We start from the raw sequence: 576,716 nt of genomic DNA, 5'->3' as shown, positions 1-576,716 counted from the left end.
AGTGCCCCAAAATATGAATTTCCAGCAAGTTCCTAAGTGATGCTTTTATTGCTGGTCCACAGATTATACTTCAAAGATCATTGACCTAGATAATTCAGAAAACATTGCATAGTTGCTAACAAGAAATATAATTGACAGATTTTAATTTTTCTCTTTTATAGGGCTTATGAATCATTATATGATTTCTTATAAGAATTATGGCAGCCATGCCATCCTTTTTGGCCTTATCCTAATTTGATATACAAAAAAAAGAAGAAAAAAAGAAGAAAAAAAGGAACACTGAGTTGCTATTCATCTTCTTCAATAACATCTGTAAGTATAATGGCAAAAATGAATGTATTATTCAGATATTTTCTCTCAAGTTCATTTTTATTTCATTGACTTACAGTTTGTCCATCTCAAACTATTAATTTACCAATTAAATGTCTTGAAACTATAGTTTTTCTGTTTTTTTTTAATTTTTTAACGTTTATTCATTTTTGAGAGATAGAGAGAGACAGAGTATGAGCGGGGAAGGGGCAGAGAGAGGGAGACACAGAATCCGAAGCAGGCTCCAGGCTCCAAGCGGTCAGCACAGAACACGAAGTGGGGCTCGAACTCACGAATTGCGAGATCATGACGGCAGCTAAAGCTGGATGCTCAACCAACTGAGCCACCCAGGCGCCCCTTTCTTTTTCTGTTTTAAACTGTGAAAGCAGCATGTGATCTTTGAGAAAGAAATGTAAGGAAGTCTGAAGTAAAAATGCAGAAATCTTCACTTTCTACTTCCGCTCACCCCATAATCTAAGAGTAGAGACATGTGGATATGTACAGCTACCCATAGGGATACACAAAAACTACAAACATAATAGCATTTATCAATATTTTTAATATATCTTACATGATTATAAGATACGACCATTGTATATATAAAGTTGTAAAGATATATTACGTAAAGATATGTATAAAAGTCGTAGAGAAGAACAGTTTGTATATATATAGTTGTACTACTAGATACAATTATTATATATTTCTTCTGTAACTTGTTTTACATTTTTTAAATTGAAAATCTATTGTGGACATAGCAGAAACTGTTCATTACCTCTTCTATTCAGTCTCCCTTTTTTCTATATTAATAGAACTGTAAGACTTTGGCTTTTCTTATGGACACCTAGATTAGATTTTATTTGATACATCCTGATTTGCAGTTTGTTGTAATCAAATTGAATGACTAGAAAGTGGCATAAATGTTGTATAAAACTTCCCAGAATATCTTTAAAACATTGGGAAATAAGCTGTATCAGAATCACCTGGGAGCCTTGTTAAAATACTGGGTCCCAACCCTAGTTTCAGACACAATAAATCTGAGATTAGGCCTGAAAATTTGCATTTCAGATAAATATCTAGGTGATGCTGATGCTGCTGGTTCAAAGACCACACTTTGAGAACCAGTACCTTTGTATACTTCTCTTTCCCTTATTCTTCCTGCTCGCTTAATGTGGACAGATTTTCCTGCTTAATCACAAACAGCTATTTTGACATTATGGTAAAAACCACACGCAAGATGGCAGAACAGTAAGATTAAAACTACAAGGACGTCTGATGGTTTATGAGACTTCAGTACCATCTCTGTACTCCCTACCTTTAGGTGAGAGAAGTACATTTCTGCTTTTTTTATTTTTTATGTTATTTGTTTTTAAATTTTGACTTCTTTAGACTATTTTTTGTGTCCTCTCTCATTTGCAGTCAAATTGACATGGATTTCATAGGCATATTTTCACGTAAAATACATATAAATTCAATGTAACTGTTTTAACTGCTGCATAATATATTCTTTTATAGATAAATGAGTTTTCTTTTGTTACAGTTAAATACAAAATGAAGACCAGATTTGAGAATTCCCTGAGCAGACAAAACTATTTAAACCACATAAGCAAAACTAACTCTATCTTATTTCATGAGCATCAGGAAATTTCTTAGGTTATTTCTTGTAAATGCTTCTGACAACCACAAAAGAAACTTGTCATCTTCCTAAAACTGGCATGTGATGACCACTTTTAGCCAATCCTCTGCCATCTAGAAGCCCTCATTGTAATAACTAACAGTTGGAAAGGGTAAACACCTTCCTCATTTTTTACTTTGTGAGCCATCCTCTGACTTCATGCCACAGTGCTTCCTATCAGTCTTTGGATTTGAAGGCTTCCAGCTTGTGAACTGTTCTTATAAATACTCTTTCTAATACTTTCTAAATACTCTTTCTAAATACTATTTATTGATTTGGTAGTTTTAATTGTGCTATTTCTGGATGTTTGACAGTTTCTGAAATAAGAAGTGAGAAGCAAAGAAGACCCCTCAATGATGCTGCAGCTGATCAACAAGCGGATGCTGGACCCACAGACCCATTGGGGTCTTTCTGGTCTCTCGCCCACCCTGGAATTTGGAGGTGAGTCTCTCCTGGAGCCAAGCTCTGCTATCATTGTGTTTTAAACTCTCCAACCTGATTGTACATATCTATGTTTTGAGTTTGAAGCTTCTTGTTAAGTTACCCTGTGTTGTTCAAAGTGGAGGGTGCATGTAATGCCTTGTGTTACAAACAGGGCCCCTCATTGTTAAGAGGCCTTCAAAAATCTACAGAAGTCTATAGGTTGAAAACTCTTTCCCCCCCTCTCTCATAAACTTTTGCTTCCTGGGGCACCTGGGTGGCTCAGTTGGTTAAGCATCTGACTTCAGTTCAGGTCATGATCTTATGGTTGGTGAGTTCAAGCCCTGCAGGGTGCTCTGTGCTGACAGCTCGAGCCTGGAGCCTACTTTTGATTCTGTGTCTCCCTCTCTCTCTGCCTCTCCCATGTTTGTGCTCTCTCTCTCTTTCTCTCTGGAGAGTAAATAAACATTAAAAAACAAACAAACAAAACTACTGCTTCCTATATGTGTACCCTCTATGGAACAGGATCTTATGTCTGCTTGGAAAATGAGCAAATTTTGGATAATTTGGAATTGTCATCGCCACTTTGGGGGACCTTTAACTTAGAGAATATAATCCATTTTAGGGGGCATGATTGAAAGAAGAGGATCCCAAACTCCTCAGAAAAAAAAATGCAGTGCATTCTTTGGTATGTAGAAGCTTCTAAAAGCCAACATAACTCCAAAGACAGCTTCCCAAAAGAATGCTTATAGTATATAAATAATCTTTTGTAATATCCTTTGGCCAACTGAGCAGGTAACTTAGTCCGTCTGCCACAAACACAATTCAGATTGTGCTGTTCTTTTGAATTTTGTATTATTGTACCTGAGACATGGCTAAAATTTAAAAATGAAAGCTATAAGATTTCTGTGTGTGCATATATATACACACACAGATATATACACATAATATGTATTTATGTATATTTATGTATCATATATGTATACTATATGTAAGTAATAGTTTCAAAAGCGTTTTCCTATTTAATTGGCTTAAAGAAAAATGAGCACTTAAATAAATTAGGTATTCCTAAAACTCTCAAAATACAGAAACTAATTCAAATGATTTTCAAATTCACATGATCTAGAATTATCTCTGATATATAAAAGCTACTTTAAATTTGTTGGTTTAATAAAGCAGACATGTCTTCAGAGTTGTTAATATTAAAAACATTGCAAACATACAACTTTTTCTACCTTGGTTTACTAGTCAAATAAGCTCATGCTATATCTATGTTACCAAATTTGTCAACAACACAAAAATAAAATCATGGTTAGCTGTTTGATATCTAATCTGAACATAATTGGTTAAAATAAGTAATTTAAGCAGATATAAATAAGCTAAACTAAATAATAGATATTTGTTGAATGTCTATATAATTTCCAAATAAGATAATACACTGAGGTATTAATTCTTAAACTTCATTTATTTACTATTGGCTTTTTAATTTTTACAGAGAAAAAATATATTGGGGTTTATTAATAAAATATGACTTTTGTCACATTACAATATACTATTTAAAACATCTCTGAAAATTATAAATTTCATAATTATGTATTTAAAGATTGATTAACCTACTACAGAATGCTGTTGTATGATAGTTCACAAATGCCTGCTTCATAGTTTTCACTGGCTTCAGAAAATAATTTTTGAGCATTATTGAAAAAGTACATTGATATGGGGAATGAGTCTTACTCAGATATAAATCTGGAACTGCTCAGATTTAAATCTAGAAAATCATGGTGACTACATAAATGGTATCCTCCAAGGTCGAGATTTAAAATGTTTAACAACGCTTTGACCCTGACACTGAGTTTACAGGTTGATATTATTGGATGGATATTGGTCATTGTGACTCAGTGAATAATAGTCACTGTGGTTATAGAGCCAGTGTGGTTATAGAGTCATTGAAGAAACAAGTTGTTAACCTGACCAACTCTGACTTAAACTAAACCTTTTTCAGTAAGCTTGGCATGACAATATAAGAGCGAAGTTGGGTTGTGTGATCTCTTCTTTTGATGAAATGATCTTAAGTCACAGCAAACATGTATTCTGTCTTATTCACAGCTGTTTTGCAGTGCTAGGCAGAATTTCTAATATATGATAAATGTTCAAAAATTACATATTTAGTGATTATATATGTAATTTTTATAAATCAACTGTTACTTAGGAAATGATATTTTTATGTAAATACTGTTTGTCAGACTAAAATAGAACTTCCATTAAAAATTCTACCTGTAATACTGTTTAATATATCCAATACTTGCCTACAGAAATTCGAATTTTGCTATCCCAAATTCTATTACTTTATTACTCTGATAAATAATTTTTGTCTCTGTTTTGTGCATTTTTAGATCCCCTAGTTTTTCCTTACTTTAGATTGGCTTTTAAAATTAATTGTAATTTATGGGGTACGTGGGTGGCTCAGTCAGGTAAGTGTCTGACTCTTGATTTTGGCTCAGGTCATGATCTCACAGTTCATGAGTTGGAGCCCTACATCTGGTTCTGCACTGACAGTGAGGATCCCACTTGGGATTTCTGTCTCCCTTTCTCTCTCTGCTCTTCCTCCGTCCCACTCATGTTTTCTCTCTCTCTCTCTCTCTCTCTCTCTCTCTCTCTCTCTCTCTCAAAAATAAATAAATAAATAAACTTGATCTTACTTGTATGCCAATATTCTTGAGAGAATTTCTTTTTAATATATATTATAGGTAAAAAAATTAAAAAAATATGATAAGAATGGTCAAAATATAGTAAATAGTCACTGCAATACCCCCCTTGAGAGAGAAGTGGATAATTTAAAAACAATTTATGGACAATTTCCAACTAATAGCCTGAACCATGTGAAATCACTGTTATTCAACTGTTTTTAAATTATATAAATGAAAGTTTCATGTACCTAATCATTTACTTATCTTCCATAGAAATTTATGTCTAAATATTATTATTAGTTTATTCCTTTCACTGATATTTCACATATTTATTTGTCTTTATTACTGTCATAACCTTTTTAATTTGTTGGGACAGTTACTTTATATATGCTCTGAAAAAAAGGTATATAATGAAATAATTGTCTTAAAGGATTTTTCCTGAGTAGTATACTGAATGATATTAATAATTGCTTGTCCTATTTACTTTTAGGAATCTTAATAAAAAATTAAAAGCATGTAAATAAACTTTTTCAAGACCTGACTATAGTATCTTCAATTAATATTCTTTTTGTTATTCACATATACATTTCTCACCAGTAATTTTTTATTTATTTTTTTAATGTTTATTTACTTTTGAGAGACAGAGTGCAAGTGGGGAAGGGACAGATTCAGAGGGAGACACAGAATCCGAAGCAGGTGCCAGGCTCCTCACTGTCAGCACAGAGCCTGATGATGGGCTCGAACTAACAAACAGTGAGATCATGACCTGAGCCAAAGTCAGATGCTTAACTGAGTCACCCAGGCACCCCTAGTCATTTTTAATTTTTTTAACTGTAATTTTATTTTATTTTTTTAGAAAGAGAGAGTGAGAGCATGAGTTGGGGAGAGGGACAGAAAGAGAGAAAGAGAGAGGGAGAAAGAATCTTAAGCAGGGTCCACACTCAGAGGGGAGCACTATGCAGGACTCAATCCCAAGACTCTGAGATCATGACCTGAGCCAAAATCAAGAGTCAGACTTTCAACCAGTTGAGCCAGTCAGCTGCTCCTCACCTGTGATTTTTTTTAAAGCTTTGACTAGAACATCTTCAAATACTCTACTTTCAGGTCTCAAAAATTATTATCAACTGAAAATAAACTAAATTTCCAGCTTTATTCTCTATTTGCACAGACCTGCTAGATGCCAGCCACCAGGTTTAATTAGGAATTAAACAAACTTGAATTTACATCTTTGCCCTATTATTGGCCTATGAATAACACTGTACAATTTATTTAAATCACCAAGTATTAATATCTTCATCTGTAAAATGAGGTCTTAACTCACTGAGTTGTTGTAAAACTTAAGTTATGCATTCCTTCAGCCTGCAACACAATGCCAGGTGCATGTTAAGCCTCCTAGAAATACTAACATTTCAAATGTGTACCATTCACCAAATGTGAACCATTGGGTTCGTGGCCAATGTTTATATTGCTATACAGTGTTCTAAACTATCTCAAATCTGTAATGAGCTTCACACAAAATGTAATATTTTAATTGAACAAGTTATAAGACAGCATATGTTCTTTGCAAAAATTCAAATGTTACTGAGTAATTGTTATTTGAAACAATTATTGTTCTTATTTTGTTGTATATCTTGCAGGTATTTTTCTGTACATTACATATTCTGTATAGCTGTAGATATGCAGTTTCTTTCATTGCTATTTGCCTTTTTATTCCCCAAATAGTATAATGTTCAACCTCATGTTCTACAATTTGTTATTTCACTTGGTAAATATTAAAGATCTATCTATGTCCAGTTATATGAAACTACCTCTATTTTCTAACTGAACCATAGACTGAATCATAGTGTATGCCACACTTCCTCAGTTTATGGACATTTAGGTTGATTTCAGAGTGGTCATTATTAGGAAATATAGTGCAATGAGCATCTTTATACACATAGCAGGCAAATATGCAAGGTTTCTCTAGTGTAGATCCCACTAACAAAATTTCTCAGTCATAATATGTTCAGTCTTCTTAACCTTATAGCCATCACAAAATAGATCTCTAAAATACCTATAGAAGGGAATCCTGGGTGGCTCAGTTGGTTAAGCATTCAACTCTTGATCTTGGCTGAGGTCATGATCTCATGGTTCGTGAGATTGAGCACTGCATGGGGCTCTGTACTGTCAGGACAGAGTTTCTCTGTGTCCCTCTCTCTTTGACCCTCTCCCACACTCTCTCTCTCAACATAAATAATTTTTTTTAATTAACTTAAAAAAGTAAAATTAAATATCTGTAAATTAAATAAATAAACCCATTAGCTACATTTAAGATTTCCTCTTTTACCCATATATATGCTAATAGTCAATATTTTTTAACTATGTTTTGACAATTAGATGAGTAAAATTATGCTTTTTCATTGATGTTTTAATTTGATTTTCCAATAACTAATATAAACATCTTTTCATATCCTTAATGCTCATTTCTACTTATGCTTCTGTGAAATGACTATTTAGATTATTTGCTTATTTTTCTTTTGAAAACAATAGTATTATTATCATTATATTCTGGATATTATTTGGCTATTATACTGTTGCAAATATTTCTTCTTGAGGGCCAATAAGTTTTTAAAATTTTTTGTAGTCATTTTTTCCCAAGAGGAAGTTTGTAATTTTGATATATTTTGATTCATTTTATTTTCCTCCATGATTTAGCTTCTTATGTGTTCTTGGAAAAAACCATCCCCTATCTCAAGGGCATACATTTGTTCTCCTATATTTTCCCTTACATATTTATTTTTATTCCTTATAAAAATATTGATAATCTTTAATACATCAAGAATGAATCGGGGATAGTGTGAGGTAGGGATTTAATGGAATGTTTTTCTAAACATTTTCTAACATCACTTATTGAACACTTTTATCTGATTTGAAATGTGACTTCTGTATCATAATCAGTTCTCATACACACATGTGGTCTATAGAGCAGTTTTTCTTTTTAACTTCAAGACCTTGCTTTTTTTTAAGGCCAGCTATCAGTTTTAAGGTTCAGGAAATTATTTATAATATTACATAAAACTTTGTGAGTTAATGCATTTCCTTCTGAGTAACCTTAACTTTAATTACATCCTTAATTAGTCTCTCACTCCTACATACACACACACACACACACACACACACACACGCACACAAAATGCAACATGCTGAAAGACGTTGCATTTGAAAGAAGGAACATTGGTGAACCTTTCCACCAAAGTTGCTACTATAGAATCATGTTGAGCCTACTTAATAGGCAGAAATCAAAAAGCATCGGAGATTACATTGAAAGTTACCGTTTGCTGGGTAGGTAATAAAATGTTGTTTCATCATATGGAAAGAAAGGTCTTTTAATGAGCGCACTTAAACTTACCTTGGAAGTTTTATAGTTTGCTCTATAGCCATCTGGACTCAAAGTTTTATTTCTTTTGAATTACTTGATCGTCGCTTCTACTTCAAGCACCACAGGGGCAAGTAGGTTTTCTGGTTGAGCTCCTGAGAGCTGAGGAAAATCTGAATTAATCAAAAATTGGCATGTTCTCACTGCTAAATTTTCAAGGGAGTTTCTTCTATATAGAGTGTCTGATAATATTGAAAACAGCATCTGTTACAGTTTTTGCTTTTGTTTGCCGCTTTGTTGTGATTGGATTGTTGGTTCTTTGTCAGTATATTGAAGCTCATTGTTTTCTTAATTGAAAGGCCGACAGCTGGCTCTTTTTGTTACACTCTTTCCCCTACATGCTATTCAGATACACCTTGATTTAAAATGCAAAGGTGCTGTTATAAATACCTAAAAATCATCTCACATATATGTAACAGGAGGTTCTGATGCAAAATAGAACAAAAATAGACGTTAAATTTTGAATAACACCTAAGTATTGAACACAGATGCTGTTGTTTAACATTTCTCAATAGCATCTTTCATAATTAAAATTTATATACTATATAAAATGCTTTAACTCATATTACTCATTAACCTTATACCTTCTGAGACATATACCTGTTTACCTTCCATGGGAACTGTAAAAGACCCCCTAGAGGACAGATCTTCCAATTCTTTGGTGATATGGAAATGGAGATGTGCCATGTTCTCAATCAAATGTTGGAAAGCCACATGCAAACCAGATATAGATGGTGTAGAGAAAGTCTTACAAAAATGTAAACAAGCTCCAGCCAACACATTGCCTGAGTGGACTGAAGTGAATGGACCTTACCTATCCCTGTCTGACAGAGGAAAGAGAGAACCCCTTCTCTGGAATTTCTGTGGTTCTTTTATTCATGATATCCATTATATCTTAAAATAAATAAATAGATAAATAAATTTGTATCTATATCATCTGTATCTATGTTTATATCTATATAACATGCAAAGAGCCAATAAAATATGACCAACAATGAAGAGAAAAAGAAAACAGAAATAGACACATTGTGAAGTTTATATTATTAAACTGCATAATGTGTTTGTTTTTTCCTCTTTTGATTTTTCAGACTTTGGACAGTTATAAATGTGGCACATAATTATAATCCTGTCTATAGAGCATTTATTATGTACTTATTGCCTAAATCCTAATAGCCTCACTTATTAATTTAAGTTTGTAATGACAAACTTATTGTGTTAAATACAGATAATATGGAATATAAATTAGAAAAAAAGTCAAATAGACAAATTAATAGATTACAGATATAAAAAGTTTAGTTCGCCAAATATATAAATGATTTTCATTTTCAAATAAAAAATTTGTGTGAGCCATTTCAGTATAAAAAACCATCCCATTTTTATACCTGAGAGCTTCTCTTAGGGAGAGGAAATTTAAGCTATGATTATCATTAATTAAGGGTGGTTCAGTTTAGATGATGGGTTGCTATTTTGACCTCCCCAAATGAAATATGATTGAGTGTAATCAAAAAGATAATAATTTACCAAATTCAGAGAGATCCTTTTTAATATTATATAGGTTAAGATTAATTGGAGCATTCCCCAAACCCCTCAAGTGTCTTACTTTTCACGGCTAAAGTGGGAGAGAAATTATATTCATGCAGCTGTCATCAGTAAAGGTGGTCTCTGTAATTCGTCATTCTTTGTTAATAATGTATTAAATTCAGAATATGAGCATCATTTTTCTAATTTAAAACTTAAGGGAATTTTAGCTTATAGTTGACTTAAGTTATTTTATCTTCTTCTATATCCCATTAAAAATAACAGCTAGGGGCACCTGGGTGACTCAGTCGGATGAGTGTCTGACGTCGGCTCAGGTCATGATCTCGCAGTTCGTGGGGTACTGACAGCTCAGAGCCTGGAGCCTGCTTCGGATTCTGTGTCTCCCTCTTTCTGTCCCTCTCCTGCTTGCACTCTGTCTCTCTCAAAAATAAACATTAAAAAAATTGCTTTGAAAAAAATAACAGCTAATTGGGGGCGCCTGGATGGCTCAGTCGGTGAAGCATCTGACCCTTGGTTTGGGCGCAGGTCCTGATCTCACAGGTTGTAGGATCGAGCCCTGTGCAGGGCTCTGCACTGACAGCGAAGAGCAGGCTTGGAATTCTCTCTCTCCCTCTCTTTCTGCCCTGCCCCTGCTTAGATACTCTCTCACTCTCTCAATATAAATAAATAAACATTAAAAAAATAAAAAAATAAAACAACTGCTAATCAAAGCAAAGCATTTTGTAGACCCTCCAAAGAGTCAACAGTCACCTTTTATTATATGTGTGTCTCCATATGCTTGTTTCTTAATCAACAGGTCTGTTCCGAGATAGTGCTAGGTAATAATATCATTGCAGTGCCTTCTACTACCCAGCTGTGGTAAAACCCGGCTTTTCTCTAATGTGGATCGCTATCATTCAGTCACACAATAGAATCATAATTCTCAACAATTTTCATTCAGGCATGGTCTTGGGTTGACTTTAACCAGTGCAATGTGAATAAGCATCAATGTACATCTTGGCAGACATTTGAAGAACCAATTTGCTTCTCACTATATTCACTTTTCTTCTGTGTCTGCCCTCTTAACCTGGAAGCATACATCGAGATGGGGCCTACATTAGATTATGACTGAATAAAGACAGTGAACAGAGTTCCCATGATAACCCATGAGAGGTGTAGCATGAAGAATAAACTTAATTGTTTTATGCCACGAGGAACTTCAAGATTGATCATTTCCATAGCATAACCTGGCCTCTTCCCGATGACAGGTAAATTGGAACCAAAAGTGGTTTGCAAATAACCTTGAATATGTGGCATGGCCCTGGGAATCAATCAGAGAATGGCAAGGTAAGTGTTAGTGGACTTTGGGAGTTAATGGAATTGGAAGCTGTCAGAGCTATTCATGTTATGCAATGGCAAAAATGTAGTAAGCCACTTCTCTGTAATGAGCTTAGAGCTTTAGATCAGGGTTGGGAAACAGTGTTTTTGTTTGTTTGTTTGTTTGTCTTGTAAAAGACTAGATAGTAAGTGCTTTAGGTTTTGTGGGCCAAAGGAGTTCTGTTGCAACTACTCAGCTCTGCCATCATTGCAGGAAAGTAGCCACAAACAATATGTAAATAGGTGAGTGTCACTGTCATTTTCATAAAATATTATTTACCAAAGCAAGTGACCTGCTGGATGCAATAAAAGGTATAGCTGTCACACCCATGTTTAAAAGCTCTGACTGGATTAATGTGATACCCAGAAAATTTTTTTTAGTAAAACAAGTGTCTAAGGGAAAAGAAAATTGTGGCTTTCCCAGGAGACCGCATATGCTCAAGGTATATACAGTTTATTTAGTTACATGTCCAGTGAATTGTGGGTGCAATTTTTGGCAAATGTAACTAATTGAAGTCAAATAAATAATAAACCTAGCATGTTTCTAAGACTGTTGCACTATTACATGAAGAACACCATATTAGATTAACTGGGGCTCCTGGTGGCTCCGTTGGTTAAGCATCTGACTTCAGCTCAGGTCATGATGTCACAGTTTGTGGAACAGAACTCCACATTGCGCTCTGTGCTGACAGCTCAGAACCTGGAGCCTGCTTTGCATTCCGAGTCTCTTTCTCTCTCTCTGCCCCTCCCCTAATTGCGCGCGTGCATGCGCTTGCTCTCTCTCTCTCGCTCGCTCTCTCTCAAAAATAAATAAACATTAAAAAAATATATAACTGTTCAGTACTTAAAACCCTTCCTTGAGTTTCTTACCTTCTGTATGCAGGGCAGATTGAAAAAGATGCTTAGCCCATAAAGGTGGAGCTGAAAAGAGAATTTAAAGGAAAGAACCATTCATGCTGACAGGTTGATTTACAAAATGAACTAGGAAGCTATTCTCTGGGATTAGAATCTGTCTAATCTAAAAACAGTCTCCTTTCTCAGAATATGAGAGTAAAGGCTTCACCCAGTCTTTGTCTTCTGAAATTTAAATATTGCTGTAAAAAGGAACTGATGTATAGTTCCTGTTCTTTCTTCCAAAAAGTGTTTATTATAATTATCCTTTCCCAAAACTCTCACCTTTTACTGGGTTTGTGGAGAGTTTATTACTTATCTTCTTAGTTCATAAATCTCTGGATTTAGACCGGATGTAAGATTTTCTAAAGAGACTGAACATGGAGAATAATGAGTTGTGATGGATTTTGGGGGTTATTTCCCTGAAAGAGGGGTCAGTATATTATGCATGGGTGACTTTTTTTTTGTCATAGAAGGACAGATTATTCTACTCATTAGGATTACTCACAAGTGTGTGGTGGTATCACTTGAGAAACATGGAACATCTCTACCCACTTTAAGGCGTTTCCACTTGATTTTATTTTACCAATAAAATTGTGAGCTGACATGATATGTATCATACCTATATGAACATTTTGTCATGTGACCAGCCACTTTTTTCTTTTTCTCTCTCCTTCCCCAAATCATATACCATTTATTAAGGTAGAGCTTCTGCCAGTTGACATTCATGAGTAACTACTAAGGCTTGAATCCCCTCACAGTTATCAATGGCCATATGGCATCAGTGAAAGATACATTTTCTTGCTTTATGCTTAAAATATAAGATGAATAAAAACTTGTTAAAATTGTGCACTTTCCAAACTATACTGGCAACTCTACTAGCAATGCTTTTTCTTCAGTTCTCTTCAATTAGCACTTGTCAGCTTTTAAAAATCCATTTAAAGTTCTTAAAAATAAGGAATGTCTTCAAACAAACAAAAGTGTCTGGGTGAAAATCATCCCAGGGCATGGAGCAAGACAGCCAGGAGACAGGGCAGCCAGGAAAGAAGATATCATAGGCTGGTAACGCAGGCTGAAGTAGTGAGGGTGCAGAAAGCTATAGGGAGCCTTCCAGAATTCATAAACAGCAAGGGAGGATAGGGTTTGCTTCAGGAAACAGCAACTGGTTTGGGGCTACTAAACTTTGGAACAGCAATAAGGTAGAGAAGCTGAACCTGATATAACCACTTACAAAGTCACCAGTAGGAACAAACAGTCCCTGGGGAAAAGCTCCAATACAAAATCCCAGAACCCATACAGAATTACATAAAGCAATAGAATCATGTCCAAAGATGGCCAAGCACTCAAGAATCCTGGCAGCCATGAAAGAAGTTCTAAAAAAAACAATAAACAACTGATTTTAACTCCAAGGATTACTTGTGTTTGGAAGGTCAATCACAGAATATAGGGTATCTATGTATGAAATGCTTAGGGAACCAGATTATGCAGTTTCTTAAACATTCAACAGAGAAAATGTGAGAAAGACAGATTTGGAAATAAAACTGAAAAGGAAACCTGCAAAAATGAAAAAAAAAAGTTACAATAAAGAATTAATAGATGGTTGAGATGATTATTAAATGACAGAAAAAGTATTTACGATCATCTCACAAAAGGAAAAATAAAATAAAAGTTGGCACCTGCTCTTTTTATTTTTAATGCATAGACAAAAATATCTAGAATATTTGGCATACAGAGCAAATTATTTAACCTAATGAAATGGGAAAAAATGTTCACAATTAATGTAACTCTAAATGAGTATTGTGAGAGGCAATTCCTTTATAGTCAGGGACATTTTCACTACCTACATTCAACAGTGTAGGAGGTGATATAGCAAATGGTAAGAGAAACATAAAAGCACAAGGATTAGAAAGAGGAAAATTAATCATCATTTGCAGTGAATGTGATTACTTACATGGGGAGGGGGAGAATATACAGACATATTATCAGTATTGACAATAATTGGGTAGTAATAGCAAGATGGCTCAAAATAGGAAAAATCTGGAAAAAAATCAATGTTTATTAACAGCAATGAGAAATTTAAATAGCAAGACAAATTAAATTCTTAGATATTACTGTAACAAAAGATGTGCACATCTATGACCTTTGCAGTAAATTATAAATCTACTGAACAATTATTAAAGCTCTCACACAATAAGACATACCCCATGTCAATAGATACAATGAATGAATATCATAAAGATGTTATTTCTTCTCTACAGACTCAAACTGATCTACAGATTCAGTGAGTATATAGAATAACAGTGAACTATAAATAGCTTAAAACTTTCTGAAAAAGAAGAATGTGGAAGAAGAAAGGCTTTTATGAAATCCTGAGACTTGTTTTAAGTTATAAGAATTCAGACAGTGTAAAAAGTGAACAAGCATAGGCAAATGACATATATAACAGAATAGTGAACCCAGAAATAGATCCACACAAATATGCCACTTTGATTTAGGGCTGAAGTGGAAAAATGAGCAGCAAAAATTTGTTATCCATATGGAAAGAAAGTGAAATTGAATTTCTCCATCACAATGTTTTCATAATTCAAACCCAGATAGCTTAAAACTTGAAATACCATAACAAATCTTTATAGCATTTGAAAGAAAATATAAATGAATATATTTTTGATATTGGGAAGTGGAAGATTTCTTAAACAGTATGCAGAAGTGTTCATTATTAAAGAAACAAAATTTAAATGTGGCTACATTTAGTTGAAAAACTTCTGTCCATCCAAAAATACTTGAAAGGGGCGCCTGGGTGGCTCAGTCGGTTAAGCGTCCTACTTCGGTTCAGGTCATGATCTCGAGGTCCGTGGGTTCGAGCCCCGCATAGGGCTCTGTGCTAACAGCTCAGAGCCTGGAACCTGTTTCAGATTGTGTCTCCCTCTTTCTCTGACCCTCCCCTGTTCATGCTCTCTCTCTGTCTCAAAAATAAATAAATGTTAAAAAAAATTTTTTTAAAAACTTGAAAAAGTAACAATCAAGCTATAAACTGAAAAATATTTGCAACACACGTAACTTATGAAACATTAGTTTAAAAATATCAAGAATGTAATAAAAATATGTTTTAATAATCTTTTGATGCATAACAAACCACCCCAGAACTTAGTGGATCAAAACAAGAACCATGTGTTTTTCATGGTTCTACTCTTTAGACAGTGCTCCATTGGGATGACATGTCTTCGGGCTACACTGTGTTGACTTGGCAGAAAGACAAGAGCAAAAAAATTCCAGACGCCTTGACTACATATATGCCACCTGCACTTGTGTGGTTGAATGCTTGGGACTTCCTCGTTTCAACCTCACATCTTACAGATCCTCTCTTCCTGTGGCTTCTCCCTTCAGCTTCATGGTCAGTCTTCTTTAACAGATAGCTCAGGACTCCATGAGAGTGAAAGGGAAATTACTAAGGGTGTTTTAAGGCTAGATCTAGAAGTAATACAGTATCACTTCTGTCTCATTCTACTTACCAAAGCTGTGAAAATTAGTAATGGGAAACCTCACTAAAATGAGGAGGTTTCAGCAAGGGGAGTTTTCCCATTATACCACCTGTAGTCAATTGTACACCCAAAAGGAAGAGATGGATTTGACCTTGCATAGAAAACTATTCTATTCCAGTCAGAGAAGGGGAAACTTTCCTTATCCCCACTGGCAACAATTCAGCCAATGAAAAGCCACTGTACTTCAAACTCAGTTTATTCTAATGGACTTTCAATTTATCATACCCTTCCCAACTTACCTCTCTTCTCCTTAAAAAAGCATACCTCTCCTTTCCCCCCTAGACTTGCCTACAGTTTTATTGCAGCTTATTTGTTCCACATTGCGATTCTCTTTTATTCCTGAATAAACCCATCCTGTGCTGGAAAACAAACAAACAAACAAACAAACAAACAAACATGGCAGTTATTATTTTTAAGGTTAACAAAGCAAATCACAAATTTGAGGGGAGGAAACAGACTCTAACTCTTGTTGGAAGAAGTGGCAAATGACCTTTAGTATAAGAGAGACTGTTAGGACCATTTTTTAAACAACCTACCATGTAAATCTATGGAAAAATGAGCAAACAACCGTAGACATTCCCCAGCAAAAAACAAAACAAACAAAACAAAACAAAATGAAAAAAAATGACCATAAAAAGAGGTGCTCTGTCTCATGAGCTTGATGATTAGTCAGAGCAAAGTAAGACCACAATGAGATTCCACTTCATGCTCATTTAATTACCCAAAAAACCTGAAAATACCAAATACCAAATATTAGAAAGGTTTTTCCATTACTGAGCTCTCTTAATCTTTGGTAATGAGAGTGTTAATTGATACAATTTCTGGTAAATATTTCAGAATTATCTTGTAAAGTTGAGCACCCACATATTCTAGCCTATTATAGTCTTGTATGAATGATGCAATCTTGCTGCAAAGAACCAGAAGATACATAGGAGAATGCTCATAATGGCTTCATTTGTAATAACAAAACCTTGGAACAGACTCAATGCCCACAAATGGAAAAGTGAATGAATAAAGGAAAGTTTGATATCTTCACACACTATGGAATATTATTTCACAGGGGGAATGACTATTTGATATGATAACATGAATGAATCATGGAAACATCATGCTGAGTGAAAAGAACAAATCCAAGTAGACTGCATAGAATATGATACTTTCTTAATATAGTTTCAGAGGAAGCAAAAATAAACAATACATTAATATGAATGTATACATACATACACAAATATTTATCATTCTGTAAAGTGATAAAATTATGTGTAAATATAAAAGTATGTGCAGTTATAGGCAACATATGTGGGCAGAATATGGGAGGATCACACAGGTATGTATGTATCATTCACAAATGTTTCAGGACTTGGGTAATAGATTCATAATTATTTATCATTATTATATTTTAAATTATACAATTCTCTCTAAATTGTACTGTTACTTAGGAAAGTTGGAATGTGAATGTGCATTCCCATGCAACAAGTTTTTATGTAATTATGCATTTCATTTTTTTCTCTTACCCTTTTTCTTCTTCATGTGACTAATTTACTTTTCTCCTTGTATTATCTCTTGCTGTATAAAAAATTACTCCCAAATTCAGCTGCACAAAACAACAAGCATTTATGTTATTGCATTGCTTGTTAGGGTTAGGAATCTGACAGAGCTTTAGTTAGATAATTCTGACTCGGGATCTTATGAAGTTACACTTTGCTGTAGGCTGATGCTGCCGTCATCTGAAGACTTGACTGGTAAATCTGCTTCCACATTCACTCACATGACTGTAGGCAGAGGCCTCAGTTCCTTGCTGGATGTTTATTGTTCAGAAGAGCTCAGTTTTTCACCATGTGGACTTTTCCACAGACATGCTCATGATATGGCATCTGGCTTCTCCTAGAGCACACCTACTCCAAGAGAAAACTCAATCAAGATAATAAAATAATCTCAGGACGTAACATACCATCTCTTTTGCCATATTCTACTTGTCACACAGGCCAAAACTGATGTAATATGGGAAGGGACTCCAGGGCGTGAATACAATGAGGTAGGCATCATTGGGAGCCATCTTGCAGGCTGGCTATTACACTCAGAAGCTAAAAATAATAATACATCAACAGTACTACATAAAGACAAATGTGAATTCAATATTTCTCAATTTAAGTTAGCATACTAAAACACATCCATCATCAAATTTATTAACTTTTATAATTCTCATAAATTTCTTTACAATTTCTAAAATAGTTTCTCTACAGTTTTGATTTTCGTCCTAATTAAATCCACATTGCACTAACCAGCTTGTAAGAAAAATTCATTCACTATTTTAATTTATATTTCTTTTTTATAAGGAAAATTAAAACCATGTTTGTAATTGCTATTACTTTCAGAGAAATATATATAATCTTTTACATTTGTTTTGAGTTAGTTTATATAAACTATGTGAGGAAATATCCCCATTCATTTTTCACATCTCTTCTATAGTTAAATCAACTTATGCCTTTACCTGTGAGTATTTAAATAACAATATTGGGGATTTTATTTACTGACTGAAATATTCACTGACAAAAACACATTTTCAAGTTATTCTCAAATTATCTTCTGTGAAAATATGTGGTATATCCTAATTTTACATATATGTTTTTAAATCATTTTTTTCCTCTAAAATCTTGTTGGGATATTGGGAATTTATAGTGTTCAGTGTATTGCATCAATGTTTTTGCAACAATGGGAGACAGACTCTGTGTTTCTTGCCATTATTCATCTGAAACACGTACTACCTAGGTGCTTGATCAAAGCACTTACTCATGCATTTGATATTTTATGGATAATTAATGACCATGGTTATGTTTATATAGTTCATCAATGTTTCAAAATTTCATATTTAAACACAGTAATTGTAATGTATAAATCACAGAATAAATGATAAAGCTACATCTAATATTTTTCAATTTCTGTGTTTTCAAAATATTTGATGTATGTTATTACTGTTGTTTTATGTTATAGGTCTTTCTCTATTAAAGAGATTTTGCTAGTATTTTCACATAATTATATTGATATTGGTTCATTTCATATATTTGCACTCTGATGCATTTGTATTTTATAATCTAAATTGTCATTAGGAATTATATTTTATAAGAAATGCTTTCTTGAGGTGGATAGTACTTCTCTAGTACCTTCTAGTCCTTTAAAGATACCCTGCATGTGACCATATTAGCTATTAGTACTAGTTTTGATGGTTTCTATTCTGTCTATAAATACCTACATTGTAGCCAGCATTTTGAAAATTCATATATTAACTGAAGGAATCTTTGTAAAAATGTTATAGAAATAACTCTGATAATTTTGATGTGATATTTTTTCACCAATTTTAGGAGTCATATATACATGACTATGTATATATGTCATATACATATACATATATATGACATATACATATATATATAACATATATATGTTGTGTGTGCCTGGTGGCTTTTCTAATCATTGATATATGGAAAACTTTTTGACAGATTCCTAGTTAATTTAATGTGGTTTCATAGTTTTTTTAAAGTGGAGACTTTGAATCATTTTTCAGTTCTTCATATTTAAATATTTAATCCCATTATTCCATCTTTTTTTTTGTAGTAAATTTACAGGGAAAATGTAATGCATTGAGTAAAATGCTGAAAGCATTTGGATGCTTAAGCATTTTAATTATGAAGCTTCTCATTTCGTGTCTTTGTCATAAAAGCAGATAGTTATTGAGGCAGTTATAGCTACCTGAACATAAAGAACCTAGACTATTTCGTATGCTCATGCCAACGCCATGCATATATCTAAAATTCAGATGTAGTATTCCATCTGCAATTATGTTTGATTGGTTTTATTTGTCATTTGCAGGCAGTCCCAAATGAATCACTAAAAAATAGTCCATCAATTCCTCAATATAAAATGATCCATTATTATAGAATATGATAAGTCTAAGAACATAGTTTCCCAACAAATGATTACCTTGCAAAGTAAAAGTATCCTATCTCCTCTGAGAGCACAATAATTCAAGGCTAGAAATGTAGTTTTGTTCCATGGCTGACTGGATCGAGCACATTTTAGCATACTGTCTAAACACATGAATAAAAGGACAGAAAAAAAATGCAATGAAAATTTATGAAGTACAGTGTGTTCTTATATTGTTAACCTAACTTTCCAATTGTAAAGAAATGTGACTATATTATAAGAATTATTCCTCCCCATAATCTCTACTGTTTAATTGATTGTATAATTGATACTGCTTAAAGAGCATATAGCAGTCAGTAATCTTTTTAATAATGGAATGACACAGAAATGTAATCTAAGGACATAAAAATAATGGATAAATTGACACAGATTTTAATGGGAATTTCTTGTAAAACCCTTTAGTGATTATTCTTTTGGAATTGAGGAGACTTTTTTTTTTTCTTTTAACAAGAGTCATTACTAAAGTAGAATGATGATACAAGATACAAGAAAAGAAACAGAACTTGAATACTGGAATGTATAAAACATCCTAAGAGTTGAAATTATGGAGTCAGTAACATGTGGTTGACTGAAATTTATGCAATCTACAAGCTTTATTATTTCTCAAAGTTCTTTGCAAGAGTATTTTACATAGACAAATACGTTTGGTATGCACTTAAACTCTATTGAAAGTAAGATTATGGACAAATAACTCTTTTAATTTGGAGCCAACACTTACTACCTGTGTAATTTTAGAATAGGTAATTACTTAACCTTTCTGTGCCTCAGTTTACTTATCTGCAGACCAGAATAATTAAAATACCAAACTATAGTGTTATTATTAAAATTACAGTTATAAATGTAAAGTAGCTTAGGAGAGTATAGACTAATAATGTGTACATAATCAATATGAGCTATGAGTATTAGAATTCTAATGTCATACATTCCCTGAAGGTCTGTATATATCAATGTGAGAAACTTTTTTTTTTTTTTTTTTTTTGGCTAGGAGAAAGGTGTTCATCCTAGAAAGTTCTTATTTAGGAAGTATAAAGAATGATATTGTTTTCACATCAATCTTCTTTTTCCAAAGGCATGATACCATCATAACATTCAAGGACAAACACTTTATTAAATGTTTTGCTGGTGGACCTGTTCTTTATTGACTGACATTGTCATCAATCCTTCACCCCAGTGGCTAGAACATACCTTAAGTATCAGTTCATCTCTGCTTACAAGAACAAAAGTCATTCCATTACAATGAGTTTTTAAAATATATATATATAGTGTATTGAAAAGAATATTTCACTGAAAATTGATTACATCATTCTCATGGCATTCCAATAAATCCATCTTTATCCTGTGTAGTCTAAATATTCAGCATAGCAGTGAGTAAGGGTGCAAGCATGCACGGTGTGCCTTTGGATTCTAGTTCCACTGCTCACCTACTGTGTGAACTTGACAAGTACTTACTCAAAGTTTTAGGTTTCTCATCTGTGAAATGGAAATAAAAATAGTATTGGCTTCAGAGAATACTTCTGAGTACTAAATGAAATAAACCATTTAAAAATGTTTAACACTGTGCCAGGTACAGAGAACAGTTAGCACAGAATGTTGTCTTCATTGATGTTTTGTCATTGGTGGTGGCAGTGATGCTGTTACTAAATTTGGCAATTTTCTTTTGCCCTAATAAAAGTTTTGAGTCTATATTCATATGTATATAAATTTTATATGAATATATATACACATATACACCCATATATATGTATGCTATGTGTGTATATATGTATGTATGTGTGTGTATATAGACATTATTTCTCTCTTTTCCACTACTTTAAACTACTGTATACGTGGTATTTTGTTTCTTTACATCTGGCTGTAGTATAGGCATTTCTACACATATTAACATAATGTAATTAGTCCGTGTTATGAACAGGACAAGGTCTTTAATAGAGGTGGATGTGGTGTTATATATACAATTAATTGAAAACCTGATTCATTGACAAAAAAAATAAAACAATAAGTGGTAGGTTTCCTCAGAAACTAAAGTTAAAATTAATAAACTCCCTCATGCAAACTTCCTGGCATTATTGCTGAAGAATATGCAATAGACGGTAGGGAAAAAGATTTTCTGTAGATTATGAGAAAAGTAGGAATCTTAAAAAGGCAGTAGAAAGATTAAACAGAAAAGTGTATACCTAAGAATAGGAAATCCTTTTATCTCATCTCCATTTTCAGATGATGATTTTACATTACTCTTCAATGAGAAAATTGAAGTAATTGGAAAAAAAATTCAGAAACTCCTACTTCTATGTCTATGCACCTGTCCACATATACTCTGCTTTCTTTCCTACTGCTACTAAAGAGCTCCACCAGATTCAATATTCGTCAAATCTGCCTTCGTATAAGAGATCCTGGGCATGTACCTGCACTCTTCCCCCAAAGCAGTCCTTATCAACACCTCCAGTACTCACTGCTAAATCCAGTGGCAAATTATCAGTCTTCGTGGTATTTGGCCTAAGTAGTACTTGAGCAGGTATTTTACCTCCTGCTCTTTGATAAACTTTATCACTTCCTTTTCAAAACAATAGTTTCTTCCTTTTTCTCCATTCTTGTTCCTACCATTTATAGCTTCTGTGAATTCCACCTCTTTTAATATTGGAATGTTTGGAATTCAATCTGTGGAACTCTTTTGTTATCTTTGTATAAAATTATTCTTCACACTCCATCCAATCATGTGACTTTAAAAACCACCTACATAGTGAAAATTTCAAATTTATACCTCCATCTCAGATTAGCCTCTGAAAATTCGGATTCCTACATAAAACTAATAACGCAGTATTCCCGCTTAAAACTCTTAACCTACGGGTCAAAATTCACGTAAACTCATATTGCTCACACACTTGCTCCTTATGCATTCATTTGCATCTCATTAATGACACTCCATTCTTTACTTTGTGGGGTACCTTTCTGAACGTTTACTTCATGACCACAGCTAATTATTTCAGGAAAATATGTTGACTCTCTATTTTTTAAGAAGCAAAAATCTTGAATCAGACCACTTCTCACCAACTTTAACTGTTTTATTTTTCAAAATATGTCAGTAGTTTTATTCATTTTTTAAGGTTATTTTATTTATTTTGCAAGAAAGAGAGAAAGAGAGAGAGAGAAATAGAGCGCTTGGGAGGGGCAGAGAGACAGAGAGAGACACACACAGAGAGAGAAAATCCCAAGCAGGCTCCGTGCCATCAGAGCAGAGCCCAATGTGGGGCTTAATCTCACGAACCATGAGATCATGACCTGAGCCAAAATCGAGAGTGAGACACTCAAACCAGCTGACCCACTCATATACATTTTAAATCTGTATATACTATATATACTATAATTCCACAAGATATAACATAATTGTTTTGTGCAATTACTGTTCAGGTAATTTTCAGCTGAATTTCAGTTTTCAGTTGTCTTTATCCTTGTAATTTCCTTTGTTCTTTGTTACTCTCTTCCATTCTATGGTTCGCTCTTGGGCCATTTTGATCCTGCCTCTTTGGTATTCTTCTTCTCTGGAACATTAGTCTTTGCAATTCTGCATCCTTAGCAGCTCTCAGCTGCCTTCACGTCAGTCATTTCTCTATTTGTTTCTTTTTTCCTAGTTGTTACTAAACTATGTATGGCTGGTCTACCTTCCACTATTCCATTCCTCCTTGGAATTTTATGCACATTATTTTTCATGTGTTTTTGATAGCAGTACATCAAGGAAGGTAATATCAATATTTCAGTTTTACAATCAGGAAACTAATATCCTCTGAATCTAATCAAGATTCCTAAGATCTCTTAGTTCATAAGTTATGCAGTCAAAACTCAAATGCAGGCCTGTATTAATCCAATTCTCACACATTTTTTACTTAGTAAAGATATAGTCAAAGACTACATGAAGTTCTTAGTTACTCATACGAATTTAAAGAAAACTTACTGTGTTCCAGGCATCATACTACCTTTTGATGTGATCAGTGGAGATACGGTGTATAGAGGGTGTGAGGATCACTACACTTCCTATAATTTCAAGGAGCAGAGAAAATACACAAATAAAGAATTGTCAAGAGGGGCTCCTGGATGGTTCAGCTGGTTAAGCGTCCGACTTTTCATTTTGGCTCCTCATGATTTCACAGTTCTTGAGATCAAGCCCAGCGTCAGGCTCTGTGCTGTCAGCCTTGGGATTCTCTTTCTCCTTCTCTCTGTCTGCCCCTCCCCACCTCAAAATAAATAATTAAAACATTTTTTAAAAAAAGGAATTATCAAAAAATACATGTGCTCTCTTGTATCAGTCTTGTAAGTCTTGTAAGTCAGAATCCCAGACTTTCTATAATATTTATTTTAAGCCGAGAAGATTTGAGATTTAATAGATGCAGGAAAATAAAGCCTTCTTGGAGCTTTTTCTGTCTCTCTAACATGTGAGGAGTGGGTTTGGGACTTTATATTTCATAGGAGAAATTAAAAGATGAGAAGGGGTTGCCAAGGTAAGGAATGGACAGCAGATCTTGGAAATAGTATTGCCTTTATCCTGTACCTGATGGGTAACTGCTGCTTATTTGCAATATAGAAAATGTAGGGCTTGCATCATGTTAGAAAGGAAATGGTTAACGGGAAAACCTGAACTTCTCTGGGGTGGGGGTATAAAGGGACACAGATAGAGATCTTTAACAGTTTAAGCCTTTGAATACTGTTTTTCTGCCTAATGAGGGATGCTTTTCCAAAAAAAAAAAAAAATGAGGCAGAATATAATTCTCCCTATTATCGCAAATTGACAGCATTATAGGCAAAAGGCAGAAAGTTCTCAAATTAGAGAAAGAACAAAATGTAAACCCAGGTCAGTCATTCCCAGGTTAAAAAGCAGAAGCAATATTCAAAGAGCATATTGGAAGAAACAACTCTCATTAACAACAAAGTGGTCCCACTATATTTAAAGTCAACTTTAAACAACTGCCCACAGATTATGAATACTTTTCAAATAGTACTAAAACCCTGACAAAAATCACAACTACATCATAACACAAATTACTCCATCTTTCTCTCTACCCTCCCTCACTCTCGCTACATTGTAACTCCCAGAGCAGAAATTATATTATTATTTACTTCTCTTCTTCTGTGAAACGTTTAAAGTTTTAGTAATTTTTTGTTGAATAATTTACCAACTGAAATACAGAAAAGGAAAGGAAAACAATGGTATAGAAAATTAAATTAAAACTTGGGAGTAGAAGATTCCAAGACTATGCCAGAAAGGAAACTCATTCTGTGTTAAAATTAGCTAAAGAGTTTCTCTAGCTCTTTGTAAAGAGAAACTAGAGATGGATATTTGAACCCAACTGGAAATTCTTTATATATATATATAAAATCTCATTAAGTGGATACTAAAATACAGCTAGTTTTCATTCCAGTTTGTTCATTCTGTTATGCTCATTATTTTCTCTCTTTATCTCCAAGTCCCGAGACACAGACCTCCCAGCATTTTTTACATAGCTCTCTAGGCTGATATTATGCATGCTATTATAATCAAACACTGATGCCAAATGGTAGATTCCACTAGAAAAGAAATACCACCTGCTGAATGGGGTTCTAATAAGACTAATTTCTCTCCGTACATGTTACAAGTTGTTGCTGCAATAGCATTTAAAAATTAATAAAAATAATCACAGATGAAGTATTTAAAATGTTTAGTCTGTCGATTCAATTCCATGTTATTTCAAATATCAAAAGAGTTCTTTATTTAAAGTTTTAATTGCTTGTGTCTATTTTAAATTCAGACTGATTTATACAACAGTTGTATTCATTTCTAGTGTTCCTTGGGACATGGGGATAAAATTATGCCTTCAATTCAATGATAAAATCAAATTCTCATCTGTATCAGTTCAGTTGAGTAGTAACATCCTCATTTAGACCTTCATAACTTTTTAAAATATAATCTCAGAGAAAACATAAAAATTTGCCACAATATGTCAATGAACTCCTATGGAATCTTTATGCAGTTTGACCAAGTATTTCTATTTAGCTCTATTTGTTTATTTATTACCCATTCTCTCTGTTTGTATAAGTACCCACATGCACATAAGTATAAATATATTTAGCATATAAATATATTGATTTCTCTGAATCAGTTGAAAGTTGTAAAATTATGTTTCTTAGATCTAAACATTTCATTATATGCTTCCAAAAGGAAAGAGTATACTCTACTACAATTTTCAAAATCAGAATATTTAATATAGATCCAACACTATTATCAAGTCCACAGTTCCTATTCAGATTCCATCATTTGTTCCAATAATGGCCTTTATAACTATTTTTCCTGGTTTGGGATCCAGTCCAGTATCATAAATTATATTCCATGTCTTGTGTATTTTGATCCAGGTCATTACTTAAACTTTCATTGTCCCCTTGGACTTTGGCATTTAAAAATATTTTTTAATGTTTATTTATTTTTGAAAGAGAGACAGAGTGTGAACAGGGGAGGGGCAAAAAGAGAGGGAGACACAGAATCCCAAGCAGGCTCCAGGCTCTGAGCTGTCAGCACAGAGCCTGACACCGAGCTCGAACTCAAGAACTGTGAGATCTTTACCTGAGCTGAAGTCCGATGCTCAACCAACTGAGCCACACAGGTGCCCCTTCTTTTATTTTTAAAATTTTACTTATATGCTATTTCTCTCTATGTCTCAAAAAATCATTAAAATAAAAGAAAATGTTGAACAGAAATTTCGTATTTTTTGATTTATAGTACATAAAAAGTAAGGTCATGAACAATTAAGATAACCAAAGGTAAGTTTTCTTTCTGTTAGATATAAGTAAGATATAATTTTAATAATCCCAAATTCTGCTGAAAGTAATGTTTTGAAAATATAAGTTAATTTCTTCAATATAAAAGGGCTCAACTCTAATAATTATACACTCTCTTTGTATTAAGCATGTGCTATTTTAGATAAGACTGTTAGACTTTCTAGGCACAACTTAGATTTGGTTCTCCAGGTAAGCAAACCTAGAGGAAGGATCTTCAGTTTCCTTTACACGTTTTTCAATTAACACTTACCCTTTGGATCAGCTTACTTCTCCCCAAGGCAACGCCACCGGCGGCTAAATGATGAACTTGTTTTCCCAGACTCCCTCAAAGGCACTGAACTATTTTAATTGTTGATCCATATGGAGAGATGATTGATGTGAAAAAGAAGCCAGAGCTGCTCACTATCACACTTTATAAATTTCCCTTCCATTTATCATTCACTATACAAAAGCCCTCAAGATTAGTTTTGTTTAAAGATTATTTGCATTTAAATTGTGAGGATATAGTAGAGTACTTGTATTTATGACTGAGGTTAAAAGCTAAAGTCATCAGTGGTTTAATCTTTTTTAAAACTGTATTCCCTAGAGCGACCCAAAGCATTGAACATGTTACAATATTGAGAGGAAATTTCTTCAACTGAGGGGATACTGGGGAGTCAACAACATAAAAGAGAAAAAAGTATCTTTATTTTCTGCTAGGTTGGAGCCAAAAATATATTCCAGTAGAATAATAGTCCTTGATGTGAGCTACTCTTTACAAACAAAAATGAAGCTTTTTATTTTTCTGAAATTACAATTGTATAAACCAATTTTTTCTCAAGTATCATGCAGAGTTAATTGACTTCCCGTAACCTAAATTATGTTGTTACCTTACAGTTCAATTTAAAATTGTTAAGCAGAGAAATTTGGAAATGCTAGAATGAAAACATTAGACATAAAATAGACTGTAATGTAACATTATAGCAATTCTAAGTAGATTGTACGCACTGAGGGTTATAGCTGTGAGTGTAAAATGCAATTATCTATACTCTTCCATTCATTTCAAAGAGTTCATGGGGTCATTCAGATCAAATAAACAATCACACTTTACAGTTTTTACCAGTTAAGATACCTTATTGGAATAAATCTTGAAAGCATTTCCCTTAAAAGTTTTAAGCTAACTATTAACTAGCCTGTACAGAGTTCTTCAAAAATGACCATTTCTATGTTAATAGTTTTTTTTTTTTTTTTAACCTGGTAAGTGAAGAAATCTTGTTTTATATTTTTAAACTATTTAACAAACAAAACTGTTTGGTTAAGGCCTAAATTGGCCTGAAGGATAAGACTGTGTATAACTAAAGTGGATTTGCTGGAGGAGAAGGATGATATTTCCTTTGCCCGGTTCACACTGACTTTTTCATCTTTATGTGAAACTTCTGTATCTAACATCTAATAATTTTCTGTTAGAATCATGTATTTGGTGTGTTATGTTTGATAGATTCTACAGAATAATTATGTATTATACTACATTATGTATACTAATTATTAAGGTTGTGCCTGAAAGTTCTATTCTCCTTTATACCTTAAGGGAGAAGACCTATGGAAAGGATCCAAGTGAGTCAAGCAAACTATTGTCTCAGCATCTGTGTATTTGTTAAATATAATCAAAATATTAACAAAATTAACCATTCCTCCACATCACTTTATGTTCATGAACATATATTTATTAAAACTCTTATCAAGTACTCATAGACTGAAGATATATATACATAATCAATCAAAACAAAATGACAAATGATGATATATAAAATTCTCAAACAGATATTTGTAGTTTGTACATCATATATACTCTTATCTTCCCTGAGGATGAGGTATAAAGCAAATTAAGTAATATACATGCAATACATTTTATAAAATACAAAAGGAGGTCAAAATGACACATACAAGTTAATGTTATTCTTCATTGGATTCAGCAAAGCATTCGTCACCTCCTTGATGATCCTAGATGTAAGCAAAGAAGTTTAAAGGACTAAGGTACACTTAGACCTTTGGACAACCCCTTTCCTTAATTCAAATATATGCATTGTGTATTTAATCCTCTAATATTAATCAAAGAAAAGTTATTTTGGAAAAGAAGAAAGCTTCTAAATACTGGGTAAATTAACCCTTTGTGACTATGTCTTCTCTACTTTCATAGTGTTGAGCCAGAATATATTATTGAAACAAAATTATAATTGTTACCAGAGCTTGATCTTAAAAGCCAAATATTGTAAGAGGAGTGAAATGTTGAATTTCAATATCACAGCAGATGGTGGGGGGTCTGTTAGTATTGTTCTCTACTGCTGCTTCAAGTCAAAAGTAGAAACTCTCATCCTTTTCTCTGTGTTATCCTGGCTTTGGTGAATTTTTCCAGTGGTGGTATTTTCCTTGTTCTTGGTATAACAAGTTATTTCTTTTGCACCCTAGACATTTTGAATATCGTGTTATCAGGCCCTGTATTCCATTTAAATCTTCTGTTTTATCAAGCCTCCTATAACACCATGCCTGTAGGGGGAGAGGCAATGTCTCATTACTACATGTTGGGGTAGAAGTTGAGGTTCCTTACTTTGCTCCTTGACATCCCAGCGGATGCCAGGCAGGGTGAAATTCAGGTTCTCCATTAGACCTCTGCTGACATTACTATTAGAATTTTTATGAGAAACAATAAGGATCTAAATTTGGGGAGTGGCTTTGGGAATGATAATCAAGGGGTGGCTGTAAAAATACTGGGATTCCAGGAACCCTGGAGAGGACAATGGAAGAGGACTCAAAGATGCCATCCAGATTTATGTTTTGTGAGTCAGAGATTAGTGATATTATATCAAAGAACACAGTTTTTGTCACATTTACAACTTAGCAATACTATTATATACAATAATACTTATCTTTAATAATGTATAACTACCTACTGTTAAAGCACATGGAGGTTTTTATTTATTCAAATTATTCGTATGTTTTTCATTTGGTCTGACAAACACAGGTACACCTGCATTGATCTTTTGGATTGCATGTTCTATACATGTTCCAAAATGGTCTTACTAACCTGGAAAAATGATTTACCTAAAACAGCTTGGAATATATCACATTCAGTTTCAAATACCTTCAGTAACTCATTATCTTATATTTATATGGATTATACATTTTGATATTTAATACAACACATAAAAATAATACAATATAGGATGTGACTAATTTTATTTATTTATTTTTGTCTACAAAAACAATAGCCTTTATGGCTAATAGCCTTTATGGAATCTTTATATAGTCAGTCATATTACATCATTATTGGTCAGAACATTTTCTCAGATCAAGATTTTTAATTGGGTTGTATTTATGTCTGAAATCTTTAGTCTGTTATCTTTTTTTTTTTAAGTTTACTTTTATTTATTCTGAGGGGGAGATAAAGAGCAAGCAGGGTAGGGGCAGAGAGAGAGGGAGATAGAATCCTAAGCAGGCTCTGTAATGCCATCACAGAGCCCGGTGTAGGCTCAAACTCACGAACTGCGAGATCATGACCTGAACAGAAGTCAAGAGTAGGATGCTTAACTGACTGAGCCATCCAGGTGCCCCCATATCTATTCTTTTTGATATTCTACTTGTTGAAACTGATTTGGGAGAGTAAATAATTCAATTTCTCACATGCCCCATTCATCAAAATAAATTTCAGATTTAATAATTAATTAAAATTAATTATTGTGTTTAATTAAAATATAGTAAAAAGTATCCTGAGGCATAAAATTTAAATGTAGAGAGGTAAATTTGAATATACAAAATCTAAAATATAAGATACATCTATAAAATAATAAGCACAGTAAAAGGACAAAAATAAAACATGTAAAGTTTTGCTTCAAATATAGCAACAAGAGCTAACATTTAAAAAAACAATTGCCAATAAATAAAAAAATAACCTAATTAAAATTGGGAAGGAAATATAAATAGAGAATTTCTAAGAATTTAACTTAGAGCTAATACACTTATTGAAAAAAAAATCTTTCAAAGTGTGTTGAATTCCTTTATTTGGAATTGTCTTTAGATCCATCGAAACAATTTTATAAATATCATAATGGTAGTATACAGTTATCCTTTGGTACTGGGCTTGGTTTTCTGAAACCACACAAGATAGGCCTGGAAATAAGTGGATAAAGGAAGCCGTTAAGGAATTAAGGAATTAAAGGTTATTGAGAAATAGAGAAGAATATCATCTATTTTCAGGAACGATGTGTAGTCGGTGAGATATTCATATGCTGTTAAGTTAGTAGAGAGGGAACACCTTTGTCAAGTACATTTAGCTCATCCTGAATTGCTTCCTGGCCTTTTGGCTAAGATCAAGTGTAACTCATCCTGTGGATGGAGTGCAGGAGAAGTAATTATCCAAAAGCAGCAAAATTTGAGCTGAATCTGGAACAATTAGTTTGAAGTAGTTGACTAGACAAAAGTTGAAGTAAGGTTCTTGGCAGAAGAAGTAACATGGAAAAACATGGAAGGCTTCAAAGTTGATGCACTTTCGAAGGAACTGTACGTAACTAATTCTGGCTGAAAAGGTAGTAAAACCTTGTGAGTATAATTTGTGAAGTATCATTTGTTCTGAAAACATGCTGGTAGTCCAAAGCACTTGTATATAAAAGCAAATTTCAAGAACCATTGGCTCAGTTGTGGTCTGTGACATTCAGTGTCATGTTGCAAGATATTGCTCGTTTATCAAGTTAAAATTTAGAAATGCTTGCTCAGGGGCACCTGGGTGGCTCAGTCGGTTAAGCATCCAACTTCGGCTCAGGTTGTGATCTTACGGTCCGTGAGTTCAAGCCCTGCATCAGGCTCTGTGCTGAGAGCTCAGAGCCTGGAGCCTGTTTCAGATTCTGTGTCTCCCTCTCTCTGCCCCTAACGAGCTCGTGCCCTGTCTCTCTTTGTCTCTCAAAAATGAATAAACGTTAAAAAAATTAAAAAAAAAAAAAAAGAAATGTTTGCTCATCTTCTGGAACACTTACTCAAACAAATCCATGGCTTTGGAAACATTTTTGGAAGGAAAGCATATATGTTGTTAAAGTTAATCCATTAGGAAGCTGATACAGTAAGCTGAGAGAGAAACATTTAACATTTTTCCCACCTCAAAAATTTGTGTCACATACATACTATTTTGTATTTTCTTTTGTTTTTTTTTTTCAATGTTTATTTATTTTTGAGAGACAAAGTGTGAACAGGGGAGGGTCAGAGAGAGGGGGACACGGAATCTGAAGTGGGTTCTAGGCTCTGAGTTGTCAGCCCAGAGACCTACATGGGGCTCAGAGTCTTGAACTGTGAGATCATGACCTGAGTCAAAGTCGGACGCTTAACCAACTGAGCCACCCGGGCGCTCCTGTATTTTCTTTTAATCACATTTAACCGTGTATTTGATTGACAGTTTCTGAAATAGTCAAGGGTAAAGGAAAAATACAAACTATCCCAACTTCACATTTTTTTCCCTCAGAAATACCCAAGTAAAATTATCTTGACGTCCTTCTGGATATTTTTCTTTTTAGATTTCCAGCTGTAGCTGATTCTAGGCTTCACTTTTTTCCTCCTAAGTTTACTTAACCAGAATCACAACTCCGTTGGTTCCTAAAACACTGAGGCAGATACTGAAATATTATAAAATACTGAAAAATATAGTTATATATATTTTAAAATGTGGTTGTCAGAAATGGACTTTCAGAAGAAAACTGGAAGAGACACTCATCACCATTTGCATTGCTTGGATTCTCACCAGATGCAGAACTCTGATACAGATGGACAAGGTGGGCAGGGCAATGAAGTCCTCTACCTTTCTCAGGCTCTGGCACCTGGTTGGGACAATCAATACACAAATCATGTACAATATTTTCTGAAGCAATCTTACCCAACTTAGGCTTATAACCTTGACCTGTGTATTCAACTTTCTTTTCAATTTTCTGAAAATGTTTTCTTTTGGTGATAATTTAGGATCATCCATTTTAGTAGATATCATTCATTTAGTATACTAAGTGGAAGGGAATAGGATTCAATTTTTTCTCAATATTTGTCTAATATTAGAATAATTCCCCTTTGTATTGGATTTGTTGTCTTAAAGACTTTTTTAATCATAAAATTTTGATGCAACTAATGGTGTGTAAATTAGAAAACAGAATGTTACAAAAATTTCTTTCTTAACTCATTCTTAAGACTGCCTAAATTATGAAGTATTCATAATTCTTATGCCCCAATCAAAAGTAAGTGCTCTGCCTCAATTTACCCTCACCCCTCCAGCAGCTCTTATCTGGAATATTGTATTTACCATTTCTTGAATTTATTTATGATTTTATCACTAACCCCCTATGTTATAAAGTTTTGCTTGTTTTTAAACTTTACCTGCTCAGATTCACATATCTAAGATTAAAAATGTTAGATATTGGAAGGAGTGTCTGGGTGGATCACTAGATTAAGCATCAGGCTCTTGATTTCAGCCCAGGTCAAGATCTCACAGTTGATGAGTTCAAGCCCTGCATTGGGCTCTGTGCTGACAGTGCAGAGCCTGCTTGGGATTCTGTATCCCTCTCTCTCTCTCTGGTATACACTGGTAGGTGATTTATTTTCTATGTTGAATGTTAATATATGAAATATACCACTGTTTAGTTTACATTCTCCATGAGCATTTGGGGTACTTTTATTTTTTTATATCATAAATTATATTACCATAAATGTTTGTTAAAATATCTGCTAACATACATGTCTACATAGTATAGAACCATTTATAGAAATTTCAAGCCAAATAACATTAGATATCTTTACAAAGCCAACCTAATTTCTTTTTTTAAGCTTATTTTTATTTATTTTGAGAGAGAGAGAGAGAGAGAGAGAGCGAGCAGGGAGGAAGGAGCAGGACAGAGAGAGAGGGATACAGAATCCCAAGCAGGCTCTACTCTGTCAGCACAGAGCCCAATGCAGGGCTTGAACTCATGAACTGTGAGATCTTGACCTGGGCTGAAATCAAGAGTCTGATGCTTAATCTAGTGATCCACCCAGATGCCCCTTCCAACCTAATTTCTAAAATATTTTGCCAGTATATACTCTGACTTTGTAGTTTTCAATTTATGCTTTTGAATCTGATGTGTGCAAAATGTATCACTTATTGGTGTGGGTACATTTCCCTGATTAACTGCTTCTGTATTAGATACTATTTTTAAAACCCAGTTTAATATTCTTCATTAACCATGTAACTAAACCTTGGTTATCCTGTTCATCATCATTGAACTTTTCTAGCGGGTGAAAGCAAACTGTAGGTAACTTACCTGGGTAATTCACAGCCTGGTTGTTTGTCCCCTACCTTACACTTGCTCCTGGTTTCAGTTAATAATGGCTTTTCTTTCTGTTTGTGGGTCAGGGAGGCTTAAAGCATCATTTCCCTTTATCTTCCCCGCTGAATAGTTTCCTGCCATGCTTTACCCCTGTGTCTGTAATACAAAAAACATCCGTCCTACCTAAATTACCATTCAAGTGTAATACCTTTTTTATTTAACCCTGAGTGCATGACTGCTCCCTTTAATCCTACTCAATCTACCCTGAACAGGGAAATATCTAAAGGAGAATTTATGGTCCCAAGCTTCAAATGCTATTTCTCAGTGTACTTGGAAATGGTTTCAAAATTGATGTTCACTGAAGTTTTAGATCAAAAATTGAGCATAGATAAAACCAAGGTCATGACTAGTCAGCTCACAATTATTTTTGTAAAAGCTTACCTAGGGAGAGTAACCCTGCTGTGCTTTGTATCTCAAATGTTGAATTAGCATGATAAATCGAATTAAAGTATTATGGAATATGGACCCATGATCTGGCCAAAAAAGTATTCAGGCATGACCTCACAAATTAAGCCACTAAAGCGATATGACAGACAGGTCAGACAGGTTTAAAGAATGTCTAGAACTCAGATAGTAACTGGGTTCAGGTGAACATGTACAGAGCAAAGGGACGAGTACAGCAATAATATTTGTATTTTAAAATCAAAAGTCAAAACTGTTTTCATGGGTTCTCTAGAAAGTTCTCAGCAATTATGCTCCCTGATACTAGAATATTTTCCTCTTGTATAGACAGTTGATAAGCATTCAGTACTCATTTCCCTCCCAAGTCCACACTTTCCAATGCTTGCAAGGCAGATGTGGTAATGTACTCATTTACATACCTTCTGTGGTTGGAAAGGTGGTGCTAAGCTCTAACCCCTTGTCTAATATGTAAAGAACCAACAAATGATCCCTAGACCTTACCTTTTTTTCTATATGGTATATTTCTTGTGTTTTAATGAACTTATATTAATGCCTACATAAACATATATACAAAGCTCAAATTTATCTTAAAATTTTAATGACAATCATATGTCCCAAGATGTCAAATAAATATAATTTGTGGTTATAGAAAAGGGAAATGAGGACACTAGTATCAATTACTTTCTAATGTTTGAATTATTTCATATTCTAACATCCTCATTGCAGAGAAAAAAAAACATTTATTTTTTTAATAGCACATTGTATCAGTTTTCTTTATTCTTCACCATATTTTTTTGCTCAGAGACTGACAGCTTCCTAAGATGTGTGTTCCTTGACTCATTGTGAAAACTTATCAAGCACATATTTGTCTGACCCGTGAACTGTAAAAAATCATTTCTGACTTTTTTAACCCAGGTTTGAGATATGGATCAAGCAGGGACAAGATATAGGCAAGCCCATAAATATAGCAGTGCAAAGTGCGAAGAGCCGAATGAAACTGAGAAAATGATCAAATCAAAGCCAGTTCTCATTGTGTTCTATATCAAATGTACTCACATTAAATTGAGGGAAAATATGAATGTCAAATACTAACAAGATAACTAACAAAATAACAAATACTAACAAATACTAACAAATACTAACAAGCCTAAGTTTGATGTTATTGAAGTGAGCTAATTACCGTTACAGAATGTGCTTACCATGTTCTGGAGGTTGAAAAAATAATGTAATTTTGTAGTTTTTGCTATAAACCCACACTTTCCCCACTCCGTAGAAGTAAATGAAACATTGAAAAGGCTGGATTCTAGCCCTCACATTAAGTCAGTCTATAAATGAGATGACAAGCCTAGAGTCACTTTGAAAAGTATAAAAATGACTGTGAAATATTTACAGGTTTTAGGTGGTTTCATAAATTGCAAAATAAATGTATTAACCAATATAGCAAAGCTTTGATGAGTTAACTATGGCTTTTCCTAAAAGTGAACCCAATCAAGGCCTGGTCGTCTCCAGCTTGTGTATAAACAAAGACCACCCCCCCCACCCCCATTGGCTGTGGGACACCTTCCAGACTCTGCAACATTTCTACCAGTATCCTTGATGGGGTGACCCTCAGGCTCATCACCCACCACCTTGCAACTGCTTTAGACTTTCCCTCATAACCTTTGAGCTATTCACTCAAAGATGCTAGAAGACTTTGGAAGATCTCGGTGCCTTTGGCAAATAAGTCTAGTCATAACAAGAGTGTGTATGTCCCTTTTATGCTCAGCTCACACACTACCTTTCTGATGAAACTTTCCTGACCATGCAGATAGCACTTATTTTTTCCTCATGTGAGCCTTTACTTCTCTTTGTACATATTATTACATTAAATATATGATGTTTTAGCTTTGATTTGCTACTGTGTCTGCATCTTTTCATTAGGCAAAAAACACTTAAGGGCAGAGTACATTTCAGAAGATTTTCCTATTCCCATTCCCCATGGTAGCCTAGCCACAATCATATTTTATGGACTGGACTATCTGTCATCATGAATACTACTCTCTTTTCTTTCATAAAATAGTATTATGGCTAATCTTAAATATAATAAACAATAGAGAAAGTTACTATGCAAATAAAACTTACTGGCAAATAAATAAAAATGTCCTGTTGGAAATAAATAAAAATTTAGAGTGCGTGATACCTCCAAAAATATCGCTAAAAAATATGTTATTTTCACATCTACTTTGACCTCGAGGAGCTTAAAATCTAGCCAATTAGATACTTATGAGATTATTTATAAACCAAAACAGAATAATCTATCATGTATGAGCTCTTTGAAAGTTAACAATGATGAGAATATTATCAATTTAGAGACTTCAGATTAAAATTTTTATCCTGAGTGACATTCAAGATGAGATTTAAAAACCAAACTGATTTGGATGCATAGAGTACATTTCATGATTGCTGGGATATACTGAGAATATAGCTTGTATCAATGCCTATAAGATTTCAAAAGTCAAAGTAGCATTTTGTACGTAAGTTATTAAATAATGTCAAGCTAGTGAAATTTTAGGACTAGAAGAATCGGATCATCAGGAATACACATTTTGGAAAAATTAAAATAAGTTGCTGCATACAGAGGATTGTGAAAACATGAGTAAAATGCCAAAGGGCGAGGTAAGGACAAATAAACAATGACAACAATACTGAACTATGACTTGAAACAAAGTAGTGGCAGTGCATTGGGAGATGAAAACGATAAGAGACCTAACATGGATGGATGTAGACTTAAATGATTTATCAGCCAACTCATTCATAGAGAGCAAGGGAGGAATTAAAGATGAATTTAAAAAATTGAGCCTGGATAACTGGAAGGATTGTGGGCAAAAAACAGACTAAGAAATTAGTGAGAAAGATGTTTTTGAAAGAGAATGATGAGGACATAGTAAGCAGTTACATAATGATTATAGCATCACACATACTACAGCATAAATCACAATAGTAGTACTTTCTCTTTGCATTACTTAATCTTTTCTGCAATACTGAAAAACAAAACGATGTTACTCATTTGTAGCTCAAAGATCTATGTAACTCATTCAAAATTACACTGCCATTAGGCAGGCAGCATTCAAATCCACCAAACTTTAAACTTTCGAAAGGACTCCCCGACTCCTCCCCAGAAATGATCTGCCATTTAGTTTACATGTTTAACTGGTGGCGTATGGACAGTAGTGTTGGGCAGCTGCCATTTAGAATAGGCCAATAATTAAAATATTAATTCTTCTAAAACCGTAAACTTATTTTTATGCTAGATAATAAACAAATCCATTAGTATAGCATTTTCAGTAAGAGGAGCAAGTGAAACAAACAAAATAGGTATTTTTCTCTGTTCTCTTATACTTTACTTGATGGGTAGCATAGAGCCACTGTCATGAAAAATAAAAGCATTAAAAGTAAAAAAATTTAGTCATCCCAGCCACTACTATCTTTTGTGTATAGAATAGCAATGAATCTAACAGACTTTTTGCAGTAAATTTACTGAGTTGATGATTATCCTGTAACTGAAAAGGATGCTCAAGTGATTACTTTTGTTAAAGTTTATCCCTGCCTTGATATTGTTTGATGTAAGTCAAGTAAGTAATAAGTAAAAATAGAAAATTGGTCTGCACTTATTTATTGTTTATTTTCTATTTAAAAATGCAATTCAATGATGAAATACTGGGTATATTCGAGAAGAAATAAAATTTTCTTTTGGAAAAAAAATCATTGTGTCATAGTGAGAGAGTTCCTAAAAGTAATTCTTTTCATGGGAAAAAAAACATGTTTCTAGATTTAAAACCTAAATAATTATTCTTTCACTTAAGACATTGCTTCTAATAAATGGTTATTTCACCTATGTTTTTAAGTGACTTACTAAAAACAAATTTACAGGGTAAAAGAAACTTAACTGAATGACAATAAAGAGTTAATTTCCAATTACCATAGTTTCTTATTGGTTTTTCCTGATGATATTTATATTAAACCTACATATATATATATATATATGTATATATATATATATATATACATATATATATATATGCCATTGATTTATACTATATGAAGTTAGTATAAATGTTTTAAAATAAATATTTGCTAGTTTAGAACACTTGGTTTTGTATTGTTAAGTTATAGATACAAAATGATATTTATTATATCAAACATGTATTTATGGCCTCTTGGCCTGTTATTATGTGCAATGGGACTACTTTGACACAATTTATTGTTAGAAATTTTTCAATTTCACTTGTGTCAGGACCTGCTGAATTCTGCGGTCTGTAAATACCTCTTTACACTCCTTTATTTAGCAATCAACATTAAGCACATATTTCTTGAGTTCTTTTTCTAAGCCAAACTATCTGAGAGAGAGAGAGATACAGCAGTGAATAAAACAGTAAAAATCACTGCCTTTACCATGCTTGATATCACTTGCCCTAGAATAATGCCTGTGTTAATTTACACCCTCAGGAGCTTCATGGGTGAAATCTGAAACTGGCTGCGATACACAGAAGGCAAAGAGAGACTGAAGAAAGAGACAGAGCACTCCAAATCGGTAAGTGGCTTGATAAGCAAGTGAACTTACAGGCAAAGGCTTGTCTTGGGCAGGCACAAGGTGTTGTCTGCACCCACCCAGCAGAATCTCAAAGTTTATATAGAGGCCTTAACTGAGTTTAGTCACCTCCATAGGAGGCCTTAACCATACAAAGTCTAGACTGTCTCAGCACCACATCGTTCTTTCAAGGCTGTATCCTTGGGGCAGCTTCTGGGAATGAAGTCAAGTAGAACACACATTCTAAGGACAGGGGAGCGTGTGAGGAGCTGCCTGGGTCCAGCTTATTTGTCAAACCAGAGGTCTTATCTTCTGGTTGACTTCCTCCATAACTGGCATCAGCCAGAGAAACAAGGAATTCTAACTTGGGCCCTCTCTCTGACCTTTAGTATTAATTCACCCCTTAATTCTTGTCTGAGACCAAACTTGTACATACCTATATTAGCTGAGCTTTTGCCTTAAACCTGAGAGCAAATCGCTTACAGGTGGCCAATTTCTCATAACTAGCTCACACTAATGGCTTCAGCTTCTGAATCCTGGTTGGGACAAAATACCTAGCAATTCAGATCCTCCAGTACTAATGTTCTTTTCCATCATCTTCTTAGGAATAGGAATCCCATCCGTAATCACACAGTGGAGAACAGGCTTAAACCCCTTACAGACAGACCCTGCTAACATGTGTTTACTTGCCTTGATAGAGGCAGATTTCTCCTGCTACTGAAATCATCTCTGGCAACCCTCCACTATAGGAACACCCATTCCTTCATGATGTAACTGCTTTGTACTTTTGCCAAGACCAATGATTGCCTGCTAGCCTTCATGTCTTACCACCCCTGGCCATGCTTCAACTTAATAGTCAATATAGTTCCAGAGTACTATCTTTTTCATTCAACCCCTCATAGAATGAACTAAGTTATCTGTGCCCGTGTCAAAATCTATAACAGCTTAGAATGAATGGTGGAAGATATCAACCAAGACATTGAGTAGGCAAGGGAAAAGCTGGAATAACAAATATGAAAATCTAAGCCCAACTTTCTAATTTGTTGACAGGTTTCCAAAGCAAATGAGTTTAGAAACTAGACCAAAAATTTGCAATCAGTTCAATAGGAGTAGAATAGAGGAGATGTAATTACATTAATCAAGTTTCACAATGAGTTTCAATAATTAAGGCATTTTTCTCTAAGCAGATCTGAAAGATTATGACAGGGTCAGTCAGACAAGCCATCATGAAAAGGAACCTAGGAGCAAGACACAACCACTGTTGAACTGGTAACTTACCAGCATCTATCAGGCCGGCTTCTTATGCGTGATGGACAAGCACTAGCAGATACAGGACCAATGATACGAGACACCAAGTTTGGAGGGATAAAGGGGTACTCAGATACATAATTACAAGCATAATAGCATTGTAGTTTGGAAAGACAAATAGCATGTGATTTCACTCACACGAGGAATTTCAGAAAGAAAACAAATGAACAAAGGAGACGAACCAAAAAATAGACTGTTAATTATAGAGAACAAAGTCCTCTGGTTACCAGAGAGGAGGTGGTTGGGGGGGGATGGATGAAACAGGTGAAGGGGATTAAGAGTGCACCTGTCTTCATGAGCGCCGAGTAATGTGTGGAACTATTGAATCACTATATTGTATACCTGAAACTAACACAACATTCTATGTTAACTACACTGGAATCAAAATTTTAAAAAAATTATTTCTATCTTCAGATAGAAATTATATCTTCAGATAGAAATCTCCCTCTTTAAAGAAGGGAGATATGAAGGTCTTCCTTTCTTTTTCTTTTCTTCTCTCCGTCTTACTTCTTCCCTCTTATTCTTCCAGCCTCTTCCCCTTCATTCTTTCTTTTTTGATTTCAGAGATATTTAAGAGAGTTTATCATACTCCTCAATGCATCCACATCATCACCAATGGTTTTTCAAGGTCTTTGCTTCATATAAATTATTATTATTATTATTATTACCTTACTTATAATACTTACCCAGCTCCTCTAATCCTCTTAGTATATATATGCATATATATATATATATATATATGTGTGTGTGTGTGTGTGTGTGTGTGTGTATATGTGTGTGTATGTCTGTTCATATATGCACATATGTGTATATGTATATATGTGTGTATATTTATATATACACACACATATATGTATCTTAATAAACTAATAAATGTTTTGTTTTTGTAGCCATATGAAAACCTGTGTATTTATATAAGAATGACATTGTGTTATGAGAATAACATTCTTTCTTAGCACTTAAAGACAAAATTTTGAGTGTGAGAGTGATCTGGCTCCGACATCTGTCAGCCCATTGATTCCCGGATTGATGCGGTTGATCTGGCTGCCTAGGAAGGTATCCCCTTCCTCCCTCACCGTTTCATGTGTGTCTCTGAAAGCTACATGCTCAGTAGAAGAGGACGATCTTCCCAGACAGAGGAGTACTGGTTTTCAGCCAGGAGTGAATGTGTAAGCTGGGGTTCTGTGCTAGCAGCTCAATACAAGCTCTCAAGGTCCATTTGTTAGAGGACATAGGATAGTCACACTTCCAGAGTCTAGACATATCCAAGTGAGGTGCTGTATATGGCAATATGCCTTTCTTAAAAAAATTAGTTGTATATGAGTACATATTTTACTGTTTCGAGATGTTCTATAACATTGTACTGCAGGCTTCCTCCACATTTTGCCGCCTGTTTCCTACAGATAGACATCTAAGTCGCCTTCATAGGTAAGTGCTAACAATAATGTTCCTGCAAAGATCATTTTGTGTACATGTTCCTCATGGAACTGTACAAGCATTTCTGGGCCTCATTCAGGATTTGTATTGTAGGTCACAAGTTATACTCGTAATTAATTTCACCATTTCCAGCTATCTTCACAGTGGCCTTACCAATTACACTACTTCCAATACTGTATATGTGTTTTCATTTCCCTCCATCTACATCAAAGAATTTATACAATCCAATTTGTTTTTCTAGTCATATCGGTACAAAATGGTATATCATTTTTAAATTTCAGTGTATGACTACTGGTAAAATTGTCAGTCATTCATGTGTCCCATATATAAGCTGCCTATTTATATACTTTGTTCCTGTTTCTCCTATTGGATTTTGTGTCTTTCATTTTATTTCTGTGAGGGAACTTTTTTCTTATGGATTATTTAAACTTCATTACTTTACTATTTCAAATATATTCCCACAGCGTATCACCTACTAACTTCTTAAGTTCTGTGTTAATTAAAATTGTTAATTTTAATACAATAAAAAAGGTATTTTATCCCATTTGGGGGGGTTGGTTTCAGAAAACTTGTCATGGATAACTTTTTCATCTTAATGGTTTTTACTTAGTGTATGTCTGGGTTCACTTTATATATATTGTGAGTCAATTATTCTTTATTTTTCTCCATTTAATGCACCTGTTCATGAACAACATCCACTAAACAATTAATCTTTCCCCTACTAATATTTGGCTTCATCTATAAAATATCAATATGGGTCTGTTTCTGAGCACTGTATTTTATTCCATTTCTCTGGGGACAGAATAACACAAAGTTAATTGTTATGGTCTAGTTGCATTTTTAAAAATCTGTCCTAATAAGCCCTTCTTTAAATAAAACGTACTTAGGTATTTCACCTTTAATCTTTCATGAAATCTTTATTTTTCGAATGACCTTGCTGAAATTTGCATTGACATTGCAGTGATTTTATAAATCATTTGGATAAAAAGACAATTTTACGGGGATGAATTTTGTCTCTGCATTTATTATACTTTAGATTTTTATTCTTTTGCATTCGGGGTAGGTTATTTCCTAGAAACATGGTTTTTGTTGCTGTAAGTCTTATTATGTTTTTTAGTTGACAAACACCATTCTAGAAAGACATTGTTAATTGCGTAAGTTGATAGTGTACTTCATCACCTTCCTAACCTTTCGTTACTGCTGCTGCTACTACAGCAGCCCCAAATTCCTGCACCCAATTGGCCCTCTGGAGTATTGAAACTAAATTTTAATGAAGGCCATGAAAAAGAATTGGTAGCTTATCTGAACAGCACAAACTCTGCGAATGCAAGCTTCCACCTGTGTCTTTCAACCCCTTTACAAATTTTCGCTGTCATATATGTTTAATGCATCCCTAACTCCCTGTACTTCAAGATGGGCTTCTTAGAATGTGGCAAAAGTGAAACTAAAACCTCATCGTGTCACTACACCAGGGCTGGCGTTTCCTCCAGCTCAGTGTCCTCTTACTCATCATTTAACCTCTACTCTGTGTAGCATTTATCCAATGGACAACTCTTCACCCCAGTCCATAATTAATTGACTTGTTAGCCTTGATAAAATGACAGTCTTTAATTAACCATGATTTACAATGTACTTTTTAAAAATGCTGATGAAAAACAAACATTTTTGAATGCACACTATGGTCACACATTTTGCTGAGTACATTAAATGCAGTGGTTTCAGTTCACCTTATAAAAAGCTTAAATATTGTTGCAGACTCCTGCTTAAAAATCAAATAGACTGATTTTTGAGCTCTTAATAGACTTTAAGTGGCAACCTTCCATTTTCTTAGCAATCAGTAATTTGTATCCATCACCAAATTAAATTTATTTATTCTCTCTTACTAGCTTGCTTTACTGTAATGGAAATACTTTTTTTCTTAGTAAGTCTTCTTTTAGTATCAATGGTCAGTAGTTTCTTTATATCATAATAAATACATCGATATTTTCAAATTACGCAGACTTTAGAAATGCACTAGATTGTTGAGATATGCATAGGCCATGTCAACTGATTAAACTCATTAAGAGGAAAGAAATCTGAAGCATTGAATAGTCTTTAGAACAGAATATGATCATTATATTAAATTTCAAGATATGAGTTTACTTATTATTTAATTTTATCTGCACTATTAAATCTTGTTTGAACATGGAAAAAAATGAATCAGTTATTTAAATTGGAAAGAGAAAGTGCACAAATATTCCTGAGGAAGCTTATGCTTGCAGTCCTAAGCTTTCTGTTGGCAAAGGGCCCAAAGCTACAGCTATAGGAAAAAAAAAACCACAATGGTAACAAAAAAAAAACACCATTAGGGCACCTGGGTTGCTCAGTCTGTTAAGTGTCTGACTTCGGCTTACATCATGATCTCACATTTTGTGAGTTCGAGCCCCGTGTTGGGCTCTGGGCTGGCAGCTCAGAGACCGGAGCCTGCTTTAGAATCTGTGTCTCCCTCTCTCTCTGCCCCTCCCCGCTCATGCTCTCTCTGTCTCAAAAATAAATGAACATTAAAAATAAGTAAATAAATAAATAAATCACCAGAAATACCAACTAAAGAAAAATATGAATTATTGTATGATTATTTAGATTATTGATTCACTGTAAAACTGTAGTCTTAAAATAATTCAGATTGCAACCAAATGGAAAGATTTCAAAGGAGTCTAAATAATAAACTTGGACAGTATAACCAAAAAAGTTAATTTTCATTTGTGTTTTCATTCACAACTTTTCTACTAGCTTCTCCACCATATTCATTTTTAATGAAGAGATCAATTATTTTTAATGAAGAGATTGGTTATTTATTTCGGTCTTTGTATATATTCAGTCTCTATCAAAACTTTTGATTAGATTCTTCACTTGATCTTAGCCAAAAGGCCGAGAAGTGATAAAACTTTTGATTAGATTCTTGACATTTGAGAGTCTTGTGAGCATAGAGAGGGATATTTACTATTACTTATACATTCTATATTTCTTTATAAGTATTATAAATATGTTAACAAGTGTTTTGCATATTTAAACTTTAGTTATGCAACAATGGATAAAAATCAGTAAAAGTAAAACAAACTGAAAAAAATAATAGTTGCTGACTAAAAATAATTAAAAGCCATCTGGAGCTTTAATATATAATCACAAAGTTAACATAGCTTTAAAAAATTTTTTTTAATGTTTATTTATTTTTGAAGGAGAGAGAAACAGAGTGTGAGTGGGGGAGGGACAGAGAGAGAGGGAGACACAGAATCCGAAGCAGGCACCATGCTCCGAGCCGTCAGCACAGAGCCCGACGCGTGGCTCGAACTCACAGACTGTGAGATCATGATCTGAGTTGAAGTCGGACGCTCAACCGACTGAGCCACCCCGAGAATCCCTACATGGCTTTTTAGAAGAATAGTTCACACATATTAAATAGCAGATAAAGGATAAAAAATATCATAGTATTCATTATAACACATTTGTGTGAAAATAATATCAAAGATCTAACTTCTTCACTATCTCCATATGTTCTAATAGGCTCTCAGAATTCAGTATATTAACACATATTTATTTCTCTATTTTCTGGTTGATATTAGCATTATCAGTCCCGAGAAAACAAAACAAAACAAAACAAACAAAATGAAACAAAGTGAAATAAAACAAACCCAACTACTCCCACTTCATCCCATGTTTTAAGTTATGGGTTACTAACTGATTCCTGGGGAAGATGTGACACTTGCTAGCAAACATAAGCCTATCCTAGTTAGCAGACCAGCTTGCTAGAGTTAAATGCTCTGGGGGCCCTGGGTGGCTCAGTCAGTTAAGCAGCTGACTTTGGCTCAGGTCATGATCTCACAGTTCATGAATTTGTAAACCAGGCATCAGGCTCCCGGCTGTTAGCACAGAGCCCACTCTGTCCCTCCCCTGCTCACTCTCTCAGAAATGAAAAAAACATTAAGTATATGTATTTTTATACCAATGGGTTTTTTTTTTTTTCCAGCTCATAGCTTCTACAAAAGTGTAATTCTCTGGAAACTTGTTCTTTTTTATTGTCTCCTTTTAGCTTTGCTTTCCAGACATCACCTGGTCAATTGGCCTGTCACTTTTTTCATATTGACCCGGTAGTTAGTACTATTGATAAACTGTACTGATTTAGGTAAAGCACATTCTAATTGACAGCATAATTATGAAATTTTATTTCCTAGGTCACAATACATTATGTCGACAGAGCCAGCTTCCCCATTTAGAACATTCTGCTAATCCATAATTTCTGGAAAACACGGTTTGACCCCCTTCCCTTTGTTTTTATTTTTGTTACAGGGTTTAAAGCTCACAGATTAAAAAAAAAAAAATGTCCGCAAATTATTTACTACCTTTGTCTTTAACAGATGGGCCCGAATTCTCCTCCTCTTAAGTGTAGCAAAACTTACAGGCTTGTTCCTAACAACTTGAATAAAGTGAAAGTGGTGGTGTGTGCCTTTGGAGGCGGGGTTATAACTAGGCCCTGCGGCTACCATGCTGATTGCTTTATCTCTTGCTCTCTTTGGAGGAAGCTCACTTTGGGGAAAACCAAGAATCAGAAGCAACTGAGAAGGTCTCCAGTCTAACAGCCCTCGGGAATGGAGGCCTGCCAACACCCATGTGGATTAGCTCAGAAGCAGATCTTCAGTGAGACAAACCTTGAGGCGACTACAAACTAGGGATGAACAGAACTACCCTCAGAAGCCACACCTAGATTCTGGCTCCTTTGAAACTGAAATAATAAATGTCATTGTTAAGCTGTTGAATTTGGGGGTAATTTTCACACGGCAAGAGATAACAGTTACAATGACATTGGTATTGATGAATACGTAAGACTGTTATGACCATGGATATACCTGCTAGTTCTTCCTGTTTGGGTGCTATTTCCCACCTTTGCTAGAGTTCACCTTGAAAAGAAAATATAAAACATATTGTATATCATGTATTTTATCTAGTGTGTGATATTACATACTTTTATATATTATACAATTTTAGTGTATATGATATGTTTTATAAATTTGAATTATGTTTTGCCCTTTCCATGTATTTGCATTATGAGGTAGTCGTGCCTTTTGATGGATTCAACATATTATTATTATTTTTTCTGATGCCCAAATTGCTACAATTTTGCCAAAAGAAAGCTGAATTATTTTTGGTCTTTTAGCAATAACCCAAATGTTGATAATTTTATTCTTCTGACTTGAAATCACGAAAAACTTCTAGCAACAGGTGTTTCAAACACATCCTATCTTTTTATTATTATTATTATTATTATTATTCTTTTTGAAGAGGGGGGCTGTGTATATGAAAAGGTATATATGCTTCAAAGCTGTATTGCTTTGATTCCTCTCAGGCCATAGTCCAGACACCTGCCTGTCTCTTTCCTTCTCCTCAGTCCAAGCTGCAAAATTTGGCCTCCACTGAAAGACTGTCATGGCTTTCCTATCTTTAAAGACCCCTCTCATCAGCAATTTCAATTCTCTTTTCTTACGGTGCTTACCCATATGCGAGATTAATTATATAAATTACTTGTACCTTTTTGTATCTTGGAGTTTGAAAATACATCTTTTAAAAATTTTGATCTTTGAAAAAATGTATTATATTTTTTTCCCAATAGGTAAATCAATTTAAACTAGGAAGCAAATGTTTTTTACTCTCTCTCTAAAGTTGTCTAACAACAAAGTGGATGATTAGTTCATCGCTGAGACTAGTTGCAATTCTAGCTATTATTATTTAACATTAAGAAAATTCCCTAAATCATTTCCTAATTTCCTGGCCTAAGCTGAAAATAACAATAGCTAAGCTTTATTGAGGACAAACCATGTGCCCTGTACAGCACCGTATGCCTTTTGTGTAGTCTTATTTAATCCTCAAGATTACCCTATGAGGCTGCCACCAGGCTTAGCCTCATTTTAGACTGAAGGGAGTAAGTCAGAGGGAGATGGAGTTTCTGGCCCAAGGTCACAGAGTCAGGGCACAGTCAGACTTTGAAGTTAAACAGTTGGAATTCTTAAATTCATGACCTTGACTACAATGCTATAATAGTTGTCTACCACCAGATTTCTGGAAAAATCTATTTCATGAATGTAACATAAAATTTGTGACACACTTTGACAGGCACATTTTTAATTTATTATTCCTGTAGAAATCTAATTCATCTAGAAATAAAGCACTTACAGAAATTTCAAGTAAAGAGAAAGTTTTTGTAATTCAACTATGCAGAAAAAAATCTTCAAACTTGGACTATACTTATACTATACTAAATGCTTATGAGGGAAAAATAAATATACTTCTTAGTAGTAGGATGATGCTAGGAAAAGTCCCAATTGACTGGCTGCATCAACATGAAGACAACATGGTTGGGGGATTTTTATTCTTATTTTTATCCGTAGCTTCTTAAAATTAAACTTATCTATGTATTTGCCTTGTTTATTATTCACATTTTGTATAAAGTAACAGCTGTATAAAGTGTGTGTGTGTAAATATGTGTAACGTGTTTCAAAAAGTATCAATATTGCAGCCTAGAAAATACGAATTAGTTTAACCAAAAGATCACTGTGATTTGAGTATAAGTTTCTAAGAACAATCTTAATTAAAATTTTGGAATGATCTCTTGGCTGATACTTGTTTAGCCCACATGAAAGAATACATTAAACTTGAAAGCACAAGATATTTTGTTTGTCCTCACATAATATTACTCTAAATTTTAAGAGGTTTATAAATTATGTTGCCCTTTCAATATTATTATTTTCAAAATACATTAGACTGTCAGTTCTACAAAGTTGGGTTACAAGTGTTAGAAGTAATTTTTTTTTATTTCATTAACTTCTCTGTTTTTCTTATCTTTCTGTCTTTTTACTCTTTTTCCTGAACTAAAAAGAGCCTTCATCAGGAGTTTGATAGGAAGAATATAGGGCTTAATACATTTCAATTTTATCTTTGAAATGCAAAACATAAAGGTAAAAATGAATAATTCAGTGAATTATTTACTTGTCTTGAAGATATCTAGTTATTTACATTCACTTGGCCTTAGTTTAGTCATCCACTAGAAACTTCCAGAAAAGGGACTTGGAAACAGAAAAGATAATTTCTTTCTTCTCTCTCTGTCTTTCTTTTTCTCTTCCCTCCCTCCATTCTCTTTCTCTAGTCCTTACTATCATTTCCCTGTCCTCTCTATAGTTTGGTAAAGATATTGCTTTCCACTTATGTAAGGAGTTAATCATCTCTTTTTGATGATTTTAATCAAAAGAGACTTGCTTGGGACGCCTGGGTGGCTCATTTCGTAGAGCCGACTTTGGCTCAGGTCATGATCTCACGGTTTGTGAGTTTGAGCCCCACATCGGGGTCTGTGCTGATGGCTCAGATCCTGGAGCCTGCTTTGGATTCTGTTTCTCCCTCTCTCCCTGCCCCTTCCCTGCTAGTGCTCTGTCTCTCTCTCTCAAAAATAAATAAACATTAAAAGAGAAAGAGAGAGACATGCTTAACAGAAGGAAATAAAAGAGCTGGTGGACAAAGTCCCATGGCATTTGCATATTTTAAAAATTATTATAATTTTTTTAAATATTGTATTAGATTTTCAAAACCTACAATACTTCTGTATCCAAAGGCAAGTCATAGAATCCAAAGACAAAGGCATCTGGATACTGTTTTTTAACTTGTCTTATTCATGACCATCCTGTTATGGTTTAATAAACTGAAGCAAATTTTGCATCAATCCCACATGCACATTAGAAATGACTAATGAGGACATTTTTTGTTTGTTTGTTTGAATTTATAGAAACCACACTTAAGGCAAAAAGACATCATCTCCAGTCTCAAGAGCAGCAAAAGAAAATCTTTAAAAACATTTCCTTGTGAACCTGCTGCATCTACTTTCTCCACCAGTCTTGGCTCACCTGTCGTGGGATGATTTCATTCTACCTGGAGGAGGTGTTCTGATTAGCCATCCATGGTTTGAGAAAGCTCCATCCTCCTGCTGGATATGAAGGTTCTCCTCTTATGCACATCCACCTTCACACTGAAAATTCCTTGTAAGGTATCCATTTTACCTTTTTCATATTATACATGAATCCTACTGTAATTTTCTTTTGAGTTTCTTTTTTTGATGTAAACCAAGATTTACTAACGTGCAAAATGTATATCAGCCAACTCTTCTATATAAAGATGTGTGTTATTTCGTGTATTGTACCCATACGTATGACAACATAGTCATAGAAATTCATATTATAACAAAGACAATTATCTCTGGAATCTGGCCCCCTTCTGTTCATTTCTATTGTAAGCTCTTAGTTCAATTTTTTTTCTTGTCTAAATAATCATAAAAAATGATTTTAACTATTTTCCGTATTGTGTATATTTCCTTACTGTAATGCCTAGGGAACTTCTTGAAAGTCTGCTCAAATAATGGCAAGTTTCCACCATACTTTAGAGGGAGACAAAACCCTTTGGCCTAATAGGTGCATGATATTTGTCTACATTTGATATAACAAGCTTCTCTACATTTATGAAGCAACCTAAATTGCTGAATAACCTGGGGTTATGCTACTAATTGCTTCCACCATCATGCCTTTCTTCATGCTTTTCTCCAAAGAAATCATTGATGTCACATTTAGTCATTTCCTTACCTCCACATTTTCAAATACTGTATATTCTAAAAAGGTAATGACACCCCCCCCATGAAGTTTCCCTAAGTAACTAGAATTGCTCTCTTCATCAGTGCTCTGATAGTACTTAATTTATAGCTCTCTAAAGCCCCTCATCACTTTTTACTGTCTTTGAGTTATTTGTGTTCATGTTTTACTTCTCCCAATAGACACATATTTGAGAACCAGAATAATTTATTTATGATTGAATCACCCACAGAGCACAGTGCAACATCTTATACAGAGTGAGATCTTTGTAACCTTTTTTTTTCTTTGAGGGGAGGTGGCATTAATGGATTATGCTTAATATATCCAGCCTAAAGTAAGATAATTAAAGTAGAGAAGTAAAGAAGAAGAAAAGTAGTTCAAGAAAAAACTGTTCAACATTTCAAAAATAGCTTAAAGGCCATATAACAACTGATGAACATTTCATTTAGCAATTTTTAGTTCATTTATTGATATATCTAGAAGTCTAAATACAGTGGACAGGACATCAGAAGGGCTGACATTATACTGAACATTTATTATGTACCAGGTCCTTTCAAGAACTTTAATTAGATTAATTCTCACTAGAAGCATGTGAGCTTGGCATTATCTCCCCCCCCCTTTTTTTTGATAAGTATACTGAGGCATGGTGAATTAGAATAATTTATTTAAGGTTACATAGCCATTATGAGAAGGAACAAAATCCAGGTATTTTTTTTCAGGCTCTAGAACATACCCTTATAGGTAATGCAGCCAATGTCTGCCTGAGTATAAAAATATGTTTTCCCACAACAACTTTTCATGATAAAGATAATAATTAGGTTGACTTGGATAAATTATAACAATAACAATTCATAGGAGCATAAAAACAATTTTAAGAAAAGTGGCAGGAAAGATATGAAAAGTAAAAATTCACAAATGAAGCAATAACATTGACACTCAAGTATATTTGTTGACAAATTAAAGAGGATAATTAAAAAAAAGATATGAAATAATTATTGAAAAATGTGTTTGCTTATGCAGTTTTCTAAAGACAAACAAAGACTAAGTGGGCTCTTCTCAGGTGGACTCAAAAGTCTTCAACCTGTGGAAAGTTGAATGAGCTTGCTTTCTCGATGAAACTGGAATCAGAGTCTCCAAATAATCAGACATAGATCCATTTCACCAGATTAAAGTTTTGTATAAAGAAAATTATATTTTTGTGCACCTTGCCCCACCATTGACACACACAAAACAAAAAAGCTCTGTCTTAGTCCACTCAGACTGTCATAACTGTAACAGAAGTACCATAGACTGGGTGGCTTGAAAAATTCATTTCTCATAATTCTAAAGGCTGGAAAGTCCAAGATTCAGTCACCCACAGATATGGTGTCTGGTGAAGAACTACTTCCTGGTTCACAAATAGTAATCTTGTCACTGTGTACCTACGTGGCAGAATGAGTGAGAGAGCTCTCATGGATCTTTTTTTTATAAAGGTGTTAATTCCATCCACGAGGGAGCCACCCTCATGACCTAATAGCCTCCCAAAGGTCCCACATCCTAATACTGACACTTTGAGAATTGGGATTCAACATATGGATATTGGGAGGATACAAACATTCAGGTGATAACATCTTGCAAAATCTCTGTTTGCTTGCTGTCTACCTGATTGACAATTGATAAATAAAGAAAAGAGATGGAAATGCAAGACGTCTAAAGAAAATCTTGAAATTTTATAAAATATACATACACACACACACACCACACACACACACACACACACACAGATACATACATACTACTTAGGGTATCTATCCAAACTACTCATTTCCAATGGGTTATTGTTAGTATGAATTTCTGCTGTAGGAAGTTTGTTGAAGTATTTGTGTGTAACTTTTTGATGAATAAATCCACTAAAGAGTACAGGAGAAGCAATATCCATTGGCCGTAGGCATTAAGAAGAATAAGACTTTGTAGAAAAATTTTCAAAAAATAATAAAACTGCCTAAAATCAGTCATTTCTTTCATTATCTCCATGCACTGGAAATTTTAAATAATGTCAATGACACAGCATTTCCCTGTGAAGTTTTTTTTTTTTTTTTATAAAATCAAGATAATCATGTAGTTATCATTGTTTTATAATGTGATAACAATTCTAATTCCTAATTTGCTCAATTTTATTACTCCCTTAAATAATCTATGTATTCTACATAAAAGTTAATTCTGAGAACTCTCAGTTACATGGTCAAACTCTACTCAAGCAGTTCAGCTAAGAAGTAAGTTTCAAAAGGTTAGTGGTAGTGGTTCAGAATGAATCAAACTGATTTTGAGTGCCAGTCTTATCTACAGCTACCATATAATTATATATTCCTCCCTTTAATAGTAGATTTACAATAAACCATGAAAGCACAGTGATTGTAAACAGGCAGAAACAAAATTAGTTACATCTATTGTCACTCTATGTGCAAATTTTTGCCTAAACTTGGCAGAAGAATTTCACCAGGAGCTTTTCCTCTGGTGCATTTTCCCTTTTTCCAAAAATTACGTGAATGCAAAACACAACTGATAAAGAACCGCTATTTAAAATTACAAAGAACTCATAAGGTTAACAACATGAAAATAAACTCAATTAAAAAATGGCCAGACATCTTAACAGACACCTCACCAAGAAGATATGCAGATGGCAAATAAACACATGGAAAGATGCTCCACATCACATGTCATCAGGGAAATGCAAATTAGAACAATGAGATGCCCTTGAACACTTATTGAAATGTCCAAAACCCAGAGCATTCATAACACCCAATGCTGGAAAGGATGTTGAGGAACAGGAAGTCTTATCCTGCTTATAGGAATGCACAATGGGGCAGCCACATTGAAAGACAGTTTAGCAGTTTCTTACAAAACTAAACACACTTTTACTGTATGGTCCAGCTATCATGCTCCTTGGTACTTACCCAGAGGAGTTAAAAACATAGCAACACAAAATCTGCACATGGATGTTTATTGCAACCATATTCATAATTGCCCAAGCAATTGCCAAAGCAACCAAGATGTACATCCGTAGCTGAATGGGTAATGCGCTTCTAGGACATCAAACAATGGAACATTGTCCAGTTCTTAAAAAATAATGAACTATAAGTCATGAAAATATATGGAGGAAACCTAAATGCATATTACAAAGTGGAAAAAAAAAACAATTTGAAAAGGCTACATACTGCATAATTCCAACTATATGACATTCTGGAAAAGACAAAACTATGGAGATAGTAAAAGGATGTATAAATAGGCCGAGCACAGAGGATTTTAAGGGTAGTGAAAACGCTCTGCATGATCCAAAATGATGGACACATGTGTTTATGTTGGTCTGAGTCTATTTATCGTGATGGTATTGCTAGGAATGTATGAAGCACTCTCCTAGACCTGTACTCCTTACTTGCAGTGAACCACCTTAGACATTTCCCCAACCAAAGTCAATGTTGTGGATGGACCGACACATGTAGCATAGATGTACCTCAGCAACAATCATCAGGAACTTTGAAAGAACAAGAATTTTTACTGGCAAGTCCTAAAGAATACAGAGAAAGGTCAGAAAGATGGAATGAACCTGGGGTTCTGCCTTTAGTGGGGTCAAGCGTAGGGTGCCTAGGGTATCGGGTTCATTCTTTTTGGTCAATTTAAAACATAAGAGAAAAAAATAAAATAAAACATAAGAGGAAGAATTAAAACATGGGAAGGGAAAAGCGGGGTCATTCAAGTGGTCAGTTAGGTCACCGAGGGTTTTCTAAAAGAGGAAAATCATGGGTGATTCGGCCTGGCCTTTAATCCAGTTGTGTGGCTGGCAATAGTTTATCTGAGATACATGTTTTTTGAAAAGAATGCCTTGGCAATCAAAAGCTTAATGTTAGGCACTTACATTGTAATCAGAAAATCTAGTTGTCAGGCACTTACACTATATGTATGTCATTGAATAACTGTCCTAACCTATAGAATGTATAACACAGAGAGTAAACCTTAACCTAAAGTATGGACTTTGGGTGACGATGATGTGTCAGTGCAGTTTTATCACTTTTAACAAATGTATCGTTCCAGTCTGGGATGTTGACAGTGAAGGAGGCTGTGGCTACTTGAAGCAGAGCCAGGGGAATATGGGGATTCTCTGAACTTTCTGCTCAATTTTGCTGTGAACTGTAAACAGCTCTAAAAAGTAAATTCTATTTTAAAAAAGGAAAAAATCACTTTCATGTAACTAAAAAAAATGTTTTTTATTGACTTGTCTATACATACAAATTTTTATAAAATTTTTACTATGTCTTTTATAGCTATTATTAGTATTCATTTCATGAATAATAAATTTCAAAATCTTACAGTATAGAGAAGAACATATTTAAAAATGATCTGTTGCAGGTGTTAAATTTTATATCAGAATACAACCGTTGATACTTTGCCCCAAGGCGACCTTCTTAAAGTCATCCATTCCTCAAAAGCTAACCCCTTGCTTGGAATCAAATGAATATACCTGAAATTTATGTCCATTTAAGATAATTTTTTTTGCTGCTCCCACCAGTCTACCAGAAATATTTATGCTACTTTAAAGAAATTTTAGAGGCTGTGTCTCGAATATTTTAAATAGTTTAAGAACAACAATCTAGTAAATTTACACATGAAAACATTTTTTCCCTTAGATTTTTAGTTTGTCAGGGTTACTTAAAGGTATTGATGCAGATTATAATTGTATGGGTGCTCCCCAAAGCTGTTCTGTGGCATCCTGCTGAAGTTCGGGCTCTTTATCTCAATGTCCCCCAATATTAAACAGCTTTCTTGTTATAACTGAAAACAGAAATGTATGAAATACTTTAGCTCATTGCACAAGGTAATAACATAGTAATGGCATTTATTTTTCACAAGGAGCTTTTTGATCCCAATTATTAGAGAAATCTGATTTTATGGTATCAAGGCAAGTGCATTTTATTCTAAGTGCGTATGGGACTGAAATATGCAGCCATCTGTCTGCCGAGCAATGTAGAGGCAGTGAATCCAAAGGTGCATAGGCCGTTTATTAATGAATCTGAAAAGGAAGTAAGAGAAAGAAGAAATTTAAATAACTTTTACCTGATTTCCTACTCTCTATATTTATACACTTTTTCAAACCTCGTTTTGGCTAGATTATTTGCTACTGATTTTGTATTTATGTATGTCTGCTGGTGAGTGCATGAAAATAAAACATTTCATTTATTCACAGAAAGGACTCAGAATCTGTATCAAGTGTATATTACAGCATCCCCTGCAGGGACTCATTAAGGATAAAAAACTCTCTGTCAAGGAGCATTCAATCTTTCCTTGCATAGATATGACTTATATATATAATTTTAGCTGCTATTGTAGGCATTTATCATTCACCTTGTTTCCCATTTTCTTTGATTAATAAAACTTCTAAAATATTTTAATTGGTTCTGAGAATAATTGTGTTTAAATATCAATAAAGAAATAGATATCCAAAAATACTGCATGCATTTGCAAATGTGTTTTTCTAAATATATCACTAGAACCCAGGAAGAAGAGAGATAAATATAGTTTATAACTGCTACTAAAATAAAGTCAATTTTATCTTTGTTTTTGTTACTATTTAATTTGACTAGTTTTCTTTTTTTTTTTTTTTCTCCTTAATGTTTCTAAGGTTTTCTTACCACTCAGACTGTGAATTTGTAGGTTATTCTGAAGGGGATTTAATTATTATGTTTTCCAACAGAGAAGAGTGGAGTTCTTTCTTACTGGTATTCTTTTCGCAACTCAAAGAATTTAACACATCTGTTATGTGAATATGGAATTGTGTATCTGATTAGAGGCACCTGGGTGGCTCAGTCGGTTAAGTGTCCAACTCTGGATTTCGGTTCAGGACATGATCTCACAGTTCATGGGTTCAAGCCCCACGTCAGGCTCTGCACTGACAGTATGGAACCTGCACAGGATTCTCTCTCTCTCTCTCTCTCTCTCTCTCTCTGCCCCTCCCTTGCTGGCATGCTCTCTCTCAAAATAAATAAATTAAAAAAAAATTGTGTATCTGATTTAAAATACTTGATTATTGGCGTGTTTGGGTGGCTTAGATGGTTAAGCATCTGATTCATGGTTTTGGCTCAGGTAATAACCTCATGGTTCGTTAGTTCAAGCCCCACATCTGGCTCTGCACTGACAGGATGGATCCTGTTTGAGATTCTCTGTCTCCCTCTTTCTGTGCCCTTCCCCCTCTCACTCTCTCTGTCTCTCAAAATAAAACCTTAAAAAAATACCTAATTATCATTCATACAGAGTAAAAATATAATGTTTTTAGAATTGATTTGCCATTATGCTTATTTTTGTGTTGTGCATTAGTTCTAAATTCATCATTACAAAATTGTTGAAATGGAAGAATTTTTGCAAGCAAAAATGGAAATGTAGAAAAATGGAAATCGTAGAAAAATAGTTTATTAAAGACAGAATTGGGATATTCTTGGGGTATGTAGCGCTGAAAAAGAGAAATATAGGGGCATCTGGGTGGCTCAGTTGGCTGAGATCCTGACTTCAGCTCAGGTCATGATCTTTTCCTTTGTGAGTTAGAGCTCCAATATGGCATCCTTTGTGAGTTAGAGCCCCATATCTCGCTGGCTGCTGTCAGCACAGAGCCGGCTTCAGATCCTCTGCCCCCTCTCTCTGCCACTTCCCCGCTTGCACTCACTCAAAAATAAATAAAACATTTTTTTAAAAGAAAATAAAAAGGGAAATATACAATAATATATACACACACATTTTATATCGTTCCTACAAAAACACATCGTGTATGTGCAGCAGGGAGGGTGTCTGTCTTTCAACAAGCATTGACCTACATTCTATAAGCAAGACAGTTTGAAGCAAATAAACATTTTGTAAATGAATCATGCTATTTAGTGAACTCATTTGCTATAGTACATTTTACAAATCTGCTGTGGATCTTATTTATTGGATATGATTCTGTTACTAAAATTTAAAAAGTATGAGACTTTTTGAAAAATTTTAGCTAGACTAGTTTCACACATTAGAATAAATATCTCCTTAATTTTCATTTCCTGTGATATAATCCCAGGGTGTAGGCACACATAGAATACACCATACCAAAATGGTAAAATTTATTCAAAATGGAATGGATTAGTCAAGTATCATGTATCTTCACTGAAATGGCAAATGTACTCCTGATACGGCTAAACTCCATAAGTTGACATACTAACTCCTATTCAATACCCAACAGGTCAATTAACAGATTTTTCTTTTATGCTGCCCTGAGATTTTATAAAATTTAAAATAGATTTTAAATATTCTGTGCACATGGTGATGCAAGAATATTACTGTGAAAACCATGTTGAATAAATATCCAACATTAATTAAATTAACCCTCTATAGGTAAGGTTACAATTTTGCATATATAAAGAAAGAAACTGTAATATTTTCAACACTCAAAAATTTCTATTCATTCCTCAGTTAATTTTTTTCCCATTTAAACAGTAAATTTCAATTTGTGTTTTCATCTTGGTATTACTCCTAGAATAATTGGTACTTTGTCATAGTTATTCTGCTGGCAATAATTAGAAATACATAACTATTTATCAAGTTCTTACAAAACAAGAGGAAATGTATTTTACAAATTGCCAATTTCAATATCTTAATTATTTTCTGAAGAGATTTTTAAAAATAGTACACATGTGGATGTGTTTCTGTGAAAAGCAGTTGAGAAATATATACTTTCTTTAGACATTTTCTATTTTAAGGATAAAAAAAGAGTTAAGTACTTTAGAAATAATAGTTTAAATATCTAGCATTTAAAATAATAAATCACTCTAGAGTGTCTGGGAGGCTAAGTAGGTTAAGCATCTGACTTCGGCTCCCGTCATGCTCTCAGAATTCACGAGTCCAAGCCCCCGTCGGGCTCTGTGCTGACAGCTCAGAGTCTGGAGCCTGCTTCAGATTCTGTGTGTGTGTCTCTCTCTGCCCCTTCCCAACTTGCACTTTGTTTCTCTCTCTCCCTCTCTTAAAAATAAATAAAAATTAAAAATAATAATAATAAATTACCCTAAAATCACATTCATGTTTGGAATCCAATGACAGTATATACTTTTAAGTCACCAACAGGTGTAAAATAACTCATAACAATAGTCAGTATTCCAGAACACAATCTGTGAATGTTCCCCATGTTTTTGACTAACTTTGGTAAGTTAATTATTCATTTCTTCTTTTAAATGTTCAGAAACACATCTAGATTTTCACATATTTGAATAATATTCTATGAACATCTGAGAACACTGTTAACATTTTGGAGTTCTTCCTCTCAGGAAATAGTATTACAAAAAAACCCAAGTATGTGGTTGATAGCATTGTGAAAATTGTGCCTCTGTAGTTAAAATTGCTGAAACCTCATCAAGTTTTTAAGCTGGCCACACATCACAGTCAGGTAAACTCTGATTTTCTGCCCCTGCAATTTCATCATGTCCATCTGAACATTAATGAAACTGAAGAAAGTCTCTGAAAAAAAAAAGTCCATTTTTGTGCAAGTATCTTGAAAAATGGCATCAATAAAGGTTAATTTTACATGAATTTACACAATTTGTTAACGTCTTGAAATCAAAAGCAGAATGTTGTTTCTTCCATGTTTTTCACATCTGAATTCTAAATCTCTAAAACACTGTGTTTAAAATTTTTTTAATAATGGCAGACTGATTACACCATTTATCCATTCATTCAACATAGAGTTTTGGAACACTGACTATGTGCAGGTAGGTGATTACCAGGGGTATAGCAATAGAGGGAAAAATCCAGACAAGAACCTTAACCCTTAACCTTTTACAAGTTAAAAATCTAAAGTTGTGATCAATTATAAGATTAATAAATTAAATATCTAGCAATAGTCTTCACATTTTGAGCACACAAAGTTTCTACACTAACCTAAACATTTCGTTATGATTGTAGATAATTGCAAAGGATATAGTTTTGCTCTTTATAAATCTTATCAATATTTTGTCAAGAACTGGAAAGGGTCTAAGATTTTACTCTATTTGCAAGCTGACACGTTAGCATGGCAATGTTTTATGGATGCTGGCAGAAGAAAGACATGAGTCTCCTGAGTCAAAGACAAAGGATCTTCATTATTTCTGGCTGAGAAGAAAGCCCAAGCTTCAAGTTTGTAAATCCCGTGAGGGTTATGTGGGGGTTGAGGGGGCTGGTAAATGCTGTACACACAGCTGAGAAACTGTGACCTTAGGAAATCCCCAATGTTGTAAGAGTGGGCTAGGAAACTGCCCAATGAGTGCTCTGGAGGGAGATGTTATCTTTGTTATACTGTTCCAAACACCAGTGTGACCTCTGTGCTAGAAGGAGATACTGTGTGCATCTTCATGGTTATTCGCTACACAGACTGATTTGGAAAGAGAGTCTGGGACAAAAGCTGTTACAAAAGGTATAGAATTGTTTTACTATAATGTACGGAATCATTGTACTATAACATTACAATAAAATTATTGCAATACTTCTAAACTATCCAATGGAATCTAAAAACTATTATGATTGTATAGCTATTATCGCCCTTTTTTTGCATTGGATTCAAATTTCCAATTATGTGCCCATCAGTATATTATTTATCATGTTTTGTGCAAAACATTATGTAAATTGAAATTTAATTATTTTGTCCATTGTACATAAGACTACCATTTAGTTCTGCATTCAGGTATCTTATAATTATTAGTAGTATGCAATTTATCAAAATAATAAATTTGTTACAAATAAAATATAAATATAAAATAACAAATGCAGTATAAAATTTAAATAAACTGAAGTTTAACAAAAAGTATAATTTTATTAAAGTGTATCTCTTAATGAGATGGGTACCGCCTGTCTCCAATATATCCATTAATGTATATTAAAAACTGATAGATTGAATTGAGTTTCAGCAGCAATTAAGTTTCTTTTTAAGTAATATTAAGTTTAAATGTTAAAAATCATTGTTCATATAAATAAATAGATGAGGATATATTACTTTCATTACAGAGATGTCACTGAGTTATTTGATTTTTTTAATTGTATGCAAAATTAATATAGTGATAAATCAATAAATTTACCTTTATGAGATATTAGCTAACAATTAAATGAGGTCTTCTTCAATTTGTTAAAAGCAAAGATTTGAAAATCAACTGGCTTGCAAAAATAAATTGTTAGCATGCCAACAGAATCATTCATGACCCAATTTCTGGGAAGTCCACCAAAAATGATTTAGCAAGTGTTATCAACTGACTATTAATTACATCTGTTATTTTTTCACCTAGAGACATGTTATTTAATCTTATGTACTCAGAAAGGGTTATGAAAATTGGAATACTTTTCATTCTAATTTACACTTGCCAATGCAATATTTGTTAATAATTTTTTGATCCCCTCACACAACCCAATTAAGACAGCCGGTCTTCATTGTTAAACTAATTAAGCAAATCACAGTTGGTTTCTGTCAGAATAAAAGCCTACCTTCATTGTATAGTTCAAATACATATGCTAATCCAAAGTTCAAGATATATTATGAAACCACTGTGAAAACTAATTGGCATGTGGCCACAATATCATTGCATTATTTGTTAATAACTGAGAGGAAGCATTAAGCATTCCATAAAATATTACTTACCCTTTGAAATAAATTAGGACTTCCCATAGTATCTAATATGAATATGCTATGCGTGCTTGAAAAGAATGCTTTTCTGTGTGTTGGGTGAGGTGCTTGTTTTGGTCAGTCCAGGCTGCTAGAACACAATACCATAGTCTGGGGGGGGCGGGGGCTTCAACAACAAATGTGTAATGAAGGCACATGCTCTGGTGAGAGCATTCTTCCTGGTTTCCAGAAGATCTTCTCTCTATACCCTCATGTGGCAGATTTTAATTGCTTTTTGATGTGCCTTGTAACTTTTTTCTTGATATCTGGACATGATGTACTAGGTAAAACGCCCCCTGATTATGTCTTAGTCTTGAGGTGAGCCTATGCCGCTAGATGGTGTGAACTTCCTAAGTGTTTCTCAGTTTTCTTTATTTTCCTCCCCTTTGTGGGGGGGGGGGCAGGGTGGCTAGAGGGAGCAGGAGTTATATTTATCTCTTCCAACATGTGAAAGCTTAGAGCCTGCTAGAGCTGGATATTTCTCTTCCTCAGTTCATTTAAACTCTAATAATACCTTAGCAGTTAGGCTCTGGTTAACTGCTGTCCCCTAAGGGCAGGGTTTGTTAAGGAAACTAGATCGCTCTGGCATATTTCAAAATGGTGCCTTTCTTTTCCTCCTATTAGGAGACTGACAAGAGTTTTCTCCATTTTTCTGAGGGAATCAAATCAAGCTCCTTGAGGTAAATCTCACTATACTGTGAAACCCTCTGGGTCCCCCCCCCAGAGTTTTTAACTCTTGGGGTTATACATACTGAGTTTCTAGCAATTTCTTAATACAGTTCAGGTTTTCTATCCAATGATGGTTCCCTCAACCCAGTTTCTTCTAGTGAGTCTGCTCCATTAAACCATGGTACCTCATATTCTCCCATCTCTCCATTTGAGGGGTCAGTGGCTTGCCCTGTGTCCTCTCCTCCTTTATGGATCCAAGAAGCGTTGCTTATTTTTCAGTCTGTTTAGCTTTTTACGTGTTGTAAGGATGGAGCAGTAACTTCTAAGCTCCTTTTACATGCAAAACTGGAAACCAGAACACTTGGGTCTTTTTTATTTCCTAGTTTTGTTTTACATTGCTAGTATTCTCTTTTCTATCCTTACAAAATAATCTTACGTTTAATTATGTTTAATTATTTGCCTTTCTCTTTAACTAACTTTCCTTTGGTGAAATATGTTTTTCAGATACAATAAAACTTCGGTTTGTGAGCATAGTTGATTCTGGAAACACGCTTGTAATCCAAAGCACTTATATATCAAAGCGAATTTCAAGAACCATTGGCTCAGTTGTAACCATGTGACATTCGGCATCATGTCCTTCTCATATTGTAAGACATGGCTTGTTTATCAAGTTAAAATTTATTAAAAATATTTGCTTGTCATGTGGAACTCTCGCAGAACAAGTTACTCTCAATCCAAGGTTTTAGTGTATGAATGTGTATTTTATTTATAGTCTCTAGTTATGTAGTCTTAGTCTATAGATTTGTGCTTTCAGTGCAACAAGCTATTTGGATAAGATTTGTCATGGCTTCCGTCCGTGAGTGAAGAGCAGGAGGGGATAGCCTCAGAATGGTAGGCTCCAGTCACTTCAGAACTAGTGTGGTCACTGTCTTGCTCTCCTTCCTCAATACTTTTTCTTCCACAGGCAAACTCCTTTGTTCTTAGTTTTATCTTCAAATTTTCAAGGAGTAACAGCATATGCGGAAACAATTTCCTGGGTACAACTTACCCAGGGAAGGGAGAATTGAAAGCTCAAGAAGCAAAGCTCTAAACAGTGGACACATTTTTAAATCAACTCTTCACTCCGCCAAAAGTTTTTGCACTGCCTTGATATCCTGCAGACTCCGCTATCAGCTGGTGTTGCTCATTTCTGCAGCAAAAGGTCAGGCAATCATTTTTCCAAAACAACGTGGGGAGTAAAAGCAAGAGCCAATTTTTAACAGACTTACTTCAACCTAACCTCTCAGGGCTGCTTCTAGCTGCCCTCTGATCTCAGCCTGAAGCTATGCATCTCCCACAGTCCCCTGTCTCCTGCATTGTCTGAATGTACAGCTTACTGTTTTCATTTGTTTCTTGAATTTGTGTTCTCTTCTTGCTCTTATAAGTTCTTCAGTTTGATTTTGGGTGAGAAAATCTACTTGCCATACAACATATCCTCCTGAGAGTAACTAGATTTCACTTCCTGAAATCTCCATGATTTTTTAAAATATAATGCAGACTTTTGTTACAATTTTTTTTTAATGACAATTACTGAGAAAGAAATCCTGAGGTGTGACAAAATTACTGCATGAACGGAATGTAATCAGAAATGCTTGCAATGAAGGAGGCAGGGATAACCAAGTTTGGAAATGAACAAATGTGTTTTCAAGGTAGAATTTCAGTTTCAGCAGAACACGACATTGGTAAAGTAGAGAGATACCAAACAAATATCAACAAAGTAATGCTAAATGCCCTATCTTGCATTACCATGTTTATTAAAATGTACAACTTTTGCAAACAGCCAGCAGAAATATGAGTTAAGATTCACAAATTACAAATTTGATAATCCTGTACTGGTACCAATATTTTAAGGGAAGTTTTGGTCCTTTTATCTGGAAACCTATTTTCAAAATACAGTTTATCTTTCACTGTAACTGATTGAAAGTACAACTTCAAAACCATTGTTTCTAGGGGCATTTGGGTGATTCAGTCCTTTAAGCTTCAGACTCTTGATTTGGGCTCAGGTGAGCATCTTAGGGTTGGTGGAATCAAGCCCCCTGTCAGACTCTGTGATGATGTCAGTGGAACCTGCTTGGGATTCTCTCTCTCCCTCTCTCTCTGCCCCTCTCCTGCTCACAAACTCTCTCTTTCAAAATAAATAAACATTTAAAACATTGTGTCTATTTTCATCTTAATGTTTTATATGCAAACTGATGCACATTGGTTTTTATAACAGGTATATTTTAATGATAAATAAAATGCACACATTATGCACAAAGTTCCTTTACTGAGCAATGCGTCCAAACAAGACTAAATGCTTTAAAGCTCCAGTTCCATAGTTGTTGCATTCATATAGCAGAATACAGAGGCAAAGTTATTTCAATTTTATGCTATGCTGAAACTTTGATTGCAGGTCTACTGATCTACTTGGTAAATTATTTTAGAGAAAGGAAAATATTTGCATGGTTTTCCTAATGAAAATTCCAATAATTAAATTTAAATAATAATGCTAAATTGACTTGAAAGTTAGAACTCTGAAATAATTCTAGAAATTGTTTTCCCAGCCATCTGCTGTCTTTACAATACCACAGTTGGGCATCTTCCCCAGTCTGGACGTCGTACTCTACACAGCACTTAGGGCGTGCGCTGCATCTAAATTGTCACCTAATTAGAGAATTAGCCTGAGGTTGCTTAGTATGAATCAATCGCTTCTTCCTTTGAAGACGCTGCTGCCCCTGAAATGGAAAGCATAGATCCAATGGTATGTCCTGTTTTTGGCAGTGTTTCCAGAGAAGGCTATGTTGTCTTTCAGTTAGTTATTACACTTGTAGGCCTTTCAGCTTTCAAAAGATGGATTAGATCGAATTTACAGAGCGATGGTTTGGATTATAGAAATTTACATGTGATTTAAAGAATCATAGCCATTGAGGAAAAACAAATCTATCATACAGCAGTGGCCTCTGAATCACAAGTATGGATTTGTATAATCTTCATGTATCCAGGGACACTTCTATCTAAAGTGCCTTTACATCTATGTTTTAAATTTTGTATTATCATTTCTACAGTTATTTTCATAAATTGGCTTTTCAAATAGAGATTTTAAAGAATTTGTAGGGAACCTTTGGATTTTCTTTCTTAAAACTTGTTGAAATTCAAAACTGCCTGAAAGAAAACAAACATGTACTATATAAACTCCAAACCTTCAATCCTAACACCTTCAGTTTATTTTGTCTTGTAACATGCAGTGCTAACCAATAGTAAAATCTCTCTATGGAAATTCACCTCCTCAAGCTATGGTGGTCGGTTGATTTGTCTCTGAGTCTATCTGACTCAATTCACAATTTAACCTTTCCTTTCCGACTTTTTGTAAGTGGCCATATGGGAAGAATATTCATGATTTCTGCCCTTACCGAAAAAGGAACTCAGTAAAATCATCAGATAAAATCTTGAGTTGAACGCTACCTACTCTCAAGTAATGGTGGAGCTGAAAGAGACTACTTGAGGTTGGCACTTGAAGGACCTGACCTTGAAGCAATAATGAACTGTGAAGGACATGTTGAGTTTTGGAACACTGGAAATCACTGACATAATTTTTTCAGTTTCAATGAATATTTTAAAACGTTTCTATTATTTTCTGGAAATTCTGGAAGTTACTCTGTTATATATAAAAAATTGTTGAGCAATTCACGAATGCCACAGAACTCTGGTTTTCTTAAGCAAGCATTATAAACTTTGTCTAGCCTGCCTTTCTGTAGGCATTGTTTCTGAGATCTGACAACACTTGAATGTAAGCTCTCATTGTGATTTCACAGACTAGTTACTGTTAAAATGTTTAGGCATGGACTAGAGAGCTGGAAATATTTTTCCCGGGAATTTAACAACTATTTTCTTAGAAAATTTGGGGTAATATAACAAAATATCAAAAACATGTTGCCTTATAGACAAAATCAGGGTGCCAGTGCAGTTAGGTTTTGGTGAGAGCCATCTTCTGTCTTACAGATAGCCATTTTCTCATTGTATCCTCACATGATGGTGAGCAGAGCAGAAGAAGCAAGCTCTACCATGAATCTTACACGGACAAGAATCCCCTTCATGAGGGCTCCTCTCTCCATGTCCTCATCTAATTCTAATTATCTCCCAAAGGCCCTACCCCCAATACCATCACATGGTGGGGGGTGGAGTTTCAGCATGCAATTTTTTGGGAGGGGCACACAAACATTCATTCTGTAACAATTATGCATGAAAATAATGATCTGTTTAGGAAGACTGTGTGCTAAATTTTTAGATATGTATTCATTAATATTATTCTAAATGCAGACACATGGTTTCTGGGGCAAAGCAGATTTGTATTTATTTACAGCCAATAACCATGCTGATTCTCCAAGCCCCAGTTTCCTCTTCTAGAACAACAATGTGAACAGGAAAAAAGATCACCCACAAACGCTGGATGGAGTCTGTGCTGTCGGCAAGAACCCTTGAATATATGAAAAGAGGAGATTGTGTAGAAGTGAGCCAACTATTCTTTCCTCTCTTCCTTAAAGATAGGGAGGGATCTTTTGCTCCTAATATAAACAATTCTTTTGGGAATTCAAAAGGCAAGGATCCTGGGTTCTTATCCTTGGGGCACAAATTTATATTTCCAGGGGAAAAAAATCAAACTACTCCCCGTGGGCTTTACAACCCCTGGGATAGCTCAGTGGTCTTTGTCTTATCCCCCTTGAAATGTAACTGCATATATCTCTTGGGGCAAACCTCTATCTAGAATTTTGTATCTAGTAGATCAAAAATTTAATTTTCAAGGCTTTTTAGTCCACAGAATTTCAGTAAAATTTTCACAGAAAGCCCTATTTATTTATTTATTTATTTAAAAAAATTTTTTTAATGTTTTTATTTATTTTTGAAGGAGAGAGAGACCGAGCATGAGCAGGGGAGGAGCAGAGAGAGAGGGAGACATAGAATTTGAAGCAGGCTCCAGGCTCTGAGCTGTCAGCCCAGAGCCCGACGGGGGGGCTCGAACTCACAAACTGGGATATCATGACCTGAGCCGAAGTGGGACGCCTAGCCGACTGAGCTGCCCAGGTGCCCCAGCCCTAAGTATTTAAAAACATAAAAAATACTTTCTCTACAATCCCACCCTAGGTTTTTAGCTAAAATAAATAACACAATAGTATTATAAAAATAATGCGTTGTCATTTCATTCACAAAAGTGGTAGAAATTTGATATAACATAATGGAAAACCTTCATAAAATGAAAACATATCAAATAAATATTATCCTTAAATTATTTATTATTTTTAAATTTTATTTATTTATTTTTGAGAGAGATACCAAGAGAGAGCTAGTGCAAGGGGAGGGGGAGGGGTAGAGAGAGAGGGAGAGAGGGAGGATCCCAAGCAAGCTCTCAGCTAGAAGCCCTGAATGGATCCAAGAGCCTGACCTGGGACTCGAATCATGAGATCATGACCTGAGCTGAAACCAAGAGTCAGATGTTTAACCTACTGAGCCACCAGGTGCCCCTCCTTAAATTATTTATAAAATTGCTTTAAAAGATATTCAAGAGAGGTACCCAAATAAAAATGATGTGATCATTTGTTTTTGTTTTATTAATAGAATAGGGGAATATTCTAATGAAAAAAATTGACAAAATTATTTTCATAATATTTTATTATTTGATGGATAATCTTAAACAGAGATTCAAACTCATGATAGTTAGGTTTACAGTTTTGTTTTAGTATATTCATTAATGGATGAAATATCCTGTAATCCAAAAAGAGGATATACCTCAGGAAAGAATAGAGGAAACAATACAGTCATCACGTATTACTTTTTTTTTTTTTTAATATATGAAATTTATTGTCAAATTGGTTTCCATACAACACCCAGTGCTCATCCCAAAAGGTGCCCCCCTCAATACCCATCACCCACCCTCCCCTCCCTCCCACCCCCCATCAACCCTCAGTTTGTTCTCAGTTTTTAACAGTCTCTTATGCTTTGGCTCTCTCCCACTATAACCTCTTTTTTTTTTTTTTCTTTCCCCTCCCCCATGGGTTTCTGTTAAGTTTGTCAGGATCCACATAAGAGTGAAACCATACGGTATCTGTCTTTCTCTGTATGGCTTATTTCACTTAGCATCACACTCTCCAGTTCCGTCCACGTTGCTACAAAAGGCCATATTTCATTCTTTCTCATTGCCACGTAGTATTCCATTGTGTATATAAACCACAATTTCTTTATCCATTCATCAGTTGATGGACATTTAGGCTCTTTCCATAATTTGGCTATTGTTGAGAGTGCCGCTATAAACATTGGGGTACACGTGCCCCTATGCATCAGTACTCCTGTATCCCTTGCGTAAATTCCTAGCAGTGTTATTGCTGGGACATAGGGTAGGTCTATTTTTAATTTTCTGAGGCACCTCCACACTGCTTTCCAGAGCGGCTGCACCAATTTGCATTCCCACCAACAGTGCAAGAGGGTTCTCGTTTCTCCACATCCTCTCCAGCATCTATAGTCTCCTGATTTGTTCATTTTGGCCACTCTGACTGGCGTGAGGTGATATCTGAGTGTGGTTTTGATTTGTATTTCCCTGATAAGGAGCGACGTTGAACATCTTTTCATGTGCCTGTTGGCCATCCGGATGTCTTCTTTAGAGAAGTGTCTGTTCATGTTTTCTGCCCATTTCTTCACTGGGTCATTTGTTTTTTGGGTGTGGAGTTTGGTGAGCTCTTTATAGATTTTGGATACTAGCCCTTTGTCCGATATGTCATTTGCAAATATCTTTTCCCATTCCGTTGGTTGCCTTTTAGTTTTGTTGGTTGTTTCCTTTGCTGTGCAGAAGCTTTTTATCTTCATAAGGTCCCAGTAATTCACTTTTGCTTTTAATTCCCTTGCCTTTGGGGATGTGTCGAGTAAGAGATTGCTACGGCTGAGGTCAGAGAGGTCTTTTCCTGCTTTCTCCTCTAAGGTTTTGATGGTTTCCTGTCTCACATTCAGGTCCTTTATCCATTTTGAGTTTATTTTTGTGAATGGTGTGAGAAAGTGGTCTAGTTTCAACCTTCTGCATGTTGCTGTCCAGTTCTCCCAGCACCATTTGTTAAAGAGACTGTCTTTTTTCCATTGGATGTTATTTCCTGCTTTGTCAAAGATGAGTTGGCCATACGTTTGTGGGTCTAGTTCTGGGGTTTCTATTCTATTCCATTGGTCTATGTGTCTGTTTTTGTGCCAATACCATGCTGTCTTGATGATGACAGCTTTGTAGCAGAGGCTAAAGTCTGGGATTGTGATGCCTCCTGCTTTGGTCTTCTTCTTCAAAATTACTTTGGCTATTCAGGGCCTTTTGTGGTTCCATATGAATTTTAGGATTGTTTGTTCTAGTTTCGAGAAGAATGCTGGTGCAATTTTGATTGGGATTGCATTGAATGTGTAGATAGCTTTGGGTAGTATTGACATTTTGACAATATTTATTCTTCCAATCCATGAGCAGGGAATGTCTTTCCATTTCTTTATATCTTCTTCAATTACCTTCATAAGCTTTCTATAGTTTTCAGCATACAGATCTTTTACATCTTTGGTTAGATTTATTCCTAGGTATTTTATGCTTCTTGGTGCAATTGTGAATGGGATCAGTTTCTTCATTTGTCTTTCTGTTGCTTCATTGTTAGTGTATAAGAATGCAACTGATTTCTGCACGTTGATTTTGTATCCTGCAACTTTGCTGAATTCATGTATCAGTTCTAGCAGACTTTTGATGGAGTCTATCGGATTTTCCATGTATAATATCATGTCATCTGCAAAAAGCGAAAGCTTGACTTCATCTTTGCCAATTTGGATGCCTTTGATTTCCTTTTCTTGTCTGATTGCTGATGCTAGAACTTCCAGCACTATGTTAAACAACAGCAGTGAGAGTGGACATCCCTGTCGTGTTCCTGATCTCAGGGAAAAAGCTCTCAGTTTTTCCCCGTTGAGGATGATGTTAGCTGTGGGATTTTCATAAATGGCTTTTATGATCTTTAAGTATGTTCCTTCTATCCTGACTTTCTCAAGGGTTTTTATTAAGAAAGGGTGCTGGATTTTGTCAAAGGCCTTTTCTGCACCGATTGACAGGATCATATGGTTCTTATTTTTTCTTTTATTAATGTGATGTATCACGTTGATTGATTTGCGAATGTTGAACCAGCCCTGCATCCCAGGAATGAATCCCACTTGATCATGGTGAATAATTCTTTTTATATGCCGTTGATTTCGATTTGCTAGTATCTTATTGAGAATTTTTACATCCATATTCATCAGGGATATTGGCCTGTAGTTCTCTTTTTTTACTGGGTCTCTGTCTGGTTTAGGAATCAAAGTAATACTGGCTTCATAGAATGAGTCTGGAAGTTTTCCTTCCCTTTCTATTTCTTGGAATAGCTTGAGAAGGATAGGTATTATTTCTGCTTTAAATGTCTGGTAGAACTCCCCTGGGAAGCCATCTGGTCCTGGACTCTTATTTGTTGGGAGATTTTTGATAACCGATTCAATTTCTTCGCTGGTTATGGGTCTGTTCAAGCTTTCTATTTCCTCCTGATTGAGTTTTGGAAGAGTGTGGGTGTTTAGGAATTTGTCCATTTCTTCCAGGTTGTCCAATTTGTTGGCATATAATTTTTCATAGTATTCCCTGATAATTGTTTGTATCTCTGAGGGATTGGTTGTAATCATTCCATTTTCATTCATGATTTTATCTATTTGGGTCATCTCCCTTTTGTTTTTGAGAAGCCTGGCTAGAGGTTTGTCAATTTTGTTTATTTTTTCAAAAAACCAACTCTTGGTTATTTGATCTGCTCTACAGTTTTTTTAGATTCTATATTGTTTATTTCTGCTCTGATCTTTATGATTTCTCTTCTTCTGCTGGGTTTAGGCTGCCTTTGCTGTTCTGCTTCTATTTCCTTTAGGTGTGCTGTTAGATTTTGTATTTGGGATTTTTCTTGTTTCTTGAGATAGGCCTGGATTGCAATGTATTTTCCTCTCAGGACTGCCTTCGCTGCGTCCCAAAGCGTTTGGATTGTTGTATTTTCATTTTCGTTTGTTTCCATATATTTTTTGATTTCTTCTCTAATTGCCTGGTTGACCCACTCATTTGTTAGTAGGGTGTTCTTTAACCTCCATGCTTTTGGAGGTTTTCCAGATTTTTTTCCTGTGGTTGATTTCAAGCTTCATAGCATTGTGGTCTGAAAGTATGCATGGTATAATTTCAATTCCTATAAACTTATGAAGGGCTGTTTTGTGACCCAGTATATGATCTATCTTGGAGAATGTTCCATGTGCACTCGAGAAGAAAGTATATTCTGTTGCTTTGGGATGCAGAGTTCTAAATATATCTGTCAAGTCCATCTGATCCAATGTATCATTCAGGGCCCTTTTTTCTTTATTGACCGTGTGTCTAGATGATCTATCCATTTCTGTAAGTGGGGTGTTAAAGTCCCCTGCAATGACCACATTCTTATCAGTAAGGTTGCTTATGTTTATGAGTAACTGTTTTATATATCTGGGGGCTCCGGTATTCGGCGCATAGACATTTATAATTGTTAGCTCTTCCTGATGAATAGACCCTGTAATTATTATATAATGCCCTTCTTCATCTCTTGTTACAGCCTTTAATTTAAAGTCTAGTTTGTCTGATATAAGTATGGCTACTCCAGCTTTCTTTTGGCTTCCAGTAGCATGATAAATAGTTCTCCATCCCCTCACTCTCAATCTAAAGGTGTCCTCAGATCTAAAATGAGTCTCTTGTAGACAGCAAATAGATGGGTCTTGTTTTTTTTATCCATTCTGATACCCTATGTCTTTTGGTTGGCGCATTTAATCCACTTACATTCAGTGTTATTATAGAAAGATACGGGTTTAGAGTCATTGTGATGTCTGTATGTTTTATGCTTGTAGTGATGTCTCTGGTACTTTGTCTCACAGGATCCCCCTTAGGACCTCTTGTAGGGCTCGTTTAGTGGTGACAAATTCCTTCAGTTTTTGTTTGTTTGGGAAGACCTTTATCTCTCCTTCTATTCTAAATGACAGACTTGCTGGATAAAGGATTCTCGGCTGCATATTTTTCTGTTTAGCACACTGAAGATATAGTGCCAAGCCTTTCTGGCCTGCCAAGTTTCAAAAGAGAGATCAGTGACGAGTCTTATAGGTCTCCCTTTATATGTGAGGGCACCTTTATCCCTTGCTGCTTTCAGAATTTTCTCTTTATCCTTGTATTTTGCCAGTTTCACTATGATATGTCGTGCAGAAGATCGATTCAAGTTACGTCTGAAGGGAGTTCTCTGTGCCTCTTGGATTTCAATGCCTTTTTCCTTCCCCAGTTCAGGGAAGTTCTCAGCTATAATTTCTTCAAGTACCCCTTCAGCACCTTTCCCTCTCTCTTCCTCTTCTGGGATACCAATTATGCGTATATTATTTCTTTTTAGTGTATCACTTAGTTCTCTAATTTTCCCCTCATACTCCTGGATTTTTTTATCTCTCTTTCTCTCAGCTTCCTCTTTTTCCATAACTTTATCTTCTAGTTCACCTATTCTCTCCTCTGCCTCTTCAATCCGAGCTGTCGTCGTTTCCATTTTGTTTTGCATTTCCTTTAAAGCGCTTTTCAGCTCCTCGTGACTGTTCCTTAGTCCCTTGATCTCTGTGGCAAGAGATTCTCTGCTGTCCTGTATACTGTTTTCAAGCCCAGCGATTAATTTTATGACTATTATTCTAAATTCACTTTCTGTTATATTATTTAAATCCTTTTTGATCAGTTCATTAGCTGTTGTTATTTCCTGGAGATTCTTCTGAGGGGAATTCTTCCGTTTGGTCATTTTGGATAGTCCCTGGAGTGGTGAGGACCTGCAGGGCACTTCCCCCGTGCTGTGGTGTATAACTGGAGCTGGTGGGCGGGGCCGCAGTCCGACTTGATGTCTGTCCCCAGCCCACCGCTGGGGCCACAGACAGACGGGTGTGTGCCTTCTCTTCCCCTCTCCTAGGGGCGGGATTCACTGTGGGGTGGCGTGGCCCATCTGGGCTACTTGCACACTGCCAGGCCTGTGGTGCTGGGGATCTGGCATATTAGCTGGGGTGGGTAGGCAAGGTGCACGGGGGCAGGAGGGGCAGGCTTAGCTCGCTTCTCCTTAGGTGATCCACTTCAGGAGGGGCCCTGTGGCAGCAGGAGGGAGTCAGATCCGCTGCCGGAGGTTTGGCTCCGCAGAAGCACAGAGTTGGGTGTTTGCGCGGAGCGAGCAAGTTCCCTGGCAGGGACTGGTTCCCTTTGGGATTTTGGCTGGGGGATGGGCGGGGGAGATGGCGCTGGCGAGCGCCTTTGTTCCCCGCCAAGCTGAGCTCTGCCGTCCGGGGGCTCAGCAGCTCTCCCTCCCTTTGTCCTCCAGCCTTCCCGCTTTCCGCGCAGAGCTGTTAACTTATGACCTCCCAGACGCTAAGTCGCGCTTGCTGTCGGAACACAGTCCGTCCGGCCCCTCCGCTTTTGCCAGCCAGACTCGGGGGCTCCGCTTGGCCGGCGAGCCGCCCCTCCGCCCCGGCTCCCTCCCGCCAGTCCGGGGAGCGCACACCGCCTCGCCGCCCTTCCTAGCCACCCTTCCTACCCTCTTCCGTGGGCCTCTCGTCTGCGCTTGGCTCCGGAGACTCCGTTCTGCTAATCCTCTGGAGGTTTTCTGGGTTATTTAGGCAGGTGTAGGTGGAATCTAAGTGATCAGCAGGACTCGCGGTGAGCCCAGCGTCCTCCTACGCCGCCATCTTCCCTCTCCGATCTCACGTATTACTCTTAGAAGAGTCGTAAGTGCATAAAAGTCACTCTCTATATATGGAGATCCCTGCACAGCATAGGGGTGTCCATATGAATATAATAATGGCATTTCTCACCAAAGAAAGAAGAGGTTTTAGAAAAATAAATTTTGGAAGGTTTAAAGGATATCTTATGAAAAAAATTTCAAAAATGTAAAGGATAGTGAAGTAGAAATTAACAACAACAACAACAACAACAACAAAAAACACTTGGTTGGTATAACATTAATACATTTTTCTGTGTTTGTAACTGACATTATCTTGATAATTCAAATATATTTTTGTCCTCAGGTACCTCATTAGCTGCTGTTTTTGTATAATATCTAATTTGCAAACAATGGAGCCATGCCATGGGATAAAAGGAAACAATGAATTGCATTTTATTCTTTCAAAAGCAGTATCAGAATAAACTTTATGAGGCAAGAGAATCATTTTAAAATCTTTTTTTTTCTGTAAGTATATTAAAGAACTTGTATGCAATGTGCAAGAGAGAAAAATGAATCTTATGCAGTGTTACTTTAGACAAGTAACCAAATTTCAAATTGCATTATGTAACTGCATTTATAATATAGATGGTTTTGATTGATAGCTTTATTTTGCTAAAAAAATAAAACAACAAAAACAAAAAACATTATACCAATGGGAAGATACAGATAACTTATGCCCTGTGAATAATGCAGATACAATACACTAGAAATGTGGATACACACAGCTAAGTAGACATCACTACCTTTCCTCTGACTACAATTTTATTTATGTATTTGTATTAATTCCAACCAGGTATGTGCTGTGAAGAACCCAATCTATACACTGTGCTCTTGGTGAATGTATGGATTCAGTATTCATGTATTCTTTGTCAGAGGTGTGCATTAGCATACTGATGAGTCAGCTTCTCAATCTCTTGAATAGAATATTGCTTTAAATGTTAGTAAGCTAACTTGATTGCCTTTTTATGTTTTTAATAGGTTAGCTTCAATAGCTTCATCATGTCAATAGTCATTTAGAAAATGATGTTATTTGGAGAGAATGGTGGTCTCCCTTTCCCTGTTGGCATCTTCAGGCCAGACTTCCACAGCAAAGTGATGAGGAGCTAGGAGGCAATTAAACAATAAATGTGAAGTCAGCCTCCTCACTTTTCCTCAGAATTGGACTAACTCCACCAAACAGATTGGGCAAACACAACTAAAGCCAAAACCAGAGGCGACGATTCCAAAGAAAAGAGGGTATTCCAAAACTCTGTACATGTGCTCTAGACCTTAGGCCAAAAGGAGAATTTTCCAATGGTTTATGTGAACGTGTGACTCTCTTCATTCTTAAATACATAAGTGATTGCCTCTGTCATTCCCTCATTTCCTCTGTTCATGGGAAATCTGGTACACTTTCTATTTTTCTCAAATTGGTGATCCAAATCCAAGCTAAATGAAATATAATAATTCAAAACTGTAAGGACAGGTAAACACAAAATCATCATTACAATTCCTAAACTTTCCTAACCATCGATGCTTTCTCTCATCCTCGTGAGTAGAAATACTATTTCGTGTTGTACAACCTCTGAGAAATCTGTTTCACTCCACCTTTAATCTGTCAGAGTTAACTGGCATCTTTTATACCATCACTCTGACATTTGTAAGAGAAAATTTGTGCTTTAATGGAAATTTATGCATGCCTATAGCACACTCTCCAGGTTATCTGAGTCTGATATTATGAGAACACTTTTATAACTTTGTAAGTTGTTAGATAACTGATAGCAATGCAAAATAATTGTTTTCTATAGACATACAAGTGATCTCTCTTATGAAAAGACAACTGTGGGGGAAAAAGAAGCTTTGCCTCTAAAATAAAACTAAAGTGTGCTCCTCTTTACATATGTATGAGGATCATGATTTTGTTCTTTTTTTTAAGTTTATGTATTTTGAGAGAGAAAGAGAGAGGTAGAGAAGCAGAGAGGAGAGAGAATCTCCATGTTGTCAGCTCAGAGCCTAATGTGGGCTCAAACTCATGAACCATGAGATCATAGCCTGAGCTCAAAGCCAAAATCAAGAGTTGGTCACTTAACCAACTGAGCCACCCAGGTGCCCCTCTTTTTTTTTTTTTTTGAGAGACAGTGCATGAGAGAACAGGTGGTTGGGGTAAAGGGAGTGAGAGAGAATCTCAAGCAGGCTCCAAGTTTAGCCTGAAGTGGGGCTTGATCCCACAACCATAGGATCATGACCAGAGCTAAAAATCAAGAGGGTACACTCAACCTACTGAACCACCCAGGTACCCCTCTTTTTTTTTAATTACCTTTCCATTCATGTTGGCTCCGTCATAGCTGGTATCTCTCATGTGGGATATCCTCTGCCCAGTGTTCCCCATTTTATGCAGCTAAATTCACCAGTACTGCCACAGGCAGAATAAAAAGACATTTAGGATCCAATCCAATGTTTGATTAATTTGTATGGTCTCTGATCCTTTTACATAAGACTAAACATCATTTTAGTTTTATAAATCACCTGTGACAGCCAGGTTTTTAAGTTAGTCAAGAAAAAAAAATGGTTGATACCTGAAAACCTTCAAGATAAAGGAAATAACATAACCAAGTTCAAGGAGGTCAGAATGCACTGAGTAACAATAAGGACATCAGATTCACAGGAATTCTGACTAAATATCTAGGAGAACCAGAAGGCAAACTGTGAAAAAAAATCCAAGGATATGTTTTGAGGAGAAAGATGTGATCATGTTTCCCAGTCGTACTCAATATTTTGTCTTAAAAAGTGTCATTATATTTGTATCTGAATAACTCAAATGGTGAGTAACTTTAATTATACTCTTCCTTTATATGGAAAAATACTGAAATTAAATTAATTTCTCAAGGAGCTGATATACTGTGTGTGTTTTTGCCTTCTCAGATTTTCTGTTAGCTGTAGCATTACAATGAAACAGGTATATATTGAATTAATATATGAAACGCATTATCCAATAATTCTGACAATATTTGGTTAGGGGAATCATGTACAAATGGCTAATTATTTCAATGTTCTTTGAATAATGTATATCATCTTCATTTTTTCTTATTACATTTCTTGAGTAATAATTATTTTCTATGTTATTGTCCTTTAGTAACCTATATTTCTGAATTTTCCTAACCCTGTAACATCTGTAATGTATAGTGACCCTACAGTGTGGCACCAAGATGTTCATGAAATGCTGCTCTCAGAAATGATAAGTGAAAATACACAGTGACAAGAGTAGACTTAAGCAATGGTGAGATTTTTCTTTTTCTTTCTTTTTCCCTTTCTCTTTCTTTCTCTCTCATTATTTAATGTACTCTGCCCTGGGGATATTGCTCAGAGAAGGAGCAGCCAAAATTGCTTCTTCTTCTTTTGGCTCAAATGTCTTGGAAAAATTGAGAACCCCACAGAGCTCAAAGGAAGAGTACCCAGAGCGTTGTGCAATTTTCTCATTATAGTTTCCTTTTCCTTTGTTATGGATCTTTAAAGACTAAGATTTGTTGTAGGCTTTAAGTTTAAGGAAAAAGCATTTCAAAGAAAAGCAAAACATTTGTGAAATGATAAATGTTATGTTTATATCTTGTTAGTGAGTTTCTTGAAAGTGCTTATACCTTTGAGGTAGAGTAAAGAATATTGGGTAAATAATATTCCCTGCAGAGTGAAAGTTGTGCATAGAGAGAAATCATGCAGAGAAACTTAGAAAGCCTACATCGTAAGAAATGCTTTTCAGCAAGGAAGTCTCCCTCTGAACTTACACATAGGTCAGAATGACAGAAAATGCTTCTTTATTGATAATGACAGAAGTTTAAATAACTTTCAGATGATGTCTATACAAAACCTATAAATTGAATCATAATTCAAAGTTTCAATTTGATCCAGTAATCCTACTTCCAGAGCAGAGAACACTCCTGATGTGATAAATCAAAATGGAGTACAGAGTTGACACTGTTTTCTGGCAAAATATTGGATTTTTCTCAGAGTACTACTGTTTACAAATTGGCAAAAAAAAATATGAAACTGAAACTGACAAAAACTATTTGTTCAACAGATATGTATTACATACCTACTGTGTGTTGGAATGGTTCTAGGTGCTGAAAATACAATAATAACAAGCATCTGTTCATCGTAAGTTACATTCTATTGGAGAAGACAGCTATAAATATATTGACAACTGTATACATAATACATATTCAAAGAGTAATAAGTATTATGAAGAAAAGGAGGTATGGTAGTTATAGGGAAAGAATGTTCATGTAATTGAGGAGTGGGAGCTACTTTGACTAGGATGCCCAGAAAATTCTGAGAATGGTAAAATTTGAGCAGACATTCAGATAATAAGAAGGATTTAAGTATTTAAATATCTAAAGCGCCAGAATCCAGTGCAAGGAAATAAGATACCCAAAGGTTTTGAGACTACAATGAGTTTACATCTTTTGGAGATGGAAAACATCCAGGGTGGCCTGAACATCGTGAATATTGATACTGACAAAGGGAAAAGTAGAAATGAGGGAAGAATTGGCTTTCTTGGGTAACCATCTAAATTGCCAAACATCCAGATAAAATTAGGGAAATCGGGGGAAATGTGGAATTTGGTTAAAAAAAAAAATCTCCCACCTCCTCCAAAATGCATACCTAATCAAAACTAGGAGACTTCTTCAATTTTTTTGTTTATCTATATGTGATGGTTAATTTTATGTGTCAACTGGGCTAAGGGATGCCCAGAGAGCTTGTAAAATAATATATCTGTGAAGATGTTTCCAGAAAAGGTTAACATTTCAATCAGTATACTGAATAAAGAAGATCTTCCCTCACCAAAGTGACATGAGGATCTTCCAATCTGTGAGGGTCTGAATAGAGCAAAAAGGCAGGCAAAGGGTGAATTCCTCCCCCGCCAACCTCTCTCTCTCTCTCTCTCTCTCTCTTTCTCCTTGAGTTAGGATATTCTACTCCTGCCCTCTGACATTGGAGTCCCTGGTTCTAAGGCCTTCGGTTCTAGGACTTACACCAGCAGCTCTCCTGGTTCTCAGTTCTTTAGGATACATATCCTATTTCTATGTTTCTCTGCAGAACCCTATTGCAAACATGTAAATCATATTAGAAAACAGCAGTGCCTACTCTGGATTCCTTATTGTTTCATAGAGACAAGTAAAAATTAAGTGAAAATAAGGAAAATATAACAGAGTCCCAAGAATGGATACATGAGTAATATCACCTGCAGAGGCAAAAGTTTTGACATTGCAAGAGGTTTTGAAATGGTCCAAGAACCAGTGGATCAGATCACTGACTACCAGGGGACCTAAAGGCATTGTTGGTAAGTGCGTTCACAGTCACAATAGTGTTTAGAAAAAAAACAAATTGGAGGGCGAAAAGTAAGGGTCTCATTACAAAATCAGATTTACCAAAACTTCTCTATCAAAAAAAGATGCCATGTATTTAAGAAACTGCATTTACCTACCAACAGGAAAGGGCCCCTAGAGGTTAACCTCTCTTTAGAAATACTTGTAATTGTTGGTGCAGAAAACACACACACACATACACACACACACACACACACACACACACACAAATTAAAATGAATGGGAAAAGGCAGGCATCATCCATAAAGAGAAACAATGAGTGTAAAACAGGAAATAATCAATATTAATTAGTAATAAAAATACTTCCCAAAAATCCAACCACAAAGGGTTCTCCCTTATATATAACACAATATTTCAAAATTAATTAATTATAATTAAATAAGCAATGAAAGATATAACAGGATACCACAAGTCAGAAATTTAAAAACTTAGAATAGAAGTATGGGGTGCTTGAATGGTTCAGTCAGTTAAGCAGCTGACTCTTGATTTTGGCTCAGGACATGGTCTCGTGGTTCGTGGGATCTGGTCCCATGTCGGGCTCTGTGCTGGAAGTGTGGAGCCTGCTTGAGATTTTCTCTCTCTCTCAAAATAAATAAATAAACTTAAAAAAAGAGAGAATATACAAAAAAAAAAAAGATCTGTGAAATCAGAGTTGATAGCACTCAAGAAAAAAAATTAAATAAGAAAAAAAAATCTCCAAGAGAAAAAACTAAATCAAAACATACCACAGGATCATATTTAGTGAAGTGTAGGGATGTATGTTAGAGTAATGTAAGTCTCCGTTGCTCTAATGGTCACAGGATTATATACAATTGGCAAAATGTTTCAAAGTGTTTATCTAGATTGAGTGCATTTTATCACATGAACACAGGTTTCAATAAAGAAAAGTAAAAACTTGCACTTTCAGGTGGTTTGTGGTAGATTTCAAGATTTTCACACCTACAAAAATGAATAAGGAAAGTCAGATAAATTATAAAAATTACATCTTTCACTCTACATCACACCTGTGGAGACTAGTCCTTCCCAGGTGGCCTGTTTTCCCCTAGGAAGTATTTGATCCTGAGCATAAGCTGAGATTCCAATTTGCCCCCCCAGCAGAGGGACAGACACTGTGGGAGAGCCACACCAGCGGTGCGTTATGGTCACACAGGACTGTTATGGTAGCGTGAAAACTGAAGGAACTTCAAAGGGGACAATGCATTTCCTACTATTCTGACTGATTTCTGGGGCAGACGGGTCTGGTAAATCAGCATGAAATCTCTTACTGTGCTCAGGAGACAAATGTACTCAGAGGAGGTAGCCGCCTCAGACAGGTTACCAGGCGGCCCCGCAAGACATCTGCCAAATTTTTCAGCCACAGGAACACAGGGTGAAAAATTAATTTAGAAATTGCTCATGGGCAAACCTGAACTTCACAGTCTTTCAGGGCTCCGGAGACAGAGATCCATCCTGTTCTCAACCAAAACCCGAGAGGGTCATATTCAACAAAAGGAAACAAATCAAATGGGGAATAAGTCTCAACCAAAGTTGAAGCCCAGACCTGCCTTGACTCTATTCCTGACAGGCCGGCAGCAGTCATTCCCCCATGGGGAAAAGGCATCATTTGAAGAAGTCTCTATGATACTATGATGCGACTGTCAAGCTAACAGTAAAAAAAAATTATTAAATATAGGAGAGTCAGGAAAATATGGCCAATATCAAGACAAAAAATAAATAATAAAGGCAGGTCCATAGAGAATTCAGATTTTTGAGTTAGCAAAGACTTTAAAATACCTCTAAATGATCATTTTTTCCCAAAAAGATAGAAAATGGTAAACAATGTAACCAGAAAGAGGCCCTTTCTCAGCTTTTAGTGTCCTTTGCGTGCCTTCTATTGGCACAGCCAAACACTATGCCAGCTTGCAAAAGAAATGGTTACAGGGTCTACTTCAAGCGTTGCAAAGCAGGGCAAAACAAGGTAAATTTGGGTCAAGAAGTGATAAACTGATAACTGCAGAGTAAATGATGCTGAACTCTACATCATTTTTGAGAAGAACAATGAATCTAGGTACATAGACTTGGGGTTGAAATTTATTTTATTATTGTGACAAAACTGATACTTTTCTAAAAAGGCACAAATATTTCCAATGCACCTATCTTTAAGCAATAGAAACTACAATTTATATTAACAAAATACAATTAGCAAAATACAATTTATACATAGCAAAGTGAGATAATACATACATAAATATTTTGTGAACTCACATAACTAAATTTCAGGAAGAATAACGGTGGAAGTTGTCAAAAAGATGATTATTGTAGAAATCCATATCTCTCAGGGTGCCTGGGTGGTTCAGTAAGTTAAGCGTCTGACTCTTGATATCGGTTGAGGTCCTGATCCCCTGGTCGTGAGATCAAGAGCTGTGCTGGGCTCTGAGATGAACTCAGAGTCTGCTTGGGATTCTCTCCCTTCCTCCCTTTCTGCCCCCTCACCCATTCCCTCTCTCTCTCTCTTTCTCTCTCTCAAAATAAATACATAAACTTAAAAAAAGAAATTTATATCTCTCACATATTATTCTCTTTTATTTATATATTTTCTTTCTTTTCTCACATGGTGGGAGATGCAGATTTGGCAGTAACAGGCATGTTCATATCCTTAGATCTATCTACTTCTTTCAGAAGTGTGATTAAAAATATTCTAAAGATTTTTGGTTTGACATGTGTCAAATTATCCAGTAGGATCTCATGCTGCAATCAAACGAATAAAACATTATGATTCACTCAGCGTGGGTCACGTGAATCCTGCTTGGATTCATGGTTACAAGAAAGGATGGAGATGGTCCTTGAAGACTAATTATGAGCCAGTTAGCCATGTACATTCTGTGCCTATTATAAACAGCATTAAAAATAACTACATCAAAATGCAATTGGAGATAATATCACATTTACTATAGCAATAAAATTATAGGGTCTTTAAAATAAAACTAGGAAGAAATGTGCAGGATAGGTATAACCACTTCTACTCTCTTTAGTGGCTATTTATAACATTTTCTTTATTGTTTTTAATATGTTATAACTTCTCCATGGAAACTGCATATACCTAGGGGGGCGGTTATTCTATTTTTGTTGGTTGGGACTTGTTAGATTCTTTAAATTTTTGGATTGCTATCTTCTATCAGTTTGGGAAAATTTTAGTTCTTATTTTTTCACACATTATCTCTGCTATGTTATGTATCTTCTTTCCTTGGATCCCAACTCAATGTATATTAGATCTTTCCTGTATCTATTAAGCTTATTAAATATTTTTTAAATATTTTCAACCCTTTCGTATCTGATGTTTCATTCTGGGTATTTTATTCTAGACTAGCTTCCAATATAATAATTCTTTATTAAGTTATAGCCACACTCCTGTTCAACCACTAAATTCTAATTTTGCTCATTGAGATATTAAGATTAAAATTTTTACTACGGATCTTTAAAAAATCTGCTTCCACTTTCTGCAGTCTCCAGGTCCTTGTTGGAGTTTTAATATTTAGCTTTTAACGCTATGATCACACTGACCATGCTTGTTTTACAATCTTTGTACATTAATCTAGTACAACATGTCTTGTACTGCGTGTTAATCATCTTGTCCTTTATCCTAGTGTGCTTGAGTATCTTTGATTGTATGATAGACATTAAGTCTGAAAATTAAAACAATTACAGAATTAATTAGAGGGTAAATTTATGCAATTTTTTCCATAGAGTACTTGATTTTTATTTTGAATTACTCACCTCAATCCAGTTTCGAATCTTGAAATTTTCTAGGCAGGGACAATAATTCTAAGCAGGACTGAAATCCTTATGAGGGAAAATTTATGTCTGATTTGCACTTGCTGATTTTAAGGTAGCTTGCATTTATTTTTTCAGCCCTCTAAGACTGCCAAGAGCCCTCTTTATCTTAGCCATCTCTGGGATTCCACCTTCTTCCCTCCTCTTGTTAAAAGATGGTCCCATTACTGGGTCTACCTCTTGAAAATTATTTCTCAGTATTGTGGCCAGTAATTTTCAACTATTTGTTAGCTAAGTGATATTTAAAATATTAAAAAAATATTTTCATCCATCTATTTTTTCAGTTGTTTTTAGTAGAGTACTCTTCTAAAATTGCTAAATTCATCCATCCTTACTAAAAGTCATACTCTCTCCTGGTAACCTTCCAATATTTTTTTTTTAATGCATCTGCTTATTTGAAGGTCAGTCTTCACTTTTTAGTATAAACTTATTCTTTTCAGAAGCAAAGGTGTTAATTAGCCAAAAAGCTGGCAAGGGACGCACGGATCTTTATTAAACAAAGAGTTTAGGATACAATTAAAGAAGACAGTAGCATTAAATACTGACTAGTCCAAAACAACCCTAACATCATTTGCTGGCATGGAAAACAAAATCAACACAAATAATATTTATAAAGTAATAGTGTTTTCTTATACTTTAAGTCAAGCAATATACAAACATAATCTTCACAGGACAATGTAAGTTTAGTTATTATCTTTGAAAAGCACTTGAGATATTATTAGAGTTCAGGATTTTGTTCAGTGGTTTCTTGGTTGGTTTAACTCCACTCTGTTATAAATGAACTCAATTAAAGGAGACTATTAATTGCTGCATTTGTGCCATTTCATTTACAAAGAATTACCAAAGCCAGTACAACACTGAAGAGAAGACATTTTTTTTCCCCCTCAAAGCAGCTGGTCATAGAGAAGGATTGTTCCCTCAAGAACCATAAAATTCTTCCATTTGACAGCCAAGCAGAAAAGGTGAGAACAAAATAAACAGCACCACTAACAGGATCTGTCACCATGATGAATGCTGATGAGCAGTAATTAATGTGGATTCTTTTAAGCAAAGCCCAGAGGTCTAAGCTTATGCCCACTCACTTAGAGATGGGGAGGCAGGATAAAGAATCCAAGAGTGAAGAAACCAGAGGAAACACTGTTTGTTTGTTTATTTGTTTGTTTGTTTGTGTCTTTAATGGTAAGGAAGACTATTAGAGCTGTGTATCATGTCTGACCTCTTGCCTTTTTTTAGCTCCTGAATATTATTCAGTTCCAGAACCAGTATATAACAAATACAACCTTGAATATATATGATTTCTCTGCTGATATTTATTTACTTGTTCACTATTCATCTTATTCATAAACTGTAGGACAAACACTTATTGACCATAAAGCAATAGACAATTTTGAAAAATTAATACTTTCTTGTTCTTTTTATACTCTACAAACTTTTCTACCCTGCAAAAGTGTTTTTTTCAACCTTACACTAAATTATTTCAATAAAAATCTGAAGAAAAATTGTACATTAAAAATAATGGTGAATATTGCCATGTTGGTGTAAATGAGATTTCATAAATATTTTTATAACCACATCATCTTACGCCTGAGGCTAGAGATAAACTCTAGCATGATACTTGCGACGTTATCAGGCATTAAATTTCTTCAGCAGATCATTCTTTGGTAAAAAAACAACTTCCATAAATTATCCTCCCCAGGCTTAGACTTAGGTCTTGGATTACTGCATATTCGCCATTAATCACTACCATACAGGTGTGTGTGATACATTTAGCATGTCAGGCATCACACACAAAGCAGGGTAGCATTTTCCAGTATTACTTTTCCAGCCATGTTCTGTCAACTCAATAGCAGCAATCTGTGTACCTTTATTGTAATCCATAACATACCTGCAAGGAATTCTCAGCAATCATCTTTTTAGGGGCTGGAAATGTTATGTCAGAAAAATACATTTATGATGAAAAGTCCTTTTCAGCATTGAGGCAACCACCAGACATCATGATCAGGCAATTCTTTTCTGGAAATGTAAACACAGTTTTCCAAGTTCTGGTTTTCACCAGTGGAATTCATGTAACTTATCATTTCAAGCTTAACCTTTTTTTTTCTTAGTTTAATTCTTCTCTAAAGACAGACGATGGTTATTTTAGAAGAACCACTTGATTTTTGGTTTCTCATTTGTAAGCTAATTAGTCTTTATAATCCTTTGGTAAGACAGGCATTTCCAAACTGGAAGGAAAAAAAAAAAGTTGCTCTGCAGGTAAGAGAAAGGAAAAAGGGATGAGGCATCCAAGTTAGTACAAAGATGCCAATGTCACGGGTCAACTCACAACCTCTTCTGGGAATGACTGAGACAATTCTCTCTGAGCACTCTGAATACCATAAATTCTCTTCCACTGATCTAGCCTTGGCAGAATCCCTTTTGGGTCATTGCAAGTCTAAAACAGAAAGCTGAACCATAAAACCTTTAAAATAATTGCCTTATCTTCTCTGACAGCCATTTTCCCAAGATCTCTTTTGTGTGCATGAACACACACACGTGTGTGTGTGTGTGTGTGTGTGTGTGTGCACGTGCACAAAGATATGCAAATAATTTTTTCATATGTATTTGCTATTTTTGATATTTTCCCCGAATTGTCTGTTAATATTTGATTAATTTTTTTCTTCTGTGATGCTGGTTATTTTTTTTTACATGTTATTTAGTAAACAAATATTGTTGAGGTCCAATAATGTTCAAAACAATATTTTAGAATTTTTTTCTATTTTTCTTTTTTTTTTTCCTTTTTTGGAAAGTGTCATTGGTATCTTGATAGGGACTTCATTGGATCTGTCAACCTCTTTGGGTCATATGGCCTTTTTCATAATATTAATTTGTCCAGTTTTGTATACTGATTCTGTATCTTCCAACTTTACTTAACTCATTTATTAGTTCTAACAGGTTTTCTGGTGGAGTCTGTAGGGTTTTGTGTATACAATATAATTTCATCCGCAAACAGAGACGATTTTATTTCTGTATTTCCAGTGTAGGTGCTTTTTATTTCTTTGTCTTGTCTATTTGTTCTGGCTGGGACTTCCAGTGAACAAGAGTGGCAAGAGTGAATGTTGTTGTCTTGTTCCTGATCATAGAGAAAAAGCTTTCAGCTTTTCACCACTGACTATGTTAGCTGTGTGCTTGTCATATGTGGCCTTTATTATGTCGAGGTACATTTCATCTAAGTTCAATGTTTTGAAAGACAAACATTTTTTCAGGCTTATTGTCATATAATTGACAAATGATATTAAGTGTTAAGAAGTGTAAGGTGTACAGTGTAATGATTTGATACATGCATATATTGTGAAAGGATTACCATAATAAGGTTAGTTAACACATCCTTCAGCTCACATAACTGCCATCTTATTGTTGCTGTTACGGTAAGAACACTGAAGAACTACTCTTTCAACAAATATAAAATCTACTCTTGCATATATAAAATACAGTATTGCTAACTAGGTCTCTATGTTGTACATTAGATCCCTGGAAACTATTCATCTTATGACTAAACGTTTATACACTTTGACCAATGTCTTCCTATTTCCCCTACTTCTCAGCCCCCAGCAATGATAATTCTGTTTCTATGTTTCTATGTTACTCTGTTTCTATGGGTTTGATGTTTTACACTCCACATAAGAGATCATATAATATTTCTCTTTTCCATTCTGTGTGTTGCTTTTCATTCTGTTAATTGAATTATACCAAACTAAAAAGTTTCTGCACAGCAAAATAATAAACAAAACAAGAAGAAAACCTATGGAATGAGAGAAAATATCTTTAAACCACATGTCTAATAAGGAGGTAATATCCAAAATGTAGAAGATACCCATATAACTCAATAGAGTAAGAAAGAAAGATGAAAGAAGAGAAAGAAAGAAAGAAAGAAAGAGAAAGAAAGAAAAGAAGAAAGAAAAAAAGAAAACAAACACCAAATAATCCAATTAAAAATTGTCAAAGTACCCAAAGAGACGTGCATTTATCCAAAGATATTCAAATGACCAGCAGGTACATGAAAAGGCACTCAACATCAGCAACATCAGGAAAATGCCAATTAAAACCACAAAACCACAATGAGATATCACCTCTCATCTATTAGCATGGCTATCATCAGAAGGATAAAATATAAAAAGTGGCGGCAAGGAAATAGAGAAAGGGGACCCCTGTAAACTGTTGGTACGAATGTATATTGATACAGTCATTATGGAAAATAGTATGGATGTTTTTCAAGAAATTAAAAATAGAACTATCAATCAGAAATTCCACTTCTGTATGTACATCAAAAAGACGCGAAATCATTATTCCAAAGTGATATTTGCACACCATGTTCCTTGCAGCACTATGTACAATAGTGAACATGGAAACAATCTAAGTTCAGACAAATGGGAAAAGATGTGTTTATATGATTATGTATTATATATTATAATATATTTTGTATACACATATATACACTATATATTATATATAATATTTTATGTAATTATATATTATATTACGTATATAATATAACATTATTCAGCCATAAAAATAAGAAAAGTCTGCCACTTGTAACATCAAGAAATGACATCGAGGGCATTATGGTAAGTGAAACAAATGAGACAGAGAAAGACAAATACCATATAATTTCACCTGTATGTAGAATTTAAAAAGTAAACTCATAGAAACAGAGATCAGGTTGGTGGTTGCCAGAGGTAGGGAGGTGTGGGCTGGGAAAATTGGGAGAATGTGGTCAAAAAGCAAAAGCTTCTAGTTGTAGATTAAATAAGTTCTGAGGATGAAACATACGATATGATGACTATAGTTAACAATGCTGTATTGTACATTTGAGGGATGATAAGATAGTAGATCTTAAAAGTTCTTATGAAAGAAACAATTTGTAACTATGTGATGTGATGGATGTTAACTATACTTCTTGTGGTGACCATTCCACAATAAATACATATATTAGATCATGTTGTAAACCTTAAATTTATGCAGTGTTATGTGTTAGTTACATCCCAATGAAATTGGAAAAAATGAACTAAAAAAAAAGAAAGAGAACATAACTAAAAAAAAAACCTTTTAGAGAAAAAGTTTTTTAAAGTAAAATAGTTTTTAAAGAAAAAAAATAAATTTATGTGATGAAGTCACGCAATAATGTATATGCTTTTAAGAATATGATACCAAGTGATAATAAGCTTTCAAATTAAACATAATTACTGTAAAAAATTGCTAAATTGCAAACATTTGTGGCTGACAGCACAAAGAAGATAGTGAAGTGACTTCCAAAATCTCAGAAACAAGAGAAATGAATGACAATATAGTGAATCAATATAACGAATCATATCAAATACAGAAAAATCAATTTATAAGTGATAAATGGTTCCAAACATTGAAATACATTTGTATAAAAATATTCCAAATTAATTTAATTGTCATATAGCTGGGTTTTAATTTTAAGAATTATTTATGGTTACCCTAAACTCCAGAAATATCCAGAGCTCCTAGCACAAGCCCACTATCACTACATGTAGAACAGAGTAACCTCAGGGGAAGGATTCAAGGCAGAGAGATTTAAGGTGCACAATTAATTGTTAAGAGCTTGGGGCATTAAAAGGACAGAGTAGTGTTCTCCAAATGCTGCTCCTCAGCGTGTAGAGTTTGTGTTTTACTCATAGGTAGAACAATTGCAACAAAAACAAGTTGTACACATATACACAGATGCGTGCGCACGCGCGCGCACACACATAGTTCAACATATGTTGAATTAAAAACTATGAAACATTAAAAATAAGCCATTAATAATATTGGTATCTGCAACTGTTAACAGCCTTTGTATTCAGGCATCGCAAGCCCAACATAGATACCGGCAGGGGCAGATCAATGGCATCCAGTAGTTTAGTGGGACATTGGGAATTGATGTGTTCAATGTAAACATTGACATTTTGAACATTATATAATACCTCACGGTAATATCTTTGTGGTTTACTCAATAACGCTATTTTTGGGGGGGACTGGGGGCAATAGAAACATACCATGTACATGTATAAGGGGCTGAGTAACAAAGGAGAAAAATGATAGATCCCATGATAGAGTCAAGGAGACCAATTTGAGGAGCAAACGGGAAATACCACTAGGTTCTCTAAAAATAAACTTGAGGAAATTGGGGGTCAGCATGCAGTGCTGGAAAAACAGTGTTTTATAGCTATGGGTTTGGTTGGGGTTTTTTTGTTTGTTTTGTTTTGTTTTGTTTTGTGTTTTTTTTGGTGATATTTGTGAGATCTTTGAAAGGACTTTTATGTCTTAAAAAAAAGAGAGAGAGGGGCGCCTGGGTGGCTCAGTCAGTTAAGCAGCCTACTTTGGCTCAGGTCATGATCTCACAGTCCGTGAGTTCAAGCCCCGCGTCGGGCTCTGTGCTGACAGCTCAGAGCCTGGAACCTGTTTCAGATTTTCTGTCTCCCTCTCTCTGACCCTCCCCTGTTCATGCTCTGTCTCCCCCTGTCTCAAAAATAAGTAAAACGTTAAAAAAAAAAAAAAAAAAGAGAGAGAGAAACACATTGACAGTCAGCATTGTAACGTAGTACTCCACGAAATCCTGTCTCAAGGGCTCAACTGGGTTTAGAAGCATTTCTATGTGGTAGAGGCATGTGTACTGTGCTCTCATAGTTCATAAAGCTTAAAGTATATAACTTAATTTTTCCAAAGTTACACTATGCTTTTCCTGAAATTCTGTGGCATAATAGTCATCATCCCTTTTAATGTGAAATGTCTTTGAAAGTACAGAACGTGTGTATCTTTTTTAAATATTACATGCCCAGTGCATGACATATAGGAGGGACCTAACAAATATTGGTTGTTGATTTTTTTTCAGTAAATAAAGTACTTGCCAAATGACACAAATCTCTTGAAAATTACATTTTTCCTTTTAAATTGGTCCTCTGGTTTATCTATAATTCAATCAGTTTAGTTCTAAGTCAATTTTTCTGAGTCTGATCAATTCAAAGTTCTAACAAGATCAATTTTGTGAACCCACAAGGTTGACTGTCGTCTCTAGACAATGCTCAAATCATTGGTTCTATTCTGGGATGCCTCCTAATGTCCATCTTCACTTCCCACAGTAACATGTTTCTTTTCCTAAAACTCTTCTTTCAAACAGTTTCTGGTTTTTAAAATCCATTTTTTTAAATTGATATATCTTGACACACAATGTTAAAAAACCCAATTTTAAGAAGGGATAATTATGTGCTTGACAAGTGTCGGAAATCATTTTATAAGCTATTTCTGCCACCAGCTCCTGGATTGAGTAGTGACTTTGATTAGTAAAACAATTCATTCAATTAGTTTATTTATTAAAAGATTTAATCTCTTCTTATGGGAAAAATATGAAATAGAAAATTAAAATGATACTAGAACTTATGAAAAAGTTGGTCATCTATACAAAACAGATGAAAGCTCTCTCCTGATTTTGCTCTCCATAAAATAGATTCACTGAGCAATTTAGTCTATCACACATTTAGTAACAGGTTAATGACTAGAAAATTCCATCAAAACAGTTAAATCGATGTGTGTATATAGACACCATCAATAATTGAACATCTTTAGATTTTTTAAATGAACTGAACAGGACTCATCTGAATAAACATAGTTGAAGTTATATGTGTTCAATGGGATTTACACGACTATTAAGAAAAAACTCTCATTAGCAGTTTCATTAAGAAACAAAGAAAACAAAAAAAAAATTTTGAAAAGTTTGCTTAAAAGAAGACCTTAAGAGAGACCAGGATAATTTGATCAGAGAGCTTAATTGTCCCATATCAGGTTCAGGAAATACTACTTAAAAGACTATTATCTAAACTAATTAAGAAAAAATGTTACACACACATGAATTTTATATGACATAATAAAGAGCATTGGACATACGAGGAATTTTGAACCCTGACGAATATATCGCATCCTTAATTTCTGAAAAATAGAGTGCCAAATATGACTCCACTATATCAAGTGATTTTTGATTGATTATGTCTGAGTTTGATTATGACCTCCCCGGAGAACCTCTTCATTTTAAATATTTATGTGAATATCTAAGTACAACATTTTTACATGCCATACATGCTATTTACAATTCTCTATTGGCAGCCCTATCCTGAGTTGGCTTCATTTGAAATAATTTTCCGCTTGAAAAAATATCCTGCAGAAAGTAGCAGGGAAAAAACATCACTACCTAAGTGCTACAATAGTTGCTTTATATGAGCTATAATTCAAAAAGGAATAAAAAAAAAACTTAAAGGGTTGTATTTCAGGAATTTCTCTTGGGAGACACTTAGATAAATATCTGAATTATCTAAATCTAGATCTAATACAAATGTTATATATTGAGGACTAAAGTATTATTAAATATATGTGTCAATAAATGCTTAGGAGATACTGGATTTTAAATATCACTAGAAAAATATGTTTTAAACACTTCACCTTTCACTAAAAAAGTTGAGAGATATGTCTGATAGATATGTATTTATATATTACACAACCATTAAATAACTCAGAATTTATTACTAATCTAAACATTTACAAGTATTAGCTCATTTAACCTTCATAGATACCATTATAACCTTCATGAGAGAGGTATAATTATTAAGTGGATTTTACAAATAAGTAAATTATAGTAAAGAGAGGTAATATAATTTATCCAAGATCATTCCATTAGAAAAGCGGCAAGGTTTTTATGCAAACTCAGGCTGTCTGGTTCAGTTTGAAGGCACAAGTTTATTTATAGGCATCCTGGGGAAAATACTTGGACCAAGTAGGATGAACTAGAATGTAGTAGATTATCTCATTCCCTTTACCTCGATTCCTTTATATCTTTATATCTTACAGTCAGCCTCATCAACTCCTATGCCTGTCTTTCCCCATTGGTATATACTCAGTTGCTTTTTTTAGGGTAGCCAGGAACATTACATTCTTTCATTCGCCAGTCAGTAACTTCCTAAAAAATCAACTCTTGGCAATAAAACTGCAGTTTATGTAGGAAGACAAGTCACTTCCTATGTGGAAGGTCACAATGAAAAGAGAGTGGAACTGAATAAATTGTTGCGACAATATACCCTGGGATTTATAGTTCTCATTTACTTTTTTTAAATCAAGAGACCGAACACTAAACTGCAGACTCATTCATATTATTCAGAAATGAAATCCAATCCTGAACATTTCTAATGGGATTAGAAATAGATTCCTTTTTAGAGGAGTCAATTCATATACTAAATAGACATCTGGAAAAATACCTGAGAGTTTGCTGTGTATACTTATCAGCCTACCAGAAATTGTCAGGAAGGAGGATTCGTAAAGCAAACACATATTTAGGAAGTGAAGATAAGATAATCCATACACCTATTTATGGAAAACATCAGGCCTGACTAGTTCTCTCATTCACAGACGGATAAACAGGGCTAATGAAAAATAAAATCAGAATGGGTATTATGGTATGATCCTACAACATAAAGGAAAATACACCTTTGACATTATTAATACATAGCTGTTGTATTTTGAAATAGATTTAGTATTGAACACAGAACAAATAAAAAAGTTAAACAAATTAACAAAGTAAAAAACAAATTAAAAAGTATCTGCTTGGCACATTATTAAATTTTGGAAGAATAGATTATATATGATAAGAGAGGAAAAAAGGTAATAAGAATACTGCTGAATTAAAAGAGAAGATGATTGAGAATTAGGAAAAAAATAAAAACAAAAAATGGTAAGGACTTAGTTTAAAAAAACAATATAGTTTTAGAATAAATATTAGTGTTATTAGAAGTTTATATTGGAAACAACATACAGAAAAAAATGTGCTGTAAAAGATATACTTACCCAGAATTTAGAAAAAAAAAATAGATTAAAACAACCAGTGAGAAGATGACAGAAACACATGTCAGAAATGGAGATATAATAAGCCATTACGTATATTGATTTTAGAAGACAAAGGAAAATGGAATTGAAGAAGTTTACATACAACAGGAAAATAGCTCTGAGCTAAAGAAATATCATATTGCATGATTTAAACACTCTGTTGTCCACCAGAAAAAATCAATAGCCTGATACATACACATTAACACACAACTAAATGACATTTTTTCATTTTGATGATAACATTACCTAAGCAACAAGTATCAGATTTACTCTAAAATGAAAAACTGTTCCATGTGGAACAACCCAAGAGGCCTTACTTTGAGGATCGCATGTTAGTTAGGAAGGATGTATGCATGGCTGCAAAATTTCTTTCTTGCACCTTTTCAAACCTCCAAGTTAATTTAATAAAATGTTTAATGATGTCAGGCTCCTATCTAAGAAGAGTTTTGTCGTAGAACTGGTAGAACATGTATTTGTTCCAAATAAATTGGAGACAAAAAGGAATCAGTTCATATCTCAAAAGTAAAACGGTACAAAACCATGCCATGGTTATGGAGTACAGTAAACTGGAAAAGTAGCAGAATTTTAAATTCATGATTCAAATGTCCTTTAAGATTGGACACTGGTGTATCCAGCCATCAAAAGGAATGAATGCTTGCCATTTGCAGTGACATGCATAGAGATAGAATATATTATGCTAAGCAAAATAAGTCAATCAGAGAAAGGCAAATACCACATAATTTCACTTTTATGTGGAATTTAAGAAGAAAAACAGATGAACGTATGGGAGTGAGGGGAAAGAGAGGGAAGCAAACCATGAGAGACTCTTAAAGATAGAGAACAAACTGAGGGTTGATGGAGAGAAGTGAGTAGAGTATGGGCTGGATGCCTGATGGGTATCAAGGAGTGTATTTGTGATGAGCCCTGGGCATTGTATGTAAGTGATCAATCATTGAATTCTACTTCTGAAACCAATATTGCACTGTATGTTAACTAAAATTTAAATTAAAAAATGAAAAGATTGGACACTGTGGAAAGAAACAAATGACTCTGAGCCAGAAAGCACAAAGAAAACTCTGAAGACAGAGACAATCCTGTGATTGCACATTAAGGGTCAATGTAAAAGATCATTATTACAATTATTATGTAATTCTATTACATAATTATATTTATTCTAAAGTTAGATAAGAAACTAGTACATCACTGAAAGCCAACAGTTTCATTGAGAAATTTCCAAAATTATCATTAGCAATTGTTGGTGATCGAAATAAGTATTTACCAAACTACCTATATCTCATGGGGTTGCAGTGTCATTAATGGAATTTGGTCAAATAATATAAAAAAACTTCATTGTAGAATTCTCCTTTAAACATATGCAACACATCAACAAATTAAAACTTTTTTTCGTAATGATATGTCTTTTACTTTCCATTATTTTAATCTTTTTTGGCATTTACTGGTTAGTATTCAGTAGACAAATGTTTACCAGAAATCAATGATAGTAAAAGAGAGAGAGAATAGTATACAGATCAGAAGGTAAATAACAATGGAAACTTACAGGAAAAATGAAGTGCTTTGGAAGAGTTTGAGGATGGGCATTAAGTCTTCTTTAAATGTTTGGTAGAATTTACTAGTGAAGCTATCTGTTCCTAGGACTCTTCTCCCTTGGGAGGAGACCAAACTTGGGAGGTTTTTGGTTGCTGATTCAATCTGTTCTGTTCAAATTTTCTATTTCTTTCTGACTTGGTTTTGGCAGGCAGTATGTTTATACAATTTTTTTTTCATTTCTTCTAAAATTTCTTTTCATTTGTCAATGTTATTGATGTATAGTTGTTCACAGTAGTCTCTTATGAGGCTTTGTGTTTCTGTGCTGTTATTTGCGTTCTTTCTCCTTTTTTTTTCTTGGTTAGTCTAGCTAAAGGATTGCCAAATTTTCATTTCTTTTCAAAGAATGAACTCAGCTTTGTGAATCTTTTCTATTGTTTTCCAATTTTCCCCTTTAGTTATATCTGCCCTAATCCTTATTGTTTCCTGCCTTCTGTTAAATTTGGGCTTAGTGTGTTCATATCTGGTTCTTTTAGATAGATAAATTAGGTTGTTTATTAGAGGTCTTTATATTTTCTTTTTTTTAATTTTTTTGATGTTTATTTATTTTTGAGAGAGAGAGAGAAAGAGAGAGAGACAGAGCAGCACAAGCAGGGGAAGGGCAGAGAGAGAGTAAGACAGAATCTGAGGCAGGCGCCAGGCCCTGAGATGTCAGCACAGAGCCTGACGCGGGGCTTGAACTCATGAATTGGGAGATCATGACCTGAGCCGAAGTCGGACGCTCAGCTGACTGTGTCACCCAGGTGCCCCTGAGATCTTTCTATTTTCTTAAAGCATGAGTTTATAGCTCTAAACTTCCCTCTTATAACTGTTTTGCTGCATCCTATCAGTTTTAGAACATTTTGTTTCCATTTGTGTTTATCTCAAGATTCTTTTTTCCTTTTTAATTAATTTTTTAAAAACATTAGTTGTTCAGTAGTGAGTTGTTTAATTTCCATGTATTTGTGGATATTCCAATTTCCTCCTGTTATTGACTTCTAGTTTCATATACTGTGGTCATTAAAGACACATGATATGATTTCAATCTTTTTAAATTTGCTAAAACTTGTTTTGTGGCCTAACATACGATCTATCCTAGAAAATGTTCCATGTGGTGTCGAAAAGAATATACATATTTTGTGGTCATTGTATAGAATATTCTGTATATGTCTGTTAGGTCCATTTGATTTATAATGTTCAAATCTACTGTTCCTTGTTGATTCTCTGTCTGGATAATTTACCCTTTCTTGAGAGTGGAGTAGTAAAGTCACCAACTATTATTGCATTGTTCTTTATTTCTTCTTCTAGTTCTGTTAGTATTTGCTTTATGCATTAATATGTTTAGGTGCTTTAGTGTTGGTGTATACTTACAATTGCTACATCTTCTTGAAGGATTGACCCTTTTATCATTAGATAATAACCTCCTTTGTCTTTTTTTTATAACCATTTTCAGCTCAAAGTCTATTTTGTCTGCTATAGGGGCAGCCAGCCCTGCTTTCTTTTTGTTACCATTTGTTTGAAATGTCTGGTTCAATTCTATCACTCTCGGTGTAGGTGTATCTGTAAAATTAAAGTGAGTGGATCATTAGCAGCATATTGCTGGATCTTCTATATGTGTGTTTTGGTGATGTTTTTGGTAGCAATATGATCTGTCTCCTTTATCTTAATCTTTTGTGTAACTTCTACTGGTTTCCTTTGCAGTTATCTTGATACTTTGCATTTATAATCCACTACTTTGGGCTGCTATCATCTTAAATTCAATAGTATGCCTAAGTTTTATACTTTTACTCCCATCCCTCTCACATTTTAGGTTATTGATATTACAGTTTACATATAGTTTTAATAAATTAAAAGTTCACTTAAATAAATTAAAGTTTACTTATTTACTGTCAGAGAGAGAAGGAAAAACTCTTCAACTGGCTCAGTACTGTCAGCACAAGGCCCAATGTGGGGCTGGATCTCACAGACTGTGAGATTATGACCTGAGCCAAAATCAAGAGTCAGATGCTTACCTGACTGAGCCACCCAGGCGCCCCTACGGTTTACATATTTTTTCATATGTGCATCCAATAACAAAATTATTATAGTTATGGTTATTTTAAATTTGCTTTGCTTTTTAAACTTTTAAACTAGATTTATAAGTGTATTATACACCATTACAATATTAGAGAATCTGGTTTTTACTATATATTTACCATTGAGTAAACATATTTCTTTATCAGTGAGTTTTACACATACATTCATATGTTTCACAATTTTAATTAGTATCTTTTTATTTCTGCTTGAAGAACTCTCTTTAGCATTTATTCTTTTTTTAATATAATTTACTGTCAAATTGGCTTACATACAACACCCAGTGATCATCCCAACAAGTGCCCTCCTCAATGCCCATCACCCATTTTCCTCTCTCCCCCATCCCCCCTCAGTTTGTTCTCTGTATTTAAGAGTCTCTTGTGGTTTGCCTCCCTCCCTTCCTGTTTGTGACTATTTTTTCCCCTTCCTGTCCCTCATGGTCTTCCATTAAGTTTCTCAAGATTCACAAATGAGTGAAAACATACGATATCTGTCTTTCTCTGACTGACTTATTTCACTCAGCATAATACCTTCCAGTTCCATCCACATTGCTGTAAATGGCAGGATTTCATTCTTTCTAATTGCCAAGTGGTATTCCATTGTATATATAAACCACATCTTCTTGAACCATTCATCAGTTGATGGGCATTTAGGCTCTTTCCACAGTTCGGCTATTGTTGAAAGCTCATCTTTAGCATTTCTTCTAAGACAGGTCTAGAGATGATGAACTCCTTCAGCTTTTGTTTGTTTAAAGAAACCTTCATCTTTCCTTTATTTCTGAAGGGCAGCTTTACCAAGTATAATAATCTTGGTAGATAGTTTTTTTTTTCTTTCAATATTTTTAATCTATCATCCCCTTTTCTCCTGGTTTGTCAAGAGTCTGTTGACAAATCTTCCTATAGTCTGATGGGGCTACACTGGACGTAATGTGTCACTTTTTCTTTGCTACTTTCAAACTTTTTTCTGTCCTTAATTTAATTATAATGAACGTCAATATTGCCATTTTTAGGTTCAACCTATTTGTGGTTCTGGATGAATCAGTGAGTAGATTCCTTGGGCAGATGGGGCTTGCTATTTGGGTCTATTTTGGGGTGAGACAAGGGGGGTGAGCTGCTGGCTGGGAACAATTGGATAGGACTGCTGCCTCAGTTTCCTGCCTAATCACAGTGCCTGGATGGGCTCTGCACTTGCCTGGATTCTCCAGTCTGGCTTCCTAGTTGGGTTGGACTGGGTAATAAGCAAAAAAAAATAATTAAATTAAAAACTAAGGATATCTTAGTACAGACAACAAACAGCATTGCTACAACAGACGAATTGGAATAATACTGGTCTTCAAATAATAAAATGAGGCCTCCCTTCCAAGATTATGATTTAGTAACCATGGAGGACCATGGGGGAAGCAATGTAATTCTCTGAGTTCAGTTTTTCTCTTGTGCAAGTGGAGAGTGTTAATTGTTGGCCTCCCTACACACCACTGTTGTTCAGCTAATGATGTTAATGGATATCAGAGTAATCTGAGAGATTATAAAGACTACTCAATTTTGTAATGATTATATTTACCAATGAACACATTTATTGAGCTTCCTTTCACTTTGTATATAATTCTGAAATAATGTATTGATTTTGGAGGATAGTAATACAGGAGAATAAGAGGAATATAATCTATTTTTTTAGCATTGAGCAGGCAAATCTTTATGGCCTCCTGAAGAATATGAATAAGTAGGTCACAAGGGGGGTCTATCTGTTCATGGATAAATTTTACTTTTCTTTAGAGTCTATTTAATCTAGTCTTTGCTGACTTCAGATTAATATGCAAATAAAGAATAGAAAATTAGTTAATAAGTATTTATGAATACATATTTAGTCATTAGTGTATTCATAAATGAATAAGCATTTAATGCTTATGTAAAAAACATATAAGATGGTGTTCTGTTCACTGTAAAGCAATATTCTAAAGTTAGTTATGTTTTTCAAATGTTTATTTATTTATTTTGAGAGAGAGCACATGCAACGGAGTGGGAGAGAGAGAGACACAGTCCCTGAAGCAGGTTCCAGGCTCTGAGCTGTCGGCATAGAGCCCGATGTGGGACTCAAACCCACAAGCTGCAAGGTCATAACCTGAGCTCCAGTCAGACACTTAACCAACTGAACCACCCAGGCACCCCTTAAGTTAGCAATTTTTCAACCTATACATTTTCCTATTTGTTCCATGATGTATTCATTCAATCTTTACAAAAACAAATACTGAGTGTCTGTGAGTTTTCAGGCTGTGAGATATGAGGAACACTGCTCACATCTGCCTGGTTTTCAAATAGGGACAGTTTGGGATGTAAGACTATCAGAATCAATGCCCACAGAAGATATTTACCTACATGGAACTAAATCAAAACTGTTTTTCAGTATCTACCTACATAGAAGTTTTTTTTTTAACTTCTAGAACCCAACAAATGATAATTTTGATGAATGAATTTACAAATATATGAATAAGTATAGGAATACATGGAATGAAGGAAGAAAAACATGAAAAAGTTATATGTCATAACCTTTCTTCTTGACATGAGCTTTTTCAAAAAAATTAAAGTGGTCAATAATACTACTTAATCTTAAGTACTAAAGTATTTTGAATTCATATTCCTTGTCTTTTAACAAAACATGTGCTTGAATTCTGATTAGTAACTTATGGGTTGGGGATTTAGACATGGAAATGATAAAATAGTCAAATCAATAAATCTCGGTATAGCCATATTCAGTGAGAGATTTCGTTATTTTTATAAGCAAAGCATCAAAAACACCATTATTTTTTTTTAATCTCCAAACTTTGGGCCTTTGAGCATGCACACAGCATCCGTGTGTTTTACACAGTGGCATGAGCTGTAATAGTCATTTATCTTGCAGAGAAACAACACTTGCACTGTGTGTAACAAAATATGGAGAAGCTGCTTCAACAGATATCTTAGTTGTCAAATGTGACAGTCCGTGTGTAGAAAAGCTGTATTCCGGGGCGCCTGGGTGGCTCAGTCGGTTAAGCGTCTGACTTCAACTCAGATCATGATCTCGTGGTTCATGAGTTCAAGCCCCACATCAGGCTCTGTGCTGACAGCTCAGAGCCTGGAGCCTGCTTCAGATTCTGTCTCCGTCTCTCTCTGCCCCTTCCCCACTCATGCTCTGTCTCTCTCTCTCAAATATAAATAAAACATTAAAAAAAAAAGAAAAGCTATATTCCAACACAAAGCAGAGGGAAAAAAAAACTTAAAATATAGAATGAAAATTAGATACAAGAGGAAATCTTTAGCAGGGAATACCAACTATACAACCTACATACTTGTGTCAGTAAACATATACTGGCACACAACATTTTCGTTTGTTTCCTTGCAGTACCTAAATTATTTGAAGTCTGTAATGGAATATGTATCTAATAATATACTATATAATTTATGAAGTGATATTGAAATTGGTATTCTATATTTAAATACCGTCTTTCCCTTTTCCACATCTCAGCAATATATACAAATTGGAAAATCTATTGTGTCTGACTTTGAAACTACAGTAAATCCTTACTCTTGTATTATTTACTAATATGTAATTTTCGGTGATTAAACAAGTTTACTTTGGGATTCTCCTTAGACAATGAGTACTTGACAAGAAAATTTTCAGATTTAACAAAATTTCAAACTACTTCTAAGACTTAAACTCTTTATACATTTTAAACTTAGACTTAAACTCTTTATACATTACTATATATATATATAGTAATTATATATAGAATCCACTTACATCTCAAGTTTAATCTGCTGTATTATATTGGTCTTTTATTTTTGATAATTAATTGCACAGAACTATAATAATTATGCCTTTTTTGTGAATTAGGTACATTTTTATGATCGAATGTGTAGAACAGACCTTTATCCCCGAATATTAAATCTTGGTTATGTTGTCATGAAGTGTCTAGGATTTTACTCTCAGTGTAAGATAACAAGTCAACTTATCTTCTAAGGTTGATTGCTCTATAAACATCCTTGGAAATCTAGTCTGTAATAAAAGCTGTTGGTGCCTCTGCTTACAAGATGTGCGAAAATACTAGACCCATGGAGGATTATCTCCCAACACAGAACTTTTATCTTCACACACTAACGTTTAATCCATTTTTGAATTTAGAACATTTGGACTAGTTATTTGTATCAATCATTTATTGCTGCAGTGATATAGAGTAGCAATCATTTTAAACTTAATATCTTAAAATATCAAGTGTTTACTACTTGGTTCTGTGTTTACAAGGCAACTGCTGCACTTTGGCCGATCTAGGCTGGCTTGGTTTCAGGCTCTTTTTGTTGGGTTAAGCACATGCCTCTGTCTGAGTCACGGACTGAGTAACAGCAATTGCCTAGAGGATGTTTTAGAAACCAAAAACTGGCCAAATCATTGGAACGCACTTTGATCCTTTGTTCACATTATTTCTCCCTCATACTGTCATCCAAAGTAACTCACATGACCAACCCCAGAGTCCTTTGGACAGAAAACATGTCTTTCTCCAAACAGAGGGAAAGTTGAGAGGCTATTTGTTGAATATTCCAATTAACCCCAACATTATTTAAAGTTGTTTCTCATTCTCAATGAATATGGGTTGACTTTACATCTGCTAATTATGGCAAAAATAGAAAGAAATAGTCAAAGTTTTATAACACTTGTTGACAGCTTGAGTGAAGAGCCAGTCATGTTTATAAAAAGACTGGCCGATAATATTTCAGTCTCTCTGTGTTTATAAAGAAGTAATATGTTCCAAAAGCCAGTACAAATAACATGTTTATAATTACTCCACAATATCTTGAAGGGCATAATATATATGTTATCACCATCCAGAACAGAAGACAAATAATAAGAACAGAAACTAACAGTGTACATGATTTTACAGTTTTTCTATGCATGAAATTTCTTGGACTGCCCCAAAGAACAATGGAGATGGAAGAAATGAAATTGTTAGTCCTCATTTTTCTAACTAGGATATTAAGGTTTGAGAGGTAATTTACTATGGCCATACCATACAAACTTGGGCTCAAGCTCTCATCTTTAGAACCACGCTGAGTAATTCACCTTAAAAAATTTAGCAGCATGTCATTAATTAACTTTTTTCTTATATTAAAACAATATGTTCAGCTAGAAGACATTTTGTTAATCAGGTTTGTTAAGTGTAGAATTAGTATTCTTTCATAAAAAATCTGTAATTCAGAATACATCATAGGTTTTTATTGACCTTAAACTGATTTATTAATGTTTTAAATATGTCCAATGACTTTAGGGTGTTTTTTAACCTTAACTTAGTTTTCACTGTAACTCTTCCTTATATTTATTTATTTATTTATTTTTAATGTGGCATTAAATCTCTTTGTAAATTAAATCTAACAATGATGCTTTCACAAAGAGAGATTGCATGAAAATCTGAACTTCAGAAAAGCCCGTGCAATTGAATTTTAAACTCTGTGATGATGTCAGTTGCCTTTAGCTTACCTTACCTTCTACAAATATCTTGGAAATCCTAAAACCCACCATGCATAAACATTTTAGACTTCAACCTTCATTTTGGTCCTACCACATCACAAATCAGTAATTTATTCTGTGTAGTTTTATGCAATAAAGTTTTTTTTAAAAAAATTAATATTTATTTTTGAGAGAGAGACAGAGAGTAAGGAGATGAGGGGCAGAGAGAGAGAGAAAGGGAGACACAGATCCAAAGCAGGCTCCAGGCTCTGAGCTGTCAGCACAGATCCTGAGGCAGGACTCGAACTCATGAACCATGAGATCATGAACTGAGCCGAAGTCGGATGCTTAACCGATTAAGCCAACCAGGCGCCCCTGCAGTAAAGCTTTTAATGTATTCAGAATTATGAAATACAACAGAAATGTATATCTATTTATCTGTGTATACATAATTCAGATTATATGACAAAATAGCCTTTTCCCAACTAACGGGAGAAACACAACATACTTTGCCAAGTAAACTTTACTATTATCTAAATATTCATTGTGATAGATTTATGCCCTGTCCACATCCTGGTCCCCAGAATTTTTTTTTCTTTTGGTCTGCAGCTGTTGTCCAATCTTTCTTGTCCTTTGTTTTGCATTTTAAAGTGCTTCATTCAGTTTGAAGTTTCTTTCATTAAGTTTTATTAAGCTCATTAAGCGGAGAGAGTAAGTGGCAGTTGACACATGCAAAAAGAACAAGCGACACAGAAATATTTCACCAAGAGACTAAAAAACTTACTATCGTTACTGTCCATGCAATAATTCTAGGTTTTTCTATAGTGAAACAAATTAAAATCACACATGAAGAGACTAAATAATTTACCTATTTGACTACATAATTTTTCAAAATGTTTTATTTGATCAAATTGGCCAAGCGTATTACTTGCTTCTTTTGTATATTCTTTCTTAGTTTATGTTTTAATGTTTATTTATTTTTGAGGGGTAGGGAGGAAGGGGCAGAGAGAGGGAGGCAGAGAATCCGAAGCAGGCTCTATGCTGTCAGCACGGAGCCTAATGCGGGGCTCAAACTCATGAGCTGCAAGATCGCGACATGAGCCGAAGTCAAGAATCAAGAATTAACCCATGGAGGCACCCAGGTGCCCCTGTTATTCTTTTTAAAAATTATATCTTGTTAGTACCAGATAGGTAACTTGAACCTGGACAACCAGGAGTGGTGTTTGCACAGTTCAGTGTCCTTTGGACACTTTGTGCCATTTGAATGGAATTCTGACTCGGAGCTCATTTCACTCATACATTGAAGCTCATAAATACCATGTGTTCTCCTTATCGTGTCCACTTTTTTCAATATTGCCTCTGAATTCAGAATGTTGCATTTCCTATTTTTTCTAATTAATATTATGACATATTTCTACGAATTATGATCAGTACTAACTCCTTACTTATTTCTGGAATTTCATTTTCCTGTAAAAGCTAGCCTCCTTTTGCATGTCTCAAATCTTTTTATTTCAAACAGTGGTATTTACAAATCATCTGTACAGCTTATGCTTTAATTTCGGGGGAGATAAAAGTATACAAGAGGTCAGAAAAAGACCAGATTAAATATTTTAATGACCATCTTATTCCAGTAACGTGACATGGATGGATTGCTTGGCTAATTTAGATCCGGAGGACCCATTTTATTATGAGCTAGAGAATTCTGGATGTTCTCTTTTGTCTGGATCATCAGACTTTGAAGTGCCTCTGGGATAATGCTGAGCTCAAACAGATTTGACATAACAGCAGAGTCTGGGGAAATACAATTGTTTCTGGCAAGAGCACTCCTTTGTGTGTGTCGGGGGGGGGGTGGCGGGGGGGAATACACACACACACACACACACACACACACACACACTGTAATTGGAAAACCTTAAACTAAGTTGAGTTTTAAACTTTTGTCTTCAAAATGGTTATTACAAAACACTCAGGAGCTAGCTGATATCAAAACCAGAAGCAGAATGACATTGCTTTACTAGTTATAAATCTTTTAAAACATTGTCACAATGTGACATATATTTATCTTAACTTAAATGTTTAATAAGTTTTAGAATACATACATTTAGAATGCAGCTTCTACCTAAATTACTGTAATTTATCTTACCTTTAAATTCTCAGAACTTTTGGAGCTTATATTAACTGTTTCAAAAAAGTAGGATACAACTTATTACCCACTCCATATCCATATGTTTTCAAAGACCTGAACTCATGAAAAAAAAAAAAAGATTGGGATGCCTGGGCAGCACAGTCAGTTAAATCTCCACTTTTTTTTTTTTAATATATGAAATTTATTGTCAAATTGGTTTCCATACAACACCCAGTGCTCATCCCAAAAGGTGCCCTCCTCAATACCCATCACACATCCTCCCCTCCCTCATACCCCCCATCAACCCTCAGCTCCAGTAAGAGTCTCGTATGCTTTGGCTCTCTTCCACTCTAACCTCTTTTTTTTTTCCTTCCCCTCCCCCATGGGTTTCTGTTAAGTTTCTCAGGATCCACATAAGAGTGAAACCATATGGTATATGTCTTTCTCTGTATGACTGATTTCACTTAGCATAACACTCTCCAGTTCCATCCATGTTGCTACAAAGGGCCATATTTCATTCTTTCTCATTGCCATGTAGTACTCCATTGTGTATATAAACCACAATTTCTTCATCCATTCATCAGTTGATGGACATTTAGGCTTTTTCCACAATTTGGCTATTGTTGAGAGTGCTGCTATAAACATTGGGGTACAAGTGCCCCTATGCATCAATACTCCTGTATCCCTTGGGTAAATTCTTAGCAGTGCTATTGCTGGGTCATAGGGTAGGTCTATTTTTAATTTTTTGTGGAACCTCCACATAAACCTCCACTCTTGATTTCAGCTCAGGTCATGATCTCATGGTTCCTGAGACTGAGCTCCATGGGTAGGGCTCAGTGCTGGTGGAGCCTGCTTGGGATTCTTTCTCTCCCTTTCTGTCCTCCTGCCCCCCTTCAAAAAAAAAAAAAAGATTAATTTCCTTTTATTGTTTACATCACCTACGTTTTTAAATGAATATTATGTAGAAAACTTTTTTTCTTTTAGTGTTATTTATTTTGAAAGAAAGAGAAAGAGAGAATGAGTGGGGGAGGGCAAAGAGGAAGGGAGAGAGACAACACAAAGGAGGCTTCGAGCTGTCAACACAGAGCCTGACATAGAGCTCGATTTCACGAACCGCGAGGTCATGACCTGAGCTGAAATCAAGAGCCAGATGCTTAACTGACTGAGGCACCCAGCAGCCCTAGAAAATTTTTAATTGGTGAATAAATGTTAAAACATAACCAAAAATATTTTCGTTATGTATCTCATATAAATAAATTATTTGGATTGCAATAAAGTATAACAACAATTTAATGGTCATACCTAAATAATATTTAAAAGAAACTAAACTGTGGCTTATGCACTGGATACATATGGTGATATGTCGTATCTATCTATAGATTGTTAATAAAGAATCTCTGGGCAAGTTGGCTGAACAAACACAGGAAGTTCCACCTCACTCTCCACATATTTAGAAATGCAAGATACAATCAATAAATATACTTTTGGAAGATCTAAGGCAAGAAAGAAAATTTCTGGATATCAAAAATTAATAGCTGTACCACAGCATTGTTATCAGAAGTTACCACATTTTATCCGGTAGCAACAAAGATCAGATACACTCTTTGATGGCTATGACGGCCATCATGCAAACTGCAGCCTAGGCCACAGAAGTTGAGCTGAGGCCAAGCATTTGAGTAAGAGCCAGAAAAGATCTATTATACCTGTAAAAGGGAACTTGAAATAGCTTTCCATACTCCTATTATTGCTGGATGTTAATCTGTGGGTAGAAAAGGATTTCTCTGTGAGAGATTACAACCCCAAACTGTGTCTCAAAGAGTTGAGGGACGTGAGAAAATTAATATCATAACAAGGTACAGAAGGACAAAAGAAAAATGGCAATCAAGGAAAAAAAAAAGAGATAATGAAGTAAAATAAAAGATGCAAGCAATGCTTATATTTAAAATGTTCCATCAAGTTTAAAATATAAATTGATAAAAAAGTAAGAAAATCAAAATATAGAATTGGCAATATAGAATTGGTGAATATTTGAATGATCAACCTAAAATAGAAAATAAAATATTTTGAAATTTGAAAAATATTGTGAAAACTTTAAGAAAGGTAGGTAACTGAAGGAGTAAAAATTTGTATAAACATTAAAATCTTTAGCTTTATTTAAACTATTATTTAATTTATATTCATTCATGTATTAATTCATTATTGGTTTATTCTTCTATACATACAATATACACAGTTATTAATAGCTGTGGCTAGCATTAATAAAATACGTGTTTCTTCTGATTTAAATGTAAAACCTTTAAAATTATGGTGTAAAATACAATATATAATATGCATATATTTTAATATTTTTTCCAAAACTCTTTTTTCCTTATGTTTAAATATATTAACAATATAAATGATATATTTTTATATAATGTAAGGAAAAATTCAACTTTATTTCAGGTGGACAGCTAATTATTTTTTAAAGCAAGCATAATTTTGGGGGAGCTACTAGGCGGCTCAGTCAGTAAAGATTTGGGCTCAGGTCATGATCTTACAGTCATAAGACTTAGCCCTTTGCTGAGTGTGAAGTCTGCTTAAAACTCTCTCTCTCCCACTCTCTCTTCTCCTTCACCTTCCCCCCAAAATAATAAAATAAAACAAATATAATTTTCTTACTGAATTATATAAAAAACTTTTGTTATATACTAAACTTACAAACATACTCAGAAACCTATGATTGGTAGTATAAGGAAACAAGAAAATTCAGTTAAAGGAGAATAGAGAATCTATTTTTAAGCATTACATAGAAATGAAAATAAATAAAGAAATCAAAATGATTGAAAACTATAAAACATATATTAAAGAGTTTTTCTACAATATATAGAAACTACTTCTATCAGTTGTTAAGAAAAGACAATAATGCCAAAAGAAAAGTGAACTAATGAGATTTGACAAGGCAATTCACAAAACAATCATGGCAAAAACACATTTAAAGATGCTCTCAACATCTCCGGTTTTCAGAAACTTTCAATGTATATTAAAATTAGGAGTTTACATATACAAAAGCCAAACAATTTTAATTCTGGAGCTGTATATCAAAAAATGAATTACACCATTACCATAATTCAAGGATGATACATATTAGATTTAGGCAAAGTTCAATTACCTCATTAACATGAATGGGACAGGTTTTTGTCCAGTAAATGGTAAATATTTTCTTGTGACATTGTGTATTGAGGAAGAAATTAAGTTCTATATGGGATGATTCAATATTTGTAAAGTACAAAAGGAAACAATCCTTTATTTGTGTGTGTGCATGCATGTGTGTGTACGTGTGTGTGTGTGTGTGTGTGTGTGTGTGTGTGTGTGTGAAGGGCATCACTACTTGGAGTGATAGAAGACAGAAAGGAAGGAAATTGGCAAGGAAAACAAAAAACAGATTGCAGCAAATGTGAGAGCAAAACTAGATTAATTCTAACTGAAGATAATATCAAAATATTTTTAGGAAATACATAAACATTGAATATATACATTGGCAAGAATTACAAGTTGAAATTGATAAAAATGTTTGCTGAGATAACCAGAAACATCTGATGCAGTCCTGTGAGTGTAGTCTTGGACTTTCATCATCTTACTGCAGTGTTTACAATTAAACTATTATTGTCACTTAAACAAGAGTCACATAATTTATCATTCATACAACCCATACTCAAACATCTTGTTAAATAATTATATCTATTAAATATAGCCAGCAAAGTTACCTAACAGAGTTTTTTAGCCTTTCAAGGTCAGCCCAATTCCAATAATTAGTCACTTTGGGAAAAATATTCTATTGTTTTTTCATCCTGATAAAGATGTTCATTCAAGTTGTCAGCTAAGATAGGTACAATAAGAAATCAATTTTAGCTGTGAAAATACAGTTTTATCTTGGCAGTGGTCTAGGATATCACTCGCTTCATTTGTAATTCTAAGATATCTACAAGATATCACTTGATATTTGAAATGCAATGTATATCAAGGAAAAAATCTAGATCAGATATGCCTGTATTCTAACATATAACTACTGATTGCAATGAACTGGTTTTGAACTGAGTCATTAACTAAATGATGTCATCACATTAAATTATTAAGTAGCTTCTAACTCTATACAGTTATGCTTACTTTAACATTTATGCTTTTATTGAATTCATTTTTTCAATTACAAAATAATTAATATTGTAAAAGTTTGGTGTAAATTTCACTGAGTCTGAAAAATAAATTTTTATTGTTATTTCTTGAAGACAATTTTCCATGTATCTTATGTGATTAATATATTCATGACTTGTTTTCAAGTTTTTCCATTTCTAGAAATGTGTTCTAAGGAAATAATTAGAAATACGAAAGAAGTTTGCCAACAAGAATTTTTACAACACGTTATATACTATAATACAAAAGGAGAAATTAATACAATGCATTTAATTGAGTATTTCATGCAGCCATTTTATAGGATGTTCTTAGGTGTGGAAATATAGAATAAACTTTTGTTCAAAAACTATGCTAGTTAAGGGGTGCCTGGGTGGCTCAGTCGGTTAAGTGTCCAACTCTTGGTATTAGCTCAGGTCTTGATCTCAGGGTCATATGTTCAAGTCTTCATTGGGCTCCACGTTTAGGTGTGGAGCCTACTTCAAAAAAAGGGGAGGGAGTGCCTGAGTGGTCCAGTTAGTTGAGTGTCCAACTCTTGGTTTTGGCTCAGGTCATAATCTCATGGTCATGGGATTGAGCCCCACATGGAGACTGCTTGAGATTCTCTCTCTCTTCCTCTGACCCTTTCCCCTACTTGTGCTCTCTCTCTCTCTCAAAAATTAAAATTAAAAAACAAAAGTTAGTTAAAACCAAATAACATGCTTTTTTTTTTAAATTTTCAGTTCAAATATCCCTAAATTCAAAGCAATGAATCTGATTGGTAATTTGAAAGAAGTACAATAAATCAATAGCTATCTAAAAATAAGGAAACATGGGAGAGGTGGAGTAAAATTTGAAGTATGCTATCTGGGAGGGATAATTTTAAAAGAGTTACCCCATTAAACATCTAGCAATTGTTTCATCAAATTGAGCTTTTCAATGATACCTTCTCCATTATGCCACTATTTATTTCCATTACCTGCTTCCCAGATCGTATGCTGCAAGTATTTCTACCTTCCATCTGCACTAATTTGGCCTTTACAGTGCCAACCTCTCAACACAACAAGCTTCTTTAAGTGCTTTTATGCTAGGAAATTCTGTAACTTTGCAAATTAGGCACACAGCTTCTGCAATCCACTCAAAAGCTGTTATGTGTAATTCTTGTTATTTTAATGTGAACTTTTTTTTTTAAAAAAAGCATAGAGACAGAGATTTTAACTTCTAAAAAGTGACTTTATCCCCAAACTACACACCTCTTCTGTTTCACCAATGTCTACCATCATTATATTAGATACATGTAAGCGTGTTATTTATTGTCAGTAATCAATCCCTGCCAATTTCTGCCTCAAACTAATTCCATCCAGTTACCAGCTGAAGCAACTGATGAATGCAAACTGGTGAAAAAAAAAATATATATATATATGTATATGAGACTCAGTGAGACAAAGAAAGAAGAGGAAAATCAGATGGGGAGATATTATCAACATAAAAAGAAGTAAATTCCTATTCTTGGATGTCAAGCATCTGAATATTGTAAGATTTTCTCAACTGTGCAGCACACCAATGTAGGAAGATTGGTATGGAATTACAGAATACTAGAGATAAAATTTACAAACTGGAGAAGGAGGGAGAGAATATTCTCTAGTTGCTAAACTTATGGGATCCTCACAAATCCTGCATAAACAATCATCATGACGAAAGTGAACAGTTTGTTGACACAAATTTCCTCAGAAAACATTTCAGGTTTGATTAAATGTGTGTAGCTGTAGGGATAGAATTCTTCATAAGTGACGTAAACTGGCCAGACAGAAGTCATTCCTGAACAAACCGGCACGAGGAGCAAAGCAGAGGATCTGCAAAACCTGTACCTGCCTAGAGAACATCTGGACACAAGTCACTGGGAAGATAGGATTTAAAGTGATTAATAGAAGTACATGGCATAGTAACTGAGTTTGGGGAGGTGTGTGCGAATGTGCTTGTACATCTGTAACTATGCTTACCTGTTCTGAAACCAATATCATTACTGTTTGATAATATGATTTCATTAATTCTTATAAAATCATTTAGTGTCCTTTACAGACTCTCATGATGCACAACTCGTTCAGATACCGTCAAGTGCAAAGTATAACCTGAGAAGATTGAATACTTGACATCAAGGTACATTTTACAAAATATTTATTCTGCCTTATTTGTGTGTGTGTGTGTGTGTGTGTGTGTGTGTGTAACATCCATTTAAGCAAGAAGCATTTCTGGCATGTTTAAATAATTAATTAGTTTTGAATTATAGTTTAAGTCTTTGTCTAAGTGTGCAGGAATAAGACTGCATTGGATTATTCTAACTTGTGGAAAACACCATTTGGAGTCCCTGGTTATTCTCCACTGTATATTATATTTATTCCACGGCTGTGTCAGTGCTCTAAATACTTTGCCATCTTGTATAGTATAGATTATCTTCACAGGATTTGAGTGCCAGCTGGTGGTCTGTTTTCTTCGGACAAGACATTGATGGTAATTGCTCAACTGTCTTGCTTTGCTGATGAGGCTTTCCACCTCCGTTCTAGCTGGTGCTGCTAAACTTTAAATACTTATCTGAGTTCTTCAGTCTCATGCTTCCGAGAAGCAGGCAGGCACATAAAATTTGCTCCTCAGCTACCACTGTTCTTTCCCTAAGGGTTATTTGAAAGTAAATGTATCATTTCAAACTGATACATACCATGGGGAACAAGAAGGGTGTTGGATTAAGTTTTATCTCTGCCTCATACATTACTTAGTTCTCTCTGATTTAATATGATTAGTCCCATATTGACCTAGGGCTTCTCTGAGAAAAACGTAACCTCCAAAGTCTCTGTCAAGATGTGAAGGGATAGGTGCTATATTAGTTTGCTAGGATTGCCGCAGAATAGTACTATCGACTGGATGGCTTAAAAAATAGAAATTTAGTTTTTACGGTTCTAGAGGCTGGAAGTCCAAAATCAAAGTGTTAATAGGTTTAGTTTTTCTTGAGATCTCTGTTCTTAGATTCTAAGTGGCCACCCTGTCACTGTGTTTTTGTATGGTCTTTTTTCTGTGACTATGTATTACGGGTGTCTCTTCGTCTTCTTACAAAAACACTATTATATTAGATTATTGCCACGTCTTTATGATCTCATTTAATTTTATTTACATATTTAAAGACCCTATTGTCAAATACAGTCATATTGGAAATTATGGCTTACACGTGTGAAATTGAAGAGTGGTATTTAGAGGGGGGAATCTATAATGAATCCCAATGTCCTCAATTACTCAAAGCTATTTGGATATTTTAAAACTCCAGTGATGCAGCCAGTGACCTGTCTTACACATTCCTCAATGAACAGTCACTTCTGTCAGTCCTCTGAAAATTCCAGATCTCCAGGTGCCAAATTCTTTCTCCAGAATCTTCTCGTCACTCCATGCTTCAGTAAATAAACTTTTGATCCTGACTGCTTAGGGCCTCCTTGACCCTATTCCAGTTCTATGGTGAACATTAGGCCTGGTTGATTAAGATTGATCATATTGTCCTTCTTCTCTGAAAAAAAAGGATTTTAACAAGAGGTTTAGATGATATATATACTACCTCAGATGACAAAATGTTTAGAGAATTAAAACATCAATAGAATAAGTATAAAACATGGTAGATGATAACGAATGCTTCGTGCTATTCCAACGGCCTGTTTAAGCAAAGACGGAAAGTAAAACCCAGAATTAATTAAGTAGTTAATTAACAAACCAGGAATACATAGGGTGGTTGAATGCATTGAAAACAAAATCTATCTGATGCTTAGCAGAGACTCACTTTCTCTTTAGGAAACCATTCAGGTTGAAAGTAAAGTAATCAAAGTATTCCATATAGTAACCAAAGGAAACAGGGTGGTTATACTAATATCAGACAAAATAGACTTTAAGTGCAAGACTGTCACAGAGACCAGAGAAGGCTGTTAGATAATGAGAAATGAGACAATTCATCAAGAGGAATCAATAACAGTTATAAATAAATATGCACCCAACATTGAAACACTTAAATATATAAAGCAAATACTAACAGAACTGAAGGGAAAAGTAGACAGCAATACAATAATAGTAGGAACTTCAATATTCTATTCTCAACAATGGCTGGATCATCCGAACAGAAAATCAATCAAGAAACAGAAGACTTGAATAACACTTTGCCCAGATGGACCTCTTGGACATGTGCAGAAGATTCCATCCAACTGCAACAGACTATACATTCTTCTCAAGTGCACACAGAATATTCTCCAGAATAGATCAGATGTTAGGTCACAAAATAAGTTGTAACAAATTTTAAAAGATTGAAATCTGGGGCGCCTGGGTGGCTCAGTCGGTTGAGTGTCCGACTTCGGCTCAGGTCATGACCTCCTGGTCTGTGAGTTCAAGCCCCACGTCGGGCTCTTTGTGCTGACAGCTCAGAGCCTGGAGCCTGTTTCGGATTCTGTGTCTCCCTCTCTCTCTGCCCCTCCCCTGCTCATGCTCTGTCTCTCTCTGTCTCAAAAATAAATAAAACATTAAAAAAATTTTTTTAAAAAGGTGAAATCATATCAGGTATAATATGATTTCTGATCATAACAGAAAGAAACCGGAAGTGAATAACAGGAGGAAAATTAGAGAATTCACCAATACATGAAAATTAAATAACACATTGCTAAACAACCAAAGAATCAAAGAGGAAATCAAATGAAAATTTTAAAAAAAGCCTTGAGACAAATGAAAATGGGAGCACAATGTACTGAAATTTGTAAGATGCTGCAAAAGCTATTCTTAGAGGGAAGTTTATAATAATAAACACATATTAAGAAAAAAAGAAGCATGTCAAGTAAACAAGCTAACTTTACACCTCAAAGAAAGAATGAGCAAAGCCCAAAATTGGCAGAAGGAAATAATAAAGATTAGAGAAGAAATTAAAAGACAAACAAACAGAAGTCTAGAAAGAATTAACAAAATTGACTAACCAGAAAAAAAAAGAAAGGACTCAAATAAAATAAAGTTTTAAATAAGAAAGAAATTACAACTCATGCCACAGAAATACAATGGATCATTAGAGACGACCATGAACAATTGTATACCAAAACAGTGTGGAACTGCCCTGAAAATAGACGTATAAACTAATGGACCAGAATAGAGAGACTAAACTAATCTACATATCTACATTCAACTGATCTTTGACAAGTGTGCTAAGAATACTCAATGGGGAAAGACAGTTTCTTCAATAAATGATGTTGCAAACGCTGGATATCTATATCCAGAAGAATTAAATTGAACTCTTACCTCACATCATGTGCAAAAATCAACTCGAAATGGATAGAAGACTTAAATGTCACACCTGAAACTGTAAAACTGCTAGAAGAAAACAAAAGGAAAAGTCTTGACATTGATCTTGGCAAGGATATTTTGGATCTGGTAGCAAAAGCAGAAGACACAAAAGTGAAAATAAGCAAGTGGGACTATGTCAAACTAAAAAAACTTATGCAAAATGAACACAGTGAAGACACAACGTATGGAACATGGAAAAATATTTGCAAACCTACAGGGCTAATATCCAAAATATATAAGGAACTCAAATAATAAAAAATCAAAAAACACAAAAAACACAAAACAAAAACAAAAACAAATAACCCAATTAAAAAATATGGGAAATGAATAGATGTTTCTCAAAAGACGTACAAATCACCAACAAGTATATGAAAATATGCTCAATATCACTAATTATCAGAAAACATACATCAAGACCACAACGAGATATCACTTCAAACCTGTTGGAACGGTTACTATCAAGAAGACAAAGTTGAAGTGTTGGTAGAAAAAAAAGTGTTGGTGGAAAAGGAAACCTTGGTAACACTGTTTGGCGAGAAATAAATTGGCATAGCCATTATGGAAAATGGCATGGGGATTCCTCAAAAACTAAAATTAGAACTACCATATGATCTAGCTATCCCACTTCTGGGCAGATAATCAAAAAGAAATGAAATTATTATCTTGAAAAGATATCTACACTCCCATGTTCATTGCAGCATTATTCACAATATCTGAAGTATGAAGACAACCTAAATGTTTATCAATGGATGAAGGAATAAAGAAAAAAGTGGTATATACATACAGTGGACTATTATTCAGCCTTAAAAAAAAGAGAGATCCTGCCATTTGCAACAACATAGATGTCATTATGCTAAGTAAATAAGCCTGACACGGAAGTGTGAATATTGCATTTCACTTCCTGTGAAATCTAAAAAAGTAGATCTCATAAAAGCAGAGTGGAATGGTGGTTGCCAGGGAATGGGACTTGGGGTAAAATGAGAGATGTTGGTCAAAGTGTAAAACATCTTAGTCATACACAATGAATCAAATCTGGAGATACAAGGTACTGCATGGTAATTATTGTTTATAATACTGTATTGATATTTCAAATTTTCTGAGAGTAGATCTTCAGTGTTCTAACCATGAAGAAAAAAAATAATTATGTGAACTGATGGATATGTTAGTTACCTTAATTGTGGTAATCATTTCACAATGTATACACAGATCAAACTTCATGTTACCTCCTTAAATACATACAAGGTCTCCGTGTCAATTATGCCTCAATAAATCTGGATAAAAAAAAAAAAAAGACAGTCCCTAAAGTCCACTCTAGCACTCCAATTTCTCAATGAGTCAGAAAATTGACTTATTTAACACTCAGTCACTTGTACCCAGGATAACCTAACAGGTGCAGCAGGGCAATATGATTTCCAGAAATTAAAAACAACTTTGATATTTCAAAAATATTATTCCTGTTGTAAGATTCTATATGAGAGCAAACACAAATAATCCTGGGCACTAAAATGATCTATCGGTTCTTTGTCAAAATAAACTCTTTCAACCCAAAAGATTTATGCTTAGCAGCATGAACTTTTTATGGGACAAGTGCCTGGGTTATTTATTTATTTTTTCCTATTGATTTTGTTCTTTTATGAGTATTCTAAGAATTAAATATGATAATATTTGTAAAGTAGTTACAATATTGGCTGTCATGTAGTATGGACTCAATAAATATTACCTATTTTTATCTTTATTAAGATGAGAGTATGCTAATTTTAAGATTATCATGAACAATAATTATAAGAAATTATGTATCTTCAAGTATATATCCACAAACCCACCACAAATCTGTACAATTTGAGAAAATACTAATTTATAGAAAGTTACCTTAGTCCAGAAATAGCTGTCTAGCAGGAGTTGTGCTCCCTTTTCTATTGTGTATAGTCATTTTTGGGAAGAGGCTATTCAGACAAGGACTCCAAAGTCCAATTGCCCTAAAGTTTAAATGGTATTACATGACTATTTGTCACAAAAAAAAAAGAAAAAGAAAAAAGCACACACAACACCACCACCAACAACAACAAACACATTAGTAGAAGTGATGTTACAGTGTAGTAAAGAATTTAACCTTGCTCGAAGAATGGTCTAGGCTTTGTACTTGCCTCCGGGGAGATGACCTCTATACTCTCAGAATGCTTTGCCTTATAAAGTTTCCTTAGTATTCCTGGGTGCTTTGGGCCATAGTAGGTAGTCTAACAATGTGATTTAGGGTGGGTTCTCTGGGTTACATTGTATGAGCTTGAACTCTGGAGTTGAGAAATGGTAGAGATCAGGTCAGTCATGTAGGCAGCGAACCAAGTCTCTGTGATAAGCCCTAATAAAAATTCTAGACACTAAGGCTTGGGTGACTACCCCAGTGACAAGATACCTCATGCATATTGTCACACTTTCTTTCTGGGAAACAGCATTGTCCGTGACTCCACCGGAAGAAGACAAGAGGAAGCTACACACATAGAACATGCTTGGACTCCTCCTCACAGTCTCTTCCCTTAACTGTATTTAATCTGTGCCATTTTCCTATAATAATTGTAACTGTGAATATCAAAGCTTTCAATTAGTCATATAATTTTTTCTGTAGTGAATTATTGAAGTTGAGGCTGATCTGGGGGCCACCAAATTCTTTAGGTATTCTCAGAGATGAGAGTGGACTATTCTCTAATTTCAACACCAACTTCTGACTTTGGAATTTAAGAAGTGCATGCACCTTCTCTAAGTTTAGAGAATGTTTGCAAACTTGACCCAAAGTATTTTGAGGCCTTGGCAACTAATATGCTCTCAGAGCAAAAGGAGTCTGGTCCACAAACCAAGCTTGTGGGTAACTTGTAGAAATTCTGTGCACTAGCCGGTAACATCCACATGGCACCGTTTCATGAGCAAAAGGTAAACTGCCATTATTTAAGTAATTGATATTATCGCCAATATTATCATAGTGTTGCCAGAACTAATATATCTCTCATCAAGTTTTTAATCTTTCTTTGATTGAGGCATTTTCTTTGAAAAAATGACTTGTAAGTTTAAACAAAAAGTAAACAAGCTTATTGCAAATATATCAAATAGTGTTTGTCACTATAATATGTTGAATTTTGAATCCATATATTCTGGACTCTTTATGTTTGCAGTTCTGGTAGATGCTATTAGGAGTATTTTGAATAGCAAAATTATTTTACCAGTAATGACTATTCCCATTCAACTAAAAAGTATACCCATCTTATAACTTATTGTTTTATTATAAATATGCTTCCACATTATAATATGAATGAGCAAAAGTTACTACTTCTACATCCTCTACAATTTACTTTAAAGGAACATAATATTTTGAAATTTATTTAAAGAAACCAAAACATCTATTTAAAATTAGTTTTAGAATTTAGCCCCACTTAATTGTTTCACTATTTCAACCTGTATCAATTGCCATTTAATCTACCTTAGCTCTGTTTTCCTCTTATTCCTATTAGAATCCTCTTTGAAATTTCCTGGCCATTGAAATACAGCCCCGGGTTTCTGCAGCCAATAGTAATTCAGATGTCAATACTACAGGTTTGAAAGATCAGTTTCATTAGCTTGAAAAAGGTAATTTATTTAGCTCCTTTCTAGCAATGTTGGACATTCAGTATGTGTTGAAAATCTGCAAATAAAATAGCATGCTTCTCTACAATGACCCTTGAAATATTTTTTTTTAACTCAACAGGGTTAAAAAGTAGCTTTTCACACCATATTTCAAGCTTTTACAGGAAGTATTGGCTATTAGAAGATGACTTTTTAAAAAAACAAAAAAACAAGAAGAATATGTTTTGATCCTATGGGTTTATGTAAAAATCAATTTAAAGTTTTCAACAGATGTCCATCTACTTGATGTTACAACATTTTGCCTGGCTTAAAAATAATAAGCAATGGGGTGCCTGAGTGGCTCAGTCAGTTGAGCAACCGACTTCGGCCCAGGTCATGATCTTGTGGTTCATGAGTTTGAGCCCCACGCTGGGCTCTGTGCTGACAGCTCAGACCCTGGAGCCTGCTTCCAATTCTGTGTCTCCCTCTCTCTTTGCCTCTCTCCCACTCATGCTCTGTCTCTGTCTCTCTCAAAAATAAATAAACATTAAACAAATTTTTAAAAAATAATAGAAAGCAATGTGTATCAAATAAAAATGAGCAATCTACTTTCTGTGGTTCCTTTTTACAGTCAAGTTATTTAATAGGAATTTAAAAAAAAAGTAAACGTAGGAAACAGAAAACTTCTGAAGCAAGTAACAAAAATATTTTTCATTTCCACATTTTATGTGAATATGATACACAACCCTAGTTGGGAATTTGATGTTGATTTTGTGAAGACAAAATTCATATCATGCCTCTGGGAAAACATATTCAATCATTTTGTCCCAAATGGAATCCTTTTGGAAATATACTATTATGAACTTTTATTCATTAAGAAATTCTTGCACATTCTCATCTTTTACCAAATTATTGATATATATATCAATGATATCAAAGTTTGACTAGGTTAAAATATGATTCAAGCCCGTCATTAATTCTTTTTGTTTCCTTGTAATTTTCCTCTGTTACACTCAGTCTGTTCATTTCAATGAGAAAGGATTTCCTTCAGAAGGCCTGAAGCTTTGCATCCACAACTAAATTAAGACTCACCTAAAATACACTTTAATCGTAACAAAACAATCCTCCCAAATGCAACCCTGCCTTTTAACAATACCAATTATGGATCAGCACTTTTGTTCTCAGGATCATTCAGGATATATCTCTATGTGTCCACTTGCTTTTAAATTATTTCCTCCACACTCCTAATTTCATTATTTTTTTCATTTCAGAATCTTGTTGTCTGTAATTAAACTGGAAATGTTTATGTTTACAGTTTCACCTCTACCAAATTCTTAGTTTCTTTTTTATTCAGAGTTTACCTTCATTCTTTCCATTGGTTCCTTATCTTAGCCTATGTACATGACCATGGGCTTTCCCGTTTACAACTGCACGATAGCAATTTTACTATGACCCCTCTCTTATATACAGGAACCATCGCATTCCTTCCTAAGGAGTACTTAAGGAGTAGATCTTCCTCCTCATACTCTGGTTTCAGTATTTTCCCAATAGGTTGAAAAATAAGGAGGCTGTGCCAGGGAAGCCAAAGACCAGGAAAAACATTAACATTGGTACAAAGGCAAAGTAATAGTAACATGAGTTAACTTATGCTGGAAGATGTGCAGACAGTCATATATGTTTTATTCTGTGTCCTTCTCCAGTTCTCCATTTACCAGGAATGCATTTAAAAAGCATCTGCAGACTGCATTTGGCACCTTTGACAACCCATGTGAAGATATCAGGAGGCCAGTGCAGATGAACCGTTAGCCTACATCACATAGCCAGACTTCTTTAAGAAGAAACTACGTTTTCTAATTTTTACCTTATTTCCCATCCCGTTTTAAAATAAGTAAGAGCATCGTTCCATCGGGTTATGCCTTGGAAATTCTCTTGCTAAGGTCATAAGCATGACAATCTTTGTTCCAGCAGCTATCCATGGCCTATGACTTTCCTGAACACCCTCTTCTTTTATTTGTTGATTTGTAGGAAGAAACCAAGTTTTCCCGTTGTTTACATTATTTGTTGCCACTTGTTTTGTTTTTGTTCCCTCTGCCAGTTTCTTTTCTTGTACGTATTTGTTCGGAGTTTTACCTGAGATACTTTATGATAATGCATATTCATTGTGCAATAGTTTGTGTCCCTTGGATAATTTCAACTAAAAGTTTTCTAGGAGTGTGAACTTCAGTGTGGCCAAACTAAACCCCTTATCCTTTTTGCCAACCTTCTCTTCCTGCCACGTTGCCTATCCTATTGATGATAATACCCCCTTTGATCAGACAGTCCAAGATAGACTGTTGGAATTAAATCTAAACTCCCAATTCCTCATGACTAATTTAAAATAAATTTCCCAATCCCATCAACTCTTATGTTTTTAACCTTTCCTCCTCTTCTTTCTTTATCTTTCTAAATCTGGTCTCTACCCTACTACCTATTCTTCTTGACTGAAAAAGACAATTCTAATTATTTTATTTCTCTGTTTAAAACTGAATCACATTTCTATGTCTAAACTAATTTCACTCCACCTGCCCACATGGATTGCTATATATGTATATATGTATAACTATGGTTATTTTCATGTGGTATTTCCCATATTATTTATCACTCACACGACTAGAAAATTTCTGTTGAGTATTCAGGTCACAGGTCACAGGTTGGATGTTTTCTTTTCTGAGACCCATGTTATTAAACCTCCATTTTTTTACTTATAATACCACTATTCATCAATTCTTTGTATCAGTGTTATAGTTTCAGTTTATATTCAATTTTTATTAGTTTTTGGGCTATTTGAGGGATAGAATTATGTTATTTCAGCCTTGTGTCACCAACTTGAATCACAGGGACTGACATATATAGACTTTAAAAACATCTTGGGTAGTGACAGCATTGTAGAATAGGTAACCCCACACCTTCCTTCCCCATAGAGACAGTGACTTAACATCAACACATGGACCAATCGACTTGTTAGAAACCCAGAGAGCAGTTAAGAGTTTCCCACCTTTCAAGCAAGGGATAGCCAAGAAGATCTGCACTGAATCTAGTAGGAAAATCGGTGGCATTTACATGCCATGCCTCTTCCTCTGACACCCTGGTACACAATCAGGAGAAAACTCCCAATTCCTGACTTCTTTCTGAGGATAGAAAAAGAAGAATGGGACACATGTCTCATGTTCTGTGTTTAGGGGGAGGCTGCCTGAAGATTGGTTTCTGATTTGCCTCAATCTAAATGCTGACACGAATGGGCACCGGCTCGGTGGCCACTGAGTAAAGAGGACATCACTATGGCTTGGTCTAGGACCGGTGTTTGCAGAGAATTACCACACATAGACACTAGGGGAAGCTCCAGGACCATGGCTTGTTACAACACCAGCGACCCTTCAGTATAGTAGACTCACACCTGAGTAGAAAGAAACACACCTGTTCAACTAGGGGGTTATATGCGCAAGCCCAGAGAAGATGCATTACCAGAATGGGCTTGAGAAGTCTCCAGGATTTCTAGCCAGGCTGACTGGTGACTACACACGGAAGACAATGTGAAGTCTGAGGCAGAAATTGGAGTGATGGTTGTGGGAGCTAAAATTGCAAGCAGCCACCAGGAGCAGCAAGAGACAAAGAATGGGTTCTCCTCAAGAATGTCCTCAGAGAGTATGGTCTTGCTAGCACATTGCTTTCAGCCCAGGAATAACGATTTCTTACTTCTGAGCTTCAGAAATGTAAGAAAATAAATTTAAATTATTTTAAGCCACTCTGTATGTGGTAATTTGTTTCAGTAGTCACAGGAAAATAACACGGTTACTAACTTCACATGGATATGAGTTGTGCTTTGAATGCAAACACACAAATAACGGAATGAATGATTGATGTTGACTGAGTTAAAAAAAATGTAGCTGGGAAAGAAAAAAGTTAAGAATTAAGGACCCAAGGGATATGGTTAGCATCTGAGAAAGTAATTTGGTTATAGTTTTAAGTATACAGTAATTTACATATGGCTAAAGGAAAATTAATTTCCAGAGTTTTTATACTATCATGTGTAAGCACTCAATTATTTTAAGTAAACACAAGTGCAACAAATGAAGTAATTGAAGTGAATGGATAATTAATGCATTTTAAAAATTAGCTAAAATTATTGTTCTGTACCTAACAACACGAGTCATCTATGGTCCCTAAAGGTTATTTATTTATTTATGAAGAAATTGAGAGTATGATTGAAGTTGCTAAGTTTAAATGTATATATCATATTGCAATTTTTTTAAAAAGAGATTAAAAGTATGACACTTAAGAGCATAGAGTTTGGGACTAAAAATGCCACTGTTTAAGTCTGATTTTATTATTTGCCAGTTGATTGACCTTGAGTATACTATTTTACTTTTCTGTGTCTTAGTTTATTCGAGCTGTAAACTAGTGATTTAAATAGACTTCACTGGGTTGATCTATGAGCTAAATGGATTGATATTTATATAATACTTAGAACTACACCAGGCATTTGGTACTTTAAAAATGTTTTTTAATAAATAAACAAGGTAGGGGTGCCTGAGTGACTTGGTCGGTTAAGCGTCCCACTTCGGCTCAGGTCATGATCTCACGGTCCGTGGGTTCGAGCCCCACGTCAGGCTCTGTGCTGACTGCTCAGAGTCTGAAGCCTGTTTTGGATTCTGTGTCTCCCTCTCTCTCTGCCCCTCCCTGTTCATGCTCTGTCTCTCTCTGTCTCAGAAATAAATAAACGTTAAAAAAAAAAAAAAAATAAATAAATAAATAAATAAATAAATAAATAAACAAGGTAAACTTGAGATACTTATCACTCTGGGCATGAGCTAAGTTTATGATCTTTAATAAGGCACAAGTGATTTTAAGAAATTTTGCCAACGTTATAATTGTGAATCCATTCAGATTATTATAACAAAAATACCATAGAGTGGTGGCTTAAACAACAAACATTTATATTTCACAGATGTGGAAGCTGGAAAGTCAAGACCAAGGTGCCAGAAGATTAGTGTCTTAGGAGAGTCCATGTACTGGTGCATAAATGACTGTGTTCTACCTGTGTCCTCACATAGTAGAAGGGATGAGGGAGCTCTCTAAGGTCTCTTTTATAAAAACACTAATCCCATTCATGAGAGCTCCACCATTATGACCCAATCACCCCAAAGGCCACACCTCCAAATACCATCACATTGGCAATTAGGTTTCAACATATAAATTTTGAAGGACACAAACTTTCAATCTATAGCAATAAAAAATTGCTAGTTTTGGAAAACCAGAACTAAAAATAGGTACTACCATGTTAATGCTTCTTATTAGGAGTAACATGTTTCAGAAATGTTAACATGGAAAACAAACATTTAAAAGAGGAAATAGGGACACCTGGCTGGCTCAGTTGGTATAGCATGTGACTCTTGATTTCAGGTTGTGAGTTTGAGCCCCACATTGGGTGTAGAGATTACTTAAAAATAAAATATTTAAAAAAATAAAAGAGGAAATAGACTGATCAGGGCAGGTATGCTTCAGGATGGTTTGGAGAACAATGGATGAATCATGATTCTGGAGCTCCCCTTTCTTTAGAACCCATATAGGCAACTTTACTTTTATTGAGACATTCTACCTTTGTAAATGGCAATGCAATTGAAAAGCTTACAGCCTTCTTTTACATTGACCTATTTATTTTTTGGTTTTTGAGAGAGAGAGAGAGAGAGAGAGAGAGAGAGAGAGAGCATGAGTGGGGGACAGAGAGAGTGGGAGAAAGAGAATCATAAGCAGGCTCTATGCCCTGCATGGAGCCCAAAACAGGGCTGGATCTCATGACCGTGATATCATAACCTGAGTTGAAATCAAGAGTTGATTGCTTAACCAACTGAGCCACCTAGGCACCACTACATTAATCTATTTTGAGGACTTTTTTTTTGTAAAAAGAGAAAAAAAATTCAGAATACACTGGTGAATCTGTTATGTGTTGATTTTAAAGGTTCATCTTTTTGAAAGATATCTCTAAATTTTATATATACTTTTTGGTAATCCCTGTAACGAACATGACTAAAATAAATTTTCAAGAATTTGGTTTATTGTACAAAGTGAATTAATCTGATGAATCATTCTTTGTATATTCTTTTTATTCCACCAGTCATTATGGTACAATTATGGTTTTAGCAATTGCTGTATTGGCAAATTAACTGTGGCTGTGTTACTGCAAATGCCAAAATATATCTAATTGTGCACAGAAAGTCTTGCCAGTGGAAAATGGCATTAGTTTTTCAATCTCACTGAACAACTGAGTAAACCACTGTGTTTATCAGTCTTAAAAAAATGTTGTATTTTCTTAAAAAAAAAAACAAACTTATATTACCCCAACCCATCCAGTTTATTCACAACGGCCTAGAGTAAACTATGTATTCAGTATGATTTCTGATATTAATGATAATGAGAGTAATAAAGTCAGTTGAAGTGGAAACAGTATGTAATTTTATATGTATCAACAGTTTGACATAACTGACATCAACATTAATTAATAAAATTAATGATTCATTAAATGAAATCAAATATCAAAGAAACATGTTTTTATATAGCAGGGTACAATGAACATATGCTCAACCATATTAAAAGAGTTTAGGATCACTTAAATAAATAACTTTCTACGAGTCTACCTATTCAGTTTTAATTTACATCTCAAGAAAGTAAACATAATGATAATAAACATTCAACTATACGGGTATTGAAATAAAATAAAGGCAAATTTACAAGGTGGCCTTTTGAAAATGTATGTATGGAACACTTGGCATCTGACCAAGTGCTCTAGCGAAGAGACTAAAATTTGCAATAACTTATACAAGATTTCTATTTTTATCTCACATGATAATGAGGAAATAGGTAGCTAGACCAGGGATAACAGGTAGCTGTTCCATTGTCATCTCTTTTACTTCTGCATTCATGGCTCTTTCAGGCCTTGATCTAAGTTTTGTATCCCAGCAAGTGCAGAAGGAAGAAAAGTACAAGGACTATTTAACCGCATTCTTATTAAGAGGCTGCAAAGTCAGATCCCAAGGCCTCAGCAGATTCCAAAGATATCTCGTTTAGAAGGGTCCCATGCTTGGGACCAATGCACCACTGCCACCATCTTGAAATTCTTAATAATTTTTAATAAGATCCCTGCATTTTTGTTCTTCATTGAACCCTGCAAATTATGTATCTGACCCTGAGAGAATGACTCAAGTACACATTCTTTCTTTTCACCTCTTATTTGCCAGAATGTGGCTATGTGACCACAACTTATTCTAAGAAAACTAAGGAATGTAATATCTTGCTGGTAGCCAATGCCAGCTAAAACTCAGTTATAATATTAAAAGAAGAAAATAAAGAATGTTACTTATAACCAGTGTACGTAGCCACATGCCCATATTTTCCCTTGTTTATTCCCAGAACCTAGCAATACTATAGGCACATGGTTGGTGTTTAACATGCTTTTTGTTGTTGGTAGCTCAATGAGTATATGGTTCAATAACTGAGTAAATGGAGGTAAAGCAAACTAAAATCTTTCCATTTTAGGGAGATGCATGTCATCAAAGCCATTAGGAAAATGAGACCATTCCAAACTAGTAACATTTAATGTTAAGTACACATTTCCAAAGATTAGAAAATACACAAAATCCTTGATACACAATAGGCAAAATTAGGTTAGTAGTAGTCCTGTGGAGTTCTATTTTCATAAGTATAAATCATATTTGATCAAACCATATGTTCAGAGGTACAAAAATCTCATGTTCTCTAATCGCTGAGTGTATCAAATGACTCTTGGAAAATAGTCTTAATTCAGCCATAGTTTGGTATCATAACTTCCTTTTTGTAACCACTAAGAGTAATACATAAAAAAAAAAAAAAAAAAAAAGAAAGAGTGTTAGGACAATTTCATGTGATGCTAGGTACCCAAATGATAGGCTGATGTTTGTGAAAGTGACATAAACACAAAAATTATAGCAACATCTAGTCCTCTAGTAGAGAGCAAAACAAGCTTATTGCCAAAATAATCACTATGTTTTATATGTTATTACAACAGCCTAAGATAACTGATGGTCATTTTGATTACTTGCTATCTTTGTATAAGGAATTTAGAAAAAGCTCAATCAAAAGAATAACAACAAAACAGTTTGAGGCCATAAAAGGGATGTTAAGGTTTGTATATTTGGAAAATATTCTTATAAAAACCTAAAAACATTTTTATATTTTGTACATTGTAAATTTTTTGCCCATTTCTATAAAAACACGTAATACTCAATTAGAGGATGCATTGGAAAGAAAAAGTAATGCATAGAGTGTGTTACTGTAGTTTAATAAAAGCTAAACAATAATTTTAAGAAGATTTAAAATGGAATGACTTAAAAAAGAGAGAAATGAATTCTTCTCTTCCATAATATATAGTATGGGTACGTAGGGTCTGCTCAGAGTATTCATTTCAGAGTAATTAGGGGCTCTGCTGCCCTTGAAACATGATTTTCCAGGCAGCTCCATTAATGACCATTCATAGGCAGGGAGGAAAGTAAGAGTGAGTCCAGGCTAAGTTTCTTTTTTCTTTTTTTTTTTTTTTAAATTAAAAAATAGTTTTATTTATTATTGAGAGAAAGAGAGAGAGAGAGAGTTTAAGAAGGAGAGGGGCAGAGAGGGAGACACAGCTGTCAGCACACAGCTGGACTTAGGGCGGAAACTTACAGACTGTGAGATCATGACCTGAGATGAAGTAGGACACTTAACAGCTTAACCCACTGAGCCACCCAGGCGCCCCCAGGCTAATTTGCTTTTAAGCAAGTGAGGTGGGAGCTGCTGATAGGATTTTCATTCACATTTCACCAGTTGAAAATTTAGACATAATCACACTTACCTACAAGTGAGGCAAAGAAATGCTGTCTACCTAGGAAGGTTTGTATTTAGGGAAAAGTAGATTAATTTGAGGTGATAAACAAGAATTGTAGCAACACCTCATTTAAGAATCGAGATTTTTGGGGCGCCTGGGTGGCTCAGTCGGTTAAGCGGCCGACTTCAGCTCCGGTCATGATCTCGTGGTCCGTGAGTTCGAGCCCCACGTCGGGCTCTGGGCTGACAGCTCAGAGCCTGGAGCCTGTTTCAGATTCTGTGTCTCCCTCTCTCTCTATTCCTCCCCTGCTCGTGCTCTGTCTTTCTCTGTCTCAAAAATAAATAAACGTTAAAAAAAAAAAAATTGAGATTTTTGTTTGAAAATTATTTGTACTTAGGAAATTTTGAGCAATAGACTGAATGTCTTAATGGACTTATGTCTACAACAGCTTTTACTTAGAATAGATTTAGATTTATGGAATAATGATGAAGACAGTGTTCCCATATATTCCACCCCCAGTTTCCCCCGCTATGAAGACTTTATATTAGTATGGTTACAATGAATAAATATTGTAACATTATTATTAACTAAAGTTTGTATTCTATTCAGATTTCCTCCATTTTTACCTAATGCCTTTTTTTCATTGCTGGTATGTAAGAAAGAACTGACAGTGTTAACTTTGTATCCTTGCTTTGTTAGTGGCTAAGGCCTAGCCACAGTAACAGCTCTGTGGCCATGAGCACATCCTAGCGCCCAGATCTTGATTACTAATGCTTTTCTCCAGTAAAAGGAAAGGGAGCTGCTTGGAGAAATGGCTAACTCTAGGACCAGGATAGGAAATATATGTGAGCTGAAAGCATCATGTAGTGATAGAGAGTAAAAAGGTGCTAAAAAACATAAAGAAAATCACCATGACACTGACAGGCCAAAGGCACGCAGAAGTCACCTTAAAGAACTTTCATAGCCAAAGCTGAGGGTAAAGTAAGTAATGGCAGGTTATAAGGCAAAGTATAAAATAAATATTGATGATTCCATACTGACATAAAGAGATGAGGGACAAGAGACTTTTCTCCCATGCAGAATTTCAGTTAAGTTTTGTAGCTCCTGTATTCTCAAGGAGGTTGAGCATAATTACCCACTCAAGTGTGTGGGGAAGAAAGTAACTTCCTTTCAAAGAGTATAATAAGGAAAGGGGGAAATAGTAAGTTTACAGTGCACAACTCTTACAAACACTACTTCAGCTAGATCATCAAGGCTGACATCAACACCAATAATTCAAATGGATAGTTTGTACCCTTTATATGATGTAATAAATGCCAATGCATGGCTTTTTCCCAAAAGTACAGAGCCCCAGTCTAATCATGTTAAGAACATGTACTCCACTGTTGCTGGATGGAGTATTGTATAAATGTTGATTGGAACAACTTGATTGATAGTTCTGCTCAGGTCAACTATATTTTTATTAATCTTCTGTCTGCTTGATCTTTTAATTACTTGGAGAGAGATGTTGAAGTCTCAAACTATAATAGGAGATTTGTCTAGTGCTTTTAGTGCTATCAGTTGTTGCCCTATGTATTTTAATACTCTGCTCTCAGGTACATACATGCTAAAGCTGTTGTGTCTTCTTGAAATTGACCACTTTTTCATTACACAATGCCCATCTTTATCTTTGATAATTTTCCTCCTTCTGAAACTTGTTTCATCAGTGATTATAGTTACTTCAGCTTTCTTTTGATTAGTGTTAGGATGGTATATCGTTTTTCATTCCTTTATTTTCAAGCTATCTGAATTTCTATATTTAAAATGGTTTCTTTTAGATAACGTCTTGTTTAATTGATTAGGACAATCTGACATTTAATTGGTGTGTTGACACTATTCACTCTCTTATTGTTGATATACTTGTAGTTATACCTACTATGTTTCTAATCATTTTATATTAAGTGAATTCTTATGTCTGTTTTATTTTTCTGTCTGTTTCTGCCTTCTCTGGTTACTTGATAACTTTGTTATTATCTTTTATCTCCTTTCTTAACATATCAGTTATATAGTTTTAAAAAATATATGTATAGTGGTTGCTCTAAAAAGAGTAATATATAGGTATATATGTATACCTATATATTACATATATATACATACACATATGTATATATATATACACATATACAAATATGTGTATATATACACACGTGTATATATGTATAAGTGTATATACATATGTGTATATATATGTGTGTGTACATGTGTATATGTGTATATGTATATATGTGTATATATATTACATATATATAATACATACATACATATATATATATATATTTATATATAAAACTGTCTTAATTCCAAGTTCAAACGACACTATACAACATCATGTTAATTCAGGTAACTTGTACCAGAGTATTTCTTTTCTTTTTTTTTTTTTTTTAATTTTTTTTTCAACGTTTTTTATTTATTTTTGGGACAGAGAGAGACAGAGCATGAACGGGGGAGGGGCAGAGAGAGAGGGAGACACAGAATCGGAAACAGGCTCCAGGCTCCGAGCTGTCAGCCCAGAGCCTGACGCGGGGCTCGAACTCATGGACCGCGAGATCGTGACCTGGCTGAAGTCGGCCGCTTAACCGACTGCGCCACCCAGGCGCCCCTTTAAACTTGTTTTAATGTGTATTTGTTTTTGAGAGAGAGAGAGAGAGAGACAGAGCACAGGTGGGGGAGGGGCAGAGAGAAAGAGAGAGAGGGAGACACAGAATCGGAAACAGGCTCCAGGCTCCGAGCCGTCAGCCCAGAGCCTGACGCGGGGCCGAACTCACGGACCGTGAGATCGTGACCTGGCTGAAGTCAGACGCTCAACCAACTGCGCCACCCAGGCACTCCATAACAGAGTATTTCTAATACCTTTCTCTGATCTCTTAAGACATTGATCTCATTTATTTCACTTACATATGTGCTATAATTATCTATCAAATTGTTGCTTTTTAGAATTTAAGCAGTTATTTTTAAATCAACTAACAAGAAAAATAAATTATTAACCTAAATTTTTCTTTTATCAATGCGTTTCTTTCTGTACACAGATCAAATTTCTGACTGATATAATTTTCTTTCTCCCTGAAGAACTTTTTAAAAACATTTTTTGTTAAAAAAGATCAAATTTGCTAGTAATTAGTTCTCTCATTTTTGGGGGGGGATTATAAAGGAATAGACTTTAGACATTTTAAGGAATAATATAACTGGGCATAACATTCTGAGTGTGTCTTGTTTTTGTTTTTGTTTTCTCTCAGAACTTAAATATTTTATTCCTCTTTCTTCTTGCTTGCATGGTTTGAGACTAGAAGTTTAATTAATTCTTATTCCTCTTTGATTAAAGTTACCCACCCCACCCCCGTCTGCTTTCAAGATTTTATCTTTGTCTGGTTTTCTGTGACTCAAATATGACTAATCTAGGTTTAGAATTTTTGATATTTATCCTATTTAGGATTTTTTGAGCTTCCAGAATCTGTGGTTTGTTGTCTATTGTTGGTTTTGGTGAGTTCTTTGTCATTCCTGCTTCAAATATTTTGTTCAAAAGTTCCTGATTCTTCTGTTATTATGATTATCTGTATGTTACAGCTCTTGAAATTGTTCCATAGCTGCTGGATAAGGCTGCCCTAAGAAAGTACCACCAACTTGGTGGCTTACAGAAGAGAAATTTATTTTCTTACAATTCTGGAAGCTAAAAGTTAAGGTGACTGTAGGATTGGTTTCTTCTGTGGCCTCTCTGATTGCCTAGGAGGTAGCTGTCTTCTCCCTGTGTCCTCACAAGGTCTTCACTCTGTGTGTCTGTGTCCTAATCTCTCTCTTTTGTTTTAAGTTTATTTATTTATTTTGAGAGAGAAAGACAGAGAGTGAGAGAAGGAGGGGCAGAGAGAGAAGGAGAGAGAGAATCTCAAATAGGCTGTTGACTCTCAGTGTCAAGCCCGATGTGGGGCTCGAACTGATGAACCCTGAGATCATGACTTGAGCAGAAACCAAGAGTCCAACGCCTAACAGACTGAGCCACATAGGCACCCTGTGTCTTAATCTCTGATACGGACATCAGTTATATTGGATTAGGCCCCATACTAGTGATCCTCTGTTTTAGTTTAACCTCTTTACGACCCTATCTCCAAAGTCAATCACATTCTAAGGTACTGTTGATTAGGGCATCAACCTATAAACTTTGGGAGCACACCGTTCAGTTTTTGGATGTTCAGATGTGTTTTTATTTATTTTTTTCATTCATTTTTTTTCTCTTTGCTTTTCAGTTTGGGACATTTCTATTAATGCATCTTTAAACCCATGGATTCTTTGATTCTTTCCTCAACTGGATACAGTCTACCAAAAAACTGATCAATTAAAGTTTTCATTTCTGTTAGGGTGTTTTCATTTCAACCATTCACCGTTGGTACTTTATTAGAATTTCTGTCTCTTTGCTTACATTACCATTATGTTCTTGCCTTTTGTCTACTTTCTCCGATAGAATTTTTAACATGTTAATCAAAGCTGTTTTAAATTCCCAGTTAAAAAATCCAGTATCTTTCTTTTTTTCCCTTTGGAATGCCTTGTAATTTTTTTCTTGAAATGTAGAGACATTGTATCAGGTAATTGGAATTGAGGTAAATGTGCCTTAGTGACTAGTGATGATGTTAATCTGGTTGGCAGTTGGGCTATTTTTAAAGCCTTCTGTACCTACAGATGCCCGGACTTTAGTTCTCTTGTTTTTGTCTCCCATGTTCAGTTGGTTCTTAGTTCTCACTCCCTCTTGGAAAGAGTCTGCTGTTTCAGCTGTGATCCACAGTTACTGTATTGGAACCCTATTGCTATCATGGTAAGGCATCAGGGCAAGAGAGAATGCATTCTATGATCTTTTGATTAAATAGTAGTCTCTTAGTGGATCTCTGCCTCTCACTGTGACCAAGTGTTTTTTCTCTAGTGGTATTCCTACCTTGTAACCCTTTTCACAAGACAAGTGGGCTAGTGAGACCAAAATAAGCAGAATGCCCTTCCATAATGTGGTATAAACTCTGGCAAAGGTTTTCTCCTGAAGAGTAATCCTTTCTTAAGGAGAAATCTCTGGGCATATTTCACAATAATTCTCTTCCTCTCGTTCTGTCAGACCTATGTAGTCATTCTTTTTGATCTTCACCATGAAAATCTATTGGTGTTCCTAAAGGTAAAATTCACAAAGGGCATGGGTAGTGGGGAGGCTAAGAATGGCCCCCAGGAGATTGTTAATTTTGTGCCGGACCAAAATCAGCTTTCAGAAATTCATAAAATTACCATGTAGGTGTTCCCATCAGTTTATGGTGCCAGCAGCTTCTGTTCCAGAGAGGCACATCTTGGCTTTTATTCTCTGGGTTCATTTGTTTCTCCAGACTTTGAGGTTGTGGTTTGATCTGCAAATTCAAGTTCTTTAGTTCTCTAATTGGTTCAATAAAAGTCATTGATTTTCAGGTAGTTTAGTTTTTCTTATTGTATAAAGAGGAGTGATGACTTCCAAGCTCTTTCTATGTCACCATTGAGTCTGAAGGCCAGTTATGATGTTTTATTTTGTATATTTAACACATTATATTTTATTGTATATCATTTTGCTATTAACATATACAATTTATTAAAGAACATATTTAATTGAGAGGATATTGCGTGATTTTATTTTTAAAAAGTTTAGAAAATTCCATCGGCTTTCTGCATGAAACTAGATGTTTATTATAGTCAAGTTAAATTATATAAAGTAAACAAGATGAAAACTCAGACTAGAAAATTAAATTTCTGAATTGTGATTAATTTTGTTACTATACTTCCACTATCCCTTTCGTTACAGATACAAAAGTAAAAGAGTAAAAGCTCTCTTGACCCTACCTTTTTCTTATTTATTTATTTATTTATTTATTTATTTTTAACATACTCAGGTCCTTAAGAGAAGTGATCACATTAAAAATCTTTGTACAATCGATACCTAGCACTGTCTATGACACATATAGTAAATTTTTATTTGGTAAGTGAATAAGTTATTGAGTAAATACTGATAGAAATGGGATAACTTAAATATAGGAAAAAATAAATGATAAGCAATAATCTGGAAAATGAATGATCAGGGCTTTGAAACTGTATATTAAACTAAATTAATTTTAAATCAATTAAATTTGAATAAGGAAGACATGCTACAATTTTTTTAAATTAAAAACAAGCAAGTAATTCATAACTTTAAGTTTATGCTATTAAAATTTGTAACAATATTTCTAGAAAAAAAAATCACAGATAGTACTAAGGCAAAATAGATAGTACAAACATGCACGTTTTTTCCTCCTTATTTTCTTTTTTTAATCCAGCCCAATATTAAATAATGAATTTGGTGATTTTTCACCAAATATGTGTTATTAAAATAATTAATTATATTAGCTCTGTTGTATGAAAATCAAGGAAGTGAATTTTCTTGAGAGAGTTACTCATTTTCCAATCTTTTCTTTTTGTGTCAGGTAGCATAGATGTCTTGCTAAGGGAAGGTCATCTAAATTTATATCTGAATAACAGCTTTAATCATCACCCTTTATTACATACATATTAAAAGATGATGTATCTCAGGTAAATGATACCAAGCTCTAGCAGTGGAATCAGCCATATTGTGCTGATACAATGATGCTGATACATATTTTGCTGATACAATGATCAATGAATACTATTTAAAGGATTGAATGATCATGTTTAAATTTAAACAAAAACATAGTAAATTGCTCATTGTGTACTGTTCACTCTTAAGTCTACTGATTTCAAATTTAGTATAATATAAGGAATGCACAAGGTTAAAATATTTATTAACGTCAATCTTTCAAGGAATTTTTTTAGAATCTTTCAATTCAGAACAACCTATCCATATCAGTTATTCATAGAACCACCAGTTATTGAACTTAAAAAAATGTGCTGGGTAATAAAGACATTGATTTCCGCATTGTCGATAACTGTAAATATTAAAAAATATGAGTATGTACAGCTTTTGTTTTCTAAAAATCTACAATCTAGGTTCACCTGGGTGGCTCATTGATTGAGCATCCGACTTTGGCTCAGGTCATGATCTTGCGGTTCCTGAGTTACAGCCCCACATCAGGCTTGGTGCTATCAGCCTGTCAGTGCAGAACCCACTTTGCATCTTCTTTCCTCCTCTCTGTCCCTCCCCAGCTTGTACTCTCTCCAAATAAATAAATATTCAAAAAAATAAAAATAAAAATCTACCATATAATAGGGATATAAAAATTAGTACAGTAAAATATCAAAAAAATGTGTTTTTTTACCTAGTTGCAATTGGAGTATAAAAGGAAATAATCCATTTTACCAATGGAAAGAGGAAAAATAAATTCAAAGATGAGATAATTTTTTTATCTGACTCATGAATGAGAATTATTATTACTTTGCTTTTTAGAAGATAATCAATGGTAAAGGGTGGAAGAATGTTGCAGACAGAAGGCAGGAGGCTGCATAAGAAAAAGCCTGGAGGCATGAAAGAACACGTCACACACACATATATATGTAGATTATAGTTTGACATGAAATAAATACTTTGAAAGAAGAGGATAGGGAAATAGCTAGGAGCTAGATTAAGAAAGGAATTACATGCCAAATAAAGAGTTAGATCCCTATCCTGTAGAGAGTTGTGTAACATTACCATTTTAAAAGATTTATAATGTAAAAGTTCATGCTGGTGACTAGACAAAAGATGGATTGGAAAAGTATCAAGAGGAATTAGAAGAAGATGAATTGTAGACTTGCATCAATACAGCAGACTCAGCAATTTGAGGGGATAAAAAGATCCTTAACAAACATTTAAAACTGACAAATTAAATAAACAACTATCCAACTGTCCTTTTAAGCAGAGGTAACAAGTAAGAAAGCAAGAGAAATTGTCAAAGTCCACAAATTAAACATAAATTGAAACACAGAGGCTGCTATGAACCCTGGGATCAAGTAGGAAGTGTAGAGGTAGGAAAATGAGGAACAGTTGGTGAGCAAGCAGAGTCATGCTAATCAGTTGGTTCAGATTTTAACCATCGTACAACATAGGAAAAACCATAAAAGTATTTATTTTTTTTATTTTTTTAAAAGAAAATTTTTTTAACGTTTCTTTATTTTTGAGACAGAGAGAGACAGAGCATGAACGGGGGAGGGTCAGAGAGAGAGGGAGACACAGAATCTGAAACAGGCTCCAGGCTCTGAGCTATCAGCACAGGGGCCCGACGCGGGGCTCCAACTCACGGACCGCGAGATCATGACCTGAGCCGAAGTCGGACGGTCAACCGACTGAGCCACCCAGGCGCCCCAACCATAAAAGTATTTAAACAAAGATAATGAAAATATTCAAACAAAATCTTATAAAATGTAGATAAGAAAAAGTTTAATCAAGGTAACAGATAGTCTCCCACCTAGAAAAAGTGAATTCATAGGTCAGGCTGCTAAGGGAAAACAGCAAGAATGAGGGTCACAGGTTGGAGCTGCACTGTCAAAACAGTATCCATGGACTACTTGTGAGCCCTAGAAATGTGGCTAGACCAAAATGAGATGTAAATGTAAAATATATGTCAAGTTTCCAAGAGATGATACCAAAAAATGATACAAATGCCCCACTGATAATAGTTTCTTGTCAATTACACTTGAAAGTATAGTGTCTTAGATACACTAGTTTAATTAAAATATGTTAAAATTTCTGTTTCCTTCTACTTTTTAAATGTATATTTATTTACTTAGTTTGAGAGACAGAGGAAGGAACAGAGAGAGAGAGAGAGAGAGAGACAGAGACAGAGAGAGAGAGAACACCAAGCAGGCTCCCTGGCACCAGCATAGAGCCTGACATAGGGCTCGAACTCATGAACCTCGAGATTGTGAGCTGAGCTGAAATCAAGAGTCAGAAGCGTTAATGGACTGAGCCACCCAGCTCCCCCTCTTTTCTTCTACTTTTTAAAAAATAGAGGGCTATAAAAAAATTTAAATTACATGCATTCCTTGCATTTGGGGCTCAACTTATCTTTCTATTGGACAGCTCTGCCCTAGGGGATGACCTTTTAGCACTAAGATCTCCCAGTTAGTAACTACATTATTTTTTGTTTATATTGTTAACTTCCTAGGACACTAGAATTTAATTTGGTTTTTGCTTTTGCTTTAAAATATAAATTTGATTAATGAATCTCCTTTTCCAAATAGAAAATCAAATGCTCCAGCCAGTATGACCACTTTCCCCTTAAAATGACAATTTTATCATAAATGCCATTTTCACACCTTTTATATTTCTTGATATTACATTTTTTTCCACAACTTATACATTCTAATGTCTTTTGATAGAAGTTTCCACTGATTGGTCTTATTTTCTTATTGATTTGTTTGTTCAAAACCATTAATTTCTCCAAACACGTTTCAAATTATTGTGTTATGTTTATATTAATAAAAGATTCCATTAAATCTTATTTAACTGGAAGTAAACTTCCAGTAATATTTTATGTTAATTACCCTAGATCTCTTAAACACTAAGTATAAAATCTACATAGCTGAGAGCATATTCACTCTATGGAGGAATTTTTACTAATTTTTCCCTTACTTTCATGATTTGAAATTGGTGTATTTTTAAAGAATCTGCCCACATTACTATAAATGAACAAACAAAACTATATTTTTGATTCAAAAATCAAGAATATATGGGATGCTTTTTCAAATGCTTTGTGTAAATCATGAAGTTGATTTCAGTTTTCTGTTGTATATAGTTAATTTTTTTTTTATTTTTTTTATTTTTTTTTATTTTTGGGACAGAGAGAGACAGAGCATGAACGGGGGAGGGGCAGAGAGAGAGGGAGACACAGAATCGGAAACAGGCTCCAGGCTCCGAGCCATCAGCCCAGAGCCTGACGCGGGGCTCGAACTCACGGACCGCGAGATCGTGACCTGGCTGAAGTCGGACGCTTAACCGACTGCGCCACCCAGGCGCCCCTATAGTTAATTTTTAAATGCATTACTGTTGACATTTTGAATGTCATGTTCTGTATTATTGCTACAAATCTTTTTTCTGAGCCCTTTTTTTTTCTTTCTCCTATTTGTTCGTCACTGCACTTTTGAAGATCCTTTCAGGACTTTTTTACACCCATTGTAATGTTGGTTAGAGGGAGAGGCAGGTCAGGTCACTACCTTACCTCGAAATCTTTGTATTTACTATATATACCCTCAGAACAGTGCTTTACTCATGGTAAGTACTGCACAGGTATTTAATTCATCAAATAGAATATGGGATAGTTATTATGTGATAGCTATACTCCACAATCACGGAATGATATAGTACCAGTCATTAAATAGTCTGCCAGCAGAGGAGATAATTTCAAATGTGGGATGTTTGCTTCAGATTGAATTTCATTTACGTGTGCTAACTTACCACAATTGACTGCATGTCGTCAATATCGAATGATTTGATGTGGGTATTCCAATTCATCAGGCACTCATGATTCATTAAAATGGGTAATGTTAAAGATAATGGAGATGTTGGTAAAAATTTCCACCTAACATAGACTTACCAATGATTGGACTATTATGGAGTGATTGAATTATGATTTCTATTTCTATGTCCAGGAAAGCCTGCAGGTAGAAATATAAATCTGATCACGTTGGTGGAGAGGCAAGTGGAGTCAATAGCAGCAGAATAGCAGTGCAGTGAATGGGCATGGCAAAATAGAAGCTGTCAGATGTCAAAACTTCAGCTGATTGCACAATTGTTGCCTAAGAACACCACAAGTTTACCATCCGTGACTCTGTGGTTTCAAATTATAAACACCATACTTATGGCCAAAGGGAAAATGCAGTTTTGCTCAAGGATCATCATTCTAATTAAATGATCTAGGCACCATATCAGAATGAAATTGCTATTACAGTTTCTCTGAGCTGGATTTATTTAAATTTTTTTTTCAAGTGCATCGATTTGAGAGACCTATGTGTAGCTTTTTAAAACCGTAAGCAAAGTCTATTCCTTAAAATTAAGTTGTGTGTTCTACCAGGTTTCCAAAATTTCAACTTTCCTTTCAGTTGAATTTCTATATTTTGTAAGTTCCATTTAGCAAATACACATAGTTTTATTTTGTTCTCAAATTGTTTTAAATGGTGAATAAATTTTAGGTCTGTTTATACAAAGGGGTCACCAATATCCTCATAAAAAGAATAGGGGGCTCATTCACAAAGAAGAAACATAAACTATTAGCAGTACCTGGTCCTGGTTCCTCCAAAATATTTTTTCCTATTTTGACAAGAATCACCAAAAAAAGGAGAGAGAAAATTAATTTTCTTGCATTATTTAAATGCAGTTAGAGAAGGCCATTAGCTACTTTAGTTTATTTTTTATTTATTTATTTTCTGACACTGATCGTTTGACTATTGATGCAACTTGCTAAAACTCAATTTGACAAAATTCCAGGGATAAGGAGGCATGTCAAATTAAGATAGTCATCAAAATAACTATAGCACTAAGAGATGTTTCTGGAGGAAATGTATCCTCAGTAAATTTCTGATTTTCAGAATTTCAAGTTTCAGAAAATTTATTAAATTCAATTACAGTAAAACCTTGGACTGTGAGTACCTTGTTCTGCAAGTGTTCCATAAAATGAGCATACATTTTTAATACATTTTAACTCGATAAAAGAGCAATGTCTTGCAATATGAGTAGTACCTGATGCTGAGTGCCACATGATCACAGCTGAGCCAATGGTTCTTGAAATTTGCTTTAATAAACAGGCGCTTTGGATTACAAGCATGTTTCTGAAACAAATTATGCTTGCAAACCAAGGTTTTATTTTAGTCCTTAATTTAGAGACCTAAAGTAGAAATACTGAAAAAGAAATAAAATATCCCATCGTTTATTTTCATTTTGTTGTTATTTTTTTCAGTTTACTTATTTATTGTGAGGGAGAAATAGCACAAGTGGGGTAGGGGCGAGAGAGAGAGAGAGAGAGAGAGAGAGAGAGAGAGAGAGAATTCCAAGCAGGCTCCATGCTGTCAGTGCATAGACCGATGCAGGACGTGAACTCACAAACCATTAGAACGTGACCTGAGACAAGATCAAGAGTCAGATGCTCAACCTACTAAGCTACCCAGGCACCCCACCCACCTTTTAAGATATGCTTTTGCATATACACCTCCTGATATTTTGCTCTGGATAAGATTTTGACAATAAAGCTATATTTATTTTTTTTTCAAATTCCTAAAGTAATAATGAGCAAAAATGTTGCATATAAGTTAATTCAGGAAAAATGAAATGTTTACAGGCTATTTCCCCATACACTGGCAAACACATTTTGTATTAAACTAGATTATATTTTCTATTGCTTACTGGACACTCTCTAATAGCTGGTAACACATGAGAAATAGAAATATAAAAATGTATGCTGATTATTTATCCCTTAACTCTGTAAAGCACTCTAGAATTTGCTTGATGTGTTTACTTACAGTGTATTTATGTTACCTTAGATAAAACATTCAGAGAAATGCATTCATATCACTTTTCCACCTTGAGGGGGAAAGCTGACTCAGAGATATAAAGAATTCACTGACAGTGTTACCAAGACTGTTGGAACTAAGATAATTTGATCATATCCAATGGGACTTTTGTGCCAACTCATACCAGGCACAAGAAGTCCCAGGACTTAGCCTAGTTATGTACTTTCTTACCTGTGATTCTAGAATCTTCTCTTGCCTGAGCCAGCTACGTCAGAGTGAGCTGAGCCATAAGTCACATTACTGACAAATTTCCTTATGTTCCAAGGAGTGATTGCTGTTCAGAGTCAATTGGTGACCATGCATGTTGCTTGGTGGTTTCTAGGTTTCTAGGCCCAGATATCTGGGCCTCCAAGACTCTTCTGGAAAAAGTCCTAGTGGCAATTCTTGACTTTACAGTGAATATATTTTGAAACACATTGTTTATATTTGATAAGATTGGTCATTCTGTAGATGATTGATGAGGGATGATAAATTCTTGTTTTATTTAATTGTTCAAATGTACTCTGAAAGTATGTGTTTTATAATGACTTAGACTTCAATTTTGTGAGTGATTCTTATTTTGCCATAAGTCTTTGCATATAATGGGATTAAATACAGAAATAAGATGATTCATTTAAAGCTCAGTGATGCACTGAAAAGAAGATAGATTCATTCCAAAAGAGTCTATCTTGGAGTCTTGGTCTTTCAACTTCTTGGTTTGTGATCTTGAGGAATTTGACTAACAACACTGAGCCTGTTTTTTTTGTTTTTTTGTTTTTTTCTACCAAGAAAATGGATATAATAATCCATAACCTACTGGTTTTGTCCAAATTAAATGAAGAGAATGTCTGCTATGATACCAGAAATACAGCATTTAATGGGTGTGTATTTTTTTTTATTCATTAGCAGAAAAAATTAGGTGAAAAATGAAAGATAATCAGCTACTCAGATAACAACGGGTGGAAAAACACAAAAAACTTCCATGCTGTTCTGCCATCTTGGCTCCTCCTCAATGGGTGGAAAAACAATGTCTTGCCTATGGTAAATTAAATAAGCATTTGCTGTCTGAGCTGTTGTCTAAAATGCTTTGGAACCAAAAACAAACAGCCCAAGAATCTAGAATGTCTGTGTAATGTTTTTGTCACCAGTCTTATCTTTTTCATTCATGTCATAGGTTCCTTTCTCTATGCCCTGAGAAATACTCCATGAAATCAACAGGAAAGCTGGCCTGAACAGTGTTTCAATTATAAGAAATGTGTGTAGGGCACATGAGTGACTCAGTCAGTGAAGCAACCGACTTTGGCTCAGGTCATGATCTCACAGCTCATAGTTCAGTTCCCACGTTGGGCTATGTGCTGACAGCTCAGAGCCTGGAGCCTGCTTTGGATTCTGTGTATCCGTCTCTCTGTGCCTCCCCCATTCGTGTTCTCACTTTCTCTCTTAAAAATAAACGAATGTTAAGAAAAAAATTAAAAAAAAAATTTATAAAATATTTAGACAAGTGCTGAGTGACAAATATCATAACCACACTACAGATACAGCTATGTGTCTAAACAAAAATTCAATTTAAATTTCTAGAAAAAAGTACAAATTATATATCTAATATTATATCATGTGTAATATGGGAGGTCAACTTAAATTTCAAGCCAAAACTCTGAACGAAAATCAGTTTTATACTGAAGGAGTTTAGTCTTCAAAATATACTTTAGTAATAGCAGTTTCTCTGAGAGAAAAACAAAATGTCTATTTACATTTGAATTACTTATTTGCTTCTTTATTTTATACCAACACATTACAACTTGTGAATTCTAGAAATGTTATTTTACTGACTTTGGTAAAGTGCTGGAATAACTAGGTTTTTCAGTACTTGAAATGAAAATGATTATTCAGAGTATGCTGATTATTGGTTATTAGAATTTAGAAAAAAAAGCAAGACCAAAGCACGTTGCTAAGGAAATAAAGGGTTTACTTTCTCCATGAGCTTCTAATCACACTGACTCTTCTTTATGTTTGCCAGAATGTTCTCATATTTAGTTGGGAAATAGTCTATCTGTTTATTTTAATAATGATGGTATCTCTAGGAATGATTTATAAGCACAGGTAATAAAGTTACCACTGCCATTCTGCTGTCGACCATGAAAATACAACTGAATACTAAACATTCTACCTAGTTGGGTTCTCTCTAAAGGCTATTGAAGGGGACCTTCAAATGTTAAAAAACTCTTGGTGAATTTTCCCCAGGTTCTAACAAGCTACATCAAAATAAAACTCATTTCATGGAAAAAAGGAATCCCACAGCACTTCTTTTTAATAACTGTTCAGCTACAAAATTTTATTGGTATCTTTTTATGTTCCCTCTAGAGGATGTAATGCACAAAAGCATTGCCACGGAACATATAAAATTACAAATGAAATTTATTGTAAAAAGTAGAATGTCTTCTAGACTGGTGTCAGTATTTATTTCATTCATAAACCAAAACTGCAGTATAATATATTCATTGTCAGCAAGTTCATGTGTGTAAATTGCCATCCAATGTTATTGACTGATATAAGACAGATATTGAAAAGACAATTTAAATGTACTCTTCCAAACATAAACTGTTCCACAAAAGCACTGTAAAAACTCCTCCAAGATTTTGGGTTGTGCTTGACATTTATGGTTAACTACATAATTTGGTCGTGTCATAATCCACTGTGTTTGGCAATTTGGCATTAAACGCCTGCAGAGCAGATTGGATCCTCACCACCTCACTGGTAGACAGCTTGAGTCTATGACGAAGCAAGCAAGAGAAAAGATCTAGACGACGCTGACCAGGTGGGGAGAGTTTATTTACACGGTCTCTTATCTCTAGAAGTTGCAAAAGTGCTGAGTCCTGGGATCCCTGAGTATAGGGGTAGTCCAGCTGCAAAATCAAGTCCCGAATTGCTTCAGGGTCAAAGTGCATGCTGTAACCAAACACTTGAATGTTATTGATTTTCATATAACCCAGGTTCCGGGAAGGGTCAATGAATTCCAGAGGTTCGTAGTAAATGCTCTCATTGCCATTGGGGCCGTTTGACTTGATGCGACTCCTCAGGTAGATGTGCACTGTCTCAAAAAATGTCTTCCATTTGTTCCCCAGAGTCAGCGACCAGTTATAACACTGCAGTGGGAGGTCCAGCTTAGTCCGCTCCCAGTCTGGAAAGCTGTTTTCATTCACAGGCATAAACCAGCTCTCTGAGTGGCTGCCTCCGAAGGGATTGACGTAAACAGCCAGCACTGGCTCCAGGGTGCTGTTTTTAGTTAAGCAAATCTGTAAGGAGAGACCCAAGATCATGTGGACCAGACTTGACTTGTACTTGTTGCTCTTCAAGGTGAGGAGCATCCGCTTGCGCCAGGAGGGGTCGAACCAACTATTGAGGCGCATGTCGTTGCTGATAAAAATGGCATGGACTTCTATTCGTCTGTCCGTTTTCTGCAACAGGTATTTCATCTCGAGGTCCTGCAGGTCGGTCTCGAAGCCGATGTAGTGATCGGTGGACTCGGCGACCTCCGGCTTGCAGAGCCCCTGGCTCAGCATGTAGCCGGTGTTGCAGGTGCCGCAGCGGGTGCGGTTGTCCGGGGCGCAGGTCAGGCAGGCCGAAGCGTCGCCCACCGTGCAGGGCAGGAACGCGGTGCACACCACCTGGTCGTTCGGACACGTGCACGAGTGCGTCTCTTCCGAAAAGCTGCCCAGGAGGCCGTTCTCGTTGCAGTAGAGAAAAGACTGGATGCGAGTGAGCCAGTAGGTTGAGGTTCTAGAAACACAAAACAGCACGGCTCCGTGTAAATACAAAGACATGTTCTTTGTGTACCGCAACAAAGTTAACCTTAGCTCTGAAAGCTTTATCATTTCTTCAGGTTATTTCCAGTTACTTAACTGAGGTAAAAGAGCTATACGGCTTATGATGGAAAACGATACATATTTATATAACATTTATATATGTTATATATATTTATACTGTATAATTGTTTCCATTCTTCACTGCACAAGATTAGATCTAGAATAGCCCACGGGATACCTTCCAATGAGATTGCATGCCATTTCACTAGGGTACTCAGAGGCTGACTGTGAACGTAATTGGGTCGGTTATTGTTTTGAAATGCTATCCAGCAACAGGAAAGAAAAGTGATATTATCGTAAAATATCTACAGTAGAATTACAGCGTATACATGAGGACGGCTCATTCATTCACTCTTAGCTTCATAAAGCACTGATGTGGTAGGCAGCTAAATAGAAAGTAAAATAAAAATGAAAGAAAAATAAACAACTCTAAAATGTCAATCAATGTATTTAAATCCCGGGGTGTTATCAACATTGACAGAACAAGTACCCACTGAGAGGGAAAATATTATTAAAACGTGTTTGGCTTTATTCTTACAGGCTGCTTAACAATATTGTTGAAAATATCTCGTTAAAACCAACTACAAGTTGTTTTAATAAGAGTTAAGTGTGCCAGTTTGACGTGTTTGATTAGAATCATTAACATTTTTTTCTTCATGATGCAAATGTCAGATTTTGCTTTTCCCTGTTTTCCCACATTATTCAAACTCTTTTGGTGTGTTTAAAATCTCAGTAAAATAACGAAGTGAAATGTGTGGCCCTGTCATCAGATAATTCTTTGTTTTTATCATGCTGCTATCTCACACTAGCCATGTGATTAGGGAGAAGTTGAAGGGCGTCTGTAACCTGTCGTTCTCTCACGTGAAGAGTGGGAATAGTGATGTCTCCCATATTGCATTCTTGGGAAAAATAGGCTCAGACGGTATGCTTGTGTTTAGAATATTTCACAGTGTATCTATCTTTAATATTCTTATGCTTTTCTGGTGTTCATTATTTAGTACCTATGAGATTTTCAGCGAAATCTATTACACTCGATCCTTTATACCTGTATGCTGCTGCTGTTTAAAGAATTTGTTTATGGAGACGATTGGTAAAGCACAGGTATTAATCTGTGCAAATAATTAATAAAAGCAATCTATTAAGATACTCAGAACAATATTTGAGCTATTTATATTACATAGTCATTTTTGGTCCCTGCCCAGCCTCCCCTTGCTATGCAACACTTACTTTTTTTAAGTGAGCTTTTCTTTGTTTTCCCAAATAAATTAAATGACTCCTTTCTTCCCTCTGATAACACTCACTTCTTTTTTTCATGGTACCTTTTTTTTAATTTTAGATTTTATATTACTGGTACCTACTTGTCCGTACTCTATTTCCTCTGTCAAATATACTAACCAGCTTGCCAGAACCCTGTAGGCCTATTTATCAGTATACAGCACAGTACCAGGTAGCATGCTAGGAGATCACAGCCCGTTAATGTTTACGGAATCTTAAGTCAAATGCACAGATGAATTAAAAGACATTTTCTTCGTAAGTGTAATTTTGAGTGAAATTTAAAGCTCTAAAAAGAACATTTAATTCAATTGTAAAGACCCAGCTAGGAAGTGGAGTTACACAACGTACACTTTGACATTTCCACAATTAAATATATGAAAAGCCTTTCTTTTCCACCTTTACTAAATGAAACTGTTTGCTATAGACCCAGAAGAAAAGAAGAAAAATAAATAAACCAAACTCAACCAAAGCATAAAATACTGTCCTCTTAATTATTTCTCACACCGAAAAACACTGACAGCAAAACTGAACCTATTAAATTCACTTCGAACTTTCTCTAGATAATTTAAAAACAAGTTCTCAGAAAAAAAAAAATCTCCCAGGAGTACACTCAAGAGTTGTGAATGATGTGAGGCTCTTTGGCACTTCATGAGTCAGACATCTATATATGATGCTTCTTGTTTTCTTCCCACAGAAGAAATGTGCAAAAAGCCTCCTTTTGTGGTTTATGAAATAACTTGATTTATTTCTGTATTCAGTCTAGATACATAGAAATTATTACTAATTTTTAATATGTAGTTACTGATACATATATTTCATCAATTTTCTCTTTCACAGGCCATTAACGTCTTGCCCTATTGACTTCTCTCTATCTCTTTCTTCTCTCCCTTTTCCTTCCTCCCTCCCTCCTGTCTGTCTCTCTCTCCTTCCTTCCTTCTTTCCTTCCCTTCCTCCTTCCTTTCTCTCTCTCTCTGTCTTCTGTAACTCTACTTTTGTCTTTCTAATATAAAGAATATAAAATATATATCCTATCTGGATTGGAAATTATATTTTCCTCCCTGAAACCAAAGCATAAATTCCCTTAGCCAATTCATCTTTCACTGTAAGCTCTAATCATGTTTCCAAATCATAAGGACAAACAAACAAACAAACAAAAAAACGAAATAAATGGACCTTAAGGCTAAAGACAGAGCTCACAAAACTAGGGCACTGTAGAGAGAAGCATTTGGACACTTTAGAAAAGCAATGGCTTTTTCAGCTTTCAATCTCCTCCAATCCTTTTCACATCCCCACAGATGCATTACTGAAGGAATGTGTTTCAGCTTTGCGGGTTTCAGCTTGTCATGTATGAATATTGATAACTTGGCACGCTGTCAAAGCTCCCGTACCCTGGGCTGGAAGAGTTAGCATGTGGATTTTCTTCTTTTTTGCTTGTCCTTTCTCCCCTACTACCTACCTTTTGACTATTTTACTTTATTTCACAAGTAGGGAATAGATTTTTAAAGGAAAAAATAATCCTGGCAAAATCTAGGCTAAACAAAGAGCCAAAAATAAAGAGAGAAGCCTACCCTGGATTTTTCACTTACCCAAAAAACCACGTACCTTTATTTTTCCCAGCAAAGAAAAATTTGACTGCTTTCTCTTTACTTTAAACAATTTTAAATTGGAATATAAATATAAATTTATAACATAAATTTATATTTAATATATATTTAATATAAATATAAATTTGAAATTTATTTTAAATGAGTTTAATGGTTAAATTTATAAATTAATGTAATTAATGTAAAATAAATGAAAAGTAAGCTGTATTGAGTATTTTTTTAAACACTGTTTAAAAAATACCTAAATGTTTAAGCAAAAGAGTACCAATTTTTTGTTTAAGTCTGGTATACAGCTTTTGTTCACACAAGCTATCTGGTGTCACTAGGGTTAAGGATAGAGGTTGCAATGTCAGAAGATGGGCTACTGGCAGGCAGGTCTTTTGCTACTCTTTGTCAAGCATGTGGTGTTGTGTATGACATCTACTTAATTGCACTTCAATAAATATTTACTAATACAGGAAGTAAGAAAGGAAAGGAGAAAGGAGGAAGTAGAGTAAGGAGGGAGGGAAAGACAAATTAAAGTGAAAGAACTATGGATTATGGAAGAACAGAAGACAGAAATAGTAGAAGACAGCATTGGGGCACCTGGGTAGCTCAGTCAGTTAAGTCTCTTACTCTTGATTTCAGCTCAGGTCAAGATCCCGGGGTCGTGAGATCGAGCCCCATATAGGGCTCTGCACTGAGTGTGGAGCCTTCTTAAGATTCTGTCTCTGCTTCTCTCTCTGCCCCTCAACCCCACTCCCTTGTTCTCTTAAAAAAAAAAAAAATGAAAGACAACATTTAAAAAAGCCATTGATGTGTGATAACTACTATGATATATAGCATTTCAGGAAGGGGAGGAACTCCTTATCTATCAGGAACAGAGTTTGCATTTTGAAAATAATTTCTACAAAGCTTTTATGGGATAGTATTAAAAAGAGAAAACTGCCTTCCAAAATTAAGTGCAAATGTAAAATTTAAGTTAAAAGCCTATAGCATGTTTATATTTGAGGAATCCCGTGGCATCCTAATTTGAGAACTTTAGACAGCCGTTTAAGCAGTTTTCCCTGTTTGACATGTGATGTTCCCTGTGTATTTAAGATCTGTTCTTCTCCACAGGATACATGTTATCTGAGACTGGAAGATGGATACCTCATTCTGGGGCCAGAGTTTACCTGGTGATCTGGGACGGGTCTGAATCTTAAGCAGAAGCTCAAAAAAACACTGGTTCAAAGTTTGGTTCTGTGTGACCCTGGGGACTGCAGATAACTGTCTGAACCTTCATGCTTTAATGTGTGACTGCACTTGCCAGCCTTTGACCAGGGTGAAATGATGTAACATATAAACCCCATCATCACTGTGTCACACACAGTAGCTGCTCATAATAAAACAGTATGAATGCAATGCTTATAGCTTTTGAATGATAGTAAGTGTGATTGATGAAACAGATTCCTGGGCCTCACTCCAAAGATACTATAAGAATTTCTAGGAACAGGGCCCGGGAATATGCAATCCCAGAGGACATTATGTACACGTAGGCTGTAAGAAAATTAACAACCCAAATATCTACAAGGGGCTCTTTAAAAAGAAGCTAGCCATCAGCATGTAAGAATATGTCCAAAGGGGGCACCTGGGTGGCACAGTCAGTTGAGCGTCCAACTTCGACTCAGGTCATGATCTTGTGGTTCCTGAGTTCAAGTCCCACATTGGGCTCACTACTGTCAGCCTGTAGGTGCAGAGCCTGCTTTGGATGCTCTGGCCCCTCTCTCTACCCCTTCCTCACTTGCGCTCTCCCCAAAAGAGGTAAGTATTAACAAACTGTGTCCAAAAAGGTAGAGAAAAGTTAAGATTTCTGTGGAGAAGAGTCACCAGCAAATGACTTTGAATTTACATGTATGTGGGGCTTGTGGCCACCATATACACTAAAATTTGTAAACCTTACATTAGAAAAATTTGCCATGTGCATTCACTGAAGACAAAGCAAATACTAAATCCTGCCTTAATAAATGAATTCTACTATGTTACAGTAATATTAATTATTTAGTGAATATCTCCCATGTCATGGGCCAGCTACTTTGTATTCATTATTGAAAATTCTTCACAGTTGCTTCTAAAGGTTAACGTCATTTTAATATTTAAAAAATACTGAGGTTCGTAGTTTCAATGACTTTCTCCATTACACATCTATTAACTATTACAATGAAGACAAACTCAGAGAAGCAAATTCAAATATTATTTTTTAAATGTTGTCGAAAGTGTTCCATGGGATAGCAAGAAAAAGTGCTTAACAAATGACTTTACGGAAAGTATCTATGTTTTGCTATAGGCAGACAGCATCAAAAATAAAATAACTTTTAATTATGATATAAAGTTTAGGTTTTTGAGTCACACAACACTATATTGGCTTCGATCGCTTCTGGGGAGCCAACTATCAACTTTGAACCTTGTTTCACTTACCTCATATGTAAATTGGGAATAAAATATAGGTAGTTGTAAAAATTAAAGCACAATTTCAAAAGTACTTAAGAGTGCCTATGCACAGAATAAATGGAAAATAAATGTAAATGCTTAATCCTATTATCGCTGTTATTACTAGTGTTATCTTTTAAAGAAATGTCGCTGTATGCAGTTCCTTTCCTCCAGAAAACTGAAGATTTTATTTCTTCTATGACAATTCATGCATCACATGCATATTACACTGTATGTCTGTGTTTCACCTTTATCAAAATAGACCTAGTTATTGATAACACAATTAAGACTGTATTTAAAAGTACATGTACAGCCTCTTTGTGACAGTTTTGAAACTCTAAACCATGTGTAAAGGCAATATTGCTCAAGTTCAGGACATATATTGTGATGTATAATGGTTTGCACTGAGGTATTGGAACATATGTTGATACAAAAACAATTACCTCCTCTCACGGTTAAATCCTCTCTGAGCACTAATAATCTTATTTCAAAGGTCTCTTATTTCAACCTTCTAATCTTTTATTGCTCTCCAAATCTGTGCAATGTGGATCCAAATCTTAAAACCTAAACAATATAATTTCAGCATCTTTTTGAAGTTCAATATCAGTTTTTCGCATAAAGAATTTTGTTTTAGCCTTCATAGATTTGTGTTTCTCAGACTCTAATACCTTAAACTAAATATGAATTTGGTATTAAGCACCCACGGCTATTTAAACAATCATAAGCTGATTATTAGCTCAGTCACAGGCGGGTAATAACCAAATAATATTCTGTCACTCGCCGTCTTCCATTTCTGTTGTTCTGGCCATCTCAGCCTTGGCGATGGGGCCTGGGGCTCATGTTGACACCTCCTCCAACACATAATAGTAGTTTCAATCTTGGAAACAAGTTTACACCCCAAGAAAAAGAATGTCATTATCAAAAAGTCCCCAAGGAAGCATCTATATACTACGTGGGTATATCAATATATATCTAGAGACCTATGGACACATATATACACACATTTTGATTTATTAATGTAAACTGAAGTATCTACTAATAATTTGGCTTGCAGAAGGACAACGAAGAAGTGAGTAGAACAGTTGTAGGTGTTTGCTGTATTCTAAAGAAATTATTAGCTGATAAGTAACATTCATCGAGGATTTATCAGAAATACAGTACGTTAACAGGCGTTATTTATTTACTCCTCATGATTCTCAATACTCACAGTAAGGATGCTTACTGCCCCAATTTGTAGATAAGGACATGCCTTTTAAAGCTTAAATAACTTAAACCTGCCCCAATTCCAACAGCCAGTAAGTGATAGAACTGAAAACACATCCCTGGTCTTTATTACTCCCCGTGATTTTGTTTTTGATATGACATCAAAAGTACAAGCAACAAAAGCAAAAATTAATGCATGGGACAACATCAAACTAAAAGGTTTCAGTCTAACTAATTTGTAATTCATTTGGTTGAATGGTGTAACAGAGACCAATCTGCTTACTTCTTAGAGAGCGACTGAAACACTTTGTCCCCAAAGATGCTGCATTTGATATTATAGTTCAAAAAACATCAATAAATATGTTTTTCTTTTACTTGTGACATAAAATATGAAAAGAAACAGGTCAACATTCAGGGTGTGAAATGTGAAGCATGTGAAAACGAACACAATTACGTTATTATAAATAAAGAGAAGATATTACCAAAAGAACCCCAATATTTTCCTCATTAGGGTTCACATTTCATTTTCTTCCAAAGATTACCAAAAATTGGAATACCTCGCTCATTAAATCACATTAGATACTAAGTTAAAAAGATTTAAAAAGTGGGGCTCCTGGGTGGCTGAGTCGGTTGAGCATCTGACTTTGGCTCAGATCACGATTTCAAGGTCTGTGAGTTCAAGCCCTGCATCAGGCTCTGTGCTGACAGCCCAGAGCCTGGAGCCTGTTTCGGATTCTGTGTATTCCTCTCTCTCTGCCCCTCCCCTACTCACTTTCTGTCTTTCTCTCAGAAATAAATAAACATAATTTTTTTTTAAAAAAAAAGGTTTAAAAAGTATTTATTATGTGCAAGTTCAGCTATTAAAAGTGGTTAGTGTAATTGATGAACATTGACACAAATGTAATTATTTCACAAAGATGGGGAAATCTAGCTTCTCCTAAGTGCACCAAGACGTCCTGGTTTTCATCCATTATAATGCCCTTTACACTAAGTTATTATTACCAAATAATTTATGTCTGTCATTATATTACACATTCTGTGAAGAAAAATATATATTTGCTTACTTCATCAATACATGCTAAATCAATTTATGATGTCTATGATTAAATTCCCCCATTAAAACCTTCTAAACCTTTATTGGTCTTAAAATTGTGCATTATGGATCTAAATTTGAAAATCTAAATAATATAATTTAGGAATTTAAAATAAAATACTTATGAAGAGAACACTCCATTTCATACTTCACAGATGTGTTCATCTCTGATCCTAATACTTCAAATGTAATATAAATTTTACATGAGTGAATAAATTAGTGAACAAGAGAGTAAGTTGAAAGAGCAAATTTAAGACTAAATTGGAAATGTCCATTGTACTTTTTTGTTAATATTTCATATGTTTTCTTGATATCCAGTAAGTGATGAACCTTTAAAAAATGTCTTATTTTTATTATATCTAGTTTTTAAATATTTATTTTTTAAAGTTTATTTATTTTGAGAGAAAGAGAGAGAGAGAGAGACAGAGAGACAGAGAGAGAGAGAGCATGAGCAGGGGAGAGGTAAAGAGAAAGGGAGATAATACCAAGCAGGCTCTACACCCAGTAGAGTCCCATAGGGGGCTCAATCCCACAACCGTGAGTTCATGATCTGAGCTGATATCAAGAGTTGAACGCTTAACTGACTGAGCCACCCAGGCACCATAATATCTTTTTTTTTTTTAAGTATGGTTCATGACCAATTTCTTACCAACTTAGAGAACATCAATAAAATGTTCTCTACTAACTCTACTATTTAAATGATTTAAAAGATTTTAACATTTTTTTCTAAAACTAATAGCATACTATTTACATTTAAGGCATATTTTTCAATTAAGTAAACAAAATATAATTTTCCCAAATCTGGTGTCCATCTATTCTTATACCCATGAACATAATTATGACATGAACTGTCTATGATATACCTGTGTTTGTCTGGGGAGCATCCTTCCAAGTAGAATGTCTCTGAACTTACCATTTTCTTCTCTCTTAATACAACAATCACTCTTATCTGCAATGGTGGATATCAGCTTAACCCTTTCTGCCCCAAGTAAAGCAAGAACCTGGTTTTTAGAAGCCTTGCACCTGCTCTTTTTGTCATTTTATTACATTTGTGTACTAACAAACTACCCTTAAAATTGATCCATTTTTAATTGCATGACACCCCAATTTTTTTCATATATACTATGCGTTTTGCCTAATTTTGAATCCCTTTACGAACTGACAACACTTAACTTTCATTGTTCAGTTCAATATGTCCTCCATTTAGGCTGCTCCTGTTTCCTTCCCTAAATATATGATTCGCGATTTCAACTACATTGAATTTTCTTGTTTTAGAATTGAATGTCCTTTCTCTTCTGCTTAACCAGCTCAAGATGCAAATTGGACCATTTTTACTCTAAACAGTCTCTTTTGGACAATCTAATTAACTACAACTTAATTCTTTGAACAAATGTATCAGTTATCTATATTACTGTATTTGTAATTAAACCATGTATAAACATATATTGTGGTTTAATAGATTCTTATATCATTTCAACTGAAGTATACTATTTATGATAATATCTGTAATTTTCTACATGTCAGTTTTCTCTTTTTTTTTATTTTTAATGTTTATTTCTTTTTGAGAGAGAAGGAGAGAGAGAGAGTAAGTGGGAAAGGGACAGAGAGAGAGGGAGACACAGAATCTGAAGCAGGCTCCAGGCTCTGAGCTGTCGACACAGAGGCCAATGTGGGGCTCGAGTCCACCAACCATGAGATCACGACCTGAGCTGAAGTCAGACGCCTAACCCACTGAGCCACCCAGGCACCCCTACATGTTAGTTTTCTTAACTGGAATATAAGCTCCTCAGAAAAAAGAAAATGCATATTCACTGGAATTCCAGAGACCAATAAAATGCCTTCCTGACCCTCCCAAACCAAACTGCTAAATCAAAATTGAATTATGGACTTAAGTCTGTGGAAAAACTCAACACAAAATGGCAAGTAATTCTGGCAATAATTATTTTTAATGCATTTATGATATGGAAAGTAAGATGCAGTAAACTTCAGAGGCTGAAACTGAAATAAAGAACAATATGAAGGAAGATGTACATTTGCTTGATCTGTATCAAAGACAAAGTCTGGTACACTTGAAAGGCAAGAAGTTGAATTAGGGATCCACTATGTTTGGAAAGACAGACACTATGGATTTAGAGTCAGATTAAAAAACAACAAAAGCAATAGCAATAAACATCTAGTGAAGGAAGAGAGACAAATGAGTGCTTGCCCTCACCTTATTGTTAATAGAAGGGAAAAATGCATAATCTCTACATTCAAAAACACAAAATAATTACTTTTTTATTTTTTAAATTTTATTTATTGTTATTATTATTACTATTATTATTCATTTTAGAGAGAGAGTGAGCAGGGGACAGGGCCTGGAGGAGAGAGAGAATCTTAAACAGGCACCATGTTCAGTGCAGAGGCCAGCATGGGCCTCTCTCCCAAGACCGTGGGATCATCACCTGAGCCGAAATCAAGAGTCTGTTGCTCAACTGACTGAGCCACCCAGGTGTCCCCTCGTACATGTATTTTCAGCTCTTTGTTCCCACTTGGCAAGAACTTAACCCTGATTATCTCGATAATAAAGGACAAGAAACTGGCAAAATCATGTTTTTATGTACCACACGAAGAAATTTGAAAATCTGAAAGCACTATAGTTATAATTTATAAGACATCAGTATTACATATATTATTTATGCTTCTCAAATTATTGAACAACTGTGAGTAGTATAAGAATGACACTGATTCTATAATGTGAATACCAGTGCTGTACTCTAACTACAAAACTGAAAAGGTTTCATTGAATTTATGGCAATTACAAATGTGATATTGCAGAGGATTATTTTCAGACTGCTAATTTAATTATTAATCTGTACTACGGAGACAAGATAGATATGAAGTAATTTTGAAAAAAACAAAAAAGATTATCTCCTAACTCAGAAATTGGAACAAAAGAATGTAACTTCAGACTCAGTAATTGCATTTGCATATGTTTAATACTATTTATCTAAATAAAGAGGATGGAAACATGAGGACAAAGAAAGCTGGGGATTCAGTATAGTGATATTTAGCAATGTTTATCTAGCATTATCTGAGCATGAGGTTGCCCTGACAGAACGGTGAGTGGACTCAGACCTCTTGGTAAATTAGCATTTGTGACCTTAATGTATCTAGATGTCAAAATGCAATGCCATTAGGAAAGAAAGTCAATCAACTAAATCACTTGCTCTTATTCCATGATCACTAAGAACTTTTATGATAATAATTTGGATTCCCATATAAGTTTCTTAAAGGAACAAATCTGACTGACCAAATTATAGAAGATTTATAAGTTATATAACAGCTAGGACAGCAAATAACAATGTAGCCTTCTGGATTGTATGTTATTCTTTAAGAATTTTGTTGACTGGACTATGATCCCCAAACTGGTCATCTTTAAGGTGTTAATGTAAATGGCGATTCCGGAGCTTTATCGTTGTCAGAAAGTAGACCATTGGGGGAGGGGGTGAGAAACACCAAAAAAATCACCTTCCAGAGTTCTGTTATCCATCAAAACTGTCTCAGAGTCACATGCTCAGGGCCGTGGCTTTATATGAACATTGCCTACTGTTGGAGATAAAATACTATACTCTGAACCATAGATATAGTTAATGATTATACCACAATCTCAGAAAAAAATGGGTGCTTCTGCCCCTAAAATGTCACCTTTTATAGGAATAAGGAAATATTGTGGTTTGTGTGTGAATGTGTTAAATGTTGCAAAATTTGTACAATGATGTAGGGAATAACTATTTTAAAAAGTTGGCTTACTTAGCTTGCTAATATAACTATAACCTGTGGCCCTATTTCACATAATTTGGTTCATCAGAAAGAAAAGTATGCAGGTATTACAATGGACCAGATGTGTATATGCACTCAAATTTTATATGTTGAAACCCATTTCTCAATGGATAGTATTAGGAGTTAGGAACTTTGGGAGGTAATTTGATAATGCAGCCATCATCCATGGAATTAGTGCCCTTAGAAAAGGGATCCTAAACTGCTATCTCACCTTGTTTCCATCATGTGAGGACACAGTGAGGAGATGGCCATCTATGAAGGAGGAAGTGACCCCACACTAGACACCAAGTCTTTCAGTGCCTTGATCTTGGTCTTCTAGTCTCCAGAACTGTTTGACATAAAAGTTCATTGTTCGAGTCACCTAGTCTATGGTAATTTTGTTATAGCAGCCCACATTGACTAAGACAGGTATTATCTCCTAATTTTTCTACCAACTTAATATCACATTTAAGTCTGTGGAAAAGAAACGTGGAGCAAATGACTGTTTAGAAAACAGAAGCAACTCAGTAAGTCTAGCCTTCCCCGGCCTCATTGTTTTCCAAATGAGACTACAGAAAATGATGAATTACCTCAAATGACCATTCCACATCTATTCAGAAAACAAATAGTAGAGCAATCACTTTAATCCTTGGGTTCTCAAGCAGACTTACATTATGTAGAACATCGCTTTTTTTCCTCAGCGCACAAGATGTTCCATTAACCAAAATATCATCTGATAGGGAAAAAAATGAGTCACTCTGGAGGATATCAGCAGTGACACAAATCAAACGGGTATTCAAAATGTATGGTTCTCTTACTTGCAGGGTAAACCACAACAATACAAATGGGAGCTTCTTATCAATTGGCAGAAAGACAGAGAGAAACTTATGTCACTTCAAGAGCTTAATCTGTTCTGTTGGCAGGGGGAAAAATCCACAAGTTTATTCCTTAGTGCTGCAGGTTTAGCCTTAATTTAATTTTTGAACCATAAATCCATGTTGAAATTATTTGGAAATTAGTTATTATTATTGTTTTGCTTACAAAATAATTTTAAATTACCTTAGTTTTTGTTTTCATTTATTACCATTGTCATTTATTATTCTTTAGTAGTAACAAATTTATTTAGTAAATAAATAAATTTAATCTTCCAAACAATCCTTTGGAAAATAAAAGGAAAAAGACATTATAATGCAAATACCTGCTGAAACCATGATGTAAAACAATCAGATAATTGATTCTTTTTGTGTGGCTATATATGAGACATAGAATAAGTACCTATTCTAATACAAATAGTATGACCTTATAAAATCATATGTAATTTGCAAGCCAAGGGTTAACAAAGGCCATTCCAGAGCTAGTTGGTCAGATCTACAGAAAGTGTATATACTAGAGGTCAAAACCACATTCTCTTCAGGCCTCAGAGCCACCACCATAATCACACATCCTCATGTGCACGATTAAGTAATAATCACAGATACATAAAGAGCACTTACTATATGCCAAGGACTGTTTAAGCATTTTACATATATACATTAACATTTAGCCCTTGCAACAAGTCTATGAAGTGAGTACTATCATTTTCCACAAGGAGCCTCTTAAGCAACAGCACAGACTGTCTATAAAAATGAGCAAGCATCCATGCTCTTCACCACTCCGTTATTTTATCTATGATGTTATGGACCCGATAAAAGGCATATATGAAAAAATGTCCAGAAAGTATATTTTTCTAGATAATTATTATTTCAGTCTACCTCCTCAGGTGACAATTGTCTGAAATGTTTGGACAGTTCACATAAGCTTTGGAGAAAATGTGAGCCACTAAACTGTTTCTGGATTAACAAACAGAAAGTGAGATGAAAACATAGTTCACACTGACATCTTAATATCATCATAGTGTTTATAATAATCTTAAAACCATTATTTTATAGATTATGTTAAAGCCATGTGACAGTGAAAAGGAGTCATGTTGTACAAAAGAGATTTTTTTTAAGTTGAAGTTTTTTTGTATTTCTTTTAACTTTATTGTGTTTGTGTGTGTGTGTGTGTGTGTGTGTGTGTGTGTGTGTGTGTGTTTCCTTTTTTTTTCAAGTTCATTTATTTTGAGAGAGACAGTTCCAGTGATGGAGGGACAGAGAGAGAGAGGGAGAAAGAGAGAATCCCACGTAGGCTCTACAGAGCCTGATGCAGGGCTCGAACTCCCAAATCACAAAATCATGACCTGAACCAAAGTCAGGCACTTAACCAACTAACCCATCCAGGTACCCCATATATGAAGGATATTCTGAAGTAATTTGGATCAGTGTGTCTCAGAGCTGTTCTATCACTAAATTGAAAAAAGGGTAGGTCCTACCTCAGCTTCTGTTTGGAACAGTAATAAATAGACTTTAAGGTCATATGTATCTTCCATGAAAGAGAAACAACACCTACGTGGATCCAGGACTAAAACCAACTTGTCTTTGATTCCGGAAGTTAAATTGTTATTATTTAAACATTTTTAGTCATGTTTCCTTATTCTTCTAGCATAGGATAAGCCTATTGGAGAATAATCATGAACTGTTTTCATGGAATGTTTCACCTAGGGAAGGGGATTAGTTTTATCATAATCACATCCTTATCTAAACATAGTAGTTTATTCAAGATTTCTTTCCATTCTGAATTTTTTTTTTAAGGGAGGTGGTTTATTTATTGATCTTGAGAGAGAGAGAGAGAGAGAGAGAGCACAAGCACAAGTGGGGAAGGTCAGAGAGAGAGAGGGAGAAAATCCCAAGCAGACTCAGAGCTGTCAGCACAGAGCCCCACATAGGGCTTGAATTCACAAACTGTGAGATCATGACCTGAGCAGAAACCAAGAGTCGGACACTTCAAGGACTGAGCTACCCAGGCGTGCCTATTCTGTTTTCACTTATGAAGTTATCTTAATATATATCAGATGTTATAGCATCTGGTTGTGTAAGAGGCAAAGTCAAGCTGTATATTTATATATATACACTATATAAATTAAGAATGGATATTTTATTTGCTGTTAATTGCCTATGCAATATCCCATGGGTCCCTTATTTCTACAAACAGAAGCTTGATTTTGTTCAGTGTGCCAAAAATGACCTACTTTCTCAGTTTTCCTTGAGGTTAGCACTGGGCCCATGCCACAGTTCTGATACAAACAGAACTCTGAGGTGGAAGAGCCTGAGGTAGCTTCTATTTTCTGAAAGAGGTCAATAGCCATGGCTCACCACACCTGGTCTTGCTACTGATCCTGAAAATGATTCTGATGTCGAAGCAACAAGAACTGTCCCATGGTTTGAAGACAACAGACATGCAAGAAAAGTTGCAGGGAAGACAAAAATAAAAACCAAACAAACAAAAGCATGGAAACTGGTCCCATAATCAAGAACCATCAACAACAGCAACATCTACAACATCGAGTTGCAGAACCATTGCCAATAGTGATTTTCTACAGAATTCCTGTTACTGGAAAAAAAAAAAGGAAAAATCTTTCCTTTTAGGGTTCAATTCGCCAAGTTTTGTGTTACTTGTAGCAGCATATTGATTACTAGTAACAAGATGAAAAGTTTCAGAGAAGCATGTAAACTTTGAAACACAATAATTCCTTGATCTTCTTGTTCCTGGGGAAAAAAAAGAAAGAAAAAAAAAGAAAGAAAGAAAGAAAAGGAAAGGAAAAGAGAAGAAAAAAGAAAAGAGAAGAAAAGAAAAGAAAAGAAAAGAAAAGAAAAGAAAAGAAAAGAAAAGAGAAACCAGTTGCACTTAGGAATGGAGGGCTATCTTAGGGTGGAACAACTTTAAACAACAAACTTACAAATTGTGTACTAACTATAACAAAGTTTTAGAAGGAAATTCAACAAAAAGTGACTAATTTTTAGCAAAACTAAAATAAAACCCAAGCAAGCCAAATTCTTGGAACTTATTGGAATCAAAATATATAAAGACTGACAATCTGAAGCAGAAAATTGAATCTACTGGCTTACTGGACAAGTGATTTTATGTCACTGAAAAAAGACGGAAAACACTTAACAATCAACAAAAGTATTAACAACTTGGGAAAGAATATGGATTCTTTAGGCTTTATTGAATACACCTGAAAGATTTTCAATGCTTGTCTAAAATAAAACCTGGACGTGGAGGTATGTAAAAAAAAAAAAAAAAAAAAAAAAAAAAAAATTAAGTCAGGGGCGCCTGGGTGGCTCAGTTGGTTAAGCGTCCAACTTCGGCTCAGGTCATGATCTCACAGTTCGTGAGTCAAGCCCCGCATCTGGCTCTGGGCTGACAGCTCAAAGCCTAGAGCCTGCTTAGGATTCTGTGTCTCCCTCTCTCTCTGCCCCTCCCCTGCCTCTCCCCCCCTCAGGCTCTCTCTCTCTCTCTCTCTCAAAAGTAAACGTTAAAAATTTTATTTTAATTAAGTCAGTGCTTTTAGCCTCAGCCATATCCCTATAATGCAATTATTTTTGAAACAATGTCAAATGAATGTTCAGAGTTTATTTTGTTTTCTTAGTTCATGAGGATTTAGTAGAATTTCAAAAAAATAATAAGTCATTAACTGATATTATTGAAATGATTGGCTATTTCTATGTATTAATATATTCTGACCCCTTTGACTGTGCCACCACATAAGCCAAGTCGAATATTCTATATATTTTGGAATGTCTTTTGTTTTGCAATGAAAGGTTTGGAGAATCCATGTGCAATTCTAGATTGTGAAACAAAGTAAACCAATAAATATGTACTGAATTTTTAAATCCAATGTATGCTTTTCCTTTTTCAGTGAATCAAAAGTGTGGTTTTAGTGTCTTCGATAGTAAGTATTTGGACCCTTACAAGAAATGTTTTATTTCTCACTTCAGTTTATTCCCACATATATTACTCCCTCAAATGACCTGAAGTACAACCTCTTCCTACTCCAAACTGAAAGGCGCCTGTCACCATATATCAATGCCACAGTTGTTTTGGTGGGAGTTGTGCTCAGGCACTACATTCCCCCAGGAAAGAACCCAGGATTAAATTAAATCTACAACTTCCATTTCAATACTCAAGGCATGTTTTTCAGATGAAAAGAAAATAGCAGAGTATGTTTTCTTCCTAACAAGTATTGAAAACAATTGGGTCAAATTCATCCACTCCTTCTCCTGCTCTCCTCTAAGTGCCTTTGAATACATTATTATTATCTAGAGAACAGATGGATTGAGGTGGCACTGACTGTCTCTATGAACATTTAGTTCCCAAATTCTTCTCTTCTGATTACATTGTGATTCCATTAACGGCTGCGGTAGGATCATCACCCCTCAGATCAAAACCCTCCAATCATCTCATTTAGCATAAAAGTCCTTAGAGTGACCTCTAAGATCCTGCATAACCATGCCCCCTAGCACTTTCTAACCTCACCAGGATTTTGTTCCCACACTCTAGCTCCACATCTGCCTCACTGCGTCCTCACCCCTTCCTGAACAAAACACTCCTTTACTCCTGCCTCTGGGCATTTACATTAGCTTTTTCCTAGTCCTGGGACTCCCTTGATCATACATTTGTTTGGTTTTTTATTTCACCTCCTTCAGATGTTTAAACTTCTATTCTCTTAGCTGAGGCTTTCTGCAAATATCCTGTTTAAAATTGTTGCCCACCCCAGTCCTCCCTATCACCCTTCTTTGCTTTATTTTTCTTGGAGCATTAATTTTCATGTTGTTTTAAATGTCTCTCTTCACCAGAATATTAGCTCCAGGGAAGGTAGGAATTTTTATGTCATTTATTTACAGTTTATTCCCAGAAACACTATCTGGCTCATAGTATGCATTCAATAAATTATACTGACAGATAAATGAACTAATTCCTTAGAAAATTTATAAAGTGAGAGGCATATTTAGCAGACACAAATACGCATAGCCTGTTCAATTTGCCTATCTTCAATTTTCAGAAGGTTCTTTTAGATATAGTATCAACATTTCTCAGCAAAGTAGAAATGCCTTTGCCTGAAAATTATTACCCATTTCTTTTCCTTTTGTTCCCAACTTTATGTTCTATGCTTCAACAATCAAATTTCACTCCATTTAGTTTTCTTTTGTCAAGCACAGGGGTATTTGGAATAAAAATCCCACTTGGGGAAATGTTAGAATAAAGCAAAATTGAAGAGCAAAGAGAAGGGTCAATCTTTGAATAGATTTCTCACCTATAACTTGACAAATATTTCTAGATCCTAGCTTCTTATAACATGCTCTAGAGAGCATCTATCTGCCTTTCCCCTGAAGAGTCAATGGGTATTACTTCCATCCATATCAAAAATCTCTTATTTTATCATCAATATCTGAGCTTATTATTTACTGCATTTCTTAAAGAAAAGAAGAACATGGGAAAGAAGCTTAATGTTTTTATGTATTAGCAATAGAAGTCAAGGTTGAACAATTAAATCAAATAACTTAGGATGACTTAATAGCCCCCTATGCTCAGTGCTTTCTGTACACAGGGAGATGTAGAGACATTCAGACTACGAGAGAAGCCTGCACGTCACAGTCACGGATAGCTGCAGAAAAGCAAAGGTGACAGTTTTTTATTGTAGCTTTAATATTTGATTTAGTAATATTTTGCTTAATGGCTCTGATTACATATAAAACACAGTAGACAAAATTAATTTTCTGAACACGTTCTAATTCAGCTTTCTATTTGGCTTCCTTACACATTAATGGGGAAATGAGATTTGAAGTAAATGTATATGTTTCTCTGAGGAGTCTTCTGAGAAACAAAGCAACTGTATTATCCCAAACAGCTGACAGCCATTGGGGGAGTTTTTTGGTGCATCTTAACTTGCTAAACCATTCACTCTATTTCTGTTCTTTTCCTTCCATTCCACTAAGACCAATAATCAACATTCATTGCTTCCTGTGTAGTGTAAAATCAGAGGCAAAATGAAGTTGTTCCCTAAAGCTGTGTACAGTACTGCTTATACTAGGTAATTTTTATCTACATGATGCTACATTGCAATGGATTCTGGCAGCCATAACTTTCTCCTCAGAATAAACTTCATGTTGCTCCCAAAAAATACTAATTGGAGGTATCTGCCTTTCACAAATGTAGTTAAAAGCTGCCGTTAATAGCTGAAAATTGATTGAAGTAGACAACATCTGCTTTTAGAACCAAAGGCTCCAACAAATAATATGGTGTTCTGGCAAGTGGGAATACACACATTTCAGATATGCTATGGCATGTCACATACTCGAGAAAATTAGCTTTCAAAGTGGTATGTCAACATTAATTTTCATAGTTTTGTAATATCTCTAATCATAACCAATGGGGTTAGACAAAAACACCTGCTGTCTTTTCTGTTATTTGTTTGACAAATTAAATTCAAAGTAGCATGACCGCCATATAACTGGATACCCACCCTGGCGTAAGCCCATCAGACGTTCTTGCAATATCAGCAGTTGCTGTAAACATAACATTCTAAGGGGACTAAACACAATTTCAAATGAATACATTTCCATTACCTTTCTTAATAGATTTTCTGATTCAAAAATTAAGTGAGATAAATATGAGATCTTATTTATGGAGCAGTTACCTGAAGAGAATTAAAGGGATGACCTGAAGCTATATTTAACTATCTACATATGAAATACTTTCGATACATTCATGTTTGCCTTTTGCTCAATGAATTTGAGAGCTTTGTGTTTCCTGAAAATTCTGTACACAAAGACAGATTTCTGGTTTCCTGTATGACTGTTAAAAAACAAACAAACAAACAACAACGGCAACAAAAAACAGTGCTTTGGGTATAGGGATGCCATAATCCTTACAGTTATTCTCCAACTTAAAAAAGATTATTACCTCTTTAAATCAAGTCAAAGTTGGCTAAAATGGAGCAATTGTCGCTACTTTGGGTATTTAAACTCCTACTCTATGCAAAAGATAATGACCTTTTCAATATAATGCTTTTGCAAATTGTAGAACTAAAGGGTCTAAATGCCTTTGTAATCCAATTGTTCTATCCTAGTGCTTTTTCATTGTGTTATTCGGGGTAAATTAAGAAGAAACTTCTTTTTAAAGGTTTTAAAATTGTAGTATCCACCTTTAAACTTTTTTCTTTAACACATTTCTACAAACATCTTGTGTTAGTATAAACTAAAATGTGCACATAACAATACATGCAATTTGATAGCTATTTAAGTTCCTACTCTGTAAATTGTCTGAAGTCCGGAAAGACATACTAACTGATCTTAAGGACACTACAATCAATTTTTTTAATTAATTTTAAACAATTTTCTAGTTTGAAATTTTTTCTTAGTTTTTTTTTTAATGTTTATCTTTATTTTTGAGACAGAGACAGAGCATGAGCGGGGGAAAGGCAGAGAGAGAGAGGGAGACACAGAATCCGAAACAGGCCCCAGGCTCCAAGCTGTCAGCACAGAGCCCGACGTGGGGCTCGAACTCCTCAACTGTGAGATCATGACCTGAGCCGAAGTCGGAGGCTCAACTGACGGAGCCACCCAGGCTCCCCAGATTTGAAATTTTTAAATGCACACCAACAGTAAGAATTCCACTCAAGTTCTAAGTATTCATTCATTAGTCAGCCTCAACAACTACCAACATTTTATTTTACATATTTTATCTACCTCCTCCCATTTTATGAGGGGGATAGGTTGGGATAGTTTAGAAGGTCTTAAGGCAAATCTTTAATTTCACCCTTAAATACTCTGTGTGCAATTCAATATGCATCTCAAAAATTAAAATGTTAGAAGAATATTAACTTACATAATCACAATTGCAGTTATCACATAACAAAAAGTAACCATAATTTATTGACAGTGAGTAATGATGAAGCAGCCTAAGGCAAGCTGACAGGCCGCAAACACTCCCCACCCCCAGGTGGGATGTGTCTGATACTCCTTGGGCACTCTTGGCTGCCAAAGAACAAAGGAAAGGGGAAAAATAAATGGTTAACTGATAGAGATCATAGTCCTGCAGGACCTGAGTCTCCATCTATTTATAAATATTTTAGTAAATTACAAGAAAAAGGCAATCTTATCTATAGCCTAATCTCCAGAAACCTATAGACTCCGTTTCCTGGAACCCCAACATTACCTCTCCATTGTGATGTGGGAAACAAAGCCAAAAGGAAATGGAAGATAGAACTCAATTTCCTTATAACCTGCAGCCCATTGACAAATACTTGAGGCTGGCAGAGTAAAACATGTTGCTGTACCCAGAGAACTCCTCCAGTCTTAACTCTAATGCTTTGCTAGAGGGGAAAACAACCTTAGCTTGACAATAGCTAGGCCTCCACTATCCTGGGAGTCTTCTTTAGCATATCAAAATCCCACTGGAAACTTCCTTTGGACTTTACCTCCCCCAACTCCTTAGTATATAACCAGTCTCTCCTCATGGTCCCAGGGCAGCTCTTCTAGCCCACCAGTCCTGTCCCCATGCTTTAATAAAATCATATTTTTGCACCGAGGAGGTCTTCAAGAATTTTTCTTGGTCATTGACTCTGGACCCCGGAAGCCCCACCAACACCCCAAACACCTTATTAACTAATACCCAGGCCATATTCAAATTCCTCTGAAAGTCTATATATATATATATATATATATATATAGTTAAAAGAATATATATATATATATATATATGTTATTAAAAATCAGGATTCAAAGAGATTCTATTCATTTCATTAGACAGTTACTTCCCTTAAATCTTTTCAGTCTTTCTTGGTTTCTCCCCATGCCATTGACTTTTTGAAGACATGAGATCAGTTCTGTAAAATATCCCATTTTGAATTTGAATAATAGATTTCTCAGTGTCATCTGATGGTGCCATGAAACTTGTTCTTCTATCCTTTATTAATTACCTGTATGATTAATTGGCATCAAATGTATGATTAAACTCAAGTACATTGTGTTTTGGGGCACAGGATATAAATCTCATAAGTGATTCTGAGTATTCACTATTTTTATCTTTACATTAATATTCTTCCTTCAAATCATAAATGCACACACACAAACTCACAGAAATACAACTCAGATTTCAAACCAAGCTGTGTTAGGATCTAAAAAATTTTCATTAAGAAACAGCATAATTAAACCAAACCAGGGCATTCTGTCTAACCTTAGATTTCTATTTCTTCCTGTGCAAATAAGAAATAAGATATTATATGATAAAGTATACAACTGGAATTAGGTTAAGAAATGAGTTTGTAATAGACACAGCTTTTCACAACGGGCCTTCACAAGGGATCTAAGAGAGAAGAGAAAGATATATAACTTTATTAAGTAGCTATTTTAGTCACTTTACCTACATACTCATATAATTCTCACTACTCTGAAGTAAATGGTATTAACACTATTTTTTTTATAGAGCAGATTACTGAGACAGTTTGAATAACTTTCCTAAGGTCATATAGATAATGAGTAAGGGGGGGTGGGATTAGGGATTTGAGCAAAGGTCTTCCTACTAACTAGCGCAAACTTAGAAGTACATAGATGAGTATGAGCACAGATCTTCCTCCACTTACGATGGAGTTCTGTCCTGATAAACCTCTCATAAACTGAAAATATCATAAGCCAGAAAAGCATTGAACAGTGCTGAACATCATAGCTTAGCCTACCCTAACTTAAGCATGTTCAGAACACTTACAGTAGCCTACACTTGGGCAAAATATCTAGAATACAATCTGTATTATAATAAAATATTGAGGAGTGCCTGGGTGGTTCAAGTCATGATCTCATAGCTCGTGAGTTCGAACCCCACATCAGGCTCTGTTCTGACAGTTCAGAGCCTGGAACCTGCTTTGGATTCTGTGTCTCCCTCTCTCTCTGCCCCTCCCATGCTCATGTTCTGTCTCTCAAAAATAAATAAACATTAAAAAATTATAATAAAGTGTTGAATATCTCCAGTAATTTTTTGAATCCTGTACTGAATATGAAAAACAAAATGGTTGTATGGATACAGATTGCTTGTTCAGTGTATGGGTTGTTGAAGCTCATGACCATGTGGCTGACTGGGAGCTGCCCATCATCATGAAAGTATCATACTGTATATGGCTAGTCTGGGAAAATAGAAAAAAATCCAAATTTTGAAGTACAATTTTGACTGAATGATTATTCTTTTCCTACCATTATGCATCATGAAGTCAAAAAATCATAAGTTGACCTGGGGGAAAAGCTTAGGAATCCCACAGGCTTACACCAATGGGTTGTTAACAAGGCATAAAGAAATACAAAGTCATAAAATGCTCCCACCCGAGTTTGGGGAAATCAGATTGGCACCCCAAGAATAGGGGGTGCCAAGACATCCCAAGAATAAGGAGGCACAAAGGTGTCAGAAATAGGGAGGTGCAAAAGCACCCCCAAATGAGGAGGGGTGCAGAGCCCCCCAAAAAATAGAGAGAGAGAGAGAGAGGCAAAGGCCTGAAATAGAAACAGTGCAAAGGTGCCCAATACATAGGAATAACAAGATTAGATATTCAGGGTGAAAGCACCCCCAATTTAGTACTATAGCAGAAAGTTGCTTTCATAGGAGAATAGGGCCAGTTTAGGTAAATTAGTGAATTGGACTATGGACTGCTGCACTGCAGGCAAAGCAGCCCAGGGCTGAGATGGTTAACAAAAGAAAAGGTGCCTTGTCAACCCTGAGGTTATCTCCCCTACAGGTCTCTTCCCCTAGGTTCACTAAGGTAAACAGCGATGCTGCCTCATGTCCGCTGTAAGCAACCTTCTTCCCAACTGCCCAGCGCCCAGATTTTGTTTTGTATTAAGCCAAACCCTAACCCCAAGTATCCTTATGACCCCCTTCCCTCATGTCCACAAGTTAATGTTCACAGATTCATTGTCCCTTTGTGCACATCCATCGCCATGTCTGTAAGCCTTCTGATCCTAATAAAAACGGGGCAAGGACTCTTATTCAGGGCTCTTATCTTTTTCCCAGACATTAGCCATCTTTTGTTTTAATCCTGCATCCTCTCTTTTGCTGGCCAAAAGAGAACTTTAGACTTAGAGTCTACAACAAGTTGAACCATTATAAATCAGGAACCCTGCTGCAAATAAATTGCTTTGCTGTTTGTAATTCTTTCATTAGAAAACATATTTCCTTGGATAAGAAAGAAAGAAAAAAAGAAAGAAGAAAGAAAGAAAGAAAGAAAGAAAGAAAGAAAGAAAGAAAGAAAGAAAAGAGCTAGTAATTCAAATGAAAATTATGAGAATATAGTACCCAGACTGCTTATTATAATAGAAAGTATTTGGTTTTGTTCCCAGCTTAACTGCAAACTACTCTTAAGTTTTCCCTAAATTTTAGCCTTAGAATAATTACTTTGGGTATAAACAAAGGTAGATTTATTAACTGGTATTTATATTTTAATTTTGAAATAGGTAGGTATTTTTATAAGGGTTTAATTTTACCCTAGTGGATAGTATGCACTGCCTACTATGTTCAGGTACTTTCCTAAACACCTTACCTTTATTAACTCATTTAGACTCAACAGGAGCCTAAGATAGGGACTGATAGCTTCTCCATTTTGCAGATTTGGAAAGTGAATTACAGTGAGGAGTGAAGTAATTTTGAATATGAACACGGAAATGGCTGAGCTGGGACTTAAACAGGCAATATGATACTCTTATGCACTACTTAATACTGCATCTCCATAAAACTGGCTTCTTTTAAAAGGCACAATGAAAGGTAATGACATTTCCTTCAGATAATTAAAACCTCAATCAATTCTAAGAGACTCATTGATACATGAAAGAGGTAAGAATGTATGCCAGTACCGAGGAAGAGGCGATGGAGAGGAACACTTTTTAACAGAGAAATAGAGAAAACCTAAATTATCCCGTTATTTGTTGATTCATGAATCACTTACTGAGCTGAGATTATTTATTTCTGGCAGATTCATCAATTCAAAGCATCTTCCAACAGGTTATCTCAGGTCCTTTGTGGTTTGCTTATTTGTGACAAAAGCCATTGCTTCTACATTAATAATAAGAGCTAAAATCTGAATTTTAAAAACTGTTGAAATTGTATTTGAGAAAATTGTATTGAGAAAAGAGAAAAGCAAGATAATTGTTGTTTATACTCTTCTGATTTTCTGGTGTGTAGCTAAACAAAAACAAAGATTCAATTAGATCCATTTCCACGGTATTCATAGGGAAAACTCTGTTATAAGATGGCTGACAGGGCTGATAGGGGAATTTCAGTCCCTGCCCAAAGACTCCCCTTCCAGGTGCTTCTTCCTACCCTGCTTGCTGCTCTTGCCGAATTACTACTAATGAGGAATGAGGAAGTAACAGCCTATAAACTGTCCCCTCAGCTTATGCTCAGGACTCAGATCTCTGGAGAATGATCTCCTCTGAGCCGACCGGTGTAAAATAAATCCCCTGCTTTCCCAGATCTCTGAGTGCTGCTTGGTTCTTCTGCCGGGTGATCCAGACCAGGTTCTGTAACAGGACCATTATCAGAATTAATATAAAAGTTTATATCTTTTACATGTCAGTACTTCCTGATAGTCTCTAAATTTTTAAGATACTACATTAGAGTAAACTTATTTAAAAAGAATTTTCCTTCTATTTTTTTAGACATTTATTATCCACAAAGTTTACTTATACTGAATGCAGATTTCAGGTAATTTTATCATGGGGTTTAAAATTATGTGAGGGACAGGGAAAACAGCAATGACAATATTGAATAGTAGTTTATTCTGATTGATTAAAACCTTACATATATCTTCTTATGCTATAAAATCTTCTAGATAGGGGTGCCTGTGTGCCTTGGTCGGTTAGGTGTCCGACTCTTGATTTTGGCTCAGGTCATGAACTCGCGGTGCATGGGTTTGAGACCCACGTTGGGCCCTGTGCCATCAGCGAAGGAGCCTGCCTGGGATTCTGTCTCCCTCCCTCTGTGTCCCTCCTCTGCTTGCTCTCTATGTCTCTTAAAATAAATACAAATAAAGGCCCCACGACCTGGAATGAGTAGCACTCAAGATGGAGTACTTTTATGCTGCCCGAAGACCTTGCAGCTGGGGGCCCCGCAGGTCTCACTCCTCAGTGCTGCTGTGGTGAAGACGGGTGCCAATACACGCCATCTACTAATTCTCAGCAGCTCTCTGTTTGCCTATCACTTTGCAATAAACTAATGAGTCACTTTATGACTCCATCAAATCTAGAAAGTAAATATCTCACTGCTGCATTTCCTTGACTCTTCCTTCCAATTGTTAGTTCAGCTGTTTTTATTTTTAGTTTTTTACTTATTTTATCTTTGCAGGGAAAGAAGGTTGGTTAACGGCTTTCTCTGACCATTATGAAGGGTACATTTGAAAAAGCCTGAAGGCTAGTGATAAGAAGTGAATGATTCTGAATTCTAACAATAGAGAATTCTGAAAAACTCAGTTCTCCCTCATCCTTCTTCAGCATTAAAATAATGCTGCAACCTTATTTCATTGTACCTTATTTCTCTACTGCAACCTTATTTCATTGTACTCAATGCACGATGAATATTTAATAATAAAATCTTATCATTCCATGAGAAGAGACTAGAAAAGAATGTGTTGTATGGAATATGTGGATTAGAAAATGCAACATATCACAAAGAAAACATTTAAAAGCTTCTTCCCCCAGGACATATAAATATTGTCATTATAATTAACGTTTCTCATAATGGCAAGATTTAAATACAATTTTACAAAACTGCCTTTTATTAAATATAGAATTTACCTAAAACTGGTTGTATATAAAAGATAGTGCCTTTTGGTTTTTCTTTTATTTTTGAGAGAGAGAGAGAGAGAGAGAGAGAAAGAGAGAGAGACAGAGAGAGATGCACTTATATGTGTACATGTGTGAGCTGGGGTGGGGATGGGGGAGAGGGAGAGAAAGATAGAATCATATCAGTTTCCATGCCCAGCACCTAGTCCAAGGTGGGGCTTGATCTCACAACCATGAAATCATGACCTCAGCTGAAATCAAGAGTCAGATGGTTAACAGATCGAGCCGCCCAGGTGCACCAAAATATAGTGCCTTTTAAAAATAATATTTGAGGGGCACCTGGGTGGCTCAGTTGGTTGAGCGTCCGACTTCAGCCCGGGTCACGATCTCGCGGTCCGTGAGTTCGAGCCCCGCGTCGGGCTCTGGGCTGATGGCTCAGAGCCTGGAGCCTGCTTCCGATTCTGTGTCTCCCTCTCTCTCTGCCCCTCCCCCATTCATGCTCTATCTCTCTCTGTCTCAAAAATAAATAAACGTTAAAAAAAATTAAAAAAAATAATATTTGAATTAAGTACATACAGTAGCCACAGATAATGCGTCTCTAGGTCTGTAGACCAAAACTTAAGCTATAATACAGAATTAAAATTAAACTAAGGAAAATGCAGACAAGAGACCATTTTTAGTATAGTACATGTTGTCAACTAAGGTGAAAATGCCATGAAATCAAATTAAATATGGAATGAAAAATAGATCAGGCAAATTTGCAAAACTGAAAAAAAAAGCCTTGAAAGTTAACCTGCTGAACCAGACACACAGTGTGCTGGGCTCGAACTGTAGTTTGCTTTGTTCATGGCAGACTGTTACTAGTATAATCTCCAAGATCATACAAAATGTGTTTCATTATTTGAGGATATGAAGATAATGCAAATGGTATATTAATATTAGAGATAAAACAAAAATGTTTAAAGTCAAAGTTGGATAAATATCAAATGCTGCTTAAAAGCAATTTGCATAGAGAAACTATTGAAATCTTTTCATATACAATTCTTAATAAAAATAATATTTCTATAAATAAATGCTAAAACTGGTATTACTTTGTTCCCCTATTTTGAAATACGTTAACTTGTACACAAAATCTGAATTAGTCTACTTACAGAAAACTTGCATAAACATAAATATGGAAGTTTAGTAAGTACTTATTACGTTCTAATTATGTGTCTGGCATCGATTTTAGATAATAGTATGTGAGCAAAATGGGAATTAAAAAATAGTTTTTTTGTGAATTCCAAGTGCCTCTTTTACTAGAAATACAAATATATAATAAATATATAACTTAAATAAAAAGCAAAGCGTAGGTTATGTTCATAAGTGTAGGAGAAGTTATAAAAATACATGTTGTGTGAGTGAAAATAACCAAAAAGAGATGGTCCCTTAGCTGACACGTAGAGAATGAATAAAATATGGGTAAGCAAAGGGAACACCAGGGTAATATTATTGAGGAGAAGCATATATTACATGAAGTAATAAGTAGTAGAGAGACAACACCCATGTTTTTTCCAACTGACAGTGGGTCCTTTTACCTTAAGTCCCATTAATCAAGTTAAATCAGCAAGTCTAGTATTGAATCCTCCTATAATATTTTTTTGCAGTTGGATCCATTGTTCATCAAATTATATGGTCTTGAATTCATTCATTTGTTCACTCATATTGATACACATATATGCTCATGAGCTAGACATCGATATAGATGTTATAGCGGATTATGTCATTCCCCCCTCAAAAATCATGTCCCCCTGGACTCCAAAATGTGACTTTATTTGGAAAGAGGGTCTTTACAATTAGTTAAGCTTACAAGGGTCTCTGCTGGATTTGGGTAGGCTCTAAATCCAAATGCAGTTGACCCTTGAACAAGTGTTAGACCCTCAGTCAAAAATCCACATACAAGTCTGATTCCTCAGAAACATAACTACTAATAGACAACTGTTGACTGGAAATCTTACCCATTATGTAAACAATCTCTTAATACTTATTTTGTATATGTATTATATACTGTATTCTTATAACAAAGTAAGCCAGAAAAAAGAAAATATTATGAAATCATAAAGAAAAATAAATAAATTTACAGTGCTGTACTGTGTGTATTGAAAAACATCCATGTATAAGTGGACTCCCACAGTTTGAATCCATTTTTTTCAAGGGTCAAGTGTATGAGTATCCTTATATAAGAGATGACAGAGAGACACAGGCACACAGAGGAAAGAAGACCATGTACAAATGGAGGTAGCAATTGGAGTGATGTAATTCCAAGCCAAAAGTTGCCAGTAATAATTGGCAACCATCAGAAGATAGCAAGCCGCAAGGAAGTATTCTTCTCCAGAGCCTGGGGATCATGGCCTGTGAACACCTTGATTTCAGATTTCTGACCTAGAGAGTGAGAGAATAATTGTCCTATTTTTTTTTTCAGTCACCCAGATTGTGGTAATATGTTAGAGCAGCCCTAGGAAGCAAATAGAGATATAGGTATAGATAATAGATGAAAGGTAGATAGATGATAGATAGATAGATAGATAGATAGATAGATAATAGATAGATAGATAGATAGATAGAAAACTATTGGGTCTGGTGCCAGTCCCTGAGATCTATAAAACGAGTCTGTGGTCATGCTCTTCCAAACTAAAAGTCCAGGAAATCACACAATCAGTTTGGGATTCTGTTTGAACATAGTCACCATGGGCCCTGAGCTTCCAGCACATCCTTTTTGAGCATGCCAGGATGTGAGGGTTATCTGTATCCTGACAATAAGCATTTCTGTAGCTAGTCACACAGGTGGCTAAGTAGATGAAGACTACTACAGCCTGATGGGGACTACTTTGTAGCTGTCCCAGGGGAAGGGGGACAAGCTTGTTTACTGATTATTATCATGCTTGGTTTTTCCTCAAAAGGTGTTAGACCCTTGGTGCTACATTTCTCAGCTGTGATGAAATCTTACCACTTGTAAAGCATCCATCTGGACCCATCACATCCTTTCTGTGTGAATTTCAGGCAAGGGGAGCTCATGCAATTGAGCTGATGTTTACTCCGCTTTACTTTGCCCTGAGTAGTAATAAAACCCTTTGTGTCTGATTCAGGAGTCTTGAGTTCTTTGCCAGTGAGAGGTAAGAGGCTAACATAGTAGCTTGCAAGTAGTATAAAACTTCAGAATCCTACACATTTCTTGAAACTTCCTCCATGTTCATTAATTTACGAAATATTATGGTTTTATCATTTTCACTGTCTCTTAGCCCTATTCATCATGCCACCAAATTTAGCAACTGGATTACTAGAAACACTTTTTAAAAATGTTTTCTAAATGAGCATCCATATCACTTAGCAGGAGGGGGAAAAAAAACACAAATGCATTGAGTCCCCATTGCAAAGCTCTCAATGCAACATTCTAGGCCCTTACAATCTGACCTCATATGGTGCCTGGAATTTGTATTTACTATATGTCTCTAAGCACTCTCTCTAAATATGTTCACTTCCACATCTTTGTTTAATTATTTCCCTTATTTAGATAGCCGCATCAACTTTCCTTAAGTCTTGCTCTTATATTAATGGACAAACATGGTAGGATCCCCAAACTGTCTTCAGCTCCCCTACCCTTTGTTGGTTCTGAAGTCATTTAAAGCATCTTTGTGCTTATATAAAATGTACATCCTTATTAAGCCCCTAAGTAGTGCTAAACTTTTGAGGACTGATGACAATATTTAGGTTTTAATTCTCTTTTTAAAAACTTTTTAATGTTTATTTATTTTTGAGAGAGAGAGAGCACGGGTGGGAGAGGGGCAGAGAGAGAGGGAGACACAGAATTAGAAGCAGGCTCCAGGCTGTCAGCTGCCAGCACAGAGCCCGACATAGGGCTTAAACTCACAAACCACGAGATCATGACCTAAGCCAAAGTCAGATGCTTAACGGACTGAGCCACCAGGCTCAGGCTCCTAGGTTTTAATTCTTGAAGGCCAGCAAAATGTGCAACATATAGAAGCTGCTCAGTAAATATTTCCTTACAGTGAAAATAACATCATGCATAAAAATGATGCATGGATGATATTTAAAGAAATCACTCCAATTTAAACAGTTTGAGCACTATTTTAGAAAGCTCATTTGTTTTTGCTATGTATTTGAGAAATAGTCTGAACCACAAAGCATTACATATAACTGTTGGTATAAAAATTAATTTGACACCATTGCACAGCTTATCAAAGGAGGCAGAGATGTGCAAAATTGATGTAAGAAGAAGAACAAAGAAAAGAGAGAGTTGTTGTCCTATGCAACTAGTGTACAATATCATTAATTCAACACTGTGCCTTTCAGGAAAGCCCAAATTAGTGTTTATATTTAACTGAAATCTTTATGTATATACATATCAGCCTTTTGAACATCATGAGAAAATATATTCCATTAAGTGTCATGAGAGTGACTAAGAAAATTAATTAGATCAGCATTCACAATGTACCATGAGTCAGAATCATGGAAATTAGAGCAGGATAGGACCTTGGAGATCACCTTGTCCAACACCTTCATTTGGCAGATGAGGAAATTGAAACTAGATTGGTAAGGATAATTTCCCAAGGTCGCACAGATAATTAGTCGCAGAACAAGGCCTTGAACATAAGTGTTCAAACTCCTAACTGGGGTCCTTTCAACTGAATAAAGGTCATGCTGTTTCAAAGCACTAAAAAATAAAATAGAATAAAGGGCTCCATCATCAAACACATTCTCAAAAAATAAAAGTGAACAGGTAAAAAATATTCATATATAATATGTTATAGAAAGACATGCAGATATGTACATATATCTTTGCTCTTTTTAAAAAATTCTTTAAAATGCATGTTTGTTCTTCTTAAAGAAGAGGTTTCACTTTTTATTTTAACAATTATTAAACATGATGGTTTTGTTGATAATGATGAAGGCGTAAGCAGTGAGAATGAGGTTGCTATTCGGAATATGTACTTGATTTTCTGCACAGTTCATTTGATTATATCTTAAAGAACCTGCTCCATTTCCAGAAATGAATCTAACACTTGAAAATTACAGTCATGATGGTATAGTATGGAAGAGACCACAACTTGTTTCTTAATATTCATTCCTCCTTTCTTTGTGCAGTAATAAAATTTTTAGCTGAGGACATGGTCACTCAGCCAAAAACTACATTTCCTAAACTTTCTTGCAGCTGAAGTGACCTAAGAATAAGTTCTCGTCTCCGGGTTGTAACAGAGATGATGTATATAACTTTGGGGTTAGTCGTTCAAAGGAAAGTAGAGTGTTCGTTTTTCCATGTCTTTTTCACTTCTGCTCAAATAGAGTCACCACAGAGATAGCTGAAAGCCATCATGAACCCTGGGGGTGTGGGAGATGGCAGAGCGACAGCTGGAAGAAGGTGGCTCTCGGACGTTGTGAAGCCACGAAACCAGTCCTCGAAGTCTTACATGGTTACTTACAAAAGAGGGAAAGACACTGGTAGACTCTGTAAACTACCGTTTGAGTTTTTCCTTTCATAGCAGCCTATCAGATATCCTGCTTGATACCAATGGAATTTATTTGACTGGGAGGCTTCATTGACCATGTGATGTATGGAATATTTGAGAAAATTGGACCAAACAGTGGGCCTTGAAATGATTCATTGCAGAGACACATTGATATTAAAACAACTCTCATTTTATTAAATTGAATTTCTGCATTTTCCACTTCTTAACCATGGGTTGACAGCACTAGCTACTATTTTACGGAGTCAGGTGCACATTCCTAGCTCTACCACAGTCCACTTCGACTGCCTCTGCCCTGTGCTTTTCTGGATATCCCGGAGGTATATCCTGTTAATGTACCTGTGCCATAAAACTTATCAACTGGTATTATAATTGTTTATTTGCTTATCTGTACTTTCCACTGAAGGCAGGATACCTCAGTGTTAGATCTTTTCATCCTCAGCTTCCAGACAATGCTCCATGTCTTGCATTTGCTGCATCCTTTTCTCAGAACTCTATGGCCAAGCTCTTACTCCATCCTTCTTGTCTTTGTGCAAATCTTACTTTTCAGACACTCTATGGAAAATGGCACTTTCTTCCCTAGTCAATCCTTACTACATCCACCTGTTTACTCCCTTCAAAGATTTCAATCTTATTATTGTCTTATGTATTTGTTTGTTGATTGTTTATTTTCTGCCTTCCCCTTGCCATCTTCAAGAATGCACATTACATACAAGAAGAGGTGCTGAGATTCAGCAATCTCAAACATGTACACGTTTTCTACTTTAATTGGATTTACAGGACACTGAAGAAAACATTTAACAAAGAATTACTAAGGTAATCATTAAGAGGGTGGTGTGGCTCTTATACAAAGTGTTAAATTTAATCAGAATCAGACTTCATTTGTTTCTATTTTTAATGTTTCTTTTATTTATTTTTCAGAGAGAGAGAGAGAGAGAGAGAGAGAGAGAGAGAGAGAATGGGAAGGGCACAGAGAGGAGGGGACAGAGGATCCGAAGCAGGTTCTGCACTGACAACAGAGAGCCCCATTCAGGCCTTGAACTCAACAAGAGAACTGTGAGATCATGACCTGAGCCCATTAGACGCTCAGCTGACTGAGCCACCCAGGTGTCCCAGAATTCACTTGTTTCTTAAAACTATGAATCATAAGCTCACTGAATCTCAGCACTGTACACAATATGGTGTAAAGCTACAAGTATTCATAAATCAGTAACTTAGAGTGTTATGAGTCTCTTCTAATAAATTGTAATATAGATACATTTTATATCTTTTTACATGAATTTATTTTTGTTCCTCAATTGAAGGACTTACAATATATTTGGATAACTATTCCAAATTTTGTCCTTGAAACTGGAATAACATTAATTTTTTCTATGTTTACATGAATAAAGATTACCTAATGAAAATAAAGATTACCTAATAAATTCATTTCAAATGTTCAAGTATTTGAAAATATTTTTAGTTACTCATTCATATAAAATATAAAAGGTTGGGCTATGTAAAACATTTTATAAAATAAAAGACCAGTCTTTTTCTAAGTTATATAATCAAATGTCAGTACTGTCAACATGCATTTGACTTTCATAGTGTCTTCTTTGTTTTTTACAACTCTGAGCACACAAATTCTCTAAAAGTTATACAATTTTGGTTTTGTTCCCCACACAATCATCTGACTGAACAACTAAATACTTTAGCATAGCCAGTTTGACACATAACACGGACCATCACAGTGGCCAAGTGAATTTATTTACCGATCGGATGAGAATAAAAGTGATGTATGTCACTCCTGAAAGGAAGACCTAAAAATGAATGCGCAGTTAAGTATTGCATTTCCTGCCTCAGCAATCGTGAAAGTATGCGCCCAGGTGGGCTGCCAATCAACCTGGGTATCTGAGTAATCACAACGAACAGAGAGCCTGCTAGCTCTTTCTGTACAGGTAGAGTAAGAAACAATCTTTTGTCGTGTTACATCACTGACCTTTAGAGTTTGTAAGCTATAGAAGTATAACCTACTCACCATGTCAGCATGAAGTCTCCAAGGTCAATAAGGTAGAAGAAAAGCTGGAGGGTCATTCACTGACTTGTAAATGCTTTGGTTCAGAGGTGACACACACCATTGCTCCTCTCAATCCATTAGCTATAACTAGTCTTGTGGCCTCATCTAACTATAATGGAGCTTGAAAAAGCAGATGGGAGGGAGAGTCACACGGATACTCAGTAGTCAGTAAATGTTTCTATTTCAAACCTCATACAGTCATGAAATTTTTCTAATGTACTTCTTCGAACTTTGTTTCTCCCTTTACATAAATGGAGAAATAAATAACCACTTTATACCATTGTGGTAAGGATGACATATGTAAGAGATAATCATATGGTAAGTCCCCAGCAAGTATTAACTGCTTTTCTTTAAAGACTTTAGACTCTGGGTGCACTTGAGTGGCTCAGTCGGTTAAGCATGCGACTCTAGGTTTCGGCACAGGTCACGGTCTCATGACCATAGTGGGTATGGACTCTGCTCTGGCAAGGCAGAGATTGCTTGGAATTCTCTCTGCCTCTCTCTCTCTGACCCTTCACTGCTTGTGTTCTCTCTCTCTCTCTCTCTCTCAAAATCAATAAACTTAAAAAAATACTTTAGACTATAAAATGGCTTTTAGCCATATTATTTTATAATTCAATAATTTAATTTCTTTCTACAGATATGTAGTAAGTAACTATTATGTGTCATGTAGCTGACAATTCAATTTTATCAGCCACAGATTATTTTTTGAAGCTTCTAATTAAAAAATTACGGGAGTCTGGGTGGCTCAATCGGTTAAGCACCTGACCCTGCCTCAGGTCATTCTCTCGCAGTTCTGAGTTCAAGCCCCACATCAGGCTCTGTGCTGACACCTCAGAGCCTGGAGCCTGCTACAGATTCTGTGTCTTCCTCTCTCTCTGCCCCTCGCCCGCTCATACTCTGTCTCTTTCTCTCTGAAAAATAAATAAACATTAAAATTTTTTAATAAAAAAATAAAAATAAATAAATATCAATGGACAAGAATTGGTTAATAGATAAAGATAATCTTGTCTACTGATATCCTGAAACTTAAATAGCAACTTGGCTCACAACTAAATATCTTACAAGAGAAGTCTGCCTGATATGTGCCCAAACGGTCACACTGAACACACATCGTCTGTTAATAAAATAGTTTTCCAGGAATAACTCTCGCTTACCAGGGTAGCAAATAAACATTGAAATGCCTTTACCTATGTCTGAAGAAGCAGATAATCAGGAGGAAGACTAACCCACGCAAACCACATTGTCTGACATGTGTGAGGGAGGAGGATATTGGATAAAACATGAATATATGGCTTGCATCTGGCAAATCCTTGCTGAATCTGCTTATTTATCAAGGCTTGACTTACACTAGATCAATAAAGGCTTTTATGTCAATTCCAAATCTGCAACAGAAAGTACAAAATGCAAAAATAATTGAAAACTTTAAATTGTGTCTGATTATCATTTCATTAGAATAAACACTTGGAAGTTCTGACCCGATTGGATAAGTAAGTCTATCAAGTTTATACATGGAATTCAGAATAGAATTTTTGTTAGCCTTCTTCATTTATACATAGCTCAATTTCCTTCAAAACACTGAAAACATCACATTCAATTTTATATGATGACCTTATTCATGCAAAACTACTCTATTATTTTCCTTTAAATAAGGATCAAGATAAGGGATAGGAGTGTTAGAAGGTTAATAACGAACATACCCTAACCCTTCATTCTCTTCATTCTTACTGACAGTTTCCTCTATATAAACCAATTCTAAAATTTATCCAGCTCAGCCAATAATTAAAAGCAAGTATCTTTAGAAGTGAAGTGATAGTAACTTCATTGTCTAGTAGATGAAGAGTGAGCAGACAGACATATTTTCAGTCATCTACATGCAAATAAGCGTTGAATTATAATTTTAGTTTGTAGTGTTATATTATTTACCAGTTCTGGGGATACTTGTCATTCATGCACTAGATAATTACAGCATTATGTTCTTTAAATACCAGTAAAAAGAACAGGTGCAGTTTCTGAACACTAAGGACAATAAGCCAATCTGTGTTCTGAGCAGCATGCCTAATGTGAACAATGAGAATGCTATTGACATCATACTTTTAAACTGTAGATGACGTTAGCAAACAAAGGTTGTTTTTAGCTGCCTAGTTAGTCTTTAATTGTCTAGCATTTTCTGCCAAAAGTCACAGAAGATGTATAGAGAAATGGTTACATCAATTCCATATACTGTAATGAATAACACAGAGAAGGCTATAGTTCTAAAATCAAGATAGAAGAAGAGGCAAATAATGATGGTAAGCATGTGAATAGGAAGCCAGTCCTAATTTTGAAACAATGTGGTGCACAAAATTCCGTTCTTTAGAGTAAAATCCCTTAGGATTTATGCATCTATTTTGGAGGCATGATTTTATCTTCTGAATTTCTGAATACAGATCCGAGTGTGGTTGTGCTCACAAAGAGGAGTTGCCAAGCAAGGGGAAAGCGGGTCGGGGGAAAAGTAGATCTTCAGGAAAGAATTCTGGAAAGATGTCCAGATATCAACTCTGTTTCTGCCATAAAGCTTTTTGTCTGGTTTTAGACATGTCACTTTATCCCTCTAATTTGCCGGTTTTTCAGAGCAAATAAAGGACTTGACTGACACCTTTGTGCTATTTGACTGCACGTATGACTTTCTCCTTAAAAATAATTAAAAGGAATCTTTCTTCAGTCTTGCTGCCCTGTGTCTTATGCTATCTTTTGAGCAATCAGGTATCTAAACTGGCCAAACTCTTTGCTCTCTTTCTGGTTTGTTGGTTTCTTTTATTCAATTTGTCTTTCATCAAAACATTTTTGACTCCCTCTCATGAGGTAATCAGGTAATTACTCAGATTTAGTGGTCTCAAACCTCTTTAGTTGCTTTTATTTACCTTAAGCCTTAATTTAATCACCTCTTTAACAGAAAAGTGTGCTGTGAAGATCCTAAGCAAAGCAGGGAAAGAGTATGGCTGCTCATAATGCTTCCGTTCAACCTAGTATTTGTTGAGCACTTACAGTATATGAGCACTTACTGGTCTAAGCGCTACATATATAATCTTATTTAATTTCCACAACAATTCTAAAAATTAGCAGGGCATTTTTGAGGTATCACCAGGAAGTGGTGAAACAGCCAGGGATTGCATTTCCCAGTCATCTCTGCATCCAGGTATGACCAAGTGACAAGTTCTTGGCAGGAAGTGGAGATTGAAGAGATAACTAAACTGATCTAAGCCCTTAAGGGGCAGGTGGTAAGTGCTTTTGCACACACTCCTGTCCTTTTTACTGGCTGGACATCAATGTCTTGGGTAACCTTTGAAGCTACTCATTTAAAACGCAAATCCTCCATAACTCAGGATCCCTGAATGAAGCATAGTAAACAAGTTCCCACAGTACAATCCTGCTCTCCATCCCCTACCAACATAGAACATTCTTGGTTTCTTTTAGTGAGGAAAACAAACTCCTATTTTGTTTGTTCACTATACATTGTGGGTCTATTTGTAGCCTTCTATTAGGTAGCCTGCCCTAACTGATATAGGTTATTATCTCCACTTTATAGGAAATGGAACTGAGACCAACGGAAGTTAGGTTAGTTGCCTCAGGTTGCACAGTAAAGGTGATGAATTCTCTAAGTCCAAAGTTTGCCCCCAAAAGCTGTGCAAAAACTCTCACTTACAGTGAAGTGGATACAGAATGTGTTGACTATAACCTTCACTGGAGATTTATGAGATAAAATTTTGAGATTAGCTAGAAATGTATAATCTTCTCATTGAAGATCCCTGAAATAGTTACAATAAAACAGAAGACACCATCTGTTTCAAATATTGTGACCATCCAACTCAGTAAATAATATCTCTGTCAACCCCGGTGCAAAGCTAGATGCTTACATCTTTCTAATTGCTTCTGATTTCCTCATCCTTGCACAGCCTCAATTGCCAAGGTCTTTCTACTCTATTCCTTAAATGTGTCTCATATTTACCCTCTTACTCTGTGCAAATGTTTGTCAACTTTTCCCTGCATGTCCCCTGATTTTATTTCAACCTCTCTTCCTTACTTTTATACTATCACCAAAGTGAACTGTCTAACAAGTAAATCTGGTATCACCATCCCCCTGCTCAAATAATCAATGGCTCTATGTTGTGGGCTAATAAAGTTCTCCATGACGTTGCTCCTATCTACAAGTCCATTTTCACTTACCCCAATTCTTCCCCTAGAATTTTATGAGCTAGAAACTGTAAACTATAGTATATCCAGGGCATTATTGAATTTGGATTTGTGTTTTGGTCATTTACAACTTATCTTGGAGCTGTATGAACCGTTAGTCATTTGTAGTTGAGATAGTAATACGTACAACACAGTGTGATGGGATGACTAAGAAAATGCATGCAAAACGTGCAGCAAAGGTTTTAACTGTTAGTCTTGGCTAATGTGTAGAAGAAAACTGTTTGCCTATAAAGGAAGCCTTTCAAGTGCCTATATTAATTTGTGACATTCTCTAATATGAAAGTAATGAAGTACTCAGGTCCTACATGTTCAATTTGCCAGGACTTACACTCATGGATTTCCAAACACACTTGAAGTGTTTGTGCTTCTGCACATTGCACATGATGCTCTTTCTGCATAGAACCTTCTACAGATGGGTGGTTTATCTGGCAAGTGCCTATGCAATCACTCTTTAAATCTTAACTCAAATTATAGTTGTGAAGCCTTTATTTTACTACATGGGCTAATTTCACCTATGTTGAAATTATATTGTATTGTGCCATTACAAATTTTGTTATTATTCTAATGTGTCACGTAGGACCATGTTATCCCACATATTTGAATTATATTATATTGGGTGGTAGTGAAATGTACTTCAGTGGATCTGCATTGAGTTATATTTCAAGCTGTTTATTTCATATTTTGTTTTAACTAATTTAAGTCCCTTCACAGCATCAATACTATTTATCTTACTCTTCCCATTATTTAGCCAAATGTTTAGTACAAAGTAGATATTTAATGTTATTTACTGAATCAAAACCAAAAGTTAAAAAATAGGTTTACAAGATATAACACTCAATTATAACCTGTGGAATTATAATGATTTTGAAATATGCCTAAAATTGCTTAACACTCTTTTCTTCAATAAGTGGAGCTTAATTCTCTTCTCCTTGAGTGAGGGTTGTTTGCATATAGCAGATAGAAAATTATGAAAGTGACTATCACTTCTGAGAATATGTCATAAAAAGATCCGTGTCTCCTTCTTGCTCTCTCTTGGATCACTAACTCAGGGAGAAGTAAACTGACATACCAGAAGAACACCCATTGAGAACTTTGACAAATCCACTTGTCACAGGACTGAGAACTGCTTCCAAAGCACATGTCAGTGATCCAGCTTAGTAATGTATCTTCCAGGGGTGCCTGGGTGGCTCACTTGGGTGAGTGTCTGACTGCTGGCTGACTCTTGATTTCAGCTCAAGTCATGATCTCAAGGTTCCTGGGATTGAGCCCCTCATCAGGCTCGGCCCTGACAGCCCGAAGCCTGCTTGGGATTCTTTCTCTCTCCCTCTTTCTCTGCTCCACAACCCCCCCCCCCCGCTCCCACTCATGTTTGCTCTTTCTCAAAATAAATAGCTTTTTTTTTAAGAAGTGTATCTTCCAGCCCAGTCAATCATTGAGATGACTGCAGCTTACCATTCAAAGTCATGAGATACTCTGAGTAAACAACACCCAACTAAGATACTCCCCAAATTCTGACTCACAGAAATTATAAGTATCTATTATTGTAAGATGCTAAATTTTAAAGTAATTTTTAACTAATATTTTATAGTTTATAGTAAGACTATAAACTTATTCTCCAAGAATTTGTTATTTTTTTATGTGGGGCTTTATATTATATGCAGGACAAAAATGTAATTTAAGAGTTTATTAAACAGTACTAAAACTATTAATTTTAGGGGCACTTGGGTGGCCCTTGGTTGGTTGGGTGTCCAACTTTGGCTCAGTTCATGATCTGACAGTTCATGAGCTCAAGCCCTGAGTTGGACTATGTGCTGACAGCTCAGAGCCTGGAGCCTGCTTTGTATTCTGTGTCTTCCTCTCTCTCTGCCCCCACCTTCATGCTGTGTCTCTCTTTCTGTCTCTCTCTCTCTCTCCTTCTCAAAAATGAATAAATTAAAAAAAAATTAAGACATAATAATTGATTTTATAAATATTACTAAACAACTACTATGTCATGTAGAAAAATATGTATATGTGTGTGGTAGGGCCTAGCAACCCCACTCTTGAGTATACATCACAGGGGAATTTTCCCCAGATTAGAGGCAGAATATGGAGGTGCATGTTCACTGGGGCATAGTGTATGTTTGTGGGTGTTAAAGAGAATTTGGGTACAAATCAGTGAAAAAGTGGAGTGGATGCAAATTATAAAATATTATGTAGCAATTAGAAACCACAAAATATAAATACAGAAGAATGAATGGATTTTAAAAACATGTTTTATGGAAAAAATAATAAACAAAATCTATAAGACAGTAATGCAAAGTAAATATTCGTACTTTAAAATCATCACTACATATTTTACAATGAGAGAGCCACATTTTAAAGACATATTTCAATCCTGGCAGAGAGGGCATCCATCAGAATGTTAGTAGGGATAAAGAACAAAGAATAGCATAATACATATACACATAAAATGAGACTGGGTCCTAGCATAAAAAGAAAATTATGACTATGATCCATATATGTGATTAACTAAAATCTCTGTACTTAGGTTCAATACAAAAAAACCAAACAAAAAACACCTATAATATTTCTTGTATTTTATGATTAAAACTACAATAGTGAGAGAAGACACACAGTCCCATTGTGGGTTTAACCTGCAATAAATAAGTGGAACACTAAACAGGAGACATTAAAGAAGTATAAGTGCTATGAAAAGACTAAAAGTGTAATGTGATAGGGAATAATGTACAAGGGCTACTGTGAGAAGGGAGCCTTGGGAAAGCTTCCCTGTGGAGGTGATATTTAAAGTGAGAGCTAAATGATTAGAATTCATTATCGTTGCAAAGCTGAGCAAAGAATATGAATTCCAGGCAGAGTGCAAATGCTTTGGCTTGGCATGAAAGGGATAACAAAGATCATCATGGCTACAGCATCATGAGTTACTGGAGAGTGATAAAACCGGGGCCAGCTCCAGTAGGATAATGTTAGTCATAAGAAGCAGATTTGGATTACAGCTTTAGAGTAAAATAGAAAGCAAAGAAGAAAAAAAATTGTTTTAAGAAACAGCATCCTGGGGCGCCTGGGTGGCTCAGTTGGTTGGGCATCTGACTTCGGCCCAGGTCATGATCTCACAGTTTGAGCCCCTCATCAGGCTCTGTGCTGATGGCTCAGAGCCTGGAGCCTGCTTGGGATTCTGTGTCTCCTTTGCTCTCTGCCCCTCCCCCACTCATGCTCTGTCCCTCTCTCCTTCAAAAATTAACATTAAAAAAATTTAAATTAAAAAAAAGGAAGAAAAGAAACAGTATCCTGACTGCTGTGTGCAGTAGGAATTTAGGAGGTGGGGACAGAAGTGGAATGAGGCAGATCAGTTAAGATTCCACAGGTACAGTATAATTTCAGGAAGATGTGATGGTAGCTCAGGCAATGGTGGCAGCAGTGGGGCCAGAAAGACCTAGATAAATGGAATGTAGATATTTAGAAGTGAAACTAACAGGACTTGCTGCTAGATGGCATACACAGTATGAAGGAAAGAGAGAAAACAGGGACAATTCCTATGTGTTGTATCTGAACAACCAGGTGGATGGGGCCACTGCAGTATGAATAAGTAATGATATATAAAGATCGGTTTAAAAAGATCTTTTGAGTATTTGATCATTTATCTTAAATGAGACCCTGAAACCTCAACAAAATTGAGAGTTAGTTGTGTGTGTGTGTGTGTGTGTGTGTGTGTTTGTGTGTGTGTGTGTGTGTGTGTGTATATATATATATATATATATATATATATATTAGAGCTTTTTCTGTTAACTTGAATAGAGTTCTCAGTAAATTTATAATAGTTAAATATCCCCCTCTCCCCTGCCAGAATTAGAATATGTACACTTTGAAGACATGAACTTAAATATTACAAGTCCTGTGTTCTCACCAACTCTTTTATTAGCTTTTAGATACTGGACAAGACACTTAATTTCTCTTCAACTCTATTTCCCCAACTGTCAATGGAGATAATAATAATACATAACCCATGAGAATTACACAGGCTAAGGCATGAAAATAACTTTACATAGTGCTTGATGCATAGAAATCTCTCAATAATGTGCCTCTCAAAACAATATAAAAATCTAAATAAGATAATATCTCTTTCCCAAAAGATATATTTTCCTGGGTGAAATTGGTATAATGTGCATGTCTGTTCCAGAAAGAATGCTAAAACTTTGATGAAAAAATTTATTGAGCCAAAAAATATTGAGCCAAATAATAAATGGTCATCACACCATTTGGAGACTACCATCTAACAGGGGAGAAAGATGCTCAAATAGCCATATAAATCATATAAAATTACACTTGTGAAAGATGTAAAAATTACAGATAGATTGAACCATGACAGCAGGGAAGGGGAGTGGGTTGAATGTGCTAAGCTTAAGGAAGAGAATGTGCAAGGACTTGGTGCTGTGCACGCATATACAGGGAAGACTGGGGCCAATGGGGTGGGGTGCAATGGTGTGGCCAGGAGGAGGTTCCAGACACAGGAAGGGTCATAAAAACCAAGGGGGCTACATGAGGGACTTCAATTTTATCTTAGAGAAAATGAGTGGGAATGGAATTATATGATCTGATTTATAAAATTATAGCTTATATTTTAGCTCATGCTTGTTGGGAGGGGTATTTAGTTTGCATAATGTTCACATATTAAATATATGAGTAATGATGAAATGCCAACAATTAAGATAACTTGTCTTGGAGAGATGGAGAATGAGCCTTTACAGCAGGAAAATAATGCCCTGGAGGAGGCTAAGAAAAGGTGAGACCTGGGGTGTACCCCAGGTCTTCTTTATCACAAGTCTAGTGACGTGGGTCACAAGCTTAAATCCACATGGAATTCCAGGAAGATTTGACTCTGGAGTAGTAAATATATATCCTTCAGTCAGCATCAGAGGTGGTTGCCAGTGCCCAGCTTGTAAGACCGTGGTCTTGATTAAAATGAGATCTTTCTAACAACAGATTGGTTTCTCTTGAACAGATCTCCACAAGGCATTGTAGCCTTTGTCATTAGAAATATCTATGGAAATTAATCCTTTAGAATTACCATGAAAGACTGTCAATTTAAACTGAGAATTGGTAATGCTACCATTGTAGAATTGTTAAATAAAACGTTGCTAATGGTATATATTTTGTTAAAAGCTTTCTATAAAGCATTTTTATGAAAATGCTTCTGGGAATGTTCCTTGTTTCAGTTATGCTCTCATGCTTTTCTCATGTGTTGATAGAATTTGGAGTTCATTAGTTTTAGTACTGTGAAGATGACACTTAATTTTCAAAGTTTTTGTCATTTTTAATGTGTGGTTACACTTAATTGTGATGTGTATGTATAGTAACGGGTAACAAAAACTATGTGGGGAAATTAAGGCAATATGGTAGGAGTAACCAGAGCTCCTAACTTTGTATACTTTTTGTTCCATGGAGACAATGCCATGCTTATTACAAGTATGTTTGCATTTAATGAAGTGACCAATGATGTTTGCATCTGACAATTTGATTTCGATTATAAACCCAAGAAAAACAAGAACTTCAATGTATTTATCTCAAATCATGACATTGGAAAGGAGTAGGAGTAGGTGTAGGTTTATAAATTATAAACAAATAATTCTTTCTGCTTTAGTTTATATTCTTCATTTACCTTGAATATTTTGAGTTGTTTACAATATAAGTGAAAAGCTAGGATGGAATGCAGTATATGCCGTTATATCTATTTTGTTAAAATGTCTGTATACATCTTTCACTTTATTATCTCTACACCAATATATAAATATGTTAATAATATATATTGTTACTACATATTACTCTTACTATATTCTGTATATAGTGTATAATCTACAAACTATAGTTGGTTAAACTCAGTTGGTTGGCTCAGTTGGTTAAACGCCCAACCCTTGGTTTAGGCTCAGGTCATGATCTCACAGTCTCACAGTCCCTCACTGACAGTGTAGAGCCTGCTTGGGATTCTCTCTCTCTCCCTCTCTCTTTGCACCTCCCATGATCACTCTCTCTCTCTCTGTCTCTCTGTCTCTCTAGATAAATAAATAAACTTAAAAAAATTAATATACTAATTATAATGTACTAAATAGTATACTACATACTCTATATTATAGTATACTATATAGTATATTGAATACTCTATTACTATAATATTACTATAGGAGGTATCTCTTGCAGAACAAAGTTACCATAAAATGTTCTAAAAATTAAGTCTAGAAACAAGACAGTTAAGACACACGTGTAACTGTGGGTGTGCATGTGTATAGAGAATATCTTCTATTGGTTCACTTACAGGAAGAGGCACATGCACTAGGTTCTTGTCTTTTTAACAATAAAACAAATACTCTTTTATTTAGACAGAGATTCTAGCATAGTACAATCACATTAAAATAGTATTATTATCCAAGATCTCAAGAACATTATATTTCTATCATTTTTTTCCATTTTTCTTTAGCTTTGTTTGAATTAAAAGAATGCTACACAATCTATCTGACTTAAAGAGAGTTTTGAAAATGTTGACTTAATTAGCAACATCATCAAAGGTCCAACAAGCATTGCTTAATAAAATCACCATCTTTTGGATCTATATTCAGCCACTACAACTTGTCATCTCAGTCCCTCTCAATGAGTTCTGTTTTTTCTATTCCCATTGGAATGCACTGGTTGCAGCCTTTACCTAACACATTATGGAACACGCTTGTAACATTTCTCTGTGCCTTCATTCTTTGAATAACTTTATCATTAAAACATTTAACTCCATAAAATAATGCTTCAATATTTTTGTCATCATTGAAAATTTTAATTACCATGAGATTACAGTGTCCACATATTCACTCATTTTTCTCTATTCCATAATCTAATTCATTTTCTTTATATACATATATATTTTTCTTTTTGTTTTTTGAGAAAGAGAGAGCATGCAAATGGGGGAGGGAGGCAGATAGTGATGGGGAGAGAATCTTAAGCCGGCTTCATGCTCAGTGCAGAGCCCCACGTGGGCTTGTTCCCACAATCCTAGAATCATAACTTGCGATGAAATCAAGAGTCAAGCACTCAATGGACTGAGCCACCTAGGCACCCCAAACTTATATATATTTCATATTATTTTCATAAGTCCTATAAATTGAGGAGAATCATTATTCTTATCTCAGTATTTACTGATAAAGAAATTTAGGAACACCTGTTTGGCTCAGTTGGTTTAGTGCATGACAATCTCAGAGTGTGAGGTCGATCCTCACGTTGGGTATAGAGATTATTTAAAGCTAAAATCTTAAAAAAAAAATTAAGAAGAGACTTGTCGAAAGCAGTAGTAAGAAGCCAATTTATGACTAGAAGAACAATGAAAGAGGTGTGTATAAAATAATCATGGTCATTAATTATTGAGCACTTTCTATATATTAGGCATTAATTAGTCAGTTTAAATTAAAAAAACTATTTAATTGAATTAACTCCAAAAAATTGAATGCATATTTATAAAAATGCCTTTTAAATGTTTAGCATATGGTAAATACTCAATAAAACTGAGCTTTTATAAATCCTCACAATATCTAGAGGAGGAGGCATTATTTTTCTCTAATTTATAGGGAAATCAACTAATTTGTAGGGCAGGTGAATAATGACAGGTCCATGACTTGAATATGACTTTTTCTGAATGAAAACACTGTGTCCTTCAGACACTACTGAAGGGGTTTGGGACAAAAGGCAAGAGGAGATAGTAAATGCTCATATCAATATGAATTTTTCATAACAAACAATGAGGAATTGTAGATAGGAAGGAAGTAAATATAATGCCACATAATCAGAGTTTGATTTTTGAAAGAAAAATGACTCTACTATGCAAAGGACAAATAACAGTGATCTGAGACTGGAAGTAGGGAGATATCATGATTGGATATGTAGATATTCTATTAACTGTACTCTAGACTCAGAACCAAGGGAAAAGGAAAACCTCCAATGTGTAGACTGAGGAAGTACATATCAAAACCACAATGAGATACCACCTCACACTGGTCAGAATGGCTAAAATTAACAACTTAGGAAACAACAGATGTTGGCGAGGATGTGGAGAAAGGGAACCTTATTGCACTGTTGGTGGGAATGCAAATTGGTGCAGCCACTCTGGAAAACAGTGTGTAGGTTCCTCAAAAATTGAAATATAACTATCCTACAACCCAGCAATAGCACTATTAGGAATTTATCCAAAGGATACAAAAATGTTGATTTGAAGGGGCACATGCACCCCAATGTTTATATCAGCACTATAAATAATAGTCAAATTAGGGAAAGAGCCCAAGTGTCCATCAACTGATAAATGGATTAAGAAGATGTGGTTTATATACATATAATGGAACATTACTTGGCGATGAAAGATAATGAACTCTTGCCATTTGCAACAACATGAATGGAACTGGAGGGTCTTATGGTAATTGAAATAAATCAGTCAGATAAAGACAGATACATATGATTTCACTCATACGTGGAATTTGAAAAATGTAACAGATGAACATAGGGGAAGGGAAGGAAAAATAAGACAAAACAAAGAGGAAGACGAACCATAAGAGACCTTAAATACAGAGAACAAACTGAGGGTTGATGGGGGTGGGGAGGAGAAAAAGGTGGGGAGGGTTGGTTGAATGTATGACAGGCATTAAGGTGGGGACTTCTGGGGATGAACACTGGGTTTCATACATAAGAGATGAATCACTGTGTTCTAATCCTACAGCCAAGACTACACTGTATGTTAACTAACTTGAGAATAATAAAAAAAAAAGCAGGAAGAGTATCGGGGGATATAAGATCATATACATTGAGAAGAGAGGGTTTCAAGAAAGAACAGAAGCTACCGGGTTTTAAAATAAATATTTCCAGGTTGGAAAGGAAAGACAATCTATTGCTGGTTCTTAGCTGGGGTCATTATTTTAAGCTGGAGGAATAAAATGGAAAGATGGAGGGAAAACCATTTTATAATCTGTGGAAGACTGGATGATAGGTAAGGAAATGGAAACTGCTCAAAAAGAGAGGAAATAAAGGAAGTGAATGTGTATCCCATTTATTAATAAATGTACCAGGTACTATTATGTGCTACATACTTTATATATGCAGTTTCTTTCAACCTTCACATCTTTCCTGTCCTTGTCTGATAAATGGTGCAACTTAGGTTTATAGAAATGAAGAAAATACTTGACAGTTATTGAATGGTAGAGCTTATTCAAACCCAAACTAATTTCTTTATTAGTATTCTAGGATCCCTTCTCTCAGTGTAGTCAGTTAAACATAGTAATGAGTAATGAGGCAAAAAAGAAGTTACTGCATAAATTAAGAACCAAAGTATTAAATTATTGAAATCACAGTTTGGAAGTGAAACAAGAAATGTTGGGATGCGGGGATTAAGCCAGAAAATGATTTGATAGCCCATCCCAGAGAAGAGAATCGGAGAAAAACCCAGAAAGTGGAATGCTGGCCAGTGTTCATGCTTTGGACCCTGTGTTGAGCCTGAGTGTAGGTGGTATTCCTAGAGGACTGTGCTGGCACACCTGTGAAGCTTGGGATCAGTACAAAGGGAGCCAGCTGCCCACTTACACACTTTGTAGGACTGTAGCAGTGTGTAGACAAAAATGTGCCTCCACAGGACTGCAGAACATCCAATTCCTCCTTTGGGTCCAGATGGTCTAAGGAGGGACAAAAACATCTGAATGACTTTAATGTAAAAAGGAGGACGATACAGGGGGTTGTACAGATTTGTCAACCAGAGCCCATGTATGAACCACGTACATTTCAAAGGGAACAAACAGAGACAGGCAAACACGTCTGGAGTTCCACAACAAGGCCATTCTGACTGGGGTATAGAAAATCCATGTTAGGTTGAGAATCAACCCAAAGAGAGGAAGAATCCTAAAGAGAAGATTTTAGAACTTAATACAGTGAAAATACAGACAAGAGTTAACTGTTAGATTTAGAAAGAGTAGCCCAAAGATGCTTAGATTAAATTTTTGCATTTGATACAATAGATGGCTAAAAGTCAAAATATTGCATCATAAGAAAAAAAATGACATCTTTTTTTTCACATCTGTGGATGTGACTCTCAAAAGCAAGCTATGTCTTATTTATATTTACTTTTTTTAAATTTTGTTTGTTTATTTATTTATTTATTTATTTATTTTTATTTAGAGCATGAGTAGGGGAGGGGCAGAGGGAGAGAATGAGAGAGAGAGAGAGAGAGAGAGAGAGAGAGAGAGAGAATCCCAAGCAGGCTCCACACTGTCAACATAGAGGCTGAAGCAGGGCTCAAACTCACACGCCCTGAGATCATGACCTGGGCTGAAGTCAGATGCTTAACCAACTAAGCCCACCAGGCGTCCCTCTTATTTCCATTTTAAATCTGAAGCAAATCCCATCAAATCTGATGGTAAACAGTATTAGCAGGAAAGATGAGTAGAGTAACTTGAGAAAGATAGTAAACATTTCAAGTCACTATAGGTAATGAGAGACAATGCTAATTGACTGCTGAGTGGTAGCTGGAATCAGCAGAGCCAGGCTGCAAGAATACAGCGCATGACATAAATCCACACAATTAAGGTTTTCTCCAGTCAATGTGTAATGTTATCTATCTCTTTTTTATACTCAATATTATACCTATTATAAATGTGTATTTAATGTTCATTATGGGAAACAAAAGGGCTGCATAATCAGTAAAACATAATTCTTGTCTCTGAGGGGTTCACATAGCAAACACATAGCAAATAAATATAATAAAAATGGCATAAGTCCTAATTGAGGAAGATAGAGCACAGAAAGGCAATTCTTAACTTGTTGGAGAGAAAGGCGGTTAAGAGAAGTTTTCAGAAAGAAGGTAACATTTCAACAATGTCTTGACAAACGTGTAGAAATTCACCAAGCAAATGGGGGAGGAAATAAGGTAAAGACACAGGAAAAGAACGTTCAAGTTGGGCTAACTTGAGTATTTTTAATTTTATTCCATGTGGCCACAAGTATTTCTCTACTTATAAAACTTTATTTCTTTTAAAAGCTGTTTTTATTTATGTTACCCTATATAAACATTTACACTGATATTCAAAGCCATATTGATTTGTTTAAAATTTATTTGTATTAATCTAAAATAAAGATTCTTATATACATTAAAATATACAAAATCTACTTTTGTATGTGATACTATCATCAATATTATATGCTTATTATTGGCATTGGGGTCATCGGCCATGAAAAAGTAACTTACCTATTTGCTTAATCGTATTATATAAAAATGTTCCAGATACAGGACTACATTTGTGCATATTGTTAACTATTATTAACTATTGATCCTACTGCAGACATAGAAGTTAACTGCAGATTAACCAAGGAGTTAATTTTATTTACTAAAACCAGAAATTTTAGGGCCAGACATAACTTAGTTTTGACATTTTCTCAACATCAAAACAAACTTTACAAAAAACATGCTGAAATTAAAGCTGAACGATGTGTTTTCAGACTTGGTGAGATGAAGTGAACCGTATTTCAAAATAACACTTAAAACATTGCGTTAGTCACTCAATTCGGGGATAACAAAATTAGCATTCCATGGATTCGTGCAGCAGAACGTACTGGTTGCCTCTTTACCCACATACTGTAAAGCTATTCATACCAGCATTTAAGACACTTGAGTTTGCCAAATTTCACAGGTGCCTCGTGCAGAGAATGCCCCTACAGTCTGCCACTCCTCTCTCGCAAAGAAACGTCTCTATTCACAAGAGAGAAAAACTTACAAACAGAGGGGCTATTTTTCAAAATCTTTGAAGCCAATTCAGTTTGGAACTTGAGCAGTGGTACCTCCTCTTAACAACAGGTGCAGAATGGTACACTGGCTCTCTTATGAATATTCTTGAAAGGATCCCTTCGCGTTAGCGTTTTTATTCCCTGTCTCTTTAAATGAGGCCTGCTTTTCATTGGTCTTTTAATTTAAATGCTCCAACTCTTCATACTGTACCCAGTTTATTTTACTAATAAAAAAAATACCAAATGCCAGTTGGTTTGTGTCTCTTGTGAAAATTTTACCATTAAGATATTAACAAGTTTTTATAGATTTGATGATTTTTTACATTAAAAAATCCCATTTCTTTGTCTACACTAAATTGCTAACACCCTTGGCTATTTTCCAGGAATGAAGAGGACTTTATGTCTGGGATTTCAATCCAAGCTCTCTTGACTGAGACTCTGGTACTTGGAGATGTTTGTTGGCCATGTAGAGAAAATTACACTAGACTAGGGCTATTTGAGACTTATCACCACCATTCACTTACAGTATACTCTTTTGAATATCATTTAATATTTTGATCTTCATTTTCCTTACCTGTAAAACAGAATAATCAAGACCTGTTGTATATCTCAAAGAGTTAATGGGAGGATCGGATATAAGATCAGTTATGAAAACTATGTATATAATAAAAATGCAAGAAATGAATATGAAAAAGGAAAATAATATAAAATATTTTTAAAAAACCCTCTCTTCTCAGAAGAAAACGTTGGAAAAAACCTTCTCAGCCTTTTGATTGGCAAAGATTGCTTATGACTCAAAAGTGTTAACTACAGAAGTAAATAATTGATAAATAAGATTTCAAAAAAAAATTTAAATCTGTTCTGTGAAGGATACCACTAAGAAAATAAAGTGGCCAGACACAGGTGGGCTGACTATATTTGTAAATATCTATAGGAGAAAATATTTGTATCAGAATATACAAAGAACTACTACAATTCAATAAAAAAGATACATTTAATGAAAAATGGACAAAATACTTCAACAGATATCTCACAGAACATGACATATGAATAGTCAATAATCATCTGAAACAATACTTAACATGATTAGTTATAAGAATAGAAAAATGCAGTAGCACTCCAGTCAGAAACCAGAGAAGTGAGAATTTAGATATAACTAAAGCTAAGAACAGAAGTAAGAAATATTTTAAGTTTTATGTACTTGGCTTTCAGAAAGAAATGATGAAATCCATACTATTATTCTGCTTAGGAATTCTATTTTAACATGTATCTGTTGATTTTTGTTTCCACGCTAATTTTAGTGGGTTTTGTTTTTGTCCTAATAGTTTTTAACAGTTTAATAGTTTTTGAAAGGAAAATCTCTTGAAAATATTTTTATACTTAGGAAAATGTAATTTCCAAATGGAAAACTTTTAAATATGGAATTGAAGTACTCTTCAGGCAATTAATCTATGAAAATGTTCACTTTTTGTTTAAGGGATAAACTTTAATAGGTAAATAAAAAAGAAAAAAAAAGAATGAATGAAGTTGAGACCCGAGAAAAAGGAAAGACTGGAAATATGCCTGAGTAACTGTTACCAAAAAAGTTTCCTTAAAGTCTGGAAATAATTTTATTCTTCTTTTTGGTAGTTTAGAATTTTGGCTTGAGAAATCTAGGTTTTTCTGAGAAAAAATTATAGAGGAATAGAGGCTACATACACATTTCCTAGTTTAAAACAAAGGCAATTTGCAAGAGGTTTTCAATAAAAAATTGAAAACATTTTCAAATTTGTGAAGATTTCATGGAATTATGCATCAGCATGAAATGGAGGAAGTAAAAGGCTAGGAGCCCATGGGTTAGTTGGTTATATTTATAAAGATTTTGGGCTCTTGGAGCACAGTGAGATTCTCAGCCCCACATCAGACTATCTCTCACACCCTGGGATTGATGTTGCTCCAGACCATACGTCCACTCACTTCAATTTAATTAAGCCACAACAGATAATAAAACAGAGGGGAGGACCGACAGAACCGGATGAAAACAATGAGATGCTTCCCAAAATCTGAAAAAAAGAGAAACTGGTTCACCAGTGGCTTACTCAAATGTAAAGTCTTTCAGCTGCCGCCCAGGAGATGGGCCCCCAAACTACCTAGCTCTGAAAGGCAACAATGTATGTGTCACAATTCCACAGGACTGTAGAAAACAGTAAAGTTGTTAATGGAGGTGCAAGCACTCACTTCACTTCTGCCCCAGGGCTCAGTGCAGAGAGAGCAGGCCAAAAATACCTACCTCTCAGGATTTCCCTGGAAGAAATAGGAGTATTTTACAGCTGCTGCCTCAGGGCCTGGCTTCTAATTTGTGTGCATTAGGTGCTTGCTAACTGCAATCCTCACCTTCGGGAGGATATATTTGGATAATGCAAAGATGGTTCAACTACACCAATCAATCAATGTAATCCACTGCATTAACAAAACAAAGGCTCAACTTCATGTGATCATGCTAGTAGATTCAAAAGAAGCATTTGAGGAATGCCTGGGTGGTTCAGTCAGTTAAGTGACTGACTCTTGATTTTGGCTCAGGTCCTGATCTCACGATTCCTGAGTTCGAGCCCTACATTGGGCTCTGCACAGCAGAGCCTGCTTGGGACTCTCTCTCCTCCTCTCTCTTCTCCTCCCCCACTCATGCTCTTTCTCTAGGTCTCAAAAATGAATAAACTTAAAAAGAAAAAAAAAACATTTGAAAATATTCAACATCCTTTCATGATAATATTTCTCAACAGATTGGTATAGAAGGAGCATACTTCAACATAATAAGGACCCATATGACAAGCCCACAGCTAGCATCACACTCAATGGTGAAAAGGTAAAAGCTTTTCTTCTAAGATCAAGAACAGAGTAAAAATCTCCACTCTCATCCCTTTTGTTCAACATAGTACTGGAAGTCTTAACCAGAGCAATTAGGTAATAAAAATGAATAAAAAACATCCAAATTGGAAAGGAAGAAGTAATATTGTCTCTGTTTTCAAATGACATGATATTACATATTTAAAAAATATAGAGATTTCACCAAAATATAGTTAGAACTAATAAATATTCAGTACAGTTTCAGAATACAAAACAAAAATATAAAAATCTGTTATATTCTAGTTATGAACTATTATTCATTCTAACAATGAACTATATACTAATAAAGAACTATTAGAAAGAAATATTAAGAAAACACACAGACAGTATCCTTAAAACTTTCTATCTTTCTGGTTAATTTTTCTCCAGAGCACCCATCAACTTCTAAAACAATAAAATTTACCTGTTTATTTTCTTTCTCACTTCACTAAAACAGTAACTCCATATTTCCAGGATATATATATATAAAACTATTCATATATACATAAATATATAAAAATTCTTTTTATTTTGGAGGCTGATGCACCCCCTTTACCTATAATGTCATTAAATATTTATTTGTTGAGTGAAAAAATAAATGATTACAGGTCTAAGTAACATTAATTTTTAATTTTTTCTTCTTTAATATTTAAGGCATTTAAAACTATAAATTTTACTTGGAGCCCAAAACTTTTTTATGATCTAATAGGTATTGTTATGAATTCTTTCTTTTATTGCTTTTTCTAGAGTTAGACTTTGGATTTCTTTGATCCAAGGATTAGTAAGGGTAAATTCCCAGTCAGGTAATAATGTCACTTAAAATATTGTGCTTCAAAAGTTTCACTTAAAATATTTAACCTCATTAGATTATGATAAAAAATGACCTCATAAGTCTAAATGACTTATGAGAGAGAAAGAGAGAGAGAGAGAGAGAGAGAGAGAGAGAGAGAACGAGTGGGGGAGGGGCAGAGAGAGATAGACCCACAGAATCTAAAGCAGGCTTCAGGCTCTGAGCTGTCAGCCCAGAGCCTGACATGACACTGGAACTCACAAACCACGACATCGACATCATGACCTGAGTCAAAGTTGGATGCTTAACAGACTGAACCACCCAGGCTTCCCATGTAACATTGTATTAAATGAGCAACAATGGTAATGACTTCGAAGAGTTTGACAATAGTTTGTGCTTAATACCTGTTACCTAATTATAATGGCTCTTGTTAGCAATTCAACCTCAGAATTATCACCCTTTGCCATAACGTGTCCCTGGCTCTGTATTAAAGAGTATTCGTGGCTTCTACCTGATTGTCTCCTCTATTTGCTACTTAGGCTATTTCACTTGGACATGGTAATTTGCAAATTGATCAGCTTTGCCTTCATTTCTGTTTGTTTCCTGCAGTACATCTCTCAAAAAATCTCTCCACATTCTTCCATATGAATTGAAAAATTCTATAACTTCAGGTTGTGATATAGCTTAATTTTCTATGGTAATTTAGATTAGGTTATAAAACAAAAATCAGGTCTTAAGATCATAATCATGTAATTTCCTTTTTATTTTTCTTTTACAGAGAGAGCACATGTGAGAGTGGGATATTGGCAAAGAGAGAGGGAGAGAATCCTACAGGGACTCCATGTTCAGTGCAGAGCCTGACCAGGGTTTGAGCTCACTACTGTGAGATCATGACCTGAGTCTAAATCAAAAGGCAGATGCTTAATTGACTGAGCCACCCAGGTGCCCCTCTCCTTTTGTTTTTAATATATAGATGAGGATGTGAGCATTGTGTGTGTGTGTGTGTATGTGTGTGTGGTAATGATAGGGATGATATAAGTCTACATATGAGTATATATATCCCATAAATTGGCGGGGTTTCATTATATTCTTACTACTCTATGTTTAGATTTGTTTCTAGCTAAGTTTCGTACTTGTATGAAGTAATTTTGCTCCAGCTCAATAAAAGTTACTACCTCAGACTTAATCTTTTTTCTTTCCCTTGAGAAACCTTACACGAAGTCTTCCTGCTGGGTTTAATAGAACAAAGAACACCCACAACAAACTGACCTTCATTTTCTCCTGTTTCTTTTGTCACATCAATGTTCTTTTGTGCTCTTCTATTTGTTGCTGTGTGAAGTGCATCTGGATTGTGAGATAGGGGATTTTGATTGCAATTGGCATTGATTTTTGAAATTTATTCACTCGCTTTATAACTTGTAGTGGCTGTCTCAAATGAAGTGCTTCAAACGTTGTTCTTTTTTTTTTTTTTCAGTGTTAGGGATTTAAGTTGGTATATATTTTGGTAATATTTAGTTTTATTGATTCATAACTCCATTTGCCTTTAGAAAATAGTATCTTACTTTAATAATACTCAAGGAAAACCGCTCTGGGTTTTAGTCATACACTATTTTAATAGCTTGGTATATATGTTCATGCCTGTGTGTGCATGTGTGTGTATACACATACATACATATGCATGCAAGGAATATATGTAGTAAAATAACAATAATGAGAGGATATGAAGAAGGCTATTTTCCTATTTTTTTGCCCTTAACATGAAGATTATAAAACATACATGAAGATTAAAGATTGCACACTGCCCCTACATGGCACTACCAAATTAAGAATTAGATTAAATTTATTATTAAAACAATCCAAATGAGATTTTCCCTCCTGTTTGATTGTAAAAAGGCAGTGTTTTAAGATATACTTAATTTTTAGTCTTTAGTTCAACATCGAATTATTTTTTATTAGTTCTGTAATTTAAAATAGTAGTGTAGGACAAATACTGTCTTCTCATGTATTTACTAGTGACAGTTTTAACATAACCAATTCCATTCACACACATTATTTTTTTAAATATAATTTATTGTCAACATCCACACGCATTAAAGTTTCCAATATCACTTGTATGAAAACTGACATAAGAAAAGACTTTCATATAATATGAAAAAAAACACTTTGAGTTATTCTCCTTTTATGTATATACTATAATACTCTTTGTGGGAAAAAAAATTTGAAATTCTATTTTACTTTAAGTTTGTCAGATCACACCTACATCACAGTGTTTACCTCTCGTTTCGACATTTTACAGGAAGAATATTCAGGGAGAAAGATTCATGGATAACATAATAATTCTGATTTATAAGACAGATTTCTGCTTTGAGATAATAAAATCACCACACCATCCCAAAAGTGGATGAAGTTCAGCTTCCTATTTATTTTGGCAAGTAAACCTGTATCATTTCTTCCATAATACAAGTAAATGCTTAGAAGTGATCCAAATAGAAATGAGACTGATTCTCAGCCCTGATTTAAACATACTCAAAAATTGAATGTGCATCCGTTCCAAGAATTTGATTGTCAATAACATTGTAAGATTTAGAAAAATATTAGCATCCTGGGATCTGTATTGATTCGTACTTTGTGATCCATATACAAACCACTGATGGTTAATACGATATCAACAAACAATATGTTTATTCTCCTGTACTCCATAACATTTTTCTCTCTGAGATGTGACTCCACGTAATAATTAATCATCACAGCAAAGGGTGCATTTAATGCAAATCTCTGCCTCATGCAAAATATTGGGATAAAAATCTCAGAACTCTTTCTTTTAAAACAGTGTTTTGGTAAATGAATTAGCATTTAATTTGTAGGACGATTTCAAGTTATACGTATATAGACTGATGTAGTATAATCTCTAAATCTTTCTGAGAAAGTATTAAAAATGACTATTGCCAAGAACTGGTACGTAGTACTCAGAAAACATCTGAGAAGTTGAGAAAATAAAGACCTAAAATCATTTTAAGCTCAAGGTAATTAATCAAATATTTTATGGTGATTGAGGTGACTGGATCACAACTGATGGCAATTCTAGAATCTGTAATATTTGGATTAAAAATGATAGTACAGTGTTTTCCAACTGTATACTTTAAGATGTTAACAGTTTTAGGAAAAAAAGCTGTTCTGAAAAGTCCGTGTTTGAACAAATGTATTTTAATTGTAGGACGTTTTAGAGTTTGGCATGCGTATATACACTGTAGATTTCCAAGTAGGGTTTCTAGTAACTATAGTCTCTAAATTTGCTTAGTCATAGCTTCTTTTAAAGTGTGTGTCTATGTATTTATTTCAAGAAACAAGCATTGACATCTCACAAGATGCAAGTTATTTAGTGAAACATAAGAAGAATCATCATCAATTCTTTAGTGAAGAGAAAATGATGACTGATAGCATAGCTGTTTAACCACTCTCTGCTGCATAAACTTAACGGTTGGTGTCAAGTAAGGAACTGATTCTGATTGTTTAACAAAGTAGCACTACTCGAAATAGTGCTGTTAAAGGGGTTTCTTAATCTTGGATATTATAGACCTTATGACTTTATTTCCAAGATTTTCCTGAGAAGACTCTTTTTCTTTCAAGCAAGTTAGCAAAAGTGTTAGAAGAGTTCTCTTTCAATATAGCTGTCTACACTGTTACTGTTCAAAAACCTGATATTTTAGTCAGGAACTCCAGTGAGTTACTGGGGGGGGGGAATGTGTTGGGAATGACATTCTATTTTTTTTTTTTTAAGATTTATTCATTTTGAGAGAGAGCGCATGTGCATGCTTGTGTGCCAAGCATGGCCAGGGAAGAAAGAGAGGGAGGGAGAGAATCTTAAGTAGGCTCCAGGCCCAGCAAAGAGTCCCACGAGGGGGGACTCGAACTCACTACCATGAGATCATGACCTGAGCCGAAACAAGAGTCAGACAGACAATTAACTGACTGAACCATTCAGGATCCCTTAGGAATGACATTCTTTCTTTCTTAGCAGAGTGTCGTAATGCCAAGAAAATAGAGTAGGAGGTACTGAATTGACATTTTCATAATGAACAATATAAAAAAAAAAGAGAAAAAGAAATCTTTTTCATTTGGAATATATGTTATACTCAAGCCTTGTCCTTTGTTTCTTGGCTTCATTTTCCTCACTTGAGAGAATAGACTGATTTAAAGACAGAATAATACGCCACTATAAGACTTTTACTTAAAACGTGTAATGAGCTGATGGTCTGTCATTTTGCACTATTCTCACACATATACTCATGGACACATACACTTAAGTGCACAGAATTTCCAAGAGGAGCAAAGTCCCTTGATTTTATTAATGTTTTCAAAAGCAGCTATATAAAAACACTGCTTCTTTGGCTTGAATTTGGACCTCATTCTAAAGGTTGTGGCTGGTAGAGAGCATACTGTCAATAAAATGTCAAGGTGACAAGATCTTTGATTGCTTCACATCATCTTTTATACATGAGAGAGACAAAAAGGAGCAAGCACAGCACTATAATCTCACAGATTCCATTTTAATATTTTTTAACTCTACCTATAATAGATAAGATTGGGTCCTGCTATGGCTAGCAAATAAAATTTGAAAAGCACAAATAATTTTTATACCTAAATATAACTTAGTTTTAAAATAATTATTTTCAGCTAACTTTGATCTAAATCTAACGAATTAAAAGATCACAAAATGATTTCTAAAATTTTTGTTAATGTTTATTTAGTTTTTGAGAGACAGAGACAGAACACGAGCTGGGGAAGGGACAGAAAGAGAGAGGGAGACACAGAATCTGAAGCAGGCTCCAGGCTCCGAGCTGTCAGCACAGAGCAAGATGTGGGGCTCCAACTCATGAACCATGAGATCATGACCTGAGCTGAAGTTGGACGCTTAACCGACTGAGCCACCCACGAGCCCCAAAGGATCACAAAATGATTTTTGAGCTCAAGGTCAAAGTAGGAATGTTATAGTGAAAAGATAAGGACATTTTATTTTACTTTTTAAAAAAATTTTTTTATAACGTTTATTTATTTTTGAGACAGAGAGAGACAGAGCATGAACGGGGAGGGTCAGAGAAAGGGAGACACAGAATCTGAAACAGGCTCCAGGCTCTGAGCTGTCAGCACAGAGCCCGATGCGGGGCTCGAACTCACGGACCATGAGATCATGACCTGAGCCAAAGTCGGCCGCTTAACCGACTGAGCCACCCAGGCACCCCAAGATAAGGACATTTTAGAGCCATGAGAGATGAATTATAAACTACACCAAGAATTAAGTAAAAGGAAGTGGCATGAGAGAAACTAAAAATTTGTCTGCTGTGAAATTCGTGTAGAAGTGGCCCTGCGCCAAGAAAGTGGGGAGCATTCTATTTTCTTCCTTCCTTGAAATCTTACATCCCTGGATTTCCTGAATCAGAATCCAATTTACTGTCTGTCACTCTATACAAGTAACAATATGTTTCTTATAGCTTATGTGTTTCTTATAGTTTATATTATTATCTTCATGACAAATTTTAACTATGAAACTCACTTGTTAATATATTAGAAACAGTTACACATAAGAAATTGTGTTTCTGTTTTGGAAAGTTAAAAATTATTTAAGCACTTCCCATGTGCTGAGTACTTATAATTGTTAATTGTGTCTTTTATATTTCCCCATCACACATTGAAGATATCTAAATATTAAACTCTTTAAATATACTGCTTCATTATTACTTAGCATGTGCCTGTGAGTCATCACAGAGTGGCTGAAACACACATACAAAAATAATTTTTAAAAAAGTCTTTTGTAACATAGAAATGTAAAGAAATTAATATCCTGACTTTTCCCTACAGTTTCATATAAAATTGTTCTCAGCAAAAGTCCCTTGTATTAATCATATAAAGGCCATGTTTAATTAAATCACAGATTCTACAATATTAAAGGACTTGGAGGCTATTCAATAAGGTCCTTTTATTATTAGGACAGCAAGTTTGGCTGCAGTAGCATAAGCCAGATAATATTGGCTGAAAAAAAAGTGCAATTTTATTTCTCTCTCTAAAACAGTACAAACATAAACAATCCAGGACTTGGTAGATTCAAAAGGATTGGGTTTTAATATCCTTAACAGTTTTCTTCATGTTATGATTTTTAGTTCCAAGCCATTGCATTTTCATTTTAGCCAGGGGGAAGAAGAGAAGGCAGGTGACATGTATTTCTATTCCTTTAAGGATCCAAGTCAGAAGTCTCCTGTATTCCTTCCACTTAACGTATATTTTACTAGAATTATCCATCCTTGGTCATGGAAACCCAAAAGGTGCGGTGTAGCATTAGTTCATCTTTAACCAGGGGTTGTGTTAGTAAGGAAAGAGAACTAAAGGAAGAGCATAAATAATCTCCATTGTAGTCCCACGGTTTGTCTTCCAGGTCTAGTATTAGGTCCTTATGAGGAGTTGAAACTGATCTAAGGCAGCATTCTTGGAGTTGTTCACATAGCTCTGGGTGTGGATGAGTGGCAGTGGGGAAGTGGAGGCATGATCCTATGGGCGGTATCCAAGATGAAAACTAATTCATAGAAATACTAAGGCATTATTTTTCCTTTGCATTGTGTTGACATTTGCATTGATGCCAAAAGCAATGGTGGATAAACTATTGCTGGAGACTTAGCTCAAAGCAAGGCAGTAGAACCAAACTGTGGTACTAGTAGGCATATATTATTTTCTGCCACATACTTGTAAAACAAAAAGAAAGGAAGTTTCACTTAACAATATTCTTGGTGAAGCAGTATACAAAAGTTTACTGCTCTCAATTTTCAGTACAAATCCGTATGTCAGAACAAAGTGGGAATATGAATAAAGCACTTGTGTTACGCAAGGAACTATAATGGTTGCCTTGAGGCAAAACACCTGTGCAATTGTTTTGGTTGCAAGCTGAAGTAAGCACTTCTTCATGGCAAACCACTTTTACTTGAAAGAATAATTGACAGACCAACTAGTTTATTCATGTTTCGATATTTGGCAGATCTGTTATCAAAACTGAAAGAAAGAAAACCTATCACTTCTAGACAAACCACTGACATATTTAATATCAATGGTAAAAGTGTAGTTTTCAGGTGAAAGTTAGAAATTTGGAAACTTATAACTGCAAGGATGAGAGTGACAGCTTCCCAATACATAAAGATTTTTCTCAAGAATCTATTGATAGTATTAAGGAATGATTTTTTTTTGTTATTTTATAATGATATGTTGTCAACATTAGGAAGATCTTCAAAACTTAGTGCATCAATATTTTCCAAACGACAGGCATTTGATTTATATGCATGGTTAAATATCCTTTTCAAAGTTCAAGATAGACAACATAACTTATTTTTTTAATGTTTACTTATTTTTGAGAGAGAGAGACAGAGACAGAGACAGGGACAGAGTGCAAGCAGGGGAAGGGCAGACTGAGAGGGAGACACACAGGACCCGAAGCAGGCTCCAGGTTTGAGCTGTCAGCATAGAGCCCATCATGGGTCTAGAACCCATGAACCGCGAGATCGTGATCTGAGCCTAAGTCAGACACTTAACCAACTGAACCACCCAGGTGCCCCAAGATAGACAAAATAATTTGATGTAAGAGGTGTGAAAATGTTAATCACATGGTTTTAGATTCCACATTACATCTAAGTGTTTAAAATCAACTACTTGCTGAATTTTGGGTGCAGTATAAAAAGTAATATCCACAGTTACCTAAAAAGCCTATTATAATACTCACTTCTCAAATAAATATGTGTGAGATTTCAAAATTACAATTTGCAACCAATTGTATAGAGATATAGCCCTGAGAATTCAGCTATCTTCACTTAGGCCAAATATTAAGCAAATGTGCAGAAATCACTCAAATTTAAATTTATGTATATTAAGATGCAGTGATCTTATTGTTCTAATTATATTAATAAATACATATTTTAAAATTTCTTTTTTTAATTTTTACTATATAAATATTTGTATGTGTATACATATACGTATATATTGGATTTATATCTTTCATACACAAAAACTCTTTGAATTTCTCCATAATTTTTAAGATTAGGGGATCCTGAGGCCAAATAGTTTGACATCTGCTGGTCAAAGTCATTACAGAAGATTTCAGCTAGAGGTTTTGCCACTAAGATAACATAAAAGCTACAATGGAAACATATAAAGCAGCAGAATGCTTTATGCACATGTCACCTGAATATCATACCTGCTGCTAGGAAGTAGAAATGCTTTGTCATTTAAGTTAGCTTTTCTTCTCTTGAGCATAAAGAGGGAATGGTGATAGGATAAAATATGTAATTAAAAGTGAAAATTCCCCTAAGAAAATAATAAAGACTTTTAATTCTGATTTTTCCCCTATTTTAAGCATTGTTAACTTGGTGCAGGGTGTTGCTTCAACCAGTTCATTGGTATACTGTGAATAATGTAATTAAAATAATAAACTTAGATAAAATGTGTTCTTACATCACTGTGGCTTATTTTTCCAAAGGTCAGTGCAAAGATGACAAGGACCTGGGGCATTTCTTTTGACATACTAAGCTATGGATTGTCATCTCAGGAAGTAGTGTACAACTTAATTTGACACATTTTAATTTTTGTAGTGATATGGATGGTGTTTCAATTGCCACAATTCTGTAGTCCGAAATCAACTATAAGCAGTTGACCAACTTAAGGATTTACATTACGGATTCATTAGTTAAATATTACAGAATTCATTGATTCTTCGATACTAATTATTTAAATTACATACCACGATTACCAAAGATTAATTTAAAATTACATACTTGAAACCCCCAAGACAACACTTGAAAACAAATTTACAAAAACTGGTCGAATTGATTGTTGCATATGATAACAAAATAATCAGGAAAAAATGCAAATGGTTATGAAATAGATTTTAAGATAAATACTATGCAAAACAATATAGCGAAAAGAATTAGTTGATTACATTTTAAAACAGAATTTTTAAAGTCTATTTTAAAGTAATTAAACCTTAATTTATAGATTACATAGGCTTTTAAGGATAAGCTTTTAAGCTGCTGTGTATATAGCGCCACTAAAAGGAAACTCTGAATCAGGTTATCAGCCAGGGAGTGGGAAATGAGGGTAGAGCAGCGCAAGCCTGGAATTTGAGCTCAAACAGACACAAACATGGCTGAAGGTAAGTGGAAGGAGTCTTGAGCTTTCAAATCCACATCTCCCAAACAAGAGAGATGGTTTTCTCAACTCACCGTATAGTGTGACTTTTCAAGAACGAAATAAGGGTCATTAAAATTAAAATGATCTAGGGGCGCATGGGTGGCTCAGGCTGCTGAGCTTCCGACTTTGACTCAGGTTATGATCTCGCAGCTAGTAATTTTGAGCCTCACATCTAGCTCTCTGCTGTCAGCACGGAACCCACTTCCGATCCTCTGACTCCCCTCTCTCTGCCCATACCCTGCTTGCACACAATCTCTCCCCAAAACAAACACAAATTTAAGTAAAAAATTAAAAAAAAATAAATAAGAAGAAAAAAATGATCTGGATGAAATACACTTCCAACCCAGCCTTTGCTTTTCCTAAAATCCTATAATTATTCTTGCCCAAGGTGATAGTAGTCTAAAAAACACTTAAGTATAAATGCCTTTTCTAAGCATATTTAATCTATGCTGTCAAGGAGTAAATACTGTAACGTCATATGTGAATATTTTATCTACTCAAAGTTTGTCTCTCTTCATTATTAAAGAAACAACAAAATAAATCTTTTTTTGTTTGCCAAGATGGTATATTTTAATTCAAGATAAAGATTGTAATCCCTGATTGATTTAATTGAATGCATGAAGACTACTTATAAAAATGTCCTGTAATGACTTAAAATTATTTTCATTTCTATAATTCTGCTGTTCATAAATTAGGAAGTTGCAATTTATCTTCACAGATTTCCATTTGGTTCATGTGCCAAGTAAAATGTGATTTTTTCCCCAATGTTTAATAGCTATATTTACTTTATATTGTTGCTTTTAATGTTATGTATTTATTAGTTTCTTTATTAGTTTATGTAATGCACCATTAAGACTTGGCAACAACTTATGCTTTTTCACTGCCCCATCCCTGGGGCCAATATTCTCCCAAATTGCCTTTCTCAACATTGTGCAATAATGGTGCATTGGAAGATTATCAACATACTGTAATAATACATGGGCTTTGACAAAATTAACTATCAAAACAAACAAAAAAAGCAAACATATTAATAGAACTAGACTTTGAAGGTACTTCTCTATCTCAAATAAGCTTTACAGGAAAGTAGAAGATATTTATTACCACAGGCAAATCACATCTTTATACTTCATTTTCATTGCTTTTAGGACATAATCAAAATGGATGGAGGTTTTTATTAGATTTCATATTGACTAAAAAGTTCCCTCTTATAATAAGTGAAGGAAACCAACTTTAATTAGTTGATGTTATAAGAGAAAATTATTGAAAGAATAATCTGATATCTCATATACTTGAAAACATGAAAAAATAAAGAGAAAAAAACCTGTTATATGTAATCCTCTAATGCATGAAAAAAAGAAGTTGATCCAATGTGGAGAGACACTATTTTGCAGAAGATAAGTAAGAGTTGTAAATTGATTTTCTAAGAGCACCAAATAAGTCTGCATTAAAAAAAAAAAAAAGATTTCGGTAAAAAGGGGTTATACTGAAGAAATGAGGGTCAATAAAGAGGAAGGGTTAAAAGAAGAAAATGGATATTCTGCAAAAGAGAAAGGGAAGTAATAAAATAGGCTGAAAGGGGCTTAAAAGAAACTAAAGGGAAAAACAAATAGGATTTAAAGGATTTTTACACATTATTCCTGTATGTCAGATATAAATGCCATTCTAATTTTCACCTGGAAAATTATAATTTCTATTTTTCTTGCATGTACTATAGAATTGTAAATACTTGGTGACACATATGGGGCAGAAAGAGTCATGTTTCAGTTAGAAAAAAAAGTTGGATAACAAAACCTTGGAAAGAGAAATGCACTGGATCTAGGGGTCACGTGAAAATTGGATTTGAGTAGTACTTGAATGCTCTGCCCCAGATTGGGCACATGCCAGCAACACTGTCATCCACCATGGACAGAATCCCTGCACAAGAGATGGTTAGCTACCCTTCTCACCCTCACATCTCAAAGTCTTACCGACAGGTAGAGACCAGCCCTGTCAACTATCATCTGATTATTTGTGTCCCCTCAAAATTCTTATGTAGGAATCTTAACCCCCACAGAAGATGATATTAGGAGGTGGGGCCTTTGGGAGGTGCTTAGGTCATGAGGATGGAGCCTTTGTGAATGGGATTAGTATTCTTATAAACAAAACCCCAAAGAGATCCCTTGCACCTTCTACCACGTGAGCACATAGAGGAGAGTCAGCATTTTACAGCCCTGAAGAGGGATAGGTTGGCACCTTCACTGGGACTTCTAACCTCAGAACTGTGAACTGTTTATAAGTCACCCTAGTTTGGGAATTTTGTTATAGCAGTCCTAACTAACTAATACATTGTCTCAGGTCCATTTGATAGAATGGAGGAAGGCATTCACCTGTTTATTGGCAAAACAAAACAAACAGAACATAGTATGCTTATTGTAACAGGAGATCCAATGTATATAGAGTAGGAAATATTTCACATAAAATGACAACTCACTGCCCTATGATTCTAGAAGTTGAACTAAAGTATTAGAAAACATATCACAGAGTATATATCAAATATTTATTGAGTACTTGCTGTCTGTGAATTGGAGAGCTGTCTCTAGGAACTCCAGCAGATAGCCAAACAATCAGATTTCCTGTAAACTCTGCCTGAATCTCATATTACCAGAGAGTTCCAGTGGGCAGGGCAATTCTTCCCAAACAAATTAACAGCTATTTCATTTCCACATTTCAGACTTATTTTATCCTCTCTTATCCAAAGATACTGTTAAATCTTTCAAATTCATTTTCCCCAAATGTTCATTTTTGTTGTTGTTATTGTTCTCTTTAGTTCATGATCAAAGTATCATTCTGAATTGTACTAGAATTGGAGATCCGGAGTAGAGGAAGGAGAAAATAGGAAAGTTGGCCAACTTTATGAAATAATCTAATTCTGTATTTAGATACCAATTTGAAATAGCATTTGAATTGAAATCATTTTGATCTATAGGGTTTTAGACTACTCCTATAGGTGTTATATTAGTCAAATTATATATACATATGTATACACATAATGTATATAGTTAATAATCTTATATATTATGTGTATATATATTATGTCTCTATTATATATTTTTATATAGATGTATGTATATATATAAGCCACTGAGTGACATAAACAAATACATGCTCTTATATTCATATATCCATATATATTCTATATTATACATTATAATATGTAATGTAGATGTATATGTAGATAAATTATTAGTAAAATATTCAATATTACTCCATGAATACTCAGGATTCAAGATTTAATCTAGTTGTATAAGTTCTCCATATGATGAAGATTATTATAATACCCTGTATTTAGCAATCAATAAACCTTCAATCCATCAATAAACCTTTCCACCAATCCTATCCATCAATAAACCTTTTTTAAGTTTATTTATTTATTTTGAGAGAGAGAGACCACAGACAGTATAGAAGGGGTAGAGAGAGAGGGAGAGAGAGAATCCCAACCAAGCCCTGTGCCATCAGTGCAAAGCCAGATACGGGGCTCCAACTCACTAACCAACCACAAGGTCCTGACCTGAGCCGAAATCAAGAGTTGAACGCTTAACCGACTGAGCCACCCAGATGCCCCTGCTATTATACTTTTATTTTTTTTTCAATAATTTGAAATGTATGACACAGTCTTTCCTTAGGAGCTGATATAAAAGAGGTGGAGGGCCAGTTATGGCCATGAGCTAATTTGCTAAACCCTGTTGTTGAGCATATACAGGAAGTGCATGACATAATTCTTAGATAAGAGTGACATAGACTTGAACTTATTCTTCTCTGTGACATTAGAGAAGGGATTTTATCATATTCCACCTTCCATTATTAATGAAGAAGAGATAATTTCATAAAAATGTCTTAATCTTGTTTAGTGGTTTGCTGCTGCCTGCATGTACTAGCTCAGAAGAGCCAATTGTGCATATAACAAAAATAGGCAAATGCTATTAGTTTTTTTTATCCCCCCCCCACCTTGAGAGCTGGTGGTTAAACTTTTACCAACACACCTTAAATGTATTTCTATGTGCCCAAGACTGCTCTGTAAATAAGCTTTGACAGCACAAAATAGTGTAGTTGAGAATTTTGTAAGAATTTTGTAAGAATTATTATATGTGAATACTTTTTAATAATTGCTAGAATTCCCTTCTATGAAGTGCATATAGCATTGTAATCTCAACAATTTTAGAACAGCAGCAAAAGGGGACTACCTCAAGAAAGCCAGATTACCACTTCTCAATTTATTCAAGTAAGAAAGAGGATTTTAATGTCACATGACTTCATGAGATCAACAGTGGTGTCAGTGTAAACTTGATGAGATTAATCTGAGTATCTTTTATCTCAAGGAAGAATTTTACTATGTATTACAAAGAAAAATTTCAACCTACATGTCATTAAACAGAAAGGGTCAATAAGTCATCTTACTAGTTGAGGTTCATCTTGTAGGTCTCATTTTATTTGTTCTTGTTTATTTTTCCACATTTTAGTGTAACAGACCAATTTTAAGGGTGGGCTTAAGTCAAGAAAAAAGCTGAGAAAAATTCCATAAAGGCAGGACAGAAAAAAAAAAAATCTCAGATGAAAGTGAGTTGCAAGTATTGCTTACCTACTTCTTTCAAAAATGTTTCAAAACATACCCCACAAATATTTAACCTCTTTTTTTTCCCACTGTATCCTAATAGACGATAGTACATTGTTGGTTGTTGTCTCCTAATGTCATTTTATATTACTGTATTAAAATTGAAAAAAAAAGCAAAACCAATAAATCCCACGTTCTTAGTAAAAGGAAAATAATAATGGGAAAAAATCCAAACTCAGTAAAATCTTTTATCTAGCAAGAAGTCTACATTTCATGTGTGTGTGTGCGTGTGTGTGTGTGTGTGTGTGTGTGATGAGTAATAGTCAATATAGGAATTATGCTAAATTTAAAATATAAAGTCAAGAAAGCCTCTGGTGATATTTGATTTATTTAGCTTAAAAGTTTTAGAAAATAAGAATTTATTTCCTTGGTTTATTTAATTTAGTTCCATTTATTTTCCATTAAATGTATTTCCAAACACCTTTATTTTATTTTGCTTATTTATTCTGTACACATCCAATTTGAATTGTTTCATATTTTCGTTTTTCTTATAAATCTTGCACTTCTATGGCATATATGTATGTTTAAATTTTATTTATTTTTGCTAGAAATTAATGAGGCTCTCAAGGTATATTTTACCCCACCATCTGCTCATTTCCAGGTTCCATTTCTCCACTTACCCCGTAAATATATCTTCAGGTTCTGTCTACCCATTTTCCATGGTATTATATTCCATTTCCACAATTTGACATGCGCTGATAATTGCCATCCCGGTTATTCAGATCTCCTCTGAGCTTAGATGTATATATCCTGCTCTAGTTGTACTTGCTTAACAGAACATCTTAATAACCAAACTCATCAATTTGCTTCCTAACCTGCCTCATCTTCTTGCATTTCTGATTTTGTTGGAGTGTAGAACCATCTATTTGAGTAGTTTGCAAATTGCACTTAACCCACCCACATAAAGCATAAAGTTCATTATAATTAAATAACAGTTGTTTTCCTCAGCCATGATTCTCTATTAGGAAATGTTCCCTGGACATATGCAGACAGATATATAAAAAATATTCTATGCATAGAGAGAATAAGAAGCTTATAGGATGCATAAAATAACAAAACTCATAGCAGTGCTTAGAGAGAAATTTATAACTGTGAAAGCCTATACTAAAAAAGATGAAAGTATTCAAATCACTAAACTAACTCTTCTCTCTACAAAACTAGAAAAAGAAAATCATGATAAACACAAAGCAAACAGAGGAAGGAAATAGTAATGATTACAGTGGACAAGTCAAATAAGGAAAGGAAAATATAAAGAAGATTAAGAAAATTAAAATTTCTTTCAAAAGATCAACAAAATTGACAAACTTTTAGCTGGACTGATGAAAGAGAGAGAAAATGTCGATGAAAACAATTAAAAAAATACATCTCAGAGAATGGAATGGTATATTTGTATATCATATAGCTGAAAAGAGACTGACATTCAAATATGTAACTTATGCTTAAACTCAATAATAAAAATTAAAGAATTTAAAAATAGGGAAGAATTTAAATAGAAAATTCATCAAAGAAGATACACAGTGGACAACAAACACGTGAAAAGATAGCCAGTATCATTAGTCATTGGGGAAATGTAAATTAAAAAAAACAAAAATTTGGTGCACCTGGGTGGCTCAGTTGGTTGAGTGTCCAATTTTGGCTCAGGTCATGATCTCACAGTTCATAGATTTGAGGCCTGTGTCAAGGTCTGTGCTGACAGTTCAAAACCTGGAGCCTGCTTCAGATTCTTTGTCTCCCTTGCTCCCTGCCCCTCCCCCACTCACACTCATGTTCTCTCTTTTTCTCAAAAATAAATAAACATTTAAAAAACCCACAAAAATGTACTACTTCACATCCACTAGGTTGACTGTAGTCAAAAGGACAGACAATAACAAGTGGTGGTAAAGTTGTGGAATGATTAGAACGGTCACTCATGGCTGGTGGAAATATAAAATGGTGCAGCCAGTTTAGAAAACACTTTGGCATCCCCTCAAAATGGTAAATATAAAGATATCTTATGACTTGTCAACTTCACTCTTAGGTATACCAAAGAAAATTAAAAATATGTACACATTTCAAAAAATGTACACAAGTATTCATAGCAGCATTATTCATAGTAGCCAAAAAGTGGACACAACCCAAATGTCTACCAAGTAATTAATGGAAAACCAAAATGTGATATACACATACTACTGACATGTGGTACAATATGGATGAACCTGAAAGCACTCTAAGTAAAAGAAGCCAATCACAAAAGACCACATATTGTATGATTCCATGTATATGAAATGTCAAAAATAGGCAAATTATTGGCACAAACAGCAGGTTACAAATTTCTAGTGGCAAATATCCTAGGGCTTGGTATGGAAATATGGGGAGGGACTGCTAATTGGTACTGGGTTGCTTTTTGGGACAATGAAAATATTCTCAAGAGGTAATATTTGCAGATGTTTTGAATAGCCTAAAAGCCACTGAGTTCAAAAAAATGTCAATGATTTATTTTGAAATTGAACTTTAAAAAATTTTTAAAGTTTACTTATTTATCCTGAGAGAGATAGAGACAGCTGGAATAGGGTGGGGGGGGGGTGCAGAGAGAGAGAGGGAGACAGAGAATCCCAAGAGGCTCTGCACTGCTGAGACAGAGCCTGACACAGGGCTCAGACTCATGAAACCATGAGATCATGTCCTGAGCCAGAAACAAGAGTCAGATGCTTAACTGACTGAGCCACCCAGGCACCTCTGAAATTGAACTTTTAAAAATGTATTGCCTTCCCCCCCTTTTTCTTCAGTGAAAAAATTTATATCTATTTCTCCTCATGAAGATTTAAGCTTCAAGTCAAAATTCAAGCATTATATATAAGAGACATATAAGAGATTACATAACAGAGATACTTATATAGATGTATTTTTGTTCAATGATATTTTCCTACATTTTTCCTTAGCTTTCTATTTTCCTGTATTTGCTAAAATTTCATTTTAGAGAGGGTGTGCGTGAGCAGGAGAAAGACGCAGAGGAAGAAAGAGAGATTCTCAAGTAGGCTTCATGCTTAGCACAGAGCCCAATGCAGGGCTCTGTCCCAGTACCCTGGGATCATGACCTGAGCCAAAATCAAGAGTCAGAGGCTCAACTGACTAAGCCACCCAGGCAACCCAATTTTGCTGTATTTTTAAAATCTAATTTCACATAAATAAATATAGCTTCTCACTGCACTGATCAATTGACCACCCTGAAATAGCAAATCCAAAAACTATGCTTCCCTAAATTAGCTTAGACACAAATATTTTAAGAGTCTGTCATTTTTTATATATATTGTTACAACTTTTACAGCAATTTTCAGAGGTTGATGTAGACCGAAGTTCATTCATGCTTATTCATTTATTATGAGCAATGTTCAAAGAAAATAAACTTTAAATTCTTTTATTTGAAAATTACATATAGAGAAATTTTACTTTGTGGTACTGCTTACATTCTATGCTTATAATATGCCTGTAGGGTTTTGTGTTTTTCTGTTCACTGTAATATGGATATTAGTTGACTACCATACAAAACAGTCAGAAGATTTCTTGGTTATGATAATAAAAGAAAAGGAAAAACAAGGAAGTATCAGTATATGGGTTCCCCATTGGAATACTACTTTGGAAAACACTATTTATTATTTTAGGACTTATTGAGAAAATATTGTTTTCAAATTATCTCTAATAATACAAATTATAACACAATTCTATGTATATCACCACATTCACATTTAGAAAATAAATACAGTTTACTGGCCAAACAATGTCCTTAGTTGTCTATATTGCCACATATGTCTTACCTTTGTCTTGGCAAGCTGATGAGGGGTTGTTTATGGCACCTCTTGCTAAGGCTAAAGAGCTTGTGTACAATTTTCTGCGCCTTTAGGAACAGTTGCTTCATGCTGTTCTCCAGTTGTTCATAGCGGCGCTGAAAATTAGAATCCATTGTCCACAAATGCATTATGGTAGATGTGTTGAGGAAATAATTCATGGGTAGCCTTTTCATAAAGAACTTGAATTCATCTGGAAAAATATTGAAATTCAATACTTTAATAAAATAGTTATTTTCCCTTTTCTCCAAACACATTTAATATGTTAATATTAAAAACAAATACAATCTATGATTCTGTGTGTAGCAAATTAATAGCAAGTTGGGATTTTTTTTTTGGTGCTTTCGAATTGTTTTATTTTTTTGCTCCCCTTAAAATAGAACTTTCATGGAAGAAGATAATTAAAATAACTTGTGTTAAAGCAAATAGTTTGGCCTGAAAGTTAAAGCTGAACTTAATGTTTCCATGTTCTCCTTAGATGGTATTTGAATGAACTTTCTCCCACAAATGGTAGTCATTAATTTAACTTTCATTTTTGGCATTAATATTAATAATTCTTTACAAGTGCTCCATTTTAAAGAAATATTTTCATTAACTCAGTAGAGAAAATATATATAATCATTATTAAATGATTTTATTAATGTTCAAAGAAAGAGAAAGCTTTTAAAATAGAAAATTTTTAAATTCAACTATGCAATCTGGTTATTCCCTTTAACTATATTCTAATGTGTCAAGGCAAAATAGTTTGAAACAAAGTGTATACAGAAGAGAAAAACATTAAAAAAAATTGAAGTTCTAATTTTGACTTTTGTTCTGGTGCCATTAATTATCTATCTGAAATTGGTTTTTTTCAAATGTCTGATTAACCAACGGTAGAAACCAAAGTTGATGCCACACTAAAATAAGCAAACATCTAAAAGTTTATTAATTATCTAAACATAAAAGATAGTTGAGACAATAGCCAAAAGATAGAAACAACTCAACTATCCATCCATAGATAACTATATATACTAATTGTGGTAGCATATATAATATATATATATGTATATACATATATATAATATATATACATATATGTATATATACACATATATGTATATATATGTATATATACATATATGTATATATATTGTATATATGTATATATACACAATATATATACACATATATGTATATATATTGTGTATATATACATATATATATAATATATACGAACAGTATTGACCCATAAAAATAAGTGAAGTTCTGATACATGTTAAAACATGAATAAACCTTGAAAATACGTAAGTGGAATAAGCCAGGCCAAAAAAAAGGCAAAATATTATATGATTCCACTTATATGAAATATCTAGATTAGTCAATTTCATTGGGATAGAAAATAGATTAGAATTTACCAGGGGTGAGGGAAGAGCAAATGGAACACAATGATTGTATATTAGATACAGAAATTCTGTTTGCAGTGATGTAAACTTTTTGAAAACAAGACAGTGGTGATGGTTGCACAGTATTGTCAATGTAATTAATGTCACTGAAGTGTATAGATAAAATGGCAAGTTTTATGTTTATATATATTTTACCTCAATAAAAATATATTTTCACAAAAGAAAAGACATTTCTCCCATGTCTCTTTTACTTCCAAAGTAAATATGAACAAGGACTCAAAAAACAAAAACACCCTTTTTATGGCTTTTACTATTTCTTAAAAGCATTGGTTTTGTTAAGAATTCCATGTTGCTTTCATTTCACTATAGTGTATGGCTGAGTTTTGTCCACACAAACACACCACAAAATTTGTAAAGTGTTTTCAGTGGCTTAAGAAGTATTATTGGCAGGTGAGACAAGTGACATTATAGTCACTCTTATACCCACCAAAAAGTTATATGGTACACATTAAACCCTTCCTCTGTACCTTCATTCCCTCCTTTGAAAATCAGAACATTATGGATGATCATAATCTCATTTAACTTAAAATTCTATGATGTTATAAACAATTCTTTAAAGTTCCATTTAGTTTTAAATATCCGATTCAAAAAACAGTTGTTTTCAAATGGTCAGTTGCAGTCATTTTTATTTAACTGAATTTGGACAAAGTGTGTCAATAGCAGTTTCGTGATGCAAGCAGTGTTTCTAACACACTGTTTTAAAACCTCCAAATTATCATTTTTAAACTATGCCACTCAGGCAAAAGAGAATTACACCAACACATATACATATTTAGGGCAATTACTTTATATTCATTTTATGTATTAGGGCTATATCAATATTCAGATCCAAACTATTTCATCAATGCTGCCAAGTACTTTTTGTCAATTAACAGAAAATTACATTCATGAATATTGGAATTGTTATTTCTTCTAGAGCAAAGGAATACAGAGTCCTGGCATCTTTTGGATATTGAAGGTATAGACTTTTACTAGAAGAAGGAAAAATGATTTTTATAGCAAAAAATTATGAAAAATTTTTAAAGTTTATTTATTTATTTTGAGGGGGCAGCCAGAGAGAGACAGGGAGAGAGAGAGAGAATCCCAAGTAGGCTCTGCACTGTCAACACGGAGTCCCACATGGGGCTCAAACCCATGAACCATGAGATAAAGATCTGGGCCGAAATCAAGAGTCAGATGCTTAAATAACTGAGCCACCCAGGCACCCCTATGAAGAAGAATTTTGAGGGTATACCCATTTGATATGCTTAAAATAATTTTTTTAAAGTAATCAGGGTATAAATAAGAGATGCATTTTAAAATTCCAATTTCACAGTACCCTACATTTTGTTTGGTCCCATGTGTCTCTTTGAGAAATTCCTTCTTTTGAATAAAGGAGTTGATGCATGGAAATTGGAAAGCATTTCTTGGATTATTCACAGAGCAGATGCCACTACTTTGAAAACTAATCATTCATTTCATTGTCATCTTTTACTTGAAAACATTTGATAAGACTTTATTGTTTCATGGCTATGCATATTTTAATTATTTTCATTGTTTGTTGTAATACACTTCTGAAAGTTTCTAAATTAGTAAATTTTATTCCAGTTAAATAGTATTTTAAAATAGAATGCATTTTGGATTATCAAAATGTATGTAACAGTGTCTGTCAGCTGAAAACTGTCACTATGTAATTTCTAAGAAACACAGTTTTAACATGGCACTTGAATAATGACTTCATTATGAAGTCATTAAGAGTCACTATTGACAGTCACTCAAAATACTTATTGGACACCTGTTGTGCACAGAACATACAGATGTTTCAGTTTATGAAAGTGAGTGTGGATAAACTTTCATCTTAATTTTTAAATGGCAAATGACACAAGGTTATTTTTGATACTAAAATAATGTCTTCAGTTTCTGAAATTCATTCTACTAGAGGTCAAGAGAATCTCCAGAAATATGCTTCTGGATATCTTTTCTTTTGTACTTGGCAATTAGTAAAATTCATTTTTATAGAATGTGAACACGAAATTTCAGTGATACATTAGAATTATTACATGTCTAGTGATTTACATAACTACAAAGAGACAATACAATGATTAAAGGATGTCACACAACATTTTAGCCCACAGTATTTTCCAGAAGTCATGTCGAAGATAAAGTACTTTTCAAATGGCAAGTAAATGATGACTAATCATACATTTTGTGGTGAATAAACTTAGAAAACAAATTAAGGTTATATAAAAATGACCCAGAAAAACTAAATTTAGTATCTAGATTATTAGGGAGATATAAGTCTGGAAATACCGGTTAAGTATGTACCAACTAAGTAATTTTGTTCAACATGGTTTTGAGGACTATAGAGAAACAAAATAATACAACAATAATTATAATAGTAATAAACAACCTCTTGCTGGCAGGAAATTGCAGTCAATCACTGTTCTTAAGAAAACTAGGTCACATGAAGCAAAGAATAATACGAAGAGAAATGTATGGCATTAATGAATCTGTGGAGGCAAAGGGAATTAGGCTAAGTGACACTTTCAAAATAAGTTATAGAAGATTAGCTGGGCACCATGTTAACTCTCTATACTGCTAGTACTTCTCCATTAAATAATATTTTTTTAAGTATAAATGTATTTTTTACAAAACAGTTGGACAAGATTCATTCTCCGCCCCCCTCCTCTGATAGTAACTCTAGTTAACACTTGATATTTAATCAGCTAGTTTTGAAACTAATTCGATCTCTCCCCATCCCCATCTCTCTGTCTCTCTCATTAGTTCTTACTTTGACAGGAGCTCCTTTAAGTGCTTTAAATATTAATACAATTCCTCTAATAATCTTTCATGTGAATTTTATTGGCACAGTTATGGATGTAGAATACAGATGATTTTCATCTCATAACTCTGTTAGCAAAAGTTTTTATTAACACTACTGCATTTACATATTGATCTTATGGATTTTTATATTTATACTCTATTTTCATGCTTCACAGTCATAAATATGGATATCCTGATTTGCCTTTCTGCCTATACTGATGAGCATGAAAAGCATTGACCAATATAATTATATACTTTCAAATATTCAAAACCTATGTTCAGAACTTATTTAGGATATATTTTCAAATGTGTTCTAAAGCATTCTAAATTCTCTAGAGCTTTGAGAAAATACAATTCATTTCCTCAAAAATGTAGAAAAGTAATCAGGTATTTTTCATGATTATTTAGAAGTTACTTCTTCAGTTATAAATCCATCAAAATAATCCAAACCAGAAACTCTTTCCTTTAGAAAGTAGGACTACGGTTAGGAAGGACTGAGGGAGGAAACTGTGCTTTTATGGTTTTTATGAATTCATATCAATGTGTTACTTGAGTAAAATTTAAATAAGTATGGTGAATCCATATAAAAAGATAGCCAAGGGGCGCCTGGGTGGCTTGGTTGGTTGAGTGTCCGACTTGGGCTCAGGTCATGATCTCACAGTCCGTGAGTTCGAGCCCCACGTTGGGCTCTGTGCTGACAGCTCAGAGCCTGGAGCCTGTTTCAGATTCTGTGTCTGCCTCTCTCTGTGACCCTCCCCCGTTCATGCTCTGTCTCTCTCTGTCTCAAAAATAATAAAAAACGTTTAAAAAAATAGCCAAAAAAATACTATTGACTTGTCAATACACTATGTGCATGTCTTATGTGTTACACATTTAAATAAAATGATCTTATTCAGTCACTTCTTAATATAAAAGTAGAAGCCTGCTGGTTCACATTTTATGCATTGCTTTCTGAATACTTAACCTATTGAGACAATCAAAAATCTTTTCAGTAGAAATGACAATGCTATATGGATGACAATCTTAATTATTATGAAAGTATAGCAATAGTCTTACTACAGTAATAGAATATTGTACAATATCTAACAAAATGTGCAAAGAACAGGGACACAGGGCATCTTAAAATGAAGGAAGCTAATAGGCAAAAAAAATTGTGTGTCAGTTGAATGTGACGAATCTATGAAACATTGTTTTTAAAAAGAAAGAACCATCATTTCTGATTTTGTGACACTACCAATTTAATGCCTTCAAACTCATCTCCTGCTTATGTTTACGAATGCAGGACTTTCTGAAATAATACATATTAATAACAACTGAGTGTAGTAACACAAATTTTCTGTAAGCAATAAGCCAATAAAACAAATAAAGTTCCTTGTACTGAATGCTGTAGTGTACCCTGAACACATGGCAAAATATATTGATTCTATGGCTGTATTTTTATTTATTAATTTGTTTGTTGGTTTAGTCTAAAATAGGTTGATACTTATACTAAGTACTAACTCCAAAGCTGACAGATGAACATGAAATTGTGTTCATCAATGCTCGTCAAAGTTATTGCTCAATCGGACCTCCCTGGTATAAAGTTACTTTTTGTTCCTCAAGAGCCAGTTTTCTAGAAAATAGCATGGATTCTTTTATCTTCTGATATTCGCTAGCAAAGATTTGCCCAAATTAATTGCAAACCTTGACATGACAGAAATCATTGCCTTACTTGGTAACATAAAGATTTTTTATCCAAACATTTCATAGGGACTATTTGAATGATTTTTATTAGCTTAGAATTTTCCTAACTTTTACAGTAAATCATTGACATGACTTTGAGTGGCCACATATCATTGCAAGTCTATTCACATCATTCTATGTCATGGGTATAGAGTTTCTACTGAAATTGACAAAATACTTTAATGTTGCATAAACTAAATGACAAGCTTGTTCAATAGCTTGTGAACTGGCCAATTTTATGAGGCTACAAAGTGATGGGTACACAACGGCATAAATCTAAAACTGATCCTAATCCCTAGTAGTTGTGTAGAAATAAATTGTGCTTCAGCAAAGGAAATAACCAACAAAACTAAAAGGCAACCAACGGAATGGGAAAAGATATTTGCAAATGACACATCGGACAAAGGGCTAGTATCCAAAATCTATAAAGAGCTCATCAAACTCCACACCCGAAAAACAAATAACCCAGTGAAGAAATGGGCAGAAAACATGAATAGACACTTCTCTAAAGAAGACATCCGGATGGCCAACAGGCACATGAAAAGATGTTCAACGTCGCTCCTTATCAGGGAAATACAAATCAAAACCACACTCAGATACCACCTCATGCCAGTCAGAGTGGCCAAAATGAACAAATCAGGAGACTATAGATGCTGGAGAGGATGTGGAGAAACGGGAACCCTCTTGCACTGTTGGTGGGAATGCAAATTGGTGCAGCCACTCTGGAAAGCAGTGTGGAGGTTCCTCAGAAAATTAAAAATAGACCTACCCTATGACCCAGCAATAACACTGCTAGGAATTTATCCAAGGGATACAGGAGTACTGATGCATAGGGGCACTTGTACCCCAATGTTTATAGCAGCACTCTCAACAATAGCCAAATTATGGAAAGAGCCTAAATGTCCATCAACTGATGAATGGATAAAGAAATTGTGGTTTATATACACAATGGAATACTACGTGGCAATGAGAAAAAATGAAATATGGCCTTTTGTAGCAACGTGGATGGAACTGGAGAGTGTGATGCTAAGTGAAATAAGCCATACAGAGAAAGATACCATATGGTTTCACTCTTATGTGGATCCTGAGAAACGTAACAGAAACCCATGGGGGAGGGGAAGGAAAAAAAAAAAAAAAAAAAAGAGGTTAGAGTGGGAGAGAGCCAAAGCATAAGAGACTGTTAAAAACTGAGAACAAACTGAGGGTTGATGGGGGGTGGGAGGGAGGGCAGGGTGGGTGATGGGTATTGAGGAGGGCACCTTTTGGGATGAGCACTGGGTGTTGTATGGAAACCAATTTGACAGTAAATTTCATATATTAAAAAAAAATAAATAAATAAATAAATAAATAAATAAAATAAAAATAAAAAAAAAAGAAATTGTGCTTTTCCTGTTTTCCTTTTCTCTGAAAGACACAACATATTTTCATATTAAAATACTTCAGTATGGCGAGCCAATTAGTTTGCCCTTCTTTAGAGGATCCTCTTTATGAACTCCTTTTCAAACTTTTGAGAAATTACCCAAACAGAGCATAAACTACAGAGCCTGAAAGATTCAGGTCTTCACTTTCCCAGTCCCCTTACAGATAGAGTGGGCGCATCATGAAAGCTATAGGAATCCAGTGTGCCCACCCAGATTTTGAATCTTAAGCCATTGATGCAATAGCAAAGAGGATGCCCAGAGCAATTCTCTCAGGCAGTAGTGGTGACAGCAGTGATGGTAGTGCCCGGAGCAATCTAGCATTTATTGCAGTTAGCGGTGATGACCTCACTAAGTAAGTCTTATGCAAGATTTTTTACTTTATCCTATGTATCCCAAAAGTATGCTTCTCCAGATTTCTTGATGATTCCATATGCTATACAATATCCTCCAATGAATTCCTTATCAGATTAGCTCAACTAGAGCCTGTTTTCCTTACTTGCAGCAAAGAATCCGAGCTAATAAAGTACTGGTATCAGAAGTGTTTTGGCAATAGCTCTCCTGGGGAATTGGGACAATATATACTTGGTGTCCTCGACTGGTTGAGACATGAAGCTTTTTAAATCTATATGGTATTATGAGTGGAAATTTGACAACAGAAATTACCACCTGTGCTCATCTAGAATGCTGTGGAGACAGCATTTGGGACTATGTACCCACAGAGCTGAACGAAGAACATGAAAAATTCAAAGACTGAGGGTGAATTGGTTACTGCAAATAGAGATGACTTGCTTAAAGGGCTCAAATCCCTGCACTTTCCTCTCAAAGAACGGAATGAATGTTGGAGACTTTCAAAGAGTGTGCTAAAGGAATCTTTTATCTCTTGCAGCTGTAGGGCTTCAAAACAAACTTTGATCCCAAGACTGAATTTAAATTCCTGCTAGATCTGTTAAATTAAAGTTAGAAAGAACGCTGATTGGGAAGGCATGGGAACAGGGTAACTGCAAGGTAGGTATATGGAAGGACTGAAATTAACTCAGAATAATTCAAAGCATTAATCATTAATACTTGCTTCCTTGACTCCAAGAAACAGCACCTTCTTCTTTGTCTGATTAACTAATGCTGTCTTGCTTTCAGCCGTTGTAATAATCTGAATCAAAGGAATGGCCTTCACTGGGAAGCCAGAGTTCATCATGCCCCACTTCTATCAGCCATTATGCCCCAGGGGAGTGTATTGAAACTAAGACTAATTTTCCAATAAGCTATCACGAATTAGCGAATTTTTATGGGAGAAAAAAATTACATGCATTGGTGAAAGACAAAGCTAACATCTCTGCTGAATAACGTGGCTGTTTTCTGTAGGGTAGGGATACCAGTTAGTGTGAAAAGCTGTGTGAAATCAGGAAAATTCTGATTTCAATGAGGATACAATTAATACTCTGATTGAAGCATAGGTATCATAGTATACATTAGGTCTAGTGTGCTACTTAGAAAGGTCTAAACAGTAGGAATTTTATAGTTTATTAATCACCTCATGGTTCCTAGGGATTTAAATACAGGACTGGTGCCCTGAAGTCCTATTCGATTTGTATAATTGAAAAAAAATTAAATCTGGAGACTAAGACCTGACTTGAGTCATCATGAGAGAGAAGAATGAGGCCCTATTGAATTCCCAGTCCTGAATCATCTCAAAGACTCGGAACTCCTGTAACAAGTTTAAGTAGGCCAAATCTTTTCTGTACATTGTGAATTAATTCTTAGGGCTCCTGAATGCCAGAATATTCCAGGAATCAGTGGGCAGCCTTATAGAATTAAGATAGTAAATTGGGTTTTCCGTGAATCCCCCTCAAATTAGGTCCAGTGGGAACTTAACTCATGCCTCTTTATTTTCCCAGTCCCTGGGTAAAGAATTAGAAGAGAGGAACATTGGCTCCCTAACGTATTATGAAATAAGACCTATTAAGGTAAGAAGAATACAATGAAGCTTTCCTTTCCTACCAAAAGACTAAATCCAAAGTGATACTGCTTATTTTGTTCTGTTTGACACAACTGCAGGAATTATAGATCCATTCAGTACTGAAAATTGTGAGGATAGTATTCATATTCCATCTCCAATTAACTCACCATGTTGGCTACAGCTTAGCCATAGAGCAACTCTAATTGAAATGCTATTCCAGATGTGGCAGCTTACTGGTGGGATGACTCCTGGCACTAGGGATAAATCCTCTCTTGTGGCACAAAGTGTTTCCTCTATCATTGTAAACAGAGAATATACCGGAAGCAGTTTTCTTTCAAATGTCAGGTACAGAAGGTAAACATTCTCATTTCTCCTTTCATTCTAGGATTCAATCATTTCACAGTCTCCGTGATATGATTTATTTCATGGGAACGTAGACCATCTCATCATGCCCCAGGACATATTTTGTTAATGACATCATACTGAAAAAACTTGGAAACCCAGGTAGCAGAGATCCTGGCTGCTGGCCCGTACCTTCGCCATGTACAAGGACCACAAATCAATCTTATGAAAACGGAAGCACTCAATGCCTGAGTGAAATTTCTAAGTTAGTGGCCCCGAGCACATTTGGATATTCTCTCCAAAAAGAGGAACAGGTAACTGCTTCTTCAACTCCCTTTACAACAAAGATATACAAATGTTGGAAGTTGTGTGAAATGAATTAACGATGAATTCAATAAGCTGTTTTGGGGTGTCAGATGTGCCAGTTGTAGATTCTTTTGCTTCTCGACGTCCTCAAGAAATCACACTTGCTATGTGATTTAGGGACTGGGCCTGGCATAGCCTCTGAGCCGGAATCCCTAGTCCTCCTGCAGATTCCGTGAGCCGTCCAAGCCATGTCTTTAAATAAATTCTTTTTCTACTGCAGTCAGATTCTATTTTTGAAAGAACGTTGACTGGTAGATACAGCTAATAAAGGCCTAAGGTAATTACAATCTAGAGGTTAACAAAAGTATAGCAAGTATTTATTAAATGTCTACAGCATGCCTATCACTGTGCTAGCTGTGTTAAAACTACAATAAGAATCATTATTGTAGCTATAACAATAGTACTTTCTTCATAGGTTTTCTGTGTAAATGAAATTAGATAATTACCATGAAAACTTAATAAAATGCCTTTTTCGTAATTAGTGATAAATGGTGGCTATTATTTTTCTTCTTACAATTTATTCAGTGTTTCTATGCATGCTGTGCTGAGCACTTTACATGGATTATTTCATTTAATCCTTACAGCAGTCCTTGGGGATGGGTGCTATTATATTCTGCATTTCACTGTTGAGGAAATGTACCTTAGCAAGGTTCAACAAATTGTTTAAAGTGACACAGTTATTAATTAGAGCTCAGAACAAACCAACTCTGAAAAATGCATGATTTCTGTCTTAACAAACAGGGGTAATGAGGAAAAAGTTACTATTCTCTATATTTAAAAAGTACCTTTGTTTGGTAGACTTCACAAATGTTATTACATCCAACCTCATAACAGTGCAGTAGGACAGACCAGATTTATTGAGATGTGATGTGAAACTAATTTGAATTTTGGAATTATAACACAGAGCCAACTATGAGAAAAGAAAATGAGGAAAATAATAGACTCAAGGGAATATAAAAGGAGTGATAATTTTATATTTCTCTGAGTGTTGCAGCAACATTTTATTTTTCTTTGTATCTTCCATTTGCAAAAGCCTAACACAGTACATTACATACAATATGAATTAAGTATATATTTTTAACTGGCTTAACCAATTGACAAGATCCAGAGAGAAATGGTTGAAGCTAAACGTAAACATATACAGAATAATTCATTTGGGAAAGGAGAGTTTGAGTTTAGTCATATAAAATATGAAACTACAAGTTAGCCATGTGGGAAAACAGAATGGAAATAATATAAATATTATAATTCTAAGCCTGAATATTGCTATGGAAAAAGGGAATTCAGGTTGAAAGCAACATTATAAAATAAAAACATAGATCAATTTCTTAATTTATGGGTGAGAAACCGGCAAATGATTTTCAGGTGGTGAAATTGCAGTATATGTAAGTTTCAGCGTATTGATAAATATTCAAAATATCCTGCAAAAATGTAATGATGGGTTAAAAGCAAAACTAAAAGTACGTATTCACGATTGCTTACGGAAAATTTACATTCAGTGTCTTTTAAGTATCAAGTACTGCTCTAGGCACTTACCTCTTAATTCTACACAATGGTTATTGCTGTGCCCATTGTATGAATGTTAAAACCATGATTTAGAGATGTTACATAAACCCCTCCAGATGTGAAGCCTTGCAAGTAATACCTAGAGAGAGACTGTGGAACCCACAGGCAATGGAGCTTATTAGAATGGATATGGTTATGGACATGCTTAGGATATGGAGCTTATTAGAAACCACGTGCCTACTGTCAGACAGAGAAACCTGGGTGAGGGTAACTAATGGTGGTGAGAAGTGAGAGATTTTATTTCATATCCTTTCACTAGCCAGCAATATGTAAAGAATATTCACTTTCACTTGAAGTTGGAAAAGCACATCTGACACCACCTTCCCCTGTAGACCAGTTGTCCATTTTTTTTGCAGTGGTTTCTCTTCTTTCACAACAATGAAAGAGGAGGCCAAAAAAGTGTAGTGCTTTCCATATGAGCACAGGTCTACAGAAAAGGTGAATTAGTACTTAAGTAACTTTCAGCCATAACTTGCATTTTATATACTGTGTTGTCATCTTAAGTATTATTAAACATACATAAAAATGTATGATACTTATTAAAATAATCCTGATTCACATATTATTGAACTATTATAAAGTGTTCTCAAACAAGATAAGTTTTAGAACTATAAAAACAAAATCACCATTTCTTTCTTTTTTATTAAGACCCCTTGAGGTTTTTCTTTGCTTGTTTGTTTTTTAATGTTTATTTATTTTTGAAATAGAGACAGGATGCAAACGGAGGGGCAGAGACAGAGGGAGACACAGAATCCGAAGCAGGCTCCAGGTCCCAAGCTGTCACCACACAGCCCAATGCAAGGTTCGAACTCACAAGCTGTGAGATCATGTCCTGAGCCGAAGTCAGAACCTTAACAGACTGAGCCACCTAAGTGCCCCACAGAGTCACCATTTCTTAACAATATTCATGTGGGTGACTTATAAATAAGCTACCAATAAACATATAAGATATTACGCTATTCTGATATAGTTTACGCCAAGTATATTTCCAAGTATAGGTAGGACTCTCGATGCACTATAGATAAATTATCTGAGTCCCTGGTCATTTGATAGAATCTTAATACATTGTTTTAAAACTCTGGAAAACCAAACTTTAACAAAGAGTAAATATACCTTTCAAATACTGAAACCTCTGAGAACAACAACAAAAAAAAGCGACCAAGATTCTGCGCAAAAACAACAGGTAAACTATCAAGACAAGGAGACTACTCAAGCAGCCACATAGAATGTCTCTACACACAACTAGGAAGGATGCAGAAGTCAGGCCACTATGTGGCTGTATGATATTCATTTGAAATCTGCTGTTATTTTTCTTCCTTTCTTATAAAAATATTACATGTATACCAGTATCTGTTGGTATAAAAAATATGATGAAATGTTCAGTAAGACCTAGTCAGTGCCTGTGGCAACAAATAAATGTGTAAATGTACATTTATATGTATCTGTGTGTATAAAATTAACATATATATATAATTATGTATGTAGGGATTACTGTGTATAATATAGTAATTAAGGATGTATAGTTATCCTTAACTCCTTCCTCAAATATTTATATATTAGCTTTTATGTAGAATTGAGATGTTATATTCTCTATTTTATGATGTCATGAATTGAAAGTATTTCCTGATATTTCTTAATATTTAATATTAATATTTGAAGATTTTTAAAATCTGGATTCAATTTAACCAAGTGTATTTTATATTGTGCTCCTCCAATACATTTTTTCACCATAATACGTAAGTTTTTCAGGACCTTAACCTTTTAAAGTAAAAACAATATGTGATTCTGCCAATTGTTCCTGCTTATTCTATTTATTCCGAATTGAAACATCTCTGACTATGGCATTTTCACATCACAATAAAGTCAATCGTTTATTATGAACTTGGAAACCATCATCACTAGACCAAAGCTGAGAGCTCTTTCCCCAAATCCCTTTCTTTGGACGGCTCCAGGTTAGAGCATGTGGGTGAGAGAAACTTGCGGGAGGCGGAAGGAGGATATGAAGTGGGAACCATTATTCTCGGAGTTTATGACCATAGACATGTGACAGAAACAGTCCGTCCGTAAATTCAGTGACATGGTGGCTTCTACAGATTTAGCAGCTTCCACAGAAATGGCAGCTTGCCCAGAAACAGCAAGTTCCAAATACCTCTCCACGGGCTCCATCGTGACAGTGGCCAGATACATGCAGCCTCGTGGACTTGTCCAAGGTGCCAAGCCTCGCTTTTCCAAGCCATTGTGGGGCTTTGAGATTAAGTGGATTTAGATATTTCCTTAATTTTCTGTTTATCCCATTAAATCCCTCCCTTTCCAAGTTCTTTCCTCATGCAAGCACGATTTCCCATTTCAAGCCCCTTGTTCACATATGCTTTAGTGGTTTTATTTTACTCAGTTCAGGTAAAGAAAGTAGGTGAGGCACCAGTGGCTAGTTTCCTCCCCTACCCATTGTCCTCTTACAGAACATTGATTTTATTGTTGACGGCAATGAACAGATATGAAACGGCTTGTAGTCTCTAGTGGATACCTAGCATTCCGGCCGGGGTCACAGAAGCAGCAATCTGCGGGGAGGCGGGGCAAGGGGGGGCCAGTGTAGGGATTAAGTCTTGCTTTTCTAGGTATTTAGGTATTGTTCCTCTTCCTTGCAGGCCTTTCCTGCATCCTCCTGAGCAAAACGAAGATCTTAAGGTGTTGCAACTATGCTAGAAAACCCAATGGCAAGGGAGAGACTTTGTTTTATGTCCTCAATTCCTCCAAGCACAAGCACTACTACCTTACTTCTGTAACACACAGATTATTGTAACTGAGGATGGACAAGGAAAAGCGTGGACTGATAGTTCCTCAACTTCTTATCTCGAGGTAAGAAAAGTTCTTGTTTCTGTGGGCTATCTCATAGGTCTTTACCATATTAAATTAGATATTTATTTTTTTATTCATGTAAAATAACGGTGATGGACACCTCACATATAAACAACATACTTTGAAAAATACCTATATTTTTAAGATGAAATATATTTCATAAAATATTTTCTTTATTTCATTTTTTTGCAACTTCTTTAATGTCTCACGTAAGAGAAAACATCTGATGCTCCTGTTTCTGCGTTCAATCTATTGCAATATCATATACCACGAAGCTTCCAGAAATCTCCACTATACAATCATAAGAGAATGAAAGTGTAAAAAGCAATAACATCTCAATAATATTATAACAAGAGACTTGATCTTGTGGACTCCCTGAAAGTGTCTCAGGGACCCCCAGGTGTCCTTTGAGTATACTTTGAGAACTGCTGCTCTGAAGAATAACATACATATAACCTCTTGTATTCAAAGTCTATATATTAGGTAGTGAATGCATATAATATGTGACTAATATATAAAATAACTATATAGTTTTATTTGTAATAACATTAATATAATACTGATAACAACAAATGGGACCAGTTTCACAGTATGAAGCAATATCATATTTTATGTGTTTATCAATAGAAGATGGTTATGCTATTAAATTGAAGAAAAAGGAATTTGGGATATCCATCCCCCAAGAATGTACATATAATGTGTCATTTTTCAAACAATCTAAACAATAATCAAAAATAAAAATCACATGTTAGTTTAAATTTAATAGCTGCTGCATGCTTTCAATAATTTTTTTTGTCATAGGTTATCTTAGAATTACATGGGGCAGAAAAACAAAACTGACACAGCTATTATTTGTTTTTCCCCAAAAAAATGTACTGCAAAGTTTCAAAACTGGAGCATCATATTTATTTGATCTGGTACACTGGTAAGCTTCTATGATCATAGCTCTGAAAATCACCATTACTATTCTTAGTGGAGAACTCTGAGAGCCAGTCATAAAAGATATAAATGATACCATATGGTCTGAGAGCCTGATGCTTTTGTAGAATCCTGGCATTGTGTGTAAGAAAAGTGGTCTAATAATAAAATCATGGCAATATTACTTCTTTCTCACAACAATATTTTCAATAGTAATCTAAGCAATAAAAGTAATAGCAGGTCTAACACCACTGGCAATATTAAATTGAAATAGCAAATTGCAAAGCTAGTAAAATTGTTATCAAAGGGATTGATCTACAATAAGACAAATATTTCAAGCTCCCAAATAAATGTTCAATAAAGTGATGCTTCACTATTGTGCAAACATTATGATAGCAATTTACCAAAGATATATTACTTAAAAATATCTTGCTATCTTTCATATACTGGGGCAAAACACAAAGAACAAAAATGAAAATACACTTATTTTTATGTTCCAAATGATTTTTGTTGTTCACAATACTTTACTTAATTTCAAGGAATGTTTACTTGTATTGGAACCCATGGAAACATTAGACCTTGGCCAGAAATGTTTCTTCTCTGTACAAATAAATGCAGTCAATGTAATTATTCATGAAAGGTTTAGGGACAATTCTCATATTTTCCAAACAAATTGTAGTTTTCTTTTTTCTATTGCGTATTAAGGAAACATAAAAAATAGTGTATAATTTTTACTTTTTATAGGACACTAAAACATTAACAGAAATCTATTTTTGTATTTAATATCAGTATTATCTATCTATCTATCTATCTATCTATCATCTATCATCTATCTATCTTCTCTTACATATCTTGTAATTGTCAGGAGAGACTACATTTCGCTTCTATAAAAATGTATCCCCAAAACCTACATGTTTAAAACAACAACAACACTTCTTTTTTGCTCACATTACAGGTCCACTGGATCAGCAGTGGGTTCTACTGGATCCCAGGATCACAGAGGCTCTACCTCCTTCTAAGTACATACCCTGGAACATAAGACCTTCTTGATCTTCACAGTGGAGAAAGAGAAAGTGACATGTGTTTTGTTGTGTTTACTGCCTTAGTCCATAAATTATACACTTTACTTGCCTGATCCTTTATTTGTTAAGACTTGTCACTTACACCATGTAACTAGAGAGGACCAAGAAAAATAAGGAAGCAAATGAAGTGCTGGTTGAACATTACTATCTCAGGAGTCTACCCTGCTGATCACCAAATATTCCTTTCCTTCTACTCTACTCTTCCCAGGGAAGATGAAACAAATATCCCATCACCATATCAAGTGCAAAGGCCAAGTTATTTGAGAGATGTGGACTAATTTATTAATCAATTTCAGATATGAATTCCATTGGTCTTCAAGTCAAATAAATTAAAAAGGTGAGTTATTTATTTGCTTCTTATACATACTATAAATGCTGTAAGAGGGAGAAAGTAACGACAGTAATCACTACCATTTGTGAAGAGTGTGAATAGAAGACACAAAGAAGTCACTGTTCACAACCATCCTGAGACCCTCCATGGCACACTATGAACTCCTTACTCTGGAAGTGGAAAGTGTTCCTTGATTAGGCCTTGGTTTAACTTTCTGGGAGGTTCTTCCTTTTATGATTCCCCTTTACCAGTAACTGAACTCACAGTTCTTTTCCAGAGATAGTTCTTAGATCTGCTACATTTCTTTACCTTTGTGCCTTTCTGCCTGTCTTAGATTTAAAGGAGACTGACTGCCTTGAAGCTACCAAGATTTTAACGGAAGACCACATCCTTATTCTGATCTTTTACAGAACATGTGTCCCTTGAGCTTTCTCGTTCTTCACTTTGTAATGCTTGGACACTAGAAGCAGTTAGCTCTTTTAAGTCGGAAAGCCTGAAATTTCTGGACTTTGTCCCTTTCATGTCCCCCAAAGAGCTTATTCTTTTCATGTCCTAAAGGGAGTTCATCTGTTTCTTTAACAAATGGCCAAACACAGCCATTTGCCATCAACACGTAACATGAAGGCTTTGCTTTTTAACTCCTTTCCCTAGAGCTATAATTGCATGAAACAAGTGACCTCCCCTGTAAATAGGTACAGATGACAGCATTACCAAAAGATCACATAGGCTGACATCTTTCCTTACTATCCATCAATTTACCACTAAGCCAATATCAAATCTGTTTCGTTTGTTTGTTTGTGATTTATCAGGGAAGTATACCTCTCCCAAAACACAACTTCTGTGGTTGTCAGGATGGACAAGGTTATGCAGTGAAGACAAACCCACGCACAATATAATGTATTCGTTACTGCCATTATTTTGGGTGTCAATGTCAAGTTATTTTTTAGAAAAAAAATCCATAATTTTAATGTATAATTCTGATAATAAGTAAAATTATCAAATAACAGAAAAACATTGAAAATAAAGCATTTTGGTGATAAATTCCGCAAGCCCATATTTACAATACTAAATCCCAAGAAGTTCTAAAATTCAAATAGGAATTTATAATTAATTTGACAACCATGCTTGATATTACCTAAGTTCTTTAAAAAACAAATCTTTCTTGAAAAAGGTGAGTCTACAGTTCCAGACAAGTTGGAATGTTATGTAATATAAACATTAAAAAAAATCATATTATTATTCTAAAAGCTGAGATACTGTAAGTTCTGTAATACGTATTCCCCAAAGGTTTTGCATATATTACTAGGGACCTATAATTCCTAAGTCACCAAAAACAATAGGATATCATGAGGTAACTGCTGGTACATAATACTTTGGCACACATTATGTTTCCCCATTTTAATTATATTTAGATTTGTAAATTTTCCCATATTCAGTATGTGTATTTTTTTTATAAATACTACTGTGTGCTGTCATTATTGTTAGTATTATAGCCATATGGATTATAAAGATATTCATACAGAGTAATTGCATTTCATATAAGCTAGTTACAATATCAAACTTTGCAGGTATGCATTTTAATTCATTAAAATATAACATTTTATTATTATTTATACCATCCAAGAAAGGGAGGAGAAGATATCTAAGGAATTAGGTTAAAATGTTGATGACAAAAATCTGAATACCGATTCTATATCCTTCTTGCTCACTGATGAAGATTAATTACATCTCAGAACACCTATAATTGTTTTGCCAACACAGTGACGGAGATTGAATTTCATCTCTCTTACAGCCCCTACCTGTTACTCACATAGTGTCTATAAATGTTCGGAAAACCACTATGGAGATGAAGGAAAATGGATTTGCTAAAAAAAATATATATATATTAAACAAATTGGGTGAGTCAAATGACAAGACAATATCAGAGTAATAAAAAAAAGTCCAGAGAAATTGAAGAATTATAAAGGAGGTGATATATTTAAATTTTGTAACTTTTACGTTGTACAAAATTGTTTGAAATATTTCCATGATTGAAATTTGGTTATCAGCTTTGCAGGAATAACAATATATGCCAAACTGAGCAGACATAAGTAGAATTAGATCATGCCTACCTTTCTCCTTTCTTTTATTACAATGTCAGGATAATATTTAAAATGTCTCAGCAAACTCTTCCCTTCATGACTTTAATAAGTAGATTTGCCAGGTGCAGCACTAGCAGGAGGCTCATAATGTATTTAAGTTTGAAAATGAGGCAATTATATTTCAAAGTTCTGATTGGCTACATTTTAATTTCGGAACCATGAGATGAACTGATTTAGCTGGTGGCTTTCTGGAGTAACCTCGTACATTTGCACCTGTTCATTTTATTAAAACAGAAACACCTTGCCAGAGATGAGAAAAGGATATTGGTCACAGAAACCATGACAGCTTGGTCCCTTTGCTCTTACTATTGATTACATTTCTTGACAGTCACATGGGAAGTTAATTACTAGGAGGCAATTAACACCCTTGCAAAATAATAAAGAAAACATAATTATATTGAGAACTCACAGAGACTGTTTGTAATCTTAAATGTGATATTCCCAGGCCTCTGAATATCTATGGCAACCCAGGTCCTGACACTCCTTTTTGTCTACACTTCTAACCCAGTCCCTGTTCCTGACAAAAAGTGGTAATTATGAATACTCTGTTGCCTTACTTTAAATTATTAAAAAGAATCCTGAATTTTCATCAATCCAATTAAAAGTTCCCCAAGGGATTGCTCAGTAAAAACAAGAGAAAATTTGCTTTGCATACAAAATGAATCATCTTTCTGGCAAAATAGATCTACTGTCAGAAAGACTCAGGACACCTTATCTAATATTAGTTTGTGATCGTGTTAAATTAAATTGCTGCTTTCTCCACTACAGAAGGGAGCTCAATGAAGAGACTCTGGAGCAGTCTATTTAGGCTTTAGTTCCCTCACTGCCCTCCAGAAACTATATGACCTTGGGAAAAATAATTTAACATATATGTTTCCTATTCTGTTAAGTGGAGAAATGTTGGGTTTGCAATATTCACTGTTATTACTTTTATCCTGAATGAGCACACGAGGTGTTCTGGTTCGGAGATAGATTTTTTATGGAATATCTCACTGTAAATAATGATGTGTCAGCCCCCTTCGCCCTAGTCCTTACCTCTGGAGTGACATGATGAAGGTGATAATATTTTTTTCTCCACAAGCAGCCTGACCAGGGTCCAGGAAAAATGACCTTTTCTGTTCACAAAGAAGGAGGCAACAATCCCTTTCCCTATCTGAAGACATCTCCTTGGAAATGAATGGGGCTGAATCTGAACTCAATACTGGTACATAAATAAAATCTCTCCACAAATCAGACAGCCCGTATGTTTCAAATTTTACACTATTTTCTGCGAATTTTGGATCTTCATCTCCCCTTGAAATGTTCAGATGCAGGGAGAGAGTCTCTGCTGTCTTCCTGGGGATTAAGCAAGAAACGCAGTGTGGGCTGTAACCACTTGGCCCTCTTGGGGAGATAGAAGTTTTATTTTCCTTTCAGATCACAGCAATTAGTTACTGAATCAGGGAGACAAATCTAATTCTTATAGTATGAGAACATGTTTTTCAGAGACTAAGAAATTTTGCAGAACAGGTAAGAAATCGAGGGAAGTTATGTTTTCTCACAAGTAATAATAGTAACACCCTAACAGGATTTATAAGGTTAAATGAGTTAGTGTGTGAAATTACTTAATAAATCACATATAATTAGCTCAAAATTACCAGAGTCTAACTCCAACTGATTCTTCAAGGACTTTAGAAGTTAAGGCATTATCTATGTTTTTTAAATATAAGGTAAACTCCATTTAACACACCATTATTTAGTGCTAAGCTCCCTTTATTTAAATTTTTTTATTTCAAAATAAAATCTCACAGGAAGCTACAAAAATAGTACAGACAGAAACATGTGTACTTTAGATTCAGTTATCTTAATGGGTACATTTTTCTACCAATATAGCACAATATCAACACCAGAAAACTGACACTGGTACAATGCATGTGTATAGTTCTCTGCTATTTTATCATAAAGAGATATATTAATTCTCACCACAATCAAGATACTGAACTATCCTCTCACTGCAAAGGTATTCTTGTTTCTTTTCTTATAGCCAAGCAATCCCTCTTCCTCTGACCATCACTAACCACTGGCAAACAATAACCAATTTTGAATCTCCATAATTTTTTTCATTTTGAAAATGTTATCCAATGGAATTAGACAATATGTGATCTACTGAGGGTGTTTTTCTTTTTTTCATTCAGCATAATGCACTTGAGGTTTATCTACATTTTTGTGTATACCAATACAGTTACTAGTGCCTTGTTCTGGTGAGTAGAATTGCAAGGTATAAATACACCACAGTTTGCTTAACTATTTACCTAATGAGAGATGTTATGGTTGTTTACAGTTTTTGTCTAATACAAGTAAAGTAAATCATTTTCATTTCATGAAATTTATCAATGATATGTGAAGGATTAACTCTGCCATTTTATTTTTTTAAATTTTCTCTTTTCTACCCTGTTTTCCTTTGTTTCCTTTTTTACTGCCTTTCTGTGCATTGCATGAACATTTCTTAGAATTTTATCTTATCTATAGTATTTCAATGCATTTCTTTGCACAAGTCTGTTTTAAATGGTTGCGATAGGCATATATCATGCGCACATAACTTATTACAGTGGGCTTGTACAGAGGTTTTACCAGTTTGAAAAAAGTACAGAAACACTACCTATGCCCTTTAAATTCTTTTACTTTCCTCCTTTTAGAATATAATTGCCTTAAATATTTTCTCTGCATACATAGTGAATCACATTAGGCAGTATTATGGTTTTTCCTCTTCGGCTATCAAACATAATTTAGAAAACGTGAGAGGAAAAGGAAAGCCTATTGTTAACTGTTTTCACCTATATGTTTACTGTTTCTGTTGTTCTTTCTTCTTCTTGCTGTTTTGATTCCTTCTTTTATTATTTTCTGTTTAGAACACTTCCTCTAGTCATCACTTCAGGGAAGCTCTGTTGGTGAAATGTACCTACATTTTTCTTCATCTGAGAATGTCTTAACATTTCCTTAATTCCTGGAGGATATTTTTCATATTTATTGATTTCTGCTTAACATTTCTTTTCTACCGACACTTGAAAAATACTGTGTCACTTTCTCTGGCCTCCATAATTCTTAAGAGAAGTCATTCAAACCATGTATCCCTACAAGTGAAAAGTTATTTTGCACTCTTTGCTATATATCCATAGTTTTCAGAAGCTTGACATGATGTGTGTTAGTGTGGATTTCTTTGTGTCCATTCTGTTTGATGTTCTTTCAAATTTTTGAACTTGTAGGTTTTGTGTCTTTGACCAACTTTAGGAAAGTTTCTGCTATAATGTCTTTGAATAATTTGTGCCCTCCCCTTCTTTCTCCTCTACTTGCAAGATTCTGATGACAAGAAAGTTAGATCTTTTGTTAGAGTACTGCAGTTCCCTGGAGCTCTGTTTGTTGTTTTATAAGTTGGTCTCTGGTGTCCAGATTTGGTAATTTACATATTTCTAGTTTCCAGTTCAGTGATTCTATTATTGAACCCATCTATTGAGTGTTTTGTTTTAGTTATTATCTTTTTCACTTCTAAAAATTCCATATGTTCTTCTCTAAAACTTTTATTTTTTTGTGGAATGTATAAAATAAAACATTTATCTTTGCAAAAAGAAAAAAAAGGTCTGATCTTAGCTCTAATTTTCTGGGAGGAAATATTTGTCATGCTTGATGGCAGTATCTTTCTTTTCCATGGAGCCTTGAGTTATGACAGATTGTCTACCATGTTATTTAGGGAGGGGGCTAATCACACAAGATAATATTTAGGATGGGATCTGACCACACCAGAAAGACTAACAATGTGGTAAAGTGTTGAAGATTTGGCTCACACAGTATCAGTTGACCTGCGGACTGAGATCAGAGGCATGAGCAATCAAACAATTATGCCTATGTGATAGAGCCCCAGTAAAAACTATGGACACAGAGGGCCACCTGCGTGGCTCAGTCAGTTAAGCATCCAACTCTTGATTTGGGCTCAGGTCATGATCTCATGGTTGGAATTGTGTCTCACTTTAGGCTCTGTGCTGACAGCACTGAGCCTACTTGAGATTCTCTCTCTTCCTCTCTTTCTGCCCCTACCCCCACTTATGCACGCACTCTCTCTCAACAAAACAAAACTATGGACATAGAGGCTCAGCTGAATTTCCCCGGTTAGTAACAAACACACCATGCATATTGTCACAAATCAGTGACAGGAAACTAACGCATAATGACTCCATGCAGAGAGGCAAACAGAAGTTCCAAGTTTAGAAATTCCTAGGACTCTGCCCTATTCACTTTTCCCCTGGCTGACTAATCTGTATCTTTTTCTTGTAAATAAGTATAACCATGAATATAATAGTTTTCAGTGACATCTGTGAGTTTTTCCAGCGAATTATCAAAAGCGAGAATGTTTTTGGAAAACTCTCAGCCTTGCCATTGGTGTCAAAATGAGGGCAGTCTTATGAGAACTGTTACCTCTGCCGTAGCAGTTGGCCTAACTTTTCACAGGAGACTTTATATATATATATATTTTTTCATTTGTTTTAAGCACGTTCATAAATCCTCAGTCAAACATTTTTGCGATAGTTGCTTTAAAATCTTCATCAGATAGGGGCGCCTGGGTGGCACAGTCGGTCAAGCGTCCGACTTCAGCCAGGTCACGATCTCACGGTCCGTGAGTTCGAGCCCCGCGTCAGGCTCTGGGCTGATGGCTCAGAGCCTGGAGCCTGTTTCCGATTCTGTGTCTCCCTCTCTCTCTGTCCCTCCCCCGTTCATGCTCTGTCTCTCTCTGTCCCAAAAATCAATAAACGTTGAAAAAAAAAATTAAAAAAAAAAAATCTTCATCAGATAAATTTGTATCATTTTGTTGTTGCTATATGTTAATGGTCTTATTCCATTCAAGTTGAGATTTTTCTGATACTTTATATGGTAAGTAGTTTCAAATAAGATGTGAATCTTGTGGGTATAACATTAGAAACCACTGGGTCTTATTTAAATGTATTTTATCAGGTTGCTTTTGACACTGTCACGCACGGAAAAGGGCATCATTTTGTTAATGCCAAATCAGGGTAAAAACCCAAATTCCAGTCTTGTCCTACATGGAACCTCCTGGAGAGAAGGACTTCTCATTACTGCTAGAAAGGGTGAAAGATCAGTTTTCACAGGGTGTCTCTGCTGGTAGAGTCCTGCCAGGAAGGAATAGGTGTCTCATTACTGCTCTGCACATACTCTTCTCTGACACTGAGGGACTTGGCCTTGTTGGTCCCTTGGTTGTGGCAGTCCTGGCTGTCCTGTAGGTCCCCTCTGATGCCGTGAGAAAGAGGGTATTGTTACCACACAGCAGGACTTATCGCTTGGTCTTTTATGACACACCCTAAGGAGGGAGTTGGAAGAAGCTCATTATAGCCTGGCAAGGTCAGAAATCTAGATCTCAACTTAGCTTTTGTTGACAGGGGTGGGTTAGGACTTGAGATTTTTCTGGGGTGTTCGGCTTGAGTAAGGAAGTTAGTGTCCCAAAATTTTCTCTTTCTAGGTTCCCCTTTCCTGGTCCTTTGCCTAGAGAGAACAGCACTTTCTTGGAACTGCTTTTGTTTGCACACATTGTTTTGAAAAGCAGGTAACATAATAAGGGCATTCAGAGACCACATTTCTGTAACTCAGCTTCACAGTAGATTTGTAACAACAATTGGTTGTAAACTAGTGAAATGACTTAATGGACTTTGAAAAGAAAAAAAAAACTGTCAGTGTGGAAGGAAAAGGGAGAGGTGATAATATGAAATAAATTTGGGAAAACATAAAAATAATTTGGAAAAGAGTAAAAGGATATTTGGGAAGAGACAAGAAGTAATGTAGGAAGCCTAAGCAGGAACTTCTGCATTTGAGTCCTGTGAGTGATAAAGCGTTTCAAAGGGTGTTAGGAAGGTTTACTTGATGTTTATACTCCCTCAAATATCTGAGTTATCAAAACTTTTTAAGACATTTGACTATAAAGACAGTTACCAAAGTTATTCACTATTTTAGTGTTACAATAGAAAAATGTGCTCCCAAAAGATATCCACATACAAAATATATCCAATCCCTGGAACTTATGTTATTTTAATTGGAAAAAACATATTTGCAAACATGATTAATTTAAGGTACCTGACATTGACCAAGATGGTCTTAGTGTTCCCCTCAGCATACTCAAACTTAGACAGGTTTCTTCCTAAATACAGGCCCTTAATATGGTCTGAAAGTTTATGTCCAATGTTGAAATTCTAACCCATAAGGTGATGGTATTAGGACTGGGTTTCCTGCTATAACAAATACCTAAAAATGAGGAAGCAGGACCTCACCAGATACCAAATGCACTGGCACCTTGATCTTAGACTTCTCAGCTTCCAGAACTGTAAGAAATAAGTTTCTGTTGTTCATAATAAGACATACAGTTTTGATATTTTTGTTATGGCAACCCCTGACCTCTCTTTGCTTAGAGCATTTACTTTAGAAAACTTGGAATTATAAATTCTTCCTCTGACCCTTTGAAATGTAAATCTTATCCCAGCCCCTGGTTAGTTTTATGACCCAGGAATTTCTTTCTCAAGAACCTGGGAACCATCCCTTTGAAATATAATCATTAGAGAGGCACCTATTTCTCATGTTCTCTGGGAAGGTAGGAGCCTAAATATAGGCAATAATTAGCAAGCACGTATGGCCTATTAACATTAATAAACCTCCCCCAAGACTTGAATTGTTCCAAAACTTTCTCACTAGCTCACCCCTGTTTAAAAATAGCCCCACCTCTGGGGCGCCTGAGTGGTTCAGGTCATTCGAGCATTGGGCTCTGTGCTGGAGCCTGCTTTGGATGCTGTGTTTTCCTCTCTCTCTCTCTCTCTCTCTCTCTCTCTCTGCCCCTCCCTGACTCGTGCTCTGTCTCCGTCTCTCTCTCTTTCTCTCAAAAATGAATAAACATTAAAAAAATAAAAAAAAAAATTGTCCCACCTTTTGTTAAAGGAGAATTGAAGTCCATCTCTCTCTCTCTCTCCTACTATAAGAGTTTTGATTAAAATCTTCCTGACTTTTTCAAGTGTGATTTTTTTTTTTTCCTTTGATAACATGAGATGATTCATCTGAATTCCTGACCTGGGTTCTAAACACCATCATAGCATATCAAAGCAATATTATAATAGAGAGGTAGAGGCCGACCCCATATACATAAGAGGAGAAGGAATGTGACCACAATGGCAGAAATTGGAGTGATGCAAGTGATAAGTCTTTAAGAAAGGCTGGTAGCAACCAGAAGCCAGAAGAGGCAAGGGAGTACTCTCCTCCAGAGTATCCAGAGCATCTGACACCCAGAACTGTGAGGGAATTAATTTCTATTGTCTTCAGCCAACAAGTCTGTGGTACTTTATTTTGGCAGCTCTAGAACATCAAGAGAGTGATCAGAAAACATTGTTATTTCAAAGTATCTTTTTAAACTTATAATTAAACTATTGTAAAATCATTCATCACTTTAGAAACATTTTAGACTGATACCACTCTGATTAAGGTGATGCCATAAAAGTACTCTGTGTTTGACAACTGTATACTGTTTTCATAAGGAAAAGTAGTAGTAAGGGAAAGCCATAGTGATAGTTTGTTTTCATGGGAAATGTGAAATATTTTTTGGTTTTGTTTTTTTTTTTTTTTTCCCTGAGTACTATTGTTAAAATGATAGAATTGGGATAAGCCACTTAAGCACCTGTTTTTAAGGAGAATGTTGTTTAAATAGATTAATTCAGCTGGAGCCCTGGAGATACTAATGAAATTCACCAATTTAGGATAAACAGCTTCAGTATGGATTTTTGATAAGAAAACAGCTGCTCATCTAGAAGTAGTAGTAGCTAAAGTCTGAAGGCCATGAGATTTGTCTGTTTTGGAAGATATGATATGCAAAGAACAGATGGTTAGCATAAATAATTCAAAATAGCTCTCCAGTCACTTCTTTGGGTAAAAACAATATGTTGAACTATGTTTACAAGGTTACTTGGAACTCTAGATGTACAATGTGTCTATTTCTTTTCCGTGATTGGTTTCAGTTTAAAAACAAAACAAAAATTTTCATCATTTAATTGTTCTTCTTTCAAACTCATACAAACAAGGACATCACATGATCATATAAAACTATTACGTGTACATTTTATGCCCAATCACGATTAGGTATACCTAGGTCTCCAGCAGAAATTTTGTTGAGACTAGAATGGTATTCACTTTTCTCACATGTAGATTCAATTACAACCTGAAACAAATATCAGTATTTATAACAATAAAAAATAAATAAATAAAACTAACTTTTGCATAGTATTTATAGTTTACATTTTCTTAATGTTTCATCTAATTTTATTTTATTGTATATATAAAAATCCATAATCATTCCATCAGTTAAAATATATATATAGTGCTAACCTCATAGTTTTATAATCTTATTGGATATTTGCATTTTCTAGTAAAGTTTTTTATATATTCCTTGTTAATTATTCTTGAAAATCCCCATTCCTCTTCTTGAAAAAAAGAATTAAAACTTGAAAAATTTATTTTCTTTTACTTCAAAATTCCCTATGTATTACAGGCATGAAGAATTCCTTTTCTCCTATCTCATAGAAAAATATATGCATATACTTATGCATATACCTATGTCCATCGATGGCCACAAGCCTTAAAACATGATTCATAATCCCCTTTCTCTTGGTTAATTACTTCTTCTCTTCATTGTTTCATCCCTTTTAGGTGTGAGAATAGCACTTGTGACTTTGTTAATCAAATAATGTTGACCAGCTTCTTTGTTTTCCTCAGTCCTCCACACTAAGGTTCTCTCTTTTCATAATAAAAGTTCTTGAAAAAAAAATAAATTTGTTGTGTCTACTTTTCTTTCTATTCAATTATTCTTATGCTCATGTTCAGCTACACATCACTAATGACTCTGTATTTGACCTCCTTTCTCAGTCCAAAACATTTCATGTCAAGTAACTACTGTAGACAGTTGCCAAGAAGATGTAAGCATGAGCTTTTTCTCTAGATCCTATGGAGGCTCTCATAACTCCTCTGGCAACTCTCCTGTATCATTCTCTAACCAAGATTTATTAGTGTTAACAGTTTCTGACTCTACAAAGCAGACTTCGACATCAGTCACTAATATATTATCCCAACCCTGCCTTCCAAGTTTCAGTCATACTTCCTTAAAGAGATTCCGTTCCTTCAAGACCACTACATTTCCGCTCCCCCACCAAGAGTACCCTGTCCCCTTCTATCGGTGTGCCATCATTAGTCAGGTATGTTACCAGCTGAAGCATATAAATTTAGTCTTATGTGCTATAAATCAAATAGTCAAATTGCTTGCTCAATACCAGAGAGCTATCCAACTATTGTGAGATTTAGTAACTTTCTGGATATTTCATATGAATATTGAGAGGGCCTTGGAACTATAGTATACATCTTACCTCCCAAAATATTTACACATGTATTTGTATTCCATAGTCAACAGTAATATAGAAGTTTCCTGAACTAAAAATTCAACAGAGAAGCATCCAACCTAGGTTGTGATATTGAGACTTGAAAAGGAAGCTATAGATAAATCTAATCAGAACCCAAGTACTTCAGTTATTTTTTCTCCATGTCTCCACAATGGTTGGCACATTAAATGATAGTTTTGTGTGTTTGTTTCTGTTCTGGCTATGTCTAACCTTTAGGAAAATTTTCAGGAAAAAATTATACTTTGTATTTCAGAAAGAATAACTTAATTCTAGTCAACAGTGTTTCTAGAAACATACTTGACTCATTTAAGGAGGCTGTTCTGTGAATGGAGTCTAACTAATCCCTGGGAAATTATCACGGGTGTGATTAACTCTGTAATTTCTCTTTTAAACAAATGCAAGCAGGGGTAGGCCTAAAATACATCCATTGTTAGAACAAACAGAACTTTAAATTGTATGTTTTCAAACTGGCATCTCAATGCCTCATTTTAGATCCATTTTATTCTTATTCCATTATCCTTAGGGATGCAATGGACTTGAGAATAATCCTGAAATGCTGTCTTTTGCACCACAAAGTCTGAGGCCAAGGAAGAGGAGAAACAAATGCTCTACATCCGGTAAACCAGAACATTTTCCCTCAACTTCAACCCCTTTGTCTGCAGTGAGTATTTCAGCATTATGCTCCTGGCCCAAAACAGAATTATAAGGCTCCAATCCAGTACTTCTGGAATATTTTGGGGAAAAAAAATCTTTCTTCCGCAGGCTAAGCTAGTAGGATAAAATTCAGATGATGCTGGTAGCCATCTTTGTCACAATTTGGGGGAAAACTGACCAAGATGAGAGTCAAAACAAAGAAAAGAAGAGATGAGAATTAAAGTGACAGACTCCTCATAAATTCAACCTGCCCTTCTGCTCAAAGCACAGTCTGCCTAAAATGAAACTCTAGCCCCATCTCTTCTGTTTTTTTTTTCTTTTTCAAAATTTTACTTCAATATCAATGCAACCTTTTTAGTATAGAAAAAAAAACTTTTATCATGTGATAAATGGATAAATTGCCTTGTTTTCTATCATTTCCCCTTCTATTTTATAATTGGGTAGTCCCTGATCAGGAGTTAGCCTGGCTAACTTTTCCTTATTCTTTGAGGGGTAGCTGAAGTGTTCACTTCCCCATAAGCTCTCCTCACTTCATCTCCTCAACATATCAACCTTTATATTTCTTCCTGTACAAGCACCACCCAGAGCCTACCTGAGTCTCATATATTTTGGCATCACCGGTTGAAATCTGTTTTCCCAAAGTTTGAATTCTTTGAGCACACAAGCTTCATCATTTTATCTCTTCTGCTTAATCAGTACCTATTCCTCAACAAATAGTTACTGCTTGTAAATCATGCCTACATTTTCTGAGCCTTCTTCCTGGATCCAAAACTCTGCATTTCATCTTGAGACAATTTCAGACGTGGGATGAATTTAGAATTTAACAGGAGTGGAATATACATCATATGGTTCATATATTTGTCTCTATCCAGAGAAAGCATAGGGTACAAATGGAGGACAAGTGTTGGATCGCCCTCCTAGACATGTAGACTTGCAGGGAACATTTATTTATAGATGGGTCTTAGCAAATTAGATATGTCTGCTGAGACACTGATATAGTTCCTAAATCTCAAATTTTGATCAATTAATCATCTGACAATAGAAGAAATGTATTACTAACTGTGGGAGCAATTTACTCAACAAGCAGTATCACTTACAAAATGCATGAAGAGATGCACTATATTTAGGTATTATGATGGTAAACATGGCCTAAGCAGCTACAATTTTAACAATCTTCCCATGGGCTTAGTGATTTCTGAAATATGTGTTACCATACTAACTTCGTTCACTCTTCTTTGATTGTGTACCAGGATGATCTCTGCAAAATTCTACTATTCAAATTTTTGTATCATTCTTTCTCACCTAAAGTATTATTAGAACTTCCAAGACTTTATTGTTGTTGCAAGATGAAGTTATCACTGACATATTACAGAAATAAATAATACTTTTAGGGGCACCTGGGTGGCTCAGTGGGTTAAGTGTCCTACATAGGCCCAGTTGATAATCTCACAGCCCATGGGTTCGAGCACCACATGGGGGTCTGTACTGTCATAACAGCTCAGAACCTGGAGCCTGCTTCAGATTCTGTCTCCCTCTCCCTGTGCCTCTCCCCAGCTTGCACTGTCCCTCTCTCTTCCTCTCTCAAAAACTAAATAAACATTAAATAAATTTTAAAAAGAAATAAATAGTACTTTTAAATGTTGTATAATTCATTAAAGAAAAAGTGTATATATTCAAGTATGTTTTGTATAAAAAATTTGCATAGGATTCTCCAAAAAGGAATATGGATGGGGTGAAGTTAAGATAAAAAGAGAACAAAGAACATTTTTAAAAGAAACATATTACAAATGTATTTCTCTTTTAAAAATCTATTTCTTAGAACTTCAACTAACTAGATTCCACTACAGCTTTCCACCCTCCTGGGAAGGATTTTCACATACTAGAATGTTATCATCAAAGCTGGCTTGGAATTTAAAAACACTAAGAAGTTCAAGCATTGTTTTAAAAATTGTAGAACAGATGTAGCCTCTCCTTGGAGACCTTATTGATGGTAAATACCTTGTATTTCATCTGAGAACTTCAAAATACAAGTATGCATTTTTAGCAGAAAGTAAGATATCAGGGAAGAAAAAAATTATCAAGGATGGAATCTGAGGACATGTTAGCATTTTATCTGTTGCCACTCTTATTGGATAATTAGAAATACGTGTCAAACTGAAGCATTGCCGAACATTTTTCACATAAATAAGACTACCAAATCATTAATAGTATAAAATAGTGTAAATTGCATTTATAATAAATACTGGGCTTGAAGGCATTTAAATGCAATTGCTAATTACATTCTATAAAAGTAATCTCTTTTTTAAATTAAACTGTTAAAATGTTTGGGTATACAGATATCATTTAGGATTCGGTATTAATTTGAAATAAAATGTAATTAATTAACGCAAATTGATATTGAATAAAAGCTATTTGAATGTTGGCTTGATGAAAGAGACCTCATCAAGACTTAAACTGTCAGGAAATACTCTCTAGATAAGTAAGATCCAAATTGATTTTTGTCATTCTGTGCAAAGTAAGTTATGCCTAAAATGTCTGTAAAACAAACCTTAAGAGGAGAATTAAGAAATAGATATTAAACAGGACAATGCGGAAATTTAAAGCTGCCTTACAAGGGAAAGAAAGGTAAAGTAACAGGAAATATTTAGCCTCTAAAAATAAGACACTATGGTAATAAATCATTTCACTTCAAAAATAAAAACTAAATGGAAAAGATACTAGGATTCATTATGTGTAGCTCCAGAGGACAGAACTCGTGTGAGTGGGTGGGAATCCAGTAGATATAGATTGGTGGAGTTTAATGGGAAATAAAAATGTAATGCTATCTAAAAATTGAAGTGGCTATTTTCAAAGAGCATGAGCCATCTGATCACCTTAGGAAGCTCACCCATCAATGCTCAGAGTCTTAGAGAGGAAGAATTCAATTACTGGATGGGTAGGACATACTATTTGATCTTTCATATATTTAACCACATTGAAAGATTGTGAAACTAGGAGGAGACTGCAGAGTCTGTCTGCCAAATAACCCAAAGTACCCTCAACCTCACAGCTTGTGATTTTCTTTGCATCGATTTATATAATCCACAATCTTAGGAGTTAAAGATTCATTGGGAATAGCAAGTAACCTCTCTTAAAAACGAAAAGAATTCCAATAATATTTAAGAACTGTCAGGTTTTAGACATTAAGCATGGATCGATTCAAGCTGGTTGTCTTTCTTAAACACTGACATCAGCTGAATTTGATGCTGGTGCTGTCCTTCTAGGTCTCTCTTTTGCCTGCCAGGACCATGGGAAATGTCTCCTGGTTCAAATGAGAGACTGTTCTGTCAGCGTGGGTCTCTGACGAGTAGGAAAAAGCAGACAGCTGACGTATAGTACACATAGAGCGCAAAGGATAAATAAATGTATGTTGTTGTAGAGCTCTGAGATTCTGAGGTCATTTGTTACCTTCCCTGTCCTTTCTGATATGAACAGGAGTTGGGTTAAAGAGTATTCTGGGCTTTATGCATTTTCAGAAGCAGACCATGTCCCTGAATGGGGAGAAGAAATGATGAAGTCAAAGTTGGGGTATTTGTTATATATGAACTTACAAATGTTATTTAAAATGTCAGGTGTATGCTAACCGAACTTCCATATATGTTTAGGGCCAGGCTTGCAGCCAAGAAAAGGATATATCTTTTTCCTCCAATTTCCATACATTTTGCTTCATGACCCTTTGCTTCCAAACCCACAACAAAATTTAATACTACAGTGACACCATGTACCTCTATCATGAGCCTCAAGGACTTACAGGAAGAATGGAATGCTGCAATAGTATTTTTCTATAGGAAAACTTTACATTAAGACAAATTATAGATAATCACTAAGTGCAGAACCAGAGGGTAGAGAGTAGCATCAGACTAAAAATACATCCCTATATATTTGTACTTAGGTGGTTAAGTTTAACCATGGTCCAGAGCAAGATCATCCAGAGCCGAAAATAATCTTGTAAGTGTGCCATTTCAAATTAAGGCTAAATTAGGACCCATTATTTTACTCAATGGATTCTATGTAAAAACACAGAAATCATGGAATGTTATTTTAGGTATACCAAGAATGAAGTGTAAAAGGGCAATGTAAAGTACTAAAATCAATATGGAACTATTCTCAAATTCCAGGGAAATCCTAGTGTGGTTTCTGCTCGTGGCCCTTTTATGTTAAAACAAACAAACAAGAAACAGTTAATGATTCAATGATTAATGAGAAAGCATAAAAGACAACTTTAGTCCATGACGCAATCAGAATCCAAAGAAAGTTCAAGGGTTCAGCAATGACAGAAATACTAAAACAAAGTGAAGTCCAGCATTTATTAAAAAACAAAAACAAAACCAAAAACCTATGTGCATGCGTGTGTGCACGTGTGTGTGTTAAAATAAAAGAGAGGGGATCTGATTTACAAGCAAATTATGTGAAAAACTCTTAGAAATTTTGCTTACAACCCAGCATGTGTGAAAAGTATGACATAGATGTTAAAAAGTGAAAAGATTCTTAGTCTGCATAATGAAAGCGGTAATTACTTATTTTATTTATTTATTTTACATTAATGAAACCACATTGATAGCACTGTGTTCAGTTCTGATTTCCACTGGCAAACTGAAATTATCCCAAAAGGATTACGAGAACTGTTCATGGTTTGGAAATAAAGAGCTATCTAAGAAAGTGGGAATATTACATTTGCTAGAACAAACACACAGGATGTGATAGTTGTACGCAAACAGCTGAAGGCTGTCCTATGGAAGAGAGAGGGGACATTTGTACTACCACACGGAGGAAGGCTAATTCTCTTAGAAGTAGAGTTACACATATTTTAGCAATATCATGCTATTGTTGCAGAAAACTGAGGAATTAATAAAATTTCAAAATAGATAAGAGTAATCTTATAATTAGAGCCATTCAAACTCATACTCTTCAGCTTCATGATACACTGAGCTCCCCGTCGCTGGACATAGAAGTTAAATAATCAACACTATATTGTATGAGGCAGAGAATTTTTCATTAGGTAGAAGGTTTGACAAACTGGCCGATAAAGTACCTGTCAGGTTTAAGAGTTGAGGCTTGTCTTCATGCTTCAGTGGTGTTCGGGGAAATTTATCTTGTTATTCTATGTGTGTTATCTTGCATAGCCAGTGCGACAAATTTGGTCAACCTTCCTAAGATGATACCTGTTCAGAGTTCACACAACACAGCTACCTGACAATCTGACATAACACCACACATTTGTTTTGCTGCCAATTAAGTTCAAGATCTTTCCACTAACACTTTGTCAACTCCTTAAATGAAGCACTGACTTTTGCCAACAGAAGGGTTATTTCTACTTCACAGCTAGCTGTTAAGATCATACTAGCAAGATAACAAAAATTAAACGAGACTCTCCGTGACAGGCCATTTAGCCGTGTGGCAGATGCTATGTGCATGCTATGGGTGTCACTATAAGAGAATGGAGAAGGTTGAAGGAATTATTGGTTAAACCAAAGGATATATATCTGTTGCAAACAGATTTAATATTTGTTGTGAGTAATCTGGCTATGCTGCACAAGCTCACAATAATCAATGTATATAAAATCTTGAATTAGCCTAACAGTAAAGAACAAATTGTTTTTTTTTTTTTTTGCAGGGGTGGGGGGAATCAGAGATGTAGAAATACTACCATTATAGTTAGTGTTACAGCCTAGATTACCACCTTTAAAAGTAATTAGAGCCTTGCTGAAATGTAGATAGCAAATATGAACAGAGACTGAAGACACCCTGCATGGAATGCAACTCACTCTAACTAACAATAGTATCTCTTGGCTCTAGAGCTTTCCATCATTCCATAATAAAATTAGCAGATGATGAGATACGAAATTCACTGTGAGCATTTAAGTGAATTTAAGACATATGGAATTAGTTATCAATATCATATTTCATGTCAATACATGTAACACGCTATGACAATGCCATTTCCTGTGCTTATCTTGTACATTGCCTGCAGATATTCAGTTTTGATCATAAAGGGCTTATTGCGACCTCTAGCTCATAGCTTGCATTCTTGCTTTGCCACAAATTAGATGTGTTGAACAAATGACAACATGGTTTAGCCCTGGCTTTCTCATCCGTAAAATGAAAGCAAAATACAAATATAATGTTAGTACTTTGCAGGATTATTTGTTTGCTTTTATTTATTTATTTACTTACTTACTTTAGAGTGAGTGCAAATGGGGAAGTAGTAAGGAGAGGGGGAGACGGAAAAGCATCCAAAGTTGGCTCTGGGCTGACAGCACAGAGCCTGATGCAGGGCTCAAACTGATGAACCGTGAGATCATGACCTGAGCTGAAGTCAGATACTTAACTAAGTGAGCCACCCAGATGCTCCTGTAGGATTATTTTATTTATTTTTGTTATTTTTTTTTAACATTTATTTATTTTTGAGACTGAGAGAGAGAGAGCATGAACAGGGGAGGGTCAGAGGAAGAGGGAGACATAGAATCTGAAACAGGCTCCAGGCTCTGAGCTGTCAGCACAGAGCCCGACGTGGGGCTCGAACCCACAGACCGCGAGATCATGACCTGAGCTGAAGCCGGACACTTAACCGACTGAGCCACCCAGGCGCCCCTCCTGTATGATTATTTTAAAGAATAGACTGCATAAAGTCGAAAATGTGCCTAAAAGGTCTATATACTTTCTATTAAAACCATTCAACAATAAATTTGGAAAATATAAGAAATACTTATCATGATTTCTTATAGAGAGCAATCAAACTGAGAGTCTCACAATGTTAATTTTTAAAAGTAGATAAATAAATCTTAACACCAATCTCTATGTTTCCTTCACTTACAGTGAAATACCAAGTCTTCTCATATGTAAGTCAGCATAGGCTAAGTTTTTCCAAAATAACAAACATCACTAAAATATTGCTAGATTTCACAACAAAGATTTATTTCTTGCTTATATCCCAGATCCACTACAGGATAGCTGGAGTGAGTTATACTGTCCATTGTCCCTTTAGTGACACATGTTGTCAGAGTCTTTACCATCTGAAACACCATCCATTGCTTTGGCGGAAGAAGCAAACCTAACAAATTGTGTCTGGCTCAGAAAGCCTTCCTCTAGAGAATTACATTATTTCCTCTTACATTTCCTTCATCAAAACAAGTCACATGGCCATATCTAACTTTAAGGGTGATGCAAGTCAATTTTCTTATGCATCCATAAGGAAACGAGCCCAAAATATTTGCTGAAGAGCATGAATGACAACTTTATATTACCTATCAATTTCATTTGCCAATTTGGAAATTTTGTTATATACCTTAAATATCTCTTTTCTTTTCTTTATATATCTAACATATATATATATACATATATATATATGTATATATATATATGTATATATATATATGTATATATATATATAGTTTTCTTTTCTTTTCTTTTCTTTTCTTTTCTTTTCTTTTCTTTTCTTTTCTTTTCTTTGTAATGTTTATTTATTGTTGAGAGAGAGACAGAGTGCAACTAGGGGATGGGCAGAGAAAGAGGGAGATACAGAATCTAAAGCAGGTTCCAGGCTCTGAGCTGTCAGCACAGAGCCCAATGCAGGGCTCAAACCCATGAACTGTGAGATCATGAACTGAGCCAAAGTTGGACACTTAACCAACTGAGCCACCCAGGCATCCCATATCTAATATTAAAGATCTAATGACCACATAAAAATTTTATGGGATATACCTTGACATTATGTTAATTTCTAATGTCCTACCATTAGATTATGTGCATGAATCCAATAACCCAGGTTAAAATTCCAATATTGCTGTCTTCATTTATCAGTGAAATAAATGGCAAAGCATTTCATGTAAAAAACAACAAAATTCACTCTACATCCATATAAAGAGTTGATTCGTTTGCTTTAGCAAAATAATGAAATTCTAAAACACAAAGGACAATCTCTGAAAATGGATGAATAGAATTACTTGTTAGTTTGTAATAATAAGGGAATACCATCTAGACATTAAATGTATACAATGGAATAGTTAATATAGTTATATATAGTTAATATAGAAGTACTTAGTATACAACATTAGAAGATTTTAACAAAGTCTATGTGACCATTATGAGGCAACTGTAGAAGGTATGAATGCACTGAGTGGTCAAAGCCTTTGTCCTGTTTTCCTAAAGTTTCTATTTGAAATGAATGACCATTTTTATCAAAACGATCCAAATGGTAGCATAAAGTGCACACAACCCTGAAAGGTCATCACATATATTCTTATAAAACTGGCCATACAGTAGCGAGTAAAAATTCCCTGAACACAGAGTATTATTTATTAATCTCTCTTTGCCACAGTCTATGTCTATATGAGAAAAACAAACAATAAAACACTTAATGAAGTCACTACTATTTTGTTTTTACGATACTGAATCAAAGCCTTGAATGATTTGTTTTAGACTAAACCAGAGAGATGACCAAATTACGAGTTCTAATAAATACTGACTATGATAGCTTTAGAACAAACACATGTATATATTGAGAGATAATTCTTCACAACAAATAAATTCAAAGTGATGGAAAAAGCATTACATCTTTGTGTTCTGGTGCATCTATATAATCTATCATCTTATTATGAGGGGAAATACATGGCAGTTGTTCACACTCTTATTCGGATTTGAGTGATCGGAAAGAAGAAAAAAAATTCCTAAAATACCTGGGTAAAAAAGAAATACAATATAAGAGGTAAAGTATTTTTGTTTTTTAGAATTGTTTTTCAGAGTTACCTTTTGAAAAGATGAATAGTCTTACAGTCACTGTGACATTCAAGAGGCAGTGAATGAGGTAGATCGAAATAAATTCCTGGGCAATGTCTGGCCACACATATATTTTGTTATCTCATTCATCAATCAATCAACATATACGGTGATGTATAATGTGTCTTCTAAATATAGCACACTTTACTAGTTTTTTGTGTAATGACAAAAAGAAATATGATGTTCTCTGCCCTCAAGGAATATCAAACTTTTTTACACAGTTGGGATGATGACACTGATCTAGGTATGGAAATACATCAAGCGAACTAGAACAGGTAGATTGCATTTGGCAGACGGCCTTTTGGGATCTAAATCAGGAATCATTACATAAAACACCTGCTTGGCACTCTACAGCCATCTTATTTCAGATGATGTTAAAAAATTAATTGAAGTACAGAATAAAATTTGGTAATGGCAAAGGTGATATTCATAATATATTAAATATGATACAGCCAGGCATTGATGAATCAGAGCAGAAATGCTGACCAATCAGAACAAACAGCAGTGAAAACCAAATTGATTTTGCTGTATCAGTCTTGAAGCTGAATACTCTGTCTAATTCTCTAGGCTATCTCTAAGTTACAGTATATCCAATAAAAGATTCTCACAATAAATTAAAATATACCTAGATACTGTGAGAATTGCAATTGAGACTTCATGTTGTAAAAAGCTTATTTTCTTTCCCCTGCTCTTGTAGTCTAGTCACCAGTCCCTTTAAAACAAATACACTATAAATATAAGAATATGATTGCCAAGAAGCTTAACCCATTAGAAGGCAATATTATATGTGATAGTCAATTTTGAATAAGAATTTTATATACAGTTCCTTTAATCTAAACAAGGCAACTGAATGACGAATGAGGTAGCGAAAATTTTAAGGGATTAAATGACTTGCTAATGATCACATAGCTTGTTGCTAAAAATGTATGTTTGTTGATCTAATGTTCAGGTATTTAGTTGGGACAAAACAATAGGTGTAGTGGACTGAATGTGCCAAAGGTCACTTAACAATATGCAAATCTCCTTTTGCTGTTAATACAGAAGACTGTAGAATTTCAGATAGCAAGGGCAAAATATATATTCCCACCTGAGTATCAGTTAGATGCTACAGAATATGATTTTTTTAGTTGTATCTGAAAAACAACTGTGGCTGATATTTTGGGTGTTCAGAAATATTCTAGATCCTCTTCTTTTCTGGGCATATGGTAAAGTGGCATTTCTCTGTTTCCTTTGAAATTAGTCCTGGCAATGGAATGTGATCATAGGTAATGTGCGTTGCTGGGAATTAATATGAATTCTCAGCAATTCACATAAGAGCCAGCGACGATTTACTGCACTCTTCCCGCTGCCTCCATAAGCAAACCACTCCAGGTGGCCACATGCCCTTCAGCCTCCATCCAGGAGTGAGGACAAGGCAGTGCCAATACTCCCACTAACCTGTGTGGGCATGCTGTATAGGCGGGAAGTGACCTCTGTTTATAGCTGAGATGGTAGAGGTTTGTTGTTGTAGTGCTACCAAGCTGATCTTGACTTACACGAAAATGGGAGCAAGGAATGGAAGGGGTGGGGTGGGCTGGAGAAAGCAAAAGCCTACAGTTGTGACACTGACTGAGTTGATCAAGAATGTGTCAAGGCCACTTTGCCAGAGCTGGAATGATGACAATCCAGGTTAAGCAGTGGGAAAACGGCTAGTAAAACTCTTGCCCGTGGTAACTGGGGATGAAGATCACGTGACCAATAAGCTCCAAGTGCCAGGGAAAATGTCATAAAATAGAATGTTCGATTGCTAATGGCTGCTTCTGGTAAGGGATGGCCAGGTATTGTCCTCCGTCTCAGTGACACATTGCTCCGGGCGGAGGCTGCACCGTCAGCCCAAGGCCTGGAGTGAAGAGACATACAGGAGACCCTGCAGCCCACTCACGACGCACGAGTGGTATGAGGAAAAGACAAATGGTAACGTCACACTTCGACATGAGCTTTGGATTGTGCATTTGTATAGCATTGCCTAGGTTTTGTGTCTGAAGTACTACCTCAGACTTAGAAAAGAATTAGGGAGTTTATAAGCAGAAATAAAAGGGAATAAATACAGAAGCAATGAAGCAGGTAGAGTTTGAAAGTGGGAACTGCTTTTCACCTCCCAATATTAAAATGAATGACTCTGTTACAACGATCAATGTCTCATGACAAATATAATGTTTATTTATTTTTGAGACAGAGAGAGACAGAGCATGAATGGGGGGAGGGTCAGAGAGAGAGGGAGACACAGAATCAGAAGCAGGCTCCAGGTTCTGAGCTGTCAGCACAGAGCTCGCTCGGGGCTCGAACTCACGGACCATGAGATCACGACCTGAGCCGAAGTTGAATGCTTAACCGACTGAGCCACCCAGGCACCCCTTCATAACAAATATAAAATTTAGTATCTGGCCTCACGTTTTTTTTCACAACCGCAGAATAGATTAATGTGTCTTACAGAATTTGCCCAAAAAAGGTGTAGCACTCAGCACATATTCTTAATTGGACAAGGCACAAGTAAAGAAGTCTAAGAAAATCCCATGATTCAAATGAGAGAGGTAGGAAAGGAAATAGGATGGAAAAGAAAAGAAAAGAAAAAAACAAATATGGAAGGCATCTCTAGGAAAAACTGCGGGTGTGGCTGTTGGCCCATGGAATTCATTGAATTCAAATGGATAAAAGAGCAGCAAATTTTTACATAAGTTGTGCTGCCAAAGAACCCATGAACCCGGGTTAAAAAAAAAATGTGCAGTTTAAGATTTAAAATGACCTTCCAATGTTTGGGCAGAAAGCAGACTGAGAAAGTGGTTCCCCAGTCACATTTTCTGATTCTCACCTCACATGTGACTAAGGAGGAAATGGAATAGAAAGATCACACATACTTTGGAATTTGGAAACAGTCAACAAGAGAGCCACTCCCAGAGGTAAAAATTGAGGACCAATCAAGGGATATTCTCAGGTCTGGGGCCCTCAAAATGTCTTCGGAATAGAATTTCATCATTGGTACCGACAAGATTGTTTTGTGTTCCCTGTTTTTCCCCTTTCTAGGTGGAGGTGCTCACTATAATTATCCTGGTTGATTCTATCTTGGTGTATGGTATGTCTGGGACACATAACTTGCTGTTTGGTTCATGTCTCTGTAAAAAAAGAAACCACATATGGATTGGATTAAGAGGTTGCCAAGTATCACTCCTCTGAGCTCAACACAGTAATAGATGGGACTTAGGTTCTGTCTTTCATGGGGATGCGGGTTCTGCATCTGAGAAGAGGAGGAAATTGAATATCTAGTAATCAGAACAATGGAGCGTGAAATCATTATAACTTTTTATAAATATTAAGGATCTCTTTTAAGGAAAAAGATCCCTCTTTAGGTAGGCAAGGATAACTTGTTTTGACCAATGAAATTTAGCATTGGTGTTATGTATCACTTTTTGGCTAAGCTTTAAGACTTAATACACGTATCACCTGCCATGTTATTTTCCTTCTCTGTGGTGATCACTCTTCCCCATTCCCCATGGGGCCTGGTCTGTCAGCCTGAGCCTTAGAACGAGGGCAGAGAGCAAAATTGCCAGCAAAGTTGCCATAGTCATGTGAGGAAGAAATAAACATTGATGTTACAATCCAAAGATATTTGGGGGTTGTTGATTACTGCAGTTATTACTAGCCTGTCCTGAATGGTAGATCATCTCAAAGTCCCTACACAATGAAGGAAGTTTACTGGTTCATGTAACTGAAACTAAAGAAAAGGTGACCTTGAAGCAGGAGTGATTTAACAGCACAACAATGTAACCAAAGAAATATATTTTTCCGTCCTGCATGGGTCAAGCAATTCCTATAGTTGCAAGATGGCACTCTACAGGTCTTATGACTATGTTCTTCTTATCTAAGAAGAAAAATTAATAACATTCCCTATAGCTATAGTGGAAAAAATAGGCATCTTTCATCTCCTTCAAATACTCCTGGGAAATATATTTCTGGGTCTCATTGACCCAATTTTTCATGTGTCTTAAACTGATCTATGTAGCTAAGGGAGTGGATTCTGGTGATTTGCTTGCATTAATCAGAGTGCAATTCTGGATCTCAGTATGAGCGAAGTACCATACACGGCAATACTAAGAATGGGAATGGGGGCAGTTCCTTAAAGAAAATTTGAGGCTCTTTAGTGGTGAATACTGAGCAGCAAGCAGTAAGATTTCATTAAAGATTATAACATGTAAACTGGACAGTTAGTTAAAATTCAAGGGTTTTATTCAGATGCACTTATTTTCTCTGGAAAATATTGTTTTTCTGTAAAGTTATAATTAACTATCATCTGAAGGAGAAACTGCTCTGGGGAAAGAAAATTAATAATAGTCTATATTTAAAAAAAACATTTGTAAATAAAGTTAACCCAACTTTTATAGTCCATACAATTTCTCTTTATAACATTAGAAAGTTTATCCATTTTTCAGATGAAGTGTCAAATGGACAGTGTTCTCTAAAAGTAACACCTAAACACTTTCCATTACAAGGTGGCCTCCAGCTGTCATTCCTGGTTTATTAAACGAGTATCCTTACATTTAATAGGACATGATTCTGATCGAGATTTATGTTGACAACATACAATACACCTTAGATTTCCCACATACCAAGTGATGACACAATTTCTCCAAAGAGTAAAGATGTCATGTCAAAAAATTCTAAAAGATTTGTGCTGTATGTAAAGCCCTTTATTTTTTTTAAGATTAGTTACTACTTAAAGATTAGCTATCACTTGTATCATTATATTCCATAGTTGTAGCTTAAATAATTAAGTTTCTTATTCATCCAAAGAAGAATTAAGGATAACTTAGGATATTATATGGAAAAGATGCTATATTGTTACCTAGATAGTGGTTATTTTTCTAGTAATTTTAGTAAATGATGGCATGATCCAAATCAAAATAAATTTTAAGTTTATTTATTTAGATACATCTCTAAAACTGTAAGGTCTTCCAGGTTTTTCATTAGGATAGAATTCCTGACCAAAACCTGGGTAGCAATTGGCAAAAATATTGTTTTTTTCAAATTATATAGGAGACATCAATGTTTGTTTGGTTACTGTTACTGTGTGCACATGTTTCGTTTGCTGTCTGCATCTATATCTCCCTATGCCTTTCCCTGTATCTCTATCCTAGATCCTTTCTTTCCCTGTATCTCTATCCTAGATCCTAGATAATTGCTGTTGCATATATGCCACCAGTGTTTCTTATTGAACAACATTAATTTGTTTCTGAAAATATAAAGGTAGAGAATAAATACATTTATTCAAATATAGTTCTTACAACCAAAATTCTCTCAGGTTGCAAGATATGAAAAAAATACATTCTATTTTGAAATTATCTGACACCTTTTTGGCAGGCTGTAAAAGGCATGTTTTCCAAGACTTGTATTACAAAACAAAATGAATCATATATAACCAAATATAAAAATGGCTTAGCAACGTACACTAATCTGGTCAGCTGATTTAATTTTATACTTGGTGATAAGAGAAAACACACAAAACAGAAACGTATTTACAAACAAGTTATCCTGCTCCAATAGAATCTGAAATGTATTTTTTCTTCAGCTTCTATAAAAATATATGTTAGATTCGTTAATTGCTTGCATTAGAAAGTTGTCAAGTAAACTTAAATATTTGAAAATCACCTTATCATCATTCTTAATCAAAATGATATAAGTTGGTGCATTTCCTTACAATCAAAGTGCTTAGAATAAAGTCTATTCACTTATAGGAGCCTGTGGGTGATGAGATCATTTGAAAACCTTTTCCCAATGCAATATCTGCCTCATTACTTTTTATGTTTTGCTTATGTCTAAGAGGCAAAAAAAGGAAATTTTCTTTCTCAGGAAAAAACTCTTCTCAAAACTATCAAGTGTGCCCTTCCATACATTTCACTAGTTTTGAAAGGAGTCCAGTAAAAATATTTTACCTGTTGTGTGCGTAAGTGAATGTGGTTTTACCAAAGATGTAGTGTGCTAATAAAAAGTTTAGATTCATTCTTTATCTTTATATTGAAATTGAAAAAAAAAACACCTCAATATTATCTATCATGAATCAAAAAATTACAGCAAAGTAGGGTCACTCTTCAAATTAAATTTGATTCAGCTAAATAAATACAGTATATACCAATTGAAACAAAAAAATATGTTTGGGCAATATTGTAAATAGTTTCAGAAATACCATCCAAACATAGATTGATTCAGTAAATCATTTTTTTTCAACATTGACACAATTGAACCAATATGGTAAGAATGTGGTTTTAACCTGAGATGGACAGTACACACAGGAGTTAAGATGAAAAAGTCTGACTTTTTTTTTTGTTTGATAGTGGTGGGGGTGAAAAAGTCTGACTGTAATTAGCATTAGCTTTTAGCTAGTAGTTCGGAGCCTCTGGCCATTGAATATTTCTGACTAATTTTTCACCAATTACATATTTTGGCACATAACATATAATGAGCATTAAAAATGTTTACTTTGTTCAATTATTCTGGAAGTATGTCCTTCTGATTATTTACATGCCAGGATTCTTGCTCTTAATTTTTAATTTGTATTAAATTATGATATAAATAGAGTAAGATGCACATATCGTAGGTGTGAACTCAGAATTTTCAAAAACGGAACATGCCATTGTAGCAGCCTCCGGAGTGAGGGATAATGACTTTTTAGCACCAAAGAAGCACCTCAGACCCTCATCTGTCACATCAGCACTTGCCTCAGCAAAGGAACTGAAGCCCCCACTTGGACTAGGATAGATGAACTTTGCTTATTTTTATACTTCATATAAATGGAATCACATAGTACGTATACTTTTGCTTTTGGTCTTTTGCTCAATTTGATACTTAGATTTATTTATATCATCCTGGGTAGATCATTTATTCACTTAGCTTCATAGAATTCCATTGTGTAAATGTGATTTTTTTACTCTTTTCCTCTTGATAGGCATTTTGGTATTTTCTGCTTTCAGAGTGTTGAGAATAATGTCCCTTCCCCTTCTCTTTCCCTTTCCCCTGTCTCTTCCCCTCCCCCCACTTCTTTCTCTTTTTCTTCCCCTTCCTCTTCCCCTTCTTCCTTTCTTTTTTTAAATTTTAGCCATTCTAGTAGGTAAGTAGTGCTATCATGAGTGGCTTTATGACTCTACTTGCCTTTTTTTTTGATTACTAATGCTATTGAACACTTTGTTGTGTAATTATTTTCCATTTGGAGTTCCTCTTTTTCAAGGTGTTGAAATATTTTGACCATTTCTTTATTGATTTTTTTTAATCGATTAGAAGGATTTCTGTATATATTATTCATAGGAGTTTCTTGTTCGACAAATGTCTTGCAAATATGTTCTCCTTCTATATAAATTGCCTTCTCATTTTTTTTAAGTTTATTTTTTTATTTTGAGGGAAAGAAATAGAGCACAACCAGGGGAGGGGCAGAGAGAGAGGGAGAAAGAGAATCCCAAACTTGTTCCATGCTAAGAACTCAGAGACTGATTTGGGGCTCAAACTCACAAATCACAAGATCATGACTGAGCCAAAACCAAGGGTCAAATGCTTAACCAACTGAGCTAACCAGGTGCCCCTTGCCTTCTCATTTTTAATGCTGTTTTTAATTACAGAAATTTTAAATTTCTTTTTTTTTTTTTGTATTTTACTGTCAATATTTGGGATTTTATTCACAACATTCACTAAATTTTGAACAGGTTTCTTCAGGCCCCTGATTTCCCTTTTTGTATGAAAATTTGCATTGGTAAATTCTTTCTGTGTCCTTTTTAAGATATAAATCCTTTATAAACCATAAAGACTTTCTCAAGGATCTGGGAGTGACCCCTTGGAAATGTAATCATCCAAAGAAAAGGAGATAGTACCTCTATTCTCCAGCCTCTGGGGGAAAGTAGAAGACAAACTTAAATAAGGGACAATTAGCAAACACAGCTAGCTTAATCATGTTGACCAGCTTTCCTGGTCATGTTTTCTTGTACTTTACCATGAGCTAATCCCAATGTTTAAAAAATCCTCCCTCATTTTGTTTCAGAGGATTTGAGTTCAACTTCTCTTCCCTACTGTAAGTCTCTCTCCTTAGTCTCAATTTTTTTAATGTTTATTTTTGAGAGAGAGAGAGAGAGAGAGAGAGAGGCAGATAGAGATGGAGACAGAATCCAAAGCAGGCTCCATCCAGGCTCTGAGATGTCAGCATAGAGCCCCACACAGAATTCAAACTCACAAACTGTAAGATCATGACCTGATGCTTAACTAACTGAGCCACCCAGGCGCCCCAATTACAATAGTCTTAAATAAAGTCTAAATTGACTAGTTAACTGATGGGGTACAATTTTCATTTTGTAGTTCATATAAATTAATACTTATATTTCTGTTGGATTGACTGTTTTATTAGCATAAAATATTTTATTTCCATTAATATATCTTGTATTATAAATTAGCACTTTTAGCTAGGTTTACATTACATATTTTTTTCCACCCTTTAACCTCAATTTATCTATGTCCTTAGCATGTCACTAGTAAATAACAAATAATCTCTTATTACTATTATTGTTATTATTATTGCTATGTTATTTTAACCAGTCCTGTGGTCTTTTATTTAGAATATTTAATGTGATAAGAAAAATATAATATTTAATATAAATAACCATTATAGTGGGATTATATCTGACCAGTTACAATTTATTGAAAGTACAATCTAAACTTATCCCTTTATAACTGGATTATCTACTTGATACAGATGATTCTTCTTCTATTTTCTACTTTATTGTCTTTTGTGGGGGTAATAAAATATTTTTATTTGATTTCCTTCTTCTAGATTTTAAGCATTTTTCCTTATTTTAGAATTATCATAGAGATTATGAATATATGTCTTTGATTGATTTCACTCTAATACAAATTACATCACTTAACACATCCTTAGCAATAGGAGCACCTTGGAATACTGAGAATATTAACTCTTTCCATTCATCACTCATTATTATACTATTGTAATATATCAAAATTCTATATACATCTATATTGTTTCCACATCACATTATAATTATTATTTTGTACAGTTGATATTCACTTGTATTCACTCTCATATATTTGCTTACTCTATTATTCCTCTTCCTCTTTGCATTTCTATGTCTTTTCCCAGCATTTCTTGTCTGAACACATCTTTATTTTCAGCCTCAGTTTTGAAAAGCTGTGGACTGGTAAATAATTATAAATCAATAGTTATTTTTTTTATTTTTAAAGATGTCAAAATCTTTTGTTTTTTGGTGAGTCAGACCTATTATTACTCCACTGAGAGTAATGTCTTTTTTTTTCTCTAATTATATTGAAAACTATTTTCTGCCCTTTTCTCCCCAAAAGTTTCTCTATGATGTGTCTATCTGTGATTTTCTTTCTATTTATCTTTCTTTGTGTTTGTGTTTGCTGTGCTTTTTTATCTGTAGGTTGACTTGTATGGATTCTTAGTTAAAAACAAATTGTATCCATTATGTCTCTGCATATCGTTTATGCCATTTTACCACCTACTCCTCCTATGCCTCAGATTAAAAAATATGTTAGACCTTGTATGCATGTCTCCAATATTTTGTGATTGCTTTCCTCACTGCGTCCATTTTGTCTGTTCTATTCACTGTCTTCACATTCACTAACCTTGCCATCCATTGTGCCAAAACTCTTATTAAAACTCTTATTAAAAAGACTGAGCTATTGATTTCAGTTACTGTACTTTTATGTTTTAGAATGTCCTTTAGTCCACCTCTGTAGATTCCAAATCTTGGTGAATGTTTCAACATCTTCATCTACACTATCATTTCTTTCCTTTCCTTTTTTGAACATTTTAATAACAATTATCCGAAATCTTTTCTACTAATTTCAATATTGGAGTCATCTGACATCTATTGTCTGGTTTCTTTTCTCTTTGACATTACCTACAAGGTCTTGTGTGCTCACATATGTTGTAAATTAGGGTTTTATGTCCATCATATATCAAAAGAACTGCAGACTCTTTAGAAAATCTTTCAACCTCAAGAGGCCACCCTCTCCATATTTAACAGATGCTATGGGATTTAATTTTTTCAGGGTCAACTCCTTAAGATCAAGATTTAAACTGCATTAGTGCTGGGCTATAATTGTATAGGACTCAACCTACTTCTGGGTCTCCCCTGTTGTTAAAGTGTGGCTCTTTCAAACTTTCAATTATCCACCTTTTGAGCATTTGCTTCTTCAGGTCTGTAACACTGCAAAGATTCCATTTTATCACTGAGAGATTTTAGTTTATCTCTTTAGTCATCTGCCACAGGTAGATTCAAAATAAGACAAACATTTTTAAAGAGGAAACTGGCCATGAAATTAAAAGCCTTTAAGTCTCCAATATTCTCTCTGTGATCTACACTAAATGCAAAATATTCTTCTGGTTTCAGTGTTCTGGAAGAGCAGCATTTTCCAAGAGTTAATCCTAGGTTCTCAGCTTCTAGCTCTGACTGGAACTGATAAATGTGCCCCAGGGAAAAGCAGCTATAGAAACTGTGTCAATTCATCATTTTCTGTAGGGGTTTTCCATCCTTGCCAGTTTTATTTTCAAGCTCCTCCTTTTCGAGAGTTTTTGTCTTAAGCTCTTGAAAGTCTGTGATTAACTTCTTTCCACTTTCAGAGACTTTTGAATCATTTTATAGCATCTAGCACTGTCTCAAATTCAGCAAATACCTTGTATTAAAACTGAACTTCTTTAGGTCCATCAGATCTAGAATTTTGTCACTCCGATGTCCACAACCACTGAAAGTTTTGCAGGTTTATCTTTCTTCCTTCAGCCACTCTTTGAGTGGCTAAATGCACAGTCCTCAGAGTCTACTCTAAATCAAGAACTGTCAAATGTTCACAGAACTAAGTAAATTAGTGAATAAAAGAAAGGAAGGAAAGAAGCAGGGAGGGAAGGAGGGAGGGAGGAAGGGAGGGAGAGAGGGAAGGAGGAGGGAGGAGGGGAGAAAGAAAGGAGGGAAAGAAAAATGTGAATCGCCAGCTTATACCTCCAGTCAGAAATTTTATTTCAGTTAGTTTTGTTGCTTTTGTGACCTATTACATGCGTAAAAATATAATTTAAAAAATTATTTACCTTCCTAGCACTATCAATGGAAGTGCTGCCTTACTTCAATATACTACATTCTACCTGGAAACAAAATCCAAATGCTCTTTTGGTGATTTGTATTTTAATAAACTTTGCTTTAAAAAAATTTAATGTTTATTTATTTTTGAAAGACAGAGACAGATGAGAGCGGGGAGGGGCAGAGAGAGAGACACAGAATCTGAAGCAGGCTCCAGGCTCTGAGCTGTCAGCACAGAGCCCAATGTGGGGCTTGAACTCATAAACTGTGAGATCATGACCTGAGCTGAAGTCAGATGCTTAACTAACTGAGCCACCCAGGTGCCCTCTATTTCAATAAATTTCCAAGGCAAAATAAAAAATGTAGCATTCCTGTGTGAATTCCACAAATATACAGAGGCCCAGAGGATTCCCTGATCTAACCTATCATACACTGTACTATGAAATGGAAGTTGTTGTTGTTGTTTTTTTTTTCATTTAAACCCAGGGAGACTACCGTATATTATAATTTATCTAAAAGTGCTGTAGTCCATAATTATTTTTAAACATTAGATGGTATGCATGAATAAAACATTACAAATGTCTCAGGCATGGTATCTGACTATTCTACCAGGAAAATTAGAAAGAAAAATTTGAGATTAGAAATTCATTAGGTTTATTCCTAGATAGCTTATTGGTTTTGGTGCATTTATAAATAGGATTGATTCTGTAATTTCTCTCTCTGTTGCTTCATTATTGGTGTATAGAAATGCAACAGATTTATGTACATTGGTTTTGTGTCCTGTGATCTTACCAAATTTTTTTTATCAGTTCTAGCAGGTTTGTGTGTGTGTGTGTGTGTGTGTGTGTGTGTGGAATCTTTTGGACTTTTTATAGACAGTATCATATCATCTGCAAATACTGAAAGTTTTACTTCTTCCTTGTTCATTTGGATGCCTTTTGCACTGTTGGTGGGAATGTAAACTGGTGCAGCCACTTTGAAAAACAATATGAAGACTTCTCAAAAAGTTAACAACAGAACTACCCTGTGAGCCAGCAATTGCACTACTATGTATTTACCCAAAGAATAGAAAAATACTCATTCAAAGGGATACATGCACCTCAATGTTTATAGCAGCGTTATCTACAAAGGCCAAATTATGTAAACGGTCCATGTGCCCACTGACTGATGAATGGATAAAGAAGACGTTGTACTCAGTCATAAAAAATGAAATCTTGCCATTTGCAATGACGTGGCTGCAGATGGAAATAAGTCAGTCAGAGAAAGACAAATAACATATGATTTCACTCATATATGGAGTTTAAGAAACAAAACGAACAAAAGGGAAAAAAAAAAAGAGAGGAAGGCAAACCAAGAAACAGAGTCTTAGCTATAAAGAGCAAACTGATGGTTACCAGAGGGGAGGTAAGTGGGGGATGAATTAAACAGGTGATGGCTATTAAGGCGTGCGCTTGGGATGAGCACCCATTATTGTATGAAAGTGTTGAATCACTATACTGTACACTTGAAATTAATATTACACTGTATGTTAACTTAGTGGATTTTAAATTAAAACTTAAAAAAAGAAAAAATATATAAACTGTAGAAAGAGAGATTCATAAGATTTTCCAACAATTTCAAGGGGATAAGGATCTTTGATTCTAAACAGTTCTTCCTGTTTTTATAAATAGAAGTATTTATATTTGAAAATATTTATAATTGAAAAGTGTTACTTATTAAGCACTATTTTGATCAAAATATACCTCAAGAATTTCTAAATTCATCAATCCTTCCTACATTTATTTGCCTACCCTCTTATTTTATAATTTGGTGGTTCTATTCCACAAAAAAGATGATTTGTTGCAACCATCAATTGTATTGTTTCTTATCTGATGTTAGCTGTGGACTTGTCCTAGATGGTCTTTATTTTGTTGAGATATGTCCCTTCCATGCCTAATTTGTTGAGTTCTTTTATCATGAATGGATGTTGAATTTTGTTGTCACTCTTTAAGTATGTTTGGCTAACCCAATCACCAGAAAAATTCTAACACTCAGTCCTATAAGTCTGGCCTCTTGGAAGTTAAAACCTCTTTTGCCCATTTGAAAGTTAGACATGCCCAACACTTTTGAGTAATAACTATACAATTATGCTCACCATAATCTAAGGATTTTAATTATTCTTTTATCTTGTATTATATATGCTTTTATCAACATTTTCAATTTTATGTTGACACATCCTTAATCTTTTATTAAAATTCAGTGCTTTATGAAATGAAAGCTATTACAGGCTATGTAATCAATAAGAAACAATATTGAAAGCACATATACACACTCATAAAAATTCAGATATAACAAAAACAAAAACCCACAAACATAAATCAAAATTGATTTAAATTTGATTAAAAAATAAAGAGTTCAGTGAAGGTGCACATTCATGAAATTCATGTTAATGTAAAGAAGGTATAGGACAAACAAATGCTCTCTGCGTTTTTGCCTCACAAATGAAACCCATGGGCTATTAGAAAAGGCTAGAGATATATCAGAGAAATCAGATGATAAATTCTTATATAGAGAAAGGCAAAAGCTTTCTTTCTTAAATGACTAATACATGAGTTCAAGAGCAGGTTAGGTTCTAGTGCCCATGGTACATAGCAATACACAAAGCACAATATGTTTTCAGTAAAATACAGAATCATTGGTAATAAAAGTGATATAGATGTCTATTTGAAGCAATAATAACAGAAATTAAATAAAAGGCTTTCCAATTATGTAATAGTTTCTTCCAAAAAGAAAGTAGCCGTTTCAGTATAGTATTTTTTGTTTTTTATTTCTGACCAAGTTTAAGTGTTGCATTAAAACTTATCTTACCTGATTCCTCAAAGTCACCATTGTAGGCTTTCCAGGTTTCAGTTATTCGAAGAAGATTCTCTTCCATGGCTTGAATGTCCATGGAGGGGCAGTTGCATTCTGGAAATTTGGGACCACATTGACACCAGCAATCATTGTCCTTGCAGATGAACTCTCCCTCTGAATTGCAAGCAATGTAGCTCAAAGCCGCTTGTACAAAACGCTCCTGAAGATAGTCTGGAAGGAGGACTTGCAGCCCTGAAAGAGCATAACATGCAAATAAGTTGTTTTTTGTTTTTTGACAAAGAAAAAAGGTATAACACATATTTAAAATCTTCAAAAAAGGCCAACAATTTAATATATAAGTCATGGATTTAAAACAATCATTAGAGGGGTACTTGGGTGGCTCAGTTGTTTGAGCGTCCGACTTTGGCTCAGGTCATGATCTCACGGTCTGTGAGTTTGAGCCCCGCATCAGGCTCTGTGCTGATGGCTCAGAGCCTGGAGGCTGCTTCAGGTTCTGTGTCTCCCTCGCTCTCTGCCCCTCCCCCGCTTGCGCTCTGTCTCCCTCTCTCTCAAAAAATAAACAAACATTTAAAAACAATTAAAAATAGGGGCGCCTGGGTGGCTCAGTGAGTTAAGCAACCGACTTCAGCTCAGGTCATGATCTTGCAATTTGTGAGTTCCAGCGCCACATCAGGCTCTGTGCTGACAGCTCAGAGACTGGACCCTGCTTCGGATTCTGTGTCTCCCTGTCTCTCTGCCCCACCCCCTGCTTGAGCTCTGTCTCTCTCTGTCTCAAAAATAAATAAAAACATTAAAAAAAATTTTTTTAAACAATCATTAGAAAATTATCTAAGCCAAAAAAAGAAAGAGAAAAAAAAAGAAAGAAAAAAGAAAGAAAATGATCTAAGCCTTCAAAATTGCAAATATTTGTAATTCTTTTCAACATGCGCTGATTCTGTGCACTGTCCAAGAATCCCAGAAATGATAGAGGTGTTTAATCCCTCAGATTACCTGATTTTTTAAAAAATTTAATTGGCTCTTTGTTTCTTCATTTATGTAAAAAAAAGTTTTTGAAGTTTTCATTTTATTTTTTTTATTTTTAATTTTTTTCTTTATATTTTATTTATTTTTGAGACAGTGAGAGACAGAGCAAGAGTGGGGGAGGGGCAGAGAGAGACGGAGACACAGAATCCAAAACACATTCCAGGCTCTGACCTGTCAGACCAGACTGAGCCACCCAGGCGTCCCTAAAATGTTCATTTTAATTCCAGTTAGTTAGCATACAGTGTTATATTAGTTTCAGGTGTACAGTATAGTGATTCAACACTTCCCTACATCACTCAGCGCTCATGTCAACAAGTCCACTCCTGGAGCCCCATCACCTATTTAACCCATCTTCCCCACCTCCGGTAACCATCATTTCGTTTTCTATAATTAAGAAAGAATCTATTTCTTGGTTTGTCTCTCTCTTTCTCTCTCTGCTCATTTTTTTTTTTTGTTTTTTTAAATTCCACATATGAACAAAATTATATGGTATTTCTCTTCCTTTGTCTCCTTAACCTAATTGTTTAGAATATTTAGTTATTTTTACATAATGTAGGTAGAACCTACCTTCCTATACCTTTAAAAAGAGATGCATTTATTTTCCACCACATGATTTCAAGTAGTTTTCAATATTTTCTTTTACTTTCAGACTATTAGCCCACATTTACATAGATATCACAAGACAATGGGTTGTGGCAATGGTAAAGGAGTTACAGAATGTTGATGATAATGCTTATCTCTTGTTATTAACAATGCATAACTTATCCAACCCTGTTATTCAGGAGTGATCATTGAGACTACAAGGAAGCAGATGGACTGATTTCCATTGTTACACAGTTCATGTCCTTGCCATGTATTAAGACAGCTCTATGATATGATTCATTACTTGTCTACATGCAAGTTTAGTGAATTGATATCTCTGAGGAAAACATTCAAAAATGAAGATAAGTCTATATGATTAATATTTAGGGTTCTTTACTTGTTTAGTATTTATTATGATACTTCAAGAAAATAGTTTCAATTTCAGCCATCTTGTTACATAGGAAAATTTAATAAAAAAGGTAAATATTCAAAGTGATCAGTATATAAAAAGAAAAAGAAAAAGAAACATCTGGCCAATACCTAATTGCCATTTACTACAAAATTGGATTTTACAATTATGTTTATCTCTTTATCTATCTATCTATTTATCTATCCCTGCAAGAAGAAAACTGACATTCTGTAAAAAGTTTTTTGGGGGATGGGGAAGAAGTCTAGAGACAAATCACTCAAAACCTTTTTGAGTTTTTTAAGGCTCTCCTGGGGATTTTTTTTTAATGTACAGGAAAAATAGAGTAAAAACACCAAAATACTAATTACAGAAGGTCTACTTGGCACTGAGCCATTGCTTAAGGAAGCTGAGTTCTGAGCCCAGGATGTTCTGTTAAAGGGAGCATATGAAACAGGGCACTGGAAATTATAAATGATAATCTAATGGAAATTCTGCAAACTGAAGTTAAGAAATAACTGATGGACTAATAGCAGGCTAGAAATAGTTAAACAGATAATAAGCAAACTGTAATATGTCATAAAAATATTGAATACAAAGTAGTAAAAAAAAAGGCAAAAGAATATAAAATACAGAAGACAGTATAAAAGATATATAAGTCATGACTAAAAGGTCTAAAAATATATTTAGTGGAACCCCAGAATAAGAGGTAAGAAGGAAAAAAGCAATATTTGATGAATAAATATATTAAAAATTTTTCAAAATTGATGAGACACTAAGAAAGCTGTAATGTGCAAATATATGTTCTGGCAAGGCAAAATATACTTTCTGGCAAGACAAGCAGCAAAGTGAAAATGACCAGCTGACTAGTGCTCTTCAATGCTGTTCATCCAAAATAGCGTGAAAAACTAAGGAATTCCTTGGACATTATCAAGTTGCCATCTAAAATTTTCATCACATATTAAATAAACCAAGAGTAGCAATTTGTTGCATTATAAATATTTCTCTTTTGGGGCACCTGTGTGGCTCAGTCTGTTAAGCCTCCAATTTGATCAGGTACATGATCTTCTGGTTCATGAGATCAAACCCCTCAATGGGCTCCATAGTGAGAGTACAGAGCCTGCTTGGGATTCTCTCTGCTCTGTCTGTCCCTCCCCCAGCTTGTGCTATCTCAAAATAAACACAAAAGCATTAAACAAACAAAAAAATAATTCTATTTTAAAATAAAAATATTACATTGTATTTCCTTACGTAACAATGGATGCTTGTCCCGGCAATTTGGGATCTAATAACATCTACTAGAAAGAATTTATGAGTGAGGTGTGTGTATGTGCATATGTGTTTGTTAATTCATTTCACGATCCCTACATATTTTTGTTCTAATATATATTCACTAATAAGCATCTTTCCTGACCTCAGTCACATATCACTGCTATGAAAATAAATAATTGATGATGTGTGTATATTTTACTGACAAGTAGAGATAACATAAAATTTTATGGCATAAATTATACAATACATGCTTTTCTTTTGTTTAATTTTTTAAGTTTATTTATTAATTTTGACAGCGAAAGAGAGAACACACAAGCAGACGCGGGACAGAAAGAGAGAGAGAGAGAGAGAGAGAGAGAGAGAGAATCCCAAGCAAGCTCTGTTCTGTTAGCACAGAGCCCAGTGCCAGCTCAGACTCACAAACCCTGAGATCATGACCTCAGCCAAAACCAAGAGTCAGATGCTTAACCAAGTGAGCCACCTGCACTTCAATATGTACTTTTCTAATAATGAAAATCTTCAAGCTAAAGAATGTTAGCTCTCGATGTAATCATTATAATTACTGGTAACACACAACTCAGTAGATTTAAATTTAGTACATGTATTGGTAAATAATCTTTAAAAACAAATGTTACCATCTTATTGAAAACACAGGATTTTAGTGACTTGATAGGGTTTTAGTGTTTATTAGTTTATGGGTTTTTTGGCTAGAAATATATGTTAATAAAAATCATTTTCCTGCTTTTCATCCGTATATATGTTAAGCTCTAAGAAATCTATTCCAGGGAAGTGGGCTGGCATCCAAGCCCCTGCCATTGTGAATCTGGCGGGAATGGGAGCCATCAGAACGGCCACCATGACTGTGGACAAGAGCAGCACGATGCTGCAGTACATCGACTACAGGATAAGGTGCATCCCTCAAGACTCCCGTATCTTCATTGGCACCTTCAAGGCTTTAAACAAGCGTGTGAATCTGATCCTCTGTGACTGTAATGAGTTTAGGAAGATCATGCCAAAGAATTCAAAACAGGAAGAGAAAGAAGGAAGTCCTTGGTCTGGTGCTGCTTGGGGAGGAGAAACTGGTCTCAATGCCAGGAGAGGGACCTCTTCCCAAAGATACTGACATCGTCTGAGTGACACCTGCTGGAGCTGCCAGAGGCCCAGGGATTAGCAGAGCTGATGACAGAGGAATCCGAGGTGGTGTTCCAATGCCCCACACTCCTGCAGGACTTTCTGTGCCCGGCCGAGGGGTTGGTGGGCCAGCCCAACAGGTGATGACCCCCCCCAAGGAAGAGGCATTTAGGTTGCTGCAGTTGCTGCTATAGCCAGTATTGCCGGGGCCCCAACCCAGTATCCACCTGGCTGTGGTGTCCTTCCCCACCTAAGGGTTGAGAGGAACCCCCTCCAGGCATGATGGACCCACCACCTGGCATGAGGATTCCCACGGGTCCCACAGTGAGGATCCTCATGGATGAGGAAGTCCAACGAGCATGCCCCTTTCAGGATGCAACAGCCTTCCAGGGGGATGAGATGCTTTATTTGACCTGTGGCCACAGAGATATGGATGAAGTCCACAAAGGCATGGGCCCGATTGCCCGGGGCCAAGTTACCACAGGCCTGTTTGTTTGTTATGCCTTTGTGTTCAGTCTCATGAAGTTGTCTGGTTTCCCTTTGGTGGTCTCCTCCCCCGGGAATGCGCCCACCAAGGCCCCAGACTGTTCTTGCCCTCCTCAGCTCCCTGCCTGTTTCCTGAAATGCTGTACATAGTCCTTCTATTTCCTTATGGCCTGTGAAACTAGTCTCTAATAAACTCTCAAGAATATTTAAAAAAAGAAAAAAGAAAATTTGTTCCAATACATCAATAAATAAAGAAAATAGGAAATAAAACAGTTTTATGAGGCACTATCTTTAAATTTTTACTATAAGCAAAACAAAAACAAAAACAAAACAAAACAAAACAATTACAGTGACCTATCAATAAATCTCCTATTTGATAATAAACCAGTCCTCTGTCAATTTTGTTGAAATAAAACATTAAGAACCAACTGATCTGGAAAAGTATTTGTTACTCAATCATATGAATCATTCACATCTCAGTTTCTGGGAATTTTACCAAAAAGTTATTACCAAGACTTAATAAATGACTTTTCATAACTCCTTTACCCTTTCACTCAGAAGTACTTTGTTTGATATGTTAAATTAACCAGGCGTTGCAAACATTGGAATGTTATTAATATATTAATATGAATATATTAATGTTAGTATATTTGTTAACACTTTCTTATGAGTTACTCTTTGTCATATATTACATGTATCATCATCAATAATTTGGAGTTGCAGGTATGGCTTTTTCAAGTTTTGAAGTGTCTGTTTGTAAGCTAACCGGTGAAGCCAGATCTCGAGGACAAACAAGCAGGTAAACCTAGCTTCCTCACTGCCAGAAAACATTTGATTTCAGTTTTTTTAGGTCAAAATTAATGTTCTGTGTGCATCTCTTTGACATCTCATTTCAGAATGTTCATTCTAATATAGTGAGGTCATGGAGTTTTGTTCTGAATTTGTTGCCTGATGCTTTTACCTTGAATAATTCTTATTGATGCTTTCCTTGCTCTGATGAAATTCTACTTCGAGACACCAGTGTTTCCACTTGTCAAATATAGTGACCTAAAATCTTTTATACATTTCAAAGGAATGTATCCTGGGAATGTTGATCCAGAATCAACTAATGCTTTGCTGTTGTTGTTTTTTTTTTTTTTTTTTTTTTTTTTAAGTGGAGAAGGGCTAGTATTAATGGTGAGGTTGAACAAGTAAATCAACATAAATACTCGGACTCTCAGTAAAGATGAAGTCTCAGAAAGAACACATGGGGAGTTGAGGATTTTGATATTAATTTCCTGAAATTATCTTTGGAAAGGTCTTGGCACCACAGGGGTACACATAAAGTTGTGGCAGACAATTGAAAATAGAGGCCTGGAAAATAGAAAAGGTGAAAAATAGAGATACAGGTTTCTGCATTACTCACAGAAATGGTAAAAGGTTGAAACAATAATTATTCAAAAAAGAAGCGCTGCTTCACTTATTCCTGTGCTAATTGTTTTTCAAGACAGATAAGAGGTTGAAGCTTTGCTTTTATAATATAATATTCTAAAAACTAAGCACAGTGATTCACAAATAAAAAAATAATAACTCATGTTAATAAATACATTTTAATAATAAATCCATAAACATATGTCATATAAATATTCCAAATCCTTTTCTATTAAACTTAATGCTCTGATGACAAGTTAATCCATACATTAGAAAAGAGTAAGGAGTAGAGAATTACATGTAATATCAGTAGAGTACATTTGTTTAAGTAAGAAAAAAATATTTCAATAACTTTATATCCAAAATTGATAATGAGAAATTGGATGGCATTCAAAGTTTAAATTTTTAAGTACTTCCTTTTTCATTTGTATACAATTGAAAAGAGATGAGATTCATTTATTATTTAGGGTAAATTTAAGTAACCCAAAGCTATTACATTTTTGAAAATTGAAGTGTTGAGGGAAAATGTCTGAATTTCTGGAACTTTAGAGCATTCTTAGGTAAAACTGAATAATGTAAGTGCAGCTCTAACTTATGTAGTTAGAGAAAAAAGTAGACGAGAGAAAAGGTAGACTAGAGAAGAGTGACTGAAAATTGATCAAGTTGATCAGTCAACTTAATTTAGATAATATGTCCCCACAAACAAGGCCTTTCTGAACTTCTTCAACTAGTACATGTTTAAACACGTGTATTCATAACCTTTCCTGTCATTATAAATAAGTAATAAATAAGTACACACACCAATGACTGAGGACAGTATATATATGTTACAAGTTATTTAAAAATCCTCTATTGAGTTTTCTTACAAAATATAGCAATAGAAAACAAAAGGCAAATTATTACCATGATCACATAATCTATCTCTATGATGGAAGTAATGCAAATATAAATATTTTGTTAATATATTCTCAAATAAGTGTCTATCAGAGGACAAACTCAGCTCTATGTACCATATTAGGCTATGTTTGTTTGTTTAGTTATTTACTTATTTTTAAAGTTCATTTATTGATTTTGAGAGAGGTAGAGACAGTGCAGATGGGGGAGGGGACAGACAGAGGGAGAGAGAGAGTCCCAAGCCATGGGGCTTGAACTCACGAAAATGTGAGATCATGACCTGAGCCGAAATGCTTAGATATTATGTTATACTTAAAATGTCAACAGTTCATGCTACTCTGTGCATTTGATATGGCTACAACTTTTACTAGAATCTATAAGGAAAAAGTCAAACCCAGACAAACCTATGAAAACACAGCTACATATTGAGATAAAGATTACTGTATAGAAGTAAAATATCATGATAAATTTTCAATTGCCACAGATTACCTAATTTAAGAAGTAAAGTGAATTTTAACATTTTCTTCATCTGGTATAGAATGTTATTAGCAATTAAAAATAGGAAATTAGCATTTTATAAGAATTTTAACAGCCTAGTGCTGCATATATGGCTTGTGAAGAAGAAGAAGAAGAAGAAGAAGAAGAAGAAGAAGAAGAAGAAGAAGAAGAAGAAGAAGAAGAAGAAGAAGAAGAAGAAGAAGAAGAAGAAGAAGGAGGAGGAGGAGGAGGAGGAGGAGGAGGAGGAAGAGGGAGGGGGTGGGGGAAGGGAAGGAGAAAGAAATCACAACTGGGTAATTGTTATCCAGACTTGTAGAGAATTAATGAAGTTTTAGCTACATACCTTGCAACTGAATCTTATTCTCAGGACTCTGAACCAGAACAGAACTGACAGAATCTAAGTTGTCATAGTTACTGCAGCCAAGAGGACCAGTCCGTGTTTCTGTTACCTGACAAACAAAACATCAACTTTATTATATAAATCAGACTTCACCATGTTCTTTTAGCTCAATGTAGCTGTCACACACTGATATTATATGTTTGACAGTAAACATCACTGAAAGGCATAGGATCTGATACATACCAACAATACACACACCTAAGCACAGAGAAGACAAATAACTCCCTTTGTCTTCAATTCCATTCTCTTTCCTTTGGCTAGGCATAAATCTTCTGGGAAAATAATAGAAAGCCCTTTTTGGTCAAAAGCATCACTCACCTAAGGTCATTGATTTTAACCAAGATATGACAAGGCCATGCCCCTTTAGATAGAGAGCAAGTTCTGACTCGTATGAGAATTGTTTTTTGTTTGTTCATTTTTCCTCAATAAATCAGACCCATCTGCCAGGCTACTGTCTAAAAACTGATTTTATTATTTTATTCTACTTAAAAATCTATAATTTTCCCATCTTTTATGGTGCTTTCAAAGTCCAAACTCTTTTGCTTGATTTCCATCTGTCCCATTTATCCCCAACACACATTAACTTGCTTTCCAGCTGGACATTCTTAATTCTATGCCTTTGCTCATACATCCTCCACCCCCGTCTTTCTTTTCTCCCCTTTGACTAACTTATTTTATCTCTCCTCAAGATTAAGCACATTTTCAAACACCCACACAAAATATTCCTTACTGACTTCCACTTGTATTTTTCCCATTTCTATAAAGTTGGGGTTTGCAGTGCTCAGCCATAGCACTTAATTATGGAATCACATGTTGCAGACTAATTTTTCCATGGGTCTCTCAGGATGTAGAGTATTAGGAGCTGAGGAGGAGTTTAGGAAATAAAGAGAAATTAAATTTATCCTCAGGATAATTTAAAAAAAACCATAGTTTGAAGCAGGGAAATATTGTGACGATCTTTGTATTTTAAAAAAAGATACTCTCCACAGAACAACCAGAACAGTTTCCAAAATTAATTCACATCATCTCATTTCACCATTCACAACTCCATGATGGCTTTCCATCTTACTAAGGGTAAAACCCAGAACCCTTCCTAGAACTAAACAAATGTCATACTATCCAGTTATCCCTGTTACCTCTCTAAACTCATCCCCTCTCCTCTTTTCCTTGTTCACTCCACTCCAACTACACTTACCCTTTGCGAACATGCTAGTTATTTTCCGACCTTGGGATTTCTGACCTGCTGTTCCTGCATCTGGAATGCTCTTCCTCAAAATATTTATAAGCTCACTGTTTCACTTCTTTCAAATTCTTGTTCAAATGCCACTCTCTTAGGACTACTTGGACTAGCCTATTTTCAATGAATACACCTTCCCACACTTCCCTCTTTGAACCATTATTTCCTTTCCTCCTTACCTTGTTCTACTTTTTCCAAAGTAGTTTTCAGCTTCTAACATGCAGTATAATTTAATCATTTATCATGATTACCGTTGACACCTCTCATCGGAATGCAAGTTCCACAAGTGCAGGAAATACTGCCTATTTTGTTCACTATAGTATCCACATCACATACTAGGTTCTTGTATAAGCCCATGATGAAGTGAAAAAGAAGGGGACAGTTTGAGGGGGAAATCATAACAAGGAAGACAGTAAGGTCGTTATTGAGATGATAAAGCCTGAATAAAGCAGTGGCAATAACATTTATCTGAAGACGACAGATTATATAAAACAATTGGACCTGGCAAGATTAGGAAACACTGAAAATATACACAGTGGAGAGAGGAAAAGGAAACTGAGGTTTCGAGCATAAGTGATAACATTATGATATGTTGCAAATAGGGTCCACTGTGGAGAACATGTAAGGGATTTGGTTTTGAGCATTCTGACTTCTGAATGGAATAACATTTTCAGCCAGAAACATCCAGTAGGAGTAACAGTGCAGATCTCTTTCTTAGAAGTTATGTCAAATATGGGATTACTAACTTGGGAGTCAAACACTTGTAGGTAATAATCAAAGACAAAGGGATAGACATGTCAGCTCAGATGCACTGAGTGAAGGTATAATTTGTACCATGACAGCTCTATGATATTTTGTAACAAGTCCTTTAAAACAATGTATATTGACTATGACTACAAAGCAATAGTTGAGAATGCAGCTTATCATGTGCAAAGCAATACGTTTTCCCTAACATCACACCAACTTTGTCTACTCCCCACCACTCTATTCCAATGGTGATACTGACCATCCCTTATTTTTTTCAGGGAAATCATATCTAATGTTGATATGTATAGCATACATGTATGAGTATGAGTGTGTATATACACATGACATTTAAATATAAATGATTAACAAAAAGGTAAAAGGAGGATTAAAGCCATCAAAGGAAATACTTAAGGTTTCATATAACTTAAATCTTCATGTTGTCCTATCATGTAGTTTAACTACTGTCCACCAACACACACAGACACCAAAATAATAGAAACAAATTCCAGCATTTGTCATTGTAAGGAATTTTTAAGAAGTAAAATTGGCTTGGGGCACCTAGGTCGCTCAGTTGGCTAAACGTCCCACTCTTGGTTTTGCCTTAGGTCATGATCTCACGGTTTTATGGGTTTGAGCCCTGCATCAGGCTGTGTGCTGACAGTGCGGAGCCTGCTTGGGATTCTCTCTCTCTCTCCCTGTCTGTCTGCCCCTCCCCTACTCACACTGTCTCTGTCTTTCCCAAAATAAATAAACTTAAAAAAAATAAATAAATAAAAAGAAAAAAGAAATAAAATTGGCTTCCAGCACACGTTTATTGAGATATGAGATCTTAGAATTTAGAAGGCAATCTTCTGGCACTTAACTTTTGAAAGAAGATCAATGGTAGTATTCCATCTCTTTACAGACCTTCAGTTATATTAAGTCACTGTGTTTTTGAGAATAAATTCAGGAAATTTAAATAATGGGTTTATAAATTTAGAAGTTTGAATACCTTTCTATATCTACAGATTGATTTAATCTCTTGCCTTTCACAATATACAATAATAAAAATCTAGCAGATCCTATTTATAATTTTATTATTTTTAAATTATTATTTGTTTTTGAAAGAGAAAAAGAGAGCACAAGCAGAAGAGGGGCAGAAGGAGAGGGAGAGAGGATCCCAAGCAGATTCTGTCCTGTCAGTGCACACACAAACCTCTGAACCGAGAGATCATGAACTGACCTAAAACCAAGGGTCAGAAGCTTCACTGACTGAACCACCCAGGAGCCCCAATTTATAATTTTATTTTGTTTATTATCACTCAAAAGTGAATTTGCTAATACTTTTCTGATTTAATATAAAAATTCACAAACTCTAGCACAGTCAAAATGCAAACCTCTTATTTTCAATGGTTTCATATTTAAGGCTCTTACATGTCTTATTGCTGTCAACATTAATAAATGCATCCATCCTTGTTTCTTTAATACTATCAAGGAAATGAAATGAAAAGAAACTAATAAAAGCCAATTTATTCTATAAGCATTTCTATAGATATATTAACTCTACCAAAAATGAATTATGTGGTGGTACCACAAATAGCTTGAACTTCTGTTCATCAGCTGATGAACATCTGGTATAGAGGTCTTCATATATAATCTAAAAATGGAAGAGTGATTAAACAGGTAAACATAAAAATGAGTAAGACTAAAAAAAATGAATGCCGACTGGCAACAATCCAGTACTGATAGCTTTCAGTGTTTTGAGAACTGTGATATCGAATGAGAAAATATTTTTTTAAATTTAGTTTATTCATCTATTGGAAGGAGGATGTTGAAAGCAAGGGAATGTAGTCCTTAGTATCCAAAAATGATGCCCTGTCTGAGGTGTCACAGTGGTTTGTGATTGTATCTGAGCACTATGAAGAAAACTGTATGTGTTTGTGGAAGTTGAAGGACCAGTGTGGAGTAGCAAACACAGAAGAGGCGACTTTACCGGGAGAGAAAGAAAAATCGAAACTTCTGAACGTATTTAGGACAAATATGTCTTCAAAATATAACAAATGCGGTGTTTATTTCTATCATTGACTTATGTGAATTGTGTTTTATTTAAAACAATTTTTTAAATGCTTATTTTTGAGAGAGAACAAGTGGGAGAGGGTCAGAGAGAAGGAGACAAAGGATCCGAAGCAAGATCTGTGCTGACAGCAGGGAGCCTGATATGGGGCTTGAACTCACAAACCACTGGATCATGACCTGAGCTCAAGTCAGAGACTCAACAAAGTGAGCCACCCAGGTGCCTCTATGCAGACTGTGTTTTAAATATATTGTTAAAGATCAGAGCGGATACAAAAGATCCTTCAATTTTTCCTATATCGTTCCCATGTTGTTGCAATAAACTACTGCTTACTATTTCCACAGTTGGGAGAATTTTACAGTCTAAAAGAAGAATATAGAACCTTCTTAACTCAAAGAAGTTCCTTGGAAGTAATTATATTAACCAATAGTATAGAGTCACGTTAATTTAGATTAAAATAAAATGGTACAAATATTTCACTCGGAAATAAACCATCTTTATGATTTTCTATCAAATTTCTCTACAGTTTTACATAGTCTAAAGATGATATAATGCCACAGCGATGCAGTGGAGTAATAAAATCAATTCAGTGAGAACTAGTTGAAGAAAAACTATCTGAAGCAGATTTTTTAAACTATTAAAACAGTGAAGAAAATGGGACAAAAGAGTAAACACACAAAAAAACATGCCGCATTCCTAAATGAAATTGCACTATTAAGAGTCCATCACCTTCAAACTCAGGCATTACATATTTAAAATACTTGCAGTCAAAATCATAATAATGTTATATATTTTGAAGAAAACAGACTTAAATGAACATGCCCAGGTCACTACTGTAGCTCCACCAACTTAAGCTATTTAAGCTTCAAGTTTCTATTGGGTGGAATGACTAAAATTTTCCTAGAGCACCGTGTGCTTGGGAAACAAAAATGAGGTGATCCATAAACAGTGCTTACCACGTGCCTGGGCCACAGTAATTAATTCAAGGTAAATGTAAAGTATGTGTAAATGTTTACTATTAAAAAGCAAAGGCACAAGATGATCTCAATTCATGTGAACTTATTGAAATTATCCATACTCTACCTCTCAATCAAGGTTATTAAGATCACAATACTTTTTCTGATATCAGTGCTGAATGTTAACTAACACTTTTCTTTGTAGTTAGAGAGCAGGGGGCTGAATTTTAAACCATCCTAAATCAAACTCACCCTTGAAAGAGACTAGGTAGAAATTTTGTACAAAATCACATCAATACACAATTAGAGCACAATATAGTAAGAATAATCCACAGGTTAAGCTAGAAATATTGGTATAGGAAAAAATAGTTCAATTACATAAAATGAAAAGAACAACAGTAGCTACAAGAAAAATAGAAAAAGTTTTCTGATCTGTAGTATTGAAGACAATCAAGGAGTCTCTCAAAACAAGTATGATTATATGAGAAAATCTTCATCCATGTTGAGGGAAAAAAGCAAAAGAAAATGAATATATACTTCGTAAAATTATACACACACATCCATTATATACATAGCTCTGTGAATGTGATATTGTTCTAGGCTTTTTACAGAATGAAGCAAAGCATTAGTTTGTCATTTTGGCTAAACTGATTATTGTTTATCGACAATTCAATAAAATGCATGATCATATGAATAATATATCTCTTTATCACAGATCTATAAATGCACATTTAAAAAAAAAAAGCTTGTAATGTTCCTGGAAACTTTATCTGAAATCAATAGGGGGACTTTTTTTTTTTTTTATACCTCTTAAAGTATAAAACAGATAAGAATCTGTTTATTCTCCATTACAATGGCTTGTCACTTGTGAACTATTTATTGACCATGTGATAAGAAAAAATATTGAATGGCAGTATCCTTTTTGTTCCAATGCGTCATTTTTAATGACAAAAATAATAAATGTTTATGTTGGAACTTCAAACACTAAAGTGACAACTGCTTTTCTCCTCTGTTCTCATTTATTTGCCATCTTCCGTTAACCAGAAACAAAAATCATTGAAACTAGAAGAAACGGCTGTTCAAGACCATCTTTTATTCATCGACCAAATTTTCATGAACTTCAAACTTTACAGCTTTTTCCTCCTATTTTTTCTTAGATTTCATTTGCTTCGAAGTTATATTAGAGTACATTGAAGTAGTTTTTTGGATAATTTTATATCATCATTGATTGTGCATAAGAAACAATAGAATACTGATAAGTACAACGTAGCTCTTTTATAAGGAGTTTTTAAAAATCCAATCCAATCCAATCCAATCCACTTTTAATATTGAAATGTTATATTTATTTTGTTTTTGTTCAAGGCCACGGTGATGACTATTCTATGATCTAAAGGATAAACACATGATAAATCAGTCTTCCACTAGGAGTAGCATCCTTATTTCTTTTTTTATTTTGTTAAGTACTCATAATTCAAAAAGCACAATTATTTCTTATGAAAAGCAATTAGCCTTTTCCTAATAAACTCATCAGTGAGTAGCCATGAGAAACACTATTTCCCAAGAGTAGAAAATTGTTTTAAGGAATAAATATACTAAGAATTGGGAGATTAACCTTCTCAAGATATTTTAATAGCTTAATCCTTTATTTTATCACAAAGTTTTCTTTATGTTTTGTTATGGCCATTATAATTTTTTTAATGTTTATATCTGAGACAGAGAGAGACAAAGGATGAGTGGGGGAGGGGCAGAGATAGAGGAAGACACAGAATCCTCAGCAGGTTTACACCAGGCTCTGAGCTGTCAGCAAGGAGCCTGATGCCAGGCTTGAACCCCAGAGCCATGAGATCATGACCTGAGCCGAAGTCGGACGCTCCACCAACTGAGCCACCCAGGTGCCCCTGGCAATTATAAAATTACACTCGTCTGTTCACATTATTTTCTTCACTTATTGAACTGTAAACTCCCTATTCATAATTACACACAGTACTTCACACATGGTAGGAATTCAATGATTGTGAAATAAATTGGTGGATAAATATGTTAGTTTTAGTTCGAAATAACAAAAGAATATTTACATTCATTTATTCAACTTTTCTGAGAACCTCTTGAAGAAAATGCAGCAGTGACAGCATACAAAAAGTTTTAGAACTATCAGGAGTCTTAGAAACCATCCAGCCTCACCATCTCATCACACAAATGAAGTATCTGGAGCCCAGAGAGGTTATGGAGCATGCTCAGTATCATGTAAGTGAAATTAGAGCTGGAACTGGGTCTTAAACCTCCTGACTCATCAATCAAAGACCCATTCTGAGCATCATACCGGCTTTCCAAGTTCTATATGTAAGGGTTTTAAACTTTGTTTGCCTTCATCAATTTAATTCATTCTCCCTCTACCTTTCCCTCTCTCTTTAGCAATAGAGTTATAGTAAATAAAAATTTAACTGGTCTAGATTGATGTATAGGTCAGTTAGAATGGGGTAGTATCTTGGGTCATTCTCATGAATAACAAATATTGCCATGAATGTGATGGTTAATACAACTTTACCATGTGATGGTTAATACAACAATACAACTTGGCTTTTAAAAGCCAAATGAATTACCTTTTACGCTAAGTATTAATTTATTAAAGACTTGAAATATAACTTCCCACATGTTCTTATATTATGCTACATTAGACTTTTAAAGAGTAAAATACAAATGCTGATTATTTTTTATTATGTCCTAATATAGGATCTTTTATAGTTGTATATGGTTAAACCTATCAAAATAACAAAAACCTTTAGACAATACCAATATCAAATATATATATATATATATATATAAATTTTTATATGGTATAATATATATGTTGTAACCCATTATTTATAATTAAATCATGATAGGATACTAAAACATACATAATTGTATATATGTAACTATATAAGTCTTAGATATAGGTTATAATTAAATATACAATAATTTTATCATATGATATTCATTTATGATATTATATAATTTTATGATATTATATATGGTACTTGATTATAAATTATATATAATAATTAGAAATTACATACATGCATCATTTCTGTTTATTTTCAAATGTGAATATTAAGTTTAAATGTATTTTTACCGTTTTTTTTCCTCTGCCAGTCATTAATTCTTATTTTAACCTTTTACTGAGCACTTAATATCAGACTACAATTCAATATAGTCTGAGTTCTTTATCCTGCTGCAATATTTCTGGAGCTTAATATTTAATTAAGAAAGAATTTTCAAACATGTTGTTAATTACAAAAAGCATTTGAAAATGTTCATATTGGAATAATGATATTCTAGTAGCAAGAACATCATTTATTTTTAAAGTTACTTTGTTATTTATACTAAGTTTTGTGGGAAAATTACAAATTCATATACAAAATGCTATATGTCCTCAAGTGAAACATACATGAGTAGATCAATGTACATGAGTAGATGCAAAATTTAATTGCATTTTCACATTATAACACACATTACACTTAGTGCATTATACACAATTAATATCATGATTTAAAATATATTGACATCATCAATGTTTCTTGAACCTGTTCTAGCTGTTTAAAAGAAGTTTAAAATAGTACATGATATATAATCAATGCTCAGATGACTCATATATTTACATAGGAAGCACAAATACGAATCAAATACAAATTGAATGTAAAGGAGCATACACCATTGTTGAATTATTTATCTATGCAAATAACTTTATGCTGAAAACTATTTCTCCTAATTTTACTCTCCATAATTTCAATAAATAACACACTTTTAAATATTAGAATCATCCATTTATAAGATTGCATTTTAAAAAGCTATCTGGACTTTATTCTACAGGAGGAGCAGTGATACTGTAAACAGGATAAAATGTATGATCGTAAATAATAAGTTATGTATTTTCATAACGCATGTGCAAAATAAACAACAGAACTATGAACTGTAAAATGTAAAGAATGAGACACAATGCAGATCAAAATATAGCATGCGAAATAAACTATTAAGTTGTGAAGAGAATAATACAAAAGACAGGGTACACTTTATTTAGGGACAAAACAGAGTATGTCTTCTTGGAGAGCAATTGCTTTAGTGCAGTTTTCATTTACACCTGCCACCATGAGTCCAGGCATGGCTATAATGATTGACCTATTTTTTTCATACACCATAAATCACCCTCCATCACAGTTATACACAAACACCCACATGTAAACCTGTTGAGACAGTCCATGTATGTCCTTTGGTACACTTTAAAATATAAAATTACACATGAGGCTAGAAAAAAGAAATTTTCTTAAAGTGTCTATTCAGTTTGATATGGAATAAGGTAAAGTGGACACAATTTAGTCACAGCAAGGTTGCCAAATAACATCAGGACTCCTTTGTGCTTAATCCCAGGTTACCATGGAATTTCAGTGTGTGGCACTTGATTGGTCTTAAAGAGGCCAAATCTATAAGCTCACTCCTACAGATGCTGTTTGATTTATTTTATAAATAACGCAGAGCTTAAAATCACAGCAATTGGAAGAAACTATATAGAAAAAAAAAGTTTTCATTAGGTTCCTAACTACATATACATACACACTTAGAAAATTGACATTTTCCTAAAAGCTACATTTGTGTACCTGTAACTGATCATGTTACATAAATGGGAACTTTGTACTTCATTATATGAAGTCTAAAGGAATATTGTTATTGCACTAGAGTTGCCTTAGAGTTTTCTGATGGATTCAGTATTAATAATTAAAAAACAGAGAAGTTTCACTGCCACAGGGCAGCTACAAACAACAAAGAGCTTACAACCTGGTTTGGGGCCTGGGCATGTCACCTGCATTCTGGTGAGAGTCCTTAGGCAGGCACCGCAGTTCTTGTGGCCGGTGTGGACCTGAATGCCACTTCCCCCAGACCAAAGAAACTACATTTGAGGGAACTCAGGAGCCAGAGGTTCATTTCTGTGGCTTCACCCAATAAATAAAAATGATCCAAGGCAGCATTCATTATATTTATTTTAAAAATGAAAGCAAACAGAAGAAGTAAAATATTTAAAAATGATTTTATTTTCTGTTTATTCTATGAATTGCAATCTCATTGCCTTTTAGTTATTGAATTTACTTCAAATGATCACAAACTCTAAAATACAACAGTAAAAAAAAAATCTATTTCTAAACCCAAGTTCAGAATACAAATATTATGGGAATCATCACATAAAACTAAGAGTGTTTTACAATCATTTTCAACAACAATGTTGTCAGCTGTCCCTTTTAAGCAAAAAAACAAAATTAGGAGTTACACAAAAGGCTAAATTTAATATAAAAAAGAATTGGATTCGAAAAGGGTCCTTAGCCTTGGAGACAGTCATCTCTAATTGCAAAAGAACATGCACGGACTATCCCTTATGGTTTTTGTTATTCCTCTTCCAAATCTTTTCTGTATGTCTAGATCCAACCACTCCAAGATATGCCTCTATCTTTAAGTGTTCTCTCTTCTTCGATGGAAAAAGTAGAGAAGCAGTTAGATTGAACATATCCAAGATGTTATACACTGTCACCTAGGACTGAGCAAATGCCACTGAGTCCACAAACAAGACGTGTTGCCAGGTTGAGTGAGCAAAGAGTTACACTAAACACAGCCTCTCTCTTCATTTATCCCTGTTCTATAATTTATTTTATCAGCATATTTCTAAATCTACCCATTCTGTCCATTTAGTACTCACCCAGAGTCTCAGTCAAGTAGTTAATTGTGAGCTGAGGCTCCATATAATATAAAAATTTATCAGTTGAATTATCTATTTTGCTTTCCTTATCAAAGTAACTAAAAAATGTGCAGATGCAGGGGCGCCTGGGTGGCTCAGTCTGTTAAGTGTCTGGCTCTTGGTTTAAGCTCAGGTCATGTTCTCATGGTTTATGGGTTCTAGCCCTGCATTGGGCTCATGGCTGGCAGCGTAGAGCCAGCTTGGGATTCTCTCTCTCCCCCTTTCTCTGCCCCTCCTCCCACTCTCTCTCCCTCAAAAATAAATAAACTTAAAACAAAATGTGCAGGTACAAATTTCAAGTACTGGAGTGAAAGAACCTAACACAATATTGGAGAAAGATGGCAGCAGATTCAAGGGTACTGTCAATCCACCATGACAAGTAGTGCATATAAAGCACACCCTGGGACAATCTGTCACTAGCAAAATGCCAATTGCAAAATGCTCTGCCATACTGGGATACTAAAGCAAGGCAACTTATTAGATATAGGCTTTTTTTGTGCTTAAAAATTAATCTTGGGGCGCCTGGGTGGCTCAGTCGGTTAAACGTCCAACTTCAGCTTGGGTCATGATCTCACGGTTCATGAGTTCAAGTCCCATGTCGGGCTCCGTGCTGACAGCTTGGGGCCTGGAGTCTGCTTCAGATTCTGAATCTCCCTCTCTCTCTGCCTCTCTCCCGTTCACACTCTGTCTCTCTCAGAAAGAAATAAACATTAATTTTTTTTTCAATTAATCAAGCTCTTTCATTATTTTTATTTTTTATTTTCTATTTTAATTTCGGAGCCAGTATAGGGTATTGTACCATTTTGCACAGGTCCCACTCTCTTATTAAAAAAAATACCTTACCAAAAATTTTTGTATCACTCCTCTAAAATTCCATATTTAATATCACTATTCTGACCTACTTATTAAAACATATCTTATTGCTTATGATTAAAAATATAAAACTTTTTATTGTAGCCTTTTGAAGTTTCAGCAGTATTCAATATTTCTGAATTCCTTAAGCATGTCAAAATCTCTGACTTCAGTTATCTTTTTATACTAGACAACTAATGCCTGTGCACAGACTAGCTAAACTTTCATACTGTAACTGTCATATTCTTCCATTTGTCACCCAATTAAACAAGCGCCCGAGAGAACTGATAAGCACACCATTTCAAAACTCCACAGACTCACGAATAATTAAAAAGACAGAAGTGGATTTCTTGTTTCAACTGGTCATTACAGAAACAGTTCTGCTGTCATTTCTTTTTCTTTCTTTCTTTCTTTCTTTCTTTCTTTCTTTCTTTCTTTCTTTCTTTCTTTTTCTTTCTTTCTTTCTTTCTTTCTTTCTTTCTTTCTTTCTTTCTTTTTCTTTCTTTCTTTCTTTCTTTCTTTCTTTCTTTCTTTCTTTCTTTCTTTCCTTCTTTCCTTTCTTCTTTCTGTCTTTCTTTCTTTTTTTCTTTTCCAAAAAATAATTGGCTTTGCCCACACAAAAAAAGTTCGGATAAACCCAATTTCTTTAGTAACTGGTTATCACGAAAAGTCACTAAGATGACTTTTTGTCATCTTACAAACAAAATTATACGAGAAAGAAGAATCTTATAATCAACATGAATTACATCCACATTAGTAAAATTCTAAGAGCTGGGGTGAGGAATAAATTGAACAAATCTCTCAGTAATATTGCAATCACATTCTGTAGGGCTGCACCCCTCTGCATTATTGTTTCAAGTTGAAACACAGGCTGAAGAGTGTAATTAATATAATCATTTATCATAAAAAATTAATGGAAACATTACAAAGGTGAAAAGGACCCAAAGCTTAGTCATTTTTAAATCATGTATGTATCTATTTCCTGGAATAAATTCAGAAATAAAATAACACAAATTTGGGGCACCTGGGTGGCTCAGGCAGTTGGGTGTCTGACTTCCGCTCAGGTCATGATCTCCAGGTTCGTGGGCTCGAGCCCCACGTCCAGCTCTGTGCTGACAGCTCAGAGCCTGGAGCCTGCTCCAGATTCTGTGTATGTGTTTCTTTCTGCCCCATCCCTGCTTGCACTCTGTCTCTCTCTCAGAAATAAATAAACATTAAAAAAATTTAAAGAAATAAAATAACAAAAATCCAATGTGGACTCACACTGCATTTTTGTCTTCCTCTTCCATTACCTCTTTCCTAAATGCTAATCTTTGTTATATTATTTCTTCCCATTTATTATCTTCAGATATCAGGTTTCTTTTTTTTTATTTAAATTTTTTTTTTTTACATTTTATTTATTTATTTATTTATTTATTTATTTATTTATTTATTTTCAACGTTTTTTTTTTTATTTATTTTTGGGACAGAGAGAGACAGAGCATGAACGGGCGAGGGGCAGAGAGAGAGGGAGACACAGAATCGGAAACAGGCTCCAGGCTCCGAGCCATCAGCCCAGAGCCTGACGCGGGGCTCGAACCCACGGACCGCGAGATCGTGACCTGGCTGAAGTCGGACGCTTAACCGACTGCGCCACCCAGGCGCCCCAACATTTTATTTATTTTTGATAGAGGGACAGAGCACAAGTGGGGGAAGGTCAGAGAGAGAGGGAGACACAGGATCCAAAGCAGGCTCCAGGCTCTGAGCTGTCAGCCCAGAGCCAGAAGTGGGGCTTGAACTCAGGAAGCATAAGATCATGACCTGAGCCTAAGTCGGACACTCAACCGACTGAGCCACCCAGGTGCCGCTAGATATCAGGTTACTAAAGGGACTTCTATATCTCCATGGTGCCTCTGGGACTTCACGGAGCTTTGTTAACAGCAAGCATTTCTCAAAATGCAGTCCAAAGACCACATGCACCCATGGTTACAAAGCACCAAGTCTATTAACTTTGAATCTCAGAAGATACTTTTTAGTCATACAACCAGGTGATTCTTAGCCACAGTAAACACTAAAACCCACCTAGCTAGTAAAGAAAAATCTTAAAAGAAAAAGATAGGGGCGCCTGGGTGGCTCAGTCTGTTGAGTGACTGACTTCGGCGCAGGTCAGGATCTCACGGTTTGCGAGCTCGAGCCCTGCCTTGGGCTCTGTGCTGCCAGCTCAGAGCCTGGAGCCTGCTTCGGATTCTGTGTCTCCCTCTTTCTGCCGCCCCCCTCTCATGCTCTGTCTCAGAAATAAATAAACATTAAAAAAGAAAAAGATAATTCCTCAGTGGGTATATAATTTCGAATTATGTTTTTTTTCCCCTTTTCCTTATGAAAGATTACAAAAGCAAACCCCTGTTCATTCATATCTCATTCATTCAACATTGCTAGGGAAGAACTTTCAAAGGGATTTATTCTTGATGATCCAACTTTGATTCACTGTTCTTTTTTTTAAAAGTTCATATTGTAATTATTTTCTATGAAAAACTTTCAAAAGTAAAAAATAAACTAATCTGCTCCTTAATCACAATTTCCTCTTTTCTTGGTTCTATTGATATACCAATTATCTTTATAACATATTGAGTATAAAGGTATTTGCCTCTGCATTGTGGGACCTGCTAAAAATGACTGAGATGTTATTCAGATGTATTTTACTGAGGTGTCATTTGGCTTGTTTGGTTGGTTTCCCATCCCCTTATCTCACTATAACTGTAATCTATTGATATAACTATGAATCCAACTTCCAGCCCTTTTTGTCTTCCTGAAAATCTACTACTAATCTGTTACCAGTGAGGAAATCAGATAAGTAAGCTGGGTAGATTTGTTTTTGAATGGTTTCTAAGGGAAAACCTGGAAGACTCCCTCTTATTAAAAAAATTAAAATAAAAATAAAAACATGGAGTTTAAGATAAAACCTACAAAATCCCTTTAGATTGCTTAGGCCTCTTCTATACTTGCTTTTAAGTTTTCTGACATATTACAGTTTAAGCTATTGAAAAATGACATTAAAATTTCCAAAAGGGCTATATTCCAAGTCAGAAATATCCATATTATGCTTAACTATAATGGGACACTAGATTTTCAAGCGTAGAAAATGAAACAATTTTGATTACTAAAAGGGGAACCAAATTGCAGTTATGAAATTGGTTTCTATTTCCAGCTTTGTCCTTTGCTTATGGTGTAAATATCTTCACATATAAAAACAAAAATACCTGCATTACTTAGGGAATGATAAGAGATTAATATGAACAATTATATGCCAACATATTGGATAACCTAGAAAACATGGATTAAATCCTGGGAAGACACAACGTTCCAAAAGTTAACACAAATATAAAAAATCTGAATTGAGTTATTATAAGTATTGAAAGTGATTCAATAATTTAATGTATATATATATGTATATATATATACACATACACACACACACACACACACACACACAGGCACACGCACATACACACATGTATATGTTACTTAAACTCTGTTAAGCTCTGTTTTGATCACTATAGCTTTGTAATATAGTTTGAAATTTTGAAATCAGGGAGCTTGAAGCCTCCAGCTTTGTTTATTCTTCTTTCTCAAGATTGCTTTGGCTGTTCAGGGTCTTTTGTGGTTATATACATATTTAAAATTCTTTGCTCTAGTTCTGTGAAAAATACCATTGATATTTTAATGAGGATTGCATTAAATCTGTAGATTTCTTTGGGAAGTACAGACATTTTAACAATATTATTTCTTCCAAATTCATGAGCAAAATATATTTTATTTCATTTTTGTGTCATCTCTCTCTCTCTCTCTCTTTTATTTATTTATTTATTTATTTATTTATTTATTTTGTCAGTATCTTACAGTTTTCAGAGTACAGGACTTTTACTTTCTTGATTAAATTTATTGCTAGGTATTTTTTTTTTGATGCAGTTGTAATTGGGATTATTTTATTTCTCTTTCTCATGGCTCATTATTAGCATATAAAAAGGCTACAATTTTCTGTATGTTAATTTTGTACTCTGCCACTCTACTGAATTCATTATTAGTTCTAGCAGTTTTTTGGTGAAGTCTAGCATTTTCTATATACAGTATTATGTCATCCACAAATAATAATAGTTTTATTTCCTCCTTTCCAATTTATATGCATTTTATTCCTTTTTCTTGCCTAATTGATATGTCTAGGACTCCCACTACTATGCTGAATAAAAGTGGTGAGAGTGGGCACCCTTGTCCTATGCCTGGTCTTAGAGGAGAAACTTCCAATTTCTCATATTAAGTATGATGTTAGCTATACATTTGCCATATATAGCTTTTATTATGTTGAGGTACAAATGTAATCCCACTTGGTTGAGACTTTTTATCATAAATGGCTATTAAATTTTCTCAAATCTTTTCCCTGCATTATTGAGAAGATCATATGATTTTAATATTTAATTATTTTTGAGAGAGAGAACACAAGAGAGGGGGAGGGGAAAGAAAGAGGAGACAGTGCAGAGCCCAAGGAAGGGTTTGAACCCTGGAACTATGACATCATGACCTGAGCTGAAGTCGAAAGCTTAACCCACTGAGCCACCCAGGTGCTTCCAAGAAGATCATATGATTTTTGTCCTCTGTTTTGTTAATGTGGGATCATGTTGATTGATTTGCAGATGCTGAGCCATCCTTACATCTCTGGAATAGCTCCCACTCAATTTGGTATATGATCCTTTCAATATATTGTTCAATTAAATTTGCTAATATTTTGCTGAGGATTCTTGCATCTATGTTTGCCAGGGATAATGCCCTGTAATTTTCTTTTGTTGTGCTGTCATTGTCTAGTTTTAGTATCAGAGTAATACTAGCTTCAAAAACATGAGTTTGGAAATATTCATTATTCTTCAATTTGGGGAGTAATTTGAGGAGAACCAGAACTAACTCTTCTTTAAATGTTTGGTAAAATTCACCTGTGAATCTTTTGGTCCCAGATGTTAGTTTTGGGGGAGTTTTAAATTACTGAATTGCTTTCAATACTTGTAATCACTCAATTCAGATTTTTTATATTTGTGTTAACTCTTGGAACGTTGTGTCTTCCCAGGATTTTATCCATGTTTTCTAGGTTATCCAATATGTGGGCATATAATTGTTCATATTAATCTCTTATCATCCTTTGTATTTCTGTAGTGTGAGTTGTAACTTCTCCTTTTGAAGTAGGCCTGTATCACTATGAACTTCTATCTTAGAAATTCTTTTGTTGCTTCCCACAGGCTTTGAAAAATTGCATTTCCATTTTCATTTATGTCAAGGTAATCTGATTTTCTCTTTGTGTTGAGAAAACTGAATGAAAAAGAATCAAAATGGAGCACTACTTTACTCCATATATGAAAATAAATCCAAAAGATATGAAAGACCTTTAATGTAAGACCTGATAAAAATCTCAGGACAAAACATCAGCAGTAAGCTCTTTGACATTGGTCTTAGCAATTTTTTCAAACCCAGACAAGGGTAACAAAAGCTAAAAAAACAAATGGGATTATGTTAAACTCAAAACCTGTCACACAGTGAAGGAAACCAACAAGAAAACAAAACAAAAACAAAAGCAACTTACTAAATAGAAGATATTGGTAAGTCATACATCCAATAAGGGGTTGATATAAAAAAATATAAAGAACTTACAATTTAATGTAATGTAAATAACAATTTAAATGTAAATAACAATGTAAATAACAATTTAAAAATGGTCATATAAATTAGACTTTTTTCCAAAGAAAACATACAAACAGGCAGACTAAAAGATGCTCAACATCGCTAGTAATCATGGAAATTCAAATCAAAAACCCAATAAGGTATCATTTGAAATCTGTCAGAATGGCTATTATCAAAAATAACAGATGTTGGTGAGGATATGGAGCAATGGGAACCTTCATACACTCTGTGTGGGAGCATAAATTGATGCAACCACTACGGAGAAGAGTACTGAAGTTCCTCAAAAAAAAAAAAAAAAAAAGTGCCATAAAATTCAGAAATTTCACTTCTGGGTATTTATCTGAAGAAAATGAAAACAACAATTTGAAATGATATATATACTCCTGTAATTCACTATACCACTGTTTATACTAACTCAGTTATGGAAGCACCATAAATACCATCCAAGATGAATGGAATGGATAAAATAGATTCAGATATATTCAGACAGATATATACAATGGGATATTACTCAGCCATAAAAAAGAATCCAATCTTGTCATTTGTGACTGCATGGATAAACTTAGTGGGCATTATGCTAAGTGAAATAAATCAGACACAGAAAGAAAAATACTATATCATTTCACTTTTATGTGGAATCTAAAATCATAAAACAAAACGAAAACAGAAACAGACTGATAGATACAGTAAACAAACTGTTGGTTATCATAGGTGGGAGGGGTTAAAGGGTGGGTGAAATAGGTGAAGAAGATTAAAAGGAACAAATTTCCAGTTATAAAAGAAATAAGTAATGATAATGTAATGCATGGCATAGGAAATGTAGTCAATAAAATTGTAATAATGTTTTACGGTGACAAATGGTAACTAGACTTATCATGTGGATCCTTTTGCAATGTATAAAAATATTGAATCACTATGATTTATGTCTGAAACTAATAGCATATTGTATGTCAATTTTGCTTCAGTAAAAATAGGTAATCCCTATACAAATATAGGTTTTTGTTTAGAAAAGGGAACAGAAGATTTCAAAGTTTAATTCTCAAATTAGTAGTTTTCATTAACAGTGTGGCAAAGTTCCTAACTATCAAAAATAATGTATTTGATCCGTATTGATAGATCTGGAAAGAAGAGTTTCACATAAAACCTGCATTTGATAACATATGAGTACTTAATATAAAACATTTTCTAAAAATAATAGTTTATACAGATATAGATAGATGATAGATGACAGATAGCGATAGATAGATAGAAAGATAGAAATAATTGAGCATCCTATTGAAATTTAGATCCAATTCAGAGAATTTATTTTAAAAATTATATAAATTGAATTTAAAGTAAACAAACAAAAGTATGGGTTATACGGAAATATCTGAGTCATGTCTCATGACATAATTTTAAGACTGAAAGCCAACATAAAAATATTCAAGTTTTTCTAAAGTTTACACCTCTTTATTCATGTAGAACCAAAATGATTAGTTTCTAGTCCTGAATATCATACACAAAAATATCGTATCAAATCATGTTTTCCCCTATCAATATTTCTTAAACTTTAGAACTTAAATTAAAAAAACCTGAGTTCTAGTCCTACATCTAGTCCTTCCCTTTCCTAGAAGAGATCATTCAAAATCAATTGGTCTTAACTTTCTCACATACAGAAGGAGATAATTTTAAGAAATGTCTTTTAAGGAATGTCTAAATCCCTTTCAGGAACCTGGATGGCTCAGTCAATTAAGCATCTGACTTTGGCTCAAGTCATGATCTCATGGCTCCTGAATTTGAACTCTGTGCTGACAGCTCAAAGCCTGGAGCCTGCTTTGGATTCTGTGTCTCCTTCTCTCTCTGCACAACCCACCCCTCACCCGCTCCCCCACCCGCGCCCCCGGCGCCCCCGACCACCACCACTTGTGCTCTGTCTCTGTCTCTGTCTCTCAAAAATAAATAAATGTTTAAAAAAATGGTGAAGCAGAAGGAGGAGGGAGTGAATTGCCCTTTCCCCTTTTTGCTGTCTTTATTTCTTACTAGTCTATGTTTTTTGGCCTCCCACTGTTCCCCTTTACAAATCATTAATTAAAATATAATTGTATGTATAATTTTTTGAGATAATTAATATATATGTTAATACCTTTACATTGAAAGGTACTGTAATTTCTTTATTTAGAACATTGATTTTTTTAACCTCTTTTGCACATTCAAATCACCAGAGATGCTTTAAAAAAAATCACTAATTAGAAATTTTGACACCCTCAGTCTCTTTTTGGAGCTTAGGCACTGCTACTTTTAGAAAGCTATCTGGAGATTTTTATTTTTTTTAAGTTTTTATTTAAATTACTAGAGAATTTTAATATGCTGCTAGAGGTGTTGAGAACCACTAGTTTCAAAATACCCTTGATGTTATTATTAATCAACTGATTTTAATTAAATCTAATTGATTTTTTCTTTTGTTGCCTTTAGGTTTGACTAACATTGACTGCTGAAATTTATAGTGTCTTTTCAGCATGCATTGATATGATCCTGTGGGTTTTTCTTGATAAATCACTTATTTAGTTTTCCAATAAACATTTGCTGTTAAGTGTGGACTTTTGGGGTCTTAGGTTTATGGGAATATCCCTACTAGACTCCCTATCTTGAATAGTAGTTGAACTTTATCATTTGTAACTTGCACCCCATGAGACTAATCCACAAAGAGCTCAGATCCATTCAATTCAGCAAATACTATCAAGGCAGAAGCCTATCTCAGTGTCTCCTGCTCCATGGTTTCTTTTTCAACATCGCTTAAGAATTTCTTTCTTGTCAATTTCATAGAAGAATGTGTTGTTGTTAATTTCACCCACCACTTTCAGTTATTTTCAATTGTCAGTGGGAGATCTGAATTCCCTTTTGCTATATTAGAAGAAAGCTTTGACATTCTTTATCAACTTGTATTAATTTGTTCTTTCTAATAGTCACTCTATTGTTTTATTTACTTTTTTTTTGGTTTTAATGGGATAATAAAATCCATTCACATTTGCCTTACACAGATATTCTTTTTTTTTTAATATTTATTTATTTTTATTTTGAGAGAGAGAGAGAGAGAGAGAGCTAGAATGTGTACATGAGTGCAGGAGGGACAGAAAGAGAGGGAGTGAGACAGTCCCAAGTAGGCTCTATGTTGTCAGCACAGAACCTGACGTGAGGTTCAATCCCAGGAACTGTGAGATTATGATGTGAGTTGAGATCAAGAGTCCAATGCTCAACCGACTGACCCACCCCAGAACCCCTACACTGATAGTCTTGATTCAAATTTTTCTTTTTTTATGTTAGTATTGTTTCTTTTTTCTTTTGCATTTTTTTTCCTTTTTGTCTCATTTTTATTGACTTAGTCAAGTTTTTATTATATATTTATTTTTTCCTTGTCTGGTATAGAATATCCTGTTTCACCTCTGTCTTCCATTAGTGTTTAGCTTCCATTTGTCGCTACTCATAATTACGATTTCTTTCTCTGTTGGGGCACCTGGGTGGCTCAGTCGGTTAAGTGTCCGACTTCGGCTGTCATTTTCTTACGGTTTGTGAGTTTGAACCTCGCGTCGGGCTCGTTGCTGACAGCTCAGAGCCTGGAGTTTGCTTCCAATTCTGCGTCTCCCTTCTTCTCTGCCCATCCCCTTTTCACACTCTGTCTCTCAATAATAAGTAAATGTTAAAAAAAAATGGAAAAAAAAATTCTTTCTCTGTTAAAACATGAAAAATATATTTAACCATAAAACTATTCCAACAAAATGAAAACAAAACGTTTATTCCATAATGACCCACCCACCCATTAACATATCTTTTGAATAAACAAATGAGATGAAGAGTGTATTAGAAAGAACTGTTAACAGAGTAGATCAGAAGAAAGAGAGAATAAGCAATATGGAATATGGAAACCTAGAAATGATTCAGGTGGAAGATGAGAACTAAGATTTTTACACAAATGAATAAACCCTACGAGAGCTATCAGACTCCATTAGAAGAGCCAAATAAACATAATCTGTATATAAGAAGGAAAAGAAGAGAACAAGAGGCAGAGAAGTTATTTAAAGAAATAATAGTTGATAATCCACAAATCTTGGGAAAGAACTAGACATACAAGTTAATACATCACCTTACTACTTTAATGTAAAGACACCCTCTCCAAGACATGAAGCTGTCAAATCTCAATGATAAAGAAAGAATCTTAAAGGCAATCAAGCAAAAAATAAAGTACCTAAAAAAGAAACCCCCATCATCAGAAACTCTGCTGGCCAAGGAGAAAGTAACATGACATATTCAGTGTAATGAAAGATTAAAAATTGTCAACAAAGAATTCTCTATCCAGCAAAGTCATCCTTCATACTCAAGGAGGGATAAAAATTACCCCAGACAAACAAAAGCTGAAGGAGTTCACCACCACTAGGCCAGCCTTATAAGAAATGTTGAAAGGAGCTCTTCTATCTGAAATGAAGAGACAAAAACACACAAAACCTTGAGTAAGAGGATAAGCAGAATCAGAAAATTATAACTCTTTTAGAATAAGGTGTTAAACACTTATTTATTGCATATAGGTTAAAAAAAAATGTGTTAAAATAACTGTAACTGGGACGCCTGGGTGGTTCAGTCGGTTGAGCATCCAACTTCAGCTCAGGTCATGCCCCACGTTGGGCTCTGTGCTGACAGCTCAGGGCCTGGAGCCTGCTTCGGATTCTGTGTCTCTCTCTCTCTCTGCCCCTCCCCCCCTCATTCTCTGTCTCTCTCTTTCTGTCAAAAATAAATAAACATTAAAAAATTTTTAAAAATAAATAAAATAAAATAAAATAACTGTAACTATCACATTTTTGTAACAGACTCAGCATAAAAAAAGATAACTAATGACAACAAAAATAGAGAAGAGGAGGAAAATGATGAGACTTTCATGGACAAATGAAGATAAATTTCTATCATCAGCTGAAAGAAGACTATTTTATCTATGAAATGTTTTATACAAACCTCATGGAAGCCAGAAGCTGAAAGTCTGGAGCAAATACATAAAGCATTTTTAAAAAGCGGAGAGAATGAACAAATCAAGAGAGAAATCCACCAACTTTAAGAGGTACTAACACTAGGAAAAGAAAAATGGAGACACAAAACAACTAGAAAAAAAAGATAAAATGGCAGCAATAAGTTTCCATATATCAACAATTACCTTAAATATAAATGGATTGAACACATCAATTAAAAAGCAAAGAGTAATAAGAGACAATTATATGCTGCTTTCAGAAGACTCATCTCAGCTCTAAAGAATAACATAGGCTCAAAGTGAAGGGGTGGAAGAAGATACTTCAAGCAAAGAAAGCAGGTATAGTCATACTTTTATCAGACAAAGTAGACTTCAAGCCAAAAATAGTTGCAAGAAACAAAGGTGATTATATAATGAAAAGAGGTCAATGCATCATGAAGATATAACAATTATAACTATATCCAATCCCAAAATTCGAGCACCAAAATATATCAAGCAAATATTAATAGATCCTAAAAGAGAAAGACAACAACAATAATAATAGGAGCTTCAGTATCCCATTATCAGTAATGGATAGATCATCCGCAAAGAAAATTATCATATCAACATTGGAATTGAGCCGCAAATGGACCTCACAGGCATATATACAACATTCCATCCACTAGCAGCAAAATATACATTCTTCTCAAGTGCACATGAAATATTCTGCAGGATAGGTCATATGATAGACCATAAAACAAATCTTAGCAAATTTAAGAAGATTAAAATCATACCAACTACCTTCTCTGCCAGTAATGGCATAAAATTAGAAAACAACAAGAGGAAAGTAAGTAGTTCTTCAAATATGTGGAAAGTAAACAACACATTTCTAAACAACTAATGGGCCAAAAAAAGAACAAGTAAATAAGAAAATATCTTGAAATAAATGAAAACGAAAATAAAACATATCAAATTTTGTGGGATAATGCAAAAATAATTCTGAAAGTTTACAGAAACAAATGCATATATTAATAAATTAGAAAGACTTCAAATAAACAACTTAAAGAACTAGAAAAAAAATTAAACCCAAAAATAGAGGAATAAACTAACAAAAATCAGGGCAGAAATAAACAAAATAGAGATCAGACAAACAACAGAAAGGATCAACAAAACTAAAAGGGTTCTTTGAAAATATAAACAAAATTGTCAACCTTCTAGCTAGATTAAGAAAGAGAGAGGATTCAAATATATAAAATTAGAAGTGAAGAAAACGGGGGCACCTGGGTGGCTTAGTCAGTTAATCGTCCAACTTTGGCCCAGGTCATGATCTCACAGTTGTGAGTTCAGGGCCCCTCATCGGGCTCTGTGCTGACAACTCAGATCCTGGAGCCTGCTTCAGATTCTGTGTCTCCCTCTCTCTGCCTCTCTCCACTCACGATCTATCTCTCTGTGTCTCTCAAAAATAAATAAATGTTAAAAAATTAAAAAAAAAAAGAAATGAAGAAAACATTACAAGTAATACTACAGAGATGTCAGATAATTACAAGAGATTATGATGAACAATTATATGACAACAAATTATATACCTAGAAGAATTGGATACATTTCCAGAAATACACAACCTACCAAGACTGAGTCAGAAAAAAATAAAAAAAATTTGAACAGATGAATAACAAGAGATTGCATCAGTAGTCAAAATTTCCTAACAAAGAAAATTTCAGGAACAGAGAACGTCACTGGTGAATTATACCAAACATCTTAAGGAATTAATAGCAATTCTCCTCAAACTCATCCAAAATATCGACAAAGAGGGTCCACTCCCAAACTCAATCTACGAAGCCAGCTTTACCTTGATACACAAGCCAGACAAGAATATCACAAGAAAAACAACAACAACAGCAACAAACCTATAGACTAACACATCTCATAAATATAGATGCAAACATTCTCAACAAAATATTAGCAAACCAACTTCAAGAACACATTAAAAGAATCATAACCCATGACCAAGTGGGATTTATCTCTGGCATGCAAAGATAGTTTAACATACACTAATCAATAAATGTAATTCACCACATCAATAAAATAATATCAGATCATCATATCAATAGACATACACCAAAAAACATCTGACAAAATGCAATATCCTTTCATGATAAAAACCTTTAGTAGCTTATATGTAAAAGGGAGATAACTCAACATAACAAAAGCCATGTACAATAAACCCATTGCTAACATACTCAATGTAGAAAAATTGAACAGATTTGCTCTGAGATCAGGTAGAAGATAAGGGTTGCCCACTCTTGTCAGTCCTACTCAATATAGTATTGAAAGTGCTACCTAGGGCAATTAAGCAAGTGAAAGAAATAAAAGGCATCCAAATCAGGAAGGCAGAAATAAAATTTTTACTATTTGCTGACAATAAGGTCTTATATAGAGAAAATCCCCCCAAAATGATCAGAAACCTGTTGGAATTAACCAATGATTTCAGTGAAGAGACAGGTTACAAGATCAAATCAACTTACAGAAATCAGTGATACACCTTTACACTAATAATGAAACGTTGGAAAACAAAATTAAAAGAAAACTATCCCACTCACAATAGCATCAAAAGCATTGAAATACTTAGAAATGAATGTATCCAAGGAAGTGAAATATCTATACAATGGAAACTACAAAACTTTGCTGAAAGAAATTGAAGATGTCACGAATACATAGAAAGACATCCTGTGTTCATGTATTGAATAAATATTGTTAAAATGGACATTTTACTCAGAGCCATCTACGGATTCAATGGAATCGCCATCAAAATACCAAAACATTCTTCACAGAAATAGAAGAAACAGTTCTTAAAACTTGTGTGGAACCATAAAAGACCTGGAATAGCCAAAGCAATCCTGAAGAAAGATCAAAGTTAAAGGTATCACACTTCCTGATTTCAAAAATAGTATGGTGCTGGCACAAAACCACACACTAGACCAATGAAACAAAATGGAGAGCACAGAAACACATGAAGAACAATGAAAATGGATCCCTATCTCACATCACTCACAAATATTAACTCCAAATGGATCAAATAATGTACAAACTTATAGAAGAAAATATAGGGAAGAAATTAATTGATATTGGTCTCGCCAATAATTTTTTGAAACGCCAAAAGCACAAAAGAAAAAAATCAACAAGTGGTATTACATGAAACTCAAAAGCCTCTGCACAGCAAAAGAAACAATCAACAAAATGCAACAGGGAGATGATTTTTGTAAGCCGAACATTGGATAAAGTGTTACTATCCCAAATATATAAAGAACAAACAAAACTTAATAGCAAAACTAAAAACACTTTGATTGAAAAATGAGCATAAGAACTAAATAGAGGATTTTCCCAAAAGGACATCAAAATGACTAACAGGCACATAAAAAGATGCTCAATGTCACTAATCATCAGGGAAATGCAAATCAAAACTACAATAAGATACCACTTCACTCCTGTTAGAATGGCTATTATCAAAAATAAAAGAGACACAAGTGCTGGCAAGGATGGGGTGAAAAGTATTTTAACACCGTTGGTGCAAATGTAAATTCGTCCAACCACTGTGGAAAACAATATGGAGTTTCCTCAAAAAAATAAAACATTGATCCACCATATGATCCAATAATTCCTCTTCTACATACATACCCAAAGGAAATGAAAACAGGATTTCAGGGACATACACGCACACTCATATTTATTGTAGCATTATACACAATAGTCAAGATATGGAAACAATGTAAGTGCCCCCAGTAGATGAACGGATAAAAAATATGTGGTGTATATACACAATGGAATGCTTTTCAGCCACGAGAAAGGAAGATATTCTGCCATTTGCAACAAGATAGATGGAACTTGAACACTTTATGCTAAATGAGATAAAACATACAGAGAAAGACCAGTACTATATGATATCGCTTATATGTGGAATCTAAAAATGTCAAACTTTAAAAGAAAACAACAGAAAGTAAAATGGTAGTTACTGGGGTACTGGGGTGTCAGCACAAGATTGATGGTGCTTAAGGATACAAGTTTGTATCCTTACAAGTTTGTATCCACACTACTAGATGAGTAGTAAGTAAGCCATAGAGATCTAATGCACAGAATATTTTAGTCAATAATACTGTACTATAATAATGTAATATGGTAAATATTGTTTCAACGGCAATCATATTACAATATATAAGTGTATCAAAGTAGCATGCTGTATACCTTAAAGTTAGAAATTGTAACATGTGAAATTTATCAAATTAAAAAAAAAAAAAACTACGAAAAGCCAAAGGCATGGGTAAAGAATTGAGAAAAATAATTCAATTTATGTCTTTCTAACTTTGGTAAACAATGCTTTTCACAAATCAGTCACAAAGTTCTTCAGACACACTGAAATTCTCTACTTTTTTTAGTTTTTGTTTTTGTTCTTGTTTAAAGCATGCCTCACTCTCACATTTCAAAGCGTTTGCCTTCTGTCTGGACTTTCCCTTCCATGTTACTACCCTGCTATTTATCTTTCAAAACCCTGATTAGATATTTCTGAGCATTCTTACCAGCTCCCTCAGGTAGGAATCGATGAGTGTCCTTGAAGCAAATTTATTTTTGCCATATTGCCTTTCTCTGTTTAGATATCTGCCTCACTAGATTAAATATCTCAAGGGTAAAAATCATGTCATTTCTTTTTTATATAGGCCTAATATCTGGCAGTGCTGAGACATAACAGGTACTAAATAAACATTTACTAAATAAGCAAGTTAATTGGGTAATTTGTAAACTTTCAGGCAACCTTACTCTAATGTAGGACACTAAACATTGTATTAGATCTAGAAATTATAGCTTCATATATTATGTATACATTTTGCTTTAAATTCCAATTTTATTAATTCAACTGAGTAATTAAATGCTTTGACTAACACTATGAAAAAAAAATTTCACCTAACGATTAGTTGATAAAAACTAGCAACTGATTTCCATCAAAATGTGCAGCAAGAAAAGTGATTTTTTTTAATTTAGTAAAAAATGTATATATCAAGTTTTAAAAAAAGAATTATTTTTAAATTTTTATCCCCTTTCTAGGTCATAATTTTCACTAGGCATGATTCCATTTTAGATGAGATTTTTCAAACTTTAACTTGGACCAAAGGTGAACTTGCTTGAGAGTTTGAACTAAATTGCTTCAGCCATTCTTGAGTTATGTGAAGGTGAGAGTACATTTTTCATGCACCTAACTAAAATAGGCTCCAACCTTTTCTACTTACGTAAGTCACAAATGACTAATGCTATATATTTTAAACTTGACAGTATTATTACATTTCTCAAAGAAACCTCTAAATTTGAAAGAAAATATCCATTCATTTTTAAGATGACAAAAATTTTCCATTTATGATCCAAAAACTGCTAATAGAGGACTGTGGTTTAAAAGTAAAGAAAATACAATTAAGGTCAGCTCAGATTTCTATCTAGATTAGATAGAAAAGAGGATATAGGACAAATATCAAATTAGTGTAGCATTTCAGGGCAGAAATGTTAGGAAGCTAATGCACTTTAAACTGCACTTTAAAATGTAAAAGTAATTTAACCTCAACCTTTTACAATCCAGCTGGAGGCAGAAGCAGCAATCTGAAATATAAATTCTATGTCCAGCACATCCTCTAGTGAGTTTCGATCACTTAAACTTTTAGCTCCTCTTTAAGCAGTGTGATGGGGAAAATGTCCATTATCAAGCAGAATAAAATAAATTTGGTATTACATATCACAAATAGCTTTTTAAACCTAGCTAAGTCTTGATTAATTACTTGGGCAAAAGTGTTCCAATGTTAAGACGAAGGAATAATATATTGACTGTTTAAAATGTTGAAAAGGGAATATGCAGTATATTTTTAGAACTTTACATTTATATCGATGTCATCTTTTTGGATTTATTTAGACTCCAGCTTACTGAGCTGGTTTTGGATCTCTATTCACTTCCTTTGCAGTATCCACCAACTGGTAATCCTGTCTTTTCTGTCAATGTATGCAAGTCAGTGATTAAATGGATGAATAGGGAAGACATAGGCATTGCATCATTCAATTCTAGAGGCCATTATCTGTGGAGTGTTATAGGTAACAGGAAATAAGAACCTCTCCAAATGTTAAGCAACTTTGTAGTATGGTTCAAGAGAGTATTGCAGAGGGCTTATCTGGAATTGGCATGCAGCCTTCTTTGGAAAATAATAAAATGAAATCAGGGAGAGTAACTAGAAAGCTTTACAATGGGAAGTGCCTGATTTAGGCTCCTCTCAGGAATGGAAAAGAAGGAATGGGAACCAGAGACATCTGCAGAACCCATTCATCGATAGGTAGAGAGAATAAATGGAGAGAATGGCATACAGACAGCTTATCTGTAACCATTTAGAATTTGATGAAAATGTGATAAACAGAAGAAAGTATTTTAGGTTATTGAAAACATAAGAAAGAAACGGATTGGAGGAGGAGAATGGGAGTGCATCTTTAGGAGTTGTCAACAAAGCTTGGCATTTGGTAAAACATGAAATACACAAAACAGATTTTTTTGACATTTCTTATAGCCTGATAGTTCTATTAATAAAAGCTTATTTCAAAGGCACAATTGTTTATTAACAAAGTCCTTCCTATATTGAATTAAACTGAGAGTAACTGGTATATAGGTCATTTAGGTCCTCATACCATACTTCATGCCATACACTTTTCTACAAAACTATTTGTAGATGTAGGCAAATATTTGTCAGCAAAATGTTTATTTTGCAGATAAACTTTCTTAAAATTTTGCTTGTTTTCTCAGCCAGTCAAAAATTGCTATTATTTAAGAGAGGAGAATCAAGCTTTCTCCTGTCTCTTTAGTCATGAAAAACAAGTCTTTTGGTAAAAAGATAAAGGGCAAGTCAAGGACATTTAGACCCAATAATCCCATTATCCCTAATTAATGGTAACAATATGGGCAAAACTGAATCTGACCACTCATAAAAATAAAGATTTTTAAGTTTGGGATTCCTGAATTATTTTTATTCCCTATAATTTGAAAAGGAGAATTTTGCTGTGTTCTAAAACCTCTTTCCCCAACAGTCTTCCAGTCATTATGGGAAACACATAAATTCACCAGGGCATAGCCTCCATCTCAGGTTCAATGAGTTTTCATAAATTCCAATAAATGGCTTATTATACTGCAGGTTAGTTCTAATAAGTAATCTGCCCTTTTCTACCCTTTGATTTGGTCCTTTCTTTAATAACCAACTTCATTTTGGGGCACCTGGGTGGAGCAGTTGGTTGAGCAGAGGAATCTTGATTTCAGCTCAGGTCATGATCTCATGTTCTTGAGAACAAGCCCCGTGTCAGGCTTCAAGTTCAGTGGAGCCTGCTTAAGATTCTCTCTCTCTCCCCTCTCTCCCTCTGCGTTTCTCCCTTACTCTTACTTTCTTTCTCTAAAAAAAAATTTTTTTTTGAAATAATAAAAAATAACCAACTTTTTGGTAAAGGGTAAAGAGATTCTGGCTTATTTTTCCTCTTTTCAAATTATTTTTTCTTTCTGTATGAGAGCTTGTTTCTGAGCCCTTTGTTGATCTGTTTCATAAGCATAATTAATAAAGTTAACATTTATATAGTACTTAACATATGCGGGCAATGTTCTAAGCACCTTTAAATATAATAACTTTTTTCATGACAGCCATATAACATAAGTTCTATTATTATCTCCTTTTTACAGATGATTAAAATGATAGAGCAGATAACTAACTGGAGCAAAATCACACAATCAGTAAATGGGGACCCCAGCCTACAGGCATGTGACTCCAGAATCAGATCTCCTGGCTCTTTTAGACATTAAGTGACATGCTGATATGTACAAATATGTAGAGAAAGGGAAAAGAAAAGATATTTTTCGCTAAAGTTTTTAATCCCACCTCTAGAAATGCAATAGAAGAAATTGAGAAAAACACACAATGTCTCACAAGGGCTGGTTATCATCTGTTGACAGGTAGATAAGTCAATTTCAGAACAATAAGGGAGAGGTAGGATGCAAAATTATTTTTTTCTGTCATTTAAATCGATATGATATTTAACGATATCTTTTTAAAAATTATGAAGATTGAAAAGATCAGTGGTTGCTGGTGTCTGTGGGGAGCAGGAGAGAAGGAATGAATAGACAAAGCACACATAATTTTTAGGGCAATGAAAATATTCTGTATGATACCATAATAATGGATATATATATATCATTATACATTTTTAAATATTTTTGTGTTCATTTATATTTGAGAGAGAGAGACAGGGAGAGACAGAGCATGAGTCAGGGAGGGGCAGAGAGAGAGTGAGACACAGAATCTGAAGCAGGCTCCAGGCTCTGAGCTGTCAGCACAGAGCCCGATGTGGAGCTTGAGCCCACGAACCAGGAGATCATGACCTGAGCCCAAGTTGGACGCTTAGCTGACTGAGCCACCCCAGGTGCCCCCATAGCATTATACATTTATCCAAACCCATAGGATGTATAACACCAAGAGCAACCTATAATATAAACTATGGGCTTTGGTCATTATGATGTGTCAATGTCCATTCATCCACTGTATCAGAAGTACCACTCTGGTGGGGGATGTTACTAATGGAAGAGGCTATGCATGTGTGATTGCAGGCAGTATATGAGAAATCTCTCATCTTCCCCTTAATTTTATTGTAAACCTAAAACTCCTCTAAAAACACAAACTCTTAATTAAAAACAAAACAAAAAAAAAACAAAACCCAACACTGAAGAGCTCATGAACCATGCTCATACTTTCCAAAAAACTAACAGTTCCTTATTTTACTTTCCAGAGCTATTCTCAAAAGTGGGAAAAATAATCCCGTGTGTCTTGCATTCAGACATGAATGATTAATAAAAAGATAATTAACACAAAGAATTGGATTCTTATTCACCCAATAAATGAAAAAACACAACTCTCTCCCTAAAGAAGGGCTGTCAGACTTACTGTGAAACAGATTCAACAGATAGTCAATCTGTACACAGTTTAAGAAGACAGTTTTTCCTTTCTGAGCACCTTTATTCCTGGCAGCTGGGATTTCACAAATTCAACAAAATACACTCAATAAATATTTGTCAAGTGTCACCGTGTACAATCCTGCATGTGCTCCAAGCTTAGGGCGGCAGGCAGTTCAAAGATGAGGAGTTTCTGCCAAAGAGTTTTACAGTTAGTTACACTGATGAGATTTCCTAGCTGAGCTGTGCTGTGATCGTGACGATTTGGAGAGCAGGAAGAGGAATACATAGAATTATTATAAAAGGGCAGTTGTGTGCTCTTATTAAAAATAAGCACTTCCAAAAGAGGGTTTTGAGTTTTCTTTCTGCTTATTAGAAAAGCTATTACTCTGCTACTGAGAGGCAGGAGAAATACGAGGATTTGAAAGATAAAGGACTACTGGGGATTCCTGTGAAACTTTTCAGAGCTGTCTCAGCATCCGTGCTATAGTTGCCACCACTCACCTAATTTTAGCTACGTGAAACTCTGGGGTTGCTGCAGTTTCTGATTGCTACAACATCATCAATTCTGCTCATGCTGAGTTGGGTTCATTTAATTCCAATTAGCATTTATTGAGCTCCTATCTTGTACTGAGCTCTGGGTGGAGAGATCAGAAGATAAACAAGCTACTCTGGGAATATAATAAGGGCTCAATAACTATATGTTAAATACTTATAGATAACACTTTTTGGCATTTTCACATGCTAGGCATTGTTTGAAAAGCTTTTCAGTGTAACTCATTCAATCATCACTATTCTGCATAATCCCTATTCTAGCGATGGTGAACCTAAGTAGGGGAGAAGTTGAGTGTTTTAATTTGTCCAGGTGTCATGACTAATGATCAGCTGAGATCTGTACTCAGGTATTGTGATTCTAGAATTTACATGTTAAGTATTCAAATTAAGGAGTGAGTTGATTAATGAATGGATGCATACATGCTTTAAATGATTATGTGAAAGATACTGAGTAAGGAGACCTTTGGAACATGAGTTAAATGGAAACATTTTAAGATAGTATGGGAGAAAACTCCAGTAAGAAAGAAAAATATGAGCAGTGAATTTGGTTCTTTAACCCTAAGTATTTACTAACAGAAATCTTGGTGGGTCATGAGAGAAAGAAACTGACAAACCAACAAAAATAATTCCGGATCAAGTTTCTTGCATACTTTTCAAGGCTAATAGGTTCCTGAAGAGATCTGCAACTCCATACATTTTAGTCTTTTTAAAAATATTTTTATGTTTATTTATTTTTGAGAGAGAGAGAGAGAGAGAGAGAGAGAGAGAGAGAGAGAGAGACAGAATGAGCAGGGGAGGGGCAGAGAGAGAGGGAGACACAGGATCTGAATCAGGCTCCAGGCTCTGAGCTGTCAGCACAGAGCCTGACACAGGACTCGAACTCACAAACCGTGAGATCATGAAGCTGAAGTCAGAAGCTTAACTGACTGAGCCACCCAGGCACCCCCATTTTTGTCTTAAATTGAGGGTTGTCAAAATAAAAAAAAAAAAACTTCTGATGGTTGGTTAGTTCCATTCTTCCACACATTATAATCTCACTGACTTCACCCTCCCATTTGGACTTCATCATTATTTCTACCCTGATGCTTGGCATTTACTCCTCTGTAACTGTAAGAAACAGGGTGTGCAATTCTGTTAAATTACAGTTGTGTTATAATTTAGAAAACATCCTACCCATTTTCTGCTTTTTCTACATATTATGAATAAAACTGAAATTTCAATTAACATTCAATTAACATATACATAGTATAAACTGCCATTTTTTTTCTAATGGCTAACAAAAGACATCTTCTGCATTCACAATGGGCATATTTTATAAAGGCATTGATACTTTTTTTGTTGTTGTTCTATCTTTCCTTTCTTCTTTCTTACTTTCCTAAAGGTTGCCTTACTAATGTTGTTGGAAAGTTATTAAGGTGATGAATGCTATCCAAGTCCCCTCCTCTGTGGTGGCCCATATATCTAGAATATATGTTTTGTACCTGACTTTTAGCATATCTCTTTCATAGGAATTGTATAAATATAAATAGATTTAAAAAGCAGCAGCATACAGTAAGAGACTATATTTTTTTTAATTATCTAGAATTTTTGCAGGAATCTATTTCTTTCCCAATCCATGTCTTAAATTCTGTCACTTTTATACTACTGGAAGTCAGAACAGTATCAAATGTTGAGGTTTGATCATCAGAGGGAAAGAGAAGATCTTGAAAGAGTCTGTTTTTATATGTTATAAAATAAAGGACTTAAAATATTTCCTTTTATAACTTATTCCTAAGCTATTAGAATTTTTCGCTAGTTCTTATAATAATTATCGAATAATTTCATATTGGTTATTAATTGCAAAATTTGTAAATGTTAAAGATGTTTAGATTATGGAGGAACAGTACCTAGAGTTGCCACATATATTATTTAAAATGCCTACTTGCCAACAAAAAATTGTGAGGCATTCATAGAAACAACAAAGTATGACCCATATCCTGGAAAAGAAGCAAGAATACAAATTACTTGTGAGAGAAACCAGATGTCAGATTTGACAGAAAAAGACTTTAAAATAGCCATTATAAATCTTACAGAACTAAAAGAAAGAATGACAAAAGAAGTAATAGAAAGGCAACGTCACATCAAACAGACAATATGAATTTTAAAAATGGAAATTATATTGGGGCACCTGGGTGGCTCAGTCGGTTAAGTGTCCAACTTCGACTCAGGTCATAATCTCACAGCTCATGAGTCTGAGCCCTCCGTCGGGCTCTGTGTTGACAGCTCAGAGCCTAGACCCTGCTTTGAATTCTGTGTCTCCATCTCTCTCTACCCCTCCCTGCTCGTGCTCTGTCTCTTTCTTTCTCAAAAATAAATAAACATTAAAAAAATGGAAATTATAACACAACCAATTGGAAATTCTGAAGTTAAAAAATACAATAGCTAAAATAAGAAAAAAAATACTGGAGGGGCTCAATTATAGATTTAAATTGGCAAAAGTAAGAAATAGCAAACCTGAAGATAAGTCAAGAAAAATTATGCAAGCTAAGAAAAAGAGAATAAAAAAAAAGCCTCAGAGAAATGTGGGACACTTTAAGTGTATCAAGGTTTACATTCTGGGAATACCAGAAAGAGAGGAGAAAAAAAAGCAGGAAAAAAAAAAAGTCCATAGAAGTAATGACAATAACGTCTCAAGTTTATTGAAAACAACCTACAGATCCAGGAAGATCAACAAACTCTAATAGACACAGAGATCCACAAGTTGACACATCATAATAAAAAGGCTGAAAACAAAAGACAAGGAGAAATCTATAGTTGTAAATGCTTAAATAAGAAAGAGAACACTGAAAAATAAATAACTAAACCTAAATGAGGCAGAAGGAAAGAAATAATAAATATTTGAGTGAAGATTAATGAAATAGAGAATTTTTTTAAAAAACAAGAATATCAAGGAAATCAAAAGCTGGTTCTTTGAAAAAAACAACAAAATTGACAAACATTTAGTTGGATTGACAAAGATAAAAAGAGAGAAGAATCTGGAATCAAAAATAAAAAAGAGAAAATTATTATTAACTTTATAGAAATAAAAAGGATTATAAAGGATCGCTATGAACAAATGTGCATCAATATAGATAATTTAGAGGAAATAGAAATATTCTTAGAAAAACACAAACTACCAAAGCTGATCAAGAAGAAACAGACAATCTGAATAAACCTACAAGTGCACAAAATAAAGTAGTAATAAAAAACTACCCACAAGAAAAACCCAGGCCCAGATGACTCCACCACTGAATTCTACCAAAAATTTAAAGACTAAATACCAATTTTTCAAAAACTCTTCCACAATAGTAGAAGAGAAAGGAACACTTTTCAACTCCATTTATAAGGCCAGTATTAGCCTGATACCAAAACCAAAGATATCACGAGAAAACTATAGACTCATATCTCTGATAAATATGGGTGTAAGGATCCTCAACGAAATACTAGCAAATCAAACCCAGGATTAGAAAGAAATGCACATCATGACAAGTGGAATCTATTCTAACAATGCAAGGTTAATTTAATACATGAAAAATCATTTAACTTAATGTATAGTATCAGTAGAATAAAAAAATAAAAACATGCTTATCTCAATAAACACCGGAAAAGCACTTAACACAACACATTTTCATTATAAAAACACTTATGAAATGGAATTGAAAGGAACTTTTTTCATATATCAAGAACATCTACGAAAATCAAGAACAACATAAAGATGTTTCTCTCACGACCTCTATCCATCATTATAAGAGAGGTCTTAGTTAGGGTGACTAGGCAAGAAAAAGAAATAAAAATCATATCAATTGGGTAAGAAGAGTAAAAGTATCTCTATTTGCAGATGACATGATCTTATGCATAAAAAAATCATAAAATCCACTAACAAGTGAACTAATAAACAAATTCAGCCAAGTTTCAGGATACAAAATCAATTAAAAACTCCACATTTGCTGCAATGGTTAATTTTATCACTGATATGTGGGGTACATAGATATTTGCCTGAACCTTATTTCTGGGTTTATCCGTGAGGGTGTTTCCAGATAAGATTAGCATCTGAGTGAGTAGACTGGGTAGAAAAGATTACTCTGCCGAATGTAGGTGTGCATCACTCAATCCATTATGGGCTTGAATAGGAAAACAAAAAGTGAACCAACGAACAAATGAACGAAAAAACGAACAAACAAATGAATGGAAGGAAGGAAGGAAGGAAGGAAGGAAGGAAGGAAGGAAGCAGAGAAAGGAAGAATTTGCTCTCTGCTTGACTGCTGAGATGGGATATACATCTTACCCTGCACTCAGACTAGAACTTACATCATCAACTTCCTTGCTTCCTTTGCACTCAGACTGGGGCTTATGTCACTGGCTCCCTGGTTCTCAGGCCTTTGGGTTTTTACTGGAAGTGTTACATAGCAGCTACATATGAGCAGTGGAAGGAAAACCAGAGGAATGCCCCTGTGGCAACAAAATGGGCCAGCATCCTCGCTGAAGGATGTCATAGCCTACAGGGACTCTCCCTAAGGAGACACGTGCATAGTCCAGAGAGAACATGTTCTCATCTTGATGGATAACTAGTTATACATTCATTAACATAAATTAACATTGTGGTTATAGCCCCCCCCACCCCCATGGGGAAAGGCTGCCATGATGGTTCCAGCACAAACCTTGTACTGTCAAAAGCTTCCCCTCGCAATTTGTGGGATGAGTCCCCCAGATGACTAGAAGCAGCCCTCATTAGAAACCACCCTCTCCATGAAGCAAGACCCTGCCCACCTAAAAGGAAAGATCCTTGTAGCCTCAGAGCAGTTGCCACCTCTGAGTCCGCCCTCTCCCACCTTTAGAGCGTACTGCTGTTTAATAAAATTGTCTTCTGCTTTCACTTTGGACACCGATCTCTACGTCTTTAATACATTGGTGCCAAGAGCAGAGACACAAACACTTTTCATGCTGACCGAACCAAAGCACCAGAGATCAAATGGTAAGACAGTCTCCATACTGCACCAATTCCTTATAATAAACCTATTTCTCTCCCCCATCCTCCCCCCACCTCTCTCTCTAAAATCTCTTATTGGTTCTGCTTCTCTGGAGAACCCAGACTAATTCACCTGCTATGAACAATCCCAAAACGAAATTAGAAAAAAATTCCACTCATGGTAGAATCAGAAAAAAAATCTTAAGAATAGATATAACAGACATTCAAAAATTGTATGCTGAAAATTACAAAATGTTGAAATATGTTAAAGGTCCAAAGAAACGAAAAATCATACCCATGTACATATACATAGACTGGAAGACTTAACGTTGGTAACATGGTAATAGTCCCCACACTGATCTACAGAGTCAAAGAAATCCCTATCAGGATCCCACATTTCTGTTTTGTAGAAATTGATAATCCTAATTTAATATTCATATGGAATTATAAAGGACCCAAAAGAAGAAATCAACTCCAAAGAAGAACTAAGTAGGGGCACTCATGCTTCCTTATATCAAAAATTACCACAAAGCAATAGTAATCAGCACATTGTGGTATTGACACAAGGGCAAACATTAAGATTAATGAAATGGAATTGAGAGTCCTTGAATAAATTCACACATGTATAGTCAACTAATTTTTGACATGGATGCCGAAAAGATTCAGTGGGGAAGAGTAGTATTGTCAAACAATGATGCTGGAACCACTGGAAAACCACATGCAAAAAATAAAGAAGTTTTGGACTCTGACCTCAGAAAACAGGAGTAAATTTTTTTAATGTTATTTATTTTGAGAGAGGGAGAGAGAAGGAGTGGGGGTGAGGCAGAGACAGAGAGGGAGAGAGGAAGAATCCCAAGCAGACTCCACGCTGTCTGTGCAGAGCCTGATGAGAGACTTGATCTCATGAATCTTGGGATCGTGACCTGAGCCGAATGCTTATGCTTAACTGACTGAGCCACCCAGGGGCTGCAAACAGGAGTGAATGTTAAGACCTTGGATTTGGCAAAGGATTTTTAGATATATTATCAAAAGCTCAAGCAACAAGAGAAAACAAAATAGATAAATCGGGTGTCATCAAAATTAAAAACTTTTGTTCTACATCAGAAAAGTGAAAATGCCACCCACAGAAAGGGAGAAAACATTTGCAAATTACATATCTAATAAGGGAATTCCATCTAGAATACACAGAGAACTCTTACAACTCAATGATAAAAAAAGAGACAAAATCCCAATTAAGAAATGAGCAAAGGATCTAAAAAGACATTTCTATAAGGAAAATATACAAGTGACCAACAGACATATGAAAAATGCTCAGTGATGTCATAAGAGAAGTGCAAAGCAAAACCACAATGAGATACTATTTCATACCCACTAGCATGTCTGGAATCAAGAAATCAGATTATAACAATTTGTGGCAAGGTTCATAGAGAAATCAGAGTCCTCAGATGTTTTGGTGGGAGTGTAAAATTGTGAAGCAGTTTTGGAAACAGTATGAAAGTTCCTAAATTAACTGAGTCATTTCATGGCCCAACAATTATACTTCTAGGTATATATCCAAAAGAAATGAAAACATATGTCTACACAAAGACCTACACACAAATGTTGATAGCAGTATTATCCATAAAGACCCAAACAACTCAAATACTCATCAACAGATCAGTGAATAAACCATGTGTTATATCCATACAATGGAATATTCTTCATCCATAAAAATGGAAAAGTGCTGATTCTTGCAACCATTTTGATGAACTTCAAAAAACATTATGACATGTGAAAGAAAGCAGTCACAAAAGCCCACAAATTAAATGATACTATTCATATGAGGACCCCAAATAGGGATGTCTATAAAGACAGAAAATAGAATAGTGTTTACTAGACAGAACTGGGTACAGGTGGGTAGGGCAGAAGGGGATTGTAGCTAAATGGTCTTGGGGTTTTTTTTGTAAGGTGATGAAAAATTTTTAAATTTCCCTGTGGTGATGATTGTGCATATATGTAAAAATACTAAAAACACTGAATTGGATTATTTAAATGTGTATATTATATGCTATATAAATTATATCTCAATAAGGTTTTTAAAATGAGCATTACATTACATAAGACCACACCACCTAGTACTTTAACATAGCTAGATCTTTTTAGTGTAATGCACTAAATTGGGGAGACACTCAAGGAAGAGTTATAGCCTCCATTTGTTGAATGTTACGGTATTTCTAAAATCACTCACATCCTGCTTTAAAAATAAAAATACATAAGAAATAAAATCAAAGTTCTCTTTGTGCAACCCACAAAATATTTGAACTAAATATTGCAAAGGTTTTTTATTCTTTTATACTTATTTTTTATACTTATTTTTAAAATGTATTTTAATTTTTGGAGGAATATTCATATGTGCACATTGATGTTCATTTCAATATTCTAGGGCAGTTTGAATTTTGTAGATCAGATCACTTTGATTGGTTGCAGGGAAACGAAAACCTGGGAGAGTATTAGTTAACATTTCAGAACTCTCTTAATAAATACTGCCAAACACACACACACACACACACACACACACACACACACACACACACATAGAATGCAGTTAACACAAGGGATAAGGAGTGAAAGGAGCTCAAACAAATGCATCCTCCAGGTGGTTTTTAGATGTCTTTAGTTTTTCTGCCGATAGCTTCCAGAATGACCAGGCTATGCAAGAATGGTGGGAAGCCATAATGGGTTCAGTGAAATGGAAGAATCCTTTCCTGGTGGTATTACTTGACATTTGCTCCTTCTATAGTCCTTTGGAAACTGTAAGTTGAATTTATACGTGGGAAGAAATAGAGTTCAAGAGTTTATTGATTTAAAGTATTGCTTGTGAGAGTCTTTGTTCCAGATCATTGTTTCTAATAAACCAGTTCTGAGTTCTACTAGAAAGACATGACCCCTGACACAACACTATTGAGTTTTGCTTCCAATCTCTAAAAAAAGGTTAAATGACAAACAAATATTTGCATAAATTTAGTGATCTGATATTGATAGCTATATTGAAACAAAACATAACAAAGCAAAATCAAAGCAGCCTTGTTTTCCTGGTTGATGGTAGGGTGATTATGATCAACATTTATTATATTTTTTAAAATGTCATCTAATTGCTTTTCATGGAGGAGATAATGCACTAGGTAATAAAATAGATTTATTTAGATGACAATATAATAATAAGGAAAGTGGTCATGTTATATACGGAGGATTACTTTGAGAACTTTGAGGCACTGGTTATATTCAATCTAAGGAAGATGTCCTAGAAGTTTTTGGAGGAGAAAGCATATTTTACTTCGCCTAATATTTCCTTGACAAGGTTTTGTTAGGGTTACCTGATGCCCTCTCATAGCCCATCTCCCTCCCACATTCAACATCTTCCGTCAGAGAGAAAAGAACATTTGATTAGTGCTATCTAAGGATGGGACTGTGCATTCTCAACTCTGCTCTTTCTGAAATATCACTCGGGTAGATCCATTAGAGAAGCTATAATTCTGTCTGTTTTTTTACAGGTTGTGCTGTTGGGGGCAGGTGCTGCCTTGAGGGGGAGTGTTAGTTATTTAAGTTTAATTGGAGAAGAATTGTTTGGAAGCCTATTGTGACTGCTTCTTTTACATGATGACTTGAAATATATAAGGCTTATAATTTAACTTCAAGCTTAGTGATTTCTACAAGTACTTCTTAATTGGTTCTAAAGTTTCTAATGAGGAAAAAAGGTATAACACTGGAGCCCATGCACTTCACCAGGAAGTAATGCTAGAAAGGTAACACAGTATATAATAGAAATTTGAAGTGTCTTAGTATCTCCAGGAAGTCTCTATGGCCTTACATGAGAAAAGAGGCTAAAGTAATACACTATAGCATTTTGAACAAATATATATACTTATCATGGAGAGAGGGAAATAGGAATAAAACAGCAGATGCTACAAGGAAGGACTTTCAATTCTATTTAGGATGTAGGAAATCAAAAGAGACCATCATTCTTACCCTAACAGTGAAAGTAAATCATATAAACTCAAATTAAAAGTTTTTGTTTAACTATAAGAGAGCAGTGGATGCTGTAAATGAACTGAAATCTAGGAAATGATTAGCTCTTTCAGGGAAGAAAGGGACACAAGGCTGCTCTCATCAGCAGATAAAACAGAGAGGGAAGAGGATAAATCTGTAATTGATAAGACAAAGAGAGACTGGAAAAAAAAGTTTAATGGCTGTGTTTGTGATATGATAAATTAAAATACCAGAAAGCCCCAAAGTGAGTGTCCCCCGAACCTGGCCATGAGACTTCACTGAGTAGTGCATAGGTGGCCTGATGCAAAGTAGCAGAGCTGAGAGAAATACTGTCTGAAGCATACAGGGTTTCCCCAAGGATAAGCTGTGGCAACCCAAAGTTTGAGCATAGTAACAGAACTGAGAGACACCCTCCAAGGTTCTTTTGACTTTCACCAAGTATCGGGCACAAAATGTAAAGATCTGGTAAAGATGCCTATGAGGCATTCCAGCATTTAACCAAGTACCAGACATTGAACTTAAAAAAAATTTTGTTAATGTTTATTTACTATTGAGAGACAGAGAGAGACAGAGCATGAGCATGGAGAGGCAGAGACAGAGAGAGAGGAAGACACAGAATCTGAAGCAGGCTCCAGGCTCTGAACTGTTAGCACAGAGCCTGATGCAGAGCTCAAACTCACTGCGAGATCATGACCTAAGCCAAAGTCAGATGCTTAACCAACTGAGCCACCCAGGTGCCCTCAGACATTGAACTTTTAAAGGCTAGGGACAAAACAATAAGAAGGAAAATAATCTTCCAGTATACAGAAAGACAAGACAAGACCAGAAAGCAAAAATAATTCTGCAGGATCCAAGAGATTGGTAGTTAAATCTTAAAGCAAAAAGAGATTTCCCATGATTCAGAAAGCTGATAGTTAGGTTGAAAAGAATGTGGTAATCTGAATCTCAATCTTGGTCAGATCCTAAACCCTTCTAAATGTAAAGAATTGATACTGCCTTCAGACTATTTTAAGCCAGATGTCAGTAGATTGAGTTAAATTTTCAAGAAAGCACAAGTCTACCCCAATTCTAAATTAGTTTGACTCAGCCACACATAATGGAAGCCTAACAGAAGAAAGGGTATACTTATTTTCATAGGAAATAACATTTACTTTGATGTCTTCTGTATTGTTCTGTTTTTTTTACACACAATGGTAAATAACAATAATATGTGTATGAAAAGGCAAGAAATGTAAATCCAATGGGAGAGATAGGAAATAGTCAATGGAAGATGACTCAGATATGAATGAGAGGTTGAAATCACCAGATTTCAAGGACTATGATAATGTCTCTGCTAAAATAACTAGTGGAAAAGTTAGACCCAGTATACAAAAACAAATAGGGGATTTCAGAAAAGAAAAACTAAAAAAATACACAAATATAAATTAATATAAATATAAATTGGTTGGCTTTACATTAGGCTGAGCAAATAAGAAAAAACATGAATAAACTCAAGACAAGTCATTAGAATTTAATCAAACTGAAAAGCAAAGAGAGAGAGGAATAATAACATGAAACAGTACAAGATTGTAAGGACAATATCAAACAGTCTAGCATCAGAGTCCCAGAGGAGAATTCCCAGAAGGATAAATAGGAAAAAACACACCAAAGCATATTATAGTCAATCTTTTGAAAGTCCAAAAGAAAATGTAAACTTTAAAATCTGCCAGACCAGGTGAAGCATTGAATTCAAGATAAAATTTACAATTATGATAGCTAACTTCTCACCAGGAAAAAATGGAAGTCAGAAGACAATAGTAAGATCAAGAATGACAGACAGACAAAGAGAAAGGACAGTTTGAGTGATGGATATATGCATATGAGTATACACACATGTATTGTGTGCATGTGTGTGTATTTAAAGTAGAATAATGAAAATATTAAAATAAGCAATAATTAGGTTTTAAGTAATTTTTTTTTTGGTTTTCAGTATACAGGAGTCAAATCTTTTATAAATTTTAATTTCAACTACTGATTGTCTATTGCCAGTAAGTAGAAATACACTCGGTTTAATAAATTAATCATGTATCCTATAACTGGTAAACTCCCTTTTTATTTCTTGTACCTTTCAAAAAGATTTCATTAGACTTTCTACAGGTACTCATGTCTTCTTCTGTGAATAAAGAAAGTTTAATTTTTTTGGAAATCTGAATGCTTGATTTCTTTTTATTGCTTGATTGTATCGGCTGGAACCCATAATACAATATTTATTACTGTCATTTTGGTATATTACTAGCAGAATATTAGTATTATTCTACTACAATAAAAGTAGTGATAGCAGAAATCCTTGTCTTGTTCCCAAACTTAAGGAGAAAGCATTTACTTTTTCACCATTCAGTATCATCTGAGCTACATAAAGGTTTTTCAAATATGCTTTTTATTAAGTTGAGGAAATTCCTTTCTCTTTCCAGTTTTCTAAGAGTTTTTTTTTTAAATCAGAATCTTATGTCAGATATTTTCTAAAGATTTTTCTGCATTTCTTGAGAAGATTCTACCTATCATATGTCTATCTATCTATCTATCTATCTATCTTATCATCTGTCATCTATCTATCATCTATCATCCCTATATTTACCTTGTTGATATGATAAATTACATTGGTTGATTTTTTAATGTTATGCATCTTGAACTTCTAGGATAAATTCAAAGTAGTCATGATGTGGAATACCTTTGATATGTTGTTGTGTTCAAACTGCTTACATTTTAAAAATACTTACCTCTACATCAATAAGAGATATTGGTAGTTTTATTTCCTTATAATATCTTTGTCTGGTTTTGATATCAGAGTAATGTTGAATTTAAAGAATTGTTTGGTCATTTTTTAACCCTCTTGAATATTCTGGAAAAGGATGTGTATATTGTTATTATTTCTTCTTAAAATGTTTGCTAGAATTCGATAGTGAAAACACTTGGCCTTAATAAGTTTAGGACCATGTGGATTGTTTATTTTCAAGTGAGCTTTACAAATTGGTGTCTTCCAAGGAATATTTTCACTAGTTTTCAAATTTATAATTACAAAGCTGTTCGTGATATATCCTTGTTAAATTTATGTCTGTTTCATTTATAGTGATATGTGGTTATCTCTTTCATTCCTGATATTGGTAATTTGTATATTCAGTATTCTGTTTCTTGATAATTCTGGCTAAATGTTAATTAGTTTTATTAATACACTTAAAAAACAGCTTTTGGTTTCATTTTATTCTCTATTGTTTTTCTGTTTTCTATTTTAATGATTTCTATTTTGATTGTTTTTTCCACTCTTTTGATTACTTTAGGTTTCATTGCTCATCTTTATCTTTAGTTTCTGAAGGAGGAATCTTTGGTCATTATTTTATCACTTTGTTCCTAATAAAAATATTGTTTCTGGCAAATATCCCCCTAAGTACTGCTTTACCGATATTTGATTGATTTTGATACGTTGTATTTTCATCATTTTATTAAGTTCAAAATAATTCCTAATACCAATTTTTTACCTATTTTTTTTTAAAGTTTATATATTTATTTTGAGAGGGGCCAGGGGCAGAGAGAAGGAGACAGAAAAATCCCAAGCGGGCTCCGTTGATAGCACGGAGGCCCATGCAGGGCTTGATCCCAGGAACTGAGAGACAATGACCCGAACCGAAATCAAAAGTCAAACACTTAACCTCCTGAGCCACCCAGGAGCCCCTCATACCCTTTTTGATTTCTTCCCTGAGTCTTGGGTTATATATAAAATTTGTTACTTGTTTTTAAATATTTAAGGATTTTCTAGATGACTGCCTAGTATTAATATATACTTTGTAAGGCTTGATAGATAATATTGTTTAAATCTTCTACAGACCCTGTTATGTCAAGGATTGAGAGAAGGCTGTTAAAATCTCTGACTGTAATTATGGATTTCTTCATTACTTTCTTCTCTCCTATAAATTTTTGTTTCATGTATTTTGAAGCTATGCTACTAGGTTCATAAATGTTTACAATTATAAATTCCTCTGGATTACTGACTAATTTATCATTATGAAACTACCTTTTCCCTGGTAATGCTCTTTTCTGAAACACATTTTTCTTATATTAAAATAGTCACGCCAGTGTTCACATCATTTTACTTTTAACTTATTTTAAAATTTCAAGTGATTTTCTTGTAGGTAACATGAAGTTGGTTATTCCTTTTTTTAATCTGATGTGATGATCTGTGCCTTTTAATAGGAGAGTTGAGGTTATTATGTTTTATGCAATTATTGATAGAGTTAAAGTCTGTCTACTTGATATTTGTCTTCTATTTTTCCCATCTGTTCTTTTTAACCTTTTCCTTATTTTCCTGACTTCTTTTGGACTAATTTTAAAATAATTCTATATGTCATTTTTTCTTATATCAGCTCTATTTTGTGATTTTAGTGGTTGCTTTAAGATTCATAGTATACATTCTTATCAACTACCTTCAAATTATATTATACCATTTCACTGATAACACAAGACCTCACAAGTATATTCTTCCATTTCTCCTTTTTGATCTTTGTGATGCTGCTGGCATACTATTTTTCTATATATACCATAAACTTCACAATATATTAATTGTGATTTTGTTAAAGAATAATAAAAGATAGAATTACCCATGTTGGTGCCCCTGCTACTTTTCTTCATTCCTTTGTGTAGATCCATATTTCGAACTGGCATCATCTTCCTTCCTGACCAAAAGATTTCCTACATCATTTCTTCAGTTCAGGTCTGTTGGTGAAATTCCTAAAGATTTCATACATCTGCAAATACATTTTCCTTTGTTTGGAAACATTTTTTCTAAAAAATCAACTCTAAGTTGGCAGGATTTTTTTAATACTTTAGCGATCTCACCTCCACTGGCTTGTCACTTGCCTTGTTTCCAAGAAGTTTGTTGTCATCCTTTTGCGCTGTTCCTCTGTATCCGATGCATTCTGATTTCTTCCTGATGTCCCTACCTCATTAACTTACATCTAAGCACTTACAGTGTTAGTAAGCTTTATATATGAGTAGAGATGCCTTTATCTGTGCAAGGACTCTTTGATAACTAATGAAAATTAAGATATTCCCTTTAAAATTGGTTCTGCACCATTTGATTATGAAGTGAGTCGTCATTTTCTTGAGGTTTCTAATGTTTGGTATTTCTTGAGTTTCTTGGATCTGTGGGATTTAAATCCTGATCGAGTTTGGAAATTGGCCATTAACTCTTCAAATATATATATATTAATATTGTCTAAGGCAATTTCTAAGGTAGCCCCCATGACAACTTTCTCAGGATATGTACCTTCTTCTGTAATCCTTTCCCGCTGAGTATAGGTGGGGACTGTGACTTGTTTCTGAACACAGAACATTGTAATATTTTATAATGACTCTCCTTCTTGCTGAACTTGAGGAAACAAATTAAGTTGTTGTGAGCTGCCATATAGTACAGGTTACTTGGCAAATAATTGAATGTCACCTCCCACCAAGAGCCAACAATAAACTGAAACTCTCACACTGGCAAGGAACTGAATGGTGCCAACATCCATATAAGCTTGGAAACAAATGCTCCCCAAGTTGAGAGTCAGGTGAAAAACTAGCTCTGGTGAACACCTTGATTGGAGAAACTAGCTAATCCATACCTCTCCTCCCCCCAAAATTGAAAAGATGATAATGTGTTTTATTTTAAGCCTCTAAATTTTATCATGATAATATTGTTACAGAGCAATAGAAATCTAATACATGCTCCCTTCACCCTTTCTTCCTTTGAGACTCTAATTACACATATTTATGACCAGATGAAACTGTCCCACAGCTCACTGTGCATTGTTTTCTCACATTATTTTTCTCTCTCTCTCTTTCATTTTCGAGAGTTACTATACTCACAATCTATGTCTCAATTTCACTAATTTTAGCTTGTGCATTTTTGCAGGTGTTTAATCTTATCTTTTGTATTTTTTAGGTCAAAGATTAAATTCAACATCTCAGTAAGTTCCATTTGGGTCTTTTTGTATATCTTCATGTCTCTATTTTATTTTAGGAAATACGTAATGCAGTTATAATACATATTTTAATGTTCTTATCTGCTAATTCTAATGTCTGTGTTCATTGAGAGTCAGTTTTATTTGTCTGAATGTCCTCTTCATTATTGTTTGTGTTTTCCTGCTTCTTCATTGCCTGGAACTTTTGACTGAATAACATTATGAATCTTCCTTTGTTGCATTTTAGGCTTATTTGTTTATATTCTTATAAATACTTCTTTAAAATTTTTAATGTTTATTTTTTAGAGAGAGAGTGCAAGAGTTGGGGTGGGGGGGCAGACAAAGAGAGAGAATCCAAAGCAGCTCCCCACTGACAACACAACACCAGATGCAGGGCTTAAACCCATGAACTGTGAGATCATGACCGTAGCCAAAGTCAGGTACTCAACCCAATGAGTGCCCCAGGCTCCCCTATTCCTATAAATATTCTTGAGCTTTGCTCTGGAAAGCAGTTCTTGAAAACAATTTGTTTATTTTGGGTCTTGTTATTATAATTTGTTAGTTGAGTCCAGAGAAGAGATCCATGTAGGTAAAATTACAGGTATATTTCATTTGATTGTGCTTCATTTTATTGCACATCACAGATGTCACAGTTTTTACAAATTGAAGGTTTGTGGAACTCTTGGTGAGCAAGAGTATTGGATGCCATTTTTCCAATAGCATTTGCTCACTGTATCTCTGTGCCACAGTCTGGTAATTCTCACAATATTTCAAACATTTTATTATTATTGTATTTGTTATAATGATTTGTGATCTGTGATCTTTGATGTTACTATTTTAATATTTTGGGAGGATCACGAACTGCACTCATATAAGGCCATAAACTTAATCAATAAATGTGTGTGTTTTGACTGTTCTACAACTGGCCGTTTCCCTGTCTCTCCTTCTCCTCATGCCTCCTTATTTCCTGAAACACAACATTGACATTATGCCAATTAATAACTCTGCATTGGCCTCCAAGTCTTTAAGTAAACGGAAGAGTTGCACATCTCCCACTTTAAAATCAAAAGCTAGAAATGATTAAGCTTAGTGAGAAAGGTATGCCAAAAGCCAAGCTAACCTGAAATCTAGGCCTCTTCTACCTAACAGCTAAGTTGGGAATGCAAAGGAAAAGTTCTAGAAGGAAATTAAAAGTGCTACTCCAATAAACACCTAAATGTGAAAAAAGCAAAACAGCCCAGTGCTGATAGAAAAAGAAAGTTTGAGATCAGGTCATGATCTCACAGGTTCATGCATTTGAGTCCTGCGTCAAGCTCCGCGCTGACAGTGCAGAGCCTGCTTGGGATTCTCCGTCTCTCTCTTCTTTGCCCCTACCCCACTCACACTCTCTCTCTCTCTCTCTCAAAATAAATAAACTTAAAAAAAAAAGAAAAGAAGCCTTTGTATAATAAGCACAAGATAAAGTAGCAAGTGCTGATTTAGATCCTGCAGCAAGTTATCCCTAAGATCTAACTAAGATAAATAATGATTTAGTTTTGCTACACTAAGTATAAGATTTTCAATGTAGATGAAATAGCCTTGTATGAGAAGAAGATTTCATCTAGGACTTTCATAGCTAGAAAGGCAAAGTCAATGCCTGGCTTCATAAGATAGCTGACCCTCTCGTTAGGGGCTGAAGCAGCTGGTGACTTGAAGTTGAAGCCAGTGCTCATTTACCATTCAGAATGTTCTAGGGATCTTAAAAACTGTGCCAAATTAACTGCCTATGCTCCAAATATGGAACAACGGAGGTTGTAAGACAGTACATTTGTTTGCAACATGGTTTACTGAATATTTTAAACTATTTCCCTACTGCTCAGAAAAAAAAAAAATCCCTTCAAAATATTATTGCAGGATCAAAGAGTAACTTTGACTTTCAAGACTTATTATTTAAGAAATACATTTCAGAGGCTATAGTTGCCATAGGTAGTGATTCCTCTGATGGATGTGGACAAAGTAAATTGAAAATATCTGGAAAGGACTCACCATTCTGAATGCCATTAAGAACATTTGTGATTAATGGGAAGGAATCAAAATATCGATGCTAACAAATTTTGAAGAAGTTGATTCTGACCCTCATAGGTGACTTTTTTTGTTTTGGGGTTTTTGTTTGTTTGGTTTTAGTTTTGATTTGGGTTTGGGTTTTGTGTTGTTATGTGGAAAGATGAATCCAGTCCTTGTTTTTCCATCTTGGTTAGAAGCAGGGATATATATATATATATATATATATATATATATATATATATATGGGATATGTATGTATATGTATTTCCATCTTGGAATGTATTTCCATATGTTTTTCCATCTTGGTTAGAAGCAGGGATATATATATATATATATATATATATATATATATACACACACACATATATATATATATGTATATATATACATAATTGTATATATATATGGGATATGTATATATATGTATACATATACATATATATGTATACATAAATATATGTATATGTATATATATACATATATATGTATACATAAATATATATGTATATGTATACATATATATGTATACATATATATATATGTATACATACATATATATGTATAGTGTTTTAAGAGATACAGTGGGAGAAAGTCAGAGAGAGAGGGAGGGAGAGGAGAATCCCAAGCAGTCTCCATGCTCAGCACAGAACCTGACATGGGGCTCGATCCCATGACCCTGGGATCATGACCTGATCTGGAATCAAAAGCCACCCATGCACCCCTACTTAGATATTTTTAATTTTACTTAATATTAAATACACTTCTTGATAATATTTTTCAGGCTTTTTCACTTTAAATATTTTTTGTAAATGGAAGAGATAATTTAGTCAGCATTCTGAGATAGCACAGAAAATATAATTATAAATAGTTTATTACAAGAATATAAATACAAAGCAGGTCTTGACTGAAGACAATATGACAATTGAGATGTTTTAAGGAGCAGAAAACAAATCAATATTATAGACTTAGGACTCAGCACAAGGAAATGAATGCCTACAACAAAAAGTGGAAAATTATTATCAAGAATATGAACGTCAACAGGTGCCTGCATGGCTCAGTGGGTTAAGCATCCAACTCTTTACCTTGGCTCAGGTCATGTCTCATGGTTTGTGAGATCCAGCCCTTCATCAGGCTCTGCGCTTACAGCACAGAGCTTGCTTGGGATTCTCCCTCTCTGTCTCTCTATGCCCCTCCCCCACTCTCTCTCAAAATAAATAAACATTAAAATGTATGAGAGTTCTAAAAAATATATGAATTTTCTAAATATTTTAAAATATTAACCTTAATTATTCTGAGATTGTTATGAATTTAATCATGATACTATATTTATATATTAATCTTCTGGAATAACATATTATTCCTTTAGGATAAAAAATATTGTGGGCAAGGAAATATGTATACACAAGAAAATGTAGATACACTTTTTCTCAATTTGAAAAAAAATTGTCAAATTTGTTAAATGTACTTGCATTGTACCCAGATGCTTAAATTTGTGTGTAAGTTAAAACATTCTTTTAAAATCCTGAAAGAGTTTGTTAAGAGAATCCTTTCTGAAAATGAACCTAATATATGAAATCAATCCTCCAATTATTAAGAATGGCTTGCAGGTAAATTTTGTTGTCTTGTGTCTTCTTTAAGCTTTTTTTGAACATATAAAAGTAACATTTAAAAATTAATTGTGAGGTTTTACTGATTTTTATCTCACAGAGAAAATAATTTACATAGCAGGAAAGCTTCTTGGAAAAGTATTATCAGGCCTAATATTATAAATAGCTTTTCAAATTTTAATTTAATGGATTTTTATAATTACAGAAATGTAGATACAAAGTTCTGGAGCCTCTTCTCAAAATCACCTGCATCACTCTTAAATAAACCAAGCGGCACTAAGACATCATTTATGAATGCAATTTTTAATTGGCATATTAACCTTTAAGGTAACTTTAACACATTATTTGTGTTTCTTCCTAAATTTTTTAGAAAACATTTCTAAACACTATAATTTTAAAAATCTATCTGATGGGACTCCTGGATGGTTCAGTCTGTTGAGTGTCTGATCTTGATTTTAGCTCAGGTCATGATCTGATGGTCAGGGGATCAAGCCCCATGCTGCACTTCAAGATGAGTGTGAGACCTGCTTGAAATTTCTCTCTCTCTCTCTCTCCCTCTCTCCCTCTCTCTCTCTCTCTCTCTCTTTCTCTCTCTGTCTCTCCCCCTGCCCCTCTTCCCCACTGACACTTTCTTGTGCTCTCTAAAATAAAATAAAATAAATAAAATCTGTTTTTTTTTCTCTGTACAAGAAAAATGCCAGAAATACCAGACATTAATCAGTACTTATTTTGAGAAATTAATAATAATTTAGTTCTTTTAAGATTTTTAAGTCCTTAGGGGTGCTTGGGTGGCTCAGGTGGTTAAGCGTCTGACTTTGGCTCAGGTCATGATCTCGCGGTTTGTGAGTTCGAGCCCCGCATCGGGCTCTGCTGACAGCTCAGGGCCTAGAGCCTGCTTTTGATTCTGTGTCTCCCTCTCTCTCTGCCCCTCCCCTGCTCATGCTGTCTCTCTCTGTCTCAAAAGTAAATAAAACATTAAAAAAAAATTTAAAAAATTTAAGTCTTTAATAAAAAATTTAATCTTACTCACCGTGTGTAAACTGATTTTTAAAATTTAGGCTACTGGGATGGCTGGGTGGCTCAGTGGGTTAAGGTTCCGACTCTTGATTTCGACTCAGGTCACCATCTCACATTTCGTGAGATCCAGCCCCACACAGCCTCTGTGATGACACCACAGAGCCTACTTGGGATTCTCTCTCTCCCTCTCTCTCTGCTCCTCCCCTGCTCATGTTCTCCTCTCTCTCTCTCTCTCAAAAATAAACTTTAAAAAATCCTTAAAAATAAAATAAAATAATTAAAATTTAGAGTACTAAGGAAGTTTTGGAAAATGCACACACCACATCAGGTAATAGATTAAAGTTTCCCAATATATATTTTCATTGTCAGTAGCATAATATTAAATTTATTATACTATTTCATAATAATCCTAAAGAACAGGTCGGTGTGATCTTTTAGATAAATTGAGTCAATTGAATTGGATCTTCTGAAAATAATGGCCAATTCTAGAAATTGTATTTGACATGTTATTGCATTAAAAACAATATGGAAAATAATACTTTATATAAATGCTGTTAATTGGAATAATATGGCAGTTAATTAAGCTACATAGGTGTTTGAGCCTCTTTTTTTATTTCCAGATGTGTTAATGGACTGCAGCCTACATTTATATTCATAATTGTAAGAGATAAAAACAACATCATTCTACCCCATTTCCTAGAAATTGGCTCATAGTTAACACTATTTGTCCAACTCTTTTGTGTTTTTGCAAGAACTAACATGATAAAAGCAGGCACAGTTTTCCATATTTAATTATATTTTTGCCGTTATCTGATAATGATCTTACTTGATGTTATTTTTTAACAATACTCTGTTTCCTAAATTCTGTAAATCAATGAACAACTTCATACATTTTTTTCAAGAAATTAAACACCTATTACATGGCCTTCAAACACAAGACACTTGGCCTTATCAAAGAAATTGTGGCTCTCGCTACGCTTAGTTGAAAATTTTAAATATATAAATAGAGCATTAAACCTTTAGGGATTTAGTGAAGGAGCTCAGCTCTTGATCCAAATATACTACAAAAGCCCTTGGCATTGAACTATGTATTCAAGTGTGAAGAATTTCAGTAGTTGAATGCCTTTAGATTCCCCTTACACCTCCCACCTCATCCCCAACCCCAGTCCTTTTTATTGTGTTAACTTACATCTAAGCAATTATAATCTTATAATTGAGGAGGGACACCTTTCATCTGTGTAGGGACACACTTGATAACTAATGAAAATAAAGGATACTCTTTCCAGAAAAATGCACAGGAACATACAATTGTGCATGTGAGACAGGAACCTGTAGACCACCTCAAGAGCTTACCCCTAGAGCTTTCACAGTAACACAGACAGCAGCTGACCCAGCACCAGAAAATCACCAGTCACTTAAAATTACTACTGCCTCGGAAGAGAACTCCATCCAGACCTAATTAAATCCTGCAAAGTCTGATAGTCTACCTTTTTCCCATTTCCAACTACCTCACCCTTGCACTCCCCATGTAATTCTGTGATTATATATTCTTAGCCATGCTGTTGCCATTGGCACATACCTCATTTCCTTTTTTTCCTCAGTTATAGCACAAAATATGTTTACTTCTCTTTACTATCCATCCCTGTATCATTCCAATATTGTTCTCTGCTTCCTCTCCCTGATCTAAAGCCCCACTTCTCCTTTCCATCTTTACACTTTAAATATGTCCATTATGTGCCCTGGAAGGCTCTCCCATGGTTAATGGATAATGAGCATTCCAGCATTCCCTGTAGCTCTAAAGGTGAGGCTGTTCACTCTCTCACATTCCGGGTTACTCCTTCCTCTTCCTCAGAGCTTCTCTGAGGTGACTTATTTAAAAAAGTCACTTCTTTAAGGGCGCCCTGGTGGCTCACTCAGTTAAGTGACCAACTCTTGATTTCGGTTTAGGTCATGATCTCACAAACCTGTGAGATCGAACCTTTCTTTGGGCTCTGTGCTGACAGCATGGAGGTTGTTTGGGATTCCCCCTCTCCCTCTCTCTGCCTGTCTCTCTCTCAAAATAGATAAATAAACTTAAAAATAGTCACTTCTCTAAAGCTCTCTTCTACCACACAGCTAGATTATGAGTTTCATGAAGACTTCCCATTCCCAGTTGTATCACAGAACGGAAAAACAATGCCTGTGTGCAATACTTACACCATTAAAACATGTTGATTTTTGTGATACAGATTCTGCTTGCTTGTGGGAGAACAGAAGTACATACAAATATCCATAAGTTTTTTTTTCTTTTTTTCCCCCAATCCCTAGCGCCCTGAACTGCTCCACATGCAGACGGAGTATACACCCCTTTATCAGGCCTGGGACAGCTGGGCCCCCCAGACCTGTGGAGCTGGGGCCAAGTACCAACCACCTGCACAGGTTCCAGTAAGGAGGAGGCCCACCCCCCGTAAACTACCCTGAAGTGGCAGCTACAGACTGACAACAGTCAGTTCCCATTTGGACTTGTTGCCTGATGGGGTCCAGGGCTTCTCCAACAGCTAGGAGTCCCTGGTGTCTCACTAAATGAAATTCCAGCCAACCAGCAAGTCCCTGTCCTATGATGGCAGGCCAGTATCCTCCAGCTCTGTCTTCGTGGGGGGATACACACATCTGGGTAATTTACTACTCGGAGATAAGCAGATGCCTTTTGTCCCCAAGATCCTACTCCTGTGACCAGGCCTCTCTAGACCCACGTCCTGGTCCAAGTCCCTAGTGACCCTCCATTAAGTTTTGACACAAAATGTGAATGAATATTTCTTGCTGAATAAAGTACAAAACTCTATTGCAAAATTCTACTTGGTGCTGAGAAAAAAAATCAATAGCCATATAATAAACATACTTACAATAATGATGTCTTCTATTAGAAAATACGCTTTAAGTTACTGTTTATATCATTGAAATTGATTTCTGAGAAAGTCTCTGACTCCTCAGAAACCTCTAGCTAAATATCTCTAACAGTATCCTATCTTACAGTATTTTTAAATTAACTAAAATATCTGTATTCATGTTGGCTACATTTTTATCTAGATAGCATAAATACTATTTATATACTTGATTATCCAACATAACTCCTATAGTCAGAAGTAGACTAATTATAATTGTGTAATTGACATCTACAGAATTCTTTTAACCAACTTCATCTATTAGCGATCTTGAAGACAGGTAGTATTATTTATGTAACCCATATGATAAAGATATTTCTATATCACATTTTATTCTCTCCTGTATATCTTGAACAATATATACATGGTGCAAATTTTCCATAGCATTCCCAAAATACTGAAGTACTAGTTTTTCAATTAACTTACAAAACAAATTCACACATTAATTTTAAAATCATAAAGCAACAAAATGATATATTTAATGACAGATTTTTACATTAATTACGAAATGTTACAGCTGAAACACTAAGAAATGCTCTTTGTATTTTATTTTGCTCTTGTTAACTTAGTCTAGGATGACCTTATCACATTGCAATGGGTTTGTTTGTTTTGCAGTGGCCATTGAACAAACACAACAACATGCTGATTTAAAATTGCCAGAGAAATGTGTCAAAAAATCTAATGTTTTTGAAGTCACCATCTGTCTGCCTGTCTGTATCTCTCTCCCTCTGTCTCTCTCTTTTTTAATTAAAGGGACCTCTTGGGGTGCTTTGGTGACTCAGTCGGTTAAGTGTCCAACTTCAGCTCAGGTCATGATCTTATGTTTCGTTGAGTTTGGGCCCTATGTCAGGTTTGTGCTGACAGCTAGAGCCTGGAGCCCGCTTCGGATTCTGTATCTTCCTCTCTCTCTGCCCCTCCCCTGCTCATGCTCTGACTCTCTCTCAAAAATAAATAAACATTAATTTATAAATAAGTAAGTAAATAAATAAATAAATAAAATTAAAGGGGCCTTATTCTCACTTTCTCTCAGTTTTGATAAAGTCATCCGTAGTATAGTCAGAGGCAAAAAATTCTAGTGAATTCATGGAATTTACACAATAATTCTAGATTGTGCTATGTCTTGACTTCTAGGAACTTCTATCCAAATACTTGTACTTCTTAATTGTATTTTTAAAATACTGGGGGGGAATATTCCTTAAACCAAGCTGCTTGATGACTTTTGTGTCACTGACACAAAATGTTCTCAGAATGTTTTTAACTACGTACTGTAAAATATGAATATTTGCAAAATAAATTAATATTATTTTAAAAAGTTTCATCCACATACACACTGTAAGGGAGTCTGTGTATCCAGTGCATTTCAATTAACATTAGGGTATGAAAAACCTCGACCCAATTATCAAGTCAAAAAATTACACTGAGATAAACACCATTTCATTGAAATACGTTTCAAAACTTATGACAAATGAAAATGTTAAACTGTTTTTTATAATGTAATTTTTTACATCAGTGAGACATGCAAAGATAAAAAGATGCATTTTAGACCTAGGAATAATAATGGTATGATATCATTTTAGAGTAAAGTCAGTCATACCTTTATGGCAGTGGATGCAATTTGAATGTGGTGAAGTCTCCGAAGGGTGCTGTCCCTGTCAATGAAATAGGAAGCGGCTAGTTGATGTAGCGTCTCCAGAGTGACCAAAGAGCTATTGGTGCTGGAATCACTTCCTTCAGATCTTTTGCTCAACTTCCGCTTGTCCACAAAAATTGTGAGTGACTCCTCTCCTGCATTAATAATATTTAAAATTATTCAATTTTCCACTTAAAATCAATTTTTCATTTATCTGCAGGTGAGGAAGTGTAGATTACAGACATAATGAAACAAAAGACTGATAAGTAACAAAAGGGCAAGTTTTACTTTTGTGTCGCTCACCTGGTACCTAGAAAGGTACTTGAGGTATTGAAGGCTGTAAATACTGACCAGTAAATGGTGAAAAACTCGCTTTCGTGGGACGATTTCTCTGGATTTTTTTGACTTTCATATAGTTTAGCTTACCTAAAACCCCTGTGGCACAAAAGCAAATTAAGAATGGAAAATATGTAATATGAACTTAAGTGTGGTGCATGATACAAAGTTGTATTTACTCAGAAATCTTTACTGTAGATCAGCATGACTAATGGAAACATGACCAAGCATATTACTAAACACTAGCCATTTATTAAAGGTTTTAATATTTTAGTAACCTTTATACCCAACTTGGGGCTCAAATTTACAATATCAAGATCAAGAGTCACATGCTCCACTAACTGAGACAGACAGGTGCCCTTAGCCATGTTTAAAGTGCAGAGAAAACATACACAGTAATACTTTGGATTGCACGTAACTTGTTATGTGAGTGTCACGCAAGATGAGCAAACATTCCTATCATTTTTAACTTGATAAATGAGTGATGTCTTGGAATACAAGGAGTAAGTGATGCCAAACATCACATGATCACAATGGGGCCAATGGTTCTGTGCTCTCTCTCTCTCTTTCTCGTTTGCTCACTGAGGGATTGTGGGTGATCGTCTCCCATACTCAGATGATATTCAGTCTCAGGCCATGATGTTTGGCAGAAATCAGTGATTTTTCAGAACGTTAGAAGGTGCCCACAACAGGCACTAGTGTATTTTTTGTTCCTTCAAAGCACCTATGGATAGTCCTTTGCTTTTCCAGAAAAGAGTAAGCTTAGGAATGCTTTGCTTCATTCTAGGTCAGGCTGCCTGCAGATATAGACCCTTTCTTCTGTCTTCTGCCCTTTTGCCAGTTGCATTAAATACAGTATATGTCAAAAGTTTATTAATACTATACTGTAGTCAACATCTGTTGGTGATAGTGAAAGTTGTCCTACACAATAATCCTCCTCTCTCTTGTCTCCCTCACACTATCCACGAAGGAAACTTTTACCTTTGAAAAAAGGTAAGTTCAAGTTAGTTTGTTTATTTCTTTATAAATAAATTCCTTTATATTTCTTTACTTTGTATTTTCTGTATTATTTTGTATTATGTTACAATATTATAATCATTTTATATGAATTTTTGGGGGTTGTGGGATGAATCATCTGTTTTCCATTATTTCTTATGGGGAAATTCACTTTGATATACAAGTGCTTTGATTTAAAATCATGTTTCCAGAATGAATTATGGTCGCAAATGAAGGTTTTACTATATACCTATATGTACATATAGGTACTCTATATACATATAGAGTATATACATACTCTATATACATATATGTACTCTATATACATATATGTAAACATATGTATTAAATTCAGAGGTTCCTGACGTGTGGCATTATATACAAATATTATGTGTTAATAAGCTCTATGGAAATCACTAACCTCAATGGAAGATTTAAGTATTGCCAATGGATTTTCAAAGGTGAAATTTAAGGTATAATATAATTAAGTTGCAATTTTCAATGTTCAAATGTTTATAAAAATATCAATGTTATTTAAGCTTAACTTTAAGAACTTGCTATCTACGGATTTCCATATTCTTGGATATTCATCTAACACATAATTGTCAGAATTGATGCTTACTCTTATTCTTTCAGTAACCCACTGTTTAGGGGGCATTATGCCGGCTTAGAAAGTGACAACCCAGTTTTAGAAAATACCAAATAAATAAAATAATATTAATTTTAAAATGACATATCCTTGGAGACTATTCAATTCTAAGTAACAGCTTATATTTATCCACAAGAGATCAGGTCAACTGATATCAGAAATAAAGTATTAACAGTGTTATTTCTGAAAGGTCACATTCTCAGTTTGTATTTGGATCCTAACAGGCAGAGTAGAAATAAGCAGCCTAACTACAGCAGCTGAAAAAAAAAAACAAAACTCTCAAAAATATGAATGAGTAGGTCCAATTATGAACAGCATTAGGTCATGTGCATGATAAATGGCTTTCAGGTGAGAACATCTGGAGGAGAAAAGTGAATATATATGTAAATTACTAAACAAGCAAATAAAAAGTCCCCACTGACTACTTACCCCCAGAAAAAGAGGATTAACTAGTGTGGAAATTTGAGTGAATGTATCTCAGAAAGACCAGTGAATCGTAGAAAAAGAAAATCACCTATGTGCCAAGTTTGGGAGAGAATACCAAAACAAACAACATCCTGTACATGGATGTAGAAAAAACAGTTCTGTGGTAGTCTGAGAACTCATAATGAGGGTGTATCACAGATGCAAGTGCCATGGTCTGAATGTTTGTTCCCCTCAGAATGTATACGTGAAATCTTAGCCCCCAAAGATGAAGGGATTAACAGGTGGTGCTTTGGGGAGGTGTTTAGATCAGAGCCCACATCAATGGAATTAGTGCCTTTATAAAAGAAGTTCCAAGAGAGCTCCCTTGCCCCTTCCGCCACATGAAAATACAAGACTATGCAATACTGAAAAGGGCTCTAACCTAACCATGATGGTGCTTTGACCTTAGACTTCCAGGTTCCAGAAGAGTGAGCAATAAATTTCTGCTGTTTTTAAGCCACCCAGTCTGTGGTGTTTTATTGCAGCCCAAATAGACTAATACAGCAAGAGGCAGGTCTTACGAAGTAAGGTTAAAAACAAAATGACAAAGATCTTGGTAAATGTAAATTAAAAGAAAACAAAGTTAACAATCTTGATATCAGATATTGTAGAATTCGGACCAAATATTAAGAAGTGAGAAAAAGAAAAACACTGCATAGTGAGTACTAAAGACTGAAACTTGTCAAGTTGTTTTAATGACAACACTTTTTTTTTTTTTTTTTTTTAATATATGAAATTTACTGTCAAATTGGTTTCCATACAACACCCAGTGCTCATCCCAAAAGGTGCCCTCCTCAATACCCATCACCCACCCTGCCCTCCCTCCCACCCGCCATCAACCCTCAGTTTGTTCTCAGTTTTTAACAGTCTCTAATGCTTTGGCTCTCTCCCACTCTAACCTCTTTTTTTTTTTTTTTTTTCCCTTCCCCTCCCCCATGGGTTTCTGTTATGTTTCTCAGGATCCACATAAGAGTGAAACCATATGGTATCTGTCAACAACACTTTTAATAAAGCAGAAAATACCGGAGATATAGGTTAAAATAGTACAAGAAATGCAAATTCAAAATATATTGATATAGCACTTTGCAATTACGGAATTTGCCCAAATCCGAAAGTTTGACAACCTTGCCAAAGATGTTGGCAAACTGGAAGGAAACATGCCCTCTGATATATTGCTGATGGTAATGCAAAATGATGTAACCAGAGAGAAATCTGGCAATAGTTAGCAATGATTGACTCAGCAATTCTACTTTTAAAATCTATCCCAAAAAACACTGGTTAAGATATGCAAAAAGCTTCTTACTGTGGCTTTATTTGAAATATTTGTAGCAACCCAGAGACCTCATCAGTAAGAATAAACTATGTTGCATCTACAAAGTAGAATACACTGCAGCCACAAGAAAGAAGTGAGAGGGGCGCCTGGGTGACTCAGTTGCTTCAGCCTCTGACTTGATTTGGGCTCCATTCATGATCTCCCGGTTTGTGGGTTGTCTGGCATTGGGCTCTGCACTGACAGTGTGGGAGCCTGCTTGGGATTCTCTGTCTCCCTCTTTCTCTGCTCCTTCCCTGTACACATGCTCTCTGTCTCTCATTCTCTCTCTGTCTCAAAAATAAATAGACATTAAAAACAGAAAAGAAAAAAAAGTGAAAATGATTTCAAACATTTATTCACATAAGTAAGTTTTATGAGTTTAATATTATGACTAAAACAAAATTGTGGATGATTTGGCAGTTCTCAAGGGATTTTATTTAGAAAGTACACCGAAATATCCAAGTTTAGCCTCCTTGCATTTACAGTGTTTTCTACAGATTCCTGTAGATGGAAAGAAGCGTAACTATCTATTCTTTGAAATAATATCTAATTTTTCTTCAATTCAGTGATACATTAAATTTAAAATGTTGGTTCAATTGATTTATTAGAAATTAGTTTTGCCTTGTGGAGATTCAAGAAAGCCTTTTAAATACGTAAGGAGAGTCATCCTCACGGTCTCTTTTTGTATAGTAGTGACTTTTCTTATTACTGGAGCTGTCCAACATGAATTGAAAAAGTATACATCATTGAGCAGAGGAGATAATTAGACCACTAGAATGGACTCTTTCACTGAATTATGAGGTACTGGAAGGAAGAAAAATATAGAATTAATTGTTATAGTTTCAATGTAACTATGCCAACTGCTAGTGCCAAACAGATTTGAGCTTTAATACTGGCTTATATTTAGTAACTGAATGACCTTGAATTGTATAACTTGACTCAATTTCCTCTCATGGAACTTGAGTATAGTATTCCTTCTACTAAGAGGAGCTATAGGCATGAAACAGATAACATCCATAAAAGGTTTAGAATACGACTAGACTGCAGTAAGAATTTGAAAGTTGTTGGCAAGGTATTTTTCTCTTTTATTCATCCAATTTCTTAAACTTAAAATAACTCATTCCATGTCTGCACATTTCTAGTAATTTTAGCTGCATTGTCATATTTGTGATGGACAGAAGCCTCTATTTCTACTTCTTTTCCTGGTCCTACAATCTGTATCCACACATAGAAAGTAAATATCTCTCAAAATAGTCCTTTAAATACTGTATCCCTCTATATGTCTTCACTCTTCTGATGAAAACTCCTTAGTAGGAATTTTATTAATTCCTTCGTAGGCCCTCAGTTGAGTCATATCTCATGCAAAAAGAGAGGAGTAGCATAAACTTATTTTAAAAGCAAATTAAAATACGTGATTTAAAAATATTTTGCAGAGAGGTGCCTGGGTGGCCCTGTTGGTTAGGTGTCCAACTGTTGATTTCAGCTCATGTCATGATCCCGTGGTTTGTGGGTTCCAGCCCAGTGTCAGGTTCCTGACAGCTCAGAGCCTGCTTGGGATTCTCTCTCTCTCCCTCTGTCTCTGCCCCTCCCCTGCTTGCACACACACACTCTCTCTCTCCCTCTCTCTCAAAATAAATAAATAAACTTAAAAAAAAGAATATTTTGCAGATGTTAGAGTGCCTCATGATAATTTAGAAAATGACACGTAACAAAAACTAAGGATTACTATTTCAGAGTGGTCCTATGTTACAATATGAATGATAACAAATACTAATATAAGTTCAAGCAATCAAAGATGTGCATAGAAAAACGATGGCCCATAATCATCATCATGAGTAACAGTAGTTTCCATTCATTATCTACTGGAGATTAAAAAAAAAATATCTCCTTTGTTTTCCAAAGTGTCTACATTTGCTTGTAAGGTATAGGTCAATGTGTTTTCCTCCTTCTATCCTGAGAGTAAATATATATTATAGTGCACAGAGACAATCAAAAGAAAAATACTGTAAATATTAATATACATTTATTACTAGTTTTACAGTTCAATCTTTGTTGTTATTAATTTGAAGGAATTATGATGTAATATGAGAAAGGAAAACATGAGTTTTGGAGTCAGCTGTATAGGAAGGTAAATCCTGACAGCCCATAGGCCCCTAACTTGATGACTATGGGTCTTTGGTAAAGTTATACATGCCCTTAGCCTTCCCATTTTTAAAAGACAGGCAGTAGCTTACTCTCACCTGTTTGAAAAGACTAAGCAATATAATTCCTCCATAGACCCTGGCAGAACACATCTAAGGTGTATAATAAATGTTGGTTTCCTCTATTTTCCTTTTTTTTTTTTTTTTTTTTTTTGGTTAGGGCCTAACAGCAAATGAGAAGGTTTTAAATTTTTATAAGTTAGCATTTCATAGATACTGTATTTCACCACAGGAACCTGGACTTAGTCAAAACTGGTTTCTACTGGATCTTATAATCAAGATACATGGGATTATTAGATATAGCAGTTGGTTATTCTTTCTAACAATTGGATAAAGGGAATCCATTCAGAAGCTGCCCATAGTTCTTGTCTACAGGTGAACATTAATCCACGTATGCAGAAGCTTTCCCTGCAGTGAAGCATGAGAGGCAGTTTAAATTACCCTAATTGTTCTCTCATGAATACCTTGTTTTAAACCCTTAGTTACAACAGACAACATTGCGATGTAAGCTGGGTAGTTTATGCTAAATTTCAAGTGTTATAAATCATGGATTGTTAAATATCTAAGATATTTTAACAAAGCTACTCAATCTACATTGAAAATAGGCCTATTTCTTTCCTCTCAGAGATCTGGTCTTTTTAGGTTATATATAACTACCATGTTTTGAGGATGTTTATGGTCTTCACGTTCTTTGAAACTTTCACAGTCAGTCTTAAGGAAGAATGCATTTTGGATTTTAATTGTAACTTTTTCTTAAGTGTTTGATTATAAAAGTTCATCCAAATTCTACATAAATAACACAATATTCAGATTTGAAAACTGAGATATTATTCAATCAACTAAAATTTGTGTTCGTATGTCATTTTTATTCATATTTTTTTAAGCCAACTGTAGCTCATAAGCATGACATGAGTACCAAAGGGCATCCACACATTTTGTAAAAACTAAATGTGATTCTGAAAATGATTCAACATTCTGAGTTTGTTAGAAAGTGAAAAGGATTAATGACTGTGGATATAAAAAGATGTGATCATTTCACACAGAAATCATGCAGCTGTGTCTTTTACAACTAAAATACTGTGGTCATTTATGGACATTAAGAGCACATATTGAAAAATGCTTTTAGGGAGAATGCAAAACAGAAAACAATAAAACAATAACAAAAAACAATCATGACCTTAATGTCATCCTATGATTGGCTCGTAAGAGGTGATGAGGTACATTTGATATGCAATGGACCTCATAATAATGTATTTTTCTGTCCTGATTTTCAAATCATCTATGTTATGTCCATGAAGAAGAGAAATTTTAAAGAACTTTTGCCCTATTATATTTTCCTTGGATTTTCTCAATCTGCATTCTCATATATATATATATATGGTTATTGAGGATAAAGGTAATGCTTTCAAAAAGTCAGAACAAGCCAGAAAACAATGGATAATAGAATGAGTAAAAGCATCCTAAGGATAAGTAAATAATGATGATGCAGTAGATTGCATTATCTTTGTAATTATTTTCTGCACTATCATGGATGCAAACACACATACATGGATCAATGGTAAATTGTAAAGAAGAACTATAAACAGTTCATGGGTGATTCCCTTTAAACTGGAATTGGAAAGGATAACACTCTGGTCAGTAGAATACATAAGAGCCAGTAGGTCATGATCTAGTACAAGTTTTTGAGAAGCATTGCAAAGTTACACAAACTCTTTAGCTTTTTGTCTCTGCCAGGAGGACAGCGTGTTCCAAAGAAAACGTTCTTCAGCTTGATTCTTGGAATGAGGAGACAACCAGAGCAGAATCATGGAGGATCCACAATCAAAGCATATTAGGGAGACACAGCTATTATAAAGTCCACTGAGGGTTGTTCGTTTGTTTATTTTGTGTTTTATTTCTTTAATATGATGACAATAACTCTTATATGTTGACTGTATTTTATGTTATCATTGTTCTGCTTTTGGGTTAGTGTACCAACCTATAACATATAACATTCTGTTCAGACAAACACATACACACACACGCACACACACAACTTTAAACTTATGGCAGATGTCTGCCTGGTCATTCAATTTCCTTACACTGGAAGATCTGATCGTGAATGTTTTGCTTTTTGTCAGGTTTACTTATAAAGAACTGCCATAAAAATCTTTCTCTTAGGAATAATCAGTGCAAACACAGCTTAATGTAATTGTAGGTTTTACTTTTGATGTAACATTTTAACTGAAAAACATTATCCTACTTTTTGGTAATGAGAGATTACATTATTTCTTGTGCTAAAATATGATAATATTTTGTTCACTATGAATGAGCATTCTTTCTTAGTTTAACATGTTAAAAGGTAAACATCCTGATGATATCTTTCTACTAATGTAGTGTTCTTGAAAAAAAAAAAACACTGGTTCAGAAACAAATAGATATTAAAAAACATCAATCTGAGAAAACTAGGCTTCTGACAAGAAGCAGAGCCAAATATATAAAAGAAGTAAAAACAGACTTGTTGGCTTAACACCAGTTGGCATCTGCAAGATATTACGGAAAGGAAATAACTGGTCTTATAGAGCTTCAACAAAGAAACATAATGTGTTTTGCAAAACACTCCAAATGAGAGCAACTGACTTTATGATTATTAACAGTTATCCCCCACAACATCTGAGAAAATTCTAAACAAAATTACCCAGATCATAATATTCTCTATAGAACAATGACATGAAAGAACTAGAAATAAATAGTTCCCATGTCAGATGAAATTGAATCGACCCTGAGTGAAATGCAATGAAGTCCCCTCTATGTTGGGAGTTGTTTACAAACTATGTTATAATGAACATTTTTGTTACATATATAGTTATAGACTCCTGTTATTATTTTGGTAAGATTAATTTTCAGAAGTGAGACTTCTGGAAGAGTTAAGAACACTCTAAATTTATATAGATACTCTAAACAGTGCTGTTCATACTTAATGTGTATATAAATCACCCACAGATCTTGTTAACATGTAGATTCTGATTCATTAATCTGAGATGGAATCTGAGACTCTGCAGTTCAAACAAACTCCAAGGTGGTGCTGGCTGTTGAACCATGAACCACACTTGAGTAATGAGGCTCTAAACCACAGTAAACTTATTACCAGTTTAAACGTCTGTATTTATTAGTCACCTGTGTGTTCCTTTAAGGAAGGTCTTGGGTCTTTGCATTGTTCTAGGTAACTCAGTACGTGTTTGTCAAACAGTGGACATTTATCTACCTTACCAAACTGCTATGAAGAGGAAAAAAACAAACAATATAATTTATAAAATTCCAAAACTTAACATTTACCTTTTGACTTAGTTGCCAGTAAGGTCATTATTAAGATCAATCGGCATAGCAATTTTAATCCCATTTTCTTTTGTGTTATATATATGATTATTTATATAAATGGCTTCAAAGCATTTCAATAGATAACTGTCTTATAAACCAAAAAAATTAATTAACAATATTGTTTTAATTTTCACTTTTAAAACATTTAATTTATCAGAGAAATATTAGAGATACAAGGTGAAAGAGAGAGATGAGAGACTGAGACAGAGAGGAATAGATATAACTAATCTTAAGTAGCATGAGTATATACTTATTTCTAAAAAACAGTATGGCAGGTTTTCTTTAAATATTTTTTTTCCTTTTCAATACCATTAGCTTAATGATTCCCTGGGATACAAGTTTCAGAAAAGATTGCTTTTCCTTTCAGTTTTTTTCTTAAAGCAGACTATGCATTCTAATAGAGGAAATAGTTCCATGCATTTTCAGTGAGTATTTCTTTTTGCTCAAGAAATAAATTACATATATTTTTTATCAGATTTGCTCCTTTAATTATGTTATAGTTAAACTAAAATAAAATAATTTATATTTCCTAAGATGAGGCCAAATGAAAATGAGAAACACAGTCACTAATCGATTTTGAAAGAGGGTTGTATATGATGTAGAGTTAAAACTATCTGTGGACACTTTATACAGAATGTAATTTACATAGAGAAGAGTGAGAATCGAGTATTTCTGAAATTAAACAAGGATATTTGGAATCTTACCCTCATAAGGATGCAAGGAAATTTTTAAAAATTGAATTGCTGTTCTACCTATAGTGTATGTTACTGCCTGACTCTGCTCTGTTCTTCTTGAAAGAAATACACATGCCAGCAACATATGGTAACACGTTTCAAGCTAGAGCTTTGCAACCATAACAACTTATATACTAAGTGGTTATTGAGGTAGTATTCATTATTATAAATTTTTTAACATTTATTTATTTTTGAGAGATGGAGAGAGACAGAGCATGAGTGGGGGAGGGGCAGAGAGAGAGGGAGACACAGAACCCGAAGCAGGCTCCAGGATCCGAGCTGTCAGCACAGAGCCCGACACGTGGCTCAAACTCACAAACTGTGAGATCATGACCTGAGCCGAAGTCGATGCTTAAACAACTGAGCCACCAAGGAGCCCCAGTAGTATTCATTATAATAAATAACTATGCTAGTAAGTTAATGCTACTGTGGACATTCAATCATGTGTTTTTCCATTGTAATAACAAAGCAAATATTTTCTTTATATAAAAAAATTACATATCTGATAAAATGCTTAAGTTGAATAATGGGGTAATGACAAGATATGTTCTCATAAGAAGCACTTGCATGAAAAAAATTAATAAAAACCACACACATTAAAAAAAATATAACTATTTCCACTAAAAATTTAATCATGGCTTTTAAAACTCTGTGCATTCAAAGCCAGTAGTCAAACAGGACTTGTTTTTATGTTACTGAGAATGAAAAATATTTTCCAAAGTTGCAAATGAACAAATCTTAATAGATTATCTAGTTGCTTCTAGAATGAATTTCAGTTTGTTTTTAAAACTATCTCTATCAAGTAAAGAGTACTTTTTCCTGCACTCCTCTTCCTGGGAAGGTATTTTTCCCAAACAATCCTCATTGTCCCTGCATTCCTGATTCTGCCAGAAGAAGTGCAGTGAGTTAACAGAGAGGCTGGTGTAGGAAAGCAACTTATGTGAGTAACCCCACCTCTTCCTCTTTCTCTACAGGTTGTGCTTGTCAGGAGAGAGCACAAGCTTTGTTCTCCTCTTCAGTGTGTTAGGCTTTAGAGAGCCTGGGTTGATAGGGAACCACACATATGCTCTTGAGACTATATGTGGCTCAGGGCTATAACAATGACTCTTACACAAATCTGCATAATACTGGAGATGGGGATCAGGTCCCATTTAAAATTACTATAGGGGTACAAGGGTGGCTCAGTAGGTTGAGTGTCAGACTCTTGATTTTCGCTCAGGTCATGATCTCACAGTTCATGGCATCAAGCCCCACATCGGGCTCTGCACTGACAGCACAGAAGCTGCTTGGGATTCTCTCTCTCCCTGTCTCTCTGTCCCTCTCGCATTAGTGCACTTGTGTGTGCTCTCTCTCTCTTTCTAATAAATAAACATTAAAAAATAAAATCACTATAAACATTTTGTTACAAGGTTTTATAAAATTTTAAGTGCAATTTTTGGGCTCCATCTTGCATAGTCTTTTGTCTTTTTCATTTGGTGCAGAACCTAGGTTTGTTGCTTCATAGTGGGCACCCTCCCTCTCCCGTCAACCCAGTAGGTTTAAGATCTTTTTCTTTTTTTTCCTATTCTCATTTGTTGTTGTCCTATATTCAGTACACAGATACACTTTTATTTCAGTGTTTGTCATATATTGTATTATAATGAAATATATTATAAAAGCAGTCATGAAATATATTCCATAGCTAGAAATCAATATATCCCAGTAATGCAATCTTTTTCAAGATTGATTCTTCAAATTGAGTAGCTTAGTTTAGATATTTAACCAGTGATGGAGTTTAGATATCATTATCCAAATAGAAGCAAGCTGAATTACTCTATTGATAAATAGTCTGGAAGCTATAAGATGAAATAAATGTGGAAAATGATATAGATTGAAGAAGGTTTTTTTATAATTTATTTTTCCCTATAGGGAGATAATTCAATCACTGGCTTTATCTATCATAAAATATCCCATTAAAGGCTTCAAATATGCTATCCAAAGTTTTATGTCTAAGTCAATAATATGATGTACTAAATAACTCAGGGAAAAAAGACATTTTTCATTTATTTGTTTTTCATCACCTTAGTACTGACAGTGAATATTTTATACTCAACTCGTTTTTAAAAATGTTTAAATTTAGTTGAAGATCTAGTTACTTAAGAAGCAAAAACAACTGTCTTTTCATTTAAAATGTTTACTTATATACATAACATCCTCAGTGTGCTATTATTAGGGTTGTTACTTACTCAGTTAAGAGAGAGAATTAGCTCCAATTAAACACCACAAATCTCATTTTTTAATGGAAAAACACAATTTCATGTTCAACTAGGTGAAACATGTAAAACTAAACTATACTTACAACAACAAAAAAGGCTTAGTGGAATTACAACAGCAATATTTAAAAAATCGTCTGAAATCAAGCTGGTGTACTTGTTAATTGTAAATAGTTTATATCCTTAAGCTATGTAAATAATTTCATGCATTTTAGCTAAATTATTAACATCATCCAGCAGAGATTCCTGAAAGAAAACATAAGTAATATTTACAGAAAAAAAAAGAAAATTCCAATAGAAAATATAAGGAACACTAAATCTAAGTAATAGAGGTTAGAAGGCTAGTGAGTATGGCAATTCTATTTCTTCCCCTTCTTCACCCCCCAGCCCCACCTTACTCCACTCTGCCTTTAAGAAAACGCTTGCATAAGACTTAAATAACTAAAGAAAAGCAATTTTAAGAGACTATATTATCATCATTGAATAATCAACCTGAAGAAAAGATTTAATCCCACAAAGGATTTTTGAACCATGTTCATAAAAACAAATAAAAACATACACAACAAAAACCAATCTGAAGGCCCAAATGTGGCATTCACAATGCCAAAGCAATGAAAACAATTAAAAAGTCACCTTTTTAATTTCTGTCTCTGCCTTTCCCCTGTTACTTTCTTCTTTTCTTATTTGGAGAATATATTTTATATTCTGAAATTCTTCTCCACAATGAAGCCTGATAGGAGTATAAGACTACTGAACTCAAAAAAAAATAATAATGTTTAAGTATTATTGAGAGACATAGAACATGAGCATGGGAGGGGCAGAGAGAGGGGGAGACACATAATCTGAAGCAGGCTCCAGGCTCTGAGCTGTTAGCACAGAGCCTGAAATGGGGCTGTAACTCACAAACCATGAGATATGACCTGAGCTGATGCCAGATGTTTAACTGACTGAACCACCCAGGTGCTCCCAAACCACTGAACTTTTTAAAGGAAGTTAGACAGGGTGACAGGATGGCTCAGTCAGTCAAGCGTCCAACTCTTGATCATGGCTCAGGTCATAATCTCATGGTTTGTGAGTTAGAGCCCCACATGGGGTTCTGCATTGACAGTCCAGAGCCTGCTTGGGACTCTCTCTCTCCACCTTTCTCTCTGTCCTTTCGCCATTCATGCTCTCTGTCTCTCTCTCAAAGTAAGTAAACTTAAAAAAAATAAAAATAAATAAAATAAGTTAGAGTAATGATTTTCACTTTTACTTCAGATTTTATTGTATTAATAATCATTGACCTCACTAACCTATATAGATGCAGCTTTCACAGAATAAGTTTTTAAAATTATTGGGATATTTTATAATTATTTCTATCTGCACTGCTGTAATAACAATAACATGAGTGCATTGCATGTTGACATCATACCATACATTGTGCCAAGAATATTTTCCTACATAGACATTAATCTTCCCATGACCCTACCACACAGATATTACTCTCCCACTTTCTCCTAAAAACAACCTAAAATCACAGAAGTTACTTAGCATTTTTTAACAATTTCACAATTAGTTCAAAAAAGGTGGGGGAGTTAATTTTCAATACCAGCTTTGTCTGATCTCTTCATCATATTATTTAGTGTATTGATTTATGAAGGACAGAGATAATGAGTTTTCATGGCTGACCTTTCTTGTCTCCCTGAACCATCTACATCTTCCACCTGTAATTCCTTAAGGCCACCTGACACTTATATTTCCTCAATGTGCCCAGGAATTTCCTTTACCAACTTCTCCATGCCTTGCTCACCTGCTCTTGCTTGCATCCTGATTCTCTCCAATTCTGAATCTTTGTTTAACCGACTGTTTTGGTTCTTTGTGTTTGCTTTTCATTCACCTTTCTTCTTGAATTAGATCTCGGTTACTCTCTGTGTGTATCATATTTTTGACATCTATTTGGTGAACTTGAAAACCACAGCCTCTAAGCAAAGTGTAATCTCACATATTAATTTAACAAATATTTCATAAGTAGAAAGGGGGAGGGGCAAAGTTGGTGGAGCAGCATGGAAATTTTCTGTTTCTTTCATTCTTGAAATGCAGCTATGTCAGCATCAAACCATTTTGCACACCCAGAAAATTGATCTGAGTACCGATCAACAATCTGCATAACTTAAAGCACATAACTTGGCAGGTATGTGGCACAGAGAGGTACAATGGGGAAGAGAGAAGCTGCAGGGGCATGGAGAGTTGTTTTTGTTTGCAGAGACAGGACAGAGATGGAGCGGGGGAGAGTACAAGAAAAGCACTTTCCTCAAAAGCAGCTGGAGCAAAAGAGCAGAAACACTCTCAGGAACTGAACCAGCAAGGGAGAAAGGAGAAGTTTTGCTGCCTTTAGGACTCTATAAACAGGGGAGTGCAGAGTTGGAAACTCTGCAGCTGGATACCTGGCAGTGCTCTGGTAGGAAGAACAAATCCCCAGGAGCAGACAGCAAGGTCCAAGGGGTCCTCAGGCCACACGGGGAAAGATGGTTCCCCGGCCAGGAGGACATTTGGTAGAGGCCGTGCAGTGTACACACAGGAAAAGGTCCCAGCGGACCCCAGATTACAGCCACACTTGCTGGTGGAGCAAAGATGTTAAGGTATGAAGAAGCCTGGCACGAGATGTGTGTTGTGATTTACCATAGTCCTTGAACCGCTGCTGCTACATGATTGTGTGAAATTTTTCTGGGACATTGGGCATCTACAGTGGTGCAGTCGCATGACTGTTCTCAGGGTGGCCGACAACTGGCCCTGACTCCACAAGACCCTTCTCCAGAAGGTAGGAGCAGGTTCAAGCTACAGGACCTTCAGAAGTGAAGGGTTTGGAAACACAGCCCCATCTCAGGTAAAATTTGGGAGGTAGGTACCACTTGGCAGGCTGACAGCTTGGTCCCAGCCAGTGGAGATTCAGGTAGCGGATAGAAGCTCGAGACAAAGGAGAGGTGCTTGATTGCCATTTAGTGAGAGCACAGAGATTTGATGCTAGAGACTGGGAAGATGGAGGATGTCATTTTCACCTCCCCTGCCCATGCGCATAGGCACATAAGCATGCCACACCAATCCACCCCAGTAAGCTAAGCAGTAACACCTAGCGGAGTATAGAGTCATTAAACCAAGTCCTGTCCACCTACATCAAACATGCCCTAGAGGCACCACAAGTTTCCCCCCCTGCTTTGTGCTTAGTGTACATACTATAAGTACGTACTTCATAGTTTGATTTCTAGGGGAAACTGCATGTAATTTTGTTAGGATTCCATTCTCTCCGATGGTCCATCTAATTTTATTTTTCTTATTCTTGGATACAAAAAGAGACTTTTTTTCTGTTTTTATAAAAAAGATTTTTCTTTATTTTTCTACTATATTTTACTACTTTTTGTACATTGTTTAGTCTATTTTACTTTATTCATTTCATTTTATTCTATTTTATTGTATGACTTTTTTAAAATCTTTAAACATATCTTACTTTTTTTTCATTTTTTTTCTTTTATTTCCCTTTCTTCTCTCTTCTATCAAGCTTCTTTCAACAACCAGAAGAAAACACACCTTGGATCTAGCTTTCTTTATTTGATTTTTTGTGTGTTCTTTTTAATTTTTTTTAATTTTATTTTTAATTCTATGAACTCTTTTCTTTCTCCAAAATGATGAAAAGAAGGAATTCACCCCAAAAGAATGAACAGGAAGAAATGACAGCCAGGGACTTAATCAACACAGATATAAACAAGATATCTGAAACAGAATTTAGAGTCACAATAATAAGAATACTATCTGGGGTTGGAAAAAATCATAGAACCCCTCTCTGTAGAGATAAAAGTAAAATCTAGTCAGGATGAAGTTAAAAATGCAATAACTGAGATGGAATCTCAAATGGATGCCACAGAAGCAAGGGTAAATGAAGCAGAGCAGCGAATCAGTGATAGAGAAGACAAACTTATGGCCAATAATGAAGCAGAAAAAAAGAGGGAAACTAAGGCAAAAGAGCAAGATATAAGAATTAGAGAAACTCAATGACTCATTAAAAAGGAACACCATCCGAATCATAGGGGCCCCAGAAGAGGAAGAGAGGGTAAAAAGAGTAGAAGGTTTATGTGAGCAAATCATAGTGGAAGACTTTCCTAACCTGGACAAAGACACAGACATCAAAATCCAGGAAGCACAGAGAACTCCCATTAGATTCAACAAAAACTGATCATCAACAAGGCATATCATAGTCAAATTCACAAAATATACAGACAAGGAAAGAATTATGAAAGCAGCAAGGAAATAAAAAAGGCCTTAACCTATAAGGGAAGACACATCAGTTTCACAGCAGACCTATCCACAGAAGCTTAACATGTCAAAAAAGAGTGGCAGGATATAGTCAATGTGCTGAGTTGGAAAAAAATATGCAGCCAAGAATTCTTTATCTAGCAAAGCTGTCATTCAAAATAGAAGAAGAAATAAAGAATTTACAAGACAAACAAAAACTACAAGCATTTGTGACTTCTAAACCAGTTTTGCAAGAAATTTTAAGGGGACTCTCTGAGGGGAGAAAATATAAAATAAAACAAAAAAGACCAAAAGCAACAAAGACTAGAAAGGACCAGAGAACACCACCAGAAACTTCAACTGTACAGGCAACACAATGGCAATAAGTTAATACCTTTCATTATCCACTCTTAATGTCAAAGGACTAAATGCTCCAATCAAAAGACATAGGGTAACAAAATGGATGAGAAAACAAGTTCCATCTATATGCTGTTTACAAGATACTCATTTTAGAGCTAAAGGTACCAGCAGATTTAAAGTTAGGGGATGGAGAACCATCTATCATAATAATGGTTGCCAAGGAAAGCTGGAGAAAGCCATACTCATATCAGACAATCTAGATTTTAAAATAAAGACTGTAACAAGAGATGAAGAAGGGCATTGTATCATAATTAAGGAGTCTATCCACCAAGAAGGTCTAACAATTGTAACCATTTATGCCGCAAATGTGATGGATCCAAATATATCAATCAGTTAATCACAAACATAAAGAAACTCATTGACAATAATACCACAATGATGGGGGACTTCAACACCCCACTTGCAGCAATGTAAGCAGGAAGTCAACAAGGAAATAATGGCTTTGAATGATTCACTGGACTGGATGGGCTTAACGGATATATCCAGAACATTTCATCCTAAAGCAGCAGATCTTCTTGAGTGCACATGGAACATTCTCCAGAATAGAGCACATACTGGGACACAAATCAGCCCTTAACAAGTACAAAAAGATCGAGATCATACCTTGCATATTTTCACACCACAACACTATGAAAGTCAAAATCAACCACAAGAAAAAACTTGGAAAGACAACAGATACTTGGAGAGTAAATAACATCCTACTAGAGAATGAATGGGTTAACCAAGAAGTTAAGGAGGAAATTAAAAAGTACATGGAAGCCAATGAAAATGATAACACCACAGTCCAAAGCCAAAATCTCTGGGATGCAACAAAGACGGTCATAGGAGGGATTTATATAACAATTCAGGCCTTCCTAAAGAAGGAAGAAAGGTCTCAGGTACACAACATTAATATTACACCTTAAAGAGCTGGAAAAAGAACAGCAAATAAAACCCCAAACCAGAAGAATATTGGAAAAAAAAAAAAAGATTAGAGTGGAAATCAATGCTATGGAAAACAAAAACAAAAACAAAACAAAACAAACAAACAAACAAACAAACAAAAGCAGTAGAAAAGATCAATGAAACCAGGAGCTGGTTCTCTGAAAGAATTAACAAAATTGATAAACCCCCTAGCCAGTTTGATACCCCAAAAAAAGGGAAGGACCCAAATAAATAAAATCAAGGATGAAAGAGGAGAGATCATAACCAACACTGCAGAAATAAAACAAAAATAAGAGAATATTAGGAGCAATTATATGCCTATAAATTGGGCAATCTGGAAGAGCTAGACAGATTCCTAGAAACATATAAACTACCAAAACTGAAACAAGAAGAAATACAAAATTTGATCAGACCCATAACCAGTAAAGAAAATGAATTAGTAATCAAAAACCTCCCAGGGGCACCTGAGTGGCTCAGTTGGTTACGCTTCCAACTTCAGTTAGCAGTCTGTGAGTTCAAGCCCCGCATTGGGGTCTTTGCTGACACCTCAGCACCTGGAGCCTACTTCAGATTCTGTGTCTCCTTCTCTCTCTGCCCCTACCCTGCTTGTGCTCTATCTCTCTCTGTCTCTCAAAAATGAATAAATATAAGAAAAAAATCCCAAAAAACAAGAGTCCAGGGCCAGGTGGCTTTCCAGGGGGATTCTACCAAACGTTTAAAGAAGAGTTAACACCTATTCTCTTGAAGTTGTTCCAAAAAATAGAAATGGAGTAAAAACTTCTAAACTCTTTCTATGAAGCTAGCATTACCTTGATTCCAAAACCAGACAGAGAACCCCCTACTAAAAAGGAGAAGTATGGACTAACTTCCCTGATGAACATGCATGCGAAAATTCTCAACAAGGTACTAGCCAACTTGTTCCAACAATGCATTAAAAGAATTATTCACCATGATCAAGTGGGATTCATTCCTGGGCTGCAGGGCTGGTTCGATATCTACAAATCAATCAATGTGATACATCACATTAATAAAAGAAAGGGCAAGAACCACATGATACTCTCAATAGATGTAGAGAAAGCATTTGACAAAATATAGCATCCTTTCTTGATAAAAACCCTCAAGAAAGTAGGGATAGACGGATCATACCTCAAGATCATAACAGCCATGTAGGAGAGACCCATTGCTAATATCATCCTGCATGGGGTAAAACTGAGAGCTTTCCCACTAAGGTCAGGAACATGACAAGGATGTCCACTTTCACCACTGGTATTCAACATAGTATTGGAAGTCCTAGACTCAGAAATCAGATAACAGAAAGGAATGAAAGCATCCAAATCAGCCAGGAGGAAGTCAAATTTTCACTCTTCACAGACCACATGATACTCTATATGGAAAACCCAAAAGATTCCACCAAAAACTGCCAGGACTGATCCATGAATTCAGCAAAGTAATAGGATACAAAATCAATGCACAGAAATCAGTTGCATTTTGATGCACCAAGAATGAAGCAACAGAAAGAGAAATCAAGGAATGGATCCCATTTACAATTGCACCAAAACCATAAAATACCTAGGAATAAACCTAACCAAAGAGGTGAAATTTTTATACACTGAAAACTATAGAAAGCTTATGAAAGAAACTGAAGAAGACACAAAGAAATGAAAAAATATTCTATGCTCATGGATTGGAAGAACAAATATTGCTAAAACATCAATACTATACAAAGTGATCTACAAATTTATGCAATCCTTATCAAAATAACACCAGCATTCTTCACAGGGCTAGAACAAACAATCCTAAAACTTGTATGGAACCAGAAAAGACCCTGAATAGCCAAAGCGGTCCTGGAAAAGAAAAACAAAGCTGGAGGTATCACAATCTCAGACTTTAGCCTGTATTACATAGCTGTAGTCATCAAGACAGTGTGGTACTGGCACAAAAACAGACACTCAAATCAATGGAATAGAATAGAAAACCCAGAAATGAACCCACAAACGTATGGCCAACTAATCTTTAACAAAGCAGCAAAGAATATCCAATGGAATAAAGACAGTCTCTTCAGCAAATGATGTTGAGAAAACTGGACAGTGACATGCAGAAGAATGAACCTGGACCATTTTCTTATACCGTACACAAAAATAAACTCAAAGTGGATGAAAGACCTAAATGTAAGATAGGAAGCCATCAAAATCCTCAAGGGGAAAGCAGGCAAAACCCTCTTGACCTCGGCCAAAGCAATTTCTTACTCAACACGTCTCCAGAAGCAAGGGAATAAAAAGCAATAATGAACTATTATTGGGACCTCATCAAGATAAAAAGCTTCTGCACAATGATGGAAACAATCAGCAAAACTAAAAGGCAACCAACAGAATGGGAGAAGATATTTGCAAATGACATGTCAAATAAAGGGTCAGTATCCAAAATCTATAAAGAACTTACCAAACTCAACACCCAAAAAACAAATAATCCAATGAAGAAATGGGCAAAAGATATGAATAGACACTTTTCAAAAGAAACATCCAAATGGCTAACAGACACATGAAAAAAATGCTGAACATCACTATCAGGGAAGTACAAATAAAAATTTCAATGAGATACCACCTCACACCAGTCAGAATGCTAACTTTAACAACCCAGGCAACAGCATATGCTGGTGATGATGCAGAGAAAGGGGGACTCTTTTGCACTGCCGGTGGGAATGCAAGCTGGTGCAGCCACTCTGGAAGACAGTACAGAGGCTCCTCAAAAAATTAAAGGTAGAACTACCCAATGACCCAGCAATTGCACTACTAGGTATTTATCCAAAGGTTACAGGGATGCTGTTTCAAAGGGATGAATGCACCCCAATGTTTATAGCAGCACTACCAACAAAAACCAAAGTATGGAAAGAGCCCAAGCGTCCATCAACAGATGAATGGATAAAGAAGATGTGGTATATACATACAATGGAGTATTCCTCGGCAATCAAAAAGAATGAAATCTTGCCTTTTGCAACAATGTGGATGGAACTAGAGGGTATTACACTAAGCAAGATTTCTCAGAGAAAGACAAATGTCACATTGATTTCACTCATATGCGGAATTTAAAATACAAAACAGATGAACATAGGGAAAGGGAAGCAAACATAATATAAAAACAAGGAGGGAGACAAAACAACAACAACAACAAAAGACTCATAAATAGAACAAACTGAGGGTTGTTGGAGGGGTTGTGGGTTGGGGGATCGCTAAAAGGGCGAGGGCCACTGAGGAAGACACTTGTAGGGATGAGCACTGGGTGTTATATGTAGAGATGAATCACTGGATTCTATTTCTGAAATCATTATTGTACTATATACTAACTAACTTGGATGTAAATTAAAAAATAAAAATAAATAATAAAAAAATATTTTAAAAAATTAGGATCCAGGGACACCTGGCTGTCTCAGTCAGTAGAGCACGTGACTGTTGCTCTCAGGGGTCGTGAGTTCGAGCTCCATGTTGGGGGTAGAGATTATTTAAGAAAATAAAAATAAAAATCAGGATCCAAATAAAACAAACAAACAAAAAAACCAAAATATTTCATGAGGATATATTGTGTGCTTCTAACTATGAGAGTAAATTGATGACAAATATAAGCAAGTCCCTTTTTTTCAAGGAAATACGCAGAAATTACAGATAATAAATAAGGAAACTAATGAATAAAATATCTCACATAAAAATAAATACTATAAAAAAGGTGCCTGAGTGGCTCAGTAGGTTAAGCATCCAAGTCTTGATTTTGGCTCAGGTCATGATCTCATGGTTTGTTTGGGATTCTCTTTCCCTCTCTCTCTCTGTCCCTCTTACACTTGTGCTCTCTCTCAAAATAAATACTAAAACATGAAAAAATAAAATAAATACAATTAAGAATACAAAGTAAGATCATAAAATAGTAGAGACTATTGGTGGACAACTGGGCACTGTTCCTGGAGGTATGGACAGGAAAGCCCTCTCGGGAAAGTAACATTTAAGCAGAAATACTGACCAGAAACACTTGAAGGTCATTCTCACTGAAAAATACAGCATGATGAGGGAAGAGCAAAGTTGAGGTCTGTGATGAAAGTCAGTGCCAGATCACTCATGTAGTGCATTATAAGCCATAGCAAGACATTTGGATTTTAAGTGGCTAGTTATAGGTCTTAATTGACACAGGGAATTATTTGACCTGATTCAAGTTTTATAAGGATCTGTGTGGAGCATGACCTTAGGAGTATTCTGGGAGAAACATGATGACTTGGTCTAGGGATGTTCAAGTAAAAGTCAGAAAGGTTTGACATGGGATATATTTGGGGGGGGAATACTGGCACGACTTACTGACAGACTGGACTGGCAGGTGAAGGAAAGAAATGACTCATTTTCTAAGATAGGAAAACTGAAGAACTTAAGTGGCCTTTCACACCACCTCCCCATTGGTGTGAATCAGTTTGCCCGTATTTAGTAAACTTACTGGGAACTGACAAGGAAGCAGGAAATCACTGTTTCCATGGCTTTCCTACTCAATTATATTCAGTGCTCTTCATTATAGGAAAAAGTAACATCTATTTCTAAATAAAATGGCTGGACATTATTTAAAGTCCTGCAAGAAATGAAATACATGGAATTCTGGGATACTTTTAAGTTTTAGGAAAATTGTATTTTCCCTATTACATGTTACCTCCCCAAATATCATTTAAGTGTATTCAAAATGCTGAATTATACATCACTATGATAAATAAACATATTTAATGATGTTAAAACCACCGTTTTCTTAATTTTTAAACATTTATAAATTGAAGAAGTGACTTTATTAATCTCTACTTTTACATTGTACATCATAATTGACATTTATTGATCAGTCTTTTCATATCATATATCCACCACAATCAAAAATACTAAAATAGTGCTACAAATATAATTTTAGATCTTTAAGGTTTACTCCAGGGAAATTTTCCTGCTCTCTGCAACCTGAAGTGATGACTTCCACTTTGTGACTGGACTGTTTGTTATTCATTTTTTAAATAAAATTTGTCACATCACCTTGCATTTTAAAGTGTAATAACTAAGACTATATTTAATGCATGTTATTATATTGTAGGCTGCCTTCAGGTAAGAACTAGGTAATAACCATCTGCCTCACCATTGGGAACACCATAAAAGGCATTTAGTAATAACTCAGTAAACATATTGAACAAATTAGTGAACGAATTCTAGAATTATTCAAACTGCAGCTATCTGAATTAATCAGCACACATTTACTTGGTTTATACAGTTTTACACACAAGCATACATAGGCGCAAATATTTCAAAGAGTCGTACCTCCCAGAGTAGCAGACAGCAAGAAATGTGTCCCATATTTCTTGATAAGGTTTTCTGTGATTTGCTGCAGGGTAGGTCGGCGTCCCAAAAGTCTTATGTTGCGGAAGAATTCAGGAGCAAGAGGCAGAGGAGAGCCAAGGAAATTTCTCCTCTCGACTGCAAGGTTATTTACTTTCCAGCGGCCAAACTCCCTGAAAAGCAAATTTATTTTTATTCATAAATACACAATCTACCTGAATGTTTTCATTTGAAAAGTTCACTTGGTAGTTTAGCTGGGGTCACCACATTACAATGAGTCTCACCTGTAATAATATGTCATGTGCTATGAGTAGGAGAAGCAACATTTATAATTTATGTAACTCGAGTGAATATTCTGAAAACCAAATCACATAAAGGAAAAACAAGTCACGTAAAAGAAACAGCTTTCCCTGATTCGTTTTTTCCCAAGGAAAGACGTACTCATAAAAATGATTTCATTACGCATAGAATATGAATGTAGAGCCATTAAAAAACACTAAGATAATATTTTATTATTTTTGAGGGAAATTGAAAAAAGAGAATCAATTTATTTTCATAACTCTAATGATTCCTTTCTTTATTCACTTTAGCATGGGACCCTGTAAAACACTTCGAGAATATTATGGCGCTGTGGAAGAATTTTAAAAGCATAACCAAAAGAGAAATATTTTTACAATAATTATTGTTTACAACCTATTTTGAAACCTAAATTCAACTTGATTAGCGATTTCTCTAGATGCAAATGACATTTCAGGTGGATTCGGCCAAATTAGGGAAATGGAAAATATGGTTATAAATGATTTATACATTTAAACAAAGATTTATACATTTATATTGAGTTAAAATCAAACTAATAACACTTCAGAAAAGAACTATGGTGAACTGCATCTCCTGATAACTGTACAGAATTATTCTGAGTTGGTCTGATAAAAATCTCAAATACCTTCCACAGGAAAGAATTCCTTCATCCAGGCTTAATACTATTAGGCATGTTATTTAACTCAATTACTATTTGGCAAATAAAATATTAAGTAATATTGTATAAAGATGTCCTATATTTATTTATATTTTTCCCCACAAAATGCCTGTAGTGCACCAACAAACAGTGCATAAGGATACATCAGTAAAGCAGACCAATACTGTCCATGTCCAAATGGAATTCACATTCTAGAGAAAGTTTGAAAAATAAATGAAACTGGGTCACCTGGGTAGCTCAGTTGGTTAAGGGTCCAACCCTTGATTTAGGCTCAGGTCATGATCTCATAATTTGTGAGTTCAAGCCCTACATTGGGTTCCTCACTGACAGTGTGGAGCCTGCCTGGGATTCTCTCTGTTTCCCTCTCTCTCCCCACCCCTGCTGCTCCTTCTCTAGCTCTCAAAATGAATAAATGTTAAATAAATAAATAAATAAATAAATAAATAAATAAATAAAACGAAGACATTAAATTAAATTTTAAACACATGTCAGAGGACTTTAAGTGCTGAGAGCTACCAGAGACAGCCTGCTGTGATGAGCCATCTGGCTGTGGACAGTGAAGCCCCATTTTATTTTAAGTGACCAGGATGGCAACTTTTGGAGAGGTGATATTTAATATTTAGGCAGTCCCTGAGGGGGAAAAAAAAAATGTTGCTAGAGGCGGGGAAGCGGGGAAGAGATTTACACAGAATAAAGAAGAGTAAATACTTGCAGAACAAAGAGACATCTCTCTGACAGTCTCTAACTATGAATATTTTGCTTGTGTGACACACATTTGTCAGCCCAACAATCCACCCAGTCTTTTGGATATTAATTAGAAGATAAGATTCACTAAGGAATCTAGGGAAGACTCGGCCTTAGAATAAGTCAATTTAGTGTTTCTTTCCTTCAGAAACTCTTGCTGTCTCCTCTATAAATCAGCTGATCTAAATAGTTTTGTTCTACCGGTGGTTCTCAAATTTTAGCACCTAGTAGAGTCACATAGAAACTCTACCCCAGAATTTTCTGATCCATTAGGACTGAAGTGGGATCCAGAGTTTGCATTAACAGACAACACTAATGCCGCTACATTGAAGAAAACTATTAGATAATTTAGTATATTGTCTCCAAAATTTTCTCAGTGTTCTCTGTTTTCAGAAAATACAGGATTCTTAGTGACACTATGCTGGATTTATTAGTTCATGTTTCCTCAGAAGAGAGTAAGAATGTCATTTTTTCCCCAAACCTGGGTTGATATTAACAATTTTTATGTCTTTTCCTTTTATAAAAAATTACCTAAATTGTACCTGTGTATTATATATACACATATGTATATATAATATTATATATAATACATATATAATATAAGTGTATATTCAAAATGGTGAAGAAGAGCATTTAAAATAAAATATTTAAGTTTTGGGGCAACTGGTGGCTCAATCGGTTAAACGTCTGATTCTTGATTTCAGCTCAGGTCATGATCTCAGGGTTCCTGAAATCAAGTCCCCATTGGGCTCTGCACTGATAGTGGGGACCCTGCTTGAGATTTTCTCTCTTCCTCTCTCTCTGCCCTCCCAACTCATTCCCTCTCTCTCTCTCTCTCTCTCTAAATATATAAATAAATTTAAAAGAATTAAAAATAAAATATTTACATTTTAATATTTTGTGACATATCTCAAACTATATAATCATATAATACTTCTAAGAAGTAATTTATTAAACCAAGATGTAAATAATAGTTGTTCAGTTCCAAACTTTATAGACTTACCCTTGAACATTTATTTTTTTTTTATTTGCTGAAAAAACGTTATGATCTTGTCAAGAAAGTGACATGAACCTAGAATTTTGGCATATCTTTTTCAATGGTTTAAAGTGATAAATTTATAAACTCATATGCATGCATTCATAGACCAATATGTGAGCTGCTAAGTGAATTAATTGGACTTTAAATAACCAAGAAGATTGATTCAATTGTGGTATTTTACATACCATATACACTCTTTTTAAATCATTGAGTATTTCAGGCTAGATGACTATGCGTAAATACATATTTGAAGAGCACAATTCTAGTCTTTCTTATCTTCAGCAGCTAATGAGTATTCAAATCAAATCCCATGATCTATTCTGACTTGATTTACTACTTTCTCCTGTTTCTTCCTATTAAATTTGACCCAAAAACCCCAAATAAAAAAAGCAAATAAATAAATAAATAAATAAATAAATAAATAAAACTTGAAAGACCTAAAACAAACATGTCATTTCCTGAAATCAATTTCTAGCACCAAATAAATAAAAAAAAGTATTAATTGTTCACTATTGTTGTTATTACCAGAAATCTTGCTAGGCTTATAGATGAATGTAAGAAAAACTGTTACCTTAAAGGCTCAAAGATTATATTATTAAGCAAGATAAAATGGACATGAATATTCTAACATTTCAGATGGACAAAACACTTTGCCATCCCTTCTGATTATTCTGCCACGCAACAACCAAAAGTAAAGGACAGACTCTTTGAAGGTATCACCCAATGAAGACTAATACTAACGCAAATTAAACAACCCACTAATTAAATTAATTAATTAAAAAAACATTATTGTTAGTAATTACAGCAAATTCTTATCTCAAGAGCTCCATCTAAAACCTTTTTTCTACTTTTTCTTTTATATTTTATATACAGATGAAGTAATGCATTATACTTTCATTATGTATATCCGAAAGTGTTATTGTGTGTGTGTGTAAAAAACACAAATATTGATTTGGGCTATGAGATCTCTCATTTCCACTCTCCATATTATCGGTTTGTATTGTAATGACACAGGATCACTTTTACAATCTCTACAAATTTTTTGTGAAAACTCAGATGGAAAGTACTGAAATAATCCTGAGAAGTGCTGATAACAGCACTTTAAGTACAGGAAGTCCTCTCCGGACAGTGAAGTACCACACTCTGAGTAGTGAACGCTAGATATGAATACAAATACTCAGCGTCTCTTCATCCTGGGCACAGGATAGGATTGCAGTTACTGGTGTCCTTTAAAATCAGTGTGGCCATGTGACTTGCTTTCACTGACAAAGTGTGCCCCGTATGGTTATGCTGGCCCATCAGCCAGGGGCCCTAATGAACAAGGATGATTCAAGTCCCCATCCCCCAACCCCAGCCTTGCAGCTTGTTGGGATGAACAAGTGCATGAACTAAAAAGAAATTTTGTCATGAAAAGCTATCAAGATTATGGGGTTATTAGTTGGTTCGTTTTCTTGCTTTCTAGTAATATAATCTAGTACATAATAAGTAATGCAGAGTGTTTTGACTTTGGGGTAACTTGAGAAGGCAATAAGGAAGTAACGGTTGTATATAAATTGGAAACTTATGGGTGCAGTTTTTTTCATCCTGAAGATACAATTCACCTCAGTTGCAACTAGACTATGCATTCATTAAATTTTGGAAAAACAAAGCAATGGAATGCTGAATTGATAACGTGCTGTCGGGTATGATTTTCATAATGAGAACATTTTACCTAAAGGATCCAAGGATTCCATCCAGATTCATTATGTTTGTATTAAATAAGAACATTTTGGCATCTAAGTGAATGCTCCATTCTACCTGAAGCCTTCACAGTACATAAATATCTTCTCATCATAACCTTTGGAAGCCTTTAAATAAAAGAGGCACAATCATTAGAGTTTAATGTAACTCAGCCCTTTTAGAAGCAGCACTATTTTGTGGAACACACAAATGGGCTATAAACAGTTCAGCCAGAACATTACTTTGAAAATGCTTTTGTTGGCTCTAAGAAGCCTCTATTAGTTGATTAGAGTTGTATGTTTGCCTGCTAAAAAGTCTGACTTGCAGGCATCTATTATTATGTATGTCTATGTAATGTTTACTTTTCTACATTTATTATAACTTCATCTGTGCCCATCTCATGTAAAAGGTTGGAAAATAAGAATGACATCAACGCATTCCATTTAAATAATGATTACATCATTGCCATATTGCCATTGACCTTTCTTATTAGTATTTAAATTCTATGTGAATACATTAAAGTACTCAGTGTATTTAAAATATATTAACTACCGTAATTTCTTTCAAATTACACATGTATATCCAGTTCCTGAAAAATATAGACTCTGTCACTGTTCAGTACCAAAGGAAGAGCAGCATTAAAAAAAAACTGACCAAATCAGATGATGCAGTTGCTGAAAAAATCCTTAACTGCTAATGTACACTAAATAAAGTTGTTTATCTATGCCTTAAAAGGCTATCATTATATCACTTGTCACAATACTACATTTGTTGGCTTATAAGTTTAATTCCATCAATTTTAATTAAATTTGCATACACAACAGAATAGTAAAACAAAATGTATTTCCCAAACACTAATATACACCAAACAAATTCACCATAAGAATCGTAAATTAACTTGCTGATCTTCAGTAGCAATAACCTTATTACATCTGTAAAATCATACTGGTCTTTAAAAATGCCACTAACAATCAATACTAGTTCCTCATACTTTTATTATGTGTAACTGTTACATATAGGAAAGGTTATTTGGATGTGCTTTCCTTAAAGCTTTCACATCCCACAGATGATGCTGTTTTCCATTTGGCCAGTAAAAGGGAAATGTTCTAACAGCCCGAATGACTAGCTCTGAAGCTAGTGTTTTTAAAACAGCTGAATGCTAAACAGTTGGCAGGATAGTGATTCCACTTTCTTTTGCCCTCCTGCCCCTTGATATAAAACTTTTAAAAAAAATTAACAGTAGTGGAGTTTTTTTTTTTTTTAATATTTATTTGTTTTTGACAGAGAGAGACAGAGCATAAGCAGGGGAGGAGCAGAGAGAGAGGGAGACACAGAATTCAAAGCAGGCTCCAGGCTCTGAGCTGCGAGCTGTCAGCCCAGAGCCTGACACAGGGCTTAAACTCACAGACTGCAAGATCATGACCTGAGCCTAAGTCAGATGCTCAGCTGACTGAGCCACCCAGGCACCCCAGTAGTGGAGTTTTTAAAGCTTGAGAGATACTTTTGGGTGAGGCTAGGAATTTGGTACCATGAATCTAGGCAAATAAAATACTGAAATAAAAAACCCAATGAAAAATAGGACTTATGTAAAATGTGTACATGCAGAATTTTTGAGAAGCACCATTAAGGACTGTAGTATTTTGCAAGAACTGCCAACACATAGTAGATTAAAGAAGACAAATTACCATGATTGCAACAAAATATCATCCCCAGTCCAGAAAGCAACAAGAATTGTAGCTGTAGCCTCTTTATATCATTGAATTACATAAAGTGGAGGTGGGGGTTACTGAGAATCTTTTAAAGAATGATTTGTGGCTAGTAATGTATATTTCTGATTATTAAAAAAATGTTAAATTTTCAGAGCTATGAAATGACTTAAAATTAATTTTACCTTACCTAGCTTTAAGTTACTTTCTGTAATTTAATAGATAAGGTTCTATCCAAATTTTAAGAGACACCACATAATTCAATTACTGTAGTCAATTTCATTATACCAAAAGGAAACTTATTTAATAGAAATATAAGGGTACTACATGTTTGTGCCTACACAGATATATACATAATAGAGAAATTTGTTATTTACATCTAAATTAAGCCACTCCTTTGAAGAGATGTTAGCAAAAGTATTGATGTAAAATATATACACATATGCTGTCAATGAATGATCTCTAAGTTGAAGAGAAGGAATTAAGTAACAGACAAAAGCTTTTCTTTCTAAATTTTGGAACTACAATTTAACTTCTGTTACAATTTAACAAAATTTTCCATCAATCACATTGATATAATATACTGATTTGGTAATTATTAAACAGTGTAGGTAAGCCAAGAGAGAGATACAACTGAGCTAAAATAAAATACTCTGAATCTCTCTGAAAAAAAGAAACAAATATGAATGTCCCTTTTTTATATTTATAATTCAAAGGGTATTTATGTTGGTTAATTAGTAAAAATATCTGCATTTCACACAATAATTTGAGTACTTTAGGGAGGCAATATTAGTTTTCAAAAAAAAAAAAATAGAAGTCAGAAAGCTAAAGTTTCAAGTCCCACCAGCATCAATTCAATTCATAGAATTCAAAGCCCTGTGAATTTTGGCAAGTTCTTAAAACCTCACTGATGTCATTTCATTTAGGAACGTATGTCTAATAGTACTAACTCTGTAGAGATTTAAAGAAGAAAATGTGTAACACTTTTTAAATTTTTTTTAAAATTTTATCTAAAACCAAGTTAGTGAACATGTAGTGTAATAACGATTTCAGGAGTAGAATGTAGTCATTCATCACTTACATATAATACCCAATGCTCACGGCAACATGAACACCCATTTAGCCCATCCCCCTGTTCAACACACCTCCAGCAGCCCTCAGTTTGTTCTTTGTATTTATGAGTCTCTTATGATTTGCCTCCCTCTCTCTTTAAAATGGTGCAGGGGACACTGTTTATCTCTTAGCAAATTTTGGACATGTATGCTTGTGGAGTCATGATTTTTTGTTCCAAGATGTTAATTCTTTAAATATATATAAACATTGGTCAAGGTAATAAGCCTTAGTAGAATTAAAGAGTAAAATTAACAAAATAATTTATAAATAAAACCATACTCCAAGTATCTACAAATTGTTCTTCTTTGTCCGGGAGCAGACTAATAAGTTAAATGCTCAGGAAGAAGGTTATTGCCAAAAGAATAGCTATTTGCTAATGAAAAATTAATCTGCTTGGTGATAATGTCTTTGAACATTTAAGTAATAACTTCATTAAAATTTCTTGATGGTCATCCTTTTCCTACCTTAAATATTGGAGCAAACACTCATAAATCATGATTTATGACAAGTAACTAACCAATTAAATATTTGAACTTGAAATAAACTATAAATTCATATGTTGCTTCATTTTGAGTAACTTAAGGTTAAAACATAAGATGAAGTGTTATTCTCTTTTAGAGTAATTACAATTTTTAGAGACAGTGAATACAAAGTTAATTTTGAATGAAATCTTTCCATATAAAAATTAGTTTTAAATAGTAACTCAATTTAATAGAATATTTATTTTTCTTTAAATAAGTTTTAAAATGTACTTTAAAAAACTCTTCTTAAAATAGTATGTTTTCCCCACATAATTAAGGGAAATAAACTTGCTATTAATTTTATGTCTTTTGCATCAAAATGTGGAAGAGAGATCAGATATGATCTTTTATGAAAAACTTTCAGGAAAAAAAAAGTGTATACTCTTAAATTTACAAAGTATAAATGATTATTCCTCAAATTATAACCTTTCAGCCTGATTCAGGCTTGAGTTGTCAAAATATCATTTTACACACAAAAAGCTTGTGAAACATAAACTGGTAATGTCACCTTTCTCTAGACATTACCATCAGAATTTATGGATTACAATGTGAAATTTAGTATTTAACAGGCACTTGCTCTTCCTGTCTTCTATGCTTGGAATTTATGTAAAATAAATGTATTAAATATCACCCACTATATACAAACTTCAAAGACACCAATATCACATGGAGAAACTGTAGTCTTACCACACCAAGCCAGTCCCCAAATAATTGTTACATATACTCATAACTGAGTGTTCTTTTCCTTCCTAGTAGTTAATAATTTGTGTGGTTGCTTGATTAGTATCTGCCTCTTCCATTATACAATAGGCTCAACACAGACATGTATTATGCTTTCTTTTTATGGCCACATATCCTTTTTTTTTTTTTTTGAGTTTATTGATTTATTTATTTTGAGAGGGACAGACAGCATGTGTGGGGGAGGGACAGAGAGAGAGAGGGAGAGAGAGAAAATCCCAAGCAAACTCCGAGATGCCAGTGCAGAGCCCAACGTGGGGCTCAAACTCACGAAACTGGGAAATCATGACCTGAGCTGAAGTGGATGCTTAACCACTGAGTCACCCAGGCGACCCATACATTCACCTTTTTGCATGTGCATGTCTAGTCATTCCAGCACCATCTGTTGGAAAGACTATTTTTTGCTTTATTGTATTGCCTTTGCTTCTTTGTCTCTGCTTGGGTTTCAACATCCCTAGACAGTCCACCCTCTTCTCTACAACTTTCAAAGTCTTCTTAGATTTGTTTTATATGTAATAACCAGGTTTTTTAGTTGTACTGAGTAGGAGAAATCAAGAAAGCTACATTTAATTTATTTCCTTGGAAGTACAAGTTGCTCTAACAATGCTAATATTTTAAAATTACTTTCATTTACTTAATAATGGATAGTAAATATGTAGTTGCATTTTGAAGCGCAAAACACTGCTAAGAGGTTAGTAATCCCACTAAATTATTAGAAGGAGCTACTAAAGTTAATACAGGTGACTTGAAAAACGTTGAGTCAAAAATCCTTTCTACCAATTTCATATATCTTTCTGAAGATATGTAGAAAAAATAAAGAGAAAATTATATATGACATTGAAAATTCTTTTAGAGCTTTTGGAAAGTATAAAAGAGGCTGGTGAAGAAATAAAGTCAGGTGGAGAAACCATCCTTTTGTAATTACATAGGAAATTTAATTTAGTGAAAGTATAATTAATCTTGAAGGAGATTTCTGTGTTCATTTAAGGGTAGGATTTTTGTAAGTATTTATTGAAAGGCCATATGACTATAGAAAATGCTATTTGTCCAGATTAAAAATGGAGCACAAAGCCAGGCACTTTCCAAAAAAATCTGTATTTAATTACATATAATATAGGTATAGATATATTGATATTGAACTCCATCTTTCTCCATTACACTTAGAGAAATGATTTGTAAATCTATACATTTTCCTGTAAATATATTTCTGTATTGAAAGTGTTTTTGGTGATATACGTGTATAAGCAGAAGGGTTTTTTTTTTTTTTTATGACGAAAAGTTGTGGTAGAGATTGTCAAACTCGCTTTATAAAAGAAACAAATATCGCATTGAAAGTTTAAAAAATGAAGTCTGTGACAAAAACACAAACCGAAACCAATTACAACAGCAACATCAAAATTTTGTATATATTATGACATGGCTTAGTTACTTACTCCTCACATTTTAACTATTCTTCATGTGTCTCATAGATTAGACTTGCTCCTGTTGGTTGCTCAGGCCATAAATATGAAAAATAGGCAAGAATCACAGGGCCATAGTGTTCCTCTAAATAAGAATATTTTTTAATAGTTATATGTTGTGTGTCTTCAAATATAACACAAATATTTTCTCAGAATGCAGAGGATATTTAGCTCCTATCTGCTGAATATTATTGTGCTTAATAAAACACAAAATTAATGATGACCATAAAATATATTTGAATGTATAGACTTAGAACAGTGTTCTTTACTGAATCAACTTGAAATACCTACAAATTTAAATTTTAACTTTTAAAATTAATAAATTAAAAACACTTAAAATCAAAATGGTGTGGGAAAATTCTGAGGCCTTATTTTTTCGTGGAGGCCATAATGATAACTATTAATTAGATAACATTTTAATTTTCCAAGTTTGAGCATTAGCAGCAAATGGAAATCATATTTTTGTTAAATTTAATAGGAAGATCATGGCAAGGAGATCCCCAAAGAATAATTAAAAATAAATCTTGTAGAAACATTAAAATTTTGGTGTCTCTGTAAACATAAGTTAAGTGGTATAATGATCATTCTGATGATAATTGAACTACAATATTTAAAGGAAAGAAATATTTCAGATGGGATTAGGGTAGCTGTTAAGTTGAAGGTGACCATGCTTTTTATGAAGCTGATACATTCTAATTAGAAGGCTACAACTGAGTAACACAGATAAAATAGTCAATAAATGTTGAGAAGGGAGAGATAAGAAAATATAAGGTAAGTGTCATGAAATCAGGCTACAATGTTATGGAATTGCTACACTGATGACACTGAAACGAAATGAGCTTTTACGACCCAAAGTCAGCCATTTATTTCATTTATTCGGGTTAGACTAAGATGGCAATTAAGCAAGAATTCTAGCAAGTGGTCTTTACTCATTCTGGTTTGAGCTTGAATAACTATTTTATAAATTAGGTATCAGGACTTTTCTGAAAGAACTCGGTCAATGAAAAGTTAGTAAAGCCAGAAGTCCAGATGGCACTGAATCCACGCAACTAAAATTAACTACCCTGGATTTGGCTCATTCTCATTATTCAATTATTCATGTGATATACATGAAAATCTGGCAAATTGGAAAATTGCCGGTAATTTGCCCCGTCAATGGAAGATGACTCATTTCTCCTAATTACAGACGTAGACACAATAAGTATCTTCTCTTTTCCCTTAGGTATTTTAAAAGGGACTGACTCTATAAAAAATTATCAATCAAAAGAAAATCACGGGTAATTTATTTCTCTCCACAAGTTAGTAACTCAAGTAACCATTCATAACAAAAGTTACAAGCAGTCATCTTATAGAGAAGTAACAATCTGTATTAAATAAACTTCTAAATAAACTTAAAAAATATTAATTAAATAAAGTTCTAAAAATAAAAACTTGCAAAGAAGAATTATATACTCATATGTTTCTGCACTAAATTGTTTTATGCCCTTGAATACATTACTTATCACTTAGATTTTTAATTTTTTACACTACAAAATTAAGTGCATGGTCTTTCAAAATTCAAGTGTCTTTTTTCTAGATTTCTGATTTCCCACTTGAAATGTATGTAATTATGTAGAGGAAAATGTTCACACTTAAACTTCTCAAGATTAAGCATATCTCTAAACAGCTAGTATGTGATTCACATTATTTTACATTGACCTACATTAATTCTTCTATATCTATACCTATGCCATTGTATCATATGTATGTACTTTAGTGATAAAATGTTGCTCATTTGCTTGTTTCTTTTTCTTTGCTTGTTTTTTTTTTTTTTGGCAATAATCTACTGATAATATGTGAAAGCAAAAATAACTACAATCAACCATAACTTGTTTATCTATTTCCTCTCTGAAGAATCACAATCACCCTGTAAGGCACGTATAATTATTTTCACTACTTTATAAATGATGGAAATAAGACAAAGTCAAGTTGAAGCACTTGTCCTATCTGTAACAGTTTATAAGCCAGCATTACCCAGTAGAAATATTTTGTGAGCCACAAATGCTATTGATGGCATCTGAGCAGGAGGCTGACATAATCATTGAGAAGTGAAAAGAAGGCTGAGGTGTTGAGGCTGGAAGGGAGTATCTGAATTTACATAAGCCATTCTGGAGGCCACTGGAACACTCTGGTTCCGAGAAAAGTCCAGTCAACAATCAGAATGACAAGAATGAAAAGAAAATAAGGAATTTGATAAAAAACAAAAAGATACAATTTTGGCACTTATTAGTAATATTAACATAGTGAAAAACAATATTACCTCTTAAAGGTAATAAAATTCTTTTTGGATTAAAGCCACAGATGGGAAGGGGACAACTGGGAGGCTTGGTCAGTTAAGTGACCGACTCTTGACTTCAGTTCAGATCTTGATCAGGTTATGATCTCACTATTCCTGAAATCAAGCCCCACATTGGGCTATGCAACAGCATGGATTGGGATTCTCTCCTTTTCTCTCTGCCCCTGCCCCACTTGTGTGCATGCTCTCTCTCTCTGTCTCTCTCAAAATAAATAAATAAACATTAAAAACAAAAAGGCAAAGTTGAGGATAGAGGAAGGTATATTATTTTATAAAAAATGGTCATGACCTTGGTCTAATGGAACAAGTTTGCAGCACAGTGAATTGGTGAATTGTTTTTATTTTTTGTGCTAGAGCTCACTTATTTTCTCACAGATAATCAACATTCATAGTACGACAGTTACGGTTATAGGTAGACACAAGAATGAGACAAAGGAACCAGGTCAGGATAAATGGTTTTTCTAAATGTTGCATTTCAAAGGCAGATGGGGTAATTCCTATGCATAAAATTTATTAAAAAATTTAGGCTATTTAAATAGCAGATAATATTATAAAATAATATATTACCTTTATATTTATGATTGTTCAAATTTTATAAGCTTGCTTAAGAGTAAAAATTACAGTTGACAGTACTAATTTCCTAAACCATAAATCATTTTCATAGAAATTGTATGGTATTGAGGAGCATGGATTCTTTGAATCCTAGAGTGTCTATTGAGTACAGATCACTCTGTGTATTATATAGCACATTTTTTCATTTTACAGACTTGGAAACCAATCCCTGATTAAGCTAGGCTAAATGACATTTTGAGGTTGCTAAACTCAAAGAGTAATAGTTAAGAATAAGAATTAATAATTAAAACCTAATTTTGTATTAAAAGTTTTAGTTTCTTATTTGTTTACTCACACTTTGATGAACTGAACTTTCTATTAAAAGCATCTTATAGGAGTGCTGATTCATAGGGGCACATGTACCCCAAAGTTTATAGCAGTGCTTTCAACAATAGCCAAATTTTGGAAAGAGCCTAAATGTCCATCAACTGATGCATGGATAAAGAAGATTTGGTTTATATATACAATGGAAAACTACTTGGCAATGAGAAAGAATGAAATCATGCCATTAGTAGCAACTTGGCTGGAATTAGAGGATATTATGCTAAGTGAAATAAGTCAGTCAGAGAAAGACAGATATCATATGTTTTCACTCATATGTGGAACTTGAGAAACTTAACAGAAGACCATAGGGGAAGGGAAGGGGGAAAAATAGTTACAAACAGAGAGGGAGGGAAGCAAATCACAAGAGACTCTTAAATGAAGAGAACACACTGAGGGTTGATGGTGGACGCAGGGGAGAGGGGATAATGGGTGATGGGTATTGAGGAGGGCACTTGTTGGGATGAGCACTGGAGGCTGTATGTAAGTGATGAATCACGGGAATCTACCCCCGAAACCAAGAATGTATTGTACACACTGTATGTTTGTCAATTTGGCAATAAATTACATTAAAAAAGTAAAAAATAAATAAAACTAAATAAAAGCATCTTTAAATAGTCCCTAAAAGTGAGAATAATACTATTAGTAAAATCTAGGAGGAGAAATATGAGTTATTTCAAAGAAAATGTTTTTCAGATAGTATAAATTTTACTCATCAATAATGCTAAGCATAGCTCACTCCTAAAGATGAAAAAAAAAAAACCCTCAGTATTTGGAAATAGCTTCCCTCCTTCTCCTTGCATCTGTGCTTTGAAATAGTAACAAAAAGAAAATTAAAAATAATGAACAAAGTTTCCATTTGTGGTAGGTGGTAGATTGTCTCTAACTTGAATATAATTAAATATGCTAGATTAAAATATTTTAAAATGTGTTGAACTAGCAAGAAAATTATGATTGTTCAAGAGCAAAAATCTGAAAAAGCAAAAACATAGGAATGTATGAAAACAAATAAGGAAGTGTTTAGAACTTGACAATGCTGTGCATTAGTAACTGTTAGATATAGTTAAGTAGTTATAAGGATGAAAATTATCTCAAATTCTTACATTGGAAATTCAAAAAAGAATGAAAATTAGATATACACTTGTAAGCAAAATAAGTAAGTAAATAAATAATTAACAAATCAAAAGCAAGAAAGAGGAAAGGGGACAAAATAGAGAAGAAAGCAATAACAGAGAAAAATACAATCAATAATGACAGTAATCAGTTCTTTGACATAGGCAACAAATGTAAAAATAGCTAAACTGAACTACACCAAAATGCAAGATTTTGTCTGTCAAAGGGCACGATCATCAGAGTGAAAAAACAATTTATAAAATGGGAGACAATTATCATGTATCTAATAAGTAGTTAATATCCAGCATAATAAAGAACTCCCGTAGGTCAACATTAAAATGGGCAAGGGAATTGAACAGACGTTCATCCTTGGAAGGTATACGATTGGCCAACAAACATATAAAAAGGTATCTATCATCACTAATAAAGTCAAAACTACAATGAAATATCACCTCATCTCCATGGTGATGCCACAAGGTGGTGGCTTCTCAGAAAATTGAAACTAGAATTACAACATGATACAGCAATTCTACTTTTGGGTATGCACACAAAAGAATTAAAAGCACGATCTGAAAGAAATACACGTACACTCAGGTTTACAGCAACATTAGTCACAATAGCTAAAAGGTGGAACTAACCCAACTGCCCATAGACAGATGACTGGAAAGCAAAATGTGGCATAAACATACAATGGAACATTAATTAGCCTTAAAATGGAAGGGAATTCTAAAACATGCTACAACATGAATAAATGTTGACATTATGCGAGGTGCAATAAGCCAGTCACACACACACACACACACACACACACACACACACACTATATCATTCTTATTTGAGATCCCTAAAGTAGTGAAATTCATAGAGATAGAAAACAAAATGGTATTTCCTAGGGGCTGAGGAGAGGGGGCAATGGCAAGTTATTGTTTAATGCATACAAAGTTTCAGTTTTACAAGGTGATGGATGATGGAGATGGATGGTGGTGATGGATACACAAAAATGCGAATGTATTTAATTTAATACCACTGAACTGTACATTTAAAAAAGGTCAAGAAGGTAAATTTTATGTTATGTATATTTTACAACTATTTTATGTATTTTTAATTTTATTTTTTAAAGGTTTATTTATTTTGAGAAAGAGAACACAAATGGGGAAGGGCAGAGAGAGAAAGGTGGACGGAAGATAGGAAGCGGGCTCTGTGCTGATAGCAGTGAGCTCCGTGAGGGGCTCAAACTCAGGAGCCCTGAGATCATGACCTGAGTTAAATTTTTTTTTTTTAATTTTTTTTTTCAACATTTTTTATTTATTTTTGGGACAGAGAGAGACAGAGCATGAACGGGGGAGGGGCAGAGAGAGAGGGAGACACAGAATCGGAAACAGGCTCCAGGCTCCGAGCCATCAGCCCAGAGCCCCACGCGGGGCTCGAACTCACTGACCGCGAGATCGTGACCTGGCTGAAGTCGGACGCTTAACCGACTGCGCCACCCAGACGCCCCGACCTGAGTTAAAATTTAATGCTCAACCGATTGAGCTACCCAGGTTCCCCTACAACTATTTTAAAAACTCATTTTTTTTAAGTATGGTCCAGATGCATATCTTCAGAGAAGTGTTATCAATTTTTCTTAGAGTTACAACAAAAAATAATTTGGGAAGAACGTTTCAAATGACTGGTATGGCTGGTATTAAACTCACTGTTTAAGGTTTTTATTGTACAAATCTTATTCTAATAGGATAATATAAATGGGGTAAGAAAATTTTGTTGCTTAAAATGAGATCTTGTTGCCAATGAATCATTTGAAGGATATCTATTTTCATTTTCCAGTTTTTAAATAATTCTTAGATAACTTCTTTTTTTTAACTTTATTCATTTTTAAGAGACAGGGAGAGAGAGGGAGACACAGAATCTGAAGCAGGCTTCAGGCTCTGACATGTCAGTGCAGACCTTAATGTGGGGCTCCAACCTATGAACCATAAGATCATGACCTGAGCCAAAATCAGACACTTAACTGAGCCACCCCAGCTGCCATTAGATTACTTCTATACAAGTAACAGGGTTTTTTATTCTCTTTATAATCTGTTAACCTGAAAATACGACTGTTAGTTAATCCTACTTATGTATATAAAATTTAAATCTCAAAACAAATATTCAGAATGAAAATGAGATACACATCCTAAATTAATCTAATACATTTTATTTTAATGTTCTAGTGTAGCGATTGTGAAACTTTACCCAGTTTTATGGAAGTCCTTCCAGGGTTTGCAGCTAGAAAGACATTGAGTACTCAATGGAACCAATCTCTAGTTGTCTGTATATCCCCCCTTATTTGTTGCTTTTGTTTTTAGTATATTGGGACCGGGACTCACCTTTTTTGTTTCTTTTTTAAGAAAACTGCTGTTCTGACTGAACTGGTTCCCTATTTAAATTAACGCCGAGAAAAAGTCCATAATGAAAAAGGTTATAAGGAAGAGGATGATATAATGAATGCAAAGCATTTGTAGTTGGTTGTACAGGAAATTTTTTATTGTCTTTTGACTTTTGGAGCACTGACAAAAACTCTGATAGTTCATATTCATGTTTATAAAGCATACAGGCTGAGAACATTAATTTGTGATCAAGATAGTAATTCAAGGGCTAGTCAACCAAAATGAATTTAAAGCACATTATGTGTTTTCAATGCTAATATATTTTTATATGACTAAAAATACTTATAATATCATTCTGACATGCTTTATCAACCAAAATTCCTTTTTGGAAGAAACATGATAGCATATGTAAACTGCCTAGCACAGAGCCTGGCATTTAATTATATACTAATGAGCTCCTCTAAATGCCGAAATTATCTGTTACAGACAATTTAAAGCAATATCATAAGCTTGTTATACGTAATCATTACAACTTTCTCCCTTTGTTACTGTTTCTTCAGCCTTCTTTCCATCCCAAGCCTCTCTAACTCATTAATTGTATAATCATAGAACAACCTTCTGTGAAAATATATAAAGCCTCTACCTTCTCCCCCAAGATTCCTCACTGCTCATCTTCTCTCAAAATTAACATTACTTACCCTATACTTTTTCCCTCTCCAGTCATTCAAAATGCACAACGTGAGAATACATTAAATTAATAGATTAACTTATTTTGCACTACCAAATGGCAATTTAAGTTTGAACACAAACAACATAATTGAAGTCAATAAACACTAAATAAATGCTGGCCAATGTATATTAATTCCTTAACCTTGGTGGAGTATTCCATATTCTATAGCAGAGATAGGGAACTTGCCATTCTTCATTTCCCTTACATCTTTTTATTCACCTAGTAAATGTTTTCAAGGCCAGAGCCTGATCTAAAACCCTTATATCTTTACTTCAAAACCCAAACTTTTTTTTTAAGTATATATTTCCTTTAATACATTTGCATTCACAACATGGCATAGAAGTTGGTCATACCACCTTAGCTTTTGGTGACAGATTTTTACTTCTAGCATAGGGTTTCCATTTTATACAAGCAAATAAGAAAATATCATTTTGAATGGGTTGATTATTACCTCAACCAGAGCTAGAGGCATCAGATAATAGCATCTGTACCAGCAATGTAGTATCTTTTAAAATCATCTCTACTTATTCGAATGCAGTATTTTCTGAAAGATTCCACACATTTTAATATTTACCCATGGACACAACCAGGCATTTCCTTTTATCCTGTACTTTCTTTCTTCTTGGTTCTAGGCTGGAAACAGAATCCTAGTGAGTTTCCACAAACTAAAATCAGTGAGTGCCAAGTCTCACATATCATGAATCTTTTTGGTTTGTAAAGGTGGAACATTTATTTTAATCTTGATTATTAGGGAAAGCTTCATGGAAGACATAGCATTTAAACTTTGTCTTGAAAAGTGACAAGAATTTTCATATGTGAGAAATGTGTGAAAAGCATTCAAGGCTAAGAGAAAGACCTGAGAACAGACTTGTGTAGATGAAAGTGCAATGAATGTTGATGAAGCAGAGAGTAATCCCAGATGACAAAGATCACTGTTAGGAGGTACGTAATTAAATTTGAAAACAAACAAACAAACAAGCAATTGTGTCAGGAAAGGGTAATGATTAAGAGTTTGAGGTTTGGAACCAAAAAGAATAGGAATAAAATAAAAATAATAGTGATTTGTTTGAGGATTCAAGAGTAATGGTAATAATAAGATCATCACAGATCTAGAAAATGGTATTAACAAAATGCTACAATTAATTTCACTCTTATTCTGAATAGATAAAATAAACACTGCTTTACCGTGTAAGAAGTTTAAATCATATAGTTACAAAAAAAGGAAAGGAAACAAAAACCTACCTTGTGTGAAAAAGAAATTGATTTGATCTATTAGGCAAAATAGAATTATAAAAAGCTGGTGACATGGAATACATAGGTAAAGAACCAAACGAAGAGCTAGAGATATAGAGATGTTGGAACTAAAGACATGGAAGAAAAACAAAAGAAATGTAAAGTCTACTTCCACAGATCCAAACGAGTTTATAAAGATTGAACACAGCAAAACATAAAAATGGTGCCAGTGGATTGAAAGCTCATACGCCTTGAGGCGTGTTCATCATATTTCTTGATATGTACAGAGCATGTGGTCTCGTAACTGGACAGAATGTTTAAAATCAAGATTGTCCAGAAAAATCAAGGATATATGTCAAGTACGTCTAAGGCCACTTCATAGATGAAAACACTTACTAATGAAAACATTTTTGCTTTTAAGTTACTCACCACATTTGAAGTGGTGCCAATACTTAATAGACAATTATGATCTTTTATAAATTGTGTTATTGCAAATTTGAATACAATAGTCCACAAAATTCCTGCATAGTTGAAAATGAGCTATAATATAGAGATAGTGTGAAAGGGAACATATATGTATTTCAAAGAGCTAAAATAAGTCTTGAAATGGCATAAAAACAAACATGAAAATAAGTCAAAATATAGAATGTGTAGTAATACATTTATATGTTCTCCACAGGTATTTGGGAAAACAAATGTTTCTCAGTGATATCCCAAATACATCTAATCCACCATAGAGTCTTGAATAGAGCAGTCTTTCCTAGGTGTTCAAAATACCTTCGCTGTGGATCCAGTTATAAGTTGCCATTATGTCTCCAAATAGGAAATGAAATAGGACTTAAGGTGTTTTTAATATGCTCAGCCTTTCTTCTGCAAAGATTTTTCCAGAAGTAACTGAGAACTTTCAAATGTGAGAGGTACAAAGGTTTTGAAAAGTAGAGCAAGATAAAATTTCTTAAATTAAAACTCTGAAATACTGATCTCAAATCTTAAATTAAATCTCATTTTGTATCGTCAGATAACAAAAGATAGCTAAGGATATGGGTGATATTTTGCGGGAAATGTCATAGTGTATGTGAAGGATTATTTCTTTATAGTCTCTAACATTTAATTGGCAATCTTTGCCAACTTGCAGATACAATAACCTATTCTGGGAATATACGGTTTATGGGCTTGAGCAAGATTGGCATTCTATTCAATTTGAATTAAAACATTCATTTCAAATTCACCAATGTATTCTTGTAGTAATTACCATTGTTATCAACCACAAACTTTGTGTTGCATAAGGGTTTTTAATTTACAAATTATTTTAATGCATATATTGTCAGGTCAAGATGGGGGACACAAATTACAAGTAATTTACAACAATTTTAAAAAAAATTACAAATATAATTGGTTGGACCTACTTGAGTGCTGTGTAATTAAATTGTTAGATAATTTGATGATTGTTGTCTAGTTGTCTAGTTAATTAAGTACAGAAGATTGGTACTTCCAGAACGTTTTGTGTGTTTTTTTTCGAGTGTTCCTCAAGAGAAGCTGTTGAGATGCTTTATAAATCAAAACAACAAAATTTGGTAGTGTCTTACCCTAATTCATTTATATCAAGTCAATAGGTAAGATGAAAGTAAATGTAAGAGGTAGGGGCACCTGGATGGTTGAGTTGGTTAAGCATCTGACTCTTGATTTTGGCTCAGGTCATGATCCCACGGGTTGATAAGATGGAGGCCTGCATAGGGCTCCGTGCACAGTGTGGAGTTTCTCTTTCTCTGCCCCTCCCCCACTTATGCACACTCTCTCTCTCTCTCTCTCTCTCTGTTAAGGTAAAAAAAATATCGATATTGATATCAATATTGATATCAATATCAATACAGATATAGATAAAGTAAGAGGTAGTATAGGTGAATCAAGTGCATGAAACAAAAGCAGGTCAGAGTTGGGGACTGGTGAGGAGGGCAACCTGAGAGTGGTAACTGTGGTAAAACAGGATGCACAAAAACAACAGGAATTTAACAACAATAATTTAAGTAGAGAAGGCTCTCTATGTAGAGAGAACTACAAAGAAAAGCTCTACCAACTATGTGATACTGTGGTAGAGTCCCCTCCCTAAGGAATATGGTGAAAAAAGACCTCAAGATAAGGGAAGGCAACCTTGGTACATTACATCCATCATGGCTCTGTAACATGAGATCACCCAATCAGACTGTATGTCTATACATTACCCATATATGGGAGACAAAGAAGTTGAAGATGCATAAAAGACTAAGCCATGTGGCGTTCAAGGCTCAATTTTTCAGTACGAATCCAACTGAGCCAGTACTGGCACAAATAAAGTTGCTTCCTGGAAAGAAAACCTCGGTGTCAGGACTCTGTGTGAGAATCCTGCTACAACATATATTTTCATATTAATCACATATAAAGTATTTCTATCTGGTTTGACATGTGTAACTTTTTTGTTCTTATAATAACATCCTCCATAGTGTAATTGAGACATAAATATGGTCCAGGCACTCTGATAAGTTCTATGTTTCATTTTATTCTCATAACAACCTTCGAGGTAAAGTGAACTCTTCCTATATGACAAATGAGAAAACTGAGATATTTAGAGTAAATACCACAGACCCACACAAAGAAAGGCAGGATTCTAGTCTACATTCAACTGATCTTGATAGCCTCTTAATGTTTGAATTTCATTCTTCTGTTATGTTGGTACTCTGTAAGCTTAATGTATAAAATACTTTTCAACTCATAGTATCAAATTCAGAAAAACTATAGCTAAGTACTTTAATGTCTTGGCTGACCTTTCCTCTGTCACATGCAATTTTATGAAATAAAGTATAGCTGAAAGAGATGTTAAGAGCCACCTAGCCGGCTTACAGATCTTGTATTTTTCGCTTCAATTATCTAATTTAGTTTCGACCGATAATGGATGACTTATATAAAGAGAGCACTGTGGTAGACATTTTGATATTTAAAAAAGTATTTTAAACCTTGATTTTATCTTGGACTGAACTGTACTAAAAACTATATTTTTAATGGAGAGTAAAATAGCTTGGAAATGCACACACACAAAATATGCTGTAGAAATGTAGAGAATGGTATAATTATTGGTAGCTGAGGAAGTTAAATCTTAAGAAAGTAGGTAATATCTCAGTGGGTTAAAAGATTAACATTTCAGTAAATAAAAAATGAGAAAAGAGAATTCTGTGGAGAAGCCAGTCGACTCTGAAAACCTCATTGTACTGGATTTCTCACCTGCAGGATGGGAATAAAAATCTCAGGGATGGAATCTCCTGAGTAAAGATCAAGGTTGGAAATGGATATAAAGCTCATGTAATATTTGAAATAATGTAGACATTTTACTGCTATTAATATTATTGTTGTAACACAGAATACAATAGGCATTATGCCATGAGTATTTGAACATACTTGGAAAATACATTTTATAATGATATTTAATAATATATCACTTTGTAAAGAATAATTGAATATAGTATGGCTTAGGAATAGAGTATAATTAAATTCACTAGAAAAAAAAGAATGACTATTAGATATAATCTGAGACACTTTTAGAAAGAGAAATTTAGGCCAGATTTAAAAAAAAAAAAAGTCTTTTTTTAATTGTTTTAACGTTTTATTTATTTTTGAGACAGAGAGAGACAGAGCATGAACGGGGAAGGGGCAGAGGGAGAGACACACACACACACAGAATCGGAAGCAGGCTCCAGGCTCTGAGCCATCAGCCCAGAGCTTGACGCAGGGCTCGAACTCAAGGACCGCGAGATCGTGACCTGAGCTCAAGCCGGACGCTCAACCGACTGAGCCACCCAGGCGCCCCGAAAAAAAAAGATCTTAATAAAATGCTATAGAATTTGAAATTTATTTCTGGACTCATTGTTAGGACTAGGTTTTTGAGAACTGAGAAAGTATAAAGAACAATGTGTGATCTAATAATACTTCATTTTCTATTTACATAGATAGGCTTGTCAATTAACAACATGACTTTATGTGTTTTAGCTCATGTTATTATTGGATAATGTTGGGAGGTAAGACACATGATATTTTGAATAATTTTTATTTAAGGATATGGTGACTTGATAAATTAACCGGTTTCCATATCATTAGTTTATTGGTGGTAGAGCTAGGATTTAACTCAACACTCTAACCTTAAATCTTGGCTCTCTGCACAGGGTATCCATTCATTCATTTAGTTTATTTCTTCAGAAATTCCTGTGTGTATGAGAATTACAGTAGTGACTAATACACAGCCAGCCCCTGCCATCATGCAGTTTTGCATGCTAGAAATAAACGTAGATAAATATTTAGGCTTTGGACTATAGTATATCGTGTAATAAGTGACATATAACCTTTAAAAGTAGAAGTGTTGTTGGAAACACAAGTGAAAATCAATAATCTAGAATGGAGAGGGAATAAGAGAAGGTTCCTTGGAGAAACATATACTGGATTAGGCACATTACTCCCACCTCCTTCCAAATGTCTACATTCGACTCCCCTGAACCTGTGAATTACCCTAAGTTCTGTGGCAAAGGAAGAATACAATTGCTAATCATCTGATTTTATGATGGAATGATTATCCGCATTAAGCAGGTGGGCCCATTATCATCAAAAATATCATTAAAAGTAAAGGAGAGAGAATCAAAAGAGAATCAGATGGCAGCTTAAGAAAGACTTGGCCTGACCGTGCTGGTTTGAAGAGGGAGGAATATGGCTGGAAACCAACAGATGCTGGTCACCTTTAGAAGCTGGAATAGTGGAGTGAAAATTAATTTTCTTCTAGAGCTTCCAAAAGTAATGCAGTGTTACTGACATCTTGATTTTAGCATGAGATTCATGTTGGACTTCTGGCTCCCGGAACTAAAAAGTAATAAATTTGTATTATGTTAAGCCACCAAGTTTGTGGTAATTTGTTACAGCAGGAATAGAAAACTAATACAAATTCCTAAACTGAGACCTATGTACTAAGGATCTTGCATTTTTATGATAAGTCAAACTAGCTCACTATGACGTGCACATAAAAACATGTGGACACCTGAGAAATTGGAGAAGACAGAAGTGTGTAAGGGTGCCATGTGGAAGGAACTTTTATCACCCAAAGCTTTATCTTTCCCCTGGTACTATGACCCATAACCTGCTTGTAGACTAAGAGGTCCAGCACCTTGTCTGAAGCCCGAGAATGATATGAGGGAAAAATTAGAAGCCACATTTACACTCGATTCCAATCTGAGGAAAGAACAAGGCACATATAAGGGAATACAAATCTTGGAGGACATTGAAAAAGAGAATTTCAAGATTTTTTTCTTGTACAACCTATCTTTTCAATTAAGCATACAATCATTTCAGCCCTTTTAAAAAAAGTTTTTTTTTAACTTCAAAAATATTATTCAAAATGGAGAAAAATTGTTAGCAGTAGAACAGAATGCATGTACAAGACCCAGAGCTGAGAGCATGTTAATTATTGTTTTTAATAACATTATTAAAATGAATTATATATATTGGAAGTGAAAAGAAAATATAAGTGGAAAAATATAGTGTAAAAATGCAATGGATAAAAGCAAAAGGCGAGGGGCAGTTCCTGGAGGGACCAGTTAAATATGGGCAAGATAATGGACTTCATCTCAGTCACAAGAAAAAGACATTTAAAAGTTATAAGCAGAGGACTGAAAAAAATTCATTTAAGAAAGTAAAACTAGCATAAGATGAAGATTTAGGAAATAGGAGTACAAGGGGAATCTATGACTAAAGGAATTATTAAATTAATCATTTACTACGAAGGAAGTTGCTAAAGACTGATGATCTTTCCAATTTTTTTTTCTTGTGGCTGACTTCTAGTTTCGTAGCATTGTGGTCAGAAAAGGTACATAGTGTAATTTTAATTGTTTTGTATTTGTTGAGGCCTGATTTGTGAACTAATATGTGCTTTTTCTGGAGAATGTCCCATCATGTGCACTTTTAAAGAATGTGCATTATGCTTTTTTAGGATGGAATGTTCTGAATGTATCGGTTAAGTCCATTTGGTCCTCGGTGTCATTTAAAGCTATTATTTCCCTGTTTATTTTCTGTTTAGGTGATCTGTCCATTGATGTAAATGGCTGTTAAACTCCCCTACTATTATTGTGCTATTATTAATTAGTTATTTATGTTTGTTATTAATTGTTTTATATATTTAGGTGATCCCATGTTGGGTGCATACATATTTAAAATTGGTATATCTTCTTATTGGATTGTAAACCTAACCAAAGAGGTGAAAGACCTGTACTCTGAAAACTCTAAAACACAGATGAAAGAAATGGAAGATGACACAAAGAAATGAAAAGACATCCCATGCTTATGGATTGGAAGAACAACCATTGTTAAAAGGTCTATACTACCCAAAGCAATCTACACATTTAATGCAACTGCTGTCAAAATGCCAACCCCATTTTTTACAGAGCTAGAACAAACAATCCTAAAATTCATATGGAACCTCCAAAGATCCTGAAAAGACAAAGCAACCTTGACAAAGAAGAGCAAAGCTAGAGGCATAACAGTTATGCACTACAAGTGATATTACAAGCTGTAGTGATCAAAACAGTGTGGTACTGGCACAAAAATAGACATATAGGTCAATGGCACAGAATAGAACACCCAAGAATGAATCCACAACTATATGGTCAACTAATCTTTGACAAAGCAGGAAAGAACAACCAGTGGAAAAAAGACAGTCTCTTCAACAAGTGGTGGTGAGAAAACTGGACAGCAACATGCAGAAGAATGAAACTGGACCACTACCTCACACCATACACAAAAAACAAACTAAAAATGATTGAAGGCCTAAATGTGAGACCTGAAGCCACAAAAGTCCTAGAGGAGAACACAGGCAGTAAATTATTTGACATCGGCTAAAGCAAATTCTTTCTAGATATGTCTCCAGAGGCAAGAGAAAGAAAAGCAAAAATAAACTATTGGGACTTCATCAAGATAAAAATCTCTAAAAAGCAAAGGAAGCAATAGAGAAAAAAAAAAGGCAACCTATGCAATGGAAGAAAATATTTGCAAATGACATATCTAATAAAGAGTTATATCCAAAAAATATAAAGACTTTATCAAACTCAAAAGCCAAAAACCACATAATCCAATTTAAAAAATGGGCAAAAGACATGGATAGACATTTTTCCAAAGAGGACGTACAGATAGTCAACAGGCACGTGAAAAGATGCTCAACATCACACATCATCAGGGAAAAACAAATTAAAACCACAGTGAGATACCACCTCACACCTATCAGAATGGCTAAATTTAACAACACAGGGAACAATAGATTTTGGCAAAAATTAGGAGAAAGAGGAACACTCTTCCACTGTTGGTGAGAATGCAAACTGGTGCAGTTACTCTGGAAAACACTCTGAAAAACGTTTGGAGATTCCTCCAAAAGTTAAAAATAGAACTACCTTATGATGCAGCCATTGTACTACTAGATATTTACCCAAAGGATAAAAAAAAAAAAACACTGATTCCAAGGAATACATGCACCCCAATGTTTATGGCAGTATTATCAAAAATGGCCAAATTATGTAAACAGCCCAAATGTCCATTGACTGATGGATGATGAAGAAGATGTGGTATATACATACAATGGAATATTACTCAGTCATCAAAAAGAATGAAATCTGGTCATTTGCAACAACATGGATGGAGCTAGAGAGTATTATACTGAACAAAATAAGTCAGTCATAGAAAGACAAATAACATATGATTTCACTAATATGTTGAATTTAAGAAACAAAACAAACAAGCAAAGGGAAAAGAGAGAGACAAACCAAGAAACAGGTTCTTAACTATAGAGAACAAACTAATGGTTATCAGAGAGGAAGTGGGTAGGGGATGGGTTAAGTAGGTGATAGTGAATAAGGAGGGCACTCCCTAAAATTAAAAAAAAAATAAAAAAAAAAGAAACTGGAAGTCACTCAACATGAAAATATAGAGGAACTAAAAAACAAGTATGCCATCTGTGTAGTCCATATGGATATTTAAAATAGCCCTGGATGTTAGAGCAAGTTTTGGCTGATGAAGAATGTATAGACCCCAGTGATAGGGTCTTCAGTAAATGTCATGAAATTACGTTTAGTTCAATAGATTATAGTGGTAAGAAGAGGGCAGAGAATAGAATGCTCTGATGGTTTAAGCTTTAAAACAGCAGATGATTTTATTCAAGGGCAGAGGAGAAATTGATAGTTAGGAAGTAATAATATGATAATAGTATAGGGGAGCAAGTTTAAGGTAAGGAAGGGTATGTGAGAATAAGCTTCTTCTTGATTTGCCTGCAGGGGAAATAGCTTCAGTGGAGTGGTAGGTCATTTATAACACCAGGGGGTAAAGATGATTGAGAGGAGAAGCTTACAATGTGGGTTATTTATTCACTATGAAATCAGATGTTCCAGAGGCATGGGGGAAATGACAGGTAGGGAGGAGATTAAAGGGAAGTTGCTTTAGGAAAGAGCACACTAACATCTGAGAGAACAGCAGAAAACAAATAATGAGTAGCTTATGTGGTAACACTGGGGTACAACGGTTCTGGTGACAATATGAAGAGTGAATACAAAGTCTAGAAGGAGAAGAAAGGAAAACCTGCCAAACCCTATTTTAATAGACTAAATAAAAGGTAAGTAAAACAAAGTCACAGAAAGAATTAAAAAAAAAAAAGCATTAAGAGAATCACTAAATATTCAAATTTATAAGATATAGCAACTACACCCTAAAGGTAAGAAAGGGAAACGAGAAAATTCTGATGTTGCTATTCTAAAAAAAAAAAATAGGACAATGACGGTACCAATGTAGAAATACATACAATAAGGAGTAAGTTTTGGAATACAAAGTATTCACTTTTTTCATATACTAAGCCTAAGCTACGATGGACATCCCAGAGGAGGTATCTACAAAATAAGCTATATTTTGTACTGGAGTTCAGAGGAAATAATCAGGGATTATGTAGATTCTTCAAAATAATCAACACAGAACTATAGTTATAGCTATGTGAACTATATGATTGCCTACAGGGAAAGAAGTTTAAGGAGAAAAATATGACTAAGAACAAAACACAGAGAGAAGGAATGAGAATAATACAGCTAAGTTTCATAGAACTCAAATTTTCTTTAAAGCAAAGATACCAAGAGATATCATACAAGGTATCTAGAAACTGGAGAATTTGGATTCCAAAAAAATATGGTGGTTGAGCTTGATAATTTTTCCTATACCTCACTCAGTTCTGGGAGTGGTGGATAGGAGAGGTAGATAGAAAAAGTTTTTGAAAGTTTGACCATCTGAGAAGAAGCTCAGTCTACATTCTTTAAATATGGTCCAGGAAAAATGGCAAGGACCAGGAATCCCTTTACTCCCAGATCTTCAAGGTAACAAAATAATATTCTGTATCGTATGTTAAAGCAGACAAGCCTAAAAGTGCTCCGCAGGGATCGGAATGTTTCCTATTCATGATAGAACAGCATGAATGTGACTGTGTAAGCAGACAAGACCTGAACAAAAGTGAATGGCTTTCTCATGCCTGAGAAAAGGAAATATTGTACAGTGTACTCTCTTCACTAAGTCAGGTGGAGGTACAGACATCTCAGTGGATGCCAACATAAATAAATGATGATCCTGACAAGCAGAGATAGTCCTTCCCACCAGCTGTCACCAGGTGCCATGTTAATCTTTCCAATAGTCCCATGTCAAAGAAAGGAAGTAGGAACCTGCACTGATCGCACCGACTGAGATTAAATTTCTGCCATCCAAGCTAAGTGGAAACACATATTAAAATGCGAGTCTTCTCATAAAAATAAAGTTACATTTCTCATAATGCTGTAAATGTGTGATTGTTAGCTATCACCATCAATCACCATCATCATCACCGTCATCATCCCCGTGCCCTGAGTGCTCACGCTTGTTAATTTTCAAACAGTAATGAATTGCTTCACATTAATCATTTCATTTAATCCGTTCAGTTCCTGTAAAGAATAGGTGATGTGACTCACATCTGTTTTACATATACCACGATCAGAAGAATTGAGTAACTTGACCAAATCATACTTTGAAGATCCAAGATCTTAACTAGGAATATAGTAATTCAAAACATTAATAATTTCTTGTTTAAAATGTTAATTAGTTCTAGGTGTCCAGATCAGCTACCAACTGAAGTACACAGATAGTCTTCCGTCTGGTAATTAAATCCTTTTTATATATCTGACCTGCTCAGTGAGAATTTAATAAGGAGCAAAAGTAAGGACAAAAGCTATTTTCTGCCACAAATATTACCTTAAGTTGGATTTTTTTGGGGTTGTTTTGAATGATCATTTTTTTTCTGTTAAACGTAACTGGATACATATTAGAAGGAATATTAGGTCCTTTTTTTTCCAGTCTCGAAGAATATTGGTTATCAAATGATCGCTTAATTTTAAAACATAGTTGACATAGTGCTCAAATGGGAGCAATGGAGATGCTAAGAACTATAACATTTACAAAAGGAAAAAAAAAAAACTCCATCGCAAATCTTCTCTTGAGGAATGAAGTATGTTGTAGTAGTTTAATTTTTTTTATCTGATGAGATTTACCCAACTGAATGAATAAAATAATAATACATGATTTAATATTTAACAGATAACAAAATTGTTTGTACTGCAGAGACATGCTTCAAGGAATATGGAAAGTTTACACAAGAATTTTTTTCTCATCTGCATTAAGACTGGTTATTCAACTACTCAGCGTGGCAGAATATTATAACTCATGTCACTGAGATTATACAAGAAAGCAAGGCAAACATGACAAGCATGACAGAATCATGAGACAGCTGCATAATTACCACAAATGAAAAGCCTTCCCTTACACATAAGAAACTGTAAGAAAAAAATCCCTTTGCAATTTAACAGCTTAAGTGCATGAAAGTGCTGAGTGATAAATTCTTATCCCTTTTGAAAGAAATATCTACACTTACACAACTTGAATCCTACATAGATACTTAGATGAGATGATAGATGATAGATAGATAGATTAGATAGATAGATAGACAGATAAAAAAAAGTGTTGTTAAAGAAAGATAAACTAGTTGAAGAGCACGCGTCTAGTATTAGAAGATAGGAGCTTTCTTTTTATTTTTTAGTATATATTTTTAAGTTTATTTATATTGAGAAAGAGAGAGAGAGCACGAACGGACGAGAGGCAGAGTGAGAGAGAGAGTGAGAGAGAGAATCCCGAGCAGGCTCCACACTGCCGGCACAGAGCCCGGCGCGAGGCTCAATCCCATGACCCTGAGATCATGACCTGAGATGAAGTCAAGAGTCAGACACTTAATTGACTGAGCCACCCACAGGCGCCCCAAAAGATAGGAACTTTCAACAAACATTAAATAAATACAAATGACTACTTCATGGCCATTTACTGGGTAAGAGCAATTCAAATTATTTTGAGCATGTTTCACAGGGTGAAAAGTGGAAGGAATATGTGGAAGACATTGCTAAATCTAGTTAAACCATGTTTTTCATTATAATACAAGCTTCTCATTTGGTTTGGTAAGCAGCAAGGAGGAAAGATCATGTTCTAACATATTGGTTATAGAATTTGTGTGATGTCCCAAAACTAGGAGGCAAGGAGAAAGATGACTTAAAAAGAGGGGTTAAATATGAATAGAATGAAAAGTGACATGGCATTTTCCCAAATTATGTTCTATCATAATTTTTGGAGATTGACACCACATTTATCTGTCTCTAACACGTAATGAAGCTATATTCTAAAGCCAGTAACTTCACCACAAGCCACCTAACACAAACTTTTTTTTCCCCTAGGAAATTCTTGAATGTTATCACTAATAAATGTGAAGTTATTTGAGGGGGAAAATCTAGTTTTGATTAATCACTGCAAAGTGTAGTACTTCAATATATTTTCACAATATGATAACAAATATTGCTTTGAAACATTTGCCAGTGTTTGATAAGGATTTTTCTTGATTTGTCTGTTTTTTGGGGGGATGGGGAAGGTTTAAATTGTTTCACCAATAACTTTTATTGCTAGTAATTATCAAATATTTCTATAAATATAATTTTTAATATTTTAAAGAATAGGTATCAATGTTTATATAAATAGCTATACAAAAATACTTTGTAACCCCAAAGCAATTATTATCTTGATGATATTATCTGTCATAAGTTTAGTGAAATAAATTACTTCTAACTAATTGGAGCTAGGAGAGGATGAAGGAAGCAGAAAAAAAGTAGCAATATTGATGGCTTTTTAATAATTGCAGTCTCTTGTAATCATTACGTTTCCTAGAGGGAATAAGATTCAGAAATATGTGGAGCTCAATAAACAAAAATCTGATAACAAACTTTTTTTAGAGGATGAAAACAAAAGGTTATTATATCATTAATTTGTGGATTTTTTTCCAGTGTGTGTGCGTTTTAGAATAAAATGATTAAATAAAAGGCATCTCGGTAGAACAAATACAAGAAAATCACAAATATCTAGCATTGATGTATGAAGGACTCATACTCGAGAAGAAGTTTAAGTAAAATGTTAAAGGGAACAAAAATAAATTTTAAAGTTATGTTTCAAGTATTAAAGGAATTGACTTTAATTCTTGAATTAAACTCAGAAAAGTTCTTGACTTGCTTACAACTTCCCTAACAAAATATTTTTTTTTTCTGGTTTAAGCGGGAATGAATTTCACCAAAGTAAAATTGTGGTAAGCAAGGGTTTAGCTTCCAGCACATCTGGAATATTACTGGCTCCACTAAACAAGTTTACTGACAGAATGATCGCAACCATGTCGGCAAACATTGTAAAATAACGAAGCACAGCAAAGGTACCAGAAAGTATTAAGAAACAACTTACCCTGACTTCCAAAGAAGAGGAAGTGGTAGCAGGAAGATACTGAAACTTTACACCGAAGAATTTGATATTAACCCTTGCAAATTTGTAAGTCAGAATTGTGAATTAATGGCTTAGGTGTAAAAAAAGGAGCATTTACCAGGAACTGACAGGAAGCCTAGGCTACTCAAGAAAGTTATTCTGAGTTGCTTGATAATACTCAAATAATTTAGGCATTTATGTATTCAGAAGCCAGTTATGTAACATGACTTTGAACCGGTAGACTCAGAGATTAGTTCTTGTGTTGATCTGACATTTTTTTAAAATTTAACATTCTAACATATAAAAATATTTTTTATCATTTCTGCATAGACACAAAAATTATTACTTAGGACTTGTCATTTCCATTTATTCAGAAATATCTAGTTTATACAACTAAAATGAATCCTATTACTCAAAAATTTTAAAAAGAAAAATAAAAACTAAACTATTTTATAAAACTCAACCCTCTGAGAGTTCCCTGAAGGTCAAAAGAACTCATTAAAAATAATGAGTTCCTCTTAATTGAATGATGTATAATCCCATGGACTTTTCTTACCTATTCATTATAACCACTTGAAAACATCTTAATTTAACTATAAAAGCTTACTTCATCTACATTTTATAAACTAAAGTTCGTTTGTTAGGATAATAGTTTATTGAGGACTCTTCATTATGCTTTTAAGATGTCTGATTATTATGTAGCGTATGGTAGAGTCTATTAAGTACACACACACACAACTGCTTTCTGTTCCTCCTGGGCATATGCATAGCCTCTCTGGTAGTCAGAAGTGGCTATGTGACTGATTTCTACCATCAGCTAAAAGCAGCCATGGTGTGTGGCCCCTCTGAGAGCTTGGCCTGTGACGATCTAGCATCTGAACTTCCAAATGATCTTTTCCTCTTCCAGCTAGCTCAAATGGAGTTGACCCCCAGGTCGACAATGGAAGTCCCATATTGAAGATAGCCAATTACTCAGCAGTTCAATCAGATGTATGAAAAATAAACCCTATTTATATTTGAATCCTGGGTTTTGGTATCTATTTGTTGCAGCAGTGAGCAGACAGGTTGAGAGCTTAAATTCTCATAATTCTAAGAAAAATCCTTTTGTTATCAGTACGTCATTAGTATTTTCTTGTTTTGTTTGTAGTCATTAATTCTGTCTATTCTTGTTTTTTGATAATAATTTTCTTTTAGTCATCACTATGTTTTTTTTTTATAATTGGTTTGGTTAACTCAACTATTTATAATAACATTTACATCAACCCTGTTTTGAACTATAATTTACCAATAAACTAGATTTTAAAATATATACACATTTCTGTTCACATGTTAAATATTAATAACATAAACACCTATGTCAAAGAAGAAATACATGAATGTGTATATGTGTGTGTATGTGTGTGTGTCTTTCTGTGAAATTCCCAAATCAGTTTGTGTGTATAATGCCATCTCTTCTTCATCTCCAGTTATTTTACTACTGGAAGTGGGAGTAAGTATGGTAGATGCATGCCAAAGGGCAAACTGCCCCAACTAAAGGGTCCATCATCAAATCAAAGAACTCACAGTTGGCTCAACTGGTATATTGTATGGTAACGAAATATGACTTATTCTTATTACATAATGACCACCGCTAATGTCCATTTGACCACATCCCCCAGTATGCTCCAGCTGTTGATTTAAATTTACCTATTTTCCTTTGCCAGTGTGCTCTCACCAATGGGAAGAGTGGCCGAGTTTGGACTTGTAGCTACCAGCAGTCTGTGATGTCTTCTGGCATAATGTCACCAGGAAGACAGTCCTTCTGAAAAAAATACACCCTTCTGTTTGTTTTGCCATTTTTACATCTTTCATGTTTCCTTTTTGGAAAACTCTGGCAGCAAATAAAGTCATATATCTATATACAACAAGGCAAGGGATGTGTTCACTGTGATTTACTCCACTATGATTTCTCTAATGGCAGTTCATAAAAATGAACCAGATAATCCTTTACTAAAGTATTTCTCTGAATAAAGACAGAAAAGGAACATGATAGAATATATGCTTCTTGATTTAACGAAACATTTAAATAAGGCTACAATCAATTTGGGTATGTTTTCTTAGTGAGGGATTCTCCAGTGACTTACTCTACTTTTCTTTTATATTTATCTGTGTAAAACCATTTTAAAAACAGCTTCATTTTATACCATTTTTGCACATAAAACTGTTTAAAATTTTTGTGTGTAAAGATGAAAAATCATGTTTTTATCCTTAAGCAACTTTTAAGTACAGGCAGTGATAATTATAATATCAAGTATTATCAAATAATAGCTGTAACCAGAAGGTTATATCCAAATTTTTTTGGTAATTATTATAAGCCTGTGTTAATTGATTAGCATAACGTTTAATTGTTATAACAGCTAAAGTAACTTTTCCCTATAATTTAATAGATAAGGAAACCAAAGTACAAAAAAATTAAAAACCATCTCTAAGTACACAGCTTTAATTTTTAATTTTTTTTTGCTTTTTCTTAATGTTTATTTTTGAGAGAGAGAGAGAAAGTGTACACGAGCATGAGTGTGGGAGAGAGAGTTGGGGGAGTGGCAGAGAGAGAGGAAGACAGAGGATCTGAAGCAGGCTCTTTGCTGTCAGTGCAAAGCCCGATGTGGGTCTTGAATCCACGAACTCTGAGACATGACCTACGCCAAAGTCAGATGCTTGACTTAGCCACCCAGGCACCCCTCAGTACTCAGCTTTTAAGTGGTGAACCTAGGATTCAATGAAACATAATTTTTTGAAGCTTTTTTTTCTGAAGTAAACACGTAGGCAGTATAGGTACACTGATGACATTTGTTAATGGTCCTAAGCTTAATGGAGCAGCTATGCAATGGGTGGCCAAATCTTAACTTATTAAAATGTCAAATGAGTGAAGAATAAAGAAATAAAGATAAGATAAAGTTAAGTAGAATAACTGCAGCATATGCACATTTTAAGAAATACAGTTGAACCTAATACTTCTTGCTAATGATCATATTATGACATCACATCGTAAAGGCATTTTTTAAACTATTTTTACCATTCTGTTTATGAAATGCTTGCAGGATTAAAATTGAATTTAAAGTGATACCTTACAAATTATTTTCTAAAATAGGAATTATCTTAACAACATTCACAGCAATTGATCATCAATGTCTACTTAAGCATTTCCTGGGAAAAAGAGATCAATTCCTCATAACAGAGCCCAATCTACAGTGTGTGATCTTTCTGAAATCTATCCCACTTCTTTCGAACTTCAACTCATTGATTCCAGTTCTGTCCTCTGAAGAACACATAATTAATTTACTTACTGATTCTTCTTGGCAGCCTTCAAATATTTATAGGTTTCCATAATGACCCCAATGGGTTTCTCATTTCCAGAAAAAAACCTCTTAGTTTAGATGCATAGTATCACAATTAACACAATATTATGAAGGAAAATCCTTCTTTTCCTCCTACCCACCCACCAAGACACACACATGCACACAATGACATATAAGTCTTCAGTTAAACAAATAATATGAATGAAAATTAGAAAATATAAAAAGTTGAAAATCCTAGATACTTACAATTGTAAGGTCACTTTACAAATGAAGTGGACTAGCCAATAAGTAACTTGATTTTGTGCTTGGGTTTCACTTTTTCCTTGATTTTTCTTGTTTTCTAAGGCCCTTCCCAAGCTGTTTTCAAGAGTAAACTCTTCTCACTTAAACATATGGTCAAAAATAATAATTATTGTTTTTTTTTAATTTCCTCTATCACAATTGAGAGAAAAATCTGGATCTTTTCAAGTCTTTTCTATAAGAAATGCTATTGTGAAAATTTCCGTTTCCTTCATAGTTGGCAGGTTTTATTGTATTTTATTCATTGTATTATATATTATATTATATATAAGTATTGTGCACATATATACATGTATTGTATACATGTATTGTATATATGATTTTTGGGAGAGGAATAGAACTAGGACATGATTTTTCTGCTCTTGAATATGATGAGATTCTACCCACTACACATGTTATATAAAGGAAAATGTTCTGAAAATTGACCATGGCCCTTTCTATATTTTATGTTTGAGCAAAACTGATCTCTACACTGCATTTTATTTAGGTGGTGATTTTTCTGGATCTTTAAATGACAGATAATTAGGTCTCCTAAAGCATCTCTAAAATGGGGACTATAAAATAATAAAATATAAAATTGCTATGACAATTTAATAATGTTAAATGCTTGTACTATTAATCCTTAAATATGAGCTGACATTTGATTTTATTTGGGCATGCCCAGACAGGAAATTTCTTAAGGTTAGTAGTATGTGAAAAAGAAGAAATAGCAGTCTCTGTAGAAAAAGAGAAACATCAGAAACAAAAAAGAAATAATCTCTTGAAGAGACTTCCTATGTTGGGTGTGGCCAATGGGCTTGATGAATTTTTATATTTTATATACAGCTTAAAGATAAATCCTCTTTTACAGTCTAATTCTTCCATATTATCTCTTTTGATTTCTGTAAGTCTCCAATAAAATTTAGTTGACCATAACTATCCTTTTAGTTAAAGCAGGGAGGGAAAGCAGGGAGAATTAAGTGAAAGATTTGGGCAGAAAGATCTACATCAAGATCTGGTCATGATAAAATAGCTAGAAGAGAATGCAGGAGCAGAAATTAATAGAATGAGCTAAACATCCACAACAATACCACAAAACATTCCCCAGGCATACATTTTTTTAACGTTTCTTTCCTTTTTTTTTTTTTAAGAGAGAGAGAGAGAGAGAGAGAGAGAGCTGGGGAGAGGCAGAGAGAAAGGGAAAGAGAAAATCCCAAGCAGGCTCCACACTGTCAGCACAGACCCCGATGTGGGACTTGATTCCACAGATAGTGAAATGAAGACCTGAACCAAAATCAAAAGTCAGACACTTAACTTACTGAGCCACCCAGGTGCCCCCTTCCCCAGGCAAATCTTAAGATATTTATTTCATCATTCACATAAAAGATGAACTCTAAAGTTACATTGTTTGACTATTTCCCTCAAAGGATGAGTAATTCCAGAAGAAGAGGATTTTGCATACCAAAGTTACAAATGATAGGATACTATATAAATAATTTATCATACACTAAATAATGATAATAATAATAATAAAATTAAAAATTACCTAATTTGATAGTTTTTAATAACATATAGATGTTTAAAATAAATTTTTATATTATTGAATGGGTTAAGCCTCAGATTGTTAATAAAGAGATTTTATGTTGACCAACTATTTCATATGAGATGATATAGATATGTTTCTTGTGTTTAAAGCTTGTATGAAATCTTAGTCCTAAATACTTTGGTATTTCAAAGAACATGTGATTCAGTTACACATTATGATAAATCTTAATAAAAATTACCAAATGTTTTCAAAGTAAGATCAAGATATTTTCAGGAAAATAATTTCAACAGGTGAAAATATAACTATCTATTGGATATCTTCATTATATATGAAATTTAAAAGTTCTTGTGAAGTCTGTGCCCTAAACTTGTCTAGTTCTTCTGTATCATGTATTGAAACAATTAAAAGCTTTTTGCCCTATGATATTTCAGTAGGCACTCTCTAGGAGCAGTGAGAGCTGAAACCTTTTATTTCTCTCAGATGTGATATCTGATATCCAGTAAGTAACAAAACTACTTGGTGATCCCCAGGGGTACAAGACCTACATAATAACATAGTGGGACTATCATTGTGGGAAGTTGGGCATTTTACAACCTGGCTGTGAGATATATATTAAGGCAAGTGGTTTAATTTCTGTATCCTCAAATTATAATTATATGGTAACCATTAAGATTCTGTCAAGCTATTATATTTACTGATTCCATAATTACTTTCCTTTGTTCTTTGAATTGAAAGGTCCACAACTCCAATAGTACACAATTGCATAATAGTTCTTCTGAACATTATACTTGTAGTTGTAGCCATAGGCTTTCTGGTTGGTCCAACTAAGTTATACTTATTCTTTAGATGGGTAAGGAGGGGCTCCAAAGAAGAATTCCACATCTACCTTCCTCGAGCAATAAAGTTAGAATGGTTACCTTGTTTTTGTTTACTTATTTTTAATAAAGTACGTTATGGGTGGGATACTTGCATGGTTTCTGGAAGAAAGCCATATGGATCTACATTAACATCAAGGAAATTAGAATATCATAAGAGAAAACCCAAAGCACAGGTGTAAAAATGACTATTCTCCAATCAAGAAAATATAAATCACTTTGTAAATCAAGCCATGCATATTTAATGAGATTTTTAGTTCAAGACAAATATTACTGTGTATGTTATTCACAAAGGAAGCCTACTTTTTAGGAAAAAGTGTTCCCAAATGTGAACATAAATTAAATCTGGTGTAGACAAAATCACACATAAAAAGCCCTAACAAAATATGCTTTTTCTAAAGCATATCACAGTGAATAATAAATAACATTCTAATAAACTGAAAATAATTCACATAGTCACCTTTCTTTCCCTTTCTCCCCCTCCCCTTCTCACTCTTTCTTTCATTTCTCATAAATGGTTTTACCTAGAAAAATATCCACAAAGAACACAATGGATATTTGATGAAATAGCTTTAGAATTCTATGAATGTCAGCAGAAAACATGAGTTACATGTAATATTAAATTACACTAATAATAACATCAGGCATCTTAGAAGGAGAGAAAAATTTAAGTCTCTGTGGACTATATGTCTAATATAGAAGACCGTATGCTTATGTGGTAGATTTCTAAATATTCAAAAAAAGTCAGGGCACGTTGGTGGTTCAGTGGGTTAACCATCCGACTTCAGCTCAGGTCATGATTTCACAGCTTGTGGGCTTAAGCCCGGCATCGGGCTCTGTGCTGACAGCTCAGAGCCTGGAGCCTGCTTCAGATTCTGTGTCTCCCTCTCTTTCTGCCCCTTCCCCCTCAAGCTCTCTCTCTCTCACACTCAAAAATAAACATTAAAAAAAAAAAAAGAAAAAAAAAAGATTCCCTCTGCTCCCCACTCTTGCCCAAGAAAAAGGAATTAAAATAAACTGAATAATATCCTCCAATTTCCTATGCCTGTCAACTTGTTAGCTTTGTTAACTTCTGTTCATTCACTTGAATTTGGGCTTAGACTTGAACTCTATCAAAGGCCATAATTAAACTTTCTTTTTTTTTAAATTTTGTGTTTTTAACTATGACAGTCTCTACTTCTGGTTATACTTCCACGTGAAATAGTTTCTGCCATATGAAAAAGGTTTTTTTTTTTTTTTTCCCTAGTTTTGCCTTCATTTCTTCAGGTCTGCATTGATAGTTTCAAGTAGAATCACTCTGTTTTGTATAATAAATGCTTGGTCCAAGAATTCAAACTTGATATGATGTCCAGGAACAGTATCGTAAATTTCAGTGCCACATATCAGTGATTTCATCAATTGAGGCAGCATCCAAGGTGCCGATACACACAGTGAAATGCAACAGAGACAACTTTTCTTCTTTTTCTGTGGTGTCTGAGGCTAGTAGGAAACTAGAAAGAATAAAATGTCTAAGGCGAGCTCTAGAGGAAATGTGTTTTGTTTCGTTTTCAAAGCAGTTAAAGATTAGTAGAGAAAATTAGGAGTTTATACCTTAGACATTGAGAGGAATACAAATTTTGTGCATGTTGACGGCATGATTGAAGAAGCAAACTTTAAGAATAGGGAGAGCTCAGGCTTATTTATCCTTTCAGCTTTCAATGTCCAGGACAGAAAACACTGTACTTATACCAGAATTGCTAATGGTTGTGATCTTATGCACGTATATCCTACTGACATATTTTCAGGCCCGGAATATGTAGAGAAAACAACAGATCCACATCAAGACATGGGATATTTAATTGACATAAACTGAACACATGTTAAACACATACTTGTTTTTATCTATCAGCTTATGGTACGTTTGCAGTAGTGGTGTTTTTTCCTGGTGGGTTGTGCCTTGCTTACCAAGAACTCTGAGGAAGTGATGACAGTTCATCAATTTTTAATGCAAGGTAATGTAATTTTAGACTTAGGAATGGTTAGTAAGGAGCTTTTAACTAAGAAGAATGGAATTGAGTGGCGCCTCCATTTCACAAAGGGCTAAAACATAGTGAGCAATATATTCTTGCCTATAGAGAAGAATAGTTTCGTGCACTGTTGCAAGGTCTGATCATTGACTAAAGTAAGCAAATGATTTGTGTAAGCAAGTATACATTAGGAGGCCATCTTAATTTCTTCCTGTATATTTTCATTTTATGGAGCAGAGTATGGCTGATCGTGAATGAAAAGGAAAAGGAAGATTTTTCTTCAGCTTTCAGTGCAGAACCTAGGCAGCACATCTATAATCTTGAAAGAATGCTCAGCAACAAACCAATTTACCTCACCTTCCTTAGGATAGTGGCCTTTCAAAAGCTTCACAAAACTGGTTAATCTGCTTTGTCCCTGTTGCTCTTAAAGCTTCACAGGACCCTTTGTGAAGCAGCATCTATACGGCAGATAGCCCCATAGAGTCATTAAACTTGAGAATATCTTTGGGAAAAAAAAAAAAAAACCTTAATCCTAGACTGAAAAAAAAAATCAAAATCAAATTCTTCCCTCTGTGTCTGGTAGAAATCCTGATAACACTGAGGACTCCCACACGTCTTTTAATAATATTTGTACAAGTTGCACCAAAATCACAACTCAATTCATTGTGCCAGTGACCTGTGAGAAAATAAGAATATAGCTCAGGAATCCACTCTCAAATGTAAAGGAAGGTCAGGCAAAGCAGTGGATAATGTTAGAGTAAATGAAAATCTGTGAGGAGTGGCTCGTCATTTTCCATTCAAACGGCAACAATGATGGAAATGTTTCTTGTGTAATGATTTCATTCAGAGGGGGTCATCCTCTGTTAGATATTTGTATTGATCCTGTCTTAATGGCCTGTCTGCTAACCTCCTCCCCATACTTTCAAAAAAATATGAAAATTATCCAAACCCTTTGTTTAATAATATAGTTCAGTTAAGCATTTGTTCTATGAGCCCGTGGGTATACTTTGAGCTCTTCATTTTTTATCTTCCAAAGTGAATATTTTTACTTAGCTGAGGTGTATTTTAGATCAATACTTATAGACACTCTCTTGATATTTTTTGTGAACTGTAATTTAAGATAGCAAAAGACATTAGATTATTTTTCTGTGGAAAGACATATCTTTCAAACTAGATTTCTTTGTCTATTGGTCCAATTATTAAATGGGTGCCTTATGACAAAAACATAGGGAAATTTGCCTGGCTAGACTTCCTAGCTGTTATTGAGCAGTGAGAGAGAGAGAGAGAGAGAGAGAGAAAGTTAAAATGGCTATTTTATAATCACATTTAAAGTGACTCATTCTATTATTTTATACATTGATTCTGTAAAATGTGGGGGAATAAAAGGTAAATAAAATCCTTAGATAAGGAAAGCTCTCGATACAATCTATTTTGAGAGTCCTGACTGACCTCTGAGTTAAGTTATATTCTGACAGCAGACAGGGAGAGGATTTATTAACTTGAAAGCAATAAAGGATTGGAAAAGTGGAGGACACTCCCCAAGGGACATTTGTCAAACCACGAGTGAGGCTTTAGGGACTCTTTTTCTGTGCCGTCTGCCCAAAAGCCAAGGTTCTCTTTTCCATAATCAAGTATTTAAGGATTATGCCCCAAAACACAGTCTTTGAAGGCATTACTTTTTTGCTTTAGCTCAACGATATTGCTTTTTGCTCTGCCTGTATACTGATGAGTTATCTGTCCACGGATTTATTACAAGTCCTTAGAACTCAATGGGAACGACCCTAAAAGCTCTGAGAGATGAACGACCCTTATAACATATAAGATTGACCAGTCAAGGCTAAGTATTTCTGACACATTCCAAAACTAGAAGTCTATTCACTTGAGATTCAGTGGTTATACTGGATAACATAATGCAAGCTTTTATTCCCTTTCCATATACTGGATATCAGAATAAAATCTTTCTATAGATGAGATGACAGATTCTCAATGTGGAAATGTGGAATGCAGGGCGGATGCTGGTATCAATGCCAGATACATGATCCTCAGCTCATTCCCTACAGCCATTCTCTAAGAGAAGGCTAAGAGTAAACTGGGTTCTGAATTGGAGACTCCAAGGGAGTAGATGCAGATAATATACGCTTCTGATACTTGTTAGTTCAAAAACATTTTTGAATGTGTAGCTCTGAAAATCTATAAGTTAATAGGAAAAATGAAAACCTCTGGTCTCATGCAGTTTACACTCTGTTGAGTAGAACTCACACTCACGTTACTAGGGACACAAAGGAAACATTAATATTTTTATCTGTTTGAGATGATGCTGGCTCCAGCAGTACAAGGTACAATCTGTGATCCAGGTATCTGAAACTCAGAAAACCAATTGCCATTATAGTCCTTGGGGAAGCAGTCAGCCACTGGTTAGTCATCATTGTTCTTCACTTTGGTTAATTGAACAAATATGTCATCCTTTTTCATGTTAACTCATGGAGGACACTTGCATAACCCAATACAGATAACTTACACATGAACTAAAAGTTAGTAGGAGAGACAACGCATCCTTTTTAAGATTTTGATTAGTGCAAAATCTCCAACTGCCTTTATTACCCGTGATCTTCTACGATGTTTACTATCCTTTATGTAACCACCATGCTTCCTTTGTAAGAGCTCTTTAAAATGTATTGTTCTTTCAGTGTGTGTTCCCTGGTACAAGGTATTCCAAAACACAATGTCATCATTAATGTGTAATTAATGCCACCCAGTTCATAAACATATAACAAATAACATATAACATACAACAAAATATATAACATATATATAACACATAGTACATGTTATATATAACGTATAACATATATATATAACACATATATAACATATAACAAAATATATAACATAAATAACAAAATAACTCTGAAGTCAACAACAACAAAATAATCAAAGAATAAAGAGCATGGATATATTCATAGAAGGGAATATCACTCTAGATTTCAAAGGTGTGACTTTTGACCTCATCTTACAAAATAACATTATTTTGAGATGGTGATGGAGATGAGAAAAAGACACAGACATAGAAAAGGTACAGAGTTGGAAACAAACAAACATGCGGATACATACATAAATACACAGACACAAAGTACACACGGATACAAACACATGAATGTGGGCCACTGTCACAAAGTAATATTAACATTTCCATTCTTTTGCACCATATTAATTTGCTATTTCTACTATAACAAATGACCACAAACTTAGAGGCTTAAAATCATATAAATTTATTTTCTTTAACTTTTGCCAGTCAGAAATCTAAAATTGGCTTCACTGAGCTAAAAGCAAGGTGTTGGCAGGTTTGCTTTCTTTCCGGAAGCCAGACTGGAGGATCCACTTCTGGTCTTTTGTAGTTCCTAGAGGCAGCCCACGTTTTTTTGGCTTGTCACCCCATTCTCACATCTTCAACGTCAGCAAGGTTGGACCAAGTCCTCTCAAATCTGCCATTTCTCTAGCCCTTCATCATCTGCTCTATCTTTTGCTCTATCAGTTGTTCCTTCCATCCCAAGGGTATTCACCCTTGAGCCATCTGCTCCCATTCAAAGGGTATTGAAACATATCCTTTGAGTAAAATGTTTGTATTCCAGGTAGACACTTTCTCCCTTCTCTTCCTGACACGTTTTGTTTTTGGTTTTTACATTCCAAAAGATTTGTTCATATTAGGGAATCAAGGTTTCTCTCCCCTCAGGAGAGACTAGCCCCTGGAAAACATGTAGCCTCTATATATTTCTAGATACATAATTTTGGGGTCCATCTCCTGCAGTACAAACTCTTCTATATGCATCTGATATCTCCCTCATGGTGTCATCCAGGGAGTTGAGGTAAGGGAAATAAATCAATACGGTTATTCCTATAAGTAATAATAACTCTGATGTCCAGAAACCATATTTCTGTTCAGGGAAAAAAATGAATTAATATAGATAGGAAAATCTTTTTTTTTTTTTTTAATTTTTTTTAACGTTTATTTATTTTTGAGACAGAGAGAGACAGAGCATGAACGGGGGAGGGTCACAGAGAGAGGGAGACACAGAATCTGAAACAGGCTCCAGGCTCTGAGCTGTCAGCACAGAGCCCGATGCGGGGCTCGAACCCACAGACCGTGAGATCATGACCTGAGCCGAAGTCGGACGCTTAACCGACCGAGCCACCCAGGCGCCCCTAGATAGGGAAATCTTATAAAGAATGTCCAGGATGACAAATAGTTGTATTTGGCTGGTACATAGAATATAGAAGTCTAATAGGGGCTAGAAAAAAAATTATGTCAGGATCAAGTGATGAAAGGATTTGAATACAAGTTTAAAACCTGTGGGCTTTATTCAGTATGAATTGGAGAGCCATTGCACATCTTTGATTAGAACTGTCCTCTTTAATTGTATTTTCAGAAAAAGAAAATCTATCATCAGTCAAAGGATGGCTTACGTTAAGATGAACAGGTAGAGGAGTCAGCCAGGGACTGACTGAATTAAGAGAAGAAACTGGTAGATGCATGAAGAATGACCAGGGTTAGATTTCAGGACCGGGGGGCACCTGGGTGGCTCAGTGGGTTGAGCGTCCGACTTTGGCTTAGGTCATGATCCCATGGTTTTTGAGTTCGAGTCCTTCACCAGGCTTTCTGCTGTCAGGTCTTCTGCTTGCCCACTTCAGATCTTCTGGTTCCCTCTCTCCCTGCCCCTCCCCTGAGTTTGCTCTCTCTCTCTCTCTCTCTCTCTCTCTCTCTCTCAAAAATAAACACTAAAAATGTAATTAATTAAAAAAAGACTTCAGAACCAGAGAAATCATAAGAAATAAATATTTTGACAGAAGAATAACGTAGCTTGTATTTGGAGAGGTAAATATTTACGTGTTTGTGGCAAATAGAGATAGAAAGAAGTTGGACATTTAAAGCAATGATTTGTGAGTAGATAATGACAAAGATAAAAGCAAAAACTCTGCACAGTTACATGACAGCAAAATGTTTTCCCAAACCAGAAAAAAACTGATTTTGAATATTAATTCTGCAACGTACTGTGGCATCTTAGGAAATTCAGTTAAACACTCCAAGCCTCAGTTTCCTTAACTGAAATATGGGAAAATAATATGCAGTTTGCATAGTTATTTTAAAGGCAAAATGGTATATAAGTATGACAGTAAGTATGTAAATAAAGTGATTATTTGAATGCCTGGTATGTAGTGTTTGTTCAATAAGGGATTTTACTTCCTTTGGTATCACTACAATGGGAAGAGGGAGGAAGAGGAAGAAGAGGAGAAGAAGGAGAAGAATCACAATCATTATCATCATCATCATCACCATCATCATTATCATTATTATTATTATTATTATTATTATTATATATGTTAGTCAGTTTGTTTAAGGTGATACAAGTAGGGAAACTGATGAAGTTGCCAAGGGACAGAGTTTCTACTACCAGTCAATAAACTGCTTCTATATGTGTCCTTTAATTTCCCTTATGCAATCAAAGAATAACAACGAAATTATTTGCACTCAAAAATCAAATGGGAAGAGTGTTACTCAAATATCAAATAGAAATCAGATTTTCCCCTTGTGAGTAAATAAGCATAAACTTCTTCCCCTAAACTTGTTAATAAGTCCATACGGCTTGGTTGACTGTGTCCCAAGCATTTACTGAAATAATTTAATCATAATATCAGAACAAAACACAATGTAGCATGATACACCATATCATGAGTAGATTTTGTACTCATGAGCAAATATACAGGTAATAAATATCACTAGAGAACTATCCACTGAACATGTAGTAAAACACACTATGTTCAACAAGAGCAAATGTGGTGCCCCTCAATCTGAATTGTAAAAACATCTTCAGCCATCACTGAATTAAAAGAGCTCTTTTTGAGAATAAAATTAGAGAGTAACTACTGTATTTGAGAAGTTTCTTCTAGGCATTGTGTCAATTGCTTATGTGCATTAATTTATTTCTCTTATGAGTTTACTTTAATATTGCCAAATTTGAGCTGAGTAAACTGAGATGTAAAGGAGATGAATAAAGTTCTCTGAGGTCACAAAGTGGAAAGGTGCTAAGATTAATATTCAGGCGACTTGACACTAAAAAGGTAACACTTCAACTACTATGGCTAAATTAAGCACCAACAGTACCAAAATCTTTGAGTGCAAATATAAGCAGCAAATATTTGACTGTCTATTATGGCTATGGTCTGAATATTTGTGTCTTCCCTAAAAATTATACGTTGAAACTTAATGCCTAACATGTGGATCATGGGAGGTGGGAACTCTGGGAGATGATTAAGATGAGGCTATGCCCTCATGAATGAGATCAATGTCCTGAAAAGAGAAGGTCAGACAAACCTCTCATCCCTTCTGCAAAGTGACATAAAATGAGAAGGCCACAACCCACAAAAGGGCCCTCACCTGACCATTCTGTCATCCTTATTTCAGACTTCTAGCCTCCAAGACTATTAGAAATAAATTTATGTTGTTTAGAAGCCACACATTTTGTAGTATTTTATTGAAGAAAAACAAAGACAACTACTATTTTAAGTTCATGATTTTTACTCAGTAGGTTTTTTTTTACTTATTAATAAAAAATAAAATTCAGCAATCATAATCCTTGCTATTTACCCAAAGAGTTGAAAATGTGTTTCTCCACAAAAACCTGACCACAGATATTTATAGCAGCTTTATTCATAATTGTCAAAATCTGGAAAGCAACCAAAATGTCCTTTAGTAGATGAATGGATAAGTAAATAGAAGTACTTCCAGACAATGGGATATTATTCAATCCTTAAAAAATGAGCTATCAAGCCATGAAAAGACATGGAGAGAAACCTTAAGCGCATATCACCAAGTAAAAGAAGCCAACTGAAAAGGCTACATATTGTATGATTCCAAGTATATGGCATTCTGGAGCAAGCAAAACTATGGGGACAATAAAAAGATCAGTGTTTGCCAAGTGTGGGGGTGGGAAGAGACGAAGAGGCAAAACACAGAGGATTTTAGGACAGTGAAAATATTCTGTATGATACTATACATTTACTCAAACCCATAGAATAGACAACACTAAGTGAACCCTAAGGCAAACTATAGATTTTAGATTACGATTCACCAATGTAGATTCACCGTTGGTAAAAAAACGTACCATTCTGATAAGTGATGTTGATGATGGTGGAGGCTATGCATGTGTGGAGGCAGAGGGCATGTTGAAATCTCTGTACTCCCCCCCAACCCCCAATTTTGTTGTAAACCATTCTAAAAAACATCTTTTTGGCTCAGGTCATGATCCTATTGTCATGGGATGAAGTCCCACATTGGGTTCCACACTGTGTGTGGAGCCTGCTTAAGATTCTCCCTCTCTCTCCCCATCTGCCTTCTCCCCTACTCATCCCCCCCCCGTCAAATTAAAAATTAATTAATTAATTTTTAAAAATAAAATCTTAAAAAGTGAATACCATCTTCATGACATTCTTAGAGAACACTTTTCCTGATAATCCTGGTTTTCCTCTCCATCGTGAAAAATTTTCTAAGAAATCAGACCACAAAGGAAAGAATGTGTATGATATCAAGTGTTCAGTGATCAATCATATGTAACACTTTTAGCTATGAAGTAGTTTAAAAGTTTAACATAATAAATAATCTAGCTTTAAAATGATAGTAGTAAGTATAGTATTAAATTATTAGTAGTCATAGGATAAAGTTCAAATATTTCAACTACTTAACATTATGTTAACCTATGCACCACCAGTGACCTTCTGAGAGTAGCAATTCAAGAGAGTACTATGACAAGAAGTTAAGGATATACTAACTTAAGGCAGAAACAGTGAGCACTGTGAGAGTTACATAATTGGCTTTAATATAATTGTATTGAATAGACATTACATACATAGTAATAAAAATTGTCACAAATGACTAATGGTTTTTTAAATCATGGTATGAATTTAGATCACTTTATTAAGTCCATTAACCCACACAGTATTTTAGTCATGATCTTGGCTCGTTTATATGAACATTCCATGCCAGATTCACTTTGAAAGTTGTAAACATTTGGACTCACATCTGGAAAGGTCCCCAAGAAGTCCACTTGTTTCTCACCACTCACACACCAGTTGTGCATTTTAATCATTCCAGAAAAAACATTTAGATTTTCTCTGGAGAAGGGATTCGAGAATTCCGAATCCAGACTATTTAAATATTAAAAATTCTAAACGTGCCAATTCATCCATAAAATAAGGCAAGAATTCACAGCTCACAAAGGGAATAAACCAGGAACTGGAGTCAGAAAGATATATAGAGGAAACCTTAAATTATTTCCTCTCTCCTCCTTTATTTCCTTTCAGTCTTTTAATTAACTTTTGTTTGGAAATATGATATTATTAATTAATTTATATGTATGTATGTATGTGTGTGTGTATATATATATATATAAATATATAGCTATAGCTTTTTATAAAAGCTATCTATAGCTTTTATAGCTATATATATATATTTATATATATATATATATATCCTTTTCATTTATACCATAATGTTGCTTAATATAGAAAATGTTAATTTAGAATTAGAAAATATGAAAAAATTTATGCAAAATTTGCAAGTCAAATTGTTTAGAAGATTATTGATAAAACTATGTAGCTTAATTTGGAAAATTCGTCATGAAACGAATTAAATTACCAAATCAAGCACAGAATATTCATTTGCTCTCAGAAAAACAATAATTTTAAAATATGTGCAACTCTTTTTTATCATCTGTCCCCTCAAAGCAGTAAATAGTAAAAGGATAATTTATTAGTTTAAATTAAGTAACTTTTTCTTTGAAATGTTCATTGGAAATCATTTCCAAATACCTTCACATTCTAAAATTAATTATAAGTATGTAAATGTACATCTTCTCTGTGGAAATGATCAACTCACCAATAGCAGAAATAGCCAGTTTGCTTTAAAGAATGTTCATATTGAAATAAATGTAATAATTATGACTTGCACAAGAGAAAGATTAGATAAAATGGAAACTAATAACATTTCAGAGTATCAGACACTAGAACCACAAAATACTAAGAAAATGTGGCATTCTTAGCAGGTCTATCCTCTTAACATGCTTTCAAAAGCAGGAACAGAAATTCATGCTTTGGTAGGAATAACCATCAATTGTACTGAAATTATTAAGCATAAAGTAATTTCTGTATAGGCCCCTAAGGGAATATCCTGCAAAAATCAAAAAAGCAGTATTTCAATAGAGGTAGAAGAATATTGCCAAAATATATAATAAGAAAATGTGCAGATTGATTCATATGTATACTACAACTACGGTAGGAAAACACTGAGAGCACCTCAAAGCCATGGCTATAGAGTGCTAATTTCATTCTTGTCAGGGGCTCTGTTAAGACTTAGGTGATTATATGCAACAATTCCTGAAACATTTTTTTTTTTTTTTTAGATAACAAGGCATTCGTTTTCATCGTTGATTTATTTTTATTATCCTCTATGATCCCCAAATAACTTCTCACTGAAAGCCTTTGGTCACAGGCATTCCTATGCTTATTCATAGCCCAAGACTACTCATTACTTGTCAATAGCTATCTAATAACTGGAGGGCATGAATCTGAAAATTCTAGTCAGTATCTCTTAATCTGGGCTTTCTTTATAGGTTTTTTTCTCTTCCTAGAAGATCCCTTTTAATTGTTCCCCCACATTCTACCTGACAAACTCCACTTCAGTGTTGAGAACTCAGTGTGGAATTCGTGCTCCTTAGTAGCAGTCTCTGAAATGTCAAAGACTACTTATTTCTCTTTGATTAGCTTAAAACTAACACAGTGCAAACTGTGTTAGAACTTATCATAGTGTTTATAAAACAGGCTATTGTCCTGGATCTTCTCCCAAAGAAAGTAAACCATTTGAAGATTAAAACCTTATGTGCTTATTGTTCTATTTACAATGACAAGCACACAGAGAGCTCTCAATAAATAAATGTGATTCATTAAATAAATTTTACAATCAATCATTAATAAGAATGGTAAATAAAGGGCAGGAAAACATTTGTATCCAACAGCATCAATTACCACACACAAAGTCAGTAACAATTATCATCATAACAGCTATCATTTCAGTGTTTGCCTTGTGTCAAAACTCTATAGACACTACAGTGTCTATCAAAATTAATCAAAATTATTAATTTATATCTGAAAAGATGGAGGCTTTAAGGGGCAAAGTAATTTACCCAGGCTCTGGATCTTGCTGCCTGACTCCACCTTTCACTTACTATGCTATACTTCTTTGGTTTCCTATGTATTTCCATTGTGTTTATTTATTTAAAAGTAATGATTGAGTACCCATTATGAATTACCTGCAAACATGGGAAGGGAAAACAAACACAAGAGGGTTGAGAGATGGCATAACAGTGGAAACAGAGGCCAACACTGAAAGCATCATATCATAACTTTAAGGTGACTAAAATTAATGTTGCTATTTTCAGAAAAGTAAGGAATTATATACCACAAGTTATTTTCCCAACTTGTTTGATCCTCCCCCATTATGGGTTTCCATAATTCATGTACTTGTTAGAAATCCATACTTTCTTCCGACTCCTTCAGAAAATTCTAATAAAGCCAAGATTTAAATTTGGTATTTTGAAAGGCATGGGAATTTAATATTAAAAAAAATATATTAAAGTAGGCTCCTCTTTACTGCATTAGCAGATATTTCAGTTAAAATCAATTTCCAAAAAAGGTGCACTTTGCATTTAGGCAATTTAAACCTTGTGCTTTATACAATTTTAAGCTGTTGCTGTGTGTGTGTGTGTGTGTGTGTGTGTGTGTGTGTGTGTGTGTTTCTAACCTCAAAATTGATGCCTCCCACCGACTTCTTAATGAGGAAATCAAAGAAAATCAACAAAATAGCTAAAAATATATTATGGAAAATGCCTTAATATAAGACTGGTCAGTAACTTTCCATTAATGATAAGAATAAAACATGTTCTTATCTATATCTCCTACTAATCTCTAAATTTTAGGAAAGAACATTTCTTATAAATCATTTCTGCTTCCCACGTCTTAGCACATAATAGGAATTCAATACGTATTTGCTTAAAAGAAAATACCTATTTTCCCCCGATTTTGCAATTTCCAGAAACAGGCACAAAGAAGAGTGAATTTCTCATTCTACTAGAGAGTGCTAGAATATTTCCCCCCACCTGGTAACTTTAGGATTATCGAAGGCTTGTGTTCCTGACACCTTAAAATGACAACTAGATGACTGAAGTAGCACGTGTTTAATTTCTTTTCTTTTGCTTAGAGTTTTTGCAGCTACCAATGCAGGAACTACAGAAATGAGAAAAATGTTCTTTTTATCTTTTATAGTATGTGGCCAAGTAGCTACATCACAAAGAAAGTAAAGAATGAAGTCTTGAATGGAAGGTTTTCTATAGAAAATAGAATGCAATCCTAAGTAGGATGATGAGTTAAAACATTAACATTTTAATAAAGAAAATAGAATGAACCAAATTGGAGATTTAACTTGGGAACCTTATCCAAAATATTGCTGCCACTGTGTTTTTTATAAGAACTTCAATAAAATTCAAATAGATATGACAAGATTATATACAACACAGAAATAAAACATAAGTAACCATTCAGAAAGACTGAACTTACGGAGGAAAGAAATGGACCTAGAATTTAGAAAGTGGAAGAAAACTCAGGTTTTTTACTTTGAATCAAGATATTATTGCCTTGGTCCTTTTTGACATCATACCTTATAAATGTTTTGGTCATATGCTTCTAGCTCTATAAATTGAGTAGAGTGCTCGCTCTATGTGACTTCGGTCAATAAATTCTATTCAGTCAACCTCAAAACATGCTACTAGGGCCTAAGAAACCTGGAAAGACATCCCCAAATAATCAGTGCTATGGTCCGAATCCTTTACATGAAATAAATAAAAACCACACAATCCTTAAATCCAGCCTATCTGTGTCAATGACTATATGTTCAAAATTATCCTGACACATTTGGAATGGTTGTATAAGGAATCCTGGGAACTGACTTCCTAATTTATCCACAGATTATTGCTTTATTGGCAGCACATCCCTTATTGTTCTGTATTTTTATAACGTAAATGACCCTGCCAAATACTAAGCATTTGTGTATATCTCCTGAAGGGTCTACTATTTTGACTTGTACACACAAATTATCAGATTGTAGGTCCATGTGTAGCTTCTGCCTTCAAATTCAGGCTATTTATGTGTATTCAAGAATAGTAGACACACCCTCTTGGGGTTAATTTTTGCCTTATCTATCACAGTTACTTGGGATGAACCATGCTTCATTCAGGCCTTGTCTTCATTAACTTCCTACTTGGGAAGAAAATAGGCACTTATTTCACAATATATTGCACCTTCTCTTTCAAGAGGTACCACATTATATATTATATATATATATATATTTTTTTTTTTTTTTATTTATTTTTTTTTTTCTCCTATAAGGCACATTAAACAAATAATGAGGAACTTAGAGATTCAGCCCATCAGATGTAATAGCTGGGCTTCTGTAGGTACAATTTTTCCATGAAATGGCATGCTGATAGACCAATGCAAGCATACTCAAAAATTCATCACCTTAAACTCTCCACTAAGAGATGGGTATTTCAACAACTGATTCCAGAAAATGATTCCCATCCTAGTCTAAGTTTTGAGATGATTAAAATTCCTCCATTATAATACAAAGTGAATGAAAGTACTATTTTCCCCTTATTAATTTCATAAGCTACTTAATTTTACCTGTTTTTAGATTCCTTGTAGGAAGAATAGTTGTTGGAGATTATAAATGGGAGTAAATGTACAATGTGGGTCAACAAGGAAGTAAGAAGAGGAAACAGGAGAATTTAAAAAAGGATAATTTTCTGGAATGTCTTAAAGTAAATAACTCTAAATTCATATGGTAGATAGATAGCTCCAGAAAGAGAGTTAGTTAGGTTTAAGAATATAAATCTTTATCTGCCTTGGTTAGTGTCATTTAGAAAAAAAATATCAGAGGTTCTTGGGCAATCTAGACCCAGGGAAACTAAGGCCCATGTCTTATTAGGTTCATTATCATTAGAATGTATGACAGGATGGTTCTGAAGAAGATTAACACTGTTTTGGGGCCTTGTATTCTTATGCCACAGAAGCATGTGAAACCTTTCTTCCATACATCAGGAATGATATTCTTAATTTGAAATGTAAGGACTTCATGTTTTAGAAACATGTATATTCCTGTCTCCATAAAGGTACAACAGGGAAAGAAAAGGCCCATCCTTAGATATACTTCACCTGAAATTGACTTTTCCTATATATTAAGATCATTGTGGAAAACAAAAGGGTGTCCTCTTCATGTGTGGCCAGAAGAAAACCTAAAGAAGGTTGACCTTGTAGCTCTTGATCTGCTACGACTTAGACTAAAGATACAATAAGGTCAGACAGTCTATTAGAGGTGGGCGGGGGGGGTGGGGGGAGGAAAATACAAGGGAAAGTGGAGGCAGAACTAATAGTAGAATTTTTCTTGGAAACCATAAGGTTTCCAGACTAAATGGGATGCGGAAAAATAATAGAGCCATATTCTTAATCAGGAGCACTATGTTCATCAGACATTCAAGCTTACAGGGTCATTGCAGCACAAGGCCAAAGCAGACAAGGAGATAACATAAAATTAGTTTTATTCAACACCTTACAAACCTCCTTAGATATGGAATCACTATTATATTTTGGTGGCAAAATGTCCAGCAAAGACTCCTGTTTCTTGCTTTAAGTTACTGGTGGATTAAATATTTGTGGGCTTCCAGAAAGGCTCCTAAAAAGGACAAACTGTTGGCAAAGCCCCTTTTGTCCTCCTCACTTCCATCTTCCTGATGCCTGAAATAATGTCACAGCAGCCAGCACGCTGGTAGCACAATGGACAATAAGATGACCTTGAAAGCTGGACACCAAGCACCAGAATGGTAGAGGCAAAAGACAAAAGGAGTGAAGTCACTAATGACCATGTACACCCCCGGACTGCTAGCTTTCCAAACAGCGAGAAGAATAAACTTGGAGTTTTTCCAACCACTGTGAAGTTAGGTTTTATTTGCTTCTTTGTTCTTAATGTAGCTCCGTCTAATCTAAATGAATTACTAGTTTCTCTTCACAGTTTAGAAGATATGGCAATATCTGAACCCATGCTTGCAAGTGATGTAGTCGGCAGGTTCCTGATGACCACCGGCTGGCCACATAAAGGATTTCTCTAGCCAAAATTAATCAAGTTTAAGGCCTGTTGCTTTTGGCATTTCCATTGGGACTATAGCTACAAAGTAAGCAAACAATGCCACTTAGAGAATAAAAATTTTGCTCATTTTTAGATTGAGAGAGAGAAAGATAGAGCATGCTAACATTTTAGGTTTCCATGATTCATATTTCAGATATTCAGTCCAAGCCATTGGACACACCAGGCACAGTGATTTATATTGGAAACATTGCCAATATATGTCAAAACATTATGACAGTTATTTTGCTTAAAATTTGAAAATAGTTATAATTTCTGTAATATTTTATTTTACCAATGGATATTATCAATAATTTATGAATGTTTATGGAGTCATAAAAATAAAATTCTAGCAAAGCATATTGGGAAGAGTAGTACCTTTATAATATAAAGGTACATTTTGGCATTTGCAAAATATACATATATTGTACAATACTAAAATATACTATCTGGCTGGGAAAAAATGCAATTTCAAAGGAAAATATACTTTTTTCCTTGTTGAATACAGCACTGTATTTCTAGGCTCTTCAACCTATAAAGCATATATTTCAAAAAAAATAGAAATGAGGTTTATATTAATTTCTGGCTATTTGTGGGCTAGCATAAATTCATACAACTTGGTTGAAGAATTTTAGAAAGGATCAGCAATTTCTCATAACAAAAATACTATCTAAAATACGCTCTTTTTGTACAGATCCAATCCAATTTTTACCATTTTTCAAATAAATATATCAGTGTAAATGAATTACTTGGTAAAAAAAATTAAACAATTATCTTTAATATATTAATATGCTTGAAGTTCTCTTGGAACCATGGTTTGAATTCACCTTGAACAAACTAGATGTAAAGGTTTCTGACAATTGTAGATTTTTCATAGGAAAAATCCTTTCTTTTGATATGTTAAACATAAATCATTACTTCTCAGTAATCATCCAATGGAATATGATCAATAATAAAAATCATTGCACTTTGTTCCAAGGTTCAGGGGTAATTTATCAGACTGATAATTGAAAAAGTGAAAAAAATTATATAGAATAAAATGTATCCCCTATGGAAAACACAAAAGTTTGGATGGTTAGAACACTTATAATATGGCTCATGCATCATTTGGCTAAAGAAAATTTGATTTAGACCTTCAAAAATATAGTCTAACACCATTCTCAGGATTCAGGAACTTTAATATGTTTGGGTGATCCTATTCCATTGGGAGAAACTTAGGAATTTATAATTTATTTCATTCTTGTTTTTATGTGCAGGGAGGATGTCAAAAGTGGAAGAGTGAATACTAGAAGTCAGTTGTTGCTAAATATTCTGCCATGAAAGGAATAGTATCACATAAGGTGATGTTTTCTGTTAAAATATCCACAATGTCCCTGCTGAGAAAACAATGATTGATCTACATGTTAGATATAAGAATGGCTAAACGTGGGGCACCTGGGTGTCTCAACCTGATTTTGGTTTTGGCTCAGGTCATGATCTCATGGTGGTCAAATTGAGCCCCACATTGGGCTCCATGCTGTGCATGGAGCCTGCCCCCTACCTCACCTATGTGCTCTCTCTCTTGCTCTCTCTCTCTCTCCCTCTCTCAAGAAAAAAAAAGGCTAAACTCAATGATTTAAAAAATATAGAGACTGAGGCTTTTACTAAAACAAAACAAAAACAAAAACAAAACCCACTAAAAACAAAAAGCAAAACCCCATTATACCTGTCTTTCTACTAGTGCAAGAAAGGTGGTACAGAATTTCGTTTTAATTCCAAAATATCTTTTTTTGCAAGATCTCGATACTTCTTTTTTTTTAATGTTTATTTATTTTTGACAGAGAGAGAGAGAGAGAGAGAGCGAGTGCGAGCAGAGGAGGTGCAGAGGGAGAGAGGGAGACACAGAATCTGAAGCAGGCTCCAGGTTCTGAGCTAAGCTGGAACCCAGGAACAGTGAAATCCTGACCTGAGACAAAGTCGGCACCCAACCTACTAGCCACCCAGGCACTCCGGGATCTCAATGCTTCTTAATCTAATTTATATTCTTTGCCCTATTTAACACACCATTCTATCATGCTTTATTCTGAAGCATTTCTACACCACCTTCTAGCACCCCAATAAAACCGATTCTTTTATGACGTTCATGCTAAGATATAAATATTACAATTTTCTCTGAAGGGCAATCGCGCTGTGACAAATATGCTAATCTCCTTTTCTTTCTCCCTTCTCACTTTCTCTCTATCTTTTTCAATTTAAAACTACAAGTTAGGGGTGCATGGGTGGCTCAGTCAGTTAAGCGTTGGACTCTTGATTTGGGCTCAGGTCATGACCTCACGATTTTGTGAGTGAGGTTTGAGCTCTGCATCAGGCTTTTTTGCTGACAGCGCAGAGCCTGCTTGTGATTCTCTCTCTCTCTCTCTCTCTCTCTCTCTCTCTCTCTCTCTCTCTCTGCTCCTCCCTGCTCACACTGTCTCTGTCGGTATCAAAAAATAAATAAACTTAAAAAAAAAGAACAGGTTGCTTTAAAAAACAAAACAAAGTGAAAACTAGAAAAGCTAGAACTCTATGTTCAGAGCATTTTCTAGGACATCCAAACTACAGAGCAGACAATATGTGTGGCTGTTACTCAGGAAATAGGCATTTTCTTGGCTGTCCATGAAAAAGTAAACCGAAATAAAAATCTTCATTTGTCAAACATTTTAACTAAAATGATATATGCAGGCTCTCAACAGAGCACAGGTTTCGTTTTAAATCTATTCGACATTTTACACATTGCTGGGCTTTTTAAATAACAAGATACATGGCTTATCAGGCTAGGAAAGAAGTACAACGACGTAAGAATAAAACTGCCAATAATTAGTAATACAAAATGCACAAAATGAAGAGTCAAAAGGTTACCATCATTTAGTATTCTTCAGCATGATGTAAAATGTGGCCCGTAATAATATTATAAGCCAAAAATTCATCATGAATGCCACGCTGATTAGTGGCTTAGTAAGACAATGGATTTTGAAAGTGAGATGATACTGGAAGTGTGTCGGCAACATCACTTCACATTAAATCATACAATTTCGTTTGATTAAAATTTGACTGTAGCTGGTACGTAAAATGATCATGGTGACTTATCAAAATTAAACTCTTATTGTCAGCAGCTGTAACTGAAACATGAATACTACAAAAATAATTCAAATGAAATTGGTTATCGCAAGTGTTTTTTTTGTTCTTATTTGATGCTATGTACTTACACGTAGGTGCATTGCTGCCCATCATTACATTTCTTTCTCTTTAAAAAAGAAAGTGTGTTGCACATAACCAATCACCCTATCCAGAAACCTCAACATGTTCTCATCCTTCTTCCATGTCCCGCCATGTCTAATTTGTCACGACATCCTCTGTATTACAACCCATAGGACTGTCTCTGAAGTGCATCCCTATTTATTCATCTTGCCTGTAGCTACCTTAGTTCAATGAGGTCAAGTGTCTTCATTTGAACATCCTCTAAATAATCTTGCAAGTGATAAAGAGGGAGGATCTCAAGCAGGCTCCGTGCTGTCAGTGCAGAGTCCATGTGGGGCTCAAACTCATGAAACCAGAGATAATCATCTGAACTGAAATCAAGAGTCAGACCCTGGACCTACTGAGCCACTCAGGTGCCTCAGTTGTGTTTTTTAAAACATAAATCTGACCATATTATTCCCTCTCTTGGAATCCTTCAATGGTTCCTCACTGCCTTCACAACAAATCCAAATCTCTTAACAGGCAAGTCACTTACAGACTTGGTCATGACCTATTGATTAGTCTTTTTTTTTTTTAATATGAAATTTATTGTCAAATTGGTTTCCATACAACACCCAGTGCTCATCCCAACAGGTGCCCTCCTCAATGCCCATCACCCACTTTCCCCTCCCTCTCACTCCCCATCAACCCTCAGTTTGTTCTCAGTTTTTAAGAGTCTCTTATGGTTTGGCTCCCTCCCTCCCTAACCTTTTTTTTTTTTTTCTTCCCCTCCCCCATGGTCTTCTGTTAAGTTTCTCAGGATGCACGTAAGAGTGAAAACATATGGTATCCGTCTTTCTCTGTATGACTTATGTCTCTATCCACAGGTCCACTCCTCTCACCAGAAGCCCAGGTGCTCTGTGACCCCCTGCTCCCACTTTGGCTAAGCTGCACTACTGCTCTCTCATAGTAAACTTTGTAAGTTACAGTTTTCTATTTATTTGTTCCCCCTAATGTGCTCTTAAAGGTGTGATTCTCCACTGAGGATGATTTTGCCCCCAGAAGACATTTAGCAATAGGTAATGTTTGATTATTACACCTGGAAGTGTTAGTGGTACTGGCTTTACGGGTAGAGGCCAAGGGCACTGCTAATATCCTACAATGCACAAGACAGTCCCTAAGCAAAAGAATTATTCAGCCCAAAATTTCGTGGTGAGGAAGTTGAAAATCCCATTTCAAGGCAGAATGACATCTTTTATGTTGAAATTCTAAGCATCTAACAGAGGCTCTGACTCTTAAAAGACCTTTTATAAAACACACTAAACGAATGTACATACAGATATAGTCTGAACTATGAAAATTAAATACTAAGATGAGCTGTTTGGATAAGGCTTTAAAAATTAATTTTCCATAGTTTATCCCTTCTTCTGTTCCTAAGCTCATATATCCTTTGCTTGGATATCCTGCTACCCCTCACACATTTCTAATATTCCACCAAATATTTTTTTTTGTTCTACCTCTAAAATAGATCTCAAATAAGCCCATTTCTGTTTCCACTGCAACCATCTTCCTAGGTCAAAGCCACTTCCCATTCTGAGTGGTCTTCTAAGGGTCCTCTTCCATTTATGTACCCCCTTCATCTGTTTGTATACAGAAGCCAGAGATCATTTAGGGAAACTAAACTTGATCATGTTACTCCTCTGCTTAAAATTTGGCAGTTTTTCCCATTTAATTTAAGATAATAGTAATTTTTAAAGCTCTAATATGATATTCAAGACCCTATGTATTCTGTTCTATGTTTAGTTCTGCCTCATCTAATTCAGCTACTTACTAGTTACCCTAGTCTTTCTAATTTCTTCAGATTTTGTGAACATGCAATTAGAATTCCCACCATGTTCAGGCATCCCTGAAATCATAAATAATTATCTAATACTCTTTATATTCTCCAGTCATTATTATGGAAATGTAAAATATTTACTGAATAAAAAGAAAATATTAAGTTTAATATTTCCAAGGACTGTCGCCTATAGTAAATATTCAGAGTGGAGAGCACCAGTGAATAGTACCCAGCAGCATTTGAATAACATAACATTCAGATCTCCTAGTAAGGTCAAAAGCCATGCACAGAATCACTCGCAAAATTGCCAAATTAAGGATTTATTTTGCTCCAGACACTTGACATTTCTTGGCACACTCAAAGGATTTGTATATAGTGTGTACATAAACTTCTAAACACATATTTTATTTGTGAGAACAGCTCACCTTTAGCTGTATACAAACCCAAAACACACAGTATATTGTGGCAACACCTACAACCAAGACTGACACACAGTGGATTGTGACCACTTCTTTTCTGTTTGTAACTGTCCTGGTTCCCCAAATGGTTGCCTTTAACCTTCCTCTATGTACTTTGGCATTTCCTGTCCATGCATAGAAGTTTGTCTTATTTTTCTGATTTCCCAGCTGATTGTTCTCAGGACCAAGAATCAGAAAAACATATCAATTTCTTAAGAAATAACAGGAAGAAATTTCCATATTGGAACACTAAGCCACACAGTTATTCTTTGTGAAATTCATGGCCATCAAGTTGTTCCCACAATCCAGAATTTTCGTATCTGCTCCCGCTGCCTGGGATGCCTTTTCCTACAATCTTTATAGGATTCCCTTGAATCATTTTCAAATCATAGAGGGAATGTCCTGCCATTCTAAGCCACATCCCCAGTCATAATCAAGTCTGTCTGTCTGTCTCTCTCTTTCCACCTATCTACCTAGGTGTGTTGCTTCAAAATATAAAGGTAGTATATATTATATTTACTTCTGTGTTCACTTGTTCAATATCTGTTTAGTAGGTAATAGTCATTTGACACATTAACCAGCAAGAATGATCCCCATTAAAGCTTTGATTTCCATAAACAAAAATTTGTTCCACTCTTTTCTCTAAACCATTTGGAATTTTAACTGAAATTATGTGTACTCTGTGAGGGACACACACCATGATTATTATGTTCAATTCTATCTTTTAGTTTAATCAGAGTCCCTGAAACTTGAGAGGCATTGTGTAAGTATTCTTTACATGAATGAATGGTGAATGCCTTCTCATTGTCTTTTGTAATCTACCTTCAACAAAAATAGAAAATCTAATATTGTCTTTTGCTGCCTACAGCCTGATTAAAAGCTCAGGGCTTATCAGACTTTTTAAATAACAGGTCTTCCCTTCAGGCTCTGTGGGTAGTCATTAAAAATGTAGATGAACAGCAGCAGATACCAAGTATATTAATTTCCTATTGTCGTTGTAACAGATTACCAGAAATTTAGGCTTAAAATAATACAAATGTATCCTCTCAGAGTTCTCGAGGTCAAAAGTCTGAAATGGGTCAGCATGGCTGCATTCCTTCCGGAGTTCATTGTGGACAATCTTTTAAATTCCTTGCCATCTCCAGCCTTCAGAGGCTGACTGCATCCCTTGGCTCATGGCCTTTTCCTCCATCTTCAAAGCCAGGAGTGTAACATCTGAAAATCTCTCTTCCTCTCTTACCTCTAATACTATGGTCACATCTTGTCCTCCGATTCTCACTTGCCTACCTTTCTCATGCAATTAGATGGGGCCTATGCAGATAATCCAAGAAAATCTCTCCATCATAAGGTCCTTAACTTGATCACATCTATAATGTCACTCTTGGCATGTAAGGTAACATTGTCAGGTTTAGGGGATTAGGACATAAACACCTGTGGTGAGTCAACACACCAAATAATCCAGTTCTTCCATTCGAATGGAAAGTAATCACTCATTCATTTGTTCGCTCATTTAATAAACATGCAGTTTACTCCAGGACCTGCACTAAGCAAGATGTGCTCAGAGCATTAGAAAGGGAAAGATGACAGGTTACATAACTAGGTTACTTATGGAGAATGACAGAGTGAGAAATGTTTTCATGGAGCAATGGGAGGGGCTTTGGGAATCATCAGCACTACTTCTTCTAATAGTGTTGATAAAAACTCTCCCTCAGGATGTCTGGGTGGTTCAGTTGGTTAAGCATCTAACTTCAGCTCAGGTCATGATCTCAAGATTTGTGAGTTGGAGCCCCACATTGGGCTCTCTGATCTCAGCACATGACGTGCTTCAGATCTCCTGTCTCCCCCTCTTTCTGCCCCTCCCCTGCTCATTCGTTCTGTCTCTCTCTGTCTCTCAAAACTAAACATTAAAAAAAGATTCCCTTAATTCCTTCTCCCTCCCTTTTTTTTTTGGCCACCAAATCATAATTTATTTTAATGCCCAAGCTTCTATTCTATATCCATATGGTTAGTTCTGATAATTAAAATAACTATCAATTTGCAGCACAATTGGCTGCAAAAAAGAATCCTGTGAATCTTTTTAAAGATATTTTGAAACTGACCTCATTGAGTCAACTACTTTACCTAGATTTTAATTTGACTGATGATTACAGTTATAAAGGTTTTATTTTTAATTAATTGGTATTTTTAACATAATTTCCACAAGTACTTTGATTGCAGTATCATTTCACTAACATTTCATTTTAGCCTTCTATGCTTAAATAGAGATTTTTGAGTCTTTTTAGTTTACCATTTCCACACTTAAACACTGAATTTACAGCCTTGAGGTATCTGTACTCAATGTAGTATCTTTTAAGAATATCAGAATGCAAAAAAACTTGATGTTTAGTGAAGAATTTAACCTTGACCAAAAAGAATTCTAGCCTTTGCCCTTGGCTCCTGAGAGGTGATCGTTGTCTGCCTGTACTAGCCAGACATTAACAAGGTGACTTAGAGTGAGGAGTGGCCACATCAAAAAACACTAACGATGTGGTTTAGTGTCAAGGCTTTGGGTCACAAGGTATCAGTACACACGGAGGCTGGGAACCACCACATGAGCAGTCAATCATGTCTACATAATGGGGCACCAGTAAAATCTCTGAACATCAGTGCTCCTGTGAGTTTGGCAATTCCCTGAATTGTGTGCATGTTGTCGCACACGGAAGCTAGGAAACAGCATGACCCAATTCCACAGGGAGAAGATGATGGAAGCTCCACAGGTGGTATAGTTCCTCTGATTCTACCCTATGCAGTTCTGCCTTTGACTGATTTTAATCTGTATTTTTCTCTGTAAGTAAACATAAAGTGAGTAGAGTTTTCAGTGATTTTCTTGGGATCTTTAACTGAATCAAACTTGACAGGAGATTTTGGAACCTCTGGACTTGTAACTGGTGTCAGAAGTGAGGGTAATCTTGTAAAGGACCATGATCCTTCTGACTATGGTGTTGACTGAAGTCTTCACACTCCCTGACAATGTGTGGATGACATGCAAATTTCCTTGAGTTAAGATATTAATAAGGCTTTTATCGAAAAGATAGGAAACTTCAAGCCATAAAGCATTAAATTAAAAAAAAGACGGTGGTAATAAGGTTGTCAAGTTGTTGATTCTTTCCACAATGTAAGGGGAAACTAAATAAAAAAAAAAATACGCTTGATCTTACTATTCAAACTCTTTTCAACGACACTCTGTTCTTTTAACAAATGTGAAATAATCAGTAATACTTTTCAAGCCTTAGTGTTGTCCTTCAAAGTTCTGTGTGGCATTCTAATTAAACCAATAAAAGTTCCTGTAATCAGGGTAACTTTATAATTATTGCCCAAACCAGAATACTTCTGATATTGAATAGGAATTCTATTAATAATTTCTACTAGTAAAACAGGCATAAAACAGGACCATCGGAACAAAGGGTGATGTATGGTCACTGTACCCCCATCATAGAAGGGAGGCAGATTTGCCTCAGAAACCATATTTAGACAAAGTCAAAACAAAACAAGACTCAGGGATATCATGAGTAGATTTTGTAAAGCATATCTAACACTGAACTTTAAAATTTGAAAATGAGTTACATATGGATCCTTTCATTGCTTCTGGATTATGCAAACTGCCTTTTAAAAATATGAATTTCTCAAAGACTCTTATTTTTGCATGTAACAAGACTGTTACCCATACGATAATCTTCAATGAGGAAGTGTCAAAAGGTGATGAGACTAATTTTTTTTCCAGGTTCCATCATTGCCTTGGTGGGAAACATGTGACTTGGGTTTGTCTATTCCCAGCTGTGTTTTTCATGTTTTCAAAAACAACCAGGCAGTGTGTCAAGCACTGCAGTTATAAAGAAAAATAATCTGTGGTTTAGTCAGGGAACTTGCAATCTAGAAAAAGAGACAGGGAAGTAAACAAATCATTATAATTTAATGTGGCAAATGTTATATATCTACACAATATTATAGAAGCATAAAGAATAGCATAACTAACTCTGGTAGTGCTGTCAGGGAAAGTGCCACCCAAGACTTGAAATGAAATTTTTCAGTAGGTGGGAAGAGATGAAGAATATTTTAAGGAAGGAAAATGTGTGAAAATCTTTCAAAGTATAAGGGAAAAACCTTGTTCAGAGAATAATGAGCAACTACATTTGACCAAAGCGTGGATGCCATGGTGAAGGGAGGAGGGAGAGGGCTATCTAAAGACACTGAGGCCAACCTTTACGAGGCTGGGTTTAAATAAGCCATCAAAGATTTTGAGGTCAAGAGATAACATTATCCAAGGGGTAATTAATGAAATAACTCTTACATAGTTGCAAAACCAGTGAGATGTTGAGGTACATACTAATATACCTCATGTACCTGCAAAACAGAATGGATATGTGAACTAGGAAAAGGTAAGACCAGATTTGCAAAATGCTCACAGATAGAGTCAACAGGACTCTGGAGATCTCTGCTTGTGCACGTTATGTACAAGGATGCTATATGTCAGGGTTGCCATTCACAAACTAGACACTGTAGAATTTTTACATTTGTTATTTTATGACATGTGGTAGTAAAATATTTAGTTTTAATAAAAGCATTAACAAAACTGTGATAATATTCTACAAAATGAAAGCCAAGAGTCCTGAGTATTAGGTGACATTTTCTACTACTTGCATAGGTGCCTTTTGACCCTAACTAAATGTAAAATTTGTGACAGAAGGGGATGTCAACAATGGATTCCCATTTCTGGTTTGTAAGGCAGAGCAGATAAGCCCTTAATAGATCAAATCAAGAAGAAGGTAAATAAGATGAGTCCTAATTTGAATATTCAGTTTGATATGCCTTGGGTTGCATTCAGTGCTGTCTGATAGTTAGAAATAAAAGGCTAGAATTCAGGAAAGAGGAGGGTTTTGGAAACATAAGTTATGTTAAGCAACAGTATCAGTCATATGAGGGAATAAGGCAAGGAATTCTTTGGAAATTAAGAGAGATGAATCTGAGGACACAACCTTTAAAATGTTCAGTGACCAATATTCAAAGGAAAGGAAGATAAGAAAGGAAATAAAAAGGAGAGGTCCTAATCAGGTAGCAAGTAATATATTCAATAAAATGTGCTGTGAAAGAAGACAAAGCAATGGATAGTTTCATGAAGAAGGAGTGATCAACATTATTAACAGTGCAGAAGATCATTTAAATATGTCAAAAGCCAAAATGACATGTCGCATTAAGAAATTAAGTCAACTTTGGGGCACCTGGGTGGCTCAGTTGGTTGAGCATAGACTTTGGCTCAGGTCATGATCTCACGACTTGTGAGCTCAAGCCCTGCGTCAGGCTCTGTGCTGACAGCTCAGAGCCTGGAGACTGCTTCGGACTCTCTGTCTCCCTCTCCCTCTACTCCTCCCCTGCTCATGCTCTGTCTCAAAAATAAACATTAAAACATGTAAAAAATTAAATCAACTTTAACCTTAATGAAGGCCATATCATGAGAGAGATAAAAGCAAAAACAAGTCTGCAGTGAGTTGAGTGAGTGGAAAGCAGGAAGAATAAAGAACTCTTTCTTCTCTTTCAGTAAATCTGATGGTGCAGAACTGTCAGCATCCAAGAAAGACATCTGTTGCTAATTTTTTAAAGGTAATCAACAGTTATGTTTACTTATTCAACATTTACCAAATACTTAATAACAACCACTAAGTGCTGAGCACTCTTCTACTTGAGGAGAGAACCAAAGCACACAACTTGCTTTAATGGAGTATAATACAGTGAATCATTGTAGGGTTAAAAATAGGAACTAATGAAAACCACATTGAAATTATCATACAGTAAAAATATGATAGGGAAAGTTTACCAAATAAGATCAAAATGGACAGAAGAGTTTGTCGTGGGGAGGAGCAAAAACATTCTTCTCTAAGATAGCCGGAAGGAATTAGTAGAGGTAGAATACAGGTAAACTAAGAACACACTTTGAAAAAAACAAAAAGGTAAAACTCATAAACAAAGAGTAAGAGTGATTGCAGATTTTGGTCAAAGGATACAAACTTTTAAGTTATAGGATGAATAAGGTTGGAAGATCTAATGGATAACATGGTAATTATAGTTGGTAACATTGTATTGCCTCACTAAAATTTGCTAAGAGAGTAGAATTTACCTGTTCTCACCACTGACCCCCAAATAAGTGCACATAAACCAAAAAAGAATAAGCTTTGGAGAAGAGAGTATATGTCTTTCTTACTCACTATTTTTTTTAAGTTTATTTATTTATTTTGAGAAAGAAAGAAAGATAAAGAGCATGAACAGACAAGGGGCAGAGAGAGAAAAAGAGAATCCCAAGCAGGCTCCACACTGTCAGTGCAAAGCCCAACACTGGGCTCAAACTCAGGAACTATGAGATCATGACCTGAGCCAAAATCAAGAGTCCATGGCTCAACCAAGTGAGACACCCAGGCATCCCTTTCTTACTCACTATTTTAAACTTACTTTCTAGGGGCGCCTGGATGGCTCAGTTGGTTAAACATCAGACTTTTGATTTTGGCTCAGATTATGATCTCAGAGTCTGTGAGATCGAGCCCCGTGTTGGGCTTTGCACTGACACTGTGGAGCCTGCTTGGGATTCTGTCTCTCTGCCCCTACCCTACTCTTTCTCTCTCAAAATAAAAATAAACATTTAAAAAATACATGAAAAAAGAAAGTTACTTTCTAACATGATAGTGAATAGTAAATATTCAACAAATACTTTTGAATAGACAAATGAATATTTATGCCTCATAGTTTTATTTTGATCTCAAAATGAAGCAAGATGCTATGCCTTATTTGTTTAGCTTATAAAATTACTATTGTTTAGTAAATACAAACATGAACACACACACACACACAATGAACTTTGGGGAAAACATAAGTCACATACAATCACTTATTATTTTTGTTCTTCATGCAGGTCCTGCTGAGATAATTTAAGAAATTATTCTTCTTGTCAGAAGATAGTGGTTTAAATAAATCCAGGGGGTCCACAGCAAGAAAATAACTAGCCTCTTTAGTTAGGAAAAAGGAAAAACATACAGACAATATAATACACAACTCAATGATTGACAATTTCAGTACTGTAATGGTTCATCCTGACTAACTGAACTGTTTCTTTAGCTACTTCTGACCGTTAGAACTGTAGGCTTTTAAAGGATTGTTCACCTGCAGATATACTTAGAGGTGTATCAAAATACCTTTGGGTTTTAGAGGATCTGTATAAACCATGAGTAAGGAAAGCATCCAAATAATTCTAAAAAAAGCAATACATTTAGCCCATTTAATAAAACTGGAATAATATTCTATAACCACATCAGGTAAAGAAATATTTTAAAATGCAAAAAGTGTCAGGGTGCCTAGGTGGCTCAATGTTAAGTGTCTGACTCGATTTTGGCTCAGGTCATGATCTCATGGTTGAGATCAAGCCTCAAGTTGGGCCCCATGCTGACTGTGGAGCTTGCTTGGGATTCTCTCTCTTCCTCTCTCTGCCCCTCCCCAATCTCTCTCTCTCAAAATAAATAAAGAACATTTCAAAAATGAGAAAAGTTCCTGTACTTAGACGAAACACAGGGAATAGTTAAATTCCCTCCATTTCCAAAGGTGAATTTATTTTTACAATTACATTGATAGCTTTAATTTTACTTCAAAATGTATGTAACATATTTGACATTTAATATTACACAATAATATATGGTATGTGTATCTTTGTAGTAAAAATATTTTCACATTTTATGTCCCTCCTGCTTCGCTTAAGCCAATCCACTCAAAGCAATAAACATTTTTCAGTGTTTACTGTCTTTAAATAATCTTGTTGGGTTCCAGGGACATAATGATGAATAATGCACAGCCCTTTTCCTCAAGGGTCATACAGTATATGTGAAGGGGTCAGTGAATTAGATAAGAAAACAAATAATATAATAAAAATAAATTGTCTCTTCAAATCAATTTTTTACTTAACATCCCAGCATAATTATTATCTGATGCTATTATTTTCTACAATATCATTTAAAGAATACATTATTTACTGTTGCTAAGATATAATTAGCATGACTAATCCCCTACCATGGAATCTTCATGTCTCTCTATTTGGGATTTAGGCTACAATGTTGTAATTAAAAGAAAGATATTTATCCCAGTATTTCTGTACCTCTCCAGACCTCTGGAGCCAGAGCAGGTTAAGGAATATTGAGCTTACTTTGTGTACTAATGTGTTAATGAAGTGGTATTGTCAAAGTTAAAGTTGAAGAATTAAATTATTTAGAAGGGTATAAAGTAATATTACAGCATAGAAAATAGTTACTAATTGAATAACAGAGGTCAAAACAAAAGACATCAAATATGATGAGTTTGATCCTACAAGACTAGTTCAGTTAAAAGTATTATTGAAAGGGTACTAGACACTTGTATTACAAAGAGGAAGAAGTCACCAAGGAGGAAGAAGTCAACTCCTGTTGTGGAGTGAATATATCCCCCCCAAATTCATATATTGAAGCCCTAACATCTCATGTGACTGCATTTGGATACAGGTCCTTTATAAAAGTAATTAGGGTTAGAAGAGATCAGAGGATTGGTTCCCTTATGATGGGATTAGTGCCCTTGTAAGATGAGGCATCAGAGAGCTCTCTTTCTCCCTCTCTCCCTCCCTCTCTCTCTCTCTCTCTCTTTTTCTTTCTCTCTCCCTTTGCTCACATATAAAAGGTCATGTGAAAACGCAGCAAGATGGAGGCAACCTACCAGCCAGGAAGAGAGATCTCATTAGAAATTGACCATGTTGGCATCTTGACTTTGAACTTCCAGTTTCCAGAATATTGAAAATATAAATGTCTATTGTTCAAGCTACTGTCTATGGTATTTTGTTATGGTGGGATCAGCTGACTAATAATCTACCCTTGGGAAGCAAACTAATAAATAGTCTTAAGTTAATAAGACTCATGCTAGGAGACATGCACACATAGTATACTATAAAAGCAAATCAGAAGAAAACTTAGCTAATCCTGTGAATTCAGGGAAAGCAGTTATTCTGTAAAATATTATGGCTAAGTAAAATCTCAAATGATGAATACAAATCAACCAGGAGCAAAAGTTAGGAAGGAATGTTTCTTCAGAAGAAATAGCACGAACAGGAATATGAATATTTGCAGCAAATCCACACTTGTTGGGTCTTGTGATAGGGCAGAATTCTAAGTCAGCCTGTCTAAGATTTCCACTTTATTATCTTGGCTCCAGAAAGAAATTCAAATCTTTATGAGATGTCACTGCTATGATTAGGTTATTAATCAATTGACTTTGATTTCATCTGGGCATACCTGACCTAACCAAAAAGCCCTTGGCAGGATCTGGGGCCTTTCTGAAGAAAGAGAGACTGAAGTATGAGAAGGCCTGTGGAGGAGGTCACAGGGAAGGGAACTTAGAGGAGCCTGAAAGAGCTCAGAGCAGTTTCTGGCCAAGAGCCAGCAAGAGAATGGAGACCTCAGTCCTACCACTGCAAGAACCTGAATACTGCCAACAACCCAGTGAGCTTGAAAGAGGACACTAACTGGCAGAAAAAATGCATAGCCCAACCAATACCTTGATTTCAATCTTTCGATAAGTTGAGCAGAAGACCCAGATTCCAGACCCATGGAAAGTCAGTCTCTGTTGTTTTAAGTGACCAACTCTGGCCACTTGTTAAGTAGCTGTAGAAGCTACTACATTAGTAGAGACCACAAAACATGAAACTAAAAAAAGCAGGATACAGTACAGGTAGGTAGGATTTCATGAATCTTCTGAAGCCTTTTAAGGAACTTGGCCTTCATTATGTGGATTATGGAGACACCTCTGAATGATTACAAGCAGGGGCATGGGGGGTCAGATTTCATTTGTGCAAGGTTGCTCTGGCCAGAGCTTGGAGGAAAGGTATGTGGGAGTTACTGCGGACCACATACAAGGTTGCCACACTCAACCGGCAAACAGGTGAGGAGAGCTTGAGGAGAGCGGAAATAGAATTGAGTGAAGCAAAATTCATTAAACAAAATTAACAGGAGAAATGACAGGCATGAGTATTATGTGGATGTCAAGGATAAAGGGACAAAAAATTGCCTAGAATGATTCCAAGATTTCTATCATGTGCAGTCCAGGTGAACCGTGGGCTGCAATCTTTAATGGAAACACAGGAGGAGGTACAGATATGACTTGGTAGATGGGAGAAAATGATTAATTAAATTTTAAAATATGGTATTTGGGGTGTCTATAGAAGAAAATGTGAAGAAGAAATGATGTTCCGAATCTGTTGTTCCTTTTTGCGTGAAGAGTAATTCATAACCTTCTTCTTGGAAGAAATTAACATTTCTGATAAAATGTTCGAGCAATTTCAAGATACACTTTTAATGGTATTCACACTGATTCTGGGAAATGAATCCCCCTCCCACTCAGTTGTCAATCAAAGAGTCTAATGATCCAAGATTTTTTTTTCTGTTTTAATTTTGCATGGGTATTCTATGACTCTTTTTTTTTCCCTTTAGATGTGTCTCACAAACATAAATCTGAACTGGCCTGTTTCAGGAATCAGCCCTTGCATCAAGTTTCAAATAATACTTTCATATATGGTCCTATCCAGATATTCTGAAATTTTTTATTCTAGACAATGAATCTGTCAGGTAAGGAGTAAGTTATATCGGTCTCCATACTGTGGAAAAGATCAGACTATGAGACAGGGAGAGTGGAACCCAGGAAGGAGACAGAAATGTGACAATCAAAAAGCTGAGATCCAGAAAAACAGAAGCGGCTTGTTGTGTGAAAACATGGACTAAAATGTAACTATTATATGTTGTGACAGTTATGATGGTAAAGAATAACATTTATTAAATATATTATATTTATATAATAATTATAATTTCAATAATTTTTGAAAAACTGCCTTTGTAAATATCTTTTATAGAAAAGCTTAAAACCTAGAATGGGGCTTCCAATCCAACCAAATTTTTAAAAAATAGATTGAAAGAAGAGAGAAAGGAATGATTGAGTTATAAGACTATCTAAAAATTAATTTGCCTGTGTATAGAATCTCCCAAAAAAGAACTGGCTGATGGCTCTGTGGGCTGATAACACTTGAATTTAACCCAGAATCGGTTTGGCCAAAAGTACTTCTACTTCAGCTGAAAATAAAGGTGACGTGGGAGAGTGAGTGGTTTCCTTCACCAAAATCAAAGCTGTGTTGTGAGACATCAAATCACCAGGAGATCCTGATCACAAAGTCAAATTATTTGGGATTTGACTGGTTATCAACTTTAGTGAATATGAATATGTTAAAAAAAATCTCACACAAACCAGACTCCTGCCTGACTCCCGAGAATGAAGTAGCAGTGGAATGTGAGGCCGTCCCAGCCCATAAAATGAGAGATGACCACTCGGAGAGAAATGTTGGTAGTTGGTTGGTAATGTTTGTGCTCCTCCATCCACCTACCCATTTACATGTCCATTCATGCATGTGTAATGTGCTTACCTCTCTGCCTTTACTCTCCCAGGTGTTGAGGATACATGGTGAACTATCCAGATAGCATTCCTGTCCTCATGAAGTTTACATTTTATCAGGGGACACGGATATTAAACAAATATTATAAAATTAATATTTCTAGTACAGTATCATACATGCTACAAAGAAGACAATAAGAGAGAAAGAGAGGGAGGAAATTATCCAGGTAGGTAGATGATAGATGATAGATAGATAGATAGATAGATAGATACACCCTGTCAAATTTTGAGAGATGAAGGAAAGCTTCTTTGAAGAAATTTGGGTTGACCTATGAAGAACAGAAGTAAATAACTAGGAAAAGGGGGGATAAAATGCTTTCCAATGAAAGAAGCATGAAGGGTCATGGCCAGTGTATCTCGCAAACCCTACACACTAAAAGAGCTTGTTCAGAGAATCTGCCCGTGTGATGGGAAAAGACTAGATAAAATAAATTGACATTTTGTTACGTGGTACTTTGCCCCATGTCAACATTCTCATCTACAAGAATATTTGAATCATTGATAAATAGAAAATATACTTATTTTTAAGATTTTATTTTTATGTAATCTCTACGCCCAATTTGGGGCTTGAATCTACAACCCTGAGATCAAGAGTCACGTGCTTCTCTAACTGAGCCAATCGGGCACCCCAAGAAATATACATTAAGTGTTGAATAGATGGAGATTGAAATATATTTTTATGTTATTGCAATGGGGACTCCAGGGTCATAGTTCAGTGTCATAGGGTAATAGAGTTGTCATAGAATTAATAATAACATGTTATTATCATGACAGAAATAGCTTTTATCAACTATACAACAGACCATCTTGGAAAATAAGTCTAATTAATGCTCAGGTTTTAATTTTTTAAAACCATAATTAATATAAAGTTTTAAAGATGATCATAGAAACATTTCAAAAAACAATGTTAAGTTTTTAGATTATCAAAGTTTTCCAAATTAATATTAAATATATATTCTGAGTGTCTGAAAAAAACACGCCCCCAAGAAAGACAACTTTTTTCTAAAATGCTTTAGTTTGCATAGATTTGTGTAAAGTACGTGCTTGTGATTTTGAAAGGCATTTCACACCTCTGTAGCTAGCCTCCTTGAAAAACGTTTAGTCCAAGACAAGTTTTACATGAATTATGGGTGTACTGACTAGAATATTTGAAAAATTTTCAGATCTAAATTTTGTTGTAATGCTTCATATTACTAAATATATTATGGTTTTATGACAGTGTTTGAATTAACAATTGAGACACTAATCATCACTAAAAAGGATCCTGAGCTAATATGCATTTAGACCTCTGTGAATAATCTGATATATTAACTATTTTTAACTCTCCCTGGAATTTATCGCCAAAGATCCCTCTGCTTACTTCATTTCTACTATTATGCTTCTCACCTTGCCAATACGCATGACATTCCTTTGACCATCTGGGTGAAGAGATTGAACAGAATAAGGGGGACAGAAAGGAAGATACTGCAAGAATGATTCCAAGCCGATCCCATCCCTTTAACATTTTCATAATTGTGTAACTATTAAATACACACACACACACACACACACATATACACACTTGCGTAAGGTGAGTCTTACAAACCACTAGTTAATCTAATCAAGAAACATTTATAATATATATATATATATATATATATATATATATATACACACACACAAGCAAGAAAGAAATAACCATCAACATGCCTGGGTGGCTTCATCAGTTAAACATCCAGCTCTTGGTTTCAGCTCAGGTCATGATCTCTTGGTTCGTGGATTCGAACCCCATGTCAGGCTCTGCACTGAGAGTGTGGAGCCTGCTTGGGATTCTCTCTCCCTCTCTCTGCCCCTCCCCTGATCATGCTCTTTCTCTCAAAATCAATAAACACTTTTTTAAAAAAAGATGGAAATAATCATAGATACAGAAGATTTTTTTTTATTATAAAATACCACTTTACACAACTCTGTAGAAGTAAATTTAAAAGCCGAAATAAAATGGATAATTTTCTAGAAAAATCTAATTTACCAAAATGAACTCAAGAGAGTTATATAATTCTAAACAAACCATAAGGAAAGCAGAATATTTGGGGGTGACAGGGAACAAGTCTGAAAATATACACGACAGTGGATTCAGAGGAAAATATTATCAAATACGGATCTTTCTATGTTTATGCTTTTATAAAGCTTTTGCAAAGCAAATTTGTGTTAAAAATAACTGGGCTTGTGAAGAAATGGGTCACAGGATACTGGGGCAGTGAGAAAGCTGGCATGGTTGAGGCAGGGTGGGCTCTGGCTGGAGAGGCCTCTGTTCCTGGCACAGAGCTGGACCAGCCACTGACCGGGACAGCTGCACTGATCTTAAGAATCACAGTTGAGTGTGGGGGAGCGGGGGATTGAATGTCAAGGCCCAAAACCTGAAGGCTTCCAAAGGGTTAGGTGCCACTCAAGCATCACCGCCTTGGAATAATGGCTGTGAGTGCCTGGTTCCCCCTGTCAGGGATCTGCAACAACTTATTTCTTTTTTCAATGTTTATTTTTGAGAGAGAGAGAGAGAGAGAGAGAGAGAGAGCACGCGCTGGGGAGGAGCAGGGAGAGAGGGGAACAGAGAATCTGAAGCAGGTTCTGAAGCAGGTTCTGCACTGACAGCAGAGAGCCTGATGTGAGGCTAGAAACCATGAACCGTGAGATCATGACCTGACCCGAAACCAAGAGTCAAACACTTAACTGACTTGAGCCACCCAGGTGCCCTGAGGGTTCTGCAGCAACTTAATTTGCAGCCCCTCACTTCCTCAAAACCCCATCCAAAGGGTTAAAATGCCACAGATGGGAGACTTGGCCACCGCTCCAGTCGCTGCTGGTTCTTTCCGGTCTGTGAGCAGGAATGTTGGAAGAGCAGCCTGGAGTGACAAAAGCACGTGTCTGAGGCACAGAGGGGAGAGGTGAAGGACCGAAGCCCTAGGGGGCTGAGAGAGGACACTCTAAAAGTCTAGACCCAAAAGACATTCAGACATCACTGAATTTGAAAGGATGAAGAGAGGCCGACACCATTCAGCCTGATGTCTTGCACTCTGCCCACACTCCTGCAGCCTCTCTGACCAAGTTCAAGGGAGTGCCATTTTCACTGCAGGCCATGCCGCTGCATTCTGCAAGAGCTTCTCTGTCAGCACGTCCTGCCTCACCTCCCCAAGGTGTTCACCGACTGGAATTGCACACGTCAGCTGGCCGTTTACACACAGAAGGGGTAGCTCTGTGATGTTCAAGTCACAGACCATATACAGTTCAGGAAGGGTTCAAGCTGTCACAAGATCAAGACCTGTACCAGCTGGAAGGCAAACAAGAAAGTGCCTCTGGAACAAGAGGTGAATGCAGGCATCTCTGTTCACGTAACTTCCCTTCAGCTGTTGTTATTTAGTGTTGTATATCCTAAATCCGCAAAAAGAGGTTGTGCACGAACTAACGTGACTCCTGCATTTTACTGTCATAATCCCCCTGTTTCCTAATTGTTTATTAGGTAATTTCAGTTTCTAAAACATGAATTACCTCAAGACAGAATGTTGTAAAGAGCAGATAATTCTACATACTATTTAAACTACTCCAGAGTATATATTTCCACTCAAATACTTTTTATGAAACAAGTGTAAATCATTAGGAAAAAAAAAAACAATTGCAGAAAGATTGTACAAATACTTCACAGACCAATCTCTGTCTTATATCAATTAAAAATGTAAGTAAAATACTAGAAAAGAAGTTCCAGGACCTCATTTAAATAGTATTTTATAGGGGCACCTGGGTGGCGCAGTCGGTTAAGCGTCCGACTTCAGCCAGGTCACGATCTCACGGTCCGTGAGTTCGAGCCCCGCGTCGGGCTCTGGGCTGATGGCTCGGAGCCTGGAGCCTGTTTCCGATTCTGTGTCTCCCTCTCTCTCTGTCCCTCCCCCGTTCATGCTCTGTCTCTCTCTGTCCCAAAAATAAAAATAAACGTTGAAAAAAAAAATTTAAAAAAAAAAAATAATAAAAAATAAATAAATAAATAGTATTTTATTAATAGTAACAGAAACATTCTAAGAAGTCAGAGAGGTCATGGAATATTAAGAAATTTATTAATATAACTCACAATATTAATATATCTGAGAAGAAAATTCAAGTGATCTCCTTCTTGGTCACTGAAAAGAAATTTGTCAAAACTCAATACTACTTAATGGTGAAAAAAACACTGAATAAAATAGAAATTGATGGATAATTCCTTAACATAACTTATAAATGGCATTATACATTTATAATCCTTATTATTTGATCATTCTGTGTCTGCAATTTCACCATCTGGCTAAATTCATTCATAACTCTGAAATTAATACTTGGGGCTTTTTCGCCATCATTCCAAGACATGCACACACGCAGAGCAGTGAAAAGTTTGGTCGTCCAAATGTGCACTTCCCCTCTGAGGTCCAGCAAGGTGCTGCTTCTCTCTGACTTCTCCTTTCTGCTCTCCCACAGAGATGACCACAGGATGGGGACAGCAGGGGGCAGCACAGTGTAGTACAAGACACTCTGGCTCTCCGGCCAGTTATGCAGAGTTAAGTCTGGTACTGTCAGTGGGATGGTCATTTAACACTTCTAAACCCTATTTTCTCTTTTGCAAAATAAAGCAAATATAATCTACCAGGATGTATTGTTTTAGGAATTAAGATCATACGTGAGATATGTCTCTATCTACACACACACACAAATACATACATATACACATATTACCCCTGGGAGCAATGGTTCAATATTTGTTAATTCAGGGTTTGTGGTGACTTATTAGACCAGGAAGAATGAAAATCGTGTGTGTGTGTATGGGCGAGTATTATACACACATACATAAAATACATTTATAATACTTGAAATACATATGTATGTGCATATACATACACCTATATAAATTTTATATATCTGTGTGTGTATTATATATGTGTGAAAAGTAAGCATCGTATACACGGGCTAATACTGAAGGCCTTAATGCTAAGTCAAGAAGATAAAAGTACTATAATCACCTTTCTGTGTAACGCAGTACTAGATGTCCTCACCCATGTGACTGGTCAAAAGAGAGAAATTAGAAGTGTAAACACTGAAAAGGAGCACTAAAAATATCAATATTTGCAGATGATATGATTTAAACTCAGCAATTCCACTAAGCTTAAGTGAAAAACTTCTACAAAGAAAATAATTCAGTTCAGTGGTAGGATGTGAAATTAAAATACAGAAATCAATAGCCTTCATGTATATGCACAATGACCGATTGAAGATATAAGGAAAAAGATCTTACTTATATTTTAAACAAACAAAAAAATCAAAATCTGAGAAAAAACACAAAGTATGAGAAAAATCTACCTGAGAAAAAATTTTGAGCATTCTTTTTTTAAATGTTTATTTATTTATTTTGAGAGAGAGAGAGCGAGCATGAGTGAGCAGGGGAGGAGCAGAGAGAGAGGAATAGAGAGAATCCCAAGTAGGTTCTGTGCTATCAGCACAGACCCTGACATAGGGCTTGATCTCACCAACCATGAGGTCATGATCTGAACCAAAATCAAGAGTTGGACTCAACTGACTGAGCCACCCAGGTGCTCCAAATTTTGAACATTCTTAATCACCAACATAAAATGAAATAAATGGAAATATATACCATAGAAAGACAACCTCATAAAGGTGTCATGGATAGGCTACATGGAAAAACAAATAAGCATAAATGTCCAAGAAACCTTTAGAAAGAAGAGGGACAAGGGCGGTAACAGTGACAAGTTAGGCTTATTAAAAAAACAAAATAAAAAGAAAAATTAACTTAATGACTTCCAGATAAACAGACCAACGAAATAATGTTTCAGAAATAGACCCACATACATACAGAAATTTACTATAACCTAGAGATAGCATTTCAAATAAACCAGGTGGTATTAGAATTTTAAATCAACAGTGTGATAAACTGGGTTGTTATTTAAAAAATAATGGGGTTCAATTGATATTTCATTACACACTAAAATAAATCCAAAGGACTTAAAGATACATACATTCACACATGATTTACATATATTTATATATATCTCCAACAAAAATATAGAAGATATTTACTTATGAATATGGAGTGGAAAATGTTGTTTTAACTTTACGTTAAAATCAAAAATTCATAAAATAAAATATTTATTTCTACTTTATATAAATAGGAATGTGTGCTTCACCACACTGTCACTCCCCAAATCATGGTAACCAAAGGCAAAAGGCATAACAACTGAACAAAATTAGAATTCACAATACATATAAAAAAGCTAACATATCTAATTTAGTAAAAAAAAACAAAACAAAACAAAAAAGAACAACTCTATGTATCAATAAAAAAAGTTTAATTCACTGGGAAATGGGCAAAACATATAAATAGGCAATTATATATATTGAGTAATAAGTTAATCACTCATATAACTGTAATCCGAAGAAACAGACTTTCTTGCTAACCTAATTATATTTGTTCATATACATGTTTGGAAAATTCACTTTAAAATTCCTCTCTCCTTCTCTCTGCCCTCCCCCACTGGTGCTCTGTTTCTGTTTCTCTCTCAAAAATAAAGTATTTTTTTTAAAAAAGGCCTTCTGAAATATTTGATACCTGAAAACATTGCCATTTTGAGACCATAGAAGTAAATAAATATGTTAGTATTTTTTTCCATTTTATATAATGAGAATTTTTAATTCCCCTCATGGCCTTCTTAGTTTTAAGTAAAATGTCCTCAAAATAAAAACAAGAATATCCTCAGACATGATGTTTTTCATAGATTTTTCTGATAACAAAGATATCTGTGTAATTTAACCAAAAACACATTCTTCTGATGACTGTGGGCATCTTTAAGTACTAAGGAAGTCAAAAAGTTCCAAGCCACAAAGTATAGCTACAATTTTTTTTGTTTCATTTTCATAACAATCTAAATAGTCAAAGCTATCATAGCCCCACTGTATCTATGAAGAAGCAGAGGATTACAAATCTTGTCCCTGCAGTGTTAAATATGCATAATACTTTACGAACATGATTTCTCTTCATACAGTAACAGCTCACTGAGAAACAAAACCTATACTGGCAAAGTAACTGTTTACCTTTGGGTGTTCTGTGACTTTTTCATCCAGTAATTGTTTTGATGAAATGAAATATAGAAATAGCATCAAATATAGAAAGTTCAGAATACTCAAAGAAATAAACATTTAATAATTTCCATGTTAAATCTGTGAATTTTATTCAGAATTTGAAGCAGGCATAACTAAATTAGAGCTGTATAATGAAAGCATGTTATCATCTATCTGCTTATCTATTTATAACCTGTTTTCATAAATATCTCTCTGTGATTCAGAGTAAGCATTTCAAATGTGTTGAAATTGTGTTATAAGCTTTATTTTCTTATTCTCATAACAATACAAGTAGTTAAAAATATCTTATCCCCATAATATCTATGAGGAAACAGATGATTACAAATATTCATTAATCTGTTTTGAGGTAGAATACAAATAAGAAATCTGACATCAGAGCATAATTTCTTAAACACCAGACCATATTGTCTGCCCAAAAATACTGTCATGAATATTCATTTATAACAAATGTATTTTGTTGAACTTCTGACATAAACAAACGCATCTAACTTGCTTGAATGCTAATTGATTTAAGTACGTTACATTAGAAAAATAATTTTCTCTCTTTAAAGGCTACTGTTGATATTTCTTTTCCTATTTAAACTCATTTTCTCTTTCTTAGCCATGAAAAAGGAAGAAAGGCAGAGACCAACACACAGGCAGGATTTAGGTTAATGCTGTAGAATTTTCTGCCATCATCAATTTGTTCTATATCTCCATTGTCTGATATGGTAGACACTAGCCACAAGGAGAGAAAGGGTGAAAGTGTCAAATGGTGTAAGTCCAGTTATAAGATGAATAAGTTCTGAGGATACAGTGTACAGCATGGTGACTATAGTTAACTGTGCTTTATTGTATACTTGAAAGTTACTAAGAGAATAGATCTTAAATATTCTCACTACACACACACACACACACACACACACACAGACTACGTGAGGTGGTGAATGTGTTCCACCTCACATACATACATCAAATCATTAAGCTACAAACATATACAATGGTATTCATCAACCAAATCTCAGTAAAGCTAGAAGAAAATGTTAAATTTTTGTTATAAATGAAAAAAGTGATTAACACAAGTAAAGAACTAGAATTTTTTTTTAATTTAATTTTAATTAATTATAATTTACAATAGCTACATGTGACCAATAGGTGATGTATTGGACAGTGCACCAGTAATGTCTTTGCCAAACCACCACCCTGTAATGATATAAGTCCTGTCATCCTACATCCAAACACATCCCTAATCTGCTTTTTTTTTCCCCCATCTGTTAAGCCACCATAGCAACAAACATTATAATTTCTTTCTAATTAGAAAACCTGCTTTTACTCCTGGCAGTCCCTTCTCCAGATAGCAATAAAACTAAGTATTTAAAAAACTCAAATTAACATAACATAATAGGCAATGGTGAAAGATTGAAGGCTTTTTCCCTAAGATTGGATACAAGATGAGGATGCCTGAATTCACCACTTCCATTGAACATGGTACCGGAAGTTCTAGCCAGAACACTAATGCTTGGAAAAAGAAATAAATGGCATTCAAAATAGAAAGGAAGAAGTAAAACTATCTCCATTGTAGATGAAATGATCTTATATAGGAAAAAACCTAATGAGTGCATACACACACACACACACACAGTTAAAGCTGATAAATTCAACAAAGTACAAGACTCAGAATCAACACACAAAAATCAGTTGTATTTCTATACACTGACAATGAACAATCCAAAAATAGTATTAAGAAAACAATTTCGTTTATAATAGAATCAAAAAAAACCAAAATAGTCAGAAATTCATTTAGCTGAGGAGACATAAGACTTGTACACTGAGAAGTGCAAAACATTACTGAAAGAAATTAGAGAAGACCTAAATAACGGAAATACATCTCATGTTTATGGATTAGAAGACTTACTATTGTTAAGATGCCAATACTATCCACTGCAATAGACAGATTGAATGCATACCTATCAAATTCCTAACAGCATATGTTCATAAATGTAAAAACCCAACCTAAAATTCATATGCTGTCTCTATGGAGTTGAATAGTCAAAACAATCTTTTTAAAATTTTTTTTAATGTTTATTTATTATTGAGAGACAGAGACAGAGCACAAGCATGGGAGGGGCAGAGAGAGAAGGAAACACAGAATCTGAAGCAGCCTCCAGGCTCTGAGCTGCCAGCACAGAGCCCAACGCGGGGCTCGAACCCGCAGACGGTGAGATCATGACCTGAGCCGAGGTCAGACACTCAACCAACTGAGCCACCCAGGTGTTCCTCAAAACAATCTTAAAGAAAGAATAAGGAAGGTGAAAGTATTTCACTTCCTGATTTAAAAATGTATTATAAAGCTATAATATCTAAAATAGTATGGTACTAGCATGAGATATTCAAGTAGACCAATGGAATACAATTGAGAGCCTAGAAATAAACTCTCACCAACTATGGTCAATTGATTTTGTATAAGGTTTCAAGGACCATTAAATAGGGAAAGAACATTATTTTCAACAAATAATCCTGGGAAAATTTTATATCCACATGCAAAAGAGTAGGATTTTACCTTTGCCATATACCAGATACAGAAATTAACTCAAAATGTATCAAAGATGCAAATTTTAAAACACTATAAAACTCTTAGAAGAATACTTAGGGGCAAATCTGCATGACCTTGGATTTGGCAATAGTTTCTTAAATATGATGCCAAAGTACAGGAAAAACAACAATGACAAATAGGTACTGGACTTCATTAAAATTAAAAACCTCAAAGGACACAATGAAGAGAGTGAAAACTCAAACTACAAAGTGGGAAAATATTATTTACAAATTGTATTTCTGAAAAAGTTTAATATGCAAAAAATATTAAAAATTCTTACAACTCGACAACAACAACAACAACAACAACAACAACAAAAACACATACAATTCAATTTTAAAAATGAGCCAAGGACATGAATCGACATTTCTCCAGAGATGATGCACAAATGGCCAATAAGCACATGAAAGATACTCAACAACATTGATCATTTGGGAAATGCAAATCATAAACACAATTCAACACTACTTCATGCTTGCTAGAATGGTTCTAATTAAAAAAAAAAGGAAGGAAGGAAGCAGAGTGAGAAAGAGAGAGAGAAACAAGCAAGTGCTGGCAAACATGGAAAAATCGGAATTCTTGTACGTTGCAGGTGGGGATGTGAAATAAGGCAGCTGCTATGGAAAGAGGTTTGACAGTTTCTCAAAACTGTATACATAAAACTACCAAATGACCCAGCAATTCAACTCCTAGGTATATACCTAAAAGAACTGGAAACAGGGACGCAAGCAGATGACTGTATATCAGTGTTTATTACAGCATCACTCAACCAGTCAAAAGGTGGAAACAACTCAAGTGACCATCAATAGATGAACAGATGAACAAAATATATATTCATAAAGTGAATATTATCTAACCAAAAAAAGGAATTAGATTCTATTATATGCTACAACATGGGTGAATTTAAAAACATTATGTTAAAAAATAAATAAATAAATAAACAAACAAACAAACAAACAAACAAACAAAAACACTATGTTAAGTGGTGCCTGGGTGGCTCAGTCAGTTGAGCACCTGACTCTTGATTTTGGCTCAGGTCATGATTCCAGGGTTATGGGATTGAGCCCCATGTTGGACTCCATGCTGAGTGTGAGGGTGCTTAAGATTCTTTCTCTCTCCCTCTGCCCCATTCCCACTCCCACTTTCTCTCTGAAATAAATAATAAATAAATAATAAAAACATTATGTTAAGCGAAATAAGCCACACACACACACACACACACACGCACACACAAAGTATGTGATTCATATAAAAATATTTATATGAAATATCTAAAATAAACAAATTCACAGATACAGGAAATATATTAGAGTTTGCCAGGATCTGGGACAATGGTGGAATTGGAAGTTATTCCTTACTGGGTACAGAGTTTCTGTGTGGGTTGATAAAATTTTTCAAAACTATAGCAATAGTAATGGTTGTACAACATTGTGAATCTAATTAATGCCACTGAATTTTATGCTTAACATTGTTAAAATGGCAATGTTTGTTATGCATGTATGTATCTATTTTAGCATAATTATAAAAAGTAAAATAACAAAACCTCAAACTACATTTTTATAATTTAAAAAAAAATATTTATTTATTTTGAGAGAGACAGAGATAGCACAAGTGGGGGAGGGGCAGAGACGGGGAGGAAGACAGAGAATCCCACGCAGGGTCTGCACTGTCAGCTTGGAGCCGGATGTGGGTCTTGAACTCCTGAAACCATGAGATCATGACCTGAGCTGAAACCAAGATTCAGACGCTTAACCGACTGACCTACCCAGGCACCCCACATTAAAAAAAAACCTCTCAAATCATATCATTCTGTCATCAGAAAATCCCCCAAATAGATAATCATTATTTAAAAAATAAAATCCAAATTTCCTTACCTAGGCTTTCAAGCCCTTGTGTATTTTGGCTCCTGTCTACTTCTCCAACCTCATGCCATTAAATATTCCTATATCCGTTTCTTGAACATGTTAAGCTTATTTCCACTTTAAGACCTTTATACCAGCTTGTTTGTCTACAACAAGCACATGTTGGCTTTTCTATAAATTTAATTTTATTGCAGTTGAGAAGGTAATTGCATAGTGTCCTACTTAAAACCATGAATTCCCTAGCTGGATTACTAAAGTTTAAATCCAAACCTCACCACATACTACCTACATGACTTGTAAGTTACTATGTCTCAAATTGCTCACATGTAGAATGAAAATAATAATAAAACCTACCTTTATGAAATTGTATAACATATGTTTTGGGTATAACATTAATTACTAGAAGTCCTTAGACTAAAGTCTGGCTCATGGTAAATGTTACTGTGTGTTCCATTTATTATTGTTATTATTATTATTATTATTACTCAAGAGTTATCATACCTTCTTCCTCCTACCTCTTGCTCTTTTTTTTTTTTTTTACCAAAAGAAGACAGTTGATGTACTTATCAAGCAGTGACCTTCTCAATGGATGAAGGTCTTATACCCAATTTTGAACTAAATCATACATGAGAATTCCCTTCCTGCTTGACAGTTTTTGGTCTAGAAGTAAAGATATGATCCAGTTCTAGCCAAGGAGTCTTAATAAAATGTCTCCTGGCATCTCACCAGGAAAGACTTGCATCACTAGAAAGAAAGAAAGAAAGAAAGAAAGAAAGAAAGAAAGAAAGAAAGAAAGAAAGAAAGAAAGAAAAATATAGAAAAGAAGTTACAAGAAAAAAGGCTGTATACATGGCTCTGTTCTTTCCGCCTTGAAAAGAATTGTGTGAAGACATGATTCTGGACATACAGAAGCTCTCTTGCAACACCAGACTGTTTGGAGGAAATTCTCCATGGTGTTTCTATTCCTACTGTGACAGCTTTTTTTTTGGATTATCTTTCCAAGAAAATTTGCATGGAAAACAGTTTTGAAACTTGGAAATAGTATTTCCCTTGAACAAGAGAACATTTGTTTTCTGACTAGGATAATTAAGACAATACCCTCCTCTGGTACAAAGGTGTGGGCATGTTTGCCAGCAGCCTACTTCTAAGATTTGGGATTTCCTACCTGGGGGTTACTTATCCGTGAAACAACCTGAGTGTGTGTGTAGCATCCATCGGAGCTGCTGCAGAGTAGCTCTGAGGGGCTTGCAGGACAAACAGAATCAATGTAAACATGAAATTCATGCCACCTCCTATGCTAAGATTCCTAAAGTCTTCTCTGTTTGTCTCTGACCCAGAAGTTCAAAGTCTTCTGCCAGTATCTCTGAAGCTGTAGCAAGATAACTACACATAACCCTTGAACAATGCGGGCAGATAGGGGTGCTGACCTCCATGCAGTCAAAAATCCATGTATAACTTTTGACTCCCCCCAAACTTAACTACTAATAGCCTACTGTTGACCAAAAGTCTTACTGATAACATAGTCAATTAACCCATACTTTCTATGTTATATGTATTATATACTGTATTCTTACAATCAAGTAAGCTAGAGAAAAGAATGTTACTTCAAAAATTGTAAGGAAAATACATTCACAGTAATGTACTATATATATATATATATATATATATATATATATATATACATATATATATATTTTTTTTTTAAATCTCTATTTTTGACAGAGAGAGAGAGAGAGAGAGAGAGAGAGAGAGAGAGACAGAGCATGAGCAGGGGAGGGGCAGAGAGAGAGGAAGACAGAGAATCTGAAGCAGGCTCCAGGCTCCGAGCCATCAGCCCAGAGCCCGACGCGGGGCTCGAACTCACAGACCCGAGATCATGACCTGAGCCGAAGCCGGCTGCTCAACCGACGGAGCCACCCAGGCGCCCCAGTAATGTACTATATTTATTGAAAAAAAAAATCCTGTATAAGTGGAGCCACACAGTTTAAACCCACGTTGTTCCAAGGTCAGCTGTACTTATTCTGCAAGTAGGGTGAAGTTTCAAACCCTTCACAGTTCCTGACAAACACAAGTTTAAACACAAAAACCAGCTTGTTGAAAACAGTAGAGTAAAAGATAGGAACTGCTTAACAGAGCCACAGTACCAACCTCTGAGTATCTACCCCTAGATTTATTACAGGATTAAAACACACACGCCCAAATAGAATACTGTTATTCAAATATTCAGCTGATGAACACATTGTATCTAAAAAAATGAAAATTTTTCATGAAATTCACTCATTTTCATGATGAAAGCAACATGTCATTTGCTGATTTGAGTATCAAGAAAAAAAAAAAAAAAAGACCGGAATACCTATTTGAAAAGATGCTCTTTTACTTACCCTTCCCATACTCCCTGTAAAATTTATTATAGCACAAGTTCAACTCTTGCCACTGTTCTTGGCAATGGGAATATAGCTGTACCAAACTCAGATTGAGACATTTCTTTTGTGGAATTCACCTTCTAGTGAGAGATGCATTGTAAAGACAATAAATCAGTAGAGAAATGCCATAGCAAAATAAGCAGCTTGAGAGTAGTGTTGTGAAGAAAAAAACATGCACAATCATTTTGAAATAAAAAGGAACCAGAGAATCCAGTTTGAATACAGCAGCCAAGAAATGCTTTTCTGAGGAAGTGGCATTGCAGGGCTGACTGAAAGGTGAGAACAAAGTGGCCATGACGAAGGCCAAGGAGACGTATTCCAGAGGAGATAAATAGTGTGAAGGCTTGGGAAGAGTGCTTGGAGACAAGGTAGCTAGACAACAGTGAGAAGGTAAAGAATTCTGTAAGAAAAGATCAGAAAGATGGAGAGAGCAGGTTCATGAAGAAATCTGTGGGTTATGGGAAGGGATTTGGAATTTGTTCCAAGAACAAAAGAACAAATATCACTGAATATTTTTCATTCAAAAGATTGACGTAATCTAATTTACACTGCTGAGGAATCACCCTGGCTACTATGAGTGAATTCACTGAGCCCTGCCAGATGCTTGTAAGAATTGTTCAGATCAAACATTATGGTATCTTTGGCTAAAGGTGAAATATGGAATGCAACAAGTGGATGGATTGGAGATTAAACGTGTTAATGGATTGAATACGGTTAATGAGGGAAAAGGGGGTATTAGGAATAATCCATAGAGTTTTCATTTGACCAAGTAGCTGAGTGATGGTGAGGAAATAGGAGGAGGATGAATTTTTGAAGGAATATCAAGAGCTCCATTTTCAAAATATTAATTTTGAGATAGCCTTTTAATATCCACAATAAGATGTCAAAAAGCAGACAGGTATTAGAATCAGGATGGATTTCTGCAGAGAGATCTGGACTAAAGAAACAAATGCTATATATCTACATCAGTAAATGCTTGTATTTAACACTATGGGTATTAAATGGGTGGGACTGAATGAGATTCCTTAGAAAGATATTTCATTTTCAGAGGAAAAGATGTACTAGGACAGAAATTTGAGGCAAGAAAACGTTTAGACAAGAAGCATTAGACCAGTTATGGTCAATTAAAACATCTCCAATTCAAACTGAATTAAGAAGGAATCTTATCAAGTAGCAAATACTTACATTAGAGCTAAACTGCACTTCTCAGGGTATGGATTCACCACTTCAATGATGTTGCAGTCTTTAAAGATAGTTGTTAGAGTTTACCTTCTTTACAGATAATAGATCATCAGAGAGAAAAAAACAACTTGCACATGGTGGCATAATTAATTAGTAGAGAAGCCAGGCATTAAAGTCTAAGCTCATTTCCAGCACACCACTCTATCTGTCATAAAAAAACATATTTAATCTTCTTCATTATGATATTCCAACCCCATGAAGTTAGGTTGAGAAGTCCAGTTATCCCCATTTTCTTATCAATGAAAAATATGAGCCTCAAAAATCTTTGATAATTTGTTCAAGGCCACCCTGAAAATTAGTAGTCATGGTTAGAGTTCAAGTGTCAACTCTTACAAAAATGCTCTCTTCCCCATACCTCAGGATGTCAGGTTTCCTGTCTAGTCTTGGTCCCATTATAAAAAGAATCTTTACATTTCTTCATTTACCTGCTTTCTTAAATTTGTCATTTGAAAATCTCCAAGTATGTTGGTCCTAGTTCCTCATTTTGGCAATACATTGCTTCCTTGACATTTTCCTCCACCAAAAATGCACTGGCGATATGGATAAGGTTCTCAGTATCTGTGGAAGCACAGGCTTTAGCTCCTTACAATCATGTGCTGAGCCAGCCTTGAGCTTCAGAAGCAATACCCACATTAATCTTGATATGTGATATGACTAATTTACTTCTTTAAAGGGAAAAAAAAGTGAAGGAAATATAAGCATGCATTTATATTTCTTATCTCTATTTTTAGACCTTGATATCTCTAACTTTACAAGATCTTTAAAATTTTAATTGATAACATACATATATCCCAATGACCTTGAGTTTTATTTTAGCCATCTTTTCTTTTACTCTAAATCATATAAAAATATTCATAAGCTTCTACCAGAGATTCATTAATTATCAAATAATAATAATGTAAATGAACAGTAGTGAATAGCATATTTCTCATTAAATCTATCAGCTAATTCTCATTCATGCTCCAACCCAATTTCATTCACCACACACTGATATCTTATTGGTCTTAGGCATATGGATCAGTACTTATTTTCAAGACTATTTCAATATTCTTTGCCTTTTCATAAAGATAATTTGTGGAAATTAACTTCCTCAGATTTTATATGGTAATTTCCTTGTTAAAAAGTTTTATATTAAGCTTAACTCCTCTGGGTAAAGCTTATGATGTGTAAATTTGAAAGTAAAAAGACACAAATAATGAGGAATAGTAGAAAATTATATGTGCACATACAGAAAATGGATGTACGTATTGCTTAAGGCCATTTATAACTTGCAGAGAACATGTGACTCTTTTGTTTTAAAATGTAATATTATTTTCTACTTCGGGAAACCTAAAAATTTTCATTAACATGAACCTTTCAGTTCCATTTCACCTTATCATTGACATGAAATATAAAACTGAAAAACAAAACAAAAACAAAAACAAAAACAAAATCCCAAGATGCATGTACACACTTCTAAAGAATCTTGAGGGGTTTTTTTTATCCTCTCAACTTTTCCTAATTACTTCATACTTAGAAATCCTGTCACATCTTTCCTTGTCTACACAAGTGGGATTTACATTCTCCCTCCTAATACACCATCACAAATGAAAACATTGTTTTTGGTTCCAACTGCATATTCAATAGTTGCCGAGAAAATTAGAGATGTGTACTCACTTAATGAGTCTTAAAAAACTCATACTTCAACTTAGTTGTGTAACAAGTTGGGAAAAAAAAAACAACTATAAGTTCTGTAAAAAATCACCTTGAGCCAAGAATGAATTTATTCAAAGAGGGGAGTCAGGCTCTAATTCTTTAATCTTCCTGAGAAAAGGACAGTCTACCTTTGGCAAATACTGAAGTAAAGTACATATTTATTAAACTCTTTGTCCCTTCAGAACAGGCCGTTCAAAGGTGTCCTTCATCTGACAATTCAGATGTCCTTCTAACGAATTTCACCTGCTCCCAGATCTTAAAAATTCCCTTTCATTTAATATTTGCTTTCATAAAATTACCAGCCACTTAATTGGCCAAAGCGCAGTCCTAATAGGTTTGTCTTGGTTGTGAGATCCAAATAAACGTGCCTAGTTCTGTGGACCGTGAGGTTCAAGCCATGTGAATGAGTTACCCAACCCAATCTGGAAAGGGCAAATGCTGCAGTCATTTCAATTCACTGCAGTCTTGTAGACCCAGCCTCATTCTAAATTTCCTCAAGTGCTTTCATCACGTGGGGTTGGCAAATTGACAACTCAGAATAGATACAGTATTGATTTGTGTCTTCTCAGTGGTGCAGGTGGAACAGGGATATGAAAGGAGGCCCTTGAAATTAGTATATTGGCACTCATCCATTCCTGGATGTATTTTTTTCTTCTCTATTCATCTCGGGAAAATATCTAACTGGGTGTTTTGTATGAAGTCATTCACAAAGTAATTCCCTAGTTTTTTAACATTTTTAGTGAGCCATTAGATTCAGGAGAACTTAAATTTCATGTTTTTGTATTAAAATGACAATAAAACCTGACTTCTGATTTATTGAAGACATTATTTGTCACCTTTAGGTTGCAGTGACGCAGCATTTGGTAATTATGAGCACATATAAAAGGAGGAAGCATCACGATTAAGTTCCAACGTTGTATTTCCCTTGTAAAAGCACAGTAGTCAGTGTAAATATCTCCCACTTAACAAAATCTATTGTCTGAGTTCTAGATATTTGGTCCTACTCCCTAAAAATTTCCATAAAATAATGAATTGTAAATCAATTATATAAGATTTGTGTCCATTAGTACTTTTAGAATGTATTTTATAGTATTCGAGAGTAAATCATCTTTTGTTGGTGAGTGAAATAAAGGATGAATCATGAAATTTAAATCATAAGCCCTTGGAATAAGTCCTAGTCATTTACAATCTATTTAACCTGGAAAAGTTACTCAGCACTTCCATGTTTTATTTTTCTTGACCCATAGAGTAAGAATAAGAACACTTACTTGAGAAGATTATGTGACTCATTAATATTTGTGAAAAATATTTAAGTTATTAAATATTAAACAAATATTAACTATTTTTATTCTAATAGGCAAGTGTTTTCACATGCTCTCAGATTATACAGACACATAAAGTAATACATGCTATGGATTATTAAGGGATTATTAGGAGCTCGTTGTTGTTATTAGCACTTTACATGTAGTAACTCATTCAATCATTAAAATAAGCTCATTTTCTAAAGTATGGTTACGATTTGTGGAGTAAAAAGTAAACATTTAAAACAGCAAATGTTAAATATTTGTGCATTGCAAATGGGAAGATTTCATTATTTTTTATGGCTGAGTAATATCCCTCCGTGTGTGTGTGTGTGTACATCACATCTTTATCCATTCACATGAAATCTTGCCATTTGCAATGACAGGGATGGAGCTAGAGTATTATACTTAGTAAATTAAGTCAGGAGAAAGACAAGTATCATATGATTTCACTCATGTGTGGAATTTAAGAAACAAAATCAATGAGCAGAGAGAGTGAGAGAGAGAGAGAGAGAGAGGGAAACCAAGAAGCATATTGTTGACTAGGAAGAACAAACTGATGATTACCAGAGGACGGACAGGTGGAGGGATGGGTTAAACAAGAGATGGGGATTGAGGAGTTCACTTGTGATGAGCACTGGGTGATATATGGAAGTGTCCAGTCACTATATTATACACCCAAAACTAGTAGTACAGTGTATGCTAACTGGAATTTATATTAATACTTAAAAACATTTGATGAAAACATTTGATACACAATGTTCAGAGAGAAGTTTATGACAAGGAGGAAGTGCAATGTAAATCATCTAATCTGTATCATTGGGAAACCTCAATATGAATATTGTTGCCATATTTGATAAATATACAATGCCCAGATAATGAAAAACATTTGTCTATAGCTGCTTCTTTCCATATGTGCGGAAAAAAAGATAATTTGAGTTAAATCGAAGTTTATAAGCAAGTACATTTCCTTTAGGTTAATAGTAGAATGTTAGTTTGAAGACAATGTCTAACCTGCTTCTACCCTTAAACTGATACATTGTGCATCAATACTGGTCTGTCAGCCTCTAACATTGTGGTAAATTAAACTCTCCATTCTTATGTAATCAATCAAAGAAGTTTTCTTGTGAAGGGGCCCAGGAGCATTGGTATCTTTAACCAGTTTTAGGAATATAGGAGTCACGAACTCTCTTTTAACAGAAGTAGCCATGTCAACACTAAGAGAGTCACCTCATTAGTATGTGAAAAGGTGCAATATCATATCATTCCACATTATGTTACTGATGGAAAACTTCTGGACCTGAATGCCTTTTGCACAACTTTACCATTACTTTCATTTTTTGAACTTTTATTTTTGAGCATTTTATAAGTATAAGGTCATGTATATGTAGCCATCAAAGCCGAATCTTTAAAAAAAACTATTTCTCATAAAACTTAAAGTTGTATATAAAATAAAAAGAAAAAACCCTTCATTTTTGCAAAAGTAAATCCTAGGACATAAACGAGTTACAGATCTCTTCTAAGAAAATGAAATTGTAAATGTCATTTCTTACTTTAAGTAATGAAAAATGAAAACTCTGATCTATATCAATGTAATTAAATGTGTTTTGTAATGGCAAAATTTTAATGGGCTCTGGAAAGAAATTTCACATGTATATCAAGATGGAATAAACTATAAATAGGGTGCCTGGGTGGCTCAGTCAGTTAAGTGTCTGACTCTTGGTTTCAGCTCAAGTCATGACCTCACAGTTTTGTGGGTTCAAGCCCCACATTGGGACCTGTGCAGGCATCATGGGACCATCTTGGGATTCTCTCCCTCCCCCCCCCCCCGCCCCTTTCCTGCTCATGCTCTATCAAAATAAATAAATAAACATACAGAAAAACTACAAATACTTTCTGTGCCACATGTTTTAGTTTCAGAGGCATATCTATAGGCAACCTATAGAAATAATGGGATCATTTGCACAAATCTAAGGGTAAACATACTAGCTCTTAGTTTCCCGACAGCATTCTAAGCTTTTTCTGACACTCTTTTACTTTACCCATATGCCAACTCTGGGAAGCTGGTACTGTTAACTATATCATTTAAACATAAGCAACCTGAAGCTTAGAGAATCTAAGTAATTCACTTATCAGATCACTATCCCATGGAGCACCCTGCATTAAAGTTTAGGCTTTATGATTTCAAACTACTATATCATAGTGGCTATAATTTTATAATGGATATTATCAGCTTTGTTTAAAATATTTAAAAAAATATTTAGAAGCAAAGTTAAGTGACAAGAGGTTGATAAAATAATAACCCATCCTTTAAGTATAAACAATGTAACTTAATTCTTACAATTATTTAATATTATATGTTTATATAATTATATAAACTTAACTGTTGCTATGGGTCCATTCTCTTTGGCATGGAAATGTTTTCAGGGTATGTTTTTAAGTAAAGACAAAAAAGTCAAGTTTCAAAAGTATTTATGGGGTACCTGGGTGGTTCAGTGGGTAAATGTCCAACTCTTGATTTCAGCTCAGGTCATGATCTCACAGTTTGTGAGATGAAGCCCCACATCAGGCTCTGCGCTGAGCATGGGACCAGCTTGGGATTCTCTCTCTCTCCCCCTCTCTCTCTGCCCCTCCCCTCTCTCTCTCTCAAAATAAATAAACATTAAAAAAAAATAAATAAAAGCATATATGTAATAACAATTAAATTTTTTATTGTCTATATAAACATATATACTCAAAAATGTGCAAAAATACAGCTGAAAATATTCATAGTAACTTTATCTGAGGATGAGATTACTTGTGGTTTTAATTTTACACTGATCTCCTCAGACTGATTTGCAAGGAGGGAACAGAACCTGCCAGATAAGTGCAGGAGCTCTGGAGTCAGATGCCTGGAATAATATATCGACTCCGTTTTTTGAATGATGATGACTCCTTGAAGAATTACTATATTCACTCCTTTAAGCCTCAGCTTCCTTTTCTGTATAATGGAGATGTTAATAGTATCTAGTTTAGAGTTTCACTAAGGATTAAATGACTGACGATCTAAGTAAGGAGCTTATAATTTATATCAGCCCATAATTGCTACATATTTGTCAACTGTGTTAATAGAGGAGAGTGGTTTTATTATGTCTTTATTCTCTAATTATACCCTAATAAACATTATTATTCTTTTAGAGTGAGAAAAAAAGTCAGAACTAATCATTTTGATTTTATAAATGTTTTGCAAATACCAGCATCACCAACAACAAACATCATCCCTTACCATGAAGAATCAGTGGTATTCTTTGCAGACATTTCTAATAGACAGCTACAGACTTCATCTTTTCTGATACTGATGAATTGCAGAAGGCAATTAAAGTATGCTTATCAGGTTGGGACAACACATCTAGTTTAAAACTGTAACTATTTTATTTCATTTTTGAATCAAGAATGAGAATAAATTGGAAAGGCGAAATCAGCTGGAACCAAATGATGACATTAGTAAGTATAAATGTAAATTTCTGGATATAATTTCTAAAAATCAATAGTAAAAGTTAAAGGAGGGAGGAACCTTGGCTTGAAAACAGTTCATATGTCAAGGATCTGGGGATTTTCAGTTAATCAAAGCAAATAATGTGACAAGCTAGCAGAAGCTAATTTAATCCCAGGCAGCATTAATAGAGTTATAGTGTGCTTATCATGGGAATTGATAAGCTCACTCTATTCTGCACTGTCAAAATGAATTTGGAACACTGTTTAATTTTGGATACCAAAATTTAAGAAGGGCAATGGAATCAAGAGACCATCAAAAAAGATTCAAGATGAGGACGAGTCTGTAATTGAAGCTGTATGAGAATTCTTGAGGAAACTATAATGTGTAGAGTGAGTTAGAGTTGCAGGACACTATACTCTCCTTAATATCCTACTTTACTGGCTACTTTTTTTTTTTTTATCTCTTTCATTAGTCTCATTTGTTTGCTTGTCCTCATCTCACGATCTCTAAGCAATGGAATGTTTCAATGCTCAGTCTTGACTTTTTTTTTTTTTCTGTTGACATTAACCTCTTTTATCATTTCATCCAGCTTCACAGCTTTAAATGCCATCTTTACAATGACTCACAAGTTTGTATCTGATCTCTTTGCTGAACTTCATGTTGCAATACTTAACTATCTTCTGGACATCTTTGCTTGAAAATATAATAAATTTTAAACTCAATAAATTCAAAATCAATTTCTCCCCCAAAACATAATTATTCTAAATAATAATTCCTCTTCTTCTAAATGAATGGCATCTTCATCATTGCTGTTGCTTAAATAAAGTATCTATTGTCATCTTTGGCAATTCAGTCCTTTTCACTTCACCTCCAATTCATCAGCATCTTCAGGATTATGCATGAGGTAGCCACTTCTCACCATCTCCAAGACTACAACCTTGGTACAAGTCACCTTCTTCTCTCATATGGATGAATACAACAGACTGGCATCCTTGCTTTGGCCTTTGAACAGCTGAGTCACTTCCCAACACAATGGTCCCAGTAGTACTTTAAAATAAAAAGGGTCGTCTGGATGGCTCAGTTGGTTAAGTCACCAACTCTCTTTTTTTTAATTGCATTTTGAAAGCTTATAAGCAATTGACACTTTTTTTTTTTAATTTTTTAATGTTTATTTATTTCAGAGAGAAAGAGAGAGAGAGAGAGAGAGAGAGAGCAGGGGAGGGTCAGAGAGCAGGAGACACAGAATCCCAAGCAGGATCCAGGCTCTGAGCTGTCAGCACAGAGCTGATGCAGGGCTCAAACTCGTGAACTGAGTCCAAGTCAGACACTTAACCACCGAGCCACCCAGGCACCCCTTAAGTGATCAACTCTTGATCTCAGTTCAGGTCCTGATCTTAATGGGAGTTCGAGCCTATGTTGGGCTCTGTACTGACAGTGCTGACCCTGATTGGGATTATCTCTATTCCCTCTATCTCTGCCCCTCCCCTGCTTGCTCATACATGTGCTTTCTTGCGTGCCCTCTCTCAAAGTAAATAAATAAACTTTAAAAAATACATTAAAAAATAAAAAAGTATGCTTTCATATATATTAATTTTCATTAATTATATGCATATATATTTATTTATATAATTGTATGTACATATGTATATACAATGTATAATAACAGCTGACCAATTAGTAAAATAAACCATTCCCAAAAAATAAATTCTCCTTTGTCATTAATGTGCAAATACAGGTTGAATAAACATATCTTAACATAAATCATAAAAGAATTATTTCTCTCAATCACCATTATAAATGAATAGCAAAATATCTTCCCTTTATGAAATTCTAGTATTTCAGATTATGTAGTAAGTTACTATATACTTCAGTGTCCATGGAAGGTGGAGGAAGTCACTCTATCTGTTAGTCAACAATATTTTCTGAGTTCCTGCAATATTCCAGGCACTATAGGGTTATCAGGATGATTTATGTTCCCTAAAAATATGGGTCTAAGTCCTAACCACTAGTACATGTAAATGTGACCTTATGTGGAAACAGAGTCTTTGTAAATCAGGTCATACTGGATAGTATCAGTCCAATGATTGGTATCCTCATAAGAAGAGAGAAATGTAGAGACAAAGACATACAGGGAAAATGCCATGTGATGACAAAGATTGAGATGCACCTATGAAGCAAGACACATCAAGAATTGTCAGCAACCACAAGAAGCTGTGAAGAGATTAGTAAACATCTTCCTCTCAGTCCTTTGGAGAGCATGGCCTACTGACTCTTTGGTTTTGGACTTCTAGTCTCCAGAACTGTAAGTCAATAAATGTCTATCATTTTATGCCACCCAGTTTGTGATTACTTGTTACAGTAGCCCTAGGAAACTAAATGACTAGCTACTGGCAATAGAGTGGTAACAAGTCATAATCACTATGCTTACAGTCTAATGGCAAAGTCCATCAAAGATGAAAAATCGCAATCATGCAACAGTGCTATGAATATATACAGAATGTTATAAGCTTATATGCCCAGGAGATGGTAGGAAAGATTTTCCTGAAGTAAAGGTTCTATGGAGGCTTTAGCTTATTTATTGAATTTAGGAAGGTACTAGCACAGTAGTTGATGCTTAATGAATGCTTGAACAAATAATGAATGAATGTGTTAATGTATAAAGTAGAAATAAGGCAAAGCGGGCCTAGAAGAATGTTCGAGACTAAAAGAACACTGTGTACCAGGCAAAATTACTTTTTGCACAAAATAAAGAGAAAAATATGATAACATGTAATATTGTAATAAGTATTTCATTATATTTTTATATGCTATACGTTTGTATGAGTAGCCAAGTTTGACACCCTTATACACGATACAATCCTCACCTTAAAAAAGCAAAAATGAATTTAAAACTGTTTGTAGTGATCACTTCCTATTTTCCATTCCCTTTATTCCCTCATATTTTCTTCCTAATAAAATCCTAATTTTTTTTAAGTTTATTTATTTATTTTAAGAGAGTGAGGCAGAGGGTCAACAAGACAGAGAGAATTCCAAGCAGGCTCTGCACTGTCAGCATGGAGCCCAACACAGGGCTTGAGCTCATGAATCGTGAGATCATGACCTGAACCCACCCAAACCAAGACCCTCAACTAACTGAGCCACCCAGGCTCCTCCACAATTCTAATTTTGATCAAATATCAAATCGTATATCATATGGCTCATAAATGTAAATATATATATATATATATATGTATATATATATATATATATATATATATATATATATACATTTTCCTACTCCCAAGAATAGATTTTGATAAACAGACACCATTATATTGCTTTACAAATAACTGGCTTAAGAATGAAGGTTTAAGTGGTCAACATGTCAAAATGACTATTATGAAGGGAAACAACCTAAGACTTAATTTGACCCAATCATATTGATGTGAAAGACTCTATTTTATGAATCGGAAGAGATATTTTCCTCTCTTTTGGGAAAAAAAATCATGAGCTTGAATCATATCATTTGGCACTTTTGATCATTTGTTTTTCTCTGAAGCATTAATAAGGCTTCAGTAAATGGAAAAAAGGCATAACTGAAATGGTCAATTGACCATTGATTTTCGGAACATGGGAATTCCTGGAGAAGTTGGTAAGATTGCTCAATGGTGTGAGTGTGTTAAGTCAAACCCTAACTGGGATGGACGCAGGGAAAATGGAAGCAATATTGGCAATAAAATGTATATAAATTGCTTTTGATGACGTTTACTGTTCAAAAGTGCAGAGAAATGGGCAGTCATGGGTCAATAGAGTCATTTGTTGTTTTTGTTGTTAATTGATATAGAAGTGATAACAGTTTGTTTAAACACTGATGAAAATGTTCCTGTAGAAATGAGAAAGACTTCTTGAATGAGCTTTTGGAAGGAAGGGGATATGGATTATTCATTTCTAAAACTTCACACAGCCTCACAGTAGTGTCTCAAAATAGATACCTAGTAAACTACATGTTGTATTCCATTTGCTGATACATAATTGCTACTCCATACTTGGTATGATTAGCATTTGAATTTGAATTAGAAAAAGCATGTATATTATGTTGACAGATCTAGGATAGCAACTTGTTATCATGATAAATAGCTAGTCTTCGATTAGCCATTAGAAAACAAACAACAATTATATATTATATAGAACAATAGATTTTAAAATAGCTCTATTTAAATAGAAACTTGAAAAGAGTAAATTGACTTTTAAAAAAAATCTTATAGGTTTCTTAGAGAGTATAAGAAATAGAAATGTTCTTTTTAGACACTTTCTTCCAGGAACTAAGGCTTCCTGTGGTGATTCACAGGTAGGAGGATATGATTGAGCTGTAACCACACTATAAATTAAATTTAATCTACTGATGGTAACATCAGAACAGGGTTTGCCAAATTCTTAGGGTCAGTGATAGAGACCAAAACATGCCTGCCTTCATCACCTTAAGGATTAAAGACAGTTAACTTTATCACTTTACACTCCATACTTGAAGTAGGACAGACACTACTAATTAATTTTCAGAATCTGTCCTCTTCAGTTTTACAATATTTCACTAGATGGTAATGTGTGCATCACCCTAATCTTCAATGCATTGCCATTTTACTTGGTTAGCACAGCAGATGGTATGAAGTTAAAAATGGAATAAGAGATTAGCTTGGTCAAACACCCTAAACTTTGTAATTAAAAAGAATCTTCTGGAGATTAGTTTCAAACATGTTTTGGTGCCAGATGATTAATACTCCTCTTACAGTGGCTTTAAAATTATATTGTCATCTGCACAGTTTCATAATATAAACATGAGATTAAAGTAATAAAACTCAACAAATATTGCCAAACTGGAAAATCCTAATAATTGCAATAGTACAGATGATGATGATGATGATGATGATGATGATAATGTTGTCTAAAATGTTCAGTCCCTTACTAAAGACCAGGAACTAAGTTGTATACACGGAATTTATGTCACTTCTCACAACCAATCTGTGAAGTAGATACTATTATAATTCCCAATTTACTGATGGAAAAAAGCTGAGATTAAAAAAAGTAGGGTAACTTGATTAAGTTTACCCAGCTCCCAAGTGGTATAATTGGAATTCTCAGATTGCCTCTCTTGCCCATAATGCATTATATTGCTACGGTGCAGGTAAGGGCAGCACGTGTTTACAATGATTTCCCTGAAAAGCTCACTTTTGTTCCTTCCCAATATAAACGTTTCTTGAAAGAAAAGTAAGATAAACCCAACTTGTAATACCTTACATTCACTTTGTGCTTCACACTTTTGATAGTTTGTTAGTCACAGTAAGAATGAAAAACTTAAAACTCCATCTCCAGTAGATCCAAACCTATACCCAGTTCCACTGCTATTCTATATTGGGTATAGATGTATAGACTATATCTATATATAGATACACACACACACACACATATACATATATATATATATATATATACATATATATATACATATATATATATATATATATATATAGAGAGAGAGAGAGAGAGAGAGAGAGAGACTGGGTATATTGTAGGAAAAAAATCTCATTTCTCAAAGCAAAAAGAACAAAAAGGAAAAAAACAGAATTTGGAGATCAGGAAAACAAAGTAATTAGAACTTCTTTGACCTAAGTTTTATGACTTTTAAATTGTTTGCATTGTCTTGGAAATGCTGTTAATGTAACAAAATCCTTGTGTTACACTTAATTATTCTGAGTTTCTTACTATAGTTTCGTTATACATTGTTTGTAGTTATGAACAGGCTGAGATCACAAGATTAGAAATGGGATATGCCTAAATAAAAGACTACCAGTGTGAATAGTATTTTGTCAAGGATCTAAGTAGACTTTTCAATAGCTGAAACTTCTTTAGTTATACTATTAGGATAATATTGTATTTAGTACATGATTCTAATTTTGTTTTATTTATAATATTTACTCAAACATTAACTGGGAGACTCTAAAACATTTTATATGCATTAAATAGGTTAAACACATTCATATGTATGCATATATATGTATTTATATGCATATTCATATATAGTACAGTGTGTGTCAAAGGACCAGTAAATGTGATTAAGACTGCTACAAAGTTCTCTTAAAATCAAGGTAGGGATAGGCATTATTGATACCAACTTAAGCTATTGATTGATTGATTTATAATGGGCTTCTGACTTCAGTGCAATTCTAAGAAGGATACAAGTGTGTGAGACCAGGTTTGATGGGAAAGAGAGCCCTCCCTGTGGAGAAAGGGAACCACAGTAGCACGTATGAATAAGCATGAAATTTTTATTCTTTTAGGAACTTCAGAATAAAACCTTGCTAATACATCAATACACTTTTCATCAAATACACAAACAGTATATGATAGAAAATATATATCAGGGGTGCCCGGGTGGCTCAGTCAGTTAAGCATCTGACTCTTGATTCTGGCTCAGGTCTTAATCTCAAGATTCATGAGTTTGAGCCCCACATTGGGCTCTGTACGGACAGCGTGAAGCCTGCTTGGGATTCTGTCTCCCTCTCTCTATCCCTCCTCTGCTTGCTTTCTCTCTTTCAAAATAAATAAAAATAAACTTAAAAAAAAAAGAAGGTATGTATGAAGTTCATTTCTTCAATTCATATAAGGACAATGTATGGAAAGCTGCAGGCTCTTAATACATACATATATTTTTTTTAATAAAGCAATAGACATTAAGAAAACCTAAGACATATAAAATCACATCCTTCTGTATTCCCTCCTAATCATCTAGTAAAATCATGTACTTAAAGGAGGAATTCAAAATACACTTTACATTAATTTTCTTATATATAGCTCACATCTCAGAACTATTAAATCTAAAAGCATGTTGAAAAACCTTGAGTGCATGTATTACTCTGGAAATGGTTGCTAGAATTTGCATTTGATTATGCTAAAATGAATGTTATGGCTAGTTTTGTGCACTCACTGCAGAATTTCAGTTTTAAGAAGTATTTTAATGTTTCCACATGCCCTAAAGCTAAGCCAAGGGAATAGGGAATAAGTAGAGAAAATACATTTAAGTATTTTATTTTAAAATTTCCCTCTGCATTAAAATTACTATTTTGCTTGAGAATATACTAAGTAGCCAGTGTTTTATTCTTTAACTCAAGCTTAATCCATACAAAATATTTAACATCAATTCTGTTGTATTTTGAATCTCTTATCATTTAGGTAAGTGAAGTATTGTAGGCAAATTGCTGATCATAATTTAGTGCTTGATTCAAAGAAACAAATTAAGCCAGGATACATGCACATGATTTTAAAAAGTGCCAAACCTTTCACTTCTATAACATTTTATAATAGTTTAAAATATTTCTCTCTCTCTTTACTTATGATTATTTAGTCTCATTATTATGGAGTATTTAATGAGTCCTCAGAACAAAATATAATTTCCTTTTTTAATAAAAATGGATTTTTTAAACAGAGTAGCACAATTAAAATGTCATTATTTCCTGTAACACTGATTCAGCTGAAAATAGGTTCCTTGTACTCTTTTTCAAATGACTAATTCTCTTTTCTATAGAGAATATGCATGTGCATATGCCAAAAAAGGCAAAATCTCTAAATTCATATTATTGCAAACTATGCTATTTTCTTTAATCAGGATATTTCAAATAGTAATCTGAGGGGATTTATTCTCTTAAATTAGGTAGTTAAAGTATCATAGGTCTCTTACTACAGAGAGAGATATTAAAACTAAAACATAGCAAAGAAAATTAAGAAACACATTTTAATTAAAAGTAAGAAGAAACTGTACTTTTTTATCCATTATTTCTTTTTTCAAATATTATATTCTGTGTTCACTATAATATATAAAGTTTGATATAAACTATGTTTACTTAAATATTTATTTTATACCAAGATTCGCATACTTGGAAAATATATTCTAGGGACATACATCTAAGTTAGAGTTAAATGATAGGATAATAGACAGCCCAGCCATGAAAAGTCTTTCTCCTTTTGGAAAGGGGAAGATACCTGAAAGAATGCAGAATTACACCATTTCAAAGAGATGTCTTTGCAGTATGTTTAGAATGTGTTACTTTTAAAGCAGAGATTTAGTAAAACCACTGAAGAAATCTTGTACATAGTGATTTTAGTGGACAAGATCTCATAAAATCAAAGCATATTGTGATGTTTATAGTATTCTTATCTATCAATGGCTTAGAAGCATTTATTTATTTTTCCTATCATTTTGCCAGAAATTGCTATGTGCTACCATAAGTAAAAATTAATCAAAAATTGTATTTTGATTTCCTCCTCTAAATACATGGTTTTATCAGGTTATCACTGAGAATAAAGTAAGAGGAGGTGTGGCCTCATCTATGTGTAAATTTTTCTAAATCCAGTTGCTTAATAGAAGGAAAAACGTGCTGAGAGTCTTCTATTGGTCATATGGGTTGAAAATAGCAGTTTCATAAGCAAGGCTAAGAGAAGGAAAAAATAATTTCAACAGAGAAAATAAACTTTCCATTTAATGATACTTTTTACACAATCCAATTCTCTATTAAAACTATTAAATACTTTATCCAGTTTTTCTGATATATTTCAATTAAATACACCATAGTTTTTATCCTAATGCTTAGTCGTTGCACCCAGTAAGCATTGAAAAAAATATGTCAAATTAACACTTAAGAAATATATATTATTTGTAACATATAATTGAGTTATATATGATATAATATATAGTCCTTTTCAGTATTTAAACATTCCCCTTTAGGTATATTTTCTGATTCTGTAGGCATAAAGCTTTCACACTTCTCTTTTCTTTAACCCCCTTCAAAACAAAGGGGATGTGTGACCTTTAATAACCATGTGGAGTTAGAGGATATGTGGAGGTTCAATATGCAGTAGCTGCTGTGTTTGCTCCTATGAACTAATACTCAGTTGGTCTTAGGACTTTTCCTTGGAGAACATGGTCCTTACCTCTTACCTTTGGACTCAAAGCTGAGATCTACTTTGGATTTTTCACTTGATTCTGATCTTCTGCCACTCCACTTCTCACCCTTCTGCAGCCCCTTAACAGGGCAAGTGTTATTTGTGGTCCCTTGCAAACCACTTGCAAGCCATGGGGAACCAAGAATGGTGCCCAGGTTCATCCCTCTAGCCATGTTGTACTATCACCAAGACACCCATGTCATTTTGGAATCGTTCTTTGACAGGCTTCCAGCCTTCCCCAATAAGCAGTGAAGGATGTCACTATGCCTGCTGTTCTTTAACTTTCCAGAATTTCTAACTCTCTCCTTCCCCACTTCCCCATACATTTGGACTCAGGCATTGGACTTATCTCCCTCACCCTTATTTACTGCCACCTTGTGGGCTGGAAACAATGAGTTTGCCATGTTTTACTTCCTTCACGCCAGATCCTAATTCTCTCCACACTGAAAATATAGTGAAACTATCTAATCTAATTATGATCTAAATTTTGTATTCCCTGAGTCAGCAAGTTTGGAACCCAACTGAATATCTGTTTGGAGTTTGAACACAAAGTTTGAGTTTTAGGCTTTCATTAATTATCCAGGTGTGTAATTTAGTTATCTGAATTTAATTATTAAAATTCTCCCCACAATTTACTAAGAAAATTATCTCATGAAAAGGAAGAGGTAAATACTATTTTAATATTGAATATTACTACACCAAACATAATTTATTATATTTTCTCAATCATTTTTTATGTATGAGATGATTTTTACAACCTTTTACCAAAAAAGAAAATTAATATATGAGTCTGTCAAATTTTGCCTAAATGACTCTATAGTATGGGATTAATATCCTGTTCAGTGCAGATTTTATTTTTTAAAGTAAATTTACTTGGGACACATGTTAAAAGAAGTATTTTTTTAAGCACAAAAACAAAATTTGATTTGATTTTGAAAGATTCCTATCAATCAAACTACAGTTTTCAAAATATCACATAAATTCAAAGAACCCAAAAGTCATGTATTTTTTTTTCTTTGTGAAAAATTTGAGGATAGACAGGTTTTCCTTTAATTAATGCTCCACTTAAGTTCACATTAATATTAGTTCATGTCTTGAGCACAGAGAGGCTGTGCAATTTTCTTTAGAGATCAAGAGTGTGAAGGATCATATGTATGTTTATAAAGGAGAGAAAGCATTAGCTTTAAAACCCTCACTGACTATCCATATATGATTAACAGAAAGTAGACAGATGATTTACGTAGAGTCTACTTTGAACATTTAAATGAATAGGTGTGGTGACTCAAAGATATGGGTGGCGGAAAAGATAACCTAATTTCACAAGGGGGTTACTTCTTACACATGACTACCTCTTGCACGAAGTATGATGTTGGAAAAAAATAATGAATGCACCTTGTATAAATCTGGATCGAGTGAATCTAAAAAGCCTAGTTGCTAGCCTATTTTTGTATTGAATATGATCCATGAAACACTCTATGCTAGACACTCTGCAGATTGATGCAGTACTTTGTGCTAAAAATGAGACAAAATCCATTAAGTCTATTTCTCTACAAGTTTTACCCTCTGAACACCTGCACCAGAATCCCCTGTAGTACTTACTAAAAATCCACATTCCTAGGTTGTAGACAAGGCCTACAAAAAAACAGACTCCTCAAGGCTCAGGAATCTGCACTAAAACAAACACAAGCAATTTTTAGATAAACCAGAATTTGAGAATGTCTTTTCTTATATAGACCTTTGTATGTGAGAGAATTAAGTTAGTAGTTGTTTCATTCATTGCTTGAGTTAAGGATTTAACTCTTTTGGTTTAAAATCTCATTTCTGAGATATAAACAGGGAGAGAGAGAGAGAGAGAGAGAGAGGGAGAGAGATCCAATTTATGTTAGCAAAGAGGCTAACTAAGCAACATAATTTTAGTTAAAAGAACATTTTTCTATTAATCGTCTGAAATATAGTTAAGTACAAATGGAAAAATGGTTCACAATTATTGGACACCTACCAAATGCTAAGCACAGTGTTTTATACTTACACTGTATTCTAATTTTATAACATTTATGAGGTAGATATTATTAACATTGCAATAACTGGTGAGGAAATTACGACGAGCACAAAATAGGATGTTGTCTCCTTCTCCCTAGTACACCTCTGCTGCCAAGTCCTCCACCATCGTCACTCAGCAAAAAATGTACCTACTTTAAAACTAAACTCTTTCAAGAGGACTTCATCATCCATCTCTTTCCAGTCAGATATGTCTCTTATAAAGAGTAGTCATGGCCATGAAAACATGCTAAATGTCACCAATCATCAGAAAAATGCAAATCAAAACCACAATAAGAGATCATCATCATTTTATCCAAGTGGATAAAATCAAAAAGACAAGAAGTATCAAGTGTTTCCAAGATATGGAAAAAAAAGGAATCTTTGTGCACCACTGGTGATAACATAAATTGGTACAGCCACTGTTGAAAATAGTTTGGAGTTTTCTCAAAAAAATTAAAAACAAAAATACCATATGACCCAGCAATTCCACCACTGGATATTTACCCCTAAAAAACAAAAACAGTAATTCAAAAAGATACATGCACACCTATGTTTACTGGAGCATTATTTACAACAGCAAAGATATACAAGCATTCCAAATTCTCAATGATAGATAAATGGATAAAGAGGATATGATATATATATTATTACACGGCCATAAAAAAGGAGATCTTGACAACTGCAACAACATGGATGGACTGAGAGTATATAATGCTAAGTGAAGTAAGTTGGACCGAGAAAACAAATATCATATGGCTTCACTCATATATGGAACCTGATAAAACAAATAAATAAATAAACAAAAAGCAGAATCAGATCTATAAATACAGAGAACATACTGGTGTTTGCCAGAGGGAAGGGAGTGAGGGGATGGGCAAAATGAGTGAAGGGGAGTGTGAGATACAGTCTTCCAGTTATGGAACAAGTAAGTCAAAGAAATGAAAGGCACAGCATAGGGAATACAGTCAATGATATTATAATAGTGTTGTATGGTGGCAGAGGGTAGCTATACTTGTGGTGAGCACAGCATAGCATATAGAGAAGATTGATCACTATGTTGTACACCTGAAACAAATGGAACATCGTGTATCAACTATATTCAAATTTGACAAGTTTAAAAACTAAAAATAATAATAAAATAAAAAGTAATCATACGTCACCCCTGGGCAGGTTTCGGTGTTAATGTCTGTTTTCACATCTGTTTCTTCTAGAGATTATAAATTTTTTGTGGACAGGAATTTGTCCTAATTTATATGTCTTGTGAAAATAGCAGAAGGAACACTTCAGCTACAAGCTAAATTCTGAAACACTCTTAAGACATGCTAGATACATGTGAATTAAGATGACTAATTTTATGGCTTTCAGCTCAGAAGAGGCAAAGGGGTGAATGTCTTTGGTCTTTCTGAATCCAGGTTCATCTGACACCAGTTGCCTCCACCATGCCACCTAAGTTCAACCCCAATGAAATCAAAGTTATATACTTGTGCACTGTGGGTGAGTCAGTGCCTTTTCTGCCCTGGCCCCAAAGATTGGCCTTCTGGGTCTGTCTACAAAAAAGGATGGTGATGGCATTGCGAAGACAATTGGTGATTGGAAGGGTCTGAGAATTACTTTGAAACTGACCATTCAGACATTAAGCACAGTAGACATATCACTTTTGATGAGATTTTCAACATTGCCTGACAGATGCAGCACCGATCTTTAGCCAGAGAACTCTCTGGAACCATAAAAGAGATCCTGGAGACTGCCCAATCTGTGGGCTACAATGTTGATGGCCACCACCCTCATGATATCATAGATTACATCAATAATGGTGCAAGGGAATGCCCAGCTAGTTAAGAACTACAAAGAAAAATACTTCAATATTGACAACCAAAAAAAAAAAAAGATAATTGACTTAATATATTAAATATTAAATATATTTAATTAAAAATACACTGTTGCTTGAACAACAAATATCTATTCTTCCAAACAAAGAAACAACAACAAAACAAACAAACAAAGGACAACAACAAAAACCCAGTAGTGCCTGTAGAAAGGAAAGATAGCAATACTTCCAAAAATTCTGTGTGCGTGTGTGTGTGTGTGTGTGTGTGTGTGTGTGTGTGTGTGTTCTGAGTTACAAAAGTCCCTGACTAAAAATAGAAATCTTCTCAAGGGAGCTAATTTGTGATCCCATGTGTCTCTTCATCAGGTTACAATGGCTTCCAGCTAAAAATGAAAGTGACACTACTTGGGCATGAAATTGAAGTATAGCTTTATAAAGTACAATAAATAGTTCTCATTTAAAATTTCCCAGGGGTTTCACAGATAGAAAAATTTAAATAGGTATACTGTGCTCTTCTGTTCATTACTAGTCTACTGGTATATATAGGTACAAGTGGAACAGAAAAAGAAGCATATATCACATAGTATTTCCCTATGTTGAATACGATGTACAAACACAAACAGAAACTATTTCTACTTAGAAAGATGATTCTTAAAGATTCTCTGACTGTAAAAAACCTCCTCTCCTGGACTGTCTACCTAATCAGATGTTCACTCTACTAGACTCTTTGGGATCAAGAACAAGTCACAATTAGTGTCATTCACTTTTAAAACTGCTAAAGCATGTCTGGGTCACCTATATTCAGCTGTTCCCTATCTTAAAGATGAATATACTGAGTCTCAAATTTATTTAAGTGGAGAGCATAAATACATACATCCTGATGATAGTGGTCTTATCACTTCCAATCTATTGCTCCTTATATCAAACACTACTAGTCTTCTTTTCTTTTTTTTTCTTTTTTACACTATTTCTATTTCTATATTTCTATTTCTATTTCATTATCACATAAAAAACATTTGTGGATTTCCCAGAAGGGTCAACATCTAAATCCTAAATGGTCAAGATGTAAGATACCACAGGTGAAGACATTTCAAATCCATGTAAGTATTTGACTAAAATATCTGGTGTGACATAGAAGAAAACTAAAAAATATTTTGTCTATTTGAATTTGTAACACATCTCCATTTATCAGGCATTAGAGATTCATAGAATATCATATCTGAAAAGGATAATAGAGATTACCACAGATTTTAAATAATGGCAATTCATGTAGGTTAAATTAGAAGTATAAATGTCATATAATTTAATTTTGAAAGGTCACAAGACAATCTTGAATACTAACACTCAATCTCAAAACCTGTTAGCACTAGTTTATGAATTCAGAAATTTTCAGGATACAAAATCAATATACAAAATCCCATTGTATTTCTATATACTAATAACAAACTATTAGAGAAATTAAGAAAGCAACCCCATTTATAACTGCATCAAAAAGAATAAGATGTCTAAGAATAAATTTAACCAAGGAGGTGAAAGACCTTCACACTGAAATTACGACATTAAGGAAAGAAATTGAAAAAGCTACAGATAAGTGCAAAGATAACCCATGTTCATGAACTGGAAGAATTAATATTGTTAAAATGTTCATGCTACCCAAAGCAATTTACAGATTGAACTAATCTCTGTCAAAATTCCAACATCATTTCTCATAACACTAGAATAAACAATCCTAAAATTTGTATGGAAACACAAAACACCTTGAATTGCCAATGCAATCTTAAGAACAGGGGCTCCTGGGTGGTGCAGTCAGTTACGCATCTGACTCTTGATCAGCTCAGGTCATGATCTCACCATTCATGGGATTGAGCCCCACAAGGGGCCATCTGCTAACAGTATAGAGCGTGCTTGGGATTTTCTCTCTCCCTCTCTCTCTGCTTTCTCTCTCTCTCTCTCTTTCCCTCTCTCTCTCTCAAAATAAATAAATAAACATTTAAAAAAATAAAGAAGAAAAAAACTAGAGGTATCACAATCCTTGATTTCAAACTATATTACAAAACTGTAGTAACCAACAACATACAAAATTGGCATAAAAACAGAAACATAATCAATGGAACAGAATGGAGAGCTCATAAATAAACCCATTCATATATGGTCAATTAATTTATGACAAAGGACCAACAATGAGGAAAGGACAGTTTCTTCAACAAATGGAGTTGGAAAATCTGGAAAGTTACATGCAAAAGAATGAAACCAAACACTATCTTACACCATACACAAAAATTAGCTCACAATTGAATAAAGACTTGAATGTAAAACCTAAACCATAGAACTCATAAGAAAAAAAAATAGTAGTAAGTTCCTTGCTTTCAGCCTTGGCAATGGTTGAGTTTGACACCAAAAGCAAAGACAACAAAAGGAAAAATAAGCAGGTGGTACTATATCAATCTAAAAAGTTTCTGCATAGCAAAGGAAACCATCAACCAAATAAAAAGACAACTGACTGAATCAGAGAAAACTTTTGCAAATCATATATTTGATAATAAACTAATTTCCAAAATATATGAAGAATTCATACAATTCAATAGCAACAAACAAACAAAAATCAAATGATCAATAAATTAATAAACGGTCAGAGGATCTTGGGACACCTGAGTGGATCAGTCTGTTTAGTGTTCAGCTTTGGCTCAGGTCATGAATTTATGGTTTATGAGTTCAAGCCCCACATTGGGCTCACTGCTATCAGCACAGATCTCACCTGGGATCCTCTATCCCCCCTCTGTCTCTGCCTCTCCCCCACTTATACACTCACTCTCTCAAAACTAAATAAAACTTATAAAAATAAATAATAAAAAATGGACATAGGATCTAAATAGACATTTCCCCAAAGAAGATATATAGATAGCCAATAAGCACATGAAAAGTTTCTCAACAGCACTGACCATCAGAAAAACACAAATCAAAACCACAATGAGATATCACCTTGCACCTGTTAAGAATGGTTATCATAAAAAAGAAATAACAAGTGTTGGTGCAGATGTGGAGAAAAGGTAACATTTGTGCACTATTGGTGGAAATGTAAATTGGTGCAACCACTGTGGAAAACAGTACGGAGATTCCTCAAAACAGTAAAAATGGAACCACCACATGATCCAGCAATTTCACCTTCAAGTTTTATCTGAAGAAAACAAAAACATTAATTCAAAAAGGTATATGTACCTTGATGTTCATTATAGCATTATTTACATATAGCCACGGCATGGAAACAGCCTAAGCATTTACCAATGGATGAATGGATAAATTAATATAATATAATATATATATACACATATAATGATGATATATATGTATATATATACATATATATACATATAATGATGTATTATTTGGCCATAGAAAATAATGAAATCTTGATATTTGTTTTTGTTTTTAATTTTTCAACATTTATTTACTTTTGAGAGAGAGAGGCAGAATGTGAGTGGGGGAGGAGCAGACAGAGAGGGAGACCCAGAATCCAAAGCAGGTTCCAGGCTCTGAGCTATCAGCACAGAACCTGACTTGAGGGTTGAACTCATGAACCACAAGATTATGACCTGAGCCAAAGTTGGATGCTTAACTGACTGAGCCACCTAGATGCCCCAACATTTGTGGGTTTTTTTTTTAATGTTTATTTATTTATTTTGAGAGAAAAAGAGCACACATGAGTGGGAAGGGGCAGAAGGAGAGAGGGAGAGAGAGAATCCCAAGCCAACTCCACACTCAACGTGAAGCCCGACATGGAGCTCAAACTCAGGACTGTGAGATCATGATCTGAGCCAAATCAAGAGTGGGACACTTAACCCACGGAGCCACCCAGGTGCCCTAAAGTCTTGCCATTTGTGACAACATGAATAGACCTCAAGGGCATTACATTAAGTTAAATACATCAGAGAGAGAAAGACAAATACACTTATATGTGGAATCTAAAAAACAAAACAAAACAAAACAAAACAAAAAAACAAAACAAAAAACAAAAAAACAAAACTGAGCTTCTCAGTACAAAGAATAAATTAGTGGTTGCCATTGGTGTGGGTGGAGAGGGGCATAGGCAAATTAGGCATAAGTGGTCAAAAGCTATAACACTTCTAGTTATAAAATAATTAACTCCTGAAGATGTAATGTATTAACTACAGTTAATAATACTGTCTTATATATCTGGAGTCCAATCTTAAATATTCTCATCATATGAAAAAATTTATAGCTATGTAGTGATAGATGTTGACTAGACTTACTATGGTGACCATTTTGCAATATACACAAATAGAGAATCATTATGCTCTAAGCCTGAAACTAATTTGTTAGAGTATATGTTGATTGTACTTCATTTTGTTTTAAGAGAAGTATAAATAAATCATATAACTTAATTTTGAAAGAGCACAGAACAACCTCAAAATGTTTTAGGTTTTTGTGGAGCCTGGGTCACTCAGTTGGTTAAGCCTCTGACTCTTGATTTCAGCTCAGGTCATGATCCCAGAGTTGTGGGATAGAGTCCCACATTGGGCTCTGCACTGAGCGTGGAGCCTGCTTGAGATTCTTTCTCTCTCCCTCTGCCCCTCCCTCCCACTTGTGCTCTCTCTGTCTCTGTCTCTGTCTCTGTCTCTCTCAAAATAAATAACATTTAAAAAAAATTAAAAATGCTTTAGGTTTTCAGGGAGCCTGGGTGGCTCAGTTGGTTGAGCCTCCGACTTCAGTTCAAGGTCAAGATCTCATGGTTCATAGGTTCGAGCCCCGCATCGGGCTCTGTGCTGACAGCTAGGAGCCTGGAGCTTGCTTCTGATTCTGTGTCTCCCTCTCTCTCTGCCTGCCCCCCACCCCTGCTCACGCTCTCTCTCTCTCTGTCTCTCAAAAATAAATAAATGTAAAAAAAAATTTTTTTAATGCTTTAGGTTTTCAAAAATGGCTGAGAGGCAAAATCAATTCTACTGACTAGTTAATGTAAAGAAAAATAATGTTACTGGATATTGTGTATTAAATAACTGTAAAAAAGAAAGTTTAATTTAGTAAAAACTATTTTTTAATGTTTAGTTTTGAGAGAGAGAGAGAGAGAGAGAGAGACGGGAGGGAGGGGCAGAGAGAGAGGGAGACACAGAAGCAGGGTCCAGGTTCTGAGCGGTCAGCACAGAGCCCCACTTGGGGCTTGAACTCAAGAACCATGATATCATGATCTGAGCCGAAGTCAGAGGCTTGACCGACTGAGCCACCCAGGTGCCCCAAAACTCTGTATTTTAAGAATAATACATGTAGTCAAAGATTTATTTTACCAACTACTTAGATGTGATTGGTCACATCTGATTTCTGCCATTTTTTATGGATCGGTTTGTGTATAAATACATCTTGGTCAGTATGTGAAAACAGTAGTAGTGTTTGCTAGAGGTGGCCAACCAGTGCCATCCACTTCCTTCTACCATCATAACAGAACACTTGCTTTGTTACGTTGTCTATCCCATTCAGTGCAGCCCCTGTGACTCAGAAAAGCAAACCTTACCCATAACTCCATAAATAAACCCTGATTAGTATGGGCTGGTCAAGGGAATCACAACCCCCTTATCAGTAATATTAGTGCAACGACACTGGCATAAGTCAAGCAGATCCTATAATTCCCTGGCAACTTTTATTTGCTCAGAGTTTGGTGCCTGACTTATGGTGGTCCAGTCAGTTCTAACAAAAGAACTTATATTCCATGATTCGGGAGAAGCTTTCTCTCTCTTTTGTTGAAGGTGAACAAGGAAGCTTTCTGCCTCAGTTGCTTCCTGCAGTCATATTATAGCCCTGAGGGAAGCCTACCTCACAACAAATCCAACATGTTTTGGTATAGCACCGAATGGAGAAATACAAGGGAAATATAAACAAACTAATTGAGGGCTCAGTTATGTCTTGGAGTGTACCAAAGTTCAGACTGTTTAACGTGTCTTTTTGTTTAAGCCAGAGGTGTTTTAGTGTGCCCCACGGCTAGCAAGATAAGCCTCCAGTGAGAAATTGATTAAGATGTGAATCCTGGTCCCATCCCAGACCAACTGGTTCAGGAACTTAAGAGTGTTGTCTACGGATATGTGAGGGCTGTACAAGATATCAATAGCATTTTCAAATGCATCAAAGGTTAAGAGGTATTAATGTGAATATGAACCACTTTTGAGTCAATATTTCTATTAATCATAGTCAAATGTACTCTAATAAAAAAAAACAATCGTTTCTATCAAATGTGCCATTTATACATATGTAGTCACCAAAATAATGCTCTATTTTAAAAATATTTTTAGTAAATTTTCATTAATTTTAATGGAACCTATTTAAAAACCATAATTTAAAATTATACTATACATCTATATTTTCAATCTGTAAATATTCCTTTCATTCAATGAACAAAAAGAAGGTCCAGGCGTATTTCACCAATAGTAGTTAAGAAAAATATATTGATATCTGCTTCTGGTACCTAACACGGAGTTCCTAAATCCCTTGAAATATCCTGAGTCATAGGAGTCCTGGGAGCATTTTTTTTTTTTTTTTTTTTTTTTTGTAATAAAGTGACTAGGTATACATGTGGAAGAGGATTGGTCACCAGAAAAATCAAGTCCTTGTTAGAAGCTTGGAATTTTTAGTCCCACTTTTACCCTCTGGGAAGGGCAGAGGGGCTGGTCATTGAGTTAATAGTTGATCAAGCCTATGTGATGAAGCCTCCATAAAAATCCATAAACTATGAGGTTCGGAGAGCTTCTGGTTTGGGGAACATATCCATATTTGGGGAAGATGGCCCATCCTGACTCACCAAATACAGAACTCCTGGGCTTGGAATCCTTTTGGACCTTCCCTTGTTCTGGCTGTTCGTCTGTATCTTTTATCATATCCTCTATAATAATCTCGAAAAACATAAGTGAGTGTTTTCTGGAGTTCTGAGAACCACTACAGCAGTGTATCCAACCTGAGAAGAGAATCATGGGAACCCTTAATATTTTGCCAAGTTGACACAAGCGTGGGTAACTGAGGGATCCACTACTTGCGACTGGCATGTAAAATAAGAGACAGTCTTATGGAACTGAGCCCTTAACCTATGGGGTCTATACTAACTTGGTTGTTAGGACTGTAGGACCCCAGATGGTGTCCGGAGAGATGAAAAATTGGTTGGACCCCAGATGGTGTCTGGAGAAATGGGAAATTGGTTGGTATGAGGGAAAAAAAAACCTACATATTTACTGGTAGAAGTGTTGTGGTGTGAATAAAAAGAAACCATAGTATCCTTATAGTAGACATGTTTTTTTCTTACCAGTCTATCATGAAAAAATCTAAATAGTAGTTAATAGTAAAAATACATTATCATAATGACTAAAATATCAATCTTGAGAATAAATCCACATGAAACATTCTTAAATGGATGCTGATGTCATGTGTACAAGTATGTATATTTGTATGTACGGTATATATTTTTTTCTCTAAAGAGACTTAAAGAAATTGAAGTAATATATTTTTACATTAAAAAAATTACACGGTTGATTATGGTTTCATTTGTGAAATTATAGGCAATTTTAAAAATTATAGAAATATATGCAATAAATATATTCATATGCTCCTCAGCTGGAAGACTTTTAAACACATGAACATTCAAATGTTAATGTTCTGTAATAGCTCCTTCTTATTATAAATTAAAATTAGTTACATTATCTTTATACTTAATAGCAACTATCAATTTTAGAAATCCAATTTACTTTAAAACATCCTTTCAGACTCTATGCTAAAATTTCTTTGAAGGTGTCTCCAGAGAAGGAGGCTTTGCCATTAAAACCATCCAGTCTATTCACAGAACAGATGAAAGAGTCCTAGGTTCACATACTGATGCTGGACATACTAGAAAATCAGAATCAAGCTTTACACGCATCAGAACACAGAGTTTAATGTTCAAGCTTGACCAGTCTATAAAACAGGCCAAATGAAAAATTTTGAAGTCTCAAAAAAAAAAAAAAAAGAAAAGAAAAGAAAAAAAGCACCCTAGTCACAGTGATCTGCTCAACTTTTCTGCCATGACTTTAAAGGTGGGCTTACTTTGAATTGTTTTAAAATATTAGATTTCTTTTTATTATCAAAACATTTTTCCTACTGTCCTGAAAACATAATCTTCTGAATCAATAAATTATACATGCAAATTATCTGAAAATTGTTCAATACTGAATTAGCCTCGCAAGTGTGAACCTGAAGACACAAAGTAAACAGCCTATAATCTAACTTGATGTAAGTCAAATTACAGTATTCTGGCTCCATGGGAAAGATTTACTAAATTGGTACTCAGTTAACCCATTAAGTTCTGCTGGGTGAATCACTTGAATTCTTTTTTTTTTTTTAATGTTTATTTTTGAGAGAGAGAGAGACCAAATGTGAGCAAGAGGGAGTGGGGGGCAGAGAGAAAGGGAGACACAGAATCTGAAGCAGGCTTCAGGGGCCGACGCGGGGCTGGAACTCATGAACCACAAGATCATGGCCTGAGCCAAAGTCGGATATTTAACCAACTGAGAACCCAGGCACCCTGAATCACTTGAATTCTTAAGGCAAGTCTGCATAGGACCCGCATTTGGTTCTAAGTTTCTAACAGGGTGAAAACAGAATGAGTGCAATTAAAATGCCAGCCAAAATCATACGTGGAGAGAAGAGAAATCAACATCACCATCAAATAAGCAGGGATGAGCCAATTGTCTTCACTGCCTAACACAGAACAAATACATGTACATGAGTACATGAATAATTTAATAATTGCAGGAGGAATTAATCAACATATCAGTGGATCACATTATGAATAAGAAATGCACTCTCTAAGGGAAATTATGAACTAAAGGGTGATTCTGTAGATAAATTGAAAAGTATTGAGGTTCTTCCATGTTTTGGAGCTCTTTCCTTAAATTCTCTTGGTATTTAATACTAATTCTCTTTAATGTAATCCTTCTCATCACTAAATATACTGATTTTGAATCATTATCCCCATCCCCACAGGTAATTGCATAATATCTCCACACCCAAGTGAAAATCGAAGAGGGAAGTTTTTGGCTCAGAAAGCAATGTGTATTTTAAGCAGACCTTCTTAAGGGAATGTGTGAAATATATCTGAAATCATTTGTACTCTACAATGTGCCAGATAACATATCTACCTTATCTCATTTAATCCTCAAGAAAAACTCCAGGCGATAGTGATAATCACTCCATGTAACCACAAACTACCAAATCTGAGCAGAAGAAAAAGTAAAATTATACTTGAACCCTGCCTGTGAACACCATAGTCCATGCTCTTTAAATCAAATTACTGGCTATACTGCAGTTTTGTTTTCTATGGTTTTGTTATTTGCAAGTTATCATTCTAATAAAACAAACTTCAGTCCTTCGCAAACCAAAATTAATAGCAGTAGCTATTGTGTAGCCAGGAGCACAATCTGACACCTTTGAAAGGTTATTACAGAAAGAAGGAAAATGAATCCACTGAAGAAATCCATGGCCCAGGGCTGAAATTTAATAAAAGTTTATATTGTACTTCTAGAATAATTTTGTTTGATGGGCAAATGGAACCATGCTAAAAACATGTGGTCGCTTTTTCTTAATAAACTTATAGAGGCTCACAACTTCATAAAACAGTTATTTATTAACGTATTTACTTCCTTCACTTGGAAAAGAATGGCAATTACTAAAAATGTTCTCATATTTGCAAAGCAACCAAGACAGAAGTAATTAACCAATGGGTAAAAACTATCTTTAGTGAAAAAACAATTAATGATAATAGTATCTTAAATTTATAAAGCACTTTATAGTTTTCAAGGCTCTTTCATACACATTATGTCATTTAGCCCTTCAAGAGCTTGGTGAGATTGCCAGGGAAGATAAATTATTAACCCAGTTTTATGGGTGAGCAAAGTAAGGCTCAGAAAGATTAAGTGTCTTACCTAATAATACACATAGTTTTATGGTGGCATTTATATATTATTATTAAAGTCAAGTGTCTTTCTGGATTTTTGGGGGTCCTCTCTTTTAACAGCAATGGTTTTACTATCTGGGATGGAGTTTTACAGTTTCCCAGTTTTCAAGACGGTTTAATCTAAAAATTATAACTGAATAGTTTCCATGAAAAAAAAAATAACCATAACATCCCATAAACATGGCTTTTAAAAATCCCGCAGTAATATTAGGTTAGTATATTTCTAATACAGAAAACCAAGAACATAAACAAATGAACCAAAAAGGAAGCAATTGTTCTTCGGCTTATTGAAATAAAAAGGGCATCCATGCCCTGCATCAACAGTTCCTGAATTTTAGGATTAACACTACCACATTCTTAGTTTGTAGTAATAAAAAATATTTTCCAAGAATCATCGGCATGTCACGTTCTTTCTTAGCATGAATAACGATGAGCGGTTTTGAGCTCTAATGATGCTGCAAGATCACAGAGAATGCAGCTTGGAGGCTTACCATAGAAATTAGTGCAGTGTCACATTAGCAAGCAAGACACAATCAGAGAAACAAATTCAAACTGAAGGAAACGCATTGCCAGATATAATTCTCTGAAATAAAGCGAAAACATGCAACAATATTGTTTTAGTTTTCAGTTTAAGCTTTCTGAATTCCAAAGGTGGATTTGGGGATTTCATTTGCAATCATCCTTTACCATGCTAGATTTGCTGCTGTCACTGTGTAAGATGGACAAAAGAGTAGCAAAATTAATCCAAATATATTCAGGTAATAGGACTGAAGACTAATCAGCCAGATCGATGTGTCTTTTTCATCATTTTTCTTAGGTGATACAGCGTGCCTAGGAACGTTCAACAAATACCTGATGATTTGGGCTGTTAAGGCAGCTGGATTTTGCCCATTCCTTCATTTGCATATTTTAAATTTGACTTCCAAGTTGTCTTAAGTACTGTGAAACTGTTAGCTGCTAATACTACAACAGCTGCAGAAGTAAAACTGTAGAAATGGCTATAGGGCACTGATACTAAACTCCGCTCTACCACTAAATCTTTATGTTTCCAGTTCTTAGGCACAACTGCTGTACTGGCTGCTTTCTTTCATCTTGCTGAGAAATCAGCAAGAATAATATAAGATGCTTCAGAGTAGTCACCTATCCATCATTATCCTTTAATATGTTATGGACCATGCTTTATAAGCTTAACACAAATCACATTATCCTACTATTTCTGCTAGACCTGTATTTTCACACCACTACAAGAATAAGAACTATCTGGATGAATCTCCTGACAGATCAGATTTTAATCTCAAGTGATATAAAATACAGTGCATTTTAGTTTGGCTTTTTCCTCTCTTATTTTGCAATAATTCAATACAGCTTTGAGATGAACTGAGATACATGCTGCCGGGCTGTGATATACATCCAGTTAATTTATAATATGCAAGCATTGTATATGCTGAAAACAGTTTTGTCATCATGAGCCAAGAGTTTCCTCAAAAAACCTTTAGGATCTCCTGTCTAATTTCCTCTAGAAAAAAAAAAAAAGTGCCCCATGAAAACTCTACCAAATCTAAATAAAACAAAACCAAAAACTAATAAAGTTTAAATGAAAATGATAAAACAGTTTCACTCACTAATTAATTTAGTTACTTTTATAGCTAATTCACTTTAATCAAAGCCTTGAAAGTGAAGGGAGATCAGTACAAACTCAAAGGTTTCACATGAATATTATCGAGGCTTTCTTTTGGTCAAATTAGATGCCAGATTACAGCCAATCTTAAAATATTTCAGTCTAAGGTACTAGCCATGTTCCTTGAACTGAAACTCTTTGATCATTATAGGACAAGTTTTGTAGCAGCAGCAAATCAATTTATTGAGTAAAAAAATTATACATTGTTTGAATTTTGTCAGCAACTCTGAGGGCCACGCCCACAAAAGATGGGTGTTCTTGCAATTAAAAATCAACACAGTTCTGGTTTACCACCTTACATAATAGATTATCAAATCCACCTATGTTATATGGCAATCTAAAATATTTGAATCCCTCTACAGTCAAGAAATGGTATTGGCATGTATAGTTCTCTCCATAAAGTATAAACTTAAAGGCATTGCTGTTACCCAATTCTTCGGTAAACCCTGGCGGAAAGGAATGATGTTCGAGAAAAGATTTATGCATCATACAATTTATACATTCAATGCATTAAAACTCTAATTTATATCAAGTTTAATATCTGGAAATGAGAACATACTGACATCATTAATATAAAAAATTAATAATTTATATTTTTAACCAAACAAGTACTGTTTTAAATGTTATGCTTTTCATGTTTATTCAGAGAAAATGCTGTGCATGATATAGTTCCAACCTCCTCAAAAAATGTCTGTTCTTTTCTATGTTTATGTATTTTTTCACATTTTTGTGATTTCTTTTTATTTTTTCTATTTTTTATAAAATCTTCTTTTAATTATATCAGATAAAACTTATTTTAAAAAATTGTTCTCCACCTGATCTTGCATCAACATTTTATTGTAGGTGTTTTAATTGCTTAACCTATAAAACTAGAGAGCTGGACTATACCCAAGGGTCATTTCCATTCTAAAAGCTCTGATTTAAAGATATGAAATTATCAATTAATTAATAGAAAAGATTGGTCTTACTGATGAATTCAAAGCACAAAGGTCAGTGAAGTTTATTTACTACTACTTTTTTAATTTTCTTTTGAAAAGCCATATATGTAACGTCTTTTCTATCAATTATACTAGATCATCAATTCTCAAGTGAGTGATTCAGCCCCTCGCCCCGCCACGAGGCTATTTATCACAGTCTGCAGAAATTTTGGTTGTCAAAACAGCATGGAGTTTAAGCTATCAACTTCTAAGTGTTAACAGTATGGGTTAGAATGGTACAATATTGCTGCTGAAGACGGCCTTGAGAAAATAGTCAAATTAAATCAATGGTTCTGGAGAGGGGGAGGATCTCACCCCCAAGGTACATTTGGCAGTATCTAAAGAAAGTTTTGGTCATATGACTTGGCTTAGGAGTTGCTAATGGCCTTGGAGGTAAAAGCCCACAATGGCATTAAACATCTGAAAACGAACAGAATGGCCACTCACAATAAAGAATTACCTAGCCCACAATATCAACAGTGAAGTTCTGAGGCTGAGAAACCCTGTGCTAGATGGAAAAGGTCTCTCTGTCCTTAGTTTGCTCTCTATTTAGATAAATATAAATATTTCCATAAAAAGCACCATAACTATAAACACAACCTATTTTAGAAGAAAGCAAAACACTCCATTTTTTATTTAATATATCTTCATCTCTTTCTAAAATGTAGTCTAATATTTTAGCTCCTTTTATCTTAACCTACTAGCGAAAGATGTTTTGCATATCTTATACAATGAAAAAAACTAAAACCTAAAGGATTTTTTTTTTTAGAAAGTGAAACTGATATTCTGTTTCACAAACTGATAATTCTTTGGCAGAAGTTTCAAGTAATTTCCCTTTAACTAAGCATCTTCTAAAGAAAATTGATGTGAATGTCTCACTTTGGAAGATAGAAACTGAGAATTACACTGAATATTATTCATGCGACACACACTTAGTGAGCACTCTTTGCATGCCAGGATGATGTGAAGGAGTAGACCATATGAAAAACTGAAGAAATTAAAATTGAAATGCCAAAAAGCCTAGGATTTGGGTATGGAGAATAATGAATGAGAGAGAATGATAGAAAACGAATCCTGAGAGGTAGGCAGGAGTAAAAATGACATGAGGCATGGAAGGTCATGTAATGGAAGCCATTAGTATATTTTAAGCAGTAAAATGCCAAGAATTGGTCCCTTCCCCTCTGATTTATTCCCTTCTCTTCTTTATTCCTGCCTCCTCCTTTCGTTTTTCTTCTTTCATTTTTCCTTTCAGATTTCTCTGGCTCTTAAGAAGAAAATAGACTGAGGAAGTGAGAAATGGTAATGACTTGGACTAAGTTAGTAGTGTTAGAAATGGGGGAAAAAAAATGGTTGCGTGCCGGATACAGTAGTAAGGTGAAACTCATAAGATCTTCTAGTGGATCAGATATGAAGGTCAAGAGAGTACGCCTCCAAAATTTTGGGCCGGAACAAGTAAATAAATAGTATTGATTGTCACTAAAATAAGAGACTGAAGAATAAGTTTTGTTTGAGCAATTTTTGTCACTTGCTTGCTTGTTTTGGTGGGGGAAAAATCAAGCATTCTATTTTGAGCATGTCAAGTTGAGGGTGTCATATAAATACAGATATAAGACAATATTTGAGAATTATGGAAAAGTTAGAGGTTGAGTTATAAATATGTTGCCATCAGCACATAGGAGGACATAGGTAGTATTTAAATTGTACAAAACCACCTGTAGAGAATATAAAAACTTGAAAGAGAAAAAGAAACAGGGTAGCACACAGCATTTGAAGACTCAGTGGTCAGGAAGATGATAAGGGATCAGAAAAGGAGAATGGGAGCAACAGCCAGTTTTAGAAAAGGAACCAATAGATAATGTTGTCCTTAAAGCAGGTGAAGCAATGTTTCAAGAACGAAGATCTGAAAAGAGTCTAATGCTGTTTGGAGGTAAAGTGAGGGGAGCACAGAGAATCAGCCATTGGATATAGTGAGAGAAAAATTTCCAGTTTTAACAAAAATTATTTCCATGAAGTGCCTTAGGCAAAAGTCTGATTAGGAGTGGATAAAAAAATAGAGATTTTTGGAAATACGGTCTATTGAACAAGTGTCTATTTTTTTTTTCCATACTGAAGTTTTGCTAAAAGGACATTAAGAATTTTTTAAAGGTATAAATTTACAAGGTGGAAGACCAATTACAGAGGGTACAATAATAGCAATCATATCTTAAAACACATTTAAGCATCTGGAAAGCAAATGAATTGAAAACCAGTTTAGAAGTGCGAAGAAACTAAAACCTAAGTGCTTGAAGGGATAAATGTAGAAAAAGCAAATCAGTTTGCTCACAGAGTCACCCAATATGTGACAAATGGAACTGGGAAAGGCATATGGACACAAGTCTGTTTATACCTCCGACTCTTTCTACCATTAGCCCCAAGCCACTACCTACCTACCTCGTGCCTTGCATATTCCCCTCATGTCCATATCCTCTCTAGGAAATCTGGGACTGACTAGGATAAAAGAGCACTGAAAAAGTTCCTGAGTTTATAACACCTGGCACAGCAAAATTCATGAAAAAACAATAAACACAGACCAAGAAAAAGTTAACAAGGATTAGGGAAGATAAGGGATGGGATGAGGTTTGTTTATCATATAACTGGGTAACATAACACCTAAAAATGTGACAGATTTTAGTCGTCACATTAAATATAGATGGTTATTTCTATAATCTTGTGGTAAAGGAAATGAGAAAATCATATACTATCAATAAAAATACAATTAGTATTAAACAACAAACTAGGAGAATATACTTTTGGGATATATATAACCAAAAGAGGGTTAATATCCCTTTTATAAGTGCTTTGCAATTAAGTTAAAGGAAGTTAAATAGTTTCATGGTAAAATGAGCAAAGAATGTACATAAGTAATTTACATAAGAACTATATTCACCTTTAGTAATAAAAAATTTAAATTTAATTTAAATTTAACAAAATTTAGCACAGAAGCCGACAGGGGCCTGGATCCCGTGAACTGCGAGATCAAACCTGAGTCCAAAATCAAGAATCAGATGCTTAACCCACTAACCCACCCAGGTGACCCCAATTAACAAAAATGCAATAGATTAATTCTATCCACTATTGAATGTGTAGTAATAATTTTTGAAGGGCTTTCTGATGTATTTTCACATTCTCTTGCTCAAATACTTTGATAAGCCAATGTTCAGATATTTTGAGTGAGCAAAAAGAAAGATGTGGAGAGATGTGTGTGATTGTTTTGTTGTTGTTTCATTAATTCAAAAGTCAATGAAACTTAAGTGCCTATCCTGGGGAATTGATAAAATTAAGTACCATGTGTACACATGCAATCCTAATCTCTAGAACCTGTAAATGTTTCCGTACAAGGAAAAGTGTCTTTGCACATATGATTAAGGATCTTGACATGGACAGACTTTGCTAGATTCTCCAGGTGGGCTACAAATTCACTTACAAGTGTCCATATAAGAGAGAAACAGGCAGCAGAGGAGAAGGCAGTGTTACCAGCAAAGCTGAGATTAGGGTAATGTGGCTACCAACTGAGCCATCAGAAGCTGGAAGAAGCAAGGAGCAGATTCCCCTCTAAAGCCCACAGGGGTAGCACAACTCTGCCAACATTTTAATTTGGGTCTAGTGATACTGAATTTTAGAGATCTGGTCCCCAGTACTGCGATAGACTAAATGTCTATTGTTTGAAGCCATCAAGATTATGGTAATATGCTACAGCAGTCACAGAAAATTAATTCACTACTGTAATGGTAAAACTCATATTTTTCCTTCCTGAGCGGGGAAAACCCCAGTTATTCCTTACTTTGTGTTTCTCTCCTGTGGGTCTCCTTTACTATTCACACAAAACCCTTCATTTTTGACACTTCTGGTCATCGAGTATTCAGAGGTTTTTCCCCACACCAACAACTGATTGTAGGACACCAACAGGGTGTCCAGGAATTTAACTTAATTCTGACATTATCTACCCAGAGATAGCATCGATTCCATAGGTTCAGGGCTCAGTCCTGCAGGACTCCACCCAACCCCCACTTCAGATGTCAGTTGAAAACCCAGGTTGTTTCCTGTGCTTCTGACCAACGAGTTATAGATCTGAGGTTCCAAAAACCCCTTCTTGCATTCAATTAATTTGCTAGTTCAGGAAAACGCTTACTTATAGTTTATTAAAGGATATAAAGAGTACAGATGAATATCTGGACGGAAGAGATGCATAAGGCAAAGTATGAGGGAAGGGGCTGGGAGCCTCCATGCCCTCTCTGGGTGTGCCACTCTCTCAACACGCCTATTTGCTCACTTATACAGAAGCTCTCTATATTTTGGGGCCTTCATGCAGGCTTACTAACATGGGCGTGATCAATTATTAACTTCATTTTCAGTTGCCTTTCCCTTTCTAAAAAAGGGGGTTGGGGACTAAAAATTCCAAGCTTCTACCCATGCTTGGTCTTCCATGGTAAACACTTCCCATCCCAGGGTCGGTCGTCTCATTAGAACAAAAGACGCTCCGAGTACTCCTATCCCTTTGGAAGTTACAAGGGTTCTAGGAGCACTGTGTCAGGAACCAGGGACAGAGACCTAGATAATATTTTCTGTGATCTCAAACTATGTTCACTGACAAGAAAAAAGTACCTAGGTTATATTGTCAATTGAGAAAGGCACTTTGTAAATAATGCATATCCCAAACTGCATGCATAAATGCCTGAAAAAATATATTAACAGGAATTATAAACCAATACTGAGAATATTGGTAGTTTATAATTTAAAACATTTTTAACCTTTATAATGACACTATTATTTTTTCAGGTAAAAATAATGTTATTTTCACTTTAAAGTCAAAATTAATAACATTTGCTTATCTGTCTGAGCACAAAACATCCCTATATCTAATCAAAAAGGCTGAAGTGTAGAGTCCAAGTATCTGTACCCATGGGTATTGAGTCCAATGAAATGGCATGTCTACCTGAATTAGTTTTCTTATTTATGTAATTAATAATGTTTTGAGGCTGAATTAATCTGTTTCTCCTTTCCTGTGTATCGTTTAGGAATCATATTTGGCTGCTAATGTCAGAGGCCTTCGATCAGTTCAACATATCATAGGTTTATTTTCTCCCATATAAAATTAAACTGAAGATGGGATATTAAAGGCTGGTGCAGCAGTGCTAGAAGTCACCAGGAGAACAGGTATCTTCTGTCTTTTTATTCCGCCATTCTTAGCGCATGGTTTTCCTCCCAGAGGCATTAGGGCATCATATGGTAGCTGCTGGACCAACATTCTAGGAGAATGAAAAGGGGTAAAGAGGAAGACACAGCTGAACCTCTGTTCTTTTAGGAGGTATGATTTCTAATATCCACTTATATCTAATTGATTATCCCAATTTGCCGTGAGGCAGCAAATCATAGTCTTATAGATGAGCGCAATGTTTTTAAGGCAGAAGGAAGAATGGATATTGGTTTGACAACTGGCAGTGTCTTCCATACCCATGGCACTAACAACTAAAGATATCACCGAGGGGCACGTGGGTAGTTCAGACAGTACAGCATCTGACTCTTGGTTTTGGCTCAGGTCATGATCTCACAGGTTCGTGGGATGGAGCCCCACGATGGGCTCTGTGCTGACAGTGCAGAGCCTGCTTGGGATTCTCTCTGTCCCCCCCTCTATCTGCCCCTCCTTCGTGCATGCTCTCTCTCTCTCTGTATCTCAATCTCTCTCTCTCAAAATAAAAAATAAACTACAAAAAAATAACCACAAAAAGTAAAAAGATAAAAATGTCACTGAGAAGCATTAAAATCAAGATCCAAGAGGCTTCACTGATGTGACATTTATTGCCAACCATCTCTTTAGGAAGAAAAATTAGACAATAAGACTGTTTCATGTTGAGACTAAAGAGAGACCCTGCCACTTTCTCTTTCTTGCCCACTTAAACTATAAATAGACTAGTTTCCTATTTTACATTCTTGATTCAAAACTATTCAGTTTGTTTAAGTTATATAGGCAAGTTAGAGATTATTAAATATGAATTTAAAATGTTTAATTCCAAATTCATCTTTACTTTGTGATACTATAGGGAAGCTGCCTGTCAAGGACCCTTAATCCTTTTGCAGCAACTTGCTGAGCAGTTCTTTTCTAATACAACATCGGCTGAAATGTAAGTTTGTTCATTAAATAAATCTACTTCATGAAGTGCCTGCCTACCTAAATTACTACCAAACGAGATAGGAAATCAAAACAGTCTCTAAATAAAGAGACCACACATTCAAGAAAAATGACAATGAACGGATAACTTTTGTGTGACTGAAAGCTATCAATTTTCAAGTCCTCAATTTGTAAATTACATAAATTAATGGTTAGTATTTAATTGCTCCAATTCTAGTGACTCATGATAGCCAAATGAAGCAAAGTGAAAAAAGACAAATCACAAATGAATACTAAACAACCCACCAGTGAACATTTTTCACCTAAATAAAATTCTCACTTTTTTACATGAAAAGATTACTCAACAGATGAATATGAGCACAATATAAAGGAATCTAAATATAATTTGATTCAGTATTAAAAAAGATCTTCAGACAATGCTCTCTTTCATACACATCATCTATGGTTATTGTACACATTTTATTCTACTGTGTCTCAGTCACATTAAATGTATTCCTAAAGTTAAACCCAATTTTGGTCCCTGTTGAATGTCTTTTAAATTGATTTCTATAGAACACAATATAAAAGTGTGATTAAACAATGAGCAACTCAATACACAAATTCATTAGCTTGTCTAAAGAACTATGAACCTCTTCAAAAATTTATCCCTATATATGTGTGTTTGTTTATATTATCTCCACATCCATGGTAGGTGAATATTTAGATACATATATATCAAGCTAAGACATAGTTCTTAGCTCTGCTATAAATATGTACAAATTTCTTTCTCTGTATTTTTAACTTGCTCAGTTTTCAATCTCTTACCTAATTAATAAGCACCCACTGGATGCTAATACTGCTTATATACCCCTAGCCACCTCTTGCTCAGGAGTACCATGAGAGAAGGAATTTTGATTTATCCCAGGCATGACTGCTGCTCCTCTAAGAGTACCTGGCACATTGTGTGTGCTTAGGAAATAACCTGGACCCAACAGCATCTGTCCTTCTATCTCTCGCTTATTTCACTTAACATAACATTCTATGAGTTTATCCATGTTGTTACATATGGAGGGGTTTTAAAAGCCTAAGATCCATTAGGGAAAGCCCCACTTCCTTCTAGAAGAGGAGGTCTCACTTCTGCATGACTGCACTTACATGAGGTATCTAAAAGAGTCAAATCCATAGAAACAGAGAGCAGAAAGTTGAAGGACAGTGGTTGACAGGCAACGGGGGCGGGGATGGGAAGTTGTTGTTCATTGGGGATAAAGTTTCAGTCATGCAAGATGATTAAGTTCTAGAGATTGCTGCACAGTCTTGTACCTAGAGTTAGTAATACTGGATTGTACACGTAAACATCTAAGAGGGTAGATCTCATCTTAAATATTCTTACCACAACAAAAGCTATTGAGATTAGAGACTAATTCATGCTCGATGAGTGACTATTAAAAAAACAAACATATCAAAAAACAAAAACAAAAGTGAACAAATAAAAATGAAATAATCTGGAGTTCATTTCAATTAAATTTCAAAACCAGAAGTAGAACATAGACCTACATGAGCATAATATTTGAAAGACTTTTGTACTGGTGCATATGTCTACCAATGCTTATAACAGCCCACAGCTTATTAAAAGTCTCTCATATGAATTTGAGGAAAGTAATAATGATGCAAAGATTAACTCCCCACTAAATATACTCCAGTCTCTGTAAGTACCTTACAGTCATTTTCCCATGTAATCTACACATTGTTATTATAATCCATCATTTACCAACAAGGAACTTAGAGAATATAAACCTGTTTTGTCCAAGATTTTACAGCTATTGACATACAGTTTTATTACACAACTGGAGTATTTAGCCTTGGGTTTACAACTAGAACCTGTGAACATGGATAACCTCAGTAAGCAGAGATACCTGCAGGGTTTTCTTCCATATCAAAACCATATAGATTACCTTTTTCTCTAGATTCATATCTGTTGCTAAATCAGGAAACTATATGTATGAGATTAAGCACAAAGTAAGATTAGTTTTATCATGCTCCCCAGTTTTCCTATTGCAAAAAAAATTACACTTCAGAATTGTGTAAACTGCCCCTAAATTCTAGTGAACAAAAACAGTTTTCTGAGATACAGTGAAATATCTATTAAAATGGAATCACAAACTAAGGTAAGTAAAACTCACTTAACAGTTTTGTTTTGTTTTGTTTTTTAATATTAGATATACCTATTTATTGACTTAAGGAGGGCACTTGTGATGAGCCCTGGGTGTTACATGTAAGTGATGAATCACGAAATACTGCTCTTGAAACCGATATTCCACTATAAGTTACCTAATTAGAATTTAATAAAAACTTCTGGGGCGCCTGGGTGACTCAGTTAAGCATCCGACATCGGCTCAGGTCATGATCTCATGGTTCGTGGATTTGAGCCTTGCATCGGGCTCAGTGCTGACAGGTCAGAGCCTGGAGCCTGCTTCCGATTCTGTGTCTCCCTCTCTCTCTGCCCCTCACCCACTCACACTCTGTCTCTCTCTCAAAAATAAATAAACATTAAAAAAAATTTTAAACTGAAACAACAAATATATATACAATTTACTATAAAATGAATTTACAAAACAAGACTATATCATTAGATTTCATTCTCAAAAAAATCAAGTATAGGATTACACATTTTGTGATTTTTTTTTCCTTAGCATATATTAAAGTCTTTGGTAGAACTCTTCTTATACTCTAAGTATATCTGATCAACATAATATGCCTTTTGTTTATTAACATTCATTTAAAAACCCTATTCAGCAACACACAGGTATTTCAGTATGAATGCTACTCATTACTGATATTTCTGTTGTTGATGTAGTAATACTATCTAGCAGGTCATCTACCAAAAAATTGAAATATTTTTAATATAACCACATTTTGCCTTTCTTATAGCATAAGTTTGGGGTATTTGTTTGTTTCAGTTTTTTTTAAGTGCTATGTAACTGACTCTTCTCTAAAGTTAAAACAGAAGGATTTGAGTAGCAAACAATAAAAAAATACAAAATATTCAAAAGCATAACTTATAAATACAAAATTTATTTCAATATGAGATATAAGAACCTTATATTCCTAGACAATAGAAAAGAATATGCCATATTTGATGACATGGTGATGATGCTAGGGGTGAGGGGGAGAAATATTGAGAAGTATGGATGGGCCATTCTTTATAACAATTGTCACAAAAAAAATTGTCTCCTCTTAGAAAACAAGATTATAGCTATCATTCAACTTGGTTCTGACCCATTAACAAAACAACCAGATAAAATAAAAAGCATAAAACCAGAAGTTTCCTCTCTGAATCTAGAGAATTAATTATTAAGTGTACCAGTTTTAGAATAAAACGGAATTCTAATTGGTCCCATCATCAAGCATCTAGTTCTTAGGTTAAGCATACCTAATCCCTAAATGATATCAGCACGGTGACTCACCATATTAGTTCCCATTACTCTTGACCTCCCAAAGCCTTCAACACTATTGATCTCATTCTAGCTAAAAGTCTTAGTGGTATGGTTTCTCCTTTCTTCCTAACTAAATAATTCCTTATTCTTCATCCCTACTATGCGCTTACAGAGATTCTCATCATCTTGTGATTCAACTATAATTTACCTCCTTTCAAGATATCACCATTTAATGTCTCCTTGAATTTCAGTCCTCCCTGTACAGAGCAAAGTCCTAAAACATCATATAGTCTATATCAAAGCCTTCAAAGTATTTAACTCTCCCCCAATGTTCATTGCTTATGGACTCAGTGTGTGTGTGTGTGTGTGTGTGTGTGTGTGTGTGTTGGTGGATGGTGTGTATTATTACTATTATTATAATTATTATCACTATTTTATATTAAGTTTATTTATTATTTTGAGACAGAAATAGAAATAGAGAGAACAGAGGAGGGACAGAAGGAGAAAAAAATCCCAAGTAGGGTCTGCACTGATAGCACAGAGCCTGAGGTAGGGCTTGAACCCACAAACCATGAGATCATGACCTGAACTGAAACCAGGAGTCAGATGCTTAACCGACTGAGCCACCCAGGGGCCCCTGTGTGTAATATTATTAATTAGATTGCCAATTTCTTGAAGAAAGGCTTGAATAGGAGCTGCAATAAATAATTCTTCTCAATAATGAAAATTTTAAATGTAAAATTACACATCTTTTAAATATCATAGCTATTTACCAGGAGGGGGGGAATCTAAAGAAAACCTGGCTGATGAAGATAAAAGAGAAATAGATTACAAAAGTTTTTTTCATGCTCTGATTCACACTTATTTTCTCATTCTTTTTTAAAATTGAAATGTCACTCAGCATCATGTTGCATTTGTGACCCTGTATAACACACAGATTTTCTACCCTATTTGTTTATAATTCTCCTTTCTGTATGTTTTTGCAATTTGTTTTTCTTTATTATGTGAATTTTTATTTTCTTTCTTATTGCAGATTTATCTGAACACATGTTAAATATTCTACTGTGATCTTTATGATAAAAACAACAGCAAAATGCAGTATTTGCAGTATTTGTCCTTCTATTGATTTCACGTAGCATAATGTCCTCCGGGTCCATCCATGTTGTCACAGATGGCAGACTTTTCTTTTATAAGGCTGAATAATAGTCCATTATATGTGTGTGTGTGTGTGTGTGTGTGTGTGTGTGTGTGTGTGTGTATAATGTATATATATATACACCACATATTCTTCATTCATCTGCTGATGAACACTTGGGTTGTTTCCATATCTTGAGTACTGTGAACAATGTTACAATAAACATGGAAGTAAGGATATCACTTTGAGATCTTGATTTCATTTCCTTTGGTATATAACCAAAAGTGGGACTGCTGGATCTAACATCAGTTCTATTTTTAATTATTTTTTTGAGGAATCTTCATACTGTTTCCAATAGCTGCTGCCTCGTTTTACATTTCCACCAACAGAGTACAAGGCTTTCATTTTCTCCTCATCCTCAATAACTCTTGTTATCATTATTATTCAATGGGTCATCCTAACAGGTACGAAGTAACATCTCATTGTAGTTCTGAATTGCATTTCCCTGATAATTAATGATGGTGAATGTCTTTTCATATAACTCTTTGAATAAAACTACCCAATATTAAATCTTTGAAAATTAAATCCTTTTAGATATACCCTATCCTACAATTAAATAGATTTCTGCTTTTTTACACAAAAGTCTGCAAAACAGAAAAACAATATAGCAAAAAACTGAGTTCTTATTGGTTTTAATGGGTCAGAACCAAGAATGCTATCTATATCTCTGTCTGGAATAAGTTTGAGAGGTGTTGTGGAAGGTATGGAAGGAATAACCCCTAAAGTCTAATTGAGTAGACACTGTCAAGAATAGTGACTTATTGTGAGCCCTGTAAGGTTCTCATCTGCCTTCCACCTGTCTGCCTCGTCTTTTGCTGCTTTAACTTGTGAGTCTCAAACCTAATACAAGGCCAGCCTCTTTATGATCCTCTACATCCAATTCACAACCTGACTATGATTAAAAAACAAATGGCACCCTCAACTTACTCATTATATTGCTGACAAACCTAAGTAATGCCTGATGGGTCCCCATTGAAACTGTGCCTGTAAGAGTTTACTTTTTCTAAAAAAAATAAATCATATGATTTTTTTTTGCCATATAAATTACCCTTTCTAAAGTATTTGTGCCCCTGATATTAAAGAACGTTTATGGAAAATTAAAATAATTCTCTTTTTCCATATGAGCACCCACTTGAGAGCCAGAGGCTGTTTAGCTTTACTAAGGCTGTTTAGCTTTTACTAAGCAAATCTTAAAATCAATATTCGTTCCTTAGTTAAACTTCAAACATTAAAAAAAACCTAATTACATGAGTTCCTTTATGATCAAAAGTGAAAATGGAAAACTGAGTGTTTTGACAACGTTACATTTAGAAATGTAAAATGAATCTCAGAACTCTGAAACCAGTTTTCAAGAACAAAAAGTCAGTCACTGCATGCTCACCAATTTCTTATTGAATTAACAGAGTTAATAAAACTAAATCCCGTATGTTTCTTGTCATTCTTTTTGTTCTACAAGGACACAATGCAAAATCCATATGAATTTTAAGTTTAAATCATTGGTCACCCTTACAAAAATTCTGTTCAGTAATATTTATAATTGAGTCTGAAGACAATACATGTATTTATCCCATGAGTATTGTATCTAAACTTGTTTTAAAAGTATTTTATTACAGTGAACGGATACTTAAAATAAAACTATACATAGAAGTATTTTATGTCAGTTTTGGTAACTGATGCCAAGTGAACAAATATGGCAAGCCCTACTCCCTCCCTTAGTTTTTCATATGCTCTTTGTATGGTTCCTAGTCTTAAAGATTATATGTGTACATACATTTACACACACACACACACACACACACACACACACATACATATTTCAGGTTGCTAAGAAAGTATAAAGAGAACAATGGTGATGAGAAACAGAAAGTTAATGTAAGATATTGGCAGACAGACCTTTGCCAACTATAAGAAAAAAAATTTCCTACTTAGAAAAAAAAAATTCCAGGTCAATATGCAAATGTCATTTGAAAGCATTCTGTTTTTTGAAATAAGCTGTTTCTTTTAAGAGGTTTCACAAATATCAGCTGTGTTGGTATAATATGTTTGCAAGCAAACCAGATTTGGGGACCAAAGTAGATTTCTTTAAAAAAATCTATATATGAATCTTAAATATGATTCCATGAGCACACAGATGGTTTTGCAGGTGGTAATGTCTTAACAACTGAAGCTCTTCAAGAAGGAGCATGTGTTAGTGTCTTGAAGTAACAATGGACACACACAACTGCTCTAATTCTCCAGTCCATTGAGTTGACATCTTCTGTCAATCATTTGGCCACCATTATGTCTCCATTGTCACAACATGTCACAGTCACTCAACAGTCCTAGTGTTACCTTCCTTGAATCTACAGCCCAAAGAGGTGTATAGGACACGTGTGGAAAAGGTTAGAGATTACCAGACCTAGTAAGGATACAAAACCTGATTCCATCCCCCGCAAAAAAGCAAAGCTTTGATAGTAAATGCAGTTAGATCAGACTTCCCACTTTCATCACAAGAGGAAATCGAACTTTTAACAATCATTCTGTTGTAACCCTGAATTAGGCAAATTGACTGATTCTTTTATCTCTAAAAAGTGTCACGTTTTGTAGACACAAGCCGAAGTTTCAGCACTAGACTATTTATAATTAACAGATGAATTGTTCACAAAACTTTAGTCAAGTGTTAGGTTTTGATAAATTTCTGTTTAGAAAAATGACTTTAGTCCTCTGATTTTAGAAAATGTCATCAAACCATCATCCTTGACAAAATTCTTATTATTCTTTAAAAGTGAAACGTCGCAAATCCTGTCACTTATTCAGGCAACGTCAGTTATCTCATTCAAAGATCCAACAAAGACAGCTGAGATTTTACAGATTTCCAAGTCTGAATGAGGATGTTAGCAAAAGACGGGGCTTCCAGTGCGATTTTGGCCCTTTCACCATCTAAAGGTTTCTATTTTAGTTATCAGAAAGAGGTCAGAACAAGCTTGTTCATTGAAACCTCCGGAGTGAAGAGGTGTTACTTTCCTGCCCTTATGACTTTAGCAAATATAATAGTTGCATGACTCTCACTTAGTATGAAAGAATGACACAAATATCATCTTGGTATTAGCTGTTGTACTGACAAGTGCACAAACCTTTAACCTAACACTAATTGTAATTAGAAATAAAATTATTCATACTGTAATCCAATAAATTGCTAATCAGTAGACTTTTCATATGCATTCCCGACACTTGTCCTTTTTTTAAATCACACGTCTTATATTGTGTACCAGATGCAATTAAAATGTTGTAATGACTAGCCTATTCATGAAAAATAGTAGAAGGTACTTAAACAAGATCTTTTTTCTTACAACTATTTGAAGTTGTATAGGCTATTAGGGAAACTCTGCCTTTCAGCAGATTCCTTAGTCCATCTATGACCCATGAACTAATGAAGATGTAATCTTTAAAAAAATGATACTGAAGATGAATCTCTACATTATTTTATTCAATTTTATGTAGAAATGCATCACTATATATAAGTTGGATGAAAGGAGATTCTCCAACCATGATAAAGCATGGTCACAAAATATATTTCATGAAAAGTGATTCCCTATGATACAAATCTTAGCTCCATTTCTTGAAATTTGTAACATATGTGATTATGCACATAAATATCATTTTCTTCTGTTTAGACTCCACACAACATAAAGGGAATATAATAATGATTAGGATTTCATGAGACCTGAAATCACTCTACCCATAATTTGTAATCTATGTAAATTTTTTATCTCTAACGTTTCTAGTATTCCTAGCTGATCCTCACATAAAATCTTCTCCATCCCTTTTATGATTATCATAGTCTTTTCTGCACCAAGTGATGTTTTCATCCATTGTGCCTATCACAATTCCATACATTCTTTTCATAATTTTAAAAATATGGCTAATTTTTTAAATTTTAGTTTCAAAATTCTTATGTTAAATCATTACAATTTTAATGTTTTCCTGACGTTGTTCCTATACAAATGATGGGTCGTAATCAGTGGAAAACAATCTACAGTGACACAGTTAGGTGAAGAGATTTCTGAGCAGGACCTACATTTAGAATAAACATAAGACACTTGAGTCAAGCCTAGCTGGGTGGGCTGTGTGAGAAACACACTTGAATAAATAACATAGACAAAAAATTATGTAGGCATTGGAGGTAAGGTTATATTTTAATTTTGATACTTTTTGTATTTTTACTTTTACTATGTGTTGCTGGATTAATAAAAGTATTTTGTAGGAAGTTCACTCTGGGATTTCTATGAAGAATGGATTGGAGGTATGATATAAAACTACTTTGATTTCTATATGACCTTTTGATGAGTTTTTTTTTTCCTAGTCATCCACTTAGTTTTCGAACCCTGCGTCCAACACACAAATACCTATCCACCTTCTCTACTTTATTTTTTCTTTACAGTAACAATCACCACACAACACAATATGTATATACCCATTCATTTGTTTACCAAACACCCTCAATTACAGCATAGGTTCCATAATGTAAGACTTTTTTGGTTTTTGTTTTTTTTCCCACTGTGGTAATCCCAGAAAGCAGAATTTTCTGTAGCAAATAGCAAAACACAATTAATAGTAGTCAAATAACAAGAAGCGTGGATTAATGACTGATTTAAGACAGAAATACTCAAATGCTTCATTAAAAAAGAATTTGTAATAACGATATCTCAAATGTGATCTAAATGTATAATTATATTTAAGAGTGTCAAATTTATAATAAGAGGGACTTTTAACTCTTTGAAGGGTGTATGTATTTATGTGTAGGAGCCATAAAACTACATATTTACATTGAGTTAAACCTGAACTCTGAGCAGAAAGACATTCCATTTTAAATAACTGTAAATGAGAAAATAGATTTTTGGGTTTATATGCTGTTTTTTTTTTTCCTTCTGTTGAGTAATAATGCCTGCTAATACTATTGGAACTTACAAAAAGATTAATACACATGAAAATTACTTCACATTACCCCACAGATTAAAATAAACGACTCCTAGAATTTTGGCACATGCATTCAGGCTTTTAAAAATAATCTTGAAAATATAGTTGTAATCCAACAGCATTAACAATGTTATTATATTTATTTTTCCTTTGTCTATATTATATGTATATAACATTATATATCATTAATATTTCAGAGGTCATTAAAAACTCAGCATTTCTATTTAATTATATTCTTTATATTGCCTCAAAAATATTGTGCTTTCTTTTGAAACTTGGTAAGTTCCAAAGTTTTCAAAGTTTCTTCAAGTTATTCATTCAGCCAAAGTGTGGAAAATATTTTTGGAAGTCTTACTATGTGTCAGACACTCTGCTGTGGTGGTAAAACTGAACAAAAACCACATTGGGCCTTTCACACAGACAGTAAGTTTTCATATGAAATGGGGTAGATGTTAAATATTATACAATGAAAGAAGAGATTACAATTATTTCTATGAAGGACGGAGATAGATCCATGACACTATAACTGGAGAACAATATTAAGTGTCCTTGTAAATATAGATTTTATAATAAAGGTAAAGGAAGAAGTTTCCAATACACATATACAATTATTTATAGCTATCTATATATTTTATTATTTGCTATTTAAGAACTTAAAGTATGGATATGTGGTTATGTGAACATCAGCATTTTAAGACCATCAATATATGTATTAAAATATTATTAGATCTGGTAATGTTAGGAATAGTGGTAATTTATGGTGAACATCATGAAAATACTTCTAACACATGAGTGTTATAAAAGAAAATTGTGCTTGAACAAGCATTTTCTTAATGTGTAATCTAGTTGTTGTTTTGCACACATATCTATTCTCTTGTCAAAGATCATACTTTTGAGAATGTTCACATACAATTTCTGCATAATAATATGATTCTAAGACATTTTTCAAAATGTGCACATTTTTATCATTTCTTCAAGTATATCACCTCAGAAACAATTTGTTCTTCATTTAAATCACAGAGTATACACGCTACTGAATTTAGGGAAAACATATATTGCTTATGACAGCATTTATCTTAATAGTTGCAAGATTTTATGTCCTTGCTTATATGATTTAATAACATGTGAAGACTTTAACAAGTGTGTGTGTAGGGGTGTGTGTGTGTGTTGTGTGTGTGTGTGTGTGTGTGTGAATATGGTGACACATAATTTCTGAATACATGCCTGATAAAGTTAATTCATATACGGGAACCCACAAATTGGAGGCCACCCCAGTGGCCTGGCCCATGTCCCATTTCTCAGATCTAATTGTAAGTCAGTCTGCGTTTACGGGAAACACTTCACTGTTAAGGAAACGGAACCCCAATCACAATCCTCCAACTCAGCCTTAGCTGAGCTTAGTTTTAGTCTTATAGGGAAATTGCAACCTCCTAGCAAATCATGTCCTCTTTGTTTCGTATTTCTAATATTCTATAAGATTAGCTCTTGCCCAAAATCCCTAGGGAAGAGTTCTCCACTGCTTGTGAGGTGCTGTATTCCCCCAATCCATGGATTATCCCCTCTAGGATAAAGGACATCAAACTCATTACTATATTATTTAGGCTTTGTCATTTGATACGACTAATTTGTTTCCTTGTTTTAGTTTATGTGTTCAAATTGATACAGATAATTTTCAATTTTCATAATTGGAGAAAAAAAATCTAAATATTTAGTTTTCTAGGGTGCCTGGGAGGGCTCAGTCAGTTAAGCATCCGATGCTTGGTTTTGGCTCAGGTCATGATCTCAAGGTTCCTGGGTATGAGCCCCACATCTGGCTCACACTGGTAGTACAAAGCCTGCTTTGGACTCTCTCTCTCCTCTTTCTGCCCTTCAACCCACGTCTTAAAATGAATAAATTAAAAACAAAACTTTAAAATAAAATATTTATATATTTAGTTTTCTCATTTATTCATAATTATCTTGATTTTCAAGTTTGATCCACATAAAGTATGGAAGAAAGTAAAATCTCTTAAGAGGTTAATAACAAATATGACTAAATTTTTATCATAATGTTTTTAAATATTTATTTTTTTGGGAGAGTTAACAAGCAGAGGAGGGGCAGGGAGAGAGGGGGGAAGAGGATTTGAAACCGGTTCTGTGCTGACAGCAGAGAGCTCGATGTGGGTCTTGAACTCTTGAACCTTGAGATCATGACCTGAGCTGAAGTTGGACACTCAACCAACTGAGCCACCCAGGTACCTGATTTTTTGTTTTTGTTTTTTAATATCTGCTTTGGCATGTTAAATATTGCATGATTACTTGCAGTAATAAAGAAAATTCAGTTCTTTAATAGTGAAAATAATGTAATATTACCACATAATAGATGTATCTAATTTGCTTAAATGTAATTCAATATGGAATTCCATTAGGAGGTGTGATATTGTGATTTATAATAAGAAATATATGTTTGGTCTTTGTCCCTGTTTCAGAACTTCTAAAGCGATAAAGGTGTCTTTTGTAAAGTTAATGAGATGACTTGGAAAGCGCCCAGGTAACCAAAAGATGGGAACCCAACAACATGTCAGTTCCACCCTCCTCTGTTCCAGCTCCAGGGAGAGAGGAAGGGCTAGAGATAGATCAATGGCCAATGCTTTAATGCTTAGCACTGAAACCCTCATAAAAACCCATAAGGATGAGGATCAGAGATCTTCCATGTTGGTGAATATGTGGAAATACGGGGAGAGTGATTACCTCAGAAAGAACAGAAAACCTCTGTACACTTAGTCCACACCTTGCTCTATGAATCTCTCTCAACTGGCTGTTCCTGAGTTATAACCTTTGCAACAAACCAGTAACCTAGTAAGTAAAATGTTTCTCTGAATTCTGTGAGCTGCTCTAGCAAATTACTCAAACCCAAGGAGCCACTCTAGCAAATTATTCAAAATAAAGGAGGTCCCCTTGGGAACCTCCAACCTATAGCCAGTTGGTAAGAAGCATAGATGACAGCCTGGAATTGTGACTGGTGCCTGAAGCAGGCAGTCTTGCAGGACTGATTTAACCTTTGGAATATGACACTATTTCCAGGTAGACAGTGTCAGAACTGAGTTGAATTACAGGACACCCAGATGGCTTCTGAGAACTGCTTGGTGGGTGCTGGGGAAACCAACTCTCCCACCCACACCTGTCAGAATTGGTTCTAGAACCATTCAGAAGGCAAACGACAGAGTCATTCAAGGAAGAAAAAAAAAGAAAAAAAATTAAAGGATAAAAAATTTAATCATTTTTAAAAGTTGTTTCTAAAACTTTAGCAAACATTTAGATATCATTTATGTGCATAAAGTCCCTGATTAATTCAAAATTCAACACAGTTGTAATTAAACTGCATTTTCAAGCACACAGAATTAAATGAGGTTCAAGAGAAAATGTAATATCACTACAATTGTAAGCATCAAGCCTGGGTCCAAAGTCACAAAGTTTTTAAGAAGGGACAGTTAATTAGAAGGCTTATTACTCTAATGCTTGCAAACAAGAGTTGTATTCTATCTCTCTCTCTCTTTTTTTAAAGAAAAAGTCATAAATGTCTGAAAACTTTTCATAGACATATAGTCTAATAGACAGTGTTACTCCTACTCACTTGTTCTGACTCCTTATACATATTATTTAACTTCACTAAGCTGCAACTTTCTCATCTCAAAAAAATTTACTAATTACAGTTCATGAAAGAGTCAAATGTGATGAGTGTGTGGTGTTAGCATAATGTCCACAAAGCCAAAGTCTCTGTTACCACTTTCACTACTCATAAGTTTTTTCCATGAATATTTATTACATTATTTTCTTTTTCTTTGCTATTTTTATTTATTTATTTATTTTTGGGACAGAGAGAGACAGAGCATGAACGGGGGAGGGGCAGAGAGAGAGGGAGACACAGAATCGGAAACAGGCTCCAGGCTCGGAGCCATCAGCCCAGAGCCTGACGCGGGGCTCGAACTCACAGACCGCGAGATCGTGACCTGGCTGAAGTCGGACGCGACTGCGCCACCCAGGCGCCCCTTTCTTTGCTATTTTTAAACCACTTTACCCTTTATCTTTTTCTAGCTACTCAATGAATTGTCCATTTATCACTCATCTGTAGAAACTGTTCCTTTCCTGTCCATGTTTCCCAAGGATGCCTTACATCTCATCAGATGATTGTTCTCTGCCACTTAATAGCTATACGGCCTGGGGTGAATTTCTTAAATTTTTACATCTCAGCCTTCTTATCTGTAGAGAGAAATCATAATGTGATATTTAACTCACAGTGTACTTTGAGGGATATATAAGAAACTGTATGAAGCATTTAGACCTATGTCTGTAGCCCTTAACTGTGACCAATGTGATAATAAATGAATGTGTGTCCTTGCTCTTTTTAAATCTGGTTGACAAGTCATTTTCAGGATAGAGGTAGGTAACATATTTTGAATATATTAAATAATCTAGAACTGTAGAAATCACATTACTCAGATTCGCTGTGAACCTCAGAAAAGACACCAGAAAATTATATTCTATATTATTAAATTATTTAAACCTTCAAAAATCATAAAAGTAACTGTCAGTGAAAAATGACACATGCTGTAGGGGAAGTCAGCATGAGAAATGACACATTCAGGACATACGCTGCAAATTCACTACGAACATTCTCTGATGTGATAGGTAACTCCAAACATACTGATAACCAGAGCAGCGGTAGGATTTCTAGAATTTATAAGCGAATTATTCCTCCCATAAATACCACATTTTCTAAGCCTAATTTCCTAAAATAAGAGCTAAAGTCCAGATTTTGGGGTAGTGGAATGGGAGGAAGGAGTGAATTTAAAATCTTGACTCTCATACACAAACTAAAGCGGACGCTGAGTATTTTTAGTGTTAAGCATTTATTTTAAGTTTGTGATTTTTTGGCTAAATCAAAATAGCTTTTCTATATTAAAAAATCTTTTGACATATCATATCATTTGTAAAAGATACTAACTTTCACAGAAAAAAACTAAAATGCTAGGGTATTATTATCCTGTTTCGACATCTTATTTTGTCTATTGAAAGCAGTCTTTGAACTATTAGGGTTTCTTAATCTGATATTTGGAGGGTGCCAATTTTCATTTGTAGCTCAGGCAGGCAGCAAGCTTCCACCGATCCTTCTCTTTTGAGGGGAAGGGAGAAGTTTCTAGACCCTCATCCCTTTCATACTGCCGTTATAGATGAGCAGTGCCTTATGCTTAGGTTAGCTCCAGCTTCCTGTAAGGAGACACAGTTTCTGAGGCAAGTATTCCCCTCCCTGGGGTGTCATTACAGCACCGACTCTAGTCATTAATGGTTAAATTTGTTCCACAACCTAGTATGGGGGGTTCCCTTTTCATTGAGGAAAGCTGAACCTCTACGTCCCTTTCGTGGCTATATGTTTCAATTCATGGACAACAACTGCAAAAAATTATCTGACATTTCTGTGCTTTAGGAGTACAGCGGAGCCTTTTGAAGGCAGCCCAAGCCACTACATTGACTTGAATTCCGTCTGTTTATTTAGCATAAAATAAGAGAATATTGACCAAATATTGTAGATATTTAAAATATACTCATATCATAGTGTAAAATTTTTCCTCCATCTATATCATGAATTGACAGCAGGCAGATTACTCTTACTGTATGAAAAATTATTGCATCTTTGTCTGTTTGGCAAATTGACAAGAAAAATATTGCCAATCCTTTTAACTTAAGTTTTACTTCTACTTTATACTATATTTATGCATCCAAATATACCATAATTTAAAACATTTTTAAAATTAAATCATTGCAAAAGAGTGAAATATTGCCTTTTGATATTTTCCCATTTACAAATGAATTTGTCAAACTTTTGACTTCACACATTTCTCTCAACAATTCCACCCCCAAACACAGCATATGCACATACACTTCCTATCACTGGTGCTAGACAGAAGGATTTTATCTTTGATTATTGTTATGGCAGCTTTTATCTTTCTCTCACAGGGAGTTTATAATTTTATATCACCAAAACCTAATTTTGAACAATGTGAGGTAAATTTATGTTAACCTAGTTTCAGTGTTGCTCCCAATCTGTTCTTTTATAGGCTTTGCATCCTGAATATTAAATTACTTTCCATTTCTTCGTTGGTGAGAGTTCCATAAATACGCAGGGTTGCTTTTTTTAAGTAGGTATATGTGCAATCTATTTTGGAATTTGTTCCAGCTTATTAAAAATTTTAAAAGAGAGTTCTTCTGCTTCTTCCCATGAAAGAACGTGTGTGTATATAAATTCTTCAGCCTTAACCTTTATTCTAAATTTTGCTTTCTTCCATTCTATTCTAAATTTTACTTTACTATTTTCTGAATGTGTTGTTACACAGCCAAAGGATTAAAGCCCGCATAGCATATATTGGTAGTTACTACCTTACAATCCCTCAAAATTGTAAGTATTGCCCCTTCCCAGTCTTTTCATACCCATTCAGAAACATTCCAGTCTCCCCAAAATAAAAAACTAAAAACAAACAAAAAAAAACCTCTGATATTGGCAGAGAGGCATTTTAAAATGAGAAGCAGAGTCTTTGCACGAAGCAGTACAGTCAGGGAGAGTAAGGGAATTAATATTGTTATATTATTACAGGTGTTATAGTCAAGTCCTTCATCATTTTGAGTTAGTTTTTGTGTATGGTGTGGCTTTTTTTTTTCATGTGGCTGTCCAGTTTTCCCAGCACCATTTATCAAAGAGACTGTCTTATGAATAGGCACTTCTCCAAATAAGACATCCAGATGGCCAACCGACACATGAAAAAATGCTCAGCATCACTCATCATCAGGGAAACACAAATCAAAATCACAATAAGATACCATCTTACACCTGTCACAATGGCTAACATAAACAACTCAGACAACAACAGATGTTGGCAAGGATGAGGAGAAAGAGGATCTCTTCTTTTGCACTGTTGGTGGGAATGCAAACTGGTGTAGCCACCCTGGAAAACAGTGTGGAGGTTCCTCAAAAGACTAAAAATAGAACTACCCAGCAATTGCACTACTAGGAATTTATCCACGGGATACAGGTGGGCTGTTTGGAAGGGACACATGCACCTCATGTTTTACAGCAGCACTACCAACAATAGCCAAAGTATGGAAAGAGCCCAAATGTCCATCGATGGATGAATGGATAAAGAAGATGTGGTATATATATACATATATGTATATCTATATCTATATATAGATATCTATATATAGATATACATATATGTATATAGATATAGATATATGTATATCTATATCTGTATATAGATATCTATATATAGATATACATATATGTATATAGATATAGATATATATATAGATATCTATATATATACATATATGTATATCTATATCTATATATAGATATACATATATGTATATATATAGATATCTATATCTATATATATATATATATATATATATATATATACATACACACAATAGAGTATTACTAGGCAATCAAAAAGAAGGAAATCTTGCCATTTGCAGCTATGTGGATGGAACTGGAGGGTATTATGCTAAATGAAATTAGTCAGAGAAAGACAAAAATCATATGACTTCATTCATATGAGGACTTTAAGAGACAAAACAGATGAAAATAAGGGAAGGGAAACAAAAATAATATAAAAACAGGGAGGGGGACAAAACAGAAGAGATTCATAAATATGAAGAACGAACTGAGGGTTACAGGAGAGGTTGTGGGAGGGGGGATGGGCTAAATGGGTAAGGGGCACTAAGGAATCTACTCCTGAAATTATTGTTGCACTACATGCTAACTAATTTGGATGTAAAAAAATAAAAAATAAAATTAAAAAAAAAAGCAACAACAAAGAGACTGTCTTTTCCCCACTGTCCTAAGTATCCACTGACAGATGAATGAACAAAGAAGACGTGATATGTTATTCAGCAATAAAAAGGAATAAAATCTTGCCATTTGCACCAACATGGATAGAACTTAATAACATTATACTAAATGAAATAATTCAGACAGAGAAAGACAAATACCATATTATCTCACTTATATGTGGAATCTAAGAAACAAACCAAACAAGTTCTTACAGAGAACACATTGGTGGTTGTACAGTGCGGGAATGGGGCAAAATGGGTTCAGGGGATAAAAAGGTACTAACTTCCAGTTATAAAACAAATTAGGGACGCCTGGGTGGTTCAGTAGATTAAGCGTCCAGCTTCAGCTTAAATCATGATCTCATGGTTCATGGGTTTGAGCTCTGCATCGGGCTCTGTGCTAGCATCTCGGAGCCTGGAGCCTATTTCTAATTCTGTGTCTCCCTCTCTCTGCCCTCTCCTACTCGTGCTCACTCTCGCTCTCTCACACTCTCTCTCTAAAAAATAAATAAACATTAAAAAATGTTAAATAAAAAAATCATAGGGGCATAATGTACAGTATGTTGACTACAGTTAATAGTATGATGTTGCATATTTGACAGTTGCTAAAACGGTAGATCTTAAAAGTTCTTTCATCACAAGAAAAAAAAAGATACAAATTTTTAAAGCAATGAATAGAAATGGATGTTAACTAAACTTATTGAAATCATTTTGCAATGTATACATATGCTGAGTCGTTATGTTTCATACTTGAAACTAATATGCCTCAATAAAAAAAGAAACATAGTTGACCCTTGAACATGGAAATTAGGGGAACCAACCCCCCCATATCCATGTAAAACTTTTGACTTCCCAAAAATGTAACTACTAAATAGTCTGTTGTTGACCAAAAGCCTTACCAATAACATAGAGTCAATTAACACATATTTTGTATGCTGTATGTATTATATACCACATTTTTACAGTCCAGTACACTAGAAAAAAAGATGTTATGAAAATCACAAGAGAAAACTCATTTATAGAACTATGCTGTATTCATTTAAAAAAATGTATGTAGGGGCGCCTGGGTGGCGCAGTCGGTTAAGCGTCCGACTTCAGCCAGGTCACGATCTCGCGGTCCGTGAGTTCGAGCCCCGCGTCAGGCTCTGGGATGATGGCTCGGAGCCTGGAGCCTGTTTCCGATTCTGGGTCTCCCTCTCTCTCTGCCCCTCCCCCGTTCATGCTCTGTCTCTCTCTGTCCCAAAAATAAATAAAAAACGTTGGGAAAAAAAATTAAAAAAAAAAAAATGTATGTATAAGTAGGCCCACACAGTTCAAAGCTATATTGTTCAAGAGCCAACTATGTATTTATTATAGGGGCTTTACATATTCATACATTCTTTTAATTCAGGTTATTAAGGCACCATATGATGTCTGAGTGAAGCATTCCAACTCCACACCATTAAGGAATCCCTGATAAAAACTTTAGTCCAGAAACGCTGCCCAACAGATTACCTTCTTGTTGTACATATGAGAAAGGAAAATGGTGACAGCAAGTCTGGTAGAAATATCTGTAAGCATTGAGTCTTTTTAGAACTCAAAGATTAGGTCATATTACAATACAAGAGCTCTAAAAAATGCCACAGATAGGGGTGCCTGGATGGCTCAGTCAGTTAAGCGCTTGTCTCTTGATTTTGGCTCAGATCATGATCTCATGGTTCATCAGACTGAGCCCCGCATCAGGCTCAGCCTGTTTGGGGTTCTCTCTCACCCTCCTCTCTCTGCCCTTACCCTGCTCTCTCTCTCTCAAACTAAAGTTTAGAAATATATAAATAGATTAATTAATTCATTCATTCATTAAAAATGCCACAAATAAAGAAGCTAAATCTAGAAGTTTCAGGTATGTTATCTATAGGAAGTCATCTGTTAAAAAGATGTCCCTTTCCAACATCAGAAGGAAATGCCAGTACTGTGCCAATAATATGCAAAGAAGCATCTAAGATGACAGTGTCTCTTTAAAAGAGCACATCTGGAGGTGAGGAAGTCAGAGAGAGAAAACAGATATGATTACAGGAAAGGTGGGTGAGATATGGAAGGACATCAAAAAACCTAGAATTACAATAAGAAAATAAAAATCAGATGAGAACCAAACCCAGAGAGAGCTGACACTTCAAATAGCTGTAGCAAGAAAGGAGGAAAATATCAAGAAAAGAATGCTAGAATGGAAAGAAAAAGAAAAAAGACGTTTAAAATAGTAAAAAGCAAGGTGACAGTTCGAAGGACCAAAAACAAATATGAAACCTATGAATAGAGGTCCTATAGAGCAATTTACACACATGGAAAATGATAAAAAATTAGGATGGAAAAAAATTCTTAATGAGTTGAAAATAGGTTTATGCTTGTAGACAGAGACGAGGTAACAATTTCAAGGTAATACCAACCACTTAAAAACTGAACAGACAGCTGTTGGCAAATACATAGCTACTGTCTCAAAATAAGCATGGCCAAACTCCTAAACACAAAAGGACAATTCTTTCACATCTGCAATCAATCTTCAGCAACTAATTTATTTCAACAATGGAGAAAACAGAGAGTGTACTAGACAAAGAAAGTGAGTGCCAAATTACTTATTTCAAAGAAATTTGGATTTTTAACTTGCAAATAACAACAATTCCTTCTATTATAAGTCACCATTAACACACTTAACAAGGCAATATTAAAAAGGGTAACATTTCACTCATTGCCCTAGGAATATAAACTGTAAGCCAAATAAAAGAAAATGGTTCCTATGAAAAGAGACTTAGGCACTGTGTAATGTTACACAACAGCTAAGTTGGCAAAACCTTTGCTTGACCTTAAAGAACTATACTTGTTAGAATTATTTCCAAATCAATAACCATTAGACCCAAACAATGTTGATTTGTGCCTTTCTGAAAGGTAAATGGCTCAAACCAGAATCATTGCAATAAAATCTTCCTCTCTAACAGTATTCATTTCAAGAGGAAGCCAATAAATCTGACTTTCATGAAAAGCCAATAAATAATGAAAAGCCCAGCATTTTATTTTTAATCAGCAAAAATTTAAATGCATTGGCATATACAACGTCAGTATTGCAAAAAAGTTTCACAATTATATATTGATATGTATAATACATAGCTTCAAAAGTGAAGAAGCAAGCATTTTTTCAATATTGTAATATAACCTGAGGATTGTAAAAGTTTATATGTATCTTTTAGGTTGGAAATATGTACTAGAAATATTTACCTAAATCCAGAGGATAATTTTCAGGATCATCTCTGAGGGAAAAAATAAAATATTCCCAGTCTCACCGTAACACCCTCCAGCCCCCTCATAAAATGAAAATAATAAAACATAAGTGTATGGCGACATTAAATGTCTCATATAATGTGTACGATTACATATGGTATAATTTCTGACATTCTACCTTCTTATACCTTATAGGAGAGCACAGAACCTAATTAAATTGGATGCATTTTTTAAAATATCACACCTATAAAGAATGTACTAACAGAATTATTTATATTATAATGTTTAGGAAAAATTAAGATTAAGAATATATAATCTCAATTGTAAATTATGCTTAGAAAAAATACTAGAGGGGCGCCTGGGTGGCTCAGTCGGTTAAGCGTCCGACTTCAGCTCAGGTCACGATCTCAGGTCACGATCTCGTGGTCCGTGAGTTCGAGCCCCGCGTCAGGCTCTGGGCTGATGGCTCAGAGCCTGGAGCCTGCTTCCGATTCTGTGTCTCCCTCTCTCTCTGCCCCTCCCCTGTTCATGCTCTGTCTCTGTCTCAAAAATAAATAAACGTTAAAAAAAAAGCTTAAAAAAATGTTATAGTCTTAAAATCAAATATTTTTAGTTTGTTTATTCCATAACATAAAAAAATTTGTATGAGTTTTGAAAACACTTCTATACCTCTTATCTACATGTGTGGGAAGGAAGACGTACTTGTAAATAGTGTTAGCCAAAGGAATATTGTATTCTTTTCTGTCTAGGCAGTATGCTTTTGTTTTTTAACTTTATATGGGCATAAATAAAAACAAGCAATTACATCCTCTTATAAAAAAGAAGTTATCCTAAATTTCAAGTTATTTAAAATACTGTCTGTATTTGTAGGTACCCACTTAGAATTAATGTGGAAGAAAAAAAATAAGACCCATTGAATCATTACATGTACAAATGAGAAATAAATCATGTAGGCAAACTCAATTTGGAAGCCTTCTTTTGACAAGAATCACTGTCTATGAAGGACATAAAATACTTTAATTTATATCACATTTATACAATAATTTTAATTATTTTTAAATAGGATATCTTACCTCTAGAAATATAAACTAAAAATTGTTTTGTTTGAAGCCACTAAGTTTGTGGTAACTTGTTACAGCACCAATAAAAAACCAATATGTCTATTGATACTAAAATATATTATGAACAAAAATTTTTGTGGCTTTAATTTGGGAAAAGGATGGCTTCTAGTTCTATCTCTTCCTCTCCATTAATACCTCACAACCAAAATATATACTCATAATTTATACTAAAAAAGAAAAAAAAAAAGCTTTGCTCAAATTTTTCTCACTCTCTTTTCTTCTTGACCCTCCAGAGCTTTTGTAAATGTTGTCTGAAATCTCTGCCTTCTTTCCATTCATTAAAAGCAAACAAACAAAAAAAAACCCAAAACAAAAAACAAACAACAAACCAACAAACAACAACAACCACCAAAAAAACAGCGCCTGGGTGGCTCAGTTAGGTTAAGAGTCCAACTTTGGTTCAGGTCATGATCTCATGGGTTCTTCAGTTTGAGCCCCTTGTTGGGCTCTGTGCTGACAGCTCAGAGCCTGGAGCCTGCTTTGGATTCTGTGTCTCTCTCTTTCTCTGCTTCTGCCCCACACATGCTTTGTCTCTCTCTCTCTCTAAAATATAAATAAACATTAAAAAAAATCTTTACTGAGGTATAGCTGATATAGTAATGGACATATCCAAACACATCCCAGCGTTTGTTGTGGGTTTTTTTTGTTTTGTTTTGTTTTTTGATGTTGCTTATTCTGTTTGTTTTTGTTTCTGTTTTTTTGTGTATGTGTGTGCTAAGAACACTTAACATGAAAACTATCCTCTTAACAAATTTTGAAGTGCACGTTGTTGCACTATTAACTATAGGCACTATGTTGTACAGATCTCTAGAACTTACTCATCTTGCATAACCAAAACCTATGCACGTTGATTAACAACTCCCCATTCCTCCCATCCTCCAGCCCCTGACAATCACTATGGTATTCTCTCTTTCTATGAGTTTGACTATTTTAGATAGCTCATAAAAGTGAAATCATGCAGTATATGTCCCTCTGTAATTGACTTAATGTAGCATAATGTCCTCCACGTTGTTCCAAATGGTAAAATTTTATACTTCTTTTTTAAAAAATGTTTATTTATTTTGAGAGAGAGAGAGCATGAGTCAGGAATAAACAGAGGGAGAGGGGGAGAATCTTAAGCAGGATCCATGCCCAGTGTGGAGCCTGACGTGGGGCTCAATGTGGGGCTTGATCTCAAGACTATGAGATCATGACCTGAGCTGAAACCAAGAGTCAGTCATTTAACTGTCTGAGCCACACAGGCACCCAATATTTCCATCTTGTTTAAGGCTGAATAGTACTCCATTGTGTGTACATAGCACTTTTTTTTTTTTATATCCATTCGTCTGTCAACATACACTTGAGTTATTTCCATATCCTGGTTATTATAAACAGTGCTGGAATGAACAAGGAAGTGCAGACATGGTGTTCTTTTTTGCACAATATATTATTGGATTTTAACTTTGGAATAGTTAACAGAAGGGTTTCGAAATCAGTTTGCTGTTAAAGATTTAATCAGAGTGATAACATAATCAGAACTGTAACTAAGAAACACTCATACCATATCTAATATGATAGCCTCCAAAAATAGAAGCACTCATTAAAGAGATGACAGAGGGATAAGGCAAGAAGCTCTAAGAGTTATCAAAGAAACGGGAGGAAAGCCAAGTGCCTACAACTATAGACTAAGTAGAAATGAGTTTAGACCTTGAGATGTGGTCAAGAGGAACATATGATAGGTTGACAAGATGCCAATAATAATCATAATTACAGAAACATGACTTACTTTATGTCAGGCACTACACTAAGTGTTTTCTGGACATGCATTATTTAGCTGAACCCTCATATAAAACCTGTAAGGTAAATACTATCATTACCTGCATTTTACAGATGATGATACGGATAATTAGAGTTTAAGCGACTTGTTCAAGGTTACAAGTTATTGAATTGACAAGACCATAATTCAAACCTAGGCCATGCTTTTTAATTATTATTCTATTTAGTTACTCCCATACTGCCACTAAATTGAGAAGAGTTCCCAGGATCTGGTAATTAAAAGATCACTCTTCCTGAATTAAAGCCAATAGATTTTGTGAAGAGCAAAAGGATAAAATACCAAATCTATTTTCCTCTCTAGACTTTTTAGTTAAAATACTTCTCTTCATAATTTTTATGTTGGATAGAATTTTTAGAAACATTACTTCAGTTTCATACTGTCACCTTTACTTCTTTAAACATGAAAGTTAAGTAAAGATAAGGAAGAGTCAAAAGTCATGAACGAACGGTTTTCGGGAAAACAGATAAGATTTGTAAGCTTACTCATAATAAAGACAAACAAGTTTAAAAACCTAAGTATCATTTTAACCTATAAGGCCACTGGAAGCAGTATCAAATTTCACATGTGTGTAACTTTTCATCGAATAATGCCATGGATAGGCATTTTCTCTACAGATATGTTAATGCATGTGAACAAAGACATATGTGCGAGGATATATTTCATGTCAGTACAGATGGTAAATAATCTGAATATCAACAGCAGAAGATGGGCTTGACAAATGTGTTTCTCACATGTAGTGGGAATAATTTAACCAGCAGAAAAAACATGGTAGGTTTATACATACTAAAACTGTATCCGTCTGTAATAAAAAAATGAGAATTAGTGCACAGAGGTTCAAAAGTAGGATGGAGACTTTTCACCATATTTTCTCTTGTGCTGTTTGAATTTGTACTGTGTTTATTTATTATTGTATATATGTTTAATTGTAACAATTTATCTGAAGAACTTGTAAGCAATTTTAATTATGTCTAACTGTTTTTTAAAGGGCAATGTTAGTAATGTGCATTTGCATATCTTAAATATATATTTAAGGAACAATACAACAAAATTTTTGACAAAAAATTCTCGAAATCTTTTATGTCAATATGTACTTTCTTATTGTCTGGAAGTTTTAGGCACATTTCTAATAAAATCTGACTTCACTTTAGCCTGATTTCTTCTATTTTTCTTTATAATGATGTCTGCATTGATCACCAAATTTAGATGTTTACTTTAAATTTGACTTTTATCAGAGGTTAGGTGAATCATAGAAAGAAAAGATTTTCAAACACCTCCAGTCAGTTTTGCTTTTTTGTTTCTCTTCCGAGTTTTTATTTAAATTCCAGTTAGATAATATAGAGTACAATATTAGTTTAACGTGCAGGATTTGTGATTCATCACTTACATACAACACCCAGTGCTCGTCACAAGTGCCCACCTTAATACCTATCACCCATTTAACCTATCCCTCTGCCCACCTCCTTTCCAGCAACCCTCAGTTTGTTCTCTACAGTTAAGAGCCCCTTTTATAGTATGACTCTCTTTCCCCCCACCTATGGTCCTCTATTTTGTTTCTTCAATTCCACATATGAGTGGAATCATTATTAGTCACTTTGCCAGCAGTCTTATTTAAGAGTGAGGGAGAGATATTAATGCTATGACCTAAACTGAAAATGATGGCAGAAACCTAAGTACCATTATTGCCCATTATGGTTATTATTTACTCTTATAAACAAGGCAGAATCCCAGCCACCAGAATCTGAATATGTGTAGTTCAAGTTGAACTGGAAAAAGAGGGGGTAAAGGCTCAGTCCTACAATGTAGGACTATAGTCATAGATATACATATATGTATATATGTATATGTACATATATGTATATATGTATATGTACATATATATGTGTGTGAATATATATATGTATTTTTTATTGGGCTAAGATTCATAAAAGGGAGGACTATGCCTACTACAGATGATAAAGGTCAAAGGGTCTCAATTTTGGGGAAAGGAGAAAAGCAGATATAGGAAATAAGTCAGAATATCATAGCTAAATTATACACCTAAAATATATTTTAATTTTATATATGAGTTTCTCTTATCTAGAATTTGCAACTTCAACCATTTAAGGGAATTTCTAATTCTCAATGACATTTAAAGATCATCAGATACACAACAATGATGGCATAGCACATTTTCTTCTTAGTGTGGAATGCTGAAGTATTGACAAAAAGCCATAATTTAGCTTTATGAAGCAAGGAATTCAATTGTTGTGGTTTTCGCTGTTGGAGCCAATCTATAAAATGAAACAATTCAATCCCACTGTATAATTTATAAGAAATCAAATTAATGGTGCTGTAAACTAGTCAAATATGTTTATCCTGTTCAAATGATAATTGTACAAGACTTTTTTTCTCAGAAAACTTATTCCTGAGTCATATGTCTAAGAGAACTACAGGATAATGGGGTAGCTAATTATTAGGTCTCAGGAAATAGAAAATTTATGACATTATATAGGTATGTATGTCCCTTTAGCTAAAATGTTAGTTTAAGCAGCCATGTCTAAAAGTGCAATACGCTTCTGAATTCTATTAACATTATTAAGTTTAAATTAAAATATATCTGGAATTTTATTAAAAATGTTGTTTAAATAATATATTCAGTGTGGCTATTACTTAATTATTTTATTTTATTTTATTGTTTATTTATTTTTGAGAGATAGAAAGAGCAGGAGGGACAGAGAGAGAGGGACAGAGAGAGAAACCCAAGCAGGTTTTGCACTGTCAGTGCAGAGCCTCGTGCAGGGTTCGATATCACCAACCATGAGATCATGACCTGAGCCAAACACACGAGTTGGACACTTACCCAACTGAACCACCCAGGTGCCTCTAACTAATTCATTTTAAATACATTTATATTCATTAAAGGTTGCACTTGTATTTATATACAAGTTTAAGAGATTATTTCAGTTACGTATACTTATATTCATAAATAATTTAACTGAAAAAGATGAGGCTTTCATTTTCCATGAAAAAAAATCTCATGGGAAAATGGATGCATTCATACTCATACGTTTTACACATAACCAGTTTGTTTCAGTAATTTCCTACTGCATAAGTATTTGTTTTTGTCATATTATGCAAATTAAATTAATATTAATCCACAACATAATTAATTTTCTTCCAAAATATCTTTCGAAAATTTACTTGCATTGCTGAAAAAAATTGAAAAAATAATAATAATTTGCACATGAACTTATGAGCCCTAATGGACATTAAAAATGGGCATTTTTAGGGGCGCCTGGGTGGCTTGGTCGGTTAAGCGTCCGACTTCAGCTCAGGTCATGCTCTCACGGTCCGTGAGTTCGAGCCCCGCGTCGGGCTCTGTGCTGACAGCTCAGAGCCTGGGGCCTGTTTCGGATTCTGTGTCTCCCTCTCTCTCTGACCCTCCCCCGTTCATGCTCTGTCTCTCTCTGTCTCAAAAAATAAATAAACGTTAAAAAAAATTTTAAAAAAAATGGGCATTTTTAGTATAAAATAAGAACTAAATAATGGTATTAAGAGGAATGTACTAAAGGTAATAGCAGAATACAGTGACAAATTATGTTCATTCATACACAAGTGTACATACAAATGGGAAGAGTGATGTACTGGAAATAATCAAAACTACAAGTCACAAATATATAAATCCCAGCAGTTTCCTATAAAACCTAACCTTTCTATCCACATCTTACTACTGCTCTCATTCACATGCAAGTCAAATTATGCCGTACTTAACATGGCTTTGATACTTAAAGTCCAGAAGTCACACGTCCTAAACACAATATTAAAGTCATGGAATTGTACTGAAATTGGAAACAGTGGAATATCCAGCTTTGCTCTGGTATACTTGTACCAATCCTTGGGTGAACCATTCCAGACCTAAAGATCTTAAAATTTATATAGCTAACAATCTTCCCTGAAAGGACAATAATCCTGTGATCTTCTTAGATAAAAATTACCATGACTGTATCAGATAAACTTATTCAAATTAAATCATCCTACCTAAAAACAAAAACAAAAACAAACAAAAAAAGATCCAGATTTGCCTCTGAACATATCTGAATTATAAATGGCAAATATGTGACACATAATGGTGCTTAATAATTCATTTAAAAACTATGTTCTTGAAATTGTGTTTTCAAATAAAATTATTTGAATAATTAACCTCCCGCAATACACCAAAAAAAGTCAATACAGAAAAATAGGTTTGTTTGAAAATCATATCAAGAAAACAGTATCATGACAGCTGCATCAATTGTCCTTGGCTGAAGATAAGCATTTGCCTTGGTGTGAACTACACTCAGTGCCGTCTGGTACAAGCTTCTTTTGTACTGTGATTGTGTTTATTGAGCGAATATTATGTGCGAGACCTTGTGCTACACGCTAGAGCCATGGTAACAAATAAAACATCACGTTTACTCTCAGGAAGCTGATATTCTCAGGTAATTGTCAGGCAATCAAGTAATTACAATATAAGATATGTAAATGTTACCATGTCTACCCATTTAATGAAGACAAATTTCACCTAATTGAGAACTGACTAAAGCATTTGGTAATAATCAGTATTGTTTAAAGTGGCTATTTGTTTTTATAGAGTTTTTCATATTATTAAATTTTTATTAAAAAAAATTAAGTGACCTCATTAAGTTTCCTCAACAAAATGCCAAGATGGCACATTATATGTCAAAATACCTGGGCTCTATTCCTTTGTCTCCCAAATAGATACAAATTATTTAATCTTTCTGAACTTTCTTTTGGCCATCTCCAGTAAAAGCATAGACTTCTGAGAAGGTATCATCTCTATGCAGTTTACTATCTCTATTAACATCCACATCGGCATAACTTTATAATTCCAGAAAATTCTTATTTAGGAAAATAAATTTCAAATAAGTTTATTGCTCACTCCAGAATCTTCCTGATAGGCTTATAGACTCTTCAAAACAAAGCAAACAATAGATTTTCACCAATATTGTTTCAACCCCTGGCCTCCAAATCCATCCTTTCCTCCATTCAGTCATCTTAAACTGTTACATCCAGGGTTCTTATCCAATCCTAATCAAGCCTCACACTACCCACATTGATGGACCCATATAAACAAAACTAAAATCTCAGAACTGTTCTAACTTTACCTTCTCCTCGCTGAGACACTATTTTGTCTCTGTTGTGGAAATGGTGGCAGTGATAATAAATCATCTTTGTTATCAACAGATTATTTTGATAATACTTTGGGAAGCCAGAATTCAACAATGTTATTATTTAGGTAATTTTTAGAATTATATTTTAAAATGTTTAATGACCTCTTGGTATACAATTTAACTGTTTAAAATTATGTGGAAATATAACTAACTCATTTAATTTTACATTTATGGAATTGCAGACAATAAAATATATTCAGGATAAATGAATATTTTAAAGACTAATGTTCCACAGGATTTTGTTATAAATTTTTCCTTGAAAGATATGTAGTGGAACTACAGAAGTAATGCTGAAATAAATATTAATACAGAGGTTATTTTGCAAAATCCTGTCCTTCATTCTTCAAGATTTCACCGTAAAATCAAAAATGTAAAAGGAGGAGCTTACAAATCAGTAATCCTTAAGATATCTTCCAAGTGCAAGAGTTATTGTAGAATTACTCTTTGTTCATTGTATATTATTAAATACAACTTTTAAATGTTTTGACAAAAATTATAAAAGTAACTAGAATATTGTGGTTTTGTTACAAAACAATGTTCAACAGAACCCTAAATATTATTTTTAAAGCATATACCAGATGACCCTATCAACAGTACTCTCTCCCACGCTCGCTCTCTCTCTTCCTCTAACTTATCACCCTTATCTGTATGCAAACTATGCTAAAATCAAGACCACACAAATCTGTATTATTCTGTATTAACAAGATTTTCAGAATTACCATATCAGAAAGACATACTTCCTGACTTTGGGGAAATTTACATTTTACCAATGGAACTCCATTGTTAGATTAAACTGGTAACCTACGTTGAGGATGAGGGCTTTTTCTAAAGAACTTTTTTTAAGTTTATTTACTGAGAGAGAGAGAGAGAGAGAGAGAGAGAGAGAGAGAGCAGGCACAAGCGGGGGAGAGGCAGAGAGAGAGGGAGAAAGAATCTCAGCACAGAGCCTGTCAAGCCTGGAACTCACAAATCCTGAGATCATGACCTGAGTTGAAATCGAGTCAGACACTTAACCGGCTGAGCCCCCAGGTGCCCTGAGGTTGAGGGCCTTTTACATGAAATCTCATAAGCACCTTAAGATTTAAAGATAGTGGAATGATTTTCACAAAGGTTTTACATTTTGAAAATAGTGGTATATACTACATCCAATTTCATAAGTGATTTGTGAATAGCAATTTTATTTGAACTGTGGCCTAGGTCAAAGATCTATTGCAAAGGAGGACACTGGGGCACCTGGCTGGCTCAGTCAGTTGAGCATCTGACTCTTGATCTCAGCTCAGATCTTGATCTCAGGGTCACGAGATCAAGCCCCTTATTGGGCTCCAAGTTGAGCATGGAGCCTAAAAAAAAAAAAAAAAAAAAAAAAAAAAAAAAAAAAAAAAGCAGAGAACTAACCAAGGAAGAGAAATTGTTTTCTCCTAAGATGGCCTAACTATGAGGTGCTTTCAGGTATCAAAGAGTGTAATAACAGAAGCAAAGGAGCAGAGGACAGGTTAATGCCAGCCCTGTTCTGGGACTTCCTTCTTTCTCTTCATAGGATCCACCAATCTCAGATTCCAGGAGCAACTCCACTGGTTATTTTGAGGTTTACCTATACTCATGTTTGCTCTCTGCTTGCCTATGGCAGAGTAAAGTTGACCAGATCTTTCCTGATTTGATATCACTCCTTCTACCTATTCTGGTTTTTTTCCTCCAAATTTTTGTTTAAATTCCAATTAGTTAATATGCAGTATAATGGTTTCAGGTGTAGGATTTAGTGATTCATCACTTATATACAACACCCAGTGCTCATCACAAGTGCCCTCCTTAGTACCCGTGATCTATTTAACCCTTGCCCACCTCCTTCCCAAAGCCCTCAATTTTTTCTCTATAGTTAGGAGTCTCTTACAGTTTGACTCTCTTCCCCCGACTCTGTCAATCTGTTTTGTTTCTTAAATTCCACATGTGAGTGAAATCATATGATATTTGTCTTTCTCTGATTGATTTATTCTGCTTAGCATGATACTCCATCTATCCAGTCTGTAAAGGTATTATTTTCAGAACTATGTGTATGTGTGGGAGATGGGACAGAAGGGGAAGGGAATGCAAGTGAATATATTTCTTCCCTTTTGGCTGTGAAATAATTCAGGGCAACAGACATAGTGAGTGACTTACTCTATATTCTACCCTCCACTATTCCTATGGGGGAAAAATATATTGCCCCTAAGTAGGTATAACGCTCACATGAATATATAATAAAGAAAAATTGAAGAGTATTTCAAATGAAATTGAATATGAACTGAATACATTAACATAAAGTGTTTTTTATATAATGCTAGTACCCTAATGTGGTTTGAGTTTCCCTTTTTAATTTATTTTGAAGTTTAAAGTCGCACAAGCATAGCATAAGACTCTCATATTTAATGAAATAAGGCAGGTGTTAAAAACCAGATCAAGGGTGATGTACAGCATGGTGACTAGAGTCAATACTGCTGTATTGCATATATGGAGGTTCTGAGAGGATGGGTCTTGAGAGTTTTCTTCACAAGAAAATAAAATTTTGTGAATGTATGGTGACAGACATTGACTGGATTTACCGTGGTGATCATTTTGCAATGTATACAAATACTGAACTATTTTGTTGCATACCTAAAACTAATATAATGCTATATGTCATTAGACTTTATTTTTTTTTTAAAAAAGACTTATTCCAATCCAGGAAAAATACCAGTCTATTATTATTTTTTATAATAAAGCCTGTATTTGTGTGTGTGTGTGTGTGTGTGTGTGTGTGTGTGTGTGTGTTGAATAAGTTAATGGCAGAAAGATGTTGAACTGTGTGATGATCTATTTTAGGAGTATTACTAAGGCCAAGAAACAGAAGGCAGATAACTTGATAAACCTGATACCTAAAGCATAAAGTTCAACAGTGAACAGTACTAGGGAAAAGACTAAAGTACGAGCATGATGCCAGAAATTGAGGTAGAGAATCTCAGTCTTTACAAGATATAATATTAATGTCATATTATATTGACAATGATCCTGTTTCCTCTAACAAGGCAACTGGAGTCCATAAATAAGGGCAAAAACAAGATGCAAGATGTTAAGTTCCTGTAACATGGACAGATTTTTTTATTGTCCTTTTGAATTTTTTTCCATTGGTGAAAGGAAAGAATACTCACAATACTTTAGTTCTATTTTTTTTTCAGAAAAATACTTTGAATAACTGCTTTAATCTAAAACGTACTAATACAACATTCAAGAATCTTACTAGACGACATTTATTCAGGCAGATATCAAACATCATATTTTTGAAAGCTACAAATTATATAAAATGCATTAAGTGAATTTAAAGTTTGAAAATAGGAAACAATTATTTGGAAATTTTATAGAGTAAAAAAAAACTCTATTTATATGACTTACTAAAATCAAATTATCATGGCTGGGTCAATAGTGGATTTTTTATTCACATATCTTACATTACTTAAGTTTCTTTCTTTCTTTCTTTCTTTCTTTCTTTCTTTCTTTCTTTCGTTCTTTCTTTCTTTCTTTCATTTTATTTTAGACAGAGAGAGAGTGGGGGAGAGGATCAAAGTGGGAGAGAGAAAGAGAGAAAGAGAGAGAGAGAGAGAGAGAGACTCGTAAGCAGGTTCCATGTTTGGAATAAAGCCCTATGTGGGGCTCCATCTCACGACCCTGGGATCATGACCTGAGCTGAAATCAAGAATCGGATGTTCAACTGACTAAGCCACCCAGATGCCCCCTCATTGTCTTTTAAAAGCAACTAAGATTGCTTATCTTGAAAAATTACACTTAAATTTTAGAAATTATTTTCTAGAAAAATCTGAGATCTTTATATTCAAACATGGTACTCACTAAGTAAAATTCTTTAAATCACAAATCTATATTCAAAACAAATTCAAACATTAATCCTAAAGAAAAAATATGCAAACAGTTCCATGCCGTATTTGTACATTTACATTTAATTTCTATATGCAGTGATAATATCCTAAACAATTATTAGCATTATAAAATAGCTTCTGTCAGAAAAATGACAAGTGAGAGCTTTGCCTAAACTGAACCGCAAAGTGAGAAAGAAACTTATAGATTGTCTTGTCATTACCATTTGTTAAACGAGGATTCAGAAGCACAGAGTGGTAATATATAATTTTACAGGTTTACACAAAAGGTAAATGATAGGTACAGGCCTGAAACTTTAGTTCTATAATGCCAATTCATTTTTTGTTTATCCTACCATGAGTTGCCTTTGCCTGGGTGGCTCAGTCGGTTAAGCGTCTAACTTCAGCTCGGGTCATGATCTCACGGTTTGTGAGTTTGAGCCCTGCATCAGGCTCTGTGCTGAAATCATGAAGCCTGATGAGCCTCATTTGATCATGAGCCTCATTTGGAATCTGTGTCTCCGTCTTTCTCTGCCCCTCCCCCACTTGTGCTGTCTCTCTCTCTCTCATAAATGAATAAACTAAAAAACTTTGTAAATATAATGTCAAAAATAAGTAATTTAACTCCTTAAGTTAAAGATCAACTAAAAAAAGATTAAAATTAAAAACTTTTCAATAAAGCATAAGAATCACAAGGTCACAACCTAAAAAAAAAATTATGAATATAATTTCAACATTTAAAATGAAAAGGGAGGGGCACCTGGTGGCTCAGTTGGTTGAGCCTCCAACTCTTGATTTTGGCTCAGGTCATGATCCCAGTGTTGTGGGATCGAGCCTCGTGTTCAGTTTCACACTGAGAATGGAACTTGCTTGAGATTCTCTCTCTATCTCTCTTTCTCACTGTTCCCCACCCTCTGCTCATGCTCTCTCTCTCTCTCTCTAAAATAAAAAGTTAGTTTATTAATTTAAATAAATTAAGTGTCCAAGATTGAATTTTTAATATGTTAAGCTAAGAATAGAAAAATGTATTGAATCTCCTTGGATGGGATTGTTAACCTGATAGATGAACAAATCAGTTGGTATTCTGTGCAATTTGTGAGGGTTACCAGGAAATGTGTTGAAGAGAATTGGGGTTTACTTGATAACTGGTGTGAGCCAGACTCCTTACAGATGAGCCTGGGACCAGGGGTCTCTGGCACCGGGGGAACACAAGTATTTCTAATCACAAAATGATGCTGCTGCTTCCATATAACTCCTAGGATCCCCGGAGACAGGTCTTTCTCTGGGAAGAGTGGTCTCAACAGCAAGTGTCTGCAGCCTGATTCCCCTGTTCTCTGAGCCACTCCTGACACTGAACACGTCCCAGCCCATCCTCTCCTTGGCCCTCCATTTGGACCTGCACATATTCCCCATCACACACCTGGACAACAAAACACACCTTGTGGGATCCAACTGTGCTGTTTGCATTTAACATGTTCAAAAATATTATCCAAATGCAAAAGCTAGAGAAAAGGTTAGGGATTAATACAGATCCACAATGCTCTATCTGAAGCATCTGAATTCAGAAATTCTCAGATTTTAGAGAAAAAATAAGGTAGACATTGCGCATGTTTTGTATATCTTCAGTGGATAAAGGCATCAACCCATATCCCTGCAATGCAACGTATGAATATTTGCATCAAGCACAAAAATAAAAACTATAAGTAGTCTCACATCTGCCCAGGTCAGGGCCGGTTTTCAAGTCATGTGTACTAAAAGAAAATGGCTCATTTTCAGAGCTTTGAGATTTTGAAATTGTTGATAAAGGCCTTCGAACATTTACAAAGAGTTGAAATGTATCTAGTTGTGTGAGGGTTTCTCATGATGTGACTGAGCGATCTATTTTTACTCTTACTCAGCTAAAATTATCAGCAATGCAAATGAATATATAGGATACATTCTTTTCAAATGTGCAGATTTGAAATAAAACAAGGTATCAGATTATAATGTTGAAAAACAGAAAATTTTTTACAGATATGTCAGATGGTTAAAAGTGCTTTTGTATTACATTATAGGAGATAGGAACACACATATCAAACAATGACATATAAAAAGCATGCAGTAGAACCAAAATATTTGAGTCGATGGATTTTAAAGGCATTTTTTATCATTAGAATCTTGTACATTAAAAAATATCACTTCTGAAAATATAATTCAAAAATTCTTTTTGTTTTTTATAACAAGGAAAATGTGTAACTGTGTGTAACTTTCATGCGTGATGAATTTAGTGATGACTCAAAAATCACACTTCATATAATAGTTAATCTTTTAAGGATACATTTTGTGAGGAAATACTTTATACAGTTCAACGAGGTATGTCTCTTTAAATATAATTTTCTATTATGTTTTGCACTTGATAGTAGTACATGCCTTTCAGATAAGATAGCACACCAGGCTGCAGCAAAACAGAGCCTTCGCTAATTTCAGGCTGACAGAAGAGATAGTTTAATTAGTTAGCTGCTAATATCTATTTAAGTGAGCAGCCTGGGAAATGTCTGCTAGAAAAAGGACACATAAATGCATGGTAAGGCCATTCTCTTTGCTTCTCTTCACTTGTGTCAAAAAGGAAGAGAACAGGTACCCTGCACATCCATGGAAAGAGGAGGAAATTACTTTAAAAAAGGGAAGGCTGACACAAAAATAATTCTATGTCTGCAGTGTGTGTGTGTGTGTGTGTGTGTGTATAGATATATATATATATATAATGTATATACAGTTGACCCTTGAACAATGGGGGAGGGTTAGGGGCACTGATTCCCTGCAGAGTTGAAAATCTGTGTGTAACTTTTGACTTCTCCGAAACTTAACTACTAATAAATAGCCTACTCTTGGCTGGAAGCCTTACTGATAACATAAACAGGTGATTAACAAAGCATTTTGTGTGTTATATGTATTATACACTGTATTCTTAAATAAAGTAAGATAAAGAAAAGAAAGTGTTATTAAGAAACTCATAAGAGAAATTACATTTATAGTACTTTACTGTATTTATTGGAAAAATTCTTCACATAAGGGGACCTGCACATTTCAAATCCATGTTATTCAAAGTTCAACTGTACTTTCAAATATTGTGGAATCTTCTGTTTCTACAAAGGAAACATTCAGATAATTTTTAACAATTCTTTAATAGTAACTGAAGAGCATAAAAATTTCTTTTTTAACTCAAGGCTATTAGCTTTTACACTTAAATATACTTAATAAATAGTATGCTTTTTATATTGCCTTTGTTTATTGGAATATGTAGAGAAATAGATGAAAGGGAGATTAAGAATATGTAGGTAGGGGACCTGAACGGGCAGTTTTCCAAAGAAGACATACAGATGGCCAAGAGATACATGAAAAATTGTTCAGCATCACTAATCATTGCAGAAATGCAGATCAAAACCACAATGAGCTACCATCATCTCATACCAATCAGAATGGATAGTATCAACAAGAAAACAAACGTAAGTGTTGGTGAGGATATGGAAAAAGGAAACCCGCATGCACTGTTGGTAGGAATGTAAATTGATGCAATCACTGTGGAAAACAGTATGGAAGTTCCTCAAAAGCTTAAAAATAGAACCACCATATGACCCAGTAATTCCACTTCTGGGTATTTATACAAAGAAAATGAAAACACAAATTCAAAAAGATATGTACACCCCTATGTTTACTGCAAGATTATTTACAATAGCCAAGATATGGAGCAACCTAAGTGTCTATCAAAAGATGAACGGATACAGATGTATACATATACAATGGAATATTAGCCATAAAAATGAAATCTTGCCATTTGTGACAACTTGGATGGACCTAGAGGGCATTATTCTAAGTAAAATAAGCCCAACAGAAAAAAGCAAATACCACATGATTTCATTTATATGTGGAGTCTAAAAAACGAAACCAGAAATAGACTCATAAATACAGAGAACAAACTGGCGGTTTGTTTTCCAGAGGGAAAGGGGGGTGGGGAGATGGGTGTAATAGGTGAAGGGGATTAAGAGGTACAAAATTCCAGTTATAATACAAATACATCATGGGGATAAAAAATACAACATAGAAAATATAGTTAATAATATTGTAATAACTCTGTATGGTGACAGTTGGTAACTACATTTATTGTGGTATTTCATAAAATATAGACTTGTAGACTATTTTGCATACATGAAACTAATACAATATTGTATGTCAACTATACTCCAATAAAAAGTATATATGTGAATATTCTTTGTGTAATTTTTTCTACCAAATTTGTTGAATATCTACATATTATCATATGCCACTTGAGTCTGAGAGGCAAATTTCATGGTTAAATACTACTAATTAATTGATGGTAAGCCTCTTCTCTAAGCTGAATGAATTTTATTGGATAATTCTTACATTCTAAAACAAATTATGGAATTATGAGTCTAATTGAAAATAATGGGAAAATAAGGAATTTATAGGAAAGTAATCTCAAAAAATTTAAAATGTGCTACTTCTATAAAAGAATGGTTTAATTATATATATTAATTACATAAAACCTATTACAAACTATAAGTACTCAGGACAAATTTCAGCTTTTTAGAAAGTACAATTTGAAGGTACAGGTCTAATCTTTTACCATGATTCACATTACATGTTTATTAAAGTAAAAGAGATTATATACTAATCTTAATCATTTGACTTATATTTCAAAAGTTGGCTTTTTTTTAATATTTCAATTAAATGGCAATTACGGTAATTATTTTGTGTTAAGACAAGAAAAGGCATAATAAATGTTATTTAGGACCTTTTCTTACTTACAATAAAAAATGCAATGCAAATGATTTTTAAAATAAGAGTCCATTTAAATAGGTGCAATACAAACACAGTCAAGAAAAAAGACAAGGAAATCCTTGTAAAAGTATTATTACTCATTTTTTCCCCTCAATTTTTAAACAGTGCATTTTTTGAATAGGGCTTGGTAAAAAAAAAAAATACATATTAACAATTCAAAAGTCCCAGAATAGCGACACCAAAAGAAAACAACACTGACAATTTTGGCGATTTTGTTTGGAAGAAGATCACAGAGATGATGACAGTAAAGAATTAGAATGTTTGGTAAGGTGGAACGGGAGAGGGCAAAATAATCAAATAAATTATTTGTTTGAATGACAAAAAAATCATAAGTGTTATTTCCTCTTCTATAAATAATAGTGTAAGCTGGCAGTCCTGTTCATTTTCTTGTTTTAATAGTTACAAACATGAATGCACTATTAGACTAAAATTTTTACTTACAAATTACAGAAATTATGATGAAGCATGTCTTTTACTTATAATCATGAGATTATATACAATCTCCATTGAAAACGGGCTGTTCTGAAAATCCATTATAATTCCTAAACCCTTGAATTAATATTTCTATTTTATTCCTTACTAAAAGTTTCCAGATGTCAGCTAAAGTACACAAAGTATGAATTCATATGTGTATTCAATTGTGAATTAGACTTTACTAATAAAATTGTTAATTTATTATATGGTTTACTCTTAAAATTAGAGATATAACTAAATAGAGTTGTTGAATAAATATCAATTAACAAATAATTTATGGCATTTATGTATAAAATCACTATCTAGAATACTCTCCCTAATTTATCACTGCACTGTAAAGTGTACCAGACAAATGGAATGATTTGTAGAAAGTCAACCAATTGGGAAAAATAGCTTCCTTCCACTATAGCCTCTTCAAAAGAACATAAAGAAATAGAAAATAATTGGAGTGGTGGGTAGAGGGGAAATTATTACAAAATTGATGTTTAAGTTTGCATAAACACAGAATTATATGAAATATTTTTAGATATTATGTTTCTAGAAGTGTTTATAAGTGACTTTTGCAAAATACAGAATAATACAGATAGAATAATTAACCACAGTTGACTTTTTATTTAATGCTTATCTATTTGTTCTGATATTTTTCTGCTCACTTTTGGGATTACAGGCACTGAATTTTATAATTCAAAGAATCTTTAGAGGTCTAGTGCACTCTTAATTTTACAAAAATGATACTGAGATGTGAGAAATTAATTTATAAATTTGTGGTAGCACAGTTGGTTAGTAGCAAAGACAGAAAACAATTCATGTCTCCTTACTCACAGTCAAGAGGGGATCTTTTCAATGGCATGAGCATTGGCTTTGAAATCAGGCAGCCCCAAATGTAAAGCTGATGGCTTTAATGGGAGAGCAGCTGGCTCGCTCAAGGAATATAAAGATGGATAGAAATATAGAAAGAGAATAATATACAGAATATAATAAGAGGTGCCTGGGTGGCTCAGTTAAGCATCTGACTCCTGATTTCAGCTCAGGTCAGGATCTCACCATTCATGAGTTCGAGCCCCATGTTGGGCTCTGTGCTGACAGTGTGGAGCCTGTTTGGGTCTCTCTCTCTCTCACCTTCTCTGTCTCTGTCCCTCCCTACTTGCTCTCTCACTCTTTCAAAATAAATAAATAGATATTATAATAATAATGTACAAATAAAGTAGCAAGATGGAGAATTCCTACCTTCAAGGCATTCATAGTTCAGGGAGTCAACATGTGATTTTAGTGCAATGGCATAAGTGCAATGAAAGAGATATTTGGGAATACTAGGAGTCAACAAAAGGACAATAGCTTTATGTTCTTGTTTGTTAATCTGTAGAATAGGAATTCTTATATTAGGGTTGTTTGGGGATTAAATAAAGTCACATGTGAAAGTACAATCACATAATGAAAATAAAATATTTAGTTCCATCTCTTTCTTTTTCCTTGTCTACACTTTATGTTCCATAAACCAGTGTTGACCGATTTTATAGTTCTTTGTGACATAAAGTTATTTTATTATAATTATTTTGAAAATAGGTGTGAAGACGTACACTCTTCTTTAAAACTTTTTTAAACTTTAATTTAAATATTCCTGATTAATACTAATAATTTCACTGTTAATTATTTGGAAGTTGTTTTTCAAGTATGTCTCATCTTAATATTTTAAATGATATTAAATATCTTGCTGATCACAGATTTACACATGCTTATTATAGAAACTATAAGAAAAATGTACAAAACTTTCCAAGGAGAGATAAAGCAAACATTGAGATACATTTACTTGTAGTCTTTATGCTCTGCATGTTTGTATTTTTAAAAAGTAAAATCATAGAGAAGTCATTTGAGCTCCATTTTCTGTTTTTGAGTTTTTGAGTTTGTTTGTCTTAATGCTTCCAGTGTTATTTAAATTCTAGTTTACATATAGTGTAGTACTAGTTTCAAACATAGAATTAGTGATTCATTACTTACATTGATTCCCAGTGCTCATTACAAATGGCCTCCTTAATATCCAACATCCATTTTTAGCCCATTTCCCTGCCCACCTCCCCTCCAACAATCCTCTTGTTTGTTTTATTTAACTCGGCATTTTTAAAAGTATGAAATAATTTCTCATTGTATTAAATATATTTTAAAATAAAATCATATTTAACACCATTAAATCTCAATTTTCAATTTGATGAGCAAATAGTTGAATTAAGATCTTAAATTAATATAGAAAGTAACTAGTTTTAAGGCTATATGGTAAGATTTCAAAAGCTCTAAAATGTAGGGATACATTGTGCTGAAAACTTTTGTGTGGACTAAAATAAATATATACACACATATACATAAACTTATAAATTAAATATTATAAATTCCCCATGTATATGTTTAAGAAGTATATTACATGTTTAGCATATACAATTTTATTGTGATACAATTATGCTAAATTCAATACTCAAGTTACCTGCTTTTTCCTACGCCTACACTGCTTTTTTTGGTGTGAACTATTTCATCCATCAATAAGAACGGTAGATTAAAATTTCATGACAGCTGTTTTTTTTAACTCCCTTTAGAAGATCTAGTATAATATACCTTTCATTAGATAGTATTATATGGATAATAAGATAATTAATTGATCACCTTTTTACCTCTTGTGAGCTTTTGTTAGGTATAATTTTGTTTTGGGTAACTTTGCTATGAGTACCATATTCAAATAGATGTTTTAATCAAAATACAATAATTATGCTTAGACCTTGAAATATATACATTCATTACATTAACCTTATGTTTGGTGTTTCTGCAGTCACCTTGTCTTAAGTTACTTTACTATCTTCTTTTTTTGACATTTTATATGTTTGTTTTTGTATGTAGCAATAGATTTTAATATAAATATACTTTTTGTATTCACTAGTTGTTACCCTTAAGGTTTGCAATAACATTTAAACTTATTCTTTCAAGTTTCTACTTTCAGAATTTAAATAAATACAAATTTTTATTCTTAAAATAGTTTTTAAGACTTCACTCAGTTTATAATAAGACCTTTCTTCTAGGTATTTATTTCTATCAAATGAACTTATCAACACAGGTATTTAATCACTGCTTGTCATGTTAAATATTATATCCTCCAAGAATTATACTTTAACACTTCCATACAATTTCATAAGCATGCTTGCAATTTTTACACTTACTGTGTGTAATGGTTTTTAATGTAGATTTTATTCTTATTGCTGCATTTATTTGCATTATTACCCAATTATTATACATTATTTTACCCAATTCTCTTTTCTTTTCAGATCATATTTTCCTTACCGTCTCTTCTGTTTGGTAGACTTCACAGTTTCTTACAACCTACCGAGAAGACAAGGTGTACATGTTTGTAATGCCTGTATATGTGTGTATTGAGGAGGATCGTAGAGGCCATCTCTTCTACTGAGTTTTTTTTTAAGTTTATTTATTTGAGCTGGAGAGAGAAGGCAAGCAAGAGAGCGGCACGGAGATAAAGAAAGAGAGAGAGAGAGAGAGAGAGAGAGAGAGAGAGAATCCCAAATAGGCTCCACGCTGTCAGCACAGAGCCTGAGTTGGAGCTTGATCTCATGAACCATGAGATCAAGACCTGAGCTGAAATCAAGAGATGGACACTTAACTGACTGAGCCACCCAGGCACCCTGACACAACACTTTTTTAATTCCACTATTATATAATTAATTCATGTTTCGCTAGAGCATTTTAGATTTCAAGTAACAGAATTGTGAAATCATGACCTGAGCCAAAAATCAAGAGTCAGAGCTTAGCCAACTGAGACACTCAGGTGCCCCTCTCCCACTGAGGTTTTATGGTAATTTTTTTAATCTTTTTTTTTATTTGTTCTTTGCCTCCTTCTGTAAGCATGCTTTACATGGTCTGTGAGCGCTACAATGTGATAGGCACTCTGTCATATACTGCAAACCCAAAGGTGCTATTACTGCCTTATTTTATTTACATGATGTGGAATGGAGAGCTCTATCAATACACAGATTTTGCTAAGAGACAGTGTTTGAGTCACTCTTTTTTCCCCGCATGCTCTTTGGTTTGCTGAAGACGTGTAAAGGTTTGGGCTTAACTGTCAGTGTGTGGCTATCTTCATCGAATGCAGTAGTTACCCTGACATTAATTTCTCTGACAGGATGAACAAAAAAATGTCCATGAGAAACTCTATTGATTATATTCTTTTCTTATTCCTAATTTACTTCTGAGAGTCCTTGTCCTTGATACAACATCATCAAAGTCAGTAATCACTTCCCCTCAGAGAGTTACCAGATAGAACAGATAAAATACATGACAAGCAATCAAATTATAGTTTAAATAAACAATTAATTTTTTTTTAGTGTACGTATGCCCCACATATTGTATGGGTCCTACTCAACTGGCAACTCTCTACCTATAGTATTATTCTTAGGAACTACCATCTCCAAGCATGGTAAGAAAGAGAGAAATCATGTGAGGGTTGAATCACTAAATTCTACACCTAAAACTAATACTACATTGTATGTTAACTAACTGGAATTTAAATTAAAACTTGAAAAAAAAATAAAGAGAGAAATCAATTATGTGTACTTGGTTATATCACAAAACAGAGTCTTGCAGGTGAAAGAGGGCTGCATAGTTTTACCTAGGTGCCAACTCCGGCCTTCTGAGTAGGTAGTGATAATGATGTAGTTCCCAACTGTATCTAAGGTATCACCTTTGTCAAGACTATTTGGCTTAATCTATCTTAAGCATTTAAGTATGTTTGCTAATCACTTATTCTTATGACTATTGAAATGCCTTTCATAGTCCGATACAATGTGTGTCAATCTCAAATCCTGTGTTCTTATCAGTTTTCATTCTCCTCCAAAATCCACTCCCTTTCATAGATTCATAGTATTTTAGTAGGAAATTTAAAGTGATTGTGTAGGAATTGCTGTTTGGATAGGAGAGATTTTAAGCCCAAACCCCCTTAGTTTCTATTTAAAAAATGTATGCATCCTTAAATAAAGAAGCACTTTATGATAAATGTTATCTTTACCATTTCATATTACTTATGACACCATTAATAAATACCTGTCCAATCTGTATTCCTGATGAAGAATACTTTTATCAGTTACATATAATACGTGGAAACCTTCTGTAAACTTAGAGGCCTAAAACAAGATTTTATTGTTGCTGTTAATGATTCTGTGAATGAGTAAACAATATTGGCTGAGCCCAGCTAGAAGGTTCTCCTGGTATGCCTAGGGTCACTCATATGATGGCCATCAGGTCCAGAGAGCAGCAACAGCTGCTCCATATGTCCTCAGCTCTTCTACTGGTCTAGACTGAACGTCTTCACAGAGTAGTTGCAGGTAAGATTCAGGGCAAGCCCGGTGCACCAGCACTTCGTAAGATACTGCCTGCATCATATTTGCTGATGTCCCATTCACTGAGGCAATGTGGCTGCCCAAGCCCAAGTCAGGGATGGAGGTAATACATAAGGTCGTTGAGATGGGGAGGCCTGATATATTGGGAACCTTAAATGCAACAGTCTAACACAATTTTGTTAGGCCTCTGGCAACAGAGAATGTATATTAGAAGGATATATTTACTGAGCAAAACTAATACACACGAACACAAAGACAAGAGTGGTGCAATGGAGTTGGGTTTTGAACAGCAGAAAGATTTAGTCAACTATCTATGGGGGCTTTTGGTTTTTTTTTTTAATTGTGGTAAAATAGTCATTAATTTGAATTAGAAATATAAGTTCTTTTAATGTTTGTTGTTTATAGACATATTATTTAAAATATCTATATGTTGGCTTTTTGAAATTTATGTAATAATCCCATCAATGAAAGGCTATAGTAAAACTCACATATAAAAATTATGGTTTTTGTAAACAAAAATCAACAAGAAAAATTTTATTATTGCATATTAATGCATGTATAGATACTAAACTATAATGGAGCATATATTGCTCATATCATTAAACATTTCTATAGAATTTATAAGAGCTTAATAAGCTTTAGTAGTAAATATTGAATTTGGGGTAATTCAAAGGGAAGAATTAATCTATTTAATTTGAAGACTTCAATCTTTCAATTCAAAGCTGACACAATACTACTATTAAAATTTTTTATATTGTGAAATATAAAATGCTATATTAAAAGTCTAAAATCTTTCTTTCTTTCTTTCTTTCTTTCTTCCTTTCTTTCCATTTTTATTGTTTATTTATTTTTGAGAGAGACAGACAGGGTGCAAGCAGGAGAGGGGCAGAGAAAGGGAGACAAAGAATCTGAAACTGGCTCCAGGATCTGAGCTGTCAGCACAGAGCCTGATGTGGGGCTTGAACTCACAAACCATGAGATCATGACCTGAGCCAAAGTCAGACACTTAACTGACTCGGTCACCCAGGCACCCCTAAAACAAATATTTAGAATCTAAAGAACACCAGTGCAACAACCATCCACTTTAAGGAATTGAGAGTTGTCATTACCTTAAAAATCCTTCATATTCTGCCCTAAAAATCCCATCCTTCTTACATCCTCATAGAAATAACTGTTATATTGATTTTTGTTTTAGTAATTTCCTTGCTTTTCTTTAAGTTTGCCCACTATCTTCAGGTGTGCATCTCCAAACAATACAATTTAGTTTTGTGAATTTCATATAACAGAATCATACTGTGTGCAAATTTTTCCTGTGTTAGTTTCTTTCACTTAATATTCTGTTTTGGAGATTCATCCATGCTGCTACCGGTGGCCAGATTCCTGTTAGTGTGTGTGTGTGTGTGTGTGTGTGTGTGTGTGTGTGTGTGCGCGCGCGCGCGTATATATATATATATATGTCAATATACCTGAATTGATCAATATTTGTTGATGTGCAATGTTTAATGCCTGGTGAAGAAACCCGTACAAACCCCAACATCATGAAAGTATTTTCCTCTGTTTTCTTTTAAAAAGTTAACATTTTTGCCTTTCCTATATAGATCTTTATTCCATTTAAAGTGGATTTGTATATATCAGAAGAGGAAGGAATGTGATTTCTGCTTACCTCATATGGATACTCAAATTGCACACCATTTACTCAAAAGCTCACCCTTTCTCATATACAATTTCATATACCCCTATCATATATAAAATGTCCATACATTTGTTTATTTTCTAGACTATCTTCTCCTTTGCACACCATTTTTTAAGTTTTTTTTTTTTTCAGAGAATATGACCACCAAGACCAATAAGGCACAACATTTAACATTTATTTCAATTGTTTCCTATTCTCATTCAAATTTTGTTTTGAAAAACTGCTTTGAGGAAGTAAACTAAGTTGTGGTAATATGCCATATCTTTATATTATCTTGGAAGATTTTAAGAAAAGCAACATTATTTTCCTTAATGTTAACCTGCACATATGCTTAAACAAAGAATGGTAGAAGCTTGGTAAAGCAAAGAAAGGATTTTATAGGTTTTTGTTTTGTATCACCATATCTGAAGATCTACATATGTGAAATGTCTCTTTTATGGAAATAAAATTCACCTTCCTATGACCATAGAACTTATAGATGTGATTCAAGATAATTCTAAGTTTGAGTTGCTAAAAGTGAGTCCCTTGTCTGGAACTCTTATAATTTATTAAAAGAATAGAAGGGGCACCTGGGTTGCTCAGTCGATTAAGCATTGCACTCTTGATTTCAGCCCAGGTCATGATCTGGTGGGGAGATTGAGCCCTGTGTAGGGCTCCGTACCGGGTGTGGAGCCTGCTTAAGATCCTCTCTCTCCCTTCCTCTCTCTGCCCTTCCCCCACTCATGTTTGCTCTTTCGCAAAATAAATAAACATTAAAAAAAATTATCTCTCTTCTTCCTCTCCCCCTATCCCACTTGCACTTTGACTCTCTTGAGAAAAAAAAGAAACAAAGAAAGGAAGGAAGGAAGGAAGGAAGAATCTCCAGGACTGAAAGAAATTATGCATTTGCTGGTGGCTTACTGCTTATGGGCGTTTCTAGAGCATAGTAACCAATCACAAGGCTCCAACTGATTAAGGGATCAAGTGTGCTCCTATTCTATGCCTTGTAGCACACAAAATTTCTCCAAGCATAATCCTTTTTCTAAAACTGAGGATACTTAAAATGCCTATGCTTAGATTCTATTATCAATCTTCAACTAAGAGGGAAAGATGGCTAAACAGCCAACTATTAATGTTAACCAGATAAGTTAAGTGTTAGCAAGTTAATTCTATATCCTCCAATTCAACGATCTACTGATAAAATAACCATTTTTAATTGATTGTGTTATTCCAGAGCAAAAATCTAAAATTTCTTTATAATACACTTTAATTTAAAAATACAGATATGGGCCTCATTAATTGACAAAAATGTATTTTGTCAAAAAAATCATGGCACTTTTTTCTTCTTTAAGCCTTGACTGTGATCTTAGTAATGTTTAATGGTTATGATTTTGCTGTTTTATTTTTGAGGTGAAAAGAAAAGTATGTTGCTGGAGAAGGATATAAAATGAAGATAACTGAAAAAGATCTGACCTAATTCTTTTAATAGGTTAATATGTTTTACATTTAGAACTAATACCTTGCAGAAACTATATCAGTGCAATACCCTGCATGAAGGAGCTTATGACAGTAATAATAAACATAGTAAAATTTGGCTGATCATTCTTTGAAATTGGTCTTTTTAGAATGATTAATCTAGTGCTTAATATAAGAAATGTTAATTTTCCACGTATGTGCCTTAAATTCTGTATTTCAAGACAAATATTTATAAAAGACAAAGTCTCTAATAATTAGCTTTTAAGACAAATACTTTTTAAAGTAAAAACGACAATAACAAAAAGTCATTCTAATCCTTCTATTTGAGATTCTCTAATATCTCAAAAACAACCTTAACTTCACAAGGAACAGTGCAGATCCATTGCATTAGATGCATAGGTGGATAGAATTATCTGAAATTTAGATAAATACTAATTGGATAAATGAAATATCTCACTGTCCAAAAGGAATCCTCATAAATATATTACACTGTTCATTACATATCAACCATCAACGAATATCATTAGGCAAGGTTTCAAAGGTAACATAAGAAGTTATAGCCTTGTCTGGGGTGGGCTAAAGGGACACTGTATTCCACTGTTTATAAATAAACAATTCCCATACATGTTTATTCAAGCCACACAGATAAAGACATAGGAAGGATGAGGAGCATAGGGGTAAAGGAGGTCTTTAAGAATACAGTTCCATGAAGATAAAAGGGTATATATGAGCCTTGCAAACACATCCCAAGGCACTGTTTTTCATTACCTTTCACTGTGGTGATCCAAATAGTGTCTCTTTCATTCAACTTAGAACCTCTAAAGACATGTCAGGCCATGTTTCCAACTCACAGCTGATCGACCCATAAGCTGAGCCAAACAATCACACACTAGTCAACACCTCAGACCTCCCAATACAGATGCCAATAGATCATGGAGACATGCTCTGGGTTAGTTGGTTTGACAGACTGTTAAAAATCCTCGTGCAGAATGCTGAAATATTAGACATTCTTACAATCTTAAGTTCAAGTAGCTTCACACAATTTGTAAAGGAAATCTGGCTAAACCAACAAACACATGTAAAAAGAATGAAGCTGGAATTATATTATATTGACTGTTTCCTGCTGCATTTCAGAAAGAAAATCTTTAATACTTATCATGTCATTTTTTTAAAAATAGAATAAGTCTTTTTGCAGACTTGTGAATGTGCCCTGGCTGCCTGGACTAAGGGATTTCTTATTAAACAAAAGCATGTGCACGCACGTGCATCCAAACACAGGGAACAATGTGATTTCATGAAACTTGTTCAGTACCTTCAGTCTGTTCTGTAAATATGCATTACTGATAGGATTTATAAATTTCTCGCAATGATGTATAATAGACTACATACAGACCAGAAGCACAGTGCCCTCTGGTGCACATACAACATAAAATAAAATATTTATATAATAGTATCTACATAGAATCAGACACAAAAATACAATATTAAATTTTGCTTCTGCATAAATGCTAAACCAGCTGCTGGGAATTGTAAATTTCAATCATGAAGAAACAAACCAAACTGATAACCTTACATGAAACATTCTTTATGGCAAAGATCAATACAATCTAATCCATTCAGGCAATCATTTGTACACTCCTCTACTTAATGGATTCACTGGTTTTGGGGGAAGCAGGCAGTGTGTTGGATTTAATATATGACTCCTTTTGTGTAACTTATTTATATTCAAATATATAACAAGGGTAAAAGAAAAGGCCATATATCTCCATCCCTTCCTTTTTCTTGGCCTTTGCTATCATGTCACATTTATCTGCTACTTCTTTTTAGCCCATTGCCATTTTCTTCAGCTTCTGAATGTACAATTACCTTTAAGGGAAAAAAGGATCAGGAGACTCAACTTCTCAGCAACTAGAAGATACCATTTCTATTTAAGCTAAAAAAGGTAACATAGCATGATATGAGGTAGAAAGGAATCTCAAGAAAATTCACTTAAAAATTTGGCTATTTAAAATGATAAACTCAGCTTCAAAGTTAATTGAAATTTATATATATTGGAATATACAATATATATGTATTGCATGTACAAGAAATACTTTTAAATAACCAGAAAACAGTACTATTGTGAATAGTAAATAATAACCCTTCTGAGAATTACCCTTTCCCATCTGAAACTTTCCCTTAGAGAAACTTAGTCATACACAACCTTCAAGGAAGATATCTCTATAATTGCTTTCCCTTTGCTTCATACCTGTATATCTTGTATCTTGTGCTAAATCCCTGCCGGCTTCTGTCCACAAAATCTGTGTATTCCTGTGAGCGATGGAAGGGTCCCTTATCAGAGAGGAGCCAGTCGAAGGGGCTTGTGGCATGCTGATCCGAAACAGCAGCAACCGCTAAAACCCAGCAATGAAGACTCAAGGCTATCCACTCCCATAGAGCCATCAGAGAGAACAATTCAGCACCAGCTCTGCTCCGCCATATCATGCTTCCACTGGGGATTTAGAGCCTTCATTCTCTTAGCTTTCCCTCAACACCTAGACAAAATACACAGGCAATTAGTTAGCCCCTAGAAGATTCTGTTCTAGCAATTAAGGTGCTGAGGTGGCAAATTCTTTTGTTTTTTTTAATCTAATATCATTGTTTGAAATAGATGATAGCAAAAGTAAATAATAAGTAAAACAAAATGATTTCTTTTCTCTTTTCCAAAGCTGTGTGCCCTGCAGACTTTGTGTCCTTTTGCATTTATTGGAAAATCAGTCACTGAGTCATAACAAACTTGGTCATGACAGTGTCATACAGCCACGATCAGAAGTTTTGACAAATACTTCTTCTTTTCTGCTTAAGTGTTTATAACAATGGTCACTTTCAAGGGAAATGTTGATATGTTTAATTATTCCATACGTTATGTTATAAATTTTAATGTTAGGTGTATTTTATTGTTTATTTTAGTTGTTTTAGAATAATCTTTAAGAAATGGATCAAAGATATTCAGGTAGTTATTTTCATAATATAGAGACTAAATGGAATAAAATCGTGCACTTAAGAATACATACATATATTACTGTGTGTTTATATATATATATATATATATATATGTCTATCATCTATCTATTTCTATATATAGATGGATGGATGGATGGATGGATGGATGTGCAGGGGTGATGGATGGAAGGGGAGGTGTGTGTGTTTTCTCAGACTTTTTTCCCATTATTCTATTATGGACAAACTTCTCTCATTATTTAAGCAGAATTATGATGAAACTACTTCTAGGACCTTAAAAACATGTAAATGTGCATCTGTGTCTTATTCTTCAGATAAACAGGGATATCTGCAAAATTCATATACACACAGAAACAGACAGATGCAGATTATACGTAAACTATGAAATCACATACATTAATATTAGAAGCATTCAAAAATAAAGTACCCAGAGGTGCAATCCTGGTATGGGAGAGTATAAAGGACTTCACACAGAGCAGCGAATGCAATGTCTATATGTTACACAAAATATTCTACAAATATTTGAATTCAACTGTACTTTCCAACCTTCACCAATCTTTTCCAATATCATTATTTATGCCACCTAGAACTATGCAATATATAAATCTGACTAATGAAAACATTTTGATTGTGAGAGTTTTTAGTCAGGAAAATCTCTTTAGAAAGTGATCAAAATGCACAGTATTAAATAAAATATTTTAATTATAATAGTTACCATATTTCTCTGGTGTTTGGATAGGGTGATTGATATTTTTAATTTGCTTTCTAGTTATGACTCTATAATTCACAATTTAATCATACACTATTTATACGTGAAAGGTATAGAACAATAATTTTACAACTATAAAGTATCTCAAACAGTGATGCAATATGACTGACCTAGGTCATCAGATTCTCAGTCATACACACTATACAATTAGAAAGACAATGCCCACATACTATACGAGTTGCCCCGATGATGTGAGTTCTCCGCTGTCATTATTAAACAATGCCCTCTTTGGTAAACAACATAGGAAATCTGATAAGTAAAGACATTTAAAAAAGTATTTTTCACAATGAAGAATAATATCATATAATAGATTTTGGAATATAAGTTGAGAGTTTCTAGATCGCCATCAATTACTTGTATAAATGTAACACATTTATAACAAGAAACATTGTTTCTTCTGTAGGAACTATACCACTTTTCTTAAAATTAATACATTTCATTTATATTCATAAACTGAGGATTCTTACTATGTGTAATGGTATAGTATAATCCCATTATTACTAATAAATATTTATCTTTGTTAACACATATTTTTTTTAAATTTTATTTATTTTAAGAAATCTCTACACCCAACATAGGGCTCGAACTCACAACCCCAGAATCAAAAGTCACACATTCTTTCTATTGAACCAGCCAGGCGCCCCAGTTGAACATGTATTTTCATTCTGTTGATCTAATACATTTAAATAAGAAACATTTAATCATCACTACACTACAAAAAAGTCATATTTTCTTACATAAAGACCTAGAATAGTGCCAGGAAGTTGGGAGGAGCTTAGGAGTGCTTCAAGGTACATTTAATACTAATATGAAACTGTGTAATTATATACCATAAAATTAAGCCAACTCTTTATGTTCCAGCACATGAGTTCGTAAAAAAGTAGTATAGGAGAGCACCCGGCTGGCTCAGTTAAGCAGTCGACTCTTGATTTTGGCTCAGGTCATGATCTCATGGTTTGTGGAACTGAGCCCCATGTCAGGCTTTGCACTGACAGCGTGGAGCCTGCTTAGGATTCTCTCTCTCCCCCTCTATCTCTGCTCCTCCCCTGTGCAGAAGTATGTGCTCTCTAAACAAACAAGCAAACAAACAAACAAACTTAAAAAAGAAAGTAGCACATAATTGACCTGGCATTTAAGGTCTCTAAAATTCTATAGTTCTCCAATATTTAATTAGCCAGAACTACTGTTTTTATTCTTTTCTTTACCAAGTGTGTTGAAGATGTTTCATGGTTGTGATATTTCATAATCTTAACACAGAGAAAAATGGAAAGATTCTCTTAAATTGTGTGTAGGAGAACTACTTAAAAATGTTAGTATTATGTTTTCATTATTTCTGTTTCTTCTACTTCTCTAATTTGGGTACATGCTCCCACTTCTGTTTGAAAGTGGGTTTTTCTGAAAGAAAGTTCATTAGCACTGGGATAATGAGAGAATCAATCCTGTCCAAATTTGTATTAATTTGGGGGAATCTCTTGAAATCATAATTATAAGGTCTTTTTAAAGAGATGAACAATAACCAAACTATGATATCCAACATTTCCACTGAAGTCACCTTTGAGAAATCACCTTTAAGAGTTAAAAAGCAGAGGGAAAAGTAGTGTCAGAATACATTAAGGCAAGATGTATGCTTCCAAAGATTCTTAGGACAAGTGGCCATTAGACTCGATGTTCACTTAAAAAAAAGTACTTCTTTCACCTAGTTTGTCATAAAAGCAGGTAAATGCACATTTGTAAATTTTAAATTATTACCAAATGGCCTGCATTGGTTCCTTTATTTGATTCGGATTAATAACCACATTTGTCCTTGTGTGAGAGATGCCTTTATGATATAGCATGCCAATTTCAAAAGTATTGGGTAGGGTTCTCTTGAAGTTACTTGGAAGTTACTACTGAAGTGAACAGATGTATTTATAGGTGTTACTAAGGAAGGGAAATCATGAGGTCCAATGAAAGAAAGAATTATTAAACTGAGAAGTGAATTTGCTAATGTCACCCTCTGGATTGTGAGGAAATGACAAAATTATCTTGAATTTACTATTTCTAACTAAGTATTTAAGAGGCCAACTAAGGAAATGACAATGTCAATGCACAGCATGTTCTGAAACATGTGAGGGTATATTTTATGAAGAACAAAAAACAACAAAACATTAAAAACAAGGCAAAAAAAACATGAGTTCATATTTAAAAAGTGGTATTCAATTAAAAATCACACTGATCAAGTTTTTTATTTTCAAAAATTAAGAGGAAGCAGTAAATATTGAAGTATCATATTGTTTAAAAAATAGATATTTAGTACGTGGCCTTCTGTCATAACCAATCCTCACAAAATAAAATTCAGTGGGAGCATTACCAAATGACACAAGTTTATTACTTGCAAATACCCAAAAAGTCTATGCAGAAGAAGCACACCAAAGGATGTTACATATATAGTAATAAACACTAAAGCATGTAATAAATACATAAATAATAAGAGACTATGTAACATAATATATATAGTATGTATTCTAGTATATAATAAATATTCCCCATCATTAGCTCTTCTTAATCCTACTGCAGGATGGCAATGCATTATTTTTATCCAAAATAATGACATATCATATTATTTGAAATTCATAAAATATTGGAATTTATGCAATATTTCCTATAATATTAAAAATAAATTTCCAGTATAGCTGAAATTACAGAGATAGAAAGTAGATTATGGATTACTGACTTAGACTTAATATCCTTTAGACTGAAGGGTCGTGTCATAGAGGTTCATCTTTTAGAGCACATTATCTCATTATTTAATGTCTAGTTGAATGCTGAATATTAATTATTACTATTTGTTAAACAATTAATATTGCATACTATATAATTGTTTCTTTTAGGTTTGCATTTGAACTGATTTTTCGCTAGCATGTTCAAAATAGTTTCTCAGGGAATAAAACCCATTTACAATTTTGCATATGCAAAGAAGCTTCAGAAAATAATTGTGTCAAAGAGATTCCTTTTTTTTTTTAATTTTGAAAATTGTAAAACACACAGAAAGTTGAGAGGCTAGTACAATAAACACATATATCGTTCAGCCACATCTACCAATTGTTTACATTTTACCACATATTCTACACACTCTCTCTCTCTTTCTTAATCCCTTATACATGTTTTTTTGTATGAAGCAAGGATCCAAGGAAAACTGATTTGCTCCAGGTCATACACCCATTTTCCAAATTCCTCATCTTCAGCAACTGCTACATTGCTCTATAATATAGCTCCTCAACAGTCATAATCACTAATATTGGAATTTATAAATATAAAAAGTGAAGTCTTCAAAATAAAGTCTCTAATTCCCAAATGATGATATTTACTAAAAAAACCACATTCTTCCTTAATAATTTAATGGAATACATTCTACCAAAGCATAAATATTAGAATCATTTTATTATTATAAAATAAATATATTTGTATATAATACTCCTAGAATCTATTAAAATATATAGCATATTATTATATTACCATAGATCATATAATATATGGTATTTTATTATATATTGAACAAACATTAGCTCTGAAGTAAATATATACTAAACACTGTATAAGTAAATAAATAATGGAAGAGTTAACATATTTTTAACTGTAAATTTTCAATAGTCTTTCTAAATAGCAATTATTTATATTCCTTTTTGGTAGGATTACTAACAAAGAAATCACACGATAAAAAAAGTAAATATTACTTATCATCTACAATGTGCAAAATACCCTAACATGTTTTGGTATGAAGCTGGATCACAGGTATCACTAAAAATGCTGCTTTGGTCTTCAGAAACTTACAATCAAATGAGGAAAGCTTTATGTAAGGAAGGACACATGGCCTATAGGGTAGTCTCTGTTAGAAACCAATACCTCTGTCAACTAAAAATCAACACTTTCCATTTTTTTCTCCTTCTGGTTTCTTTATCTCATAAACGATACTTCCATATTCTCAAATCTTTAACCCCAAATCTTACTTTCCTCTACCTTCTCACTCATTGCACATATCCAATCAATTCCCAAGTTCTTCCCAAGAATCAAATCTAACACTTTCATTCCACATGCACTTGACTTGAGTGGGTCATTCTGTACCCCCAATGCTACCACCATAGCTTCTATTCTGGGTCGCTCCAATAGCTTCATAACTGGTCTTCCTAATACCCATGTGGCTCTCTCCAATTTGTTCTTTATACTACAGAGTTATCTTGATATAAAGTTAAGTTTGAACCTACAACTCTTTTACCCCCGCTTATGATTTTGTGTCATTTACCCTCTGGATAACATCCAAACTTTTCAAGATAATTTTTAAAATGATCTTTCCTTACTTAACTCTTCCTCTGCATCTTTTCTCCCTATATATAACACTACAGTTATCAATCAAACATCAACCATGCTGCAAGCATAATTTTATTCCTCAAATTCATCTCCCTTTCTCCCTTTCTTCAGCATCTTTGCATATGCAGTTTATTCTACCTGACTTATTATTTCTACTTGAATCCCTTCACCTGCTCAATCCTTACCTATATTTGAATTTCAGACTAGACTGTCATTTCTCCATGAAGCTATCTGTGATCCTTTGAGATTGTTTGGTCTTCATGATCCCATCACTTCATCTATATAGCACATTTATATTGTATATTTATACATATATTTTGTCTGTTTGGCTACATATCTCCCCTGACTTCAATCAGACTTAGTTTTAGGGGACAATAATTGTTCTTATTTTAATGACAACTAGGTACAGTTAACAAAGTACCTGAAATAAAGTTTCTTAATAAGAATTGGTTAAGTGAATGAATAAATAGTGGATAAGTAAGTAGTAAAATGAGGTGTAATTAATGTGATATGGATGACAAGATTAAGAAAACTCATTCTACATGGAAAGAAGAAAGCTTTACAAAGGAGTTTGCATTTGAGCTACACAGGATGACCATAGTTTTATACTTGAGAAAGGAGGGAAAAGGAGTCCTGACATAATGGTTTAGATGTCCAAATCACAAACATAAATGACACATTCAAGTAGTATCAAAGCAAAGCATTCTTAATATTCAAAAATTGTTAAGAGCAAGGATATAAAACTATCATTAATTATTAGCTTTAAGTATAATTATAAGGGAATATAATGATCATGCATATAATTGTGGAAAACTTAGGATCCTGTCATTTATATTTTGTTATTCATAGTTTCTAAAGATAGGTCACATGAACACGAGGTCAAATGTAAAGTCAAACATAAGATCTCTTTTCATTATTAAGCATAATGTATGTTATACTGTGTTGTCATTCTGGAATTTAATAACAGAAACAGCAGTTGAATAGCTTGCTCCTCCCCATTTGAAAGGTCATATACTAGGGATAACTTTAACTCAAATCCTTCCAAAGTTTATTGGGGGGAAAATAGACAGTGATGATGAAAATGACATTATTTTCTTCCCAAAAAATTACCTTTATCAATTATCAAGCTCTTTTGATATGCCAACAATTTGCCAATATTTCTGTATTTCACCTCATAGCAACACAATGCAGTATATATTAATATCAACATTAGCTTGTTTAGATGACTGAGGTTCAAGGTGAATAAACATGCAACAGAGCAAGGACCGAATGGCATTAGTCTTGAACCCATATTGAAAACCATGCTCTCCCTATGATACCACACTACAACCTAATCAGAACTGATTGCAGATTGAAATTTATTTATTAGGAATTTTGTTACCACTTAATAAAATGCTTTTGAACAAAATAAAAATTTTAAATGGAAAATATAAATAATGGAAATAGAAAATGAAATAAAAGTTAAATGTGATTCAGTTTAATATCTTTAAAAACAGGTACTATAAACTAAAAAATTGCAAAACTACTTTTTTTCAGATTATGTGTGCTATTTATTGGGTTAAAAAGTATAATCATGGTCAGAGTGATTTAATTTACCTATTTGCTCTTCATAGAAATTGCAAGATTAATCCAGTAGGTTTAATGACTCCATATTATTATAAATTGCTTTATAATGAAATGAAAAAAAAAACCAGAGTTGGTGTCTCAAAATGGAGACATAGTAAAATTATGAGATGATTTTAATATTTTCTGAAATGCATTATAAATTTTTAACCAAGGTAAGTTTTCTTATGTTGTCAAAAATGCCAGATAATTACATGAACACTAGGATCATCTTTCACAAGTATTATTTTAAGGAATAATAGTGTGAAAAGTCAAGACTACAACTAAAAATATATATTTTAAAGTATTATTTGGCAGGATAGATTATGAGTTATGAGGAAAATCATTTCAAAGGCATTGCTTTTCTAAAATGGCAAACTCAAGTATTACATTTGGTGAACGTATTCAAAGATATGGATAATATAACACATCATCTTCCTATATGCATATACATATACACTTTTCACCTTTGAATATTCATGACCTATATATGGTATATGGTCAAATAAATAAAAGAATAAGAGTTCCATTATTCAATGATTTACATCATTACTTCAGTAATGATGTATTAATTTACGGCTTTAGTTAAATGCCAGTTATGTTCTATAATTTTTTACCTCAAATGACCTTAAATTCTTCTTCCTTATCTAGACATTGTTTATATAAAAGTAATGAATTTTTAAATAGCCTAATGGAGTAGAATTTGGCATTTTATTCTATAAAGATGTCAAGAAATTCATCAAGATATAAAATCTTGCATACGTTACATAATGTGTGCCTTTTTCCACACAAGTAGGCAGAATTTTGCCACTCTCTCTTTCCTGCACTCCACCAGGAGTATACAGAAATAGTTGCTCTGCCTTTGTGCACCTGTTGAAATAAATAGTAACATGTAGAAATGGGGAAAAAAGTCATTCTGACTTTTAGCCATGCAGTTTGTCACTGGGTATATCTGGAAATTATAATGAAAGTTTTTTTTTTCTTTTCTTTATGCACTAATAATCCTTTCAATATCTCTCAAAAAGTAAAACAAATATATAAAAAGCCAAAAAGTTGTGATAATCCCCAAAGCAAAAAAAATATCATATAACTCTAGGCATCACAGACACCTAAGGTTATCCAATCAGCGACTTAAAAAAAAAAAAAAAATGGAATGTGTTCTTTATGTGAAATAGCAATTCCTTTTGAATTTTAAAAATGAATGGGGGGGCGCCTGGGTGGCTCAGTCGGTTAAACGTCCGACTTCGGCTCAGGTCATGATCTCACGGTCCATGAGTTTGAGCCCCGCGTCGGGCTCTGTGCTGACAGCTCGGAGCCTGGAGCCTGCTTTGGATTCTGTGTCTCCCTCTCTCTCTGACCCTCCCCCATTCATGCTCTGTCTCTCTCTGTCTCAAAAATAAATAAACATTAAAAAAAATTTTTTAAATAAAAAATAAATAAAAATAAAAAATAAAAAAATAAAAATAAAAATGAATGGGGATGCCTGGGTAGCTCAGTTGGTTAAGCACCTGACTCCTAATTTCGGCTCAGGTCATGACCTCACAGTTCCTTGAGTTCAAGCCCTGCATCGGGTTCTTTGTTGACAGTGTGGAGCCTGTTTGGGATTCTCTCTCTTTCCCTCTCTGTCTGCCCCTTCCCCACTTGTGCACGTTTTATCTCTCTCAAAATAAATGAACTTTAAGAAAAATCTAAAAACAGGGACATCTGAATGGCCTAGTCAGTTAAGCATCCAACTTGACTTTGGTCATGATCTCGCATCTTGTGGGTTTGAGCCCCATGTTGGGCTCAGTGCTAACAACTCAGAGCCTGAAGCCTGCTTTTGATTCTGCATCTCCCTCTCTCTCTGCCCCTCCTGTGCTCATGCTCTCTCTCTCTCTCTCTCTCTCTCTCAAAAAAAAATAAACATTTAAATTTTTTTTTAAAAAAGAAAAATTTAAAAACAGTTTTCCTGGTGGGTTAATAACTCTTTTAAATCCTTTCAAATATGTTGTTTTTAAAATTATTAAAATAACTACAGACTAGATGGATTTCCATTCATAAATCTAAAATTTCACAATATGCCACTATTATCCTTTTTACCACCTTTGTTAATATGAAGTTTGTGAAGGTCTTGCTGGCAGAGATTATGTTTTAGTAATCCCTGTGGCCCTTAAAGCTTAACAAACTGTCATGTACATGGCAAATTTCTGGAACATGTACTGAATGCCATTTTTTTCTTTTGTTTGTAGGCTATATTTCATTATGTCTGCTTAAACCAGAAAGAGATTGTCATTATATTAATCTGTTAGTAATCCTTTATTTTTATATTTTTTCACTTTATTTTTTTAAGTAATTGAGCTTTCTCATTTTAAATCATGTTGTATAGGTTAAGACTAGCCTGAGAAGTGAATCTTTCCAGTGATTTAACTCTGATAAACCTACATTCCAGAGGGTCCTTCTCATTATTTATTTTAGCTGATCAGGCAATACAGTGCCTCTGAATTACAGCTTTAAGTGTTTTCCATCCTAATGAGGGTTAGCATTCCTCTGAGGAGTATATACTGCAGAGGGAACTAATCTCCTGCTTGATCCTGTCAATACAATCTTGTCCTACCAATAAAGAAGAAGTTAAATGCTACTACCTAATGGTGGAGCTGATTAGAAAAAATGAAGAGAAGGGGAGTTCCATTCCTTAATTCTGTCCAGCACGTAGGGAGCATAATTCTTAAATGCCCAAAGTTCAAGAGTCATTTGGCTTATTTTTTAGATTTTAAAAGTGAAATATCTTGGTGTTTCAACATAACTGATTACATAACAGCACATCTTGGTGAGATTCAGATTGTATTTCTTTTTAATTCATAAGGAAAGAGTGGTAAAAGGATAAAGAATAAATTTCAGATGCAAGATGTTTAGAATAGTATATTTAAATTGCAAAATCTAATGTTAAAGTATGAGAAATGCTTTTGAAAATTGATTATAAGTATCTTTGATTACCAAAACAATAAAAGAGGAGACAGCTTAAAACAAAGATATTTTTTCCAGAGGAGTCTGGGTGACTCAATCAGTTAAGCATCTGACTCTTGGTTTCAGCTCAGGTCAAGAACTCACTGTTTGTGAGTTCGAGTCCCACGTCAGGCTCTGTGCTGACAGCTTGTAGCCTGGAGCCTGCTTCAGATTCTGGGTCTCCCTCTCTCTCTGCCTCTCCCCCATATATCTTCTCTCTCTCTCTCTCTCTCTCTCAAAAATAAAATAGACATTATAATAAATAAACAACAATTTTTAAAAAATAAAATAAGATTTTTTTTCCAAAGAAGACATACAGATGACCAACATACACATGAAAAGATGTTCAGTATGACTAACCGTCAGGGAAATACAAATCAATCCCACAATGAGATATATTACCTTATACTTGTCAGAATAAGTAGAATCAAGAATACTAGAAAGAAGACAGGGCCAGAATATAGAAAACAAGGAACTCTCATGCACTGTTGATGAGACTGCAAATCGCAGTCACTGTGGAAAACAGTATAAAAGCTCCTCAAACAATTAAAAATAGAAATACCATATGATCTAATAATGCCATTACAGGTTATTTACCCAAAGAAAAGAAAAGCACTAATTTGAAAAGATATACGCACCCTTATGTCTGCAGCAGCATTATTTACAATAGCTTTGAGTGTCCACGCACAGATGAATAGATGAAGAAGACGTGGTATATATACACAATGAAATATTACTCAGTCATAAAAAAGAATGAGATATTCCCATTTATGACAACATGGATGGATCTAGAGGGTGTTATGCTAAGTGAAATAAGTCAGACTGAGAAAAACAAATATTATTTAATTTACATATGGAACCTAAAAAACAAAGCAAAACATTCAGACAAAAAAGCAGACACAGATCCACAAAGACCGAAAACAAACTGATGGTTGGGGTGGGGGAAAAAGTGATTGAAAGGGAGTGGGAGATACAGGCTTCCAACTATGGAGTGAATAAGTCACAAGGATGAAAAGTACAACCTAGGGGATATGGTCAATACTATAATTAATTAATTAATTAATTAATTAAAAATAAAGATTAAAATAATCTACATGTACATACGGAAATGGAATGGAAATCATGGTTACAGACATCTGTATTTAGTATGGTCACTATAACCAGGAAAAAAATTCTGTTGTTTCTGGCACAGTCTGATAATAAAGCACCCTGGATAAAACAATTCTGGTCAGTAAAAGACTTTTGTCACATAAAGGCAAATTTAAAGAGAATTTGAGGAAATAATTTTTAAAAAAGGACTATGTGTAAGTACTATGCAATACAAAGACAATAAACATTTCTCCCTCACCTCTATGGAAAATGACCTCAGTCACAGTTTTGAAAGGCTTTAGAAATATTAAAATAAAATTTTTAATAATGATCCTGGGTAAAAACAAAGTATAATACTAACTTAGACTTTCAACAAAGGCATTTATACTTATTCGAAGAGTAAGACATAATGCTGGGTTGAAGTGTAGAAACGCTGGAGTTTGGAACCAAATGGACAATGAATCCATTGTTCTATAATAGGACCAAAACTTATCTTGGAGTTAAGCAGGGCTACAAGGTAAAGTAGGCTATTTAATTAGAAATTATTATATGAAGAAACATAAATAGGAGTGTATCTTCTGAGGTCATACACAAAGTAAACATTACATTCAAGGAACTTAAAAACATTTTTTTTAAGTTTTTATTTATTTTGAGACAGAGAGAGAGCGCGTGCATGCGTGCGTGTACACACACGTGCCTGCACATGGGCGAGGGGCAGAGAGAAAGGCAGAGAGACAATCCCAAGCCGGCTCCATACTGTCAGTGAGAAGCCCGGTGCAGGGCTCAAACTCCTGAACCATGAAATCGTGACCTGAGCCAAAATCAAGAGTCGGATGCTTAACCAACTGAGCCGCACAAGTACCCTACATTTAAGGAATTTTCAAAGAAAGTCCAATAAAATTGTTAAAGTTTTTAAAAAGGTTCTGATTATTAAGCCAAAGGAAATTCTTTTTTAATCTCAAAATAATAATCTTCAGCTTCTTTTTATTCTTTTGTAAGGAAATGAAAATGTTGAAGGGTTTTTAACCTAGAAGCGTATGGTTAGAAATATTGCCAGTGGAGTCCTAAACTTGTCTTCTAGTCTTGGTTACAGATACCACTAAATTCACAGGATAATTCTTGTAATTATTCAATAATTCCTGTAATAATGTAATACTTACTGCAATTCCAGTGCAAGCAACACCAGGCAGGGATTGGTATCTGTTTTTATTCACTAATGCATCTGTAGCACTAACAAAATAACATGGCGTGGAGAAAGCCCTCAGTACACATATGATGGAATAAGAAAATTAAATTTGCAAATTCTTACAATGTTAATCGTTTTTTGTTCATTCTAGTCACTAAAAAACAAAAGCATAACACATTGGAAATGTTTCCATTTAAAAAAAAGCTAACATTTAAAAACAAAACAAACCGTGATAAAACATCAACTAAGTCAGTCATCACTCTGAGAATTGTTATGGTTTTACCTTCAGAACTGTCCTGGTTCCTTCATTTGCCTTTAATAATTATCCTCAGAACTCTGAATGGAAAATACATTCTTTACTGACCTATCTCTATCCTGAGAAATATGACATCCCTCCTCTTTTCTCAAAGAGAATTGTATTTATAATATCAAAATTGGACATGTGTGAAAACAAATAGTGGCCAAGCATTAAATTTGCCTTTGTTCATTAACTAAAATAAAGTGTACTACACAGAGCAAAAATAAAAATTGTAAACATCTTATGAACAACTGTTATATCTTTTCATTGTTATTTTCCCAAGGTTCACTCCATTGCACACCACTGATCATACATCCAATAAATGTTTAATTGTTTTGTTTATTTTTTGAGAGAGTAGGAGAGAGAGATCATGTTGAGGATGGACAGAGAGAGAGAAACCCCAACCAGGCTTCATGCTGTCAGCACAGAGCCCGACATGGGGCTTGAACCCATGAACTGTGAGATCATGACCTGAGCTGAAATCAAGAGAAAACGCTCAACCAGCTGATCATCCATGTGCCCCCAATAAATAATTTTTTAAAAAACCAAAATAACAATAAAAAGAGGTGATCTACAATAAACAAACCAATCCAACATCAAGTAGTTAATTTTTTTATCTACTGTTCTCCGTGCCTTCTGAACTACCATCCAAGAAAGCACGTCAGGGGCGCCTGGGTGGCTGTCGGTTGAGAGTACTTGGCTCAGGTCATGATCTCACGGTTGGGGGGTTCGAGCCTTGCGTCTTGCTCAGAGCCTGAGGCCTGCTTCGGATTCTGTGTCTCCTTCGCTCTCTGCCCCTCCCCCGCTCACGCTTTGTCTCACTCTGTTTCTCAAAAATAAATAAATGTAAAAAAAAATTTTAAAAACATGTTTATTTAAGAAAGCATGTCAGGACTCTCCATGTTTCTAATCAAAGAATGCACATCTTACCTCATGGCCAGAAATGCTGGAATGGCCAATATTTTCACATGGTAGCTAGCCATATATTGCCTGGTTGGTAATATATTCCAGCTTGTCTAATTAAGCTTTTTTCTAACAATATGTTTTATTTTCTCCCAACATACAATTTTGAAAACATCTGACATTTTCAAGGACCATTCTTATCACTATGTTACTTTAACTCTTCAAACTTAGAAAGTTATAAGGAACATAAGATATTAATTTCAAAAGAAAAGCAAAGTAAATCTATTTGAAAAAATAATTTATATTCTTGAAGAGAATTTTTATATTAAAAAACAGCAAGATTTTGAAGGATATTATAAGAAAGCATAAATAAGACATTACTATGTCTAATATATAGAAACTATTGAGTATTAGCTATACCCAGCACATTATGTACACACTGGTCGTAATTTTTTATTTTTTATTTTATTATTTTTTTTTTTAATTTTTTTTTTTCCAACGTTTTTTATTTTATTTTTGGGACAGAGAGAGACAGAGCATGAACTGGGGAGGGGCAGAGAGAGAGGGAGACACAGAATCAGAAACAGGCTCCAGGCTCTGAGCCATCAGCCCAGAGCCTGATGCGGGGCTCGAACTCACGGACCGCGAGATCGTGACCTGGCTGAAGTCGGACGCTTAACCGACTGCGCCACCCAGGCGCCCCTGGTCGTAATTTTTTAAATCATGCTGTCTGAACCTGTCAAGAATTACCTTCTAAACAATAATCATAGGAATCAATGTTATGGGAATTATCTGAGAATGAAATTTGGTAATAAATAATTTTTTTAAAGTTTATTTCTTTTGAGAGAGAGAGAGAGAGTCAGCAGGGGAGGGGCAGAGAGAGAAAGAGAGGGAGAGAGAGAGAGAATCCCGAAAAGACTCCTCAGTGTCAGTGCAGAGCCCCACGCAAGCCTCGAACTCACAAACCATTAGATCATGACTGAGCTGAAGTCAAGAGTTGGACACTTAACTGACTGGGCCACCCAGGTGCCCCAGTAATAAATAAATTTTCATGAACAGTTAGCAACTGGTTAGTTTCAAATCCTGAGTCAATAAATTTTCATCTTCAGTTTAGACCTCTAGAAATCTATATCAAAATTATAGTAAAGCATGCTAAATTTTTGTCACTTTTGTGATGAAAGAATCATGTGAAGCTAGATAAAACTTGTTTGTCTTACTGACTCAATATTATTGATAAGAAAGAAATATTTTTGCTAGTTAATCACAGCCATTTATATGAAGTTACTGATTCTTACTCTAAATCAAAATTGATTTTCTTAAATAGCAGAAGTCAGGGATAGGTTTTAAAAGTAATAATGACATAAGTGATCTTTCTTATTCATTCTGGCCTATTTTTGCATGACTGTAAAATGTCTTCATTTCATGGATGGATGAAAGAAATGAAAACACAAATGAAACACAAATGAAAACCTGCTAGAGTTCTGAGAGGAAACGTGGATCCTCAGTTATTTTTCCTCATGGTTTTGTCACTAGTCAAACATAATCAGTGTTATGCTTTTAACCAAAATATAAAGATAGCTACATATTTAAAATGTCAATAATCTGTCCTGATCTAAAAGTTCTCAAAAAAAGGAGTGATACATTGCAAAAATCTGTGTGTTGGAGAAAAAGAAGTTTATAAATCCATAAGCTATATCTCCACTCAAAGGTGAGAAAGATACTTAAAGCAAGTCCTTTAGTCAAAAAAGAAGTTTTAAATTTAAATTTAAGATATGTGGAGTGACCCTTAAGAAATTTCTCAGGAGTCCCATTTTTCTTAACTATGGATTTTCTTTCGACTCACAGAGAAGACTGGATTCACTTCTCTTAGTTCACAATGTAAAAATGAAAACACTGTTTTTGGGTAATTGTTAAAATTTTTGACATGTACAAAAGAGTAAATTTTACACATTGGAAAACACACCCCCCATAATAATTGCTTTTTTTTTTACTTAAAATTAAGAAGTTGTTTAAAAACTCCATTTGGACAGAAATTAGTAAAATGGAACAAAAATATATACTTTCTAGTTGTTACTGCTGCTGATTGGTAATTCTCTGGAAACTTTTTGTCTTCCACATTATTCCCTAGTGTAATTTCCAAAATACTACTTATCACAGTGATAAAATATATTGTAACTTTGTTTTTGAATATTAGTGACAGGTCAGAATGAATAATCAAAAATTCAATTACTTGTAAACCTGAGTCATTCAATTTAAATGTTTTGTGTAAGTTAGACTTGGTCTATATATTGATATCTTTGGTATAAGAAAATGTTGAGAAAAGCATGAGTTAATTATCTAAAGAGATCACTTTATACAACTTTGATGTAAGATTTATTTAACCTTTAATGATTTTCTTCTAAAAATTTCAATTGTGTTTATTATTATTTAACAGTTATTTACTTCTGAAAAAGACTGTTCTATCATCTCTTTATATACATTTAAAGAGCTGATTTTTCAAACCATCAGAAATGTTACCATACTAAAGACATGAAAAACACTTAAATGTATTATCTACACCAGGACTTCCTGATTTAATTAATTTTGTTCTAGATTTACTTTAGCTACAACAGAAGAAGCTTCTGCACACAGTATTAAGTTGCATATCTGAAAGCAGTTAAAATATACTTGTATCTTTAAAGGATATGCCTATCAAAGATATTCCAAATTACAAAAAACACATTATATGCAACACATGGGATTCAGTAATATGATACTTGATTAAACCCATGCTTGATTTATTAAATGTAATTTTTGGTTTGATTTAATCACCTTTTCCAAACTACCTTGTATTTGTGGACATCATCTGGCATGTTTTAAAGAAAATGTTTTTCAGTTGTGAGAATGAGTGTTTAATGAATCTATAAAGTAGCAGTGTGTTTATATTCTGGCCACTATTTGATATTGAAAATCTAGCTTCCTCAATTCTGCTCTTCCCAAGGCAAGATTGTTTTTTAATAGTGCAATATTCTAGAGATAGCTTTTAAAATTAACAAAATGCAAGACTCCAAAAAAGTTAATAAAAAACAGCTCAATCCTGATGAGGTTGGCTGATATTCACAGAAATCAGGAAGAATAAGTCTATCTATAAGTATTCTTTCACATAACTCTATAATGGAATTTAAATGAAACACACCATTATGAGACAATAATTCTTTTAGAGCAGAGAACTACAATACATTTGAATGTAATGTTAACATATTTATTAATTTAATCAATAAATGTGTATTTTATAGATTTAATTTGCTGGAACTATATCATGGAAACTTCTTTATTAGCTATATAAGGGAATTTGTTATGCTTTGGGTGCTTTCAAAGGCATCTATATCTGAGTAAATTAGGGTTTAGGCATTAAAACAAACACTCTCAAAATATTAATTTTAAATAAAAATAGGTCACACAGGGAAAATACACTTTCAACTGTAAATTTAATAAAAATTAAAATTGTGTGAGTATAAATTATGTTTAAGAAATAATAATGAATATGGAAGAGTAAGAATCTATAAGACTTCTTACATTTTTAGGTTGCATGTCATTTTTCCATATGTGAATTTATACTTTCTTGGTTAAAAATAATCATTTTAAAAATCAACACAAACCATTTATTTCATGAAAAATACCTGGCAATCCAGTCAACTCTTTAAAAAAATGTATTTGTTTTATCTTTCAATCTTAGGGGAAAATAAATTGTTAGAGAATCATAATTGGGTTTATTTCAATTATGGAGCATCAACTAGTTATTCATGATTTGTTACTCTGAATACAAAATTGAGAAATATCCCAGAACTGTATGCAGGAATACTTCATATCATATATTAAGTATAGAAAAGTGGATTCTTAGCTTTAGATATCATTAGCTATGGATACTTTGTAACTGGATAGGTTTGCACATGAGTAAGTGGATACCAATATTCTTAATAACTCATCAAATATGCCTTGAAATGACAGTAATGAAAGCTTTAAAATGTTATTGATGACAGTATTTGATGACCAGTATAAAATTGTTACAGTGGCTATTTGATATCAGTTTTAAAAAGAAGAAGAAGAAGAAGAAGAAGAAGAAGAAGAAGAAGAAGAAGAAGAAGAAGAAGAAAGAAAGAAAAAGAACTTCCAGATAGATTTTCAGTAGAAAGATCATTAGTGCTCATGATGAAAGTTCATCTTTAGAGATTCTTTTCCTCTTTTCTAGAATAGAATAAACATGATTATACTATTCCCTTCTTTTAACAATCACGATCATCCATTAACAGCCAATAATTTTCAAACACAAATTATTTTTTCTTTTGTTCTCCTTTAGAACTTATAAATTGTAAACATTAAAATCATAAAACCATATAGCAGCAAATGGAGAAACTGCTCAATTACACACCTAAATGTCTAAATGAAAATATCCACATAGTTGCTAAATTAAAACAGCAACAATGCCAGATGTCTCCTAATTAATTCTGGTAAGCTGAATATTAGTTTATAAACAATGTTCAAAATTTAAAGTCTGGCATTTTTTGACTTACTCCATTTTTAAAGTTGCTACATAAGAACAGTTGACCTTATTTTCAATTAAACTGACAGGAATCATCAGGTTAATAACAAAAATTTGCTAAGAAATCAGACGTTCCTTTCACTAACTGACACTGAAAAGTTAATGAAGAATAACTACTTTTGTAAATGTGACTATTGTCCCAGAAATACACTAAAGCCAAGGTAAATATAATGTAATTAAGAATTAGTGTGCCTCAAGGAATGCATTCTTCAACTTCTGTTTTGTTTTTCAGCTACACAATATCAAAACAAAAAGAAAACATTATTTAAATTCATTAGACACCGTGACACCATATACCAAGAATATTTGATACTATCATTAAAAAAAAAAAAAGTTGTCAACATCATTACTTCTTCATGGAAGAACTGTATCCAAAAAGGCCAAAAAAATAAAAAATAAAATAAATGTAAATGCTATCTTTTTCAAAATATATTTTGTTTTCAGAACATGTTTGTCTGTTTAAAGCATTTTCATCTCTTATGTCATTTATCTATAACAACACTATAGATATTATTTTCCCCCATTTGAGAGTTGAGGAAAATAAATGAAGAGTGGTCAAGAAATTTCACTAGGATCATATTACTGAGGTAGAGCTAGAATTGACACTGAGGAAGGAATCCTAAACCCATCTCACTCTACGTATCACAATAACCCCCTGCTAGGAAATTAAGAGAAAAATATTAAGACTCTTAGGAGCTTACATCATTAATCAGAAGTCATAATCATAATATCCAAATACCTTTGTGGTATTTTTTCATGAAAGATGAATTTATGCTCAACTTGCCACATTGGTGTTACATTTCTGTTTGTGTCTGAACTTCAAACTAATACCCAATTTTCTAGATTGCTAAAATTGCAGACACTTATTCCAGTCAGTAACTGCTCATTTTAAAAAGAATATGGAAAAAAAATCAAAATAGCAGGGAATATAGGAAACTGAAGCATAGGTTGATAACAAAATATCAAAGTTTTGAAGTCCTACAAGTTAAGTTCTTTGCACTTGTAGAGGGAAACACACAAAGACACTATTCTGAAAATAAATTCCACTTTTATTTAAAGAACATACAAATCTAGTAATAAGGTTAATTTTATATATGCATGTGTGTATATATAATCCATACAAGCGCACTGCGCGTGCGCGCGTGCACACACACACACACACACACACACACACACACACACACACATTCTTTTAGAATCCCAAAGGTTTCTTCCTATTTAGATTTGATTTAGTTACCTATATATACCAATCATTTTGCATGAAGAAAATCAAGATGTACTGTATTTTATTTAAAAATCTACATTTCCACTGTAATGTTGAGTTTAAGAAAATATCTTGTGAGAGGCTAGAATAACACATTATCTGATTAAATGATAAATGAAATCAATCATATAGGTATTGTGCATATTTCACTTCAAAAACATTATTAAAGCAATGTATATTTAAATAAATACTTTCTCCACCCACCCAAAAGTGGGCGTACACACACACACACACACACACACACACACACACACACACACTGAACATGTTCACTACAATAAAACTCTAGAGGGTAAAATGCAAAAGAACTGAGGAATTGGGAAGAATTGAAGAACTGGAATTCATTGACAAATTACTTTCTCCAGTGGAGTAAAAACTACCTCTTGTATCAAACTCCCTTTTGAGAAAAGCACTATAACTTTGCAATTTTATGACCCAAAGTGCAATTATCCTTCTTATATCTTCAAGATGTTATCAGTGAGCCTTACAAGCAGAAAAATTATTGATCAGAAATCCACATCAATAAATGTAAGTACTAAAATTATTTCCAGGGAAAATCTTAAAGAATACAATTTCTTAGAGAAGAGAAAGTGTTAGAAATAAGTAGGATAGTTTTAGAATTGGGTTTCACTAATTTTTTGCTTCATTATGTGGGGACTCCAGACTCCTTCAACATGTAAGCAAAACATTACAAAACATTATCAATACTAACAAAACTTCACACATTCAAAACATGTGTTGTCATTTTAATTATTTTTTTGTTAAATCTAATAGTTGAAGAAATCTATTAGCTGCTAAAATTATACATCTACAAAACTTAAAATTTTAAAAAAAAGGCTTTATTTATGAGAGATTAACTATAATTTTCTAAATTTGCTTATTTTTCAGTTTGCAACTAGTTTTCCAAGCCCAAAGATTTCTATACTGGGGTTATATGAAACATTGCCTTAGGGCAAGCTCCTTTCTTAACCTATTTGAAAGCCCAACCAACCCCCACCCCAATAATTGTTTTTTGAAAGTGAGAAAATAATGGGACTATAACCCATTAAACATTTCTCTCAAATAGTCAGAATTAAATTGCTAGTTCAAGATGCCCTTAATAATCTCCAATTGTCCTTATATTAAGGTCTGTGACCTTAACAAGAAGCACAATTTCAAGGCATTTCTTCAACTACTATTTTACATACTTCATCAGGGTAATGCATCCCTCCCTCCAACTCTGTACCCTCCCCATTTCTTCCTTTGACCTCTGCCCAGTTTATGATTTTTGTAGCATTGTTACACATTTCAGTGAATGCAAGTTAAACATTTAAATTGATTTAAACGGCTCACGAATATGAATACCACGAAGTTATGCATCATAGGAGAACCATCTGAAAATACATGTATCCCATCTCTTGAGGCAGAAAAAAGATTATCACAGGATTGGTCAAATGCAGGTTACATGGTTGTCAATAAAATATAGACCTTCAGTCCTTACCTGCTTAACTGCATGATGACAAATCTAAACAGCATGCAGAAAAAGTCTCAAAATTCTGAATCCTCTGTCTTCGAGGCTGCTGTGACAGTTTTATACCCTGATGCTTTCTTCTTTGCTTACATACATTTGACTGGCTAGAATATCTGTAAGCAATAGTGGGGTTATTTTGCAACCCCAGTCACCTCTTCCTCTTTTCAAGCCTCTGGTTGGCATCTCACACAGCTCTAAACAGGCATCTTATCTTCGGAGGCAGAGCCTCCCCAGCCTTTTCCAGACCGATCCCCATTAGAAGGAGGTCCCTGCTCTAAAGGGTTGATCACGTTCTCGACCCGGTACAGAGTAAAACGCTCTCTGGTTCAACTCCTGGGGACTAGGAGAACAGCCATCAGAGACTTAAACTCTCTGCCACTGCCTGGCTGCAGAACCAGCAGTAACCAGCGGCCAAGAAGCACCACCCCCTCCAGGACAGCGGAGGGGAGCGCGCCCAGTCCCAGATCCTCCTACCTCCCGCCCCACCTCCAGAAAGGGGGAAACAAAAAATAAAAGCCCAACTGGAAAGTGGGTCTAATATAAGCCACACGGCTCCCAACCCCACTCTTTGCTTTAACTTCAACCTTATATCACAAGCTCCATCTCCAAGTTGAAATTCAACTCTCTCTCCTCCCCCCCCCCCCCCCCCGCCAGATTCTTGCGAGTTGGTGAAGGCAGACAGGGAGTGACGGTCAATGATACTTTAACACGGAGCCTGAGAAGTCAGTTAGCAAGTGTGAGTCCGACTAAGCAGGGGGATGAAGAGGGCGATTAGGGTTTTACAAAGCGGGCATGCTGAAGAGCCGTCATTTATTAGTCTTAGATATAGCTCATTAAAAAACATAAATAAATAAATAAATAAATAAATAAATAAATGCAAATGCAGAAGGGCGTTGATAAGAGAGTCCAGAGCTCCCAAGTCCGTCCTCTCACGCAGAAAAGAGGTTTTGCTCAAGTTTGGCCTGAGGCAGGCTGGAAACGGAGCATTGGGCACGGACGCAGCCCCCCGGCGCGCCCCGCGCTCCAGGGCTGCGGTTGCCCACACCGAGCACTGCGCGCCGCAGGGGCTGAGTGCGGAGCCTGCGCTGGCCGGGCAGAGTGCGGGACACAGTCCCTCCCCGCGCCGCCATCCCCACTCCCAGCGCCGAGCCTAGGGCCAGCCAGGCCACCGGGCACCTTGTCGTCCGCGCTCTCCGCGCCCAGGTGGCCTAGGCGTTGCCAGGAGCTGCGGAGAAGCCTCCGGGCACAGTCGCCTGTTGATAGCCCTCGGGTTAAAGCGTCCTTGGCGGTGGCAGAGCCTTTCAAACGTAAATGTCCCCTTCCCAAGCCTGAGTTTCAGGCTAGAATATAGCAAAACGCACTTACCTCAACAACGTACGTCTGTGCTTCACTGGAGTAGACTAGGTTAGGAAGAAAAGATCTGACTGCACTGAAAGTTGCGTTTTTTGGTTTTGTTTTTAGGTGTTTTTGGCTTTTTTTTTTCCCCCTAACCCCCCTCCTGCACCCTTGCGCAATAGCAACAGTCCTCCAAAGAGGATATTTGAATGGGTGAATTATGCGAAGCCCTCGTTTCTTCAAGTAAAGTCAGGGCTGCTGATGGCACTTGTCAGGACGACCAGACTGGGAAGGAGACCAGGTAGAAACTAGTGACGGGTGAGGGGCGCCAAGTGGTGTGGACCACAGTCTCAGCCCTGCTCTGATGGGCTGCTGGTGGAAGCCAAGGGGGGAAAGCCCTTGAATCCTGAGACTGGGGGATGGGGTGACGCTGCAGCTGGAGTACTTTTATGTCTGGAAGCTAAAAGGGCTTTTGAATTTAAAAAAGCATTACTTAGGTCGTCGCGTCAGCCATCAATGAGGGCAGGAACAGTTCTTTCCGAGAAATTAAAAAACAAAAAACAGTGACAGAGAGAGCGAGAAAGGGGAAAAAAAAGAGAGATAAAAGGAAAAGGAAGAACGAAAAGACGTAAGGGAAGTAAAAAGCTTAAACAATAGGTTCTCACCTCCATCCATCCCAGTAAAGAGAAATATTGTAGAATCCAGGAACTTGTTCTTAAGGGGGGCTGGGCGGAGGAGAGGGGGTCACAGAGAAAACCCTCAAACCTTAGTATGCACTAGAGGTAACTAACACACGCAGGCTTGGTATTTAATTAATACACTGTCTTTGTCAATATGTGAAGTAAAAGCTAAGATTTAAATGTTCCTCAACATACCTATACTTAAAGGGGAAGTGATAATCATAACTGTCAGTTAAGCCCATAAAAAAATGTTCATAAAAGCCAAAAACACTGCCATATTAACATACTTATTAAAAATTGAGTCTGGGGGCTGAACAAGTGTGAAGAGTGAGGTAATTAAATTTTTCATATGAAGTCTGACCCTGAATTTCAATTTATTAGAACGAAGATAATCAGTGCTTCCTTCCGATGGCTTTCTTCCTCTGAAATGAGTACTGTGTGTCGAATTAGCTGTTCACTAGCTAAATTCATAAAATCAGAAATATACTAAGTATGATGCCTGTATTGAAATACAATGCCCAAAATAATATGTTCATGTGTGTTTGGGATACTGTGAGAAAAAAAAAATGGTTCACTTAAAACTCCCACTCTTCTTCTTACCATAGAGTGGCTATTAGCACTTAGTGTCCGGCTAAACCCATAAAAATACACTTAACAAAAGTCCTCCTTCAGTCATGTAATTGCTTGCAATGAACAAATGCTGACCTGAACAACCTTCTGAAGATCAGAGACTAGTGAACTTTCTCAGACCCTGAAATTTTCTTGAAGGTTTCTTTTAAGCTTACTCTTAGATAAACATATAAAATTTGACCTTTCAAATGGCACAAGAATGTGTGCCAAGAAGCATTAATGGGAGGGGGGGAGGGGTGGTTAATGTTTCCTATAACCTGTAATATAAATGAGGACAGAAATAAATAATGTAAAAGGTGATGGGATAATTCATCACATGGGTTGTATCTTGGTAGCACAATTGCAACTAATATACTAATCAATTAACAGTCACATAGATGTTTGAGTTCTGAAAGTAACAAAAAATATTTTTTTAATGAGATATTGTCTCAACACAGCTCATTAAAAATAACACTAGCAATAAGTTTCTAATAAAATGTAAGGAGAATAACTTACCAGAGGACATTTCAGGAAGCAAGATGACTGTGAGAAAAAGATATCCAGGATTCAAACAGAAATTCCATGATCTTCCAAATTATGGTAGTGATGAGCTGCAGGGTGGTGGAACTTTGAAAAAATCAGCAGTTCCTGGTGGCATGTAACCAACTAAAAACCAGTTACACAGAAAGCCACGGAACCCCCAAGGAAAAGAAGCAACATGCGAAAGAGGTGCCTTTTATTTTGGGGGGCGGGGGGCTTATTTGTGAAGATCCTTGGGCAGACAAAGTGAAAATTTACTGACTGTAACATGCCCATACAGTGGGGAGAAATAGAAGCGGTGTAACCCCAGAGAACAGGAGGTGAGATACAGATAAATCTGCAAAGAGAAGTAAAAGGATGTGCTGAAGACAAGAGATAAAGAGAGAACTAGTGAGCAGGGCTGTAGTCATCCTGATAGATACAGCAGCAAGAATGATTTAGGCTGCTGGGAAGGATCCAATGAGAATTCAAGAGGGCACTGCTTCGGAAATCCTGCTCTGATCTTCCCACTCTCAGTTCTTTAAGAGTTACCTGCGTTGGGCACATTATTACTAGGATTAATAGTTTTCCATCAGTGTATTTCACTAGGATTTCCCTTGAACTCTCTCACTCGCAGCAACTGAGGGAGGCGTAGTAAGGAATCCCAGCACACACCCCCCCCCAAATAAGCCCCTGTGGTCACTTTAGGACGACCAAATCCTCAGAGGTTTGCACTGGGGCGGGGGGGGGGCGGTAATCGAGGGGCTGAAGATGCGGAGGAGGCCGAGTGGCCGGGCGCTTTCGGGGGCGCTGTGCCGGAGGCTCGGGCGCGGGGGCCTGGAGCGGTTGTTAGCAGCTGCAGCGGCGGCCGCGGGAGCCCTCCCGGGTCCTGTTTTCTCGGAGAATTCTGCAGCCCGCGACTCAAGGCAATTCGGTTCCACCCGAAACCTCAGCTCCAAATGCCTTGTTTTAGAAGCTGGGGCTTTGGAGGTTCTGAGGACCGTTCCTGGGGAGGCGGGTGACAGTCTGTGAGGTTCTCGCGGCCCCTCTGATTCCTGCACAGTTACCGAGGGAGAGAGTGCTAGAAATGGCTTTGCTGCCGAATGCATTATCTTGCCATTTTCGTATCCCGATACAGCACACACGATCGCCTGATCGATCGGGTAAGATTAGCTTTGTTCCTTCTCTCTTTTCCTCTCCACGGTCCCATCCCTTCTACAAGCCCAAACCCCAACCCAAATCGCAGTCTCTCGTCTCTCTCTCTCTCTCTCTCTCTCTCTCTCTCTCTCTCTCTCTCTCTCTTATTTTCTCTCTCTCTCCCTCTCTTTCAAGTGAGGAACTTCCCTTTCCTCTTTGAAACCTACTTCCCCAGGGGATTGCTTGTGTGACTAGGGGCTGGTAACTCTCTTCGTAGATGATTTATATTTTGGCTGTGAAATGATTCGCCCCTCGCCACCCTCGGTCCCCTCCTTAGGGAAGGTCCCTCCCTCCCCATGGGTTCCCTGTCTGAGCTCGGATCTGGATGAAGAGCGCTGTGGGAGTCTTTCGCCCTCTGCTCTACCTTCCTCTGGACCCTGAAGCTTAAGCATTATCCGCCTCTCTCTCTTTTTTTCAGAAATAGGAGGGAAAGGTAGAGTGGAAATTGATTTCTTGCAGAGACTGAGGCGCCGAATGATAGAGGGAATAAACATTTGCCCTGGATAAAAATGTTCTTGGTAAGTAATCTTATTTTCTGCGGTTGAAAAAGAGACACATTGCTTCTCACCGGCCCATCCCCCACTCCATTCATTTATTTGCTCTCTGTATGTAAATCACGAGCTGGGTCAGTGGAAATTTTCTTTTCCCTCTTCCTAGGAGAATAGCAGCGTGTAAGGGTGAATTTGAACTAGGGGGCTTTTAAGGAGGCAATATGAAGGCTTTAAGGCGCTTCAGTTCTTATATTCCAAACCTACACACAGGTAAAGCTGATTCCCGCTTGCTTGTTAGAAGAGTATTTAAATATCTCCTTTATTTCTTACTAACACTTTTCTTTCTCAAAATGAAGAAAATGGGTACTGTAGTAGCTCCGTGTCCATGGTTTTCATATATTTTGGCCATGTTCTAAAATATGATATTCTTTCCACTCCAGAAATAAGAATGTGTATTCAGCTGAAGCTTAGTAAGCTTTAAGCTAAAGGTAACTTAAAGCTCTCATACCCCTTACTAACCTGTACGTCTCTGTTCCAACTCTTGTACCAGATACAAATTATTAGCATCCAAGATAGCTATTTGCATGTTGTGGTGATAGCTATAAATTCAGAAAGCCCTCTGGTTTTCATGAGTCTATAGCACCCCCAACCTGCATTTGCTCATTATGTGTAAAAGAGGGAGGAAGCCAAACACCTTGATTGTGCTTACATCATATGTCACTAAGTGTGCAGAATAATCCACCTTGCAAATTGTGTGAACTTGGTTTATCAAGCGTAAGCTGACTAGTGTGGATGTGAAAAACTAAAGGAGACTTGCTCTAAGAGAAATTATTGCAATTTTGAGTTACAGATATTTTACTGGTACAATATCTGTATTATTTTTTTCTCCATTGTTGTCATACCTTACACTGTACACCCCTTATTCCCAAATTTTAACGATAAAGAATAAGCTATTCCTGATGCAAATAGGATGGTTTTAATTTCATCTAAAGTATCTGACATTAAAATTCCATTGATAAGAATAGACTTTATTTCAAGTCATCAATTTTCTAGAAATCTCTACTAGGAAATCCCAGAAGAGAGATAGCTAAGTGTCATATTACAACATAAAGGCAAACTGTGCATGTGCACAAGTATCTATAGTCGTTATTACTATCAACATTGTCCAGGGAAAAAATTTCATGTGTGTGTATAACTTCTCTTTTCTTTCTGTTCTTAGGCTGTGTTCCAGCCCTAATAAGGACCTAGAGCAAAAGTTTTTCTTCAGTGATCTAATTTTACCCAAAAGCTCATTTCTGTGTTATGTCTCTGTTTTACGCAGGCTGACGAATGTTGGTAGGGGGATGGATGCCCCGAATTAAATTTGTTACAATCTCAACCTTAACAGTTGTGATATATTAGACAGCATATTTTTCATGTAAGATTTAATATGCTGCTAAACTTACTTACCTAAATTGTGATTCAAAGAAATACAATTGTTTTTTGAGGACCCAACTTGACTTAAGTTAGAAAGTATAATATTAAAATTTTTATTTTATATGTAAAATAAATGCAAGATTTATGTTCTTTTAAATATTTGGAGAATAAAAAGTACAGGATTAAAAAATATTAATTTTGTGACCCATGTTTCCTTAACTTTAACATAGTTAATAGCACTTAAAGTTTATTAAACTAGCTAAGTCTTTGAGCATTATACTAAATCGTATGATTAAGTGTGATGAACCTCAAAATAGAGCCATAGGCTTTTACCTCTGTTAGCTAGCTTTTACCTGGTTTGTACTTAGATCTGTCTCAAAAGTTATACATTATAAGTTTATACTCAGCATATCTTTTCCTGGATCATCTCAATGCACATCTATAATGGGTATCTAAGCACATTTTATATTACTGGTAATGTTTTTATTTGCTATCCTGGCTCCTTCTTTTTAGTGGTATAGGTACCACCTGATATATTTGTTAACTATTAATCCACAAAAATGTCTAATCTAAAAGCAATATTCAAGGTATATTGTATTGGGGAAATTGTGAGTCAGTTTGCTTTGTCAATAAAAATGTCAATATGCTTCAGATTGTTTTAACCTTAAATCAAAATTATAACAAAAATGTAGAAGGTAAGTAAATTCAAACTGTTCCTTGCATATGAAAGGGTCATATCACACACAGGTATGCATATATAATTTCCCTCATTAGAATATTTAAATTTCTTTAGTCTCTGTTATATGTTTATTTTGGTTTTAGATCTTTCTCTTTGAAAGTGCCTAAAGTTTCTTAAATACCTAAGTGTGCAGGCATCTGCTTGCCTTACTCCATAAAATGAATGTGCTGCTAAATAAACTGAGCCAATATATTTGAATCTCAAAAAAAGTACAGCAGTGTTCCCCACTTATCCACAGGGGATACATTCTAAGACTCTCAGCAGATGCCTAAAACCATGGATAGTAGAGAACCCTAAATACACTATGTTTTTTCCTCCACATACACACCTATGATAAAGTTGAATTTATGTATTAGGCACAGTAAGAGTTGAACAATAATAAAATAGAACAATTATAAAAATATGGTGTAATAAAAGTTATGTGAACATGTGTCTCTCACGTATCGTATTGTGATGTGTGTATTGTACTATACTCACCTTTTTTCTTCTTGTGATGATGTGAGATGATAAAATGCCTAGGTGGTGAGATGAAGTAGGGTGAATGACATAGGCACTGTGACATAGCGCTAGGCTACTGTTGACCTTCTGACTGCTTGTCAGAAGTTTCCGGAAACTGAAGCTGCGGGCAGGTAACTGAAACCGGGGAGAGTGAAACCAGAGATAAGAGGGGACCACTGTATGTTGGAACTTGAAGGAACTTTAATGGCCATTGAGTCTAACTCCTTCATTATGATGAAGAAATTGAGAACCAGAGAGGTTAAGTGATTCGTGTAATCATTCACTAACCGGTAATCCAAGGAACTTTAAATGTAGTTTTCCTAACTTCTTAGGTAGTATTCATTGTAAATCCATTAAACTGTAACACTAGCTGTTAAAGCAGCTATTGTTTAAAATTGGGATAAGGAATAGACGAAAGAGAAGGTAGTACAAAGATGAATAAATTGCGTCCTTATTGGAGTTTATTTTGTTGACAACTAATACTCTACATTGTAGAAATTTGTTATTTCCCTATCATGGTTTATATTCCCCAGTTCCAACCCCCCCTCGCCCCACCCCATCCCTGCTCTCAATGGTTGGGGAACATTTCTTGGTGTAATTTTACTTTCTCAGAAAAGATTCTCAGTGTTTTTGTACTTCACTAGGTTGTTCCCTAGACTATTACCAACCACCCCCTATACAACCTTAACGTGTAGATAATTCCAACACCCGCAACAGCACATTCCATCATGTCACCTGCAGTTCTACTTTTAAATTTCCCTACCGATATAAAAAATAGAAGTGTATCGAGAAGAAAGCCATCATCTCAAAATAAGAAGGTTAATTAAACTTATATCTGAAACCACACACATACACACAGACACACACATGTACAATAGGAAATAAATGCAGAGACTAAGACAATACATTGTGACGGAAACATTATTATGCAAAAATAAATCCATGTTCCATTAACAAAGAGCTTTCTTACTATGAGAAAAGTTATAAAACTTCAGTGGTTTAGGAATATTCAGTTTTCTGGAGTGACTGAAGCCATTCTTCTTCATTCCTTCATAGACATCAATATTTGAGTAACATGCAAGTTACTTTTTTTGGAAATAACAAACCTAAAAGACAAATATCAACAACGAAATCCACTGACAGTTATTATTCAAAGGGATTATTGTTCTTATATTAAATAAGAATAAAAGCAAATGTGAACATATTTTTAAATGTATACAATGTGCTCTTATTCACACTAATCTGAAATATTGCAAAAGATGGAATACATATGAGAAAGAATATATATTGGTTATTTTACATTTTAAAGATCAAAAAAATTCTAGTCTTATTTAAAACCTACCTGTTGTTGAATAAAAATTTCTAATTGTTAAAGAGAAATGTAAGTAGATTCATAGAATATTTTGAAGAACCTAGTATAGACCTGCCTCTTCAAATAGGTTATCTCAATATCTACTGTGCAAGTTGGTTACAAGCACTTCATATACGCAATGACAGTCTCAAAGAGCTTCATTAATTTGTCCAAAGTCACAAACTAAGAAGATTCAGAATTAGAAATCAGGTCTTATGACTCCAAAGTCTAGGTGGATTGCCATTGCACTTTTCTATCACATATAAATTACTGGGATACTAGAAGCATTCTGGAAGCATTTGTTAAATAGCATCTGTATTGCTGTATGTGTTTTTGTGTGACTAATAATGTCTTCACAGACATGTAATAGAATTCAGAGCCTAACCTATTTCAGAAAAAAGCTGCCTACTATCAGTTTCATGAAGGAGAAACCATGACTGTGTTTTCATATTTATGCTCGCCCCTCTTGCTTTGAATCTGCACCAGTTAGTACAAGACCTTACATAGAGAAGAAACTCAATAACTGTTTATTTAATGGATGAAATTAAGTACTAAGCTTAACATTCCATCTTTAATATTCCTACAAGGACTTACTGTATTTAATTTTTATCCAACATTTAGAAATGTTATTACTAAGTGGCAGCATTTTTCAAAATATTTTCAGAATATTTGACATATATTTGGCCTTAGTAAACCATTTTTAAAATGATGACCCCTTCCTATTCCATGAGACTTTGTATTTTTATAAATACCTTATTATCCATCACACTAATTTATCCTTTCACCATGCTGTATAAATTAAAGCATTTCATTTATTTGAGAATAAGGGAAATAAAGTATGAAGAAATTAAAGCATTATTATTGATTACTAAAAGAAACAATTAAGCTGTTTTTATCCACCATATTATATTTCCTAACTTGTTGGAAATAAGATATGTGTTAGTAAATTCTTCAACTGTCAACTTTTGCAAGTAAAATATATTTATAGAAGAGAGAAAAGTTTCTAATATTGTGAGCTGAATCATAAAACTATCAGTTTATATAACATTTTGCTAATCAGACTTCTTAGAATTAAGATTTTTGATATTCACAAAAATGATTGTTTCTAAATTATTTATAGTTCCAAAATCTATTCATGAGTACAATGACCAAAATATGTTCATTGGCGTAGTGGTCATATGGATTAATGCATTATCAACTGACATGAATAAACGTCACTATTTTAAAAGTTTTTTTAATGTTTACTCTTGAGAGAGAGAGCCCACCCAGGCATGAGTGGGGGAGGGGCAGAGAAAGAGAGGAAGACTCAGAATCTGAAGCAGGCTCCAGGCTCTGAGCTGCCAGCAGAGCCAACATGAGACTCAAACTCAAGAACTGCAAGATTACTTCGCGACCTGAGCTGAAGTTGGATGTTTAACCGACTGAGCCACCCAGGTGCCCCAAACTTGCACAATTTTTGAAGTAACTTATAAAAGTAACACTTTTGAAAACATTCAAGATATGATAAGATACAGCTTCCTTACAATCCTTCCTTGTATCTGAATTTCAATGATTATTTGGTCTGATAGAAAGAATAAAATTTCCCAAAACATCCACATTCTAATTCCCAGGATGTGTGACTGTGTTACCTTGCGTAATTTAAGGAGTTTTGTAAATTTCACAAGGGTAAGGACCTTGAAATATAGAGAGCAGCCTAGACGAGCTGTGTCTCCCTTATATAATCACAAACATCCTTATAAGAGAAAGGCAAAAAGGATGGAGTCAGAGAAAGACATGTGATGACAGAAACAGATGGAAGGACGAGGGACCATTAGCCAAGGAATGCAGTCGAGACACCCTCTAGAAGCTGAAAAGGGCAGGAAACAGATGATACCCTAGAGCTTTCATAAGAAATTAAGCCCTGCTAATCCATTTTAGACTTCTGACCTACAAAATCGTTGAGTTAATAATTTGTGTTGTTTTTTTTTACCACGTTTGTGGTAATTTGTAACAGCAGCAACAGGAAACTAATAAAGCCAGTCATGCAAAGAGTTCAAAAATAAGTAGTATGTTCTCTCCTCTCTAGGAATTTTAAGATTTTACAGCAAATTCTTGCTTCATGGGCATTCCATTCCTCCAGGTATTGAACAAACCACTGTCTTTCATCAGGTTGAAACTTGATTTCCTCAAAAAGCAGGGTGATTCACCCAACATGGTTACATAGAGAGTGAATAGAAACCAGGGTGGGGACAACTAGACAATAGCTCTAGTCTCCGGAAATAAACTAAAAATTTAAGAATTTATAATAGTATATGGCTTTATTCATTTACTACATACTGCTAGCATAGAGTCTTACACATATTAGCAACCAATGCATGCTGATTTGGTTGTAACAAATATTGATGCAGGTAAGAAAGTAAATAATAATCATTACATTTGAAGAATATATGAAAATTAGATGGTATGAAGAAAAGATACTAAGCATAATATAATAGTAAGTGCAGAAGCCAGTGAGAATTAGCAAAATATTAACAGAAATGTGAGATAAAAATGAGACCACAACAGAGTGACTGACAGGATGTAGGAGGATTTTTATTTTCATGGAAAGATAGATATGAAACGATTTGATCATTTTCTCCTTGTATTTTATACAGTATTGCAATCAGGGAAAGAACCTGAACATTTACCTAATTAGGATGCATCATTAATTTTACTGTCTCATGAACTCCTAAGGCCTTTCACCCCTTGTAGAAATAAAAGAAACTGAGCTACTTGATTGCCAATTCTCTTGGTGTCTCTAAATCTCCGTAATGCGTGTACTTCCTATTCTGAAGAAATACATACCTTGTAGGAGGAAGAAAAACAATCCTTCACATTGATCATGGAGTTTTGCCTCTGAGGAGAAAATATGAATTTACAGACAAAAGCAATTTTAAAAGACTATATAAAATGAATTCATTTCATATTTATGGAAGGAGACCAAGCCTAAAAGTCAATTCAACAAGTATTTATTGAGCATTTATTCAACAATCATTTATTGATAGTATTATATATAAGAAGCAAGGTTCTAAATGTTATAAGGACATAAAAATAAATAAGTTACAGTCTTTATGTCCTAGTAGGTGGATAAGGAGAGTATACTGATAAATATAAAGGTACTTTTGACTCTATCCCACATTCTATTCACATCATCAATCATCCTTTTATTAGAAAGAAAAACAAATTTATTGTCATCTGTGGGCCAAGTACATCTTAGGATAATATGCTGAATAAGATAAGCAAAATCATGGACATCAAGCCTCTTACAAATACTGACGGAATCATAACAGCAACACAAAAGAAAACAATAAACTGACATTTGAATAATTGCTGGTGTCTTTAGGCATAAGATCTCTTCAGCAATAAGTATATCATGCTTCACTTATTTACATTACTTACTAGCTTCTGACAGCATGTAACTGTTTTTACCTGTTACCTACATTTGTTGGCAGGAGGAGTTTGCTTAGTGTTTAAGGGGTGACAGTTTCAGCAGAGTGAATTTTTTTGTCAGTATAAGTTTAAAATTAACAACTCCAATGCCGTTAATTCAACCACACTTTTAATTTTGTCTAATGCACAGTTTAGTGGAGTCAGCAGAATGGGTGCAACAATCTGATACACAGCAATTCAAGGATCCAGACACCTTCTATCCCATGACCCGTTGTTTCACTAAGTCCTCTGATATTGGCTATTCATTTGGTAAATGTGGGAAAGACCAAAAGTTGAGGGAGAATTACTTAGGAGATTTTACGGGCCAGATCCACAAGTGGTCCATATCCTTTCCATTCACATTCCATTGACCAGAACACATTCTTATGGCCGGATCTACCCGAAAAAAAAGCTGTGAAATGAAATAAAATTTCATGTCTAGAAAGAAGAAAAGAATATGAATAGCAATCTGCTGGACTGATATTCTCAAACATTGATTGCACTGTCAGTCCAGGACAGAGACTTTAACTTTGTTTGTTGTTATGATCGTGTCAGTATTAGAAGAAGGAATTTGATGGGTAGTGCATTGCTAGGTAATAGAAGGAAATCTAGTCCTTGCCAGCATCTAGAATGGGCTCTGCAAATGGTTGATACATAATAAATTTTTGTTAATGAATGAATACCTCTGGCTTTGGATGTTCCCATACAATATCCCTATACCCAAAATTGGCACTCAATTTTATACCCACAGATCTTAAAAGTTTTTGCAAAAATAAACTCAAAATAAATCTCAGACCTAAGTATAATATGCAAAACTATAAAGCTCCTAGAAGTTACTAGGAAGAAATCCACATGAGCTTGAGTTTGGTAATTACTTTTTATTTTATTTATTTTATTTTTATTTTTTTAATTTTTTTAATGTTATGTATTTTAGAGCGACAGAGAGAGCATGAGTGGGGGAGGGGCAGAAAGAGATGGAGACACAGAATCCGAAGCAGGCTCCAGGCTCCCAGCTGTCGGCACAGAGCCCGACGTGGGGCTGGAACCCAGGAACCGTGAGATCATGACCTGTGCTGAAGTCGCACGCTTAACCAACTGAGACGACCAGGTGCCCCAGGAAATCACTTTTTAGATACCTTTTGGTCTGCCAAAGATACCATTAAGAGAATGAAAAAGCCACAGACTGGAGAAAATACTTGCAAAACACATATCTAATAAAATATTATTATCCAAAATATACAAAGAACTCTTAAAATGCTACAATAAGAAAAAAATTAAAAAATGGATGGGAGATCTGAACAGAGACCTCACCAAAGAAGATATAAGATGGCAAATAAGCATACAAAGATGCGCAATATCATGCGTCATTAGGGAAGTACATATAACAACAAAATACCACTGCACACATACTACAAATGGTTAAAATAAAAAAAAAAAATTAAAAAGCTGACAATACCCAATTGTCAGAGGATGCAGAGTAATATTAACTCTCATTCACTGCTGGTAGTAATGCAAAATGGTACAGCCATTTTGGAAGAATATTTGGCAGTTACTTACAAAAGTAAGCATAGTCTTAAATATGATTCATCAACTGTACTTCTTATTTACCAAAATGAGTTAAAAATGTATGCGAACAGAAGAGTGCCTGGGTGGCTCAGTCGGTTAAGCGTCTGACTTGATTTTGGCCCAGGTCATGATCTCACGGTTCATGGGTTCCAGCCCCAGGTCAGGTGTCAGGCTCTGTGCTGACAGTGTGAAACTTGCTTGGGATTCTCATTTTCTCCCTCTCTCTGTGCCCCTCCCTGCTCGCTCTCTCTCTCTGTCTCAAAAATAAAACAAATAAGCTTAAAAAAATGTATACCTAGAGAAATACCTATAGCTTTATTCTTACTTGCCCCAACTGAAAGCAACAAAGTTATCTTTCAAAAGGTAGATGGATAAACAAACGGTTGTGCATCCATGCCACATCATATTATTAGTTGATTTAAATAGTGTACTAACACAAAAAAGACATACAACTTAGTGAAAGAAGCCAATCTGAAAGTCTATCCACTGTATGATTTGAACTATATGACATTCTGGAAAAGATAAAGTTATAAAGAGACTAAAAAGATTAGTGTTTGATCAGTGGTTGTGTTTTGTTGGTGGGAATGAAAAAAAAAATAGGAAAAAAAATAGGATGAATAGATGGAACACAGGGGATATCTAACTTAATGGTCAATTCTTGGTCTGAATCTTCTTTGACTAATCAACTGCATTTTTCACATTACTCCTCCTTGGAAAAGTTTCTATATTTGCTTCCAGCACAGAACAGTAATTGATCTTATTTCTACGTCTCTGGTCACTGCCTCTCAGTTAGTTTCCCTAGTTTATTCCCTAGTTTATTCCCTAGTTTATGAACTTGTGAAGTGGAAATTCACTAAGGGACAGTCCTTGAACTTCTTTATATCTACACTCAATCTCCTGGAGAACTCATTCATTTCCACGGCACGCAATATCATCTGTCTACTGATTACTCCCAAATTTATATTTTCAGGGTAATTCCTTGTAGATTTTCCAGAGGCTACAGACATTACTATTTAATAATTTATCTTGGAAGTATAATAACCATTCTAATTTTAACATGTTCAAAATTCATCTGCTGTACTCCAGCACCTCTCAAACCCATTCCACCTACATTCTTCCTCAACTTAATGATAAGCTATCCTTGAATATAGTCAGGAAAAAAACTAAAGGAATCTTTAACTCTTCTCTTTCTCTCAGAGCTCAGACATGCATAATCAACAAATCATCTTGACCCTACCTTCAAAATAAATCCAGACTCTGACTACTCATCCGTTTTATTGCTAACATTCTAAGCTAAGCCACCATAATTTCTAACCTGATTTACTGCAACAGTATCTTCTTTACTCTGCTCTGACTTTTTTTTCCTGTATTTAACACAGCAGACATTATAATCCTGTTAAAATAAAAGTTCTCATGCAAGTTCTGTGCTAAAAAAATTTTGCAATGGTTTCCTATTTATCTAGAACAAACACCAAAATCATTGCATGTCTCCCAAGATCCTAAAATTTGTAATCCTTCTTTTATCCCCTAGTCTATTACTACCATATCTGTAGTCACTGTCCTCCAGCCACACTGACCTCTTTGAAGAAATTTTCAGTCGTGTTCCTTCTTAAGCCATCGTATTGAGAGGAATTTCCTTTTTATACTTACGTGATCTTAATCCCAGACTTCACTGGGTCTGAAAGCAGCTGTCCAGAATGATCTCCCTCTGGAAAACTTGGATATTGTCCATCACACACACAGTCCCTGAGAAACAAAGTGATACTATTTCAGATTCCTTTTCTTCCTAAAATGCTACATGTAAGCTTTACTGTACCTTGGACAGCACCCACTGCACGTTGTCTTCCAAAATTTTAGGAGAAGAAAGGAGCAGAAATCTCTGTCTTTGAGATTTCTAATTATTTCTGTTGATACTCATCTTCCATCTGGCTCTCCCTTTCCTCTCCTTCTCCACCTTGGCCAAGAGAACTTTTGTTAACTTTATAAATAAAATTACCCTTTATCTAGTGCTCTAAATATCAGAGTAAAAATTCTCTAGATGAAAATTTTTCTACTAGAGTAAAAAAAAAATTTGCTATGAGTCCAATGGCATCCCATTTTCACAGGGAGGTTTATAAAAATCATTATATTTAATGTTTACCTCTTGCAAACAGGAAATACCTTGGTTTTATACCATAAAGCCAGTTGAGACTGAAAACAAAAACTAAACACCCAACACTTTAATTAACATTGTTTTTTCCTTGGCGGGGAGAAGGGGTCAGGAATAGCAAACAACTCCTAAATTGAAATATACAAATATTACCCCATTGTATTAGACCAAGAATGGACTTATGCAAAACCTTTATGAGAAAGAGAAACATGGAGTGATGAGTTTGAGTCCATCTTCATGTAACAGTGAGTTTTTCTTTCATCGTAAATATTTTTTTCTTGGTCTTCTCTATGATACTTTCCAGTATGCTATCTAATGAATGTGTCATAGCAGTGTTGAATATTTGACTCAGGACAGTTTCCACCTTCAAAATCTGGATGCCTCCACTCCCACTCTTTTCACAGTGTTAATTCAACCAAGCATCTGTTTCTTTATTACTTTAAAAATTGAATCTCAAATTGGGTCTGAATTGTCAGACCTAGGTCACACACCTGTACTGCGCTATAAAAAAAAAAGGCAAAAAGGAAGGGAAGTTTGAAGCTGAAATTCTCCTAAAAATGTGTAGGTTAAATGCAAAGAAGCCACAGTTCATTGCAAATATCCACCAATTTGTATATAGTTTCTATAGTTAAAAGGTGATGACCTTCATAAGTTAGTAAGCGGACAATAAGGCAAAATGACTATCAAAAGTTAAATTTTAGTTGCAAGATTATTGTAAATATCTTATAGAGTCATAGGATATTTTTGATTGATTAAAATTATCCTGCAAATACATTTAAAAGAAGTTTGAAATGTAATCATCTTACGTTCTCTTTCTCATACAAATTTTGTTTTTTCAGCAGCTTCCTTTTAATACTCAAACCCTATATTCAGTTCAGAAAAAATCCACAAACATTGTCCAATCTAACTATTCCTTTTTGATGAATTCTAATTGAGTTCTAGGAAGAACTGTAATTGAACTAATGTAACAGTTTACGTTGTTACCTATACTATTGGCCAACACATTAATACATATAATTAAACATTTGAGATTAATTACAGGAAAATTATTTTTAATCTAGGATGGAAAAGGGAATAATTATTCAAAATTCTAAAGTAAGACAATTTTCCTAAAAATTATAAACTACAATGTACATTAATAATATTTCATGAAATATGTTTGAAATCAATTTGTACATATGTGCTATAGTCTCCTAAGTTAATTTTCTTTTTTTTTAAGTTTGTTTATTTATTTATTTACATTTATTTATTTTTGAGAGACAGAGAGAGACAGAGCACAAGTGGGGGAGGTGGAGAGAGAGGGAGACACAGAATCCGAAGCAGGCTCCAGGTTCTGAGCTGTCGGCACAGAGCCCGACACGGGGCGCGAACTCACAAACTGTGAAATCATGATCTGAGCTGAAGTTGGACGCCTAACCAACTGAGCCACCCAGGCGTCCCGAATTTTAGAGAGAGAAGAAGAGAGAGAGAGAGTGGAGGAAGAGGCAGAGAGAGAGGAAGAGTGAATCCTAAGCAGGGTCCTGGCTGTTAGTGCCGAGTCCTAGGAGGGGCTCCTGAGATCATGAGCAGAAATCAAGAGTCAACTGCTTAGCCAACTGAGCCACCCAGGCACCCCTCCTAAATTAATTTTCTATCCTGTCCTGACTCAATTGATGATATTCCTTAGGGCCAAGACAAAAAGTATTTTAATGTAAATCTTGTTTATGTAGATAATATTAAAGGCCCTAAAGTCTTCTTAGTTAAATAAAAGAATACATATAGTCAATTTTTTTTCTAGATTTAATTATGTTTTGCTTATATGACATAGAAAAGCAATATAATTAGCTAAAATAAAGAGAGGACATTGAGAGAGGATATTGAGAATGAAAGGTAGAAGCTTTGGTCACAGATAGTATGATATGTGTATATTTCTGGTAAAAAATTATTTTAGCAATTATTGCTAAATTCCTTTGATAAGGTCTTAATTTGTTTTGACAGGCCCATTAAACATCTCATTCACTTCTAGAAAATAATGCAGTATTTGCTGTTAATCTTGAGTAATAATAGTAGATTTTTGAAAGTCACCATTGTCTTAAATGAATATAAGAAAAATGTATAACTTCTCAAAGGGCAATTATATTTTTTCAAATAAATATGTATATAATATAAAATAATGTAAACTCAATATATTCATCATGATGCATGTCCCACACATGGATATTAGCAGGTTTGAAAACATTTTAATGATTTCACTATTAACATATATTTATATAAAAAAGTTCTTATTAAATATTCTCAGTAATAAATTCTGCCTAATATATAAATAGGTGGTTTACTTATAATAATATATACAATTCATTATTGCATTAGAATTCAGAAAATATATTTATTTATGTATAGGTAAATATGACTTGTTTTGTTTAATACAGGTCATTTTTATTCTATGGATTCATAGAGAATTCTTCAAACATTATCATGGTATTATAATATAACTACTGATCTTTGTAGCTCTCCATCATTCAGTCAAAGTTGGAAAATGCGAGTCTTCTCATCTTTTCCTAAAACTGCAGGGAGTACAAAATCAGTAGAAGGTAGACAATGCTTTAGTCTTCTCAGGCTCCATTAAAAAAAACACCATAGCCTGGGATGCTTAAACAACAGGAATTTTTTTCTCAAAGTTCTGGGAACTGGGAAGTACAAGATCAAGGTCTCAGCATGTTGGGTTTCTCCTGAGAGCTCTCTTCCTTGCCTGTAGAAATGGCTGCCTTCTCACTGTGTTCTCATATTTTGGAGAGAAGCTTTGGTTTCTTCCTCTTTTTAGAAGGGCACCAGTTCTATTGTATCAGGACATCATCTTCATGACATCATTAGCCTAGACTACCTCTTTAAAGACCTATGTCCAAAGCAGTCACATGGAGGGGAGGGGTTGTTAGGGCTTCGATACCTGAATTGGTGGGGGGGGGGGGGAAGGGATCCAATTCAGTCCATAGTAGATAGACTGTGCTAAAAAATAATAATTTGCCTCAATACTAATTCATCTTTAAAGTCACAGTCTTTGATTATTTTTAGCCATCCGTCTGGCCCAGCAATATTCACCACTTTCTTTCTGCCTTACTAGAGGTGAAAATGCTCACTTGCAGAGTATCATTAAAAGAAAGGACTCCTGAGATAAACTGCTTGTTATACATAATTCCTTATTATACTCCAGCATGAAAGCAATCACGGAAGGGTAAACTCAGGTTATTAAGTCAATCAAACAAATACACAAGGATGTATAGGGACAAAAATTAAGGATTGTCACACTGAAATCTTTCTGAGACATGTTTGGCCATATAAGAATAATTATATAGATGAACTTCTACATGGAAGCATTTTCATTTTCTCAACTATATTCTCTCCTTAAGAAATTCTTAAAATCTATTACATAGTCAGTATAATGCCTGGACTGGCCTGGACATTTGTCACAATGTTGCTTGCTCATTGTCTGAAACCCATTGCTATGAGTGAAGGACTCTGCACTGAATGAGACCAGTTGGGCTGCAGAGAAGCTACAGAGATGCACATTTCCAGCACAGGCATATGTTCTAGGTTGGATAATCAGGTGCACATGCCTAGCAATTTGAGTCTCCAACTAGGAAGACAAATCATCACAAACGTTAAAGGACTCATTTTCATGTTAGCAGCAGGCACAACAGCAGCTTCTCGTTTGCAGTCCCAGTAGCAACAGCAGTGCTTGCAATATCCAATATCCTGTGGCACAAAGGGGTAGAAGGTGTATGAGATGAGGGTATCAGTGTTCTCACCAGATGGGCTCGGGATTTTTTGCTTGGATTTAGCCACCTTGCATTCTTTGCTCTTAATTGTTTTCTGAGCCTGGTTCTGTGGTCATATTAGAAAACCCTTGTCTAATAAAAATCCTTCCAATAAACACACACATCTGCTTAAATGATCCACAGTTGTTTCTATTGCCTATTTATGGGAAACCTATTTGCAATTAAATGGAACATGTGTACTACCGTTCCAGACTTCTCTGCCTGGCTGCTGATTGATGTGTATAACTGACCATAAAATATCTCCTATTAGAAGAATGTCACAAAGCATTCCAAATCAATAAACTCAAAACTGATCTCACCATCTTTTTCCTTAAACCCTATTCTTTTCCCACTGTTCCCAATTTCAGCGAATTGTACCACCATCCAACTGTGTAAGTCATTCTTGAATTACTTTCTTACACTTCTTCCATATTCAATCATCAGCAAGTACATGCAACACTGTAAACAACTCTGTTCTGATCAACTATTTTTGACTGTACTACCACAACCTTTACCCAAGATATCATTATGTCTCATCTGAACTACTGAAAACACCTCCTAACTGCATCTAATCTGAATTCTCTATAACATAGTCAGAGATATATTGTCGAAACTCATACAACCGTGTCGTTCTCCAAATTATGATTCTTTGCCCTTAAAATGCTCTTAGGATCAATTCGCAGTTCACCAGTTTGGTCTATAAGCCACATGACCTGGCCCCAACCAAAATCTCCTGCTGCAGGGTGTACAAAACTCTTCTTTATCTTCTTTGAGCAAAACACTACTTTTATTTCATTTTCTTCTGTCATGCCCCCACATGCTTTCGGTCCTTTATGCTTGCTTTTGTTTACCCAGAATAAGATGCCTTTTCATCTATACTTGCTTGATTTCTACTCAACGGTCATATCACAAATTAGGTGTCATTCTCTGGTGAGCCTTTGACAACTTTGACTAAGCAAAATCCCTACCATAGGCCTAAACAACATTTGTAGCTATATAGGCATGTTGCAGATAGCAATCACTAATTATTGTATAAGAAAGTGAATTAGGTTTTCAATCCCATGTAAATCTATACTTGAGTTAACTTCCATTAGGTTATGACATTCTAACAGTAGACCAGTGTACCCATGGTAAAGTGTAATATCATCAAATAATCTTGTCAGCTTCTTTCCTTATTTTTATGAAGATAGTTTGTTGTGAAATGAGAATTAAATGCCTTACAAATATCTATAAATTTTGAGAAGAAAAGGAATAGCAAGACACAATACAATATTCCTGTATTGGCAATTCTAAGTGACCAAAGTAATCTAAAACAAAACAAAACAAAGCTCTTATTTTCTCAAAGAACATAACATAGCTTATTCCTAAATTTGACTATGGAGCTGACTGTACCACAAATGAGAGCAAATGGACAAGAGCACAAATGCCCAGACTGTTGAAAGTGTGATCATTGGGAAAATACACAGGGTTAGCAGTGGTAGCAGGTGTACAGGTCCCTGATATTCTAGTACATATCCAGAAATCTAGCAAGGCACAACATCACACTCCAGGAAAGGGATGCTGATCCTTGGGCCACAGGATCTCTTACGCTGAATGAGTGATAAAGTACCCCCTCTTAAATTTTTTTTTGAATGCTTATTTATTTTTGAAGGAGAGAAAGAGCATGAGCAAGGGAGGAGCACAGAGAAAGGGAGACACAGAACCTGAAGCAGGGTGCAGGCCCTGAGCTGTGAGCACAGAGCCCATCTTGGGGCTCGAACTCACAAAACATGAGATCATGACCTGAGCCAAAGTAGGACGCTTAACCAACTGAGCCACCCTGGTGCCCCTAAAGTACCCCCTCTTAATTAGATCAGGGTCAAGACACAATAGCAACATAACAGCAGAATTTTGGCCCCAGTCCTATCCTGCCAGTCCAATATTTGTGCACGGAAAAGCACAAACCTTTCATTGGCAGGATCAAGTCTTGTTCTTGACCAAAAGCAATTGCATAACCACTTTACCTTGACAGCTTTCCATGGGGCTCTGCCTGAGCCAGCTTCTTTTCTGGTAGGTCAGCTTCTAGGAGATAAGTTTTGGTCAAGTAAACATTAACCTCTTACTGAACTAATTAAAATGATGAAGTTTGAAGTAACTCTAATTACTAATTCCTTAAATATTTTCAATATTATTTATAGTGTTAATAGACCTGATACAGTAATATGTCCACTCAGGCTCCTTATATTTCCTTCTCCATCATCCTCATAGATTCCTGTATTTCCTTTCCTGTTAATATATATCCTTTGTAAAAGATCTGAGGTAAGATACAGTTTAAATTCCTCACCAATCTGTTTTACAAAGGGACTTTTCCTTTATTCATTTTCTTTAGAATCAGGCATTTTGAATATATAAATTATGTGTCTTCACATCTGCCCTGGGGATAGGAAGATTGCGTTACCATTTGTTTAAAGAAATATGCATATTCCTCTCTGGACTTCGGTTTTTTGAAAATATATAATGCTGTAAACTTTTAAAAGCAAATTCATACTCTAGTTTTAGGTATTTATGTATCATATACATTTATTCAGTAACGTATTATATACATTTTCTCCCAAGTATTATATAATACTTAAAGGCACAAATCTCAAATTTTGGTGCATAATATTACATTGCCATTAAATTGCAAGTAGAAAATACCATAAAAAATTAAAATTCTCAATTGTACATGATCAAATTTGGAAGTAATCTTAAAGATTTCTGTCTATGGTTTTAAATTTTGACTTCAAATTTTCAATTACTATTATTACTCTTCAAATTTTTTATTAGAAAGTGCTGTCATTTTAAATTGAGAAGGAAGCAAAATTAAAATAATTTTTCTAAAGATTCTGAGTGAATTGTCCTTAAAAAAAGATTTTAAGTGAGAAAACATGAAAATGTGAAATCCAAATGATTTATCAAAATCATTTAATGATCAAGAATAATGTAATTTATAATACAAAAAGGAAAGCTACAAAAGTTATATAAACTGAAAATTCTATATTATATATAAATATATATAATCAAGTGTAACTACATAAAACACTGTATTAAATATGTTGTTATATATGTTTATATCATTTTGAGAATTACATTTCATAATTATATAAAATTAACAGCATGCTTCATGATAGGTCGAACAATATACAAATATATAAAAATGAAAAAGTTAGAGACCATATGTGTGATGATTAAAATCTGAATAAACATTACCTTGATAACTGTTCGATTAAACATTAAAAATGAATACAGAAGTTGCTTCTAATAAAGATATTATTCATTTATTAGTATTATGGATATCAGGATTTTTGCATGTAAAATTAATATTGCTTTATCTTCTCAATATCTCAATATGATGCTGACATATTGGACAAGCACTAGTGGGAAAAAAAAGGAGTTTTGGAAGTGCAGGTATAAGACATAGAGTCAAAATCTGCAGAGGTATTTTGTGATACAATTTATAGAAGAGTGATAATAATGCCTGGAACTTTGTGTATTTTATTATTAACCTTGATAAATGATGAACTTCAAAAACAATTCCTGCATAGTTCAAAGGAAGGAGTGTCAAATACTCCTTGAGTTAGAGAGAAATAGGGTATGTGGAAGCTCTTGAATACCCAAGAAGGAGGAAAAAGCCCAAACACTAAACTAAGAAAATCATTAAAGTAAATAAAACAGGCAGTGAGCGATAGGGTGAAACAAGACCACCGGACTCTGGCCCTAATTCCTGGGCACCTAACTCCTACTCAAGGAGGAAAACCTGCTCTATATAAGGAGAAAGCCGAGAACAGAGGTTTTGTTTCCTTCCTTCCATCCTTCACTTCTTCCTTCATTCTTCCTTCATTTCTTTGTGCCCTCCCTGCCTCTTCCCCCATTCCTCTTTTTATTTTTCTTTATTTCCATTCTTTTTCATATATATATATATATATATATATATATGTTTTTTCATTTTAGACTCAGAAAAGAGGATGGCTTTCAAAACACATTATCACTAGCATTTCAGTACATCAGAACAAAATTGATGATCAGGTATGGTTCCCAAGACAGAAGGTGCCCCAGCGTTCCAACATGACATTTGAAGTGACAGATTACATAGCTATTAAAGCCAATTAGTGAATGCATCAGATGGTTCAGTGTGATGGGGAAAAGAACACATAGACTACAGGGCTGAATGACCAGGTAAAGAATTGATTAAGAGTCACAGGAAGTCTTCAGGGAGAAATAACCTGTCATTCCTTGCTCATGAATCCTGACTATGGAAGAACCAGTACCAAATATTGGAAACCGATCCAGAGCATATGAAGCCTTCTGGGGAACTTGGCCTCAAACCTACAAGTTACTGCCACCTAACCGGTGCTATAATTGAGTCTTCAAAAGGCCATTCTAGCAAACCATCTGCTTAAAAATGCTAGAGAACATGGTAAGATCATTGAATTCCATGAACCTCACTTTATTTGCTGTGAAATTAGTTACTTGATGAGAGGCAATGCTATGTGGAATACCATGATAGTGGGCAAGGAATTCTGTAAGCCCTTAGATGATATTTTTGGAAGAAATATTGGTGCAAGGAAGGCAAATCTATATCCAGACTGTCTACTTGAATAAGATCAAAATACTTCCCTTCTAATATGGAAGCAGTCCAATGTAATCAACATGCTACCAGGTAGCTGGCTGATCAACCTGGGAAATGGTGCCATATGTGAAATTCAGTGCTGATGTCTCTTGCTTGTATATTGGACATTCAGTCACAGCCATTGTCAGGTTGACTTTGGTGAGTGGAAGTCCATGTTGCTGAGCCTATGCATTACCTGCCTCGCTGCCAACATGGCCACTTCTTATGTGAGCCAACCGGGCAATTGCATGGGGTGCTGGGGAAAGAGGTTGCCTCATAACCACAAAACAGGTCATCATTCTGTTACTTTGTTAAAATCCTCCCTTGTTGAGATCAGACATTCATGAACATTCACACGGCACACAAATAACTTCACATTTTTTGCCCATTCAGAGGCGTCTATACAAAAACTCTTCTCCAAGTTTCCTTGTCACCAATTTTCGAATTATGTTTTTCCGTGTCTGTAACCATCCAGCCAAACCATTGGCTAAACCCCATGAATTGGCATATAATTGCACATCTGATCCTCTCTCCTTCCAAAAATAAAAAGGATATTATTTGGTAATAAAATGAATGGCAGAATCATGAAAATATAATGCTGTGTGAAGTGGGGCCCACCACAAAAGATGCATACTATGTGATTCCATTTTCGTGAAATACCTAGAATTGGCAAATTCATGGAGATGCAAAGTAGATTGGTGTTCACCTGACGTTTGATGGAAGAGGGGAGTAAGTGTGCCTACTAATGGGCATTAAGTTTTCTTTTTGGAATGAGGAAACATTTTTTAAATTAGTGATGTTTGTACAACTCTAAGTGTACTTAAAACGCTGAATTATAGGGCACGTAGGTGGCTTAGTCATTAAACATCTGACTTTGGCTCAGGTCATGATCTCACGGTTTTTGAGTTTGAGTCTCACATCGGGTGAGCACCAAAACCCCGCTTCGGGTGAGACTGCTGCTCTCTCTCTCTCTTTGCCCCTTGTTCACTTGCACCCTCTCTCTCTCTCTCAAAAACAAACAAATAAATAAACAAAACACTGAATTGTACACTTTTAAAGGATTAATGGTATGGATTTAATTAATGAGTTAAATAAATTCAATAAAACAATTTTAGTTTTTTTTTTTTAATTTTTAATGTTTTTTTTAGAAAGAGAGTGAGAGAGAGAGAGAGGGAAAATGTGGGAAGGATAGAGAGACAGGGGACACAGAATCTGAAGCAGGCTCCAGGCTCTGAGATGTCAGCAAAGAGCCAGACATGGGGCTCAAACCTGTGAACCATAAGATCATGAACTGAGCAGAAGTCTGATGTGACCCTCAACCAACTGAGCCACCCAGGCATGCCTGTATGTATTTTTTTTAATGGAAAAGCATGGAAAAGGAAAATAACATCTCCCATGATTTTTCTTTACAGGTGTGTAGTGTGGGGCAGAGAGACGAGAAAGTGGTGTTGTGAAGTATAAGAAAAATATTGGTGAAACTTAGCTTCTATCCCATTTCCTCCTTGGCTTTTCTACAGTGAGTCAATTATCTTGAATTTTCAATCTCAACTTTGTTAAGGTCATGAGCATTGCAAAGTGAAGTTTCTTCCACCACTCCCTAGCTGTGGGACACTGGGCATGTTTCTTGGATCTTTTAGTTTCTGTTTCATCATATGTAAAATGAAACAATACCATGTACTCAGGGGCTGTTATGGGGAGTCAAAAAGATTGTATTCTTAATGGTTCAGAAAAAAAATACTTCAATGTTCTAGGTGAGTCAGCTATGACTTATAATGATTTCTTTGTAAATTGAATAATACATTTTTTTGTAGCATGAAAAATCATTCCTAATTTTTATCCATTTTGGAAATTCATATTTTTATTGAGTTCAATATGTATATCTGCATAGAATCTTTTTTTTTTTAAGTTTATTTATTTTGAGAGAGAGAGAGAGAGAGAGAGAGAGAGAGCAGGGGAGGCACAGAGAGAGGGAGAGACAGAACTCCCAGCAGGCTCTGTGCTGTCAGTACAGAGCCTAACATGGGGCTTGAACCCACAAACTGCATGAGATCATGACCTGAGATGAGATCAAGAGTTCCACGCTTAATAGACTGAGCCACCCAGGTGCCGGTGCAAAGAATCTTGCTACCAGACTTTCTGGTCTGGTTATCCTGTTCTGAGTTTGTTTGTTTGTTTGTTTATCTTTGAGAGCGAGAGAGCGAGCATGAGTGGTGGAGGGGCAGAGAGACGGGGGACAGAGGATCTGAATCTGGCTCTGTGCTGACAGCAGTGAGCCCACATGGGGATCGAACTCATGAATTGTGAGATCATAACCTGAACCCAAGTCTGACGCTAAGCCGACTGAGCCACTCAGGTGCCTCTCTGAGTTCTTCTTGAGCTGTTGCTTTGCCCACTAAATTGTTAAGGGTTTAATTTTTATTATAATTTGACAAATTAAACAGCCGTTTGTTTTGGTAACACTACAATTCTGGAATATTAATCTTACAAATATAATAAATACAGAATAAAAACGGAGACTTAAAATTTACTTTTTCTGAAAGGTAATTAAATGTGAATTGTCAGTTTAGAATAATAGGAAATACCTTTTTATTCTGTGTACCTAAAACCTAGTATAGTGTCTTGCATGTGACACAGCACAGAATTAACTTGTTGAATCAATGCATTTGACTTATTGAATGAATGCATTTGACTCTTTTTACATTTTGTTTTTTTCCCTCTTTCTCATACCTCAAAGATTTAAAAACGTTTAACCTAATATTTTATCATGCTTATTTTATGTAACACTATATCAAGGGTGTCTTCTCATGTTTTGAAATATTCTTTGTAATAATTAATTTCTTATGGCAGCATAACATTTCATTGGATTATTATTTTTTTTAATTTTTTTTAAGGTTTATTTACTTTGAGAGAGAGGGAGACACAGAGTGTAAGTGGGGGAGGGTCAGAGAGAGAGGGAGCCGCAGAATCTGAAGCAGGCTCCAGGCTCTGAGCTGTCAGCACAGAGCCTGACGTGGGGCTTGAACTCACAAACGGTGAGATCAGACCTGAGCTGAAGTCGGACGCCTAACCGACTGAGCCACCCAGGCTCCCCATCATTGGATTATTTTTAATCAACTTTACTTAAATGTCATTTGCAACCACTTAAATGCAACCACTCAAGAATATATTTCAAAAAGTTTTAATAAATTTATACATCTGTGTAACCACTACCACAATCAAATTATAGAACGCTTCTCTCACCCCCAAAAGTTCCCATACAAACATTCCTACTTCTCCACCTTACCTTGGACCTGGGAGACTGCTGATTATAGACTATACCCATTTTTGTCTAAGTTTTCTAAATTTTCGTATAAACAGAATTCTACAGTCTGACATCTTTCGTTCAATGTAATGTTTCTGAGATTTATTTGTATTGATATAGATACAGTAGCTCATTACTTCTTATATTTGAATAATACTACATCGTATGAATATACCACAATATGTTTATTCATTTTTTTGATATGCACTTGAACTGTTTCCAGCTTTATGCTCTTATAATTATAGCTGCTATGAACAATGATGTACATGTCTTAGGATACAGAAATGTTTTCATTTCTCTTTTGTAAATTTCTGGAAGTTATACTGCAGGGTCATAGGACAGATACAGGTTTAACTTTATAATCTGTCAAATTGTTTTTCAAAGTGGCTTTACCAGTTTATATTCCCACAAGCATAAATGAGTATCTAAATTAATCTATACCTTCACCTACACATGGTATTATTAGTCGTTTTAATTTTAGCTCTTAATGAGTGTTTCATTGTGGATTTAGTTTTCTTTTCCTAGATGAATAATCATAAGGACTTTAACAAGTGTGAATTGGCCATTGGTCTATCTTGGTTTCTGGACTAGCTTTTCAAATAATTTGCCCATTTAAAAACCTTTCCTTTGTCCTCTTTTTTGTTTTATTATTAAGTTGTAAAAGTTTTTTTCATAACCGTCAACACAATTATTTAGTCAAATTTTATGTACAGCTACACATATACACACACACATGCACACACATACATAATATTTTTCAAAGATACAAATTTAATTTTGATAAAGTCCAATTTATCATTTTTCTTTTATAGTTTGTGCATTCCATCTCATATCTAAGAAATTTTTATATATTTAAGGTACCAAAAATTTCCTCCATGTTTTCTCTAAAAGTTTTATATATTCAGCTCTTAGAGTCTATGATCCATTTCCATTTATTTTGTATATAAAGAGTTGAGGTCCACTTTTTTCATATGAATATCTCATTTTTCCAACACTATTTGTTGAAAAGATTAAACTTTGCTTATCAAGGGATTGTGGTGCATGTATTGAAAATCAATTGGCCTGTATATGTGGCTCCATTGCCTTCCTCTGTATCTGTCTTTTTTTTTTTTTTACTTTTTACTTTTTAAATTTTTATTTATTTTGAGAGAGAGAGAGAGAGAGAGCATGAGTGAGGAAGGGACAGAGAGAGAGAGAGAGAGAGAAACACAGAATCCGAAGCAAGCTCCAGGCTTTGAGCTGTCAGCACAGAGCTTGATGTGGGGCTTGAACCCACAAAGCACAAGATCATGACCTGAGCCAAAGTCGGACGCTCAATTGACTGAGCCACCCAGGCGCCCCTCTATATCTGTCCTTAAACCAATACAAAGCTGTCTTGATTTCTATAGCTTCATATTAATCTGTTGTTAAATTTATCCCCAAATATTTTATGATATTGATGCCACTTTAAACAGCTCACTTCTACATACATTAAGACTTTTATAAATTCTTCTCAGACTAGGTCACCCAATGACATGCATTGTTTTTACCTTTAATTTCTCTGTTTCTAATGGTACCCATTTTACTGTTGATGTTCCTTTCTCATTCACTAAAATCTGAGATCTTTGAGAATATGGAACAGTGCCTACTCACTGTTGTATGAGTAGGAGAGCAAGAAGATGGTATTGGTTATGAATAAATGAATGAATGGATGACTTAGAAATATTATTCTTTGGGAAGTACAAGGGGACTTACAGTTCATGTTAGTCTAAAAGCTATTAAGAACAATTGCAATTACAAGAAATACCAAAATTTGTTTTGCAGACAAATATGGAACACCCATTAATATGACTTCAGGATGTTGAATGATTCTAACATAAATTATTTCTATATTTCATATAAATGTGAAATGACACTTGACATTTATTTGATCTATACATCTATGAAATTTTTTTGGAACAAAAAGGTTTCTATAGATATTTCAGAGTTTAAACAATTTTCTGTTATTTCAAACTATAGGGTTCTACATCCGAAAAGTTTTCTATAAAGCTATTTAGAATCACAATATTTTTAAAAGATATACTTGTGGAGTACCTGGGTGGCTCAGTTGGTTATGCATCTGAATCTTGATCTTGGCTCAGGTCATGACCTCAAGGTTCATGAGATGGAGGCCTGCATCAGGTTCTGCGCTGACAGCATGGAGCCTGCTTAGGATTCTCTCTCTCCTTCTTTCTGCCCCTCCTCTGCTCACACACGCACTTGCTCTCTCTCAAAGTAAATAAACTTTAAAAA

The 576,716-nt window shown here is 34.8% G+C and overlaps 1 protein-coding gene, 1 long non-coding RNA gene and 1 pseudogene across 2 annotated transcripts; 2 read left to right on the top strand and 1 right to left on the bottom strand.

Annotated features, from left to right (window-relative positions):
• Positions 1-140,719: 140,719 nt before the first annotated feature.
• On the bottom strand, positions 140,720-546,774 carry BRINP3 (BMP/retinoic acid inducible neural specific 3). Its single transcript, XM_042975995.1, has 8 exons — positions 546,700-546,774; positions 525,452-525,737; positions 352,340-352,530; positions 329,080-329,270; positions 273,040-273,145; positions 264,989-265,225; positions 213,126-213,348; positions 140,720-142,035 (listed from the first exon to the last, which is right to left on the bottom strand). Exons 2-8 carry the CDS (start codon positions 525,685-525,687, stop codon positions 140,919-140,921), a joined length of 2,301 nt encoding a protein of 766 aa, XP_042831929.1. The 5' UTR covers positions 525,688-525,737; positions 546,700-546,774; the 3' UTR covers positions 140,720-140,918.
• On the top strand, positions 222,435-231,832 carry LOC122235807. The gene is made up of 5 exons (XR_006213860.1): positions 222,435-222,503; positions 222,882-223,152; positions 227,416-227,626; positions 229,500-229,963; positions 231,750-231,832. It is a non-coding gene; the product is annotated as an uncharacterized LOC122235807 (long non-coding RNA).
• Positions 269,134-270,093, top strand: LOC107181285 (annotated as a pseudogene).
• Positions 546,775-576,716: the final 29,942 nt, after the last annotated feature.

Source organism: Panthera tigris, chromosome F3, assembly GCF_018350195.1.
Source record: "Panthera tigris isolate Pti1 chromosome F3, P.tigris_Pti1_mat1.1, whole genome shotgun sequence".
NCBI lineage: Eukaryota > Metazoa > Chordata > Mammalia > Carnivora > Felidae > Panthera > Panthera tigris.
The sequence above is the reverse complement of the archived record's forward strand: the minus strand, read 5'-3'. Positions and strand labels throughout refer to the sequence as shown.

Bases quoted from the DNA above. Each gene is read 5' to 3' on its own strand.
- BRINP3 (XM_042975995.1), bottom strand. From the start codon at position 525,687: ATGATATGGCGGAGCAGAGCTGGTGCTGAATTGTTCTCTCTGATGGCT. The intron at 352,531-525,451 runs GTATGAAGCAAA...TTTGCTTTTCAG, and splicing joins ACAAGATACAAGATATACAG to GGAGTTTGGCCGCTGGAAAG. The intron at 265,226-273,039 runs GTATGTAGCTAA...ATGCTCTTTCAG, and splicing joins GAATAAGATTCAGTTGCAAG to GGCTGCAAGTCCTCCTTCCA.